Source organism: Xiphophorus hellerii, chromosome 18, assembly GCF_003331165.1.
Source record: "Xiphophorus hellerii strain 12219 chromosome 18, Xiphophorus_hellerii-4.1, whole genome shotgun sequence".
NCBI classification, from domain to species: domain Eukaryota; kingdom Metazoa; phylum Chordata; class Actinopteri; order Cyprinodontiformes; family Poeciliidae; genus Xiphophorus; species Xiphophorus hellerii.
Window position 1 is genome coordinate 11,617,890 of NC_045689.1, and position 576,716 is coordinate 12,194,605.

The 576,716-nt window shown below is 38.3% G+C and overlaps 25 protein-coding genes and 3 long non-coding RNA genes across 46 annotated transcripts in view; 11 read left to right on the forward strand and 17 right to left on the reverse strand.

Moving 5' to 3' along the window:
• The first annotated feature begins 89,668 nt into the window (after positions 1 to 89,668).
• On the forward strand, positions 89,669 to 94,677 carry LOC116737360 (uncharacterized). The gene is made up of 2 exons (XR_004342788.1): positions 89,669 to 93,849; positions 93,928 to 94,677. It is a non-coding gene; the product is annotated as an uncharacterized LOC116737360 (long non-coding RNA).
• Positions 94,678 to 96,306: 1,629 nt separating this feature from the next.
• On the forward strand, positions 96,307 to 155,918 carry ecel1 (endothelin converting enzyme-like 1). 2 transcript variants are annotated; one of them, XM_032545872.1, is made up of 20 exons: positions 96,307 to 96,686; positions 98,301 to 98,475; positions 106,274 to 106,455; positions 106,548 to 107,403; positions 108,576 to 108,644; positions 110,752 to 110,862; positions 110,957 to 111,049; positions 113,136 to 113,260; positions 128,032 to 128,254; positions 134,098 to 134,196; positions 134,683 to 134,757; positions 137,443 to 137,546; positions 138,343 to 138,401; positions 139,925 to 139,976; positions 142,994 to 143,061; positions 143,482 to 143,606; positions 148,946 to 149,011; positions 150,188 to 150,283; positions 152,954 to 153,030; positions 153,158 to 155,918. In XM_032545872.1, exons 4-20 carry the CDS (start codon positions 106,570 to 106,572, stop codon positions 153,255 to 153,257), a joined length of 2,376 nt encoding a protein of 791 aa, XP_032401763.1. In that variant the 5' UTR covers positions 96,307 to 96,686; positions 98,301 to 98,475; positions 106,274 to 106,455; positions 106,548 to 106,569; the 3' UTR covers positions 153,258 to 155,918. The 2 variants fall into 2 exon arrangements, with proteins under 2 accessions (XP_032401763.1, XP_032401764.1); XM_032545873.1 differs by lacking the exon at positions 96,307 to 96,686 and having other exon boundaries at positions 97,128 to 98,475; positions 106,274 to 106,456; positions 106,550 to 107,403.
• A 5,834-nt stretch (positions 155,919 to 161,752) lies between these two features.
• Positions 161,753 to 166,995, forward strand: xaf1 (XIAP associated factor 1). The gene is made up of 7 exons (XM_032546150.1): positions 161,753 to 161,893; positions 162,469 to 162,604; positions 162,715 to 162,771; positions 164,608 to 164,830; positions 164,920 to 164,987; positions 165,795 to 166,037; positions 166,126 to 166,995. Exons 1-7 carry the CDS (start codon positions 161,856 to 161,858, stop codon positions 166,168 to 166,170), a joined length of 810 nt encoding a protein of 269 aa, XP_032402041.1. The 5' UTR covers positions 161,753 to 161,855; the 3' UTR covers positions 166,171 to 166,995.
• A 740-nt stretch (positions 166,996 to 167,735) lies between these two features.
• tekt1 (tektin 1) lies at positions 167,736 to 175,089 on the reverse strand. Of its 3 annotated transcripts, none has more exons than XM_032546146.1 (8): positions 174,961 to 175,089; positions 173,387 to 173,556; positions 173,125 to 173,290; positions 172,859 to 172,987; positions 172,594 to 172,740; positions 170,944 to 171,169; positions 169,431 to 169,627; positions 167,929 to 168,088 (listed from the first exon to the last, which is right to left on the reverse strand). In XM_032546146.1, the coding sequence occupies exons 2-8, from the start codon at positions 173,550 to 173,552 to the stop codon at positions 167,929 to 167,931; spliced, it is 1,191 nt and encodes a 396-aa protein (XP_032402037.1). In that variant the 5' UTR covers positions 173,553 to 173,556; positions 174,961 to 175,089. The 3 variants fall into 3 exon arrangements, with proteins under 3 accessions (XP_032402039.1, XP_032402037.1, XP_032402038.1); XM_032546147.1 differs by lacking the exon at positions 174,961 to 175,089 and adding an exon at positions 173,643 to 173,709; XM_032546148.1 differs by lacking the exon at positions 174,961 to 175,089 and having other exon boundaries at positions 167,736 to 168,088; positions 173,387 to 173,552.
• A 776-nt stretch (positions 175,090 to 175,865) lies between these two features.
• Positions 175,866 to 188,066, reverse strand: inpp5ka (inositol polyphosphate-5-phosphatase Ka). 3 transcript variants are annotated; one of them, XM_032545077.1, is made up of 14 exons: positions 187,363 to 188,066; positions 186,753 to 186,810; positions 186,362 to 186,434; positions 184,062 to 184,166; positions 183,492 to 183,600; positions 183,202 to 183,318; positions 182,539 to 182,714; positions 182,356 to 182,467; positions 182,134 to 182,243; positions 179,002 to 179,221; positions 178,350 to 178,487; positions 178,197 to 178,280; positions 178,010 to 178,114; positions 175,868 to 177,234 (listed from the first exon to the last, which is right to left on the reverse strand). In XM_032545077.1, the coding sequence occupies exons 3-14, from the start codon at positions 186,421 to 186,423 to the stop codon at positions 177,145 to 177,147; spliced, it is 1,428 nt and encodes a 475-aa protein (XP_032400968.1). In that variant the 5' UTR covers positions 186,424 to 186,434; positions 186,753 to 186,810; positions 187,363 to 188,066; the 3' UTR covers positions 175,868 to 177,144. The 3 variants fall into 3 exon arrangements, with proteins under 3 accessions (XP_032400970.1, XP_032400968.1, XP_032400969.1); XM_032545078.1 differs by lacking the exon at positions 186,753 to 186,810; XM_032545079.1 differs by lacking the exons at positions 186,362 to 186,434; positions 186,753 to 186,810; positions 187,363 to 188,066 and adding an exon at positions 184,572 to 184,828 and having other exon boundaries at positions 175,866 to 177,234.
• A 148-nt stretch (positions 188,067 to 188,214) lies between these two features.
• On the reverse strand, positions 188,215 to 202,262 carry LOC116707667 (phosphatidylinositol transfer protein alpha isoform-like). Its single transcript, XM_032545080.1, has 12 exons — positions 202,131 to 202,262; positions 200,257 to 200,287; positions 194,949 to 195,094; positions 194,600 to 194,691; positions 194,365 to 194,372; positions 194,212 to 194,286; positions 192,380 to 192,457; positions 191,295 to 191,372; positions 191,092 to 191,202; positions 190,841 to 190,963; positions 189,398 to 189,455; positions 188,215 to 189,314 (listed from the first exon to the last, which is right to left on the reverse strand). The coding sequence occupies exons 1-11, from the start codon at positions 202,145 to 202,147 to the stop codon at positions 189,408 to 189,410; spliced, it is 807 nt and encodes a 268-aa protein (XP_032400971.1). The 5' UTR covers positions 202,148 to 202,262; the 3' UTR covers positions 188,215 to 189,314; positions 189,398 to 189,407.
• Positions 202,263 to 204,943: 2,681 nt separating this feature from the next.
• LOC116737510 (large neutral amino acids transporter small subunit 4-like) lies at positions 204,944 to 234,122 on the reverse strand. Of its 2 annotated transcripts, XM_032590692.1 has the most exons (15): positions 233,908 to 234,120; positions 230,969 to 231,184; positions 225,090 to 225,135; positions 224,916 to 225,056; positions 224,778 to 224,833; positions 224,599 to 224,675; positions 215,951 to 216,043; positions 215,678 to 215,811; positions 214,841 to 215,052; positions 210,171 to 210,314; positions 209,751 to 209,877; positions 208,894 to 209,026; positions 208,464 to 208,537; positions 208,168 to 208,291; positions 204,944 to 208,080 (listed from the first exon to the last, which is right to left on the reverse strand). In XM_032590692.1, exons 2-15 carry the CDS (start codon positions 231,126 to 231,128, stop codon positions 207,919 to 207,921), a joined length of 1,683 nt encoding a protein of 560 aa, XP_032446583.1. In that variant the 5' UTR covers positions 231,129 to 231,184; positions 233,908 to 234,120; the 3' UTR covers positions 204,944 to 207,918. The 2 variants fall into 2 exon arrangements, with proteins under 2 accessions (XP_032446583.1, XP_032446581.1); XM_032590690.1 differs by having other exon boundaries at positions 224,916 to 225,135; positions 233,908 to 234,122.
• A 2,480-nt stretch (positions 234,123 to 236,602) lies between these two features.
• LOC116737617 (unconventional myosin-Ic) lies at positions 236,603 to 295,015 on the reverse strand. Of its 5 annotated transcripts, XM_032590882.1 has the most exons (33): positions 294,920 to 295,015; positions 294,562 to 294,794; positions 259,686 to 259,841; positions 258,795 to 258,910; positions 256,082 to 256,280; positions 255,752 to 255,832; positions 255,316 to 255,495; positions 253,837 to 253,935; positions 251,947 to 252,057; positions 250,495 to 250,566; positions 250,166 to 250,285; positions 249,340 to 249,413; positions 248,021 to 248,126; positions 247,100 to 247,180; positions 246,143 to 246,234; positions 245,885 to 245,979; positions 244,920 to 244,966; positions 244,755 to 244,835; positions 244,163 to 244,268; positions 242,655 to 242,772; positions 241,834 to 241,947; positions 241,629 to 241,705; positions 241,478 to 241,546; positions 241,287 to 241,371; positions 241,007 to 241,166; positions 240,479 to 240,562; positions 240,281 to 240,374; positions 240,148 to 240,203; positions 239,932 to 240,067; positions 239,762 to 239,832; positions 239,569 to 239,666; positions 238,842 to 238,941; positions 236,603 to 238,676 (listed from the first exon to the last, which is right to left on the reverse strand). In XM_032590882.1, exons 2-33 carry the CDS (start codon positions 294,649 to 294,651, stop codon positions 238,650 to 238,652), a joined length of 3,195 nt encoding a protein of 1,064 aa, XP_032446773.1. In that variant the 5' UTR covers positions 294,652 to 294,794; positions 294,920 to 295,015; the 3' UTR covers positions 236,603 to 238,649. The 5 variants fall into 5 exon arrangements, with proteins under 5 accessions (XP_032446773.1, XP_032446776.1, XP_032446775.1 ...); XM_032590885.1 differs by lacking the exons at positions 294,562 to 294,794; positions 294,920 to 295,015 and adding an exon at positions 290,305 to 290,711; XM_032590884.1 differs by lacking the exons at positions 294,562 to 294,794; positions 294,920 to 295,015 and adding an exon at positions 268,347 to 268,560.
• A 2,461-nt stretch (positions 295,016 to 297,476) lies between these two features.
• Positions 297,477 to 299,358, forward strand: LOC116737325 (uncharacterized). Its single transcript, XR_004342780.1, has 2 exons — positions 297,477 to 297,805; positions 297,933 to 299,358. It is a non-coding gene; the product is annotated as an uncharacterized LOC116737325 (long non-coding RNA).
• A 3,430-nt stretch (positions 299,359 to 302,788) lies between these two features.
• On the reverse strand, positions 302,789 to 319,390 carry ywhae1 (tyrosine 3-monooxygenase/tryptophan 5-monooxygenase activation protein, epsilon polypeptide 1). 2 transcript variants are annotated; one of them, XM_032590402.1, is made up of 7 exons: positions 319,160 to 319,390; positions 317,356 to 317,555; positions 314,756 to 314,862; positions 310,358 to 310,564; positions 308,980 to 309,116; positions 306,552 to 306,599; positions 302,789 to 303,955 (listed from the first exon to the last, which is right to left on the reverse strand). In XM_032590402.1, exons 1-6 carry the CDS (start codon positions 319,221 to 319,223, stop codon positions 306,592 to 306,594), a joined length of 723 nt encoding a protein of 240 aa, XP_032446293.1. In that variant the 5' UTR covers positions 319,224 to 319,390; the 3' UTR covers positions 302,789 to 303,955; positions 306,552 to 306,591. The 2 variants fall into 2 exon arrangements, with proteins under 2 accessions (XP_032446293.1, XP_032446292.1); XM_032590401.1 differs by lacking the exon at positions 306,552 to 306,599.
• Positions 319,391 to 320,914: 1,524 nt separating this feature from the next.
• On the reverse strand, positions 320,915 to 334,742 carry crk (v-crk avian sarcoma virus CT10 oncogene homolog). Its single transcript, XM_032590399.1, has 3 exons — positions 334,170 to 334,742; positions 331,572 to 332,140; positions 320,915 to 325,517 (listed from the first exon to the last, which is right to left on the reverse strand). Exons 1-3 carry the CDS (start codon positions 334,381 to 334,383, stop codon positions 325,380 to 325,382), a joined length of 921 nt encoding a protein of 306 aa, XP_032446290.1. The 5' UTR covers positions 334,384 to 334,742; the 3' UTR covers positions 320,915 to 325,379.
• An 8,462-nt stretch (positions 334,743 to 343,204) lies between these two features.
• Positions 343,205 to 390,634, reverse strand: lrrc75a (leucine rich repeat containing 75A). Its single transcript, XM_032590613.1, has 5 exons — positions 387,494 to 390,634; positions 380,253 to 380,381; positions 363,303 to 363,415; positions 348,098 to 348,371; positions 343,205 to 347,246 (listed from the first exon to the last, which is right to left on the reverse strand). The coding sequence occupies exons 1-5, from the start codon at positions 387,743 to 387,745 to the stop codon at positions 346,626 to 346,628; spliced, it is 1,389 nt and encodes a 462-aa protein (XP_032446504.1). The 5' UTR covers positions 387,746 to 390,634; the 3' UTR covers positions 343,205 to 346,625.
• Positions 390,635 to 390,716: 82 nt separating this feature from the next.
• poldip2 (polymerase (DNA-directed), delta interacting protein 2) lies at positions 390,717 to 403,612 on the reverse strand. Of its 2 annotated transcripts, none has more exons than XM_032590615.1 (11): positions 403,405 to 403,612; positions 399,348 to 399,423; positions 398,928 to 399,025; positions 398,748 to 398,847; positions 397,973 to 398,048; positions 396,706 to 396,813; positions 395,885 to 396,021; positions 394,947 to 394,973; positions 394,748 to 394,873; positions 393,477 to 393,556; positions 390,717 to 392,295 (listed from the first exon to the last, which is right to left on the reverse strand). In XM_032590615.1, the coding sequence occupies exons 1-11, from the start codon at positions 403,587 to 403,589 to the stop codon at positions 392,181 to 392,183; spliced, it is 1,128 nt and encodes a 375-aa protein (XP_032446506.1). In that variant the 5' UTR covers positions 403,590 to 403,612; the 3' UTR covers positions 390,717 to 392,180. The 2 variants fall into 2 exon arrangements, with proteins under 2 accessions (XP_032446506.1, XP_032446505.1); XM_032590614.1 differs by having other exon boundaries at positions 399,348 to 399,429.
• A 781-nt stretch (positions 403,613 to 404,393) lies between these two features.
• On the forward strand, positions 404,394 to 408,459 carry vma12 (vacuolar ATPase assembly factor VMA12). Of its 2 annotated transcripts, XM_032590617.1 has the most exons (7): positions 404,395 to 404,534; positions 404,647 to 404,805; positions 404,890 to 404,963; positions 405,726 to 405,815; positions 405,909 to 405,951; positions 406,042 to 406,154; positions 407,274 to 408,459. In XM_032590617.1, the coding sequence occupies exons 2-7, from the start codon at positions 404,724 to 404,726 to the stop codon at positions 407,367 to 407,369; spliced, it is 498 nt and encodes a 165-aa protein (XP_032446508.1). In that variant the 5' UTR covers positions 404,395 to 404,534; positions 404,647 to 404,723; the 3' UTR covers positions 407,370 to 408,459. The 2 variants fall into 2 exon arrangements, with proteins under 2 accessions (XP_032446507.1, XP_032446508.1); XM_032590616.1 differs by having other exon boundaries at positions 404,394 to 404,805.
• A 1,639-nt stretch (positions 408,460 to 410,098) lies between these two features.
• sebox (SEBOX homeobox) lies at positions 410,099 to 414,438 on the reverse strand. The gene is made up of 3 exons (XM_032545559.1): positions 413,971 to 414,438; positions 412,235 to 412,440; positions 410,099 to 411,130 (listed from the first exon to the last, which is right to left on the reverse strand). The coding sequence occupies exons 1-3, from the start codon at positions 414,071 to 414,073 to the stop codon at positions 410,435 to 410,437; spliced, it is 1,005 nt and encodes a 334-aa protein (XP_032401450.1). The 5' UTR covers positions 414,074 to 414,438; the 3' UTR covers positions 410,099 to 410,434.
• A 448-nt stretch (positions 414,439 to 414,886) lies between these two features.
• smtnl (smoothelin, like) lies at positions 414,887 to 441,543 on the reverse strand. The gene is made up of 10 exons (XM_032545558.1): positions 441,435 to 441,543; positions 440,280 to 441,195; positions 422,078 to 422,159; positions 420,404 to 420,643; positions 420,251 to 420,313; positions 419,610 to 419,670; positions 419,392 to 419,532; positions 419,182 to 419,293; positions 418,515 to 418,666; positions 414,887 to 415,569 (listed from the first exon to the last, which is right to left on the reverse strand). Exons 2-10 carry the CDS (start codon positions 440,913 to 440,915, stop codon positions 415,443 to 415,445), a joined length of 1,614 nt encoding a protein of 537 aa, XP_032401449.1. The 5' UTR covers positions 440,916 to 441,195; positions 441,435 to 441,543; the 3' UTR covers positions 414,887 to 415,442.
• A 22,114-nt stretch (positions 441,544 to 463,657) lies between these two features.
• Positions 463,658 to 465,361, forward strand: LOC116707967 (tripartite motif-containing protein 16-like). Its single transcript, XM_032545673.1, has one exon. It carries the CDS (start codon positions 463,658 to 463,660, stop codon positions 465,359 to 465,361), a length of 1,704 nt encoding a protein of 567 aa, XP_032401564.1.
• A 1,169-nt stretch (positions 465,362 to 466,530) lies between these two features.
• dhrs13b.2 (dehydrogenase/reductase (SDR family) member 13b.2) lies at positions 466,531 to 471,868 on the reverse strand. The gene is made up of 8 exons (XM_032546021.1): positions 471,743 to 471,868; positions 471,465 to 471,641; positions 471,107 to 471,382; positions 469,614 to 469,943; positions 467,826 to 468,173; positions 467,639 to 467,731; positions 467,533 to 467,552; positions 466,531 to 467,422 (listed from the first exon to the last, which is right to left on the reverse strand). Exons 1-8 carry the CDS (start codon positions 471,786 to 471,788, stop codon positions 467,408 to 467,410), a joined length of 1,305 nt encoding a protein of 434 aa, XP_032401912.1. The 5' UTR covers positions 471,789 to 471,868; the 3' UTR covers positions 466,531 to 467,407.
• A 218-nt stretch (positions 471,869 to 472,086) lies between these two features.
• gemin4 (gem (nuclear organelle) associated protein 4) lies at positions 472,087 to 479,021 on the forward strand. Its single transcript, XM_032545669.1, has 6 exons — positions 472,087 to 472,291; positions 473,407 to 475,404; positions 475,849 to 475,996; positions 476,069 to 476,339; positions 477,364 to 478,062; positions 478,638 to 479,021. Exons 1-6 carry the CDS (start codon positions 472,270 to 472,272, stop codon positions 478,857 to 478,859), a joined length of 3,360 nt encoding a protein of 1,119 aa, XP_032401560.1. The 5' UTR covers positions 472,087 to 472,269; the 3' UTR covers positions 478,860 to 479,021.
• An 850-nt stretch (positions 479,022 to 479,871) lies between these two features.
• LOC116707965 (TLC domain-containing protein 3A) lies at positions 479,872 to 483,084 on the reverse strand. Its single transcript, XM_032545671.1, has 5 exons — positions 482,755 to 483,084; positions 481,337 to 481,420; positions 481,026 to 481,245; positions 480,495 to 480,590; positions 479,872 to 480,380 (listed from the first exon to the last, which is right to left on the reverse strand). The coding sequence occupies exons 1-5, from the start codon at positions 482,874 to 482,876 to the stop codon at positions 480,090 to 480,092; spliced, it is 813 nt and encodes a 270-aa protein (XP_032401562.1). The 5' UTR covers positions 482,877 to 483,084; the 3' UTR covers positions 479,872 to 480,089.
• Positions 483,085 to 487,546: 4,462 nt separating this feature from the next.
• Positions 487,547 to 509,785, forward strand: LOC116708053 (gastrula zinc finger protein XlCGF57.1-like). 5 transcript variants are annotated; one of them, XR_004336596.1, is made up of 4 exons: positions 501,312 to 502,043; positions 502,134 to 502,228; positions 502,588 to 502,728; positions 505,193 to 506,152. XR_004336596.1 is itself a non-coding variant. In XM_032545817.1 (4 exons), the coding sequence occupies exons 3-4, from the start codon at positions 502,665 to 502,667 to the stop codon at positions 508,456 to 508,458; spliced, it is 1,572 nt and encodes a 523-aa protein (XP_032401708.1). In that variant the 5' UTR covers positions 501,312 to 502,043; positions 502,134 to 502,228; positions 502,588 to 502,664; the 3' UTR covers positions 508,459 to 509,785. The 5 variants fall into 5 exon arrangements, 3 of the variants coding, with proteins under 3 accessions (XP_032401710.1, XP_032401709.1, XP_032401708.1); XM_032545817.1 differs by lacking the exon at positions 505,193 to 506,152 and adding an exon at positions 506,951 to 509,785; XM_032545819.1 differs by lacking the exons at positions 501,312 to 502,043; positions 502,134 to 502,228; positions 502,588 to 502,728; positions 505,193 to 506,152 and adding exons at positions 487,547 to 487,711; positions 488,006 to 488,146; positions 489,399 to 491,235.
• Positions 509,786 to 515,063: 5,278 nt separating this feature from the next.
• her13 (hairy-related 13) lies at positions 515,064 to 518,120 on the reverse strand. Its single transcript, XM_032546151.1, has 4 exons — positions 517,770 to 518,120; positions 517,564 to 517,650; positions 517,388 to 517,469; positions 515,064 to 516,345 (listed from the first exon to the last, which is right to left on the reverse strand). Exons 1-4 carry the CDS (start codon positions 518,073 to 518,075, stop codon positions 515,933 to 515,935), a joined length of 888 nt encoding a protein of 295 aa, XP_032402042.1. The 5' UTR covers positions 518,076 to 518,120; the 3' UTR covers positions 515,064 to 515,932.
• A 2,998-nt stretch (positions 518,121 to 521,118) lies between these two features.
• her8.2 (hairy-related 8.2) lies at positions 521,119 to 523,535 on the reverse strand. Its single transcript, XM_032590387.1, has 4 exons — positions 523,278 to 523,535; positions 523,103 to 523,198; positions 522,927 to 523,005; positions 521,119 to 521,860 (listed from the first exon to the last, which is right to left on the reverse strand). The coding sequence occupies exons 1-4, from the start codon at positions 523,338 to 523,340 to the stop codon at positions 521,499 to 521,501; spliced, it is 600 nt and encodes a 199-aa protein (XP_032446278.1). The 5' UTR covers positions 523,341 to 523,535; the 3' UTR covers positions 521,119 to 521,498.
• Positions 523,536 to 524,527: 992 nt separating this feature from the next.
• Positions 524,528 to 527,870, reverse strand: LOC116737359 (uncharacterized). Its single transcript, XR_004342787.1, has 3 exons — positions 527,412 to 527,870; positions 526,953 to 527,047; positions 524,528 to 526,727 (listed from the first exon to the last, which is right to left on the reverse strand). It is a non-coding gene; the product is annotated as an uncharacterized LOC116737359 (long non-coding RNA).
• A 7,355-nt stretch (positions 527,871 to 535,225) lies between these two features.
• cab39 (calcium binding protein 39) lies at positions 535,226 to 549,355 on the forward strand. 2 transcript variants are annotated; one of them, XM_032545325.1, is made up of 9 exons: positions 535,226 to 535,396; positions 539,058 to 539,213; positions 541,668 to 541,832; positions 543,885 to 544,003; positions 544,801 to 544,969; positions 545,793 to 545,852; positions 546,284 to 546,349; positions 546,757 to 546,900; positions 547,412 to 549,355. In XM_032545325.1, the coding sequence occupies exons 2-9, from the start codon at positions 539,100 to 539,102 to the stop codon at positions 547,598 to 547,600; spliced, it is 1,026 nt and encodes a 341-aa protein (XP_032401216.1). In that variant the 5' UTR covers positions 535,226 to 535,396; positions 539,058 to 539,099; the 3' UTR covers positions 547,601 to 549,355. The 2 variants fall into 2 exon arrangements, with proteins under 2 accessions (XP_032401216.1, XP_032401217.1); XM_032545326.1 differs by lacking the exon at positions 535,226 to 535,396 and adding an exon at positions 538,052 to 538,101.
• A 3,334-nt stretch (positions 549,356 to 552,689) lies between these two features.
• On the forward strand, positions 552,690 to 559,304 carry itm2ca (integral membrane protein 2Ca). The gene is made up of 6 exons (XM_032545823.1): positions 552,690 to 552,969; positions 555,644 to 555,787; positions 555,879 to 556,067; positions 557,216 to 557,326; positions 558,033 to 558,183; positions 558,264 to 559,304. The coding sequence occupies exons 1-6, from the start codon at positions 552,877 to 552,879 to the stop codon at positions 558,353 to 558,355; spliced, it is 780 nt and encodes a 259-aa protein (XP_032401714.1). The 5' UTR covers positions 552,690 to 552,876; the 3' UTR covers positions 558,356 to 559,304.
• A 4,028-nt stretch (positions 559,305 to 563,332) lies between these two features.
• LOC116737316 (lysophosphatidic acid receptor 6-like) lies at positions 563,333 to 567,926 on the reverse strand. The gene is made up of 2 exons (XM_032590386.1): positions 566,966 to 567,926; positions 563,333 to 563,659 (listed from the first exon to the last, which is right to left on the reverse strand). The coding sequence occupies exons 1-2, from the start codon at positions 567,811 to 567,813 to the stop codon at positions 563,653 to 563,655; spliced, it is 855 nt and encodes a 284-aa protein (XP_032446277.1). The 5' UTR covers positions 567,814 to 567,926; the 3' UTR covers positions 563,333 to 563,652.
• Positions 567,927 to 571,483: 3,557 nt separating this feature from the next.
• Positions 571,484 to 576,716, forward strand: part of prss16 (serine protease 16) — a 10,268-nt gene continuing 5,035 nt past the window's right edge. Inside the window, exons 1-5 of the mRNA XM_032545674.1 lie at positions 571,484 to 571,544; positions 571,721 to 571,896; positions 573,003 to 573,102; positions 574,352 to 574,481; positions 575,806 to 575,929. Coding sequence (XP_032401565.1) covers positions 571,484 to 571,544; positions 571,721 to 571,896; positions 573,003 to 573,102; positions 574,352 to 574,481; positions 575,806 to 575,929 — 591 coding nt within the window. The remainder of the gene's footprint in view (positions 571,545 to 571,720; positions 571,897 to 573,002; positions 573,103 to 574,351; positions 574,482 to 575,805; positions 575,930 to 576,716) is intronic.

Below are 576,716 nucleotides of genomic sequence, written 5' to 3' on the forward strand. Positions count from 1 at the left end.
CTTAAACAAGTCAGAAAAATAAAGGTAGATTAATTGTCAGACAGGAAAATGGTCTTTATATATAAAAATAATCAGTCATACCATATATCCACACCATCACTGGAGTGGCAGATGAAGCTAATTATCACAACAAAGCTCCTGGACCAAACAAAGACTGCGAGGATGCAGAGAAGCATAATAAGGAACTTTCTCGGTTTCTAAATGACACTTTTGTCTCTTCGGTTATTTACATGACGCACCACCTTTAGTGTTGGAAAATGTCAAAATCCTCCACCGCTCCCCAATTTATTACAGGTGAATGAGAAGAGAAAGTGCTGGGGAACAAAAGTTGACTTGGTAATGATTAGAAGAGCATGGTATTTCTTTCAAGGTGTAAAGGAGAAAGGCAGTTTGGAGGGTAAATAAGATCTGTGAGGGAAGAAGAGAAGGAAAAAAGATGTTATTGTAGGTTTTCAAGACAGTTACTTCCTTGAGCTAAATGGAGGGTCTGTCAAGGCTGTAACACTCATTCATTTCCAGTTCTCAAGGGCACATGAGAATGTCATATTGCTCCTGATTGCAAGGATACAAGAAAAGGGACAAACATATATGCTGTAACACAGCCTCTTACTTGAGGCCTTGGAAAACTCCTGCTTTATACTCCAAACAAGGCAATATGGGGACAGATTAAGAGAAGCGAAATGAAAAATAAATATTGAAGTATCTTAAGTAATTTTCCTTAAAAATTAAAGCCATTTTAATAACATATATTTATGTTTACTGATCTGTAAATATCTTTAATTTCTTCTTGTTTTCTCTATATATACATTAAGGTTCAGAGATGATGAAGCTCAACTGTTTCAGCCATTGGTGTTTTCAAGTAACAACAGACTGTAGAATGATTAAATCCACCTCAACAAACAGGAAACAGGCAAAGTACTGCTTGAGTCATTTGTAAATATGCAAGAAACAGTCATGATGACCAGGAATTAGTGACACAGCTGAATGCTAAATTTGGTTTGTCTAGTTTGTGAACTTAATTCTAAAACCTTGCTGCTTGGCTGGGAGCCAATCAGGTGAAGCATTTTAAAAGCAACTAAAGTAATAATGTGAAGAAAGACCGGATGTGATAACAAACCTGCTCCTTCTTAAGGCAGAGGTTCTCTGACTCTTACACCAAGTATGGAAAATGTTTAAACTTACAGTTTCCTTCCCCCATTCTGTGATCTGAAAGACAAAAATTCTGAATTTCAGATTTCTTTTTGTATTGATTTACATTTATTTGTCTTATCAACTCATGAGCCAACTGAGAACCCATAGATAAATGTCCACACATTCACATATAAAAGAGTGCCATTACTCTGTTGGACCTGGTTTCACGCTGGACCTGAGGTCCAGCTGCAGCTTTCAGCAAGAAAATCTTGACAGACAAACACTTGTGGCAACAAAGCAGCACAACCTCTATTTGTGATGTAGTGAAGGAAAGGCTCCCTCATTGCTGAAAGAGCTCTCAGCTCTTTCTCAGCTGCAGTTCGCCTGACATGAAGAGAAACCATTTGCACAAGATTCTTTTCGAGGTTTACGTGACACCTTTCAGCATGTGCTCTTAAAGAGCCGAAATATAACGGCACACAATTATTGTGCCTTTCCTGGGAAACAAGTGGCGCGACTCAGTTGGGCCAAAGTGCACAACAGATGTATCACGGCCGTGAGGAATGCTTTGACTGTCACTTTAATGGTAGAATTTAGGAATTTTAGAACTCTTTAAAAGTGACTGTTTGGTTGTGAACTCCAACTTTCTGCACATTTGAATGCAAAAATGATTCACGGTAAGAGCCAGCGGTCTGTTTGACCTCAAACTACTTTAACTTGAAATGGAATCGGGACGTAACTCTGCCCAAATCCCACTTGACATCCCCACCTTCATCCCTCTCTCCATAATCCATCTGATGACTTTGGTAATCTGCATGCCATGTACAATTAGGAAGATGCGGAAAGGCAATGAGGGAGAGGAGATTTTCAAACGCTGAAGTAATCAGAACGCGGGCGATGTGCATGGGTGTGCTCGCCGATGGCGGGCCTGTTGGTTGGGACCATGACAAGCCGCAGAAGTGGCAGCGTTGTGACAAGTTTCCTCTGATCAGGACTGCAGACACGACAGAGCAGAGTGTGAGACTTGGAGGCGAAAACACACTCAGCCTTATGGTCTCCATCTTTATTTGGTTTGTCTCCCTCTCACACACGCTCACATATTTTGGGAAACCCCTCAGGACGAGCGGTTCTTCTCCACTACCTCACCCACTCTCCTCATTCCTGTCACCGTCTCCTCTTCTAGTTATACCCTACAGCTTCTTCTTCTTTTTTTTTCGTTAAGTTCACCAAATCAAACACTTAAATTCAAAATCCGATTTAAGAGCCTTGAGTATAAATAAACAAAGTAGGGTCATAAAGTCAAGTGGAAAAAATTGGGACGAGGTTGAAAAAGAAATGTTCATATATCAACGATTGATCATTTTTAAAATTAATATTTATTTATTTATTTATCTTTAGAAAAGAAAGTGATTTCATTTCAGGTCAGCACAAAGAATAACCTTGTTTTACTCATTCAACAAAAGGCGTCAAATTGCGAAGTCAAATTTTTTTAAACCATGACTGTATGCTACCACCGAAGAAAAGTCAAATAATGCATGCTGTAAACACTAATTCAATCCACTCAAATTCAAATGCACCTAAGGTGTACCTAATGTGGATGAGGAAGTACCTGAGGTAAAGTCACCATCAGTGCACAGGAGAGGTGAGGAAGGAAGAGCAAGCAGGTGTGGATGTTCACTGATGAGGTTTGATAGGAGAGCTGCAAATAAAAGAGGAGGTTCATGGAACATTAGTGAAAGCTGTTAGGATGTTTGGTTAGTAGAAGTTGTCACTAAGAAAAAAGAAACTCAGCTGGTAGAAATGAAAATGTCAAGATTGATCGTTCATACTGGACAGGATTAAGTGAATATGTCAGAAAGGAAATGTTTTATACACATGTAAGGAGGGACAGAGGACATGTTGGACAAAGCTCCCTGGCAGAAGGATATGAAAGAAAAATACAAGGGTTTATGGTTGAAGTGAAAGACAAGAAAAAGAAAGAAAAATACAACTTGAACAGATTGGGTAACATTGTGTTTAAATGGTGCTTCAAGTTTGTGATATAATACAACCTACTGTGATAAGCTTCAGACTCAAAACAAACATCCTGTCTAAATCTTGTGAATCCTATCAAGGATTTTCAGCTTCTTATACTTGTTTCAGTGGGCTTGTTGGACTCTTGGCAATCTTTGAACTATTTCAACCTTTGTGCTGATATGGTATCTGGGTAAAAAAAAAAAAAAGAAGCTCCCCGTTAAAAAATTAAGTTTGTATCTGATATCAATTTAAAGTGGCTCCTTACCAATGAGATTCAATGTGACATTTGGAAGAAAAAATAGTTCATTAAAATCTTCTGTGGACTGCAGCTCTCATATTTCAAAGAAAGTTCCTCTGGATTCCTTTGATGCTGGTTAACATCCCATGAGATTTGTATAATTATGAGTCCACTTCTGCTTCATCAATCCAGAATGAGTTTTGTACAGTTGTTTCTCTAAAGGCCATATTACATAGTTGGATAATGTTGTTATGAATTAGAATGAGGTCTCAGCAGATGCACTATGTTGCCAAAAGTATCGGGTCACTTGTCTTTACCCACACAGGAAGTTGAGCTGTTATTAACCCAAAATATCATTTTGGCCAAATCATTAGTGGCTATGGCAGCTTCAGCTCTCTGGTAAGACTTTCCACAGGTGTCTTTATGTACTTCCTTTTATGCACTGGTTTGCAGTCACATGGATACAGAAAGTCACCATCCAAATAACTAATATTCTGTTCAGGAACACTGCTGTGATTGAAGAACGCGACTTTAACAATCCCAAATCAACCTGGTAATGTTAGAAAATGAAATAATTAAAGGGGCAGTATTTTCCAGGCACGTAGTACCATTTTACAGTATAATCAAGTAACTTTGTTGCCTTCAATTTCTGTATGTATCAAATATGACTTAAAAGAAATTGGACTTTGTATTTTAATGCCAAGAAAAGTGTTTGTCTCTTAAAGAACTCCTGCTCTTTCTGATACTCTGCCATTAGGAAGTGATCACAACATCACTCCTCTGTTAATCTTTTTTACCAGCGTTGCACTGAGAAGTAGCTCACATAATGAGCTCAACAGATGTGCAGTTCCTCCATGTGTCTGCTAATTGCTTCTGGCTAGTCTGAAGGAGCTTAGTGGGAGAGACATGAGAGAGGGCAGCTCTGTAAGGCAGAAGCTCATAAGTTTAGAAACTGCAGTGGAGCTGCTTCTCAAAGGTGACACATGTTCCCCCCACCGTTGTGAACTGCTGAATGGTTGCCATGGGAGATTAACGAATTTCTCAAACATGTCTGAAAGAATCAAGGCAACACTCCATGTATGTTTTTGATGAGATCACAACAATAAAAATGTGGATATTTGATCAAAAAACTCCCCAATCTAAATCCCACGGAGGAGGTGTGGTCAGTTCACGAACACGAAGATAAACAACAAGCGCTAATAGGAGCAGAGTGAGAATCAGTCAGGATTTGGCCCAGCAGATAAAAATTTAGCATTCTAATCTGCAAAAGTTATGAAGTTGAATGGTCAACACTTTTTCTCTCTTCACACATTTGACATCTTATTACCAATAAATAATATTGGAAAGCTATAAAGCAGAAAAATTGTCTGTATCTTGAATGTGCTTTAGTGAAAAAAATCTGCAAAATACAAAGTCCTGCAGCACATTTTAATAATGAAAGCTTTATGCCCACTGGACCCTTTTACACATCTTTATCAGGAGTTGAATAAGAGTGAATATATGCCGTGTGTCCATCAAGATCTTTATTTTAGAAAATACATAAAAGCAGCAGAACCACCATAATTATTGGTCAAAAATATAGAGAATGATCCAAATTATAATTAATTGTAATTACCCTATCATCCATGAATGCTCATCTGTGGCTCTAATCAAAATCAATTATATTCTACTGATGGTTTCAAGTGTTGTAATCAGGTCTGTGGAGAAGATGGAGTAAAATGAGGCAGTGACACCTCCATTCTCTGCTTTAACATCAAGATTTAGAATAAAAAATTATTCTTATGAGCTGATAACAAATTTATGGCCTAAAAACCTGCATCATGCAGAATGCAACAGCAGTATCCATCAATACTGACTGTCCTTACAGCAGCTTTAAAGACTTCAACAGTTAAACGTAGTACATTGTTAAGTTTCTTGATTAAGGGAGTTTATTTGAGAAGGAATGTTTATTGACCTCATTACCAAGTAAGTAAGACTGAAAGGAAAACAGTTTAAACAATCCTTTTTCATAAAGAACCTGCTATGTTTTTTCTATATTGATGGAAGTGTCTCCTCTGAAACAAGAATAACTATTATTATAAAATAAAATAATAGTGATTTTAAAAAAAGGTAATTCAAATGGGCCTTGCTTGTTTCAGTATCTATTTATTTGTGGTTCCAGTGGTGCAGGGTCCCATGAAATAATTGAATGTGTCTCTGTAGATTATTGCACCCGAAATCTGATTGGTTAATCCTCACAGTAATGCCACATCTGACCAACTAGCTTGACTAAGTATGAATAACTTTGCTGGCTTGGGTTTATTGTTTAGACTGTTTAATTATAGTAGAAGGCATATATTTCAGTACATTTTACCTATTTAATTAATTATTTAGGTTTTCATTCTTGGTGTTAAATAACTAATGACTAATTTAAGTCTTCATTTAGTGGTACCTTTTTAATTGGTCCTACATGCCGAAAAAGTCATTTGGGGTATTTTAGCACAAGGAAAATACTAAACAAAACAAAAAACATAAAGAAAATAAAAGATTGAAGACAGCAGAAATTTAAATTGTCACTGAAAATAATATTAACTTTAATAGGTTTATCAGAATTCTGTTTGGTTGTCGTCAGACTGTTGGCCGTAGAGTCTGTGGCTCTTTAAAGTTTACACAGCCCTGTTAAAAATAAATGCTTTTGTGACGTTAAAAATTAGATCATGACAGTAGCAACAAGCACAAGAGGAACCCAGAAGCATCTGTATAGAACATCAAATACAATAGTAACAGTAACACAGGAAAACTGTTTTGGAAAACATAACAGGATCTGACAAGGAGGTAATAAAACTGACTGGCTCTAAACTGATGGGAAGGTGATTGAGTGGCATGAGAAGAGGGAATGAGACTGATTAATACAGAAATGAAACAATCTTACAAAACCAAATCTAAAGACTGACAGTATAACACACAAAGAAAAGAACACAAGAAATGACAAAATATCAGAAAAAAAGAGTGAACCATGACACCATAAGTGACAAAAATAAAAATCTAGAATAATCCAACTAGAAAATGAAATGCTAAAATTTAGACCCAAGATCATGATGGGGGTTTTCTTTACACCTTGAAATGTCCACACTGCTTCATCTTTTGAAATTCATTTTTGTGTTGTACTTTAAATATGCCAGCTTGGATGGATGGACTTTACATAAACAGTTTTTAGAAAACTGATATCTTTGAAATCACAGTTGTGACCTAAAAAAGGAAACAAAATCTAGTTGATGGACCTAGTTGCTCCGTTCTTCTTGATCCTCATCAGTCTGTCATTATTTATTGCCTGCCTGTCTCCTCCTTCTTTCGCATCACCTAAGGATGTATTCAGTAATAAAGATTAAACTGCCCACCCCCTGCATCTCCTCCTGCTGTAACCGTCCATACCAGTAGAAACTAATTCTTTTGTTGTCAAGTGAACAAACAACTTATTAGTACTTACAAAGCCAAGGCAAAACCGATGGCCTGAAATGAGCCAGAGTGGAGAGACAAAGAGAGGCAGGACAACTGCGACACAGTAAAATTAGGAAAGGACCATCAGGGTTTGGATTTGTGTGTACTTACAGCCGTCATTATTGAATATTGCTGAGAGCAGAATGCTCGCGTTGGCGATAGAACAGGAGCAGACCAGTAATGGAACAGTCCCCACGCCAAAGCACACCCACTGGTTTCATTGAGTGCACAAGATTCACCCAATAAATGCAGAAAGTAGATGTCTCTCCTGCTAATGGCAGGCAAAATGTTCATTGGTCTGTGTGTATTTAATCAGACTTCAGGAGCTGAAAAGGCAACTTAAAATCATGCAAATTTGTTAGGAAGCAGTAAGAAGTGGATCACTGTTTTGGTTTCAGTGACTCTGGGTCAATGAGGAGACCAACACATAAACATTAAGGCACAGAACTGGTTCCCAAAGAAGCCACTCAAGCCATAAATGGATGCATTAATGTCTCTCTGATGTGCAATGTTTTTTTGTTTTTTTTCACCTTTGCCTTTTACTACAAGACCCTGCAAACCTTTTCATACCCCTGAAAAATGTTTCCATTTTATCACAATACATACACAACCTTTGACGGATTTTATGCAAAAGAACAAGGCAAGAAAATTATTGCAATTTTTTAGTTTACATTGGTATTCAGTTGCTTTTGGTCAACACTTTTGTAGAACCACCCTTTCATCCAATAGAACTACAAGTCTTTTGGTCTGTACCAGCTTTGTACAACTAGAAATCTAGCATTCCCACAAAATGGTGCTGGAATATAGTCATAAAGTTTTTCTGGAGATCATTTAAAAGTTTTGGTCACTTTGAACAAGATGTAACAGTGGTCATGGTTTTTTCTCCACTAAATATACAAATTGCATTTGGAAATGATTTCACACAGACAGCATTAAACCTCAACAAGGAATGACATGATGATGGATGAAGTCATCACTTGCTGAAAAGTCTAAGGACTGAATATGAAATCGAAGTGCAATGCTTGTTTATTGTGGGAGCTGCATAGGTAGACTGATTTCTCCTGACACTTTAATAGTGTGTTCCTTCGGCCCTGTGGAAAATAGGACTGTCGCATAAAAGCCAGTCATGCACAGCACAGTTCATACTGGCAAAAGGCAGGAAAAGAACCACACAGGACAGGGGGGAGGGAAAGTAGAGAAACATGAGGCATGTGGTGATCTTGGGCAAAGACTTGAAGTACATTGAGAAATAAGATAGGACATCTTCATTTTGTCTTAACATTGGCCTAACTGCACAGTATACCTTGCTCTACTCTGCTCAAGCAGGCTGCAGAAGCCTCAGCCATTCACACTAACAGATGGATTTAGACTCTGAGACTCAGGCACTCTGTAATATTTGCTGCCTCAGGTGAGATTTTTGAATTTTGGATTGAATCAAGCATTTTTGAGATATGAAAAGTCGGCGTTAAATGGGATTTTCTTTTTTAATTAGTCAATCCGAAGCCATATTTGAGGGCCCCACCTGTAAGGTTGGTTGCCCGGAGGCTGTGAATTTGGTATATCTCTCATTTAGCTCCTATGAAAAGAAGGAGTCAGAAAAGCAGGTTCAGCATCTGAGCCCATACTAATGCATCCTGGCTGCTCAGAGGGATAAAAACATATTTTATCGCTATTCAGCCACATCTGTCTCAGTCTGCCATAAAGGACACTGATAATCATTATCTTTAATCCTGGCTACAAAACTGGAGATCTACGACTAAACCTTTTCGTTAGTCATGTTAAATTACAATATTTATCTGTCATTAGACTACTGGCTAGAATGTGGTTTGTGTCAGTGGTAAATTATTCAAAACAAGTCTATTGAACAGAATGCATTTTGTTAATATTTGGAAAAACAGTCACAATAATTTGAAAAAGGCAGCGAACAAAAAAAAATTAATTATCTATTTTTTTTTAAAACTGCAAAATATAACTTCTTAATCCTTATGTATAAAAACAGCAGTTGATATACTGATGACAGAATATTTTGCTGTTGCAGGTAGTGTGTCATAAATTTTGAAGAGTTCTTTCGCGATGTTAACATACTCTCTCTGTTCTGATAAAAGCCAAAAGGGTTAAATTTCTTATTGTACTATTTTCCTATTGCAAAATAGTGCAAAGAGTTATGAAATCACTCATCTGACCAGAGCATCTGTTTCACAGGTTTTCTGTGCCTCCTTCATGCCTTGTGAAAAACAGCAAATGTGACTTCTTATGACTTTAATTCATTTAAAGCCTGTGGTGTCCAAGCTGGGCTTACAATTTCCACAACAGTTCAAAAACTATGTAAACCACTATTCTCATCGACTATTATTTAGTGCTCATACAGAAGGATAACTTCAATCACCTTCCCTGTAACCCATTTTGTCTAAAAGGTAGGAGTTTTATGGACGGAATATGCAGCAGGAAGCCATTGAAAATAATGGATTTGAAAGAACTTTGATGTCATCTTGCCAGCAGGCAAGAAATGACATTTTATTTTCTGGCAACTGTTCAGTCTTTTACCCTTTTCAAAAATACACCTACCTTTACAAAAACCAGCATTAACTTTTCTGCTTAAAGCACTGAGACACATTTAATCGGTTTGCTGTAAGTCAGGTAATTTCCACGAATAACTTATGGGGCAGTTGAGTCATGATTACAAAATACTAATAGCTTATTTTAACATGACATCATATTTATTTTATCTTTTTAGATTTACGATAAGCTGTTTAAAGCTGTAGACTAAGGAGAGAAATGTTTGCAAATTATAGTTAGTGGAGCTGACAATTAGCTCTTCAGATCCCCTCTAAGACAAACAGCTTACATGTACAAAAATTAATACCTCAAAAATCTTTGATTAAAAACACCCCAAACTGGATTTACCTAGTACTAAACGTTAGGGATGACTTAATAACTTTCAGTTAAGACAGCACTGAAACAAATTGAGGGTGAGAGCGTGTCTTGCATCTGATGCGCAGTAGATCTGCCGGGCCGAGTAGCTGCAGCTGTAGTAAGTCAGCTTTCCTGTCACCTGCTCCAATGCACAAACCCACCTCACTATATTTATCAGCTGGTGGTGGTTTATGAGGCAGTAGTAGACCTGTTCATTATGGTGCTAATTTCATACCTGACCACCTAGTTCTCATGCGTGCCTGCAAACCTCATCAACTTTCCTTCTCAGTTGTGTGGTTTTATAAATAAAAAAAACATTTGCTACGTAAATTATTATATTCAGTTCCAATGTGAGATTCGTGGAAACATTAAGACTGTACTTACTTGGCTCCAATAAAAACATAACAGTGTGTGTGTGTGGGGGTGTGTGTGTGTGTGTGTGTGTCTGTTTCTCTGTGAAGTAGGATTAAAAAAATAAGACAAGAGATGGGGGAAAACAAAGTCTTCACTCTGATTGAATCTGTTGAGGCGTGGCATTGAGATAGATAGGAGAAGATGTGTGTGTGTTGGGGAGTTGGCGCCTGCGTTGCCAAGTCTGACCAAAGTGGAAAAAGATGAAGCTTCACCTCCATATCACACACATGTCAGTATGTCTTTGTGTGTGAGTCTGTACTGGCACATAAACAGCCGCTGTGGGACTATGTGTGTATGTGATAAACACATTAGCATGTGCATCCGCATTCATGCAGCTCAGTGTGTGTGATTAGATATTTACTCAGTGCTGCAGTGTGTGATTAGGTGTTCTTTGAAGCCAGTGCCTTTACACTACACCACGTCCTGGACTTTTCCAATCACAACAGCCCACATAGGTGCAGAAATCCCTGTCAAAACAATGCATCGTTTAATATTTACTTTAAAAGAATTTGTGTCATTCATTGCATTACTAAAAACTGATGAGATAACTCTCCATAATTCGAAAACAATTTCACCCAAGATATCAGTTAATTAGATTGTTTAGCTGCGGAGTTGTTCACATAAAGAAAAATCCAAGGTTTAGGTAAGAAATTTTGGGTCAATCAAGGATTTGATAGCTGAAAAACAACTATTTATAAGAATCTGAAGTCATAGCATAAGGTTTAAGAGTCATCTGTGTTAACAGACACTATAGTTCTGAATAAGATGACCAAGAGAAAATAGGTAGTTCATACCTGTTAAAGAAAAAAAAAATAGTTTAAGCAGACTGAAACAGGCCGTTGTCATTTTTACTATACTCCTTGAATGTCACATCCTTCATTGTTTTAATCTTCTTCTGTTTTGTCTTGCATTGATTGGATGAAGCATTTTGCCTTGCCCAACTAGATGGGAGTGGGCGGGACTAATGGTAGCTACGTAAAAGATAGGTCAGTGTGCGATGTGCAACCCAACAAGTTAAAGTACTGTACACAGTGGAGCAGATATGGGACAATAACAGACTAAAGCTGTCCAATACTATGGTCAATGCAGAGTTGACGACTACGACGGACTTAAAAAACACATAAAAGGTAAATGCCTTTGTCTGTATGTTTTAAGCAGTTTCACAACCTTGAGGTTTACAGGAGGAAATAAAGAATAGCATGCTAAAATGCAGCTAGCATTTTAGCATGCTAGTGCAGCCGTTTCAATGATGTAGCAGCTCGTGGTATTGTGTATTTAGATGTAAATGATAATATTAGTGGCTTGTTAAACTCGTCAAGGCACCATATAGGAAGAAAGTGAGTGTGACTAAGGAATAAATAAGGACTGAGAGTTGTTAATGTGTACAGTGGACCAGGAGTTGCTCTTTGAACCTGCTGCAAAATCAAGGGATCTCCACATCTGCTTTTCCAGATCCAATCTAGAACTCTGAAGAATTTGTGAGTACAAAATTAACTACTGCACAAGCTTTTTATTTAATTGCTCAGAGTTTGTTTTTGGCTCCCACACATCGAAGCATGAATTAGCCTGTACCAATTTATTTTGGGGGTTGATTTTATGTTTGCAAAGCTTTGGCTGAAGTGTGGTGGATTAATAGCTATAGCTGTAAAAATAAAATAAAAAAAAAATAAAAAATGCTGTTGAGATTTTTATTTCTATATTTGGCACAAATTAATCAATTCTGATTACATTTTTGATTTTACTAAAAGTTTTGCATCTGTGTTTTCAATACTTATAGGCCCGTTATTATTTGCCCACATTATTGCATGTTTTCCTGCAGCTATCACTACAACAGTGATGCTTGAAAACAACTTATAAATGTTAGTAAAGCTCATTCATCTGCAACAATAAGGTAGTAAATCTTTTGACAGACATAAGCTAACACTATCTGTTTCAATAGATGGTGTCAGTCAGTCTGAGCGTCGTCGAGATGCGCTTCTCAGCTACAAAAATGTTAACCACACAATGCTCTTTTTTAGTTAATACAGGAAAATTATAAGCTGAAGATTCAGTGGGCTACTGAATTGTGAAGCAACAAAACAAACCAGTGCAACTCAGTGATGCTGCAGGAGTTTATCACCAAAGAAAACATAAAACCTGAAAATTTCTGTAAGACAGAAATTCCACAGGGCTCTTGCTGATTACATTTGCATGGAACAGTTCCTTCTTTACTCGGTAAAAAAAATGTTTTGTATGCTCTTGATCCATGTTTGTTTTGCAGGACAATTTATTTTAGTATAGAATGATACTTTAGTTGTCCCTTAACAGTAATATTTATTTTTATCAACAGCAAATGAAAACAGACAATGGCACTAAAGATAAGCAATTATCAGAAAATCAAATATTGGCAGAACTCAAAAGTGTATATTCTTCCATAAAGTACATGAACATTAAACGTTATGTTATCTTCTCTACTGTTTTCCAAGCAGAAAAGTGATTCTTTTGAATTACATATTTTTATAAATGAGAGCTTTTCCTAGTCAAGTAAAAATTGTCATTGTAATCATGTTTGCTGCTTTAAACTAAGAACCGTTTTCCTCCAAAAAATATTGCGGTATCAAAAATCTTAGATTGTTTTTCTTAACATTGGTATTGAGCTCAAAATTTTAGTATAAAAACAATCTTAGTCTAAAACCAAGGTGTTGAAAAGCAGGCACACATGTCTCATTTGATAAACCCTAGCAAATTTTCAATTACAATTAGATGTTTAGATTGTTTCACTTACATCTATGTTATGTATTTTCAGTGACATTTGCCCTGAGGGAACAGTATCTAAATATTTGAAACAAGTAAGCGAAAACCACCACAGCTTTAAAGAACCAAATCCAGATCATCTGTTTGTGTATGCAGGGATCTTATAACTGCCTGCACAGTGAAGACCTAAACTCAATCTTTCAAAGCAGAGGTTTTTGCCTTTCTTGTGTTAACGGACTGCTTCGACGCTTGGCCAGAAAATGAGCTGCTGAGTCCTCATCATTGAAGGAGTGTTATTCTGGTCTATTCAGCTCCTCTAGATGGCAATAAAAGGACCAGACAGGGTTGGACACTGACAACCAGATTTAAATTGTGTTCAAGAAACTAATGTGGCTTTTCCCAAATTTTCCCCTCCCTTTAATACAAGAATATTATCTACACCAACACAAAACTGTGTATGTTACCTGCACAAAATAGGCAAAAAGCCAAGAGTCTACAATTTTGACAATGAAAGCAGGATGTTTGCCCTGGAAACACACATATATAGCTTCTACTAAAAAAGAAACATCTTGTTCTACAGACAACTTTCTTCAAACAAGACATTTCTGCAGACTAGTTTTTTTCTAAGAAGTGCATGTTTCATTATGTGCTGAGAGCTATGAAGTGAACATCAGTCAGAGCAAAAACAGCTACTGGATAAGTTTTTTAGCATTTCAAACAAATTCGTGCATTTGCGTTTGTAAAAAAAAAAAAAAAGCAAGTGTGTGGAAATGAAGATGGAGTTGTCATCTAAAACAAGTTTATGTTCTGGGGGAACAGCTGTGTGTCTTTCAGATTGTCTCACTAACGGATAAATTGCAACATCTGAGGCGATTCGACTCATCCTTTTTTCTTTTTTTTTTTTTAAATTACCAGCTTCCAAATTGCCTCAAAGTGTTTGTCTGTCTGTCTTGTATGTTGCATGCTGCAGCTCATGTGACTTTTGAGTCACTGTTCTAATTTGCTCATGCAGTACCTAAGTACTACAAATGTACACTCTTAAATATTTCTTCTGCTTTTAAATGTTTTTTCTATCTTGATAATCAGAGGTTTACCTTTTTTGGTATTCACATATCCTGAGCAAATACAAAAAGCAATAGGGTTAATTATAGGCCTATTAATCGGCTGGTGTTGTGATTTATTAATTTGCAACTTAAGATTTTTAAAAAATTTTTGACTGGTGCCTTAATTGTTAAGTCATACTGACTGACATGAACCAAGGAATAAACATTAATGTTTGCGACTGCAGAGAAAGCTAATTGTGGGATGAAAAGAAGATGATCAGAAAAACAAGCCCACAGAGAAGACACAAGAGGAATGTTTTTGGAAGTTTTATAATCTGTTACATCTGGAGTAAAACTAACAAATACTTTATCAATGCACTGTACCTTCCTAAGCCTTGCGATGACAGTAAATTCTACGCTCTAAACCTCTTTGGGCCAGTAGCACAGGCGAGGCCGCAAATTTTCACTCTTTCTTCCTATTTCTCATTTCATCTTCCTCCGTCTCCCTGCGTCTTAGTGGTCACTTCTGAAATACAAGCGTGTGTGTTTCTGTATGTGTACAGTGGGACACACAGAGATTTATAGGCCTTGAACATATGCTGGAGCAATCAAAGAATCACCTTCGACTCATTTCCTCTCTTCTAATAAAAGGAGACAGAGAGTGTGGGAGTAAAACGGAGGGAAGAAAATCATCAAGATGGAGCAGAGTGATGAGAGAGACCAAGAAGGAGAAGAAAGAAAACACTCCAGACACAAAGGGAGGGTTGAGAGCAATGGTGGAAATGAGCCGAGAGTAAAAGGGTGCTGACAAACCTGGTCTCATGGTTTTAGTTCAAACAAAAAGAGGATTAAAACAAATGAAATAAAAAGTTGGGACAAGAGGAAATTTGGCAGATGTAGGAATGAGAAAAACCAAAAGTGATGGAAAGGTTGTCTTAAAGTGTAGGCAGATGTGGTTATTACTCACTTTGTTATAAAAAATGACAACTTGTTTATAGCTTAACCTCCGTCGTCAAAAGATTGATGATTTCCTCGACTTTTATCTTTGTTTATATGTTATAAAATATTATGTTGTGGAATATTCTTAAAATGCATCAAACCAAAGCAGTTTCTTTTGTCTGTACTGTTTTTGTCGTTAGAAAACTTCGGCATGCAGATGCAGTTGAATTTTGTTTGGCTCAGACGAGTCACTGCCCACCCACTTCAAATAAATCGTTTTACACACAGGTCCTCTTAAACCGCTGCATTATAGGCATGGACATAAAGGCAGTATAGGAAGCTCTGGGGATGTCATTCACCATCTGTATTTCAAATAAATACTGCACATCTTCTCTGCTGTGTTTCTTCCCCTTGCCTGTGGTCAGTCTCACTCAGTTAAGTAGGGAAGGAGGAGGAGCTTGTTTCTTAATCAACCACAGCAACAAAAAAATATTCGGCAACTTGTAACCGAGAGTTGTTCCGTATCATACTAAGATTAGAATAGATATGATTCTGTCATGAATGTCAGTGTTGCATCATATTGTGAAATGCATGGTGGCAGTTTGTTGGAATATCTTGGTTACATTAGTTCTATTTTTTTCTTTTTGTAGACATTTTTTTGTTTTGTTGAGGCGTTGCATGTTTGGATAATTATTCCCTCTTGTTTTGGGTGCTGTGAAACTGGAAGGATTTTTGCTCTTAACTTTTTTACTTTTGAACAGTTGTTATGAAGCGAAACGGTGGAAAAAATTTATTGTTTTTACAACTTGGAGCAGCTTATTAGCATCTCAAAAGCACAAATAAAGCATGAACTATGGCCCCAAATCTCAGAGACATTGAAAAGAAGGCTTGAGTATACAAAGCTGCACTAAAGAGCAGAGAGGAGGAGGAGGAGGAATTTCAAACCATCTCTTCCATTGATCATAATGAGCAAGGATCATATCCCTGACTCCCATCTCTCTGCCTGGCTTTCCAAACTTGTGGCCAGACAGAAATGAGAAAATGAGGTCGATTAGCAAAGATATCCAACAACTGAAGGTGACATCCAGGCCTTGTAGCTGAAATTTGTAGATGATTACTGGAAATCGAGCTGTTGGCATGCCACGACCGTCATGCATGACAGCAACAGTTTTCTGTTGGAGACCCCATCAAATTGGTTGGAAGATTGACTGCTACTGTAGATTCTTCGTGCTCACAGTATCACCATCCACAACAAGTCTTTGAATATCCTTTCATGACATTAGTAAAATCCCCTTCTGGGATAAATGAAGATTGTTTTTATTGAATTTTATTGTAATTTAAATATTTCCTGGCTTTCAACCCTATTTTCTCCAAGGTTTCTCCATTAAGCTATGCAATGATGCTCCAATTGTTCCTCTGAAATTATAGAAAGGTATGACAGCTCTAATACTAATAAATATATTCCCATTTTTACAGAAAATAACTAGGTCTACCAACACATCAGGATTGCATTGCTGCATCCTGTTTTTTTAAACCCCTCCAGGGGGTCTTTTTTGTGGGCTCTGGTGTCCCTTATACGATAGTAGGCTGACAGGAAATGGGGAAGACATGCGGCAAATGTCGTCGGGTCCGGGAGTCGAACCCGCGACGGCCGCGTCGAGGACTCAAGGCCTCCAAATACGGGTCGCGCTAACCCCTACGCCACCACGGCACGCCCCAGCTGCATCCTGGTTTTAAGGTCACCCAAGAGATTTCCTACCGCTTTGAAGAAATCAAAATCCAATTCAGTCCACAAAGTCAGCTTTTCAGATTGAAACAGAATATTACTCTTTCTTCTCAGCAATTTTTTTCAATAAGAATGCATTCCTCTGACTTTCTAAGACAGAGGCTTTAGCAGAGGAGTCAGGTTTAGAACTTACTTCAGTGTCCTGCTCTCATTAAGTCTGAAAACCTCTGACACACACACACCATTACTTAACCCTGTGAGACTTGGTCACCCGTTGTCTTCACTTGTTCGCGAGCTGAACATTTTTGACCTTTTCTTTTGAATTCCTTGGTTTCTCTGACTTTTGACCTTTTCTTTTCAAGTGTGTGATCCTTTTCCTTTTGTTGTTTTGAGGCTTTTCCAACTGTCTTTGTACAGACTGCTTTAGTACACTTCTGTCTTTTGCTTGAATATTTATTTTTTTACAATCTTGTTTGCATATTTCCTGCTAATATAGTTTTGACATTTCTTCAATCAATGTTTATATTTGACCACGCCAGTTCTTTCTCTCTTCTTCTTCACAAATGCTTATAATCTGGGCTTGAAGCTAATCTTTGCAACCCCGTAAGAAGAAGCAGGTTTAGAAAATGGATGGAGGCTTTTTCTTTGAACAGAATCACATTTTGTTGTTGCACATATGCATTTCCAAACATTTTGACAGTGAGCTCTCTATCCCAAATATTTTATGAAACGGACTAAATCAACACAGAGTGTGAACAGAAAAAGATAATTTATCAGCAAATGTTAAACAGTCGTGATAAAGTAGATTACACTCTCCTCATCTCGGTCATAGATTTGGACAGTACTTGATTATTTTCAACTGATTTATTTAATTTACATGTATAAATATATAAAAATAATCCCCCACAACCATTGAGGGGTTCATTTCTGTTGGGCCACTCTGAGTCAGTGCTTCTTGTCCTTGTTTGTGGTTTTCTCTTTATATTGAGTTTTTTTTTTTTTTTTTTGCATTAAAGCTTAGAAATTAATATTTTGAAAATGCAGAGGAAGTGAACAATGACACTCAAATGTACAATGAAGAGCCATAGCATTTGTCCCATGCAGTCTATATACATGCAATTGTTTATTAGCTTAATACAAATGTCAACCTGATGAAGCAGATCTTTGTTAGATCCTCCCAAGCAATCATGGCACGTTTGACAGTGAGTGAGCAGAGAGGAGGGCCATCTGGTGTTTCAGATAAGCACAGAGTTCTCTCAGCAGCACAACGTCTCAAATCACTCCTTAGCCTCTATCACAGACGAGCACAGACACACACGTTCACACCCAGAAAAAAATAAATAAACAGAGTCACTTAGAGTCAGCCATCAATCACTAAATTCAGATCTTGTGATTTAGACCTGATAAAGCATGCTCATACAGCACACCTCAGAACTGACAGATCAGACAGTTTTTGCAGTGTGTGGGCTCCTCATAAAGCAGTTTGTGTAACTTGTGCTTCATGTACATCAGTGGCTCAGTTCTTGCAGACCAGATACTGCGAGTCTAAACAGACTCGAGGCAGTGCTTGTGAAATTCTTACTCTGCAACATGTGATTGCACTATTGATTTTTTTCTCATAGTCTTACTAACTATCCTGCTCCTAATGTTGTAAGATAGGGGATGTAATGTGGACCGTGTCTGTTAGCGCTAATTGCCAATAAAACACATCAAGTGCAACCATATGCAACATTGAAAATCTAATTTTAATTACCACAGCTGAAGGGTTCACCAACTAAATTTTAATAATGAATGATCCAGTGTACATTCTTTATATAATTTAATAATCTACGATAAGTTACTCCTTATTCTGCAATACTACAAGTAACATCTTTCTAACTGGAAACAAAGGACAAAATTTATTTCCACTGTGTTTTATATAACTAAAACTCTCACTTTACATCATTTAAGTTAAATATGTTCAGCTGTTAGCAACAAGCAACTATCAAAAATGTCATTACATAATGTCATATTCTTATAAATATCAAAAACTACACTGACCATTTACACAATATCCAAGTCCAAGTTTTGTCAAGTGGTTTGTATTTGAGGGAGTGTGATGTGATCTGAAGTAGATCTGTAGGTTGATATTTGATGACAGTATAACTATATAGTAGGGTGACCAAAAAAGACGACATTTGACCCAGTCTGAAGAATGTCCATCATAATCTGTTTACTTTAAAAATACTTTTAATCTTAACATATTTAAAGTGTGCCTCCTATGTTTGGTTAGAAATAATAAACAACAAATTTTAGATAGGTATGCAAAGTAAAAAAATAACAAAAAAAAAACTAGAAATAAAAAAATAATAAATAGAAATAGCCACTGGGGATGCATGGCATATCAGTATCCCTGATGGGAACACCAGATGATCTCTTCCTGGTTTCCATTCCCACTGCTCTGACGTTTCCTCTGGATTTCTCCAAAAATCTAATTGATGCGCCTCAGACCGCTCCCTTGACAACACCCACCTGCATTCCTCATTGCACCTGACTCCACCCTCCATCGCTCTCCATCACTGACCCATCCTGGAAATAAACAGAGGAAACAATCACCAGCCGAACACTCGCCTTGTTCTGCCAAACAACTCACTTACAGCCTCCACAGATTTGTCATCTCAGTTTACGAGTAGAACTTCTCCTCATCTTTTCCTGTAAATCGTCATCCAGCCTCCAGCTGTAATATTAATCAGTCACCTTCCCTCCTCTTGTGCACCTGAGTTAATCTTTTTCCCACTGGCAGTTCCTTCCTTCCTGAAAAACCAGTTCCTCAGAATAAAACTGTTAACCTTTCTTTTCTATGTGTTCCCAATTGTTGCCTGCACCAGAGTCTATTTAAAATCAGTCATTATGACAGACACAAAGTTTGAGAAATTTACAATTTATGTTTTGAAGAAGTAATATTTAAACTTAAATAACAGTTTCAAGCAAAAGTGTGTAGCTTCTCGCTTTAAAGAATAATTCTCAAAAATATTTTTTATTTTAATGCATTTATCAGTATGCTGATAATTTAATTGAGTAAAAGTTATCATACGATGCATTGCTCCTGTTCCGTGTTGTAATCTGAAATCATTACTTTGATTTTCCACCCGTCTTTTGGAAATAGAAAAGTGCATGTCTTGCAGCGAGGGTGCATTGCTTTCTCAGGACTAACACACTGACATTGTATTTATGTCCACACTGCTTCATGTGCAAAGGCTCCAAAAGTTTTAAGAATAAGAAGAGTTCAAAAACCTTAAATGAGATTATTTGCTTCTTTGTTGGTGTGTCTGTCTCAATCCAGCACCGTTCTCTGTGATTGTATAATTAAAAAGTAGTTTGATCACAACTTTAAAGCACAGATATTACTGCAGACATTTTATTTGACATAGAATTTTAGATGCATTGAAAATGTCTGAATTACTTTTTTCTGTTATGTGCTATTTTTGCGTAACTGTCTAATGAGTCTATAAGCAAACACACATTACATATAATAGTAGGGAGCAATACTTCTTAAATGAGCTAAAAGAAAATGGTATGGCTTTTGCAATGCAATTGTCTAATGTTTGCAATCAGTGTGTAAAACCATACAATTCTAAAAAGAAAACACAAGAGACATATCTAATTTTTTAACTGATTTTTTTTTTCTTTCATGGCTAGGTTTTTATTTTTAGATTTAGACACATTTTAAAGCAGCAGCTGCTTAATAGGCAGTAAAGGAAAACAGTTTGCTTATGCTAGAAATATTATCCATTTTCCTTACTGACTCATCCTTTCAGTGTGGCTGGTGTCTAACTCAATCTGTCAATGGCTGAGAGGCAGGTAAACCCTGGAGAAATCAACAATCTACCATAGCAGGATGACATAAATATGGGCAACAAAAAACAAACTTTTGGTAATGAAGATTTCCATGTTCTATTTATGTTTCATGCTGTTCCACCGTTTTGCTCTACCCATTTCTGGTGACTGCTGATTGCTCCCACCCATGCTGCTGACTATATAAACTTCTGCTCAGCTCTCTCTCAGTTCAGGATTGTCTGTCAAAATCTTTGTGATAGCCTTCTAGCGATCCATGTCTGACTTCCTGATTGTGTATCTGACCCGTTTTCTGCCTCCTGATAATCAGCCCTGCCTGTTCCCTGACTGCTCTGAGTTACTCTGATATTGAATTTGAACCTTGCTTCTTGTACCTGGACTCTGATTACTGCCTTATGGATTCTCATTCTATTCTGCCTTCCCTACCTGCTTTGTTGTTGACCTGGACCGTTAACCCGACCATTGAGCTTTGTGTTGCGGGCAAAGTAACCTCTCACTCTCCCATGGTGAAACCAGAACACTGGATTGGAGTGTGTTATCCGACTTAACCTGAACTGGAGTTTCTGTGCTGTATGACATCATTGATCCTGCTTTCCATTGTATAGTAGACCTTTATATGGTCCGGCAAGTTAAATGATCCAGAGTATAAGGAAATATTCCAATCCTCTAAAGTTAATCTGCTTGGATTCAAGTTTGTAGAGGTCAGATTCTCCAAAGAGCATTTTCTGGAAAACCACCTCTGAGTAATCTGCTACTTCTTGTTGTTTTGCAAGTCTGTCTTCTTCAGAGTCTGACCAGAAAGTCAGACCAGAAAGTTGCTGTCCGTCTTGCACATCCAGATTTCTGTCAAAACCTGTTCAACCTTCGCAAATTACAAAAATCTGAATCTTTTCTAATTTTCACTGTTGTTTTTTAGTCTGCCATAACTCAGGTTAACTGCAAGATTTTCCTTATTCCATATCCCCAATTTTTTTTCTCAATCACAAAGACCAAAGTTAAATTTATAAAACCCTGGTGCAAATCTGAGAATCTAAAGTTGTGGCATCAAGCTCCATGAGCTCCCACAGGGTGCATTGGTGACCTCTGTAGTCCTGTTAGTTACACTTGCAGTATATTTATGATCTGAGTCTGAATCCATCATGTGAAGAGATCCTACTGCATGAACGCACATGAACACAACATTCAGCCACACAGCCAGTTAATGAACTGCCCATATTGTGTTTCCAGTGTGTGTGAACTTGTACTCCGCCTCCCGTGTGGCACTTTTATGGATACAATTTATTGTCTACCTCTTTCTCTAAAGAGAATATTAATAGATTTATAACGTGGCAAACTGTGCAATTCATTTTATGTATGAAGGAGAGAGAGATGTGGTCTGTCAAAAAAAAAAAACAGTGATGGTGTGAGAGGAAAATAAGACGATGGTTGGTTTCTCTGGAGAGCTGAAGTGTCTGTATTCATCTTTGCAAACCAAAGATATTTAATCAGCTGTCAGCTTGAAATATTATTTAATGCAAACTTTAAAACCACAGATGGAGAAAAAAAGTTGGTCTTGCGGGTGACATGCAAAAGCAGCTTGTGGTCGGAGACAAGTGCTTGCAAGAGAAATATTAATCAAAGAGGAAGGGCTATTATAACTCTGGAGGAGCTACAGAGTTCCACTGCTAAGATAGAAGAATCAGTTAACACATTCATGTAGCTGTGCACATCTACAGATCAGAATTTTAAAGGATTTAGGTGGACAATGCCTGTGATCTGGAAGTCTCAACCAGGTTTTCTGGTTTTCTTCCACGATTCCACGATAGTTTTTCTACAGCAAACTCAAAATGTTTGCTGTAGAAAAACATCCCCACCCCATGACATGAAACATGATGAAACATCACCAGGTTTCATCATGAGGATGTGATATTTAATGTGATGTGAGGTGTTAGTTTCATAACAGTTCATTGTTGTTGGTTCATCATGCTACAACAACCCAAACATTAAGCTGAAAAGAAAGATAAATGTGGAGGAAAAGGAGGAGTTTAGGGTAACGGAGGCAAAGAAGGATAGAGAGCGTACAGGACAACAAGTCTGCTTCTACCTGCAGAAAGAAAAGACAAAAGGCAGAGAACCAAGAAACCATAGCAACAAAAAACATGTGTATAACAAATACGACATCACTGATAAGGACATAGTACATGTTAGGAGTAGTGACCCCTTGTATTTTTCTCCATACTTATCAGGTCAAACCACATAGTGCAATACGATATCACTGGTCAATCTATCCGCCAAATTCTTATATTTTTTTTGTGTTGTATTTATATTTACTTATATTCTTATATTCTATATTCTTATTCCTTGTTTCTTGCATAATTTAAGGTTTTTCTTGCATAATTTAAGGTTTTGTTTACTCACATTTGGTGTGTACCTTAGTATTTAATTTGTATTTTGTATTCTTTTGCACTTTTGCTTACTGTGTGTTAACTTTGTTTTTTGCCTGGGAGCTGCTGGTAACTTCAATTTCCTGAGGGAGTCTTCCCAAGGGATCAATAAAGTACAAGTCTAAGTCTAAGTCTACTAGTTGATACAAGACTTTTTCAGGAGAAGAAATTGTATTTATATAGCACTTTTTCAGCAACAAGGCAGTTCAAAGTGCTTTCTAATTTTTTTTGGTGTCAACTGCGGCCCAACATATCTGAAAACACCTGAATGGGTGTGTGTAAACATGTTTTTGCATAAAAGATTTCTCCATAAGAATGTTAAATAGAGAGTGTGGAGACCTACGAAGTCACCCATCCCAAAGGACATGAGGCAGACATAAGGGAGATCGGAACTGGTGTCCTCATGACAGCTAAGCGGTTGAGAGAATATTTAGAATAAATAGTTAAAAGACCCAAATATATATGAGATTTATGCTTATAATGAGTGGACGTAAACCTCTGACCACAAAGGACACTCAAAGAGCAGTCTTTAATGTATTGACCAAAATGTCTTTGGCATGTATGGGGCAAATAATTAATTAATCTACTTGTTCAATCACACAAAAATGCTTAGGTCTTCTGCTGGGATTGGTTGAGCCATACTTCTAAACACCTTTGATTTATAAAGAAAAAGAGATAGAAAGACACCATTGACAGTCTAAGTGTGTATCTGTGTGTATGCAAGAGAACCTAAGGCTCATTAACAGGATTTTTTAATAGATGATCCAACCGGTTGAAGGTTGTAGGAAGGATAATGCTGCTTCTTAAGTGTGTCTCTTCCCCCATCTTTAAAGAAACCAGTCCTTTCTCTTGGCCTGCTAAAAGCACAAAAATACAATTAGTTTTGGCTGAGCTCTGTGCCAATGTTTTAAGAGTGGGGAGAAGAAAGGAGAGGGAATAAAAAGATGGGAAAGTGACAGGAGGAATTATATATATATAAAAAAAATATTGCAAGCTGTTTTATTTGTCTTGTGAGCAGCAGGAGTATTAGTACACTTTTGATTGATCCTCCAGTGGTTCTGTGTATCGCCAAGTGGAAAGCTTTGTGCTCTAAAGGAAACACACGTTTCCAGCCTTTTGTCTGCCACCTCTACTGACTCACTGCTGCTTGACAGCGATCCCAGTCAGCTCCCACTTTGTTCTGTTACAACTATAAAAACTCATGGTGTCATTAGTTGATGCTATACGTTATGTCATTAGGCATTTAGATTATAGAAGCAAAAAGAAATCATTGTTTGACATTGGAAACATTGGAATGTCTAGAGATGCTATGCTATTTTTTTAGGATATCCTACCCCCCAAAAAACACTCTATCAATAGAACTAATCTAAGACTCTTACGAGAAATCTGCAAACCCTAATGTATAGACCATCTGCACATGTTGGTGTAAAGATGTAATTGATCACAAAGTCACACAGATTAAAAGAAAGCACATTTTTCTCCATTCTTGAAATGTACAGATACAGTTTACCTGCAATCTGTTGTTTTATCTAATGTAAAAACAACAATTTTACCCCACTGAGTTAAAAGCAACTAGAATGCTCAGCAGCTTCGGTCTGCGGGCCATAACATTGTTGAAGAGTCCTTAACATTCATTTTGTCCAAGAAATACATGGGCATATACTACCTTTCAACAGGTAAAAATGTCTGTGTTTTAAAAAGCATCACAAGCCAGATGTTAATACCACATTGTCAACCGTGGTAGTTCATTCTAAACATATTTTGGATATTTTCTTTCTTTTCATTTCTACACAGTTTAGGTACTGTTGAATATATTAAGGAAAACATCTTATGTAGCCATTTTGTACTTTTCAAGTTGCTTCATTCGCCTATTTTTTGAGTATGCAGAAGTGCGATCTGCCAAATTATCTTTTTGAATATTAAAAGGGCCATATTTCAAGAGACCTTGGGTACCCAAAGGAAAGAAAATAGCAATGTTAGGAACAAAATAAGGATGGGAACTGGAAAAGAGGGGTATTAAGTCAGAGATGTTAACTCCCAGTTTAGATTTCTACATTGGATAAATTTCTTCCTGTACTTCTATCAGTATCATACATAGGAGTAGAAATTGTAATATTTTACTGTAAGAACTTTCTGTCAGGAAATAGTAAAGTTTGTCTCTAATTTTAGATGAACTTGCTCACCCCCTAAAAAAAAAAAGATTTTACACATAATAGTAACATATAGAACCAAAATTAACTGCAAATCCCTGCATGTGAGGAGGTGGAATTAACATATTTATGCTTGCTAAAAACTTAAGTGGAACTGTCACCCTTTAATCTCTGTTGTTTTTACAAATACTCCCTACCTCGGTGTCATGTGACTGCTGCAGGCTTTCGTTCTGACAGTAACAACAAAACGTAGCTTCAACCTAATCTTCTACACATGCTCGGGTTTGTGCATCTCAAACAGCAGGACGTCCGTTGACACAGAGGGATTGAACAGTGTTCTTCTCTGAAGTACATACTAGACTAGAGTATACGTACAAAGAAATAAAACTGTCTCATTCTTAACACGTTCTGTGACTTTACCTTACTGCTTGACATTTTGGTGACTTGTTATGTTGTAATCACTGGCTGCGCTAGAATAGCAAATTCAAAATGCATCAAGTCCGATATCAAGACTGGGCTTGTTTATTAATTTATTATTTATTTATATATATATATATATATATATATATATATATATATATATATATATTACATCCCGTAACTGTAGAGGGAGCTCAATGGCAAAAATATCTGCCATATTCCCTTGTGCTGCTTCTTAAAGTGGTTTGGTTTTTCAGTTTTGTGAAATTCCTCTGTTATTCTAGAAAGTAAATAAATTCCCACAGCTGTGGGAGGCAAACAGCTAGTCAAAAATTCAGCTTGTTTAAGCTGATTTTATATATTTAAAACAATTTAAACTTTCTAAAGAGAGCATTAGCAAGCAGCCATCGCAAGTTCAAATCCCGGCCTGGTACCTTTGCCACATGTCTTCCCTCATTGCTACATCATACTTCCATACTTCTTTGCTAGTTGAGTTTTCATGGGATTAAAATGTAGAATTTTGCATTAGACAGTTCCTCCTGCATGCCATTGAAGATGGATGAAGATAGATTTCTGTGCTTTTTGAGGTCTTGTAGTTGTTTTGGACATGTTATGGTCAATTAATAATGCAACCAGTTGCCACCACATGTGCAACTATATGTAGCAACATAGTGGTTTTGTTGTGAAAACTGAGAAACTTTTTTTGAGGGGAGGGGGGTGGATTCTAGTGGCCTTTATTAGAAAGTTCTCATACAGGAAAGTAGGTAATGAGAGAGAGAGAAGACATGTGGCAAAGGTCACCAGACTGGGATTTGAACCTGCGACGACCTCGTCGAGGACTAAGGCCTCCTTATGTAGGTTGTGCTTAACCCCTGCGCCACCAAAGCACCCAAAACTGAGACAAACTTATCAGTATTAATCATTTTAAATTTAATTTGATAAGCAGCTTAAATGAGGGGTTTCACTGTTATTTTCTACAAACTGTGTTATATTTCTTTCTACTACAATTGGTAAATTTCTACTTCACAGAACATTCCTTCAAAAAATTTAAAGTACTTATTTAATGGCATACACAAAAATTCAGTAAAGTGAAAAACTTTTAAAATCATATATTCCTCTAGTCACACAGGGAAACCAGCAGGACTGAAAGTAAAAGTAGTATATCTACTGTTTACTCCTGTGGCTCACATCCACTAATCAGTAATCTTCATTCAACAGAGCTCATATCATATCAACTACAAAATGTAAATACTAAGTGCTGAACTGCATCCACAATGAAGTTTCAGGATTGATATGAGCTCATGGAAATTAAATTATTAAATAAATGTTATTAAGTTTTAGAATTTAAATATATACATACCAGGAGGAAAATAGTTAAAGTGATAATAGATGTGGTCCAAAATGTAGAGGCTGAAATATGAATGCAAAGAATCCCCAAATAAGAAAAATCCATTTCAGGATTCAATATAGCAAATATCCACTGTTGGTTTAATCTGTCAAGATGAGCTCTGTTGCTACTGGAACTGCTATGATGATTATTAATGTTGCCTACAAAGACAGAAGCTTTTATTAACCCACAAATACTGCAGATACACTTGAACATTTTCCTGTTTTTTCACCTTATAAACACACTTTATCTATGTCATTGTGATTTTTATGGGACAGACCAGAACAAAATACCACACTGGTTTTAAAAAAAATAATAATGCAAACAAGAAAAGTGTGGCCTACATATGCATTCAGATCTCTTTACCACTACATAAAATCCAGTCAGATGGGGATGATTTGCTTAGAGTTTCAGCCTCATGTAAAGTTTTGTATTTCTGCAAAGAATATTTTATTCTTTTATCAAACGCCAGTAATGTTGCATTTCTATTAAGCGTTTTTGTCCTGGCAACAGGCTCTCCACCTGAACTTTGGGTCTCTGCAGCTCTGGCAGAAGTTGCTCTTCGTCTGGTCTGTCAGTTAAGATTGACGGTCATATATTGGTTGGTTTGCAGTTGTCAAACTTTTTGTTTTGTGTTTAATAGACTTAACTTTGCTTTGTGAAATGTTCAGAGTTTGGGATATTATTTATCAGTTCAACATGGCATTGACTCAGGAGGAAGCTGATTACATATGCCTTTCAGTCAATTTTTAGAATGTCCTTTACCTTCCAATGTGTTTGCATTGTATTGCAGAGACAGTAACTTAAATTCTGATTCATACAGTGTACAGTTAAACTGTGGTATATTTTTAAATCAAGATCAAAGTCTTAGACTGACCTATAGCTAATCTATATCCATCACTTGATTGCTTTTGTTTTTCTGGAACAGGCAAGACAATTAGGAATGTTGTGTTTAGACCATATTTTCCCCCTTTTTGGTCACTTTTTTCTTGTTTAAGTCTAGTCCATCTGTTTATTTTCCAGAGTTTATTTTGCAAAAACACTTCACAAATATTGATAAATCTTTTAAACTTAAAATCCCTTAAATTAAAGTATAAATCATTAAAGTGTCTGCAGATAGCTTGCACAACAATTAATGCTAGTTGACTGTAGCAAAGCATATTCCCTATGTCTCTGAACTGTAATTTCTTTCTGTGTGGATAGTTGGAGGTAGACCAGAAAAGGTGAGGGTAAAGTAAGAGTGATTGCAGAGCTTGTTATCAACAGATGGTTTCCTTCCTGGAAGTGTTTGTATGAGGAATCATCTCTGTAGCCTGTGCAGTTTGCTCATGTTGGCTCCAGTGAGAGTTCACCTGTTATATTTGCAGAGGATGCATGTGATGTTATCAAGTTTTTTATTCTGCAACACCAAAAACAGTAACTCCCCCAAGGCTTGAAAAATTGTTGAAAGTAGTTTACTAGTCTTTTTATTCTGAATAATTTGTCTTTTTGGATTACTCAATAATTAGTAAACTGGGTTAAATTTTAAACACAAATCAGACATACGTGAAAGTTGTTACACATGACTGAACAAAATAAACAAAAAATATGGGATTTTTTCCAATAGGTGTGGAATGCTCCACACATATTGGGAATTTAAAATCTCAAAAGCTTGAGCTTTTGCTTGTATATGTGGTTGTCACCTGACTTCAAACTTTGAAATATTGGCATGAAGCATTAACTTGTTTCAAATAAAAATGTTGATCTAAATATCATATACATATATCATTTGAACTGCATGAAACCATCACTCCTGTGAGTATCACAACTTCACAAGATTGATCTACATTGCCTTTCGAAGCAAAGAAGATTATTGGAGCCATAGTACAACACTTCTCTGCCATTTTGGATTCAATATGCCATCTTGTGAACTTTTTCTGTTTGGGAAAACTCCTAACCTTCTAGATTTATACTTATATTTAATAGATAATAAATTATGTGGTTGTGATCAGGTTTTAATATCTGATTCCTAGCCAGGATTGTTACATTTCCCACAAGATCTTAGCTTAACCTAAGTTTCTATGTGACACCAGTCCTCCTTTGGCCCCACTCCCTGGGAAGGTCTTATGATGGAAGCCCTTTAAACTTATCGGTCATAGTTTCTAAATTGTATCTGATCGCAGACCAGTTAATGTCACATTTTCCAAACATTACATTGAGTAGGACCTTCCTTACAATAAACATGCAACTTCTTCCAACAATTTGCTGAATGTAATGTTTACAGGGGTCGGGGCTTAGTGGTGTCTGTCAGCAAAGTGCCACTGTGAAAACAAAAGTCTACACTGCAAAAATATAATTTGAGTTTGGAAAAAAAAAGTTTCAAACAATATGATTTAATTCAGTGTACTTGGTAGTGGAAAGAAAAGGCACTAAAAAAAGCTAGTTACACAATTTTGTACACACTGCAAACATACTACACAGAAATGCAGAATTTGGTTCTGGTCGCTGATAACTGGCTATCTCTCCAAGTGAGCAGACAGGATAAACCCAGTTGTGGATAAATCTCTTTCACATGCTTTCTGTCCCTTTCAGCCTCTCTCCCTCACACACATGTAGCAGCTGATCCATTTCTTTCCTCCCTCTATCTGTCTCAAACACACATACTCGCTCAGTCTCACTTGCATTCTGTTACACCTCCCTGCTGCCCTCGCTCGCATACACTTTTTTTTTTGCTTTTGACCCCATTTATTTCATTTATGTACCATCCCTCTCTCAACTCCTATTCCCACTCACACTTCTTTTGTGCCTACATCTTCTTACCGTTTCTTTCTTCATATATCCCTCAATCTCCTTTGCTTCCTTTTGCATCTGATGCATTATGGACTTTTCTTCCTCCATCCCTTCTTCCTCTTTCCCATGCCTTCTATTTTTCATCAGTCTCTAACACCCTAAGGTGCACCATGTGCTCTTCTCTTCCTAAGAGTGTTTTCACACCTAGTTGGTTTACAGTAGTCACAGACCTGGAGCAACAGCATCAGTTTGTGCTGTGAACAAAGGTCCCCCGAGAAATCAGTTTGCAGGCCCTGCGTACCACTGATATGACGGCTGGCTCAACATAAACAGGGTCAACTGAGAGTTAATGCTGTCGCTTTGCTTTTCCGCTCAGTGTACCGTTACTGTAGACTGAAAAATGCAGCAGGAAGGTTAGTCGTTTTTCACTTGCCTCAGTATTAAAGAGGAAATCCTGTACCATCTGTGGTTTCAATCAAAATCCTTCACAATTTCCAATAAAAACACATTTGTGGAGCTCTACCAGAGACTTCGTATGCATTCAGATTTCTACCATCACATCTGGAGAGAAGAGCCTTGTTGAAAAAAAGTGACTGGAACCTCTCCAAACATATCAGAGGAGTTGTAAGCTGTGAAAACTTGATCCAGCTAAAACATTATTCCTGCACTGTAAAGATTAATCAACTAGTCACTCTCAGCAATGATTAGTGAATGTTCCTGCTGGCAGAACATTGGAGCAAGGGTGCTGAAACAATATGCTGGCACTGCAAAATCCATATTACAAGTAAATTAAGTTTCTTAAAGATGAAAAAAACAGAAAAGATTTGGGGATTTCACAGATTTTAAGGTGAAGACAAAATTTAAAAGGCAGGTTTTAATTCGGGGCATTGATTCTCTTCCATCTTTTCCACTGTTGTACCTATTTGTTGGTCAACTTCAGATCCTTTAATTTAGACATCTGTGCCAGATTGATAATGGGAAAACTACAAGCTGAAATGCATTACCTGCATATTTTACCCAAACAAGAACAGAAAATCAGAATTTTACAGTCAAAAACAATCTATATTTCAAGGAATCATAAGAGACAAACACATATTTAGGTAATAAACCCTCAAATTGTCTCAAAATCTTCAAGAAGTTTGAGAAAACAATGAATTGAGCAACATTTATTTCAAAGCAGGAGTTTTTAGCATCCAATAATTATCATTGCACTGCTAGGTTAAACTGATGCTGTTTTGTCCCTTGTTTTTTGATGTGTCAAAAATTACTTAATTACTGATGTACCACTTAGATAATATAAACTCAGAGCAAAATTGTATTAAATAATGTTAAGTGTGTCATATAAAGAAATCTTGAAAGATTGTTCTTTGTATTTAAATCACTTCACCGTTTACTCTGATCAACTGAAGAAATTGTCCATAGTAGTTTGTTTTCTTTAGATCACAGACAGACTCTTTTTGCAAGCAAAACATAACATTGCATCCAGATTGTTCTCTTGTAACCAAGGCTCCTCCAAAAGAAATAAAAATCTGACCAATTGTCAGCCAAGACTGACATTTTGCTGTTCTATTTAGTCTCATTGTGTGTGCTGGTTAATATCACAAGATATTAGATATTAACCAGATGTGGAATAGATGTGCACAATGAATTAATATCACAAGATATTAGATATTAACCAGCACACAGAAATTATTCTGATAATACCCTGGCCATTATGACGTGGCACACCAGCAGCTTAGTATTGAAATGTTTCTGTAGACCAACTAAGAACTGTTTGGTTGGGTCTGATTCAAATCTGCATATATCTTACATCTAAGAGTCTTGTATTTTTACTAATAAGATATCTCTTGACTTGTTCAGGGATGTAGAATCTAGAGCAACTGAGAGAGATTGATCCTCTTCTGACCAGAGCACTGGGGCAGATGACAAGAGTCTGACAGTTATTGAAATAAATTGTCTGCTGGCAGTTTGGAGATTCTTTGTACAGGGTAAGAGATTTGGAAAGCCATGCATTCCTCATCCAATAGATGAGCCCGTACTCTGTCAGGACCCCACTGACCTAGGAAGTATGTCGCTGACACAAATATCAGCTACTGCAGCTCGTATACGTCCTCTCAATTGGTTTCAGAACAGATGCCTACCCACACAGAGCTTTTATGGACTTTACATGTGGTCCATGTCTCCTGGATCTATGGAAACATGCGCTATACATGTGATCACTTCTCCAGATGTGGTGGGGTTTCCTCTACAATGAGCTCCAAAGACTGGAAAGCATGGGAGCGGCAGCAGCTTACCTTTGATGTTAACATTAAAAACACTCTGCTTCTTTACTGATATTCTCATTACTCTGGTCATACATATTCACACGCACACTTGACTGCAGTAACATATGTCAACCACTTCACATGCAACACACACACACGCAGAGTGGGTCTTTTAGGAGCAGAGTTCAGTCTGACTGATGGACTGACTTTCACAGATAGCTACAATCTGATCTGCTTTTCTTGACTTGCCCCCACACACACAAACTCACGCCTTCACGCACACTTGTAGAGGAGTCAAGGCAGTGAGCACAGCAGTCATTCACAGCAGAATGAGCTCTTCTCGGGTTGCAGTTTGAGCTCAGCACCACTGATGGGTCTGGCAAAGCAGGTCGAGACCATAACACGCACCATATGTCTCCTGGAAACCATCAAGAACAAAACAAAGCCATCAACAGACTGCCAGCAGCGTGCACACCAGACTCATTCGCCCCCAAAATGGCCTCAAATTCATTGTAGCTCACTCTGTGTTGACACAAGAATTCTTAAATGTTCTCGGCTCAGCTCACAAACGGGGAATTTATTCCTGCAATAGAACGCAGGCTCATAAAGACACAATACTGAGACCTTTCAGTAGCAGTGTGCCCTCTATTATTCATAAAGCAAAGTCCACAGCTGAACAATCAAAAAGTAACATTGGGTCAGTCTGCCTGCAGTTCTAATTAATATGTTATTGTTGGAATAGATGTGCACAATGAATTAGCACATTGTACACAAGCACTCACATATCACATTAAAAACCTGGGTCAGAAGTAGATGATTTCTCATTTATGTGTTTATATCCACTGTCTTTTAAAACATGCATATTACTCAACTGCTCACATTTCAAATGTGGCCCTTGTCTCAAATACACCAGTCCAAAACACCTGTAAAAACTTTCAGAACATCTGCATAAGTTACGTCATCTGCAACTTTTTTTGTTTAGTATTTTTGTTCAGGTAGTTCCCAGCAACTATTTATACTTACTGAGCTAATATACAATGCCTTACAAAAGTATTTATACCATTTGACCTTTACATTTTGTCACATATTTTATTTAGATTTTTTGTGGTAACCCACAAAGCAGTAGAAGTGAACGATGGATGGTGCCTTGCAACAGGAAGGTCATGGGTTTGAATCCCAGGCTGGGGTACTTTGATGTGAAGTTGATATGAATCTGTCCTTTCTTTGCCGTGTGTGTCTGTGTTCCACAATAATGGACAGGCACCCTGATCAAGTTGTACACCTCCTCTTGCACAATGACTAAACCAGCCCCCCACCACCCATCAAGATTAAGTGGATATTGACGATGGATGGATAGAAAAATGATCATCAAAACATGACACATTAGAACACTGAACTAACTGCACAAAGGCTTTTGTGATATCAGTATTTTTGTTCTGAAAAATCTCTGTATAGCTAGCATAAACTTCTTTGGTTCCTAGTTTGTCCTCTGACATTTAAGAAGAGTTAGCAGCTGCACAGAAACTCCCCATTCCATATGGCACTGATATGAAAAAAAGAGCTAAAGCTACCAGGTGAAATGAGATTTGGATATTTTACTTATTTTTTTAACTGACTTCAAATTCAGCAATGTACATTTATATTCTTTGTACTTACACTGATGTTCTGAGTGTCCTTCCACAAGCTTCTCACAGTTTTCTGGAGTTCAGACCCGTTCCTACAGATAGAACTGGTTTGTAGACCGCCTCACTCACACACAATTTTTTAGATCTGCTCACAAACGTTCTGTGACATTGAGATCAAGCTTGGATGATGCCCACTCCAAAACTTGAACTTTGTTGTCTTTAAGTCACTTTGAAACTAATTCAGTCGCATTCACTTTCCCCAAGCACAGGTTTTATCCAATACTCCAGTTACCTTCTATCCAAAATACAGATTTTAGTAGGACATTTCAAGATGAGGGTTCAAACTGGATTGGGTGTTTGGTTCTATGCTATTTAACAAGGATCAGCTTTTGCATCATGGAGTAACAATGAACCACAATCTGGGATGAAAGGCTTTCAATATCTTGTTATCTAAAGTACTACAATCTTTTCTTTACACAGTTTGTGAAATTAGAGTTTTTGAGTTTAGATGTATCTATGAAATTATAGCTATTATTTTAATCATTCACACATGATATTCAATACAAAGAGTAAATGGACCAAAAAGAGTTATATTGAAAAGATCATTGTGAATTTTGAGCTTTACAAATGATTCCTAATTTTATGCCATTACAAATGTACAGGTCTATTTTAGGCTAAATATAATTGCAACAACCAGAGCTATTATTTACATTACAGTCAATGGATATTATCATCCACTGAGGAGAGTTCATGGAACCAGACAAATTGGGAAAGTTGCCTCTCAGGAGCAACTTTCCCACATTAGATCCCACTGTGCAATTATATATGGATAAATTATGAAGGGTATACAACATTGTGCAGTTAAAGAAAAGCTTTATGCTGCTTTATTTCTCTGTGCAAAGTTGTGCTGAACATAAAAGTCAAACAATTTCTCAACCTGTGTAATCCAATGACCTTTTTCAGGTTCCAGTTACAAATTACATTACCAATAATGTTACATTGTAAAGTTTATTTACCAAAATAAAAGCATGCCAGTTCGTGTAAATGTTCGCAAAAGCTGTTAAGGTACCTGTAAAGTTCCTGATTGTCATGTTAGGTCCAGGTTAGCTCTGAGGCAGTATTAGCCAGGGACACAAAAACAGGTTTAAAAGATTGGACTGCAATGATTTTAGTGTCATTTCTTGATTCAGCTCCAACTTGGAAGAAACGAGATTACACTGCAAAAACATAACATTTTACAAAGTGCTTTTGTGTAGTTTCTAGTGCAAATATCTTAATATACTCGAAATACGACAAAATTTACTTACAAGTAACTTTTTAACAAGATAACGGAAGTTGTTTTAAGTAAATTCCTTAATGTTTATATTAAAAAGTACTAGTTCCACTCTCAGATTTTATTTATTACAAGACATTTTTCCAAAATTTTAATACCGTATTTTCCGCACTATAAGGCGCACCACATTATAAGGCGCACCTTCAACGAATGGCCTATTTAAAAACTTTTTTCATATATAATTCATAATTATAAGGCGCATAGAATAGACGCTACAGTAGAGGCTGGGGTTACGTTATGCATCCATTAGATGGAACTGCGCTAAAGGGAATGTCAACAAAATAGTCAGATAGGTCAGTCAAACTTTGTTAATAGATTACAAACCAGCGTTCTGAAAACTCCGTTCATTCCCAAAATGAATAAAGAGCTGTTTGATTATTTTCTCCGAGGTAAAGTAAGTGACGTGGTATTTTTGTGACACAGTTTATCTTTTAACAACAGCAAGGTATAACATGTAGTGGAGGGGAACTTTTCCTCGATTCAATAAACACGTAAAAAACAGTCTGATACTGTTACGGTAAATCAAACGTTAGTGCGATCACAATATATATCCACTTCCGCACCATTGATTCGTTCATGTTAAATTCTCTCACTGCTGCTCTATTCCCGTGTTCTACTGCGTGACTGATCGCCTTGAGCTTAAACTCTGCGTCGTAAGCGTGTCTCTTAATAGGAGCCATTTTGGGGTCTTTACACAAAACCCACCGTGCACCGCGCGCTTCTTCTTCTAAGGGGGAAAATGAAGTCGGCGGCCGCTTACCGTAGTTGTGGCTCAATATTGGTCCATATATAAGGCGCACCGGATTATAAGGCGCACTCTCGGCTTTTGAGAAAATTTAAGGTTTTTAGGTGCGCCTTATAGTGTGGAAAATACGGTAATCTGCCAGTGGAACTAGTATTTTTTAAACAAATATTAAGAAATTATTGACTTAAAATAAGCTCCTATATTTAGTTGAAGAGTTACTTGTAAGTTAACCTTATTTCAAATCTACCAAGATATTTGCACTAGAAACTAAACAAAAATACATGGTAAGATTTTGTTTTTGCAGTGTAGCCCACTGGAACAGTCAGCAACTCAGGAAGGAAGGAAGAAAAACAAAAATAAATTTCTCCTAAAAAATAGTTTATTAAACATGCTCAGTCATTTATTTTGTCAAAAAAAGCCACATTTTGTTTGATATGTAAAAGCAATAAAAAAAGGTAATGGCATTCTTGACACTTGAGCTCTTTGATTTGAAGCAGAAATGGTTCCAGAATAATGTCTCCTGCTGAACCTGCAAATTCATTTGATTATTTTATATTCCTATTTCAAGTATTTTATCCCTTGAGTATTCAAGCCATTAAAGCATGTGGACAATATGAGAAGGAAAAGTACTCGAGCTTCAGTGTCCAATGAAAAACACCGGTCCTTCATATCAAGGCCATGACTAAATTGTGTCTCTGTATTCCAGACCCTTAAACCACAAATGCAGCAACTAAATGAAGCAGATTTAAATCAAATGCTCTTCAAGTTTGTATGAAATGCATTCAGCTGTTCTTTGCAGCCTGATGCACCAAACCATTAAATCGAAGCTGAGTCATTGTGCTGCTTCTAAATTAATGAGGCCACTTTGGAGATTTATTCTTAAAGCTAATTACAGCATCTATGACTCTATGGCAAAATCAATCTCTGCTGCATTAATGACATCATAAGTGACTAAGCCACTCAGACCAATGACATTATTTCATAAATGAGTAAGAAAAAGCTTTATCAAAGCTACAAAAGTGTGAGCATGAGAAAGCAAATGGATTACCAACATCTGCAAAATGTTTCAAGTCCATAAGATTCAATGTGAGCACATTTATCAGTGGTTGCAATTAATTAAGCACTTAATTCTAACGAGGTTAGCGCATATTTACAGAATAGTTGTGTATTTTGATAAAACAAGTTAACGTCACACAAATGGATCACCAGACAACCCCACTGCCTAATGATCCCACCATTATTGTGATGAAATACCGTGAAAAGTAAGAGTCTTTGATACATTTGTAATAAGGTACTATTTACAGAACATCACCATCTGATGCACACTGCTCTCAGAAGAAAAAGTCACAGAATGATGATATAGTTTGTCTGTTTTATACATTTAATGGGACTTTTCAAAGGATCTCGAGCTGCATGCAAATCGGTTTTTATAACTATTTGCTGCTAGGATTAAGGCTTGAGATAACTTGTTTTGGTTGCCAAATTGCCTGACTCTGTGCTTCTGAAAAGTACTGTAGCTTCCTCTGTAAAATTGTCATCACAGTGTACATAGAAGCATACATCACAGATAGAGAGGAATACAAGGAACAAAGGTAGAAAAGAGGACAAACAGAGTTAAGAAGGCATTCAGGGAGTATGGCTGCCTTACAGTCAGAAACACAATGGGTAACAGCTTTCTAGATAAAAAGATTAACAAAAACAGGTAAACAACATTGGAAATAAAATTTCCTCCTTCTGTTCAAAGGTTTAGCCAGTAAGCACAGGAAGAACCTGGAAGAAACTGAATCATTTATTCCCAACATTGCCTTTTTTCTGCTGAAAACAATTCCAGTAAATAATTGTATGGCACAGAGGGAGCACTACTAAAGTCAGAATGGGATCTAATTATGAAATGAATTTAATGTGAACTCACTACAGCACGCATTAAGATAAAAACAGACGTTAGAGCTGTATTTTGAAAATCTCTTTATGAGTACAGAAACATTGTTTGTTATATTTCTTAAAATTTACAGAGTTAATTTATCAGCTATTCAAACATCATACCATCTGGACTAATATTAAAATTTGACTGTAGGCTATTGGCATTTTTTCTGTTCTCATTCATGTGTTAGTCAGTTTAGTCTTTAATATACAAGAATATAATCATGTTTTCTTTTTTAGCAAACCAAGCGACTAGGCCACTCATAAATCACTTAACAATGAGATTCTAGATCATCAGACTTTCTGATTCCTGTCAGTATCAGATATTTAGTTCCAAGCAGTCTTTCTGCTGTTTTTACACATCGGACAGGTAGTTTCCAGATAGTTGTGTTTAAACTTTATGTTTGTCTCCTCTCAACAGAATCTCATATTTTCCACTTCTTATTTTGTGTTTGAACACTGCTTATCCTAGCTCTTTAGGTATCTTTTATCTGGCTTTCCAACTTTGTAAACTTCAGTTGCTATAATCACTCGATTGCTTTCTTTCCATGGTTTAGAATTAAGCAACATCAGTTCAACAGTATATGAAAGTTGCCAGAAGCCAAGAAACATACTGCCTTTTTAGACGCACACTAATTACAAGCAGACAGGTCGGACTTGAGGATGAGGTGTTAGAAACCATATCAACTGTACGTTTCTTGGCCATTCGGGTCATGCCCATATGGCCAAAGTAAGTAGCGCTTCCAGCATAAAGGCAGACTTATACCTTGAATTTGACAGAAAAATTAATTTTGATATAAATCTTGTCTATCCGATTCCAAAATCTAAATATCAGAAGGCAATAAGGCAATATACTGTATAAAGTTAAAACAATATGGCTTACAAAGGGTTTCTGGAGAGTGGACCCTTTGAGGACTGAACATTTCCTTTAAACTACATCACATCCCACCAGATTGGCATCCAATAAATTACTCAGATTTTATTTTCTCTTTGTTAATACAAGTTTGGGTCTCAACTCATTTATTTGTTTTCCACTTACGTACTCATTAATCTCTTTCTCCTTTTCTATTTCCTGTAATTCACAAATAGTTTACAGCTTATCAAGATAATCACTGCTAGGATAATGGAAGGACAAATTATGTCTCATCTAGTTTATATGTAGGAGGTAAACTTGTTATTAATTATGTTTTGTTATTAGGACAGAGATTAGCTTCTGTGTGAGGGTTATTCCCTGAAGTTTTGAAGTCTCATATAGGAATAATTCTGTTTAGAACCAGGATGATGACTACTGCATATTATTGACCTGAAAACTCCTGCTAGACACCCCAAATCTGTTCTCCACGTTTGGCCTATTTGTGACTGTGTGTGTGTGATACAGCTGCAGCTCTGTCAGAGAGAGGCTATGAGCCAGTCAGTCAGTCAGTTAGTCGGTCAGCTGGTCAGCAGGGGGAGCACAGCATCTCCAAGACACTGATTTATTGGACAATTTCACAGCAGTGTCCGTGGTAATGGGACAGGATAAATGGCTGCCCTCTCACTGGCTGAGCTTGACTCCTGGGGAAGAGCAAAGCTGGCTCTGGCAGTGCAAGTTTGTTCTTTGCTCATCTTTTCTGTTTTTGTTTTTTTTTCTAATTTTCAAAGTGTTTAGTCTTGTGACTGTGTGTTTTTTATACATGATACTGTGTAAATCCTCTAGAATGCATTCATTCATTTTTTTGCTTCTTCCTTCCTTCTTCAGTGGAGCTGATTCTCCATGGTAAAGTTGGTGGACCTGCAGGTAATCGGCATATCACCAGCAGGTTATTTAGGATCAGTTCTCATTCTTTCTCATTACCTGGTTGTCTGCTCAGGTCATGGGGATTTCCAGGTTAAAACTTGGTATGCCTAAGGATGTCACTCTTCTGTGACTTGCCTTCAATAACTCGCTCTGTCCTCAAATGCTTGCCTTCAAGAATTAAGCCCAGAGAGGTTTGATACCTTCTTGTTCTTTTAGCCCAGGTCCTGAACTCCTTGTGGAGGAAAGGGTTTTGAAACCATCCAATATCCACTGGCCTTACCTACCTGTCCACCCTCCAACAATCAACCGTCTCCACTCCTCAGCAGTCACCTTCCACGCTCAACATTGCATTTAGGAAATAATTTATTACAAAACTCCTGTTACCATTGAAAATAACAAAAAAATATTTATATTTTGTTTGAAAAAATGAAGTTAGAAAAATGCCACATAAGGATCCTGAGAAAAAATTAAGTCTCGTTGTAACAATGCTGATTTGAATCTCGAGTTTGTGGACTTCTGCCTTTCTAGCATTGAATATCTATGTGGCGGTATCAAACCTTTAAATGGATTTGATATCAAATAAATACTTTTAAAACAGAAGGTTTTACAGTATCAACAGCATGCTGTTACACTCTGGATTTAGATTATCTTCTCACTTGATACCTGTTGGGGATCTAGCACCTTATTAGCCTTTGACATGTACATAGCTAGGCTTTAAGAAAAACAAAAGTAAAACTATTAAGAAATTAGAAATATTCACAGAAGCTTTTCAGCTGTTGAGTAAAACTAAAATGAAATTTAATGATAACACTGAAAGATATTGAAAGATGAGATGTTAATCTCCACGTCTTCGATCAGAGAGGTAGCACTTGATGATCATCTCTTATTTCCATGCATCACAGAACAAAGTGATTAAATGATAAAGACTTGAACAGAGCAGCAAGTTAAGCTGCCTGAAGATACGCTGTGATTTAGACATAATGTTGGTGCACTTAAGTTCTAAACACAGCAATGACATGAAGCATGTAGTGTGTCAGGACAGATGTGAGAGCAATACCTGTGTGTGCAGTAGGTCTATGGCAAGATTATATCCAATCATCTGCAAAAACAGCATTTTAAGATATTAAAAAATTAGACTATAAAGTTGATGGTTTGTTAATGAAATGTGGTTTTGTATTAAAGGTATCGGTGATTATTTATGGATTGAAAAACTGTTTTATGATAAAACTGCATCATAAAATGCTCTAAGAACTGATTCAAAGCAAAGTTTTCTTGGGCACTATTAGACCATACATACCGTAAGCTGAAATCAGGCACATTCTTTCTTGTGCCGCACGAAATACGTTAACTGTAATGCTGTATATCTGTATTGATTGAGATTGTGCATAAAAAGTGTGAGACACTTTTTAAAAGAAAATGAACGAAAACAACACTTTCCCTCAGTTTTACATACGCACACAGGGGTGTATTTACCATAAACAAACACGCCATGCATTCTGTAATGAGACACCTGCTGTAATCTCATTTCTAAGAGGCTGGGTTGTTGGCTGGATTTGGAGATAGAAATGGATAATCTCTTTGAAGTACAATCAATACATTTGTCATGAATAACGCCGTAGTTTTAAAATGATTGCTGTGACTTTATTCCTTTCATTTACAGCTGTTTATTAGTACTGTATCTGAGAAATGAATAAATTGCAGCAATGTAGAAATCAAAATCAATTATTTATTAGTTTATGCTGTAAATAAATAGACATCTCACCTATCTAACCACCATGAAACAAATTAAATGTGGGCTACGAAGGTTTTGAATGTAGGTTCAGAAAGTATTCTTAAAAAAGTGCTCCAACTCAGACTGACATAGAAAATCATCTAAACCACATTAGGGAAGTTCCCGTCACACAAATCACTAAAAACTCCCCACTCGTTTCTCTTGGAAATCATCTATTATAAGTCAAGTGATTCACTGCTTCAGTGGTTACTGTTCCTCCGATCAGGTTGATAAAAGAAGATGCTCAGAGCGAGGTAGGACAGAAAAACCGTCTTCTCATCCATATTACATTTCTGTACCCACCTCTGTGGTCACCTGCTAACCCCTCATGTGAAATCCAGAAGTGCCTTTCTGCCTCAGTAACTACGAGGATGTCTCTGGAGATGAGATCTCTGATCCGCGCCCTGGGCATATTTACAGAGCTGGGTTTTGACAGGAAAGAATGAAGGAAGCATGGTGAAGACGAGCCAGATTGCAGTTTCCCGACAAAGAGAAGTTTGAGACTGAACAGGTTTGAGAAGCTGTCGCATTGTGTGTTTTTTGTATTTGAAAACTTATCTGAGGAAGTTAGATCTAGATCAAACCTGGTAGGCTTCAGTAGGTTGCTATACAAGTTTGATTATATCAAATTTAACAGTATTTTTCCCAGCAAAGGTCCTCTAAGGGCACTTTACAAGACAGTCAGGTCCAATTCACGTTCAAGCAGATGCAATCTACTAGTCAAATGAAAACATAAGTCACATTTTTAACTTTACAACACATCTAAAAGTTCACTATACTGTCATTAATTTAGTGTTAGCAAAACCTTGACCAATGTCAAATAGTCATATCTGTTCTTTTTAGATTAAATAAATGTTACTCTTTACAGTGTTCCCAGAATCCAAAAAACTGACAGAAAATCAGAAAAGTCACTTGAAGAGTGCTGTGGATAAGAGATGTCGTCACAATCTGTCAGATTTGGAGAAATTTGCGAAGACACGATGGGAAAATACTGTCAGGATGTGAGACACTGACAGCCTGCTGCCAAAGAAAAGTGGATGAAAAGGTGCTTCAGCAAAGTGTCAGTTTAAGGGTCTGCACACACATGCAGCCAAGACATTGGACTATTTTTGTTTTTAATTCAGTTTTTCTTCTGATAGATTTGCTTATCTTGCTGAAATACACAGTATTAATGTCACATTATATGTGGGACAAAGTATTTAAATCATTTATCAAAATTTCAATTTCTACATCACAGAAGCTTGGTATTGAAACAGGGCTGTATATTTCTTAGAGATACTTTATAAAGTACAGAGTAACTTAACGCATGCAGTGTGCTTTATTCCTTTTTTTATTTAGTGAAAAAGAAATATTCATGTTCAGTAAATTTCACCAAAACCATCTCCACTTTCTTCTAGCTTTGAGGTAGATGAGAGGGAGAGAAATGTTTGGTTTATGCTGGAGAAATCTGCCTGTGTGCGACTCCCCGGACAAGAGAGACCGAATCTTCTGGTGCCAAGGTGGGATTGTTTATATTACTGACTGTAGTGAGATAAAAAGGTCACAGATATTATTGCCACGAGTATTGCCTGTCTCTTCACCCTTTGAGAGTCAGATAGGTAATCAGTCAAGGCAAGGAGAGTTTCTCACACAGAGCAGAGAGAAAAGTCTGAAAACTCTGAGTCTGATTTGGTTATATGAAAGTTGTGTTTCAGTTTCACATTGTGCCTTTTAAATGAAGTTAAAGCTCAAAGTTTAAATGAGGAGTAGAAAATATTTCATTTATTATTTAAACTCTCAACAGTAGATGTAAATTGTTTCTTTCCTAACCCAATTTATGTTTCTCGTCATATAGACTAAATATATAGCTAAAAGCAGCTTTTAGTTTTTTTTGTTTTGTTTTTTTTGTCCTCACAGCTTATATGTTATCTCCCTCTCTAGTTGCAGAAATAGATGGACTTCTCAGCTTTTTAAATGTTTGTTCAATGGGAAAAGTAAAGAATTAATCTCAGACTGATAATTAGGTTGTTTTAGTTAAAGGTGAAATATGAGAGGGATTTAACTGTTATTTGATTGTGTAGTGTAATAAAAATAGTGAAGCAGAGCAAATATTTAAAACATCAGGCTGGGCATTGTTCTAAATAAGGACGTTGGGTTGCTGCAGCTTTAGACAAGAGGGTCTGGTGGTTTCTTAAGAAAACGGAAAAATGCGATTAGGACAGAGAGAGACTCAAAAGGAGAAAGGATGGAGAGAAAAACAGAGAGCACTGTAAGAAAGAGAGAAGAGCAAAAGACAGCACAGACAGTAACAAAAAGACAAAACAAAACCAGTCCGGAGTGTGAAAATGGCAATGTCAAAAAGGCAAAGAAAGAAAGGAGAAAGAGCGCAAGAGAAATTGAGGATAGAAAGAGCGAGGGAGTAGCAGTGAATACCTAATGGAGAGTGGTGGAGTCTATTGATCCAGTCGGCAGCGCAGGCTGTTTCATTTGGTCATTCAATTATTCAGTCATTTGGCTGATGTTGTTTCCCCCAGCAAAGGTTCAGAGCTTCCACTTCAGGCCACCCATGCAGAGCCGCTGAGCCACTCTGAAAACCATGAAAGTTATGAGTCTGTGGGAGAGTGATAGAGTGACACGGGGCTGTAGACTGGAAAAATGGAGTGCTTTAGCAAGTGTAGATCTGTCTTTATACAGTAGTCCCCAAAATGCTTCAATTCAGTGGTTGGCATATTTTCCTTTCTTCATACATTTTTCATTTTTGTCTCCCATTTTCTGGCTTCTGGCTTTCACATTACATTAGAGAGCGAGAGAGTCGGTTGTGAATTGAAAAGCTTCCTTTACGCAGATGGCGGTTGTGACTAAAAGCCTTTTTAAACCCCTTTCTGCAGTTACAGTTTTAACTTATATTTATGGTTACACTTTTCACTTTATGTTGACTTTTTTTCCCAAACAATTTTACAAATATGGAAAAATCTAAATTTTTTTGACCAAAGAAATATTTAGCCAAAAACTGCTGAATATATGATGCTAGCCAGTTCTGTAAGTGGCAGCTGCAAATTTGCTGATTTCCAGAGCAATATCCCAATACCACCTAAATAATAATCCCAAATTATCAGTCATGATCAACATAATTGGACCAGGAAAACATCCAAAAGAAGCAGAACATCGGACATCAACGCCTGGAACTGAGAACCTCTGGTTAGATCAAAGCATATCCATGTGTTTGAATGGCCCAGTCAAAGTCCAGACCTAAATCTAACAGAGCATTTGTGGAAAGAATTGAAAACTAATGTTGAGATACCCTCCATCAAGTATGACCAGTTTTGAGCTAATCTGTAAAAATAAATGGACAAAAAAATCCAATGCCTCGAAAAGCAAAACATACAGAAATGTACCTCAAAATACTTGGAACTGTAATTGCGCTGAAAGGTGTTTCTGCATCGTACTGATCTGGTGAATACTTGCAAATGGCACACTCTACATTTTTATTTGAAAGTAAAATGTGAAAGTCATGGATTATTTTGTCCAATTTCACAAATATCTGCAAACATCAGATGTTTGTTATAGTAGGTTTCGTGAAGATAGCCAAATCCGGTTTACCATGATTCCATCGTGCTCTAAATCCTTTAAAAGACGCATTACGTTGAGCTACTGTCCTCAGTGTCAAACTTACCTTTCTCTGGAATTCCTTTTACCTTTAGCCAAACTGTTAACTGACTCAGTCGTCTGACCTTGAAGAAGCAGGCGGTCCTAGTGTTTAGCTCGGTCCTGTTGTCATTCGCCATTAGCTTCACATTAGTCCAGGAAGATTTGTGGACTGACCTCTCATCAAATCATTTACTTCAATGAATCAATTTAGCCTGACACATGCAGTATATTAATCAGCCGCCTAGGCTGGCTTAATAGCTCAATCAGAAGCTGAGGAGAGACAGAGAGAGAATTAGAGATTGAAAGAAGGTTGTAATGGAAAAATGCTATCCTCAAGTAACCTGCAGTCTGTTTGGATCACACATACTTACCAGACTCTCCTAGGCTTACCAAAGAAAGCAGGAGAAACAACAGGAAGCAATTCTTTGGAATGTGATTTTTAAGTCAATGGAATGGTTGGTGTATGAAATGTTCTACAATTTCAGGGTACAATTTCACATGATGCCACCCAGTAAATAAAGGTAAAAAGATGGAACTAAATAGATTTTTTTTCAGGCATTTTCCCTGTCATTGCCAGGCTGCTTAAAAAGTGTAAAGGTTCCTGCAGGGCCAGCCCAAAGTTTTTGGGACCCTTTGAATATTTTCATTTGCACAGGGTCAAACTTACAACAAAAGTTCATCATTCCTAAACTCTACTTGTATGTGTAACATACCTGCTCTCATTAGCGTAATTTGTAATTGGCTTACATCGTACTGGTGTTACTATGTCTGTTGATTTTAACTTTATAAGAGTAGCAAACTAAACGGAAATAATTTCAGTTTTAAAATGCAGAATTTTATTTAAGTGTGCCATATTATTTTAACTATTTTGAAAGTGTCAGCAGACAAATACTGAATTCACAGTAAATAAGGTAAGAAATGTAATTATATTTCCCAATTAGAGGCAACAGGGAGAGATTAACCTATTATTTTTGTACCTACTATAAAAATAATATAGTTTTTTTATTTTTTTTACGTAATAGCATTTAGTTTGAATTATTCAATGTTATTTTAAAATCCTAAAATCATGATAGTTTCATTAAATCATGCTAGATTGATGTTCTTGGTGGCCTCCTGGTGGTGTGGGGGCCCTAATTAGCTTCATTCCTTTGCTCCTTTGGGTGGCTCTGGGTGCCTAAACCCTCAAATCCATAACACTGCTAAACCTGAAGCTAAAGCTCATCCCTGTGTTGATGTTTTGGTGTATTTAGGTCATTGAATTAGTTATTGACACGGTCATACATGACTGAGTTGATTGCTGGCAGATATGGCAAAGCCCTGTGTTAACACACAGGCTCACACGACTGCTCACCATGGGCCGTTAATTCATTGACTGATGGCAACGTTTAGCTGCCATCCGTCCCTGCTCTCTCCATCTGGTCTAGCGCTCCTTCCATTCTTCTTTTGGCCTCTGCTTTTTCATTGTGTCCATGATTGAGAAAATATGCAGAACAGTGGCAACTCATATGTTTGTTCTTCTAATACATTATTCTTATCTGGCACCTCCAAACTTATCCATTCACCCTGATACTACTATTATCTTCTTTACTCTTACAATAGATCACCTGTTCTTTTCCTTCATCTTTACTCTAGGACAAGCACCTTATGTGTGGAAAGTCTCCTTTTCTACTGTCTTTGTATACAATGAGCCTCCTCAATAGTCTTTGGCTTACACTCCACACTATTACCAACACATGCCTGTGTGCACATAACCGCACTCAAAGCAGAGATTACACTCACATCAGCCCGGAGAGCTGAGGCGCTAACTGGCTAACTTTCAACAACAAACCTGGCATCTATCTCACAGCAGTTCTTTTCAAGCAGACTTAGTTATACAAAAACTGCCCACTGTACAGAAGTGTGTTTAATGTGTTAAAAATGTTAAACGTAGCTTAATATCAACAATAACATGCCTTCAGTGTTTGTTTGTTTTTTTTTAAATCTACTCATAGTTACGGATACAATTTCCAACGATGTTTTTTTTCTCCTACTGCTTAAACTTTTCCTGTGTTAAGTTGGATTATTTATAAGATTATTTGTATTTGCTAAATCCTAGAAAAACAAGTAAGATAATTCCACATTTGTTTTAGCGTTGGACAAATTTAGACATTTACATACATTTTATTAGTATTTAGTAGAATTGCCTTTTAATCTGTACTGTACATCTTGGTTCAAACTTTGGCTCATTCCTCCTGGCAAAACTTCTGTAACCATAGCAGTCATGTACAGTAAGTCGCTCTGCTCCCGCACACCATAAATCTTCTGTGGGACTGAGATCAGATGAGTGATAGCCACTAAAAGTAATTATTTTGTTGTTCTTCAAATTATTTCTAACTAATTTGGGCATGTGCATGAGATCATTTTTCCTTTGGCAATCCCATTCCTATCAAAGCTTCAACTTCCTGGCTAAATAAAGACTTTGCTTCAATATTTTGTCATTTTGTTCTCATGATCACACCTATTTTGTAAAGTGCTGTGACCCACAAAACATGATTGTTTATTGTGCTTCATAGTACAAAAGTAAAACAAACAGCAAATGACTAAAATGGTTTTCTTGTACTAGCAAGCTTCTCCCTTTTACTTCTGAATGTGACAATGGTCATCATGTTTTATCAAATCACACATTTTGCATCAGTTTAAAATCATCTCTGGGACACAGGCATCGTATGTTTCCTGAACAATGTGATCACTGGACATTTAATGGTCTTCATACTTGCATTCGTAGAGGTGCATCAGTTTAACTCAAATTTTGTGAAATATGGTGGCTTTCAAATCCATGACTTCACTGAGATGTCCCCATTTATTTAAAGGTATACTAATCCTAATGTATGTGAACCTTTGACTTTCAAGACAGTAACAAAAGAAATCCAAATTTAGCTAAATGAATAAGTTTGGTAATCCTAACTCACCTAAAATGGAATAATTGTAATCACTGGACAGAAAAAAAAAACATTCTGTGTTTATTACTATGCTACAGTGTATATACACATCTGGTTTTAGCTGTATAGAAGTGAACACCAGAAAACAGAGATGACTCATACACTGGTACCTTTCAAAGATGGGGGAAAGGGAAAATAAGTTAAGTGTACTGCTGTTTCCTCTTCTGACCAAGAAAAGTCCAAGGGCTCTTAAGATAATCAGTCGATGTTTTACTCTTCAAAAATAAATATTGGAAATAGATGGAAAGCTAGTTCCAGGAATGCATCCAGTGAATGAGAGATGGTTTGTCCACTGTCATGATTCCAGCCCTTCAGCTCTGGCTTGGCTGTGCTGATTGCTCATTGCCCTCACCTGCACTGAGCTGGTCCCTACTTAATCAGCTGCTCGTCACCAGCTCAGTGCGAGATCGTCTGTTGCCCCTGTCACAGCTTTCAAGCCTTGTCTCATGTTTCAAAGTGTTTTCTGGTTTCTGATCCTGCCTGTTTTTGACCACAGATTTTTGCCTAATCCTTTTGCTGTTGAAAGTCCTGTTGCTGAACCCTGCCTGTTTCTGACCCTGCCTCCTGCCTTCTGGATTCTGGATTTTCACTGCCTGAGACCCTCCCGTGCATGACCCTGGACCGTTTCACGACTCAGCCTCTGGTTGGTGGATTTTGCCCCTGTCGTCTGTTTGTCCCCTGAGACTCCCACAGATCTCCCCTTGTCCATTCACCCTCCCCTCCCCCGGCTGGACTCCTGACCCCTGTGGATTCCTCGTCCCTGACCCACTAGTGTGACCACATCCTTCTACACCATTTACTTTAGTAATAAAACTTTTTGGTTAACCATCCTCTTGTTGTGGCTGCGTTTTGGGTTCTGGCTGATTCTGCTTTTACCATTACAGTACGATCTCGCCAGTATGAACCCACAGCCAAATCCCGGTTGGTGTTCTAAAGTAGAGGATGCTGTTACCGGCCTAGAAAGAAATGTCCAGGAGCTTTTACAGGGACTTTCTTCTCTAAGGGATTCCCAAACCCAAGCTAGGCCCTCCGTTATGCGGCCACTCCCACTTACTGCCACTCCCATGGTTAACGCTAACAACGAACCCAAGATTCCCCCACCTGAGCGTTTTGATGGGGATCCTGAACAATGCAGACCTTTTTTAACCCAGTGTTCTCTGCATTTTGAACTCCAGCCCTCAGCCTTCCCTTCTGAACGGGCCAAGGTGGCCTATACCATCTCTCTACTATCTGGTAAGGCTAAGCTGTGGGGAACATCTGAGTGGGAGAGTGCTGCTGACAGCTGTGACTCATTTTTAGAGTTTTCTGATGAGATGAAGAGGGTTTTTGATCCTATCCGTCCCGAGAGAGAGGCTGCCAGGAGACTGTTTTCTCTCAAACAGGGCTCTCGACCTGTTTCTGACTATATCATCAATTTCCATGCCTTGAAGTCCAGTTGTCTTTGGAATAATGAAGCCATGTTTGACATTTTTTACCAGGGCCTGTCAGATGATATCAAGGATGAGATTGCTACCCGTGACCCTCCTGTGTCCCTCGAGGCCTTAGAAAGGCTTGCCACGCGGATTGACCAACGCCTTCGTGAACGTAAGAGGGAGAGGTCTCCATCTAATTATCAAAGAAGGGTCTCAACTGTTCAGGTCAGTCCAAGCAGCTTGCCCCAAGTCTTCACGCCCCCCCTTGTTAACACTGAGGAGCCCATGCCGTTGGGTAGGACCCGGCTTTCTGCTGAAGAAAGGGAGAGGAGGTTCAGAAATCACCTGTGTTTTTACTGCGGAGAGAGGAACCATCGAGCTCTTAACTGTCCGTCAAAAAGAACAGGCTCAGTAAGGCTCAGGGGGTCTTTACTGAGCCCTATCCTCAGACATCAGAACCATTCCCACAATCAGTGCACCATCAGATTCCCTGACTCTCCTGAAGGGAGGGAAGTTCCTGTTTTTATTGATTCTGGGGCTGATGCTGACTTTATTGATGTCAGCCTAGCTCATAAGCTCGCACTGGAGTTGGAACTTCTAGAGAAATCACGTGAGATTTTTGCCATTGATGGGCATCTCATTGATACCATAACTCACTGCACTAAGCCTGTTTCTGTACTGATTTCAGGAAACCACCATGACAGGATCACATTTCTGCTGACCAAGTCCCCAGAGATTCCGGTGATTCTGGGACGCCCTTGGCTCATCAAACACAGTCCAGTCATTAATTGGTTAACGGGTGAGGTTCAGTCTTGGGGACCATCCTGCTCCACTTCTTGTTTGAGGGAAGCTCCCATCATGACATCTCCCTGTGAGATCAACCATGATTACCCAGATTTGTCTAGGGTCCCTAAGGTTTATCATGATTTGTGTGAGGTTTTTAATAAGTCTAAAGCCACTTCTCTGCCTCCTCATAGAGAGTACGACTGTACCATTGACCTTCGCCCTGGAACCACCCCACCTAGGGGCAGATTGTATTCCATTTCTGGTCCTGAAAGAGGGGCTATGGAGGAATACATTTCTGACGCCCTCAAGGCAGGACTAATCAGAAAGTCTTCTTCCCCAGCAGGAGCAGGATTCTTCTTTGTGGGCAAGAAGGATGGCTCTCTTAGACCATGCATCGATTATCGAGGCCTTAACGAGATTACCATCAAGAACAGGTACCCTCTGCCTCTCATGACTTCGGCTTTTGAGCTCCTTCAAGGTAGTACGGTGTTCACTAAACTGGATCTGCGTAATGCTTACCATTTGGTCCGCATAAGAGAAGGAGACGAATGGAAGACAGCATTCGATACCCCTTCAGGGCATTATGAATACCTGGTCATGCCCTTTGGGCTCACTAATGCTCCAGCCGTTTTCCAGGCATTGGTTAACGATGTTTTAAGGGACATGCTTAACAGATTTGTGTTTGTATACCTTGATGACATCTTGATTTTTTCGAAGGATCTTCCTACCCATATCAAGCATGTTCGTGAGGTTCTTCTCAGGCTGCTCCAAAATAAACTATTTGTTAAGGCTGAGAAGTGTGCATTCCACCAGTCATCTGTATCTTTTCTGGGGTTTGTTATTGCTCCCGGCAGGATTAACATGGATCCATCTAAGGTGGCAGCAGTCTTGGAGTGGCCAGAACCATCCAGTTTGAAGGAGCTTCAACGGTTTCTTGGGTTTGCCAATTTTTATCGCCGTTTTATCAAGGATTTTAGTTCAGTGGCTGCCCCCCTTCATCAACTCACTTCTACTAAGACTCAGTTCAAGTGGTCTTCAGAGGCTAAACAAGCCTTTGGTAAGCTTAAGCATCTCTTTACCTCAGCTCCCATTCTGCGTTTTCCTGATCCATCTAACCCTTTTGTGGTGGAGGTTGATGCTTCCGACACTGGGGTCGGCGCAGTCCTATCTCAACGGTTCGCAGATGATGCCAGGTTACATCCTTGTGCCTTTTTTTCTCGCCGGCTCTCTGCCTCCGAAAGTAACTATGACGTTGGAGACAGGGAACTGTTGGCTATCAAGCTAGCCTTAGAGGAATGGAGGCACTGGCTAGAGGGGTCCACACATCCTTTTACTGTGTGGACAGACCATAAGAACTTGGAATACCTAAAGTCTGCCAAGAGACTGAACCCACGCCAAGCTAGGTGGGCACTATTCTTTAGTAGATTTGACTTCACCCTGGCCTATCGACCTGGCAGCAAGAATGTCAAACCAGATGCCCTTTCTAGACTCCATCAATCTTCTGTCTGTCTTTCTGATTCTGTTGACCATAACTACATCCTTCCCTCCAAGACCAGGCTAGCTCTTATCAGTATTGAGACCTTGCTCAAGAGGAGTCATCAGAAACATCCACCTCCAGTTCAGTGTCCTACGGGTCTTCTGTTTGTTCCTGAAGAGATGGTGTCTAAAGTCCTTCAGTTCTGCCATGGCTCTAAACTTTTCTGTCACCCAGGTATAACCAAGACTCTAGCAGTGGTCCAGTCAGGATTCTGGTGGCCCACTCTCAGAAAAGACACACGAGAGTTTGTGTCAGCATGCACCACGTGTTCCAGAGTAAAGCCCTCCAGACGTCCCCCAGCCGGTCTACTAAGGCCCCTGCCTATTCCACATCGACCGTGGTCCCACCTCTCTATGGATTTTGTCACTGGCCTGCCTCCCTCTCAAGGTAACACTGTACTCCTCACGGTGGTTGACAGATTCTCTAAGATGACCCACCTCATTCCTCTACGCAAGTTACCTTCAGCACCTGATCTCGCTGAAGTGATGGCCCGAGAAGTGTTCAGACTTCATGGCATCCCCCGCAACATTGTCTCTGATAGAGGGCCGCAATTCATTTCCCGTTTTTGGGGTGAGTTTTGCACCCTTCTCGGCATTAACGTCAGTCTCTCTTCAGGTTTTCACCCTCAGACAGATGGCCAGACAGAGAGGATGAATCAGGAGGTTGAGTCCAAGTTGCGCATCCTTTGCATGGATGCTCCCAGTCACTGGTCCCAGAACTTACCTTGGGTTGAGTACGCCATCAATGGATTACCATCAAGTGCCACAGGTCTGTCACCATTTCATGTCGTTTTTGGCTATCAGCCGCCTATTTTCTCTGTTCAGGAAGGGGCTACCAAGGTTCCTGCTGCCCATTTATCAGCACGACGTTGTCTCAGAGTCTGGAGAAAGGCCAGAGCGACTCTCTGCAAGACCTCTGCTGTTTATGCCCGCAATGCCAATCGCCGCAGATCCCAAGCCCCTAGATACCTGGTGGGTCAGAAGGTGTGGTTATCCACTAAGGATCTACCCATCAAGGTAGAGAATCGCAAGTTGGCACCCCGTTTTGTGGGTCCATTTCCTGTTGCCAAGGTTATTAACCCAGCAGCGGTGCGTCTCCATCTGCCCTCTTCGATGCGTGTACACCCCACCTTCCATGTCTCCAAGGTCAAACCTGTGAGGTCATCCAGGTTTTGCCCTCCTTCCAGACCCCCTCCACCCCCCCGACTCATTGATGGAGCCCCTGCCTTTACTGTGAGACGCTTGCTGCGTTCCCGACGTTGGGGCCGTGGCATCCAATATCTTGTCGACTGGCAGGGTTATGGTCCTGAGGAGAGGTCCTGGGTGCCTTCTCGCCTGATCCTGGATAAGGGCCTCATCCGCCATTTCCATTGCCAGCATCCGGACCAGCCCAGAGGGGCGTCAAGAGCCGCCCCTTGAGGGGGAGGTGATGTCATGATTCCAGCCCTTCAGCTCTGGCTTGGCTGTGCTGATTGCTCATTGCCCTCACCTGCACTGAGCTGGTCCCTACTTAATCAGCTGCTCGTCACCAGCTCAGTGCGAGATCGTCTGTTGCCCCTGTCACAGCTTTCAAGCCTTGTCTCATGTTTCAAAGTGTTTTCTGGTTTCTGATCCTGCCTGTTTTTGACCACAGATTTTTGCCTAATCCTTTTGCTGTTGAAAGTCCTGTTGCTGAACCCTGCCTGTTTCTGACCCTGCCTCCTGCCTTCTGGATTCTGGATTTTCACTGCCTGAGACCCTCCCGTGCATGACCCTGGACCGTTTCACGACTCAGCCTCTGGTTGGTGGATTTTGCCCCTGTCGTCTGTTTGTCCCCTGAGACTCCCACAGATCTCCCCTTGTCCATTCACCCTCCCCTCCCCCGGCTGGACTCCTGACCCCTGTGGATTCCTCGTCCCTGACCCACTAGTGTGACCACATCCTTCTACACCATTTACTTTAGTAATAAAACTTTTTGGTTAACCATCCTCTTGTTGTGGCTGCGTTTTGGGTTCTGGCTGATTCTGCTTTTACCATTACATCCACAGAATATTTCAGCAATTACTACAGGTGCAGTAGTTTGGAACCAGCTTCAGAAAGAAATGCAAACAAAGCAGTTAAATGATTATGACTTAATGTCATTTTACACAATATTTTTTTATGGTTGTTTTCATTGTAAAGTTGTTAACCAGAAATGTAACAGACACATCTAGTACATCAATTCTTGCACAATGTAGCAGGTCTGTTACCTTCTGTGCTTATAAAAATGCTGTATATATCAAACGTATCTTAAAAAGAAATTAGACTTTTTGACTTAAAGCCTTGAAAATGGCCACTGTCTCTTTAAGAAGTTCCTGCTCTGACACTCCACCTTCAGTGTTTCATCACAACAGTGCATCTTATTATGCCGTTTACACCGTTCCTAGGGGTGTTGGACTGAGAAGTAGTTTGTATGATAAGATTTGCAGCTTCACCAGGTGTTTGCTAGTTGCTGCTGCCGCTAGTCTGAGGAGCTGATTGGAAAACGGCAAGCGTTTGGGCAACCCCAAATAGCTGCCACTGAAGATTCAAAGATTTCTCAAACATACGTAAAAGAGTCAAACACTCCAAGTATGTTTTTGCTGAGGGAATAACATTATAACATTATATAAAAATCAAAAATGTCAATTTTACATAAATAACCACAGCCTTTTTAAAAACATGTTTTTCCTTCTACTTCATAACTACGCACTTTGTGTTATTCTGTCACATAAAATCCCAGACAAATCCACTGAAGTTTGTGGCAGTAAAATGACAAAATGTGGAAAAAGTTAAAGTGGTGCTCCTAACCCACCCTGCCACTTCACATAATGCTTTTAATGTTTATGTTGTTCCACAGCAGACAGTCCCGGTAACTTCATTACTGACTGACCGTCCATTACAGTTCAGGGATACTTATGATTATTTATGCACATTTAAGCCAGAGTGCGTCTCTGTGTAATTCACTGTAAGGAGGCTTCATTGGAATTGCAAATCAATGTCCCAGCAGGCTTTTCCTCAACCCCCTTTGGAAATACCTCCTCTCCTATGAAACCAACCCTCTCCCTCATTGTTTTCCCTCCAGCCAAACATTCCCCTCTCTGTCTCTATCTCCTCTCCACCTCTATTGGGTAGTTTGTCTTCCAGCCGCCTTCTTGCCAGCAGTGCAGGTAGAGCACTTGTACCTGGGCACTTGGCCAATATCAGTCTGGGGTGGATAAGGAGGGAAGTCCATGGGGACAGAAAGATACTACGCCTTCCAAAAGTATTCATGCATCAAGAACATTTGTACATTTTGTCCCATTACAACCATAGACCTCAATGTATTTTTATTGAGCTTTTATGCAATAGATAAACACAAAGTAGAACACAAAACAGTGTAAGGGATACAATAGAGGAACCCATAAATTTAATATGAAAAATATGACAATTGTGGAATATATTCTGCCTCTGTCTCCTAAGGGTCATCCATATAAGTAAAGAGAATCTACCTGCTTGTAATTTAACCTCAGTAAAAATGCAGCTGCTCTGTTTCAGTGACTTATTAGGGAACAAACAGCATTATGAAGGCCAAGGAACACGTCAGACAGGTCAGAGAGACAGCTGTGCAGAAGTTTAAGGCAAGGTTAGGTTATAAAACAATATTCCAAGCTTTGAATGTCATGCAGAGCTTTGTCTAATCCATCATCTGAAAATAGGAAGAGTATGACACAACTGCTTGTGCACTCTACAAATCTGGCCTTTAGAATTGTTAAAGGAAGCCATAAGAAGTCCCATTCAAAGATGCCATGAGCCATGTAAGGGAAATAGTTAACATATAAAGCAGAGATGCTCAAGTCAAGTCCTCTAGAGCTACCATCAATTACTGATATCTCCAACACACCTGAATTTTGCATAATGCTAGAAAGTTGTAAGATATTTTTTAAAGATAGATGCCTTTGGTTTTCTAAAATGTAAGGCTTTGGAGATCATCAAATATGTAGCAAAACTGTATTAAAAATAAAATCTGAATATGTCTGGAGGATAGAGTTCACATTGTTTCCTGTCTGTGGAAATTTACAAAATACTTTTAGGGAATAACATTACAACATGATCCAAAGCTTGATTTTACAAAATGCCCCTTTTGCAAAAAGGAGCTAGCAACACACACAGCTAGTATCTACTGCAGCATTATTAGGCAACCAACATTTTAATCTGTTTTTTGCATAATATTAAAATGAGGGCAAAAAGTAAAATTTACTTTTTTACAAAAATGTGTGAAGCATAACCTTGAATTTCTCCCCTCTGCAATTGCAATTTGTTTCACAAAGCATGCCACACTTTTCAGATTTTGTGCATAAAAAGGCGCCTTTTTGTGTTCAAATTCTTTAAAACGCATTCAAGTTTGTGTTTTCAACAGGACAAGCTGTAAAAAAATTTGTTGTTAAAGAAGGCTGATGAGAGGTGGAAGTAGTGCTAATGTTATAGTACTATTTTAATATTTGTGTTTTGATTTTGCTGCAGGTCTGCAGATGATCCATCTTAAAAGTTACTGACATTGATGCTGGCCATGGTTCTGAGAGCCGACTGGAGACTTCTCTAAGTGCTCTCCTGGCATGACTTCCCGGCTGGTTATGAATTGATGCAACATGGTTTACAGTTAAAATGTCTGGACCAGACTGCGCCTTTGCCGTCTTTGATCATGACATGTTTTGGAAGAAGATGTCTTCCTTTTATGGTTCCACTTTGAATGAAAAGGCAGACTGCAGCTGAAAGAACAAATCGAAGGAGAGGGATCAGAGGAGGAGGGGGTTATTTATGAGCAAAATGAAAAAACCTTAGAAAAGAATATTGGAGCTTGTTCTAAACCAGAGCTGAGAATGTGATGGGAAAACCAGAGAATGCTGTCTCTTCTCCTCCCTTCCAACACAATTTCAGCCCGCCATACTTCTTCGTTCGCCTCCTGTAACTGAGTGTATCCTTCAGGCTTCTCCTCACCGACTGCTGTATTAGAGCAACCTTTTACTGCTGCCTCGGCCGAATCAGTCACACTGGCTTCTTTCACTCTCTCTTCCACTTTTTTTCCCCCCAATCTTTCTTTTATCTTTTAACCTGAGATTCTCCATAGCCTCCACCCATTTCTCAGACACTTTGTTCTTCTTCACCCTGCCTTCTCTCTGATAAGTCACATCATTCGTTCCCTTCCTCTTCTCCATTACACACTGCTTGTTTCCTAAGTTTACAAATGGCAACATTTTTCTATCTGCCTTTACTACAAGCTGCTATCTCTCTGTTTATCCCTGTTTAACCTCTATTTACTCTTTCAATCCATCCTGCCCAGAGGACACATCTCCAAGGATCCCTTTCTTCTTCTCTCCTTTTTTCCTTACATTCTTCCTTCCCCTCTCTCCACCCCTGTGGATTTTATTTCCTGCAATTTCCTTGCATTCAGTCTCTCCCTTCACCAAGCTGAGCTCCACCATATCCTTGACATTTTTTTTTACCCTCTGTTTTGGTTCCATTTTTGACCCTCAGCATCTCATCCCTTGCCCTTCCTCTCTGCTGCTATTTATTTACTTCTCTCGTTCCATCACCGAGTCCGTCTTCAGGTCCTGCCACCAAATAAGATTTGGGGGCCGAGGCCCATGTGCTCCTCTCTGCACTCAGATTATAGTGTGTTACTGAAGGTTGTATTCAGGACATTTTACTGAGTGTAACTCCCAAAGAGGAGAGGGAAAAGTTGACATCTGATCTGTAGTATTTTTTTTAAAAAACATCTTTTTTTTTTTGTTTTTTGCTCTAAATGGGGGAAGAGAAATACCAATACCTGCAAGTTATTTATGAAAACTAAATGTAGAAGTTATGATTTTTTTATGACTTCAGGTTTCGTGTGCTTGAAATGTGCTGTTTTCATTGGAATAAATCGTATTTACAGTCCATTGTTGACCTTCATCACCTACCCTGTATTTCCCTAAACTCTCTACTGTACTGTCTTATCTGTATTATCCTCTGTCTGTATCCTACTTTTACTCTGACTAGTGGTCTTCCTCCAAAGGAGCTTATTGTTAATTTTGATATTAACTGCATCGGTACATCCTCATTTGCAAGTCGTTTTTGATAACGGCGTCTGCCAAATGCATAATTATAATCATCTTCTGATAGTTACTCCCAGCACTGCTTCCCAGGGCTTATACCATCTCTGTCAATGTTTCTTAAGCTTGAAAATGAATTCAACGTAGTCCAATGGCCTCTAACGTGATCAGATCTCAGTCAAATGAAGTATGTTTAGGGTGTCAGTTTCATCATGCATGTGCTGCCAAAAAATAATAATAATAATTTTAGCAACTCTGTGCTGCTCTCCTGTCAATATGGACTGAGATCTCAGAGGAATATTTACCACCCCACTGTTACATTGATGCCCCAAAGATTTAAGGCAGATCTGAAGATAAATGAGCCCTCCCCCCCCCCCCCCAAAAAAAGCTTTAAGTTGGACAAAATGAAAAAATTAAATTTAAAGGATGCAGACATTTTTACACAGCTCTAGGTCATATGGACAGGTAAAGTTGAAATCTGTCGCGTAACCTCATTAGCATCGTTTGTTCTTCTTTTTGGGTGTTTGTACTGACTGATAGTGAGTGAGAACAGTAGTCGACACAGAAAGCAGGAACTAACTCCTCCTTGGCGATATCCAGCGGAGTCTTTACCGGAGCCAAACACTAACTGTCCATGACAGGTCATGGCAGAGGGTTGGTCAATTTTGGAAAATGGAGCTTGACTTGTTTAGGCTTTTAAGCCCACCTAGAAATGTCCTCCTGTGTGGGAAACAAAGTTGCCTGCTGGGTCCAAACATGCACGTAACAGTCAGAGGAGCCTCAACAGCTATTTTCAGAGATTTCACATAAATGACATCCAAGCACTGATCTGACAAGACACTTTGAAGAGAAACTGTTACTTGATATTTTGTCATGTTCGATATGTTCAAAATGATACGCCTGTGATTACATCTGATGGTTATCTCTACTGAAATGACATGCAACAACAGTTTTCCTAAAGCTATGTTATAAAAATTACAATATTAGGAAAACAGTGGCCCTGGTCAAAAGTGACTTACAGTGATGGGATCATTTTAGTCGCAAGATGTTTTTCCTAATAAACATTTTTTAGAGGAGGTTCCAACCAGAATGCATCTAAAACTGTTTTGGTCTATTATGACCATCCGTCAGCTTATAAATGTGTTTCATCTTCCCTGCTTGAAGTAATGTGGGAAAGACCTGATTTGTAATTTAAAAGGCAAAATTAGAAGAAAAATGCCTTTATTTTTGATTCAATAAATTAATTAAAGTCCAGTTTAACTCTGAACTTTAATTGATGGGGTCAACTTTTCATTAAGTGCTTCAATCTTTGAGTAAAAATAAATTGTTCTGCCCATGTTTATTACCACTCCTGGTAAAGAAGTGTAAAAAATGTGAATTTTTTTTAATTTTTTATTCAGTGGTATATATTACCACAGAAAAGTGATAAGACTGCGAGGAAAGCAATCTAATGAAAAAACTAAAGAAACTATTGTCTCTAACAAAACCACCGGTGGATCAATTTTAGTATCCCTGAATATGCATTGAAAATCATTTTTAACTTATGCCTTTTTTTTAGCTGATGAGTTTGATTAGCATCTTGTCCAGGATGTACCTATTGCCTGATGGATAGTCACCAGCACCCCCACAACCTTGCAAGAATAAGCCGGTTTAGACAATGGATGATCACAGTTTTAACATTCTAATTAGTAACCCATGACTTTGAGACAAGATTTTGTATGGTGTGACACGAAGGCTTGTTTATTTTAGACACTAACCAAAATTAACTTGTACTTTAGCCATGATGTTAAAACCAAGTAATTTGGCATATCAGTTGTAGCAGGTGTAATCTATTGATATCATTACAGCTGTATCCCTTATTTGGTCATTTTACATATATTTGTGTCTCCAATTCCCCTGAACTAGCACACCTCTGGCTCCATTTCCCACCAGCAGGAAACTGATCCATCAAGTCAGACACAGCAGGATGCCAACACTGGCCATTGCCAGTATAACTCTTGGCACAGTGAGCCGGCCTTGTGCCACATCATGCCAGGAGGCCAGATTAGATCCACTTCACCTCATCCTGCTGGTATGCCAGTTTTACTTCACCTCGGTGCTCTGCCTGCGGGTGAAGAGGTGCCAATCCAGCTGTGTCTAACCCCTTTATACACTAAGCTGTGTGTGTGTGGGAGGGAGGGATGGAGCCAAAGGGCCAGAGAGAGAGAGAGAGAGAGATAAATAAATGGACAATGTTGATGGATATGGCTGTCACAAAGACAGGGAGCAGGATTGTAATTTTTAGCTTAAATGCTTTTTAAACTCATGTTTTCCATCTTTAGAAGGAAATATGAATTACAGAACTAAAATACTGACACACACTGATGCACCCATTCCATGATGTTCATGTCTAACAGTAAAATCCTAAATTCACCAAAAAAGATTAAAAATAGCAAAAAAAGAAGTTGTGATTGTCATTTCATGTGCAATACCGACAAAGGGAAGCAATAGTGGCCATTTTTGTAAACAGTCACGTTATTGTTTTGCTTCGTCAGTCATCTAGGACACCATGATCTTAACACCCCCATCACATTACAAAATGTCTGCTTTGTGTTTCAATGCCCTGCTTTGCTGCCTTAGGTCAAGAAAACCTCATCATCAACTCTCTATGCATCTGACGCTGCAGTGTATGCAGTATGACCACCAAACAAGTCAGGCTGAGTTGTTTTTGGAAACAATTCTGTAGTATGACCAACACAACTTAAAAATTTCACAAATATACGGTATATTCATAAACAGTAAATTGAGAATTTAATCATCAGAAAGAAATTATGTTGAGAATCAATATTTGTTTTTCTTTTTACGTGGTGTTGCAGATTTTTGTAGGCTGGATCTAAGGCTGGGTTAGTTTTTAGTTATTTTCCTCAGTGAAAGTTATTAGTTGTGGTAAAGCAAAACATGTTTGTTGTGACTTCATTCACTCCCTGACTTGACTCACCTGCTGTGTAAAAGCCTCTGGTTCAGATTCCTTTTGCTGCATTTGCCCATCACTCTATCAACTTTGCCTCTCTTCGTTTTCTCTCCATTTTATATCACACTTTGCTTTCTCCTCTTTACCTCGGCTCCATTTCATCATTTTCCTCTTTCACGCTGTTTCCATCTTCCCCATCATCCTTTCCCCTGCTCAACCAGACTCCTCTGCATTGTAAATGGATTTATAGATACACACACAATCGTAGGTAAATGCACAAACACACATGCACATTGATATACACAATAATTTGCTTTGCTTCTTGTTCCAATAACCTAAGAAAATTCATATTGACGCTTCACGTGAACACACACATACTGAACAGTGTTTAATCAGTCTGGACCCACAGGCAGGAGCCCCTCTGACTGATGATGTTTATTCATGCAGCCAAATCTAGAAGCATATTTTTCACCCACACTGATATTACTAGATGTTAATTTACTCAGTGAATGGTCATGAATTTAGCTAATAGATAACTGTTCCTTAAAAGGACTCTTAGTATGTTACATTTAACATCAAAGTTTTAGTTTGGAGACTCACATACTTCTATATGCAAAGTTTCCCCATCACATCTGTAAATTTAACATAATTAAGAATGTAAAATAATAACATATAGTTTATATATATAGCCAAAACATGTTGTCCCAATATATTTCAAATATTCCTTAAAATGAAGGAGAGAGAAATTACATTATGTCATTTCTAGTTTAGAAATCAGTCCCTTTTCTTGACAGCATGAAGAGTGCCTTCTTCCTTTACGGACATAATTTTCTAATATGTGCAGAAAGTGAAAATAAATCGACGCCCCTTATACAGAGAAAATTCAGCAGTGAAAGCAGCAGTATTTTTGCTCTGAAATATCCGAATACTAAAAGTTTCTTGAAACTCCTTTTTAGTATTGTTATTATTGGCACAGATGTGGGAATGGCATTGGTGTGAAAGAGGACTGGTGCAATCATTGGTCTGCAGAACATAACATTAGTTTCCTCTGAAAAATGCATCAGGAAAACGGATTTGTCTGACCGCTGTCCTAGTCCATGTCTTGACAGAGAGAATTTAGAAGCCTCAGAGCCCAGATAACTCAACAATTCCTTAAGTCTATTTAAGGATTCCTTCATGGAAAATAAATCTTGAACTGAAGCATCTGAATGTAAATAGGTGTTTTCAAAAGTAATGCCTTGGGGTGCATCAGTTTGGTTGTAGGTCACATTTTAGCTAGTTAATAGTTTATTTGCAACAATAGCTTTTTTAGGGCCTGATCTTCAAAAGGTTTGCATGTACAAAAACAAACCTGAACTGCAAAAACCACGCAGACAGGATTGTGTCAGCAAAAGGAGAATAGTAGGTGCAGTCAGTTTAGTATGTTTGTCTCCATCAACATTCAAAACGTTTAATTGTCAGACAGCGCAAAGGAATGAGAGGAGGATATGCAAATGTAATGACTTACCACCTGCAATGCAATTTATTAAACCAGAACCAGATAACAGGTGCTGTTTTTTGCGTCTACAATTTAGCATGGTTGAAAAGCAGGATTACAGAATAATTCCAGTCTACCGTTTCTTTATGATATCACACTGTTACGTCTTGCTCGCAGGATCCCAGAAAAGGTGAGGCAGATTATATTGGTCTGCTGTATGTTCCCCAAATCTCTTCATGATGACAGCTCGTAGCGCACACACACAAAATCCTCAGTAAAAGAGGGCGGTCCGCACCACTTTTCCAAACACATTATCTATAGTGAGCATGCAACATGCCCAGTTATTGTTTGTAAATTTTAGGGTGTTGGTTCTCCTTTCACTCGCAACCTAATGAGGTATGAATAGGGTGTGTACAGAGGCTGTGCTGTTATATCCGGCACCATGATTTTAGTGCCAGATCATTCAAGTGTTGTAAGTTGTAAGATGAGGCTTCAATGGATTTGTTTGTCCAGCATATTCCATGAATGCTTGATTGAAATTATCAGTCAATTATTTTGTGCTCCTCAAATCACTGATAAATAATGTCTGAATTGTGGCAGAAACAGACTACAGCCTTAATGAAAAAAGCTCCGTCCATAAAAGGGTCTGCCTCAGTGTTTAGGTCAGAGATATATGCTAAAGCAACATGGGATTCGCAGCAGAACATTGCCAGTGTCACAATTATAAGTATGACCCTGCCTGTACCAGTTTGTCCCCTTTTAAAGTGGATTCCCCAGATAAGTGAAATATGTACACCACAAACCAAGAGATATAAACCCACAGCTTTAGAGATATCCTGATCTAGACACCAGCCATCACATTTTGACCCGTGTTTGTTCTATTTTTCCCAAAACAGACTCAGGGAAGACAATGTTCACTGGAAATGTTGCATTTTGAAGAGATAATCTGTAATATTCACTTCACCTCACTTCAGAGGTCATAGTGTTATGCCTTATTGAGGGTTTTTACTTTGTGTGTTATTTATTTTTTTATTTTAGTGATTTGGATAAAGAGTAAATATATCAACTGAGAACCTGTCATCATTGCTGACATCTCCTGTCGCTGATTTGCTCTAAGACATCTCTCACTGAATAGAATTATGGTCTTCTGGTCTCTGTACTTTCTGTGCTCAGATTCTCACTTGAAAATTATATGTAATCATCTAAATTACCTTTTAAAAAGCCTTCTCCAACACTGTCATTTTATAACCACATATATTACTTCTCAACTCAGACATGTAAACATCAGCCATACATAAGAAAGTTTCCTCACGTCACAGATTTTAAACTCTCAAAAGTGCACTCACTTCAGTAAATATACCTTCATGTCCTAGATTGACCCTTTTTGCCTTCAGAACTGAATAAGTTCATTGTGCCACAGATTCAACAAGATGTGAGAAACATATTGATATGATCACAACATGTTCTCCATAGTTGTTTTTTTTTTAATAAGCATCCATTGCAATGCTTTTTCTTGCAAGGTCACAGTTATCAGTTTAGGGTGTCCTGGCTGGAGACAGGAGCTCCTAGCTTTGGATAAATAGGTGGCAGTTTGTTTGAGCAGGCCCACCGAATGTATTCCACAAGAGAGTCAAGGATTTCTCAAACATACAGGAAAAAATCAGAGCAACACTCAACTTATGTTTTTGAAAAGGAAATATTATAATATGATATTAAGCTTAAAAAATATAAATATTGTGTAACAACTCTTGACCCGAACTTAAGATGTTTGGAGCTTTTTGATACAGATTTCTGATTCATTTCCAGCCAAAAGGTACGATTAGAAGAAGCGTATATAAAGGAATGGAGATTCTCAGTCACAAAACTAAGGTAAGCTTCTCAGTTGTTACCACAATATACCAAAAACGTCAACCACACCATTACACTGCCACCAGCCTGAACCATAAAACAATGCAAACGTCGGAGCACACAATCTGAATGTTGCAGCTGCAGTCAAGATTTGTCAAACCACACAATACTTTTCTAATCTGTTACTGTTTGATTCTGTTGTCTCAATCTCCTTTCCCTGTTGACCGGAGTGATCCAAGCTTTCCCTGCTCAGCCAGTCGTAACGCTCACGAACAATTAAAATTGTTATTTACAGTGCAGTAATTGATCAAATAGATTAAGAATCAATTTTCCCAAAAGGTTATTGATTTCAGTCAAAAACTAATAAAGCATTCCCTCCTCATAATACAGTTTTGTCTTTGCATTTTGAAATAGAATTTGGAATACATACAAAGTGTCCAAGAACCTAACATGAACATTTCTGGACTTTGGGAAGAGGCTGGAGCACAGCTGAGCATTTAAACTATACATAGATTTAAAACCAGAATGTTGTTGATGCAGCTCTAAAAACATTCCCATTTAAATTATTTAAATTATTATGTACAATTAATCCATTGAAATAAATTCACCCCACCATGTACAGCAAACACCAGCTAGCACACCCCAGTGCTGCTTTCTCCTCTTAGTAAAGCCTGGGTAATTATCTAGTTTTACAGCTGTGATTACCACAGGCAACGACTTCAGGCTGCAGTATTAGTACATCCATTTCCCTTTTCCCCCTCTTCTGTCACGCTGTGGGTCTCCTGTATTCTTCTGTATTGATCTTGTTTGCCTCTGTGATGTGATCAGAGGCAGGCTGTGAGGCTATATCCACTCAATGACCAGCTATTCATACCCCTTACCTTAGCTGTGGTATAAAAAGCAACCCCCTGCTGACTAAATGGCCCTGACACATGCAGTGGCTGGGTTTTCAGTGGCCCAATAATATGCCTCCCTGCTGAGCGAGTGATGCTGGAATCGACTTGGTGTGAGAGGACACGCCCCTCAGCATCTCTGCGGTAAGATGCTGAGGGGAGAAATTCACATGTATGATGTGCACTAGGATTTGCTCATATTCAGACATTGAAAGGCGCATGAGCATCATCACACATGCCTTCATTGTGTGTTGGTGGAAGAATGTGGAAGAGTGTGCATGACAGGTGGGGTGCAGCGAGTGCCATTTTAATTTTAAAACTCACTGAAGTAGAGATGGTTCTAATTTGCTGTGGCCTCCCAAGTGGCCCAGCATAATGGACTGAAAATGGGCTCCAAATTAAAGTTAGGGCCCTCCAAACACAGCCAAATGGACTGGCCTGAAAAAGCCTCGCTCAACAAACACTCACACACTCCAGTACTCGCTAACCTTAACAGCACTACAGGAGTTTAATCACACCATCAGCAGGGTTACTGTAGATGAGCAGAAGTTGTTGATTTTGTTTACTCATTATATTCTCAGACCTCAACTTCAAACTTTTAAGAGACCACCCACCTTTGTGAGTTTTTGAAGTAGCAAATTATGTGAGCAATGGGTTGCCAGAACCTTAGGTGATTTAAGATTCACTTAAGTCCAATTAAAAAGAACTGAAAAAAAAAAAAGTTTTGTTCAACAAAAGTTATGATCTTATTATTCAGATGCCAGAACATTGTTATTCAGGGGTTTATATCTTGTTTTAAAGGCTTTTTTAAAATTTTCTGCGTATAATATACTAGGGGCTTTAAACAGTATTAAAACATAGTTAGCTCCTATAATCTGATTAAACTGCAGAATTATAAAATCATTTCCCTTTAGAGGTAATATAAAGTGAGTCACTCGCTGGCACAAGCAATAAATGAGTCTGTACTTTGACTCCACCAATCAGCTTCATCTGAGAAAAAAAATCTCTAAGAAAGACACTGGAACATTCTTTAGCTGGTTTTTAGGATTTGAGCTAAACGGGTGAATGCATTTCAATTGAATCTAGAATGTTGGAGGTCCACTGCCCTTGTTAGCTACTTTTGACATTTATCAAGACATAAAACTACTTAGCAAAAGCAGTTCTTGCTGCGGTAGTAGCTTGTAAATTTTTTTGATAACCTGGCAGATTGGTTGTAAATACATTTGGAGGTTGCTCTCTGCTCTGTTTTGCTCAAACATTTTGTTTTTACATACTGACTGTAAAACAACAAATTATTTTAATAAAAAGACTGAGCTTTAATTTAAAAAAAAATCTGTCATTTGATTACAGAATTAAGAAGGTTATGGCACCATTTTAACTGTGAGCTTTAGCCTCATCACTACGCTTTAGGTGGTTGTTCTAGTCCTCAAGCGCCAACGTCCGACATGCTGAAGAAAATCTGCAGCAGAGTCTAGTCTACTTTAAATTCAGGCAATCATTTACGACATGCAGGACACAGGCCAGCAGGTACTGGACTTACCACCTGTTCTAGGCAGAGCTTTCAGGACAATAAATCCTTTGCTTTTAACAAAGCTTTTAGACATTCTGAGATCTAGGCTTAATTGCAAGGGGAATAACTTACAGTCCCAGTCTTCTCTTTTGAAGACTGGGACTTCAAAATTCTTGAAAAATTCCTTTTCAAGAATTTTTTTGATATATAGTTTTTTCTATGACTTGGTGCAGCTCGGTGGTCCAATGAGGCTGTTGTAGGAAAAAAACTGGCTTGACTATTCATCCTGATCCACTTATTGCAGACCTTTTCTGAAAAGGCAGTTTGAAATAAAGGCACAATTACAGTAGGTAAGGCAGAAATGTCTCTTTTTTCCTTCATGGCCTTTGTAAAGCTCAGCACGTTGTCATTTGGATGACCTAGTGATGACAAGGAAAGGGTCAATTGCGACACTTCTGTGTTCTGTAGATTATCTGGCTTCAAAGTTCATGTCAAAATGAAAAATGTGAGTAACAATATGCCCTTATTATGAAGGCATCTTTTCACAGCCAAAACCAGGACAGAAGAAATATCCCTTAAATGAAATTAACAAATATATGTTTCACCATTGTCGGTTTTGTTTGTCAGTAATTTCACTGCTCCTAAAAAACAAACAAACCACTAGATCCATAAGCTGACCTTTTTGAGAAGGAACTCGGAACGAACTGCCTTGCTTCACAGCACCAAACCACTCTGATTGCAGGTGGTAAACAACGTGGCGCCTCCTTTGTTCCTCTTATTGCGGTGTTTGTTCGCGCGTTTTTAGCAAATCTGCAGGTCCAACAAACAATGACTTCAGACGTGAGACATTTTTAGACTCTGATTTGTGTACCAGCTTTAACTGCTTCCGCCAGCTTATTTGCAATTCAGATTTTGACCAAACTGTTGGAATCTGAAAAAAACCCTTTATGTTTGTCAAAATGAAACAAAGTGCTGTGAATAGAAGGATGAAATCCCAGGTTCTCCCTGCAATTTGCTGGTGTTTGGACCTGCTTCAGACAGCTATGCTGGTGATGCGTGGAGTGAGTTAATTACTTTGGGTGCTGGACATGTCAGCAAAGACACTAACATATAGTTAGTACAGTAAAGTCTAGTTTGTTTCTGACACATTTTGTACCATACATTTTGGTTTTATCTTCACAATAAAACAACAGGATTATATTTAGGCGCAGTGTCTCTTGGCAGATTTAAATTCTTGTCAGCCAAAAACAGAGCGACAAAGTAATTTAAGTTCATTTGTATTGCACATTTCAGCAACACTGCAGTTCAAAGTGCTTTACACAATAAAAACATAATAACCAATTATGAAACAAGCAGAAAATATTACATTTTGTCAAATGCCATCGTCAAAGTCATTAATAACATAGATCAAATATATTGATCAATGTTCCAGTTATTAATCAATGGAAGGCAATTTGAAACAGGTGAGTTTTTAGACTTGAATTAAAGGGACTTGGTGTTTTAGCTGTTTTGCAGTTTTCTGGAAGTTTGTTCCTGATTAGTGGAGCAAAATGACTGATTCAAGTCTACTTGGCATCCCCAGAACCAAACATGCATTCATATGTCATGAGAGGTCTGGAAGGTTGATGCATCAGCAAAAGGTCTTTAATGTATTTTGGTGCTCAGCCATTCGGTGATTTATGAACCGATGAAGCGGCAATGACAGCAAAAACTAATAGTTTACATCTGATTTCCACTACCCTGATGATTTATTTCATTTCCAAAAAAGTACAGGTTAATATGACATTGTTCTATGACGAGTAAGGACAGTTTTACTAATAATAACTTTTTTAAAAACTCACATTAAAAAAAATAATACTTTAGAAGATTAATCAAATTAGCAGAATTTGTCAACAGGTAATTTTCCCCCAAATCCCACTACAGTTTGATTTCTTTGAAAACACAATTGCAAAGCCTGCTGGGAACTTCCTGTTGCAATCTGAGAGCTAAATTCAACAGTCAAGTCAGTCAGTCAGTCAAGTTTTGAACTTCTGTGGTCAGGGTAGTGGAAAAGAAAACCAAGCCAAACTCATTTCCCTGTAACTCTAACACAAGATGCAAGTGTATTTAAGTGCAAGCAAACCAAATGATTAAATCATTTATTGAGCAATTATTGCCAGTTTTTCCAATAAATGATGAATACAATATTCTAATAAGTTATCTTATTATAAAACATGTCTATGCCCACAGAACACTGCAACTTTTCAGTTGCAGTTTAAATTTCTTAGAATTTACATCATTATCATTATTCTTAATACCAAAATGGCAAGACCTTGCCAAATGAAATGTCTGCTGAGTTTTGCACACAGTGCTGCTCTCCATCATCAAACAGGTGTCTTTGTGTGTGTGACCGAGGTGGAATGGATGCCCCGAGACTCCAGGGTCTGCTCTCTCTTCCAAACAAACGTTGTGCCAAAGTGCCTGTGAGCCTGAAATCTCAGCCTGAAGCCAAGCAATCTATGAGTCATTTGTATTGATTATCTGTGCTATCAGCTCGGCTCTGCTGATATGTTGATTTCCTGCAGTGAGAAAGGACAGGCGTGCATGCTTAAAAAAAGGAAGAAGGCACAGCAGTTGAGCCACATTTGATCCTGATTACTGTGCAGTAGCACTAATTCAGTTTGTCAGGTTTACATTAAGGACAAAACGCTCACAGATCCAATATGACATGTGCTTAGACAAACAGAGGTCGACAGACGCATGAGGCAAAATAAAGACCCGTTGAGATGAATGTCATCCAACGGCCCTTTGACAAACACAATTTATTAAATCATGCAAGGTCACGACTGCCAATTAAGATTCACAACTTTGAAATAGTGTTACATGTAGAACAGACACTTTTTAAAATAAATAAAGAACACTAGAAAAGTTTGATCTTTAACAGCATTGGACTCGGGTTTTAAAGTTAGTAATCACTGTTATACTTATACCAAAACTCAACTTTGTAGTACTTCCAATTTGATATAAATTCAATGTTGTTAATTTGATAAATTGAGCAACATGTGTTCTGTAGACTGGAAGTTCAAGTTTCAACAAAATAAACGTAGCTTTCTTTGGAACTGTCCCGAGTTCGTGAGTGAAGTATTTACGATTTTAGTAATCAAAGTGTCAAAACCCGAAGCTCACAGCAGCTCAGCAATATACCTCCATAATAATCAACATATCTAATCAATGATAAATATCTGACTGATCTATCAGCCAGCTGACGTATTAGCTGACCTTTAATGGTAGGTTCATAATGAAATGATTCTCATTTCATCATCAGAAACAATCTTAAAGATTTAAGATTATGGAATAAAGTCAACTTCTCCTACAGGCTGAATGTGATGTGTTAGCAGTTATCAGTCCTCAGGCTGCCGCTGTGTCCCAATAAACTAGAGTGGTTGCAGAGCACTGACAACACATGGACAGAATCAATCATCACTCCCAATCAGGTTAAATGGAAAACAGTGCTTGGTTTAAGTCCACGGGTGTGGCTTTGCTGCTCTGAGTGTGAGAGCAAAGAGGCAATGACCTCCCATTGCTTGAGAATTAGATTAACACTCTCAGTAATCACTCTACTTGTGAGAATTTGTGAACTGATGAGTATCATTTTGCTGCACTATTCGTAGGTTCATTTTGTATGAACTAAATGTTATTTATTGTTATATAAGGCAGATTAAGAATAATCCATAGGTGTACATTGGTACATTGGCAAGAAATTGGTAACTATTGTTATTTTCAACTGTCTTTATTACTATTTTCATTATCTTTAACCATTACTTTGTAACCATTTTGTCTATGTAATTTATTTGTTGGCTTGTTAGCACAGTATATTGAACATGCCCATAAATATTATTAATGGTTTTAATTACAAATATTTGATAATTGACTTTGTAAATAATATATTTAATTAAATTGAGATAAAATTGACAGGTGTGAATTTTTTGAGTTCACGCCTGTCATCAACAACCCGTGTCTTGTCTGAGATGAGAGTCAATGTTTCCCTAACAGGACCTGCTTTTTTATGGGAAGTTTTGGTTGTGCTTGAAATATGTCAATAAATATAAATATGACCAAAAAAAAAAAACAACCCTGAAAGTTCCCTTGACGAGGGTCGTGGACAAGAGCAGTTCTCACATTGTGAAAGATTTGTTAAACTTTTTTGTAAAGTAGAGAAAGTAAATATAGGCAAGTTAAGAGAGAAATTGCTCCCAACAACTGAATTCAACAAATTAATAATAGGATGAAAACTAAACCTACATATATTAAAATTTTGACAAACAAATTGATATTAGATATTATTTTTCAGTTGAAGTCTATCACATTAAAGGTGGGAAAAATAAACAATTGTGATCAGAAAAACTTAGCATTTCAGTAGTGTTTTCACTTTTTAGAACTGCTGTGTTTCTGAGATCAGCACAATACTAGCAATTATTATCAGTAAACATACACAATATTTTTGTAAACCTTTAGTGTTTTTATTACTCTTAAAACTGCCCAATACTGTATCAAAACTTTACTTTAGTGATGTGATGTGTAGTAGAGCAGCTTATTCAGCTAATAGAAAGACAACACAAACAGGCTAATAATTTTTAATTAGCCTCACTGCACAGCATCTGCTGTCACATCTGCTAGGTGTCATCAGCAGTTTGCAGTGATAATGATAATGCTATTGCTGTCAAATATGAAGCCTAATTGTTTTGGAGAAAGCTGACATTTAACTGTCTCCAACATTTAAAGGTTTGGGGTTTCATTTCTCTGTGAGTTGATTATTAAACCTACCAGAGGTAGTTAATCAGAGTCACTGAAAGTCTAATTTAATGCGTTGTAACCTTTCAGGTTCTCCTTTCCCGTTCCTCTGACATCATTTGGACTCTATATGGATATCACATTTTTTTAGCATTCATATAGTATCACTCTCACATGCATTAGGGCAGGTCTGCAGCTCTTTGCCAGATCTGGTCTGCTGCTTAACAATCAATATGTGTCAGAGTGTAACCTCAGCGCTGCCCAGAGGGGCCTCATTCTGGTTCATTCATTCTCATTCACACTTTCTCACTGACTGTCCTTGTCTATCTTTCCAAAATTTTAGTTGCCTTGTGATGGATATTCTTCTATTATTTATATCAGTATGATTATTCTAACACAGCTTCCAAGCTAAACTTGCCACTCATCACTGTCCAAACTGCACTTAGAATGAATTATTTTATTTCACATCAATTGATTTAAGGTATTTCCTGAAGTTGACAACTATTTTGTGAAATGTTGAATCTAAATATGCCTTTCCCAGCTTACAGTTTGAATTTGGAGGTAGAATATAAAGGGTCCACACAGGGTGGTCAAAAATAATCTAAAATTAAAGAAGACAAAGCTGCGTTGGATTGTGATCAATTGAGACAGTGATTGTCTTCTTTCAGGAAAATTACGACGGAGAAATAAAACGTAGCTGAAGTATAGTGAAATACGTAATAAAGGACCAACATATACTTTTTGGTTTAAATGTTTAAAGAAAAAGAAAGTAAGGACGATGCTAAAGAGAAAGAGAAAAAGTTGACCAAAATGCTTACATTTCTTCAGAAGTAGGTCTTTTATAAACTACATGTAACTACTGATGGTGGTAAGCTCATCTTAATTTCATTCGCTCGTTGCTTGTAGTGTTTGAAAATGATGTAACAACTGCTGAGTCAACATGCTTCCCATCTTTGCTCAGAAAATGCACATATCCGGAGGTCTAATTTCCCAAGTGAATCTGTAGTAATTAAGTCCAATTATCACTGATAGAGCATTTTTACTGATATAGAAATGATGAATTATGAAAACAACAACATGACCAATTAAGGTCGCAGCTCTGGGCTCGCATGTTTTTTAAAAATAAATCACGTTTTTAATTGTTAAGTTGTGTTAAGTTTTCATAAAAGTTTGCTTATTCATTTCATTAAGGAAGATGAGTGTCAGCTGGTTCCTCTTCAGTCAATATATCTGAAGTGCTCAAGGCAGAGGATAAACACTCAAACAGAGCCAGTCCTGGGTAAGTAAAGGTAATGTAAGATCTCAGGTTTCTATAGGTGTGAATTTCTTCTTCATGTATTGTTTCAATACTATAAGCAGAGACTTGGGGACACTTAGTCAGAGTTGGTATTCTGCAGCCCTACCTTGGTTGTAGCTAACAGTCAATCAGCCAGTTGTGGCAGTAGCTATAAGCATTTAGGTATCTGGAGGTTGTTACGACAACTTGTTGGTGTTCAAACAGATTAACTGGTCTAAATATTTCAGAAACTGTTGATTTACTGGGATTTTCACTAGAAATTGTTTTTGTACTTTAGACTGGTCCAAAGAAAATGTCAATTTGTCTGGATAAAAATGCCTTATTGATGTCAGAGGTGCAAGGAAATGAGCAGAAAGGTTTGAGAAATCAAATAACTGCTCACTACAGCGAAGGTCTGCAGAATACCAACTCTGAACAAAACTGTTGAACCTTGAAGCAGCCAGGCTAAGAGCAGGAACTGAGGCTACATTTAAAAATAGGACAACTTCAATATTTGGATGGATGAGCATAGCAGGAAAGCATGGATTCATCATGTCTTGTATGTCTGGTGTAGGTGGTGCAATGACGGCCGACTGGCAATCTGTTTACTCTGGAGTGTGGAGAGTGAGTGAGTGTGGGCACAGGTGGAAGCAAAGTGAAGTGAGGAAGGTTGTAGCTAGCAATAAAACCTGTCCTGATTTAGAGTAGCCTTATAGTTACTTGCAGCGAAAAGTATTACGAGGTGAAGGCTTCTTTGATTCAGTGTATCTTGTAAGAAAAACAGGTGCAGAGTTTTACATCTTCAGTATGATCTTTGCTTGTTTTTGCTAATCTGCTCATAAATTTAGCCGACTCACTCTAGAGAGTGCTGAGCTGCTGTGCATTCAATACTGGTTGGCAAAAGTAAGTATTTCGTGGGTTTACATGCATATGTTCTACCTGCGTTTTATGTCTACCTACACTGACCTTCATTGTGCCTCTCTTGAATGTTGCCACAGGAGATTCCTTGGTAAATTGGAAAATTTGTTCTTTGTGAAAGTTGATGCTGGTCTGACCGTCGCCTCTCGTGACATCAGTCAGTCGCAGCATTACACACACAGCTGCCCTCCTGCCAACCATTGGTTTTCCTTCCTCTAGTCTATAATAATGTAATCTTGAATCTACCCTCATTGCAGGATTCATGTTGCTCCTCCAGCTTGATTTGTTTCTACTCTGATTTCTGCTCTTGTGCTTATATGCAATGTCAGATATCTGCCTCTTGTTAAGCCCACAAATTGACCTCTCTCAAGTCCAATCCCAGTTAAAAATTAGTATGTTTGTGTATGTGATATGTGTACATCTTAGCCATGTGCACAAAAACAGAGGCACATTATTTTAGATTGCACTGAGCACAGATACAACCTGAAGATGTGAGGACAGTATTGTACATTTTAGATCTGAAAGTCTCTGGAATCATCTGGTTTATTTTATGTTTCAATTTCAGTCTCTGAAAATATGCAGTACCAAGAAACATTACTTAATCATTTCACTGTAACTCTGCTGCAGCTTTGTAAAGGTTTAAATGACTTCAACTGCTTAGTGCCTATACTAGACTACATTTCTGTCTCTAGTGCCTAAAAATGACAAACCCATCTATAATAAAAAGCATCCCAGGAAAGTTGATTTAGATTGCTGTACACAGCAGGATTTGAATAAGATCAGAGTGGAATCAAAGCTGACTGAAGAATAAGTGGGTAACTGTAATTTGTGTTACTGGATTCCAAGAAATGACCACAATCAAATTATTATCAGAGGAACAAACCAGCAGTCAGTAAGACCAGAGGGAAGTGGTTCTTCTGCAAACTGAAAAAATTTGTATCATTTTGTTTCTAACCTGCATTAGGCTTGATGCTGTTCTGAAAAGTGGGCACGAATATTATCCTCATCCATTTAGTAAGAACTAAAGTCATAATATAATGCATTAAGTCTCCTCTCTTACCAAGCAATCTGGGTCACAATTTATGAGCAAATATTAGCCAAAACTGTCTAACCACCTAACAGCAAAATCCCTGCATCTGGGTTAAAGTAGTAACCCTGTTTTTAATGTGTGATTTGGGGGTTTCCGTGGTGCATTTTGCTTTTTATGAGCTTTTTAATTTTGACTACATCTGTAATAAATAGATAGTGAAATGAGTGGTTCTATTTGTGTTTTACACCTACAGTTAAACGAAAATACTTTTAGAATCTGGTAAAGATCAGATCATTCACATTGTAAAACCCAATAAATGACAGAGGGCGTACTTTCTTTCTACTTTTTCAGTTTATTAGAAATGAAAGATACAAATAAATCTCTGAGAAAATGTTAAACATGTTTTTGGCTTTTTTTCATCGCTGCAGTGGGTAAAAGAAAAGACGACGCAATATACTGTATGTGCATCACGTACTTTGAATTCCCCATCTCACATCACAATCACAGCAGGACTGAGACAGAAGATTATTCCTCAAGACAAACATTAATTCATGAAATGTTATTGACTCAAGAGAAGATATATCTTATCACTTGGTATTTTGGATAAGAGGTGAGGTGAATTAGAGAAGATGAAACATAATCCCTAAATTCATTAGGGTGTTTTGGGAATATGAACTCTTTCTCATTAAATATAACAAATAACCTAGACTGGTTTTGTTCATGATTTGCAAACAAAACATCACTGTCACTCCTCATAATATACCATATTATTTTTCTCAAGCATAGTTTTACACACACGTGTAAAGAAATGTATTTACTCTTCTTGTGATTGCATTTACTCTATTAGGACAAGAATGTATTTCATTTAAATACATTCTTGTCTTAGAATGTATTTAAACAGATAAACAAACAGTTTATCTGTTTGTTTTTTTCCAATGAGAGTTAATAATTCATAATACAGCTCAAGAAATTTTAAAAGAAAACCATTGCATACACAAGTTTGATTTCATTGTGAGATTTTTCTAAACCACAAAGGGTTAAGACTTTCACCTCACTGAAATATTTACCCAAACCCACAATAGTTGTTCTTTTTGTTTGTTTTTTTTCTTTCAAAATCATTGAAATCATATGATTCATAATCAACTTGTCCCCCACCAAAAAAAGTTAAAATATTTAAATGTACAAGATTTACATGACATTCATACTGACAATGAACAAACTTTTAGAAAAAAAATTACAATTGAACTCGTAACACTCCTTGACACAATATTCACACATTTTGCAAACATTATTAATTACACCTTGAAAAGAATACGTAGACACAGACTTGACAGCAAATAATTCCTCTTTAAACCTTAAACTTTTTCCAATTTCACTCTCAAAACTAAGAAGATCCTTGCAATGACCCTTGATAGTCATTGAGTTACTGGGTTTGCTGGTCCTTGGCATAAACAGAGACGTTGGCCTTAAGGCAGCTGGATGTTTCGTAGCAGCATCACAGTGATCTCTCAGCATTGCAGCTTCTGCCAGCAGTTATCCACACACACGCCATATGCCATGCTTCCCTCCAAACACTTCAGTAATCCTTCCCCCCCCCTGTCTGCAACAACTGGAACAAAACTGCCAGCTCCCACCATGCAGGGGAGAAAAGAGAAAAGGCACCAACTTAATATTCTTTATAGGGATCGTTCAATTATGAGATGAAGGAACATGAGGAAATTGAATCCATGACCAGCAGAAAACAGGAAATGTGAGACTTCACTCACACATCTAGGATTAATAGTCTGCTGCGATGATCTATTCTTTATGAACTCAATACAAGCAATGAGGCTGAGTTCACATACTGGAAATGACTTGCTCACAGGATATCACTGAATGCACTGCAAAAGTTCCAATAAAATATCCACTGGGCTTTGCCGCCTTATTATTCTTTGTGTTAGCTTTCTCTTTGTAAATCTGTGTTCAGAGCTTTATTTGGTTTTTGAATTTCTTCAACTCTGCTTCTTTTTTTATTCCTTCTTCATTGTTAGATTTAGCCCTTGGATTTCCCCTTACCTTAGCTAAGTTTACATTAGCAAAGTTCCTTGATTGCATAAAATGTATTTGGAATAAATAATCAGAATGTATCATTTACATGAGCACAAAATTAATTAATCTGGCCATGATGTGCGTTTACATGCACCATTCTATTCAGATTAGAAGCACTGACATGTGCAGAGTTGTACACTTTCCCTAAAAACCCCCACAGGAGTTGTAATTTCATTTATGCTGAACTTAAAAACAAACGCAGTAGTGTGTTTGATCTGTGTCTTCTGAGCTCCCACAATCGATCCATACCAGGTTCTGACAATTGAGATGTATATTTTCCAAGCACATAGTGCTATTTTATACCACAATCAACTAACTGTTACCTTTAGCTGTTCTAAAAAAATGGTAAAAACATAAAAAAACAACTTAAATGAAATGTATCTGACATCTTGAAAATGGCCTCTGTCACTTTAAGAATCACTTACCATTTGTGCCATTTCTCCTTCAGCATGCTATCACAATATTGCTTTATTGAGGCTGTTTACAAATGTTCTTCTGTAAAAAGTAAAATAAAAATTATTTCAATTTAATCTCGGTTATATCTATTTTCAATGTCAATCTGAAATATCCAACTTCCAAAACTGGACTACAGAAATACTGTAAATGCAGAGAAGGATTTTCTTCTCCTCAGGAATGGGAGGCTCTTTAAGCATGAAACTGAGCACTAAATCTATAGTTACAGTTTAATAATTAAGACACAATGTTGTGAGTAAAAGAGACAATAATCAATGTCTTCATAATGATACATTTAGCTTAGGAGCAAGAGAAAGTTGAGGATAAATTAAGCTTTCTTTGTTTCATACAGCACTGAGTTGGAAAGACATTTAGAGTCATTCTCACTGAGCTGAAGGTAAAATGAACAAATTTTCATTAAAAAATATGTTCATTGGGTTTACCTTTTACAAAATTCAGTTCTGTCATATTATAATTAATTAATTCATGCTCATAGTTCACTATCCAGAGATTCTTAACAAAGTTCACAGCTCAAACAAGAACAAGTTCCCCTTCATCCAACATGTTTTGGCTGAAAAAAAGTTTAAAACAGTATTTAGTTCATGACGTCATTCACAAAGCTGTATATCGTTTATGCTAATACCTATGATCTGTTTTATTCAGTCTTGTTGTCCTTGCCCACATAATCTGCATGTTACAATGACTGAATTTCAAAAACAGCTGCTCTCATTCACAAATTTTAATGTTGAGTCTGAAATTGTGATTGAAAGCCTGTCAGTCCATTTAAACTACATTTGTAATTGTGGTCACTTTCAACCCTCTTATTATCATCCCATCAGTGCAGATAGAATTGGAATGAGCTTTTACCATTTTTTTGTTTGTTTTTTAGTGCAGTTTCACTGAATAACATCTTCATAATAAAATCATGTAAACTATAAACTGTACTGTTATTCTAGCTATTTACCTCAAGTGTTTCATAACATAGCTAGACCTATATCTCCGTCCTATAAACAATGAAATTGCAAGCTAATTTTGTTGTTTTGATGTCTAGGATCGAGACCTCAGTGAATATTCCTGAGTCACAGCATCGTCAAGTGTAAAGTCAGTGGAGACAGATTAGACTATCAATATTTTGTCCTCACAAAAACTTAGCAAAAACTGGGTCCAACAGCTGCTCACACCCAGACACACAAACACGCAGGTGTCAGGTTGCCTCATAGGAAAATGTTGTTGGTGTTTCTGCATGAAGTATACAAAGAGGCAGCTTTTTTTCACAGCAAATGATGCCCCATGAAGCAATATTAGGAAGAGATGTGCTCACTGCTACAGAAGTAAACACAACAAAGCAAAAGAAACCATAAACGGCATCATTTCTTCTTAGACAAGATGTAGTGTAGCAAGTCTTTGGTGCAGGAGTCCATGTCAAGTCTGACATTGTCGGTTTTGTGACTGAAGTGCAACGTAAGACCAACGTTAAAACTTGAGTCACCATCTCTAAAATAGATATTCATATGCTAAATTCACATTCATAACCATGTTAATGAAGGGTGAAAATGAGTCATTGAGTATAACATTAGACAGAAAATCTGTAAAACATGAAGGTCCTCTGCCCCCTGCCTGTGGTCCTACTGCCATCTGCAGAAATGCACCGCTCCCAGTCAAAAACAACAAAACGGGGACAGGAGGTAGGTCTGAGCTCTGTCAATCAAACTCATGTACACGCTGCAGCTGTGCTAATGGGAGAGAAATAACTTGGCATTACAGGAAAACTGTTTATCAGCTGTCATCATTTCCATGCTAACTAGCTAGCTCCATTGTATGGGTGTGTGAGTGGTGTGAACACAAGCATGATTGACAGAGCCTCCTTCTGGCTCCGATTGATTCATATTATACTGTCAGGAGATAGTGATAGTTTTAAGAAATACATTTTTATAAAAGTTACATGCAGCAGCTCTAAGGAAGGAGATTATTTAAATTAACATATATACAAATCATGCTGATTACAATGAGCTTAGATAACTCAAATAACCAGATTTCTATTTTTTCATAGCGACTCGTATAAGGTAACTATGATTGCGCTAATGAAGTTACTTTGCTGTTTGACATCAAAAGGCTGGAAAATATGTTTAGTTGTCAGTAAAACAAAAAAATAATAAACCTCATACTCTTGTTTATGGTGACTGAAACCGTGGAAAACTGAAATTAAGGCTCTCTGCAATATCAAATGGCACTTAGGATGAGAATAAAAGGCAAAGAGGGGGAAAATAAATTTTAAATGAGTGGAACATTCTGAAAGGAAACAATCAGAGTAAAGTGAAGAAGCATATTGGATGTTTTAAGGTGTAAAAATTGAAAACGATGGAATAAAATCAGGATGAAACAGCCTGTTTGTGTCTGGCAGAAGGTGTGTAAAAACAATCGTTCAGCATCAGCTGCATCCTTTAGGCGAGGCTGTATTGACAGGTGTTGTCAGCAGGGGGCCTAATCTAGTTTGGGTTTTTTGCCAGCGGCGTTTGTACCTATGTGTGGGCAAAGACTATAAATTGGGTGGGGCAGATGTCTCTACATTCATTTTCTGTATCTAATATTTGTGGAGCAAACTATTGTTTATTCATGAGGAATATTTTATGGTTTGTGTGTGTAAGTTATGCTATGTCTATCAGCTCAATATCAGAATTTAAATATTTTTTTTCCTTATTATCCTGACTGAGTGTCCAGTTAGCTGTCTCCAACATCAAACAGCACCTGAAATATTGACAAGGGAATCAACAGACAATTAAAAATCAGATGGAAGACAGGGTTATTAATTATTGATGTTTGTGTGATTCGTTGAAATCAGTCTGCAAGATGTTGATCCTCCTCCCTGACAGCCCCCCACCCGACTGACTGAAGGCAAAGGACTTATGAGGCATGGCAGGAGGACAGCCTGCAGCTCCCTGCAGCTTTGATTGCCCCATTTGGTGGAATAGAACTATACCAATACCGATGATGGATGAGTAGGAAAATCGGATGGTGGCTAACCGTGTCTGAAATAACAACAAATATATTTTCAGAGATCAGAACAAGCTGTAAACATTAACTACTATATGTGGAGAATTGAACACTGTGCTGTGGCTTTCACTTTGTATGCTTTCAGCAACGATGTAAATGTGTGGAGATCAGATGACTGTTGCAGTTTTTAACCCCAGATTTTTAATGCAGCTATGCCTTTACATGTTCCTTATTTATACATTTGTAGACAGTGTTAACTACTAGTTTTATACAAACATGCTTGAGTGGCTGACAGTAGATTAAAGCAGCGTGCTGTGAGAGAGACAACACTGTGACACTTTTCATTTGCGTCTTCATCATGACCTAAAGTTAAAGTCAGCAAAGGATAAAAATGAGAAAACTAGATTTGTTAATATGGGGAAAGGCAGAAAAAAAGTTTTCTAATTCTGATTCAGCTTATCCAACTGAATGATATATTTTTAGTGTGGGACTTTATGTTCTTTGACTGCATCCAAATTTTTGCTCCCAGTAGTCAGAAAAAGCAAAACTCTCATTTGACATCTAACAAATGCAAACTGCTACATATACTTTGCACATCCCAGTTATCCTAGGATATGTTTTGAATCCATATACTGGACTTCCCACTCTCATGCATGAGTGGGAATGTGTAATAGCCACAGATGGAGAACCAGAGAAGCCAGAACATTAAATTCAACTCTGGATGTTACTTTTAATTATCAAAAAGACAATTTCATTCTAACATAATTAAGAAATAACAACACAATAACTGTCGGCTCATAACGGTGAATAATAAAAATCCCATCATCTTGTCAGTCTTCCAAATGCCAACTTCAAGCACTAGCTGTGATCACACAGCCAGTCCCTCTCTACCAAAAGAAATTACAGCAGATCGCCGAGTGGAGGCTCAACCAGTAAGGTTTCAGTTTTTCTGTTTCTTATAAGCTCAGTTGGGAAGGGAACTGAATTATTGTTAAAGTCCTTTGAATAATTTGTACACTTTGTGTTAAACTGAATCAGTTTGTGCTGTGCAGTTAATGAAGATATAGCAGATTGGATTGCTGCTTTAGCTCTGTCTGAACCTCCCTGACCCTTAAATCCCTTCTATCGCCTCCAGAAATCATCTTATTAGTTAATAGAGCACAACTGTGTGTAATTTAATCTCAGTGCAAACCCATCTGTTCTGTGAAGATCTCAGAGGTTCGTTAGAGATCATTAGAAAACAAACGGCTTCATGAAGACCAAAAATCAGAGCAGGGAGAGAGTTTTGAAAAAATTTAAGGGGTTAAGTTATAAAAGAATATTCCAAGCTTTGAAAAGCTCACAAAACATCGTTCAGTCTATAAACTGAAACAGGCAGAATTTGGCACAATTGCAAAGGTTCCGCGTTTGTGGGGAAAGGCTTAGTTCTGGAGGATCTGCAGCGATCCACAGCTCAGGTGGGAGAATCTGCTGGCGCGACACAACACAAAGCCTATTTGCAAAGCAAAGCTCAACACAAGACATATAGGAGACATGGCAAACATGTGAAACAAAGTAGTAAAACTGAAGTTTTAAGCTAAGTGCAAAATCCTGTAGGTGGCAGCAAACTATCACTGCATTTTCCAGTTAACGTAACATCTCAGTGGTGAAACATGGTGGCCACATCATTATTCTATGGGGATTTATTTAAGCAGGGACAGCAAACTGGTCAAAGTAAATGGGAAAATGTATGGAGCTAAATAAAGGGCAATAGTGGTGAACAAAACAGATAAATGATGTAACAGACTGAAGAATGGAATCAAAGTTTACTTGTAAGGAGGATATTGGCCCAGAACACACAACCAGAGTAAAATATGGTTATGATTGAAGCATATTCATGTGTTAAATGATTCACTCAAAGTCCAATTCAATCTAAATGAGAATCTCTCCCATTATTGTAAGAACTGTAGCTTAAGCTCAGTCTGACTGAACTTGAGCTATTTTGCAAAGAAAATTTGTCTTCAGATTTGCAAAGTTTGTAGAGCTATACCATGAGACACTTGTAGCTGTATTTTCATTAAAATATTGACTCAGGAATAGCAATAATGCTTTATTTACAAAAACAGTTAAAAACCATGCATAGCTTCCCTTTAACTTCAAAATTATGCGCTACTTTGTGTTGTAGTCACATAAAAGTAAGTCCAAAACGTTTATGTGATTTTAAGACACTGAATGTGATATTTATTTTAGTACCTGATAAGACACACATTTAAAGTGATACAATATAAATAGAAAAACAAGTTTATTAAGAAAAGGGTGATAGCAAGCAAGAGCTTGTTTGATTGTGTGAAGTCCAAACACACAATGTTTGTTTGGTCAAGAACTGAATATCTTGACCATCTACGAAAATGGAGACACACCACACTGAGGCAGTGATGGGAGGAGGGCGATGTGATCTCTGGGAGCACATACAATTTAATTACAGCTGCCATCAGACTGATTTACAACTATACCTACACACCAACCTGTACCCCAGCCTTGCTTTTCTTTTGCATTAATTTAGACCTTCTCACATTTATCTCCGGACTTAAAACTCTGCCACATCTACTCCTCATACAGACACAGAGGTACATTTATGCCATCCAAGGGAGAAAAAGCTAATATGATATGATGGGTTGACTACTTCCAAGAGCACAACCAAGGAGAGACATGCATACGTACACTTTGGTAGTTTTTTTTTTTTTTAGCTTTAATGTAATCTTGCCTCAGCTGCCGGCTTCGTTGGACTGATGTAAATGAAAACGGGTATTTATGGTTTTCAGAAAAGATGGATTGAGTGGAAGGGGAGGTGGGGAGCATGAGGGGGTTACAGCCCTGAACTGACTCCACTCAGCCTATCAATTGGTGGAAAGGGATGAGAAAAGGAGAGAGGTACTGTGTGTGTGTTATCTGGGGGACTGGGGTGTGTGTGTGTGTGCATTAGATCAGAAGTGGAGGATGGGTAAAGACTTGTTAAATGGATGGAAGGAGAGGTGGAGAGATTAGTAATAAAGGGGGAAAGGTGAAGAGATTGCATGAGGAGAAACGGAGGAAGGAGATGAAATAGAGATTGGAGACGGTGTAGATTAAACAGATTGAAAAGCGAGGGATTGTTTTTCCTTTTCATTTCACATTGGTTTAACTTGCCAAGAGGAGCAGTCAAGTCCAACTGTCTGAGTGTGAGTCTGTCTGTGGAGAGTGCAATGTCGCAGGGGAGTGTGATATACAGTCTGACTATTACATGCAGAAAATCCTCCCAGGAGGATGCTGTAATGTGCTCAGTAATGTAACATTGTGTCAACAGAGGAGAAGCAGAAAAAGCCAACCTATGTGTTCTGCAGAGATAACAATGATGACAAATGCAGAAGTTGCACACTGTCATGATCAAACAACTGACTTTCTAAAAGTTGAGTGCTTCAAGGAAGGCTTTGTGAGCTTTTATCACTGAAAGAAAAAAAATTGTCCCCTCTGTACCTACAGGAGTAACTCGACTGTATAAATAATTCACCTGGGATGGAAAAATACTTAAATACTAATAGAACATCACAGAGAAATCAGACAATGCTGAGACTGCAAAGTTTCAATTCAGTTTATCTATAGAGCACCAATTCACAACACATCATCTCAGGGCACTTAACAAAAAAAAGTGAAGTCCATCCAATCACACATGTGTTATCTGAGTTTCTTTAGTCTCTATATGTGGTGATGGCAGCTAGAAGAAGAAAGAAGAATGTGCTGTTGCAGTCTGCGTGCAACAAGTCAGAAAGTGTTTCTGGCTAAAGACAGAGTTATTGTATAGTGCAGAGATTGCTCAGGACTGTTCATCATGTTTTCATGCTATGAAGCATCTTTCTCTTCGAGGCCATCCTCCACTGTTTCTTTAAACAGTTCAGATTTTTTAGTCACTGGCTTTGATGCTTCTAGTGTTCCTCTTATATGCATCACTTTTGCATCTTCAATCTCGTCTGTTGTCCAAGGAAAAAACTTGAACAACAGACTTAGACCCTAGATAATGACAAAGGTATTGATATCTTTCCTCACCTGCACCTCTTCTCCCTTGATAGAAATTTTGGTTCACATATTTTTGCTTCCTCTGAAATCTACAGTCATCTCCTTTGTCCTTTTCACATGTTGTTTGGAAGTAAGAAAGATCGCAGTTCTTGACTTTTCTTGTAGTGCTGCTGTCTGACTACATTTGGTTGTAGTAAAAGAATTGAAGAAATCTCCACCTCTTTCACATCTTGTATCTGGTAGCATGATACAATTTGTGTCATCTTGTGTCATCATGCTGTGAAAAAAAGAAGTGCGGATGGAAAACATACACCTGATTTCTAAGCACTCAAAATTCAGCTATGGACTAATCTTCAGCCCCCAAATGAAGCTAGGATCCTATTCCAAGTTTCCTCTGACCTTTGAACGAAAGACCCATTTCACTGGTTCTAACAAGTCTGAGCTGATATCGTTATCTGTTTTTCAAGATCTAAAATACCAAAACTAATCAAAGCTGAAGTGGATAATTCCATATTTAACAAAGATTGTTTAATGGTAGGGCTGCAAAGTATGCAATATGTCTTAATATTGATGAGCTATAGTCATATGCCTTGAGATACATAAATAAAATATTCAAAACTATATTTCTGCTTTGGGTTCATAGCAAACATAGACCCTAGATAATGACAAGTCTGTTAATCTCAGTCACAAAGTTTTGTTGGAAAACTCGCTTCTGTCTGACTTTTTGATGTTTTGGCAATGAAACAGTTCAGCTGTAGTTTCTTATTGACTTGGCCACCTCTTTACCTTTTAAAACATTTTATGCTGCATTAAACAACAAATGTTAGCAGATATATTTGGAGCAAACTGACTGAATGAATCATGCTTAAATAATTGCCTAACACCTATTGCACTCCAGTCAGGGGAAGCACTGCCTCACTTGTCATCATGACATGTAAAGTACTAATAATGATAAGAGAAAGTCAATTTTTTCACTTGACTCTTTAATAAATATATTTTTGTGTGATTTCAACATTTCTGTGGTTAAAACTGCTGAATTTATGCATTTCCTGTTCAAGTACATTTAAGAGGGAGGTGAGGCAGTGATGACTGTGACTCACCTTAGTTTTTATGTGTTTATCTTATGTGATAAAGCAAACAAATGACTAACGAACTGTTAAAATCTGGTTCTAATTACCAACCAGGATTAAGTACACAAAAGAAATTGAGTTTGTGGACAAAAACATGAGCAACAATGTGTTAAGATATTCAGATTTAGATAGTTAATGGCTTTGGAAAATAACAGAGTTGTAGGAGAATAATCAAGAGATGCAATGTGGATGGAAAAATAGTATTAAATATGCACATTAGCACATAATTGAATCAGGGCATGCAATACCAAAAAGCATCAGAATGTGTATGAGAATGAGAAGAGGGATGTAACTAGTTTAGAACAAACCTTACAGTACCTAATTAGAGAGCTCATTATAAAACACCAAATTTATTCTTTCACTTACTTTTAACCTTTATTTCTGTCATAGACAATTAACAATGGTCTAAATTTATTACAAAATATCATCATGAGTAATCAATTATTATGGTTAATTTTCTGTTGCTGAGAGCATCGATAAAAATCTGTTTTAAAGATTTATCACTAGGTTAACACTTTGACTGGGTCATTCTAACACTGTTCAATTCATGAACAAGGACAGCAGTAAACAATGTTACCTGTTAAGAACAAACCAACCTTTGTTTGGTACAAAGGTTTTCTAGCCACAGGTTCATTTGAAACCCATTTCTTGGTTGGACCTTTTTTAAAAAGGCAACAAAATTAAAATGAAACATTCCTATCACATACACAGATGCTAAATTACTTTGACCATTAACTCGTACATGAAAATTCATATTAGAGAAAACTAATTCTCCACAACAAAGTAAGTTGGTATCTATCAGCGTTCACATATTTAGTTTTCTTTCAGCCATGGATTCACTTGGGAATTAAAAACGCTAAGATCTGTTAACATTTTTATTGCTGATAAACTGTTCTAGATATGAGAACCTGTAAATAAAAAGGACATTTGAAGTAAATGATCCCTTGGAACTTACTGGTTTCAACAGATTATCCCACCAGGGCTGTGGATCTTCTGCAGCTCTGCAAGAGTAAGAATTGGACTCTTGGCTGCTTCTCCAATTCATGCTCTTCTTAATTGATATTCAGTATAGGTACGCCTAAGTATACCCATGGCTCCCCTCTGTTTGTTCCTCAAAGACAATGAAATACATTAAAATGTACAGCCCTTAGATGTTAACAGAAGTTTTTAAGAAAAAAATATTTTATTTTATTGAAGCACTTTACTCTCGTCCTCTTTGTCTTAATGTGATGGTGAGCAGCGATCAGGATGAGCTTCTGTCAGTGGGTTGCTGGAACTCCACAGTCAAATTAAAACCCAATTATGTTCTCATTTCACGCTTTTTTATTGGACCCATAATGGAGAATTTGGAAATCGACACAGGAGGACAGAGAAGGAGGGAAAATTGAAGTAAAAGAATCCAAAAGAATCCAAACGAGGTGTAACAATTAACTAATCCTTCCTGGTTTCTTTTATTTCTCTCCACGTCTCTGTGTGTATATTTGACTTGCTGCTCTGAAAACCACAGTAACGCTCACAGGGATCATAAAAAATCAAACAGGCAACCAACAATGAACAGGATGCAAATGAAGGACTTGCGTACTGCAGCATTTCTATGTCAACATCCAGATTCAGCTGTTTTTTGTAGGTAAGAGTAGATGATATTTTAACAAGCACTAATTGTGACATAAAACTGCTTTCAGTCCTGAACTGAGATCGCAACACAACAAGGTGGACAGACTTTGTTTATACACCAGATACTGTTTTATTACTAACAAAGAGACCTGTGTATTTTGGAGTTCGCTGAATCATGGTTCTGTCACAAATTTGTGCAATTTTAAAATTGTAATTGGCTTTATTAAGAGAAAAACCTACAAAACCCAGCCTAAGTATATGTAAATTAACACTCTTAACTGGCCTGAAACAGACAAGTCATGCTGAAAAATCCTCTTTGGTTGACTTAAAACAACTCTGCAAAGAGAAGTGGAGCAAAATTCCACTTCTCTAAACACAGATATAGACTGATGTAAAAGAGTGACCTGACATTTGTTGCAAACTCTCGATTGCAGTTTTTTAATATGTTGTTTTATAAATAAATATGCAAACAACTGTAGATATTGATTAAAAACAATAAATTAGTATTTTTTGTGTTTTCTCAAATCAACACAAGCCACACAGGCTCAAATATATGCCCATACCCCACTCGTATTTAGTTAAATACCTTTAACAAGTTGCACTCACTCATACTTTTCTACACAAAAGAAACTTCTGACAAAATCTTGGAGGAATATTTGACTTAAAATGCTTTGTTCCTTGACACTGGGCAAGTTTTAAAGCCCAGTTTATATAAATAAACAAAAAAACAAAGTGTCTATGGCATTCATTCCAAAAGAACCACCATAGTGATATTCCTAATAATTAAAAGTAGAAAAGTGACTCTTCCAAGTGTGTTGTAAAGAGTCACATTCATAACAAATTCTGGATTGTGGATTATGATTCTTTAAAAGTAAAGTTGAAATAACAACATCAAATTTTGTCATGACTAAACACAGATATAGACTGTACTTACAGTAGTAAGCAGAACTTACTACTGTTCTGCATCATTAAGTTTTCTAAACAACAACAAAAAAGATGCATGCACTCAAGCAAACACACATCTTCTCCTTTTTCCCTCTGGTGTCCTCTCTGAGATGACTGATTGATTGTACAAGAGAACACAACCAGCACAATTAGTTCATCTTGTTAGTGCTTCCCTGGAGGCCATGTTGACATGTTAGCCTCCCTCTTCACACAGACACACAACAGTTTCTCTTATTCCCTCCCCCACCCTTTTTTCATTCTCCCTCATCTTTTCAATCACTCTCTACACTCTGACTTTTGCCTTTTTTTGTCCCCAGCCCTCATTCACCTCATGCCCCTGCCCCACCTTTTCTCTGTCAATCAGTCAAACAGCACCTTATTAGCCAACACATCCACATCCTTGCTTCTCTCCCGCTGATGCTGTAACTCTTTTAATTACAATGAGTTAAAAATTACGAGCCCAGAACGCCGAGCCGCTTGGCAGGTTTGCTTTAATTGGCTCATGTAGTAATTCCGGACAGAGGAATGGGAGTGGGTCGCAGGGTGGGTCGCACATGGGTGGCAGAGAAAGAGATATAGAGACTGACTTTCAAATGACCTCCTTAATCAATTGACAGACGATAGGGAAGCTACTGCAGCGCTTGTTTCCACTTGCTCTACCCCGCCCTTCAACCACCCCTGATGAAGTTCCCTTCCTCAAACACTCATCTGAATATGTGCTGTGTAATAAGACCTGCATTGGCTCTGGTTTGCACTTTTAAGAAAAAGTGATGGCTGTATATCAGTGTTTGCCTACCGGCACCTCTATTGGTGGTCGGTTCTGTAATTAAATCTAAGCTGCGGGCCCCTTTTGGACGCCGTACGTTTTTAGATTCAAGATGGAAAAGGGTCCAAAGAAAAGCCGCACATACACATCCCAGCAGCATTCCACTTTCAGCCATGAATTCATAATGATTTGAAATGATTTATGGCTCCACCCTCCCTCATATGGTAAGCCACCTCTGGAAGCACTCTGCTATATTAAAAAGGAATGCACTGCTCCTCCACACCGCTGTAAGAGGTAAGGCTGGTCAGCCTAAACAAGTCATAAAGCTCTTCTTGCCTCAGTAGATCCTGAACTGTGGCTGCTCCACTGCAGTTCCTTCTAGGCTGGCTCCGCCCATGCAATAATACAGATATATTTGTGTCCTTTGCAGCAAATGTGCATTAAAATGTAGGTCGCTCAGAGGCTAAGTGGATATGTGTGTGCAGATGGTGACAGTGACAAAGATGTAAGTGATGATGGCAGCTGACCAAAGGATCCATATAGGGATGACATCATTCTCCAAAGAAAAAAAAAGAGGAGGGTTGCTTTTTTTGTGCAAACAACAGGCTCAGAATAATAATGTAGGAGGAGATTTCTGATCACTGCTGCTCTTGAGGCTTCTAGCCCTTCAGTGTCCATAGCTCTTCTGTAGCTAGCCCTTTATCATGGGGTCCTGACACCTGTCCTTTTCACATGTTCACGAGTTTTTCCTCTGAAAGTGCAGGCTACTGGCCGCTAATCAGGTCTCTGCCTTCTCCAATCACTGTGGTGCCACTTCCCCTTCAGCTCCAATCTGTCTCTTATTTTCTTCTGGTTTGTTGCATTCAGTGAACTGCTTTAAAGCTGAGCGGACGCCGTCCCTGACATCTTGATGAACATGCCTTGTTTGACTAATTAAATTAATTTGTTTATTGTATTATTGTAGATCTCTACAGTTACCATAATGTTCTAGGCTGCTTGTCTGATTAATGTTTTTCAGAGGTGGGTAGAATATCCAAAAATTATTTTCAAATAAGAGCAACAGTACTTCAACATATATTTACTCAGGTAAAAGTAAAGAGTAGCCATCCATGAAATTACTTATTTAAAAGTAAAAAAGTATTTGGTAAAGAGGCTTCTCAAGTACTGGGTAAGTGATCAAAATATCAATCATGTAATATTTTAAAATTGCATAATCAGATGGACCAAAATATAAAATTATGTGGAACTTTTTGTATTTTTAGAAACAAAATGAAAATTGTTATAAATAACATATTTACAAAATAAATAAATGAAAAAAAAATCCAAATAATTTTCTTTCAATGTAAAACTTATGAAACTTTAGCAAAAACTGCAGTTGTGTGTCTGTATCTGGTGAATTTTTGGTTAAAACAAGCTTCATTAGTCAGACATTTAACTCAAGTAAGAAGCCTGATACTTCACCATAAAACCTCTCAAATAAAAGTAAAATAATACATGTTTAAAAATACTCCTAAAAGTACTTTTTTCCCAAAAAGTTACTTAAATAAATATAACCGAGTAAATGTAGTTACCACCCAACTATGAGGTTCTTCTTGCCCAGCCTGTTTGCTCAGGTGGGCTGCCATGTCTTTCCAATTAAAGATGGCGGGTTGAACTGAAACTGGTTGCACTGGATTTTCTCTTGAGGTATCAGAGCAAAAAAGGATGACTTATCAGATTTGTGTCTGTAAAACAAGAAAAAGAAAATCCAAGTATCATTTTCCTTCTACTTCTCATTTATTCTCAACTTTCTGTTGATCAATTCTAAAAAAAAAGTAAATATGTGTTGAAATGTTAGGTGCGGCACCCCTGCAGAACAAAAAGTGTTGCGTGTGTGTTTATGCTTTGAAGTTGTGAAGGTGTGAGAAGTCAGTAATCTGTAGGAAGTGCAGAAGCTGCTGTAGGCTGCCAGTCATGTAGAAAATGCTCTCATTTGTTTAGATTAATTACAGCAACATCTCTAAGCCAACGCCTTGCTTATTTCCTCAAGTCAAAAGGCTTCATGTTGGTCTGAAAGTTTCTTCTTGTGACTTTCTGCTTAGTTTACTTTCCTGTTTCTCCTCCCTTCACTTATCCACCAATTCTCTCCATCCATCTCCTTCTTTCTCAGCATATCTATCCTATCCATGTTGCCTCTCTCTCCGGCTGTTTGAAGGAGAGCTCTTTGAGGGTCCGCTGACTTAATTAGGGTAATGGGGTTTTGACACTTGAGACTGAACAAGTAAAAAAGATGTAGAAGAGGGATGGAGAAGGGGGCAAATGAAAGGACATTGTTATTAGTTTTATACAAAACCCTTGGTTCACAAATCTAACAAAAAACACTCAGTACTCCATGGAGGAATGGTTGGCTGAGACATTTGTTGCATTTTTTATAATTCCTTCATTAGTATGAATGCTTAATTGTTCCATTTATGTTTGCAGGAAATAGCAACTTTTTGGGCACATTTCCTCAGCAGTCAAGCATTCCCAAGCCTTTCTCAGAAAAAGAAAATCCTAATTATCTGAGTTTGTGATTTTCACCTTTTTTATGGTCTCTGTTCTTAACTGCAGATCGAGAACTTTTCAGGGACCATTGAGGGGATTAACTTAGTTTGCTGGAAACAAATTTGTCAATTTTTCTTTTCCTATCAGAAGGAAGCTGAATATTTTGACATGCTTCTTGAACTTTTGTGTATTTTGTCGCACTGAAAGGCACAAACATGTGTATTTAATTGGAATTTTATGTAGCAGACCAACAGAAATTAAGACATTACTATAAAGTAAAAAAAAAAATGAGACATGGTTTTCAAAATGTTTCAGAAATTTGAAAAGAGTGGAGTTTATATCTACTACTTAAGTCTCTTTGGATCAAAGTTTGTTGTACTTCCCACACAGCTTCTGGTGAACAGCAAATAATACTCCATTCAGCTTTCTTTCAACAAGGCCTTTGTTTTTACAAATATTACCTAAACTTTACATTTAAATCCACAACTTATATTTGCCAACTCTCCAGATTCATTAAGGGCCTGCTTTTCTGACTAATAATATTTAGTCCCCATCAAAGCAGATTGAAGGTTGTGGTTGTTGTGAAAAATGTTCCAGGGGTATGAATTCTTTCAGAGGTGACTGTAAATCTAACAAGTTTATATTCCTCTGGAAGTCTGGTTTCTACATGTTCAGCAGAAGATACAGTATTATTTACAAATGCTGTCCCTGGCTGCACAATTTAAATCTGGACCTAAAAGAAAGAAAAATAAACAAGAACAGATGAGTAAAAGAATGATATGCACAAAACAAAGAAGTCAGGAAGAAGGTAGTGGGAAAGAAGAAAATTGAAAGCCAAGTTCTTGTCCATCTTCGTTGGGGTTTATTTACATTTCAGAGATTTTCTCTGTATGCTGTCTGGCACATTCATAAGACAGAAAATCATGTGGCTTTTTAAAGCAAAGTTAATATAGTTATTGTTTAATTTGAATTGAACTGAACATATGCAGTCCATATCTTTAAGCATATGTTTATTGCCATAAACTGTCGAAAGTCTTATACTATGACTGAACTGTGCTTTAATTCTACAATTGGTGAAAACTCATGCTTAGTTATATATCCACAGATCAATTTTCTCTGAGCTCATATGTACTACTCATGCTCATACAACAGTATATTGTGGTTTTACTTTTTACTCAGTTCTTATTGAAATGTCTTTCAATTATAATGTTGGGTCAGTATACTATTTGTTTTCTATAGTTGACAGTTTGATGCTGATCTGTGTACTCTTACAAGCTGGAATAAATTTGTTATCATGTCAGAATGAGTCTGTTGTTGTTCGGTGAACATATTTCCCACCTGGTTGTGCTGCTATGTTGTGTTCGGCACCCATAGTGGTACCACTGTGGGTGTCTTTAGAAATATAAGACTCAGATCTTTGAGGACCACAAATGTAGGCTAAGTGGGAGGAAAATAAGAAGAACTGAAATAAGCAGAGACTGGTTTTTCAAGGCATTTGTTTGTGCAGTGTTTGTAGAAATGTTTTACAATATGCAAAGACAATTAGAAGTTATACAGTCATATTTCTTTAAAACTCCACCTCTTTTCGAAGTTGAGATCGGATTTTAATTTTTCTTGCACGATCCATGCTCCCCTCTGCAGCAGGATGCAGGCATGATTAGGAGTAAGGTACTCTTGCTGCTTCCATAAGAGGGAAAATAATCAAATGAACTTGATTAATAAACTGCATTATCAGTAAATGTGACCACCTCTAAAAATTCAGGAGTTTTAGCAGTTTTCTTATTTATTGCTTGAAGACGTTTTACTATGCCAAGACGGAAAGACATTAATATTAACATGAGAAATGCAACTGTTGCCTGCCATCAATTTCAACCAGGGTTAAATGGCAATTTCCATACAATCTATCATACTGAGTGAAAGGATGTTAAGTCAGAAGATGAATGTGACTTTTTTGGAGCCATATTCACCAGTTGACATTAGTAGTTGGAAAAAGTATGGATTGGATTTTCAGTTACTATTCAATGAATCGCATTACATCTCAAACAATATTTTCAGTATGTGTCAGACCAAAGTTAGGCTGTTGGCCCACTGTGTTCTGCACCATTTTTGGGGAAAAAACAGACAGAGCACATCGGCGCTAATATACCTACTTTCAGCCCTGGTGGTGGAGGGCTGATAATTTTCGGATTACAGAGTCAATTCCTGTGTCAAATGTAAAATTATCAGCAAGGCTGCAGAAGCCTGGCAGAAAATGGATCATATAACAGGACAATGATCCTCAATTAAAGCTGAAAATCTTCAATAGCATGGCTGGCAGATAGTTTATTTATTGAGTTTAAAAATATATTGTTCTGCATAAACACTCTTTTTCTCATAAACCTACACAGAAGTGTTGTCAAAGCTTCCCAGCCTTTTATTTCAATTGGAAATGGAATAAAAGATTAAATAATTTGTATGGCTTCACATTCCTGCCAAAAATCTGAGGTGTGTATTAAACATGTATTAATCAAGAACACACAGAGCTGAACGTGGCCGCCATTACATTCATTAAAATAGAGAGTGAGCGGTTTATATGTTCCTCTGGCTTTTGGTAGGAATGTGATGCCATAAATTTCTTTAATATGAATTTGTGACTTACAGAACATAAAAATTACTATATTTATACAATAGCTGATTGACTGCAGCTGTAGAGTTTATTCTGAAACAATTGAAAGTGTCTCACTGGTCTAACTTGACATTTCATTGACACTGTTCAAAAACCTACTGTCATAAATTCCTTGTTTCCTGCCATGATTCATGTTGCCACTCTGTTTACAGCTCCTCCCTTTGCTGCTGATTAGCTCTTTGCTCTCACCTGTGCCTCTGCTTTAGTGCTGCTGATTACTGATTGCTCTCACCTGTGCTGCTCTAAAACTCCTGCTCTACACTCACCCAGAGTAAGATTGTTGTCAGTCATTGAGTGGTTCTGTCCCATGACCTTTCTTAAGAGAAGGTTCCATCTTTCTGACCCCCAGCCCTGCCTGCTCCATGTTTGTACTACTAGTTTCACGTACCTGAATATTGATTATTGCCTCATGGATTTGAACTTGTTCTGCCTTCCATGTCTGCCTGTTGCTGGCCTTGAGTATTCGACCCACCATTGAGTTAAAGATTACAAGCACTTGGATCATTCACGTCCTCTTGGTAAGGCCAGATCAATGAAGTGGAGTGTGTGAATCACTTTACCCCTCTACTAAAGTTTTTTCTCTCTCCATGACATAGAGCGCACACAGTTCCCAGCGTAGAGCGTGTCTTTCACTATAAGGTCTTGTGGGTGAAACAATCCCTGGATATTTTGCTTACCTCCAGGGATTTAAGACAATCAAGGTCAGAGTCACTGTATATCTGAAGAAACCACCTGTCAGTTAAACCATTACTTACACAATTCTGCTTGTTTGCTGCCAGTCACTCACTATCCTGTCTTCTTCGAGTCTGACCAGGTGGCTGCTTCTGAGAGACCGTTATATTCCAACTTATGCATTTCCTATTGTTTCAATAAACATTGCTTTTACCTTTACTGGGTTGTAATTTACATCTTGAGTTTAACTCGTTGATCTGTAAGACCTTATTCAAACTAGTGCTTTGCATTATCCCTAAGAAATGAACACTAAAATTGTCTGAGAAAACTTAGGCTTAGATGGACATTATGTCCCTCTGATTTATCACCTTACTTCAATCAACCAAACCTATAAACTGGGGATCCGCAAATCTTGGCCTCAAAAACCTACAGGTTTTATATTTGGCTCTGCTTCACCACACTCAAGTCAAATGATCAGGTCATTAGCTTGACTATGGAGAAGTTGACTGCATACTGAAAAGGTAATTCAGCCATTTACCTGAAAAAGGTCAAAAGTCAATCATTTGAATTTCTCTCTTAGACCGCAACCCACTTCCTCCATTATTATTATTATTATTATTATTATTATTATATTCACAGTTCTGATTACAGACGCTCTCAGTGAGTGCCAGCTGGAAGAGGGTCCAAGTGGAAAACTACTTGGACCAACACATTGATATAATCTGCATCAGAGGAAGGCCTCTGTTTGCGTAAACGGCAAACGGGCTGCTGCTGTCACACGCAGATGCCAGCGTGCGACATGTTGAAGTAGTAACAAATCTAAAATTTGCAGAACACTGGATCTCGAGGCTTGGATTTGAGGACCCCTCCTATAAATGATCAATAAGAACAAATGGTATTTTGCTACCGGCCACTTTGTTCACTCTCCGTACTGATCTCACTCTGGTATGCTCATTCCTTTTCTCTGCAGCTCATTGCTGAACTCTTCCAGTTCCTGCTGGATGTCTCCTTTTGCCGTTGGGCTCATCCCTGAGTTTTGCTCCTGCCGGTCTGTCTCCATCCATCCTTCTTTGCCCTGGCTGCTCGGTCTGTGCCCTTGCTGCTCATTTTTTCTGCTTGTGCCTGCTGTCTTGTCAATCTGGTCTTTCTATGCCACTGCATCTTTTGAGGAAACACCTGCACATTCAGTGTCTTCTGGCTTGAATATAGTAATGGGTAATGGCCTAAACTTTAACACAAATATAAAAATATATACTCAAACTAAAACATATAACACAGCGAACTTAAATAAATCCAAAGTTTCCATCCTCAGTTTCTGTCTGCCCTAAAGCTAGTGGGGAATTTTCATTTATTTCTCCACTGCACATTTGTGAAGAGATAAACTCTGAGATGATTGTGAGAAGGTGCAAATTCACTCTCTGCCACATTGTTTTTTCAAAAAATCTCTACATATCTAGTGCACATATTCCAACTTTTTAAAACTTATATTTAGAAAGCATGATTAAAATGCAGCCCAAAATCTCAATTTAGCAAAATATCTAACAGTGCTTTACAATGGTACACACACAGAGAGGGAGACACACACTCATCTGTTTTAACTCCTCCAGGGGCTGGAATCAGCCTATCCGACAGCTGAGGCAGGGTCCCAGTAGGGGTACAAGCAATATAAATGGTGCTCCCAGCTCCCCATTAGTCTGTCTGAGAGGAAGATGTAGGGGGTGGACACACAGGGTGGGGTGAGGCTCAGGTGCTGAGCAGGCAGGTCTCCTCTTGTCTTATCTAAGTTGTTGTACCTTTTGGGCAAACTGCCTCCATTCATCTTAAGCCAAACTAAACCCGAGAGTTACCTGGAGGCTAACTATCCAGTTCTGTTTTAGCCTTTGGACAGGAAGCACAAGTGTATTATCAAGTGTATTATAATGTGGTTTACAATGGTTTGTGTATTCCTTTGAAATCAATTAGCTTACTTTTGTAAGTTCTTGAAATACAATAGTCTTTGCATTGGACTCCTCTCTCTGAGATTTCAGCTTCATTAGGGATCTTGGCGAATCAAGTGAACCAGGTCAAAGGAATATTTTTAGAAACTCAGAAATAGCATTGCAGTATTGAGCTTATTGAAACTCTTGGATAACTATCAAAAGATGGTACGTTTGCATAAAGAGGTTTTTCAGACCAGCCTTTTTGTATGGTATTCAGTTTAGCTATTTTAACAATCCCCAGAGCCAATAGATCCCATCCCTGTTGCCTCAATATGAGGTAGTCTGGATTTCTAACTGAGAAGTGGTTTTGTGTACATTAAGGCCAGAAGTGAGCAGGTTTATTTGCTTGTCCTGGTGGGAACAGGTGTGTAAATAACATCCCAATATCAAATACGGATAAGTCAAAGAGCTGAAGGACTGGAACACACATTGCCTTCCCCTTCTCCTCATCAGCACATTGCTCCCTCTCTCACTCATGTGCTGGGCCACTTGTTATAATTCTGGGTCTGTAGGCCGCATGTGTTGCAGCATAATTTTGCAAAGTGTCCTGCTTACATGTAGGCTGACAGCTGCCCACATCCACTGCTTCACTGAGCCGAATTACAAGCCAGCAGGCCTGGTTTGCCTGACATTATTGTTTCCTGTTAGGAAAATCAGCGCATTGCATGGTGGGAAAAGTACAGCAGAATGGAACCAAAGAAAAGGTAATTAGGAAATCATTTTAAAGCAAGTTGTCAGTCTTGCAGTGGGTTGCAAAAAGTTATCATACTGTAACCTTTAAGGTTTTAGTACATTGCCGTGTTAGAATGTATATCACTTTCCTAAAATAATGGCCTAAGTCTTTTATTGCCAAAAATGATTTTGGAAAAAAAAATCCACCTCTTTCTTTTCAAAAGATGTTAAAGGTAACAATAAATACTTTGGGCAAAAACTTACTTAGGCCATTATTTTAGAAAGGTGATATGTAATGGTGTATTTTTCTGGGATTTTTTGTTATAGACCATCATAAATAATACCTATGAAGTGTGAGCTTATACTAGATCTAACATATTTACATACAGTACAGACCAAAAGTTTGGACACACTTTCTCATTGAATTCAATGAGAAAGTGTGTCCAAACTTTTGGTCTGTACTGTACATAAATCTGTAAAGTGTGCATTGTTGTTCAGTCCACAGAACAGAACACCTCTGTACACTTTGTAAAAATAATTTCTTCAATTCTTCCCACAAATCCTCAGTTGGATTTAGGTCTGGACTTTGACTAGTCCATTACTTGGTCCATTCTACAAATGATTTTGTGCTCATATTTAGCTTGACCCAACCTCCCATCACCTATCACCTTCTTCTCTACATCTAATGAAGAAAAGCATCCCAACAGCATGATGCTGCCACTATGCATAGTGTTTTGCATGCCAAAAAGTTCTGTTTTGGTCTCATCTCACCAGAAAACATTTTTTCCAAATGTTTACTATGATTTCCCAATCTTCAAAACATCTCCTAGAGCACTACCCAATTCATCATCCAAAATTGAAAAGCCAGTATACCATCAATGGTGTCAAGCTAAACTTATGGGTGAGCAAGTATAGCATTAGAGAAGCACCTATGAAACATCATTGCTTTGTAGGAGCTGCAGAGATCGACAATTCAGGATGGGAGAATCTGCCAATAGGACCATTATTAGTCATGCAGGGGAAACAGAAAATATTTGGAAACACTTGTTCTGGTCAGATGTGACTAAAATTTAATTTACTGGTTTACAACTAACAGTTAATATTACCCTGAACACATCATTCCCATCATAAAAATAGTGGTGGTAGGATTATTATGTGGGAATGCTTTCCTTCAGCTGGGACAGAGGAAATGGTTAGTTGATGGGGAGAGGGGTGATGCTGCTAAATCATGTAAATATCTTGGAATAAGCCTTGATAGAAGCTGCAAAACACTTTGCAGACAAGAGAGACTGGGGTGGAGGACAACAACCCTAAACATAAATCCAGAGCTATAGAGGAATGAATAATGAAGTTTTTAAGATAACAAATTAACATTCATGACCTGCAGATCAGTAAAAGGATTGATTTTATCCAGAGGCTTGATGGTGGGCCATCCTTTATTTTCGTCAGGTTTGAAAACTGTAATTGAATTTTAGCATTTCATGTAGAAAAACTGGTGCGTTTGTGTTTGTAACTCCCTGAGGGGCAGTTTATTTAAATATGCACGTGTGCACGCCTGCGTGCGTGCGTGCGTGTGAGTGTGTCTCACCTTGTTAATGAAGCATTCCCTCCCTCTCTCCCTCCTCCTCTGTCCTCATACATCGGAGGCTGTGCGCTGCAGCGGCCGCAGAAAGCGCCGCGGATCCTGGTGTGTGCCGATCTCCGGAGGGTCCCGGATAATCCAGCTGGACCCTCAGTGGACTGGATCTCCCTGCTTACCCATACTAAGCAGAAGTGGGGGTTTCACATTCCGTACGGGGATTTTTAATTCACTCAGCGCAGGTAAGCCGTTTTAGTACCATAAGTTTTCTTCACTCCGCGGACACTCACGTTTCCACCGAGGCTGCTCCTCTAGGGGTTTGCCGTCTGAGAGTCACCGCAGATGGGGTTCAAATGATAGAGAATTATGGTGGAACAAGTGTTAGCGTTCAGAGATAAAGTGAATAAGTCGGAGACTGTGTGCCCTGGTCCGCTCTTGTCTCTGCGCACATGGTCTCAGTTTAGGATGCGCAAGCAACCGAAGTTTTTGTGTAGTCACCTGCTCATATGGAGACTGAGTCTAATTGTTGGACTAAATATGACATACTTTCTGCTCTTATTCTACATCAGGCATGCCACATTTAAATGCTCTGAATGCATTAATTTGCGAGCGAACCTGTTTCCAGTGTGAATTGTTGCGTCCTTTCAGAGTTAATTGAAAGATTATCGGAAAACATTTGTGAACTGTAGTGATTCAGATAGAATATATATTAAAAGTCTTTTGTACTGCAGTGAGGTTGGATCCCCAGGCTCCCACCTTCCCCAAGTGCGTCTTTACGCGCTGTCAGTTCAGTCGCCAAGGAGAAGATCGGACACCCAAGCGAGTGTTGAAGGAAAACAAATAGAAGAGTCATTTTTGTCCTTTTTGTTTCTTTTAAAATCTTTATACTCTACAGGAACTTCTGGAAAATTAGTTTGTAAAGCAGATCAGATTTTCTGAATACACAAACTGATGGTTCTCTGCGCGTAACACTCAACCTTGTTTAAAGTTGACTGAAACCCCTTTATATCTCTAAATGTTTGAACTTACAAATGTTAAACGGTGGAAATGTTAATTGTTACAAGAAATATTAAGTAAATGTTTAAAATACGCAACCTAGTCAAAGAATAAACAGACGCATCAGAGTAAAAGTCCTCAGTAGTACGCTCTCACTTTTGTTTAACTTAAGTTTTAAATTATGTTCATAGCCGAACTACACTGATTTAAAATACATTTACCCAAAAAGTTTGGTGTTATAAATAGCAAAAGTGTTGTCAATTTTAAACAAAACATCTAAATGTTAATTCAGCATAAATTAAATTCTAACAAACTATTTTCCTCATTTTGTTATCTGGTTGGCATTCTGTGTTAAGAGAAACAAAAAGCTGAGAAAAACATTAAAAAAACTGAAAAAACTGAAAGAAATGAACTATTGTCATCTTTATTGCCAAGGAGACTTGTAAATCTTTTCCCTGACAAGATGCGCTGTTCATTGGTATTGACTGGCTCAAGATTAAGGAGCTCAGCCAGCTACCAAATTTCATTTTTGAAACCAACTAAAGTGGATTCAAGCTTGTTCCACCACAAAAACTGTCTCAATCAAAAGCCTGCTGGCAGTTCTTAGGTTTAGTAAATTATTACATACCTTCATACTAGAGCCCATAAACACGTATCAGTCTTATCCTACTGTTCTCTGCTTGTTACCACAGTTGGCAACATGTTCATTTAAGGTTTAGGTGAGATTTGTTATCAAAATGAACAAGCTGATGTTTTGAAAATTGAACCATTATCAAATATTACATTTAAAAACTGATATGATTGATTGCATTTTAATTTGAACGGCTAATATTTCATGCTGTCCAAAATTCATTCATTCATTTTTACAGTGTATCAGTTGAGATTGGAAGCAGGTCGTGTATTTTCCCAGAAAATAAAGGACAGATCAATAAAAAGGGATTTGCATCAGTGTGGATTCAGAAGTGGCTACATTGTAAATAAAAGAATGGACTCTACTTCATTAACATTTTTAGATGTTAACATACCGTTACTGTCAATCCTGATACGTCAATAATATTTTTCATGTAAGAAATTATCTTCATCCAAGATATTATCACTTTGTGTCTTCTAATAAAGTATCACAATCTGATACTTGTCATTTTTAACTATTGTTATGTTATAATAAAAAAAGAGAACAATTGAACTACTAGAAATGCTTTAAATCATCTTGTGTGCAAGATTCAATACATGCGTGCTTAAACAGCTCCGCAGAGGAAGTTCTGCTTGAGTACAACTCTAAGTAGAATGTTAGTGCTCATGAGCAGTGTGTCCAAATGGGTAGCCCATACAAATGCAGCGCAGCGCTCTGCTGCAGCCTCTGGCGACTGGTGATAAGACTCAAGGGGGCTGACTTTCACTCTGAACCCTCCGAGTGTCGTAGCTATACTGCTCACGGGGAAAAGCTCGGTGACCATTTTGATTAAGGGATAATAAACCCATTTATAGAGGGCTTGCAGGTGATGCAACTTGGCGGAGAGAAGATAAAAGAAGAGGGTTGCTTCTAAGCCCTTATTTCTGGGTACCACAAAATATCATTACAAACTGCAGCAAAGAGAGAGCAACTTTTTTTTTCTTCACAGAAAACTTGCAGTTTCTGCTTGGAGTAAAACATGAGCATGATGTGTTCTGACCAGTAATTAGATGATGAGTGGCAGAGTTATTATTAATGTATTAATATCATATAATCTGTGACTCCGCTGTGAAGAGTTAACAGACAGTTTTAACCTCAACTGACTTTCATCATCAGAATGAAATCTACGAGACCACAGGGAGCAGTTCGGATCTCATAAAGTCTCAGCTTCCCATGACTCCAAAGCGAAACCATAATCAGCTTCCATTTGCCGAGAACAAGTGATATTCTCATTTTAGGAATCTGAATTATGTGACAGGTAACCTTTATGATCTGAAAATCGTCATCCATCAAAAGTCTGTGTGACAGTGATGTGAACCTGGTGCTGCACAGATTCTTCTAAATTAAGTACAAATGAATACAATGTGATTCAGAACTTCAACCACTGTTACTCTTAAAATAACTTTTAACCTTTCCATCCATATTTGACACATTTATACTCTGACTTAAAGTTTGTTCTGTTTCTTGTTGAAGTTAAAGAAAACATTTCGTTTTGTCCCTAGTCACCACTAGTTCTTAAAATATTTTGTCTGATCTTTGAGAAATTCATGAATTTGTTGCTCTTGGCTTTGCAACAATAATTTACTATTTTTTGTTGCATCAAATGACAGCCATGCTGTTTGACTGTCATTAACAAATACACAAAAGCAATTTGTGTATTTGTTAAAAATTAAATAATGAATGGCATTAAAGAGTTTGGATACACAACATGAAACTTTCACAATTCTTTTCATAAAGTTAAGATGACCTTTTTTTTGTTGCTTTTGCAAATAAAACTATTTTTTTAAATAAACACCAGCTTTTAATCTGCAGCCATTGTACAATAAAAATAACAGAATCAAAATATTTTCTAATTATAAAATGGTTCTAATGTCAAAAATACATTCAAAAAATGCTTGTGCAGGTTTCAGTCAAACTATTTAGATTTTGAACAAGAGATGATCAGATTTGTTCCAGACTCATTAAAGAAATGTGATACAGCCCCTTTGTTAAATGTAAACACTTCAAAGTGGAACCCAAATTAACAGTTTTTATTGACTAAAACTTGTTGTATTACCACAGTGTTTACAAAGTATTTTAATCTGGTCATTTTGTCAGTATTTCCATTTTCTAGTTAGTACCAAACCGAGGTGAGAGCAACGACAGCTGTGAGCGCTGGCATGTTGCTACTGCAAGTGACTCTGTTGCAAATTGGTCACAGGTCCGTACCTGCAATGCTCTGAAAGGTTTTCTCCTGCATTTTATCTGATTTATGGTGACTGCGAGAAATGCGTTGTTGTAACTCCTAAAAGCTAGTTCAGGTTCTGTTCATTTTATCTTTTCTGTCCACAGCTGTAAACTGTCACACAGAAGAAATCATGTTGAGCAGAAATGATTTTGTTCTCCAAATCAAACTGATGTTACAGCTGGGCGAGTTGGGTCCAATCAACTCAGTGTGTGGAACTAAATTATAGATGTTTTTTTAAGAGGGTGTCATGAGAATTAACAGAGATTGTGTATTTATTTTTATTTTTGTCAGATTTGCAGGAAGTGCAGACTTGTTTGTTTGGGTCAAAAAGATTGATCTACAACTTTTAAAATGTTCAAGCTGTTGCTGCACTTGCTCCATTGTTTAGTCAAGTGTATTTATGCAAATTAAATGATAGAGAAAAAAAGCAGTAATTACCTACAAATGATAAAAGCAGTATATTAGCTGTTGTTACTGTTTTTTTTTCCCTACTCCTTCTTTTAATTAGTATAAATGCTCAACAAGGAGTTGGAATCAGGAGTCTATTTTATTTATTTTTTGGGTCAAACACTGAAAAGTTTGCAAATCATTGTGCTAATGGACTACTAATGGGTATACATACATGAAGGAGGGTCAATGTAGTGTTAATGGGATCTCTGTTCCCCCTGAATATTCCCTAAGCCACACTTTATATCAATAAATAACTGATGTATGGCGACTTTTTGACAACTGCTAAGGAGCGGACCATCAGCTGTGCTGTATCAGTGCAGCATTTAAAGGTGCATGTGACAAGCATGAGGGAGAAAGAGGGCGTGCATGTGTGAGTGTGCAGCTGCATTAGTATAACTCTCAGATATTAGGCTCTGTCATGTTTGGTAAATAGCCATTTATCACGCGAACCTCTCACTGCGATGGTACCCACAAGATCCAATCCATTAGCCATACATTAAATGTCCACCCAGCATGCGATCATCTGTTGTGTGTGCATGTGTGTCTCATAATTTATTATCACACTTAAGGAGTTGTGACACAGAGATGGTGTTTGCAGCGGAGGGAAGTTGCATGGAGGGTCGGGATACTTCATATTTTGAATTGCAATCCAATTTTCCTTCACATTATAGTGAACAGAGGGCAGGAGTCTGTGTGAGTGGCTCTGCTTTCCTGGACCCAGAATGATTCTCATGGGGTGTGTGCATCTGTGTAACAATGCAGAAGATTGATGGATGATAGGGTGGAGTGATAATGACTCTCCACAGACACGGTATCCTTGAATCTCACTGAGTTTTCTTTCCTATTCTTCTCACTTTGATATACTCAGTTTGTCCTGCTCTAGACTTTTCACCTGCAAGTCGGGAGCAGCATTAGAATGATGTAAAGAGCAAGAGGTCACCATAGTTCCACAGGCTATGTATAGAAGATGAATAAAGCCTGAGTGTAAGAAGGGAAGCCTTGTGTGTGTGAAATCTTATGCAGAAAGGGAGATTCCTCTGTGGTAATGAGAAACGTGTCGCTTTTATTACCTAGTAAGCATTTTCTGATGTTTTATGATTGCTCTTAAAAGTCTGAAGTCATTCTCTGTAAACTGAAATAATCATTTATTTGATTATGATAATCAGAAAATGTCATTTTAGATACCAAAAAGCCATAAACATATTTTAAAGTCACATGTATACAATTCTAAACTGAAAGCTCAAGGTATTTGCAAAAGCAAAGACAGGAAAGCAAATCCTTGTTAGTAGTAAGAAAACGCTACATTTGCAATTTGTGTAAAACGTGGTAAAATTGGAGATCTATTTTCAAATTAAAAATGACAAGTGGAGTTTCTTTCATTTTATTTGCCTTTGATTTAATTCATATTCATATACTGTGTGTATATATACAGTATATATATATACAGTATATATATATACAGTATATATATATATATATATATATATATATATATATATATATATATATATATATATATATATATATATATATACTGTATCCATATATATATGGATACAGTGCAGACCAAAAGTTTGGACACACCTTCTCATTGAATTCAATGAGAAAGTGTGTCCAAACTTTTGGTCTGTAGTACTACATATATATATATATATATATATATATTGTAACGCACTTTAATTAATGCAAGGCATTGTTGGAAGGTGCTAAATAAAGTCTGTTATGAGTTTATTATTGGAGTAAAAGTACATATCCTTATTTCCTGTATTTAGCTATTAAACCAATCATCCACTAATCTTACAGAGTTCATTATTATCCCTCATAGAATAAAAAATGTGGGTTCCACTTTTCCTTGGTTGTATTTTCCTTATCTTTATACAACACTTAAAAAAGTCAACCAACAGCTTGTAAAACAAATCAGAGCTGAACCTGCATTCTCAGTGGCGATAACAGGGATCAATTTTTACGAACTGCTTTCAGCAAGTGGGTTTCCACACACTAAGACACACTCACACACACTTTCTTTAACACTTGATTAACATAATGCATCATCCAGCACTTTCCACTAACATCAGCCATCCCAAAAAGTCTGTCCCTAATGAAGATATTGAAAACTATTTTTCCATTTTTTTTTAATCCCCTGTTTCAAAATCCTTTAAAAATTTTAAACTTCTTAAGTCTTAATTAGCTTAGGTGCCAAAGAAAGAAAACATTTCCAACTGTTTGTTTGTGATTATTAATTTAATCTAATAGGTCATTCTTTGAACACTGTCTTCTGTGGGACAGAATCAATTCCTTTTGTTTTAGAATTTGGGTCTTGCACAAGTAAGCTTAATAATACATCAAAAGAAAGAAGAAAAGCTGAAAAGAGAAACGTATGAATTACATAAAGAACTTAAATTCTGCATTTACTGTTTGCAAATATTTGTGAAGTGTAGCTCAGACCTAATAAATTTTACTCTTTTGCATTATTCCTGGCGTCTTTTACACATTGTATGAGCTCTTTAAATAAGAAATTTGAACTGATGAAGGCTGGGTTATGAATAAGGGAAAAATGTATTTGAAAAGAATTTGCAACAATTATCTACTACTTTTGTGTAAGTAGGGAAACGCGTTACCAGATTTGCAGAACTATATGCCCACAGTCAGGATCTCTCTTTTTGCACAATTCTAAACAAGAGATTTTGCAGAGCAACCTGTGAGTAATGTGATACAAATATTCTATTTTTAGTGTGTAACGTTTGCAAATATATTTCATTTTGCAAACAATCTGCAAAGCTATGCTAATTGTTGGAAGTGCCTGACAATATTTTTGGTTTACTTGTAATTCTAAGCAATCCTAGGAAAAACTGTAAACTTTTTTACTTTGACTGAATCAGCATGAGAAATAAAATAAATCGCTGATTTAAAACATCTTACAAGTAAATGTATTAGAAAATAATTGTTGTAGACTAATTTACACTGAGATTATTGAAATATGATGGCATAAAATTCAATTAAGACTTAGGATGGAGTAGTTAAGAGTAAACCAAAAATCATCTCCCTACCAAGGATATTCAGTGTCTTACAGTGGAAATCTGGTTTTGTTCTTTTAGAGATTAGATTAAAGGACATGGTTGTTGGTTGGGCTGGTTTTCTAGAGGTGGCCCTAGAAAACGACACTGAATCAAAGAAAAGGTTTCTGCTGCGCCTTTTGCAAGATCTGATCAACAGAAGAAAATTACAATACTTGCATACTATTTTTTGTTTAATACCCCAAATAAGCAACTTTGCTGGTCTGATAAATGGTGGACAGGGTGAGAACATCTGTCTGTGCCTGTTGATGTGACAGAGGCAATAAAGTCTGGGTCCCCCTCCAGTAATATTAGTTTACATCAATTTAGACTGACACAAGTCAAGTTATGGTTATTGTAACACCTCTCCATGGTCCAGCTAATGCCCAGCTCTTTGCTCACCGTCTCCAGTGATATGCAGGCAATTTTAAGTCACCCGAGGGATACTCTCTGTCCCCTGAGGGATGACTAGCACTAATCAATTGAGCAGCTTGAGCTGACAAACAGAGGCAGACAAAGAAGGGAAAGAGGCGGCAAAACGGATGCTATTCTGTCATTCTCTGTTGTTGTGATGTTGGATTCAATTTCCTATTTCTCTTGTGAGTTACAGCCCTCCTCTGTCTCATTTCTATTTTTATTGACAGGTGACCTGAAACTGATTGCAAAGGAGGAGGACGGGAGAACAAATGGAAGGAGAGCAGAGAGAAAGTGGATAAGAAAGAGACCAGAAACAGGACCAGAAGGTTTCCTCCTGCAGCAGGGAAGTCTCTTTCAATACAGGGCTTTGACTTAAAAAGCAGACAGTTGGCATTACCAGAATAAAAAAGGTAGGCTTTAGACACATTTTAGTCATGAGGTCCTTATTCTAAAGACAGAAAAAGTTAATATTCCAACTTTTTTTTTTTCCCTAAAACTTTCAGTTACTACCAGATTTGTTATAATGGAGAAGACATACTCCCTAACTGCCCACTACGATGAGTTCCAGGAAATCAAATATGGTGGTCGCTACAGCAGTGACATCCTCAGCAATGGCATGACCCTTCACCTGGGGGGCAGCCTGGACCGCCATGTGGTCCGAGGAAGGGGCAACACCTGGTCAAACAGCCGAAACAAAGACCTGAGCGGCAACAGCAGCAGCGGGGGCCTGCCTCGCTGGAGCAGGAGGGAGAATTGTCTCCTGTCTGCATTGGTCTTTGCTGCAGGCATGTGTCTCATCCTGGGGAGCATGCTGGCTCTCAAATACATTTCACTTGATGACGCGGACTGCAGGCAGGACTGCCAACACAAACGCTCCCTTATGCGGGCAACTCGCTTCGTTCAGGCCAATATTGACATAACCATACAACCTTGCCAGGACTTCTATTCCTTTGCCTGTGGAGGCTGGCTGAGGCGCCATGGTATCCCCGAAGACAAGCTCAGCTATGGCATCATCACAGCTATTGGAGAGGAAAATGAAGAGAAGCTACAGCAACTCCTTCTGGAGCCGGTTCAGAGACATGGGCCAGACTCCGCAGAGCGGAAGGTCAAGGAGTTTTATCGGTCCTGCATCAACATCAAGGACATTGACAAACTGGGGTCAAAACCCATGACAGAGGTGTTAGACAGCTGTGGAGGATGGGACCTGGAGGGAGCACCTTCGGAGAAGGAGGACGCCCCCCAGAGGCCAGATTTTAATGAGCTGCTCTACAGGACGCAGGGGGTTTTTAGCACTGCTGTCTTCTTCTCCCTCACCGTCAATGTGGACGATAAAAACTCCTCCAGGAACGCTATCAGGGTGAGCTCAGAAAACTAATTAGGGCTTATAAATGGCTTATCTGTATTTGCGTGCTGTTGGCTTTTTATTGGCTCTTTAGGAACTTTAATGGCATAATCATCTACCTTAACAAGTTCTACTGTCTTGAGAAAGCTCTGTTTTAAATGCATAATATAATTTTTTGGTGAGGAAGGGAAAAGTTTGCAAGTTTTATGAATCTCAGGATGTGTTTTAGCAATCTCTGTTCAGTGTAAAATTATCCAGTTCAGTCAGCATAATTAGATTTTGATCCAGGGGTCGTAGGTCAAGTCCAGATTTCTTTTATAAAAATTGTGAAATCACTAATTAGCTTAGTATCAACTTGGTAATTCTGATACAGATGTTAACATGACATGAAATTGTGAGTTTAATTGTAAATTCCCACACCACACGTTCATCAGGTTGTATGTGTATAGAGAGCATGTCTGGATAATGTTGGCCTAGTGGAACAGCACTTTGAGCCAGTAAGACTAGAAATGTGTCATGTAAGGTCAGCATATTTACCAGTTATTAAATTAGTCAGTTAAAGAAGATACATGTTTCAAACATAAAAACAGGCTGGCGTAGCCATATCTGGGCTCATTGTCATAGCTTATGCTAATATTCGCCTTACTAAATCCTGGTGACAGCAGCTTGACACCACTTCAACTTTGACATACATCACTATGTAGAAAAATGATGTTTTATTAACATGAAACCTCGTGCAATGAGACTTACACCTGTGATGCTGTGTAATTTTGATCCAGTCACAGTCGCAATTTGAATATGTTATGATGAACAATTATTAAATCTCAGAGTTCATAGACAAATGGATTCCTTGGCCTGTGGGAAAACTCAAGGGTTCAATTAACCTGAAAATAACACAACCAAAATCCACAAATCATGTTTTCCACAATTAACTGCAAAGTCTTTATCTTGGTTGATGTGTGAAAATAAGAGTTGCTTAACTGTGTTAATTATTAATTAAGTGTTATGAATAATTCTGACATTAGGCATTCAGTGTGTTGAATGTTGATGTTACAGCAAAGCTTTTAATCATTGACTAGCTCTGAATGTGCACCTATGGTGTGCTTACAGAGAAACATAGAGGAAAACATACTTAAATGTACATCAAATTGAATTCTTACCTTTTTATTTTTTCCGTGTTTTTGCAGATTGATCAAGAGGGACTCACTCTGCCAGAGAGAAGCCTCTACCTCGGTCAGGATGAGGACAGTGTGAAGGTGAACAAAATTGAGTGGTTTTGCTTCCGTTTTATGTTATCTCTTATCATTTTTTCCCCTCATTTTGATCCCTTCATTTCACCTATTTTAGTCCACTAGTCTCCTCATATTACTTATTCACAGTGCCTTTCAAAAGTATTCATTTGAAACATCAACATTTTCACGTTTTGTCACTTCACATACACATACTTCAATGCATTTGCCTGCTTTTAAGTGACGGACTAACATAATTGCATAATTACAACATGGAAGAAAAAATTGTTTAAAAATCTGAAAAGCTTGACATACATATGTTTTATCCTCTTTTATTCTGATACATTTTTAGAAAATGAGACGCAACCGACACAAACATTTTTTCTGGTTTGTGTCACTTCACATCTAAGGGTGTTTTCCAATCGAACCAGTTGACTTTGTTCGATTGGGAACCAAAATTGCAACATTTGTTAAATTTTCAGCTGGCAAGGTTTGCTTTCACACTGCAGTGTCAAATGAAGACATGAGTGCAACTTCCTTTTTTTATGAAATGTAAATAAAACTGGAGTGGTATTAGATTTTAGCATTTGTAGGATTTGTCTTTTATTCCTGGTAAAAGACAACACGCCATTTCTCATGCCAGCACTACACTAGACACCTGCATTTGTTTTGGTTGTTTTTACCCAAAATTTCCTGCACTATAATCCAATTTGCTTGCCATTCACATTATGCATTTCAACTGTACCAGAGTCCCCTTTAACCAAACCAAGACCTAGGTTTCTAAGAGGACCAGAGTTTGCTTTTTTGGTCCACATCAGTTTTATTTTGCTTTCACACTTCCCCAACCGAATCAGACTTTCTAGGCAAACAAACCAGAGTTTGATTTAAGCAGACTAAACAGGGCTGGAGTGAACTAATGACAGATAAAGCTTGGGATGTTCAAGAAAGACGTGCAATGAGACTCTGTCCACTTCCTGACATCGCAGGAACAGGTTCAGGTTCAGGAACATTGAGATGTTTGTTGACTTTAAGCTCATTGTAAAAATCCTAAATTGTTGTGATAGGCTCAGTGTTGGATAACAGCTAATCTTCATTCAGAACCAATTTCTTATCACAGATGTCAGGAGCTTCTCAAAGGAAGTACAGCACTATAAATTGGTAAATGCTGGGCATCTCCAAGCAGGGAGTGAAAAAGAGTCAAATAAAAATAATCACACTGCGTTCAGCTTCTGTCTGCTTTATTCAAATCAACATGGAGGGCTCTTCCACTGCATCTGCCTTGTGCACAACTTGCATACTCACAAATCTCCCAGAACCCCCAGGGTTCATACCGAGTGAGTCGTATTTATGCTAGAGCCTGTCTGCTTTTTGTGAGTGTAGAATTTTCTCCCAGTCCTGTCCTTTCTTTGGCTGACAGAGATCTGTTGGCTTGCTTCAAGGAATCCTTAACTACTGTGGCTGCTTAAAACACAACAGCTCAGTTCATCTCTCTACATCTTGTCAAGTCCTGAATTCCTTCCTAACTCTCCTAACACCTGGTATCCTGCACACTCATTTCCTTCTGGTAAAAACCACTGCCTTAATGCAAAGCAACCACAAAGTGTTGAGTTGGGCAGCTGATTATAAATACATACATAAATACATAAGAGGCTTATTATATCTAGGAGAAGTTTTATAAATAAAAATAAACAGTGAGGAATTTTTTTCTTCACTTCAAAATTTAGCTGGTTTTAAACAGCATTCTAAATAAATACCGAGAGGCTGGTCATCCCATTATAACAAATTGTGAAAAAGATGAGAGCTGTAGGAAAACTAAGAGTTCATTCTCCACTCTCCTCTTAACCTCACCTGTAATATTTATTGTTGTTTTTGTAACTGGCCTTGATTGTTTTCCCTGCTGCCCCTCATTCAACCATTTTCCCCTAAATCCTCTCTGCCTTTTCTTGCCCCTCCCTCTGGCCCAATTGACTCTCCCCTCATTCTTCTTCATCAACCCACCTGTTTTCTTCAGCCACCCACTGTGCTTTTGTTATCCCTTCCACTTTGCCACATGTCACCATCGCCACCAGTCATTACTGGTGCCGTCGCCGTGGCACCTCCTGTCCTTCAGCGCTGATGTCACTGTATTTCCCAGATCCTGGCAGCGTACAAAGCCCTGATGGAGCGCCTGCTGAGCATGCTGGGCGCTCACAATGCCACACAGAAGTCCAAGGAGATTATAGAGCTGGAGACCCAACTGGCCAATGTGAGCTGAAAGAGCACAGCCTTGTGCACATGTGCAATCATGCATGCTGATGCTTGTGCATATGCATTGTTTAACCATGTGTTTCTATCAACAGATCACTGTGTCAGAGTACGATGACCAAAGGAAAGACATCAGCACAATGTACAACCGAATTACCCTTAGGCAGCTGCAGCGCATCGCACCTAGCGTGAGTGTAGCACGCACAAACACACACACAGACAAGGCATTTATATAATATTTAGGTATACTGCAGGAAAAACATATTTGTCTCCTGTTTTTCTTTTTTCCTTTTTTGTCATGAAACTTTTTCAGATCAACTTTTTTTTTAATCAGACAAAGATAATGTGAGTAAATATAAAATGCAGTTCTCAAATGAGGATTTTATTCATTTTGAGAAAAAAGCTACTCAAACCAACCAAGCCTTATAGTTTAAGGCACAATAGCCCTATTGGGTTATCTTGGTCTGATATTTAAATTATATTGTACATCTGAATAAAAAATTAAACAAAAATGTTTTTTAGATGGGGAATCATTTTTCACAGCACTGTACATTCAGTTGTTTTTGATAAAAACTGGTTTAAAATTTGAGTTCCAGCAGAGCATTTTGTGTAGTGATGTTAGTGTGTATGGCTAAGAAACAGTGAACACACAGAAAGAGAGAGGCCTAAGTGGCTCTCAAAAGCTGAGGTAGGGAAGCAGACTGAGATGCAGATTGAAAGAAAATGTTCAAGAAACAGAGAAAATGAGGACACATTGGGGGGTATTCACAAAAATGGAGAGAAGTAGGAGGAAAGGAACAGGAGGTAAAGGTTAGGAGGAAAACAACGGGAAAGGAAGGAGAAGGAGTCTCTTGAGGTGTTTCTCCTTGCTTGGAAAGGATGGATGAAAGTTGACTTGGAAGAAATGGAAACTCGGCAAAAGACACAGAGCTGATTTTAAGGAGATCAGCAAACAACAGCTGCAATAAAAACTTTGCAAAGGCTTAACACAAGTGTCAATAAAGGGGTGTGAGAGAGCGTGACTGTTGTGTAGCAGATTGGATGATGCTTCTTAAAAGCAATTTGTCGCAGCAATTTATTCGGAATGAATTACTAGTTCCTCGCTGCTACCTCATTAACTGGCCAGGTTGGTCTACTCAGTAGCAAGTCTGCAGCACACTGATACGTTAACTCTTGTGGATTTATACAAACATATATTGTAAAACAAAGTTACATTAAAAGGAGTGTTGGGGGAAACTTCAAAGGTGCCGAGTAATGGCTGTGAATGCTTTGAAAATAGGGGGAAGAGTTCAGGGTTTTTTCCCCATCTTACAAAAGCTGACTGACAGCTCCAGGTAGCAAGTAGAACAAGAAGGGATAGTATTTTACGCTATTTTTAAAAAAATTACATCGCTTTCTCTGGCATCTTGTAAAGAACAAAAATAATCTGTGAGAACGCAATAATGCAAAAATATCCTGGAACTAGAAACTGGTCATGCCTGTTATTTAGTAGGAAATAACAGGCGTGAACATGCCTGTTATTTAAACGGAAAGAACAGGATAGAAAAATGTTAAAACCAAAGCTCTAATCAGTGGAAAAATGCCTGGTTATCAGTAAAAAGGGCATTGTGGCACACATAGTTGACATTTTTACCTCACTTTGGATGCATCATGTTGAGGTTTTCTGAAGCAGACCAGATTAAGAGCAGCTGTGGATAATCACCAATCAGAATGTGGACGATTTCTGTTTTTTGGAAAGCTTTGTTTTACAATACCAATTTTGTCTGATTCTGATTTATCAGCAACTTTCTTCTAACCACTTCAACCTCAGAAATTGTGAGCTTTCAAAGCGGCCATGTGCCGTTATTAATTATGCATATTAGGAGCGGAGTGGATGTAATGTTGCATATGTGGGAGAGCACTGGTTCCAAAATAGGGTTCAACCTTTTTAAAACAAAAGCACAACAATTAACTGTCATTAGCGTCTCAGATTAGCAATTACCAAAATTAGTAAGGATATTATGAAAACCCCAGACTCCATATGCATGTGAAGAACCAGAAACTGCTTTATTGTGTGCAAAATATTTGAAGTTTGGAAGTGCTGACATCACACAGACATAAAGTGTAAATATAGTTTAGAGGAAATAAAATGAACAGCCACCACTCAATGATCTGTTTGATAACAAAAACAATCATGTTATGTGTTTTATATGACCATAAATAAATACAGGCAGTAAGGTCTTTACTGAAAGTTGCTTTTGAGAGGGAGTAAGACTTTTGTGTTTTCTTCCACAGCTTCACTGGAAGCGATTGTTGGACCGAATTTTCCACGACAACTTCTCTGAAGACGAAGAGATCGTGGTGCTCGCCACTGATTACATACAGAAAGTCTCTGACATAATCAAGAACACTTCAAAGAGGTGAGGAAAGTAAAAGCAGTCCTAAGTGTGGAGAAAGGGTGGGGGGGAGTACAATGATGGTGGGGAAGTGTATGGAAAATTGATTTCATTAGACTCATGCAATTTAGAGTCAGGTTGTTTTGTGTGTGGGCGTGTGTGTTTGTGTGCGTGCATGCAGGGGTGCACGTGCGCGCGTGTGTGTGTGTGGGCTGCCTGTGGTTGAGGCCTGTCACTGGCGTTTGGAGCACAACACCAGTCACCAGATGTATAGATTAGCTTTTTAGTGCTGCTGTGCATGTATTTGTGTATATATTCATGTTTGTGCGTGTTTGGAGAGAGTCACTGTTGAGTGAACTTCCAGTTCTACTGCAGCTGATTATTATTGATCTACACCCACACCCTCCACACCTCCTGCAGTCCCAGATAGAGGCACATGAACAGACCCCAGTGCATGTACACACTTTCACCTCCTTCTTCTTCTTGACAGACTTCAGGGGAGGCCTTAGAGGGCTGCTGCACGTCAGGGTGTGTGTTTCAGCCAGTGACAGCTCGCCAATAGTCACTCTGCTCCACACATATACACAATGGCTCTCAGCCCCCATGCATGGCTGACTGGTTGCATGACTGGCGGGTGCATTTCTTGCTTGTCATTTCTGTCTGAGGCAGGATGCATGTCCGTGTAACAACATAACCGCTTTAGACATTTTGGTAATTTCATGAATGGCCGGTTCATGACGCTACCGTCTCATTTAGTCCTGCCATTCCTTCACCTCCTCTCAATGATTCGACCATACCTCCAAATGTTTTATCCTGAAACTTCTGATTGATTTTGTGCAAATCTGGGTCTGGATAACATATTGATTGCTTATACACAAGATATAAAATCAATTTACCAGAAACATTTCCACTTAATATCATGGTATGAAATTGCAAATTGACAAAAGTCAGACTACGGTTGGAGATGACTGATGGCTTTTGTTGGTGGAAGCTAAACTAATCAGCTAATGCAGTAATAGATTACCTTATCAGAGTGATCAATGGAAAAAGTTCTTTGTTGGCCTGTGTGTTCTCAGTGGTTTTCTAAGGATGAAATGCCCCAAACTGGTGCTTCGTTTCTTTTAGCCACGGATTGTTTGTTTGGTTTCTGTTCTTGCCCACTAATCGGTCGCATTTTTACACTCAACACTGCTTTAAAAATTAACATAAAATTTTGAAAACTCACCCAGCAAGTCAAGGTTGTGAAATGTCTTACTGTCCTGTTAATCCTAATGTGATTGTTGGTTTTAAAAAAAAAGTTTATTTTGGAACCTTTTTTGTAATTAAAGACAAAAACTGTATAGTTACGACAAAGGATTGTAAGAGCAGTCTGAGATTTAAAAATTAAAAAGGATAATAGGCTAAATGTACCAAATATTTGTGCTTTGTGAGTTAAGAATTGGACAATGAATAATGAAGTAAATAATATTAATTTTGAAGATTACTGACACCAAATGCAGAAATGGGCCTTTTACCTGACATGGGTTTTAAAAAGCAAGACTGTTCACTAAATCTTCCTGCTGAGGTAGTGGAGACACAGGTCACTGGACATTTAGCGGTTCTTCACCTGCACAAGGAACCATAATTCAGATTTCTGCAGTGATCATTCATCTGCACTTTGATACCTGGAATGAGCAGATCTATTTCAAAAAGGTCATTGTGGTTATCATTGCGTTTTCAAATGTCAGCTGACTAATTTGCCTAATCTTTGCAGATAACAAAGACCAGCAGAGACCTTTTGTCTCTGAAAAGGTTTCCAAATGCTTTTGTCACAAGCAGCTTGAGTCTTTTGCTCATGATCAACTTCATTCTTCTTCAACATATGAACTTGTAGGAATATTAATAAATATAGATTGTAATTCACTGTTAATAAAATGTATTGTTTTGCCAGGTTGAGTTCAGGATGTTCACCAATACTTTTGCTTTGCTGTGTGTTTTGGTTCTCCTTATGCTCTTTGAAGAAAGAATCTGATTGGTTCTTGAATATGTAACCTCTGTGCTCATTTGATCTGGTCCCTCTCTGGCCTCGTTTACACTGAGCTAGAGCTTAGATCAGGTCTAACCTGTCCGAACCCAATCAGATCTGACTAATTAACTTTAATTATAGATTAATTAAAGCTCAAAGTAAACCAGACATATTATATTAATTAAGATTTTACTGCTTTTGTTTAGAGCATAACTTGAGTAAACAGTGTAACTTCTGGTGTTTTTATCTTTTGTTTCACACCTTCCAACTCCATCTTCTCACTTGATCTAACTTCAGGGTGAGTTAAGTGCAAATCATCTGGGATGTGTGATTGATAGGAGCGGAGCAGGGCGGAGCTGTATGCGCATTAATGTGCAATGCACAGCACTCGCTACAGTCTAATGAACGTCTGCATCGTACTTACTTCTAATCACCTACTTAGACTGAAGTAGATTTGCACAACTTTAAATGGTGCGTTTATGTTTGGTCTTCTCTTTGCTGGATGTATTGTAGGTTTTTTTAAAGTCACCACAGAAACCATCAAGCAAATAATTTTTACCCATCCCGGCCCAAATTTTGGGTAGAGTTCAAAAACTGTAACGTTTTTGTTGTGATCCAGTCGCTTGTTTACACATCTCCAGTGATCAGGGTCTCTGACATCGGCACTTTTTGCAACAAGGACTTTTGGGGAATGCTCCCCATGGAGGGATGAAGTTCTCTGCAGGTGTGAAAGGCCATACAGGTAATGTAGATACTGAACAGACCTGTGAGGCAAAGCAGAATTGTCGCCAGATGCTAAAATAACAGCGCCAGATAGTGGGCTGGCATGACATTGGATTTAAAGATTCTTAGTCTCATCTACAGTGATGTAGAGCCATGTAATTCTGGAACATCTCCCCAATCGACATCAGAAAATACCAGCAGTTTCCAGACAGCGTTCTTGTGTAAACAAAGCCTCTGTCTTCCAAATTCCCTTCTAGCTGGAGTTGTCTGTGAAACAGCAGTGCTACCACTGGAAAGCATTGCTGTCTGAGCCCTTTTTAGGAAACTGAATGCCTTCTTGGAAAGCAGAGGTTGTCCTTACCCCTGGGGCAGCTGGAGTAAAGCTGTATCAAAAGGTTCACCCTGGAGAGCAGGAGCGTCTCCATTTAAGTAAAAAATAACTGGGGAAAACAATTGTGGTTTCACAGTAAAAATAAAAGAATTTGGGCTAAAAGCTCCATTTGCTTTGCACAAATAATTTTGATGCAGGCAATACACAATAGTCTGCAATAATCAAAATAAAGACAAAGCCTTTTACTGTATAATAACAGCACTCTCATAAAAAGGCTGAGTAATTTCATCTGTGGATGACTTGAACATTGAATGCAAGTTTTGTGGAAGATGACTGTCTTAATGACATCATGTGGACTTGATATACATAGCTGCTCTTTTTCATCCTAATATGAGACTTTTTATTTTGTGAGGCATCTAGTTGCTTCTTTAAATGCATCCTGTATTTAAAGAAGTGAATTTAAAAAGCAGCAGAGTATTTTTCAGAAGCTTGTTTTTTAGTCTTGTTTTCAGATATTTGATTTTTTATTTTTGTTAAATATGGCTACACCAGCTTCTCCAGACATATTTTCATTAAAGCACAGCGGTTGCACGTAAAAGAAATAAAAAAATTCAGTTAAGGGAGAAACTTATTTCCAAATGTAATAAAGTTAGTCTGTTTGCACAGATTCTCCGTCAATCTTTCGTACATGCTGTTTGCTTTAATTATGACTGCTTTACTGCAGGCCAGGTGACAGCCTGGTCTGTTCACAGAACAAGATAATCTTAAATGGATCCCATCCACAGTATTCTGCAATTTGTAGAAAATTAACTAATATTTACGATTTTAAGACGTGATTGACACTGCATTCTGTCTCCCTGTTTTTTCTCAGGTGAACCAAGATACGTGCAAATACTGTCATGCATAGAGATGTTACACGGAAATTACTCATTAATATTGTATAGAGGAAGAGTGGTGGATGCTGCAAGTCAATGACTGGTTGCAGTCTACTGGGTTTCCTTAGAAACTTTTTAAGCTATTTTGAAGAATTAATTTAGCGTATTGTATTGTTTGATAACTAGAATCAATTTGAATGTATGACTGAATCAAATTTTTTTTTGTGTGTGTGTAAAATGCTTTGAGAAAGCATTTGTTGTGAATGGGTTTCATATAAATAAACTGAATTGATGAAGAAACATCACATTTTTTTCACGTTTTCACAAAAACTTTTTTTTTTTTCCTAGGGCAAATTTGTTGTTATCTTGATGATGTGATTTCAACTTAATTTTAGTTATTTTCTTTATTTTGCTCTCCTTTTTGTCAATTATGTGCATGTTATCTTAAAATTTTGTTGTTTTTTTTTTGTTGTTGTTTTGCCCAGATATTAAAGGATAATCCACTTTGCTAAGTGCAGTACCATCCCTGCTTTCACATCCATTAGGCTTGTTTAACTCCTCTTGTAATGCTAGATCTGGTACCATGTTGTTCACCAATGCTGCCTCTCAGCTGTCCAACCATCCATCCCTCTTGATGGCTTTCGTAATGAGTTCTTCTCTCTATTTCAATCATCCCTCTCTACCTGTCATTTGTTTTCTCCAGGAGTGTCTATCTGACAGTATGCTTTTTCCATTTTATCACTCAGTCACCGTTTGGCAGAAATGGGTTCCGGTTTAGAGGTACAAACACTTCGTGCTCAAAAGATGCATTCATCACCTTGGAAAACTTGACTCTCCCCAGCCTTACTTCCATAAAATGATCACTGGTAAACTGCAGTGTGTTTGGTAGTTTTTTCCTCTCTTCCTGTGTCTGCCTGGTTGGTAAAACTCTTGTGAAGCTTCAGTAAATTCCTGGTTGAGGCTTGTTTTCTAGAGTAGAGTGCCAGCTTTGATTAAACTTGGCCATTTGGGAACATCAAGGTTTCTCATGCAGCTACAGTGGTGAAAGCAAGATTGGCTGAACCAGAACTCTGTCAGAGTACACATCGTTCAATAGCAATAAGGTATGTAGCTCGCTTTGCCAAAACTTCTCATATCTATAAAATGTAAGTTGGAGGTACAGTCAGTTGTTAAAATATCAAAACCACATCAAATTAATATTTAAAAATTTCCAAACTTCAACACTGACCATTATCAAGTAGAAGTATTGTATAATAACACAGACATAGGCTATGCCTGCTTATGCTACCTTATATATTTCAATAAACCTAACCAAATCTCCAGTCATTTCTACTCTTTAAAAGTTTTGAATTTGAGAGTACAATTGAGTCAAATTAATTTCAGAATTTGTAAAAACATGCAATGAATATTTACTAAACCATGCTTGTTGTTTACTCTTACACTCATTTTAGTTAATGTTGCTGTCCTGTGGTTTTAAGTGCTGTTATATTCTTCCATATCTTTTGTCAGTGTTACCATGATGTTGCACTTTTACTTTCCCAGTATTAATAATTTACTCTAGTAGGACCTTGCTCTCTTTCCGACTCCTCCTCAGTCCTCCTTACTCAAAGTTTTCTCCCCCTCTCTCTTATCCTCTTCAAACTTTTTATCCAATCATCTGATCCTCCCGTTGTGCCCATCTGTTTTTCTTCTTTCCAAACCTCTCTCTGCATCTGCCACAACTCTGTCTGATAAAATCTCTTTCCTTTCAGTTCTTTTTCATTTCCCAAGCAAACTCTCCTTTCACACTATCTAGAGTTCATCTCTGCCACGCCTTTCTTATGTGCAAATCTTCCTTTTCCCTCTCAGCTTCCTGTAACAATTAATATTGTCTTACACATCATTCTCTGTGAACTACAGAACTGTTTTTTTTTTTACCTGGTTCTGATTCCTAAAAGATAAATAGTTGGAACTTTAGACAGACTGGGATCATAGAATTGATATCTCTTGTGTCTTATTTGTGTTATTTAGGACTTTAAATAAAGACTTAATTAAACTCAATGTACTCATAACAAAAGTTCTGTTTTCATTTTGTCTGCTCTTTTTTCTTTTTATAAAACGTAAGAAAACTTTTTAAGAGATGCATCCACGGTTGCCTTCTTATTGCAGCTATATGAGGAGTTTGTGCTTGAAAGTTTTGATTCCTTTAAATCAGTGTAAAGCAATGTTGAACATATGAAATTTCACAAAGATGGTTAGCATTGATCTTTTTTTAATTTAAGGACAAGTCTGACATTTTGCTGCTGAGGGGAACCAGTCATAAAATGCGGCTTGTGCAAGTCAAACAAAAATACTCTAGAATAGGTACTTCACTCACCTCTTAAATTAAATATGCAAAATACTTTTCAATCAGGAGTTCAAGTTAATTGTTGCACTACATTACTAAAATACATTCATATTTCTACTATGACTAGAGATTCCAGAGTCACCCACAGAACAGAGCCAATGTTTTATCAGATTGTTCCATTTATTTCTCACATTTGTTTTACTGATCCTGGAAAAATACAACTCTTTGAGGAAGCTTTACGCAACAACTTGGTGCCAACACTAAACCTCAAATGTAGAGTCTTTCTTGCTCTTTCTTTAAAACATTTGTAACACTTCCCACTGAGCAGTACGGCCTGGGTCGGTGTGGTCCAGTACGCTGCCATTGTGAAAGTGACCCATACAACCAATCCGTACCTCACCATTCCTGTGCCCCTTTCTGTTGTAGGACAATGGTACAGTACAATTAATGCAGCACTACTTGGGTCACACAAAGTCTTTTGACTGGGGGACAGAAAAACTTCAGTGCTTGACTCCACAGCTCCAGGGTCATCAGTGCATCACGTCACACTCTGCTTTAACCTCACCACCCCAGTGAGAGTCTAACTGGCGGTGGAAATGCTTTTTTGAGTATACAGACCATAAAATACTATACCGAACCGCACTGACCCATGCTGTACCGCTCGGTGGAAACGAGGCATCTCAGTATTACATTTTCTCTCTAAGCTGTCCAGGTGAACAGCTGCACCTTTCCTCTTAACGGAGGATATTATGTATTTTCCAGGCACATAGTGCACAATGAAGTAACTATATTACCATCAGTTGTTGGAGCTCTCTGTTCTTGAGAGCTCAATGTGCAGTTTCACTAGGTGATCCCTAATTATTGCTGCCACTAGTCTGGAGGAGCCGAGTGTGGGAATCATGTGACAGGAGTGCTGTGTGGGGTGAAAGTTCAACTGGAGACTGAAGCTCCAAGGAGTAGCTTTGTGGAAATAGCCAGCTTTTTTCCACAAAGTGCTGCCAAGGATTTATGCACCCCTGAATGGTTGCTAGGGGAGATTAAAGGATTTCTCAAACATGCATGGAGGAATCAAAACAACACTTAAGCATGTGTTTGAAAAAATAACACTACAGCATGACGTAAAGCTATAAAAAAATGGATTTTACATCATACCCGCCCTTTAAGATGAAAACGGGGTTATGATCCTTCTTCTAATAAGACAAGCTTGCTTTTTTTCACCTTCCAAGATGAGGTGATTGTATTCTCATCATGACACAAATCACTCCACTAGTTCGTTACTCAGCAATGACAAAGCCTACAGCTCCAGGGTCATCAGTATGTTCAGTAAATGACCAGACTGTATGAGCTTTAATGATCCTCTGGAGCGAGGGATCTCTCTCTATGATACACAACCTGTCCGTTTTAAACACAGAACCCTTTCTGTCAGGTAGTGAATAAGGTGTAGAGGCATCCACCTGTATTTTCTGGCTAAATTGTGTCATAAGCACCGGGGAAATCAAAGAACATGATCCCCACAGTGCTCCCTGAAGAAGGTGGATGATAGCATCTTGAAGAACTGCCCCATGGCAAAAAGCAAACTGCGGTGCGTCCTGAGAGCAGCCGACTTGCTTTCCAAGGTGCAGAATTTGAATTGGGCCAGGATTCTTCATGGCTCGGCCGTGACACACGCTTTACGCTGTGTCCCCATGGAACGATTGTCTCTCTTTGTCTCTGCCAGTGCCTGAGTTTGAGTTCTTGAAGTTAGCTGCTGTGAAGTTATTAGAATTAGGTCCCTTATGCTTGGATGACAGATGTCTTTTGAGCTGTTTTTAATTGATTCAATCAGTCCCAGGATTCATTGATATTTTCAACAAACTCAGTGATATGACATCTTTCTACTACAGGTGAGAAAAGGCATTTTTGACAATAACCTCACAGAGATTCACTTCAGAAAATCCTAACCAACCAGCATTTTCTGGGCTGCATTTGTGATGAACTAAAGCAGAAAATGACTAAAATAAGGGCAACACAGCATCTTTGATTTTAGTTGTAGAAAACACCATAATTTTCTATTTGAAGCTCTTGGTTAAATGAAAATTATTTTAAATCTGAGTCTGTGGGGGAAATGAATAATTTTAAACTGTAAATCCCGATGGATGGGGTTACTAAAAAAGTATGTGACTATATTCTTAATCTGTTACTTGTTGCTTGTTCGCGTTTTGTTTCAGATCACTTCCTGTCTTTTTGTCATCCTCTCCATCGTTACAACACAAATTCTTAATTTTTCTCCCCCACCCCATCATCCTCATACTTTCAGATTGATAAAATTCCCGTCATATAATTCTACTGACAATAACCGTCATCCTTTGATGTCTCCCCTTCATCCATCCATCACTTTTCTCCTCTTCTTTCTCCCTCTTGTGTGTGTGAATGTGTGTGCTGTTCCTCTCGTGGCTGTGAATGCAGCCAATCCCATTAGTCAGATGAGCGGACCTCCAATGAGGGGGAAAGCGTAATGACAACACCAGCGTCTCCTCCACTTCCAGCTCCCTCCCTTGCCACTACCGTCTGTTCTCTCCGTCACTCATGAGGGGGTGTGTATGCGAGTGTGAGAATCCAGTGTGTGTGTCTGTCTGTTTGGGCCTTGCAATCTGAAGCCTAGCAGGGGTAGTCTGTTCGCTGTGTGTTTACTTAGGTGAGTTGGGGTGCACTGTGTGAGTGTTCATGACTAATCCAGAGATGTAAAACAGCAGCAATTGAGAGTTCACTCCCTGCTGGGCCCATCAAGTACTTTCTGAGAAAGCTTTTCCCCAAACAGTAGATTCTATTTTGCTGTGGCTGTCAGCTGTCAAGGTTGGAATCTCAGCAGGGCCTCCTGAGCTGGAAAGACATGCCGTTCAGCTACCGTAAGGTATTATGTATAAAAGTCTTACTAAAAGCTTTTGTCTGTCTGCGTAGAGTTTGGGTGGACAGCCTGGGAATTAGCATATGTCTCTAATTACTCTAATTTAACATTCAGAAAGATCAAACTCAGAGAGTTGCCCCCTAAGTCTCCATCTAAAATTAAAACGTAGCTGGAGTGAAGTTTGGAATAGAGGAGACCCTCCCTCCTCTATTACCTGCATGGTCATTACCTGCAGTAATGTGTTAATGTAGTGCAAAGGGACAGTGTCTTTTCATCTCCTTAACTAGCTCCATTAAAACCCATTCAGCTATTGAGCCTTCAGTCAGTCCTGTGGTAATTAAAGCCTATGCTGCTTAAACTGTGCAGCTCTCTGACAGACACTTTCATTCCCTTCTGTTGTGGCTCCTTATTCTCTGAACAAAATCTACTCTAATACAGTTTCTTCTTGTTTTAGTTTGTGTACCATGCAGGATTTCTAGAAGCAAAAGAAGATGCAAATGATAGAAAAATCTATCATTTTTCTAATAAATCTATCATTAGAAAAATTATAGATTTTTCTAACGTAAAAAAGTAGGTCAGTCAATAATTTCACAACTTTTTATACATGTGAACTATTTTGAAAGAAATTATATTTACATATTAAAAAGCTCTAACAACCTTGCTGCATAAACGTGTAAACTCCTAAATTGTTGGTGTCCAAAGATTTTGCACTGTAGGCCAAAATTTGAGAGCGTAGAGATTTGAGAGAGGATTCAGGGTCATTTTTTTCCCAATTAAGAGCAAAATAATTTTGTTGTTCTTTCCATTTTACCTGCTCAGCTATAAATAAAACATGAAATATTTAATAAAGCAAAATAAAAAAAATTAAATCTAAAAACGAGTCTTAAATAATGGTGAACCCTTTAAAAACATTGTCTAATGTTTTCTCTTTTTTTGGTCTAAAATATGTTTAGTCTATTGCCAGTGAGTCATGCAATCACCTAGTAGTGATTCAATGAGCTTATAAATTTTGACATGGTAAAAATAAATAGCTGAAGGTCAAATTTCACATCAGAATGAGGCAGAGGAAGATTTCGAACATGTCATGGTTTTTGGTGGCAGGCCAGATGTTTTGCTTACTTCAGAAACTGTTTATCTACTGGGATATTTCTAACATAACCACCTCTCATATTTACAGAGAATCACAATGATGCTTGTGTGTCAGATTTAGAGTACCATGAACACATAAATGCAAAGATTCCACTTCGTACTTTTGTATGCACAAAAATAGTGACTAATTGTGTTAAAATCTTTGACATGCTAAAATCTATGTAATTAATGAATCAAAATGGATACTTTAAGGTCCCGACCCTAAACCAAATATGAATAATTTACACAGACCATGCTTACTCTGTTATTGTGCATGCATCTTGAATTGTACTTGATTATTAAATAACAAGCCACAGAATTATTCATTTACACCTGCAACAATGATAGGCAACAGAAAGTTGCTAAATCTGTAGGCAAGCGTCTAAGAAGGAGCACAACAAATTTCAGATTTTTAAAAAGCTGTTTTCAATTCTGTGGCTTTAATGGGGTGTATAGGTTATAAAATGGTCTGGAAAGTTACATCATCCAGCAACAAAAACACTCTGTGTACTTTAACCAATCTTGACCTTGGAGGGAGAAACTGCATTAAGCTACAAAACGACTGAGTCTTTTATTTTAATAAAAGACTCAGTCTTTACCTCTTTTACCTCAGTAAAAGAGGTAAAAGAGGTCTTTACCTCAGTTTTACCTCTTTATGATGAGCAACTGTACTCATTAGCCCAGTTTGCGTTGCTAACTCAAACATCACCCCCATATTTATGTTCTAGATATTTACATCTTATGTCAGTCTTCCAACAGACTGCCAAGTTTTTCAGATTCTACACGCTTCATGGTAAATCCACAAGAGAGAAATATTCTGCATTAGTTACCCTCATGCTTCCTCTGAAGTTGTGTGTTGCTGCTGCAGAGCTCCAGTTGTCTGTAACAGTCCCACACAACTTCCACTGCTCTAAATGTCTGCAACCGGTACATGCTGTAAGTGACTCCTGCCTGGCATTTTCTCCCTTTTAACACCAAAATATCTCTCTCTAATAGCACATCATTTACTGTTTCCAAAACAGACTCTGTCCATAACAAGAACCTTTTAATCATTTTGTAGAACCAATCAAATCCATCTACTCATGTTTGAAACATCTATTGACATGCAACATATAAAATTTATCCATATATTTTATTGTTTTGGTGAGTAGAAGAACATAACTCAAAATATGCCCTGCATCAACAACACAATCATGGTGTTGGAATTTGTGAATTGGTCGATGGCCTCAACCCACATTCAATCTAAGACTGATGTCAGCGTGGGGTCTGATAACAATATTGAATCTGACTGGCCACTCTCCACAAGAAGCAGGATACAAGTTGAATATGAGCCACACAGAATACTTTTCCTTGTTTATGTCACATTTGCAATAAGTATTTCTTCTTTTCAATTTGGCGAGCCATGCAGATGTCTAAAACAGCGAACCTGAGAGCAGACTCTACTCCAGTTATTCTTGTTTTGCCACCTGCTGCATCATATGCCGCTATCTTACAACGATCCCAATGTGGCAGTCACAAAGAACAGTAAACAGCCAAGAACACCCAACCACTGCTTTCCTGTTTTACAGTCTTGAATAACAAACATCTATAAATTAAATGGTTTTGTGGGGTTGGTTTTAATCATAATTACCTCATTGTGGAATGTCCCCAGACTGTCATCACTTTTCTTCAGAGATGCATCAAATAAAGCTGCTCAACCACCGCCCCCAGATACGCATCGGAGACATGTCTTAGTTTCACCATTATCATATAGATGACTTCCACATAAGTATGATAGCTTTACCTTACACACACACACACTCCCAAACCTACACCTAAACCTAGCTGCAGTAAAAAGAGCAAGTCAAACTTGTAACTGCGCTAACAAATATATTGTTATCAGCACATTGTCCTCAGCTGTTACCAGAAGTCCAGTCATTTACTAAACCACCCACCTGTCTTCCTCCTCCCTCCTCTTTCTTTGCCCATTAATTAAATTGTCCTCACAATTCTGCTGTTGGACCTCAGGGTGGTGTTGCCAAGGCACTTTTGACTTAACATCTGTCATGCATAAGCAATATTATTCATAAAAACAGCAACAACAAAAAAACAGCAACAACAACAACATGCCTGAAGTTTAGCATGCAGCTTCGCAGTAGGAGCAGGGGGCATTTGTCTCTGCAAGGCATATTGGATGCACGGACCCAGTGGGAGCACGAGGACACACCAGCGCTGCATCGTCTGGGGGGCAGAAGACGCAGCTTGAATACATACATGAATGATCCATTTTCTCTTCCTCTGCTTGACATTTTCCTCAGCCCTCTGCTGCCTCGCTCCTGTTAGTCAGTCTGGATCGGAGGGAGCTCTTAACTGCTGGATCCCGCTGATTTCTCACTGTTCAGCAGTGTTTCTCTGACTCTGCACATGAGAGAAGTAGTAGGAGGTGGGCTCAAGATACAGAATCCTGACTCAAAAACTCAGGAATTAAATAAATAATTAAATAATACCCCTTGTTTTAATTCCCATATTTTCACAATTTATATGAAAAATAAGACAGGTATTGTAGTTGGATAATGCTGTGAATTTAGCTGCAGATTTGTCAGTTTGGGCTTAAAGCAAACTAAAAAAATATGCATCCTCAGGCAACACTCTGAAGTTTTTCACATTTATAAGAGGATTTATCAAAATGATTTGCATTTAATCTGCCACCAAATAGGATTACTAAGGTAATGACATTGCATCAGTTGAATAAAGCTAACCTGTCTCACAACAGTCTAATTGCAACTCAAGGACTCTAGCTCAAGCTCTAATTGAACTCTAGCTTCAAGGGAAAAGTTAATGTGTAGTTTTTCTATATATGAAGCTTTAAGTTTGATTAACAACAGGAATGAAGCTAAATCCCTCAGCTCTTGATCTGTGATGGAGTGGTGGAGCAGCAGTACTGTGAAAGAGAGACTCATTCAGGATCTTCTGTAGGATAACATCGCTAAAATTAAAAATAAAATGAGTGATAGATGATTAACAAAGTCTGGATTTCAGAGGTTCAGTTCAGAAAAATCAGCATGACATTCCCTTGAAATATAAATTTTGGCTTTTGAAGATCCCATTTTCAATTGGTGTGCATATACACCTAAATAAAGTGACACGGACAATTCCAAGTTTGCCTTTTTCTACATTTAAAAGTTTGTATATTTCATACTTTAAACTTATTTTAATTTTGTAACAACCATAAAGTATTTTTCCAGCTTCTAGCAATTTTTTTTTTTGCAGGATTTTCCTTCATTTCACTCCTTCCATATTCCTATCATTGTCTAGCTTCCCTGTCATGTCAAAGAAAATCATATCAACAGCATTATGCTGCCATCACCATTTTTCACAGTGGGCATGGGGTGTTGAGGCTTCCAGGTTTTCCCTCATACATAGTGTTTATCTGTGAGCTTAAAAGTCGGGTTTAGGAGGAATTTCGTCAACATGGTTTTGGTTTCCATACACGACTTGCTGCAACATTTAATTGGGACTTCTTATGTCTTTCTTTCAACAATGCTTTTCTTCTTGCCGCTCTTGCCTAATGTAATTTGCGAAGTGCACAACTAGAAGGTGGTCTGATATGTCTTGCTAGGTTTGCTGTTTTGTTTTTATTTTTGAATGAACCAAGGCCTTACAGATTTTCACAGCTAGGGATACCAAACTCTGCTTTGAGCTTCTCCACAACTTCGTCCCTGACCTATCAGGTGTGTTTCTTGGTCTTCATGATGCTATTTACTCGGTAATGTTCTCTAACAAAGTGCACTGAAGCTTTTTTTAAAAACATTTGTGCATTTACAATCAATAGAATAGAAGAGAAATGTAATTTATTGTCTCACAATTTCTGTGCAACAGTGGCAATTAAAGCAAATACTTAGATGCAAAATGAACATAAAGTGTAAAAAAAAAACAGAATATAAAATAAAAATACTCTAGAGTACAGTCGAAACTACATCAGTACTGTGTAGTTCTAGAAAAAATAGTGTACTTACTCCAGTCGAAAAGAACATGCAACTGAGTTGGTTAATTTAAAAATGTGCAAAACATGCCTGTCTGTAAAATATAAATAACTGCAACAGCAGAGATGTGCAGAGATCAGCAGAAATGTTATTCATATTGAGTAAAGTTGTACACATACCAGCATGGATGTAAACACTTATTGAGTTTGTTGGGAGCAGCGATGCATCAAATGGAGCACAGCAGTGTCAAATAAAACAAACCTGGACTTTGAAGCATGGTGTTGGCAAAATGTCCATTCAGCCATTTTCTTCTCCCAGATAATCTGGTTCAAGGGTTATGAGAGATGGAGATATTCCCAGAAGTCAATGGGTAAGAAATGATCGACATGTGTCGATCATGTCCACATGATGTATGTCATGGGAAGTGGAAATATTGTGTTAAAATAATGTACATGTTTTTGGGTATTATTATTTAATGTAAAATGCTTTATTTCGAAAAACTCTTGACAGAAAAAATTTTGTGGCAAAAGACAAATAATGTATCTATTTTCTTCTCTTCAGGGTTCTGCATAACTACATGCTGTGGCGCATTGTGGCCGCGCTAAGTGAGCACCTGTCCACCGCCTTCCGAAGCACCATCCACGAGTTTTCTCGAGAGATCGACGGTACCGAGCAGCAGCTGGAGCTGGGCCGGCTCTGCCTCACTCAAGCCAACAAGCACTTCGGCATGGCTCTGGGGGCGCTGTTTGTCAAGAAGCACTTCTCTTTAGAGAGCAAAGTCAAGGTTGGAATATATGCAGACACGCCTCTCCGTCTGATGGCTTTAATTGAATCCTTTATTTTTTTTAAATCACTTGTTTTCATGTCATAAAATACTCCACATTTAGGCTCACATTTCTGCCTAGAAATACTATACACTTACTGGCTGCTTTATTAGGTTCAACGTGCTAGTAGGAGATTATTCCATTTCACCAGCTGATGGTGGTTATGGCGACCACTGGAGTGCAGTGAACTCACTGTCATTTTCAATGTAACAGTTTGAGATTATTTGCCCTTTGGTGCATCATCCTGATGTAAGTAGTTATCAGAGGACTGTGGTCGATAAGGGATGAACATGATCAACATCACAACTAGAAGTTGTGAAGTGTAAACTCTGCTCAGTTGGTCCTAAAAGGCCCAAAGTATATTTGTCAATATTCCCTAATTCTAACTTTACCATCAAAATCATAGAGGTCAAACCTTTTTGTCTTTTTTTTGTGATCTTTAATGAATTGTAGCTTCAGCTTCTTATTTTCATCTGGAAAGGCTGCCCTGATCTCTGATCCCAACCAGACATTTTCATCCATTGAATATATTTCTCTCTTTTGGACCACTATTTGTAAACCAGAGAGAAGGTAGTGTGTTTAAATCCAAGTAGATCAATAGGTTCTGAATTACTCAGAGCATCTCCATGAACAACCATATCACATTCAAAATTACAAAAATCCTCTTTTTTCAATTCAGCTTTCAACTTTTTACACTTCTAGAACAAAGTGTTTTTTTTTCTTAAAAACAATTATTTCATAACAAGCAGTATCATCAAAAGACAGTACCGTAGACCAGCTGTTCTCAAACTTTTCCATGCCATGGGAAAATTTGGGCGACCAATGCAGCTTGACCACCCAAACTGCTCTGGCTTCTTGCCATGGACTCCTCTGCAAACTAATAATGTTATAAAATATGAAAAGAAACATGGACTTTTAGAACGCTTTTCTCACTATAATCCGCTATTCAATAATTATTCTAACTTATATTTGCAGGATGATTGAAAAACAGATTTGATTTCATCTGACATAAATGTAATTTAAAATTAATGGTTAAAAAAATTGTTGGATAATTTATTTATTTATTTATTTATTTTGCTTTGTTTTCCTCATCTTCCCTCCAACTTTTTGAGGCCTCAGTAGCGACTCCTGGTGACTCACTCTTTGAAAAACACCATATATCATAAACCACTAAAGGCGGTATAAATAAAATTGGTAATAGTCCTTTGTCAGTTACGCATATGAAAGTTTTCAACAATTATTGTTCTAGAACCACTAAAATGTTCTTACTCTGCTGGCAACTTGCCTGGCTAATTTAAATTAATCTCTAAAAACACCTAAACCAACATATTAAAAGGACTTTGAAAGGTTCTAAGTTTGCTATAATCACTCTAACGTTATCAGAAGGACCCAGTTCGTTTTCTGTGAAAAATGATATTTCCAAAATGCGGTAAATATCATTTTTCACAATTTAACAGTGAACAAAAACACAATCAGCTTTGACAGCAGAAAATAACAAAGACTTACGGAAACAAAGCTTTTGTCAAAACACATTCTAGCCTGCAGTTACGGCAGCTCACACTGTGAAGTCTGAATACAAACATAAGCATATGCTCGCTTTCTGGTGAATAATAACTCTCTGTTTTACTTAGCAGTATTTTCCTGAATTCAAAATGTTATGTAATAAAATGTCCACTCTGACCAGGTCCAGACAAAACTGAATGTATTTCTGCAATGGAAACATTCAAATGCATTTCAGCAGCCCACATCATACCTTCAATTAGATGTTTTCTAATAGAAAACTAAATCTCTTTTGGCTAATGTATCTTCAAAGAATAACAGAAACATATTTTTGATTCAGCGAAACTGTTATGAACATCTATTTTCATTTTCCTTCTTTTGGAGGTCATCATTGTATTATCTTTATTTGAGTCTATAGAGATGATGTCCAGCAGAGTATTTTGTCATGGCTCAATGGCTCTGATGGCTGAACTGGGATGTTGAAATCCCACCAGCACTAATCTCAGGCATCTACCGTCTAGTTTTGTTTGCTGCTTTTTTTCACTTTGCTCTCTGCCTTGGTCAGTCCAAAACATTTGGCATTTACTGCTGTTTCACCTGAGTACTCCTCCATGATTTCTTTTGTCTGTTCTAGGTCATGGAGATATGGATCCTAACGGGATTTCTAATCTCTGTAACTCCATGTTCATTATTTAAACCCCACCCTGTGTTTCCTTCATCTCCTCCAATACAGCTACTCAAGTCATCACACACATAGTCTCATATACAGCATTTCTGTTCTTTAACCTTTTAAATTTCTGCCAAACTGAATTTTAAAGCATGAAGCATTTTGACTAAATAAGCCGTGGATGCTAATTAATTTTTCTGGATGGTATCTTAATTGAAAGTTAAATTCCTGAGCTCCTTACGTTCCAGTTAAGATTCTAATAAGATAACAAAACTAACTTTCAGAAGTGCTTCAAACTAATGAAGCCTTTTTGATTATTGCTACGGATGAAAGCTTTTCATGATCAAGCATTTAGCAGCGGCTGCTTAACATCTCAAAACAACAATGGTTTTGAAGCTTCATGCGTGTAAATCTTGTATTGTGTGGACGGGATGGAAAGGTTTGAGTGAACGTGCTGCATTTTTGTCATTGGCCATGCCAGCAGTGATTGATTCTTTGTTTAGCTTGCCTGTTGTTGTCATGACCACACAGGTAGCACACCTCATTAAACATCACTCAGGTACCCTACCTTAGGCCAGTGACATTGTGTGCAGCTTTCACTCATTTACAGATGCTGCTTACCTCAGCATGAACAAGAATTAATGAGCCTTCAGGAGCTGCAGCTGAACAACAGAAGGCTGCGCAAAGAATGACTGGCTTTCTTGCTAAGCTTGTTATGGTGATTGGCACATGTAGAGACATGAGCATCTCGTAAAAGTGGCATTTTAAAAAACACACCTATAATATCTAAATAGGTAGCAAAAGGTTAAACACAAAGCACTTCACAGCATCTTTATTTTGGAGTACTGTTCTTCTTCAGAAGCAGAGATGCTAACAAAATGTTGTTTGTGCAGATGCTCTGATTTTTTGGCCAAATTCAGATCAGTCTTCATAAAGTTTTGACCTGCTGATACTGATGTTATCTAATTTCTCTTTAGGAGCTGTTAAGCAGATATGTTGAGTGGTCAATCATATTTAAAGCTCAAGCAATCTTACACTGTAGAATAAATAAGTCAATTTACTCTTACATCAAATACAAAATCATTATATTTTTGGAATAAATTTTTTTTTTTATTGTTAACATGATTAGCACTATGAAAAATGCAGTCAGTGTGCATACTATGAAAGTAAATACAGCTCTGGAAAAAACTGGAGACCATTGCACTGACCCCCATTAAAAAACATTGATTTCTGAACTCTTCCTGAGTTGAAACATTAGTGTTGTTGTTTCTATATGAATATGATAATTTCTCATTCTCTGCAAATAAATACTCTATTTTTGCTTGGAATTTCAGAGACATGCATGTCAGTAGTTCTAAGAAGTACTGACATGCATGACATGAAAAAAAATTATTCTTTTATTCTAGTTCTTAGAATAAAGGAATAATGTTAATTTTACTCAACTATCCATCCATCCATCCATTTTCTAACACCTTTGTCCCTTAGAGGGATTGGGAGGAGTGCTGGTGCCTATCTCCAGCTGACGTTCCGGGCGAGAGGTGGAGTACACCCTGGACAGGTCGCCAGTCTGTCGCAGGGCAACACAGAAACAGACAGGACAAACAACCATGCACACACACACACACCTAGGGAGAATTTAGAGAGACCAATTAAACTAACAGTCATGTTTTTGGACTGTGGGAGGAAGCCGGAGTGTCCGGAGAGAACGCATGCACTAACAGGGAGAACATGCAAACTCCATGCAGAAAGACCCTGGGCTGGGAATCGAACCAAGGACCTTCTTGCTTCAAAGCAACAGCTCAACTGCGCCACTGTGCAGCCCTTTACTCAACTATATACTTATGATCATTTTAAGTGGTCTCTTAATTTTTTCCAGAGCTGTATGTGTCACCAGAAATTGAATAAAAAATGCCACTGAAATTTTAATGTTGTATATTTGTACTTATTCAAATACTGGTGACAGATATTCCATAAAAATGCTTATTAGTAAGCCCAAATATTCCAACCAACTTTCAGAAAGAAACAAAAGTATTATTTACCAAATCTAAAATCCACCATCAACTCTAAATGCTTTCTGAACCTTTTTACAAATTTGTTGTGAATAATTAACAATTTTTGGCTGGATAAGCAGAGTTCAGAGGGAGAGCATTGCTGAAAGGATCAAACAGGGTGAATGGGCAAATGAGCTACTATTACAAACCTCCACTGTTACCCAGTTTGGACACTTATAACTTTGATGAAAGTACTTCCAGTTAAACAGGCTCTTGATATTATCTGGCCATTACAAGTAATCCTTTTACCACCTTTTGCAGGAATCCTCTATAACTGCTTCTCATAGTTTTACATCAGCAGGTCACTTATCCGGGCAGATCAAGATAATAGTTGGTTGAGTCCACTCACTCTCCAATAAGCCCCATCATTGAAGAAAATAAAAACAAAAAATAACCTGAAACACAGTTTAATTATAAATATATTAATACATCCCCAGGTGATATAAAAAATCCGAAGAGTGTTTATGAGCAAATGTTGTTGATAAATTCAGATGAAAGTAGTGGCTGGGAGTGAAACTGGGAGGTCCAATTACCCAACATCTTTACGTGATGTTTGGTAATAAAACAAATAGCAGGAAAATGAGAGACAGTGAGCTTGTGTTAATCCAGTGCTAATCTGTGCCTTTTATAAATATGGAGCTCTATATTTTAATTTGGGAGTTTTAAACATGTCAGAGAAAATTTGAACTGTGTTTGGTCTCCAGGAGCCCACCTTCAATTCTTGATGAAACTCTATTTTTCTCTTCCTCAGGAAACATGGTGTCTGATAGTTTTATTTTGTTTCGGACTCAGTGCTTCTGGTGCGTGTAATACAAACTAACTGGCCATAACCAAAACAAGCTTTTGCTTGACATTTTCCAATTGTCTCTCGCCCAAAACGTTCACTGGAGATAGGCACCAGCACCCCTCCAGACCCCACTGGGGACAAAGGTGTACAGAAAATGGATGGATGAATTTTCCCATTGTATTATATTTACCAATGTTTGGTTTGTTTTAGTCGACTCATTTCATAGCAACAAGTTTTCTGAAAGCAGTCCATCTTACAGAAGGTTCTGTAGCAAACAAAGCTCTGTATCAAATACATGTTTCAAGGGAAAGTGGTTGGCCGGTGGACTGTTGCACTGACTTTGTTTTTTTTTGTAGAGAATGCATTATGCAGACAGGACCAAAAGGAAAATGCCTGGTATTTATCAATGTGATTGGGCCAGCATGGTGTTAGTGGGCTAGTGATCTACTGGTTTTGTGGGTTGGTCAGACCATGTGCACTTTAATAGCATTTCGGCCCACCGGGAAAATGCTCTGTATGCCAGATGGTAGGTCTGCCATGAGTATACAGTAGTTGTCTTTAGTAGAACAGTAGTAGGGGGGAAGGAAACTGGACCAGGTATAAGGACTTAAATGCTTTTCAACTAGTGAAAGATGAGTTAATGAAGCAAACTTGTATCCACGAATGTTGATTTATATAACTTCCTTCAGCCTATATTTCAATCCTACCGATGTCCCTGCTTCCCACTCTCCTACAAAGGATTACTTTTGTAGTTTTGCAATTATAAACTTACTGCTACTAGATCTATTTTCCCTCCAGGTACAGAAGCTGGTGGAGGACATAAAACATGCCCTGGATCTTCGGCTGCAGGAACTGGACTGGATGGATGAGGCCACCAAGGAGGCTGCCAGAGCAAAGGTTTGAATCCTAAACTGAACCCTGAAATCACAAACACGACTTCCTGTGAGATCCGATTAGTACTTGAAAAGGTTTTAATAACTTCTTTGTGATTATTTTCTTTTGAACGAGACTAACTGATTGCTTGGTAAGATAGAAATGTGATAGGATACATCAAGGGCTTGACATTGAGAAGTGAGGATTGCCTAATCCGGATCTCTCTGTGGTGCTGATTTAGGGTCTGCACTGCAAGATATCCTTTCTAATACTTTTACAATCTAAAGTTATAATCCTTTTACAGGGGCATGCTGAATATAAAGAGCTTCTCTGTAATCCTATTAGACTGGGTTTGCTTGATTAGTTGATGCGCACAAGAGAGCGGGTCAGAAACCAGGCACATATGTGTGATATTCAGTTGCTGTAAAGCGGATGTGGAATTTTGTTCGACCGATTTGTTTCTTTCTTTTTTCCATCGTACCTCACTAATTTCATCTCCTCTTCTCGCAGCTGAAGCACATGATGGTGATGACGGGATACCCAGACTTCTTGCTCAAAGATGAACTCATTGATCAGGAATATGGGGTGAGTCATGGACCTCCTATTTCACTTTGGCCCCGTGCAGTCATCCAGTACCCACACATCATCCCCTCCAGTCATTCTTCCCAGCATCCAGCTCTTTCTCTTGAGCACTGGAAGGATTTATCTTCAGGTGGAACCATCATGCATCACCGTGATTGAACTCAGTTAGAGAAAAATCCACCATCATTTACAGAATGGTGATGGGATTATTTATAATAAAGAAGCAGTTACAAGGAATGTTGAATTAGGTCCAAATAAAACTCTTGTCAAACAATATGTTTATAAAAGACAGCTGACAAAAAACTAAAAAGAAATAAAGGATTTTCATTAAAATTCTGCATCAAAGTGGTAAACATGAAAACTAGAATTAACAATGTCCTTAGGAGAGGCAAACTCAGAGTGGTTGAACACAACAGCTACTTAAATATTTACACAACTGGATATTTTCAGATTTTTCACATTGCATTTTAAGGTTTGTAGTTGTGAAAATCTGGACATTGGCCCCCAGACATAACAATTTGAAATGGGAAGACAATCTAGCTTTCCACTCAAAATATTAGCTTGAAACAACACTAGTGACCAATTACAGCACAGGGTACACTCGCACTGCATAAGTAGTATTAATTGTTGCTGTGAAAGTGTAGTTTCAAGACAACAAATGTTGATTTGAATGTGTAGATGTAAATCAAGTACATAGAGATTGCAGAACTTTTCTGAAAGCTAATTATGCTGTAGGAATTGGTCCTGATGATGGAGTATAATAGCTAAAAGCATGGAAGCTTGTGGGAACATTAGCTACAGAACAATTGCATAAAATCTCATCTGGAAGACAAACTAAGCATTTGTTTTAGTTTACTTATTTTCATATTTTACCTTTAACTGATTATGAATAACTGCAACCTCCAGTGTCACATCCAGCTAACTCAGTTCAAGATGCTTTGATTTTCTAATTAATATCATGAATCTAGCTTTACCAATAAACACTGTACCACGTCTTCTTGAGAATTAGCTCTACTAGCGACACATCAACACAAAATCACTGCATAATATGGAAGTTAAAGTTTCCATCTTTAGCTAGAAGATATTATTAGGGGAGAGAAAATTAAGTTTATTCTGTTACTTTTCTGAGTAGTTTCCTCTCCAAAAATCCCACAGCATGTTTTTAGTAAGTTTATGCAAATATAGTTTATAGTTTCCTATCATAGCCCTTCAATCCGACATCTACATTTCAATTTCTGAGTTGGTGTGCACTGCTTACAACATCTGCAAAAAAAAAATATGCTTCACCTTATCAGTCCTCTGCAATTTAAGTAGGTAAACCAAGCTTGGAGAGATGCCTGTCCAGGGTGAAGAGGCAGATTCACAGTGAGACAGTGTCTAGCCTTACTGTTTTTTCCTTTTTTTAAAACCTTCCTGCTGTGAGTTGTAACAAGTATTTGTATTAGAATCAGTAAAGGAATCCAACTGCTATATTAAACAGTGTTTTACTAAATTTCCAATCAAAAAAAGGCGCGGGTGGGGTAGAGTTTGACATCATATATTACGATTATCAGGGCTACCATTACTAGAAATTTGTAATAGAAATTCTTTTTAGATCAGTAACTACTTGTGAATAGTTTCTGATGAAGCAACGTTATTAGTGTCTTATATCACAATTATTTGTTTTATTTACCTAGCAAATACGTGAAAACACTGTTTCAGGGGTCAATGAAGTTGGCCAAAGTGATTTTTTAAAATGTTTTTTGTAGCCTTGCTTATATTTGTTCACTGTAATGTTCCCTCTCATTATGAATAAACTACAGACAACTTGACAAAAAAACAAGTTTTCATTATGTTGTCTACATGTGTGAGCTTCTTTTGACTTCACCTTACAGTAGCACCCTTTACTGCTACTTTAAATATTTACATTTGTGTCACTCGGTAACAGCATCGACCCTGAAAGAGTGTTGTCAGCTGGATCTGGAAGGGCTTGTACATGGTGCATTCAAAGACAGGAATAAGATCATATTTTTCTGTTTCCTACCGGATATTTACTGGTTAGAGCCGATGAAGCTAAAAATGGAAAGATTCTGGTTTATCAGTCGAGCTCAAAGTACTGTTTAGAGCAGGAGTCTGCAAACTTTACAATCCAAAGAGCCATCTTTGTCTTTAGTTCAGTTAAATAAAATTTGTTTAGCGCTGCAAATGTTACGGGATGTTTTTAAGAGAGAAATTATAAATATTATGAAAATCTACTGCAGGAAATGTGTTGCCATTCTTAAAAAAATTATAATTTATTTAAATGTTTGGGGTTTATAATAATTAACAGCATAAATCCTTTGCAAAACAGAGGATGAATATGTTTTCTTCTGTGGGATATTATTTTTTGGAAAACTATATTAAAAACACAGTTTCTAACCTAATGCAAAAAAAATTTAAATAGATCTAAGATGTTGTTCTTTTAGTGTCATTCTCTTGAAATTGCTACATTCTGCATTTTTTTTTTTTTTAAATATAAACTCATTCTTTATTATTTTCACCCATGTTATTACCTTGTAAAAGGTCCAAAGAACCACTTGTAGCTCCAGACCTGCTCGTTGCAGACCCCTGGTCTAGAATATCCAACATGATATGAATCACATTTCTGAAATTTCTTTGTTTTTAACCCTTTATTCACACTCAAATCTACACTGTTCCCTTGCTTTGCAGTTTGATGTGAGCAAGAAGACGTACTTCAAGAATATCCTCAACAGCATTAAGTTCAACATCAAACTGTCTGTCAGGAAAATACATGAAGAAGTGGACAAGACAGCGTGAGTGTCACCTTTTAGTTCTGTAATTCCCAACATTATCCTGCATGTTTAAGATGCATCCCTTTCCCTGCTACGTGACTCTCATGTGTCTAACATGCCTAACATATGTTCCCAGAAATCTCTCTATTGCCACGTTTGCTGATGTACCTCTAAATTAAACAAACAGATCCTAAATCAGCATAAGCAGCTGCAGAAAATCCATTTGACATACTTATCTGTAGCAGCCAGGCAGCAGAAGAGTGCTGTGGGACATACGGTTCATTTTTCTAAAATACAGCCCTGCTCGGCTTGGATTGAGTGCATTTCTGTTATGACAACACATTACTGGCGCATTAGTATTCCAGCATGCTTGACACAACAGTATCGTTAGCCCACACTCACATACGCCCTCTTTATCACCAAAAAGTGGACGTTCTATCACTCACTAGGTTTTGTCAGTGTTAAATAAAGACAGAAACCGTCTGTCTTGTCGCTCCACCGTCTCTCCTCAGTCCATGCAGAGCCATCACTCCTTTAGCTGGAACAAGGGCATCTTAGACTGTCGGAGTAAGTCATTTGGGGGATCTATGCCAATCGATTTTACTGGCTTTAAGTGGATTACCATAAAGGAACCATCCATGTTTTTGTATGCACAGAGGCACTTCAGCTGTGGAATGTTACAGAGTGGCTATCTCAACAGGGGGTTTGGAGGGATAAAGGCAGCAGTGTTTGTGATTCTGTTCGGTGTGTTTGGAGTGGATAGAGTGTGAGGGGATCTTGTCTCTAAAACCTTTTTTTGTCCAATTTTTTTCCTCAGGTGGCTTCTCCCCCCGCAGGCTCTTAATGCCTACTACCTCCCTAACAAGAATCAAATGGGTGAGTGCATAACTTTTCATCCGTCACAGCCATACAAGTGGCGGATTCTGCCACAAACAAGCACACACACAAGGGAACCCTTCCTGTGTTTAGTCACAGACAATTACTCCATGTTGCTGTCTGTTTACAGCAAGTCAAAGACAATGACTTCTGGAGGAACAAAACAAAAAACATGTTAATCTCGCCATACCATAATCCCCCTCATTCCTCCCTTTCTACAGCAGTAGGATGTTTAATGCACCCCTGAAGGAAAAACAAGCAGTATCACCTTCCTGAGCTTTAACAAATCTAGTCTAGCGCTATCACCCCTTCCTTCGCTCTTCATCGTCTCCCAGGATCGCCCGCCGTCTGTGTCTGCCTGAAGGATTCAATCTCTTCCAGAAAAATCAATGGCCTGCTCACAGATTGATGCTGGGGGACAGAAGGAGTTTGACAAACGCAGTCATCAGAGCCACTGGAATATTTTTTTACAGTTGTTGCTGTATCAGATGTCTGTCTCTCAATGTGAACCTTTGCAGGGCGTTTCTGAAAAAAACAACTTCCAGTTGTAGTACCAGAGTGGTTTTGATAGCTCTACTATAAGCTGCTGTAGCATCTTTTCTTATCTTACCATGTATTCTGGCAGATTAAAACCTAAAAATGAAACAAATTCTCAAAGTTCTCACCTTTGAAGTAGTTAGGTCGTTTTTAATGTACTCCTAGTTGGAATAGTCTGTGTATATCTGGATCAGTGGTGTGGAATGCATTTTGTTCAACTGAGTCAGAAAGGTATATTTTACTTTTCCATGACTTAACTTTGCTGTTTTTTATTTTTCAAAAATGTGCATACTAAGCTGACCTTCTAAAAGTAAAATTCTAATGATTAATAAAAGTTACAACATAGTTAGATAATTACTCACTGAAATAAAACGAATGTAGCACCAACAGTCACGTTCACTTTTCAAAGGTATCAATAGGCATCCAAAAGTGAAAAAATCTTTGGATTTCCATTGTTACATGAAATATGAAATGTAAACATTGTGTGTGAGGACGACTGCACACGTGTTTTGGACGTTTTTGACATTTGAAAAAATTCATGACACCTTGAATTAGACGAAGATCAACTTATGTAAGTAGCAGAGTTTAGAAGTTAATTCATTAGGAATGTTATTTACTAAGGCTATTCAAATGTAAGGCGGATGTGCAATATTATGACAATGTATTAGAATTGTAAGCAAAACACATATGGCTTAAAGGCAACACAGAACTGCATTCCATTAAATATAAACTTTCTTTAATCCAAAACATATTCATGGATGGATGGATTTCTTTATATATTTTTGCTTTTTGAGAACATTAAAATAAACATCTCTTGTTAATTTTTGTATTCTTACCACCTCATTCATGTTCTGACCTGAGCAAATTATCCCCCGTCTTCTTTTCATTAATGACTGAGTGGTTATATTCGGGTAGGATTTTGGCCTAATAAATTTCTAAACACTTGTAACTCTCTCATGTCACCTTTTTTTTAATCTGTCTCACAGTTTTTCCTGCTGGCATCCTGCAGCCCACCCTCTACAATCCTGAGTTTCCACAGTGAGTATCCCCGCTGCCTCTCCACAGAGAGTCCGCAGTCGCTCCACAGCTACAGCAACGGTCGTTAAAGACCACATTAGTCTGGAAACCCTCTGCTTCTCCTGATGTCCCAGCACACCTGATTAAACCAATTTAACTACCCACCAAGAGCTCAATTACTGAACAAGCCACTGCTAATGGAACAGGTGTCATTGAAAGGTCGTCTCCCTAAATTTAAGTCCGTCGAGTAATTTGATGGTGCATGAAAGAAGATCACTTCCCTGTCTGTCGTTGCCTGATCTAACTTTCTCGCTTAAGTATCGGATGAGATTTTTCTAATAAAGTACTAAGGAATTACAGTAACAGAAATATTGGCTACAAAAATTTGTAATATTCAGTTGCTGTCAGAGGTTAACATATCATCATTATAAGCAGATAGCATAGAATAGAATAAAATTATCTTCTATTTGTCACTCAGAGAGAAAATTCAGGTGTGCTAGCAGCAAAGTGAGGCAGATTAAAGAACATATATACATTTAAAATGAAGAAGTCCTATAAAGACTTTACAGTAAGATCACATATACAGTGTATGAAAGACTGTACAGAATAAAATAGCTGACGCAGAATCTAAGAAATGTGCAGAAGCACTAAGATGATCACCGATGCTAAAATGAACGAGAAACTAGAACGCCAGAATTAAAGTCCGTAATGATTCTACTTTTACTGCACCATAAACTGAGTGTGCTGATCAAGAAAGAAAACCCTGCTTCAAATATAATACCTTTAAAGTTGCATTAGGTAACTTTTATTTAAGAAAATCATGTTTTTTAAATTAATTAATTAATTAATACTGTCACTATGTCATGACAATATAATATAAGACATAATATCTGTGAAAAAATCGGACCCCATGTGATCCTACTGCCATCTCCAGAAATACACCGCTCCGGATCAGAAACAGCCAATCAGTCAGGAGGAGGATCTTAGCACTGTCAGTCATTGTCTTCATTGTTGGCCATGCTAGCTAGCCCCATTAACGGCAGGCTCCGCTGCGAGAAAGGAGCTGTAGTGCAGCAGAGAGCAAGGGGCAGGGTATGAGCAGTGCATACACGAGGATGATTGACATGAGGTTTCACAATGTAGTGACAGTTTTAACAAATATGTAAAACAAAAACAAAGAAAAAAACATTGTTTCTAAAAGTTAATTACTTTAATTTTGACTGAAATTTACCCACATAAATGTTTTATGGACAGATGAGTTAAAGACTCAGTTGTTGACCTCAATGACAAGAACATATGACTAGTCTAGATAATTCTTTCAAACAAAAAAATAATTTTTCAACTCTCACATACTGTGAGACTACACTACACCATATCACCTGTAGTTTTATAACTCTCCTGAACAACAGAATACTCACAAGCGTAAAACAATTAGACCTAGTGGCTGGCGCATTCAGCTTTTTCTTACATTTTTATGTCTTCATTAGAGGTTATCACCACTACTTTTGCTAGTGGTAGCTATGCATGCGAATCGATTTTAATTAATGGCTGTAAAAACATACACACCCCACACACACAGACACATGTCACCATAAAGTTATTACTGCAGTAGCCTCAACCTCCCATATAGACTCTCACACACACTCACACCTCTGCACTGATGTTGAGTATAATGAAGCTTCAAACAGCCTGTTAGTTTAGCAAGGGAGTCGGTCCAGTGTGAGGGAGCTTATCGACTAGCTGTCAGAAAGTCATTTTCAGATGTAGCCATGTGAATAGCCTTAAGTCTACCCTCTCATCGCTCTCTGGATCTGCATGTACGACACACACACCTCTCCCGCTCACCACAGGGTTCAGGGAGAGGGAGGAGCAACGTGAGGCTTTTTGGGGAGGACATAGGAAACTTTTGGGAACTTACATGATTTGTGCCATTTATTTTTTCTTAATCAACAACTAGGGAAATTAAGATTTATGTTCCAAGTCCCTCTATGGATTTGTGCATTGCTTGTGAAACATATATTTGATCCTTTCTAATTAATACAAGCATAAAAAAGTGGCATTGCTTTGATTTGTATTCAATACAAATCCAAAACACATGGATTCAAGCAAGGTCTCATTTGCTCAGTTTTTTAATCCTGCTTGGCTAAGCAGAATTTCCAATGAGGACAAAGGGACACAAGCAAAGAAAGCCAAGTAACTGACAGCAATGAGACACCATAAATCGGTCAAATTACTTTTTTTGCCAAATGCTATAAAGAGGTCAAGTGTATAGCAATAAATTTGAAAAATCTGTAGGATATTAATTGTGGGTTGTTGGGGAAATGCCTCTTAGAGGGCAACTTTATGAAAAAGTATAAGGAAAAAGTGTAGCTATTAGTAAATATTGATAAATGTCTTACGACATTATTTATCAATAAAATTATTCCCATCGCGCCACCAGTCAGCTACATTAGTCTTAATTTGTCAGACTGTCACAATATGACACTTAAAGTGCTAACTACCAAGGTTATAACATCACAGGGTTTTGAACTAGCAAATTTTACAAAATACAAACCACTTCTTTTCAAAAACATTGGATTTTATTAAAGTAACAATTGAAATCATTGAAACACTTTATCTCTAAGTGCCGGTCTATTTACTAGATTTATCATTTGAAATGTAATAAATATAATAATGTCTATGTATGATGGTGTGATACAAGGACAACAAAACATTAAAAGATTTCCCAAATTGCTGTCATCACCAGGTGGTCACTCCGTTCTTGAAACAAGATGGCTGCTGTTGCTGTGGCATAGGAACGTTTAAATAAGACCAGGACAAACTGAACTCATATTGTCTGATTCAAAATGTAAAAAGTTCTAATCTAACTCTCTGTAAAGTTCATCAACAGTTACCACTGTGAGCACAGCAGCTCATAATTTTGACTTTCCATTTTTTTAAAAAAACGATTTTTTTTATCCTCTTTGTTGTTCAGGTATGTGTACACGTCGATTAAGTTTGAATTTCAGTAATTTTCCATTTTCCCATTCTGCTTCCAGATCTCTGAACTATGGCGGAATAGGAGCTATCATTGGCCATGAGCTGACACACGGTTATGATGACTGGGGTAAGAATGAAAACCTCTCTGTCCGTGTTTTATTACATAAACAAATGTTATTTTTTGCCATTTTTTTACTTTGCCTCCTCACTGTGCTTCTTTATTATTTACTTATAACTTTTGATCCCAGTCAAAAACTACCATGATGCTCATTTGATATCTGCTATTCACCTAGCAATCAATTGGACAACATAAGCCTCTGAAGATGGTGCATTTTGTGCTTATTTGCGAGATAAAGGGGTTTAATCTACAAACAAAGTAAGGGGAACTAACAGTATAATCTGGTCTCCAAAATCTGGAGCGACAGCATGTCTGGCAGTTCTTTGACTGTGAAGAAAAGTTATAATTATGCTGACTTCATGCTAATATTCAACATCCACCCTGCACTTTTGCCCTTCATCTTAGTGATGCAATGGTTCATGTCCCTAGGGGGCCAGTACGATCGCTACGGCAACCTCAAACAGTGGTGGACTCAGGAGTCCTACAGAAAGTTCCAGAAAAAGGCTGAATGCATTGTCAAGCTCTACGATAACTTCACTGTATATAACCAGAAGGTGGGCTTTAATCCATACAACACAAGTAACACTGACTGAAAATGCATTTATTTTTATTTTATAATACAGTTGATATTTTTACATACCTCTCATTGAAATATAGTGATTCTATTTGTTGAAATAACTTCTAAGTTCTTAATTTTTGTCCTATTTAATGGAGGCAGGTGACTCTCACAATATATGATTGAAACTTGCGATACGACTTGGGACAATTGATCTGAGTGTCCCGGTTCTGACTGTTCTGCTTTCACTTCATTCATTTGTAAGAGATACAGAGTTAATAGTATTCTAGTGGACAAATGTGTCATGAAGTGCGGGTGGTGTTGGTGGTGAGGCAGAGGCAGCGGACCCAGGTTAGATGAATTATGATGATGATTTAATAATAAATAAGTCCAGTAACACGGCAGCTCGCACAGAGACACACCGACGACGAACAGACTAGACATTGACGTAACATTGACGAGGACCCGACGAGGAACAAAGAACACAGGTGGAGTTAAATACACGGGAGGGTAATCACAGAGACGAGACACACCTGGGAACAATCAAGGGGAGGACAGGACAACGAAGAGACTTACGGACACAGAAACTCTAAATAAACACAGAAAAACACAGATCCTGACAGTACCCCCCCCTCAAGGGCGGCTACCAGACGCCCACAAAACAAAAACACAACAAGGGTGGGCGGAGGGGCGCTGGACGGGGGGCCAGAGTCCAGAAAAAACAACCCACCATTGTGGGCGGAAACACAGGAAGGGCCAAGAGTCCAAAAACAACAAAAAACTACCCACAGGGTGGGCGGAGGCAAAGGAGGCGGGAACCACGGAGGTGGTCTGGCGGTCGTCCACGGCGGCGGGAACCACGGAGGTGGTCCGGCGGTCGACCGCGGCGCTGGAGGCAGGAACCACGGAGGCGGTCCGGCGGCCGTCCGCAGCGCTGGAGGCGGGAACCCCAGAGGCGGGGACCACGGAGGCGGTCCGGCGGCTGTCCGCGGCGCTGGAGGCGGGAACCCCGGAGGCGGGAACCACGGAGGCGGTCCGGCGGCCGTCCGCGGCGCTGGAGGCAGGAACCCCGGAGGCGGGAACCACGGAGGCGGTCCGGCGGCCGTCCGCGGCGCTGGAGGCGGGAATCCCGGAGGCGGGACCCCTGGAGGCGGTCCAGCGGCCGTCCGCGGCCCAGGAGGTGGCGATGATGAGCCCCCCGAGGCAGAGTCTCTGGTGGAGCACAGAGAGTCGGGGTCTCGGGGGGAACACTGGGGGTCTGAGTCTCGGGTGGAACACTGGGGGTCAGAGTCTCGGGTGGAACGCTGGGGGTCTCGGTCTCGGGTGGAACGCTGGGGGTCTCGGTCTCGGGTGGAACGCAGGGGGTCTCGGTCTCGGGTGGAACGCAGGGGGTCTCGGTCTCGGGTGGAACGCAGGGAGTCTCGGTCTCGGGTGGAACGCAGGGAGTCTCGGTCTCGGGTGGAACGCAGGGAGTCTCGGTCTCGGGAGGAACGCAGGGAGTCTCGGTCTCGGGAGGAACGCTGGAGGTCAGGGTCTCGGGAGGAACGCTGGAGGTCAGGGTCTCAGGAGGAACGCTGGAGGTCAGGGTCTCAGGAGGAACGCTGGAGGTCAGGGTCTCAGGAGGAACGCTGGAGGTCAGGGTCTCAGGAGGAACGCTGGAGGTCAGGGTCTCAGGAGGAACGCTGGAGGTCTGGGTCTCGGAAGGAACACTGGGAGTCTCGGAAGGAACACTGGGAGTCTCGGAAGGAACACTGGGAGTCTCGGAAGGAACACTGGGAGTCTCGGAAGGAACACTAGGAGTCTCGGAAGGTGCGCCGGCTGGAACGCCGGCTGATTCGGCCTCGGGTGCGCCGGCTGGAACGCCGGCTGATTCGGCCTCGGGTGCGCCGGCTGGAGGTGAGCCGGAGCGGAGCCTCGGGGCCGGCTGCGGAGGCGAGCCGGAGCGAAGCCTGGGAACCGGCTGCGGGGGCGAGCCGGAGCGAAGCCTGGGAACCGGCTGGGGGGGCGAGCCGGAGCGAAGCCTTGGAACCGGCTGCGGGGGCGAGCCGGAGCGAAGCCTGGGAACCGGCTGCGGGGGCGAGCCGGAGCGAAGCCTGGGAACCGGCTGCGGGGGCGAGCCGCAGCGAAGCCTGGGAACCGGCAGCGGAGGCGAGCCGCAGCGAAGCCTTGGAAACGGCTGCGGGGGCGAGCCGCAGCGAAGCCTTGGAAACGGCTGCGGGGGCGAGCCGCAGCGAAGCCTTGGAAACGGCTGCGGGGGCGAGCCGGAGCGGAGCCTGGGAACCGGCAGCGGGTCCGGAAAGCGACGAGGGGCCGGGTCTGCCGGCGGCTCACGTCGCTGTCTCCGAGCTGGCAGCGGAGGTGGTAGCTCCGGAAAGCGACGAGGGGCCGGGTCTGCCGGCGGCTCACGTCGCTGTCTCCGGGCTGAACGCGGAGGTGACGGATCCGGAAGGCGACGAGGGGCCGGGTCTGCCGGCGGCTCACGTCGCTGACTTCCCGGACGGAGGAATCGACGGGGGCCGAATCCGGGGGGTGCCAACACCAGTCTTGTCCCCCGGAATAGCTCCCGCTGCAGGTCGGCGAGGGCTTCAGTCAGCTCCCTCTCCTCCCTGCCGGATCTCCGCCTCGGTCCGCTCCGCCTTTTGGGAGGGAACCTCACTCCAGCTGCGTCCATGTTGCGCAGCCTCACCGTTCGGTCTGGTCGGGTCCTTCTGTCATGAAGTGCGGGTGGTGTTGGTGGTGAGGCAGAGGCAGCGGACCCAGGTTAGATGAATTATGATGATGATTTAATAATAAATAGGTCCAGTAACACGGCAGCTCGCACAGAGACACACCGACGACGAACAGACTAGACATTGACGTAACATTGACGAGGACCCGACGAGGAACAAAGAACACAGGTGGAGTTAAATACACGGGAGGGTAATCACAGAGACGAGACACACCTGGGAACAATCAAGGGGAGGACAGGACAACGAAGAGACTTACGGACACAGAAACTCTAAATAAACACAGAAAAACACAGATCCTGACAAAATGGCTTGGTAGTGGCAAAATCTTATTCTGCGGCTTCAGTATTTTTAGATGCTTTTCAATATTTTGGGTGATAAAGACGTTCATTTCAGAAGTTTTAAGTGTTTTATCAGCAACAAAATTATGTACACAGTCAAATTACAGTGTTGATCCTTCTCCCTGACTGGCGTTGATCTAATCTTTTTTTTATTATAGTAGTTTCATGAAAAATAATTAGAGATTCTCAATGGAGTACAGATCTGGGAACTTTTCCAGTAGAGGGGGGCGAATCGATTCAAAATATTCATAATATTGATACCGAGTCTATATCAGTATCCAATCAGTACTGTCATAAGATCGATACTGTAGTTTCAGATCCCCTCTTTAAATTTTACATTATTTTTGTATTGTATTTTCTCAACTCTGCAGTAAAAATAATTTTGCTTCAATTTGCTCTCATGACAATTTTTTGTACTTTTTTAAATTAGAAAACAACGCACTGTTAGTTTTGTCTTTCTATTGGTTTTCTTTATTGTGTTAATGTTATTGAAGTGTTTTTTTAGACACTAATAATCTTTATCTGAATTCTGTCCTAGGTTTTACCAAAATATTTAAAAGGAAAAACCACAGTTTGTTTGAACATATATCATATTTGAATAACAAGTATCGGTAACGGTATGGGCGATGCTGGCTCTGAGTTTGCTTGGTTTCAGATCGGCATCAAAATATACAGTACCGTAACCTCAATTTTCCAGGCAACTGGTCCCAAATATCAGTTTTATTTGAGCTTCTTAGTGATCACTTTTTTCTTGTGACACCATGTTCTGTCATGGAAAATATTCAGACATCACTACATTATATTGATTCTCAGGATTTGAGCCAATCTGCAGGTTCCCATGGACAGTTTTTTACTAATTACATTTTTTAATTAACTGAATTCAGTTGTATTTAGTTTAACTAAACTGAATCAGACTGATCTGGCCTACTTCACATTGAATTGTATTCAACATAATGAAGAGTTTTGGTCAGAGGACTCAATGCTGGTTGCATGACAGCCTCGCTTCTGTCAGTCTGCCCTCTTACTTGATAAAGTACTATACAAATGCAGATAATTTCCTACTATAAAATACATAAGTATTCAAAAATGCCATTTAGAAAGGATTTGTCCACTTTAGTACGTCTCACAGGGGTTCAGTCCGTTCTTGATATTTTTATTGGACACGACATGGTTTATGATGCCTTGTTGTAAACAAGATGTCTATCTGAAGGCCTTCATTTCAATTTCTATTCAGACTATGCTGAGCAAGCTCTGCACTGGTGGGAACACACTGTCGTAGTGGGGTCATCTGGAAGAAATGGTTCTGAACTTTTTTTTGTTGTTGCTCCACTTTTTGATCATCTTGAAAAAGTTGTATCCCATGTTAAATTCGTAGCAGCATTTTCTTTATATGCAAGACCTTTTTTGTGAAGTGGTGAAGGCTTAACATTTTTTTCTAAAGGTTACTATTGTAAGCAACTATCATTATCATCAGCTGCTCATTCCTACTTAGGAATGTCTCCAGCTGTCAACGTGTGAGAGAAAGTGTAGCCCATGAGCAGATCTGCGACGTGAACCCATGATCTTGCTGCTAGGCAACAGTGCTGCCCCATTCCTAACTGAAGGTGCTGATGATGCTTTAAGGATATCTGTTCTTTTCATAGCAATCTATCAGTGATTAGTTTGATAAACTGAATTCAGCTGGACTGTCTTACAGCTACATTTCTGCTTTTGATTAAATTCAAGTTAATCGTTAGCTCACTATTTTTCACCTGGGTAATGTGGGGTTTTTGTTGTAAAATGAATGTTTTTAAATAAATCTCTGACTTAGAATAATTTGAAATGCAAACATCTTATAAATCTAAGCATCTAAAACACTATTAAGCATTTTAGCCATGACTGCATGAAGTCAAAGCTAGGAAATAAAACAGGAAGTGGTTCCAAGAAATCACAATATTTGTCCAACTAATATGATGACACATAACAAAAGAGCAATGTCCAATTTATGGCATCGTTTTAAAATTGCAAAATCAAAACAAAAATAACTGCTAGCTGTTTCATCCTGCTTCCAGATGTAGCTACATGAACTTGACTCCATTGTACACAACATGAAGGTTTGACATGCAGAGTCAAAGTGACCTTTGACGTGAGTCATGCAAAATTTCAAGCCCCAGTGGAGCATTTACCGGTGTTTTGTAGCATAGATCTCCTGGCCGGAGTGAACTTGATATTACAGCCCTTTAAAAAGCTTTTTACTGTTTATTAATCTTCCGTCCTTCCTGTGTGTGCAGGTGAATGGCCGCCTGACTTTAGGAGAGAACATAGCTGACATGGGAGGACTAAAATTGTCGTACTATGTAAGTAAAAAAACTTTGCAGTTATAATTCAATTTTTCCCCCATAGCTTTCTGAACATTTCTTAAATCCTGTGTTTGGTTTGAATTATTCTTTATAAACCACCCTAGTTTGTTTTATTAAATGAGTAAAAGCTGAACTGCACTAAACTCGAGATAAAAGATCTGATTTATTTCAATTTCATTCCTTCAATATTTGAGTTTCCTTAGAAAGACAAATGTGGATCTTGTATAATTCTCTGAGAATATCAAGTCTCCACTGAACTGAGGAGTATTTAATGCTGGTAAATACAAAAGTTAATCTCCCTACAGTTACATAATTCACATATAGTGCCGTGCAAAAATATTCATACCTCTTTTTCCATTAATATCATAAACTCTTATGCCACTCTTTGGGATTTTATGTGACAGATAAACACAGAGTGGCACATTATTGTGAAGGAACTACAAATTTTTCAGAAGAATGGGGTGTATTTTTATTCATTCTTAATTACTTTTACACCTCTAAATAAAATCCAGCAACACCAATTGTCTGCAGAAGTTACCTAATTATTAAATCAATTCCACTTTTGAAGGATTTATTCTCAGCTTAATTGCTGCAGAGAGAGAATGCACCTCCAACTTTAAAAAATTGTGGTAAATGATCACAAGTAGTATTTTGTCAAAACTACTTTATTTATGTTTGCTTAACTTGGCAACTTAATAATCAGAATAAATTAAGTTGGATAAGCTAAATGTGATTCCTTGTGACTAATTAATGGGCCTGACAGGTTTGTTAGAGTACATTGGTGAACAAACGGCATTATGAAGATTTTTGAACACAATAAACAGGTCAGGAAAAATGTTGCAGAGAAGGAAGAGTGGTAAGAAAAAAGCAATAGTTAGGGAAAAAATGGCCGTAACAAACCCTCTTTGCGGTTTTCTAAAAGCCGTGTGGATAAGACAGCAAACGGGATACAAATACATCTCACACTTTTCTATTCACAATTCTGCACTACTTTGTACAGGTTCATCATATAAAATCCCAACAAAATAAAGTAGTATGTATTTTGTAGCATGCTTGAATATTTTCTGTTTTCTTACTTTACTTTGAAAAGTGAGGAACATTCTAACATCTAACCTGAAGGTTATTTGTTTTTCTATTTCCTGTCAATCATTATCCCTTCACTTCTCCTTGCAGGCATATCAAAAATGGGTGAGGGATAACGGTCCAGAGAGGCCCCTCCCTAAGCTAAAATACACCCACGAACAGCTGCTCTTCATAGCCTTTGCACAGGTGAGGAAGTTTGTCTGCGGCTCTGTTTTTCTTTACATTTACATATCAAATCATATCAGGTGCCACTCTCAGCTGGAGCTGGAAGGTAGAGGACAGGTTGTAGGTGTCACATACCAGCATTAGCTGATAGATACATTAAGTATTAGAGGGATTAAATCAGCAGAGCCTTGATGACAGCATGGTGTCTCCGAGTGCTAGACCACCCCTGATCCTTTTAAGTATTACAAGTCATCATTGAAATTCAATGGTTTCATTGAAATTCATAGCTTAATGTAACCGAGGCGGAATCTGAAAACACTTAAGAATGCAACGTGGTGTGTTTAGGCTCATTTTTTAAAACTCCTGCCCTGGGGGAAGTGTTATGAAAATCAGGAATATGTGCTTACATTCATTTGAAATGTCATATGCAAGTGTGAATAAAACGCTTGAGGCGATGCAATCACCTCGAACAAAATGAATCCGACCCTCCAACCTGCACAGCAGACCGACACACGTGTCTTTTAAACATAAGACTTATTAGGTGTAACTGTAAAACCCAAAATAAGTAAAGAGAAATGTGATCATTACAGCATGAGGACTTTAAAAGTATTAATCACAAACAAATAGCAGGGTTTTATTCCATTTAATTTGTCATCACCTAAGAAACAGAGTCAGACCACACAGTTACTCAGTGTTCCACCACATCAACAATAGAAAAACGTGAACCTGAAAAAGCTGTATTAGATATTTTTTTCTGTCAACATTTCTGATCGCTGTACACAGAGGAAGATTAGAAAGTATTAGAAAAAGAAAAGAAACTTTTAAACTAATTATTTTTTCTGTCACAGTACCATGATCCTACTCTGAAATTTCTAAACATGAAAGCTTTACCGTTATAGCTAACCCTTGAGTACTTATTTGTTTTTTAATAAAGTGGCACAATTATTGGTATCCCTAAAATCCTTTTTAATATATATTTAAATATTAGATGAGCATTGTTTTCAAATTATCACTATTTTATGTTGATCAGAATTCTGAGATCGAAGTAGGATCTATTATTTCCTGACTTCCTGTTTCTCTGGGGTATAATTATGACATGACACAAAGACCAATTTCTCTCAGCTACTGGCTACTTCGCTGAACGATGACACTTATTTATCTTGCCACCATTCACAACATGTAATAAAGGTATAAAGTTGGCAAAACTTTTAACAGGTGAGTTTAGATGAGATTAAAGTTTAGTTTATAGGCATCAAACACCTCAGGTGGACGAGGCATGCATATTCTTTCAAGAAATAATGCTATTTTTGTTGATCCAACTCTATAAATAACTAGAGAGCATTTCAAAAACACATTTACAGTTTCGCCTCAGAGTGGGGTTTTTTGGGGGGATCGGGGGAGTTGACATGTAAAAGAACCCTAAAGATGCACTTTATAGTTGATCACAATTTGTTGACTTTGGCTTGTCTTCCAGCTTCAAGTACTGACCATAGATTCTCAGAGGGGTTAGGATCTCAGGCCTTTCTTGGCTATGGGTCTGAAGTTTGTTTCTCATCATGGTGCTTCATTTTGCTGGAAGATGCTCAAGATAATCACCTAATTGTTTCTGGATTGTTTCTGGTCTGCCCTGCTGGGCGTCTTTATCCCACTCTTCATTCAGCATTGTGTCAGGCTACCTCACAACCATGGTGGCTCTGCTGTTCTTGTACTTCCTGCAGAGTTTCAATCTTTAATTGATGTCTTTCTTAGTTGTCCTAAGCTGAGAAATCAATGTTCAATGTGTTAATATACAACTAGCCACTCTTCATATGTGACTGCCTTAACGTTTGTATGAACACTTCTCTCGTCAACTTTTTACTTGTGTGCTGTCTCGCTTCGTTGCACATTTGCTCAGCAAAACTGATGTTTAAAAGGCATAAGAATTTATCACGAATGCAGAAAAGCTGATTAAAACACCATAAAAAGTGGTTAAATAAAAGCACAGCAGAAAATATCAAGAAAAGCATAAAATGACCAGAAATACAGCTGCAGAAGCTCTGGTATTTTTTCTAATTTATTGTGATACAGGGATGCTTATAAGGTCAATGCAATAAAACTAACTGGAATTATATGCTGTATTCTTTTTATAGCTTTTCCATTTCAATTCTGTTCCAGCCTGTAGCTCTTGATATGTATATTTATTTTACATGATCACAAATAAAAAGAAACAAAGCTCGCACAATACAACCGACACAAAAGCTGTTGAAAGAGTGATGACATGGTGTTTGGAGCACTGACCTTTGACACCAAGGCATCACACTATGGCCACACAAGGCTAAAGAAAAATCCCCGGTGCGTTTTTATTATTTTTTTCTTTTAATTGCAGGATTCCAGTTTTTTTAATATTCTATGAGCAAAAGGTCTACACCTTAGAGTTCTCAGTTCATCCTTTTTCTGAATTGCCAATAAGCCGCCACATACTTTTTTTGAGATGGTCTCTTTAAAAAAGGTCTTTTTTAAAAATCAAGAAAACAGCTTGTTCTCTGTTGACAGCCAGTATGGTTGTTAAAGTTACTATTTAGAAAAATCATTCTCAAGTCAGACTGTGATTTAAAAGTCTTTCATCCTTTACTATGTTTTCTAGCTCCAAAATGATATAAACCCTTCAAGCCACTGTTGTGTTTATTTTGTTTTGGGGTTTTTTTCTGTCAGAACTGGTGTATGAAGAGAAGATCTCAGTCCATCTATCTGCAGCTGCTCACTGACAAGCATGCACCAGAGCACTGCAGGTGACATTTTTATTTAATTTTGGTTTTGAAAAATAATTCTACTATAAAACATTCATGACCAATGTGATGTTTTACACATTCCACATCACTTTTAACTTTATTTTATTCCTGTTTGCTTCCCCTGCAGGGTGCTTGGCAGCGTTTCCCAGTTTGATGAGTTTGCCCGTGTTTTCAACTGTCCCAAGGGTTCTCCGATGAACCCTGTGGAAAAGTGCTCTGTTTGGTGACCCAGTGACCCTCAATTTTCAAGATCCACACAAAACTCACCGTTTCTTCAGACACATCACATATTCCCGTAGTTCACCAGGGAGGAAACAGTGTTCAGACCACTGCCTATGGATCCACATCATCATCACCGTCAGTGACTGAATACCACTGGTCAAACCAAGCATGAGTCATGTGACTGTAGCTTGTGTACAAATATCATGTGATTATAAATATTTTTCTATGTTTACATTTATTTTGAAATCATCTATTTTTCTATTTAGCAAATATCTCATACATTATGTTTAGGATTCATAGAGTTTTGTTTCAGGTTAGGCATTATGTTTTCTTGTTTGTTTTTTGTATGAAAAAGGCTTATTTCATATGTAATGAAAAAACAGTCAACTTCGAGTAAATATGGATTTGTAGCATCTTAGTGCCAGCCAAACATTCAGGAAGTATCCATCTGCAGACGCCACTCTCAGGCTCACTACCATTTCCAGTTCATAAATTGTTTGCTCTCATGCCAGGAAATTAAACCTCATAGTAACCTTGCTGTGGCTAAATTCCTATTTTTATTATCCTCCAGAGAAAACACGTTTACATACACTATGAAAAGATGCGTATGCGTTTTGTTTGTTTTTTTCTCACTGTATGATGTTAAAGCTAACTGAACTTTTTCTGCTTTAAATCAGTTAGGATTAACAAACTTATTTCAATTCACTACATGGAAGATATTAAAGAATTTGAAGAAATATAGATGATGTCATCCGAGTTAAATGGAGGCATACGTATAAACATACTGTTCAGGAAGGAGACAGGTTCTGTGTCCAAAAGATGAGCGTAGTTTGGTGTAAAATATTTTAAAAAACCAGAAAAAAAGCAAACCTTGTAAAGATGCTGACTGAAGCTTGTAGGAGAGTCATTATCTGCTGTGAAATGAGTCCTGTACCAGAATGGGGAGAAAGGCCCTTTAGAGAGGAAGAATCCTCTCCAGAAGCAACTCAAAAAAAAATATTACAGTTTGCAAATGCACAGAGGGACAAAGATCTTAGTGTTTGGAGACATGTCCTGTGACCAGTGAAACCATCCCAACTGTGTACTACAGAGGTGGCACCATCATGTTGTGTGTATTATGAGACAAAGGCACTTCACACAATAGATGGCATTTTGTAGAAAGAACATCATGAGTAAAATCAAACAACATCTCAAAACCTCAGTCTGAAAGTTAAAATTTGGTAGCAAATGAGTCTTTCAAATTTACACTATACTGACAATTAGTTACAAAGTAAGTTAAGAACATTAAAGTTAAAATTTTGGAGTGGCTAGTAGAAATCCCTGATTTCAGTGGATTTGCAGACAGTTTAAAAAAAAAGTGTGTGGGTAAATAATAAGATATAATATAATATAATTGGCTAAAATTCCCAAAGTCCAAAAACATGACTGTTAGGTCAATTGGTCTCTATAAAATTCTCCCGAGGTGTGAGTGTGTGTGTGCATTATTATTTTGTCCTGTCTGTCTCTGTGTTGCCCTGCAACAGAGTCTGTCGCAGGGCAACCTGTCCAGGGTGTACCCCGCCTCTCGCCTGGAACATTAGCTGGAGATAGGCACCAGCACCCCTCCTCACCCAACTAGGGACAAGGGTGTACAGAAAATGGATGGATGGCTAAAATTCCACCAAACTATTGAGTCTCATGGAAAGAAACCCTAAAACAGTTTAAAGGCAATTCCACCAGATACTAAACAAATTCATGCTAACCTCTTATTTTAAAGTTTTAATAAAAAGTATTATAGTATTTAGCAAACAGAAATAATAATAATTCTGGTAACCGTAACTGATCTAAACAGAAAAGGGTTAGTCTAATTTAATAACAGTAAGAAAAAAAAGATGTTCTTTTTTACATTTGTATGTGAATGTGTTTCTATTCATGAACTAAAGAACTTTGAACGGATTTATCCTTTCCAACACAACAAAAGAAAATGACATAATGCGGATTGTAAGGCCCTGGAGTCGGGAACCTACAGTTATTAGAAAACATTGGTGTTTTCTCGCTCCGGGATTGGAATTTAATATGTGTTGCAGCGCTGCCCTCTTGTGGCCACGGAGAGCAATGGTCAGTGTTCAGCTCGTCTCGACTGTTGTAATTAATGTTTGCCTGCATTGGTCTTTCGTTACTGTGAGTGTTTGTAAGATTTTTTTTTTTTTTTTTGAAAAAACAAACAAAAACCTGTTGACTCATGCTGAGTACTTTTCTCAGGATTTGTAGCAACACGCAGCACCAAAGAGAGAAATCGTCTCTTCAGTCCATGCTGCCAAAACAGAAGAATTATTGGCGGTCACATGTTACATGTAACTCATCACAAAACCCAACTCCCTGTACAATAAAGTCCAACTGTAATTATAAAGAATCATACATTTGTACACAGTGTTACTTTTCTATGAAGAATTTGTTAATTTCAAAACAGAAGAATGATTAGATTCTTTGTACAGTGAAGAAGTATATCAGATGTAATGGTTGTTGAAGTGAGTGCATGTTTCCATCCAGAGCAGCGTTAAATCCTGATCGATTAACATGGAGGATCACACATGTGCTTCAGTGTACAGCTGCTAACAAACATGTGGCTGCTCTCTTTTCCTCTCTGTTGGTCGCTGTTTAATGTTCTAATAAAAACAAAGGCTCACTCACTGTGTACAGGTGGTTAAATAACTGCATTTTCATCCAGGTTCTCAAGCTCTGAGTGATGTGAACTAAAACACTTGGCTTAACATTGTCAGGCATTGAAAGTTCACCTCTCCCACTCTGCCTCTGGGTTGTTTACGACATGCAAAACCTGCCAGAAATCAATACAACACAACCTGTACAAGCTATGACTGTATGTTTTATACAACATACAGAGCCTTGCATAAGTTGTTACACCATGAACCGTTTTTATATTTTGCAACATTACAAAAACAAATTGCAATGTATTTGAGCTGGAGTGACTCTTTATTATTTTAACCCATGTTGCTAAGAATAATTGTGAAAAGTCCAAAAATCCAGCTAATATTTTTAAACATAAATAACATAATAAATGCAAGTTTGAGCAGTTTTATTCGTTGAACAAATACAAAAAATTTTGGGATCTATTTTTCTTGTCATTAGGTTGGAATCTTTTTAATATCATTTCTTCAAAAATAACATCCCATAAAAGAAAATTTATTCATCCTCTTCTCGCAAAGGTTTTATGCTTTGCCTTGTTATAAAACTGAAAAAAAATTAAATAAAGTGTTTGTTCTTTAAGAATGACAACATATTTCATGCTCTTCTGGATTAAAAATTATTCTGTTTGAGCAAAGTTATCAAGAGTATTCAATAAAGACAATAAAATAGCATTAACTTCATAAACATGTTCTCACTGTCGCTGTGTAACATCCCTCCTTTAAACACAGGCTTCCCACTGGCAGCTCAGAAGCAGTATTTAAAACAAATGCATTGATCGACTGATAATCAGTAAATGTCATCACTTTTAATAAATTAATAGATTTTCAAATTTGCCATTCTGTAACATTTTGTGTGAGCACAAAGATAACATGACACAATTTGCAATTGCATTACCTAATTTTAAACATTTAGTTATTTTTTATTTGTCACACCTTGCTATATAAATTTGCATGTTTGTTTTTTTTACCATGTATTGTAAACAAAGCAAAAGTTGGTAGAAAAAAGTCTTTAGTCTTCCAGCCTCCACTGATCTGTGTGCTGCATCAGAAAGAAGCAGCTCAGTCAGCACTATGGATTTTTAATAGATTGTGTGGAGGCATGCATATTTACACTGATGTGTAAATCACTCGGCAAATGATTCCCTACAAATAAGAGACCCGGTATGGAAGATTATGTTTGCAGAACAGTGTTTGGTGGCATAATTTCAATCTAAAATCACTGTCATTTTCTTAACCAGGATAAAACACCTGCGTTGTTTCCATGCTTGTGTTGAAATAGAAACATGACTGGTTTCTGTTTATGCTCCAACTAAAAACTTTTACCTATGGGAATATGCATCTCAGATCTTCTGGAAAATAGTCGAGAAATTGAGATTTAGGAAGCTGGTAGATCTAGAAAAAAATTGCTGGGTTTTTTCTCATTTTGATTGTAAAATTTCTCACATATCCTTAAAAAAAGTGTGCAGAATTAGAAATAATCTGATGCTCCCAGAAGCAGGTAAAATATGCCATCCTTTTGAAGTGGTATTTCATACAAAGAGGAAACCTGATGACTTTAACCGGGACTATTGCTACCTTGTCATTTTTCTTCAGTACTGAACACCAATCTAAAATCCTCCTCTTGTTTATCATTTTGTAATTAATCGGTCGGAGCCCATAACCAAATAAATGCAGATGTAGCAGCTCCCCAGCACTTGAATTACTCAGCCAGTCTCGACGGGTGAATTTAGCGCTTTATTTTTTTCTTTGATGAAGATCCACCATGATTATCACAGTCACCACAGTTACCTCAGTCACCGTGAAAACTAAAACATATACAAATATTAGAATACAAAACATAAACTTGCAATACAAACAACAAAACAAAACGTACCTCGCTGGTTTCACCGGGGAACACTAACTGTTGATAGGGTTAGGGGTTAGGGTTAGGGATAGGGATAGGGTAAGGGATAGGGTTAGGGCCACGGTCCGAAGTGGCAAAATTTTCCCATAGGCTTTGACACCGCCGTGTTCTGCCACTATGCCTAAGTGGCTGCAAGAGCTCATTTGTCACCTCGGTATTCATTTGAATGGGCCATTTGGGCACTTTTGGAGCCATATGGGTGCAGATGCAGTTCATGCAAAATCCCCCGGATGGAGCTCTTGTATTAGGAATAAAATCATGTCAGATTTTCACTTTCAGCTCAGAGGGCCTGCCACCTGGGTGTTCCGACCGGTGATCCTTGGTGGCAAAGTGGGTTAGCTGGGTCTGCTAAGTGTCTGAGTGCTGGTGGTTCATGGGTAGTGTGGGGGATGGGGAGGCCTGCCACTTGTGTATTCTGACCGGTGTTCCTTCGTGGCAAAGTGGCTTAGCTGGGTATGCTAAGTGTCTGAGTGCTGGTGGTTCATGGGTACTACTCTGGAGGTCCATGGGGGTGGTTCATCTGTCCTCCATGCGGGGTTATGGTGCTTCATTCCTGGGTACTTAAGCTCCATGAGTCCCCCTGGTTCTCTGGAGGTCCATGGGGGTGGTTCATCCTACCTCCATGCGGGGTTATGGTGCTCCATTCCTGGGTACTTGAGCTCCATGATGTGCCCTGGTTCTCTGGAGGTCCAAGTACTTAAGCTCCATGAGTCCCCCTGGTTCTCTGGAGGTCCAAGGGGGTGGTTCATCCAACCTCCATGCGGGGTTATGGTGCTCCATTCCTGGGTACAGAAGCTCCATGAGTCCCCCCTGGTTCTCTGGAGGTCCATGGGGGTGGTTCATCCTACCTCCATGCGGGCTTTGGGTGCTCCATTCCTGGGTACTTGAGCTCCATGATGTGCCCTGGTTCTCTGGAGGTCCAAGTACTTAAGCTCCATGATGCGCCCTGGTTCTCTGGAGGTCCATGGGGGTGGTTCATCCTACCTCCATGCGGGCTTTGGGTGCTCCATTCCTGGGTACTTGAGCTCCATGATGTGCCCTGGTTCTCTGGAGGTCCAAGTACTTAAGCTCCATGATGTGCCCTGGTTCTCTGGAGGTCCAAGGGCTGGTTCACCCTACCTCCATGCGGGGTTATGGTGCTTCATTCCTGGGTACTTAACATCCATGATGTGCCCTGGTTCTCTGGAGGTCCAAGGGCTGGTTCACCCTACCTCCATGCGGGGTTATGGTGCTCCATTCCTGGGTACAGAAGCTCCATGAGTCCCCCTGGTTCTCTGGAGGTCCATGTGGTCTGTCTCCCAACCTCCATGCGGGCTTATGGTGCTCTACTCCTTGGCAAAGCCCCCCCAGAGCAGGGGGGCATCAGAGGAGGTTGTGCCTGGTTTCGTTTATTCTTCCAAGTGTGTGTGATGACCCGAGCCCACCTTTGGCCCAATAAGTGCACGGGACCCCCCCCTTAAAGCCCCCGTGAATGTTGGTTCCCATATGGCATAAATCCAATTGAAAATGATACCCGGATGGCAAGTCCTGCAGCTCTGCGTCCCAAGCTGGTATCGAACCAGGCTCTGCCGGGTGGGAGGCAAGCTTCTTAACCATTGTGCCACGGGGGAGTGAAGGTCAGTGTGCCCAGATGGCAGAGCATTTATAGTGCCGAATACCCATTTGGCAAGCCCATGTTCACAAAGGGAGCCTTACCAGGGGCACGAGACTCTGGGCCGTGCGGGCTGGTGGGTGTAGTCCGTGTAGGGGTGCTTAAGTGTGGGGTACCCAGGTTCGATCGGTGCTTAAGTGTTGGTCCCCCAAGTGGCAAGACCCCATTGACATAAACACCCAGGTGGCAAGCCCCATGTACTCGAATACCCAGGTGGCAACCCTCCCATTGTCATAAACACCCAGGTGGCAAGCCCCCATAGGCATAAACACCCATTTGGCAAGCTCCATGGAGTGAAATATGACAAAGTGTCAGTTGTATGGATAAAAATACCCAATTGGCAAGTCCCCATTGATGGAATACCCATGTGGCAAGTTCGGGTCCAATACCCAAGTGGCAGTTTTCCCCATTGAGAGAAACACCGAGATGGCAACGATGCCATCTGGTGCCAGAAAAGCGGTACTACGGCGAATGTTGCCACGGGGGAGCAAAAACCATGATTTCTGGGAAAAGTTTGTCCTCTTTGGGGGTCTCTCACGGAGAGACCGGGGGTCTTAAAAATCGGTAGGGGGGGTCATGGGGGTAACGAGGGATGACCGAATTTTTAGAGATTGACCCCGTAACCCTACGACCTAGGGTTAGCCCTCCAGAATCTTTAGAAAAAGGCCCTTTTTTCCCCCCAAATGTACACTTTTTCGGTTAGGGTTAGTACCAAACATCTCGACAGTTCAAATCATTCATTGGTACAATGATTCTACCAGCTTCTATAGGGCCTGCCCTCATTAGCTACAGCAGCCTGTGAGGTACATACAAAAAAAAACCCCAAAACATTACAAAGTTTTGGGGGGGTACCAAATACCATTAAACAAGACAAAATATAAACCACCAACAATGCTAATCAAAACAGACAAACATCCATAAACAATCTGCAACATTCTTAATTTAGAAAATTCACTTTGAATAATTTACTTTAAATAGTCTACAAATTTAAATTATTTAGGCAATTTATTTTAAATAGCTCACTGTCCATTACAGCAGATATAAAGTATGCTTTGTTGTTGCGTTCTTGTATGAATTTCTCCACATCACTATAACCACCAATGAACTGATGGTGACCTTTGAGACCAGCTCTTCTTTCATAATCAGCTCCATTCGATTGCATTGTACTGTAAGGAGATGGATTGACATGAGAAGAATTTGGAACTGAATATCATTATAATTATAAATTCAGAAACATTTACGACAACTTATGAAATAGTGCTCTCTAATCAAGCTGAACTGAACTGAATTGTGGATTATTATGCACCGTTATAACTCAATAACACATTTTAGGACAGAATATATCTGGATTTGAGAATGTCTTCTCAGCAGCTGGTTTTGCAGCAAAGTCAGATGACATTAATTGTTTTCTAAATCACAGGAATTTAATTTTATACAAGAAAGAAATTATTTTTTTTTTTAAATAATTAACTACAACCCATCTTATCTGAGAAACCTGCTGCTTTGAAATGGAAATTCAGTCTTCTTTCACACTGTTTCACGAGGTTTTATTTTGATCAAAAAAAGAAAAGCCAAAAGGAATGTGCAACATCTAACCCAAACTCTTTCAACTCAGCTCACAAAACCTAAGACCGAGATAAAAAGAAAGAAATAGTAGAGCTAAAAAGAAAGCTCTACTTTCTTTTTAGATGTGAAAATGTATTCAGCTATTGAGTTTTTACTTTGGACAAAAACAAAACTGATTACAGAAACAGTTTCAGTTTTGCTTCAAGAATTTTAAGAGGTGCTGTTCTAATAAGCAGCCATAATTTCCTTATAATTGATTTCCAAGAATTGATTCTTTTGAAGTTATTATTGGTCATAAAGGGCTTCTGCTAGAAACTCTGTGCTTGTGTTTCTTTCGTCACACCTGATTTTTGAAACACTGATATTGTATACAAACAAAAGAAAAGAAAAGAAAAAAAAAAAAAAATATATATATATATATATATATATATATATATATATATATATATATATATATATATATATATATAAGTCAAATAAAATATGCCAGGGTGGGATTTTATGCATACAGTGACAAGAAAATCATCTAGAGAGAATTACAAGATATATATATTTTTTTAAATTAACGGAAGCAGCAACTGTATTTGACTTTTTTGGTATTTGAAACGTTAATATGTGAGTAAATATACAGCAGTCAATACAAATCACCACTAAAGTGCCTTCAGCGCCTCCCGGTGGTGAATCGGAGTGCGTGCAGCCTGACGGAGCAGATGATTTCACTTTCTGTTTCGGAGAAACGTGATTGAACTTTGCGTTGACGTTTCAAGACAATTTTTCCCACTCTGAACAACAGCTGTCGATGGAAAACACAGAACCAACCCGACCCTGTGAAACATGGTAAGAACTGACACAGAACTGCATTGAACGATGAGTGATTTAAGTTTTGTTTTATTACCAACATAAATAGCCTGAATAATAATATGGATCTTTGAGGTATAGATGGTAAAGACGCTTTCATTTTAGAACCAATTGTTTACATTTTTGTCTCAGCCCAACATGAAGTTAAATGTTTGAAAGCTCTTTAAGGTGTTTGACTAAAAGGAGCGCAGGTGCAAAAAGAAAGGTTTCACTTTCAGTGTGGCCTAAGTTTGAAATGACATATTTGGAGTCGCTGGGTAACTTTTCTGTAGCTCAGTGAAAACAGCTGGTCAGAATAAACAATAAGTTTACTTTCAAGTTTTAAATGATTTCTGCCCCTCTGATCAGAGGGAGTCATGTTGTTATGACATTGCTAAAGGGAATAATTTCTGAATCCACTTTTAGGCTTACACGATATAACCCTGTGGAGTTTTAGGTCCTTGATTAGCGAACTTCCTGGTTCAAAGACTCAATCTTTACCAGGTCATAAAAGTATTTAAAGTTATCCTGAAGTATTTTTCTCGTGAACTTGTGCTTTTTAAAAAAAAATTTAGCCACAAGGAGGTGGCAGAGGCCAACTTCCCTCTGCATGAGAGCCACTGCAAACGATTTTTGAGTGTCTGTCCTGACTGTGATGAAGCTGTCCCCAAAGACCAGCTGAGCCAGCACTTTGAGGAACAGCACACCAAGGTGAACATCCGTGTATAAACTACACCACTTTGGGGTTTTTTCCAACATTTTCCCTGCAGAATCAACCTTATGTAGTTATTTCCTATCAAACCATTTCTCTTCGTCTGAAGGTGAATTGCTCCAAGTGCAACAAGAAGATTGAACGGTGTCACCTCGAGGATCATGAGGTGAGTTTCTTTGAACTAATAAGAAGGTTCAGTACAATGTTGTGTGGAGGAACATCTCAAATCTCAACCTTGATGTCTTTCTATGTCTGTTTCTTTTGTTCAAATACATTCAGTCTTGCTGCTTTGGACTGAAACATTTATAAGAAGTTAAGATTAAGGAAGTTTAGGGCCGCTTATGATGTATATATTAACTAGAGCATACGCTCATGCCTTTAAATCTTCTGACATTACTAAAAAAAAACTTTCTAGTAGCCTGGAAAACCTGGAAATCAAATTTTGTAATGTATTTGCAATAGTGTCATAGAGACATCAGCTTCCCTCTTGTTTAAACTCCTGACATTCAAAGGAAAGTGGGAATTCATCCTGACAGAAAAAACACTTTTTGGTTTCATAATATATTTTTTTATGAATATGAAATTACAAATAAAATCATCCATTATAGTGAATTTTGTGTACTTTCATTATGTCATTTCATAAAATATTGTCTTTTAAAAAGTCAATTACTTTGGTCATTTAGTTTGTACTGATATGTTTGGAGCATGAACTACAGTAGTTTACATTCGATACCCTACTTTCATATTTCCACACTCAATTTTATCTATAATCTAATTCTGCTCAATGTATTTAAAATTTGTATAAGTCCTGTGATAGGTATTTTGTTTACCTAAATACAAAGAAAGAGCCACAGACAACGTTTATGAGTTTTCAACCAAGCTTCTGCAGAAGGAGAAAACATAGCAAACCACTTCTTCAAGGTGTTTACCATGCGTTCTGACTCCCTGCAGCAGAGCCTGTCTTTTATTAAGCAGGAGAAAGAAGGGAGTCAAGAGTGAAATGTGGGAGAGTGATAAATCAAAGAATGGCTATTCTGAAACAAGGAAGAACACATAAACTAACACACAGGCCCTTTAAGGAGTATCCCTAGATTAGAAAGCAGCTGCAGCTTCAAGGTTTAGGGAAAAAGCAAAGTTTGTCTTTCACACGGTTTAACAGATTCTTCCTCCCTGGGGTGTGAATACTAAACCTTTAAATGAAAAACAAACTGGTAACTACTTATGTAAGAATGATAACAAAACATAATCATTTTAACATCCTGTCTCATTAGATTTACAGTGTCCTCCAAAACGCCAGTGTTTTTTATTAAAGAATCCAAATCAAAGTAGTGTACCGTTGTGAATCGGAAAGGAAATTATGCATGTTTATAACATTTGTAAAAACATTTTTTATAATTAAAATCTAAAAATTGGGTTCACCTGTGTGTAATTTGATACAGTTTAAGCCATATGTTTGGTGACATATAAGTGAGATAAAAAAATATATGATATCGCTACAAAAGCAAAATCTATAATAAAAAAAAAAAGTTGTATCTTTGGGATCTCTAATTCTACATGAACCTTTTGGTTCACCCTGACTTTAGTTGACTGAAAACCGATGGACTTTTCTTCAAAGCCCACTAAATGACTAGAATTTAACAATTTAAGTAAAACTCTCTTTATGCTTTTCAGTATAAGCCAAGTATACTTCACTATGCCATTCCCAAATATAGATTATAAACTTCAAGTACACCACCTTTAATTTAGTAGTGCAATATCAGTGCATGCATTCTTACAGTCAGAAAGGACTGCTTGGATATTATCAAGGGTTAGCTTTGTCTGTATGGCTTTTTCTCATTATGATCTCACTGGATGCAGGTCTTAGCCACCAGTATCAGAAAGCTCATGCAGACTGTTGGGGTTTATTTTATATGGCAATTTCCTGTCAGATCATGATGCAGAGTAAACGTATCGATGTGTGCGACAGAACAAATGGATCTTTCCAACTCTGCTCTGCTTCCAGGCGGAGGAGTGTCCGGAGCGTCTGCAGAAGTGTACGTTCTGTGAACTGGAGGTGCCGTGGAAGCAGCTGGAGGAGCACACTGTGGTCTGTGGGAGTCGCACGGAGCTTTGCAAGGACTGTGGTCGCTACGTCAAACTGAGTGACCAGTCAGAGCACAGTTCAACCTGCTCAGCTGCCGAAGGAGAGGACTCGACTCAAACTCTCAGCAGTGCACTAGATAAAAGTACTGAAATGGACCAATTCAGCCCTGAAGTCACTTAATGTCCAGAATATATTTCCCTCCTGTATAACCTGAGCTTTTCTTTGTCTCAGCGGAGAACAGAGTGAGCTGTAGAAACTGTAGGAGATCATTTCTGGAAAAAGAGATAGACCATCATAAGGTATGTTAAACATGTTCCATTACATTTCCTTTTGAAATTGTGAATTGGACCAAACTGTGTCCAATTCACAGTTTGATCCAATATGAATTATGCAGTTCATAATCCATATTTTGTCATAGTATTGCCATAAACCTCAATATGGCAATACTATCAAGGTAATGTGTAATTGTGAAGTGGAAGGAAAAGGATGCAATATTTAACTTTATTTATAACGGGTAAAAATCTGAAAAGTGTGGCATGTATCTGTATTAAGCCCCTCTGAGGCAGTGCTTTGTAGAACCACACTTTGCTCCAACTGCAGCTGCAAGTCTTTTGGGTTATGTCTCCACCAGCTTTGCCCAGCTTCAATATCCCTTGTCACCAGAGCATGCTACTGCCACTACCATGTTTCACACATTTAAATAGTTCTCATCTGACCAGATTTTTTTCCATTGAGGCTAATTTACATTTGGGCAGGTATTAAACATACCTTTTATTAATCCCAAACTTTAAAAATAATTAATAAAATTTATGGTAAAATTTTAAAATATCAACAGTTACATACTATAAAATTCAAAGCATCATATTACTGTAGAAAATACATGGAATTAATGTAACTCAGTAAACATAAATTTCACTTAATTTATGCAGTCATGAAATTCAGAAGACACAGAAATTTATTGTGGACTGATATAAGACTTTAGTCTTAAATGTTGTGTTTTGTCATCTGCTGATCCTGAACTGCATCACCACAGTAATATTAGGATTTATAACCTCAGGAATTCACTTTGACACGTATCTGTGTCTGTCTTCCTTTCTCACATGCAGCTGAAGTGTTATCAAGAATCACAGCTGCTCTATGAAGAGGTTGACACCAAAGAAGAAAAGTGGGAGGATAAAGATTACTTATTCAAGCAGCAGAGTCAAGACCAGCTGAGAAGTGCTTATAAAGCCACTTCCCAGTCACATGCAGGGAGACGGGGTTTGTGGGTCAGTGATGACCAGGACCAGATCAGCACCTGCCCACATTGTCATCTGGCTCTGCCGGTCCCAACACTGAAATGGCATGAGGTAAAATTCCTGAATCACACAGGTTTTTTATTTTTTGCTAAATATTTCCTTTGATAACAATGTTTTTTTTTTCTTTTTCATGTTATAGGCAAAATGCAGAGTCCATGTTGTCTTGAAAGACAGAGAGGGCTAAGGACAGAGAAAAGTCCTTTGAATGGGTCTCCTGAGAGTAATGATCAACACAAAGGCCATCAGCTGCCATCTTAGAATGTGTTTACATTTTTTTGTTTTGTCATTTTTAATTTTAGCTGAATCATCTCTTAAAAGTGGGGTATTGTGTATTTTTAAGTCCTGTTTAAGTGCTGTTGTGTCCAAATTTTGAATAGTACGTCTGTACTGGGATGACGGGTGTGAAATTCACAGTGTTCTGCTGCGTCTGTACTGGTGACTTCATTGCCTTGTTTTAGTTATTAGTAATGATCTGAAGATGAATTTTATAATGCTATTTATTCCCCAATCAAATCCCCCTAGTGACTAAATAGTAATTAGTTGAATTATTCACACAGAAGGCAACGCTATCAGCTTTAGCATCTCCAAAAATGCCTTTCATCAGCTAAGTTTTATCTTCATCACTTCAGACAGAGCTCCGCATGGCATAGCATGAGATCAAGTAATGTTATCTTGTCATTGCCACAACATTCGAGTAATACTTGTGTCAGTTTTGTGGCACGCTTATGATGTATATATTAACTAGAACATACGCTCATGCCTTTAAATCTTCTGACATTACTAAAAAAAAACCTTCTAGTAGCCTGGAAAACCTGGAAATCACATTTTGTAATGTATTTGCAATAGTGTCATAGAGACATCAGCTTCCCTCTTGTTTAAACTCCTGACATTCAAAGGAAAGTGGGAATTCATCCTGACAGAAAAAACACATTTGGTTTCATAATATATTTTTTATGAATATGAAATTACAAATAAAATCATCCATTATAGTGAATTTTGTGTACTTTCACTATGTCATTTCATATAATATTGTCTTTTAAAAAGTCAACAATTACTTTGGTCATTTAGTTTGTACTAATATGTTTGGAGCATGAACTACAGTCGTTTACATTCCATACCCTACTTTCATATTTCCACACTCAATTTTATCTATAATCTAATTCTGCTCAATGTATTAAAAATTTGTATAAGTCCTGTCTCATTAGATTTACAGTGTCCTCCAAAACGCCAGTGTTTTTTATTAAAGAGTCCAAATCAAAGTAGTGTACCGTTGAGAATCGGAAAGGAAATTATGCATGTTTATAACATTTGTAAAAACATTTTTTAAAATTAAAATCTAAAAATTGGGTCCACCTGTGTGTAATTTGATACAGTTTAAGCCATATGTTTTGTGACGTTTATAAATCTACTTCACAGGCTTTGAACACCTCGCATTGCTTTGTTCAATCCGTCATCTGAAAATAGAAAGAGTATGGCACAACCAAGATATGGTCATCCAACTGAACTAAGTCATTCACAAAGAGGATTAATCTGAAAAAGCAGCCACGAGACCCATGATAATTGGAGGAGATGCAAAGATACCACAGCTCAGGTATCTGTTGCCATAACACCTTTTAGTTGTCCTGGCAACTGAAAGTCCATAAAAATGAGTTAGAATGTCAAACCATGCATCACCTTCCTTCCTCTTCACAACAATCTCCTACTTTGTGCTGGTGTCTCACACAAAAGTCTCAATAAGCTACAGAGAAGTTGAAGTTCAAGAGGTATAATTATTTTTATGTGTGCTGACATAAAAGCTTTAGTAAGTGATTTTAAACAAGGAAAGTTTTAGTCACAGAGTAAAGAAAATTGGTATGTTATATAACTGTATTTATTTTCTGACATATGGTACATGCCTGTATGTATCAGTAACGTATACACATGAAGCTTTGCTGCTGATTGGTCAGACGTGGCAAATGACGATGGGTTCCCTAAGCTGCATGCAGACGACCTCATCAATGTAGAGAGAGTTGGTTTTGATGTCAATGTTTTCCTGCAGCTCCAGCTGGCAGCGAACCAGCGCCCTCTGCTCCTCCTCAGACTGAGCCAATTCCTCACGCAGTCTGACAGAACAAAATAAAAAACAAAGAGCCATGTCATGACGGGCTTTGAAGTGCAATTTTTATGAACAGGAATTCTGAAAACATCTATGAAAGTAGAAAAGGGACAGTGGGTTTCCAGTAATATTCCAGTAAATGTGCTCGGTATTTCTTTGAATCTTGTAGTACTCACTTTAAAGCTCTAGAAATGTTAGCCATTCAGACATTACTTAGCAATATTTAGCGGATGGTAGAAACTGGGTCGAACCGGAGATTTGACATGATTTTCAGATATAAAACATGAGTCCAAGACTATCCTAAACTTTCTAACTGAGGATTTTGCCAAATAACCAAGAGGCTGGAGGATAAGCTTTATCTTTACAGTTACTATTTCTGGAGCCAAGAATAATATTACTTAAGTTTTTTCTTCATTCAACTATAGAAAAATTCTTGCAGACAAGCAGCTTTTAATTTACCATAGTAAAATGTACCGTTTTAAAACTTAATTTGGAAGATAAAAGAACTGGATATCACCTGCATAGCAATAATAGGAAATATCCTTAAAAGATGACAATATCGGGTCAAGAAGAAAAAGGTAAAGCAGACACAACAATGGCCCCAAAACAGAACTGAACGCCAAATCGAACAGCAAAGGAAAGGGATCTGTAAATACATTGATCTATGACAAAAGTGTGAGCATAGACATTTTAAAGATGATCTGTTACACTTCCTTGAAGTGGTTAGGGTAGATCAATACATGTTCATTACATGTTTTGCACAGAATATTTCTTAGATAATGATATTTCAGTCTGGTCACTTTTGCCTATTTTGAGCTTCTTCCAGAATGAGCTGTTTTAGGGTCTCTTGTTACTTTAAATTCAAATAAGCTGTTGCTGGCCACACACCCAACTCAATGTTTACACTCTCTTGTGAAAATGTCTGTAATCAAATACACAATTATGCAACGGTACAAATTTGAAAAGCAGAAGTAGAGCCTTCTGCACATCCAAGCATAAAAGGAATGCAGCAAGTGGCTTCTGGATAGCAGGTCAACAACAAAACACATCTCTTTTCTAGTAGTCATTATAGGGCGTATGCAGCAGTAAAACCAGCTGACCAAACATGCTGGCACTTGGGTTGCTAGGTAATGGGCTGGGTTCTGGGCTAGTTGAACGGCAATGCCTGCTGATTTGTGATGCTACGTTCGAAAGATTTTTGAAATGGCTCACTTTCCAGACACCAAAAAACATTAACTTATTGGTGAAAAATGGCAATAAGTGTTTTTTTAAACACTTGGGTTGTTTTCAGAAGCAAATGGAAGCACACTAACAACATCAATCAACATGTATCATATTGTAGGACTCACTTGGTGATGTGAAGGTTGAGCTGCTCAACCTCGGCGAGGAGCTGGACCTGGGGTGCGTCGAGACACTGCTCTTTGCCAGGCCTCTCTTTGCGCAGAAGGAGCCGGGCCTGGGCCAAACTCAGGAACTGTTCACTCTCTGCGACAGCTGCTAGCAGATCCTCTCTGATCCTCTGAATGTTGCTGATCTCACATATGACCTAGAGAGAAGCACCCATAATTTTAACCATAAATCCCTGCTGTCTCAAAGATACCAAATTAGACAATACATCTAAAGCAAGATGCAAAGACAGTATCAGACCAAGTAAATGTGCTGTGTATTTCTTTGAATACACAGTACATTTACTTACTATAAGTCACTATTACTTCTTGATTTCGTTTTATTGTTGATATGTTTTTATTGATTTTGTTGATACTTCTCTTTTGTTTCTGGTGGTAAACAACAATCCATAACTGTCCTAAAGCTCTGCTAACTGTTGGGCAGTTATGGATTATTCTAAAACAAAACAAAAGTATGCATTTCCTTTGTCTGATTACAGACAAAGAACGGAAATGTTTCTGCCCCCTCCATGCTCTTGAGTCCACACCTTATCCATTTACTGTCTTTACAGCTGCATATGTTTGGTGGTATGTCTCCGCCAGATTTGCGCACCTAAAGACTAAAAGTTTTGGATGAGGAGTAGTTTTCAAGTGAAGCCATATATTCTAGTTTAGGTTTTGGCATGGACTTTGACTGAGCCATTCTAACATCCCCCTAACCAGATCACCTTGCGGCACACATTTGCTTTGATCCCTTTCAACAGTGGCCTTCAATTTGATACATTTGGGGATTGCACAACTAATAGTTGTCCTATTAGATGCTATACATCCACAGAGTGCATCTATGCAGCTGCTCCAGAGTTATCACGGTTCTCTTGGCTGCTATTCTGACTAATACACCTTGTCAGTTTTGGTGAAGAGCAACGTCTCTGTAGATTACTCTCCTCTCCCCATACTCTCCTTCTGATCTTGGAATATTGTTTGTGACTAAACTTTTCTCTTCTAACTTCTCCACAACTTTCTCTCTCTGACCTGTATGTTGTGTACCTTAAATGTCATGAAGCTGTTTTATTACTAACTTCTGAAGTAGACATCAGATTGTATTTAGAAAATAGTGATACACTATTTTGAGTTGATTAACCACACAACTTTACTAGAAAATACATGAAATACTTTAAGTTATTCTCTTCTTAAAATATACATATTAAAACACAGTAACAGTGGCTTTCCTCAGTGGACAAACGAGGAACATAAATCTCTCTTTACTATAACCCATCCATCCATCCATCCATTTTCTGTTCACCCTTGTCCCTAATGGGGTCGGGAGGGTTGCTGGTGCCTATCTCCAGCTACGTTCCAGGCGAGAGGCCGGGTACACCCCGGACAGGTCGCCAGTCTGTCGCAGGGCTCTTTACTGTAACATTTGAAGAAATTTCTCTTTGCGTCTCCCTTAAATAAACCGCACATTGAGCCCTACCTTGGGAAGCTTATCTTCCAGTTGGGTCTTGGCAGCCTTGAGCAGCTGAATGTTGAGCTGCAAGGCTTCATTAGTAGACCTGAACTGCTTCTGCATGTCGTCAGCCGATTGCGCCAGCAGAGACTCCACCAGAGCGCGCAGAGACAAAGAGTTATTCTTCTGCTGCTCTGCCCTGGCTATGTTGAGGTCTGAGATGTTCTCCCACTGCTTTGGGCTAACTGTTGCGCTGGAAGAGGAAAAGAAAACCATAAAAACAGCTTGGACTGAAAATACTTCACGATCTTCACCTAAAATCTTGACCAGTTTTGAAGACTTATAAGTCAAGTCTATAAACACAAATGTATTAAGCAATTCTCAAAAGACTTTGAAAGATGATGATATAAAGTAGTACATTTTAAGTCTACCTAACAATTATCCAAATCGATCAGACTGTGAGGTCTTTTCCTGTAAACAGACTTTTAAGTGACCCCCAGATTTTATGTCAGATTTAGTTCTGGAGTCTTATCTAAAAAAAAATAATTCCACAGTAAAATACTATCTCCACCATGTTTCCCTGCAGGTGTGGTGTTCATTTAGTGTCCACACACAGCTCTTGCAACCGTTGTCAAAAAGGTCGAGTTTGCTTTTATTAGACCATAACATATTCTTCCTTAATGTTGTGGGATATTTTAGCCAGATATATTTTTTGCAACTCTACTCCTTAGCCAAGACATTTGGAGAACACAGGAGATTGTTGAACCTCCCTGACCACTATATAACTTGCCTTTACAATAAGTTCGGCAAAATGTTCAGTTTTTGTAATGTCTTTATACCATTCTATTTAAAATATGTTAAACGTTTTGTACCCTTCTCCTATCTGACACCTCCGAACAATTAGTTTCTTTTCATCTCTTGTCAATCTGGAAAACTTCAACTGCTCGTTTGATTTGATCCAATTTTGCTGCAGCAGTGAAGCATCTATAAGTCTCAGCTCTCAAAGACACCCCTGGTGTAAATAAACTTAATAGGTGTGCACTCTTATACAACTGGGTTATTGCTTTTTTTTTTTGCTTTTACACTTTTTATATTTCCTGCACAAACACACACATCCTACCGCTAGCGGATGTATTTTTCCGTTGAATTTTACAGAACAAATGTCAGATTAAATGTGGAATAGATGTTTTTTGTTGTTCATTGTCTAATTCTTTACATCACAATGTTATTTTAGAAAGAGTGTGCACAGTTTTGAGACATCACAGTTCCTGCAGTTTGCATGTTCTCCCCATTGATAATCTCTGGCTCTCTCCAGGTACTCCAGCTTCCTCCCACAATAGAACAACGAAATGGCTACTTTTTTATTAGCTTAACCTGTCTCCTTGTGTGCTGTTCTGTTGCATTTTGATCAAATGTCCAGTCCTGTCCAAACCCTCACAGCTCACCACCACAACAGGCAGGTATAAGAAATTAAGTGTACAATCATGGATGGATAAATGCTTGTAACATTTTGTCTGCAAATTCAGATTTTTACCTCAAGCCTGTTAGGGGCTTACTATTTTGTGTAATAGGTGCATTTAAAGTAATCAATAAAGAGGGCTTCAAATAACAGGCTTTAGAGTAGCTATACTATAATATTTCTTGTTTTCTGGGAACAACAAGAAGCTGATGGTTTACCTTGACAGCATAGTGATGTTTTTCTTGGAGAGTTGCATATTAGGGATTGTCTGCATGGTCATCAAAGCACAAGAGTTGTCAATGTTTTGAGCTTGAAATTTCTCCTTCAGATCCTGTTCTAAATAGAACTTAGCAGACCTGTTCAGACTGGAGTAATAAAAGAAAATCAGAGTCATTTCATGTTCTTGTTTAGGAAATGTATACTCATTCAGTAGTATCATTATATAGATCAACACAATACACAGATATTAGTCAGAGTTCTCACCGTATCTGCTCAGCAATCTGCTCTAGCACAATCTGAAGTAGACCTGTCACTTCCTGAAACATTGAACATTCTTTCAGCAGCTCGGCATCCACCGCATCATGCACCCTGTCAGAAGGGGCCCGTTTCCTTCTGCAAGCCATATAGCAGAACATTTTCGCTCAGGTGGGAGTTTAAGCTTAAAGTTACTGAAATTTCAGGACAGCTGCCAGATGCTTAAGACAGAAAAGAGAAAGGTAGGCCGTTTGCTTCTGATTTGGTGGTTTCACCTCGCCTCCAGACAGAGAAGAGTGACTTTCATTGCGTCTTGGTTCATCGCCAGGGCCTTCACCACTCTGCTCTGTAAGGCTTCAAGGGCATCAATCTCTGGAATAAGCTCTTCGAGCTTCAGCTCCACTTCCTTCTTTAAAAACTGAATGTCTCTGACCCGCTGATCTGAACATCAGGGAGAGAAAAGAAAAAGTCCACAGCTCAATTACAAGCAAGCAATTTCCTTTAATTCTAAACACAACCCCGTCCTTCCCTACTTACCAAGGCGCTTACTGTCACCATCTTGCATACGGATACATGCGCTCTCAGACTCCGATATGAGCCTCTTGCACTCTGCTCGAAAGAGCTCAGAGCGGTTCAGGACAACCTCAGCATTGAGGAGATCAGGTCCATCAAATTTCGGAATACTCACGTCTAGGACAGACATGGTTCTGAAGAGAGATAGATGGAAAGGAGGACGTCAAAGGAGCGGATAGCAGAAAATCCAACTATTAATGGTTAAATATAAATAATTTACCTCTTTTATATCTGGGTTTTTAGATGTCTGGGAAAATTAAAAAATTCGTTGGTCTTTACCTGGTCTTAAAATTATTTTAAGAAATTTTTAAGTACACAAAAACACAATGAATTTCACTATGCCATTATTTATTAAACAAAACATAAATATTATGTCAGTACACTTAGAAAAGGACTAAGCAGGTAGTGCTTTCAGGGCTGAAACAATTAATCAGATTAATCATGATGAATCCATTATTGAAATAACCTTCAACTAACTTAGTATTCTGTTAATTTGAGCATGCAGACTGAGAAAAGGCTGTTTGCTGAAAGAACAATATGCAAAAAATATTTACATTTTTCATTTAAGATTAAAAAAGCCTTTGTAAATTTGTTCTACTCAGAATTCCTCAAGTGGCATAATTTTAGCTTCTGCATGTTCAGATTATATTAAAAGATGTCCTTTTAAGCACCTTTAATCAGTTAATACAAACAATAGACAACAAATGATTCTTATCCTGTATTGACGTTAAGGCACACAGAAAGGCAAAAGGGGAATTTAATTATGTATTTCTATCTTTTAATGTATACTGGAAAAAAAGGCTTGAATTAAAAATCTGCAGAATGTGATCATTATTTTATCCAATTAACAGTTAGAATATTCGACTTATTAATCAGTTAATAAAATAATCACTTGTTGCAGCCAAATTACTTTTTAGGAATGGCTACCAGAAGAAAGCTTTGTCTCTCTTAAAGCATTGTTTTTAAAGTTAAACAACTGACTTACTAAGCTATGTTCTTTGGACAAATGTGGTCTAAAGTGAAAATGATAGGTCATAATGTCCTGACCCAACCTAACCCAGCACATAGGCACAAATACTTCATACAAACTGTTCAGCAGTTTGAATCAATGTCTGCAGACACCGTTTGAGGTTAAAGGTGACGTAGTCTGCCAGACAGCTAAAGCCTGGCTGGAATGTCGCTATAAAACCCAGTCCTGCACAAACTGTGGGGAAACAACAATACGAGAGACTGAGTAAAAGTTACAGAATGAAACGCACAGTTTAAAACCTTATCCTGACTGCGGGGATTATGTTGTGTGTTTTCGAAAGGACTAAATAAAATACTATTTCCGAATACTTAAAACCATAAAATCCATTGAACTTTCTTTTTACGCCGGAGTTTTTGTTCTTAAACAATTAAAAAAACCGTTGATATTAGCAACAGGTCACCCAAACCTGAACCTGTTAGCTAACCAGTGCGTTTTAATAAGAAAGTAACATTTTTATCTCGACATTAATATAAGTTTATGAATAAATAAGTTGCTGTGTGAAACGCACCTTCTTTCGCGCAGCTGAAACAAACAAAATGTAGCGGATATCCCGCCGACCGCAGGCACAAATTAACAAAACAAACGGTTACTATGGCAACCGGTCGGACAATCTTAAAGCGAGATTCCTCCTCGAAGAGGCGTTTCCCTACCAGCTGCACTTCAACGCAGCATTTGACAGCAGCGTTTTAACTCCATGGTGCGTTCAAGTCAAGTCGTACACTAGCATATCAACATTGAGATAACTCTAAAACGATTAAATCTTTAATTTTTCTCGTCAAAAGGTCATTAAGCTGTTTTACTACAAGTTTCACATAACATTATTTTTTAAGTTCGGTTCTGTTAAATGATCGAAATCTGAGGTGCTGTTGTCCATGGCACTGGACAGTCCGTTTGTTTGATTAGAAAAAAAATATTCAAAGCTGCAGCAGAATCACAATGAAACCATGTGTGATGTAATGGCTGTTAATCTAACAGTTGAAAGCAAAGTGATTCAATTTTAGAACATTTTAAAAACCAGGCAGTATAGAACTTACTGTTCATTCAGATGAATATTAATGAAATGTATTACCTATTTTTTATCAATTGATCACAGTTTAATTGGTTTATATTATAGACGATTCCTTAACAGGTTTTTTCTGAATACATCAGTTCTCTGACATTTACCAAGTCATGTCTCCAGATCATTTCCATCCTGAATGCTGTTATTTACCGTCTGTGTTAGTAGAATGTAAGTTTTTGTAAAGTATTTAAAGTGTAAACTCTTGATTGGTTGTTAACATTCCTAGGTCATCTAAAAATTGTGCAAAAATTACAGTAAGTTAGCTCAAAACTGATTTAAAATGCCAGTTACCAGTACACGCTGTACATTTTCCAGCATAAATACCAACAAATGAATAAAACCAAGACTAAGTATGGAATTATATAAGTTTTATTTTTGAAAAGTTTTTTTTTTTTTTACAGTACATTCACAAAGAAGCAGCTGACAAAATAAGTCAACAGCAAAAAAAGTTCCAGAGAGCCGAGATGTGGCTCTAAGTTTAACAGAAAGATCAAACTGAGATCTGAAAAAATAAGCAGTAAAGATGTCAAAAGATTAAACATAAGGAACTGGTGATGAAGAGGTCAAAGTTACGGCAAGCAGCATACAGTTCAGTTTAGACAATAGCTTTAAAGGCACTTGATGAATTTGCCACAAAACATATACTGAATAATAATAATGACAAATTTTAAATATATATAAATGTTTAACAACACCAAACAGTGCAAAAATGTTCATTAAGTTTACAGTGATGCCACAATCTACATTAAAAGGGAATGATTTCATTATTTTCTTTAAAACTCCTGTGGGCTGAAGTTGCAAAGCTGACTTGTAGTCATTGGAAACGGATCCAACTAATAAAACAGCAGTTCAGTTCTCAGTGAACAACTGGAGAGCTTTAAAATCCAAACTGTCAAATTGTCATTTGTCTTTGTACAGCAGCTTGTCTCTACAACAATATCCATAATCACAAATAATTTAAAATCACAATCACATCTAGCTTTCACACAACAGCAGTGATTTTTTTCATGACAGTACACAGATAGAGAAGCATTCCAGAACAAAAACTTCTCATTTTTCTAAACGTTTCACACTTTCTGCACACTTTATAATTTAACAAAAGAATCTCTTTTTTTTAAGGTTATTTTCTTCAATGAGAGAAGATGCTGTAAAATGAGGAATCAGTGCTTTGCACAAGCACAGACTGGCTCTCAGAAAAAGCATATACATAGTTACTGAAAATGTGAAAAGTGTTTACATAAAAAATGGTGTAATTAAGATAGCATGGAAAGAGAACAGTTTGCTTCCCAATTCCCTTTTCCAAGCCGACAGTTTACTGGAGGGTTGCTGTCTTCTAACAGAGCTATATTTTAAGCAGAAAAAGTGTCATGGTTCCTTCATCCCTGAGCTGGTCTTAAGGAAATTCTCCAATATCCTTCGTCTTTACATCTATAAGCTATTGGACATTAGCCAGGTAATACTACAGCAGTTGCTCTGTCTACCAGAAGACCACTCATTCCAGAAAAATGTACCAGCCACAGAGGTGTTGGGGTCAGTCGGGGTGAGATTCCTAATTTGAACTCTGAGCTGGAGGTCAAGAAACTGGATCAGTTACAGTCAGATCAGTTGTTCCACATCTGGGAGCGATTTGCTTCAAAACTCTTCACTTCTTGCTATTCTGTCCAGTTCATTGATCCTCTCAGGAAACAAGCCTTCTGCCACAGCTACCTTGGACTCTTGGACCTAAAAATACAGCAATTTTTAAAATAAGAAAGTACATTGAGTTTTAGGCGATTTCTTGTAAAAATGGTGAAAATCTGAGTAGTAAAATGTTCCTTTATGGAGGGTTTTTGTAGATTTCCCCAACCCAAATTTAAGACTTTTAAAGACTATTATGAATGAAATTTAAGACCTGTCTCCCAACAGAAATGTACAAAAGGAAATACTATATTTTATATAATAGTGCCATGCGTTTTTTCCACAGAATGCATGTTGTATTGTACTGGTTGGCAACAGAAGTGAACTAGAGGCACAGACAAAAGTCATGCAGCCAACTGGCGATAATTTACACTTACCAATGAAGATGAAGAAAAGCCAGCGAGCTGGGAAGGGTTTATTAGCAACTTAATCAGTGGTATCCTCAATAGCCTCAAGTCAGAACACTGAAGATATCTCAACTTTTGACTAACAGAAAAGTTCCATGAAAATAATTAACTACATAAAATATAGGAGATTAAACAGACTAGTGAGTATATAAGATCAACTTACGCATTTTCTAATGAATTTAAGGCTTTTTAAGGTCCTCATTTGAGATACATGACTTTAAGACTTTTCGAGGATGTGTGGATACCCTGCTATGAGTGCAAAGCAGACAGTAATCCAGTAGAAATATTAATAACTAACATATTGAAGAATTATGCCTCCAAATCAAAACACTCCATAAGCACAATCATATCATCATTCCTAGTTTAATGCTCACTTTGTTTCATATTAATGCATGCTTTTGTTGATCACTCACCTTAAATGGTTCACTAATTCCAACGATAGACCGCAGGTTGTTGCTATAGTAGCACAGGACACACTCTCCCCCCCTAACCGGGATTTCCTCTTTACTCATGAACACCTAAAAACAACAAAAGAGTAAAACACCTCTGCAAACATTTATACTCAGACTCAGCAACACTCCAGGCTTCTTTAGCTGCTACCTGCATCACTTGGTCGTTAAAGGCCACTTCATCGTCTTTGACCCACGTGTAGGTGATGTAGTCCGACACGCTGCTGAATCCAACCTGAAATTCAGACATGGAGTGAGTGAGGTAGAAACAGAAACCTTAATGAGCTGCTGGTGGACGGATAACCTTGTAGAGTCCGATCCAGTCCCAAGTACTGGACTGGAAGGGCTGCAGGGGGTTGTAGAGAACAATGGAGTCAATGTCCGCACTCCAGTCGCCTTCTGCATGTAGACTCACCAGAGGAGTCTGGTGCATCTTTGTCAGCTTTAAGGACAGAGATACCAACTTTAATGGGTGTTTAACTGTTAAATACAATCATTATAAAGTCTCTAACACTGCAGGATGATACAAACAAAGTGTATTTATTCATACCTCTAATCTATTGTCAAGATGACAAAAACAAAGTCCATCTTCATTTTCATCTCGTCTTAAAATGACTCAAAAGTCGTGGTTTGAAAAATTCTCTGACTTAATAACTGGGAAGTCTGAATCTGGGGAACCTTACAGTTAATTTTTCCAACTCAGAAGTCAGAATTTCTTAGGTTCTGAATACAAATGGACAGCAGCTCATCTCCAGGTTAAATCTCATATTTTCAATAGCAATTCTTAGCATTGCTATGATTGCAATAAGAGGTTTCAGTTTACGTATGTAGACCTCACTTTGGTTCCAAAAACAAAGGCCTTGAGCTCAAACTGTACTAATGCAGAATGAAGGAACAAAGCAAGAGAACTGCGCTCTGATTCATCACATTTCTTCCCACTGGATGGAGTTTCTCACCTCCAGGGTGAAGATGCCGATCACAGGTTTGTGATCACTGATGCTGTACTCCATTTTGCTGGTGTACAAGTCCTGCCGGACCTTCAGAGGATACTCCTCTTCCTCTTTCAGTTGATTCCTCTCCTTTACATCATTTTCATCTCGCTCGTCACTGGATTGGGATTTGGGTCGGACCCGCCACAGAATCCGGTCGGTCCAGGCAGGTTTTCGTTTCTTACCGCTAGACAGGTGATCACAGACAAAATAAGGATGGAAAATGTCAGTTTGGCAAATAAAACAAAGTGTTTGACAGAGAAATACCTTGCAAAGGTATTTATACCTGTTGAACTTGTTTACATTTGATGAAATAACAACCACAAACTTTATGCTTTCGTAAAGATTTTAGGTGATCAGCCAGCACATGGTGGTGCAACATTATAGAGGGGAAAGAATAAAACTTTGTCTATATTGACATTTTGCTCCATCAAATATTTGAACATTTTATTTCTGTTAAGGCTGCAGATGTTTAAAACATGTAAAACATATTTATTTCCCATCTTTTAGCATGGTTTGTGTAGCCAACTGGTTGTTTCTACTGTTAGATATAAAAGCAAAGTATTCAACCCTGAATGATGCAGAGAGCAGCGTCAATGTTCTTATCCACTTAAGCAGGGGTGTCAAACTCCAGTCCTCGAGGGCCGGTGTCCTGCAACTTTTAGATTTGCCTCTGCTGCACCACACCTGAATAGAATAATTAGGTCATTAGCAAGGCTCTGGAGAACTGATCTACACAAGGAGGAGGTAATTAAGCCATTTCATTCCAGCTTTTTGTACCTGTGACACATCTAAAAACTGCAGGACAGCGGCCCTCGAGGACTGGAGTTTGACACCTGTGCACTTAAGGATCAGACTTGTAAGGGTTCAGAACCCTAATGGTCTAATCTTACAATCACTCCTGTTAAAATTATGAAACTCATACAGTCACTGGTCAAGAATTGGCGCAACCTCTATTTCTGTCCACACGTTAGATAATAAGCCAGCCATATTAGAAAACATGTTCCTTTTTACATAAACAATCCTGAAAAGTAGCAGTATGGTGGTAAACAGTGAGGGTTAACAGAAGTTAATGCAGGTAACAGATATCAATGATGCTTCACAATCGTATTTCTTATTCATATAGCATTTAACATATAATCCTCACAAAAAGTTAGGAAAATTTGGCTTTGGGGTGAAATATGTAGAATATGGATCTGTGTTGCAACCTGCTGATGATGACCTAAACTCAGTGAATTCAATTCAAGAACATCCGGTTTGAAGCCTTGCAAACTGAATGACCTTGGTCTCATGATTTCAAAAAGGGTACCAAGAAATTCATTGATTGAATCATGGATCAAACACCTGTTGTGAATTTTGTTGTTAGCTCTTTGTTAAAGAACAAGAAGTTGAGCAAAATGTACCGAAACATTATGCAGTTGGACGTGTGCAAAAGTTTAGAGAAGGTCACATTAAGTTCATTTGTATAGGTCAAAATGATTTGTAAGGGAATTTCATCCTAAAGTAAAATATCTCTAACTCTTCATGAGTAGTGTAATTTCACTACTCATGTATATGTAACATTCTTTTATGATTTAAATATATTACATAATCTAATGACAGCTCTTTTTGTGTCATAGTGCTTCAAAAGCCCAAAGGGTCCTTTCCCTAACATCAGAAATTAAGTGGAAGAAAAATATCTTAGACTTTGTGTGCAAAGACACTCTGAGTTTAAAACTCATTACCATCTCTGCTTGTTTCAGTCATCTGCTTCTATCTCTTAGCAGCACAACTAAGGTTTCAATATGACGCTTACAATGTCACTTTTAATAGAAGGTAAAAGTGGTACATATGCACATTAAAGCATGGTTAGGTGAATTAGGTACGGCTAAATACAGAGCCTAGCTAAAGTATTCATATCTCTCAAACTTTTTTGAAAGCTGCAGTATGCAACTTTTATAAAAATATATTTTTTTATATATTTCTTAAAACTTTCACTATGTCCTGATGGCATACCAAGAAATAGAATATCTGTGAGAAAAATTGAGCTCCTATACGTCCTCCCAGAGCTGCTATTGCTGGCTTCAGAAATACAACGCTCAGTCAGAAACAACCAATCAGAGCCAGGAAGGAGGTCTTAGCGCTGTGCTAAATCTGATCATGGTGGAGAAAACAACTTCCTGTTACAGTAAAACTGTTTATCCTCCATCATCAGTGTCCATGCTAACTAGCCTGAGTATTCAGGCTCTGGTGTAGGAAAGGAGTGTAGCCCAGCAGACAGCTACAGCGCTGAGATCCTCCTCCTGGCTCTAATTGGTTGTTTCTGACACAGAGTTGTATTTCTGCAGATTGTAGTAGGACCATAGAGCAGAGGCAGAGGAGCCCAATTTTTCAGATTATCTGTTTTGCACCGTCAGGACATAGTAACAGTTTTAACAAACATGTAAAAAAAAAAAAAACATTTTTCATAAAAGTTAAAAATCAGATTTTGTCATGTTACAGCAACAAACTTCAATGTAAATTGGAACCCAAAATTATTCATAGCCCTGGCAGATTTAGCTCTTAAGAGCATGTTGGAAAAACAATAAAACTGTGTGAAAAGAGTATAGATATTTAATCAAATCAAAATAATTTACCTGGTTTTATTTACAGTTTATTTAAAAATGTCATGTCAATAATAACCTATAGCCTTATGAATAATATATGGCAAGATATTTATTGGCAATACAACAATGAAGTCCTTCTTATAATTCCTGATCAGGAGTCTGACTGGGTCACTCCAAAACTATTACCATTGCTTCCAGTCAGAAGAAACATGTTGGTAAAATTAAATGACAACTAAAACTAAATCTGCAACGGATATGAATAATTTTGGTCTTATCTGTATCTGCAGTGAAAATTGTGTTTATAACATGGCGAAATGTGGAAGAGTTCAGGAGTATGAGTGACTTTAGAAGGTCCTGTATTGTAGGGAAATGTGCATATGATTAGACTTTAGGAACGCTTACTTAAAGCCAAACCATGTTGTGTAGAATCTGTAAAGTTAAAAAGAGGTGAAGATAAAATAAACACAAATTGGAAATAAAATTATGATTATCATGATGATTTCAATCTGAGTACCTGCTGTCATAGGTATCTGAGTTCAAATCAAATTTGTATGTGGGCTGAAAGTCCAGTGGTCCTTCTTCAAACTCCTGCAGCAGCTTCTCCTTTTTCTTCAGCATGATCAGCTGAAAACACAACACGTTTTTCACACAACCTCATCATAGTCAGCTAAGTACCGATGGATGACCCCTGGATTCTCTCACAAATACCAGCTGAAAGACCATGAAAGAGTCCAACCTGGTCATTACTCCACAGCAGGTTGTAGGTTTGGTTGTTGATACACGAGCGGACAAAGTGCATGCCATGGTCCTGGATCCTGAAGTTGAGATCGCCGAACCAGAATACTAGCCTGATCAGAACGACAGCAGAAATTAATAAAACATGCTACCTATGCTGTTTGAGCCACGTGCGTTTTCTCACCTGTGGTCAAATATTCTTGGAGCTTTCTTGCAATCGAAGGTCTGTGTGTCCATGATGTGCTCAAACTCATCCACCCTTTCATTTGCATACTTCATATGAGCAGCCAGGTGGCAGTTGAGGAAGCAGAGCATGTGTCCATAAAAAGACAGACGAACCGACACACCGCCTTTGTTACCCTGACAGACAAACAGGAAGAGCGAGAAATAAAATAGTCAAACATGCAGGAGTAAGAGTAAAAACACATGAAACACTGAAACGTACAAAAATTTCCTTCTGCATTTTTGGTTCGCTTCATGAATCAAACAGAATAATAAGGATGAAGTGTGGCTTTAGGAACTATTGTACTAAAAATATAAATGTGGAACTTCAAGTTTCTGAGTGCACATTTGAAAATGTGCTCCTCACATTTTTCACATTACAGTTTTTATTTATTTAACAACAAATAGTGACACATTACTGTTTTCAAACACTCCTGGTGAGAACATAGCTGGATTCAGAAACAGCTTAGGCCCTCTTTTCACCCGATTACAAAGTCCTAATAAGAGTAAAAATACAAACGTGTGGGGGTGTGCGGGTGGGGGTGGGCATGTGTGTGTATGTGCTTCAATTCAAAACTCAATTTGAATTAAATTTAAATTTTCTATGTGTGTATTTACTGCTCACCCAGTAACCAAATATGCCGGTGCGGGTGTAGGTGGCCTGGATGTCTCTGATGAAGGGGACGTGCTCCAGTTTGGAGAAGAAGAGCAGCAGCAGACCCTGCATTCTTATTGATGACAGCTGAAACATGTCGTTTCACAACATATGCAACCCTTAGTTTGAAAGTATTCATTGTTTAGTAAGACAAATAATAAGAAGATAGTAAGCAGTATAGTAAGAATACCATACTGCGCAGTAGTATTCTTACTAAGCAGAATATGTCCATTGCATGGTTGTGTATAAAGAAAATGTACCTTGACGTAATTCAATGGAGCTAGTGCGGAAATAAACAGCTGACTCCATGGGTCGTCAAATATCATGTCCGACACAAACCTCACTGGTCCTGAGTACACTTCCTGCAACCTGCGCACATACAGGTATGACTATCAATCTGCCATATAAATACACACAAAATTGTTGGCACTCCTCTAGTAATGATGGAAAAATCTACAATGGCCACAGAAATAACTTGAAAGCAATAAGAGTAATAACACATAAAAATGTACTGAAAATAGCCTATGAAAATCTGACATTGCATCTGAATTGTCTTTCAACAGAATAATTTAAAAAACAAACGGGCCTGGACAAAAATGCTGGTAGCTGTAACTTTATTGTCGCTCAATCTTTTGAGGCAATCACTGAAAAAAACAATTTCTGTAACTCTTAATGAGACGACAGTGTATGATTTTCATTGCTTCATTTTAATTACTTTGGTCAGTTTCAAGTTATTTCAGTGACCATTGTGGGGCTTTTTATTCATTAACATAGGCCTACCAACAGTTTTGCCATTTGTACATATATGAAAAAGAAAACTTCAGCCGTACCCTATGACATAGAGGTCAGGAGTCTTTGGTGAGTTCAAATGGAGAAGTGAGGCCACATCACCAGGAGGATCAGCCGTCGCCACGTTCCACGTCACCATGTGAAGCCTGGAAGATGGAAAAAAAGATTAATCATTCTGCTAAGACTTATTCTGAAAACTTTTTTTTGTCAGTTCTTCTCTTTAACCACCAACCAAAGAAAAGCTCATCAAGCCTGAGCGTGAAAGCTGTTACAATGGCAGCAGTCAGATACCGCCGCTAGAAGCAAATCAGGCTGCTACAGTTTGTTCAGACTCAACTCAGAGAACGGACTGTCCTGATCTTAACCAGAAAGACGAAAGGAAATAGTTAAACTGGAAAGCTACAATTAGAAGAAAAATGGAGGAAGTTATTAAGAAGAAATAAAGAAGTTTGTTGAGAACATAGAGGGGTATAGATATAAAAAAATAACAAACAGAGCAAAATTATTTCTCTAAAAAACTGATCTCTGGGTTCAGCTCCTTATTGTTCCACCTGAAGTTGTCCTTTTTTGGCTTGTTGGCTCTCTTGGCACAGGAGAGGAAGGCACTATCCAGGGTCTTGATCATTTTCTGGTGCAGCTCGGTTTTGGGGTCCAGGTCATCCACACAGGTCATCAGCTGATTTAGCCGATGGCGCAGAGCCAGTTTGCTCGCCGTTGACTGTGTGGCATCAGAAGAGAGGGTGTCACTGCGGACGCGCCCCATGGTTCCCAGCAGACCACTGATTTCGTCCATTCTGGCTCGAGGTGCAAAGTCCAGTAAGAACTCCCTGAATCCCCCACTGAGAAGGTTCTAAAGTTATCTGAAGGACTCGGTGAAAAATATTAAAGACGGGTTGATTAAAGAGTGAATCAGGGGAGCCAAGAGCGCTTTTAGTGTAGAATCAAACCACTAAAAGGGAAGCGGAGAAAGCCCAGGCTGGGTAGCTGGACAAGGAGATTAGGGAATTGGCTCATTTGTCTACAAGTCGTCTTTGTGCTCTGAACTCTACCTCTAATCTCACTGAAAAATGTCCCAACAATAGGCCTATTAAAATAATTGAGAAACCACATTGCAAACGAGAACAGAACTGCTCCTGCCTCAGCTGGACTGCAGCACGCTGGCCGGTTGTTTCACTCCAAATCCGCATTAGGTGTATGTTGTTGAGCAACCTAATCCGCCCATCAGAATGCAGCAGAGTGGTAAATAGTGCTCTGGGTTTAGTGTTACAGCACATTCAATCCTACATGACTCTCGCAATCAGGCTTTTTAAAGAGATCCCTGCAGTACCAGGCACAGCACAAAGAGCAGATCCACTATTTACACCGAAACCTTTGATTGAGAGAAGAAGGAGAACAGCTTCATGTTGACACTTGATGAAGATACTTTTTAACTTGGTGCTACAATGTAAAGTAGGATGTCATGATGAAGAGTTTTACCCTCACTTCACCTATAATTATGATATCTATGTATATCACAACAGAAATAACAAGACCATGAAATGAGCTTCACCAGTAGAAAGGCAGCATTGAAAAGAGTCAGCTGAGTTGGTTCAGACATCTGATCAGGATTCCTCTGACAATCCAGACTCATCCCAAAGGAAGAAGATCCTATGGGAGGTCCAGAACTCAGTGCAGGGAAAACATTTTTGTGACTTCTGTGGAGCCCCTTATGCTGATGAGTATGTGGCTATAAGTGATTTCTGTCCAATCACAACACTGTAAACAGGGTGATCCTTGGTGAACATCCCAAATTAAGCAAAGAACAACAGATGAATGAGTAGATGGATCCATGGAGACCCTTCTTGCAACTTCCAGGTCTTAAGAGATCTAATGCTGACAGCTTAGTACTAAATATAGCAGCAAATACATGCCTATAAGTAATGCTATGGCTAAAAATTCTTAATTTTGTGCAACTTTTTAAATACATTTTTATCTTTGTGTGAGCCTACATGCTTCGATCCTGGTGTTACACCTGAATTTTCCCACCGTGGGACAATAAAGGATATTTCTATTCTAAAAGTGCAGATCATAGGAAGTATTTCAATTTTGTTTAAAAGATTCTAAAACATCACAGAAGTGCTGCAAGCAATATAAAAGCAACGAACAACAAAAAAGAAAAGCAAGATGAACTTTCTGTTACTGAGGATGTGCACCAACCATCATCTCATTTCACCCAACACTGTTTACCAGGTAACACTTATTACCTGGTTTCTAACTTGTGCCAGATCCACCTTCATTATTACAGAGCAGGACATCAATATGACTTTTTTTTACTTGTTTATTAACCGGAAGAAGATCCTACCTGAATCTTTCACTTTCCTTCTGCAGTGGCTGATGATCCTCTAGTTGCTCCTCGTTCTCCATCCTCTCCACACCTAGCAGCACCAGATGTAACAGTTCAACTCCAGATTCGTGTCATTGTAAACAGCTAATCAGCCAATATCAGACCTAATATATTTTATTATTTTTTCTTTGCTTCTGTAAACTTATTTATTACAAACCGTTGGTCCCAAATACTCTGGTGATGTGCTATTGTAACACAACGCTAGCTGCATTGCGCAGCAAGCTAAAGAGGGTCCTGTTTTAAACTAAGTACAAAATAGCCGAAGCAACAAGATGCGCTAAAAGTTATATTATCACGTACAACCTGAAAGGCTTTGGTCATATTTATTTTGGCTTTAAAATCAACTTACGAGAAGGAGTGTACCAGTCAGAAGCCGCAGAAGTGCAGTGTTGTTGTTGTTCCCGCCCCTTACCGAAAAGCAGGTAGTTTACTTTCAAAATAAAAGACTTACTCTAAGAGCTGCTTCCTCTATACGTCAGCGTGTTGGTCATATTATGAGTGGCAAGGTCGTTTAGATATCTCTTAACAGACGTGTGTAGAGTCTGGGTTTTATAAATAAAGAGGTAACAAACATCCGGATTTAATTATTTCCATTTATCGGTTTATTTAGTTCTTATAACATTAATGATGGTGAGACAAAAAATTACTTAAACTAAATCAAAATATGAAAAAAAACAGCATTTCCTGTTTATATTCTAAATACTTTGGAATATCCGTCCCAGTAGGGTTATTTTCTCAGATTTAAAGTGCATTTTGAAAATAACCTTTAGGCAGATAAACAAGCTTTTCATTTAGCCCGCATTGCAGAATTAAACTTTTTTTATTGGTCTATATTGCAATATTCTAATAGTAAATGTCGTGTTGCTTAAGCTCAAATCAGAAAGTTATTTAAAACATAAATTGTAGTTATATATATGTCCGGTTCCAATAAGAAGGAGCATGAGAAATTTGATAAATACCAAGTTTTCAAGGAGGAAATAGAAGTCGGAGAGTCAAGTTCTCAGTGATCTTCGACTTTGAGCTGCTACCCAAACTGAGGGAGTGGTTACAGGAACAACCTCTATCTCTAGCCAGAAGAGGGCAGTCCTACGAACATGTAAGATAATGATAAGATTCAGATGCTCAACAGATGTATTTTCTGTATGTTCAAAGTTGCAATACTGAAGCAACTCATCTATTATGTACAATATAGAAGCATCAGCTTATCAATTGCTGAGAGAAATTGATAAGCCTCAACCTCCCTCTCTAGCTCTGCCCCTGCCAACACCACCAAAAGTTGTCACCAGGCAGAGCAACCAAATCTTACCAGTTTGCCCCACCATGCATGTGCCAACAATATACCCTACTATTACCATCGTTCCAGTTAACTGGAATCTGTTAACTGGAACAAGTATGAGTTCAGACATCATGAACAATACTGGCAAATCACACAACTATTAAGTGAAACAGGTCTAAGAGCATTTTTATCATTTTCTGAATGGAGAAAAAGTTAGAGATAAAAATATATATGTGGGTCTAGAAACAAATTTATAACAAAGCTCTGCGGACTGCCACTGTTTGCTTCAGCTTTGCTATTGAAGGCAGCCTCTATAGGGTAACAAAAATAAGGTTGGCAAATGGCTTCAGAACCAATGCCACAAATCTGCAAAAAGTTGTGCGTCTACCATATTGTGTACAAATGTCAGCAGATCAGCTGCCTTTTGTGATTTATATCAACTCAAATGTGTATAGTTTTGTTCTCCAGTGTGCTTTTGAAAAAAAAACAAAAAAAAAACTTTTTTGTGCAATCATGCAATGAAGATCCACATTTCATTATCCAACTGTGCTTTTATTGTCAATGTACATTTGCAGCTGCAAAAAATTTATGTTGTATCCTTAAATGTTCCATTGTGGAAATTGTGCAAAAGCCTGTTTTTTCATTCATAGAAAAAAATAAGCTAAATCAAAGTCATCTTTATTTTGACCATTACAGTAACTATGCTTGAATGTTGAATCAACTTTTTTTCATGCAAGCAGGGAATGATTGTCTGCTCCTCTTAATGTGCTTCCTCCAGAACTCAATGTCAAACTACATGTTGCCAATGAAAAATGTCTTTAATACAATGCACAAATCCCATAAAACTCTAGAATATTTGCAATTGACATGTGACAAGACTCATAATGACAAAATATTTTTTAAATCTTTAACCATTTCAGCTCCTTGGAGACATAACACTCAAACCCTAATCTTAATTATTAAGTATCTAGTGCTGGTAGCTCATGAAAGTCAGACCATCACATAAAAGGGTCATCATTATTAAACACCCTTATGTGTATAAAAAAACATCTATCCTCAAGTTTTTATTGTCTCAGTCAACCATGGCATGATTGAAGGCACAAAAAGTGGAGCAAATGATAATTTGGACAAAATTAGGAAATAACATCAGTGCCATAGAAAACATCACAGGAAGAATATTCCTGATTCCTCTAGTTACTTACAGTACAAAAAAAGCAACACTTACAAATATTGACAGAAAAGTTTTCCTTACTGTGGAAAGTAAACAATAAATCAGAGAAATAATACAAAATCAAGAGGATTAACAAATCCTTTATGCCCAGAGAACCCACACCAGTATATTTTAAAAGTTGTTAGGAATAGGCATACCCAAGAACATTTCATCCAAAAAGCAGACCTTTTAACTTGCATCTTAAATAAAAAACTAAACTAAAAGCAGCCGTAGTCAAATTTAATAGTACATAAATATGCACGAGTGCTTTGCAATAATGAGCTCTTATTAAGAGCAAATCTTTATTAAGATGTAAGGGGGAGGTATTCTTGATTATGCCTAGGAAGTCACTGTAGTTCCAGTCAGCCTGGTGAGTGCAGAGCAAGCTTGCTGGACAAGGTCAGCTCCTCCAGTATCACATGGGTCTGTGTAGAAACACAGCAGACACAATAAGACTAATTCTGTTTAGAGAAACATTAATTTAATAATGAAATGATTTCTGACTTACGGCTTTGACATCATTCATCAGAGGCACCCATTCCTTTGACGTCCTCATTTTCCCTCATCTATTGACAGCGAAACATGGTAGTGAGAAGTGTGAACAGTTACAACTTACTTTTCTTATTTATACATGTTGAAGACTTTTTATTTCTAGTGTTAAAAATGTAATCACTGTAGAACAAATGATTCCCACTGAGTAAATGCTGTAGAATCATAAGAACTATGTTGTGTTTTAATCACATCATTACTTATTTGCTACAATAAAGGAAAAGTTCAATATTCTTTGTCATAGACTTCAATATGTGAAAATTATCTAATGTCCAGATTCATTACAAAAAGCAATATTTCAAGCCTTTATTTCTAGTTATTTTAATGATTACAACTTACAGATCATGAAACCTCAAAACTTAGTATCTTGGGAAATTATAATAAAGTATAAGATCAATATAAAAAAGGATGTTTTAGGCACAAATGTGAGGCTTCTGGATAGTATGTCAATGCACTCAATACTTGGTTGGGGCTCCTTCTGCATGAATTACTGCATCTATGCAGCTTGGCATGAAGGCGATCAGCCTGTGGCACTTTATGGACTGAATGGATTTTGCTCGACTATTCTCTCAAGATGACAGCTGATTACAGGTGAAAACAGTTAAAAGTATAAAATACAGATAATCTCTCCTTCACACCAACTTCAGATCCCTGATGTTGATACAGCCTTTTCTGTCCACTGAATTTACTATGGATATGCTCAGATCCAGTAGTCTGAACAACCAGCTTCTTCAGCCATCACATTTTGGAGCTTACCCTCCTTGCGGACATTTGTCAAATACATGATTGTGTGACCATTACATAACCTTTATACATTAAAACTGTTTTTCTTTAATTGGGGTAAAATCTAATGTTCTTTTTTTTTTTTTTTGCCATAATCAAAATGACAGTAAATGAAGACTTAAAATATTTAATTTCACATGTATTGGATTTAAATGAGTTTCACTTTCCTGAAATTGGGTGAAAATTATGAAGTCATGCTAGTAAGTCAAGTTAGTATCTTAAGTTTTGAGCTGTACCTGTATGGAGGAGGAAGTGGAGATTGCAGTTTGATACTCGTCACTAGATGTCACCATAACCTCAAAATTAGACTTAAAAAAGGCATTTCTCAAGGTGGACTGATTTTGTTTGATCCATTCAATACATGCAGTGAAGGGTGCAGTCAAATTTAGACAGATTAAATCTGCCACATGATACTTTAATTTACTCTTACAGCACACAGTCCAAAGAAGCTGCTTTTAAAATATTTGTATTAGGTCATTTCCTTTGTATGAAGGGATGTACTAAGTCTTGTTTACATTAACTGGAACTAGAGATGCATCGACATTTCCACGTCGAAATAGAACAAATAGTAAAATTTGTTCGGGCTGATATCGAGCAAATTTTACTACATTTCATTCACCTGATCTAGTTCCTTCTTCGTCTCCTCCTCCATACGCCGTATGTCGTCCATCGACAGCTCAATCCATTTGTCAATCCAGCAAAACAGCTGCCTGTGGAAGTGGGTAAACAAACGCTTTTCCACCTGGACACAGTGGGATAAGTGGGAAACGACAGAAGTTGAAATGGAGGGAAACAGAAGTCAACAAACTTTATGGCAAAAGCCCATTTCTACAACAAATCAAAATATAACAATTATAAAATTTCTTTTACTTTTTGAATGAAGCTCTCCATCTTGTTTTGTAGTCCCAGCCACTTGAATTCAACAGTGACTAACTTGTAGGCACACATGTGAGGACAGTCTTTGTTGTTGGCAAGCTCATTCTGCAAATTTAGACAAAAAGCAAAAATTAACAAGTTAAATAAGTAAATAAAAAACCTTTAAGGTATTTTAATCATAAAATAATATCCTGTACCTGCCACCCAGCTTTCAGAGGGCCTCTTCCTGTCTTCTCTGATTTAAAGATGGCAGGATCTTCTTCCTTTTTGTAGTCCTGTAACAATCAAGGAAGCATGTAAAATAGCATTGAGACAAGGGAATAAGTAATAACTCCTTTACTGAATGATAAGCAAATACATTCAAATTTCCTGGGTTCCACCATTTGTATTATTTATATATTTGCATAAATCCAAGTAGATTGAAAAACATGCATAAAATCTGGATATATGTATTGTCAGCAGAAATTTCATTTTTCATTATTCTTTTCTTCATATCGCTAACAAATCTGTTGGAGATATGACACAGATGGCAAACTAAATGGTGCCATCTTTGTCCCTTTATTATTATAGGCCATTATCTACCAATCAAAATGCTTTCCCCCCCTTTTTTCTTTCTTTTAACAAAGCCATTATAATTTAATTTCTGACCTTATAACTTTCATGTTTTGGAATTTGTTCAAAAATTAATGTTTTATTTCTTAGCAATGTGAAAATATTTTAATGGTAAATTTACAGAGCTAAAAGTGGAGTCTAAGGGGTTAAAATTGCAGAAAATATGACTGAAGATCTCTCATGTACACTTTAGGAGTAGCTTCATAAAAACAAAATATATTTTGATCCATCATATTTCTATGACAACCCATTTTTATGTATAAAGTACACTGATAGACCAAGTACTATGCATAAGCAATAAAAATAATCCTAATCAATATTGCTACCTATTTTTTGACACGCCAAGGATCAAATAACACCAACACAAAAAACTGTAGATTTAAACACTGTAATTAAAAGAAAACAAAAAACACACAGCTAGACTGACATTTAAGAATTTTAAGTGAATAAAAATTCAGAAAATGTATGAACATTTGCTAAATATGATGAGGACTGAGAAGGGATAAAAAAACATTTGAAAGCAACAATCTGAAGCAAGTTATTCGTACAGCATTCTGTAAAAAGGTAAAGTACCAAAAACGGCCTCTGAAGGTTATATTTAGAAGCATTCATCATGGGAGAATCTGAGCTGAAAACTGGGCTTGTTTAAGTTTCTAAAATGTTTTCTTACCTTTTCACTGATGCAGCTGTTATCTGCAATGTCAATTTTAACAACTTCCACTGCATCCCATTTCTCCACTTTATGTACCTGCAGAGTAGTAAAGAAAGAAATTTAATGGTTTCATTGAACAGAGAGGACACTAATAAGTGGCAGTATTAAAACAGAAATAGCCAATTAAAAAGCAGATACGCTCAATGAACTCTAGTTCTTGCATCGATAGTCTCTGACACATTTGTCAAATGGGGAAGCAATCTAAAGAGAAGTAGTTTAGATCCAGGGGTTTCTGGACAACTGAGAAGGTTTTCTGTTTTGCTTGTGTCGTCTTCAACATATTTCTTTGACAATAAATGAATATGAAGCTCACTGAGTTCATTGCAACAACCGAGGTGGCGCATAGTTTTGGAAATGTGGACATCCAGCTGAAGGTCACACTGATTTTCACTTTGAAAATTACTGCTAAATTTCTTCTAAAGCAATCTTCACATGTACGCTAAATGTATGAGCAAAGAGCCATCAGAGTGGAATGAAAAATCTGTAGATGTGCCAATTTTTTATCCAATTGTCAGAATAATCAATTACAGAAATAATTGAAGACCTAATAATGACATACACTGGGGCGTGGCAGTGGCGTCGGGGTAAAGCATGACCCACGTATGGAGGCCTTAGTCCTCAATGCAGCCTTCATGGGTTCAAGTCTTGATCCAATGACCTTTGCCAAATGTTTTCCCCCTCTCTCATAGCCCACCTTCCTGTCTGACAACTGCTAAATAAAGACTACCAGACTCAACAACGCCCTAAAAATAAAATGGTAGTCATTTCACACAATATTCCTTTTTGTAATTCAGCTCTTTATAAGCTAATTAATATAACAAGCTGATAGTTATTCAGGATCTTTTCGTGGGTAGACATGCTGCTTAGCAGACATGGAGGTAAAATGCAGCACCGCACATGGAGATCTTCATGGCATGTTTATTCACAACGTCTTATTTGTTCATTTTAATGTGTTGATTTATTACCTGGTGACCAATAAAAACACAAAAAGCAACTTATGTGTAGCAGGATTGTTTGTGTTTCAATCATTCAGTGAAAATTGAAGTTTGGAAACAACTGATCTGTCTGTACATCAGAAACCTCGAGCATCCTGTGTGGTTTTAGCACCCTCATTCACAACTGCAGTGGAGCTGCTGGGTTACATGCGCAGTTTTCGTGTTATCACATTAGGACATAAACACAAAGCTTTATTGTGTTGTATTAATAAGTCCCAGAACTACATACAACATGGGTATACAATGACTTCAGTTATAAATGAAGGATAACATTCATAATCTGAAGAGTACAATATCTGCGGGTTCTTAGAATGTTAAACAACCACAGTTCATTTGGATTTTTCAATATATCCAGACACAACCAGCCATTTAAGAACATTCAGACCCAAAATGAAAATTAGTTTTACACCCCTGCCTTAGCACTTCCAAATAAAAAGTTTAGCCAGTACTTTCTTGGGTTTGTATCAAAGATTGTGGTACACTTTTTTTGTTCATTAAGTTGACTGACAAGATCATAAAAGTCTCGTCATAACCCATTTTAAAAAGTCACATTAATTTTTAAAATGATGATGACTGTGGCCTAAATCCACAGTCTTATACATTCCTCCTGGTCTGCCTGGACTTGAACTGTGAGCTCACTTGTGTGTAATTTAGTCTCTAGCTGCAGAAACTATTGGCATAAAGGTTTTGGGCTTCTGACCAACAGATTTCCCCTCTACACATCCAGGCTTTTGATTACATGTTCTCTGCAAGTTAAAACTAAATCTAATAGCAGTGGTGGACATTGTGACTTACATTCACTTGCTCGCCCATATCAGGCTTGTGCCACGTCTCAATCTTGATCATGAACTTTTCTTTCATATAGACGTTCTGTAGTTGCAGGACAGAATGGTCAGTGAACAGGGAATATTAGAATGTTCAACCTAAGTATGATTCACAAATACTTACTGTAAGGACTGTTTCAGAAGAAGAGATGGATGGTGATGGAGGAAGAATTATAAGAAGAAGAAATTTAAAAAGATGTAATTATAATCTGCAGATTTCAACATAGCCATACTTTTTTGCACTGAGGTTTATCTAAATCTCAGGGAAACAGGTTTTCAACTGAGAAGGAGTTGATCACCCATGTGCAGGGTACAGTGTGTCACATGTTGCTGTATGTGTACTCTGCAGTGTGACTTACTTGTACGGCAGTAGGGATATGCATTCCAGGCCTTTTCGTGGACCTCAAGAGAACCTTTTGGAGCGATCATGCGGACGAACGACGGCACTTTGCTACAGAGACAAACATGCAAAGTGAATGTTTTTTCTTGAAAAATGTTCCTCTGTTGTCATACACTTTATGCCGTATAAATTGAACAAACCCCACTCTATATGTAACATTTATACAGACTTACTAGTAGAGATTAATTTAAGGTTTTGCAAAGTTCAACCATAATTAGCAACAATAATGGTAACTTTGACATGAAGGAAAGTCAGAGTAAGAGGACTGTGACATGCATGAAGGGTTTGGCTAACCAAAGGTTACCTACCTTTGCAGGTGGTAGACCTTATGGGTGTATTGCCCTTTCTCTCCATTCTCCTCGTATGGCTCGTTCTTAAGAACCTCCACACCTTCTCCCCCTCCTGTCTCATTTTTGCTGGCTTCTGCTACTGCGTACAGCTGCCCCACTTGGTACTAAAAAGAACCAAGAAATTAATTTTTTTTAAAAAGGTTTGCTCAGTTTTGAATACAAATTTTTACAAACAGCAATATAATGGAAATTAAAATCAGTTGTCAATATCAGCCAATACCGATATAAAACTGGATGGATCGTGCCTGTAAATAGAAATATTCAAGTTTTACAAACAGATTTTTAAGTGGATTTAGGTCTGGACTTTGACTGGGCCTTTCTAATCTTTCCTAGCTACTCTGGCTGTATGCTTAGAGTCGTCATCCTGCTGAAAGTTGAACCTAACTCCAGTATTTAGCTCCACCAACTCTGATGCTGAAGAAAGGTATCCCCACACCATAATGCTGCCAGCACTTTGTTTCACATTGGAGATTATGTGTTCATGCCACAGTATTCTGCAACACATGTGCAACACGTTTGCTGTGTCACTACTTGGCTTGTGTCAAATTGCCAAGAAGATGACTTCTTTTAGTAATTTCCTTTTTGTTTGTGTAGTGCATGACTAACAGTTGTCCTTCAACACCTGAGCTGTGGCTCCACAAGAGTGGCTCTACTACTTAGCTGCTTATTTATGCCTTCTTTGCTGAGGGGTCAGTTGAGATAGGCGGCCAAGTCTAGGTAGGTTTGCAGATGTGCCACGCTTTATTTTCAGGCAACAGATTAGACAGAGCTCGGTTGTTGAAATAACTATAACTAATTAAGTAATCCAATAACTGTTAACAGGAGTAAACAGCCTAAAAAAAGGCCATTAGTTGAAAGAACACTGTCATAGTAAACTATGCAAAAAATATGTTTTGTATTAAAGAATTAAAAAAAAAAAAAAAAAAAACTTTGAAAATATTTTCTACCCAGAAATCCTCAAGTGGAAGTTTTAGCTTAACCTATTTCAAATTCTGTAAAAAAAAAAAAAAATAAAATAAAATAAGTCACGTTTAAGGGCTGAGTTTTTTCACATGTTGATGCTAGAAGCATTTTTTTAGCTGCAGATGCAGATAAAAAATAATAATAATAATCAGAAAAAAACCTTAATAATAGGGTTAGGGTTAGAGTAAAGGAATTCTCTTTTTGCATTTTAGGAAATAAAATGTTTGTTATTTTAAAAAGCTTTTAAACGATTTTTTATTGTATAAAAAATCTTACATGGCTAAATGAAAAATCTGAATGTCCAAATTTTTTTTACCTGATGAATCATACTAATCAATAGCTTAATCTATTACTAAAATAATCATTAGCTGCAGCCCATGTTGTTTGTTGACTAAAAAAATCCTCTGAGACCTTCACAGAACATCTGGATTTATACTGAAATTAAAATTACACACAAGTTTGTTCTGATTGTGGAAGGTGAAGTTCTGCCCTGGCCTCAAGTCTTTCTCGGTCTCCGATAGATTTTCCTCCTAAAATCTTTGACCAGTTGCAATGATTTGCTTAGGGTGATTTGCAAGATTATCTTTTGGAGTTCAAGTTCATAACACACTCAAATAACATTTTCTTCATGAACAGAGTCGCCAAAACATCTCAGCACTGAGGCACTAATTATCCCCACATGCTAAACAGCCAAGGCTACAAAGTTAGAGTTTAACTAGGATGATAAATTTGCCAACTAAAGTCAAGGATCTTTCTAAGCTGTTGCTTTGAATGTTTCGGAGTGTGCCAACATGACTCAGATGTAGTCAGAGATTTACATCTGTTTAAGTTTCAGAGAAGAACATGTGATGACTATGTAAAGCACTTCTAGAAGAAGACAACACAAATAATACAGGTTGAAAATATTTTAAAAATGTCACTCAAAGTGCTCTGAATGGCAGGAGAGCTATGTAAGAGAAGCTTGTAAAGAGCAGCACTGACCGATCATAAACAGTTTTCCAGCCACTACCAATTTAATGCGTTTTCAGAGGAAAAGCAGCTGGGTGAGCTTCTTTCTAACTTGGCTTTCTTCCTCTTCCTCCCAGGTCAGGCAGAACTGCTGTGGCACTGGAAACAGTGACTTGCACCTTGGGTGTAGTCGGCTTTATCACACACTGACAAAACAAAAAGGCTTGTCGACTGTTTTATGCAACGCTGAGACGCCTGGTCCACCAGGGCAGCTGCTGTGTCATCATGAGGAGTGCTTACTAGTGGGCTACAGTTGAAGAGGAAATGCCACAGCTGGTGCTTCAAACAGACTGGCCACACACATAAAAAGCCATAATCTTGTATTTGGATTCAGACAAACCCTCTGCTACTCAGAAGCAAGGCGTTGCTACGGCCCGACAACTTGTTTTGGAAGCACTGGATGTTCAGTTTCTCCTTTGTGACGAGGAATGTTACCTGCCATGTAGAACCAGTCTGACTTACCAACGACAAAAGCAGGCATCTTCCAGAAGGAAACAAACGGTCATCAGCAAGTAGCAACAAGAAAACAACAACCGCTACAGCTTCAGGCACAGAACTGCGTCTAACAGGCTGGTCAAAGAAAAAGACAGCCTGCTATAGACTGACAGGGACAAGGTGTGTGTTTTAAAGTTGAACAAGAGCCATAATGACCACGGTAAAAGGACTGAGTCATACAAATAAACCTCAGAATAACTTTAATATCAATCTGACCAAAACTTCAAGCTCCTTTTTGAGTCAAGACCTGAATAAACATTCTGCCATTCAGAATTTATGTCATTTATTTTTTGATGCAATAATAAAATTAGTCAGGCCTTTCTGTTTTAACCTCTTTTTCATTGGATTCATCACAGATTCAAGGTAATTCATTTAGGAAATGTGCATTTTGGATCTCTGAGGATTTCAAGTCAGGATTTGTTGCTATTTGTTCCAGATTTCAGACATCCAGCCATCATCTCTATCTAATCTGGGATCTGTTCACAGCCACTTGACCCAGATTCTCTGGGGGAATCCAAAGCCAACAGAGAAACGGATTCCCTACAGCGTGTCCTGGTTTCTCTCCCTCACCATGGAGTAGGGATGCAAACAATTAATCAGCTTGCAATTGTTCATTAGATTAAAATTTGTTCCAATCGATTAACTAATAATGGCAGGGCGATCCCAGATCAGCAAAATAATAATAATAATAATAATAACATGTGTAGGATGCAAAATGCAAATTATTCTGTTCTGTTTTCAAATATAAACATTTGATATGTTCATTCAGCCGAACTGCATGATGGCGCGGCATCAACTTCTCAAACGAAAATTACTGATGTGCTACAAAGACGAAAATATGATACTAATGTTTTATGTAAACATTCAAACAGAAACGGTTGATTCCTTTCTCTGACTTGTGATCCAGAATGTCCATATTTTGACAACAAACTGGACACACAAGTAGCATTTTTAGACTCTGGTTTCTTGCAATTATCTAAACTACCGTATTTTCCGGACTATAGAGCGCACCTCACTATAAGCCGCACCCACAAAGGTTTTTTTTTAAAGAAAACTGGAAACTAGTACGGGCTATAAGCCGCTGGTATTTCCGCCGCTCTCGGTTTTTCACAAGGACGCAGCCCTACGTCTAAACACACAGAACCATGGATTTGTTCATGCCAAACTTACATGCAGCGGCTATCGATCTGTACTGCATCATATGAACTTCTTCCTGTGGTTTCCATGATGAGGGGGTATGAGTTTGAAAACATTTCTCCGTCGTGCCTGCTGCTAGCATGTTCTAAATGAAAATTAGCGCTATCTTCTTTGATTTTCAATTTTGTCTTCCAATGTTTCACTTCCTGCTAAAGAGCCCCCTGGCGGTTGAAGAAAAAAACCACAGAAAAGCCGCACCGGACTATAAGCTGCACGGATCAAAGCGTGGGAAAAACGTAGCGACTTAATAGTCCGAAAAAATACGGTACAATAAATCCTGACCCTTTTCATTCAGTAATTCAGCTGATTATTTCAATTTATCTTGTTTAAAACCTGATAATCTGATAGATTCAACTGACTCAAAATTGAGAGTATTTTAAATAGAAGGTTAGTCAGTAATTCTGAAAGAATAATATATAATTTTGATATAAATTACTGGCCATAAAAACACAATCATGCAAGCCAAGGCCAGAATTGAGCTCTATGTTTCTCTGACTGTAGACACCCTTGATGCGTTACCATGCATTATTAATTTGTAACTCCCCAGATGAAAACTTCATGAAACCTGATCTAAAGGAAGGGTTCCACTTTTTTACCTGTTTAGCGCTAGATGAGAAGCCTAGCTCTTGTGTCAGAGTGATACATTCATCTGACCCAAGCATAGTGTAATAGGAACCAGGTCAGCCACTAGCATGGCTGATCCAACTTTGGGAAGTAAACTCTTCACCTCCACTCTGTCAAAATATAAAACAAGTAACAGCCATCCATTTGGGTTAGATGATTTTGAATGTTGAAACTGCAAATCCACGATAAGCATTAGGATTGCACATAGCATCCCTAAATTATATCCAATGTAGTCCAAGTCAAGATGGCGTAAACATCCCTATTGCTCAACTAACAGGTGAACCAACTTTCCACACTGAGGGGAGGAAAAGCCGGTCTCACGACAAACTGGTTACGTGCTTGAGTGAAATGCTGGCTTCTGCTCTGTGTGACACACTAGGAAAAAAAAAAGACTTCTGTGTTTTAAACGACATTTGGATTAAAATGCACAATGAATGAAAAGGGAGGGACTCATCTAACAGTGCAGGGAGAGGTGAAGAAACAGAACCTGTTCACCTGAATATTCAGGAAAAACCACCATTACGGTAAATTAATCCCGACCAAACACACTCCTGGCTAACACTTAATCTTCAAGAGCGGCGACCAATATTCTCCAACATGAATCATCTTGGACAGACAGCAGGGTCAGATTCACAAACTGAAATAAGTCAGTCACTGGCATTCACTGCTCTATCCCACTGTGGTGTGAAGCCATCTTTGCTCATAAATAATCACCATCTACTTAGGCAGGAAAACTAAAAAACATATTTTCAAAATCAGAATGAGCAAAAATTCCTACATCTTAGAAAAGCTGCCGATAAAAAATTAGGCACAAAATTCTGATAGCTGTATCTCTGACTGTACAACAAGAAAGTGACAAAAACAAAACATTCTGCAGATAAAAGACAGTGGGAATCCAACACATATCTAAATATCTGTTGAAGTCAATAATCTTGTATTTTTATTGATATGATTGAAAGTGAAGTAAATAAATGAGTACCTCCTCGACTGAGATGGGCAGGACAATCTGGCTGTAAGAGAGAGGGAGAGGAAAAACAAACATAACTCATTAGAGTGCACACATCAGCGGGAAGTGATGAAAACACACTAGTTATAGATTTACTGCTGAGACATCACATCTGTACAAAGAGAAATTATAAAGCTTTTCCTCTTTTCAAACAGTGATTACATAATCCTGTGGGGTTTAGAGGAACAGTACAACTTGCAAATGCTAATATTTACCCAGGATAATTAAAAGTTCCCAAGAAGGTACAATAAAGGCAAAGCCTGGAAAAGTCACTTTCAGATTTAAGCCGAGTTTATTGTAAAACTACTAACTACCGGTACTATATATACTCCTTTTTCTGGAAAGAAAAAAACACACTTGAATAGTATTAAACACTCCTGGATAGTATCTTTGATCCACAGTGAAAGGATGACCTTCATGGTCCACTCAGAGATGAGGAAACAGCTGTATTTATGGGCCATGGCTTTTACTTTAACACACAACTTATCTAACTTCCATTACACGTGCGCTGAAATATACAGTAGGAGATAAGGTTCGTCAGGCACAGGGGAGTAAGACTTGAGGTCAATAACAGGTGAAACCAAGGCCTCACCCCATGGATCACACAGTTATGAAGAAAAGATACAAACATATGTTTATTTTTCCTATTTGCACACTGTACAATCAGAACGTCAATGAAAAAAGTGCACTTATACAATACACACTGTACACTGGGAAGTAGCAAAGCATGTGATCTTCTGCTGGAGTCGCCACTATCACAGGAACTAAAAGAGCAGGAAGAGGAAATTATAAAGCTGCAATCAAGACGTGTCCCATAAAGCGAACAAACAAGTCTGGAGTTTTTAGCGGAAACTTTGCCTTTGAGTGTCTGTCTGCGTTCTTTGTCCTCCTATACAATAGTGAATTAATGACTCACTGTTGTCAGTCTAGCGGAGCTTAAATATTTCATAAGACAGATCAGAGTGGAAGAGGAGCTTTTAAGGCATCAACCTGTTGCCTACTGGGCTAAAAATAAGATCAGATGATCGGATTCAAAAGAAGAAAAGAAACAGTTCAAATGGTTTCATGTCCTTCTAGCACTAGTATGACCTAAAGGCACATCCAGCTTTATTAGGGATTGTAATTAACATGGCTGAGCCTGTTAATGTACTTTGTACCGTGGTCAGATGACAGTCAGAGATGGATGTCGTCCCAGCAGTGATGTGCATATGACAAGAAGTAATAAACTATAGGAGCTCATAAGCCCAAACTTGTAAGGAAAGTTTTAAAAGAAATGCAGCAACAACGTCCTCTTGAAAACTTGCCGGTATGTTTAATTTAATGCAATCCTACATCTTGTTAATAATACTTATTTTTTAGCGTGGGATAATAGTTTCAGGAAAGGAAATGGAGCGGGGAATGCCTCACTGCTCCGTTAGCCTCCGTCTTCCTGTTCATTAAACCGCTGTGAAGTCCAATTTCAACACTTAACTCCATTATACCGCTGTTTCAGGCGCAATTTAGTAAACCTGCTTAAGCCGAAGTTTCATATACTCACGTAGGCGTTCAACCGCACTTATTTCTAAATACTCTTCTTTGCACATTTGCTAAATCAAAAAAATTGAGAAAAACAGGAAGAAATCTAAATGAAGTCCTGCGTTTAACAACTCCGGGATTATATTCTAAAATATGTGAAAAGACGCCGCTTTTTGAGGAAAAAAAAAGCAAGTAAAAGTGAGTCATACAGCATGAAACATTCATTTTAAGTTTTTAATGTCTAGTTAACAATTTACTAACAGTTCATTAGATTTTATTTTAGTTCAAACTTTTCAAGTCGTCGAAGTGAAATAGAAACAAAGCGTACTTACAACTCTTTAATCAGCATGGTGGCTGTGCGTCCGTCCAAACGTCCGTGTCTGAGTGTGGAATGAGCCGAACCGAGCTGTTCATTCACGGCTTTGAAATGGTTTTTCTTCCTGTTAGATGCCGTGTGTGTAGAAGGGGCGCGGCCGAGGAGGAGTCCCCACCTTGTTTCAGGTAACTAGCAGTTGCGTTCAGGTTCTGTCGGGAAATAATCAACCAGCTTTACCAGTTTTTCTCGAGCCACACGTTTCGCTACTGGTTTAAATACAAACCAAATGTATGCACCGCACAAATAAAATGTAGTTTCATAGTGCATGTTACTATAAAACTACTCTATATTTTTATATCCACCCCTGAAATTATGTGAAATTGACGAACCAGAGCCCATTGATATGCCCAGTGTGCAGTGGCGGTGTTTCCGAAATGGGCGTCATGGGCAGCTTCCCAAGTCGACTTTTTGTCCAGAGCGGCCTGAGCTCTCGGGATACTCCCTCCTCCTCTCCACACACATGCACGCACACACCCCAACGCACAAACACACACACACACACACACACACAAACGCACAGACACGCCTCCTAAACCTCAGACCCAAAAGTTCAAACCTCTCTTGCCTCAATTTAGTCTAAACAGAAGCAGTACATCCATGTCCATAGCCACCAGGAAAATGTTTCAAATGTAGTCCTTAAATAAAATAGACAAAAAAATAATGAAAATTCAACTGTGTTTAATAGAGTTATTGCGTGTGTTATTATTGACCCTTATGAGTTCTATCTGAATCTTGTCTTAGTTTATTGGAATTACAGTAGCTATGTTCTGTCTATAAAACATTTTATTTAAATACATAAATAAGGTAAAACGAGCTGAGTAACATTCATTTAGTCATAAAATATATTTGATAAAGTTCTGTTTGGTAAAATTGGGTCTCAGAGGTTTATTAGAGAACAAACATCATCATGGAGACCAAGGTACACATCAGAGAGGTCAGGGAGAAAGCAGTGAAGTTTAGATTTTAAAATAATATGTTACAAACAGTACAAGTAAAAATCATGAAAATAAGAGGTCAGCCTTGTGTTGTTTTAAATGTTGAAATTTATAGCTAAACTATTTTCCTTTATTGGAAAGCATTGTAGATGTTCAGAAGCAACTTCTTGTCAAACTCTAACATATTCTGTGCCATTTAGCACAGAAAATACGCATACGCAACCTGACATGAAACCAGCAACAGTGTTAATCAAAAACAAAGCCCACATGTTCTATTTCTATTTTCTATTATTTCTATCTGGTCTGGGGACTAAAACGCTTCATCACTCAGCCTGAGGGTCTGTTGAAGTCATCCAGAAATCATTCATACTGACTATGTGCTTAACTGGGTGACTTGCATTTCTTACTATGTTTAAAATGAGTATCACTCAGAGTGAGTGATACTCTGAACACGATGAGCACAGGATATGGTCATCGTGTTCAGACCATATTCTAGACATGTACTTCTATGTGCTTCTGGAAACACACAGCCTCATGTTCTCCACTGAGCTGCCTCATCCCTTTATCACCACGTCTTTGTCTTCTATGGGAGATACAACAATAATAAGATAAATTATGTTTTTCACCTCCTCACAGTTGTTGCTATTACCAAATGTACATTTCCTTGAACTGGAAAACAAGAGTAGCTATAAATATCACAAATGGGAAAAACAGCTCATAAAACAGATTTTAATGGAAAATTGTTTACATACGTGCTTTGTGGATTCTTTATGGTCAGCATAGTTTTAAATGAACAAATCCAACATTCATTCATTCCTTTCTACACAAGAGAACTAATGAATTAACTACAAAGTTATAAGACATATTTATGTTCACTTTTTTAAGTAATAAATCACAATGTGAATCTCAACTATTAATGTTTTTTATTATACTTCTTTTTAAAAAATTATTGAGGCCATTTTATTATTGTACTTAATCATGCATTTATTTTCCTTGGTATTGTTATTTTCTTTTTATTGTTTTGGTTTTGTAGTTTCACTCATTTGTCCATTCACACCATCAGCATGTCACATTGGATTATAGTATCCGTTTTTAATTGTTATGTTTTCCAAGAGTGTTATAAATCTTTCAGAAGGACAACTATGTGTATGAATGCTTATGCAAAACATTATATTTCTTAATAGTTCTGTCCTTTTTTATTTTTTGTTTTCTACCAAATCGCTTCAAGTTTTCTTCATCAAAAGTGTGTGCTCTACAATCTTCCAGTTTTGCTAGCTTTTTCCTCAAAATTTTAGACAAACATCCTGGAAACGACTGTTTTGCAGAACTCCTGGAAGGACTTTATGTTTTCTGTTGTTTCAATCAACAGTTCTCTTGCCAGATGTTCCTACACATTAAGGTTTGCAAGCAATCGCTTCTACTAAGAAAATAATTTGCAGACTAAGACTGGAGCCAGCATTTGTTTCATTAATGCAAATTACAAGCAATTCATTTTTTAACACTAGATGGTTCAAGTATTTTTTTCTCTGGTTGATTTGGAAAAAAGGTTGTAGTTTTAGTTGTGTCAGTCACTTAACTTTGTACATTGAACAAATAGTTTTAAAAAGTATTTTAATAAAAAAAGAATTTGGGTCAGTTTCTTAATTTTTATTTTTTTTTTGCAGCCCAGCTGTACAAACATAACAATCCTGTCAAATATTACCTTTAACATGGAAGTCTGACACCTAGTGATTTAGAAAAGTATTGTCTCTCCTTTTCTAAATCACTAGAAAAGGATTTAGAAAAACACTCAAACGCTCCTGTTTTTTGTGCCATTAAAAACAGGAGACAAATATACAAATGATTGTTTATTTAATTTCATATATTCAAACTTTGTTTTTCTTTCAGTTGAAAGAACATATTTTGAAAAGTCACTGACAATAGTTATACTGTGGAAAAGACAAAAAAAAGTCATACAAGGTAAAATATCATGGAAATGCACAATCCTGTAAAATCAGAATGGGAAAAAAAGTAAAGACAGTAAGACACTATAGGAAAAAAATACAAAATGTCAAGTGGAGAAAAAAAGGTATATGTTTTTTTCCTCTTATATCCCCACTTTTACGCATCACACATACATAACTGTTAAAAGCTAACACCCAAAATTCATTATCAGAAAACAAAACAATCCACTGAAATGAACAAGAATACACAAAATCGCTTTGGGGAACGAGGTGAGTAATCTAAAGAAGTCAGTGACTCCATTTCCATTTTCTCATCGCTTGTTCAGTACAGGCTCAGGTCTCACATTGGTAGCAATGTTAGATGACTTTCCTGTAAGTACTGCTGATATATTACCAGGAACTCGGAAACAGAACACTTTAACCCAAATTCCTGCCTCTGAGCTTCTTTTTCATAACAACCCCAAATTATTTAAGGAAGGAGAGGAAGTGTTATCAAAATTAGATCTGAGTGAAGGACAAAGTGGGTATTTCAATTTAAAATGTCTGATTTTAAAAAAATATTTGGGCAATTCTTTTAGTAAAATAAGAGTACATTCTGTCTAAAAGGAATGGATTGTGAACTGAGAGACAAGACTCTGCTGCACCTTCTGTGTGAATAAAGGCCAAATGTGAAGCAACGCCTCTTTTTTTTCTGATTATAAAAAAAAAAAAAACATCTTTTAGCTTTCACAGCATGAACAAATCTACATCCAAAAGCCCTGGGTTTACATTCTTTCCACTGTGCACCACCATTAAGGAGTCGTGTGTTAGAAACAACAACAAGCTGTGCAGGAATATGCAAATAAGGTCCATTTTAGACATTTTAAAGTGCATTATGTGCTTTTTTTTTTTATCCTCACTGAAAGTCTGTCGCTGGGAGTACGTGAAGGCAGCAGAGTGTCATCTCTCAGTTCGGGCACCTGTAAACAATTTAGGTTGTGTTTTCAGACGGGGGCAGCTGAAAGTGATTATCAGACAATTTTACAGATGGAAGGAAAGAGAGTCTTCCTGCCTGTTTTCACCTTATGACAAGCTTCACTGTGTGGCATTTACAGTCAGCAGACTGAATAATATCCAGCACTCCATGCTTCTGTTTTATTTGTCTCTCTAAAAGACAAAGAGTCTTTCTTGTCTGTGTTTGAGCTTATTACATTCAGCTTTTTTCTCTGAGAACAATGAATCATTATGGTTTTCTCCTTTAGGAAGAGGCCTGTTGCTATTACAAAGGTTTTAAAACAGTAAAAGTAATTCACAATGTTTATTTAAGTACTTGTAATGAGAAAACACTCACTAAAGAAGTACCACCCATTGTTCTTATTAAGGTAACGCTGTTTTAAATCTAGTTGGAGAGCTACGAGTGTGCAGAAGCAGACTGCAGGCTAGCTACCAGAGCTGACAGCTGAACTAACCAGCTATCAGCTCTTATACTTGTCTTTTAAGAGCAGAAACATAAAACAATATTATAATATCCTAACATAAAAACTAAATGTTGTGGTTGTGTATTCAACATAATAATAATTTTGGCCATGTAATACAATTTTGTGCTAAATATTTTTGCAAATACTGTGAAATTGTGTTAGGTTACCACACTATGAGAATCTCATACCAGCCCATGCCTAGTTAACATCAAGCGAATTTCTGTTCCCAGGTTTATGACAAGGAGTCAAGCTTCCCTGAGCTGCTGATGCTGTACATCAGGTTTTACGTTGTGAAATCACCATGAAATGCATACGAAACAGAAAGCAAACGCTACATGAAACCACAGCTACACTAACTCTTTGGAAATCAACCTGTGAAGGAAAAAAATGGATATTTGATTTGTTTGTTTGCAGTATGACTACCTCAGCTACACTGTGAAACACAAACACATTTCTGGTATTCTAACTAGCACCGTCCACAGTGTAGGAATAGACTTAGTGAAATGAACACGTATATTTGGATGAATGTCCAGCGCCCACCACTGAACTGAAATGCTTATTGCTGAGATGAACAAATACTACAGTATAATTTCATTGTGTATGGACACTACTCCGATGTTTAAAAAATGTGCTGTCTATCTGCTCTAAACATTCCTTCATATTACTGGATCATGATTGAACGTCACACAGAGACCCTTATCTAAACTAACACAAGAGCTGACAGGTTTGTCAAACACAAGTTGTGTGTAGATCTGTTTTCCTGCTCAGGAGGCTGAGTAAAACATAAACAAAGGATCAACACTGTCACTGGGATCATGCATTAACAGTATAACACAGACACAGGGGCTGCTGTGTTTCCTCAGTGACTTATCAGTGTGTTGTGTACTGATCTCAAAGTTGTTGCATTTTGGGTTTCTGCTGAGTCCAACAGGAGGAAGTGGAGATGACAGCGCAGAGAACGCTGCTCAAATTTCTTTGTGTGTGTGTGCAGGCGTGTGCGTGTTACTCAAACAAAGCTGAGTAAGTGAGCAGGAATGCACTGCCCCCTGCTGGTTAAATTCAGATCCACACTTGATTGCAGTCAGCTGCCATTTTCTGTGCTTTTGAATACAGAATGGCAGGAGTGAGAAGAAGAAGGAAGAGGAGTGATTAAGGGAGAAGTGAACTGTCTTTTCTCTCCCTTTTTAGTCAGTTTTGGATCATGATTGGAGGAACTGTCATCTCCCCGCAGTGTTTGAGTTTGTGTTGGCTTTATCACAGAGCATCACAGAAAGTGAAACTAGTCATCACAGTGTTCACGCGTGCAGAATCACCAGTTCAATATATGTGTCCGTGTACAGGTTTGCCACATGTTCATCCTCCTCTCTGTGCCTTATTTATTTATAAAAACAAAAATGTCTTCATCCTTTCTACACGGTGGCCTCCGGCGCGCTGCCGTTGTTCATCTTCAAGTAGACCTTGGGGTCGTCGTTGTGCTCATCTCGTAGGCGCTGGAGGTGGCGGCTATGGCACAGGAGGTAGAAGGGCAGGCAGAATCCCAGCATGCTCAGCACTAGCAGGCCCACGTTCACCTGAGCATCAGATAGACAGAATGATAAACAGTGATGAAGAACAGGGAACTATACTCTGTCATGCTGGCGTCTCAATGTGTGTCTTACCCATAGAGGGTCTCCCTCCAGGGGTCCCACCATGGCCATGAAGAGAGGCTGCTGCAGCAGAGCGAACAGAGCGCTGATCAGGGACTGCATGCCTGTCAGGCTGCCAAACTGAGAGGATGGGTACCTGCAGAGGACAAACAGAATGTGAGCATATTTGGACTGAAATGATGATTTGAGTTGGTCTATCTCATAAAATTTCAGAAATATAACAACGTTTTTGAGGAATGAATGCTTTTTCTATCCCTTTATAGCCCATTTTTTGCTGCAATCATTTTTTAAACATGCCCCACACTTACACAGCAGCATACAGGCCTCCAACAGCAGAGTGGATGAAGCCTCTCACTATTGTGTGCAGGACGAAGGACAGAATCTGTAAAGAAAAGAGAAAATAGACATGCTGTCCTTTAGCAATAATTTTACAGCACAGCAGGTCTATATTTAGCACCAGCTGGCTTTCATCTTTGATAAAGGCCATTCAGAACCAAATGGATAAATAAGAAGCAATATTAATTTTGTCCAGTAGGTGTCAGTAAAATACCAAGAAATATATTTTGCTTCAGTGTTGTGCAACTAGGGTTGAGAGAACTGCCTGTATCTGCAGTGTTACCCCTGGGTGGAACAACAGAGGCACATGTTTGGAAATGTGAATCCCCAAATATCTATAACACTGCAGAGCAGTAACACACGCACACCCACCCCCACATACACACACACACAGTTTCGCACCTGAAGCGGGAGGTTTGGTATGATGCATGTGGCCCCGAAGCCAACCAGCAGCAGGTTGGTGAAGATGAAGGCTCTAGTTGCATTGATAATCTTCTGAATCTTTTTGGTTGGGCGCCGGGGCTGGCCGGGCTCACTGATTAGATGAAGAAAAAACAACAACAACCAAAAAATCAGAAAATTAAATAAAATATGTTTTAGGGCGGAAACATTTAATCGGACTAATGGTTTATTGAAATAATCCACTAATTTAGTAATCGATTAATTGTTAACTTGGCAGACCTTGCTGAAAGAACAACATATCCAGAGCAGTAATTAATCCACAACTATACAAAATATATACATTTTGAATTAAAAAACATTTCAGTTTGTTAATGTGTTCTATGCAAAACTGCTCAAATCATAGGTCTAGCTTCACCTGGTTTGTAGAAAAAAATCTGTACAGTTCCTACTAGGCACCTTTTCTAATCAACTATTAATTGGTTCAATCAAAAAATAGTCAAAATATCAGCCCAATTTTTTTTAGCTCCAGGTGCATCCTTTATTACAAGTGATCAAGCGTACACTGAAGTAATTCTATTTTAATGCATTTCAGCTAATAAAATGTTTATTGTATTATTTTAAAAAAGGAATTGAATTATTTGTTTATTTGTATTTTTATGCATTTCTAATATTGTAAAAAAATAAGCTTTAGTGGTTAGATGAAAAATTGCAAGTCTGTGGGAATTTTTTATCTGATTAATTGTCAGACTAATTGGTAGAATAATTAATTACTAATATAACTGTTAGTTGCAGCCTTGCTATGTTTTATCCTGTTTTCCAGCTGTTGTTTCTGAAACTCTAAGAGCTTGCACTCTCACCTTTTGACAGTCTTGTCGTTCTCATCCTCACAGTCTTTGAGCTTCCAGTCCATGACGTAGCCAATCACAGGAGAGGTGACCAAACACAGAAGCTGGAGCACGCCAAAGATGGAGGTGTAGACACTCACTGAGGAACACACAGCAAAAACACATTTACTTATTATTCTTTCAGGCCAGATCCGGAGCACAACAGAAAAATTATGCATGATGGACAGCAAAGACAGCTGAGGAGGACAGACAGTGGAGGAGGGGCTGAATGGAGGTGATTAACCAGGCCTCAGAGCTCTTACCCACTTGCATCCTCTCCACTGTAACAGCAGCAGGAAGCAGGCATGACAGGGATGTTCAGAGTTTAAAGATAAAAGACACACAAAGCAGCTTCTGCATTTTTATGTGCAGCTTATGGGTGGTTACACTCACCTGTGTCCAGGTCTCCGTCTGTAAGGGACTCCAGGATGGTGTTCATGGCTCCCATGTAGAAGATGAGTCTTAGCTGTGTAACGCACATGGTGATGAGGCTCAGCAAGAAGATGGGACTGAAGATGCTCCTCATGAAAGACTGGGCTGCAGAGGAAATGAGGCGAGATTTAATAAAATGCTTTAGATAAGTGATCAAAAAGATGAAACATAACAAAAAGTGTGATGTTTGACTGGTTGTGGCGAGTGCAGGTGCTCACGGCAGGTATTTATTTGGAGATATTTCAGAATTTGCCCTCAGTGTACCCAATGCAACTCTGCTCTCTATAAATTACTCAGTGATTCAGTTATGCAACCCCCCCGCCCCCAGGGCAAATCTTATAACAGCCAAACTTGATTTTATCTTATTCAGCAGCAGGATACCACTTCTGTACTCATAATCTCTCACATTGTCTTCTGATCACATCAACAGAAACACGTTGATAATGGGCATTAACTGAGCATTATGTGAGGACTGAGGTCAGAATGTGGCTCCCCTTAGAGGAACTGATAATGATTCTAACAAGTGGTTAGGCTTGTAGAGATTTGTCTAGTATCGCCCAGTGACACATTTTAATTATGACATTATGCAGGTAAACAACTTTGTTTATAATCTAATATTAGGCTATGATAATAGGTTTTTTTTTTAACATTCATATTTTCTTTATTTTGGTTCCCACTGAATGAATCAGATTGCAGCTTCTACAACATTTAAGATTTTGCTGGCATGTTTTAAAAATGCATACATAGCCTATTGTAAATTTGAACAAACTACAAGTGTACACTCATCAACACATGCTTGATGAGTGGTGATAGTATGGTACTGTGTCTAATATTTCAGCAGCAGAAGATCACAATGTACCTTGCAGACGAGTACGAGCATGCCTGACTTTTGGTTCTCTGCACTAATTTGATGATATAAGACTGGTCCAGTCACTTATTTTCAAATGCATCTGTCTTGAAAAGGTTTTCAATTCTCTTTGAGTTTTACACATTTTGTCACTTTACAATCTCAGACTTCAATACATTTTAAGATTATCGGGATAATTTTAGCATATTTGGTGGACAACTGTCAGCTGGTAGGATACAGGTGGAGTTCAAAATTTCCACAACTAAAAATCTGAAAAGTGTGGTGGTGAGTTCAGACACTTTAAATTAATGCATATTTTACTGCCATAATTTTAGTTGACATGTTTTATTTTGTATTATGCACATTTTTTGTTATTACGACTCTTATCTTGAAAGGTTAAAGTAGGAAGTCCAATCCAGCATATTGCTAGGGAACCAGAAAAAGAAGATGCATGCGATATGAAAGCATAGCTTTAGCAAGTGACTGTAAAAGGGTCATTTAAGTTAAAGAATTTATTTAATAACCTCATTTCTACCTCGAAAGGAAGGGTCAGCCAGCGAGGTATGTTTATATGTAATTATATCATTTTATGTCTTTATCGTACTCATGACACCGTCTCACTTAAGTTTATGTTGTATTTTAGTTCGACGTTGGTGTTGGCGTCAGTGGGTCAAGTGAAATTGTAACAAGAGCAACTTTAAAGATTGACATTAAAGCTGACTTCACACCAGCAGTTCAACGAACTCTTTATTGCCATTAAGAAGAAGAGGTGGAAGTGATAGCATATTACAACCACTTTTTATTCTTTTTTGGTTTACGTCTATATATTTTGCATGCAGGCCAAAATGTTTATCCTGGGTTTCATTTGACCAGAGTCAATTATTTAGCAGTAAACTGGACTTTTTATGATGTCCTTATTGTAACTCTTCCAATAAGGCCAGCTTGGTAGAGTCAAATCAATAAATCAACTTTATTTATACCATTAGGTATATTCAATTACTTGGTAAACAGTAATAGTTTTCCAAAGGTCAGGTTGTCCTGTCATCAGACTCTTCCATCTGACCTGTTACTCTATTACAGAGTTACCACCAGCATCTTGGCTGCTTTCCTTACATTCCCAGCGGCCTACTGGTTAAGATGGACAGCGCTCTACATGGATTAAACAATGCTCTGTGAGATGTTCAAAGATTTATGTCTCGTTTCCTCCTCTTTGTTTTGGCCTACTGTATAAAATCTCAGTAAAATACATTGAAGTTTCCTATTTTAATGTAACAAAATGAAAGTTCAAAGATTGTGGATAATTTTGAAGTAGAAATTGTCATCTAAATATTTCTGTTGCCTTCAGGTGCCGTGGTGACACTTCTTAACCTGAATTAGGAGCAGGAGGATCCAAAGAAAAGCAGACAGTGGGTAAAGTTGATCATTAATGAAGCTTGTGAATATAAATGGAAAATGGACACTTCTGTCCATCTGGTGAAGTACAACAACATCCAATTAGTGGTGAGCCCACAGATGGACCAGGTGGGTTTATTGCCTTGATCAACAGATACCCATGTCGGACTAATCACTGGAAATGTTTGGTCATGGCCACAAGAAATTGGGATGTTTTCCAAGCCCTTTTAGCCATGAATTATTAGAATCTGATCACAGTCCATTAACCACGGCATAAGGCAAAGAATGAGCAACCTAGGACAAATTTGTTGCAGGTTTCCATTGCAGCTGTGCTTTTAGACACACAAAAAGAGTTTGTTTGTTTCTGAATATCAATCAGCCACAGAAAAAATAGGTCCTGTCTTATTTCCAGAGAGGGAAGCCAGTGGGGTTTACATACCAAACTAGTACATGCTGGTCTCTAACAGAGAGTTTGTTATTACATCCACATAATTTATGACTGTTACAAACATATTATGAGCCATTTTTAGATAAAAGCCAGAAACTGATTAATAACTAGCTAAGTCAGAAGGTCATGCTTCTTCTCCACATTATCTCCATTAAGAGAATCAATCATTTCAAGAAACTCTTGAAGACCAATTTCTCATTGGCTTTCAAATGCAATCAGATTTTGTTCTTAGAACTTCCTTCTGGTATTACTGTCTTTTATTCCTTTCTTGTCTATCCTTTGTTCCTATATTGTTCCTTGTAAAAAGCTTTGGAGCTTAACCATAAACAAAATTGACATTGACTGTACCGTTCCGGACAGCTGCTCTCAATAGGGTATGCAGACATAAATATGAAGTGCACACATGTTTGAACCAGTTAACCCCAAACAATGCCTCTTGGAGCTCCCTGCCAGAGCGCCACACCTGCTGAGCGACTTTCCTAGAAATTAGTCGGAACTGGTTCTACGGTCTATTTGGTATCAAAAGGATCAAGAGGGAACCCACCAGCCTACCGCTGGGAGAACCTGACCCTGAGGAAGAATTTAGAGGCCCAGGAGAGGCCTGGAGCCACAGGGTTGACAGAGGTGACAGGGGTCGATGTAGTGTGGAAGTGGTGCAAAGGATTCTTCTGTAACTGCTTCATAGGCCAAATCTCTCTGTTTATTATGTAGGGCTTTTATAACTAAAAATGTGAAGACCGTACAGGTGTTTTTACACATTCTTCACATAAAAAGAATGCGTAAAATGGTTGTTAGCTTGGCTAACCCATTATTGTCCTATTATTTTTCTTTTATGCATCAGTTTAATCTACAGTTTCTATCACTAAAAGACTGAGTGCTAAGGTGTGTTCAGCATCTAGCTGCTAAACAGGCACGGGCTAAGACTCTCACAGTAAAAAAAAAAAAAATTAAATAATATTGTACAACATTATCTAATTGATTTATTAAAAAGAGAAAAGGAACAATTATTCCAACTGATATTAACTATTGTAGCTATTAGCTCCAGCTATAACAGCAGTTCAAATTAAAATTTTTATTGCTTTCATTGAGCAAAAACTTGTAAAAAGAAAAACCAAAACCACTAAAATTAGTTGTGTTTATTTTGGCTCTTTAAAGAGTGACACTATACAACATGTAAACTAGTTAATCAGTTCTCAGTTAGGGTAGCTAGCTTGCAGCCAACTGGCTAACAAGCTTGCCAACTGTGCAGTGTTACCTTATTAAGGCTAATGAGTGGCGCTATTTTAGTCTGTTCTTCTGGACCTGAAATATTACAAACAACTGAATTCATCCTTTTTTATCAAGGGAAAAATGTAACAGCTTTCTTTCAGTCAGCTGACTGACAGTGTGCAACATAAATGCCTTAGGCGAAGCTTCACTCTAGCTGGAGAAAGTTTGATGTTCTTTCAGTCGTTATGCCATGTGCATGTATATCTGTATATGGTTACATGCCTAATTATTTGGTTACCACTAGCTTGTTTGTGTTAAAGAAGTTAAAATTAGCTTAAAGTGATATTTCATTCTAAGAACCTCAAAGTCATGAATCATTTCCTTCATGGCTTATCCAGCAATCTGATACCCAAGATGCTCACATGCACATGTTTAGCTGACCCAAAATAATTGTGGATGATGCTATTCGGTACCAAATCATTTAGGCACATGTTATCAGTTTTATTTTGGGAGTCTGGCTCCCTCTCAAACGAGCATGCTGTTAATATCAGCTTGTTCAGATCAGATGGGAATAAAGTCAAAAAAGAGAAGCTGAGACAGAAATCCCCTTTCATGGCATGGCTTTGATTTTACCACACCTTCAGAAATTGGTTACCTCTTACTTTTTACTACCAACTTCAGTCCGATCTGCACCATTGCAGAATTTCAAAGTGAGATGTTCCTTCTGTGACTTACACTCTTCGCTGCCCTTGCAGTTCACCTCCAGGTCTACGGTGGACAGGCACAGTTTGTTGGCATCCTGCGCTGACAGATCTGTGGACGGCTGCTGCGGCTGCTTTATTGCATTGCCCACACTGAGTCGGCGGCCCACCGTGGTCACCTGCCGGTAAAACTGCTTCCCAGTGATCTTGTGGTCAAAGCCCAGCCAGCTGAATTTGATCTTTACCCTAAAGGGACGCATGAATGGGTAAGAGACACACAAGATTTTTTGTGAGCCCATATATCTTGCAAACATGCAACATGACAGCTGAAAAAATATAAAAGTAAGAAGAAAATCTGAGCGAGCAGAGAAAAGAGAGAAAACACCCTTAAAGAACCGTATGAAAGAGAGCAAATCCCTCCAATCTTCTGGCTTTAGGTTCTTTCCTCTTTAGGGCTCAGAGGGTTCTGCTGCTTTACAAGAGGATTTACCATATTGAAGCAAACTGGCATATCTATGCAATCTGCTATGTGTGTATTTGAAGGCTAAAGTATCAATGTCTTGTTTTGTAACGACCACAAACTACTGTGTATTTTAATGGGACTTTATAAAACAAGTCAACACAAGGAGGGGAATAACAAAAATAATTTGGATTTTTTTGTAATTAGTTCTGAGCAAATCTGACTAGAGCTGCAATGATTAATTGTGATTAATTGATTATTGAAATAATTGACGAATAATTTAGTAACTGAAAGAACAACATCCTCAGAGCAGCAATTATTCAAAAACTGTACAAAAAAAAATCATATTTTAAGAAAAAAATTGTATTTTACAGAAAGTATTTACAGAGTGAGCATGTCTTTTGGTCTTACGTAAAGTCCATGTCCTCTGGACCTGGGAAAGGCTCAAGAGGCCAGTTGATGAAGCAGTTGAGGAAGACGAGGCCAGCGCAGCCGGCCCAAACCACCAGGATAGACATGAAGGGGGCACCTAGATCATAAATCACCTGGAAGCAGCAAGACAGAAGCCAAACAAAAACATCATAATGAAAAATCAATAACCCATCTTTTGCTGTCTTTTAGGAAAGAAATGATGGCTGAACAAACTGGAGCAAATCAAGAATGGCGTGAAGTTTGAGGATTTACCTTGATGCCAGGAAACGTGACGGCAGAGGAAGCATAGGATCCAATCATCAGGGCGATGAAGGTTGACCTCAGGTCTCCAAACATGTTGGGAAGCTAAAAAAAAAAAAGCACCTATTTGTGATGGACATATTTCTCTCCTAGTCAGATTTGCAGGGTTAAAAGTAATCTGACAGGTTCTTGGTGCATCACTTCTATTATTAATTTAATGCTAAACTGGAAGTTAACAAGCATAAATAAGGTTATGTGATTCCATAAGAAAATGGTTCCAGCATCAACATAAAACGCAAAAATGCTCTGGAGGAAACTAGATAGTTGTTGATTTTTTTAATACCAAAGAGCAAACAATGCTATTTTGTGCATTTTCATTTATGTTTTTTAGTCTTTTCTGTCTCATCTCACCGGAGAATCCTCTTCCACATGTTTACTGTATCCTGAGTTGCAATCAGTCAGTCTTTTACTGACTGGAAAAGACTTCGCCCTTTCTGTCTGCTATTTTCTTTAAGTCTTAATGAAGCTGGTGATTATTTAAGGCACTTCTAAATAAATCACTCCGAATACAAATACACGTCAAACTTTTCATATTTTTACTATCAGCTACAATTTGTATAACTTTCCTTCTATTTCACAATTGAGCCCAATTTTGTTGTGTTAAATCACAAGAAATTGTCATGAAACGTATTGATGTGTGTGATTGTACTGAGACCAAATAGTGAAAAAGTTGAAGCAGAATGATTGCTACAGTGTACTGAATGTGAGCTGAAAGTTTTACTCTGCAGGAGTAAAGCTTCAAGCTGATACACAAAATTATATCTATTGGATTTCCTTATCTAAAATCAGATTTTAGCTTGTGCTTCGAACAGCTCTGGAGGCTCTACACCAATCTTTGTCAGCCAACAAAAGGTCACTGACTGAAAAAGAATGTGGTAAAATACACACATGTTGGCAGACGATGTTGAATCCCACAGATTTCTGATAAAGCTGTTCAGTAGTAAATTGAACTGGGTGAATATCATACCATCTGTGTTCTGGTGTTTGCAGCAGTGGAGTGAAGAAAAAAAGTTGGGGTTGCAATAAGTCATGCACAGCTCAAAAAGAGGACACCATGTTCTCAACCAGATGAAACAGTAAGCAGTTCTCTTCAGGAAGTCAAAAGCACACAGGAGTGAATACATGTCTGAGTGGTTAATTATCTCTGTGATGTATGTCAGCCTAAAACATTCTTTGTTGTTGTACTTTTGTGACATTTGAATTATTTAGAGTGGTTTCTAGAAGCTACAGAACTCAGCAGCAGTGAAACAGATGAGGCTGATTGTTAAAGGCAGTATTGTGGGTCACGTATAGTTTTTCTATCCTTCTCTAACTTGTCATGATTTATCCATCCAGATAAATTGCTCACCACATATGTCTAGAGTAAGCAGCTTCCTGAACCTGCTCAGCCCAGACAGATGTCATCCTTTGGACTAACTGGAGCATAAAGTGAGATCCCAAGAATTACCATAGGCACCACAATTCAAAGCAAATTAAAAACTTTCCACATTCTCTGCAGCAGTACAGAACCAAATAGGTCTAATTTGAAAACCATAAAGGGAGAGATAGGGTAAGATGGCTAACCTACGTTCTGACCCAAAGCTGCTTTTTTTTGTCAAAATGCGATCTATATACCATTTTTAAAAAATTACTTTTTAAAAAAATAGAACATTTTATCAGCTCTAGTGGTCTTTTTTTGATAGTTGTCAGACTGGAAAGCGAGTTGTGAGAAACGGGGACATGCAGCAAAGGTCATTGGACTGGGGCAGCCATGTCGAGGACTAAGGAGTCGCATATCCTTTACCCTTGCACCACCAACATGCCTGAAAATATGTACTTTTAGGAATATTTTTACTACACTGTACTATTTAATTTTACTCAAGTAAAATTTCTGGATACTCTGGCAACTGCGACTAACTTCGCTGAACGAACAACAAGTTTGTTTTAACCATAAATTCACCAAGCAATGACACCCACCAGCAGTTTTTGTTTCACAGGCTTTACATTGAACAAAACTGAGTTGTAAAAATGTTTCTTTCTTGTTTATTTTGTAATCATGTTATTTATATGAATTATTTTCATTTTGGTTTTTAAAATACCAACATTTCCACATGATTTTATATTTTGGTCCAACTGATGCAAGTTTTAAATAATAAAAGATTGATGATTTCATCAGTTACTCAGTACTTGTGTAACTTCTTGGATGGCTACTTTTTACTTTTACTTGCGTAAACATAGGTAAAGTAATGCTACTCTTAGTTACAATGTTTACAAACTCTACCCTACTATACACACAGCGAAGCACAGGCCTGTTTTTATGTCACTCCGAGATTTTCTCAGGGTTACTATGAGTTTAAGTCACAGCTAAAACCAGCATTTTCCAAAAACATGTGACAATCTGGTCTGGGCTGCTGCTCACGAAAGATGCAGTCTGGATTAATGGATTCGGTCGCGATGTGAAGTGTGAGTGAGCATGTAGCTGGGAGGAGCAGCTGCTCGGCCTGATGAGATGAAGATTAAAGTGTTTTTCTAGCTGGAGGAAAATAAACCAGATCAGGCAGGCAGTCAGTGGTCTGTAACTGTTATACATGAAGGAACAAAGAAACAGCTGTGGGTTCAGACCACAACGCACACAGCTGTAACTTTAACAGGAACAGTCCCAGAACAGAAGCGAGTACTGAGATGAGATATGACTGATTCTGAACACGCCTCATCAGCTGACTAACATTACGGTCATTTCCTAAAACGAAAGTAAGAATTTTTTTTTTTTTAAATGTGCTTACATTTAGACTCCAGGCTGTTATTCAATTGTACAATGTTTCAATAAATTTAATGACTCGATCTGCTCCTTTTCCAGGTTGAAAAAGTTACGTGACAATTCTGTGAATTTTAAACGGATTAGGTGAATGAGGTTGAATTTATTGCAGATTATTTTTCATCCACAAAGGGTCAAAATTGTATACACAAACTCCAATATGAGATTATACCCCCACTAAAGTCTCTTGAGGCATCAACAAGCTTCTGGCGTCATTCTAGCTCAATATTTGATCACTTTTCCTGGCAATAAATAAGTACTTAACAGGGCTGAGCAGGAGCTTTAACGTTATCCTCTTTTATCCAATCCAAAATCTGTTTTGATGTGTGTTTGTTCATTTTTCTGTTGAAACGCAAAGTTTTATCCAAGTTTAAACCATCTCAAACGGTCACTTTCAAATGGATGGAAATTAATTAGAAAGTACAAAAAAAACAACCAAGTAACCTTCAAGGCCCAAGCCCGTTAAACACCAAAGTCAGAATATGTGAAACAATATGATAGAAATTCAGCTTTAAGAACTAAGATGGATCCAAAATTAAGCTTAGTAAAAATTTTCAGCAAAGTGTATTTGGTAGTAAACTCTGATAAAATAAGACAAGGAGATCGTTGGTCTCTTTGACAAAAAAATTAAAAGCCCCAAATTAATGTAATATGTCACATAAGTGGATATAAATTGATCAGAACTGTAGATTACAACAGGGAAAGTGTAGATTCACTTGGGAAAAAGCTGAAGGATTTAATAACTCCCAAATTTAGAAAAACCATAAAAATAAGAAAAATAGTGACTATTAAAATTTATGAAGAGTCTTGAAATGTCTTCAATACTTATATTTAATTTCCCTTTGGGATTAATAAAGTATTTTAATTTTGAATTGAATTGAATACACTGCATGTTATTGTTGACAGTAGGCATCACCCAAGCTTTAGCTTTTATTTTATTTTATATCCATGTTACTGAATATTACAGCTTTGATAGAACAAGAATGCAACACTAGCAGGGTACAGTAAAGTTTAATGTTTCAGTTTATAGCTGTTTTAGGATGTTATCACAGTCGAAGACATGAGGCAACTCTTTGCACTGAAGGTTAAAATTACTAGATGATCTAGAATCAGGGCAATCTTTGTTTTGAGTATAACATATAGTCTGAGTTAAGATCATTAATTTTGAATCGCCATCATCTGTCCCCAAGGCTATCTTAGTCTCAAGGTGTTTTTCATGTTGTGAATTCCTACTAGATTTCCCAGAAGAGAACAGGGGCGTGTGTTGGTGACTTTTAATCATCAAAGGAATGTGTTTTCTATGTTTCTCAGCCTTCAAAGTACGTCACGTGACTCCTGATCAGTCTTTTAAAGTGTTTGTTTTGGAGATTTTGTCCCTTCTTTTACCTCAGCTGCTCTTTTCTGATTTGTCACTTCGAGACTAAAAAATATTAACACCTCTATTAGTTTTATAACCTATGCTACAACACAAATAATAGGTTTGTGATGTTCTTCTGCACAGATACATCAGGGATGGTCTTTGCTATTGCTTCTTGACAGAGTAGTTTCTTTGTTAGCTTTCCAATAAGTAGATCCAATGCAGGGAAGCTACTATTTTGCTTAACCAAGCTTCTTAAATTCATCTTAAATGTGTTGGTTTTTTCAATGCTTTGCCAAAATTGCAGTGCTTCTCAGTCTCCACTTTGTGTTTCGGCTTTTATAAAGGCTTATCAACATCCTATAGATTTTATTATTCATCTGCCTTACAGGCAAACGACCTCTGACCAACGTATTTGCTTTTTCCTTGTCAACTGACGAATCATTAAGGCTCTTCTCTGTACATACTGCACATACAGGAGTTTTAAAACTTTAGCACCAGCTCTGTGTTTTGTCAGCCATCATTGTTCAGTTGAGTTGCTGCAGGCAAAGGGAGCAGCTTAAATATCTGTGTTTGCAGCAATGTCGTGCAAAATTGTATGCTAACAATATAAACAGAACGAAATATTTTCGTTCTGTTTATATTGGCTTTTTAAACAACTCTACACTTTAATCAAACTGTGGTTTGTTTGTCAAAAAAGTCCGGTTTGTTTGGGAAGGAGTGAATGTGCCATCGAACTCTGATGTGGACCAAAAAAGCGAAATCTGGTCTACCTAAAAACTTAGGTCTCAGTTGAAGCGAACTCTAGCACAGTTTGAATGCATATATGAATGCTAACCAGACTGGAGAACGCTCCAAAAGCATGAAGGGTACTATATAGCGCAGGGCATTCTGGGTAAATACAACCAAAACACACATGAGTGTCTAGTGCTAGCGTGAAAAATGGCTTATGGTTTTTGTCAAAGAAAAAAAAAGAAATCCTACTGCAAATCTGATGCCACTCCGGTTTTGATAACATTTCGTCTTCTTTAGAGGTTGTTTGTGTTGTTTCCTTCAGTGGTTCTCAGTCCAGCTCCAACTCAGGTGAGGAGGTTAACAGGCTTTTAAAAGGGTTTGGTAGTTTGATTCAACAGTGTAGTGTGAAAACGAACTGCACCAGCTGAAAATGTAGCAAATGTTGCCATTTTGGTCTCCAGTCAAACTGACTCTACCTAACTAACAGGTCTTAAATCACCCTGAAAGCAGCTGCCAGTAATGTTTACCTGCTTCAGTCCTGGTGAGCTTGCATTTAAATGTGTGTGCACCACCCATCGTTATTATTGAGGGTATTTCAACAATTCTGTACAGAAGTGACAGAAGTGACACTTTCCTAGTCTAACCCTTGTCTCAAACTGGGAACATGTTCTGCAAACAAGGTTTCCTGTGCGTATTGGAAGTGGTGTTGGATAAGACTGTGTGCTGAGTGTTGAAAACTAAAGTGGACAAAACAGATTGCATTGTGACTATTTCCTTGCATAGACCAAGGAAAAGAAGGGGAAACATGCTGAGCCACTTAAACTTACGGAGTAAAAAGAGGAAACTGGAAACGGCTGTGTGAAAGAAAAAAATCAGTAACGAAAGGAGGAAGAAGGGTTTTTTGTTGTTGCTGCATCGAGTGGAAACTTCAGCTGCCAGAACCAGCTCTGACCGGTCCTGTCCTGACGCATTAAGCGGGACTCCTTCCATCATAAAGAGCAGCCAAGTGGACTGGAAGATTAGCAAACACCAGCTGACGAACAGCAGACAGCATGCCTCCATTGACCTGACGTCAGCTTCTTGTCCATCTTAAAACACATTCCTCTCACTGCAAGGATTCCTCATGAGATTACATCCGTCATAACTCTTTGGTTCCTCTATCCAACCCTTACATCCTTAATATAACGACTAACGTCTTTCAGTTCCTTCTACTTTGAAGCTCATTCATAAATACTTTGAATGTCTTAGAACCATATCAGCTTCTGCTTCATCAAGAAGGGTGTGAGGAAGATGATCACTCGTGTGACCATTTCACACGGTCCATACATATGAAATATGGTTGGTGCTGGGTAACAGACAGAGCCTCACGTGTTGCTGTGGGTGTGGACGCACTGCACAGATTCAGATGTACTGAATGTGTACCATTACCAGCATAGACTTCTATTTAAGAGTTTTTTAAATGGAAAAAAAGAAGGGCTTCATGCTGTGTTTTCCACAAATAGAATAGGACGTCATTCCATCCAAATACAATCCATGTGTCCTTAGAGGCTAAATGTGGCCAAAGAGAGGGGAGGATAAGGAAGTGAGGAGATGATTGGGAAAATAACAGACAGGCTAGAAAATAATCCAAGAAAGAAGGACTACATTTCTGCAAAGTTTGACTAACTAGTGATGATGCTGGATTCGGAGATCCATTCACATAAATGACAGAAAAGGTTGTTAAAGCTCTCACTGTTGGCTATGTTTAATAGAAACAAATAAAAACAGCAACTAATTAAAAACTTTTGCAGGACCAATGAGAAGCTGTAAACCACAGCCTGTGCAGATACACCTGCACACACAGCAGCATGCACAAACTGTTGCATGTCCATGACATGCTTTTAACAGCTGCATGTGGGTCCCGCCTCGACAAGACGGAGGAGGCTAAAAGCAGGAGAGGAGGAAAACAAATCTAAAATTGGGAGGGGGGGAGAGGCAGAACAAGACAGATTGAGAAATAGGGGTGTGTGTGTGTTAATTCATGTCCCAGCATAACAGCAGAATTGGGTGGAGAAATTCTCTTGTTGCAGCTTCCTGTTTGGATCTTCCTCGCCAGTATGTTTCTGAGTGCGTGTGTGTGTGTTTGTCATTCTGTTGTGACAAACAGAATGTCCATTCTGCCACAGTTCAAGGAAAGCACTATCATGCAGGAGCAATGTACCACAAACCCAAACACAGATTTTAGGTTAAGTGTAACTCTCATATTGTTGTGTGCTATTAAGGTCAATGTGCATCTGGCAAAAATACAATAATCCATGTTCCTTTTGCGAATGAAATAGTAATGAAGAGTTTTCTGGCTTCAAACCGCAGCAGTGAAAAATAGATCACTGAAGCTGCCTCCATCCTTACATGGTATTTCCTATGATGCAGCACAATCTGAGTGATGATATCATCCCAGCCACCATATCTGCTGATTGGTAACCTGCTCTACTATGCACACATCTGCTCTTCCCTTTCTAAACAATTCTGCACCACAATCCCTCATCTATCGTCTCATCTCATCCTCCTGTCTAAAGTATCTGTCTTTCCATCTCCCCTATTCCTTGAAAGTGGACTAATGCATTCTCCTGTTCCACTTCCTCTCCTGTTCAGCTTCTTCTTTTAATTTCTGCTCCTTATTCCTAATAATGTCTTCTCACCTTCAATCCAATTAGTAGTCTACATTTATTTATTATTATCTATAATGAACCTAGATTTCCTTTAAAGCTATATATAAACAAAATTTCACTCAGATGCCCTAGGAAATCGGCTCAACCGGTCGGAAACTAAAAAATACCAATAATTTGCAATCACTAAATACAGCATATTCAAGCATTAACAGATTGCCATGACAACACTCTTCAGTGTGGAAGTTGTTAATAAGAGAGAAGAAAGACTTTACAAGAAAATTACACTTTCTTAAGTATTTTAAGACATGTCTGCAATTTACTCAATCTGCAAGAGTAAAAAATTTTAATAAGATAACTCTAACTTTGATCTTTTTTTTATCTTGATTTACACCGAGAACGCTCTATCACAACAGCATGACATCACCAGAGCTCCCAATATATTTGATTAATTTACATCAAAGGAATTGTAGAAAAAAAACAATGTCTCTTTATGTCTTTTTTAAATTTAAGTCCTTAAATGGAAATCAGAAACAGACACAGGATTAGCAAGTTAAAGCTTCAGAAAAAGTTTAAAGAAATTTCTAGTCAGCTGTACCCCCAATCAGACAATATTTAGAAAGTAAATCTTATATTCTGTACTGTTTCCACGGACTGGTTTTATTGAGCAAACATTAATGGTTCTACAACTTTGAGATCTTTTACCTTTGAATTTACAAATTGCATGAATGTTTAAAGAAAGGAACTGTGGAAGAACCCTTTGAGTTTTACAACAAACATCCTTATGATTGGTTCATGAAATGTTCACTGCCATGTCCTAAAACAAGATGGATGGCTGTTAACCCCAAATTTTAGCCGTTTTACTCTGGAGAGTCACAATATTTCCCCTTGAGAACAGAATCTGGAGTTCTGCTGTGAATGTATAGATTGTTACACACTCTAACAAAATAATTGTTTTTAGGACAGAGGAAAAACAAATAAGTAAAACCTTTTTGCCTCTCTAATTAGTTCTCCTCTGCATTTGCACTTGTAAGTGTAGCTAAAACAGGAAAATATAACTCGTTCTTACCGTCAGAGAGGTAAAGGTCATACACATGCCTCCAAAGCCGTTCATCGCCAGAGCAAAGAAGATCAGGATGGAAAGACCTGACAGTAAAACAGGACAGATAAGCCAAGTCTGGCTTGACTGAATAAAATGTAGATGTTCGGGATCATGGAGGACCAAACAGAACACAACAAGACACGTACCGTTAGGATCGCTGGCACCATAAGCAATTAGGAGGCAGGACAAGGAGAAGCAGGCACTGGGAACACAAACTTTTAGTTATGCATAAGAAGAAGAAGAAGACATTTTTAATGAAGAGGGAGCTTCTTCTCCATCCTCACCTTCCTAGAAGTCTTAGCTTACGCGGGCCATACTTGTCCATGACAATGCCCAGAGGCAGAGTAATGGCTGACAGCAGGAAGGAGCCCACAGTGAAGGCCAGATTCAGCATCTCATCCTGGTCTTTGCAGATAGGCCAGTTATTCATCAGCAGGAACTCCTCTGCCTCACTGTTAGTCTCAGACTGGGATGAGTTAGAGATGTTGAAGTTGGAGCTGTTTTCTACAAGAAAGGAACAAGAGAAAAACTTTTTTCTTTACATGCGAATATACATATTTTTTATTCTTACATTTACATCTCAACTTCTTCTAAAACAACCCAAGCACACACACACACGCACACACACTCCCAGCAGTTTGCTGAAAATCAGTTACTGTTTTTTGGTGTCTGGAAAATGAGCCTTTCCAAAATCCTAAATCACAATTGACCACTGCACCATTACTTAGCAACCCCAAGTAGCCCAGCATAGCCTCACCTAGCAACTCAAGAAAAGTCCAGCTAACTACCTAGCAGCCCCAGGAAACACCAGCTTGTCACCTAGCAACCCAAGCAGAGCTCCAATACCTTTGATCAGGTAGTTTTACCGCTACACGCGCTATACAATGGCTGCTGAAAAACTGTATACTGTTGACTTACTATCCAGAAACCACTTCCGGGATCCTTGTTGGTTGTGCAGGAAGATCTATTAATGATTTTTCAAAGATGTAAGGTTGTATAATTGCTCATCTGTTTGCAGCCATTTTCACGTGTGAGTGTAAATGTTGAGTTTGGGGACGTGGCCAGCAGTAGCTTATTTAGAGTTTAAGTGACAAGATGGCCTAGAACAGCTCATTTTGAAAAAAGTTCAAAATAGGCAGAACTGAGCAGACTTAGGTCTCCTCTAAGAATAGCTGTGTGCAAAGAATGCAATGAACTTGTTTTGTGTAGCCCAAAGACCTATTCTAACCTGTTCAAGGAAGCATAATAGGTCACCTTTAAAATACTTGTTGCATTACTGTTCATTTTAACCCTGAAATACCAAACTGTAGTATTACCTGGTGCTGATATACTCTCAGGACATGTTGGTAATATCTTAGCTTTCAGACATTTCATTGGTGTACATTTAAAGTATTGCTTACTGGGGACCAAACTTCTGTTACCTCACTGCCAATGTCCCTTACAGCCGACTAGCTGATTGAAAAACCAATGAATTAAAGGTTGAGTAAACAATCCAGAGGGGGGAAAAACTCAATCCTGGGTAAACAGCCCCCAGAAATAGTCATCATCTGAACTTTGGCGTGGTGGAGGGAACTTTCTGTCTCACTCCCTCAGCTGAATCACTGGTAAACACAGTCCACCGAGTTCATTTGGAGTCTATTTCTGTCCTGATGCTCTATCGGTGTGTCAAAATCTGTTGGTATAAACAGATAGATGGTGTGCTGGGAACACAGCCGACAGGGGAACAGCTCATCCCCCACCTTGACTTGCTTGCTATAAAAATGTCAGAGAGCCTCATGGAGAATCTGCATATCACAGCCCCTCCAAATGCAGGGAAACAATTTTCTAGAGACAATTTTATTTCAGTTAAGAGCTTAGCTGTCAAGAACAACTAAACTCTTAACTTTATCTAATGAAGAACAGATCTGAAACTGAGTTTTCTCTCTGTGCTCGGGCTAAGAACGTAACGTTGGTTTCTCTCTTCGCTGAGTCAGCTCACAGTGAAACAGGACAGGGAAGGAGATGTTGACGCCAGCAGCCTTCTGGAAAAGGGAGTTGTGGGTGGGTTCAGAGCAACAGGAAGCTCCGATGTCAGGTGAAATACTACCTGAAGTAGAAAACTTGTTTGTGTTTATAAAAGTTTAAGTAGGCGAAAGGCTAAGTGGACCTAATGAATATCTGATTGCTGAAGTGTTTGAATGCGGATGCATAAATTCACAGAGGGATGTGAGAATGGTGGATTTTGGCAGGCTGATTTTTAGTTCCCACAGCCAAAGCAGAACCGAGATGATCAGTCATCAGAACCCAGCAAAATGACTGATATAAATGTGAGGATGTAGCATCCATCAATACTCAGTCAAATTTGGCCACTTGTCTTGTGGTCAGATAGGATTGACAGCACCTGTAAATATATTATGTAAAATTTTGCAACAAATTCTCAATTGGATTTAGGTCTGAAACAGATGCGAAGGGGTATGAATACTTTTGCTTTTTAAATCAGAGTCGCAGACTGCCTTCATAAGGTAGAACAGATTTTGCTGAGTCAAATGATAAAACATTTCATACTTTAAATAGCGTCTTAGCATTAACAAAGTTTAATTAAGTGTTTCCACTTGGTATTTCCAAAACTTAGGTGAGGGGAGTTTAAAATGGAAACTTTTCAGCATGAGTTGGATGACTTGTTCTCCCAGTAAATCTGGTATCTGAAGTGTTTTTTGAGCATTAAGTGCTGACTGTGTGGCTAAAGGCAGCCAGCAGCATCTGTCCCTCGGCGGCTCCGCCTGCTGACTAATCAAATGATCGCAGCAAACCTGAGTCAATAGGGGAAGAACCTTGCACACACACACACACACACACGCGCGCCAACACATGTGCGCACACCCACAAAGACCAGGCAGAATTGATCCTCCTCAGTGAAAGGTCTCTCTGTGTTTACTGCACACCTGCTAAACTTTAGCGAACTCTCGTGTCAACACCATGAAGAAAAACCAGTGAGTCTGTCTTTTCAAATGACCTTTTCTTTCACAGCTTGGTCATGTGCAAACAAGATCTCCTCCAACACATTTGGATTAATCATTAGAAAATTGTGCCAGTAAAAAGCCCTGAGATACCGCTCACAGTAAAAGTTAAAACAATGCCGTGGCAGAGACGCAGTCAGAGGGGAGATGTCCAAGAGATAAACTTAACAATGGTTGTTTTAATAAACAACAGAGGGAGGAGAACCTCCCAGAAACAGGCTTCTGTTCTGACAAACAGTGCTGTACACAAGGATATAGTCATTCTTATGCACATTTAAAAGGACCTATTAGATAGTTATCTGAAAACCTACATAGAAACAGACATTTTTACCATTCAAATGTCCCGTGTTTGTCCTTTGTTAAAGACTTTCTTCTTTTAGTCAGAAACAAGCTTTTCGTATGACTGATGATGAATATTTGAGCAATGAGGGACACTGAGATGACACAGAGCTTGCTTCATGAGTCAAGTTAGAAACATAAAGTGTTATGCATTTCATGTCTGTCTAACCTTTGACACAGATAAGCGAGACACCAGCAGAACAACCACAAAACGAGGCCGCAAGGCCACATAATAGAAATACACACTGAGAGGTACAAGAAAACAAACCATAAATAAATACAATCCACGATGTGTACAGGTTGTTTCCTGCTCATTCTGTGACTGAATCTTACATCCTTTTAATCGTTTCACTCCAAGACAAATCTGAGAACTCTCTTGCAGTCGTATGACTTGAAAATTTAGGTCAGTGGTAAATGTCTTGGGGCTTTAGTTGGCAGCTGACTACATCAACAGAAATCCCAGACTAGACTTCCGCTTGTGTCAGTCAGACTTCCCCAAAAAAAAGCGATTATAAGGCTTAAATGTTACAGAGTGATGGTTTTGAGGCTAGGTTTTAGATAGTCTGACAAAATAATGTTCTAGGGAAGTATTTGGCAAACCAAAAAGCTGCAGATCTGCATAATTATGTATGCTTATACATTCACGGAGGTTGTTATGAGTTAGTAAGAAGCCAGTAGCACCACCCACAAACATAATATGCTATGACATTTCTTGTTATGATCTTCAGACACGGGAGTGATGTGAACTTTTGTGGGTTGAGTCACTGTAATCTGTCAATCATAGGATTATTCAGGTGCTACTTTTCTACCTTCCACAGCAACGAGATGTACTGCAGTGCAAATTTTAGCTTGTACACCAACAATAACGAGTTTCTCATTGGTTTTTACAGGTCTTAATATAAACTTTGACATAAGTGTTACTTGCTCACCACAGTTTAACATTGTAAATTTTAACTTTTATTTAATAGGTTTCATTTACATCTAATTTAAGGAACCAGAGGAGTCAAGTTGTATTAAAGAAGTTAAAGAAGGAGCGTGCTGTGGTGGCGCATGGGGTTAGCACGCCCCACGTTTGGAGGCCTTAGTTAGCACGCCCCACGTTTGGAGGCCTTAGTCCTCGACGCGGACGTCGCGGGTTCAACTCCCGGTCCTGACGACCTTTGCCGCATGTCTTCCCCCCTCTCCTCACCCTCCTTCCTGTCTGCCTACTGTGGAAAAAATACGAGCCACTAGCGCCGCAAAAACTCTTCGGAGAAAAAAAAAAGGAGTTAAAGAAGTATTTCAAGGTCTGTTCTTTGAGCTACAGGGAGCCAGTACGGACTTTAAAACTGCGGTGATGTGCTCTACTTTCCTAGTTTTAGTGAGAACGCAAGCAACAGTGTTTTGGATCACCGGCAGGTTTTTGACTGATTATTTTAGGCAGACTTGTAGGTTTACAATAATTCTTTACTAATCCAACTGAAGGGAACATTTTTGCTGGAAAATATTAATTAGTGGATACCCAGTAGGCATTGTAATACTCTTGGCTTCAAATGGTTTTCTTTCTTAATCAAATCTTAATGTTTTTTCCAGTGCGCCATCACAAGGCACTATAGCAGACAGCAAATTGAAGTGGAGAATAGCAAAAAGCAATTTAGCTGAAAGTCAGAGAGTCATCTGAGAGTAAAGGATAGAAAGGACTAAACGGTTTCTTTTCCAGTAAAGCTCTGCTTATTTTACAGTTACATTAGTAGAACAAAGGTCTGCTTGTTACACAGGTCATAGAACGATGACGGTGATGCACATTTGCATTTAGAGCAGGTAACTGAGATGAAATCACAAGAAGTCATGCCAGTATTTTTTATCTCTACATGACAACACATGAACTTCCAGCCTTGTATACAACTCATTATATGTTAGATTAATAGAATATGGTCCTCGACAAAGGTCGGTGTAATGAAGTTGGTGTAAAACTACAGCATTACTTCCAAAAAATAGGCCTTTGTTCACAGAATGTAAAAGTACTTATCTGAATGTTCTCCTTTAGTGCAAAACGAGAGCTATTTTGTCCCAGCAAATAGTTTGAATCACATTTCAAACATTTAGGACTCTGCTCTCATCAAATATTATGCTAGTAATTGAAAAAATAACAACTCTGACAAAAGATCAGATAATGCACGCAGACAGGTGAGAAAAAATAAATTATTTCACACAAATAGCAGATTGCATTTCTATCTTTCTCCCTTTGCAAAACTGTGAAAAATGCACAAAAATACAATAGGAGGGTGAAAGAAATCTGCTAAGCCAGAGATCATGTCGTTGATGGAGATAGACCAGCTTTTATTTTATATCCTGTTGCACTTGCACAAAAACACCAAGACAAAACCCCTTTAAAGCCTAATAAAGGCCCCCTGAGTGCAGCAGCTCACCACATATCCTTTGATCATGGTGAGCAAGGGACAGAAAGAAATGATAATGAAATTATTTTTGTTTTGTTTGACCATTCAGAGCTCCATATTAAGCTTATTTAGAGGCAGTTCATTGCAATTCAACATGTTAAATAAATAAGAGTGCTCATACGTTTGCTGATAAATCTGATTTCATCACACCTCAGGATACTTGCTGGTAAAATTACATAAAAATCGGTGTGGTTTGCCCCAAAACCTGCAGAAATTCATCAAGCTAGCACAACACAGAGGGTGTTGCAACAGGCCTGTTTGGATGGTTTTCTCATTGTTGCTTTGTACATACCCTGAAGCTCCATAAAAATAACTTGCAAACTCTAAGTTAAATCCAGACAGTGTTTTTTGGGAAGATAGAAGATGAAAACAGGCTGGCAGCAATTAAAATACAAAAAAAGCCCTGCCTGTAGATTTCTAATGCATCACAAACAGCCAAAATCGATGTCATTTATTAGTCTGATTACTTCAGAATACTGCATTAGACATAACAAAGAAAGACAGACATCTGCACCGATCTAACCCAAAGGTCATAAATGATAACTCAGGTAAAGACAGACACACCTGGAGCTTTGCACAGGTAGGAATAGAAGCCCTCATACTTCAGCATGATGAGCAGGGACGACCAGCCGAGCAGCACAGCAGAGAAGAGCAGGTTTTCAATGACCGCCGTGACGGCCATCCACCAGCGGCGTCTGAAAGCTGTAGCGAGGGTTGGAGCCATTTCTGCTAGCCTGGAGGCACACTGACCGGACCTGATCTAAGGGAGGCTGCAGGTGCCTTAAAGACAAGAAAAGGAATAGACAGAGAAGAAGATGAGTCAGAATCACATTAAAATATGTCAAAATGTCGACAAGAGAAGCTCTGATCTCCCTTTTCTTATTAAAACCAGGTGAATTCATGTTTTTTTAGGTTGTCAGTTTGTGCTACAGTAATTCCCATTCTTAATGTTTTTCTCCCCTGCCCTTAAAAGACAACTATGGAGTGGAAAGATATAATTTGGCTTCATTTGTAACAAACCTAAGTGACCAGCTGAGTAACTGGAATCAAGAGACTTAATTTATTTATTATTTGGAATTTGAAGCAAGTTTCTTGAAGCAATAGCATTAATTTCAAACTTCGCAAATTCATATCCACATTTTGTCCCTATCTGACTTCATTTTGTATTTAATTCACTCTCATATCAACTCATTTATGTTTGGAGTTCAATATTTTTCTGAATTATAGAAATAAGTAGTCACAAAAATATGCAAATTGTATATATAATTGAATGTAATTTTAGATTTTTCCCAAAAACTGAATTGGGGTGTTATAATTGACAGATTGACACCCTGATTAAGCCAGAATAACTCAAACCAACTTCCTTTCTGCAGAAATTATCCATTGAAGTTTTAAAACATTCTTCTTACATGAAGTACGCAATTTTCTAATAATGAAATTAACAAATTTAACTTAATTTCTTAATGGAAAACTGTTTTGGATCAGAATGAGGAATAAGTCAAGATTTGTAGGATGACCTCTTTCAAAAGATTTATAGAACAAATACTTGGATTATTTTCACTAAATAATATATTGCATGCTTTAAAACTGCCTGAACAACAACAGCCTTCAGGTGACTTTTTATGCAACTACCAAGTTCAACTCTTTGTTCCCAGCACTGTAATGATGGTGGAGAACAACAAACAACTGAAGCCTCAAACCCCACCTTTAAATATTTATTAATACGCCCACATATATTCTGATTGGCTGCAAAGTTTATGGTCTCTTCGCTTATTGGCTGCTGGGGACATGGCTTGAAGTTACTACACGTGAGGCGGTTGCTGCATTCTTGACTGATAGGAAAAGATTGCATCGAGATCTTTTCCTGACAAAAAAAAAGGCTGCTACAGTTAGCTCCTACGCTTCAAACACTCATGTACAGAATTAGCTTCCTCATTTCATATCAGTGAAGCCGTACTCGGTTAAAGAGCGGCTCTCGAGGTCAGCTAGATAAAAAGGTGGCACCGCAATTCCGTCATGAAAAAAACACCCCACTTTAAAGGTCAACGCATTTTATTTTAATATTATATCCACGAAGCGTGAAACTTGTATGTGCAGTTAAAGAAAATACAAAACGACTGAGTGTAGGGGATTTTTTTTTTTCCTTTAAGAGAAAACGTGTTGTTTACTGGAAACTGCACTGAACGTGAATGCAGCGCGAGCTGAAGCCAGTTCGAACCGGTACGGCGCGAGACTGCTCTGTAGTTGTGCACGAGCGCTGCTGTAGAGATGCTGGCAGCCGCAGCAGTCAGTGTGTAGGTGTAAAGAGAGCAGTAGTTTAACTGCATTGACAGGTAAGGCTCATGATTAAAAACAAAAATAGTGCAGTTTGCAACAAAGCATTTTGTTAGCAGAAAATTAGTACACCCTTTGTGTGCGCGCGTTTCTGCATAAACTAACTTTTCGTCTCCCCCATGTGAACAATAAGCAACATATAAAATAACAAAGGCGTCATTTTACTCTCATTTGGCATACCCTTTATCGCTGTGAGAACAATTAAAGAATATAGAGCTGGAGGAAATGCTGCCTTGAAACTGGTCTAAACTGGACTGAAATCATCTGCACAATAACCCCCCTTCCTCTCCTCCATCACACCCATCCATCGCTTCCTCTGTGAAGTTAACTACGACGAAAACATAGCGCTTCCGCCGAGGAGTTTTAATGTCAGAAACACACATTTATTATTTCCTAATGTGAATACAAATATATAGTGTAGAACTTCGACGCCAAATTGTATGACTCTTAAAAAGAATCAGATGCATTTTAATTTGCGTGTTATTGTTCGTGGAATTACTCATTTGATTTCGATGCTTTTATTGTGAAAGCATTTATTAGCTTTTTCTGGATTTCTTTGTGTCTTGACAGAGCAATTAAAGCGCTCAGCTGTTCAGCGATAACAGCAGCGAGCAAAACATCCTCCTCCTGGAACAAAGACAGTTCATCACGGGCAGCAAAACATAACCAATTTAAATTATACATAGTTACATACTAAATTTTAAAATACACGATACGCCCTTTCTTCTGCATTTAACAAATAACTTTAATGCAACACTGAAAAATGTCTGACTTCCAGAGTCACAGATATCTGTCAGTCTGTATAACTAGAAATGGCGACAGTGAGATAATTTTACCGCAATATATTTTTTTCTTATAGTTACAACGTTAACGACCAAAAAGCGGAAGCTGTCTGTGCCGATAAATAGTGACAGTCCTGAAGTTCATACAGTGTTTTCGGACTGTTGCGCCGTCATTTAATGTCACCATGAAGCAGAGATGAAGAGGAAGCGACTCAGAGGTGACCTGAACGCCACAAAATGCCTCTAATTTCATTACACTGTGCTTTCTCAAAGCCAGCCGCAGTAGGAGACATCCTGTACTCTTCTGCCGGGGCTGTGTGTGTGTGTGTGTGTGCGTGGGTGTGTGTGTGTGTGTGGAGCATATTCGGTAAATGCGGACAGCCTCACCTGAGCGCGGGGATGCTCGGGTTGGGACAAGCGGGACAGCTCCTTCAGCCCTGTCTCCGCGGCTCCAGGCGTCCCTCGCTGACAAACAGACTAAGCAGGGATGGACAGTCACCTGCGGGGATGTCTGCTCGCTTTTCTTCTCTCACTTGGTTTCTGTAAATTTGGTTCTTCTTTCATTGCTGCTGTTTTTATATCAGCTGCAGCGGCACCGCACAAACAACCGAGCCTTCGTATTGGTCCGTGGCTAAGCTGAGAGACCACCCTCAACCAACCATATTACATAGGTGCGGTGTTTCCCAATGTTTTTGTTTCGCACGGAGAAACGTTTTTTTTTTTTTTTTTTTTTGAGAATGACTGGATGCAGGGCTAATTATCCGAACCAAAACAACTTTTAAATCAAAGCAAAAAATTATACCCTATATTTTAAAAACATATTTACCAAATCTGAAAACTTCAACAAAGATGGCTGATTATTAAACACACCAAGATGAACAAAGTTCTTCTATTTCACAAAAGTGACTTCTTTAATCTATGGATCCTGCAGCTAACTTTACATCTACTTTGCTTATTTTTATTTTCATACTTTAAGCATTCAATATGGTTTGTATAATTTTTGCTTATTCCGACACTTGTAAACACTTCCCTGTGCTGCTGCTGCTGCTAATACTCCCTTAGTCGTGTGAGTTGACACCCTGTTTACATCGCTTCTTCATACCAAAAGTGTAGTTCCTAGAAATCAGGGTTCACATGTTCCGACTGGAAGAGAAGAGGGGGTGAAGACTTTGAGACAGGAAGGGCGACATCTAGTGGCTACTTATTAATAAACAGGACATTCAATACTGGAACACCTTGCAAAAATATCAACACCGTTGATGTATTTTTACAATCAAGAACTGCAGCGTATTTTAAAGGGATTATGTGGGAGAACGCCAACTACCACATACTTGCAAAGTGGAAAAAAATTGTGGTTTCAATGTTATCTTTTTTATATTTAGAATCTAAAAAAATGTCAGTCATTTGTAGGACCACAATTTTTTGCAACCACAACCACGGCTGGAGTTTTTTTTTTTGGTGTGTTTCTATTAGTTTTACACATAATGAAAGAGAGGGAAACAAATGGATGCCACATTTTTCAGAATTTTATTTCTAAAGCAAATGAAATTTTACTTCCATACCATCATTTTGTACCAATAGATTGATCTGTCACATAATATCCCAATGAGTTTTCTGAAAGTCGTAGAATGAACATGACAAAATCAGAAACAGTTAATTTGGTGTGAATGCTTTTGCTGGCAGTGTAAGACAACCTTATAGTCTGAATTGTGTTTATTTGTATATATCTTGTTATGCATTGTAAAACAAACTAAAATCTCTTTAATTATAAGATTTTACCTTTTTGGACATCATGAAAAATTAACGAATCTTTTTGATGATCAGATGGAAGTCAGTCCTTTAGCAAAAGGACTGACTTTTACAGAAGCAGTGAATAATAACAATGTTCACTCTTAACTGAACTGTGAGAACAATCTGATTTAATCAGAATTTATATGATTTTATATAGTGTAAAAAAAATGTAAAAACCCTAAATCATCACTCCTCCGTCACCATGCTTAAAAGCAAGTATAAAGTTCAGTCTGTTTCATGTTGTGATTTATGGCAAAATATTTAAATTAAAGGATTGTCCGTCCTTCAGACATTGTTCCACAAGTCTTCTGATTTTTTCAGATGAACCGTTCCAAACTAAAGTTACGTTTACAGAAGTGCAAGACAACACCTGTCAGGACGACAGCATAAAATTTGCACCATACAATTTGCAAACTGGGCACCACTTAAGTGCCCAATTTGCACGTAAGTGTGGTGCCCAATTATATAAGATTTATTGTCAATAAGCACTGTTATAACAGTTTGTCCAGAATCAAAACAAAGATTCTGGATAAAGTCAGTGTAGCAATGTTTTTGGAAGAGATGGAAGGAGTTTTGTCGTTGCCTTTCTCGTGATGAAATGATTTGGCGCCCCCTTGTGCTGAGTACATGCCCTCTGTTTTCTGTTAACAAGGGTAGCAGGGAACCTGACTGACCTTTCAGCCCATCCAGCCTATAAGACAGGGGTCTGCAGCCTCTACAAACCATGAAGCAGATTTTGCTCCAGTCCAGTTCAATAAAAGTCATTAAGAGCATCGAAATGTTATGACCCTTTTGTGAAAAGACAATTTTTTACTTCTACAACTTTAACTTTTTCAAAATGTTATATGTTTATTACAAGAAAATTGTGGTCTTTTTAAACGGCTTAAATGTTTTTCTGTTTGGGGGGGTTTAAAAAACAGAAAAACATAAAATCTTAAAACGATAACTGGCACATTTTCTTCTAAAACAACTTGATAATGAGAAAAAAATATTACTGCAAATTCCAAGCAAGATTAATATGGGAAATACTAAAAGAAAACCTGGTCAAATCTGCATTAGTTATATCTAGATTTTTAAAAATATATATATTTATTCTGCACTTTTTAGCCAATACATTAAGAGTCATTGTGGAAAGTCCAAAGAACCATATAATTAGATTTTGAACTGCATTGGTGTCTCAGTCTTAGAAACTAAACTATTATCATTAAACAGTTTCACTAAGCTCCCAATTTTTAAAAACTCAAAAGGCTAAGTAAATAAAAATCCCCAAGCAAACACTCGCAAGCTAGTATTATTTTTAAAAATTTATTTATTCAAATTATAAGTATTATTTAGTGTGTTGGCATAGTTATACATTGGTTGTACAGTAAAATGAGCCTGAAAGCAGGAGTGTATCTGTAAATCAACAAAAATTGGACTTGGTTTGAATAAAGCTTGTACAAAAGAGCAAACCACAGACGGTCAGAGAGGGATTTCTATCAGCCTGACTAAAAGAAGGCACATGAACACACAGTTTCCATTAAACACCATTAAAAGCTTTTTTCCCCTCCCTCATCAAACATCTCTCTACTTGAACAGCTCAGTTATAACAGACATCACAAACTGTACATCTACAAACCTCTCCCCACAGAGAAACAAACAGGGCATTCATTACAGACACAATTTAGCGTATTAATCATACAACACTGAATCACAAGAAATCAACCAGATCTTTGGCTAATAAGTGCAGCGGCACAGTCTAATATCGTAGAACCATGATGCAGATCAAGAGTTCTTTCATGGAGTGAATTTTGGATAAAATGTAAAATATTTCTATATATATATAGGCTATGTACTGTATATACTCTTAGATTTGATAAGTTTTTCACCACCAGTCTTTGGTCTAAAAGAGGTGAGAGCTGGAGTTAGGCAGCGTTGGTTGTTGCAGAACTGGTCCTCTGGGTGCCTGGGATTAAAAACTAGGCAAATCCTCTACCAAAAAACTCCAAGCTATGAATTTTTAGTGTTAAAGGCATCAGTATTTCTTCTAATTTCTTTTCTCTCTAGAGCAGCTGGGCTCCAACAGACTGCTGTCATAAAAACTGTTCTAGTTAATATTTGTGTAAGTGATGAGCTTGATGCTAACAGAGACATTTATGCTAGGGTAGAGAAGCTACCTCTAGTATGTAGCTTCTTTATGACAGAGTGGCTTTATCAAATCTTCACCCAAAATGTGAAACTAATCCCTTAAAAAGAAAACATTTTTACAACATATTTATATCTTTCACTTGTCATACTGGTGTTTGTTTGTGAGAAGTTTAGCTAAAAAGTTAGAGTCCCTAAAGTTACAAAATATAGCCTGGAGCCAGAAATGAGCCTGTTTCTGGAAATACAGATACACAAGAAGAAAATGTGTCGAAATTAATTATCGCTATTGTTTGTACACGTTGCTCAGACTCCAGCCAGATGTTTCCATTAGACCAGTTCAGGCATTGGGGATAAGGAGGACAGCGAGACTGAAGCTGCAATTTAACTTTCAGTCAAATAATAACTTTGTGAGAACAAATCTCTTCTCTGTTGAGTGCAAGAGTTTTCAGAGTTGTTAAAACAACTGACGAACTGTTATGAAGAAATTAACCGATGACAATAAAAACCAGGCTGCAAGGTAAAACATGGCTGTGCTTTATCGTGTTTTTTTCCCCACCGTTCTCTTATCCACATCTCACTTACTTCGGTCATCTTCATGCAGCTCTTTCAGCAAACTACAGCAGCTGTTTCTGTGTTCTAGGCCTACTGATGAATTTCTTTTCCTCACCACTTTGCCCTTCCTCACCCGCTCTCCATGCTTCCAGCCTTGATCTGTGCACCTTCATAACAACATGTCATCTTGCCCAGAAAAGCAGAAATTAAGCAAATTAGAATTAGAAAGCAAATAATAAAAACAGCAACAGGTTACTCTGATCTTCTCCAGAAACTGTTCTCCTTGGTCTGTCGCTCACTGTATTCTCGCTCCTGAATAAAGCACAATAAGCAGGCAAGGTGCAAGAAAAATGCACCAGAAATATTTGTTATTCCTTGGCCTTATACATATACATATATATATATATATATATATAAAATCAGAATATTCAAACAGCAAAAGTATTAATCTTAAAAATATTATATATAAACATAAATATATCAATTAGTTTAGCTAGATTTTTATCTGTTTTTTGGTTTAAAATTTTAATTGTATGCACAAGCCCACAAATGTAGAGACAAGTGGCGTCTGATTGGCTAAGGCAGGGCGAGGTCTGCGTTCGTGTGATTGGAGGATGAGGAGCTTAGGGGGTTCCTGCTACGTCCGGTCAGGGTGGCCATCATCTGGAGTTCAGTCTCGGAGCCGTCTGGGGAACAAAAACGAAGTCAAAGCTCAGCAGGATGTGAATAAAGATTCTGCAGCAACTAAGAGTTAGATGCAGCTGGGAAAAACTCAGAGTACTTTTCTTGAAACATCAGACTGTCATACTTCTATAATGGGATGTAAACTGAAAAGAAAATTCCTCTCTCACCACAGACAAGTGTCCATTCTTTGCCTTTTCCACGTGTAGTTCTGACCCGGGCGTGAAGTCTATAATCCCTTCTTTCCCATTACCTGCTGTAAACTTTATACTGCAGGAGCAAAATAGATGATAAACGAAGTTACAACAGGAAACAGAGAGGGCAAATTTACAATTTATTTTCTCTACTGCTATACAGGAAACATTCACAAACACACAATGTGGTCACAAGTGAAACTCCAGGAAAATAAACGTGTGATCAAACTTGCGACATATTCATAGATCGTCTTTGGTATTAATAGAAACTTATTCTGGATGTGGGAAAATCTGAGAAAAACTGGAAGAATTTAAATCCTCCTACAACCACTAGAGGGAGTTATTTTAATTTCTCATCAGAGGAAAACATTCAGAAGGCTTGCTGTAGGACCTCACAAACATTTCACAAGAAGTGAACCATTGTTAAGTCAAGGTATAAAAGCTAAATTATACTTTACTGGACAATTCTCACATAAGTTAAACACAGAAAAACAACAACAAAAAAACAATTTAACTGGTAACAACTGGTTAACAATTTTGCAATGACGTGGATTTTTGCATCATCAATCTGAGGAACTCCAAGATTGACGAAGGTTAATTTTTGATTTTCTTATGGAAATGAAACTATCAATTCATAGCTGATCAATGCTTGTTGTGAACACACATTTAAAGTTAGTTCTGCTGTGTCTGTTCTGACTCTCACCTGCCCTGGTTGATGTTGATGCTGTTGATTTTGTCGGCACAGATGGCAATCTTAGTCAGGGTCTCGATCACATGGTCGCTCTGCAAAACCACGTCCCCCTGGGTGTAAACAGGCACACACACATTTAGCATTTTCACACAAATGAAATGAGAAACATTCTCAGGAAGCTTTTGTGACTCGTCTTTGGTCTCACCTTTTGTTTGTTGTCCTCACTGGGCACATGCAGAACAAACAAGCCATCACTGAGAGAGCTGACTGAGATGCCTGAGACACAACAATAATGACAATAAATCAGATCCTGGTTCAGTTTGATCATTTTCCATCTATTCCTCAGATTTATTACTCTTTAGAGGCATTTCTCACCTTTCAGGGTTCCGTAATCGATGCGCTGTTTGAGTTTGCCCTCCTCGACGATAATGGCACTGTTGGAAGTGAGGAGCAGCTGCCGGGACCGAGACTTGTAGCCCTTCCTGTCATACTTGGTGACCGGCACTGCGTACTGAGATTACAGCAGAGACACGTCAGCATAAAAGCAGAACGCTTCAGCAGTATGAAAAAAAATATAAAGGCTACACTAACCTTCATCTTCTCACTGCCCAGAGCTTGTATTGCTTTGGGGTTGATATCCTCTCCATCTGAGCAGCAACAGAAAAAGCGGAATTAGATTAAATACTGGATAAAAATTGGCATCGTCTGAATGTTGAAGTCTTACTGAGTCTTGTGCCAACAAACAGCTTGGGAACACTCTGTGGGTAGTTGTCCTTCTTGTCCTTGAAGAGCTCGCTTGCAATCATTTTCTGCTCCATCTAATTATATATAAACCAGAGATGAATAATGAAGCAAATTCAAAGAGCAGCAAATACAAAGTATAGATTCGAAAGCGAAGGTTTTGACTGGTGACATTTCTCACCTGGTGTTTCCACTCAGAGCTGATCTTCTTGCAGTAACTCCACACCATGTTCTGCATGCACATCTTGCGCAGAAGCTCTGACGCCTTAAGAAACAGTCAAGGTTTTCACAACATTGCATACAAGTGCCGTGTACAAGAATTCACCTCCCATCATCGTTCACATTTTGTCACATTACAAACACAGACTCCACTGTATTTTATTAAGAATTTATGTGATAGACTAACATAAAGTAGTGCACACTATAACTTGGCTGGTTCTTGGAATAATGTTTTTCTTACAATGTCCTTTTTAGTTGGCCATGTTTTGGTAGGTTAGTAGCTATAACATCACAAAAGTGAAACAGTTCAAAGGGTATAAAGATTTGTGCAAGGCACTGTATCTGATTTATAAGAGTCAGTAAGTTTTCCTTTACTAAGTTTATTGGTTAGTGCTTTCTCTTTATTTAAGATGTAAAGAAATGATTAAGTCAAGCGTGCTATCTATATTAAATTAAGAATGTCTGTAGTTAAACAAATCCAGATTCCCACCTCAGTCAGAGCAGCCGGAGGTGCGGGCCAGCTTTTGTCGAGGACGTTCTTGGGAAGGTTCCTGTGCAGATTCATGAGGAAGGAATAACGCACGTAGTCCAAGAAATACTCGTTCTCTGGACAGCGTTCTTTGTGTCGGTAGATGAAGCCTTTGATAAACCTGAAGAAAATGAGGAAATCACGTAATAATCAGTCTAAGTAAGAAGATGGCTTTAAAATAAGTATTTATCTTCCTTACACCTTTTCTTATATCCTGACATACTGCTGTATGGTCTCATACCTGCGTATAGTGTTGGCTGCCTGTCGCCGGCGCTGGGCCTTCCTCCTCGCCAGGACGCCCCGCCACCAAGCCTGGATCGCAATGGCTGGTTGGGACAGAAAAATAAATTCATTGGACCAATGACATTTAACTGTTGTTTAATGTGAAATGCTAGATGCATATAAGACATGTAGAAATGGTGGCTTCCTGACCTGAGGTCCTTAGTTTTTGGAATTTGGTCTTCTGGCAATAGCCTTTCCATCCCGCCTGTAGCTTGGTCGCTGTAAGGCAGGAAAGAGATTTAAAGAAATAAATTAAAACTGAAAAAGTTGATCAATCTCGACAGAATATCCTGACTCTTACCAAGGCCATGTTTTCTGGTCTCCAGCGCATCCTCGGTGGCAAACAAAGTCTTTGGGAAGCGGATGAAGATTTTGGATCTGTTGCGTTTAGAAATTAAATGTTACTTTTTACTCTACATGAATAACCAGATCACTTTGTAACAACACACACACACAAAGTTCAGGCGCTAACAGTAACCTCTATCACAGATTTCTGTGCAGCTCACCTTCCCAGTTTGTACTCCTCAGGCTTGTATCCCATGTGTTTGACAAGTGTGGACACACCATCAGACAGCTTTCCATTCCAGTTAGGCCATGTCTCTGGGCACAGGGACTTGTACCTAAACACAAAGAAGCAAAACACACAAACACCAGCATGGTTGTTCAGATATGAAGCTTAAAGGTTGAAGAGGACACAGCGATGGTAAAGGTTTGCTTTTTAAAAAATCTCGTTGGCTGCAGGTTCTTTAAAGCTGACCTATTATGCTTCCTTGAACAGGTTATGATATACAAAATGTTTATTTAATTTTTTGCACAAAATTATTCTTGGATATTGAGATATTAGTTTGGTCGGTTCTGTCTATTTTGATCTGCTTTCAGAATGAGCTGTTTTAGGGCCTCTTGTGGGACGGGATGGGCTCAGCTGGGGTTGCTAGGTAACAGTACAGTACAAAGGTTTTTTGAAAGGGCTTATTTTTCAGATACCAAAAAATAAATAAACTTACTCCCAAAAACAGTTAAATTTTTTTTCTTTTTTTTTTTTGAAACACTTGGGATTTTTTTAGAAGCAGTTGAGATCCAAATACAAGTATAAAAACATGCAAATGTGAATTTTTGCATAACATGCTTCCTTTAAATTATTCTTTCAGGAATAAGTCTGACAGTAGCGAACTGTCAGAGTAACTGAGAAGCAAACTAGCCATCAAGGAATAGATGCTAATAGATTGAGCATCCATGACTTTATCTGAGGGAGAAAGTGAGAGCTACATGCAGAAATGTTTTCCTGGTGTGTCTTCATAAAAATAAAAAAAAAAGAGTGGCTGATCACCTCTGTAGGAAGATCTCATAGCGCCGCCTGTAAGCGAAACCAGCCCTCCTCACCCTCAGGTTCTCCATCAGTCCCAGATACTTGACCTGGTGACGGATCAGCACCTCGTCAAACCGACCTGCAACAGAAGAGAGAGAGAGAGGCAGAAATGAATCAGCCAGCTGGTCAACATGAAGCAGGGAGAGGAGTACGTAGATGGTAAGCAGAGCAGCAGTGGGAGTAACAGAGGACAGAGGGACAGTGTGGAAACAACAAAGGGCCAAGTGTGGAGAAAAACAAAGGCAGCCACACAGAACTTCATACTGTCTCTCCTGATGCAGCAGAAATCAGACTGTTTGGGTTGGTACTGGTAAGATCTGCATCATCACAAGGACCAGATCTGCTTCAGTGGCGTTTACAAAAACATCTTAAAACTCTGACACGTTTTAAAGAATGATTTCAGCGCTAATGATGTCATTTCACTTGACTAATCCAAATATTAAATAAAAAATTCAATTTCTACAATTTTGGAAAAAACATAGCTGTATGAAAAAAGATGAATTGTATAGATGCACTAAAAGTTGTTTGATGACCGGCCAAAAGTAGATCTTTTTGTGTGATCTGTGAATGCATAATATCTACGCAATACATCATGCCACATTTTCACAACAAAACAAGGAGCCACAAGCCGCTATAATGGATTACCTTGTACTTTTACATGATAAATGTTTTTCTGCTGAGATCATGGACTGTGCTGCTGCAGCAGTTTTTGTTTACCACGTCAAGGGTCTGAAACCTGAAACCTCTTTTGACCTTTCACAGTGTCTCTTAGACACATGGATAAAAGTAATGAAGAATATGCTAATATTTCTAAATATAATTATAATTCAGGATGTAAGAGAGTGAGAGAGGAGAAAACTTTCAATGAAATTACCATGGCATGTAGGCAAAATCAAGAGCAGAAAACTATCGTTTTAGAACATGTTGAATTTGGAAATGTTGGCAGTCTTCTGAAAATTTTACTTAAGCTCAGCATCTTCATTCGCTACAAATTACACACAAAGACTTGTATTTTTGTAACTAGCCATTTTTTTTAGTTAATGTTAAATTTAAAAATATAATATCTAATCACTTTATAATTGTTTTAAGAGTAAAAAACAGTTTTACAGTTTCTGACCTGTAGCACATTATCATATTGTCACCTCTGCAGCTGCTGTAACCAATTAATTATTATTTATATAATTTCATAAAAAGAAAATCAGAATTGGCGAGACGAGCAGAGTCAGAAAACTGGTCACAAATTTCTGATCGATGCATCTCTGGATAAACGTCTAACTAGATGTTAAGACAATAATGCAAAGCTTTATTTTTTTTAATTTCTACATCCAAAAAATATAATTCTACTTTCACTTACAGTGCCACATCTTTATTTTAAAACCAACTAAAGAGCAAAAAGTCAACATAAATGCAGTAATTCACTACATTATACATCAGTAAATAATAAAAAGAAGAAAGGATTAACACCCTACTTGCTTGTTTGGAGTCATTGGGCTTGATGCAGCGGACATACGACGGCTCCTTGGACATAAGGATCTCCATGAGTTTCGCCAGACTGGCTTTGAACTGGGTGGCTGCCTGAAGGGGCAGACACAGACAAATAAAAAAGATTCAAGACTGTTAGGAAGGGATGGACGGGAAGTCGATGGCAACAGAGAACAGCTGGAAACGACAAAGAGGCGAGCAGCAGCTTAGGTCGCGCTGAGGAGGACGATGTTAGCACAGTGATGGTCGATGCGACTGGACACTGGGTTCACTGTGGAGGACTGGGATGCTAACTTACCAGCTTGTGACAGTGCCATGCATCATTATGTGTGTGTGTGTTTGTGTGCATGTGCACCCCTGCGTGTGTGTGCGTGCTGGGCATTCCTCAGTGCGAAGGCAGCTGAGGAGAATCCCCATCAAACAGCCCACTTAGCATCGGAGAGGGAAACACACGGCTGTTTATTGTGCTGTGGGAAACTATGCTGAGAAGCATTCAACCAAAACCAAATCATTCACTCAAAACCAGCAGAGAAACCTCATGAGAGCACAAACACAGATGCAGGGTGGAGGATAGCTCACCGTGTCAGGACGTTTCTTGTCACTCAGCTCGTCTCGGTCAAAACACTGCGTCAGAATCTTGTTCTCAGACATGCACATAACCTGCAGATGCAAACACATTGACTCACCTCAAGCTGTAAAAACAAACAGGAAAATGCATTGTTCTTTATTCAGTCAGTTTCTAACCTCTTTTAAATTCCTGAAGAGAAGATCGTTGTTTTTGTCCAAAAATCCTAAAGAAAAAAAAGAAAGTTTCATTCATCTAATCACAAAACAACTCGTACCAGCTTCTCTCCCTACTTCCTACACTACAGTAGAAGGTCACATATGTTGATGGATAAAAACTGAACTCATCCTCTAAAGTCTCTAATAATTACAGGATGCTTTGTGCAGGAGAAACTGGTATACTTCCTAAAATAAATGGCATCATGACGAAATACAATTTTGCAAAAATATTGAAGCAACATCTCAAGACATCAATCGAGAAGTTAAAGCTCACATTCAAATGGGTCTTTCAAGTGGACAATGACCCTAAACATACAATCAAAGTGTTTACAAAGAGGCAACAATTTACAGAGACCATCACAAAGTCATAATCTCAGTTAGAAAAATAAACATCAGTTCTGTCAGCAGGAATGAGCCAAGATCCCAGCAATGTTTTACCCAACTTGTATAGCTCAGAGGCAGCGCTACCAAACAATATAAAATTGTATGTTTCAACTATTTAAACAGAAAAAAACAATAAATGATTGACTGTACAATTATCTGATGTATTATTCTGTAATTTGGCAGAAGGAAATAATTTCAGTCATCTGTAATTTATCTTTCATAATTTGGGATAATATGAATTGCTATTATTAGGGCAGTACTATGCATTTTCCAGGCATCTGGTGCCATTTTGAAGCACAATCTTGTAACGTGTATGTTACCATATTTGTATGACAACTGCATCATTTGATATAACGTCTTCTAAGTTTTATCACACATAACTTAGAAGAAATTTGACTTCCCAACTAGACACCCTGAAATTGGCCTTTGTCTCTTTAAGAAACTCCCCCTATAAGTTTTGATGAAAATGTAAATACAGTATGTTTATCAAAGCAGGAATCCGTTTATTTTGATAAAACAATCCATTCAGAAAGCACACACACCGTTAACGTTATAGTTGACCTCCCCAGCATAGTGCAGCAGCCTGAATTCCTCTCGGCCCATCACCTTCCTGGTCTTTCCGTCCGCCAGCTTGTGACTGAAGGGACACACACACACACACACACACACCCACCCACACACACACAGAGTGAGGATAATCAGCCACATTAATGACACTTCTTAAGTCACCTTGAAGTGACCTAGCAGCTCATGTTTTCTAATCTGAGACCAAACTTGGGTTGAATGAGTGTCAGACTGACGTGACGAAGTGCGGGTGTCCCCCCAATGTGTCCTCCAGCTTCTCCAAGAAGGTGAAGTCGCTGGCATCTCCAGGTCTGAGACATTCCTCATCCTGTAATGAGAGGACAGGGTTAAGATCTCAGAGGAGAAAAACTAAATTTACATTTCTGTTTACTGGATGTTCAGCTCTGCTATTATTATTAACAATAATATATTTGTGTACACTGCATGTTCAGGCTGAAACACTAATTTATACCCGACAGACACAAAGCAGAAAAATTTCTGACATTCTGAATGTTGAGAGAGTGATGAGCTTACAAAACATGAAACTTTTAATTAATAATGTATGGTGAAAGCTAAATAATTTATTTTATATATGTATATATATATTACATTTAGATCTTTAATGTGTAAGAAGAGTTCAGCTTATCCGAGTGTTTTGGGGATTTCTTTTCAATTGAAATACATTTCTTTGAGTTGGGTAAATCAATTTAAAGGAAAAACAAAAACAAAAAAACCCAACACATTTTGCATTCATAAAACATCTTAATCAAAATTATGATTTAAATGAGTCACAACTGTAATGGAAAATATAAAACTACAACTTTCTACCTGCTAAAAGGAGCTTCAAAGAGTGAACTTCAAGTCTTAAATTTGCCAATGTACTTAAAAAAAATCTCAACTGTGCTTAACATAAAAAGACTAAATAATGCAAAATGATCAGATATAATTTTGGCCTGTGCTCTATTACATACTTATTTATTGAAGAGACTTTATGTTGGCAAATAATGACAGAGAACTAAGTTCTTGATGTTGCTATAGCCAATTTCCACCATGTACAACATACTGTGGAGCATCATATAGTCCTCAGAGGTCAGGAGTATGAAGCCTTTTTTCATTTGTTGAGATAAAAGCTTCAAACTTGCAGTGTTTGAATTAGTGAAAAGGCAAAGTTTAAATTATGTGTTTGGCCTCACCAGGATGGAGATGATGCCTTTGAACTTCTCCTCCACCAGGTCACAGATGATCTTGTTGTTGAAATACTGGACCGGCTCCCACTGCAAACACACAAATCATTATGTGAGAGCAGCAAAAATTAACTGATTGTTGGAAAGGTCATGGGGGACAAAAAGTGAACACTGATATAAAACTGGAGCTCCTCTAAAGAGGAACAGCTGGTAGCAGCTTTTCATAGTTCACAGTTTTAAAGATTCAGAGAATGCCAGGAATCCTGGCACACAGACACACCCTGCACCTACATATATGTGAACACACACACACTCAGAAATGTTCCACAGGCACCATTAGCTCATGTTAGCTTCGAGAGTCACATCTTTTCCACAGAGACACCAGAGGGAGCAACCCACGTTTGTCATGACGCATCATAATGGGCTCTTTGAGAGGCAAAGCCAAGATTCTCCCACAACTTGTTTGCTCTTGACACATTTACATTAGACTGAAACCAAGAGGTCTTTGTTCTGACCGGGCAAAACAACACAATACAAAAGCAGAAACAGGGAAAGACAGAAGAGGAGAGAAAGAAAACGGAGAAACATCACTGGGATCAGCTTTCATTACAGGACTGTTTTGATATGAAATCTCCTCAGGAGGTTCTACCTGTGAATGAATTACCAAACAGTCCAGCATGTGGGAATTCAATTATTCATGGGGCAGATTCTTTCTAAAAATATATGCACTCAATACTGATGGATCCCATTAGGAGAACGCTGCAAAGTTCAAACCCAGACTGAGAAAATTTAACAGTGATGATAGAAGGTGATCAGCTTTTTCCTACTGGAAATATTACACAGGTCAAGGTAGTGAGTCACATTTTCACATTATTCTGTGGAGATTGGGTGAACAGTAGGTGTGAGTGTATGGGCAGAGAAGCTACTGACTGTGATGCCTTCAGCTTCGTACTCCTCCTGCTCTGACTTCAGGGTGAGCTCGATGAAGAGCTGCTGCAGCTTCTCGTTGCAGTAGTTGATACAAAACTGCTCAAAGCTGCCAAACAGAGAAAATCAGGAGGATCAGATGATCTGATTGAGCAAAACGTAAAATGAATGTCAATATGTCGGACAGTTCTGCAGGTTAATTTTTAAAAATGTTTAAGAACCAGAGACACTCGCTGCATGAAGGAAATCAACCAGGACTAAAAAGGTTTTCCACATTTTGTCACATTATAACCACAAACAATACCAAGAACTAGAGCTGAAAATAATCATGAATATTGAAATAATCGTCAACAAGAGTATAAAGACTCAGAAAAAGGCCAATTTCTCAAAGAACGACATATTAAGAGCAGTAATTAAGCCCAAACTGTACAAACTATATATACAGTTTGAATGTAAAATAAAAAACATTCTTTGTTTGTAAATCTATTCTACCTGAAACTCCTCAAGTGGTGTAGTTTTAGCTTCACCTGGTTCAATTTCTGTAAAAAAAAAATCTTAGTACCTTTTTTATATTTAATTATTCATAATTTATTTTTTTATAAATTGCCCCTGCACTGTATTGACATTAGGCAGAAAAGGCTGAGCTTTTCACATGTTGGTGTTAAATTTTCTTTAGCTGCAACAAAATGTTAAATTTTGTAATTAAAAAGAAACTGAATTATTTCTTTATTTGTAGTTTTATGCATTTATAACATTGTATAAAATAAGCTTAAGTGATTAAATTAATAATCTGCTAAATGAGCCACATTTTTTATCTTATTAATCAATTAATTGTCAAAATTGACAGAAAGGTGAGTGGGGCTAAATGTAGAAAAATCCTGAAATAAAACCTGTTAGAAACTGCTCAGGTTTCAACAGGACAAAAGCCTTAAATATACATAGTAGTGGAAGCATTACTCTCTTTCAAATGTGAAATTGTGCACAAATTTGTGTTTGTCCATCACAGCAAATCTCAACAATATATATTTTATCTTGTGGCTATAAGGTGATGAATATATTAACACTTTTCCAAGGAATCAAATTTGTTACAGTGGAGTGAAAAAGTGTTTGCCCTCTTTCTGATTTCCTCTCTTTCATGTTTTTCACACTGAAGTGTTTAAGAACCTCAAACCAATTAAAACATTAATCAACGGGAAAAAAAGGAACCAGGAAAAAATTATTTTACACCACTGTACATTTTAGAGAAGCTTTTAGTAGATACATCTGAAAGTGTTAATTTAAAACGTAATGCTAAAACAAAGAAAACATGGAACTATCTTTACCTGTTGTGCTGGAAAACCTCAAAGCCATAGATGTCCAACAGACCGATAACAGATGAGTTCTTATGAGATTCATCCTGTTGGAGAGGCAGAGAAAAAAAATCATATTTGGTACCAAAACCCCTGAGAACATCCATGTAACTAACATTGTATTATTATCAATGAGATTCATGCATAGTAGGGAAGTAGCTGGTTATTTACATGTATTTGAGTAACGTTTTGGAAAAAATAAAAATTTTAGGAATATTTTTACTATGTTGAATTTCTTACTTTTACTTTAGTAATTTTATCATGAAGTATCGCTACTCTTAATTGAGCAAAAATTTTGGCTTACTCTTTCCAAAAGTAGAGTAGCTTCACTGAATGAAGATTGTTTTAAAAAAAGATTCACCTCGTAGGTTAAAAGTTTCATATGTTTTATATTATACTTTGCATGATTTTATTTTGTAATTACATAAGTACATGAATTATTTTCATTCCCAAGATTTCTACATAACTTGAAATTTTGGTCCACCTCATGATGTAACTTTTAAATATTAAATGACTGCTGTTTTGATCAGTACTTGAGAAACTTTTTTACAAAATACTTTTTCACTCTCTTACTTGAGTAATATCTAGGACAGGTACATGTTTAAGTAGTGCTGCTTTTCCTTATCCATAGTTCTGGGGCTCTCACCCACCTCTGGATTTAAGTAGTCTGGCTATAAATGATAATCAAAAAGCAGCCCTTTATCTATAGAATATATTTAAGTTGTGACCACAAGGTGGCGCCATCTAGCTACAGAATAAAGATGATCCTTGCAGCACTGTTTGGTCAGTGAGTTTGTACCGTGTATGTCAGCGAGGTGTTGATTTTGTTGACCAGCCAGGTGAAGGTGCGTCCGTACACCGCCTTGGACAGAGCATCCCGAGCCGACGACGCCTGCTCCAGGTTCAGAGGGCTCACGAGCTGCATACACACACCCACACACACGCCCACACACCCACGCACACGCCCACACAGGCACACACACACAGGGTGACGGTAACTCAAAGCTGAGCTGGGACACTTACACATGTAACAATATTATTATTTCTAACCACAGCAGACATTACACAGACAGGAAAGCTTTGTATACAAGTGCTTATCACACAGTGACAGTGTGTATCCAAACCTACCTCCTCTCCCTTGGCAATTATCTTCTTATGTGTGAGTGCCTCTGTCAGCACCGTACCATTCACCCCCAACAACTGGAAAAGCACAACAACATTAGCACACACACACACATCACTAGTAAAACCAGTGACAAATCCACCTCTTCCAGAAAACAGACGGGCGTCACACCAGTCTGCAGCCAGAGAGGTTTCTCTGCTGCCTGCTTATTATGTCTGTGGTTGGTGGGGCCAGCAAAAATAGAGGTGAAAATGAACTGAGGGACAGAGATGATCTGTTTTATTGTCTGTTGATTCACATTTGGAGTCGAGAGATAAAGAGAGGAAATAATTTGTCAGCACATAAAGTTATCATGTATTTTTAGCACATCGTCCCATTTTGTAGCAAAATCAAGTACCTATGCAACCTTCAGCTGTTATAAGAATGCTGTATATATAAAGCATAACTTAAGACATTTGACTCCTATAAATTGTCCTCTGTCTCTTTAAGAAGCTGCTACTATTCCGACACTCCACCTTCAGCACGTCATCACAACATGTGTGTATGTGTGTGTGCATCCATTTTGCCGTTTACGACCGGAGCGTTGGACTGAGAACTTTTTTGTATGATCAGCTCAGCAGATGCGAAGCTCTACCAGGTGTTTGGCTAATTGCTGCTGCCGCTAGTCGGGAGGAGCTGAAGGGGAGGAAGCCTATAAGAGGTGCTTAAATTGTTAATATCGGCCCAAGTTTACTTATGAAACCAATATCATTATTTCAAAAAAATAAAAATAAAAAACTAGGACGCTACCCTTCAGTAAACTGCTACAAATATCAAGTCAAAATTGACATTTTATTTAATTTTTCTGCTGTTGAGTTTTCAAGCATATATGCTGATGTTTCTCTTAAACTAAGTAGCATAGAAGAGTTTTGTACTGACCTAAATGACTAAATAAATGTGCAATCGTTTAGTAAAATAGTGCAGTATAGAAAAGTTTGCTGGTCGACCGGAAATTTTATTCAACTAAATGAACTAAATGATTTTGAAATTGTAAATTTAAAAAAAAACTCAAAATATATACAGCTCTGGAAAAAATTAAGAGCCCACTTCATTTGGTGGCAGTTATTCCACCAAATATTAATTTCTGATCTGAACTGTATGTATTAATAATTTAAGATATTCTGGATATTTACTGAAACCTCTGACACTGGATTTCATTCTGAAAAACAGCCTGCATCATTGAACCTAAAATAAAACTTTGGTATCAGAAAAAGGTCGACCCATCTTTAAAAAATAAATCTAAGCTGTGGTTTCTATAACTTTGCCGCCTCTGAAACCTTTACTGTCTGAGTCATAATCTGCATGCCTTCCTAATGTGCCTACTTTTTTTTCATTTCCTCATAAGAATTTTTTATACACTTATTAAAATCTTATTGTTTGATCTGGAGTGTTCATGAACCGGCTCGGCGTAGTCTTACTCTGGCCAGGTACTTGATCTGCGTATCCGACGTAATGTGGGCGTAGCCTTCTTCCTCACTGTATTGCACATTGCCGAGGTGAAGCACACTGGCGATTATGTTCAGCAGCTCCTGCACAGAATAAAAAAAACATTAAGGATGACGCAGTGAAAAAGATGAGCTGCAGAAGGACACGAAGGGAACAAAGGTGAGAGGATAAGAGATGGCGGTGCGGTAAGATCAGAGCCATTTTTACAAGCGGCTCAACTGATAAGCCCCACTTTGATTAAAAACTGGACAAAGATCGGAGAGTCCTGGGAATGTAGCAACCCGCACACACTCACACCTGCTGCTCTCTCTGAGAGTGGGAGCTCCAAAGGAGCTTTAGGAGCAAGCCCATACTCACAAACGTGTAGGAAGACTCCCAAGCCCAGCGAAAGTGACTTATGACTACATAACAACAGCTACACGCCGTTCTGTCATCCATACAGAGGCAAAAATGGCCTTAGAAACACTGAGAGCTCCACCTAAGTTAATATAATGGTTAAAAGTTATTATAGGTTAATATTGTTTTCTGTATTGCTTACAATATATTTATTCAAAACATTCTTATGGACTAAAAATGGCAAAACCTCTACTAAACCATAAAATGAGATTCTACAATCTCTGGTGACCAAATATAAAAACTGTGACATATATAAGTCGAATTTAATTCATTCATTTTAAGAAAATGTTTCTAATTTCTGCATTCAGGTGATTTAAAGTATTTTGAATTCTATGAGATTTAGAAAAGTCCAAATAAAAGTGTCATTAACCACCTGATAAACTGTCTATATCTTAGTTAGGCTTCTATCTTTATCATTCTGTGCAACTTTTTGACATTTCTGTTAATTTGTTTAGTTCCGCATTCATTTGCCTAAAACCGTCTCAGGCCTGGCATCATTAGGTTGAATCGTGCCTAAGCTGTTAAGTTCTCCGATTTGTTTAAAACGGATCGGCTTTTCATCACACAGTACGACACGCAGCCCTGGTGGCGAGTCAGGAGTTAAGATAGTGAACTTTTATCAGTAGCGTTTCTCTGAATGTGTGATTTATTTGCAAAGTGGACTCAGAGTTGGATGGGTCTCCTCCACTCAGATTAATGTCTGCATGCTGTAGGATGAACTCTGATGTAAGACTGACTGAAGTACTTATGAAGCAGGAGAGGCTCATGGCAGAACTCTGTAATCGCACAGGACAGAGCGCAGCAGCAGAACTGCTTTCATTTCGCCATAAAACCTTCCAATAACAGAAAGACGTTGCTAGATTTGTAACTTTTTTAATAGAAAGTTGCTATAGGGTCTGAGCAGTTGCTAAACATTGCGACACACTGGATAAGTAATGACACAACACAACAAAATTTTGTGACTGAAAATAAAAATAACTAGATCATCAGCATAAACAGCAACTTTAAGTTCAAACCTCTTAAGTTTCTGTTGTTCTGATATCAGTTAAGCAGCAGTTAAAGAAAAAGACGATTCAGACTTCTTCACAGGAACACCAACTCTACCCACAGTCGAAACACAAATAAATGAGGAAGAGGCGAAATAAAGGGTAACTGGAACGTCTTTCAGTTCCTGGGTTTCTTTCTTTGAGACAAGATATGATTTGGTCCTTAACACAAATTAATGCTAGGCAAATACAACCTCAAAAATGACAACACATAACATAAAATGCACACATACGCAATCCCTAAGCATTTCAGTCGAGCTTCTGTTATCATGTCATAAATTATGGCTGACTTGAGGTTGCATATCCTTAAATTTAATACCCATTAAGAACCAGATTGTAGTTTGTGTTCTGATGCATAAAAGCAAAGGCTAAAAAGTCTCTGACTTTATTCTCACCATAATTACATTGTTTGTTTCTTACCTCCACTTCATCGTCATTGAAGCCAATGACAGTCAGGGCTTTTCTCACCACCTTCCAGTCGCTGCGGTCGTTGATGGAGCTCACTTTGGGACAGTTGCCCTGTGGGACGCATCGGACAAGTTAAGCTCAAATTTGGAAGCCAAACGAAGCAGAGTTCATACTTTTTCAACCATGAAACAAACATGTAAGGCAGAAATTCACAGAGCAGGTGACGCGCAAACAGCTGTTTACAGCTAAACACCTTTGTGTATGCAATATAAACGCCTACTTAGACAAACACATGTGGAAGGTGCTTTGGTTTGGAAGGTGATGGAGTTTGTGTGAAAAGGAGTGTTCAGCAAGTCCCTTAGGAAAGATTTGTCCTCTGAGGAAAGCCCTTACACTGCTCTGAGCATTGCTCGCTCTGAGCCTATTAACTTGGCCGTCCACTGGGACACAGAGGCAGGCGTTCAGGACAGACCAAAAGCTTCAGGCAGGTTGGACCAAACAGGGCCACTGAAGTACATTTTGCTCTAATAGCTAAAGCTGTTTCACAAGAATGCCACAACCTTCAAACAGTGTCATTACCCCTTTAACTTTTTCACTTTTTGTCAGGTTATAACCACAAACTTACATCTATTTCATTGGGATTTAATGTGACAAAGTAATGCATAATTGTAAAATAGTATTTGCTAGTCTGTATGACCCAGTACTAAGTAGAACCATTTTCGTCTGCAAGTTGAGTCAAGTTTATTTTTACAGCTTGTTTCAGCAACAAGGCAGTTCCAAGTGCTTTACACCATAAAAACATGAACTTTAACCAATTATGAAATAAGTAATAAACATTGCATTTTCTCAAATCATCAGGAATAATCAATACATTGATCAACATTCTACTAATTATGAATCAAAGACAACTTTAAACGGATGGGTTTTTAGCCTTGATTTAAAGGAACTCTGTGTTTTGGATGTTTAACAGTTCTCTAGAAGTATTTTCCAGATTAGTGGAGCATAAAACCTGAATGCTGCTTCTCCATGTTTGGTTCCGGTTCTGGGGATACAGAGCAAACCAGAACCAGAAGACCTGAGAGGTCTGGAAGGTTGTTACAACAACAAGCCTTTCAGTAATTTATAATCTCAAAAAGTTTTTTAAAATCTATTTTCTCTGAGCCATTGTAAAGACTTTAGTGTTTTGGAAAACATCTCAACCCACATTGTGCTTCTTAGCTAAGAATTATTGCCCATTTTTATTTGCTCAGTCTCAATTAGACTTATGTTTGGACTTTGACTAGGCTCTCCTAACCAGGGTTTATGTTCTACTAGCATGTAACCTCAGTTTTAAGTCTTTTGAAGCCTCCAGCTGGTTTTGTTTTGTTTGTTTTTGCCTCCATCCATCTATCCATTAACTCCCTGTTAAAGAAAACCATCAAGCTGCCACCATGTTGTTTCAAAGTGGAAACAGTGAGTGGAGGAACATCAATGCGTTTGTCCCACCCTCACCTTAACCAGGTACTGATACTGCTGAGTGTTCCTCTCCAGGCCAAGCCGTCGCAGCAGGTCTTCTTCGCCTCCTTCTATCATCTGATAGAAAATGTGGAAGTTTCTCTCCCCGTGGTTCTGGTGGACCACCCGGGACTTCTCCAGTAGGTAGTTGATGATGTGGCCGCCGACCGGAGCCCCCTGTCGACGGGACAGAGGCCAGGGACGGCGGTGGGAAGAAGACGAGGAGAAGGAGGATTGGGTAAGGCTGGGGTACTGAGGTGTAATAAAACATGCAGGTTCCAGAGGGATTTTGTTGTCCATTAAATATATAGTGCACTCATAAAAATGGGGAGGTGTGGATTAGATGTGTTATAACTTCTTAATCCTCAACATATTTTCAATTTCTTTATAAATTTCATTGGATTTTGGAGACTTTTGTCTGCTTGTTACTCACCTTAAAGTCAAACTGAACGTCCATGTACTTGCCAAAGCGGCTGGAGTTGTCGTTACGCAACGTCTTGGCATTCCCAAAGGCCTGGAAGGGAGAAAGACATAGCAGATAAGGAAAAGAGAAAGAGGAAAGGAGTGATAAGTGATGGATTGCGGAATAGAGATAACAAGATAGTGCAGATGAAGGAAGGTGATAAAGATAGGAGAAGAATAAAGAAAAAAGGTTAGAGCGCAAAAGGAATGAAGGAAATTGACAGAGCTTGTTAAGAAACCTACTAGTAAAGATGATTTTTTCAGTGCTTTGTTTTATAAAAGTACAATCAAATACAGATACCTCCAGCACTGGGTTGGATTGCAGCAGACGGTCTTTGACGGTCTGCACTTGTTCGCTGGCTGGACAGGTGACAGCGTAGTACTGCAGGATCTTTTTGGACGCTTCCGTCTTCCCAGCGCCGCTCTCCCCTGAGATCAGAATGCACTGGTCCTTCCGCTCCGTCCTCATGGAGCGGTACGCATTGTCTGACACCGCATAGCTGCAGGAGGGGAGGAAGGCAAGAGTAGCAGAAGATTTGATGTCTTAAGAGAAGAGGAAGATGTATTTGAGTGCTTAGTTTGCTTTAATCAAACTCTAGCTCACTTGCCTAGAAAGTTTGATTTGTTTGAAGATGTGTGAATGTGCAATAGAGCTCTGATGCAGACCAAAGAAGTAAACTCAGGTCCACCTAAAAACCTAAGTCTCAGTTTGGTAGGCGTGAACTCTGGTGCAGATTAACGATTTGGATTATAGCACAGGGTATTCTGGGTAAATACAACAAAAACTAACAAGAGAGTCTAATCCTAGCAGGAGAAATGATGCATGGTCTTTTACCATAGACAAAAAATTAATTCGACAGTGGTTAAAATCTGATGCCACTCCACTTTTGTTTGCATTTTGTGAAGAACAAAGTTGCGCTCAGTGTCTTCATCAGATATTTTTGTGTCATTTCCTTCAGTGATTCTTGGTGCGGCGCCACTGCAGATGAGGAAGTGAACAGGTATTCAAAAGGTTTGGATCCTTTAACACAATGCTGTGTGAAAGCGAACCGCACCAGCTGAGAATTTAACAAATGCTGCAATTTTGGTCCCCAATTGAACTGCGTCTACCCGGCTATCAAGTGTGAAATACCTTTAGTTTATCCTAAGACAGCGACAAATCAAATATAAGCTTGTTTTATAATGACTGTTTCTTCACACTTCACTTCTTTTTCAGAGATGAAATCAAGCAATTGGAAATTCACAAAACTCTGCGCGTCTCTCCTTATCTAAGATCAGTTAGTAGGAGAGAAACCCAAACATCCAGATCATTTTGGAGGATCCCAGCCAATCACAGGTCAGATTAGTCTCAGTAATCCATTAATTGAAAAGGAATGTACATCAATTCAGTACTGAAGTGAAACAATTCTGTTAAAAGACTTAGAAAAACAAGAAAAATCCAGAATAAGAGCAATACATCCCTTTACTGGATGACGATGTGTTAAAGAAAAAGAAGAAAATTTTTCTTTGGAAAATTCATGCTTGGAATGTGTCATATGCTAGCCCGTCACTATCTGAGTATAAGCATGAATCATAAAGACCAGAGCGAAACCCAGCTTGTTCCAGTTACACCATCGCTCATCAGCTCCGGATCGCTATCTTCCTGGTTTTGTTATTTCAGCATGTTTTGACACATTTCTGACAGTGGACTAATCGGTGAAAGATAAAAAGCAGCAGCTTGAACGTTGTTGCACTTGCACTTGGTGCCGTTCATGTTTGACACAGGAGTCTGAGCGGGGGTCAAGTTCGGGTCAGAGGAATTCCCTCTGCAGGGAGGAAACCTCTCGCCTGGTACCAACGCATGCTTACTTTTCTTCCCAGCTCCCCCCCATCCTCCACCCTTCTAACCTCTGCTCTTCGCTGAAGCACATCTCTCTTTCCACTCAGAGGGAGAGAAAACATTTTGCCACACGCTCGAGCGCAGACAACGTGAAATAACAGGCTTGTGAAATGTTTCAGTGCAGCTGCTCTAGACTCTTTATAATGTGCTGGATTGTTTCACTGCAGGTCTTTGAGTTTTGGAAGGATTTAAAGGGAATTCCCTGACCCTTCCTGTGGCAGCATTTCAAATGCTCAGACCGCAGCCATGACGAATAGAGAAAAGGACACTCAGACTTGTGAACGTGACGTAGCTGACCAACTATGAGAAAAGCGGACAAAGCAAATATTTCAATACATTTTATTGCTGTGACAGTATTTAGCACAGCTATGTCATTCTGGAAAAAAAGCAAGGAACACATTATTGCTCTCTGCTGGATTTGCTGGATTAAATAGTCTGACTTTACACATTAGTAAAGGAAAAAAGTAGGATTCATAAAAATCTGTTTCAGCTTATTCACTGTAAGCCTCCTTCACATTCTGAGGAACCTGCTGACTCCTCTATGCTGCAGGTTATTTTCTTTTAATAATCAATTATTCTGATGACTAAGCAGATAAAAAAGATTGTCACATTCTGCAGATTTTTCACTTAAGCCTTTTTCAAACATTAGAAATACTACATGAAAAGATACAAATTCCCTTTTCAAATAAGAAAATAAAACATTCGCATGTGAAAAACCTTAACATTAATACAGTGTAGGGCTGATATACTGAGAATTATTTTGAGTTAATTGATGGAATAATTGGACAGTATAATGTGATTTATAGGAGATTTTCTTTTTACAGAATTTGAACCAGGTGAAGGGAATATATTCACAGACAAATATGGATTAATCTTATACATATTTTTGTTTAGTTTTGACTCAATTAGTGTTCCGAGTATGTTGCTCTTTCAGCAAATGGCCTTTTTTGAGTCTGTATGCTCCATTTAATGATTACTGGATTACTAAATCAATTGGCGATTATTTCAATAATCGATTTAATCTCGATGAGTCGTTTCAGCCTTTCAAGACATTCTGTACAGAGAAACATCTCAGACAAGAAGATTTGTCCTTTAATGGAGCGACAGCTGCAAACGGAGAGATTTGTGCACTTACATGTGTGGCGAAACCTCATAGAAGTTGACGCCACGGTATCGCTCCATGTGGTTCTTGGTGTAGATCTCCAGGTCTTTATACGGGTTCACCGATACCAGCACAGAACCGATGTAAGTCTGAGGAAAAGAGAACGAAGTGGTCACGTTGTCATAAAATAAAAATGGTTTTATAAGAACATGTTTGAAAATTGTCAGCAAATTTCTTACTTGTGTAAATTATAGCTCTAGCAATTAATTTAGCTAAAGAAAGACTGTAAACTATATTAAATTTTAACAAAATTTAAGAAAAACTCGGAATCCCCCTTTTTTGTTTTTTAAAATAAAAAGGCGTAAGCACATTTGACAAGGGTTTAAATTATAAAATGTAATCTCAAGAGGTCCAAATGCCCCAGCCACAAAAAATAAATGATTCATAACAATAATGTTTTCAAGATCCTAATAAGTTTCAGAAATCTTAAATTGCTTACAAATTTTTTTTTTTCCAATAGGACCATGCAAAACCAATTTACAATTTCCAATTAAAACCATATATTTTTGAATTTCAGATTCATTTAAACGTCCCAAAGCAGCTTAAGAATCGGTAGCTGGTTGTGTTGTACAACAAAATTATGTAGACCGACTTTCACACCCCAACTCAAGTACAAATTTTTTTACTTTAGAAATACAGGTCTCAAAACTAACTCTCACTTTCATAGTGAGAGTTTAGTCTTTTTTCATCTGAAAATTGTGATGCTAACAGATAGCTGCTTCACAAGAAACGTTGAAAAATAATGGTGGTGTTTCGCCATTGCTGTGTCTTATTAGAAAAAACATGGCACTAAACTTAAATAATCCCATTAAAATCAGGAAAGTTTTGCCTAATACGTGCCCCTAATCCTCATCATTGACTCACATAGATCAGGTTCTCCTTGAAGCGTTTTCGCAGGTTCTCTATGAATGCCGCCTCGCTGGTGTAGTTCTCCAGCAGGACAAAATCCTGCACTCCCACCCGGTCTCTGGCTGTCAGGGCCGACTCCATCATAGCCCGGACCCCGTCACTCGCCACCACCTGAAACAAGAGGATCACCGTGTTTGTTAGTGTAACACTATAATAGTGTAACTAATTATAATCTACAAAATTATAATAACAAAAACAAAACCTAGAAGTTATGACCCTTGTTTTTGATAGTTAAACACATTTAGTGCATTTAAAAAACCCACATCAGACGGCCAAAGTGCTTCACAGTTACATCCACAATCATAAAACACTAAATGGAGGAAAAACAGTAACAAAAGTAAGTAAAACACAAAATTAAGATTTAAATTACTATCAAACATATCAAAGAGATGAGTTTTTATCTGCAATTTAAATTATATTAGGGTCTGAGTGGGACAGACAGGCAGAGGTAAGATATTTCACAGCAGCATGTTTAAAACTTTAAAAGTGAGCAGCAAAATTTCAGTGTTTGTGCTAGAAAGAAGTTAATTCAGGCTGCTACAGTGGGAAGCTACTCCTGATCATTGCACTCCTTTGACCAAAAATGCAAAGGTACAAAATGGTGAAGCCACAAATCTTTGATCAGTGCATTTAAAGAGGTAAAGAGGTAGAGATATTGCCTGGTTCACTATTCCAACAATAACAACAAATCTACACCAGTTCAAATGCATAAACAGCACTTGGTAAACTACAAGTGTGTGGATGTAAATGAATGAAACACTGAAGTCTTTCCACCCTCTAAAAACACAAAAATAAATACATTTTCTGTTTTCGCTGAAGAAAGGCTTGTAAATAAACTTCTCACTTCTAAAAAAGCGAGATCGAACCGAGCCCAGATGTGGATGGGGAAGTGTTGTCGCCCCAACCCAAGTGAAAAAAAATACCCATCTTGGTTTCACTTGTTTAAAAAACACCAGACAAATTTAGCATCAGATGTGCAAAGTCAAAGCGCAGCACTCACATGTCTCAGCTCATCGAGGCGTTTGCCCAGGAAGCCGTTTTCTAAAATAGTGGATTGAGTTTTCCGCATAAGACTGGCGAAGTTACCGACATCCATTGTTGAGATGCAGTCAGAAGTACAGAGTGCAAACTAAAATAAGTTGGAGGAGGAAGGAGCCAGTCTGAGGACAGGACAGGGGCACAAGACACACAGAGTAGCACAGCAGGTGTTGTTGTTGTGTTAGGCAGTGCAGAAGACGTCTCCCCCAGGAGACTACAGTGAAGACTTGGATCGAGAAAGAGTTGAGAAGGCTTGAGGGAGGACAGAACATATTAATTAGAGCAGAGGGAAAAACAGGAGAGCGAGAAAAGGAAAGGTGAGGCTGGCGGAGGCCGGGTTGTGACTCCAGTCCAACTCCATCACTGCTTAAACCCTCCTAGAAACTCCTCACTACAGCCATATTGAGGCCCATTAAAATCTCTGCACACACAAACGCACACACACAGACACGTTCTGCATCTTGTTCAAGTTTCACCCAAGTATGCAGAACCACGTTTGATCTCAGCCCAAGTGTTCGGTCGGACTTCCCCAGCCTGAGTCAGTCCATGTCCCTGAACGCATTGCCCGGCATCAGGACAACAAACCTGACACAAACAGCAGCTTCCTGAGCCTAATAACATTAGCTAACACTGCCTGCTCCATTTGTGCTCTTTAATTAACTGAACCAGCCTGTAATTTATCTTTACAGCCTCTCAAAGAGGCGAGCGGCTGGGAGGGAGGGAGGCTGCTGGAGTCTCTCTCTCCTGATGCTCATTCGCTGTTGTCTCTTTCAGGTCAAAATCAAATCTGTAGAGCCGCCAAAGGTCTGAAAAGCGGCATAAATTCAGGGTAAATCCTTCTGATTCAATCCCCAGCCATTTTCAGTACCAGTACCAGAAGTTTAAAAGAAGTAAAAAGGATCAGATAATTCAGGCTGCTAAAATAAGAGACAGACCTCAGCCAGAGCTGCTCATTTCACTTTTTGGTCATTTCATATCCAACTTTTTTTGGATCAAAATGGTATCAGATACTCAACCAGCAATGACACTTTCAATACCATTATATCTGAGATATATTACAAAATAAAACGTATTCCTTTAGAATAGAATAAAGAATAAAGTTCTTTTGTCAACCTTTTAACACCAACTTAGACAGATTTCTGCAAAGATGAGGCTAAATTTATACAATTTGGCTTCTTTATATAAATAACATTTCACCAATTGGCTTTTATGATGAACTGAATCTGACTGCAATGAACTGTGTGACTGTTTTGACCAGGAAGGATTTGGATTGCTTATTAAACAATTATGCATTTCCTGAGCATGGAATCAAATCTAAAGACAAAGTTTGGTTTATTTCAGATTACCTCTGTTAGCATCAGGTCATAGCAAACATGGGTTTTGGTATTTATATCTCTTATTTTGTTTTTGGGTGTGAAGCATCCTAGTACTGTGGGGACATGCAGCGGATTCTCTCTCCTTTTAAGCCCTTAGAAACAAACACTTGATATAACTCATATTCTCAAGATATTTTCTGATTAAACACGTCTAGCGCAAATCCTGCCTGAGTGATTTATTTCTATAATGTATAAATGATTCTTTGCTTTCTTAACACCCATGTTATCAATGCTACATGTAAAGACAAAGTAAAGCAATGAATCAGAAGTCTAGAAAGTTGGGAGAACACCTCTTGAGATAATAATTGTGTGTTGATATGTAACTTTATCCCACACAGCCGTGTGTCTCCCACCTCTCAGCTCTGTTTGGACAATATGAGCTCTGGTGACCTATTGTTTCACACAGAAAACAGCAGCTGTGAGCATGTGTCGCTACAGCTGAGTGTTTTAATATCCTGGTACTCAGTCACCACTTTGACTTCATTTTATTTGCTCTTCTCACAAAGCTTCTATGTTCAGATATTTTACCAGTTTAGATCTTTGAATTCAAACGCGTTGCTGCTGCGGAAACGTGACTTCCTCCTCAGAGGATTGTTCATGGGAAAGTCTAAAGTAGCAGGAGGTTCAGCCCAAATGTGAATAAAGAACCAAGCAGATTTTACTGTAAAATAGAAGAAAATTTACATGACTTTACATATTTTATGAAGAGACAGCATAATTAGAGTGGCCAGGACATTTATTCTTCTTTAATACTTCCTCATCTGTGTCGCACTCATGCTCCATTACTTCACTGTTTCCCAATTCTTCTTTCACTGGCTGGCTTTCCTGAAGGTACTGTGGACCTCCACCCGCTTTCAGGAACTCAAGACGTATGTGCCTGCCTGGTTGCCACTAGTCGTCATGTTTTCCAAATCCTGTCCAGCAAACAGAGCCGCTGGGCGCCAGGATGGAGGGAGGAGACCTGAGAAGGTCCCACACTTCTGAGATGACTGATCGCTCCAGTCACTATCGCTCAGACTAGGGCTGAAACGATTAATCAGATTCATTGCCAGCTGATTTAGTAATCGCTAATTATTAACTGGAGTATACAGAAAAAAGCAGAGCAGTAATTAAACCAAAACTGTACAAAAATATATACATTTTGCATTTAAGTTAAACAGAAAAATTGTTGTTTGTCAATATGTCCTACCCAAAGAGTAATGAAATGTTTATTTTCTTATTCTTCTTATGAAAAAGGAATTCAATTGTTTGTGTCTTTTAATGCATTTCTAATATTGTATAAAAAAAGGCTTAAATGAAAAATGCGTAATGAGGCAATTAATAAAATAATCAATAAATCAATCATTAAATAATCATTAATTGCAGCCCTAGTTCAGATTGAAATATCTCTACATCATCAGATCTAATGTTATTTCTGCTAATCTTTAATTCATCTTTAATCAACATAAAGTACCTCAACACCAACTGTCTCCAGATTTATACTACATGTTCATGTGTGTTATACTTAGACCTTATTTAAATGTCTTTTTCTGTAAAGTAGTTAAAATCATCCACTTCTAAAAGGAGCAATTACCAGATTTATGTGCAGTAAAGTTACTGTAAATGGGTAATCTAGTATTATAGTCTTGCAGCTTTATAAATTTGGAAGAGTCAGAAGAAAAGAATTAAACCATTATGATCAGAGTTAAGTAGCAGAATCCAGATTCAGCTATTTAAATTCATAAAGTGTCCCCAGCTGCACACTTGAAACAAACTGCATTTGTTTCCCTGCTTGTCTGGAAGACCACAAATGTTAAAAGGACTGAGTTTATTTAGCACTTTTCTAGTCAAACTACCACTTAAAGCGCTTTACGCTACAGCCACATTCACACACAGTTCAGTAGGAAACTTGAGGTTGAGAGCATTGCCCAGGAGCACAGAGACAGGAGACACAAAGCATTTAACACACAACCGTCCAGTTGCAAGAGTCTACCCACTGGTTCAGATGGTCACTTTTAGAGTTAATTACTGGGGAGTCAATGCACAAAATGCAAAAAATAAAAATAAATAAATAAAAAAGAAATATCTTACTAAAGCATTCTTTTCTAATTTTATTAGCTTGCAGCTGTAAACATCATTATATTTTATTGGAGTTTGTTCTGAAAGACCAACACAAAGACATGCACAAGTATAAACAGGAAAGAAAACAGTCCATAGTTAAAAAAAGAAAAACATTTAAAAAATCTGAAAAATGTGGTGAGCAACTGTGTTCAGCCCCCTTTACTCTGATTCTCCCAAATAGAATCCTGTCCAATGTCTTCAGAAAAATCTGGTTGGTAAACAGAAGTTGAAGAGGAGTTTAAAGCAAAGCCAGGTTATTAAGAAAAATCTCAAACTTTAAGCAGAGGAGAGGGAAATGGGAGAGCCTAATAATAAGGTAACATTGTGTTTTTTTTAAGTTATTCTTTATTTGCTTATTCTTTGTTCTTCCATATACTATTATTCTTTGTCTCCCTCTCTTTTCCACTTCTTCCCCAAAATATCTGTTGATTAATTAAAAAACATAAAAAAGTATTCAAAGTAGAAAATAACTGCTATGATTAAAAGAAAAAAGTATATCCTAATCCACAAATTAATCAATTTCAATTTTGTTGTGGCACCAATTGATTATGTACTGTGTTTCAGTCTTGTTTTGAATGTATTAATTTTAATGTACACCTCCTTGTTTGTTTGCTTGTTTTGTTTTTTTTTTTTGGTCATTTTATTTTTATTGCCCTTACTCGTTCTATTATATGTTTAATTGTTTTGTAGATAAATACCCTTTCTTGCTTTTTGTCAGTTTTTAATGTTTATTGTATACAGACTAATTGGGGAATAAAAAACAACTCAAGGATCAATCTACGATTGAAAAATCCAACGAGTTCAGCACAACTTAACCAGAAAAACATGTAATTATGATACGATGGAATTATACTCAAAAAAGTCCATTTTACATATTATTAATCTAAAACCCCCAAAATATGAAAAGGTTTAGGAGTTGGCAATACTTCTACAGGACTCTGTGCATCTGTACTCGTTGGCTCGATACTTTAGCATAAATTTATGCCATGTTCAGTAAAGCTTTGTATTAACCAATCAGACCCCAAGGCATGTCAGCCACCTAGAGTACAATGTGTAATCACATAAAATACAGATAACATATGCAAAAATGTCTTGTTCTTTCTTGTTCACATGATTTGCAAAAAAAAAAAAAAGTGTGTAGATTTGCACAGGTCTGACTAATTTGGGTGGTCTCTCAGCGTTTTGCCCCATTTCCACATTTTTCATCTTTGAATCAGATTTCTGGCGCTGATTTCTCCCCTCCTCTGGTTCTGCGCTGGCTGGTTGAAACAAAAGGGAGCAGACTGTAGAAATAAAGACTTCAATTTAATTCAGTCTTAATTTGTAAGTGACTGAGGTTTTAAGTGAAAGCTGGAGTAAAGCTAAACACACTGTGACCCCAGAAGCTATGCATGAGCTGCTGGTTTTGTTAGGATCACAAGCCAACCACAACATTTTATAAACAAGGAAGTGGTTAAAAAAAACACAACAGAGATCTTTTGCAGAACTTCCAATCAGTCAAGGTCTCCCCAAGCTTGTGTGAATGTGGAGTAAAACATATCCCACAAGTCTGTGCATGTAAAGCTTCTCAGTGCTCGAAGCATTCTCCCACTGCTCACCTGCATAAGACGCAAGGAGTATTACCATTATTTTTTAGTATTACCATGGAGATACTCCTCCAGCAAGTTTAGATCTCTCCACAGAGCATAACAACGCTCCGCAAAGCAGTCAAACAGGTGGAGCGAGCAAAACTTAACCACACATCTGAGGGCATGTGGGCTAAACAAGCTGGCAGCTGCTAAAATCCTCCTAATTTTCTTCCACAAAAATCTATTTTAAACAATTCATATTGTTTATTTACTCTATTCTCCACTAGCAAGGATCCAGTTCATAAAAACAGGCAACACATGATATTGGTTTTCACAAGGAGGAAACAAGCTTTGAGATTTAATTTTGGACAATCGAAGAATTCTGCATGTCTACATAAAAACTGCCAAGTAATGTCTTGCACACCAAATCTGTGCCAATGCATCAAAATCAAAAGAAGAAAAACAACAAATATCATTAAAAAAAAAAGTATAACTGTGATATGTTATCACGCTGAACTCAAGAGGTCAAATCTTACTTCTTTGGAATTATTTCAAACTATTCTTAAGAAGTAACATCTATTATCCAGTGTCAATGCTCTTAAGATGTTTTCACCCCTGATAGTTTGATAGATTCAGTTCGATTGGGAACATTTGTTACATTTTCAGCTGATGTGCTTCACTTTCATACTGAACTGTCAACCAAACCAAACACTTTGAAAAATATGTTTCACCCTCTCGCCTGTGGGGGCGCTGCACCAGGAACCATTGAAGGAAACAACATGAAGAAGAAGACACCAAGCGCAACTTCCTTCTTCATAAAAGGTAAATAAAAATTGAGTGACACCAGTTTTTTTTTAAAGATTTCTCTATTTTTTACCAAAGACCACAAGTCATTTCTTCCACCAATATTGGACTCGCACATTTGTTTTGGTTCTCTTTACCCAGAATGCTCTGGGCTAACGTCGGCTTCCTGTTTTTTGAGCCGTTTCCAATCTGCTTGGCTTCGACCCACACCAAAGTTCAGAAACGGTATCGACACCAAATTATACTGGTCATACTCAACCAGTCTAAAAAAAGTTCTGATTTTGAATTAAAACTTACTAGTAAAGGATTAGCAATGTTAGCCAGCATACAGTTAGCTAGTCACAATATTCTCAATTTTTTTTAAAATCACATCTTTCTACTCAAAATGTCACACAATCCATTCAAAAAGGGTGGAGACCATTAAAACACCATTAGAAACAGTGTTTCTAATCAAATGAAGTTAGCTGAATCTGTCAAAACAACCAGGCAACTCAAGAACTACTTCCTTTCTTATTTGAAAATAAAACTTTCCAACATGGAACCACTTACCTCAACAAACTAAGCCACATTTTGACAAAAACTAAATAGTGCTTCAAAAGAGAAGGTACTTTAATGAAAAACATTAAAATCAAGAGATCTCCTGCCACACCCCTGCAAAACACCACCGTCTACTTTCATTAAAAAGAATCAGTTCCTGTCCTAGAAAACTGAGAGGTAGCGGGTACTGTTAACCTACAAGTTAGCATTTATGCATTAGTGAAGAACAATTTGTCATTCAAACAATCTGCAAGAATCCACCAACTTACCTGGCACCAACGAAACTCCATGGAGAGAGGCTGCTTTGTGGCTTTCATATCATTAATCTTTACCCTCAGCCTGATTACATTCCCTTACAGAGCAAAGAAAACCTTTTCACAACTCAAGATTGCTACAGTCTGCAAAGTGACAACCGAGGAAAGCCTGAAGAGAATGAGGCAAGCCCAGTATCAACTACTTTCTGAGCTGAAGTCAAATGCCTCGCAGGCAACAATGACAAGTGTGTCAAGAATTTCTTGGAGTAATATGCAACTCTGGCATGTGTCAGCTATCCGTCGTACACATACATACCCTGCTGAGGCTCAGTGAAGACTTCTGATGTGGATGAAATCCCTATGGATGTCCCAAAGCATGAAAGAAGTCCTGACCCGCTATGTCCAAAGTAATAAGCAACAAGAATCTACTTCACATTAACACACTGACTCTTTGGTTCAGTGAATGCGCAAGAATGCAGCACGGCTACGCAACACCACTGTGTGACTGCCTCGCCCTGGGGCACTGCAAATACACACACATGCAGACACACTCAAAGGTGACGGCACTCCCTTGCAGATATCATGAAGGTCCAACATCACTGTGACAAATACAAAGCAAGATGTGCAAAGATGCTAAGAGGAGACAAAGTAAAAAAAAAAAAAAAGCAGAGCAGGTGAGCATCAAGTTATTAAATCTCACCTGTGTCCTTCAAGTCCAAAAATGTACCATCAAGGTTGTTTCACAATCTGAAGCAGAATGTGGGAATCTTACTTCACAAGTCAGACGAAAGTAACTCCCCTCCTAAAGATTAGTTCTTACAAGTTACCTCTAATTGCAAATTAACAAGTCCAAACTTGACCGTCTCTTTTGCGATCAATCACCCATAAAAAGCCTCCTAATTGGCCACATCCACAACAACTTTTTCTTCTCTTTCTTACCAAAGGTCTGTATTTCATGGCTCCTGCCCAGCTCTCCTGCGATCTGAACTTGTTCTCTTTCCCACTGTTCCTACAGCCCGGCTGTCAGGAATGTGGCCTCCAGCGCTGCGTCACGACCACTATTTAACCGAGAGTTTGTTTTTAGAAGCTCTCCCCTTCGTCCTGAGAGCCAGCTGCCATGGCTTCTCCTCTTACTACTGCTCACAGGCTCCGAGCGCACACCTCACTCTGCCTCCTCTTACGCCCACCGCGTTCACCCAGTCTTCCTCTCCCTCTCTTTGGAGGAAACAGTCCCTGTGTTTTTGTGACACAGAACCCCCCCTCCTTTCTTTTTTTCTTTCTGTAAGTATTTTCCCTTTTGCCCCCTCCTCAATCCAGTGGACAACTAGACTCTAGGGGAAAAAGATCGAAAGCATGCTCCTCATCTTCTTATCGTGTGCACAAATACACATCTGGCCCTAACCACCACTGGAGAGAAGAAAGAATGAGAGGGAAAAACTGCATGCTGATGCCACTGTGGTGAGGAGTGTGTGTGTGTTTTTGTGTGCACGCATCCAAACTGAACCGTGTTTGCCTTCTTCAGTTCCTCGCCTCCACTTAGATTTTCTACTGGCGTTTGCTTATAACCGTTGCTTACTGTATTTAGCAAACATCCCTTATACACACATGCAAAGTTGGCATTGTTCAATCAGTATCGACACAAGGAGGGTAATTTGTCCAGACCAGTGCAACATGCGCACATGCACACCAGTCCGCTGCAGATCAAAGGTCTCTGTGGTCTAATGCATCTGCTTGTTAACACTAATAACATCTGGCATCTAACAGGCAAGGGGCGTGAGTGACTGTGAACCAAGGAGAGATTTCACTACTTACTGGACTACGACATAGATGTTGGTACAACCTTAGTCATCATTTCAATACAGTGTAGATTTGATAATCTTACAAGCCACTTGAAGCATTTAGTGGTTTTCTCTCTATTCTCAGAGAACTGGACAACGTTTTGAGACTTAAAAGTAGAATTGGACGTATTTGATATGTTGTAAAGAAAATATAGGGTCATGTTATATAAAAAAAACCAGCAATCTTTTAGCTAATGCCAGTGAGCTGGAAATTAAGTGCTCTGAAACAACATTTTAAGAAAGAAGTGGAAAAGCCAACCTTGGATTCTGGTCAATACTTTTGAAAACGATTATGTCATATTCCCACCTGACTCGAAAACCTGCCAGAATGTTTTATGGAGGTGGGAACTAGAGCCTCCTAGTGAAATTTCAGAAAAGTGGGTTCAGCCGAACACATAGCCTAAAAAAGTATTCACTCTTGACTTGAAAGTACTTGATATGTTACAGAAAGTGGGAAAAATGTGTCATACATTTCTTATATCAACTTTATTATCAGGCAGATTGCACCCATTTTACAATAGTTTACACTAAATACCCCAAATCCCAAGATCTCTCACAAAATAGAAACAAGCTTCAGAAGAATCTGACACACAGTGAAGTACTTTTAAAAGTCAAAACAGGTCTTTGAGATGTAAGGATTGCTCACACTCATATTGTAATGACGACACAGTTGTGATATATTTTGCAATCCGAATAGGTATTAACATGCATCCTGTTGGATACAGACAAATGCATTAGGCATGACACACTGCAGAAACCTCGTGCAGTATCCCTGCCAAATACAAATAAATTAAGACATAAAACATGCATTCTTCTCTTCATTTAAATTGACATGGTTTATACTAAAGTCCACTCACGTTTTGCAGATGAGTGAATAAATGAATTTTTCCCTGAAGAAAGCTAGCCATGGCTTCTTGCTTTGATGGAACAATAACCTGCATGAAATTGTTGTTTTAAATGGCAGAGTAACAAGATATTGCAGTGGGAGATCTCTCCATACTCAAATGATAATTCTTGTCCTGGGAAGAGCTGTCTAATTGCTTTCTGAGCAAATCCATTTAAGCTACTCTGAGTCATGGGTAACAAGGTGTGTACAATTGTGTTGATGTTGCACAATAAACTGTCTCTGTCCAGGGAAAACTTTTGCAAGAATAAACAACTTCAAAAACTGTGTTTTTGGTTTCTTTGATCCAACAGGATTTGGCTTGCTTTACCTTACTCTCTGAGGTAAACATCTCCTGAACAAGCTTTGTGACAGAACCAATCAGCAGCAACCTCAGATCAGGAGAACCAATTAAAGTGGGACAGTCTAATCAAAGCAGCAACAGGCAACATGTTCAAAGAGAGGAGCGCCAGCAGGAAAAGCCAAGTTTTATAGACCTCATTAAGATGCCTCGCTTCTTTCTTGTTGGTCCGACAGAATAAGCCTCTAATCCAAACAATTAGCACCTGCTTCCTTTGAATGTTGTCTCAACATCTCACCACATGCATTTTTTAGTAAGAAAGCAGTGTGGAGAAGTAGACAGAATTTGTAGAGAGGTTTCTGTCTCTTTCAAAGCATTTCATTTTACCTCAGTCAGCTCTAGCGAGGCAAAGTCTTCCTCAAGGTTATCCTGTTCTTACTTTTAATTAATTTACCTGAAGGTGCTCAGTCCCAAGGGCAAAGACCGAGTCTCCTCAGGAGGAACAAAGGCCCTATTCAACACTGGTAAACTGAGCAAGAGAATCTAGCACTTATTTGTCATCACAACTCTTGACAGCACCTCACCATTATGTAATTTTTAAAAGTGGAATAATTATGTAATGGTCATCGACAAACAAAGTCATGTGGAAAAAATTCACATTTTGCACATTTTTGTGCTTCCAGTTGGGTCTCTACTGGTTATAAAAACAACCCAAACACTTACAACAAAAAAAGACTATCAGCTGTTTTTTGGTGTCTGGAAAATTAACTATTTCAAAACAAGCTAATAGTTAAACCACATTAAACAGGTACAGTGCTGTTAACAGAGATGGGCAGAGTACCGAAAGATTTTTCTCCAGAAAGAGTACCATTACAAGCCACTCAAGAAATTACTCAAGAGCAAAAAAGTATTTGGTATTGAGTAGCTCAACAAAACATCAATCATTTTTAAATATTTAAAAATTGCATCATCAGATGAGCCAAAACATTTTGGTATTTTAAGGACCAAAATTAAAATAATTTATTGAAATAACAATTACAAAGTAAAGTCAGACAAAAGAAAAAAATCCCCAATAAATTTATTTCAATAAAACTTACAGTTCTACATTCAGTAAAGTTACTCAGAGTAGAGCAACTAGAAATGTTGCTAAAGTAAGAATATCAATACTTCATAATAAAAATCAATCAAGTAAAAAGTACAGCACATAGTAAAAATAATCCTAAAAGTTCATTTTTTCCAAAACGTTACCGCAGGTAAATGTAATTGACTAAATGTAACTATTTACTACCCAACTCTGGCCATTGCCTAGCAACCCCAGCGAAGTCCATTTCTGTTACCTAGCAACCCAAGTGGCACTCCAGGACGTTTGGTCAGCTTGTTTTACCACTGTATGTACAGTACAATGGCTGTTGGGAAGGACAAGCATTTTGCTGCTGACTTATCATTCAGAAACGACTTGATGCATTGTTGTTGGTTGTGCTGGAGGCTCCACTTCTGCTTTTCAAAGATATACCGTTGTATAAGTGTGAATCTGTTTGCAGCCATTTTCACGTGCAAGTGTAAAAGTTGAGTAAAAGCAGCTCATGCTGAAATAAGATTTTAAAAAATAGACAGAAATCATTAACTACAAATAATTTTGTGGAAAAAATGTAAGAAACATGTTTTGTGTAGCCCATAGGCTTATCTTAACCTGTTCAAGGAAGCATAGTAGGTCACCTTTAACCCTTGTCAAACAGAACAAAAGAGGCAGAGAAGGACAATGTTACACAGTCTAACCTCTAGCATGCCCTCTACTGGCCATCTCATGCCTTTTCTCATCTGCAGACATTAAAGCAGCTAAAATATCTGAAACAATAACCTGTGTTCTCAGCGGTAGAAAGAGACAACAAACCCTTTATGTGGGTTACGTTGCACTCATTCTTTGCCAGTTTTATTCAACGGCCCCTTCCTCTTCCATTACCAGTACATTCAAAGCCTCTGCTGCAGGAATTTGAGTAATGCTTTCCAGACGCTCTCACTCTCTCCCTTTATGTGTGTCTCACTCTCACCACAGTGTGAGAACACCGTGGTCAGACGGAGGGAAGCAAGCACTGATACAACACCAGATAGCGGCTAACACTTGTTACACAATCAACAGATCCTGCGAGTTTCAGTCGTTCATCCCTGCCAGCCACTTCTGGCTGAGGACTGAAAAGGTGTGTTTCACGCTGAGGCAGCATATTTCAGCTGCGCTGTAAGAGAGGAGGGGCTACATCTGACCACCACTATCTCACTCAGCTCTCAGACTTTAACCCATTAATACTGTCTGCTGTTATACCTCAGCAGATCCTGGCACAGGACTGAACATCCGGCAACACACCTCCAATATGGGGATTGTATTTGCTTAGTATCTAATATGTGCATTTTATAACTAGACATTTATAAATGATGGGGCATAAAACCACTGAGAGGCTATAAATCCATGGAAACAACACAAACACTGGTTTATACCTGCCTTTTGTTCCAGGGTGGAGCATTCAACCACAGCCCTGATAGCCTAGTGCTGCAGCAGGTCCATCCACTTTACAAACAAAACTTTGGTCACTCTGGTGTTAATCATTACAGGATTTACTTTGGTCCTGGTGTGCATTTAAGTGTGCCTTCTAAGTGAAGCCCTACTCTGATTTGTAGTTAAATACAGACACGTAACTTTAGGGAGAAAACAGTGTTTTTATTTGCGTAAAAAAAGTGATTGTTTTCAGGTCAACGCGTGTGATCTCAGTTCCGTGGGAAATGAGAAACGAGAGCCTGACTTTCCCCTCAAGCTCCAAGCCTCCTCTCTCCCCATGACTTAAATTCTTCTTTCCTGTTGCACTTCCTGTTCAAAGTTTGCTCAGAGTCGTCTTGGATATAAATAGCAACTTTCCGTTCTCCCCGCACTGAGGGCCCAACAAAAAACTACGACTTGTAAAATGTGCCGTGTAATATGATACACATCGCTCTGTCATATTTAGCAGCTGCTAATGCTGCACTGCAATGTCACTAAGCTATAAGATTTATCTGATTCAAGGTGTCCTCTTAGCAGCCAGTATGCTGTGAATATATTTCCAAACTAAAATGACTTTATAACATCTCATCATCAACTTATTCAATGCATCGAGTTGAGTCTTTACACATGTTGTTTACAATTACATAAAATGTAATGTAATGTATTTAGGGCTGCTGTAAATTATTATTTTACAGAGCAATTTAAAAAAGTCCAGTTCTACTAAAAGAAATGCATCAAACTGATAAAATGCATTTTATTGCTTAATGCAATGTGATTCAAACATCATTTTCAGTCTTAAATTTGAAGCATGAAAAACTTTTTTGCAAAGTGTAAACACAGATGAGAAATAGATCATTTCAAATAAACTTTTAAAGGTTAAAAAGAAAATGTTAACAAGGCAATGGTAAATACAGCTTTTAATATTATATTTCCCTTTCAGTCTCGAGTTCATAGTATGGAAAACCATAAGAAAGTAGATATTTCTAATCTACTTTGTTTTTCTTCCTCGTGTTATTACTCTTCTTGATCAGCAAATACATGCATTGTTAGCTGAAATGTATAACAGCCCAGGTTCTATACTAACAATCACAGATAAAAGTAAGGTTTTGCAAAGTCTGTCAGGTTTTCATTAGAAAATATATTAAAAAATTAAAAAATCTTCCTTCCCGTCACAATGATGCACTATTTTGTGATGGTTTGTTACATATTCTATTAAAGTTTGTGGTTCTAACATCACAAAATTTGATAAATATTCAAGTGGAGCTTCTGCAAAGGGTTGTATTTACCAGAAATAACATGCTATTACCAAGTCATGAGCTTATTTTTTATGCTCATTAGTCTGTGGTGCTGCTAATGTGTTTTATTTGTCTTTCTCATTTCCTCAGGTGAATTTATGCAGGAACAACAACAAGCTGTCAGTAAGATGAGCTCACATCCTGAGTTGCATCACCGATCTGAGCACACCCTTGACTTCAAGGTTGCACAGCTCATTTTTAGCCGATGCTGTAAAGGTTTCATCCTCCACAGAAAGAACGCTGATAGATACTCAGCTGAAACGTCAGTAATATGACTCCCTCAATGCTGATGAACAACACTAAATCACAATCATCTTTGGCGCCATGGAGATTAGCCTGGAACTCAAACATCATGGTGGAGGAGTAAAGCAAATATGTTCATGTCTGCTCGTCTAGAGCTAAATAGAGATGGACAAATTAAAGATTGATCTCTTAAGTAATGATTCAAAAATTTCTTCTATCCCTCTTCTTAACAGCCAGACAAAATAATCTGTAAGATATTAAACTTCTGACCTAGTGGGCACAGTTCCAACATATTTGTCTTTCATCCAGAAACAACATATCCAATACTGACACAAGTTATGTCAAAGAAACACATCTATACAGGGAGGAATTTGGCCGGCTGCAACGTGATAAAAGATTGTCGAGGGATCTAGTCAGAGCGCCCCTGACATTTCAATCTCAGTCTAAATCTCAATGAAAGATACAGCAAAGGAAGGAAAACGAGAAATACTGTCGTCATCAAAATTTAACAGGAAATGTTTGGCAATTTCTGGCCTTCTCTTTCACCCATTATGTCTGTTTCTGCTGATGCAGAAATACTCCACGGTTTTCACAAACGTTGCTCTTGTACAGTAAATATTTCACAACAAAAAACTTTGAACAACAGCACTTGAAAAAACTCAAAACCTCTCAACATTTTCTCTGTTTACTATGCTACAACTAAAGGCTAAATACCAAAGGTTAAATACTGGAGAACCCCACAACTTTTACATTTTCATCTGCAAAAACATTTAAATCCACATTTAGAGAACACGTTTGGCCCTTCTTTGTTGCTCAATACGTTTCTCAATGAAGGGTGTGACAATGGCCTACAGGAGGATCAAACATGAGCATAGCATCAACAAATCACAGAATGAGGAAACAATGTTTACTCTTGAAGAGTTAAATACATAAATATATCCTACATATCTGGACAGAAGGGAGAAAGAGATCCTGAATTGACACAGGAGGCAACGAATCACAGAGAGTAAAACACTGGAAATGCAGGGCAGCTGTGATGTCAGAACAAAAGTATGTGAGCCATGTGGGCGGCAAGCGACAGATGGAGAGAGCCGGAGAGAGAAGTGTAGAAGAAGAACAGGAAGAAGCAGGAGGCTGGTTACACATGGTGAAAGTGTGACCGTAAAATAAAAAGACTTGAGTCAGTGAATGAGTGTGTTTGTATTCTCTGAGATGACTAGCGGGTCTGACAGGCTGAAGAGATCCAGGCCTATATTGACACAAGGGGGTTCCCAGGAGGCCAATTCGCTCAAACTGGACTGCCACCCACTTGGGCTGTCTCTCTTCAAGGCCCTGATGATCTGGATTCAGTGAGAAACCACAGTGGGTGTGTTAGTGTGCACCAGACCGTAGCAAAGTGAGATTCTGGCACAGCAACACTTAAGTGACAGGAAAAGAGAGCAGCTGGCTTAAAAATAAGTAAGTGAAGGAAAACTGAGCTGCTGGGTTTTTTTTTTTTTTCCTCTTTTCAGTTCACACACCAAATATGGAGACGCTCTGTGTCCTTCGCAAATAAACACACCCACTTTTCCACTGTGGCAGCACTTTGGTCATGAAGGCATTTCCTAAAGTTTCCCATGTCTATCATTGAGGAAGAATCCATAAGCTGAAGTACAGGGACGTGTTAGCAGAGGATCTGAGTAGAGAGCATTAGCATACAATCAGAAATACCGTTTTTAGCACCTTTGGAGTCCAGACAGGCGTTACACAAGGTAAAAGAGTTTGAAGCTCTGATACAAGCCTGTGCATGCATGTAAGAATGAGGCAGAGCAAGAGTTAGCATCAGTCATGAGCCACATGCTAGTGGGATTTAATCAGAGTCAGCACCTGCAGGATTGCTGGAAAACATGGAGAAATTATATCAGAAATAATCAGATTGCGGTAAATATGATCCTAAATATCCACCATAATGACACTCTGAAGCCGGACAGGCTAATCTAATCAGTGAATGTGGACCTCTTGAGGTGCTACATAATTAGCAGGCTGGTAGCTCAGTATCAGTCCCAGTCAATCATTAGTTCTTACACTTCATGTTCAAGATTTAAAGTCCACATTCTCTAGCATAAACGGCCACCAAATGATGAACAATGCTACCAGTCAACAGTCAAGATCTTAATGTGGACCAACTTATCAGTTATCAAACTTTTTCACTTTTTAAAATGTTTTTATTAAGACTTAAGGACCAGAACCAAACAATAAGAAGCAACATTCAGTTTTTATGCTCCTCTAATCTGAAAAAAACCTCCAGAAAACTAACATTTTTAGATTTTGATTTGAATCAAGGTTAAAAACAATTTGTTTAGAGTTGTCTTTGACTAATAATAACTTGAACATCATAAACTATAGTCTACCTGTCACTGTTTTTCCTCATTTTGGCAATGAAATGTTTTTTTTGCTTGTTTTCTTTGAATTGCCTTGTTGCTGAAAATGTAATATCAAAAAAAAAACTGCCTTGTCGTCTCCTTCATAGTTTGTCATAAATACAAGAATTGAATTTCACTCAACAATATCTCACTTCTTTGCCAGTTTTCATACCTAAGCTGCAGCCCCTCTACAGTAACTGAATACCTTTAAGACTTTGAAATTATGTAAAAACTACATTTTTAATACATTATTCTAATTTCACAATGCCAGTTTTTAAAGAGCTTTATTTTACTTTAATTTCCAACACAATTTTATCAGAAGAGGTTAAAAGAAATCTGTTTTTTTTTATAGTTTGAGATTTTTATCTGAAGTCCTTGTTCTGTATTGGATTTCTATGGCAAATATGATTTCAAAAACAGATTTAGCATTCAGAGTAGCTTTTCTAAACAGCCTGTTAATTAAATCATATCTACACTGAGGAGCAGAACGAGGAATTCATAACAGGCAGATAAACTATTTCAGCTGCAGGTAAAGACTTGTTGGACATTTTCTTAACTCTCCAACTCTCATTCCACCATTTAAAAAAAAATAAAGTTTACATCCGTTCAGCTACTCTGCAGATATTCCTACATCCAAATCTCATAGTGCTCTTCTTCTGCTGCATGTAGAAATGCCTCATTGCCCTCGTGGTTGTATTAATACCCATTACGATTTAGTTGTGCTGATGATTCGAGTCATGCTGACAAATCTATCACAACAGAGCCTAATAAATTAACACTATGAATATATCATGTTGTATTCATAAACTGGGTTTTCACTCGTACACAGACGCTGTTCGGCTGGTTCCTGTGTCAGTTTGGGTTGCGTTGGGTGTAGATAAAGTTTAGGCTAAAATGAATCAGGAAATGTACGATCAGATTTGACTAACTTCATGAAAATTGGACATGTCAACATGTTTCCCAAGCCACTGTTTCAGTATAGCATTGTACAGACAGAGCTGCTAGGTTTCCAAACAGTGAATGTCCTGTTTACTCGGACCACTTCCTTCAAGCTAATTAGGCATTATTCACAGTAGGGACAAAACAAAACCAGATGATGATGACTAAACATCATAAAAGCTGGTGTATTCTCTACTCTCACACTGGGAATCCCTCTACTATCTCTCTCTTTCCTTTTTCTTCAAATGTAAATTAGATCAGCACTTCTGATCCAACCAGGAAACGGGTGAAGCACACCCTCTGTTGGAGCTGTGCTTCAAATCTGTAAATAATCCTGTACTTTCTTTTTATCTGGTTAAAAAAAGGTTTCATGATAAAAATACACACAAAAATTAACAGGAGAGGCTACAGAAACACACAGTGAGATGTGAATGGTGAACTACTAGAACAAACAGCTGCCACTAATTAAGTTAAGATTGGAAAAATAAATGCATTTATGAAATATCTGGTGACCAGAAGAGGTTGAATTTAAGATGATCTTGATTGACCGGCCTAAAGCCCAAAGACCCAATCTTTTATCATCAGTAAACATTAAACAGGTCTCTGAAAATGTAGGAACTGAACCCTTCAAAGGACCCAGTTTTTTTTATAAAAGTAATTGAAATATTTGTTTATTTGTGTTCAATATATCTAATATTGCATAAAACATCTTAAGTGATTAAGTGAATAATCTTCAGAATGTACCAGTTTTTAGCTAATTAATCACCAGAATAATCAATTACTAAGATAATCGTTAGCTGCAGCCTTACTTACATGCTGAGCTTTTTATGCATTAATTCTTATAAACTAATATTTACATTTCACAAAAATTATATTTTAAAAAAGTCTGTGCAAATGACAAAATCCTAACAACACAACCGCTGTAATCTTTTCATCTTTGTACCATCATATTTTGATAAATTAACATTTAAAATTTTCCGCTTTATCCACCATCGTTACAAGAACAAAAGTCTCGCATTTGGCCCGTGAGCTGTGGCGGATACACCAGACCCATTCTTCAAATCAGGGGAAAAGACGAATGCATTTGTGGGCACAATTATAGAAATCCTTGAAATTGGGCAGCTTTGGTTGCACTGCTGTAATTCAATCGGTCTTCGAAGGTTGCAACCCCTGAATTTGGACAAACCCTAGTGCATGAAAAGGTCATGCTAACAACAATCTTCAGAGTGGAAGAAGTCTTTAAGTTAATGCTGTATTTTCTACAGCTTCTCGAGGCATGTTTGAGGTTTATTTGGGCTGCAAGAGAGAAAGGAGGAGTAAGACCTGAAGCAGATAAGAGGAAGGTTGAACAAAGTGCAGCACACTTGCTCTGCTAATTCTTCTATGGTGTCCTTTTCCATCTTTGAACATGCTAAACTGGATCTAAATCTGTAAGGAATATAAGATGAATGTTTCAGCAATGTAAGATGCTAAAGAAACCTTGAAATGTCAGCAGTGGTAGTTTAATGTTTTGGTGAAAAATATAAGAACCTCAGTTTTGACTATCTTTATTAGCAAGAAGGCTGGATAAAAAAAAAAGAAAAACTGCTCATAAATGCCCCTATGTTACAGTTCTTCAAGAGAAATTGGAATCTGTTGAAATGTGCATCAATCAGTCGCAGTTTTACAAAACCCAGCAATCGGAAATCAGCTACAACACTCTGATTGTTGCATCTCTAATTTGAAAGTGTGCCATTTAGGAATACAGCTCCTCTGAGGCCATCGGTTTCTAATTAAAATGCAGTTGCACTCAATCTAAAACTGACAGGAGTGGATATTTATGAGTGAACAGCTTAAATGGAGAAACTTAACAGAGACCTCCTCCCTGCATAAGCAGATGACTCAGCAATTTGATCATGCAGACTTTGTTGCAATATCTCAATCTGAAGCCTCAACACACACAGTTTCACAAAAACACACTTCATTCTGAGATATACATCACACCCATTTCTAAATGCAGCATTTAACCTTCCGCTTTTACTTTTTGTTTGCACTCTGCAACACATAGCTAACATAAAAATAATCAGAAAAAACACACACACACAACTTCAGTTCGCACACACAGGATTGCTGTTCAGGATGCAGCAGGTCATTTGGTTAGAGTCACCCAGCGGTGACCAGACCGCTACTCAGTCCTTGACACAGACAAACACCTTGATAACAATAAGACTGGCAGACGTGGGTTATATAAAAACAAACATGGAAGGAGCAACATGGTGGGGAGGGGATGTGCTCAGATCCAAGACAGCTTCTGCAACACAAATCATGCAAATAATTATTTATTATAAGCCAGCAGAAGAATTTATGTGAAAGTGGAATGGAGAAATTGATGGGAAATGTTTTAGGAGGTTCAGTTCCCAGCTATGACGTCAGATCACATTACAGAGCCTCATTTAAAATGATGCTGACTGATCATTAAAAGCTTGTTTAATTGAGAATACTAATTCAAAAAGTGAAGGCGGTGTGACGATTACATGTAAATGATCTGACGAACGGTGGCATTTACTTTCGACATTCAGAGTTAAAGTGGAGTTCTCTGCACTGCCACACCCACAATGGCTAAGTCCCACTGGGCAGAGATCTAAACAAACAGCTGCTCCATCTCTCCTGAAAAGCAGGATTCTAAAATTCTCTGTCTCACACACACAAACACACACACACCCTCACACGCCCACCACCCCATACTCAAACCACCAGGGAAACGCTGAGAAGAACCACCGGTCCATGTTGGACACCAAGCAAAGACATCCGAGTTTGGGGTGGGCAATATGGACTTAATTTATCACAATATTTTGTGATAATATTATGATGGCAATAAAAGTGATAATTAACCATTTATTACTTTTTGAATGACACAACAATCACAGCCTCACACAAACAAACACTGTTCCCACTTGAAATCTGCTTTTTTAGGACACCACAGAACAGCAGCACCGTTCTGGGGGGTTGACAATCACTTACCAGCTGTGGAGAAACACACCTAAAATTTGACATTCTTTAACAGTTACATTTAACTATCTATATATTTATGGTAGATTTAGAGTTTGTAAAAGTCAAAGCCTATATAGATGTAGACAGTACATCCTTGTTTCATACAAGGAAGGAAGGAAGGCTAATTTGTCGATGTGGGCTTCACTGGTGAAGAGACAAATCAAACAAACACAAAAATATGTTTCCAATACACCTATCAGCAAGACTGAGCTTATGGAGAAATACTATGCACTAACGCTCATTGTTTTTAGGTCAAATAGAGATGGAAGAGCATAAAAAGAAAAACTTTAAAGCCCGCAGCAGCTCTGAGTCACTCCAATGGACTCCAGATGAAGGTGAAAACGATTAGATGGGAATTCTGCACATCGACCTTCTGTGCCATGTTAGGTTAATAGCTTTAGGGGGAATAAATGTTACAATGTGTGCAAAACTTCCACGTTCTTCAGCCATCAGCATGATGAGGCAAAGAATGAATGATTAGATGCTCCACACTCAGAAGTTTGCTTCAGCGCTTCCATTTCTTTAAATGGGACTCGTCTTTGCTTTCAAGACCACAAAAATGTTTCCCTTCAAACTACGGTAAGAACTTTAATTTTCATTATTAATTATATAGATTCTAATGCCTAAACATTTTTAACGCAATCAAATGATGTTTTTCTTTCTCTTGCACGTAAAGTTTCCAGCCAGAACTTTGAATATGAGCGTTTCTGGTACGGCTGTAAAGCAAAACGATGGACAACAAAGATGCTTGTCTTAGTCCAATGGGGGTTAAAATGATTTGATGGACGCTGGAAAAAAGAAGCTATTTAACCCTAAAATGGCATTGAAATGCTAAACATGTTGCAGCAGCGCAGACATGCCCAACGCTAATGTTAGCATCTACAGTCCACATTTCTAAAGTAGTATTTTTTCTAAGTAGTTACATCAGGTGTTCCTGAAACACTTGAAAGCTCAATGGATATAACGGCACTTTGCACCAATCTTGAGGTTGAATTACCTAAATAACACATTAAAAATCATAAATATCTTTGTTGCCGATTTATTCAACGATTTAGCAGCAAAATTGCTTTGTTAATTGAAAATGTTGCTCATTTTGTCGCTAGTTTTTGATTAAAATGTGAATAAATTACAGATTCTGCAGTTAACTATATTAAAAATATTAATCGAGTTCCACCAAAACTTCCAACACTTTGTGGCATTCTACCTGTGTGTCCAGCAGCTCCGATTCTGCTGCCATGTGGTTCTTTTATTTACTCAGTCCACCTCATTCTTTGCAGGCCCAGGGCCACACCTGCCTCCACTTTTGTTTATTTTATCCATGTTTCTAGGAAAGTCTTGGTTAAAGGTTAACAAAGAGGCTCTGAATGAGCCAAAGCCATAACCAAGGACGGTGCATTGTCTCCCACAGCAAAGCAATGGAAAACACACCCACTAAAGTACACTACACTCTACCGTAGGATTATCACCTTAATCTGATCCACACTGCTGAATTTGCCAATATTTGTTGCTGTGAGCTAAACATGAATTGTTTTAAGCTACTCAATAATGTCCATGTGATGATGTTGCTCATTGATTTCCTGCTTTAGTCAAATAATTAGCCAGAGTCACCACCAAGCAAATCAGCATGGAACAAGATACGACCATTTCAGCAGTTCATACAGAGTCAAAGATGGGCAGCTGGTGGATTTTACTTTTAGAAATCAAAAATTTCCAAACATTTTGCCTCCTGTGACTCAAAACTCTTACTTTATCTTTTTAAATAACCGGAATATGGTTGGCTTTGTTGGTGATCAATGAACAACCATCAGCAGGTTAAAAAGGGCTTCATCTTTGAGACTTTATGTCAGAACTGTTTTTTGAAAGAGGCTATTAAACTTTCAGAAAGAAATGTTTGAACCCTATCCTGTGTCAAGTGACATGCATTGTATATAATTTATGTTTGTAACTCCGCTACTTATGATTTTGCACTTATAGCTCATTAAAACCTGACATTTAAAATTAGAATAATTTTTTTTTTTTAAATTAACAACAGAAATGAGGCATTAATGTAAAGTATAATTAATATCTGCTCAAATGTTACAGTACTTTTAATCTGACAAATGAGACTCATAAAGATGTACATTCTGATTTATTGAATATGATTGTATCTTATTCTGAGGCTCCAAATGTGTTCCACTCTACAAATAATTAGCATTATCTCCAGCTAATTTTGAGTCACTCAGATCTCTAAAAATAAAGATATCAAGGAGACTAACCAGATGCCTAAAAGGCATAATAAGCAAACACAAATGTAACCTAATATAAAGCCAAACTACTTTTTACAATAGCGTTCATTATGAGATACGTTTTAAGTGGTAAGTAAAAAAAAATAAACATGAATTAACTCGGCTGACTTTATGGTGCTTTAAAGGCCTTTTCCAAGGACTGAATAAAGTTTACTTTCTCGTTATTTCTCAACTTGAACATAAACCATACCCATGTTTGTTTAAACTGTATATGAGGGAGTTCAATTCTGCAAAATTCAAATGATCCTATGAGCTCCAGAGGCATTCATCAATGCAATACAAGCAAACAAGGACACGCCATACAAAGCTTTGTTTCCACAAGGTCTCAGATTTGCCTTTGGTGTCATATCACAGTAATTACCAGGTAACCAGGTGTGTCTCAGTACAGAGTGTATAGATTTGGATTTGAGGTCACGGCAGGAATGACATACTATCAAATCAGCTAAGCTGAGAAAAAGAGTCAAGTAAAATAATCTGCAGATGAAAACAAATCTGCCAGGTCTTAAATGCTGCTCTGATTTAGGAACAAGTCCAACAATAGAAAGGTGAGAATATTAAAAGGTGACCTATTATGTTTCATTGAACAGGTTAGGATAGATCTATATGCTATCCAAAACATGTTCATTATACTTTTGGCACAAAAGTATTCTTAGATAATGAGATTTCAGTCCTGCCTGTTTTTAACTCCTTTCAGAATGAGCTGTTTTCATGCATCTTCCCACTTTAAATCCAAATAAGCTGCTGCTGCCCACACCCTACATTTACACTCATAAATAAAAATAACTGCAAATAGATGTGCAATTGTACAATTGTATATCTTTGAAAAGCAGAAGTAGCGCCTCCTGCACAATCAAGAAGAATGTCAATAACTTGTTTTTTCCAGCAGCCATTATAATGCGCATACAGCAGTAAAATCAGCTGACCAAAGGTGCAGGAGCTCCACTTGGGTAGGTAGGTGATGGGTCGAGGTCGTTACCTAGCAACCTCGGCTGAGGTTGCTGGGTAACGACGATTGTGACTTAACATTCAGGAGGTTTTTGAAATGGCTTGTTTTCCAGACACTAAAAAATCTTTAACTTCTTGCTATAAATACAGCTGGGTAGGGATATGGTTGTTTTTAGAAACAGGTGAGACCCAAATAGAAGTACAAATCATCCAAAATGTACATTTTTATAGTAGGTCTCCTTTAAGTTCCTAAAAAGCTAGGTTCTGGTTCTGACTGACATGATTTATGTGAATAAACAAACTGCTTTTATTTCTGAGACCACCTATGCTCTCTATGCATGGGTAGCAGCACCCCAATACAATGACGCACTTCAAGATTTATTTAAATAAACATCTTTTATTGTGCATGGATTAATGTTGGAAGCTATGCTGACTGTACAGTCACACTCTCATGACCTAGTAAAATAAGTACAAGGTTAAAAAAAAAAATTGGAAGATTTTAACCAAACACATCCTTCAAACAATCTCAGATCTCTTCTCTGCCAGGCCTGGCAGCAAGTACAAGCAAAGCACAAGACCAGATGAAACGGGATTACCAGTTATCTTGTTTGAAAGGGGTTAATCTGGGTGTAGGTGAAGGTGTGAGTACAACCGAGCAGGATTATGAAGTGGCTTGGTCAGCAGTGGCGCATGTGAACATGAATGAGCAGTTCTGTCCTCGGATGACGCACAGCAGTGCATAATGTGAAGCAGGTTATCGAGGTTCAGGAAGTCTGTCCTTTGAGAAGACTTTAAACACTGCTCATGATGCTGTGGTCAGTCAGAAACCCAAAGATTGATTTTATGCCACACAAAGTGAGCTGAGTTGGCTGAATCTCTTGGCTCAGTTTAAAGATGTTTCTTTAAAACCAAGACAAACAGGGGGAAAAATGGAAAACTCCATTATTTTTGGAGCTTTCTGAGTCGTTCAAGGACCTCCCACCTCTTCCAGCTCATGTCCAAAAATGGCAGTGAGTCTGACGTGGGTTTTGACTCACACCCAGGGTGTTTTCCAGTCTCTAAGCAGGCCAGACTATAAAAGCAAAGAGGAAAGGGACAAGAACCTCTCAACTTTTGTTCCCAGGAGTTGGGTGCTCACACTGTACTAAGTCGGCTGCTTTTTGCCACAGCAGCATAGAACACTCTTTACAACCTAGTCGTCATTTCTCAGGTAACAGAGATGCTTAGCTACTTCAGACACACCCCTCTAATTGCTGCCATTCTACTGAAACGCTCAGCAGAAGTTCCCACACACTGCATCTGCAAAACACAGACCTTCAGCAATACTGAAAACAGTCCAACAGTTATTGTACCTTCATCTTTTTAACCAAAATAAAAAAAATCATTTGACTCATATAATCTTTAATTTTAACACAGTACCTTGCAAAAGCAAATGATTACATCAATATGTCTGCTAATGTTGAAAAAGCTGCTCTGAGTTTTCTGTAAAGAGATGAAACTATTATAATAAACCCAGAATGTCTTTCTCTGTCTCCAACTGTCTCTGCCAAGGTTCAAGTCGATTGACATTTCCCTCCAACACATTCCCATTTCAAAGTCTGACTCAGTTTCTGAGCAGCAGCCGTCATGTAAACCGTCTCCCACACATACCATCAGCAACGCTTACTCAGCTATGTTTTATCCACTTAATGGAATTGAAGTCTAACCTGACCTGATACGTCTCATGTTGCATTCTCTAGATTTGTCTCACAGGAAGCATCAAATCAGTCCGCAGACATCAGATCATCACTGTGAAAAAGAAATCTATTTGTCCCTCTGATACAGCTTTACCGACAAAGAAACTGAACATGCGCCATGTTTAGAAAAGGTAGCATTTCTAGAACATTTTGATGAGAATGCAAAACAGAAGGGAGATTTTAAGATTTTTACAAAATGTAACACTCTCCCAGGTTTGGCCAACATGCTCTAACCCTCCATGTATCAATAAATCAATCAAAAGATTGACTTTCAGCTCCAATAGCTTTAGGTTCCCATCTATCTTACTTCTGGATCAGATTAACCCCTGAATGCATCTTGGTTCTTGAGTTGTAACTAAACGCACACATGACAGATTGTAGATGAGGCATACAGTCTTGGGGAAAAAAACAACTGCCAACATACTGTAGCTCCAGGAACAACTAATTACATCTTTGCTTACGACCTACAAGAGAAAGTAACAACCATGTTTTGAGAATCAAATGTAACTAGTTAACTTATTATCAGTATGTGTAGCCACATCTCTAAAACCCAGGGTTTATAAACAGTGCCAAGATGGATACCAGAAATGATACACGAGATGATGACCAGCACATTCACCCCAAGGTTGGACTGTGCAGAGAGCAGCAGCTGCAAATTGCCTAAAGTTCCTTCTCAGACACTACAAGCCCATGTTGGCATGTTCATGTAAAAGTTTGATGACAAACTTTGCTTTTTCAGCAAAGTGTTTGCTGAAAAAGAACCACACAACCTGCTTTGGACAGATAAAAACTACATATTTGAAGAAAACCAGCCCTGTTTAATCCGCTTTAGTTGAACTCTAGTTGTGAATGTGCAATCGAACTCTGATGTGAACCAAAAAAAGTGAATTCTGGTCCACCTACAAACCTAGGTCTCAGTTCAGTTGAAGTGAACTCCGGCGAGGTTCAAATGCATATGTGGATGCAAGTGGACCTGAGTCCACTCCAAAAGCAGGAACCAGATTACAGCACAGGGCATTCTGGGTAAATGCAACCAAAACAAACGTGCATGTCTAGAGTTACAGAGAGAAAAGTTATTTTACCAACTACAAAAGAAAAATCGTGCAACCACTAAAATTTGACACTACTCCATTTACGTTTACATTTTGAAAAGAATTAAGTTGGGCTCACTGTCTTCTTTGGGTTTTTCAAAGAATGTGAAACCAAACCGCACTAGCTGAAAATGCAACAAATGTTGCAGTTTTGGTCCCCAATCAAATTGCATGTACCAACCGTTTGGGTGTGAAAACCCCTGAAAAATAAAACAATCTAGATTTGCAATGGACCAGTCATATTCTAGACCTCAATACGAGTAAACTTTAATCTTCCAAACCGGTTCACATTTTAGGTCACTGAAGTGGAAATAACCCACCCTGACTGTTTCCTAAAGCACAGCACAGGTAGTAAATGTGCCTATGCGAGTCTGTTTTTCCTGTTGCAGAGGTGATGATGCTGATGTTTCTAACGGCCAATCGGTTGGGTGTGTCCTGTGGGAAACTATCAGGATCCACCTGACGAGTAGCTGACACCATGTTACCATGGAAAAACCTTCAACCTTTCAACGGCAACTCGCACTTCCCTCAAAACAAAGCACACATTCCCTTTGAAGCACTTTCTTTGTACTTATAGTTCACAACTGGATTTAGTTTTTTGTACCTAATTTCCTAAGATGGTTTGTGATAAAACAAATCTGCCGTGAAATGTCCTTCTGTGGAAAAATGGAAGACTAGAGTTTAATCAGATAAACAGTCCAAAGCAAGCCAGGACCAGTCTACTCACATTTTTACCCAACCCTTCGAATACCCTTTAAGTGTTCCCACATTCTCATTTGGAAAATGAAAGGTAATTGTATGGACATTTGTTCTCGTCTATCTACAGTACTGTAATATTTACCCCCTTACAGACTTCTTCTGTTTTTCCTCTTGTTGTCCAACAACAAACTAATTTAAATACCACATGTTTTAAAATGGTCATTTTTATTTATAAGGGAAGTGAAATCTATCCAAACCAATCTGGCACTGTGTGAAAAAAATTACTCTCTAAACCTATTAACCGATTGTTCCACCATTGTGATGAGTTTGTGTTAACTGTATATGAGTGTTTTATTCCTAGCATGAAGAAAACCCACCACCATCTCAATCATATTTAAGTCCATACTTTGACTAGGCCACAACAAACTCTTTGGATTTTTTTCCCCCTTGGATTCACAGTTGGACTTGCAGGTATGCAAATTTTTTCTGTTTTTTTGTCTGACCTCCTTAAGGATTTTACTCCAAAACCCTGTAGTAACTTTGGGAGGCTGGCTACTTCTTTGAAGGTTCACCATTGTTCCATGTTTTTTTTTTCTTCCATTTGAAGATACAGTAATTGTCGTTACTATGGTTCGCTGAAGTGATAGATGTCTCTTTAGCTCTGGGCATCATCTGTTTATTGGGTTGTTTATAATTCTACAGACTCAGCAATAATCATGCCTGGGTTTGGCTGGTAAAACTGAATCAAAACAATTTCACTAATGATTTAACACATGGTGCCAGATCAATTTGGATATATTTTTTGTCTTAGCGATGTATGACTACATTAATTATATTAATCCCCTAAAATAAACCCGTAGCTATCTCACTGATCTTTGTTGTTTTAGTGATTATAGATTCATAAACAAAGTTGAATTTGCTGTTCTGGCTTTAACCTCTAAAGGTGACATCTAACCAAACCATTCAGAGGATATGAAGCCTGTGTTTCATGGAAAATCAAAGACATTAATCACAGTGCAGCATGTCCCACTGGAGGTCTGTTTTGGAAAAACATATTGACAGCAGGACATTGATGTTTTTTCTCTGCTGCTTAGTTGTGTTCAGGCAGAACATTGTGCCTTAGGAGGCTTTTAAAGAACCAAAGTTCCTAACCCTCGTGCCCTGCTTCAAAGCCAATTATTTCTAATAACAAGCTGTCATTAGCTATCTATTCAATCTGGGCAATTTTTAGGAAATTTCAGGCACTTCTGATTGGATATTTGACCATTGTTCTCAATAGAAAATTAGCTGGTTTTCTGCTGCAGACCTAGCTTAGAAGTACACAAACTTTTGATCAAGTCTAGACAACCTGGATACCAGAACTGGAGGACTGGAGTTGAAGACCCCTGTTTTGAAGAAAGGTTTTATGAGCATGCAAGACTAAGATTGATCCTGCTTGCAGCAATGTTAACAGTAGTAAAACCAAAATGTTCAAACTTAAGATCACCAACTGACTGCCTTGGCTGCAAACTATTAGGAATGGTGATGGTAGCATTATGCTGTGAGGCACGAAATGGACACATGATGTCCAAATTCTTCAGCTTTACCGCAACAGAGTCCTGGAAAGCCTTTCCAAAGCCCCAGATATTAAGCATACTGAAAGTTTATGAATTATGCTCAAAAGTTAGGTACACTGCAAGAAGCCAGTGAGTCACAGCAAGTTCTCCACTTTCCAAAAGGTATAATGATCAAATAACCAGGCAGTGTCATGGCAGGATCTTGGTGATGCCTTAATAACTCAGCAGATCTAGCTATCTTACTAGATTAAATCTTCTTCCCTTTGAGAAGTTTCTGGCAGGAACTGGTTTCACCAAAAGGCAGGTGTTCTGCAAACCTTTCCATGTTTACAGAGCAAACATTAACAGGTGGACTGTTGACTTCAAACTGCAAAGACAGGTGTCCAGTAAATAGGAGTCCAAACAACTGGTGAGATTCTTGCAACACAAAACCCTTTCATATATATGTGAATACCTCATATAACTATAGGTTCTCTAAAAGCTCAAGAGGTCAGGTAAGGCAGCTTGTATTACCTGTTTATTCATGCCGTCTCAGAAGTGTTGAAGAAGGATTTTCAAAGCAAAGTTAAGAGCAAATATCCCCATGTATCAGTACAATAGTAGATCTAATAGTATAAAAATGTCTTCTCCCATCAAGTAACCTGTCAGCCTACTGGTGCTGAGGTGTGGGATACTGTTTAGGTAAGAGTCTTAGTTGGTGTCTGGGTGGAGTCTATAAAAAGACAACCACAACCTGAAGGTTGTGAGCCACAAGTCCAATTAGCACCTCTAGTGTCTGTCAGTCAGCCAATGGGGAGCTCAGCTGTGTGACACTTAAAATAGGATTACACCAAATCTATTCCCATCATTAATATTATTTGTATTCTTATGATTGCTTCTTAAGTTTTTAAAAATCTTGACAGCGTTTGTCACATGGCGTCCATTCAACCCACGCACTGAAACATGCTACAGTGACACAAACTACTCAGCAGAATCAGTTCACATGTCCCGCAGGGCTGTAACAAATTCTTCTGTTTTGTCGTTCAAGGTAGGCAAAATAAGGTTAATGATAGCCTAATTTAGAACAGGGTAAAAATGATGACGCTTGAGGCTAAAAATAAGAGTAATTGTGGAAAATGTAAACATACCTGAGGTCAAAAACAGCGTGAGTTCCTCCGTTCAAAAGGAGACGCGACAGACCTGTGGTTTACGTTCAGTCCCCGCGTTGTGTGAGACCGTCAACCCGGTCAGCTCCTTCTCTGTCAGTCTGCTGTGGCCCAGTCCTGCCGGGTTCTTCCCGACCCTCCCACTACCACTCCCAGCGGTTTACCCACAGTGGACTCTGCTGCAGCTGCGGTCTCTCTCACAGCGCCGCACAGCGCACCGTATCCAGCCGTTCACCCGCAGGAAACCCCGGTCACTCCCATAACCAGGACTCGAGTGAAGTAGAACAGCGTTAACGGAGCCAGCTGTCTGTCAGTGTGCAGCTTCTGCCGAGATTCGGTTCCCCTGGATCCGCTGTGGGAGTGGTATGGCAATTTCCCCTTTCCTTTTCTGTCACTGAAGGACAGCTACACCCAGAACTACCAGGAAGTTCACCAAAAACCCTTCCCACTCCTGCTGCTCGAGCCGAGGCGTCTAAAGCCAGCAGAACCGAACCAGGTTTTATATCTCAACGTGAGCGCTGGTCGTCTTCATTAATAAGAGTCTGATGGGAATAAAATATCCATCCATTCATTAACTTTATCGTTCGTTTTTAATTCTGCGCGTTTGCCCACCAAACCATAAATCCCAGTCATAGAAAAGTTTTATTGGTCATTTTTCGCTTTAAATTAAACTTTTTTTTCTTTCTGAATGACTTTAAACTTAAGCAGACAGATAAAAACATATTAACAAAGTAGTTGTAATGTCGATTCAATTCATGTCCAGGTTATGCAGATGTTTCGTGAGAAATGTCGAAACGGCTTTCAGAAGTAGCGCCTAGTATAAAAGGAGCTCTGGCGCCATCTGCCGGTAGAAAAGATGCTGTTACTGTGGTGGGAGTGGATATTACGTCTCTTCCAGTCATTTGGCTCAGGAGGGCCATTGTGAGTCAAGCTTATCCATAATTATAATCCAGAGAAGGGTTCCGATCAGTCTCGTTCGTCAGATTAAAAGTACTTTGTGAAAATAGTTTAAGCAGGTACTAAATATTATTTTGATAAACCTAAATTTCTGTTTTGAAAATATTTTTATTGCTCTAATCTCGCTTGTGCTTAATTATCTGAAAGCGAAAAATCGTCAAAAATGAATAGTGTGTCTTATTTCATAAGTTTTTTACATCGTGATTTGAGTTACTGAAATAAACTTTTCAATAAATTTTTAATAAATAATTTAGTGATCAATTACTCATTAACTCTAGTACAAAGACTCATAAAAAGACCATTTGCTGAAAGAACAATGTACTTGGACCAACAATTAAAGCAAAAACTGTACATAGAATATATACATTTTACATTTAAGATAAAAAAAAATAAACCCTGTCTGTTCTGCCTAGCACTCCTCAAGTAGCATAGTTTTAGCTTCCCCTGATTCAAATTCTTTAAAATGTCATAAATATTGTTGTCTTTAGATGTGCAAGCTGGTGGAGATATATCTATAAAGACTTGCAGGTGACGTTTCAGGGACTGACTCAGTGGAGCTGAATTCAGAGGCACACCACACTTTTTAGAATTATTAGTGGAAAAAAAATACTTTTGTAATATAATCAATTAATCATTAATCATCATTAAGTCCAGATTTTTTTAAATGTTTTTTTATTTGTCTAATGTAATATTATAATTTTAAATGGAATGTTTTCAGTTGCTGTAATTGCAAAATCATCATAATTAATAGAAATAAAGGTTTCAAATATTCATCTCCATATAATGTTTTACTAAGTGATAAAGTTTCTGAATGAAAGTGACTTTTCAATAATTAATTTATTGAAGGGGCTTGTATTCACAATCTTCTGGTAATTGATCACAAAAATAAAATATACAGAATATTGTAATTGTAAAAAGATACAAGGAATGAACACTTTAGCCAGGAACTTATGGTAAAGATGAATATTTCTGCATTTTGGACTTTCATAACATAGCCTTATGGGTCACACAGATAGCAAGGTTAAGAGCAGACTGTGTCTTTGTGATATTACTGTGGTTATGCAATGTGCACTCTGCTCATGTGGCGGTGACCTCAGCCAGCTGGACAGATGGGAGCACATGAGATAGACTGTAATATGGCTGCACTGCCAGAGGGGGGAGTGATCGATCCAGAACAGAACCAGAATCAGTCAACATACACTAACACATGGACGGTGTCCTGTACGCAAGGTCATGTTGGACTGTCTGACTCTAACAGAGGGAAAGGTTGTCAGCCTTTTCCCTCTACTCCCCACTTCTGCGTGTATCATATACCGACGGTTTTCTGGTTTTACTGTCTCATCATCCAACTCTGTGGGTATGATGCAGAGAATTTAAGAAACAGGAACTATGTCTTCACATCATGATGCCTTCAAGATGGCTGAAAATGCTAGGTTACACTTGACGCAGGGCCCCAATTTTCTTCATTATTATAGTTTTTTTTAATGAATGCATGTTTTACTGACATTGCATTTTATAAAATACCCATATCAGGTGAGTTGTAATATTTTGGGATTTTTATTAATGTAAACAACACTCAAAGATTTGAAATGTATGAAATTACAGTAATTGTTTGGAGAAAAATACAAAGATTCTGGTCAAGATATGTATTATTTTCAGTTGGTATCATCAGCTCATACCCAATTATGTAAAGAACTACCTATTAACTTATTGTAATTTGTATTAGCAAAGGCATTTTTCTTTAATGGATAAGGCACCAAATTGGTTTCCAGGGGCCCACATCCTTGTAAATGCAGCCCTGCACATTGCACAGGTATAATCGCCACAGATCCTAATGACTCGGAGTGATCCAGCCCTGAAGAAATGTCGGAAGGAGAACAAATGAAGTTCAGGAATGTGTTTGTCGTTTCCTCTCTTCCAGGCTCCAGTACATTCCACACCTCCCCAGTCATCACCGAGCCGGGCACAGCCGGTTGCACTCAATCCTCTGACTGAAACTCTAAATCTTACATGAATCCAGGATTTAACTTTACCACACGTAAGCAGACCTCTGAAGGTCTGCTTTTTAGAGAGCTCACTCCCTTCATTCCTCAGATGCTCAGCTCATACAGAGGGCAACACATGTTGAACGGACTGAGTGGTACATCTTCTGTTTCCTGCAGGGCAACTCCACAAAGGCAGAAGCTAAAGGTTGAGACCAGAGGATGTCAATCAGACGTCAACGTTAACCCCTTAAAGAAACCAGCAGAATCCCAGCAAAGATTCATTAACCTGTTTATAAGCCTTCACAGATATGAGCAATTCAAGCAATGTTTTACAAAAACAACATAATGTAGATTCTGAGCAAGCAGCCATTGCAAAAGTTCAGAGTCGACCATTAATAATGAGCAAGTTTTTTTTCTTATTTGTTGCTAAATGAAGTCATAGAGTGAAAAGGACTTGTGGGCCAAAAATTAAGGGAAAAAAAGGAGTAAAGTAATAATGACTAAAGTCAAATTGTTTGTTGGGAAGGGATGTGTAAGTTATTGTTGATCCAAAACATTAAATAAGGATTTAATAAGGTTTGCCTTATTATAGAAAATAGAAAATGACTTTTCTTGTCAATTCTGAGCAATAAAAAACATTATTAGATCACGTTTGTTGTAAAGTATTTGATAAATTCATTAAAAGCAGATGTGGGTGCACCAAAGCATGCTGGGTAGATGTGGTCCTCATAAAAGATTACAAAACGCATGTGTACTGAATACTTTCTGCTGTAGCAAACATTTTCTATTGTAAGACTTTCATTTGTCTGTTCTGTGCAGTGGGTTAGGGTGGCCGAACTTGTGTCATTCTTGAATTGCAGTCATGGGCCACACAAAATCACTCAATGAGCCACTTTAGGCCTGTGGGCCACAATATAGCAAATATTTTCAAATGAAGACTGACCTACATTGTAATTTATTGCTGAGAATAGACAAAATATTTTCTCTGTATTTTTCAATCAAGCCCCCCCCCCAAAAAAAAAAACCCCCCGGATGTTTTTCATTTAACAAGGAAAAAACATGTAAAGTTTTTTACAGAAAAATTTGAATATTTTTTTAATTAAAATACTTCAACTAAACAAATAATTGAATGGTATATTGTTGAATAGGTACAAAAATACATTTTTGGTGATTTTAGTCTTTAAAAATTATATATATATTTTTTTAACCTTTGAGTGCTTTTGAGCTGGTCGTTTTTTCCCACATGACAAAAAGTGAGGACACCCCTGGTCTAAACCCATCTGACCTTTGAGCTTACCTTGCAGCTGTGGCAGTAGTTTTCTCCATTCTTCCCCGGAGGAAGGATTATTTCCCCCGTTGGGATCAGCTGGATCCTCAGCTCCATCATTGTTCCCGTCTCCCCCTTATTCCTGTGCTGTCTTTTGAGTTGATTTAATCTTAAGCTGAGCCCAGAGAAGGCCTGACAGAGTAAAGATGCTTCTTTCCACTGGTGTGAAGGAAAATCCTTCTGAATGCAACCCCAAGCAATGCCTGAAAAGAAAACAAGTAAACGTCAGAGATCTCCTTTGTGACATGCCCTAGGCAATGTTTCCATGGAGAAACATGAAAAGAGGGATTGTAGATGTCAGTGCAGAGCGTAGCGGCCGGGGTGTTACCTGTTGCAGGGCGCTGAGCCTCAGTGAGGGCTGCTTCCCCTCGCTGCAGCCAGAGGATGTTGCCTCGCCGGCTGAGGGATCATGGGGAGGATATGGAGCTCAGCCGGACTGGAGATGGGTGTCACATGCAGAGGATGTGTGTCTTTTGTCTTACAAATGAGTGGAAATGATGATTGTGCCTGGATATACAAGCTTCACAAGATGTGTAGAAAGATATATTTATTGAAAAAGAACCAATATTAGTAGCTGTGTTGTTCTTCTAAAGGCGAAGAATACTGTAATTACTTCATGCGTTCAGCATGTGAAGTCACGTTTTCACAACATGACAGCTGGGGACGGTTTCAACCCAGATTCAATCTTCATAATTATATACATTGAATAATTAAACAATAAGCCAATATTTAATGTCAGTTATTCTATGAACTACTGACAACATATCGGCTAAGCTAACAAAGACAAAATTGTAGGGCTTTCAGACCTCAAATAATGAAAAGAAAACAAGTTCATGTTCATTTAGAAACAACAATACCAAAGTTCAGAAATCAATATTTGGTGGAATAACCATGAGGTTTTCAATGGGGTTCATTGCACTGGGCTCTTATTTTTTTCCCAGAACTGTATGTATATACATTTAAGATAAAAAGATCCCCATTGTCTATAAATATGCTCTACCCAGAGCTCCTGTAGTGGTATAGTTTTAGTTTCACGTAGTTAAAATTCTGTATTTTTTTTAAACTAAGACCAATTAAATACCTTTTTACCCTAATAACAATTGAATGGTTGTTATTCAATTGTTCAACCTATTTTTTCTAGGTTAATAGAAAAAAAATTGTTAACATATCGCCCTACAATGTATTGATGCTAAATTGAGCAGTAAAGTCTGAGTTTTGTACATTTTGATGTTAGAATTATTTATTAGCTGCTGATGCATCCTTTGCTTCAAATGATAAAGTGTACACTGAGGATGTGCTGTTGCATTTTCGGTAATAGAATATATATGCTCTTATTTTTAAAATTATTTGAATTATTTGTGTATTTATATCTTTTTATGTAATATTGTATAAAAAAGGTTTAAGTGGTTAAATGAAAACTCAGCAGAATGTAACCATTTTTATCCAATTAACTGATCAGTGGTCTAATAGCAGCAAAGCAAAACAGTTTAAAAAAATTATTTGACTGCATTTTGGTCCCAACAAGATCAGTTTGATACCAAAAAAGGTCCTGAGAAGTGAACATAAACAAGACTACAAACACACGCACACACACACACACACACACCCACAGTTGGTCTGAGCAGGAGTTTCCTTATAGAAACAGCATCCTGCCTCAGACACTTTCTGTGTCCACCCTGAAAATTTAGTGTGTGTGACGTATGTGGCGTGTGTATCACCAAACTCTCTCCTCAAAGACCTAAACAAGCGAGAGCACTCGCTTTCTAAAAACAAATAAGGACTTGCGCTGTCAGAGAAACACTTCCTGTCCCTACAGACTATAGACAAACCGCGATATTTACACAAAGCACACACACATATTCCATCTGACAATAGCATCTATTAACAGTGAGGTTGGTTTCCAGGGTTAAAATGTAACTCAGAAGCTCCTGTGTGTGAACAGAAACTATAAACAGCTCCATACTCACAGACAAACATTCGTCATTCAGAGGATCTTCCTGACACTTCCGATAACTCTGTGTTCCTGCTCACGCTACATCCAGTTTATCCTGCTATTCAGAACATTGTTTTCTGAATTAGATTTAATCCCGGATGAACTCGCTGTTCTTGTTTTTGAAAAGGTTTCTGTTAAATGTACCCTAACAAGGGCTTTACAGATGTTATTTGACAGATATTATGTGATGAGTGGTTCAGTTGGCATTCTGCACACTGTTGCTGAGAGAGGGGAAGGGACAGACACAGACATCCTACGACCTCTGACCCTGGCTGGAGGCATTCTCGGCAGCCTGGCATCAACAGGAAATCTGCAGCCTTCACACACTCCTGTGAACGCACACACACACAGGCACAGTCCTTGGAGATCTCACGTCTCCTCTCAGCGCCGTTTTCACACAATGTGAGGGGAATGAAAGTGAAAAGACACAATACAGCCTGCTTGGTAACTAAACTGAAGGTACTGAAGGATGTTCATGTAGAAAATCCTCCATTCATGAGTATAAAGAGCAACAAATGAACCCAAACCTGCACTAAGGTTTTCTCCTCTTTATATTATTATTATTATTATAGGAAGAAAGTGTTATTATTTTCATTTGTCAACAACAGAATTGACATACACCTAAGAATGTTGATTACTTATGTGGATTCTGACATAGATTGACACAGAATTAGAATTCTGAGAAAAATGTCAGAATTCTGAGAATAAAGACAGAATTCTGGGGAGAAAAACATCTGAATTTTGAGATTAAATTCAGAATTCTAAAAAACAAAAAGTCAGAATTTTGAAATAGGGTCAAAATTCTAAAAATAAATAAATTAAATCAGAAAAAAGGCAGAATTCCGACGTAAGGGCAGAATGCTGACGGAGAAAATATTAAATTCAGAATTCTTAAAAAAAAAATTATAAATCCTGACCGAATTTTTCGGTCAGGATTCCGAAAAATTCTGACCTCACAGAAAACTAGAATGTGTTCCCTTTGTTTCTGCTGGCCCTAATCCTCTTCCGTAGAAGGCAGAGTTGTTTTTAAGGGAATAATCCTGGGAGAGAAAAAAAACCCCCATAATTTGTCGGCGCTATGTGATTTAAGCCCACCTCTGGGCTCTGCAGAGCAGTTTGAAGGGTGTATGCAGGACGAGGAGTGCTTCATTTTACAGCCTCATCCTGCCGTATATATCAGTGGCTGCAACCAGATCCCGCTCAGAACCCACCGGCCTCGGGGTGAGTAAATCTCACAAGTGCTGCCTGAAAATAGCCCTGGCTATTAATAACTGCTGTCTCCACTGCAGGGGAGGAAGTTACTAATACTTCATTGACGTTTGTTCCCTTGGTCCCACTTTGCGAGCAGGAATCTCGCTCCAACAACAGAACACTGAGGCAGTTTCCAATTTCCACAGGAAGCTGCAGGACGCTGATCTGGCTGCAGATGGAGCGGCGAGCGCCACCGGCTCCTCGAATGAAACACGCCCTGTGGAGAACGGCTAATGAGTGGAATGTTGCGCCGTGTTTTGTTCACTCGCAGCGCCTCCCAGCACCGTCTCCTGTGGAAACCTGGAAACCACTGCAGGATGACTGATGCATTGTCTGATTAGATGGAACCTGCTGCCCTCTTGAGGTTTCACATTAGAGCAGGACGAGCCAACCTGAAGGCAACACAGCAGATTTACAGGTGTGCGTCTGCGCCAGATCAATACCTGACAGGACAATTTTAGTATTAAACTTGTTAAATAAAGAACAGATTTTGTACTACTTCAAAATAACTTATTGCTTCTTTCTACTCAATATCACATCTGTTTGGTATTTTTGCCATATTCATATATTTATCTCATAGCATTTTATTGCTTTATTGATATTATTACATACTTTTCATTTAACCCACCGTACACACAGCTTGAGTGAGTAGATAAAAATCAGGCAAATGAAATCTCTGTAATCTGCAACAAACTGATGTCTGCAGGCATAAATCAAGGAATGGAATAAAATTAATCTTTTGAATTTTAAATGGTAAGTGTCCCTCATTCCAAGAGATTTTAATGTATTTAATCGAAAAGGTGTGCGTCTAAATGTACCAACTGAACTTCCAGAAGATTAACACCCTTTTTATCCTGAGTTTAAAATTATCCATATAAAATAGAAATAATCTCGGGAAATGTGACAAAATGCTTTCTAAAATAATTTTTAGATATTATGTATTTCATTAGGCTGCTGCAAAACAAAAATTTAGCTGTTAAAGAACACCTACTACAGCTAAAAAAATGAAGCTATTATGTTTTTCTTTCCATTTTAAAATTATATTGTATTTTTGTCTGTCTGTGGAAGCCCTGAAGCCAGACCAGCTGTTGAAGGTCTGTGGTTTTCCTTCAGTGCCTCTAGTGGTAGAAAGAGGTATTACATGAAAAAACAAAAAATAAGCATGTCAAAAAATAATAATAGTTCTCATTTGCCTTTAACAGTAGTTTTTAGACAAGAGAGAAAAACAAAAAGGAAAACTAGGCTATAGTCAGACAGACTTAACAAAAACCACACTTGATCAGACATTTTGTATGTCAATAGATTATTTTGGGAAAGGTGAGTTTTCCTCACATTTCAGAAAAAAAAAAGTTCCATGGGGAAATCAACAAAAAAAAACTTGCAATAATTTAATCTAGATTTTTTTTTTTCTGATATCTTCTGAAGTTGCCAGGAGAAGAACATTTTTTAAGACTTAAAAAATTGTTCTTTAAAAAAAAGTAAATAAAATTGTATGTACTTCTCAGGGCTCGTGCATCTGTCACGAGCCCTGAGAAACACATACAACATATCAAAAAAACACAGTCAGATATATCAAAGTTATTATTTGTAACATGACAAAATGTGAAAATGTGGGGTACAAATACTTTTGGAAGGTGTTGTAATATTCAATAATAGCAAACAGATTTTACTGATCACTGTAACACATTCTGAGATGCATCCTGTAAGTTGTCTGGTTTCACTTTGCAAAAGGTAAAAAAGATCGAGATGTAAAGATTGTATCTTGAATACAGGACGAAGTAAAAATATTCTTGATACAAAACTGGTATTGTCATCATGTAAAAACTCCACCAGTCAAACCATTAAAGTGATTCATCACAGTCTCTGCTGTGGAGTCGGTTTGACATGCAGAGGGCACCAGAGGAGCTGCTGTACGTCTGACTAGCAGCGCCGCATGATCCATATCAGCTCTATCCTCCAGAGGAACACACTATTTCCCTCATACTTCACTCATATTACAGCAAATCCTCAAGATGGACATAAAATGTTCTGACGGGTGAGTTCAGGAGTGAAGCAGACCTAATCATTTTCAGATACAAACACATCATTGTTGCACTTTAAGTTTAACTGAATAAAAAAACTTCCTCAAAGAAACATCAATAAAACAGAGACTTTGAATATAATAAAAAATTATTGAAGTGCAGCTTTAAATAATAGTCATTCTATCTGACTACATTTTGTTTCTGTATGCTAAATTCTGAACAATTAAGTTCAAACATTAGTTTCCGGAAGTTATCATGACTTTATTGAAATCTATCTGGAAGGATTTGACTCATTAACCAAAAGTTGGTGCCAGCAGGAATGTCTAAAGATGACATATAACCTTTCAAACCTTTGAAGCCTTTAAAAAAACATTACAATTATGGAAAAAACAAACACTAACTTACAGGAAAAGGTGAGCTTATGTAACTGATATTATTAAAAATCTGAAATGAAAATGAAAAAGTTCATTCCTTAAAGAGCATTAAAGTATTTGAACATTTTCTGTGGCGATATGCCTTTTATATCAAATCTTGTTCAAGATGCTAACTTACCATAAACTGTCAGAAGACCTGACAAGTCATGTGGCTGCACATGAAGCCCACATCATGAGGCTTCCATCACCGTGCTTTGCAGTAGGAATGAGGTACAGGAGCCGATGTTGTACTAAGTTGTCAAATTTAGATTACCTTCAAGTTGAAGAACATCCCTTATTTTAATTGCAAGAAAATGTTTTCCCCTATAATTCTTCTGAACAAGCTGTAATTGTTCAGTCTCCTTTTTTAGTTTATCCATTTCTAGTTCTCTACTGACATTAACTTTGTCGTCCACCATGTTAGCTAAGACCAATAAGGTCTGAAATGCCATTCTTTTTCTTGTCTGAGCTGGAAACGTCATGGGTTGTCCAAACAAAATCTGACATAGATTGACACGGCTAATTTTTGCTGCACCTTTTAAAAAGGTGTTGCGGTCAAAGTGACTTTTTATAATCTATGTGAGATTTATACAAAACATTTAGCATAGCAAAATGAACATAAATAGATTGATTGAAAAAAACATGGCTCAAATTTAGCTAACAGCCCCATTAGAAAGGTAAAAGTCAAAGGTTACAGCTGGATGGATCCAGGAAGCCCTTGCGGTGTTAGCGCTGGCTCAGACATCTGGTCAATTATTTACAGTCGTTAAATAATTTTTAGCTACAGTGCAGGAATAATATTTAAGAGTAGCTTGAGATCACATTAATAACTGAATTATTAAAGTTTTGCACAAACTACAGTTGAAATAGCACTTTTTGTTATTCGCCGTAATCATAGAGAGAAGGGGGAGACATGCAGGTCTAGAGTTCAACTCCAGAAAAGCTGCTTCAGGAAAAAAAAATAGCCTGGCTGTACCGGTACGTCATGTTGCACCTCTAACAGTAAATACTTAATAATGCAAAGAACTGCTGAGAACTAATGACAACATAAAACCATCTCTTCAGCAGCAAATGCAACCTTTGCAATGCTCGATGCTCCGACAGTTGCTGTCTGAAAGGCTCCTCTACTTTCAGTCCAGAGTCTAATTTTAGCGCAGGGCGGCTCTGCCTGTTAGGGTGATGTAACTGTATCACAGAGGTTAAAACTGAAACTGAGGAGGTAAAAGGTTAAGGCCCCTTCAGAGCGACAGGGTATGAACCAAGCGTTAAGAATGAGATACTTTCTGGGTATAAAAAGATAAAAGCAAAGATTTTTGTGAAAACTAAGACAGAAACCTCAGCTGAAGTGTTGAAGTGGGGGCTAGAGAGTGATCAGTGTCTTTAAATGGTGGCTTCAGCTGCCTCTGTTCATCACACTGCTGTGCTCACGACATCAATGCAGAAACACAAGCATTTGACTTAGCTCTGTCTCTGAACCTGGAAATAGAAAATATGAATTAATGAGAATCTAAATCAGATTCTGGGGGAAAAGACATTTGCTCTTAATGGTAACAAAAATCCAACATTTGTCCATTTGCACTCATGTATTTAACCATTAGGAATTATTTCCACAAAGCATTTTTCTTCCTTTTTGTTTACTATTAGACATCCTGTATGGTAAATGTGTCAAACTCAAGGCTCAGGGGCCAAATCCAGCCCACCATAGCTTTTTATGAGGCCCTCTAGATTCTAGTGAGCCACATAAAAGGAACCTTAAAAAAAAAACAGTTTTGTGCTTAAATATTTACGAATCCAATCCAATCCAATCTGTTTTTATCTGAATACTGACAAATTAGAACAATGAGAAAAGATGTTTTTGTTTCAACAGTTTGTTAATGGTTAAGTCTGAATGGGATAAAAGTAAGAATGCCTCTGCTTCTTTGTTTGCATCTGCTGGTCTTATTCCTATATACACAATGTTAGCCTTCAGTCGGGTAGACAAAAATTATTCAGGACGTATCTCAATTTTAAAGTTACATTTTATGTTTTTGGTCTGTTAAAATCATTAATAAATTTTACTTTTCTCAGCAGTGAACAAAGGAAGCTAAAATATTTGGACAAGAATTACATTTATTAAGATGTTCTACAATTTCAAAAATGTTCCACATACAGAATTGACTGAAGATTTGGTTACTAACTGCACCTGAATGCAGCATAGAGGGGCAGGTGTTGAGAAAACCCCCATCACTGCCATTAGAAAAAATTTGTGTGAACATCAATTTCCACAGTGTGGGTGACTAAAGAATATTTATATTCTGTACTATTCAATATTTCACTGTGTGATGAATCTAAATGAGTTTCACTTTTTGAAGTGAGAAATTACTTAATTTTCCACCACATTTACATAGTTTTTAGATGTTACAATAGCAAAATGTTCAGCTTTATCAACAAAAAGTCTAGTAAAAAAATCAACTAAAAATCTGAATGGGCAGCACAAACATTTAGCTGTACAATTATGTACAAAAGAAACACAAAACCAACTGTTTTAATTTATTGTTTAATGTTAATGCCATGCTGTGTTTCAATAAGAACGTTACAGATTCCCTGTCTGTGGCTCCAGTCAGATATCCAGTAGTACAAATCAGCTCCAAGTTACATATAATGAAGCAAAAAAAAATAAACAAGAGAGCAATAAATGAAACAGAGCAAGAAAAGAAAATCTGATTCTAGAGGAGCTTCAATAAAAGCAGGGGAGAAGCAGCAGATGCTAACGTGTTGCCTCGTGTCTGTGCTGCCCAGGATCTCAGTGCTCTGGGCAGGGAGCCGGGTCACACAGACACTTTCACACAGGTGAGAAATCTCCCAATGTTTGTAAAGAACCAAACCAGCGAGAAATAAGTTAGTGTTTAGAGATTTAGCATGTGTGGACAATTACAGTATTTCAGCACTAAACACAGTCCAGGAACAGCTACACAACACAAGACTAACTGTAGTGTAAAACATTAAGCACTTCTTTGCCCCACATGGATATCACACATTCTGCCAAATTCCTCGGAAAAAAAGACTGTCCTAACCTAACAAAAAGGGCGTCTGGACTTCTCCAATGCGCCCATAAAAAGGTCAGATAATCTGCTCGACATGTCACTAAAAACAGAGATAAAATAGCTCCTATAACTAGTATTCAACATTATTAGTAATAAAAGTTAATTTCTGTAATTACATTAAGAAAAAAAATCTCAATACATCCAGCAACTGATAAAAATATGGAGGAAAAAGCAAAAAGAAAACAAACAAAAAAATACAATAATGAAAACAAAGAACATTTTGCAGAACTGCTTGTACCAGGACAAAAAACAGCAAACAGGGACCTCTTTCTTTCTCTTTCTAGCGTTGGACTTCCTTTAATTAAGTGGTATTTAATCAAATGGTGTCAGGGCTAATACAAAAATAAGAGAAAAATAAACTCATCAACTCCGTGGCCCTGCTGGGTCAGGGAGCTCCAGAGGTGAGGAAAAGGAAAAAGGAGGGGGAGGCGGCGGAAAAGGAAGGTGGCAGGGAGGGGGAGGATGAGGAAGACAAAGGCAGAGGGAGTGAGGAGTGTGAGGAGGTGAAGGGCAGAGGGGAATCAAGTTGTTGGCTGTTGGTGGCATAGTCTCACTGGGCCTCGTCCTCAACGTCTTGCAGTGTCTCTTTGTTCTGTTCTTCACCTGGGGGACAGAAAACACATCGTTAGAGTTGCTCTGAGACAAAATGTCCACGGGTAACAAAAAGATGCAGGCAGGTTTTACATTTTGTGTGCAAGCGTCTCAACCTGGACAAGAAGGTGAAATGATACAGTGTGTGGTTTAATTTTGATGCACAGGGAATTAAAAAAGGAATTTCAGGGAGAACACTACAAGAAAACTGACCCAGACAATGACATTCATTAAGCTGTGGAAACGACTGAGCCACCTTGTGTTTGGGAGGTATAACTGCAACAAATTTACCAATTGTAAATTTCTAAACTACCTCGGTCAAGTGGATTTACAGTTTCTGGACAGAAAACATTAGAGATCTTATTGAAGATGTCCTAATCCAATCCTAAGTGTCCAATCAAAGTCCTGATCAAACCATTTTTGAATGCTATCTTATTGAAGATGTCCTAATCCAATCCTAAGTGTCCAATCAAAGTCCTGATCAAACCATTTTTGAATGCTCAGCATTAGATGGTGGTTTTCTTTCAGCCACACCCAAAGAGAGTTACTTGGCTGAAAAATAACTTTAAAAAAAAATCACATCCTACCTTTGTGTTGCAAACTGTGTTCTACTGTAGGCCTGGAGCATTATTTTGGTGACCAAACAAATCTTGATTTTCCCTAAAGATCTCTATAGGGAAAATGCTTTTTACTCGTCCTGTTTATCTGTGTCACCTGACCTGTTTGGTTCTGTGTGCTCTGTCCAGACAGATTTTAGTGGAGGAGAAAGCTTTACAGAAAGCGACAGAAGCACAAGTCTTTGAATTTTACAATTATCAAAGCAAAGTGCCAACAAAGCAGGAAAACATGTTTCATCTGCATGCTCAGATTGGAACTGCAGTGAAATGTCAAATTATCAACAAGTCATATCAAAACAGCATTAACATGCTAATGTTAGCCTAGCATGTCAGAAAACTGCTGTGAATTAAAAATCTTTAATTTTATCTTTTGGCAAGAAATCCATTGCTGTCCAGACAAACGGACATTGTAGCATCTGGAATAATGCTGACGAGTGATTTATGGTCATCAGTAAGAACTAAAGAGTACAGCATACTATTTTAGTCCCTTTAGCTCCTTAGCTAGTACCTACACTGCTGCACTTGGTTTTTAGTATTTACTTGACTGAGTCAAACTAAAAATGCAACGTTGGAATACCGACAGTCATTGATTGGCTATGAGACGATGTCCAGACGTCTCATAGCCAGTTACAAGAAGTTACAAGAATCAAACCTGGCAACAGCGAGTGAGCGTACCCTGAGCTTCAAAGAAAATGGCACCCTGAAATCAACATCGTGATCCAAAGACGAGATTCAGACATTTTTGATGGCTGATATGAAATTACAAAGGGAATTAGATGATGGCTTGTCTCATCTAATCACATCACGTTACTTGTGAGGTTGTTTAGCTTCGACAACTCCATATCGGCAAATGCCAAGGCATAAAATAAATCAATAGCAGGGACAAAAACATCCTGATGGGACATCGCCTTTATGTATTGCAAAGAAAGTTTGTATGTTCAACCAAATGCATGATACTTTATCATCGTTTTAAATTTCAATAGTATTATAGAAGTATTCTAACTAACGAATAGTGCTACTTTGTAAGATGCTGATCAGTTTAACCTTAATCTCAGACTATTTCCAGGAACTAAAGATCACAAAACTAAAAGAGGCAGATAAGACTTAAATTTAAAAATATTTAATGACTAAAAAAACTTCTGCAAAATGACTCTAAATACTAAGTAATTCAGTTCAATAAAGAACAAAAAGAAAAAATGCAATTTTATAGTTAAACATTTTCTGCAAGCAACAGGATAGTGTCTGATGTGGTGATATTATTCAGGTTATTCAAAAGGGAAGTCTATGATTAAGTGGGAAAATAAACCTATTAAAAAGGGCAATGATGAAGGAGTAAGTATAAAAAGTAGTTTTGTTAAAGTTAAAGCATTTTGTTTCATTGTGAAATCTCACAAACCTCAATCTAGTTTTAGTCGGCAGGATTTCAAATGGCATTAAAGAATCTCTCACTAGTGCTGCACAACAGATCCAAGATATTACCATTATTGTAATAATATATCAGTAGGAACCTTATCAATATTGCAACAACTGCTTGGACCACCATGTTTGGATTAGTTAATCATCTAAGTGCATGCAGTCATATTCTGTGGCCCAATAAAATACTTGCCAATGCTTCTTGCTTAGAGTAGCAGAATATGTTTAACAGGAGAATTAAACCATCAGAAACTTTTTTGCCATGTTGCTTTAGCTTCACAGTACATGTAGAAACGTGCAGTAGAAGCAGCATCACATAATGATAATAGCAAAACAATAAACCTTTAAATATAAATATATAAAACAATGAACGACTGGATCAGAACTACAGTAATGCATTTCTCTGAATGTGGTGGAAAATAGACTAAAACAGCATTTTTAAATGAGCCGGAGTGACAGACAGGCAGGTGAGTGGACACAGGTATTAAACTACAAGTGAGTCGGTGCAGAGACGTCACAGAAGGCAGTTGTGTGAGTACAGAAACAGGTAGAGCAGGGTGTGGGTGAGCAACACTTACAAAGTACAGTTAACATGAGAAATGAACAGCTTTGATTCCTTTAGGGCTCTACAGCAGAGGGAATGAGAGAGAGACAAGAGACATGATGAGCCGTCGGTGAGAAACCCGCTGCGCTCCATTCGCCTGGCGTCACATCAGTCAGAGTGACACTTCTAGACAGCTGATGAGTTTAATGAATCTGGCAGCCATATTGGATTTGATTTGTGCTGGAGAGCTTCAAAAGTCTAAGTGCAGCTTGTTCGGTAATTTTTTTCCCTAATCAATGAATTACATTTTTATTTCAAAGAACAAACTGAACAGAACAGAGTTTAGATGGCGGACTTTAATTAATTTCAAATGTTATTTAGTAATCCTGAAGGGAAATTAGAAGTAGGAGCTCTCATTATCCATTCTTCGCCAGTGAGTCATTACAGATGATTATATTTGTGAGAAGAATAGTTCTCCTGCAGCCTTTGGCTGAAATAAACTGTAGTTAGAATTAAAGTGATGCCCCCCCCCCCAGATATATTGTGTCAGAAAACAGAAGCAGAGATCAGGATTTGAACCTATGACAGCTGTCGAGTTAAAGCAGTCTCTGTGAATGGGGACAGCCGCTTTTCCGCAAGACCATGCGTTGCCAGGGTAACAATTTCACCGTTTCACACCTACAGTCACTTTTAATACTCTATATTTACTCAGAAAGGATAAAAAATTTTATTTAATATGCAGTGGAGTTCTAAAAGGCAGGTCAGGGTGGTTCATTTTATGTGCTAATGCAATAAAAACAAAAAAGGTTCTAATATAGAAACATGAATGTAATCACACGCTTGTTTTATTTTTATTATTTATATCAAACATTCCCAACATGAAAGCATACCGAAGCACAACACAACTGTTTCTCCACTGATAATTCTAAGAAATTGGCACTAATCTTCAATATTTCCAGTACATGAATTAAGAAAAAAAATATATCAGTTAAATTTAATATTTGATAATAAATGTTTAAAAATACAATTGCCTGATATATTTATTTTAAGAGTTGTGTTTCTCTCCATCACTGTCATCAGATTCTTCCATAGGAGGGAAACAAGTTTGCTTATTATTGAGGCTGCATAAAATGTTTCAAGTTCATTATCGTAAAATCACTGTAGGCAACATGAACATTACAAAGAACCACAAAATGGGTTGGCCAATGATGGTTGTATGATGTACAATACTATCAGGCTCTCCATGTCCGTCTCCATGTCTGTAATATACCTGGTGGTTAATGCAGCACTAACGGTTTTTATAAGAAGTGATATGGTACGTAGGACTGATACTGCCAAAACTGAGGAAACAAAGATGTAAATAAAGAAATTTTAAAAAATGAGGAAATAAAATTGCAAAACCAAATATATTTGTAAATAAATAAATGGTTTAATTCCACATTTGTTTGTACTACTCCTTCAACTATTTTCCCTCAGTAATATTATAATGAGGTGGGCATTTCCATCACCATTGCTTAGGCTGCTGTCTCTGCGACCCGATCCCGGATAAGCGGAAGATAAAGGAACGGATTCCATAACCAAATATTATGCAGCCCTAATTTGGCATACATTTTTAGTAAAAATGTAGGTTTGCAGAACAGACTGCTACAAGAGATTCTTCCTGCTCACATCGATAATGACTGAAGAACCTTTGATTGTAAGAATGTCACACAATTCTGTACGGTTTGGTCAAGTGTTACTGAATTTAAACATTTACCTAGATGTATATGAAAGTAAGAAATTGAGAGTTATTTTAAAACATTAAATTGACTTTAAATGTATTTCCATATGATTGTATTAACCAACTATATATGTAAAGGCTATTAATGATTGAAAAGAATGAAAAGAATGATTGATAGAGTGCAAACAAAAGGAAGCAAAATACATCTGCCCATTGCTTTGATTTATACATTTCTTTGACACTCTGTCAAAAGTCCTGGCCCAGGACAAAATTTTAAGCTTGAAGCATCAGATGCAAAAGAAGAGCTGTGGAACTGGAGGCTGTGAAGGTACTCATCACATCCACCTGCAAAGCTATCATTATCTAAAACAGCTGCAGTGAATCGCTACAGTTTGTCATTAGAGGAACTGACTCCTGCTCAGTAAGTATAACAATTAACCAGAGTAACGGGTACTGAAATTTCCCCTGAGTGGTTGCAAAGGAAAGCTCACCAACATCTGCACTTCCTCATCTCTTTTGGTTGCCGTGTTCAACAGACTTTTGAGAAATTCTCTTGTTTTAATAGTGGGAGAATAAAGTCACAACATATTGAATTGACGAAGTAAGAAAACAGGAGATGAGTGAGAGAACTGACCTGTGCCAGTAGCTGAGTGGCAACAAGACGGTAGACAGACCGGCTCATCACAGAATCATAAAAGCATGACTGTTAAGCTAAAGAAATGGCCGTGCGAGGTTTACTCACCCTCTCCCTGCATATCTGAAGTCCATAGTGTCAGGTTGTCACGTAACAACTGCATGATAAGTGTGGAGTCCTTGTAGCTTTCTTCACTCAGCGTGTCCAGTTCTGCGATGGCGTCATCGAACGCAGCCTTCGCCAACCTGAGCAAACACACTCCTGATTAAAACCCTTTATATTCACGTCCGAGTCACATTTCTCATTCTCATGAAGCATAGTATCAGAGATCATGTTCATGCGTCAGTGTGGTGTGGAAATATTTTTTTTCGAATTTCACTATTCAAATTGGGAATAAATTTTTTAAACATACATATTTATCCTTAATATTTATGCTGATCCTATTTAAAAATACAGGAAAACATAATGTATTAAAAATCTGATGTCATTTAAACCACATTATTTTCTGACTCATGTGCTGCTGTGCACCATAAATGTGCGAAAGCCGAAAAGCCCACTTATGACATCATTTCTCTTTTTACTTTCTTTTAAACTCCTTACAGTCTTCCAGTTGGAGACAATATTCAAACTTTAAACAGATCGCGAGACATGGTGTCATCTTTTTAAGATTACTTTTTAATGCAAACTATTGTCATTCTCTCCAGTGTCTACATGTGTTGGGATCATTGCTATGGAAACTCTCTGTGTGAATAATTAAAATGGAAAAAGTAGAATTAAAAAACAATCAAGTAAAGTGGAATTTGGGACAAAAATAAAATGGATTTCATAGAGTCCTGTAATAAATGTTCCACTATGCAGCCCAGTCTGTAAAATCATTCAATAAACTGTAAAATGATATGAATATTTTTCATGAATGATTTAACTGTGTATTTAACAAATTTGTGTTGAATTTTATTTATTTAGGCACCTAATTAATAATGAATCTAAATTTTACTGATTTATTTATTGAATTGAAGCACTATTGAACTGAAATAACACAAAATCTTAAGTATTTTTGGTCAAGTTTCTAGTGCAAATATCTTAATACATTTCAGTTAAGACAAAACTAATTTAGAAGTAATTTTTCTGCAAGATACATACTTATAACAAGACACTTTTCCAATGTTATAAGTGAAATAATCTATAAAAAGAAAAATCTCCTATATCTTGCTCAAAAGTTATTTGCAAGTTATTTTTGTCTTAACTGAAACAAATCAAGATATGTGCACTAAAAACTAGACCAAAAACACTTGGTACGATTTTGTGTGTTTGCAGAGCAGAACTCTATTCTTCCTATGGTAGTTTTGTCACAATCTGATCGTCAGTAACAAGCAGCCTGAGGCGTGGTGCTCAACTAAAACATTTCATCCTGAAAACAACTCTGAACTGTCAGCCGACTTCCTTCAAAGACAAAGTCATAGTGAGCTTGTTTAGAAGAGACAGTCACCTGCAGGCACGGTCGGGCGAATTGAGGATCTCGTAGTAGAAGACGGAGAAGTTGAGAGCGAGGCCGAGGCGGATTGGGTGCGTGGGCGGGAGCTCCAGCATGGCAAGGTCCGTAGCAGTTTTATACGCCACCAGGCTGTTCTCTGCCGCCTCCTTTCTGTTGTTGCCAGTGGCGAACTCTGCCAGGTACCTGTGGTAGTCCCCTTTCCTACAAATGGGGGGAAATGCTACAATATTACAACAGTTGAAGGTGTTACAAACTACTGACCTACAGATGAACTACAATATCCAGAAGATAAACATATGGAGAAATAAAACATGTTCTGTTTGTGAAACATGGAGCAGGTAGTTTCATGGTTTAATGTTACATTTTAAACAGCTAAATGGAGAAGACAGGGAAATCCTTCATAACACAGCAAGTCTGAAGATACAATATTTAAAGCAACAGAGCAGACCACCAGGATAAAGTTGGAAACAACTGAGAGAGGCTGCAGTGAAAGGCATAAAAGCAACAATGAAGAGATCTGACAACATCAGTGGTTTATAGTTCATCTGAAAATCTTGTAAAGTGTCATTAGAAAACCTGCAGTGTCAGCATTGAAAACCAAAAACTGCAATCTTGGCTTTCGTGATTACAGAACAGAAGTTTGGCATTTAATACTGCTTTTATTGTTGTAATTTTAGGACTTTGTATAGTTATTGTATACAGGAAATGTGTGGACTTTTAATGCATGTTTTATGATTTTAGTCTGCATTATTAACTCTCCTGCTCAGGGACTACAGATGGAAACTAGTTCAAGCTAAATCTGGTGTAAAGCATCTTTTATTAATGTTTTTTGCACATTGTCCACATTAAATAAACTAAATTTGATCAATTTTATACAAGTTGGGTTTGTAGTTAAATATTTCTTTATTTCCATTTATACAACTCACATCCTCTGACCCCTCAGGAGATGCATTGAACAACTGAAATCAAGGCTAAAGTTGTGATTCCCGTTTCATATTTTTAGATCAAATCTGCACCTGCTGTTCAAATGATCCACAGCTGTAAGCCTTCAATTGTTGTATAGCTTTCTACAGTCTAATATGACAAATGAATAAAAAGCTTTATGGGTTCTGCTGTCAGTGAGACGTTCCAATGAAATCCATCACACATCATTACTCCGTTTTCTTTCTGCCTGTTCAGATTCAGCAGAAGGTTTGGCATTAGGCAGCAACTTGCATCGGAAGGCCTTTTGGCTTGTTCAGCTGCTTTCACATCTTAATGGTGCAATAAAACCAGTTAAGAGATGTATGCTTAATGAATACGCTAAAAAGTTTCCTCTGTTACTGGAGCATGGGTCAAAACACTTACAACAACAAACCAAGTGTGCTGCAGTGATAAGAATCTAAAATAGTTTCAAGAAAGCATATCTTCTGTGCCGCTGTCACAGTTCACATGAGAGCAGCTGAACCAAGGAACCGTGATCTTTCAGGGCATTTGATGTTTTGGAAAGAACTGTCCTGTAGCACTGATTCAGCAGCTTTCCGCATCACGCCTGAATAAGTGCAGCCAAAGTCTAACAGCGAGTGTGAGCTTTGAGTTTTTAACCCAGGTAAGGAGCTTGAATGGTGACATGTGTGTAGCCATGATGGGGGATAACACAAGTCTCACCTGAACAGACATTTTGGTATGTAACGACGCTGTGGGCCGGATCAGAACAAGGTTTTTCTGAGGCCTGACGGTTTTCATGGCAGACTGAGCTGAAAACCTGGTGGCACATCATGGTTTCTAATCACAAACTGTTGGTAGATCATGAAAACAAAGCTGAACTATCAGCCTGTGTGACCATTATAACCAGTGGTGGGAAGTAACGTTACTTTGTGTACAATCTTAAGTACACAAAGATTGTACTTAAATACAATCTTCGTGCATCTGTACTTTACTTAAGTAGATTTAATAATGGATACTTTCGACTTTTACTCCACAACATTTTACAGTAAGTATCTGTACTTTCTACTTCATTACATTTCTACAAAACTGTCGCGTTAATTGTCACTTCCAAGTCGCATTGCGCTTTTTTTTCCTGTTAAAATGTGAAGTTCAGGGACTTGAGGCGCTGTAAAATCCAAGCAATAACTTGACTTACTAATTACGTGTGTCTGTTACCCATCGCCTCCTCCTTTCACTCGCACGCGGAGCTCCAAGACATTCGCAATGGTTTCCTCTGAGAGGGAGAAGATGTCTGTCTAATCGTCAGTAATAGAATTTCGCTACATAAATCATAAGATTTGGCGACATGTAAAATCAGCAGCGCTTCACTTTCACAGACAGTGGGGACTTCGTCCAACTTTTAGAGTCACTTGGAAAGGAAGCTTAAAGAAAGGTAAGCTATGTGGACATCATGTTAGCAAAGCTAGCTGTACAGAGACACATATGTTGCATCTGCGATGAAAAAAGTTGTCACTCATCCAATAATTATTGTGTGGAAGTGTTGATTGAGGTGTCGCATATATGGGGCAACGCTGTGACCAAAGACTGCTATATATGATAGTGATGAACGATCCAATTCTTCTGAACGGATTTTTACTAAGTCCTATAGGACTGAAGCCTCACTGAGAGCCGTTCTTTGTTCTTGAGACGCTCTGCATACACTGCAGTAGCTATTATTATTTTATTTAATTAAAAAAATATATAGATTTATTTAATTGACGAATAAACAAAACAAGAACGTAAGACCGCAGAGCATGCTCATTGCTCTTTGATTGTGTTCGTCACCTGTCATGGCAGACAGGGTGAGAACAGTTACGGTACTTCTTGCTTGTTGCGCCTTGGATAGTATTTATAGTTGAGCGTTGTTTACCATTGGGGCATTGCCTTAATTGCTATGTTTAATGGAGCAGACAGTTGTGGCTTCTGACATGGGTGATATGGGCAAACGTCCAGGGCGCTATCTTTTAGGGATGGCAAGAAACCACTGCGGATTGTGGCACAGAGATGGAAGCAAAGCAGAATGAAGAAGAGTTTGAATTGATAATGATACTGGTTAAATTTATTTCAGCTCTAAGTATTTAATATCCAGGTGTTTTTATGGGAATGTGGATTTTTCAGATCAATTTGAGAAGCAATTTTGATAGGTGCACTTAATTTTATTGTGTCATGTAGCGCGGGGTGCTGGTCTTGGTCTTGACTTGGTCACAGGTTAGGTGGTCTTGACTACAACACTGCTACGTGGCTCCTTGGTTGTATGTTCTCCGTCATCTACCTTCTTTCCATTCCATTTCTGTTGGATTTCTTTCAAAATAAATGCCATTAGTGGCAAAAAAGTGAAGTTCATGCTATGTTAGGACAGGAGACAAGATGTTTCCATCCCTGAAATTATGATGCATAGAATCACATATCTAAGTCTAAACTGTCACAGAGAGTAAACACAATAAAAACATGCTTTATCTGTGGCAGTGTTAATTAAAATGGCACATATCTGATGTATTAAAATTAAATACGATAAGTACACTTAATGGTATTGTATTAGCGATTAGGTAATGCATTCAGCAAGTACTTTTACTTTTAATACTTAAGTATTTTTTAAAAGCCAGTACTTTTTTTACTTTTACTCAATGAAAAATGTTAATGTGGTACTTTTACTTTTACTAGAGTACATTTTTGTCTGTGTATTTGTACTTTTACTTAAGTAAATTTTTTAGTACTTTCTCCAATGCTGGTTATAACTCTCTGGATTCAAGCAATTATATTTTAACTTCAAAACTCAAAATTGTATGTAATGAAACTAAGGCTGCAACTAACAATTATTTCAATAATCAATTATTCTGGATATGAATCGGATTTAAAAAATTGCCACTTTCTGCTGATTTTTTATCCAACCACCAAAGCCTTTTTTTTTTTTTTTACAATATTAGAAATACATTAAAAGACGCATATAAACAATTTCCCTTTTACATAAAAAAAACATTTATTACCTAAAATGCAACAACAGAATTGCATTAGTGCGTGATCATTTGCAGCCATGTGTGCATCTGCAGCTAAACAAATACTTCAGACCTTTCTGTTCACTCATCAATATAGTATTTTTTCTTATCTTAAAAGAAAAGTGTATATATTTTTGAACAGTTTTAAAATAATGTCTACTCTCAAAGTGTAATGTCAGTAAATGGCCTTTTTTATACTCCAGTAACCGACTAATTACCAAGTCAGTTGGCGATTACTTCAATAATCAATTAATCGTTTCAGCCCTACATGAAACACGTCTTTAAAGTTACCCTAAAATAAATAAGTGTTTTTCCCTAAGAAGCAAACAAGCCTTTGTTACAACAAAAACAGTGCTTCCTGTCCTCTCAGTGAGAACCACAGAGTAATAATTCATTAATATGTTACTCAACATTCAGAGTGGAAAGCACGTACATTTTGTTGTAGAAGACCTTAGACTCTCCCATTGCTGCAGAGGGGAGTAGGTGTCTGTCCAGCGCGTCCAGGATGTCACCACAGATAGACTTCAGCTCCTTCTCCACCTGCCAGCAAACACACAAGAAACAGTCACTCACAGAAATCGTTTCAACAGCATTCTTACTGCTTGAGCTTTTTCAAAGCGGGAGAGTTGTAAACAAATTAGGGGTGCACCGATTGCAGCTTTCTGGCTAGACGCAGCAAGAAAGTTGATCAGTTGCCAACAGTGAGATGACTATTGTTAACTGCAAACATATAGACCTGGTCTGCTGGTCAAAGCTCTCTCAGAACAGAAGAAGATAACAGTTGATCTAAATGCCTTTGTCGAAGTAGATAAAATCAGTAGTTAAGATCGGCTTCACATGTAAAAATCGGCGGATCACCGATTTCCCAAGATTAGGGAAATCAGCGCCGATAAATTGGTGCATCCCCAAAACAAATGCAAGGTGGCAGAAAAACGGCTAAATATAAAGTAACATCTATATAGGCCAGTGGAGTTCAAACTTTTTGCCATTTGGTCCAAAAATGTAAGGTTGAGTGTAATTGAGGGCCACTTTCTTCAATTAAAACTGAAAAGATTTATTTATTAAAACACTTGTTTTTACAATATACCAAATAGACAATATTTTAATAAGGTAATAAAGCAAAGAAGTCTAATTTTTGTAGAAAATAAATCTGTGAATCATTGTTGGTAAAAAAAATATACAGAGTATTGAACAGCTGCTGTACCAAATGACATATAAACAATTTCTAACATTTTTGGGACTTATACTCATTTCTTTTTATCTTTTTATGTTTGGCAAAAAAGGTTGAGCAACACTTGCTGGTATCAGCAAATTGTAATCAATGAAAACATAAACACTGTTTATTAAAAGAAAAATACTTTGTCTTGTACCTAAATAAATAAATGTTTAAAATTTTATGTGTCTGTAAAAATGGCAAATAAATCAAAATTTCCCTCCATTCTCAAAGTGTTGACTGAAGGGCCAAACAAAATCATCCAGAGAAACACAAATGGCCCCCAGGCCACACTTTGGACATCTCTGATCTAGAGCAAGGAGCAAAGTGTGATGGTGCTCACTGCAATTCTATGGCTTTAACTAGACCATTATGATGTCTGAGGAATTTCATATCAACAATGGACTGAAACTAACAATTATTTTAGTAACCAATTAACGTGTCGATTATTCTCAGGATTAAACGACTAGAAAAAAATTGGCACATTATTAAACTATTTAAGTCTTCTCTATAAAATATTAGAAATGGATTCAAAGATTGAAAAAAACAAATAATTAAATTCCTTTTTTTAAATAAGAAAATTACCGTTTTTGTCGAACTATAAGCCGCTACTTTTTTCCCTTCCCTTTGAACCATGCTGCTTATAGCCCGGTACGACTTTTCTGTGGATTTTTCTTCAACCACCAGGGGGCTCTTTAGCAGGAAGTGAATCATTGGAAGCCAAAATTCTTAAATCAAATAACAAAGCGCTAATTTTCATTTAGAACAAGTACATGCTAGCAGCAGGCACGACAGAGAAATTTCTTCAACCTCATACCCCCTCATCATGGAAACGACACAAAGAAAAAGATGCCCCTTTTAAGTGGAGAGCTATCGATCTGGCAGTACAGGAGGGAAATGGAGGCGCTGCACGTAAGCTCGGCATGAAGGAGTCCATGGTTCGGCGTTGGAGACGCAAGGCTGCGTCCTTAATAGCAGATTTATTATTTATTTTCCTTGTGGAAAACCAAGAGCGGCGGCTTATATGTACGTTTCCAGTTTTGCTTTTTTTTTTTTTTTCAAAAGATTTGTAGTTGCAGCTTATAGTGACGTGCACTCTATAGTCCAGAACATACGGTAATCTGTTGTTCCTGAAATGCAATAACATAGTATTCCTTCAGTGAATTTGAACCAGGTGAATATTAAAAAAATGCCACTTGAGGTGTTTTGAGTAAGACATATTGACGGACAAAGATGTTTATATTAAATGAATATAAAATGTACATATATTTGGACAGTTTTGGTTACTGCTCTAAATGTTTTTTTTTCAGTAAGTGGCTATCTTTTGAGTCTGCATACTCCAATTAATTAATCGATTACTAAATTAGTTGACAAGTATTTCAATAATCGATTCGTCACGATTAATCTGATTAAATCAATAACCTTTTTAAAAGTCCTACTTGAAGCTTTCCTAGACAATTATATAAATGAAACTGGGATCTATAAGCTGCAGTATTATTCCATGAAATGTTTTCTCAAATGGAATAAAACAGTGACTCTGGAAATGTAGGTGTACTCATCTCGGCATGCCATTAGATCACTGTCTGCAGTCCGGCTGCCTCTCCCAGTATAATAGCTGCTCTTATTCCTCTTCATAAAAGCATGAGAGAGTGCAGGGAGGACCCGGCAGCGATGACTCAGACGCTGTAAGGTCCAGTAGCTGCTCAGCAGCGTGCATCATTCACAGGAGATTGTGATCTCACAATCACCGGGGCAAATCACAGCCCCGTGACGCGCACAGGCAAGAAAACAAATCGGCAGCTTCCTCTTGCCGTGTTTACCGTTTGCCTGTATTCCCGGATCATCTTCAGCTTCTCTTCGCCACCCTTGTTCTCTTCCCTCTGTTCGATACTGCTGATTATCCTCCAAGACGCTCTCCGAGCCCCGATCACGTTCTTGTAGGCCACCGATAGTAGGTTCCTCTCCTCCACTGTGAGCTCCACATCCATTCCTGCCACCTTCTTCATAGATTCCACCATCTCTGTTAGAAAGGAAAAAAATAAACACTTTACAGAGCTAAAACTCTCACCGACAGTTTATAGCCTTTGGGTCTTAGAAGGAGCATTCATGATAAGTAGCTGACTGACGGGATATCCGCTGTTGGTCACCTATGCTTCATGACACAGTGACTTCATCATCATACTGAAAGCGGTTCAGAAAAAAACATGACTATCGTAGACAATCGGCTGAAACAAATTATTTAAAAGGGATCAAAGTTGCTATAATGTGACATGTTTGTGACCAATTTAGGTTGACAGAGTGCGAAAGCTCAAGACCTTTAGTAGATAACAGGAAGGGTAAACTTGCTACTTTTTATTCTTTTAGAGCTTTTAGCCTCTGTCATATGATAGGTCTGGAGTGGGTGAGGGTCTCTGTTTTCTTGGGAATACACATGGAAACTGTTATTTGTTTTGTAGACAAGACTGAACATATTTGATGCTAAAGATGGTATAAAACATGATGAAGGAGGCAGACTAGAAACAAAAACAACCTAAAGATGCCCATCTTGTATGTTCATATATTATAAGAGAAAATTTGAGACACCAAGTTGTTGCTCTGCTCTTTGTAGTTATTCAGCATCTTTTACCAAGTATATGCTTTTATACATTTCTATTTTATCTATTTCACCTTTTTACACTAATCAGTTTAACGATGGCTGCCTCGTTTCGCTGTGAGCCATTTATTTTACTATAAAAAATTACAGTAAAATGACTTTTAATGCTTCACCATTCAGCAACATGTGAATTTAGGATAACTTTTAGGAAAGGCAAAAGTAACTTTCACTACATTCCAGTGAGGTTACAGTTTAGCCACCAAACCATAAATCACCCCCCCCACAAGAGGTCTCGGTCCAGATCCTGTGAATGAGTCATGGTGCATTCACTTAATGTTGCCGGGCAACGAGTGACCGGTGGCAAAGAAACCATTCCAAAACAGCCCCCATTTAACGGCCAGTAAGCGGCTATGACAGCGGCAGGTTTGCACCGTGGTGAATTCGTCTTCTGTGATCGATCCGCGCAGCTCGCTCGCAGGAAACACCCCACCAAAATGAACAGCTGCGCTCCCACTCCCACTCAACAGGCTTCATGCGACTAATCGTGCATTGTAGCTAGCATCGAGCGAATGTTGGATCAGATGAAACTGTAAGAGACGTTCAACAGCAGCTCGGTGGTTTTATATCCTGGAGATGCTTATATGGAGCTAACAAGTGGAGCTGAAGCGTTCAGATCCAGAGATAGCGTGGGGTAGGGGAGGCAACCCCCCTGACAGCTCACGCTTCACTGATCCGCCATTTTGTTGTAGCCACATCGCTAATGTTAGCTGGAGTCAACAGCATTCCTACGATATTATTGAAACCAGCTAGCTTTGTGACGGTTGGTAGGGATTTAAAGCAACGTTTCTCTCATTTAACAATAATAAATGTGGCATGTCAGTAAATAGCTGGCTAAAAAGCGGTGGGAGTAGCAGAGTTAGCTCATCTTTAGCTGCCCATAGCTATTACTTCAGCTAGTGTTGCTTGGGGGGGAAAAAAATCCGAGACGTGAACGCGTCCCACTCCCGGGCGGCCCCTAGACTCTCACTTACCGTCATATCTTTCTGCCTGTTCGGCAAGTTTTGCTTGATAAACTAGGTCTTCTCTCTCTCCCATTGTTGAAAAAGATGAAAGGATAAGCTGGCAAGTTGGGAAATCAAAGTGTCAGATCTCTAACGAGAAGTCACGGTGGTGTGCCAGGTCTGTCGGCGGTTCCTAGAAACCAACTGATCGATGAGGAGTGTTCCGCCCCACCGGCAGCGCTGTGTAGGGATAGAAGAAAGATGGCAACCGGTCCCATCCGGGTACTAGGGACACGGACCACCAAAACGTCTTTTTTAGTATGGCAGGCCGTTTTAACACATTATCTATTGCACTTCATCTGTAGTAGATAGCAAAGTATGACATCCAGCCTTGTAAAGGATATTCCGAAATTTACACAGTGAAAATTGTGACAGAAAATATATTTGTAAAAATACATTAAAATGGAATATATCTAAACAGTCCGTGTAAGTGAACGATTCAAAATATATGGCAAAAGTGAAAAAAGTGTAGCAATAATCAGTAAATCAAAGTTTCCTGTTTGTGAAAAAGCATTTGCCCCTTAAACTAAATAACTTGTACCATCCTTGGGGGGAACAGCTACCCTCAAACATTTGTAATAATGGGTAATCAGTTTTTTGGATCTCATGGTGGATTATGTCTAACATTAACATTTGTTTGATCATGTGAAATGTTTGAGAAAAAAAGGAAAACAGTATAAATCTGCAAAAGTTCAATTGATTTGTATCAGAAATAAACATCTGTAAAGTCATTTGCAGCAGTATGAGATACGTTTTTTTTAAAGTCTGTGTTTAATATAAACCCTGACTGTACTAGTTTTCATCCTGATCAAGGCATTTGAGAAGAATTTGATTTCCTGACTAAAATCAACTTCTAGTCCCTGCAGTTAGCATACTGTTAGCCAGCAAATCATTGTGCATTTTGTGTGGCTGGTTTTTTATTAATCACTCCCAATGTTTACAGTTTTCAAAACTGTACTATCAAATTGCTTTTTACCTTTTACAATAACAGCTGCAGTTTTAAGAATATTTTTATTCAACAAATATTTCAAGCTGTTTTGCAAACTAAATTTCTAATTATAGATATGAACTTTTGATTTAATCCTGACTGTTGACCCATTCTTGGTACTTTGAGTTGCTCCGTTTGGCTTCCATCTACCCTCCTGCTTTTAGATTAATAACTACATATTATAAGGTAAATATCTGAAAGGACTTCTGGAAATTTTTCATAGCAGTGGAAAATTTGCAAATCACTGTCAGATCTTACCTACATTGTTACTAGAAGTTGCTCCTGTCGAATCTTTAAGTTCATGGAAATGTTTGTGGGCAGAATTGCAAGGAAGCACACTCCCATAAAGGACAATATATATAATAAGGGTATTTAAGGTATTATAAGGGTTGGATCAGGAAATTTGGAAAGACATAGGGGGTCACTAAAATTTTTTTATTTTTTTTTCCCCCCATTATGGTGCTGTAATAGTAGTTGTAAGCCACTACTTTCAGCTGCCACCAATGCTTTTTGAATATCGACCAAACTGCCTTTTCTTCCACTCAACTTTCCATTAAAATGTTTGCATACAGCACTTTCATCTAAGCCATAACATCCCTTTATTAAAAAATCAATTTGTGGTCTTAAAGAGTTCACTACTGTTAGTTTTTTGATGATAATCTAATTTTCTGGGATGTTTCAAAACCTTCTATAGTTTTTCACTAAATCAAAAACAGGAAACAAAAAATCAGTAAGTCTGTCATTTTTCATAGGTTTGACTTTATTTACTAGTATATTAACACATTACATGCTACTGAAAATAAAAAGGTAATTTCAATTGTCTTGAAAGAATATAGTGTTATAATAAAATGGCACATTTCGATATTACACAGTTTCCACTGGCACTCTGCCACCTCCTTCCTTCTTCTGAAAGGAAATGAATGACTTCATGCAGGGCTACTAAAAAAATACTTCTTGGTGGTTTCATTGGCAACACAATTTAGATGATGAGTTATGTGGCAGAGCACCTGCTGTATGCAGAGTGAGAGAAACAAGGCGGATTTGATCAGAACCACACAGATAAATGGACTGTATTGTAAAAGCTGGCAGTAAATAAAGGTTTATCCTCAGAGTCACTACAATATTACAAGAGCAGAAAAAAACAGAAAAGGAAAATAAATGAAGGCAAGACAGAAAATAAGGTCAGAGAGATGTCTGGGGCCACCTAAAGACCGACAGCACCATAATGCAAACGGTGCATTTAGAGAGGCGTGAACATTTATTAGCATCCTTGATAAAGATGTGTAAAAAGCCTTAAAATAAACTCAGCGTTTTTGAAGCAGCACTAGATCGCTCTGAAGTAATTAGAACAAATAACAGCCTTTAACGTGAGTGTATTCATTTAGTTAGGGTGGAGGTTCTCCTCTTAAAAAAATCACCCCAGCAATCCCTTCAAAAGAAACGTAACTTAAGAATTTTTAAACTTTTTCAGTGGCATACAATAAGTGGCATCTTGTGTTTCCATAGAAACTGCTAGATCTTTGTGGATGATCCAAATAAACAATTAAATTCCCATTTTAAATGAGACATTTTTTAGCTTAAAATGTTAAACTGTTTATTTTTGGATTAACCGATTAATTGAATTGCAAAAGGTGGTAATAGGTGAGTTTTTCTTTTCAGGTGAAGCTAAGACTCTAAAAATTGAGGAATTATAGGTAAAACATTTTTTCAGACAATTTATTTATTTTTTATTTTAAAACTGAAATTGTATATATTTTTGTTCAGTTGTGGCTTAATTACTGCTCTGTGTTCTTTCAGCAAAATGGCATTTTTTGAGTCTGTGTGCTCCAGTTAACAATTACTTGCTTACTAAATTAGCCGACGATTATTTCAGTAATCGATTCATCGCTTCAGCCCTAGTTTGGGATTTTTTTTAAAGGGTGTGGAAAACACACAAAAGAAAGTACAGTAGAAGATCTGTGATGCTATAGGCCTGATTTTCATCCACAATAATCCTTGTTAGACTGTTTAGTGAATTTCCAGATCATTAAATAAAAACCAGTTGGTTTCTGATGGAAGACTGACAACAAAACCGTTCCACACAGGATAATGATTAAAAACATGAGGCAATAACAAAAACCAACCTTCTTCCATGCTCATCTTATATCACTAACTAAAAACACCCATTCAGACTTGATACCATTGAATCTCTCTCCCCACTAAGTAAATACACTGAAATTAAAGGTTTCGGAGTAGAAAGCACTCTAAGGCATTGTACACATCTTTACCAGAGGAACCAAGAAGCCTCTCCACCCCTTCACTGTCATCAGGACATGCAAAACATGATCCCATCTGTCCAAATGTTGCTGCAGCACCATCTGCAGGTGGCTGCAGCACCACAGAGAGGAGGAGAGGATGAGTTCCCACAGGTCACGCTTAAAGGTTTTCAGCTTTTGTTCACAAGTCTGCGTCATGATAAATAGTAGCGCTGATGATTGTCACAACAAAACACCTTCCTAAAGGGGCGAAAAACATCATGAACTACAAACCTCATAAAGAAACGGTGAAAAAGAAGAGGTAAAACAATAAAAAGATACAGTCTGCTTGGGCCTGTGCTTTGCAACTAAACAGGACTTTTAAATGAGGAAGAGCAAAAATGTAACTAATGAAATAAAAAAAAAGAACTAACTTGCTCAAGAAGTTCACAGAAGGCTTTAAAACAAGAAGGACAGGTACCAAATAACACCACTTTCTCCTTCCTTTGACACACACGACGAGACGTGGACACACCGCTGTCAGCTTTAGTAGGGTAAATTCAGTGGGCTGAATGCAGGACACTAACATGAAAAGACGGTTCTAACTAGAGTGGCTGGCAGCCTCCTACATTCAGTCTGTTTTACTTCAATTGTGTCCATCAGAGGCAGAGTGAGAACATGCGAGGGTCGGTCAGTTCCTCTACCACAGAGATGTAGTGCCCTCCCGATGTTAAAATCAAAGCAGCTTTGAAGACAACTAGTAAGATATAAACAATACTCAGCATGAAATGAGAACCACAGTTACATCATTCCATAACAATATGTTCTATGTATCCTACAAAGGACTACTTGGTGGTGCGTGGTTGGAGGTGATCAGTGGAGCGAGGTTCAGGTGAGAGAATGTAGTGTTGCCTTTATCCCACCTCGTCAACAGTCTCGCGGTTTCTCCATTGCTGCGACTACATCCAGTTGCTCTTGCTGTAGCTGCTGGTTTGGACTCGAGTGTTCGATACTCCATTTAACCGAGAGGTCTACGCCTTCATGTCTTTTTGGAAACGGTTTGCTGCTGAATACGAGCCCTGCTGCTTCAGTCCTTCAAAGTCAGGGGTTCACGCAGGATATTGCTGCATTCATGGTCAGTAAAGGAAGGAGTCCTTCAACAACGAACCAGAGCACGCCTCAGATCGGGGATGAAAACTCTGAGTAGCTCCGATTGGCTTTTGTGGTTTCCGTTAGTTTTCATCAGAATCAATGCAAATTTAAAGTAGAGAAGTATCGAGAAATCAGCCGGCAAACAGAACTAACCGATGATGGTTTGCATACTGAAATATCTCCAATCTTCGGAGTGGAAGCTGTTATAGACGCAATGTCATTTTTCATACCAGCCCTGGTTAGTCCGCTTTAATCAAACTCTAATTTGTTTGCCTAGAAGTCCGGTTAGTTTGTGGAGGTGTGAATGCACAGTCAGACTCTGATGCGGGCCAAAAAAGCGAACTCTGTTCTGGCTAAAAACCTAGGTCTCGGTTTGGTTGAAGTGAAGTCTGATGAGGTTTGAATGCATAATGTGAATGGAAGCGGACCGGAGACTGCTCGAATGCAAGAAGTGCACAGGGCATTCTGGATAAATACAACCAAAACAAACGTGTGATTCTAGTGCTAGAAGAAGAAATAGCTCATGGTCTTTAGCCAAAGGCAAAAGAGAAATACTACCACTGCAGACTTTTCAACCAATCCATCAATCAATCAATCAATCAATTTTAATTATAAAGCACTCTTCATGCTGGTTTGGACTCTTCATACTAAAAGCAGCTCAAAGTGCTGTACAGATGAATAAAAAATAAACTGGTATGGAAAATGTATAAACTGATTTCTACATTTTTAATACACAATGAGACAGTTGTTCTTGTCAAGCTAGCTGAGCCAAAGGCAGCTCAAGACATCAACTATAATCAGTTTCTCTTGTAAAACCGTTTTCCAGTGAATGACATGATGTCATCTCTTCTCCTAATATAATTTCTAATGGCTGAAAATGGCAGCCAGAACAGAAATACATCCTGTTTTTATCCCTAAGGTTCCTAAAGAGAAACTAGAATCAGCTAAAGTTGGTACCAGCAGGTGAAGTTATTTAAAATCAAGATTGGTGAGCCTCTACTTCAAAGAACTTCATGAGGAAATCCGAGTTCACACAAACAAAGCTGGAAAGATAATGTCAGAACTGTGAGCATATTTAGTTTAAAAGGGCTTTTAAAAAAATAGGTTTAAATCGAGACGGGAATGGGGAACAGACACCTAAAATCTGTTTCCTGAAGCTGCAACTTCACATGGATGATGAAGATGCAACAAGAGAACTAAAACCATTTCTCCTTATTCCAATACATGAAGATTTGGATGTCAAAAATCAAGTTGAATCACTAAAATCTTTGAAGACTCATGGAAACCAGTTATTAGAGCAAACGTTCTGTTTTCCCATCTGGCATGAATGCAGCCTGAGTGACCCTTAGTGGAAGATAAAAAAAAAAAAAGAAAAAAAATGACAGCAGCCATTACTGGTTTCCACACAGGAAGAGGAAGTGGTTGAACGCTACGTCAAGGAGTCTCCTTAGGAGCGAGCGTCGATAAGCCGTCCACGGCAGGAACGAGTTACAGGGAGTGGTCGCCGAGTCCGTGGAGCAGCAGAGGCAGGTTCATCTTCCGTGTTGCAGTCTGGGAGAGCAGGAAGGACGACGAGGAAGAGGAGGTGATTATTAATACGAGTAGAAACGGATCACGAGAGGGTGGAGGGGGTCCGACGAGGGCCTGCTTTGTTCTTGGTGATTCTCAGAAACTGTACTTGGTGCGGCTAAAATCTCAGGGAGGAAGGGGAAGGTGAGGGGAGTGAGCAGGACGGGTGGAGGGGGAGTAGGTGAGAAAAAGAGAGGTGAGGAAGGGTCTAGTACTAGTGTCCAGGTGGTGGAGCGGCGGTCCGCCCTCAGCTCAGTTCGTCCTCGGCGCTGTGCTGGTCCAGCAGCTTCACGTGCGTGAAAGGAAAGTGGCCATGCTTGCCTTTACATTCGCCCTCCCACTGGCCATTCACGTTTATTTTGGTCACCTTCACCATGTCGCCCACCTGGGAGGGAGAAAGAGAGAACATGAGGAGCAGAAACACGTCAAACAGAGCAAAGATCAGAGTTTATTCAGTAAAATTCAAGCACTTTCAAGGTAAGGTTTCACACTTTTCCAACACCACACAATACATATGAACTACAACAGACAGTTTCAAGTCACTATTATACATATATCATTAATATTAATAATGTCTTGTAATAGTATGCTACGCCCTATACCGGGGATAAGATAAACTAAAATATAACAAAGTCTTATGTTTTAAAATGTCTTTCACAAACACCCGGTACATCGCGACAAAACAAATTTAACAAAAAAATCTCCCAATTTCTATAATGTTTTATAACATATCAAATATACTGTAAGTTAACATTTACTTCAATTGCACAGATCAATAACTCATTAAGCCATTGGGAATAATGAATATTCATTATATTGAAACAATCCAAACAAATTGTGTTTTGGTAAATGGCCTTCCTGCTCATATTAAATGCTTAAACACTAGGGGTGCACCGATTTATCGGTGTCGATTTCCTTCATTTTGGGAGATCGGTGATCGGCCGATTTTTACATATGAAGCCAAATTTATCCACCAATATTATCTAGCTTGGCACAGGTTCAAGAATCAACCACTGTCCTCTTTTTCTCTCCGGTGAAAAAGATTTGACTGAAAAGACCGGTCCACCAAGTTATGTCTGCACGTTTACAACTATACTGATCCCCCCCACTATTGCCAACTCAACAACTCTCTTGCTATATTGAGCAACATTTCAGACAAAACAAATTGGCACCAGCCAAAATCGGAATCGGCAGGATAAGCTTTTTAAAAGATCGGTAATTGGCGATCGGCCAGAAAACTGCAATCGGTGCACACCTACTAGAAACATGGAAAAAAAAGGTTTTCTGGCAGTTAGCATATATAAATAATTTTTGGTAATTCTAAATGACCTGGAACAAGAAAAGTTTAGTCTGATTTAACTTCAGACAGTGAGGGAAAAAAATGATTGTGTCTTTTATCAGGTGTATGGAAATATCTGGGTCAACTGTAAATAACGCTTTCCACATTTAGGCTTTTAATCAAACGTCATTGCACAAAACTGTGCAGCTTGAATGTCAAGCACTTTTATGGACTTTACACAGAAATCAAGCACTTTTCAAACTTGGAAAACACCTACATGACACTGAAGTTTTTCAAGCACCTGTCTTGTACAAAACCTGCATGTTGACGTTTGACCTGCACAGGGAGAGGAGCGTCTGGTGCTGCTGCAATTAACCTGAGCAAACAGGTGCTAGCAGACAAGTACAAAGTTCAAGTCGGCATAGACAAGAGCAGAAGAGGAACAATCCGATAACTCAGAGTGACGATGCAGATACCTGATGATTCCTGACAGGAAAGGGCAGATTTCTGATGAGATCGCGTGTTAGGATTCCTCACAAAACTAATTCTAACCCTTTTAACTTTTGATTTATTTGACATGTTACAACCAAAATTTTATTATGTTTTATTAGGATTTGCAATAATAGTGAAGCAGGATTTAAAAAAGATATATGCTTGTCTGCACATCAAGTGTTTAATTCAAGATCCAAGGATTAAATGATTTTTATTGTTTTTATAAATAAATTTTAATTTTTATAAACAAATTGTAAAATAAATTGTTCTGTGATGGGACTCAATTAAAATTAGTTAATTGCAGGGTTTGTAATTAATTGATGGAAATTAATTTTAATCAAAAATCACATTTCCACAAAATAAATATTTTCAATTCAGAAATCCTTTTGCTGCTAAATTATTGAATATATAGAAGCATGAGCTCAGCACCAAATATATTTATTTTTTTCCAGTGTCGCGTTCTTTAATAAATTGAAGTTGATTGGTCTTTGAGAGAGCAAACTTGAATTATTATTCCATTATCAATACATTAATCAAAGATGGTCTCAAACAACATTATCGCAATAACTACACGAACAATTCCAGCAATATTTGTTATCGTAACAGGCCTACTGATCATTTAAAATTGTTTTTATTTTATAAACAGACATTAGATCAGGAGCAGTCATAAGTTTATTCCACTGGATTCAGAAAACCTACAACAAAACCAGAAACTGGCCTCGACCAAACGCTTGTTAACACTTTACTAAAAACAGAAGAAACATCAGCATTCATAGAGAAAGTTAGTCATCTTTACAAATGTTTTAAAGTAGCTCAAGAAAACATTAAATCTGCTGCTTATTTAGATGCATGAATAAATTAGGCACTGCAGCATTTAAATAAATTACAGAGACGTAAAACTAAATGTAACACTGTGGATGAACTCTGCCAGTGTGTTTATGATTTCTTAGTAACTATCCAGCCTGTTTACCTGACGTGGTTTAATAACAATGTAGTCATTATTCTTTAGCTGCTAAGCTCCACTTCCAGGCAATCCTACTCTTGTTAGAGCGACCGTCCACTTCTGGTCACGTTGTGTTTTACTCCTACTGTCAATCTCCGATAACTACAGCAGTCCTGAGTTTCTTTCTTTGTTCAGGAGTGCTGAATTATATGCATATATATTCCACTACCAGTACCTCCACTCTGACTTTGTGTCAACTAGCGGTCGTAATTTACTGCAACGTGGTCTCTCTGTCTGACTGGTCGGGACATCAGGGGAGAACAAGAACAAACAGTTCAAGCTGCAGATTTTAAAGTTTAACAATGATTTTGGTTTTCAATAAAACAGTCAGAGGCAAAAATACGGCTACCAGACTCCAATGTTCAACCTGTCAGCAAAGTTTCAAACCAGGCTGGAGATAACTTTTTGTTCACTGATGGCAGGAAGTTTGACTTCCTTTGCAACCTTTGCTATCATCAAACCATGATCAACTTTACAGATTCAAAAACTGAAGGCATAAACAGCACTGGTAGACTGCATAGCAATATGCTGCCATGTTAGAAGAAAACTGAATTTTGAATCACAAAAATGTAATTCCTGTACATTCATAGCAGAGATCCACTTGACACTAAACTGATCAATGATGAGCTGTAATAAAAAACTCAAGGAAAAAAAACTACAGATGCACTGACCCATTTTTTCTGACTGATTTTAGGTTTTCTTTGAGATGCAACAGTAATACAAGAGAAAAAAAGCCCCAGATGTTTTAATAAAGTAGTTTTGTATTAAACAGAAAATTAAGAAAGATTTTCCCAAATTATACAAAGCATATGTTCCTAACCCTCATCTGATATTTAAGACAAAGGTGTATTATAGTACATGTCATTTGATGGGAATTCTTAGTTTTACAGCATTTAGTTCAAGATTTCTAAATGCTTTATGTGGCTATCGTCCATATCAGTCATTCTTTAGCCTGTTTTAAAAGAATAAACAGAAATAAAATCATTCAAGCAGATATTTCTACAGTTACAAGATCTTAAATATGGAACCTGTAGTAACTGCAGAGTGGAAGAAATCAGGTGGATGGACAGATAGGTTGAATTGGATAAAAGAACATATGGATGATGTGCAAAAGGAAAGATGGATTCATAAAAAGAAGGAAGAAGTTCTCCGACGTCGCCTTGCCTGGCTTTCTAATCACACACCCAGATAGAGATTTAAAGCAAACGATGTGGATTAGCAGAGCTTAACATCACCTGATAGTGCCATCCAGGATGCGTTACTGTGTAATGTCTTTTCTGTTGCCCAGAAATTGAGCTGGTAGCATGTCATGATCGCCATGAGACTGTTATACAGTCTTCAGTCAGAGGCCTCTTCAGGTTCATTGGAAGGCTGACTGCTACTGGAGCATCACCATCCACAACAACACTTTGAAGATGTTTGGATCATGATGATGAGTTAGAACATTTAACTTCTCTTTGAGAGAGATAAAGCATTTGTAGATTGGATGAATCTGAAAAACAACATTTTCAGACTGCCAAGGAATTGTGGACCTGCAGTTTGAGTTTAAGTGTTTCTCAGGTGACGCAAATGGCTGAAAGCATTGGCTGGTTCTGCTTATAACTCCATGAAATATGTTACATAATCAAAAGCTGCTTTCAATTGCTCCATATAGATCTTTAAATTTTGGTTTTTGGAAACAAGGAAACGTGAGCTACTTATTAACCACTCAGTGCCAGCATGCTGAGTCACTCAGGCCAGACTCCTGTAGGATACAGGTTTCTTTCCACAGAACAACTTCAAACAAATTTGTCCTGTTTTCAACCTGGTAGATGACTAGCAAAAAGAAAAATGAGCCACAAGCACATTGCTTGTGCTTTGTCAAGACACAAAGGGCCAAACACTGGCTCTGGATGTGCAGCCGCACTGTCCAGCAGCGGGCCGTGGGGCGGGGGACAACGGGCGCATTTCGCTTGGCCTGCCTGCTCATCCCACTCCTGGCTCAGCTGGATTCCAGGCTTCACAGAAACCAGAGGAAATGGTCCTGTTCCCAAACACAAACTATTTCCTTCCCCCGATGACCTGCTCCGTGGGAGCCCCGCTCTCACTTCCGCTTCAGTTGAACAGCCCAGGCACAAAGTGCAGCTTGCCCAGCATTAGGAGCATATTTTGATAGCGTTTGTTAGATTCAAAAAGCCACTGATGCCAGATTTTGACGGAGCAGATTTTGAGTGAAACGGTAACATTTTTGTTTCGCTCGCCTACACAAATACAGAGTTTATTCTACGTATGCATGGGCAGATAAAAACAATGGTGGATAGCACTGTGATGTGTTGCACTACTCAACCTGTTCGGTTTAACACAACTTCTGAAATGTATTCTGTGTGTTGAAGGACTTCGTGGTTCATGGGAAACAGACTACTGTTTTCTAATGAGGTAGAAACTAAAGATCAAAAGCGAATGTGCGTTTGGACGACATGCTAAGATCATGGCGCCATATTAGTGGCCTGGCATGACAACTACAGCAGCCTCAAGATGTGTTCGAGGTTCGGCAGTTTCCTGACAGCAGTCTTGTATAAATGTAGCCTAAGGCTGCAATCACAACAGTCCTGTTTAGTCTGCTTTAATTGAGCTGTGGTTCATTTGTCTAGAAAATCTAGTTGGTTTGGGGAGGTGACTGTTCAATCAAACTCTGATGGAAACCAAGAAGCAAACCCTGGTCCACAAAAAAACCTCGTTGGCATTCAAGTCCAACGAGGCTTGAATGCCAAAGCACCACTCCGAAAGCAGGAAGAGGACTACAGCGCACGTGAGTCTAGTGCTAACGGAAGAACTGGTTGTGAGTCATTTGCCAAAGATGAACGAGAAATCTTACAACTGCTAAAATCGGACTCCACTCCATTTTGTTTACATTTAGCAAAGAAGGAAGTTGTGCTTGTGTCTTATTCAGAGGTTTTCATTTAGTTTCCTTCTGTAGTTCTTGGTTCAACACCACCACAGGTGAAGGGGGGAACAAGTTGCTCAAAGGGTTTGGTTATTTGACATAGTTCAGTGTAAAAACTTAACATATAATATTGTGAGAAAACCTGATTGAGGCCACAAAAGACTTGAAACTGGTTCCCAATTCTAATTCCAGGTGACTAATAACCCTAAACAGAAATAGAGCTATTCATGGAAAGTTTGAATCAAAGCATTTTATTGTGTTAGAATGGTCCAGTCAAAGTCCAGATTGAAATTCAAATGAGAATTTGTGCATTGACTTGAAAAATTGCTGTTTACAGACACTTTCCACCTAATCTCACTGAGCCCGAACTGATCTGCAAATATGAATGGACAAAAGCATCAGTCTAACATAAATCAAGCTCTAACTTGTGTTTGATGCAGTTCAAAATGTTAAATCACTTCAGTTTATGCACTGATTTAGATTGATCACATAAAATCCCAATAATGCACACTGAAATTTATAGTTGATAAATTGTGGAAATGTTGAGTTAGAAACTGTTTTCAAGGCACTGCACTGAAATACGTGGAAAAATCATAAGAACTTTGATTAAATTCTGGAAATGCGATATCAACCTTGCTAAATGTTAAAGACTTGGCATCACATTCCAACAATAATGATCTTCCTGAAGGTAGAAAGAGAGCAATGAGATCAGTGAAAGACACCTCTATGACTCTATATTTACCTCCAAAGCCAGGGCGGTCTTGTCGTAGGCGTTGGGCACCCTCTTCTGTATGGCCCTGGCATAGACTGGTCCGTTCTGGAGATTCGGGAGGGGAGTGGGCTGGGCGTACTGGCTGGGGTCTCCTGTCAACGGAGCGCCGGACTGAGCCGCAGAGCTGTCTGAGTTCCCTGCAGGCAGCACCGCAGGCACGCCGGCCCCTGCCATCGCGCTCGGAGACGCTGGTCTGAACTGCTCCACGTACGGGACTGGGATCATCCCCGTTTTTCCTTCAGAGTTCTGGGCGTTCCACCACTGCTCCTCAGGCTTCTCCAGTACTCTGAGGATGTCCCCCATCCGAAACGGGAGATCCTCCTCGTCGTTGCCGGGGAAGTCGAAAAGCCCCCGGACGTACTCATCTTCCAGGCGCGCCGGGGGTTTGGCCACGCCTCGGGCGGAGCGGGGATTTTTGGACTTGTTCATGGGACCTATCAAAGTGGTGGTGTCCAAGTAGTGGATTTTGTAGAACTCGAGCAGAGCGGGAAGAGACTCAAACTCCTGGTCACCAATACGAAACTTGTGGGGAGGCGAACCTGGTCCGACACAGGAGAAAGAGGGAAGTTAGAACAAACTTTCATTTACACTAATTTTGTTCTTTTGGCTGAAACAATAGAGACCTGCTCTGATGCACAGTCAGTGTCTGAGGTCTAAGACTGTCGCAATTAATCAATCGCAAGATAATTTTAAAGGATTATTTCCATTCTAATGATTAATATCTTTTCCAGAAGCATCGTTATCCATTTTACTTAAAATATCTTTCAGTTCCATTATTAAGCGTTGCTTACAAAATTAAAGTTTGTCTCTGACAGGATGAATTTGCATTTTTATACCACTATCAATACCTCAAACGTCAAGGTTATTGTTTATCGCAAAAACTTCTGGGACAATTTATCGTCCAGCAAAAAAAAAAAAGGCCAAGTGAGGTCCTGAACAGAATTTTCTTGCTTGCCTTGTTATAAATATATAACTATAATTTGAATGCAACTACAAATTCAAAGTTGAAATTTTTGAAATGACCAGGACTCCTGTAGCGTTTTGGTTTGATTGAACCATAGGCTGGCCCTGCTGGTTTGTTTTGATATGTAACATGTAGACCACATGTCTTGAAAAGGTGGATCCAAACTTGTGTCCAGAACTTTGGTTCTATCCACAAACACTTTGAATCCACTTGTTTTGGTATACATTGATCCTCAGTACTTCCAAACTTGTTTTTTGTTGTTGTTGTATTACATATATATTATATGTATATTTATTTCATACATTTTAAATATCCACAATAAACAAACAAAACTGAAAAAAATGAATTATGAATTATTAATAAAACTGTCCTTCAGAAAAAGGTCTAGTTGAGATCAAAACACCAGACTGAAGAATTATGTCATCCAGTTTTTGGTAGAAAGAGAAAACCTTTAATCTATCATGCAATTAGTTGATTTATTGTTTATTGTGACAGGCCAAATAATTACAACCCATACCAGATGCACAGCTTACCTACCGTAACCCAAACAAATTTGATTTAGAACAATAAAATCAATGTATGCGTATAAATGTTATCGTGTCTGATCACAAACCATGAAGTTTGAGATCTGTAACTATGTGTAAATTAAAATGCATTCTTGAGCACCCCAAATGCTGAAGAATGGGCCGGCCCTGTTGATGATGAGTTCACAAGTGTAACATGCGAGACTGGACTATTTCTGTAACTAGTCATGATGTTGGTGATTTCCAGAGTGACCAGGAAGCATCTTGGTTTCCTTATTTTATGTTTTTCCCTCAAATGTTGAGCATGTTGAGGGACAGGTAGGCCTGTTGCAATAAGAGATAAATGAGTTAATTGCATAATAAATTAAAGTGAACTCAATAATTTTCATTTTGATGATTTATTGTTTTTTTTTTGTCTCTCTTTTTCTCCCAGAAACTGGATGACAAAAGTCTTCATTGGTCTCAACTAGTTTTAAAAGACAATTTTGTTCAAATAGATCTTTTTTGTTTCTCTGGTTTTGTTTATTTATTTTGGATATTTAAAATGTCTTCCAGTTCCAGTGGCAAATGTTCATAACAATTTAAAGCTTATTAATCTTTGAGAATGTGTTCTTTCACCATTTTGCCATTACTATTACAGTACTTGAAAATGGTCTCAAAACAACACTATTATCGTTTATCGCAATAACTTCTGGGACAATTTATCGTTCAGCAAAATTTGTTATCGTGACAGGCCTGGGACAGGAGTCTTAAGCGTCAAACTAAGATAATTTGAAGTTCTTGTGAACATTACCTGCACTTTCTGGAGGTATATTTATTTCTGCGCTGCAAATTTTGCTCAATCTGTTAATGAAGCTATATGATTTTTAAGTCATCCATCTCTAGACACAATGATATGCTACAACAGACCAGATTATGATGGACTAAAGCACGTCTCATTGTGCATGGCCATCTATATTCCCTATGCTGGAAAGAGTGCCACTATTGCGCCTCTTCTATGGTGCAAGTCATGCAAGAATGGTCCCATCGGTGGCACCACCGTGCACCGAGCCCCTCCACGCCCCCTCTCTGTGCTCTTACCTGGCTCGGGCTTTCGGCTGTTCGTGTTAATTATATAATGCGAGACTCTGGAGTTCTCCGACACCGACAGCACGTAGTCGCCGGGGCTGGTGATGGAGTCCCGGACCAGAAACACGCCGTGCCGCTGCCCCTGCAGCATACACACCGTCTCCGCTCTGGTCAAGCGGCCCCAGTACCAGCTCTCGCGGTCCGACGCGTCAAATCTTCCGGCCATGATCACCAACACAAAGCCGAGGCTTTACCCGTGGCCTTCCCTGCTCTCCCTCCTGTTATCCACAAGCGGAGCCTTCAACTCATACAAAAAACTTTAGCGCCGAGAGCACGTTCAGTAAACAGGCGACATCCACAGCTGGCCGTGTGGGCTCCAATCCGCAGATACAGGAGGAAAACCGCGCTGTAAAAACACCTCCGGTGTGGTCTGTGGTCAGCCTGCTGGTCTACCAATCATACAGCTTCTTTCAGAGGCACGAATGCTGCTACAAACCAGCCGCTGATGACAACTAACTTCAAAAACTGAAATGGCGGATATGGGAAAACAAAAAAGGCCCCACTCACCGGAAGGGACGTAGACTTTGGACGCAGAGCACGCACGACGTCAAGCTCCAAACGTCATGATAAACAGACAAACGCAAAGTTATGTAAACACTGAAATATGCCTGCAACTATGTTGTTTCTCATACTCTCTGACTGTAAAAATTATTTTTATATACCAGGAAATTTATTTTCCTTTTAAAATGTCAGATTTTGTTGTGGTTGACTTCGTCACGACTTCATGGTCCCGTGTTTTACCAATATATATATATATATATATATATATATATATATATATATATATATATATATATATATATATATATATATATATATATATATATTAGCACCATACCTGAAAAATATTGGCCCAGTAGTCACCGAAATAGGAACATTTAAGGTTTCTCCTCTAACAAGTAATTAAACAAAAGCGTGCACATTTTCAACAAGGGAAAAGAAATATGAATGCATTTATCTGAATGAATGCAATTTATCTTAATGTCCACTAGATGTCACTAAGCACACATTAGTTTTGGTATGTACTGCAACTTGTGTGATATACACTTTCATGATTTGTGAACGTGTTGAAAATCCATCCATCCATCCATCCATTTTCTAACACCCTTGTCCCTAGTGGGGTCGGGAGGGGTGCTCTTGTCTATCACCAGCTAACGTTCCGGGCGAGAGGCGGGGACCCTGGACAGGTCGCCAGTCTGTCGCAGGGCAACACAGAGACAGACAGGACAAACATCTATGCCCACACACACTCACAGCCAGGGAGAATTTAGAGAGACCAATTTACCTAACAGTCATGTTTTTGGACTGTGGGAGGAAGCCGGAGTACCCGGAGAGAACCCATGCATGCACAGGGAGAACATGCAAACTCGTGTTGAAAATATTGGAAAAATATTTATTTAGAAATAAGTCAGCTGTAGTGTATTCCTTTTGTCTTATACTGATCTGAAAAGGGATTACAGACTCATGGAGAGATGTCACAAATCATTTTCTACTTTCATAAACCCCCTGGTTTATGAGGGGGTTTTTTTCTCTTCCCAATTTCTGAAACGTAAAAATAATTTGTAGCTCTTATACAAGATGTTGAAAATAATGCTTCGTTATATTTCGAGGTTTTTAAAGATCAGTTCACCTTCAACTCAAGAAAAGTAATTTTCGGCAATGAATGTCAGATAATTTACTTTCATTATTCAAAGAAGCTTAAAAATGCAAGAAGAAATTAAAAAGATCCAAATTCAATAGCTTGCAAAAGTTTTCATACCTCGTAATGTTTTCTCATATATTATCAAAGTGCAACCACAAACGTTAGTGTATCTCATCGGTATGTGACAGACCAACACAAAGTAGTGCGTTATTATTTTAGTGCATTAAGGTTTTAAACTAATATATATGATTAAAGTGTGTGTTTGTGTTTCACTCTGTGAATAGAAAATGCAGTTAGTTTAAGGGTGTAAACATTTATGCAACCAGGTTATTGTAGCTTTTTAATGTCCCACCCTCAATTGACTTTTTGGGTTTTCTTGTTGAATTGAATAAGCTGTCAAATTACATGTCAAAACAAAGCCCTCCTTTTTTAAAGCTGAAAAAAATAAACTTTTTTGAAAGCAACTGCATAAATACCTTTGCAAAGTATGTCATTTACTATTTTAACTTTATCTATAGCACTGTCTATTTATCTCCAATTCCACTGAAGAAGCAAATCAGAGAAGTGGCTGTTGCAAATGAAAGGAGTCACAAAGACAAAATAGCTGAGTTATTCTTCCTCTTATCATAGACTTTATTGGTCAGACCCAAGGCAAAACAGCAAATCACAGTCATACAAATCATCTTGGATTTTAGTAAGTCTATAAAGTTCTTCAAAACAATCATATTGACAAAAGTGACAAAAAATTAAGTTAGTATAAAGAATATTACAGAAGCATACTGTAGATTGAGGAGCATATAGAGAATAAAGAATCACTGATCAAGAAACGATCCAAGGCCATTCATGCCTACAGGTTCACTCCAATGTTTATTTTTCTACATCAGCTCTGTAGAGTCCTTGAAGAGGATGTACAGTATCTTTCCTTGCTTTCTGTAAGTCCAAGGTGAACGCCACGATCGTCTTACTGTAACAGAGAGGGACTCGCCATTCTGCCTCTGGAATCCTACACAGAGCGCAAGAAGGAAAAAGAAAAGTACTTCGCTATAATTTAAAACTTTGCCCTGAACTAACTGACATATGAGCTTCTCTCACCAAAAAGCTGAAGTACTGTCAAGATAATTCTTTCTATTGAATTTCCTGAATCAGAATATTCCAATTAATTGCCTCCATCTGTTGATTTATGGAGCTAATTCAAGCAGCGGTCTGGTTGTTTCGATTTGCCGTGACCTTGACATTAAAAGCAGACGTGTGCGTGGCGGCAGCTCATTATGATTAAGTACACATACCTCCGGTTGGGGCTCGTTGCGAGCAGTTGGAAGGCAGTCAGAGTAATCACCGCAATGAACCTGCAAGACCCTGACCCCAAAGCACTGAAATAAACAAAGCCTGTTGCTCTGACAGAACAACACAGGATAGTTCAAGTACAAGATAGCAAGCAATATTCAAAGTCATTTGTTGTTGTAAAGGGTTCATTCTTTATAAAACTGGTTTTGGAGACTTGCTTATTGTTAGAGTGGATTAAAGGGATTAATTTTTCTTTGATATTAGTTGGATGTGCAAAGCTGTTAATATCCTGCTGGTATCAATGAACATTAACACCTGTCCATAAAAATGTCATCCTGTCACTGATGAGATGAAGATTCAGTTAAAATAGACCACCGGACGGTTCTGGATGAATTTGTAAGGCTTTACCAGAGGGAAAACATATATTTAACTTTGGTAGAGAGTATTTGGTAAATCTAAGCTCAGTCCTACATTAAAGTTATTTTATGACGTTTAATTTATGGCTGTCTTCTCCATCTGTGATAAGGGCAAGTTTTCCGACCCTTCCAGGGAAAGGTCCAGACTCAGGTGTGTTATCTCCTAGGTTTCTACAAAAACTTTTTCTGTAGAATCAGGCCATTTTAAGTCCTGGTTGTTTTTCAGATGTGTTTTCCTGCCCTAAGATAACCCAACCTTGAGAGCCCTCATAGCAAAGCTGCTGTCACTCTGTCTCTTGTCTTGCCATATATGCAGGCACATCTGTGGGTCTAAATGTGAGGAAAGTTTGCTAATTTTTTTGATGTTCCACATACCTTTGTGGAACATCAAAAGTATGTCTGTGAAGAATATGGATCAGCTGAATGTTTTGTAAAGTGCAGTGATGACTAAATTTTTACCCAGGAAGTACAAAGGGGAAAGAACTCGAGCTCCATGAAAATAAGATTCTTCTTTTCTTATTAAAACCACCAATATTTTTATTGTAACGAATTGTCCCTGCTTAACAAAAAACCATCCATCCATCCATCCATCCATCCATCTTCTTCCGCTTATCCGAGGTCGGGTCGCGGGGGTAGCAGCTTCAGAAGGGAGGCCCAGACTTCCCTCTCCCCAGCCACTTCTTCTAGCTCCTCCGGGGGAATCCCGAGGCGTTCCCAGGCCAGCCGAGAGACATAGTCCCTCCAGCGTGTCCTGGGTCTTCCCCGGGGCCTCCTCCCGGTGGGACGTGCCCGGAACACCTCACCAGGGAGGCGTCCAGGAGGCATCCTGACCAGATGCCCGAGCCACCTCAACTGGCTCCTCTCGATGTGAAGGAGCAGCGGCTCTACTCTGAGTCCCTCCCGGATGACTGAGCTTCTCACCCTATCTCTAAGGGAGAGCCCAGCCACCCTACGGAGAAAACCCATTTCGGCCGCTTGTATCCGCGATCTCGTTCTTTCGGTCATGACCCAAAGCTCATGACCATAGATGAGGGTGGGAACGTAGATCGACCGGTAAATCGAGAGCTTCGCTTTTTGGCTCAGCTCTCTCTTCACCACGACGGACCGGTACAGCGCCCGCTTGACAGCAGACGCTGCGCCAATCCGCCTGTCGATCTCCCGCTCCCTTCTTCCCCCATTCGTGAACAAGATCCCGAGATACTTAAACTCCTCCACTTGGGGCAGGACACCCCCCCTGACCCGGAGAAGGCACTCTACCCTTTTCCGGCTCAAGACCATGGCCTCGGATTTGGAGGCACTGATCCTCATCCCGGCCGCTTCACACTCGGCTGCGAACCGCTCCAGCGAGAGCTGCAGATCACGATCTGATGAAGCCAAAAGGACCACATCGTCTGCAAAAAGCAGAGATGAGATCCTAAGGCCACCAAATCGGATCCCCTCAACACCTTGGCTGCGCCTAGAAATTCTGTCCATGAAAGTGATGAACAGAATCGGTGACAAAGGGCAGCCCTGGCGGAGTCCAACTCTCACCGGAAACGAGCCCGACTTACTGCCGGCAATGCGGACCAGACTCTGACACCGGTCATACAGGGACCTGACAGCCCGTATCAAAGGGCCCGGTACCCCATACTCCCGGAGAACCCCCCACAGGGCTCCCCGAGGGACACGGTCGAACGCCTTCTCCAGGTCCACAAAACACATGTAGACTGGTTGGGCGAACTCCCATGCACCCTCCAGGACCCTGCCGAGGGTGTAGAGCTGGTCCAGAGTTCCACGACCAGGACGAAAACCACACTGCTCTTCCTGAATCCGAGGTTCGACTATCCGACGGACCCTCCTCTCCAGGACCCCTGAATAGACCTTGCCAGGGAGGCTTAAGAGTGTGACCCCTCTATAATTGGAGCACACCCTCCGGTCCCCCTTTTTGAACAGGGGGACCACCACCCCAGTCTGCCAATCCAGGGGAACTGCCCCCGATGTCCATGCGACATTGCAGAGTCGCGTCAACCAACACAACCCTACAACATCCAGAGCCTTAAGGAACTCCGGGCGGATCTCATCCACCCCCGGGGCCCTGCCACCGAGGAGCTTTTTAACCACCTCGGCGACCTCGCCCCCAGAGATTGGAGAGCCCAACCCAGAGTCCCCAGGCTCCGCTTCCTCAGTGGAAGGCATGTTGGTGGGATTGAGGAGGTCTTCGAAGTACTCTGCCCACCGGCCCACAACGTCCCGAGTAGAGGTCAGCAGCACACCATCCCCACTATAAACAGTGTTGGTGCTGCACCGCTTCCCCCCCCTGAGACGCCGGATGGTGGACCAGAATCGCCTCGAAGCCGTAGTTCACCAGTTCACCCTAGGCCTATGCGGCCTAGGGTGAACTGCGACACCCTAGGCCGCAGTTCGATGATCGACTTTGTCATCGTTTCATCGGATCTGCGGCCGTATGTCTTGGACACTCGGGTGAAGAGAGGTGCGGAGCTGTCCACTGACCACTACCTGGTGGTGAGTTGGCTCCGGTGGTGGGGGCGAAAGCCGGTCAGACCTGGCAGGCCCAAACGTGTTGTGAGGGTCTGCTGGGAACGTCTGGCGGAATCCCCTGTGAGACGGAGCTTTAACTCCCATCTCCGGCAAAACTTCGAACACGTCCCGGGGGAGGTGGGGGACATGGAGTCTGAGTGGACCGTGTTCCGTGCCTCCATTGTCGAGGCGGCCGATCGGAGCTGTGGCCGCAAGGTTGTCGGTGCCTGTCGCGGCGGCAACCCTCGAACCCGCTGGTGGACACCTTCGGTGAGGGATGCCGTCAGGCTGAAGAAGGAGTCCTATCGGGCCTTTTTGGCCTGTGGGACTCCGGAAGCAGCTGATGGGTACCGGCGGGCGAAGCGGCATGCGGCTCGGGCGGTTGCTGAGGCAAAAACCCGGGCGTGGGAGGAGTTTGGAGAGGCCATGGAGAAAGACTTCCGTACGGCTTCGAGGCTTAACAAAAAACTTAATATAAAATTTAAAAAATAAAGTTGAAAGGGAATAACAAAATTATAATAGATCCAACATATGATAGGATATCACATGTTTACCTTATTAAAAGAAAGACCTTAAATTACATAAATGTTTTGGGCATAAAAAGTTTCTGTATTTTCACACTCTCATCAAAAATGGTTGTTTTTCTCAGTTAAGTTTAATGAATAGGTGCACCTATGTCGGCTTTTGAGTAGAATGATGTTAACTAACATCATTGTTTATGTTAGTTAACATAAACATGTTAGTTTATGTTAACTAACATCATTCTAGTTTGTTGCTGCAAGGCAACTAACTTGTATAGTTGCCTTGCAGCAAAAAGGTACTGGTTTGAATCCCAATCTACAGTTTGCATATTCTCCCTGTTCATGCATTGGTTTTCTCCAGATGCTCCATTTTCTCCCACAGTCCAAAAACTTTAATATTAGGTTAATTAGTCTTAGGTAACAATCTGAAGATGGAAGTAAAACTCAACCTTAAAAAATCTAAACATATTAGACATTGTTTCTCACTTGGTGCAGACTTTATTTAAACAGACTCTAAAAGCCTTGAATAATAAGCCACAGCATTCCCACCACTGTAGGATTCTAGAGAAATACAAGTTTATGAGTTGGAAATATGTTAGATTATTTTGTAATTTGTGTCTTGTTTATACAATTGTAAATGATCTGGTCCTTCCTCTGCTGTCTGATTTTATGCATACTTGCCCTTTAGAAATGATTCAATCAGTGAGAATATCATCTGGGAGAAAATGTGCATCCTATTTCACCGTACTGCTACTGGGAAATTGGCTTTTTCTGTAAAGGCAACTAATGAGTGGAAAATATTGCCCGATGATGTGAGGATCATTAGATCTCTGAGGTTTTTCGAATCTAACTTGGAAAAATAAGATAAAAGCTGCTTAAAAATGTAATCATTAACTATAACTGTGTGTGTGTGCCAGTGATCAAGTCTATACGTGTGTTTGTCTGTCAAAACTAATCTGCACTGTTGTATGTTTCTGTTTTGTTTTACTGTTTTACCTTATCCTGTAATCTGGTACAGAGCATCAGATAGTGACCACAATGTTTGAATTATTCTGAATACTGATCATAATGGCATTGCAAGAGAAACTATGCAATAGTCTGATACTGGTAAAACAATCACATAATATTTTCTCTATCCACCTTTCTCTAAAATCCACCTGGTAAAATTTGGGTTTAATAGATTCTGGTTTAAATTACATCAGGTAAAAGGATTTAAAGCCTGATAATCATTTACGGCACTTCTGGTAGAATCTGATTCTGGGAATATCCTGCTGAGAGCAATAAAGAAACACCCCACTGTCTCAAAATTAAATGGGTTATTGTCAATATTTATCCCCATGCTGCACACATTAAGTGTTACACAGTATTCCAGTATTCCTCCCTGTGTCTGTGCTTTGTAAAAACCCCTCTCTGTTTTACATAACTGAGACTTAATTAACGAAACACTCCAGAAACATGCCATTGATTGGTCAGCATGAGGTTCAGTGTTCACTGAGCCTCTTATTAAATACAGAGTAAAATAAGAAGCCTTGAAAGAGTCGGAAAACCTTTTATTGGCACTGTACGGCCTTTTTTCTCTCTCTACTAAAGTGTTTTAAATCAGAGAAATGTCCTGAAGTGATGTCATTTGGCCCATCGTTTGATCACTTAAGACTGAAGTCATAAACATAAAAAACATCTGGAGCTGTGGTGGTTCAAAGAGACCATGGTGTGCTAATGTCTGACTGACGCTACAGTTTGATTTGCCATTATCATGATGCGGCTGAATCTATTAGAAACTAACTCCAGTTGTGTTGTGTCAGTGATCGATGTCGTTGGGAAGTTTTACAAGAGAGAAAGTAAGAGCCCCATCTTGCAGAGTGAACCTGTTGACTCTAGATGAGAATAAAAACTAATCTTTTCCCTTTTTACAGCTTATTTAGTTCCACTCGAAGATCAAGTGACTGTACTGCAATATCGGGTCAAAATGAGCAACAGAGGCACATTGAAGATCTCCGCTCAGCAGTGTGAAGCAGCAACACAAGCAAGAAATAAGTGCAGAACAAAGTCCAACAGGTGGTGCATCGTCAGCCTAGATCTGCAGAAACTGGCCTCCTCACAGGGTCTGTTAATGTCTAAACTGATAGCACTCATTGGATTGGGGATTTTGATTGGGCTGGACTTAAATATGAAGCAGGCACCTAGGAGTATATGGGTGCTCTCTTGTTCACTGTAAAGTGCTCATCAGGTAAGGTTTTGTGCCCAGGGACGCGTTCCTGAAGCTTTTAGACGTATCCTGAATGAATTGAATGACATGGTGATGAGGGGATTCAGCCATTTGTGTGTTGAGACATGGGTGCATCTGAAAGTTGCATGACAGTATCGCTGACGGACTGGACTTGCCAGCCCTGGTCTACAGAAACCGTGTGAGCCACTCTGCTGGAAGTTAGCAGGATGACTCACCGAAATTATTTTACTGTTGTAGACAGAAAGAAACACAGAATAGAATAGTTTTGTATGCAGTTACTCACTACCGACGCAACAATACTGCTTTGAACAAATGAAAAACGTGAAAAATGATAAATGCAAAAGCAACAAAGACAGGAAAATGATCCCATCTCATCTGTCCTGCTTCAAAAATGATTTACTTCAAACAGCAGTATTAGTTTGTTAGTCAAAAATAAATATTTAACTTAACAAGAAAATATTCTGCAGACTGTCTTAATCCCAGTTGTTGTCTTTGTTAGTCTTAATTTTTCACTAACATATAAGGAGAAATGTACTGAAATTCTTTAACTCATAGGGATAACCACAAAGCATTTGTTCTTAGGGTACCCACATGGCATTTCTTTACATTTCTTAGTGTTGAACATGACCTAAAAGCTGTCTTATCAGGAGCCAAAAATATACACAGCTCTCAAATAAATCTTTGCAGACTCAGGTTTATGATTTTAGTTTTACATCCAAGGATAAACTTGGTGCTCCTTAAGTTTTTTCTGTGTTTAGCGAGATAGTTAGCCAAAAAAAACTTTACTTTTGAAAACCTGAGTGTCATTATTTTCAGTTTGTAGATAAAAAGTACTTCTGAAGAAACAGATTTTTTAAATGTAATTTCAGTGAGAGGATTCTCTACTAAAAATAATTAGATCTTTTTCAAGAACTTACTTTTCTATTTCTTGCATTTCTGCACAGAAACAACAACACAGACAGTTAAAAATTATTTTTTTACTGCTTGCTGTTACCGTTTCATCAGTATTATAATTAAGGCTTGGTCTCGTCGTTTAGCATCTAGCTTGGACGGTTCCACAGGCTAAAGTTAATGGCTAATCTGAGAAGGGCCAAGATCAAAACTGATTTCGAACATCTTAAAACAAATTTAATATCTTAAACCCCTTTAGAGGTTCATGAAAATGTTATTTAATAAACCTTTAAACAGTTAAGATATTTACTTTGGATGGTTATTTACAGAGGAGCCAATGGTTATTCACACAGAAAATGGAGGTTGGAGGCTGAATGTCAACAGTGATTCTCCTGAGAGAAACATGCAATGAGAAAGGAATATGGAAAGGATTCCAGGTCAGTATAACTGCCTGATGTAAGAGGAAAGTGGTGCAAACAGCAAAAGTTTCTGCATGCTGAGTCGTAAGTATGAGTTTCGTTTTTCATCTAAATAAACAAAAAGTGAGGCCATGAAAATATCTACCTTCAAAGGTTCATAAAACAGTGTTTGTGTAAATCACTATGATGTTTTTAAAACTTTAGCAGTTTTAAGCCGGCCCTTCTTGGACTAGCCGTTAGCTTCATTCACTAGCAGAAAGTTATATGCTAACAGAACCTTTAAGCTTACAAGACATAAGAGGTACTGGCTACAAATGAAATATTTCTCTCTAGGTTCTCGTTTTCTCTGATGTTTCAGTTAATACCAGATTCAAAGCTAATGTTTAAAGCTGCACAAAAACTTTCTGTTCAGGCTTCACAGTTCACTTTGTAGCACAGACTTCCTGACTCCCAAGTGTTCATTGATCTTCCCTTTATAGTCTGTTTGAAAACGAATAAATGCGATACATTTGTTTCTCTATGTTTGTTGTCCCTTTAGTGTTTTGTATCTTTGCAGCTTGGATCGCTGCATAACCCACTCTTTGATAAGATTTTCAGCATGTTTTGTACCGACTATTTGTCAATTAATACTCACTAAAGAATGTTTCCTATTGGCTTTAACAACTGATGGAAGTTATTCTCCATTCTTGTCATCTAATATAAGGAGACACAATCTACTGGAGGATGTTGGACAGATATTAGCTTTGCCTTTTAGAAGACAGGTCATGATTGCCAAATGTTTCTAAACATGCATTTGCTCTAACATTAACTAGTTTCATTGCAGCTGCTAGGGGAATCCTTTGAAAATGGAAAAGTGAAAGTAGACTTGATAAAAACTGACTGAGTTTGCATCTTTTGAATTGTTGACTGCCAAATGTCATGATTGACAGGTCTCATACATGCCAGACTGTATTTTTGTTTTTAATAAACAAGGTTTAGTCTTTATGGGATGCAAATGTATTCATATTTTGTTATGAAAGGTGTGTACATGCTGTTTTGTTTAGTCTGTGATGTTAGTTATATCTTATGTTGTTTCTTTCAAAAGCTCTTTAAAAATCAACAAACATTTCAATAATAAAATAGGAAGATTGCTTGGAGTTATTGTAGAAGGCTTGGGGGTCATAATTTGTCCTATTTGATAAGAGTCAAAAGCCTTAAATAGAGTGAAATACAGTTTTCAGATAATAATATAGAACTGGATTAAATTATATTCACCATTTGAGCATTTCTGGAACCACTGATTCCAATTATTGCGCAATGGAAAACAAACTCCTACATCATGGTTTAGTACATGGATACGAAGTAGGAAGGGACGAAATGGTGATGCGTATGTACCAAATGTTTGTGTGAATTTTAAAAGAGGCAAACTAACTTTTTAAGTCAAACTGGAAAGATGACTTCCTTACATGATTACCTGGTTGTTCAGCTCCACCTGTGAACAAGGCAACATCTGACTTTATACATATTTACTGCATTTGGATGAAGCTACGTTTTAATTCTCATATATTTCTCTACATGTCTAGGTCTGTCTCTTTGCAACAATACAACTTGTTCCCTTATAAAATATCTAATAGACTAGTTTAGCTCACAAATATTGCTGCTCCAGACTCCAATAATACTAAATATGAGCTCTTGGTTGTCAGAACCTCAGAGCTAAGCTACACGGTATCTCCTCAAACATCTTATATATATTTTGATATTTATAGTACAACCAAAAATACAGTTGATCTGTTAAAGTTCTGCATGATGTTACGCGAGGAGGGAAAGCACAGCTGGGTGAAAGCTACATACTGCTACCTGAGTGCAACCATAGGGGTGGTGGGGGCTATATATAAACACAGCGCTGTAAGCATGTGACGCATGCTCGCGTACTGAACCATGGAGTAAAAGCATGACCTAGATTATGAGGAAAAATACTTCTAAATGTTTCATGTTTAGAGACATGGCCGGTCCTAGCACATCTATCCTCTGTACACATTTAGTCTAAAATAGCAAGTTTTCTTTTTTAACTTCTTCATGGCGACTGCTTTGCTCTCCGCCTGTGAAACACTGCGCACCTGTTTGGTTCGACTTGCAGCAGCAGATTTACACCGATGGCTTAACTTTTGATTTCTGCTCGTCTTCTGATCCTGCCAGTGCTGGTTGTGGGAGGGAAAAGTTCTCCAACTTGGTTTCATCTCATTTTGAACCAGCAAACAGAGGTGCTACAGGCACATGTAGGTATTAGCACGATTAAAACAAGGAAGGACCTGATTAAAGATCAACATTCTGCATTGAGCCTCATCAGTCTATTCTGTGCATCCTCAGGCGTATCAGATCGGTTGGTCATAAATCATCAGCGGGGGCTTGTTCATGAGGACCGCATGCAACGCTGCAGCCTGTACTCCCATTGCCTCTGTCCACACAGGACGGGACACAAGAAGGAAAACACAAGCAAATCTGGGAGCAACACTCAGGTTAAATGTTCTGATTGGTCCGTCATGTCCTCCTCCTCCACTCTCATTGGCTCAACTACAGCAAAGGAGTGTTGAGACTGGCTGGAGAAGGACAGGCGGGATGAACGGCTCTGTGTGTCGTCCTCGTCCTCCGCCATCACCGCCCTCCTCCCGGGTCTTATGTCTCTCCTCTGGTCCTCCTTCTCTTTTTCCTTCTCCTTCTCTTCCTCCTCTCGCCAAGCTCTCCTGCTCCTCACTGTCGCTCTCCGCTGCTCCCCCAGCGTCCACATGCTGTCCTCCTCGTCGTCTTTGCCCTGAATCTCCCTGTCGAAGTCCAACAGCTCTTCCATCATCTCCTCAATCTCCGTCTCTCCGTCCATCTCCTCCTCCACCTCCGATCGGAGCTCGCCCATGCTCTCAGTCAGGTTGGTATCATCCGTCTCCTCCTCCTCTCCGAGACCCCTTGGCCTTTCGGGAGGGTCGCTGGCCTGACTCTCGCCAAACTCCAGGATGGTGGGCAGGTTGCCCTGCTTGGGGCAGCGCTTCCTCAGGCTGACCAGGAAGGGCTGAGGCAAGGAGAAGATGTCCACGTTGTTCCCCAAATCAATCCATGTCACACTTGGAAAACTGCTTGGATCCTGAAATGGAAAATAATCACATTAAAAAGAGATGTTTATCTCCATTATTTTTTATTTTTGAGAATCCACATTAGCTGCATTAGGTTTAAATATTCTAGTCTTTTAAAAGACCTGAAAAAATAAATTTTACTAACCTATCACGACTGGTGATAGTGAAAATAGGGAAGAGCCAAAATAAAAACGGCAACATGGAATGGTGAAGATTTACTTAAACTTAAAGACTTGACATGGACATAAGCGTTCATCAAACTACAGACATAAAATGCATAAGAATCCCAAGACAAAGGAATGAGTAGAAATTTCAATACTATGTGAGACAGGTGAGGCAGATAACTGATCAGGTAACACAGGTCAAACACATGAGCTAAATTAACAAGAAGAAAGCTGACCTGAGGGAAGCAGACTAGAGAGAGACTACAGGAAATAAAACCTTTAATGTAAAGGATGATAGAACCTTCTCAGCACAAATGAAACTAAAGAAAATCAAAACATGGAAACTGGAACATAGCAGGACTGAAGCATAGGGACAATAATAATCAAGGCTAGAACAGAACCAAGACAAGAGAGACTAGGATAACAATGAACAGAGATGAGACCAGCATGGGAATTAGGTTAGCAAGAAACTATATAACCTAAACAAACTTTAAATTTAAGTAAAACATAACACAAATGGAAAATAACCTAGAGAAACAAAACATGACACCAGGACGACTATAAACCTTAACCCACAGATAAATAAGCGAAGACTATGTATAACATAAACCCTATGACAAAAACACCAATCCCCCAGACATCACAACAACACCTGGTTATTATCAATGGTATAAAAAAATAAGACAATCCTTTCTGACCTTCAGGGCATCAGTGAGCTCCTTCAGAATAGCTCTGGTCAGTCTGTTTCCGTTCAGAGCCAGGGTCTCCAAGTGCGGCAGAGCAGCCAGCGTGGGGAGGAGCTGGAGGAAAGCCTCGTCAGTCAGCTCGGTGAAGCCCAGCTCCAAGCTGACCACGTTGGACGCGTGACGCTGCAGGTGTGCAGACAGACGCTCCATGTCGCGAGTCGTTAGAGGGATGCCAGACAGATCCAGGGCGCCGCTGGACAACGGGGCTGACAGCACCACCTTTAGGCTGGAGACACAAGAACGAAAAACATCTAAGACGGTCTGGATCAGATCCTTTTAGCGATCACTCAAACTGTTAATAATTTTTCACTATTATAAAGTCACACTTTTTGCAATTAGAGCATTAATTACCATGACTGGTTTTATAAGACTAAAAATTGCACTATTTTCACAATACATTCTGCACATAATAATCATTAGCAGGTCACCACTTGGACTATATAATAATTATATGTATATTTTTCAAGTCCAAAATGTAGCAAGTAATTTGTATTTGTGCAATAAGGAGGTCAAACCCATATAAACCGTGCATAATTATTTGCCGGCTTCTTGTCCTCAGGCGAAAATTAGCTGAAAATCAGATTAAGCTGACTCTGAAAAATATCTGTCTGGCTCTGATTGGTTGTTTTTGTATTTCTGCAGATGGCAGTAGGACAACAGGGAGAGGGCAGAGTCTGATTTTTTTTTTCACAGATTATCTGTATTGAGTTATACTGTCATATAGTTACTTTTAACAAATGTAAAAAAAAACATGTTTATAAAAATTACATACTGCATATTTAAAGTGTAGTAAATAAGAAAATAAAAACTGTTAAAAAAACAATAAATGTTTGTCTGTTGGGGCTGTTTGTCTTGAATGCTGTTTGAAAATATGTTGGAGTCAAAAATAAATGTTGGTGTCTGTATCTGGCAGCGAATTAACATTTGGGTTCTGACACATAAAGGGAAAAAATTACTTTAGACGACATATTGAGAAACAACTAGCCATCTTGTGGACTGCAGGGCTGAACTGTTATCACCAGTTAGCAGCTGAATACGTTTATCTGTTCGTGAGCCAGAGGGACTTTAGGAGAATCTAGGACACAGCAGCCCAAAGCAAAAAGAGAGGTCAAATTTAGCTTCCCAAAATGGTTTTGTTCCCTTTGTCTGGTCACAGAGACAGTCCCTTGCGATTGAATTATATTTTAGATTTGATTTTAAGATACCGGTTTCTGATTGGTTAGGTCAAAGCACAGGGATGTGATGCACTTTTGGGTTTCTTCATATTTTTACTGCATCTCTTTAACATTCCATGTCGGTCAAGTAAGGACATCTTCTGAGGATCAAACATTTGTTATCCATTCTTCTTCTGTATTTGTTATACACTATGGCTACCACTAATTACCCACTGAAATGTAAAGATTCAGAGATTTTCAGAATGTTTCGGTTTCAGTCTGAACTCCTGTTAGTATTTAAACCAGGAAATAAAAAGATTATATTGCGTTCTGAACTGACACTGATTGAACAAGCAACAAGTGGACACGTCTGACTGAACCTCATCTTATTTCTTTTGCATCATTTCTGTGTTTCCAGCTAAGGACATTCGTCTCGGTCGGGATCAGAAGGATTCTCTCAGGCAGAACTTTACAATCTGGGGTCTCGGGGGACTTAAACCATGAATCTCATTAAACTGCAGTTTCCTTCTGCTGTTTCCTACATCTCCAACAAGCCTCTATCGTAAGAGGCTTCTAGTCAAAGCAAAAGTATTAAAAAAGTGAAAATGAATCTGTTTTTGTCCAAGCAAAATAAAAATACACCAGTGCCCATGTAATAGGGTTTTGTTTTAACAATATTATAAATATGACGATTCTCAAAATGTGTTTGCTTATTCTTTGAATTTATTTTATTTAGTCAATAAGTTCTTTCTGCAGACATTTATTTGTGTTTTAAGTTCAGTTATGCTGCGCTTATCAGTTGGTAGTTTCCATAGTAACCGGTAACTGACAGCTCCTCCCCCTTTTTGTGTTGCCATCTGAAACTGTGATATGTATAATCAGCTTTGTGTTTTCTTTACATTATATTTTAAAATATATTTTGGACAAATGTAAGAATGTACAGTAAATCATGAGTAATTTTGCTATGTTTGGTACAGTATATATTTTAACTATTATTAATGTAGTCCATTTAACTATTTTACAAATGTTAACTGCTGATAACTGTTATCAACTGTTCACTGGGAGGTATTGCTTTGTAGTTTGTTTAGGGTTATTTATTATATTTTATTTAATGTATAAGGGCAGATGCTGCTGGACTGATGTTAACCACCAACTTGATTTCCTCTTTTCTCAGAATAAATACGGTGAACCTGCTGTAGGCATGTTGCTGCTGTAGACAAACTGGCGTGACTCATGTGATGAGAAAGAGCTTTTTTTAAAAACGTGAGTTTTTCGAAATTGCTGTGTTTCCACAGAGGAAATTTTTGTATGGTCAATGGAAACGCACCTATTGTTCTGCTGAATCAGGATGGGGTTCACAACTGTAGAGTCTCAGTGGATTTTTTTCATAATTAAGGACCAACTGTCTGTCCAGTAAATAAATTTTAAAGAACATCTCCAAGCGGTCAAATACCTAGGAGAAGAATTAATCATAAAGTATGTCAGTTTCACTATTAGGTTAAAGCATTCAGCATGCTGAGGTGAGCAAAGAATCTATAATAGAGAAACTTGAGATTAGGCAATGTTGTTAGTAATCAAAACTAATATTTGAACTATAATGATGCACCTGGGGAGATTAGGGAGGCACAATATATCTGCAATAACATCAGTATCGGTCGATATTAGTCATTTTTTAATATATTGGTATCCATTTGATGAATAAAACTGGACTGATATTAACAACAATTAATATTTATTTCCAGCTGGCTGCAATTTGTTTCTGGAGAGGGTATTTGTTTGGTCATGTGACAGTTATTGTGATGTAGTGTTTTTTTTTTTGAAGTGTTGAAAGGGTAGTGAAGTATTGCATCTGTAAATATTGGTTATCAGGCATTACTGCAATATCAACATCGGAATCGATATTGGTCAAAATCCCTAGTGGAGATAGATAGTAGGATGATTCCAGGAGGTTATTCTCCTGAGAAATCATGTCTTTCTACGCCACTGAAACGGAAAGCAGATATGCTAGGGTGTAATGGGAGTGTAAGGGAAAAAACATGTAAGTATATGTAATAGGTAATGAAGTGCTTTAAAAAAAAAAAACACCTTGAGGCAGATGATGCTGCCCCTGACAGTCTGGGCAAGTGATCTCCAACTACTTCCCACAGCAGCCCTGGAGGGACGCGCACCAACCCCAGTCCAAGCAGACCATTTCCTCCTCCACGCTAAGTGAAAGTGTGCTAATTAGTTGACACAGCTGGTGTGGTGATGCCCTCGGCTCTCTGTTACTCCAAGATTGAAAACACTGATCTAATCGTTCCAGTCCATAATACCACCTCCCATGTTCAGAAGCCCCTCCTCTTCCACTCTGAGTTCACAGGACCACCAGAAAGTAAAATTACACACACTTAAACCCAAAGGCAATCTTTTAAGCGCTGCATGCAGTCTGATGTGCTATCAGCATGGAGGGATTTTTCTCCTATGGCTTCATGGGTTGCTTTCCCATGGTTTAGAGCCCCATAGCCTGCATGTCACAGCTCATACAGCTTCCAGAGGTGCTCTCTTCTCATCGATTTGAAGCAATAAACAAGAGCAGACATGAGTCGCAGAGTGGAAATAAAAAACAGATGAGAAGCTAAAGGAAGTCATGATGTATTTGGCTTCAGACCAGAATCCCACGCCATGGAATGTGACACACTCCTCCCAGCTTCAAACCAGGGTCATCCGCCCTCTGTCTCAACAACACCCGGCGATACGGTGGAAGGGAGTATGATTCTCCTCTACGAATCTCAATCTGGGTTCATTCCTGGAAAATAAAAGTATAGATTAAATCTGCAGTATGTAACTTTTATAATAATAAAAAATGTTTTTTACATATTTGTTAAAACTGTCACCATGTTGTGACAGTTTGTTATTAGACGGATCATCTGTGAAATGATCCATCTCCTCCACCTCCTTCCTGAGCTATCAATGCCATTTGAAGAAATGCACCGCTCCCGACCATAAACAACCAATCAGAGCCAGGAGGCGGGTCTTAGCGCTGTCAATGAATCTCTTGTACTTGCTGCTCAATGGGCTAATGGTGGAGAAACAACTCATCGTTTCAGGAAAACTGTTTATCTGCCATCATCAGCATAGCAGAGAGCAAATGGACAAGGGAGAGTAGACCAGCGCCACACAGAGGATGACTGACAACTCTAAGACCCGCCTCCTTGCTCTGATTGGTTGTTAGCACCAGAAGCGCTGGGAGAAAGCAGAGGAGCTTGACTTTTTCACTGATTATCCATCTCATACCATACTGTCAAGACATAGTGACAGTATCAACAAATAAGTAAAAAAAAAAAAAAAAAAATTATGAAAGTTGCATACTGCAGCTTTAAGTAATGGTGAGGCTCGATTAAAATTTTTAATCAAGTTGATTGCATGGTGTGTAATTAATCACAATTAATTCAAATTTTAATTTAAACTCTTATGTTGACAAAATAAGCAGCATTTTTAATTCATGACCCCTTTTTGATGCTAAATTATTAAATGAATAGACATGTGAGCTCTACAACAGAGATAATGTTGGCATTAGCTTTGGGGACATCTGTGCTGCTGTAACATGTTTTGCATTGAAATGGTATTTTAGAGTTTAATAGCACCGGTGATAGGCTGCCTCCTTTTAGCACAACTTGCACTCAACATTAGTTCTTTTTCAACAGTCTGATCAGATTGTTTTTTGAAGCAAAAATTAACGGAACAACACCCAACTGGACTTATTTAACTGAAGTCAAGCTAGCTCAGTTGGAAAAAACTCAAGTTATCTCAGTGGCACTACAGTTCAGTATCTGTGTATGTGCATAACGTCAGTCTGTTGTTGCTTTTCTGTTGTTCTGGTATAATGAGGAATCTAAAATAAATGACCAGAAATCTGTTAGAAACCTGGCAGAATCAGAGGAACATCTTGGACCCTGTGCAGCTCTGATTATTACAGTGACATTATAATAACTTGTGACTCAGCAGCTACTCCTCCTCTTGTCCCCACACTACGGAAACAGTTAGGTAACAAGGCGGATGTCATTACTAACATTTCATACTGTTCTTGGAATATACTTTTGAAATGGTTCATCTTAAGTTCACCACCAATAAGAAAAAATCTGTAACATTTTCTCCTAAAGTATGATGAAACATATAGTGTATTTCCACAACAATTCCTAATACATAATTGTTTTGAACACTTCTCAACGGCCTGGAACTGCCCACTTGTTTCCTGAAAAAGACTCATAAACGAATTCATGCCTGACGTATTTCAATAAAGCTGTGGAGGCAGAATATGCATTTATGATGTTAGGATATTGCTTTATCCGAAGTTTACACCATCTACACACCTCTTTAACTTGTTTTCTCAATTAACTGTGTGTTTTTGTTACCTGGGAGGAAATTATCTTTAAACTTCCGTACAATAAGATTCACAAGAGAGTGTAGAGGCTATGTACAAGTAAGGTTTGTGTACATTTCCATGTAATTTCAAGAGACGTCACCGACTGCAATGTAATTACCTTGTTCAGCTTTATCAAATCATTTACCATCAGGAACTACTGTACTTCTATGCACAGTCTGATTTAATCCAATCAATGCAGCATGTCATTACACTGATTAGGTCAATTTCAACCAGAGGCAAAGTGAAAGACAAATCTGATGCTTAAGTTTTTTGGTAATCTGGGTGAGAATACTCCAACAATATTCTTCACTGTTGCTTTGTTTGAACCTTCATATTGCCTAAATCAGAAACTGATGCTGCCTCATTGATTTCATCCTTCATTCTTACATCTTCATTTAAGGTACCAGGACAAGATATTTCATTCACACTCAAACATATTTTTTTCTGTATAGTTAACATAGGTAGCATGCTACTTTTCGTGCAGAATGTTTATTTTTTACACGTTATTGTCTGATTTTGGATTTAAAGAAATAGTCTTTAGAGATTTGAGATATTAGTTTATGAGATTTCTGTGACATCTGAGCTGTTTATCCTAATCTGAGAATTATTACTCAGCATTTTCTGACTCAAACACTTACATGTCACTGTTTATGCAGTTTTTGTTTATTTTGTGCATATAGATAAGTATTTATGTATGTATTTACAGTATATTAAATAAAAACCTTGATTACTGGCCTACCCAGTAATCAGGCTCTGCTTTGGTTTCTAGGTGATGGGCTGGGCTCTGCTTTGGTTGCTAGGTAACGGGGCAGTGCCTACCAATTATGACGTCCAGGAGAAGTGAATGTTGCAAATCAATGACTCTCGAACTAATATGTGCTGAATTTTCTTAGAAACTTTTTAAGCTACCTTTAATAATTAATCGAGTTTAATGCACTGCTGCTCTGTTTATGTCTGATTGAATTGAAATGATTGTTTTCTAAAGTGCCGTGAGATGGCATCTGTTGTCTCACGGCATATAAATAAAACTGAATTGAATTTAACTTAATTTTTGAAAATGCTTGTTCTTTCAGACACCAAAAAACATTAATTTAATGCCAAAAAACGTCTGTGTTACTTTTTAAAGTGTTGTGTATTTTCCAAGTTTTCTTCAATTGTTATAAAATTGCTATACATATCAAATATGACTTAAAAGAAATTCAATGTTGCAATATAAAGCATTGATATTAGTACTTTGTCTCTTTAAAACTCCTGAAAGAATCAAGGCAACACTCCAGGTTTAGATGAGGCAATAACAATATGACATGATGTAAAGCTAAAAGAGGCTTTACATCATAATAAAGCCTGATATCATAATAGACACCAAGTGTCTATTACTTCTAAAAGACCTGGTGTTTTAGAAATAATAGAAACCCAAATGGAAATACAAACACATACAAAAAGTGATTTTTCCCTATAGGAAAATTCCATTGAAATACAAAACTTTCTTTTATTATCAAATCCATATTTGGAAAAGAGCCACTTCACAAATGTCTGTTATTGACATTGAAGTTTGTGGTTGCAGCATGTCAAATTGAGAAAAATTTCAAGGGGAGTGAATACTTTTTCAAACCATTGTGACCATTCGCTTGACTGGAGAGACACCCAGTGAGCTAGCTTTGAGGTTTTTATAATCCCATATTCTAGTTAAGAACTGATTACTTTATCTTCCCCAAGCAGCTGCGTTTGAGTTGTTATCGCATCCTGACAAACAGGACTCCATGTGTTTGTCCACAGCAAAACCTCAGATGTTATATTCCAACATCTCGATAGAAAGAAGAAAACTGACCAGAACACTTTGCTTTCTTTCATTCATTCCTTGGATGGCGGATTTTTTTTCTGAGAGCAAGAGATGTACAAAGTGTCCTTTTGTGCATCTGCCAGCAGTGGGTCTCAGTGGGTAAGCCCATTATTCACACAGCTTCCAGGGGTCACTGGGAATAAATATGAGTCACAGACAGATGACAGAGCTGCACTGTGCAGGAGGAACGGACGTGGAACTAGCTAAGCATCAGGTCTTTCTTATCTGATTGTAGCGTGCTTATGCACTGATATGGAGCCATGGCACTGCGCTCGCTGTGCGGCTGCATGTCACGGCACAGCGGCGGGCTTTACATGCCACATACCGAGAGGAAAGGTTACATCTAAATGCCTTTATTCAACAATAATACTTCATATGTCTTGCTGCATAATGAAGAATGATCTTCTGAACTGGTGTGGTATGCTAAGCAGAAGAGAGTGGGCAGCTCAGAGTTTTTGCAGTATTTGAGCTGTAACATGAGCTCCATCTGGACACAAATTAAAATAATTCACAGCTATTTTTTCCTAAGAGAGCAGATCATTCAAATTTATCAAAAGAATATTCCTCCTAAAAATTGCACTGGGTCTTGTTCTTTCTCCACCACTCAAGGCTTTGCTGGCGGCTCTGTTAAAAGCCAGTGTATTTTTAGAAAATGGATGTTTGATTGTTTCCTGTGTCCTCGTCTTTATGGCATGAACACACCAAGCCGTGTGCAGCTCAGTGAGGACGAACCGAAGTGTACAATTTGGCACCTTGTATAAAAGGGCAGAAAGAATGACTCACAGGATGAGTCAGAGGAGAGAGCAAGGAAGAGAGAGATGAGATTAGGATTAAAATGGGAAAAGAAAGTGAATCCCAGTGCTTTCAAAGAGCTGAGATTAATTTTTAGTTTTCACTGGCTGTGGACTGTAAATTATAACCTGGATTAGAACAGAATTAACAGCCGAGAGTGAGCAGCTTGAGAATATCAGTGACCAGTGTGGTGAGAGGATTTCATTGATCTCAGTGAGCTCTTGAACATTTATTAGAGACTAAAACGCATTTTAAACCGCCTCATCTGGACTCTTTATGTACTACATGTATGCTCAGTGGATATAAATGAGCCAAATTTATCTCCTTTGGTGTCTAATGGAAACAAGCCATGCAGGTGCAGATTCTTTCTGAAGTGATGAAGTCCAAAATCAGTATTTTAATCACTGCACTGATTGCACCACTCAGGATTTTCTGATAAAAATCTCAGTTATTGAAACAGGCATATGACTTTTTACTCTTTTTTTAAACGTTTTCTGCACAGGTGGACAACATGATTTTGCTCATCTAAATTACATTTTATATTAGCAATAAGTATCTTTAGCAAATATAGCTTTATTTAAGGAGACAAACACTTCCTTGAAAAATTAGAATATGTTCATGAGCAATACAAAACATGTTTTTTAAAATTTTTGGAAAAAGACATTCTCAGATGATGAGATTTCACCTGAACTTATAGTGCACTGTCGGTTGTTTTTAGCCCTTCATGAACCGATTCGCTCAAACTACAATTTTCTTTGGCAATGTAGCTGGGACATTGCTAGTAAAAAGTTAAATAAAGCCAAGCAGCTCCATTTTGCCATTACTGGAACGAACACGTTGTTCATTGCAGTCAAATAAAATAACATTGTCCTTTCCAGCAGTCATTGTACAGCGGTTAAACCAGCAGACCAGATGTGCTCGAACTTGGGCTGCTACATGGGTTGCTGCTAGGTGACGGGCTGGGTTCGACTGGGGTTGCTAGGCAATGGGACAGTGCCTGTCAATTGTGACTTAAGCCCCACTCCCTGGAACCCCGAGAGCTGTGGTTCTAATCGGGCCGGCCAGACCGGGCTGGTTTGAAGTTAGCTGCTGATTGGTGGGACAAAGATCAGATCTCTGGATCAGAGGAGCTCTAGACTTTCTCCATGGCTGTCATTTCAATATGCTGCATCAATAAATTCCCGTCATAATCTATTCTTACCCTACACTGGGATTACAATCGCCTCTTCAACCAAAGACTTTAATGGTAAATGTAAATAACATTTCTCCAATTGAACCGATCAGAAGTCAGAAAGGCTGTGAACGAGGGGATTTCCGCATCTGGCATGCTCCAGCCGGGAAATCCTGCCTACCACAGCGGTAGTTCAGCAGGCCGCGAGTCCAGCTCAGAGACGACATTCAGATGAGATTTTTTTTCCCCGTTAAATGTAAAGTTGAGGTAAATGTTTCGCTTTGTTTCCTCGCTCATGAGCGCATATAGAAAAAATGGGAGACCCAAGAAGAAAACTGTTCTGCGGTTGCTGGGGAGATCGCCTCGGAAGCTTTAGCAATAATTCGATTTGCGTGACGTATCCAGCTCAGTGCAAAACGACCAGGGCCATAGCACCAATAGGACTGGGTCGAACGGAGCCGGGCTGGTCCAGGCAGTGCAAAAAGGGCTTTAATTATCAGGAGTTTTTTTGGAAATGACTCATTTTCCAGACACCAAAAAACATTAGATTATTACCAAAAAGTGTCTTTTTGGATGTCTTTTTTGTTTGTTTGTTTGTTTGTTTGTTTTTAGTGCTTAGACTGTTTCTAGTAGTAGTACAGACCCAAATGGAAGTACAAAAACTCACAAAAAGACAATTGTGGGTAAAAGGTCCCCTTTAAAACATTTTTCATGTGTATTTCTCAAAGAATGTGAAATGTTAGATGTTCAAAGAAATCTGTCAACATTTCCAAAGCTGTTTGGAAATGAGCAAACAGCTTAAAATCTTAACCTGCCATCAGTCTCGCTCTCTCTCAGCCTGAATAAATCATATGTCTCCACATGTGAAAAATAAGTTCCCTTTAAATAATAGGATTGCATCTGTGTCTTTCTTTTTGTGCAAAACTTCACAGATACATAAAATTGCAAGCCATTTCTGTTTAGTTTTTCACCAAATGATGAAATCATGTTAACACATCAACAAATCCAGCAAACTCCAGGGCATGAAGCACCTTGCAGCAGTCAAAGAGTAGAGAGTGTTTACTGCAGTTTGAGATCGCCTGTGTTACTACAGGACCTTTTCAAAGCGTCCGCTGGCCCGGCATGCTTTGATCCATGGCTGGAACAAAGCGAGCAGAGCTAGAGTGGGAAAGGATACGACATGGCAAATCGATGGCCTCCTGCAGGCGGGAAAATGGGTTAGAAACTGGCAATGATGCATTTCCAATAATTCTGTCTGACACCGTTCTCTGCCAAACCATAGATCCTGCAAGATCTTTTTATTGTACTCTAAAAAGCTGATATATTTATGTTAAATGTTGCAATATATTATTTAACTGCTGCTTTAGATAAAACAAAATCATTAATTAACCTCTTGTTTACTTTTCAGGTCTCCATTTCTCTTATGCAGGTAAAATCTTTGATGGTAAACAAAAATCCAATATCCTCCCAGACTGGTTCTGTCTGATAGTGAGGAAACAGAAAAAGTGGGAAAGGCCCAGACAGGCTGAGTCAACATTTAACTTCTCCCTCTGCTGGCAGCCAGAGCTCAGGCGGGAGGGCGACCAGAAATCTGGTCGGCGAAGCAGCGACTGCCACCAAGTCGGTGGGCGGCAGCCAGACAGCAAAAAGATCCAAGAGGAGAGAGAGGAAGAGAGCAAGAAGAAAGGTGTGGGACTATCTGACGTAACAGCGCTCTGTGTGCTCATGTAATAGTGGTTTCCATGGCAAACAATGTTATAGTCGGACAAAACCTTAGAGAGACCTCATTATTTGGCAACATCATGAAAGCTAAATGAGCTACTTGGAAAAAGAGACACAGAGTTGCAAGACCCAGGAGGGACACACCGAGACAGACTTCGGTCCAGGCCAAACGGTCAGCAGTCAGACTCTGTTTACATGCTGTTTATTCAGTCAGAGAACATTGAAGGGAATGAAGCTTCTTGGTGTTCGGTCCCTACAGACCTGCAGCTGCTGCTGCTGAGTTCACTGCAGACAATGTGAACTTGTGCAGCCCTGCAGGTGCTTTATGCTACTGTTGACACGTGGAATCCATTTTAATTTCTCTTTTACACTTGCAATGGTGATGTGAAGTCAAAAGCGCAAGTCTATGACTATTATATCTTATTAATTAGGCCTGCAACTAACAATTAGTTTATTTTTTGTTCTATGTAGAACGTATTTACACACAGAAGGTTTTTCATCTTAATATAGATGAATATATATATATATATTGTATAGTTTTGGCATAATTACTGCTCTGAATATGTTGTTCTTTCAGCAAATGCCCTTTTTGAGTCTGCATACTCCAGTTCATGATTAATCGATTACTAAATTAGTTGACAACTGTTTAGATAATCGATTAATCACAATTAATCATTTCAGCCTAAATGCATTCTATTTCATAGTGCTATGCTGCAGAACAGCATGAATTTATTTTATCTCTCTGCCTTACCATTCAAAATCACCAGCAACAAATAAATCAATGGTGATAGATCTGCAGTTGGTGATTATAAATTGTTAGTTGCTGTGCAGGATAACCAATCGAATGTCATGTTAGGGCTTATTTAATGAGACACAGAAGTTGTTTCAATTATATAATAATACATATGTAATATAATCTAATAAAAATACTTTTAAAATATGAGTTTGAAAAATATTTGCTAAAAAAATAATACTTATATTTCCAATTTTACTCAGATATTCACATATTATTATGTAGCAGGAATATCATTCAAAGCCAGACCTAAGACTTCTGGTTTTAAAGTTGTTTATTTTTTAACTATCTTCACCTCATAGAAGCAAGTAAATCCTCTTTGTCTGATTCCCAGGGAGGATCACCAGCACTTGTTTTTTCCTCAGACAAAAATATATCGGCCCTTCTTACAGTTTAGTCATTTCCTTTTCTTGTTTATGTTTTTTTTTATCTACGCTCTCACACAAGCTGAGTTGTGGCATCTGATTTTGACAGGCTGAGGCCCAGTGGATTTCATAGTCAGAAGAGATTACCACAAGTTTGCAAGAGATTATATAGTTGCTTCAGAAAACATGGAGAAGACATGTCTTTTTCTGTATATTTTACCTTGATTAGAATGTTATACAAGGTAAAAAAAACATACTTATTTTGTTAGTTTATCTCAGTCTTTGCTTTGACTCTTTATCCTGATAAAATAATCTGTTTGTTCTCATTAATCTTGATGTGAACCTTCTGCTGTCTTCCGCTTTTTTCTTTTCAAGAGCAGGGGTTCTTATGCTTGACTTTAGAAAAGAGTCTGGAGCAATAACTTTGCCAACAACCAAGACAGATGTCTCTTTTAGCCAACCTGTGTTTGTCGACTCAGGTAAAAGTTTCAGATATATCCCAGTAAAAACAGAAATGTGATTCACACAGGAAACACTCATGATCAACAGATACGCAGGCAAGCTGCTGCTGGAATGATAACTGGGTGAGAAAAGAGATTAATATGGATTTTAAAATGCATGACTAAATCCAGTAAATTGGAGCCCTGAACCCAAAGTGCATTTCTCATCACTTTAAGTGACTCTGGGATGTAATTAGTCAGGAAATGTTTGTTTTGCAGGAGAGGAAGGTGTTAATGGTGCGTGTGCTCCGTTCCAACAGAGGAGCCAATATAATATCTCCCTGCGAGTCTCAGAGTAAATGGGGTTCGTCTTTCCTCCGGTTAATCAGTCTGGCTGGACTTCCTGACAGCCTCAAGTGACGACGGCAACGCTGCATTGATTAAATCCCTTCCACCAGAGCGGAACCACTTCACTCATTTTAAGTTTCATCTTTTGGTCTCATTTTATTCCAACAAACTGTGAGTCACTGCTTTAATGGCATCACCAGGAGCCCACTTGCATTGACTGTGAAGCCACTGACACACACTCTAAAACACACACAGCAGGGGTCCAGTCTTACGGCCGGCGCTGAATTGTTATTTCTCTGCTTCGACACTCCAGCATCGGGGTGCAAACGCCTTTAGAGAGGAGGTGACACCTGTTGTTTATGTTCAAAGCAGGAGGAGGAGACATTTTTATTTCCGACTGATCCTGCGAGGAGGAATTTGCTCTCCAAGCGTCTCGCTACAAAGTTTTTTCTCTACCGTCTGCTCCCAGCAGGACATATTTCATGGCCAGCCTCTGTGTTTCGGAGCTGGATTTAGACCGTGCTGCAGCACACAGGGACAATTCGATACTGAGTATGAAATAGCTCTGTACAATGCATGGGCCCGTAACAGGCTTAAAGGCTAAACTCGCCAGAGTTAGTAGCCAGGTTTCCATCCAAGGGAATTTTGAGCGAACTTTTAAAATGATACAATAAGCACAACGTGTTTCTATCACCTGGGTGAAGTTCGCCCCCCCACCTTCTTCAAATCAGACAAAATTGGTGTCAAATGTTTGTGCTGGTTTGAGCAGCGAATTTTTTTGTTTGTGCCCCTGTTTGTCTGTTTTGAAGAAGGTGGAGGAGGCTGGATGCATTAACTCTTTATCATGAAAGTCAAAAACTTCCTCTAGCAAGCCTAAAAAAGTTTTTGCAAAATTGAGAATGTTTTTCAAATCTTTACCATTTCCATCAAAAAAAATTGATGGAAGAAAGGTTACCTCAGTGATTTTTATCAATTTTTTCTAAAAATATTTTATGTAGATGCCTATTAGCTATGCTGGTCACCTGCAACTTTGCAGCAGGACCGTTGGACCTAAGGAGGCTGGCACTGAGACGTTTTTAGACAAAATATTGTAGAAATAAACTAAGGTAAGAACCCTAAATTGGTAAGAACCCTAAATCGGTAAGAACCGGCTTATCAGCAAAAAAAAAAAAAAGTTTATTTGGGGATTAGATACTCTTCAAGGAACATTTTGTGGAGGTCGTTATAATTATTCTTAGTGAATGTTTCAGGTATTCACAGATTTTAGATATTCGGAGTCGCCTGGGGTCCACTGTGTTTTGCTCCAGTGATCTCGTGACCTGGAGCAAATAAGAAAAATTGAACAACACGAGCAGTTATATAATGTCAAGTCTGAGCTGCTCTTCAGATGGGCACTCGGAGCACACCTGAGAGGATTTCATGAAACAGGCTCAAGAAGATTGTTTTCAATCTGAAATCTGTTACTAAGTACTTATTGGATTTGGGGAAATATGGCATCAGAGCCAAGACTGAGAAGAAACATTGTTCTGAGCGTGAGAGTGTTTGCTCAGCACTGAATAATATTTAATGTTGAGCACAGCTCTGAGTCTTTAAATAAACCTCCACCTCGTGCAGAGTTGAGCTGGAGAAGCAGGTGGATTAGTTTGTTGCTCTTGATACCTTATTTGCATATTGTGCATCCCAGCTGTGTATAAATTAAAATTCAGTCAGGATAGCTGCCCTCCTTCGACTGCGGCCTTTGAAAATGAGTGTTCTCTGCATAATGCAGGTGTGAGGAGAAGGAGCTGGCTGCTGAAATGCAAAGTGGACAGAAATCACAGCTGTGCCTCACAGTTAAAACTTGGTTTATGTCAAATCTAGACAAAAAAAACACAAATTAAACCCCCTTCAGTGTAGAAACCTGAGAGAAGAAAGTTGTATAATTTAAAAAAAAAAACAAGACTCAGAAAGGAGGATTGATTTAAACTCCAACTGAGTGTATAACTGAGAAGAAACAAAGAGACGTGAGCAGATTTTTCAACAGCTTCCAAAGGGGCAGCAGATGATGACACACTGCTGACATAATAGAGACACATGGCACTCCATGAGTACACCCCATATCCCTCAACAGACACCCACACAACAACTCACCAGGCCTGAGGCTTCCTCTTGAGCAGTCCCTGTCTTCTCCACTGGGAGTGGGGGCTGAGATGGTACGTCAGCTGACGACAAACCTTCTCCATCGCCCCGAGAGAGTCTCCTTCCTGTTACACACACAGGCAAGAAACGCACAGCAATCAGCCCAAAGGCAGTGGGCAACCAGGAAATGAGGGAAAATCACAGGTGCTCAAACAGATCTACTGTCATTTGTTGTTTTTTCACATTCATCTCATTTCTGTAACTTTGACCTGGTTAGGTGGGTAACCATAGCATTGATCACGCCTACTAAGAAGAAGGCGCATGGCAGCAGTGGGAGAAAACATTACTTTGCATCGATTGAAACATGAACAAAGTGATCGTATTGTTTACAGAAATAAGAATTTATTGAAATATATGTGAAAAATTAAAGAAAAGTTAGAGTCATATAATATTTACAATTCAGCCAAAGTTCAACCGAGATCTTTCCTCTAAAACCTTTAGGACTGATTTGAGTTGAAGTTGCAGAGAAACCACACACTCAGCTCCGTAAATGAGACTGTTTCTTGTTTCTTTTTGACAGCAAGCAAGAAAATCTTATTTTTTTGTTTGTTTTTGTCTTTTTAATGGTTTCACATATTATAAACATGTGGAACCTCCACCTATTTTTGTTTGTTCACAAGCACAGACCTGTCCCAGTGAAACTCATAGATGTTTGAAACCCCCAGTAGTTCAGCAGTTTCTGAGAAATAAGTGACCATTTAAATCCACCTTTTTCATCATCCTGGTGGATGAAATGTAACTTCAGCAAAATCTTCATTGTGTCTAGATACTTAAATTCACCAAGTTGCTGCTGTTTGATTGCCCGAGTTGTTTACTTGTTAAAAACTAATTACCGGTAATTGTTTTTAACATAAATGTCTGGCAAGTATTTATTAGAGCTTCACAATATCCCTCTAAGCAACATGAATATGAAAAACATATTTTTGCCTTATAACAAAGTATTGAGTTGTGGAAGTTTTCAACTGGAACTTCACTAATCTTGACAGGCAGGATAATTACAAAAAAAAAAATCTGAATTTTTTCAGTATTTGCCAACATACAGGATGCTTTAGGACGGTCCTTTCTTTCTCTGGCATAGCATCATGATACGCCTTGTTGGAGGTTATTTAGTCCCTTTAAATTGCGCTAATTTGGTTGGTTGACCTGCATGTTTTCAGTTTGCACTAAAGAAATTGGGCTTACAAATAAAGTCTGTTTTTTCACATTTTTGCTTGCCATAAGAGATTATTTGAGAGGTGTCACGTCGCATAAAAGATTGTCACAGAATGAGAGCAGTGAAGTGTTACAGCAGCAAATAACAGGAAGAGAGCCACTGGAGCAAAAAATTAGTCAACGCACCTTCAGTCAACTTATTATTGTCGATATGGGAAACACACACACACAGTCAGTCAGTAACGAGCTGTACATGACGCACTGATTGGCTGTACATACGTCACTCTCCATTCTCCACCTGGTGTGGCAAATTACCATCAATTTCAGAGTGTGAACTGCGCATTATGGATCATGTAGTGACTGTGTACGAATCAGTGGAAAAGATGAAGCACTTTATCACATCTGTTCACAACAAATGGTGACTCATACAGAGTTTTTCTGTTATTCCTTAAGAAAAGTTACATTTTAGAAGTATTGCTTTGGATCATTAACTGACTCATTTTTTGGCTATCTGCAAAAAATAGCTGAAAATAAAATGATCATGTTGGTCTCTAAAATCTGAATAAATCTGATTGTCTAAAAGCACCTGGCAAGTAAAGTAAAGTCACCACAACCATGTCATTTACACTGTAAAACATTTATTCAGGCAGGTTTTATGTACTGTTGTTAGGAAATAAATACAGACATTCACCGACCCCCTAAGGGTCTGGATATTCCAATCTTGCTTTGTACTCAGGAACAGGAGTTAGACACTAAAACAGAAAAATTATTTCCAGGCAGACTATTTTAGAAAATCAAATATTTTCCCCATGGGGAGTTACATCACCTCTCAGTCTGCCAAACAAAGTTCTCGTTTTTTAAATTAAATGTAGCGATAATGAATTCCCTGAAGAAACTGTAAAGATGTTCCAGAGAATGGACCCGCTACAAATTCTTATTTGCTCTGCTTTTCTACATCCATCTATACATTTGGTTTTGGTTTGCTGAGACATTACCATGCCCACAGTGATTCTCTCAGGGTCGAAGGAGAAACACAGAAAGGAAATATAATCCTCTCAGGTCCGCTTCATGAACAGCCTTTTATGTGTTTTTGTTGTCAAATTGTGAAATTCTCTGTGTACGTTTCTGTCCAGGAAGCACCCAGGAACAGCAGATGAAAAAAAGCTTTTTGGCTAGCTCCGGTAAATTTGCAGCAATGCTGTTAAACTGCAGAGTTCCTATCAAATGAACCAGTTTTAGAGTGCATTCATGACAACTCTGTTTAGTATGGAAGCCCGTTTCCGCCACTCTGTTAAAAAAAATTAAATAAATTATCCCATTATAATGAGATACTATCTCAAAATAATGAGATACTACTATCTCATTATTTTGAGATAGTATCTCATTATTTTGAGATAATATCTCATTATAATGATATTATTTTTATTTTTTTTTTTAACAGAGTGGTGGAAACGGGCTTCCATAGTTTAGTCCACCTTAATCAAACTGAAGTTTGTGAAAGTCGGGGTCGTTTGGGGAAGTGTGAATGTGTAATCAAACTCTGATCTGAACTGAAAAAGTGAAATCTGGTCTCGGACGGGAGACCGCTCCAAAAGCAGGAAGTGGACTACAGCGCAGGGCATTCTGGGAAAATACAACCAAAGGAAACGCACGCGTCTAGCTCCAGCATGGAAAATGTCTCGCTGTTTTTTGACAAAGACAAAAAAGAAATCCTACAACCGCTAAAATTTGAAACCACTTCATTTATATTTACGTTTTGTGAAGAAGGAAGTTGCGCTCACGTATTCTTCAGAGGTTTTCATGTTGTTTCCTTCAGTGGTTCTTACTGTAGCGCCCCCACAGGTGAGGTGGTGGACATGTATTTCAAAGAGTTTGGTTTATTTGACAAAGGCCACGATGAAACCAAACCGCACCTGAAAATGTAACAAATATTGCAAATTTCTGAAAGACTCTCACGTGCTTGGAGATTTTCTACACGGAAATCATTCTGAAGAACAAAAATTTGTTAAAAACACTGGGGGAAAAAACTGAATACTGTACTTTGCTTCATTAGATTTACTTGGTTATTCTCTTGTCTCTACACCAAAACATAATCATGTATACAAATATTGGTATTAGGGGTACATTTAATATCAATGGAAATTGAAAAACATCCAGCAGCATTTTGTTTTTTAAGGTGTTGTATAAAAATATTTAGCTGCAGTATGCAAAAAGTTTTTTTCAATGAAATGAAGACAGATTCATATGAACAGTTACTAAATATTGTGCCGGAAATATTTTTAGATCCACTTTACTTACTGGTGTTTTTATACCAAACACTGGGCTCTAGTTGTGTTGCCTCTGTTACCATTTATTGATATTTTGCACCAACCATTAATGCACAGGAGCCAGAAAAGAAATTCAGCAGCAAAGATTCGCTGACATTTTGTCTATTAACCAGCTCCTCCATCACTGTCTCCCTTTTTCATCCGCCTGTTGTGATTTCTCTCGATCTCTTTCTCTGCTTATGTCTTCCTGTCTCTGTCTTCCTCCGCTTTCTTGTTCCATTATTGATACAGAGCACATCTGTGAGTGTTCCCTGTCTCCAGAGAGCTGATGACCTGTCCTGTCTTCCGCTCATTCAGTCTCTTCTTTTCATTTTCGGGATGCTTCCCCTCCACTTTAGCCCCTTCGGCTACCTTTCTTATACAGTTAGTTGACACAGTACAAATTGAACCATTACTTTAGTCCTATTTTTCACTGTATGGCCTGCACACTCAGCTAAATTAGTGCTAACCTCTTCCTCCGCTCTGCAGATGAATTGCTTGGATAATTCAATCTACTTGCTCTCGTTTTAGCGGTCAGGAGTGCAGGGGAAGACCTGGCAGACAGCTAACTGAGAATTGTGGCTTGCTCTCAGGAAGGAATCACTTTATGAGCTTCATAATCCAAAAGATGCCGCAGATAACCTATTTCAGCATTTTCTTTACTGCCTTTAATGGAACAAAATCAGATAAGATCTGTTGGTGTGTTGTGGAGAAAGCACAAAATGCACAAAAAATAGTTTTCAGAGGCAGAAATAACAGGGGGCGACTGGAAACTGGCTGTAAACATAAAACCTACCCTTTAATTCAAAATCAGTTCAATTGATAAATACTTTATTGATCCCAAAAGGAAATGGAATGTTGTTGTACCTCATAAAATTCAAAATTCTTCAAAGAATCACTTTGAGTCAAAACTGCATTACTTTACAATCAAGATACATTAACAATTTTGCCGTGGGCGGAAACAAGACATTTCCTCCCAAACTTCCCTCTCAATCACATTTCTTATGAAGAATGAAGAGTCCCAAATTACAATAACTGAATAACTTACAAAAAATTATTTAAACTGAAAATAAGAACAAAATAATGTATTATAGACAGAATCATGAACCTACTTCGAGCCTGACTCTAAAAAAAGAACTTTTACCTTCAGACTGACTAAAATAATAACAAGCAATTTAAACATATTGTTTTGGTTTCACAAACAAGTCACTGTATGTTTTCTAACATTAAGTAAACATTCTGAGCTGCATGCTAGAAAGTAACATGGATGAACAGCATGCTAAAAATGAAAAGGGAAAAAACGGTGCATGTTAGGGATACATTTTGCAAAAATAAATTGACCTGCATGCCAAGACTGCAACGCATTGCTCTTACTGATATTTCACCTCACTTTGAGGATGACAGGACAGTGTCAGATGTAGAAGATAAAAGAGCTTCAGAAGAGATGCAGCAATGGGATAGATGAAATGTTGTGTGAATGAGTGTGCTTTCTGAGCCCTGTCTGTGCGTTTGGCACAAAAAACATAATGAAACACGAAGAATCAATAACTCTGCGACTATTATTCTTCGCAGACACGGAGTTGTCAGTGGGTGTAGTTCGGTTCACATCTCATTTTGTTTAAATTGCTCAGTCTTCCTTTGTCTGAATCCATCAGGTCACTGAAATCTGTAGAGATGAAAAGTCAGCCATTTCAACAACCTGAAATACTTTTATGTTTTCTAGAAAAGTAGAACCTTGAGCATGTTTTCCTCAATTTGTTCCATATGAACACAACTTCTAATATTCTGCACTATAAACTCTTTACCATTGATCTATTGCTACTTTTGTCATATCCTGATGAAAAATGTGCAAAATGTTTCTTTATTCTTACTCCCTCCCCTGATATCCACTAAAGATAATTTCAGGTCTGATAGTTCGGTAGACTTGATTCAACCGAGCACCAAAATTGCAACATTTGTTACATTTTCAGCTGGTGCAGTTAGCTTTCACACTGCACTGAATCAAACAAACCAAACTCTGAAAAGCCTGTTCACCTCCTTGCCTGTGGAGGCGCTGCACCTTGAACCACTGAAGGAAGCGACACAAAGAACTCTGAAGAAAACACCGAGCACAACTTCCTTCTTTATGAAATGTAAAAAATGGAGTGGTGTCAGATTTTAGCAGCTTTTTCTTTGGCAAAAGAAGCTAGACTTGCGTGCTTGTTTTGGTTATATTCACCCAGAATCCCTTGCTCTATAGTTCATTTCCTGCTTTTGGAGCAGTCTCCAGTCTGGTTGACGCTCAAACAGATTTCACTTCAACCGTGAGACCTGGGTTTGTAGACGGACCCGAGTTCACTTACTTACTCCAAGTCAGATCTCGATTGTGCATTCACATCTCCCCAAACCAATCTGACTTTCTGGGCAAACGATATATTGTTTGATTAAAGTGGATTAAACAACGATGGTGTGAATGATCCCTAAAACTTTGGTTTTGAAAATGTGGAGCAGCTAGCCTCCATCAGAAAGCAAATCAAATCCAATGTGAAGAGGGTGTAAATCAAATTTAAATGTAACAATTGAAATGTGATGGACCCAGCTCGCTGTCAGAGGACATATGGATGAGTGGGCTGAAACTCATTAAAGACATCTGTTGATTCTCCCATCGGAACATTTTGGAACAGTGACATTTTATTAGTTGCCATCATTTTTTCTTACCATGGCAGCGCAGATAATCAGAGGATAATCAGATATTATTCATACATAAAGTGGGAATAGCTGTGTCTCTAATGAAACTGTGATACATTGTTAGTGGAACAAGCCGGTTATGATTTCTGATGAGGTTTTAAACGGTGGGAATGCTTTATAACAGATTGGTAATAAACTGAGGGGAAAGAAATGGTAAACATCACAAACAGGTTGAGGAAAAACACTTTTAACAGACTCACTAACAGCATGTGCCACCTAATGAATAGAAATATGCTTTCTCGCCAATATTAATGCCATCCAGCTGGAAGTGGACGAACCAACATGATTTATTTCTAACTTAAAAAAAGAGACCAGTCCTTTCCCTTAGATCAGTGGTTTCTGTACAAGGAAAGGAAAGGTTTGCCTTCTGATCTGCAGTTTCATAGAAGAGGTTGAAAAACTCTGAGGTCCATTTTCCACGTGCAAAACCCCAGGACTACTGGGTTATTTAAATCCCTCCAGCATTATTAAGATGCCAGCTTGATGGGAGGGATCCTGCTGAAGCAGAAGGTGCATAGTGTCTAGTAATATGGCAACTGATCGAGTTTTGTTGCGGTGAACATAGAGCTGAGTAAAAGAAACAATCTTAATTTACTGATCTATCAATGTTTCAACCCCCAGAGATCAGATATGGATCATAAACAAAAAAAAGAGATGCTGGGTACATTCAAGAGACAGCAGTCCGGTTAGCTGGTTTGGACATTAACCTCTGGGGGGTTTTCCTGCACATCCTACCAGGAAGTGACCTAGAGGCAAAATTACAAGTAGCTTGTGGGGACAGTATGTCCATTTTTGCCTTTGGACACTTTAGGGTTGTCCAAAATAAGCTGCAGAATATCACTAGTAAAAGGGATGTCAGGGATTTTACTCTTGCAAATGTTGCTGCCAGTGATCTGATCTTGGATTAAAGGGAAGACAATTGGTTAATCCAAAAAATAGTCAGCAGATTAGAGCTGCATTGTATTGATGTTAAATAAAGAAAAAAAGAGATGAGCATGTCGATGTTAGTGTCATGAGGTGCAGGTGGTGAGAGTGGTGAGGCAGAATGCAGCGGACCCAGGAATGATGAATATGAGGATTTAATGATGAAAAACCAGTCAAAACAACGAACAGCAGGAACAAGGACACACTGACGACAAAGAAGCTAACATTGACGACTAGACTCGACATTGACGAGGACCCGACGAGGAACAAGGAACACAGGTGGAGTTAAATACACGGGAGGGTAATCACAGAACGAGACACACCTGGGAACAATCAAGGGGAGGACAGGACAACGAAGAGACTCAAGGACACAAAAAACTCTAAATGAACACAGAAAACACAGATCCTGACAATTAGAAATACTTTTTAGCTGTAGATGCATCCTTTGCTCCAAGTGATAAAGCGTAGATTAAAAAAAAAAACGGAATAATTTGTTAGTTTGCATATTTTGTCTTTTTAATATATGTAAAAAGGCTTAAATGATTACATGAAAAATCTGCAGAATGTGCCAATTTTTGAACCTGTTTAATAAGTTAATTAATTACTAAAATAACCATACGCTGCAGCCCTTCGAAAACCTGACAGTATTTGATGCAGATCATCAACTCGGATTTGATATTCCTCTCCAGAGTCAAAGCCCGACACAGATATTGTTTTCAAATGGGGAAATCAGGGAAGCTGCTGGAGTCACTCAACTACAAAAAAGATGAGACATGGATGGATGAAGCAAATCAGAAGATACGTTAAAAAATAGACATGCTTTGAAAGCAGATGAGAGAGTACCTGTGAGGTGTGAAATGGGGGAGAATTAGGAGAGGAAAAAGAGAAGAGAATCAGCGCAGTCACAAAGCAATGAACACACGTCTGACATCCTCCAAGAAAGCTGCTGGTTTTTCACACAAAGTGGAGGAAGGAAAGTGTCTGAATATTTTTACACACCTGCTCTATAGCAACATGTGCCTGTCTGTATGCCAGTGTAGGTTTTCTGCATGTGTTTTTGAGCAGTAAATATATGTAACCAGTGGGGATTATGCTACTTCCTGGGTGTTTTTTTAAAGATAGAGGATGTTTGTCAGGTTAGACTCTCTGCAGAGGAAGGCTTATCGCTTAAATAGGATTAGCTGAACTAAAATTCAGAAATCCAACCATTTCGGTTTTTCCACACGAGCTTCAGGCTGACAGGTTCCTCTCTCTTTCAGGACCTACTGATATAGCTACCAGTAGTCGTGACCAAAAGCTTTGGCAGCAAATCAAATGTTTCACAAACTTTGCAGCCTCCGTTTTTTTGGATACCACTGGAGGCTAACAGACTCTCTGTGACTCATCAAAAATGTTGTTTATATGTTGGTTATTTTTGTATTTTAGTACTTATTTCAGTATGTTCAGCAACACAGAAGGAGCTGTGAAAGAGTTCAGTTGTAAGAGGTTTCCCAAGAAGCATGAGGTGAAGACTTTCAAAGAGTGACAGCAGGACATCTTCTTTAAAAACTTACAAAGCCACACTAGAGACAGAGACTGCAGTTCTGCAAGAAGTACCAGGATGGACAGCAGAAGAGTGGCCTTTATGGAAAAGTGTCAGGTACAAAGTCATTGTTGGAAGAAAGTCATAAGAAGTCCAGTGTGCGGTTTGTCACACACCACAGTCCTGGTCAGATGAGACCAAAATTAAACTGCAGAGGAAAGATAACAATGCATATATATAGTGAAACATGTTAGTGGCAGAATCATGCTGTAGAGATGCTTTCTTTAATAGAGACACTGGAGGCTGGTTAGAGATGAATGGAAGATGAATTTTGATTTTGATAAAGAAATAGCAGTAATGTGAGAAAAGCAATGTCACATTGAAGCACATGTACATATAATATAAGAACGACCCAGTCAAAGTCCAGACCTTAATCCAATTCAGAATCTGTAGTAAGATTTGGAAACAATTATCCTCACAAGTGCTTCTCATCCAAGTTTTTCAAATGGACAAATTGTTTCTTCTTTTCATGTTGAAAGCTGCAGATGCAATAAAAGCCTTGCATCTACCAGCCATTTACCCTTTTCCTTCTACCTTATAATTATGCTCTGCTTTGTGCTGGTTTGTCACATACAATCAACAAAAAAATATGTCAACGTGTGTAGCTGTAACAGACTAAAATGTGGAAAATTCAAACGTTATAAACACTGTTTTATTATTTCTAACTTCTTTTCAAGCGGCTGTCTTTTCTGACACAACATGTTCGTTTTCTAGCCTTTTTGTCACCTTTGTTCGCTTGGCTCAAAATGCTGTGATGCAAACTGGTGAGAAAACAAATAGCAGCAGTTGCTGCTGGTCAACGGCAGGTTAGATAAAAAGCTTCAGGCCACAGATGATTCATTTCTACAAGTGACCCGCAAATGTAACATCAAAGGCAGCAACACCTTTTCAAGAGCTGCTCCCATGTGCGATTTCACAGCAGATCCAGTTGGATTCATAGTGTTGAACAAAAGACATTTTACATCAATTTGTATGAAGAATCTTTCTTTTAAAAATATCCGTGTACTCTCAAATGTGTCTAAGCAATAATAAAAAAACCCAATTTGGTTTCTCTATTTGCTGAAAGAAAGAGTCAATCAATACTTTCTTGATAACTGTTTAAGCAAGGAAACACCAGGCCATCCTTTATGAAGGAAATGAGACAAATCCATCACATGGTTCTTTATGCTTTATTTTTTATCCAGTTGTTCTCTACAGATTATTGCTGCTGTGAGATTCTTCTAGTAGTGAGGACATTATCTGCCTCACTATCAAGAAAAAACTGAACAACTGGAACATAACAGGTATCTCACTAAATATCTAACTGCATCTTTAAAATTAGAGCGTATGTTTTCATAAACATACCATACATGATTTTGGCATTTGTAAAAAATAGGGACAAGACTTTAATATGCTAATTTTGATTAATTAAATACATAAACAACGAATTCAAAAATCAAACACAATTAATCCATTTTTTTTAAAACACAAATGTCCCAAGCTGGAACTTTTGTTCATCTGTAAAGAAGCGACACTGGGGGATTAATTCTTGCTTTAAAAAAAATAATCTGACGGGACGCTAGAAAAGACTGTTGTTGTGTGCATGTTGCGCTAAAAGGAGTTAGCCTGTTACCAAAGTTATTCAAGCCTAAAATATAATTTCAACGCAAAACATGTGGAAAGAGAACAGACGTCCACAACACTAATGTCAGCCTCCTCAGCCCACATTTTTTCAAAGTTAAATGACTGGTGAGGGGTTCCTGAAACATTGGAAAGCTAAATTCATATAATAGCACTTTGCACCAATCTGTGACAGACTAAAGACAATAAATATGTTTGTTGTTGTAGAGAAACTAATGTTAGTTTATTACTTAGTTTAATGTTAGCAAGAATCAAACATGGAGAACCGACATTTTATGAAAAAAGCTTCAGCTGGCAAAATATGATTGACATTGGCTGTCCAGGAGCTGACTATGGTTACCTGGGCAACTGGCCCGACTAATTGGCTAGCAATAAACCCCCCATAAAACAAGTCTTCCTTTATAAAGAGCAGAGTGATGCTAAGAACTAGTATTTTAGTCTGTAAGCACATAACTGGTATATAAATTTGCTGTACTTTTTTCTTTCTCTCTGTACTTAAAGACAGCTTTATTTATTAAATAATTCTAATGTTTTTAAGTTTTGATATTGAGGTAATAATACGAATGTGTTGTGTGTTTTATTTGAGAGATTTATATGAGGAGATATTTGTATTCTACAACTGGATGAAGACAACGTGCATCTTAATGTAAACTAAGATGAAACTTTGCTTTTTCATAAAAGTGAAACTGAGTTGTTCACCATTGTAATTCCCAAACAGAGCTTCATTCTCACACAGCAGCAGCGTCTCAAAGATGGCAAAGCTCTAGCAGAATATCTCTAAGACTTTTTCTTCAACATGAGCTGTTAATATAACCAAAAACAACGTATTATGAATTAAAAAGCAGAATACTCTGACATGGAACATTTCTAGTCACCCTGACCAATAAAAACATTTTTACATTTTCAATCAATCAATCAATCAAATTTTATTTGTATAGCACATTTCAGCAGCAAGACATTTCAAAGTGCTTTACATCATTACAAACACATAAACACAATGCAATATAGAATCAATAATCAAAACAAAGCATTAAGTCAAGTTCCATCCATAAATTTGTAATTGATTACATTTCAAATACAATTCTAAACAGGTGGGTTTTTAGTTGAGATTTAAAAGAAGTCAGTGTTTCAGCTGTTTTACAGTTTTCTGGAAGTTTGTTCCAAATTTGTGGTGCATAGATGCTGAAAGCTGCTTCTCCTCGTTTGGTTCTGGTTCTGGGGATGCAGAGCAGACCAGAACCGGAAGACCTGAGAGGTCTGGAAGGTTGATACAATAAAAGTAGATCTTTAATGTATTGTGGTGCTAAGCCGTTCAATGATTTATAAACTAACAACACTATTTTAAAGTCTATTCTTTGAGCTACAGGGAGCCAGTGGAGGGACTTTAAAACTGGTGTTATGTGCTCTATCTTCCTGGTTTTAGTGAGAACGCGAGCAGCAGCATTCTGGATCAGCTGCAGCTGTTTGATTGATTTGTTGGACAGACCTGTGAAGACGCTGTTGCAATAATCAATATGACTGAAGATGAACGCATGGATGAGTTTCTCTAGATCTGGCTGAGACATTAGTCCTTTAATCCTGGAAATGTTCTTCAGGTGATAGAAGGCCGACTTTGTAACTGTCTTTATGTGGCTCTGGAGGTTCAGGTCAGAGTCCATCACTACTCCCAGGTTTCGGGCCTGATCGCTGGTTTTCAGTTGTAATAACTGAAGCTGTGCATTGACTCTAGATCGTTCCTCTTTAGGTCCAAAAATAATAACTTCAGTTTTGTTTCTGTTCAACTGGAGAAAGTTTTGGCACATCCACACATTTATCTGTTCTAAGCATCTGTTCAGTGATTGGATGGGCTCTGAGTCACCTGGTGGCATCGTAATGTAGAGCTGTGTGTCATCTGCATAGTTATGGTAGCTAATATTATTTCGTGTTATAACCTGAGCTAGTGGGAGCATATAAATATTGAATAAAAGGGGTCCTAGGATTGAACCTTGGGGTACCCCACATGTGACCTTTGACCTCTTTGATGAAAAGTTTTCAATTGAAACAAAGAAATCCCTGTTCTTTATGTAGGATTTAAACCAGTTAAGCACTGGACCGGAGAGTCCGACCCAACTCTCCAGTCGATTCAGTAATATGTCATGGTCAACAGTGTCAAAAGCTGCACTGAGATCCAACAGAACCAGCACTGTGGTTCTGCCACAGTCCGTATTTATATGGATGTCATTGAACACTTTTACGAGGGCGGTCTCTGTGCTGTGGTGAGCACGAAAACCAGACTGGAAGGAGTCAAAGAGGTTGGTTATAGTTAGGAAGCTAGTTAATTGTTTACACACAGCTATTTCAATAACTTTGCTGATGAATGGGAGGTTGGAGATCGGCCTGTAATTCTGCATTAGTGATTTGTCCAGATTGTTCTTTTTTATAAGTGGTTTGATTACTGCTGTTTTCAAAGCCTGGGGGAAAACGCCTGATGAGAGCGATGAGTTTACTATTTGGATCAGATCAGCAGCAATAACAGGCAGGACTTTCTTAAAGAAATGTGTGGGTAAGACATCCAGACAGCAGGAACTGGAGCTTAGTTGACTTATAATTTCCTCTAAGGTTTTAAAATTAAGTAGTTGAAATTGGGTCATTTTTCCTGTATTTGTTTTGTTTGGGCACAGCATTGGTACTGACTTTATAGTGGATGTACAGATTAATCCTCTGATTTTTTGAATTTTCTCTGAAAAGAAGCTGGAAAACTGGTTGCAGGCGGCAATACATTGGAATTCAGGCGGTAACATCACAGGAGGGTTTGTGATTCTGTCAACTGTTGCAAATAAAGCTCGAGCATTATTAATGTTTTTGTTTATGACATCTGCAAAGAAAGCCTCTCTTGCATGTTTTAGTGTGAAATGATAGTTACGTAGTCTTTCCTTATAGATGTCACAATGAACGTGGAGTTGAGTTTTACGCCATTTTCGTTCTGCCCTACGGCAGAGTTGTCTTGCAGATCTAACTGTTTGTGCATTTCTCCATGGAGATTTCTTTTTACCAGACAAAACCTTCATTTTAATTGGGGCAATGGAATCAACAATATCTGAGACTTTAGACTGAAAATCATTTACCAACTTATCTACATCACCACAGCTCAAGGGTGAGGAAGAAGAGTAGATTTGATTATTTCAAGTCTCTCTACTTTTATAATTCATACTAAGCAAACAGAACAGGATTGCAAACAAATAGCTCTGCAGAGAGGATCATTATAGCTGACCTTCTCGCCATCCAGGACTTGTACTGATCTAGGGTCAGGAAATGGGAAACAGCTCTGCAGACCCCACACATCCTGGACACAAACTGCTTAGACTTTTATCTTCAGGTCACTGCTACAGAGCGCTAATTGCAGAAACCAGCCTCAACAGAGACGGCTTCTCTCCTCAGAAAGACACAAAGAGCACCAGATATTCTGCTGCAAGCATCTTTACGGACTTTTTAGCAAAAGTACATATAAATATGCAGAGTTCTTTAGGTTTGGGGTTTTTTATATCTCCTCTAAAATATTATCAGTTTCTCTGATTTTACTTTTGAAAAAGATGCAGTGCTTTCAGACCTCAAATAATGCACAGAAAACAAGATAATATTCATTTAGAAACAACAATACTAATGTTTTAACTGAGGAAGAGTTCAGAAATCAACATTTGGTGGAATAACCAGGAGGTTTTTAATGCGGTTCAGTGCAGTGGTCTCTTATTTTTTTTTCCACACCTGTTTTTGTATTTATGTCTGTACGCAGTGAGTCAAATTCCTTGTTTATAAACCTAAATTCAGCAATTAAAGCTGATTCTGAGTTTGATTCTGAATATGGTGGCTTAAATATGACTTATGCAAGTTGCTCGATTGGCTCATAATCACATATTCCATTTCATCACCGTGTCTTTCAAACCTTTTTTATTAGTTCAATGATCCAAATCAGCCTTGGTTTCAAATGATGCAATCAAGCGACTCTTTTTTTCATTCATGCAGCACTACAAAAAAAAAAACATTTTTTAATCCGGTCTCTTAGCTAAACAGGTTTTCAGCCCCCTTACTTATTCATGAAAATCTGTGACTAATCCTCCACCATCTTTCTATGTTTATATATTTCTCGGACAGTTTAACACAAGCCGGTGACAGGGTGACAGGGTTCATTCACTGGGCTATTTGTATCCCAGAATCCAGCATTGACTAAAACATTAGCAGCTGACAGAGAATCTTCACGTGGAGGTGGACTGTACCTCCAAAGGTCATGTCGGCCTCTCTTTTCAAATGCAAAACAGAAACAGCGGAGAAAGTAACGACTTCACCGGCTGCACAATTTCTACATGATTTTCCACAAGCCCAGCTGTGTTAAAGGCAGCAGATGGAGGTGAAAGAAACAGAGCAGAAAAGCAGATATGATGGAGAAAACAACATCCACTGGAAAAAAACAGAAGCATTCTCTCTGTATAAAAGCAGCTTTGTGTTATCGGGTGGCTAAATGCAGAGCAGGTTAAGTGTGCTGGATGTAGTAGATCTCAGAAAACATGCTTTTATGGCATTGTATGATGGAAATTTCTTGCAAGAAGGAGAGCTGTCTGTACAACAAAACGCAGGAATTAAATCTGAGTTTTTCAGCTCCATTAATCATGTGAATGTTTTAGAAAACAAGATTTTAAATATAGATAATCTTATATAAAATCTTAATTAAAATAAATTAACCGTTTCTTATCCAACCATTAGATAAGAAAAAAGCCTAACTTGTCTAATATCAGTCATTTAACGCAGCGTAGTCCTGAAAAACAGGAAGACAACACCTCCCTCTGACTCCCCTTCCGATGTTTTATTCACCCCTGCTCTGCTCTGTTCAGCCTCTGTCTATTCAGCTACTATGAGCTGCCCACAAAACCCAACGTCTCCATTTCCTCTGTGGCTTTGAGAGGTCAGCTTGATCCCTTGCAGAAAGCACTTGTGCACAGAAGCAGATTTCTCAGGTGAATCTGTGTAATTTGAAGCTAGAATTTAGCAACCCAGTTTTTTCAGTATTAGTTGGCACAGGTTATTGAATAATTAGCTGAAGTTGACAGCAATGTTTGATAAGTAGGATTAATTGGAAAGTATGTACTGTACTTGAAATCTCTCTATAAGATTGTCTGAATGATGAGTTGTGAATTGACACAATATAAAAAACTGAATTCAATATTGATTTAGCAACTTTCCAGACTTGTGAGGCTCTGAATTATAAAAGAAATTGGTATCGGTCAAAGCAGCAGCTCAGGTTTTGTAAACTACAATTGGGGCACTGCTAATATCATGGATTATTTCTTTTTATTTCATGTCCCGAAACATCTGACTCATTTTACCAAAAACAAACCAGCTGCAGAAAAAAGTCTTTAAAACATACATTTCATTTAAATGTGATCTTTTATGATTTGATCAAGTTTTATTTATTTATGCACTGTAAAAGATTTGAGCTGGATTTATTTGAGTCTTTAAGTCAAATAAATTTAGCAAGTTTTAGATTTTGAACTTAACCCTCCTGTTATGTTGCGGGTCAAATTGACCCGTTTTAAAGTTTACTTGTTTTTTAAATGTGTGAGTTTGTGAAAGATAAACTTGCAGTAGTAAGTTGTGTTAACTTTTTTTAAGGTAAGGTAATTTTATTTATATAGCACATTCACCAACAAGGCAGTTCAAAGTGCTTTACATGAATTAGAAGGAAATTCAAACTAAACAACAAAACCAAAAGAAAGACAAAAAGGTAAAAGTGACCCGACAAACAAATTAGCACAAGTGTTAAACTCAAGACCCCGGGGCTAAATCCGGCCCACCACATTCATGATCTTGATTTGGCCCAAAAGGAAAATGAGTTTGACCACACTGGGAGTTCAACAAAGACTTTGTGAATTTGGGAGAAAATGTATTTGGTATAGGCCAGGAAGTGAAAAAACAGCTTTCTGATAATCCTATGTTTTTTATTACTGTTCGAATAAAGTCTTTATTTTAATCCCACCACTGCATCACTAACTGTGTTACCTTAGGCTTCCTCTTACATCATTTGCCTGGTGGGAATGATGCTTTTAACAACTGCCCCCAAATTACACATCGGGCCTTTTAATTCCTATCTCCATCACCATCTTTCCCTCCTTCCTTCCTGCATTATTCATTCATAACGACCGCCGCCATCTTTTGCATCGTCCTCCTTCTCTCCCGCTAACATGATGGCCGACACAAAAGGACAAACACAATCTGCAGCGGTTGCCTCAAGAACGCACGCAGACACACAACCACTTAGAGCTCTTCCATAACCTAATAGTGTCAGACAAAATGAGTCAGGAGATCATCTGATAGCAGCAACACAGTGAATCATATCAGTCAGCACGCGTGTGAGCATGCTCATTTGTGCTTACTGTAGTCTGAAATATTTATTGCATATGCTTCATGTTAGACTGTTACTGTGTGAGTGGATTTAATTTTGTTAATTTATTGTTATGAGGAGCAGACGCTGATTTGCAGTTGGAGCTTTGTTCAGCTACGGATGAAGCTTTCAGCTGTGAGGGGTCATGTTGGGGTCAGGAGGTCAGGAAGGTGACGACCTACCGTCTTGGGGCAGTGGACGTATCGGGCGAGGCTGATGATCAGGTCGTGTGTGATGGGGTCGACCAGGTTTCTGAAGCTGGCGTAGCGATACAGAACGTCATCCAAAGACGTTGACTCCATTCCCAGATCCTGCACACATAAAACAGAAACAATATGAACTCTCTAACCACCTGAGAATGATAAATCCCAGCCTGCACTGCTTCCTGCGGGGTAGGAATATAAAACAAATAGGATTACGTCTACTCACAGACACATAACTTAAGGATCCTGTTGTTCTTTTTCTCCAAGCAATTCTGGGTGTGTTGAATAACATTGTTAAAATTTGACTAAGAATATTGATTTAAATTTCTCGTTTGTTGTCATTTGATTTCCATAAATTAGACTAAAATGGCTAAGCTACACAGGAACACACCCATATCTGTTCCTAAAAGCAAAAATATAAAAACCAGACACTTAAAACATCTTGACATTTTAGCCCAAGATGCATTCCTTTATTTATTTTGGACAAGCTACCAACTTTTTATTTCATATGTGACAACCAGAAGGTACAGCTTTCCCCACATTCAAATAATGTGGCAAATACATATAGTTTTTACTATTTGAAATGACAGTGTGAGTCTGATAAATGCGTTTGAAAGCTTCTCCAGTCAACCATTAAAAGGGGTGGTATTATGTATTTTCCAGGCACAAAACCATTTTTAGCACAATAGGGTAATTATGTCACCTCAGCTGTTAAAAAAAACATCAAACATGACTTAAAAGAAATTTGATGTCATAAGTTGTCATGAAGTGGGCTTCTGTTGCTTTAAGAAGCTTCCACTTTTTCCTGATGCTCCATACTCCAAATACACCTTAATACACAAACTGTTTTAGCACCACTAAAGAAGCTGATATCCACAGTTAAGAAGCACCATAGGCATCAAATGCATCAAAGGTTTGACGTGTAAAAGCCTATAAAGCACTATACTGTAAGCCTTTATATAGCCCTGCATAGGAGTGCCAGACATAAATTAATCATTGCCAGTTTTGCTGTTCCTGTTGAGGTGCAAAACAAAGGAGAAAAAATTTGTGAGTAAAGAAAAGACCTTGGGATTCATCAGTAGCACCAATCTGCTCATTATGTTTCCATTTTACAGTCAGATTACGTGGAAACTAAACATTTTGTTTTGGCTCTTTGAGTACAAAACGACCGTAGGTCACTGGTGAGTGGGTGGGATAGTGGGTGATTTCAGTCATGTATTGATAGGTACCATCAAAAACAAGTAAACAACTTTTTATGTGTAGAAAGCTACACATAATCAATGAATCAATTTAAATTTGGAAACAGATATGAACTAATCTAATGCATTTTCTCAGATAAAAAGATTTAATTAAAAGCTTTACCTCCATTATTAGCTAATGGATGATATGATACAAACAAGATATAGTGGTACTTCACTCAAGCACACTCCATTGCTAACAAAAGGTTATTCTGAAACACATTTGTCTAAATAAATTAACAAAATAGTCTATTTGTTGTTTTCTTTAAACATTCCATAACATTTTAATCATTTCAGCTCGTCAAACATCTACTATAATGCCAAAAGTACTGAGATGCTTACAAAACCAACCACTTTAACAACATAACAAAGCAAAGACATTGACTTTAATATGGAGTAATGGTTGGTGGTGATGTTGCAATGGTATGAGGGATATTTTCCTGGCACACTTTGGGTCCATTAGTACCAACTGAGCATCGTGTCAACACCACAGCCAACCTGAGTATTGTTGCTGACCATGTCCATCCCTTTATGACCACAGTGTACCCATCTTCTGATGGCTACTTCCAGCAGAATAACGAGCCATGTCATAAAGCGCGAATCATTTGAGTTCACTGGACTTGAATGGCCTCCACAGTCACAAGATCTCAGTCCAATAGAGCACCTTTGGGATGTGGTGGAACAGGAGATTTGCATCACAAATGTGCAGCCAACCAATCTGCAGCAACTGTGTGATGCTATCATATCAATATGGACCAGCCTCTCTGAAGAATGTTTCCAGTACCTTGTTGAACCTATGCCATGAAGGGTTATGGCAGTTCTGAAGGCAAAAGGGGGTCCAACCCGGTACTAAGAAGGTGTACCTACAGTAGTAAAGCATAGTTTCTAATTTTTGTCTCCAACCCTGCTACGTTTTCATGTTGTATTAGCATGAGCGTTCGGGTTGGTTTTGCAAACAATTTATTGTCAGTTCAGTTGCAGGACTGATTATTGGATAAGCGACATGGACAGAGATGCTCGGTCTCTTGTAGGAACCTATGACTCACCGAGTTTTCCTTGCTGGCTGTTCTGCGTAGGCGGTGAGGCGCATAATGACAGCAGGTTTGAATGATTGACATGCATGTATTAATTAGCTGCTCCATTTTCAGGTTTCAGAAGCAACAAAGCAGATAGGAGAAACCAACAATTAGTCTATAAAGCAGCTGTCTGATGGCACGTTATGGTACTAACCTGGAACTGAAAAAATGTCCAAGTCTTCAGGAAATCAGTTCCTTGATTTCCTCTTCCCTGCAAGTTAAATTTAGAGGAAACTTCTCTTGTTTTAAGTCAGACTTACCAAAATTATTTGTATTTGCTAAATGCCACAATAATGAGAGAAAGAGGAAAGTTCACTTCAAATAGATAAGCTTTAGTGTAATATATAAGTAGGCAGGTAGGCATATATGTGTGTGGGCCTGCATTACATCAATGCAAGGTGCGATGTAGAAGGTCATAGGTGTAAACAACACGTAAACAACATGTCTGTAAGTTGTTAATATGTTTTTCACATGTTGTTAACGTGTTAAAAATCCTGTATTTTTGACCTGAATGGACTTTAAAACACCTGGCCCACACAAATATCGGCCTGTCAGTGGAGTGAAAGGAGAAAATGAGAACAACAGCTAAAGAGGAAACAGTGGATTAAACAGGAAAGGTCACATCAGTATTTCAGATAGTTAAAACAATAAACTAGTGAATAATTATTGATATCAACTGAAGAGCTTATATCATGATATGTTTTTCAGCCGGCCGTCCTACCCTACCTATGATTTAAGTATTATGATTTTTCTAAAATGCTACGTTGGTTTTACAACTGATCTGCATCCATTCTAAAAAAGTTTCTCTTTTTTAGAATGGAAAAAAGAGAAACTTTTTTCCATTCTCACATAAAATGTCTTTTATGTATCACATAAATGTCTTTTATGTGAGACATTTTTATGTGAGACATAAAAATATGAGACTTTTTTCTGTTCTTTTTATGGTTTTTTGCCTCTTTCTTATTGTTGAATCATAAACTCCTGTGCTTTAGATGTGGTTCCTGGATTAGTCATTGTTGTCCTCTTGGATTAATTTTGGTAGACCTGCCACTACTGGGAAAACTACATGCTTTCTCCATTTATGGATATTATTTCTCCAGAGACCAAAATTATTAGAAATGACTTTTTAACTCTGTCCAGATTGAGAAATGTTAAAGATTTTGGTTTCTCATCATTTGTTGAATTTCATCAGGGATGGGCTTCATATATTAATAGTTTTTGATATTTTTGCTCTGCTTTATGCTTTCAGACAGGTTTTATTCTGTCTGAAAGTTAAGTGATGTCTGAATATTAATGGAACTGCACTAATTATATCAGGATTTCAGGTGCAAATGAAAAACAGCTACGCTAAGCTTTGTGTCTGAAGTCAAACCCAGATATGAGGAAGTTTTTCAAGTCAGTAATTCTGATGAAATTGTCTCCAGTGATATAACAAGCTGAATCAATGCAGAAAAAAGATTACTGACACCAAATAAATTTTTTTTTTTTGGTTGAAGTTGGAAAGGCACTCAAAGCCCCTCATGAAATATACATGAGTTTCCTCGATTGAACTCAGTTTTAACTATAATCAGACACTTAGAGTAATTTGTGCTTTCAGAAAACAGTGTAGTCTTTACTTTTGCTAGAGTAAGAGAAGTCCACATCAAAGAAGAGGTCTGAACTCAGCTCAGCCTGAACAAAGACAGAACTGCAGTCAGACATGGCGAACGCTGCGACTCAAAAGCTTTAGTTAATAAAGGGAAGTGGTGTCCGGCGCTGGAGAACTCAGATCTATAAACACTTCACAGCATTCTCACCGACCTCTGCTGAGAGACAGCTTCATTGAGTCAACATTTTTTTCCTATTACAGAAATTGGGAAAGCACCTCGATCCAGAGTCTGGCTCAACGGCACACGGCTGCTGCCAGTTGTTGTAACTCTCTGCAAACTCGACAGGTTATATACATAAACCCAAAGCCCGCACAAGATGTGAGTACTACTAAATTTGATTTGGTGGTTTCAACATAAATAAAGAGATGTCAAACTGTTTAAAATATTAATTTAAGCTTAAAAGGAATTGCTAAGTTTACTTTTTGAGAATGTGAAGAATAATTATTAGTTATAATTGTAATCTGATGCTACAGGTTTAATCTTTCCTTTGTGTTTTGAGCTTGGCCTGTTCACAAATACATCTCAGCAAATAAGAACCGATTGTTTTAAAGATGAACCAGTCAAACTTGAGTTCTTCTCCTAGATCTTTCTTGAAAATGTGTTTTCACACCAGATGGTCCATAGACTCAGTTCGATTCGGACAAAAACAACATTTGCCACATTTTCAACAAATCAAATCTTTTGAAAAAACTGTTCCAGCCCTTCCCCTGTGGGGGCGCTGCACAAAGAACCACTGATGGGAACAACACAAAAACCACAGAAGACTATATGAGTGCAACTTCTTTATGCAGAAATGTAAATAAAAATGCAGTGGCATTAAATTTTAACAGTTGGCAAAAGACCACAAGCTATTTATCCTGCTAGCGGTAGGCTTGTGTGTTTGTTTTGGTTGTATTTACCCAGAATTCCCTGCAGTGTAGGCTAATTTGCTTCCTGTTTTCGATCTTTTTGGCATCCACATATAAATTCAAACAGTGTCAGAGTACGCTTCAACAGAACCGAGACCTGGGTGGACCAGAGTTCACTTTTTTTGGACAACTTCAGAGTTCACATCACACCTCCACAATCAAATCGGACTTTCTATGTAAACAAACAAGAGTTCAGTTAAGGCGGACTGAACGGGGCTGGTGTGAATGCAGAATCTGTTAGTGTTAACAGGAAGTGGGGTCCTAAAACAAAATCTGTTTAAGTCCCCATAAAACTTTGGGCGAGCCCTGAATAAATCCACTCATCTGACATGCACATAGTCTTGAAAGAATGAAATCTATATTTTGTTCAGGCAGCCATGTTGCTCTCCATCATTTTATTCTGTGAGCCCATTCAAGAATCTGAGTTGACGGTTGAGTCAGCCTGATTTCAATATAGCAGGAATCAGGGAAAATAAATATCAAAATATTTCTAAAAAATACTCAAGATTCTTTATTTTTACTATGTAGTTCAGATGTTCTGTTATGTATTGAATGAGTGTGAAACTTTTGCAACGTATCCTTCCATCTCAAATTCTGAAAAGAGTCCATTTGATCAGCTATCTATGAAAACATGTGTTGATGGACGTTTTTATGTAGTAAGCTCTACTGTTTACTATTGCTGCCAAGGTGGAGCTGTTTAAAATTTAAATAGAACATTTTAAGAAACACAGCTAAGAAAAAAAAAATCCTTTTTAAGAGAAAAACTGGATGAGCACCGATTCTGCATTATTCTGCGCTCCATTCACGTTGGTAGTCATGCTATATTCAGTATATGTTATACAGTATAATGAAATTGCTTTTACTTAAAAGAGAAAAGCAACAAATTATTTCTTCAACCAAAACAACAAATTGATTCTTACAGTTAAGTCTCTGGGTTAACGCCACTGACACTTTCTTTGGCATCTTATCAAAAAAACTTTAGACCAAAAGAACAGCAGGACAACATTTTTTAGAGATTTTGACACTATGTCATTCACAGTCGGTTATAAGATTTCCAGTAATTTTTATTTTACTTTTTGATAATTGTAGTTGTGTGTGTCAGATTGGTTGGTTGCGTGATATTCTGTTTTTTTTATCTGGACCTCGAGTCTGAAATAAAGTTTCTTTCAATGCAATTTCAATCCACTGGTTGCCATGGTACTGATTACCCACCTAAGTTCAACTTGTCATGCACTCAGTATCTCTCACTAAGATCAGATTAGAAAAAATAATAATATTCCATGCAGAACTGTTTGTGTGAGATTATCAATGACACCATAAATAACCAATAAAAAATTCAACAGGCATATATTCTATATTTTTGCTTTCTTTTGTGTATAAAAGTCAGAGTAAGAGTAAATAAATATGGATACTGTTAATATAGCCTGAACATAACATATACTGTTATTTTAGAAGCAGTAGGAATAATTGTTGCCTTTGTGATCTACATACGACAGTTAGATCATGTGATACATTGATGTTATTGATTTTCAGCAGAGTTTTTTGTTGGTTTTGCCGCTCGTCGTCAACACCTTTTCAACTTTTCCTATTCCAGCTGTTGCACTTTCACTCTGCTCCATCCCTTTGTGTCTCGCCACACCCAGTTCTTCCAGTCTGTAGGTTTTTCCTTTCCTGCTGTGGCAACGGCTGCAGCCAGCCAAGCCGAGGCAGAGTTACGCTGTAAATCAGAGTATTGTTCACCGTTACAGCAAAGCCACTCTGAATATAACAGCTCCAATCATCCAGGAAGGGAGGTGGTTATTTTACTGAGCATGAGGACATTGAATTACTCACTCAGTTTATTCAGCGTGTAAACAGGCAGTGAGAGTCTGGCTTTTGCTTCAGCGGGAGTAGTAAAAATCAAGGAAAAAGGACAAAAACAAACAGAAACAAGCAGAGGCGCTGTGACTCCTGGGAGGGTTGTACTCACTCTCCTATAAGCCTGTCACAATAATCAATTAATCGAATTAAAGTGAGCTCAGTAATTTCCATTGTGATGATTAAGAATTTCTGAAGAGGGCATTTTGTTTACAGACTTCATAATTCATTTTATTTAGGTTTTCAGTTGTGTTTTATTTTGGATATTTAAGATATCTTCCAATTTTTTTAGAAAATTAAAGTTTATTAGTCTTCGGGAAAGCAAACATCCATTATTACCCAATTATCAATATATTCATTGAAAATGGTCTCAGAACAGCAATATTATAGTTTATCGCAATAATTACAGTGACGATTCATCGCCTTGGAAATTTTGTTATCGTGCCATGCCTACTCTTCAACACTGATTTCCACAAACACAGCAGTACCTACCTGTCTGAGCGTCTTCAGCATCTCTGTGGCTTCGTCCTGCTTGCCCTGCTTGGCCATCATCATCATCTCCTGGATCATCCCAATCCGGCGCTGGTATGGCGGCGGCGGCGTCCCCGCTCGGTTCAGTCGGTCTCCAGACTTCAGCATCAGGGAGGCCAAAATGTCCCCCTTCTCCTTGGTGGGAGTCCGTTTCCAGCTGTGCTGAGGACTGGCCCCACCGGGCTCCTGGCCTTTGCTCTGCTTGGCCCCCATGGAGCTGCCTCAGTATGAACTGTGATAATAAGGACACTGGTCCCACCAAGCAGTTTGATTAATATCAGAAATGTTCTGCACATTTAGATCATTTAGACCAGGTCTGCAGCTGATCACATCCTTGTAAAGCCAGAGGAGCTGATGTTTGTACAGTGAAGTAGCTGCAGAGCTGAAGAAACATCACCAGTATCACAGCAAAGGTTGTAGTTTCCTGTTTCAGACATCAGTTCAGCTCAGGTTGGGAACAGATCGCAGGATGCTGCCTGCAGCATGGCCGCTCAACATGACCCCAACAAAGTCAGGGTGTCCGATCACTAAAGTAGGCTACAGAGCAGAGTGTGGCCTCCCTATCCCGAACACAACTCCAAAAATATTTAACTCCGAGAGCGGCGATCCCCTAAAACAGAACCCAGTGTCCTGGGCTGGCGGCGCAGCAGACACAGAGTCGGAGGAGGTGCTGCATGAGGCAGGGCATGGCAATGTTTACACTGCAGATCAGCATCGTCCTTCTTCTGTTCGTGTCGCAGGAAGTCATGCGGTACCTGGATCACGCGCGGCGCTCGCCCTCCTCCAAGGTTGAATCTCCATCCGTGCTGGAGCAGCGAGCTGGACGCGGCCGCCTCAGCGCCTAGGTCCGCGGGCTGCGCAGCGGCTGCAGCTCCGGAGGCTCGGCTCTACTGTAGGGGCGAGTCTGTGGCGTCCCCGGGCTGGAAGTGAATTATGCATCGCAGCCTCTGTTCAGCTGAGAAGGGGGCGACTGTGCATGAGCTCAACTCCTTTAAACACACGGAGATGGAGAGAGGGAGCAGGAGGAGCGGAGGGAGCAGCAACACGGCCAGGAGAAGGAGAGAGGAAGCAGAGGGAGCTGCAACACAGTCGAGCTGGCGGTTTCTGGGAGTCTCTCCTCCGATTTCCACTGAAAGCAGCGTTTTATTGTTGTGCTGTACATTAGCAGTGGCGTGTGTACTGCAAGCATGAGTCACATAGCTGGAATCCTTTTGCAGTCTTCAAGTTAAACCGACAAACAGAGGAACGAAAGTGTCACACTTTTATATATTACACAGGGCCGACCCAAGTTTGTAAGAGGCCTCAAGAAGAATGTTATTGGTGGGCCCACTTCCGGTTGGGCCCACCAGCTGACATGCTTTTTATATTGACCATGTTGGAACTTTTGAAGGGTTTTCCCCCTTCATCTAGTATTTCACATGTTTTGCAGATGAAATAAACTAATGGAAAAGAATGCATATTTGACAAATATGATGCTAATTTTACATTATTCAGAGCTCTTATGTGTGAACAATTTGGTCACAAATGTGGCCTAATTTCTCAATAGTGTACCAAAAACATTTCCCCCTATTTGAGGAAAAAAATAAACTCTCCAACACTGGACATCTCCCTGTAGTTTAACGACAGACACACAATAGGCCTATTTTGTGGTCTAAATCAATCAGAAATAGAGAATTACAGAATCAAATTAACTAATGAATGACAGAGTTGGTATTTGAAATCAAGCATTAGCATATTGTAGCAGAGTGGTTAGCATGGCTAGCATTCCAAATCTCTTAGCCATTTTCCATAACTTTTTTTCTTATGAATGGAGGGTCAGGTTACTGTAACTAGTGACTCCACCCCCTACCCAATCAGTTACCAAAAGTCTTATGACTTTCTATTTATGGCCAGATGAAGTTGCCGTTCCTAAATGGTATTTCTCAAGGACCTGTTTGGACAAAATTAACGTATGTCATTTGACCTTTTTTTCCACTATTTCTACTTTTCTTTTCTGGCATCAAACTTTTATTTATTTACTTAGCTTAGATTCATAGTATCTGTTTAAAGTGTCACTCTTTCTATATCTAGATAAACTGAGTGTTGCTCCCTCAGTCAGGGTTGCCAGATCTGAAAAGTAGCCCAAAAAATGTAAAATACATCCAAACTTGATCAAAACCAGCCCAAATCTCAATCTTTGTTGAAACCTGTTGTTGAATAAAGATGCAGAACAATTACACGCATAACAAATAGCAAAGTTGTGTGCTAGCTGACAAGCTAGCACACAACTAATAAGCTAGCACACAACCACACTCAAGTAAACAAAAAAGGTTGCACAGACAAGCTCCCCACAAAATATGCAAATCAGGCAACCAAATAACCTACACACAAAAATCCCTTTCCCTGGCATGTTGTCATAGCAACTGCAAAAGAGTTATCAATAGCCTATTGACATAAATTCTAAATTCAAATTGAAAAACACTTTGTTGATCCCAAAGGGAAATTAAATAAATATAACTTAATATAAAATTTAAATGTAACTTTTTTTTTTTACACACAGCACACGTTTTTAAGTTGATAAAAATGAATCAAGGTCAAGCAAATTGCATAGAAACTGATTCTAAACATTTCAAAAATGAATGAGCTAAAAAATAAAAATAAAAATAAAAGAGCACCAACATGGCACTTTATCAAAATGTAAGTTATTTACTGTTCTGCCACACAATGACTACTTTGGTAGAATTGTCCTTTCTAAAAACTTACCTAATGTTATGAGAAGCAGCCTAAATTTTATAAACACACCTAAAGCTAATTTTTTCCAACTTTAACAGTTTTAATTAGCCCATTTAGTCTCCTCTAATTTCCATCTTTAATATTCCTAACTCCTTGATCATAAAGTGAAAATTAAGTTTTAGTAAACATTTTCCTTTACTTATGTTTGAACGAGATTAAATTTATTATTAAGTTGCCTAAAAGTAAGCACGCACATCTCTTGAGGCTCATAAAAACATGGAAACGTTTTACCTGTGGAGTGACTCTAGTGACCTCTGGTGGTGATGAACAATAAAACTACTGCTAGCAGAAGTTCAACATTTACAATTCATTTGTTTTTATCCTTTAAACTGAAAAACTTTACATTGTATCCTTATTTTCTACATGAGAAAAAGCCTAATCACAGAAAACAAAAACTCACTACTGATCCAGACATTTTTGAAAAGGTTTATTCCCTTTACTTTTAATTACATCTCTATTTACAGTATTTCAAACATCAGAGTTGCTTCAAATCGCTCACTAAAGTAGCAATGTTAGCTTCTATCTTCACTTTAAGGGGGAAGTGTTAGGCTCATCTCTCGTTCCCTCTCAAAGTTAAAAACACCCAAAGACATCCATCAAATGGTAAACATGTCTCTTAAAACACAAAAGTTCAAACCTGTCCTCCTCTGATGCCGCTTGTCAGGTGCGATTTCTGTTATTCCAAGACTATAAATCCTGGCCTTGAGCAGAAGGGGGGTTACATTTGGCTGTCAAAGCTTGATAACACTAAATCACAGTGGACATCTTCATTTTTCTAATTTAGTGATAATCACATTCCGCTCCTATGCTGTCCAACAGATAGTGTTTAGATCAGCCCAATTCAAATTTGTACAAAGTATTACAGCTAAATATTTCTTCTGTTGTGTGTCTAATGTTAGACAAACAAGGAGAGAATAAAATAGCTGTGAGCAGAAACCTCACCAGGATTCCTGTGAAAACTAAAAAAACAAGAGAGGACCTACCAAAGGCACGTAAAGGCAGCAACAACAGTTGCAATACAATTCAATTTATCTAATGGCTATTATTAGAAACTTGAAGCCACATTTAACTCCAATATCAACTAATGGACATCAAAACAATCAGGAATATAACTTATGTTTTTAAAGGAACTAACATGGCTGTGCAACACAAACCCTGTTGGTGGTTCTTTTCCAACTGTGTGAAAGTTACTAGAAAATATTAAATATGTACTTTGGGTTCAATTACTAGAAGTTACTGTGATAGGTTTCTGCTGGTACAGGAATGACAGATCAAGTTAGGATTGAATGCAGTGCATTTCATTATTTTTATGCTTGTTTAGTAGGAAATAATGATGTCCACTGTGCTTCACTGTTGTGTCACTCTTACACAACTCTGAACCAGGTAGGCTGATGCTTATAAAGCATGAGGAGAAGGAAAGGGTCCAAGTAAAATAAATGTTATAACCCCAAAACAGATGACAACATAGAGATGAACAGTTTTCAGCTGGCAAATAAAAAATAACTTACTGGTTCAAATTGAGTCCCTCTCCATTTTCTCAAACCAGAAGCTCAGCAGGAAATCCTCCCACTTACAAGTAGTCGGGTCAGTGTTTTAGTAATTGCCCGTCAGAACCAAATCTGCAGTAATTCTATGTTTGACCCAAGTGTCCGTGTCTCAAGAATGCACAGAACAGCAGAGTGAATCTCCACTCTGTCATTTAATCGATCCCACTCTGCTGCTGGGTGCAGCCTGACAGCCAGAGTTTGGATTATGTCGACACTCCTAAAGTTTCTTTTTGACTGAAATTGACTGAATGCTGAGGCAGGGCCGCAGAGGAAGGACAACTGCAGAGATGACCCAGTCGGGAACTGGCGTGGTGGCCAGCCAGTGCCAGTTAGAATGTGTAGCCAGCAGGGGGCGCTTTGTCATCTTTGTTGCTCTCCAGAGAGAAAGGGGGAATCCTGACGTCGAAGTGGGAGCCATCGGTTCTCTCAATACGAAACGTTCCCCTGGAGAAAAACAACAAGAGTGAATGACTACAGAATCAAAACACTTTGTTTATAACACATTTATAGACAATCTATAATTCTGGTCAGACACATGGAAACAATTATTGCCAATGACATGAATGCTACATTACTCTTGTTTTAGCCTATTTAAATGGGTCAAATAGATTTTTATGTTCCTGTGTTTGTAATTTTGTTTAATCAAAACATGAATCTCTTGTAAATGAGATCTTGGATCTGCATAGAAGCAGCATTCAGCTTCTATGCACCACAAATCTGGAATAAATTTCCTGAAAACTGCAAAACAGCTGAAACACCGAGTTCCTTTAAATCCAGACTTAAAACACAGCTACTTTTGAAACATTATAAATGAAACATTGATAAATATTCTGATGTGTAATAATGCCACCAGACAAAATGTTATGTGTCTATTGTTGACTGCGTCTTCTGACTGTATTTTTGTGTTTTTACGATTTAAAGCAAACTGCTGAAATGTGCAAATAAACTTGATTGATTGACTGATTGAACTAGATGACTTGTATAAACAAAAAAGGTTCAAATAAATAACTATGAACTTTTATTTTGACCTTCTAACTAAACATGTTTAATATAACGTACAACAAAACACAATGTTAAGACAATAAATAAAAAAATTTTGAAACTAGGGGTCTTTATTGAACCTGTACATTTCCTGTAAGTAGAGAGACAGGAGAACTGGAATACATGCAGCAAACGGCCTCAGATCGGAGATCGAACCACATCAAGGACTACAATCTCTGACTGCGGGGCAGTAATTTTTTAAACAGATAAACTGCATTGACTTTATATTTCTTCCAACCCACACAGCATAAAAATAACACAAACTGCTCAAATACATAAACATCCCTTCTGATATTTGGATACATGTCCTTTAGTAAGTTGCAACTCAACCTGTCATCAACAAACTGTTTGCATCATTCTGGTTGGACATATGACCAATCAATCCATCAAAACCAGTAGAGATCATCTAAATAAGATGGTTTTTGTGGCATGGACTCAGCTTTTAAAACTAGGCCTAGTGCCAAACTTCATTTTCTTTCATCTGATTGTTTGGGTCGGATGGTTGAAACTTGAAAACAACAGGACAATGAATGTGTATGTGTATGCTGAGACTGCAAATGCAGCGTGTGGAGCAGCGTTCTCACCACATATGACCACTTGGCGCTTGTAGAGACACATGGCTGCTGTACTGGAAGGCCGGCTGCTCTTTAGATAGCACAGGCTCCTGTAAGCACAAACACAGAAACACTGCAAACAGGAAACAATGAAGACACACAGACACACACGCATGCTCTATTTTTATCCCTGGTAAATAATAGCTGTACAATAAGAGGTTCAGAATAAAAAATAAATAAAAAAATTTTAAAACCCAGCTGACGTTAAATAATTTCTTTATTCTGATCTTGAAGAAAATAAGTGGTTAACCTCTGGGTCTAAACTGAACACTCCCACTTGGTTTAAACACGTTTTAATAATCAAAATTACAGGAAACTATGACTTGAAATATTTCACTATGTGATGAATCTCAATACGAAAGATTCATCACATAGTGAATGAATCAAGTTTCACCTGAAATAAGTGATAAAACCCCCCCGATCTTTTTCAAAATGTACTAATTTTTTGAGGTGTAGATGAATGAAGACAGCGCTGGTTTTAAACTTCTGTATGCAGAATATGAGCTTCCTGTGTTAAATGCCTGTCAGAGTAGATACAACAGAGTTAATATTCTTGCTAATATCAACTTATACTTTTTATAATTTAGCTATGTGATTAGAAAAGAGCACATTAATCAACATTACCACATTTGTAGCAATGTAAAAATATGTAGAAATTGGAACAATAGCTAAATTTCATCATTTGTCCTAAGTTGGCACAAAAAACAAAAACGCAAAATGCACAGGACAGATCAGTGTTACACCATAAAACGGTCTGTGTATAATATTCTGCATGAGAAGCAGTAGAAAACAAAATGTAATGAGTGTTTATTTTATATTTTTGTGTCAGCTTATGATTCAGGATCAATATAAATAAATGTCATAACATTTTTATACCTGCATTACCAATGTAGTTTCTAATTTAATCAGCAGCAGGAGTGCCGTAATTGTCGCTTTTCTGTTTATTTGGACACTGTTTTGCTTTTAAAGAGACCTCTAGGTCAGTGTTTCCCAAGCCTGGTCCTCAAGGCACACTGTCCTACATGTTTTAGAGGTTTCCCTGCTTTAATGTGCCTGATTCAACTGATTGCAGTTCAACAAACGCCTGTTAATCAGTCATCAATTGAAATCAGCTGGACTGAAGCAAGGAAATACCTAAAACATGCAAGGCAGTGTGCCTTGAGGACCAGGGTTGGGAAACACTGCTCTAGGTCAGATACACCTACCCCTACAAAATAAAAGCACGCTGCTCGGTTACTCACCCTGCCTACGACGCCTCGGCCCCGGACCGTCTCCAGGGTTCCCGACAGGCTGAAGATCCTCCAGTGCCTCTCTCTCAGCTGAACCACCTCGCTACCCAGATTCTCCAGGCGGATACAGTAGCGCCACTGCAGGAAGGCAACACATGTTCAAACTGTTCACTTGAAGCTGTCGTCGTTTCCAACACTGCATGTAACTCACCCAGTACACGTGGGAGTTCTGGGCCTCCTGAGAACCAGAAAAACAAATCATTAGATTTTCAGTAGAAAGAAAACAACAGATCAGTTCCTCCAGGATGTTGCCATGTTTCTTTGTGATTGCTAAGGCATAAAGTTACTGATGTTGTGGCACTGCTTTCTAAACGTGGTGGTCAAAGTTGCACATTTTTTGCCAAAGTTAACAAAGCCAATATTTAAAGTACAAGTACCATTTCCAAGTACATTCTTGAAATAGATGCCTTAAATCCCGAGGAGGAGTTAAAGTGCAAACGAATGAATTGAATGTGTCAAACTGAAGGCCTGGCTGCCAAATATGGCCCAAAATAGCTTTTTACGTGTCCCTAGACTCTAGAAAGTCCCATAAATAGATCCTTAAAGATAAGAGTTGGGTATTTTAATATTATTTCATCAATTTAATCAAAGCAGTTTTCATTTATACGCTGCAAAACTACATCAGTGTGAAAAAATGTGAAACATTATTTAACTTTAATTTATCACTGAATGCAGAAAGAGCTTTTTATTAATATATTAAGAATCTCTTAATGGGTTTTATCAATACTTTCTGCCACAACTGGCTCTTTTAAAACATTCATAATCTTGATAAGGTCCAAAATGAAACTGAGTTTGCCAAAAGAAAGGGGAAAAAGGTAAATGTTACACGTTTTCATCTTGCAGGTTCGGTTTTCAAGAGATGTGAAACAGGAAGTTAAATTACAAGAGGGATATGAGGATTGGTCAAAATTCAGTCGAGTTGGTCAGAAAAGAAGGAAATACAGAAAATGTTGCAGTCAGATTAGCAGAGAAGTCACAATGACGGGTGAAAATGGTAAGATTAGCGAACGATAATTTTGATTTAATAATTGCGATCGCAACACCTTGATGAGACTGACATACTGAGGAACTCTGAGCAGATGGACCCACCCTCATTCCCATGTAGAAGGGGATAACGGTGACCCTGATGTTCTCTGTGGTCTCCCTGTGGACGTCAGACAGCTCCAACCAGGGGTGGTTCTTCTCCTGCCAGGCCTTCAGGGTGTCTCTGGGTGTAAATGGGGGAGCTAAGGTGTGAAGATGACAAAAACACAAATTTACCATTAACTTATTGAAATTTATTTTAGTTTATAACACCTACATGCACAGATTCTAAATCCACAGTCACTAAAACAAACAAGGAGGCGGCCATCAGTTTTCTAGAGCAGGAATCTAGGAAAATAAAGTCTGCTTATGATTTTTGATAAATATCTACTGTCGAAAATGTGTTCTCACGCTTAAAGAACCATCATTTCATTTTTCATTTTATTTGAATATTTGTAGAAAATGTTATAAAACTGAAGTTTCTATATTTTTACCTGATGTCTAATATCAAAGTCAAAATTTTAAAAGCTGATTCTGAAGAAGCACATAATTTTCAACCTAGTGACAAACACCTAAAAATATTACTGGTTGTTTTTGGAGTCATTCAAATCATTGCAATTATTCCATTAAAAAAAATCTGAAAAACTGCTAGAACCTGCATTTGTTATTACATCTTTACTTAAATACATTAGTTAGTTGTTTATTTCTTTTTGTCAAATTCATGATGAGCCACTGTGGAAGGTCCAAAGATCCTTGTTATAGAGGAAAAACCTTTACATCTGCTTCTCTTTTCTGATTCAACTCAAAGCTGTCGCAGTGATTTAGCATTCAATGTGAACATGAGAGAAGTCTGATGCAGAAAGCAGAAGAAGACAGTGAGTGTTTACATTTTGCCGGGTTGTACATGAGGAAGCGCTCAAACAGTTCATGCTGGATTGGGACCTGCTCTGCTGAGTTGTAAGGCAGGATGTCTTCATGGCTCACATAGTCCAGACCTGGAGGAGGAACGAACACATGAACACACACGGTCACATGACAGCAACACACAACAGTAGGAAGCCTGAACTTCAGAGCTCCGTTTAAACATGCAAGTAAATTAAATCAAATCACAGATTCAGTCCAACTCCCCTCAATTCATTGCATGGTAGATTAAAGCAAGCTCAATAATTTGTATCAGCATAATTTATCATTTTCTCTTTCTACCAAAAACTGGATGACAAAATGATTCAGTCTGGTGTTTTGGTCTCAACTAGACCTTTTTTTAAGGACAATTTTGTTTACAGAGACTCATAATTAATTTTTTTCCCCTATATTTGTTTATTTGGATATTTAACATGTCTTCCGATTCCAGAATTACATTTTAGATTCGTTAGAATTTAAAGGTTACTAATCTTTAAGAATGTGTTCTTGCATTATTATGTCATTACCATTACATTGCTTGAAAATGGTCACAAAACAACAATATTATCGTTTATCGCATTAATTTCTGGGACAATTTATCATCCAGCAAAATTAGTTATCCCGACAGGCCTAGATATCATAGACCATTCTGGGCTTTTGAGTAATAACTTTTAGCCTTTAAGCTGCTTCAATATCAGTCTTGTTATCTATAGTTTCCTGAAAAAAATTAAAAACACAATGCTAATTTTGCAAAGTGGATCGGCTACTTCACTGCTTTTTTTGTATCATCTGAAGTTATTTAGACCATTTTTGTTTCAAAATCTGTAACTTTAGGTCAAATAAGTATCCTAGATTAAATATTTATTACTTTGAGCAGTTTATGAACTTTGGTATCTTTATTTTTGTTGACTAGACCCAATCTAAGGACCACAGTTTAGCTTTACCTCATATATGGATGAAACAGGGAGTAAAATGGTTTGACTTTTTAAATTAATTACATTTTTTATTAATATTCAGCAAGTCAAAACCAAAATAAAACATACACAAATATTAAACAAAATGTGCAAGTTGGCAAATTATAGAAAATGATGTCAAAAGGACAGTATTTACAAGGTACTAAAAGAATTTTGTTGTTTTGTTGAAGAAATAATCAGTTTATACATATAAAAACAAATCCTACCTTTTCAACCCTGTTTAAAACATTATATTAGAAATATGTAAGTCAGATCCTTGAGTGTCAGTATTGCTGGTTACCTGGGATGGCGTACAAGGCTCTGCTGTCGTCATGGTTGGCCAGAAATGTCACTGCCTCAGTCTGAGACCTCTGAGACTGTCGAACACAAAAAAATTCACAACTACACTTTCAAAAATACCTGCGACAATAACATTAAATCTAACGCACAACAACAATGTGTCACAGCTACAAAGATGAAGCTCTGACTTGTCTAATGTGGTTTAACTTTCAGAACAATAATAAGAAGCATTTAAATAATGGTTATTAATTTAAGGTTAATCACTGATCAGCAAATATTCTTAATCAAAAACAGCTTACTGAATCTATTAAAATGCATAAAAATATCTATTTTAACTGACGACCATCATTCGCCCAAACATCTTCTAGCTGTAAACTTATCAATAAGATTCTGCAGCTAAACAGCAGTAAGAAAGGCACCAGTATTATTAATGTTCTTATGTATAGTTGCAGTTAATTTACATTATGTGTTAATAATTTAATGATGCACTGAATGCATGTGGAGGAAATCCTTAGTGTTTTAACCTGAAGCAAGATCCGTTCTGTTAGCTTATTTAAATGTAGATCAACAAAGAATATTTCTTTAGATTAACTAAAAGAACCAATTTTCCTTGACGATATTATAATTGTCTTAGAGAAATGACCAAACAAATCTTGGTGTCTTTACCCAAAACAATTTGACAATTCCTGTTTGGACTCAATATTCTTCAATACACAAAGTTTTACGTAAAAACAAACAGCAGCAGCTTCAGGCTGAACAAAGTGACTGCTACTTACTATGTGAGGGCAGTCCCTGGTGTCAATGAGGACCTGGTAGTAGGTGTGAGTCTTCCCCTTCACCTCCTTAGAGCCGTGGGCTCCGGGCGGCTCGGGTTTGCTGTGGGAGGAAATTTTACTTCAATAACCTCTCAAACAAAGCTACTAAACTTTAAGAGCAAGTCTGAAATGCGGGGTTACTTGTCGGACACCGGAGGAGTGATGTCCCGGTCATAGAGGCGGGCGTGCCACGGAAACAAGACAATGCCTCTATAGCCAAATACACTGTGGAGAAATAGCTGAGAAGACAACAACAACAAGGAAAGAGAAAATAGATCAATCCCTGAGATACAGCATAGATTAGATGGGATTACATATGCAAAAATAAGACTGACAGATTTATTTATAAAAAAAATGTCTGAAGTGTAATGAAGAGATCTTCATTACTGGTACCATCTTTACTTAAGTAACTTTTAAGAGCACCTTTGCACTTCAAACATGGATTTGCACATCAATAACAATGTGTGTACAAGTTTTAACTATTTAACGCTCTAAATCCAGCCACTAATGGCCGCCATGTCAAGCTACGCGCTCTGCTGGAGGATCATCAGAAAGCCTTACCTGTCCTGTTTCATATTTCCCATGCTGCTTCACTGCTTCAAACACACCGACAGGCTCCAAAATCTTTCCTTCAGGCCTGTTCCTGCCAAAATACAGGCAACACAGTTACACACACAAATAGACACAAACACGCAGCTACTAGTCAGTCGGTATTAACCACAAAACACAAGGTGTGGTAAAAACAACCACTGATTCGTAAAGAAAAAGGCCCAATCCCAACTCCAGCCCTGACAGAAACACCAGAGTGTCAATCTTCAACACACAACGCTCGAACAGTGATGATGACGATAACAGCTGGTCACTTCGAGTGAATAACACTCACACTTGTGAAAGCTAATCTTCACAGCACAGATGAAGGGGCGGATTAATGATTGGGATATATGGACGAGAGGATTTAATATCACGCAGTAAGTTGCTTTCAGGTTTTGGCTTTTGACTATTGCAAAAACAATCACCACAAGGTAACTGGATTTTGCTGTGAGAAATACGGTTATAAAAACGAGCCAAGCTCCAAATCAAGGATTTTAATCTTAAATGAAAGCATAAACATTAAATACTGCCAGAAAATATGTTAAGATGTATTATTATTTTAAGATATTAGAGTGGAGTACAACACAAAAAAGGAAGTATGAAACGACATATTTTTCTGGGTAGGTGGAAGGGCTGAAACAGTTAATCGAATAAATTTTGATGAATTATTAAAGTAATTAATCTAGTAATCAGTTGTTAACAGGAGTATACGGATTCAAAAAAAGCCATTTGCTGAAAAAACAACATATTCAGAGCAGTAATTAAACCAAAACTGTAGAAAATAATAATAATTTTGCATTTCAGATTAAAAAAAAGCTTTTTTGTCTGTAAATATGTTCAACCTAGAACTCCTAAAGTGGCATAGTTTTAGTTTCAAATCCCGTAAAAAAAATCCTCTAAGCATATTTGCTATCCAATTATTAATCTGTCAATCCAAAAATAACCAACACTGTATTGATGTTAAGATCAGCAGAAAGGGGGCTTTCACATGTTAATAGAAGTTTTTGAAAACTTTGTCCACATATAATAAAGTTTGTGGTTGTAATGTAATAAAATGTGTGTTTTATGTGTTTGTTGAATCCTGTCTCACCCCTGAGAGCCACAAACATCCGTTAGCTATATTTAAGTTTCTCTAGGCTAAAGGTCAGCTGCTAAACCTTTGAGTGACGTGCAAAACTAAACACCAACTGCTATTTATTGCGTGTAAACAATAACCAATGAAGAGTCTAGAAAATATGTGTACTTTTAAACAAGAAAAGATGATTTATTATAAGAAAGTTTAAGATTTAACAACAATTAACGGATCCAATAACCGATGCAAAATGCGCTGGAATGACCTCATGCACTGAAACACATCCCATCTTTTAAATAACAAATGCCACAACACTAACCCCCATAAATTCACCTTGTAAGCTAACAAAAATATGACAGCAGTAAAGGGTAACTAAAAACTGGAGAACTGTTGCTATTGCAGAATCAGAGGGGGCTCAAGCCCACCCACATCTACTTGTGATGTTTAAAGTTAACAGGATCCCTCTTCGTTCGATTTCGAGAATCATTTCTGGCTACACCGACTGACTTTTCTGGAAAAACACCAATTTCCTTAAACTAACAAGTCACAACTGCAGCTCTGAGCTCCCAGAAGCAGCGCCAACCCCATCAAAACCTGTTCAGGAAGCAAAACGGTCAAAGTCAAAATGAGTGTGCCAACGTTTCTATTAATAGTTAGTAAGCCTGGATCACATGACCGGATTAAGAGAGGCAAAAGACACAAAAATGTGCTGGGTCATGGTTTGTTAGGATAGCTTCATGTGTTATCTGGTCAAAACAACACAAACACACAAGATGTAAGTTGAAGTTAAAACACTCACTCTAGCCAATACCAGAGGTTCTCACTGTGGAGCAGCTTTTACATAAATAAGCAACATTTTTCTGACTTTTAAAGGCAATTTTGTTTTAAAATAACATGAGCAGAGTCAAGAACATCAATCTCCATTTCTACAGCCCAACATTTCCTTTACCCCTCTTACTAAAATTTCGTCAATGCAAAATATTCCTTTTTGTAGGGAAACCTCAAACTGAAATCTGATCTTGAGAACGTTAGCACAAGCAAGCAGACTTCAACATGTTTCATAACAAAGAAAGTCTGTGGTAAATATCTGTGGTTTAATTACATAACTCAGAGAGGCAACAGTTTGCTGCATCTTTTCTTCAAATCAGAAAGCTTTTGAAAGGTTTTACAGCTGTCATAATGAGAATAGCTCGTTGTGAGATGTGTTGTGAGGATTATCAGAGGATGACAGGATGTCCTCTGCAGTGTAATGTTTGTTTTATTGTTTCTGGAGCTGACTGTGTCTGATAATGGTCAATTCGGCAGTTAATCCATTCACTATTTTGCATCCCAAACTTTGTTTTCAAAACACACCCTGTATTAAATCACACCCTGTTCCGATTAAATTGGCTCTTATCTCTCGATTCGTGACATATGATGGATTATAGTCCTGATTAAACCAAAACAACAGAGTGACCTTCTCAGCATAGATATGATTTCCTTACAGTTCACAATTAGTAGATTATAGAAAGATATTTTCTATAATCTACTAATTATAGAAATGTTCCACTACAAACTGACGCCTTTTGCATTTGATAAAAACAGAAAAATCTCCAAAGGTACTACAGTGCTTTGCGGTACATTCATTCATTTTTAACAGGTTTTGCACACATATAATGTTGAACACAAACATTTTCAGAGAGCCATCAGGTGTTTTATAGGGTACAATCTTTAGTTTCCTTGTGCTGGCGTAGTGAAGAAAACATCTGCATATCCTCACAAGCATTAAATGTTATCAGACATTTTATATTCTAAATGACATCATAAAAAACAACTTGAGTCGCATTATTAACAAGGTAGTGCTGGTGACTGACCATATTTGATGTTTCAGGCGTATTCAAGTCAGTTGTCTATCTTCCCAGTAGTGACCTATCACTCTTAAAAGTTCTCCGTTTTGCCTGGATTTGCCAGAATGCACAAGTCTCAACAAGGGAAAATCCTAACAAACATTACCAGGCACTTCACTGGTATTTGTGAAATCATCATAGTCATAATTTACTATAAAATATATTGCAAGGGAAGCAGAGACTTAAATTAATCTCAACAGGGTAGCAATTATGGTTGCTACTTTGTTTGTTTTTAAAATACATAATTGCTAACGTATTTAAAAATAAACACACAAAAACAAACATCATCAAAATACAAAAGGCATTATTTACATGCCTAAAACGGTTTTCTTCCCATTACAATTAACTGGCCTTTACTAAATAGATTTAGGATATTATTAAGGCTCCAGAAAAGCTTCTTAGAGGCTAAGCTAATCAAGTGGCCACTGACGACATTGTCTCAATGTGGAAACTGTGTGTTTGCCAAAGTTAAACAGACAAACAACCAACTGACTTAAACGTTTTTAAAGTAAATATGCAACAATAACACTGTGGAAAGTTGACTGAAAGTTTACACAACTTATTATAATCACATTAAACGTGTTTTGTTGTTTTCTGATAGGAAAAACAACAGTGGATTTGCAATCCGGACTCCACTTAACAATTGAAGTTTAGCAGAATGCATCCGCAGCTTTTTAAAAAATTCTTCCAGATTGCATTCAACTCACAACTTTTCTATAGAAGATGACTTCATAAAATATGTGGGGGTGTTGTTCATGATATCCAGCATTCAATGATTTGACTTAGCAGGCTGGAGGCGCTTGGATCAGGCAGTTGTTGCTCAACCCATGCTGGCTGCTTGGCTAGCTAGCATGAACTGGACGATCAGTAGATTTCGTTAGTTTCTAACGCCGAAAATTATCCCTTATAGTACACCTAGCGTACATAATATCCAAAAGTCTGCTCTGCGAGAATGACCAAAGCTTTGCTTTTCTGGGGCCAGATAAGTAAGCTTGACGGACCTAGCTACAGCCTCTCGTGTGTGTATGTGTGTGTGTTAGCTTTGACAGAAGGACGCTATGTCTCTTACCGTGACGACATAAACCTCTTTTGTTGAACACCGCCAAGCAGCCCGCAGGCTCGGCATTGTAACCGTGGCTTGTACACCTCAAAGCCGATGTTAATGTCAGTGACACTCAGTATTCTATGGGAGTGTTTTCTGCTGTATTTGCTGACACCGCTAAGCAGCCCTCTACGTAGTGCACAGGCGGCCATCTTTCCTTTCTGCCTGAGCGATCGTACGCGCACACAAACCGGGATGCTGCCTTCACGGAACGTTCATAAAGTGGCAGTAACGAGATTCTGGCCGCTAAACTCTGCACTCCGCATATTTTTTATTATTATTTTGCTTATTGAGGCAGTTATAAATTGCTCATGTTGATACACTGAAGAAAAACTGGCTGGTTTGTATGAATTTAAGCAACTATGCACAAACTTGTCAGAAAGGAGTTTCCGGTAAACGAGCGAACCATGAATGCGCCAACAATGTTAACGTGTAACGTAACGAACAAAATTCGTGGTGATAAAAATGGTATTTCTGACATTATTAACAAAACATAGCAAAAAAGTTTATTTCCAAAACCCAATAAGGTTCTATATTTAAAATATATTTTAAAAAATAAATAAAACTTGTCACGTGGGTCTGAGTGTTGCTGCGTTCCAGTTGTACTCAGAACTTGGAAATTCCGACTTCCCAGTGGGAAAAATCATCTGGAAAGCCTTCAGAAGTCAGATTTCCCACGGATAAATTGGGAGTACCTCCTGCTATCCCCAGTTACGTATTGTAAGACATACTTTGCGTTTTAATATGGCCGCTTCTCGCATCAGCAGTAGTAAGACGTGGTAGAAACACGATTACTTTACAAAGCCCGCATGTAAGAGTGCGTCTAAAATCAATGTTACATGTAGCATCCACAACTATAAACTGGACTTATAAGAGGTACTGCAAATGCCTATGAGCATCGCTATGTTGAAATTCCTCTTTAACTGATGTCAAACCCAGGTTGGAGCTCAGACTTCCGAGGTAACTAGAACGCAACATATGTCACAAGACAAACATGGCCGCGTATATTTGTATAACATCGAGCTCCTAGTATTCGACGAAAGCCAACATTGAATGACCTCAATTGTTAATACAAACTGCGCGTCTCCAGGCACTTTGTGCGTAATTCAGAGCAGGACTGAGGATTTACACAGCTGTGTCGTTTAGCGGTAGTCTTCTTAGTCTTTATTAGCTTCATTGACATTATGGCATCTTCATTTGTTGTTGGAGACAAATTCAGAAGTCGGGTGACAAAGTTGCTGGGAACCCCGGACTCATCCCTGCCTGAAGGACTTAAAGAAGAACTGATGGAGATCCTGAAAAAACCACAGCCAGCAGTCCTGCCTTTCAGCACAGCAAGGAAACTGAAGAAACACCTTCAGGATAAAGGTGAACGGAAACACGACTGTGGTGCTCAGTAATAATATTACATCCTTTAGTGCACATAAAGTAACTCTTCATGGTATTTTTAAGGCCATCCTTTCTATCTTCATCAATTACTGGAAGACAGCTCACTGCACCTGCCTGAAGTCGTGAAGCCTCCCAGAGTAAGAGCATTACTCTACATAACATTAACTACACCTGGCCAACACTACATAATTAACATTTGTTGGAATATTATTCAATATTTTTTGTATGTTATGGCTTCAAGTCCACACATTGATGACAGCTCTAGCAGTGGCTAACATGCAGCTCATATTCCACATCTTAAACCAATAACATTTTAGCACCTCCCTTTCAAAAGTAAGACCATGCACGTCTCAATGGGCCTTACAAGATGATTAAGAGTAAAGAAAGAAGTAAGAAAAAAATATTATATTGAAATAAGTTACATTAAAATATAGGATTTTGTATTACATACATTTCACATCTAAGAACCAATTACAAATAAAATGACCAAATACTCCCTTGTGGCATAACAGCAGGAGGTTCTTTAAGCCTAACTTGCCAATACCAAATTTTTTTTATTTTGTAAGTTACTAATATTGGGGTGAGTATTGTTAACCACATTGGTTTCAGTCACTAAGAATGAAGTCCTGAGGAGCTCCATATTTGATCTTTGTTTGCTGATATTTACAGTTTTTCACAAAGTATCTTCAGCCTGCAAAGTAAAATTAAACTGTTTCACCACAGCATTAATAAATCCTAACTACTTTTCTAAACTATCGTTCAGTGTATTATAATCAACTGTATCAAATATGGCAATAAGATCCGCCAAGATGTAAATTAAAGCACAGAGACTTTAATTAAAAACTAGTCTCATTATTGTCTTAATGAAATTAAAGTCTGACTTTTGGTTCTTATTTCAGAATCCTGAGTTAGTGGCACGTCTTGAGAAGATCAAAGCAAAACTGGCTAATGAGGAATACAACAGGATGACGCGTAATGTCAACACTCAGGTGCATGTTAAGACTGTATGGATGAGAAAACGCAATGCTGAACTAAACCTGCATCCAAGTTCTTATCAAAAATATTTCTGTTTTTATTGTTAGGAAATTAACCGAAATGGTACACTTGCAGATTTTGGTCAGCAAGGTCAGCGTGTGACACCTTCTTTCTTTTTCATGTTGGTAACAGGCTTTAAACTGTGTGACTTGAACTGGTTTTATTCCCTTTTCTCCTCAGTGCGCTCGGTAAAAGCAGTGGTGGTGACTGTTTTCAACTTCCTGGTGACTTTAGTTGCTGCTTTTGCTTGCTCCTACATGGGAAGCCAGTATTTATTTACTGAAACCGCAGCGGTAAGGGAACATTCAGTCTTACATGAATTCTAATCTATTCTAGCTATTGCCTTTTTTTAATAACAGTGTAGATTTAAATAATTTTTAACAAAAAAACAAAATTCTGGAAATTGTGGTGTGCATGTTTATTTATACCCCTTTACTCTGATACCACCAAATGATACCAATTATTTTGATGATTAATTAATTTAATTGGATAAAACATTGACAAATTTTGCAGATTTTTTTATTCAATCATTTTTATACAATAATAGAAATACATTGCTTTATACACATAAACAAATTATTCAAGGTAAGGTAATTTTATTTAGCACATTTTCAGCAACAAGGCAGTTCAAAGTGCTTTACATGAATTAGAAGAAAAAGCAAGTGAAACAACAAACCAAAAGAAAGACAAAAAGGTAAAAGTATAAAACTACATATTGGTTCCCCATGTTTAATAAGAATAAGTAGTACATAATTTATAAACTAGTGGGTGTTTCTCTGGATTCTTGTTCTGATAAAAACTAGAGTTTGGTTCTCTATGTTTGATCTACAAAGTAGATCAAACATACAGTTCTAGAACAAACTGTCTATGTTTGTTCTAGATTTGTAAACTAGAAGTAGCTTCTCTAGGTTTCAATTCCTTTTTTAAATAAGAAAACATTTTATTGCTTAAAATGGAAAATCATTTAGTGTAAGCATTTAGTGCATCATTTGTTTAAAAGGATGCGTCTGGAGCTTAAAAATAATTCTTACATCAACATGTGAAAAAGTAAACCTTTTGCTTGACTGAACGCTGATACAGTATAATGTTAATATGTTGATTTAGTTTTTGCTCAAACATTTTTTTACTCATGAACCTGGCAAAAATAGTTTATTATTTTCCTTCAAATTCACAATTATTAAATGTTTCTATTGGTCTGTCACATTAAATTGAAGTTTGTTATTGTGACAAATTGTGAAATATTTACATGTGAATAGCTCAATCAGGCCCAACCTTCATGCTAATAATTTCCTTGGTTTAACAAAACATTTCAGCTGTATATACTAGAAACTGCATTTACTTGTGTTCTTTTGTTATTGAGTTAAATTTGTCCCTAACAGGCATCTGTTAACTATTATTTGTGTTTGTTTCAGAGGGTGATATCAGCTGTGATTGCTGCATCTGTAGTTGGACTGGCTGAGCTCTATGTCCTGGTCCGGACCATGGAGGGAGAACTAGGGGAACCATAGCAACTGTAAAAAAAAAAAACATACAGATGTTTAGATTTTTGTCTTTTTTAATTCTATTTATTTTTAATTCATTTGTTGAATTTTCTCCAGTCAAACATGATTCTGAGTTTTATCATGTTACTTACATTCTTCACTTGTTTGTTATTCCAAACTTTTTGTTTTTCTATCCTGTTGATGTTGTTTTTGTTCAATTGTTTTCAAATACAATCATATCTAATACATTTTTTTAAGACTCAATAAAACTAGAAGTTATTTTTTTCCAACTACAGAAAAAGTTGAAAATAGATGTAAAGTATTGTGTTTTCTTTAATTCAGGTTGCTGTTTGGGAATCAACCTAGATGAAAAAGCAACAAAAACAATTCATTAATTGGCTGTAATATCAGATTTTTAAACCTCAATGATCAACAACACACATCTAATTTAAAATCTGATCAGTTTTTTCCTGATCTCTTCTCCAGATATGAATTCATGTTTTTGTAAACCACACCACTCTTGTCAAGTCCTGATATATCAGTGGATGGATTAAAAGATGTAACCACATCTGGAATACAATAAAGTATCCTCCTAAGATCTGAGATTTGACACCCGGATTAAAGGTTTATTGAAAGATTATTTGGTATTAAAGATGATTATGATATAGAGCGATCTGTGTCCAGCTCTCCTGTCTGTCATGTTTGCCTCAGTATTATACCCCTCTCATGTAATATTTCAAAACTTAAATCCATACCAAATTACTTAGCCTGTAAGCTGATAGACCTTGAGCTCTGGCTTTAATTTAGTTCTTATTTTTCTTTTTTCATTTCCTCTTGTTCATCTAAACCCCCTGATTCTTAGAATACAGAGAGTTATGGAAAATATTTTGATATAGGAAAATAATTATTCCTGTCATCATATCTTACCCCAAGTAATCATTTTAATCGGTATTACTTTGGAAGGATAATACTCATGGGTCACAGCAGTTAAACATGTCATGCAGAAAAACACAAGCCTGCATCTGGGAGGACAAAACTTCGCTTAAGGTTCACTTGAAGGTGGATCAAATGGTTTTATATATTCTAAATATACAAATAAACATTTCGAATAAACAGATTTATGTTTGTTTGCTGCTTGTTGTTGCTTTTAATCAGCCCACGTCCACATTCAAAGACACTACTAGCAAAGATGTATAAAAAAAAAATCCCTAGACTAATGTATCTTTTTGGATTAGTTTAATGTTACCTAAACTTTTTTTAAGTTCCTGTATATTGTGGATGATTGAGAATGATTTTTTTTCATAAAGTAAAATTGGCCATTTGATTAATCTGGCATTTTTATTGATGTTCAGCTGTATAAAAAACAGTCAAAAACAGTCAAGTAATTGTGTAAATTAGTTTTGGTTGAAGGCCTTTTTTATCAGCTGAAAATAATTTAAAAATCTTCATATTTTCATTATATTATTTTAAGCCATTATACATTTTACTATGTACTACTACATTACTGAGCTTAAAGCAGGTTAAGCAGTTACAGTTTCATCAGCTACACCAATAGGACACTAACATTTAAGCAGAATAATGTTATTCAAATAATATAAGTGTTACTGAGCTGTAAACCACATGTAAATTGTACGTATTTATTTTTCTTATCATGTTGAGCTGTTGGCACAAAATTCATCAAGTTTTGACGAAAAGGATTAAAGATGTTTTGTGTTTTCTGACATGTTTGAAATAAATCTCTAATAATCCAATCTGATTTAATGCAATAGTCAGAAAATTCTATCCAACTTTTTTCAATTAGTAGTTGAAAACAAAAACACTGGTGTGCTCTAAGACTGTAATATTTGTCAGATTTGAACATGAGGTGTGTTGCTTTTTGACATCTTATATTTTACTTTATGTTACCAGACAGATTTTACATTAAATTATTCATTGACTCCACAAGCAAGAACAATAGCTAAACTCACTTTTCAAAAATAAAATAAAACTGGCTAGTCAGTTAGCTAGTTAGCTAACTAGCAGATTAGCTAGCTGGCTAGTTCATCAAATAATAGCCAAACAGTTAGCAAAACAGTTAACCAAAAATAGTCAAATTGTTAGCCTGTTAGTTTGCCAGTTAGCGAACTAACTCAAACCTGATTTAATAAAGGTGGGGTTTACTTTGTCACAAACAAAATAACCATTCTCCATACTGTGGTTGACTTAGTCTGATGTGAAATGTAGCTCCATAATCTGAACATTTAATGCTTCATCCGTGTTATACGCAGGAATTATGGAGTCAAAAAAGTTCAAACCTGGTTTAATAAATTACTACATGTGTAAAACCAAAAATAATTAGCTTCAGCCAAACATTACAATGTAGGTGTGGGATAATATCCTAATTTTTTTATATTGATTACAAAACAGCATGACAACCTGACAGACAACAACAACAGCAGTACTATTTAACAATCTGGTATAAAATCAGCAGGCAAGAAGGATAGAAACAAAAAAACAAACTTGGCGGTTTTAGATTATATTAATAATCTATTACTATTATTTCAGTAATAGATTATTCTGTCCGTTTCATTGATGTTTAATCGATTAATCAGATTAAAACATATTTAACCACTTAAGTCTTATAAAAGCAATTTTAGAAATACATGATAAGATGCAAATAAACATGAATCCATTAATTTTTAAATAAGAAAATAAACATTTTATTGCCTAAAATGGAATAAAATAAGTGTATTTTCATTTATTGCATGCTTGTTCATTTATAGCTAAGGATGCATCTGCACCTGAAAAATATTTCTGCTTAACTTAAAATCTCCACAGTGTAGAGCTGATCTAATAATTAGATGCCAGATGAATTTTTTACACAGAATTTGAACCCAGTGACGCTGTGCCACTCGAGGAGATTAGCATATTCACAGACAAAGGTGTGTGTGTGTGGGGGGGGGAGATTTTAATGTGTATTTTTTTGTACAGTTTTGGCTTAATACCTGTGTTTCTCTTTCAGCAAAATGACCCTTTTAATTCTGTATACTCCAGTTAACGATTAATCAATTGCTAAATTGGACAGGAATGGGTCCAAATATGTTCATTGGTCATCAGAACTCAAGAAAATTGGTCACAATGGCAGCATTGTAGATCAGATCTGAAATGTAACCCATGGAAGTCTGAGGTCCTATTTGTGGATGATGATGATGATGGCGGTGGCCTTGACCTTGAGTGACCTCCCAGTACATTGGTTGAGGGTGTGAAGGGACAACCTGGTCTACTGAGCTGTGTCCTCCAGCTCCAGAGTTGCCTCCATACATGTGCTGATGGGTCAGAGGTGGAGCCAGGCTCTGAGTTTTGAAGTTTGTAAACGCCTGGTAGGAGCGCGTGGAGGGATGGTGATGACTCTGCCTGCTGATTGGCTGCGGAAACGATCCAGTAATGAAGCTGCTGAATCTCGAGCCCAGCTGCTGCTCTTCATCCCAGCGGTGACCGTCTGGTGCTTTGGAGCAGCTCTGGAGCAGCTTCGGCGGCGGCTGCTGAGGAAGGGACGGACACGCAGGAGGCGTGGACGACGCCTGGTTGCTATAAATCTGAATCCAGTCTGAGTAAAGCGGAGGCACCTCCTCACAGGAGTGGCTCTGATCCTGCCTGAATATATCTGCCAGGCTGGTTGTGGCTGGATAAGTGGAGGCCCCATGTCCAGCAGGGGGCTCCAGGAAACCCCGACCCCCCCCTTCGGACTTGGTGGGTCTGCTGAGTCTGCCTGTTTTGATACTTCTGGCTCTTCTGTTCTGAAACCAGACCTGGTAGGGAGAAAATGAGGCTGATCATGGTCTCCGTCTGTCAATATTTGGATCTAATGGGCATTTCTAAAGGAACCGGGTTAACATAACTTTAAATTGAACTTTATGGGCTTTTCTACAGTTGAATATAAATGTGGGTAGTTTGTTTTTTTTAAAAGTAACTCAAGATTATATTTGATATTAATTGGTTAAAAAAAAATTGAAACACCTTGATGAGGTCAATTGAACACTGCCAATGGCTTTTTAAATTTTTTCACCATTTAATATTGGTGACAATATATATGTTGTCACCAATATTAAATGGTGAAAATGCTATTATCACCAATTAGCATTTTAGTTGGTGAAAAATATTAATTACACTTTATAAAATTTTATTGATATTCCTAATTACTCCTAATTTATTCACATAACTACACACAGATAAACTAAAACTGAATGGAAATACACTGAAAAAAGAAAATAGTTGAACCAACTTAATTGAATTGCTTCAATTGGTAACAAATAATTCAATTGGGTTTATCCAACTTAAATTAAGTTGGTTTAACTTGACAAATTTAAGTCAGTCTTACTCAAATCATTTAGTAAACTAACAAATGATATTTTTATAGGGTTATTTTGGCTCAGGCAGCCTTTATTTGAGAGTAGTTAGACAGGAAATTGGGTAATGAAAAAGAGGGAATGCATGCAGCTAAGGTAATCAGGCCAGGAACTGAACCTGCGGTGACCGCATCGAGGACTAAAGTCTCCTTATGTGAGTTGTCCTCTACCCCTGCACCACCCTGGTCGGTGTAGGATCTGTCTCTGGTGGAGCTTGTGTCATGATGTCAGAATTAGGATACGAACATGGTATTGAATATAATTGTTTCAAGTAAAATCAAAGTAAAACGTTCCTTTAAGCTAAAAAACTATAAATTAAATTAATTCAACACAAAAAAGTAAGTTGTCCTCATGAAACTAAAATAATTAAGTGAGATTAATGTAAATAAATCCATAACATGAACTACAGCCCAAATACACTTTTTAGCATGTAATGAGCGTTTTAGCTCCTCATTAACAGCTAGTGTACAACATTCTGATTTGTTAAAGTTGGAGACTGAATCCCACCTGTATCTTGCTCTCTGGCAGGTGTGTGTGTGCAGCCAGCCTCTCCCTGAGGGTGATGTCCGGGTACGGAGTCACAGCGAAGGCCTGCTCCAGCTCAGACAGCTGGGCTCGACTGAATATGGTCCTCTTCCTTTTCCTCTGGCCCTCCATCAAAGCGGGGCATCTGTCTGCCTCCTGAGAGGACGCAGTGCTCTCACTCCGACCATCTTAGGGCAACAAATCACACAGAAAACTGAGAAACATAAATACACTACAATATTAAAATCTTGTGTTAGAAAAAAAGGGAAAGAATGGAGAACTGTTTTGGTGGACGAAAGATTTATATAGAACACATAACTGTACAAGGAGAATTTATGTTTATGTTATGAATTTTAAAAACGTATTTATTTCTTGAGCCAGGCTTTTTGATTTTACAGTTTTTTAATAATAAAAACTGTAATTTTTTTATTATTAAAAACATTTTACAGTTTTTAATAATAAAAACTGTAAAATGTAACAATTTTACAGTTTTTATTATTAAAGCTGGCATCTACCAAATAGCAAGAACAATAATAATCATAAATGGACTGAATTTATTTGGTGCTTTTCTATTCATACCAACTCTATGTTGCACAGATTCATACACCGATACACGCATCAGCAGAAAACTTGTGGCTAAGTGCCTGGAAGCAACTAGGACAATTAATCAGGTTAAATAGTAATTAACCTGAGTTAACCTGAGTAATTAACCTGACGAATCAATTATTGAAATAATTGTCAACTAATGTAGTAGTCAATTAATTATTTACTGGAATATATAGACTCAAAAAAGGCTATTGATTGAAAAAAAAACCTAATTGAAATCAGAGCAGTTATTGAGCTAAAACTGTTCAAACTATATACACATTTTGCAAAAAGCTTATTTCTTCGTAAATATGTTCCACTCAGATCTGTTGAAAAATAATCATTCCCTACAATATATTGATGTTAAATCAGGCAGAAATAACTGAGCTTTTCACATGGTGACATTAGAAGGTTTTTTTAGCTGCAGATTCATCCTTTCATCCTTTTTATTCAGAAACCTGCAAAACAGCCGAAACGTTGAGTTCCTTTAAATCAAGATTAAAAACCTAACGTTTAGTGTTGCCTTTGATTAAAAACAACTGGAACATTGATTACTATATTTGATAATAATTATTCCTGATGATAGTAATGACAGCATTTGACAGTGTAATGTTTGTTTCTTGTTTCATGATTGGTTACTGTATTATGTTTTATCATGAAAAGCACTTTGAACTCCCTTACTGCGAAATGTGCTGTAGAAATAAACTTGACATGATTTTGCTTCAAACGATCAAGTGTACACTAAAGGAAAGCAATGTTATTGCATTTTAGGCAATAAAATCTTTATTTTCTTATTTTGAAAAGTAATTGAATTATTTGTTTATTTACATTTTTAGGGTATTTTTTAAATGTACAAAATAAACTTAAGTGGTTAAACAAAAAATCTCCAGAATGAGCCATTTGTTTATCCATTTAATTGTCAGAATAATCAGTTATTAAAATAATTATTAGTTACAACCATAGAATCAACTACTCCTTCTCACTGAGCCATATATATAATATATGTAATAATATTTCTTGTATTTTTCTTTTTTCAATTTGAAACTGTCTTCAACTGCAGATGATTAACTTTGACAGTTTTATTGCAGTAATCTAACTGTGGTCAGCAGACTACAAGCATCATCTCCTCTCACCTTTGCAGGCCTCCTGTTCTCCAAACAGCATCTTCAGATCCACCAGCTCCTTCTGCTGCTTCTGCTTGATCAGAGGGAACTCAGAGTCCAAAAACACGGCCATCGCTTCGTCACCCACGCAGAGACGCAAACCTCTGCTGCGCTGCGTCCGCAGAGGCTGACGATGAGGAGGAGTCGGGGGCTTGTTATATCCTGCTCCAGATTATACGGGGCTCTGCAGAGGAAGGTGTTCCACGGACCTCGATAATCCTCAGTTATTGACAGGCAGGTTTTCATGTCACACCAAGATGTCTTCAGTTGTTTCCATCATATTTACACAGCTCTGCAGCTTTGTTCAACAAACTAATATCAGGGAATTCAATTAAAAGAATGGATGTTTTAAAACCCAATATTATTCCCTTTTTGTTGACCAAAAAATTCAGTTTGATGCTAAAAAAAAAAAATCTTTATTTTTACCAAATGTTGAATATTTTTCTCCAAGTAGGTCATGGGTTTTTTTTAATCTAGTAAACTCTGAACACCCCCATTTCCCCACAAACAAGTCCCAGATTAAGACTCCTGATAATCTTTGGGATCAACATGACATCATGCCATCATATAAATATACCTCATTTCAGAGAATATATAAAGTATCAGAACGAATTTAAGATCTCTGAACTTGATTGAGGCATATTTAAATTGACGATGCAGTTTTTATCTTTAGATTCCACTGCGATACATCTTTTAAAACTTTATATTTTTCCATCTTTACTGCATTAAATCTTTTCTTCAAACCCGTTCAGAGATGTAACATTTTCATATTTTTAAAAATTGTTTCCATATTTTTATGCTTGTTTTGTCGTAAAAAGTCTACCTGGAACCAAAGAGATGGCTGTAAACCTTTCAGCATGGTGCTGTATATTACCACTCTCACAACTTTTATTTCCTTATTGAATTATTTTTATTTCAGTTCTTTTTTTTTCAGCTTCCTAACAACACAACACCCCACAGCATATCCGAATGGAAATATCACTCAGCAGCTCATCACATGTATTCTTGGTTAACATTGGGTCAGACGTTAAAACAGCAGGTCTGAGCATCGCAGACACCTGGTGATTTTAGTCATTTTATAAGACAAAGCATATTTCTGCTGACGAAAAAAAACAAAACAACTTTCAACATCTACAGGCATGCAAACAAACACACACACACACCAAGTCAATAAAAAAACCTAACGACTGAAAATCAGCACTAACATCTGTTGCAAGTTCATCTTTGTTGTTGCTGATCATATCCAGTAACAATAAATCTCTCAAATGTGTACCAAGAGTCCAGCTTTTACAGTCAGCAGCAGCTTCCTTTGTGCCGAAGAGATAACAGTACATCAGTTCACCACTAGGGGGCGATCCAGCCTTTCCAATATGGCGTTGGGAACTACTGAACTCTGTGTTTCATAGCTGATATCAAGCCAAGTGGTTAAAAAATCCCAAGTTTCACTCGAACTTGCGCAGGTGGTTGTAGAGCGACTGGACGTAAGTGAAGACACACATGGGGTCTGGCTTGCGACCCATGATCATCATGTCCTCCACCTCGATCAGCCGGTCACAGCCCGCCTTGATTCTGAGGACGGGAACAGATGAAGACGAGTCATAACAGAGGAATAGACAGGAAACTAAAATGCAACGAAGAATCTAATTTTGAAGAGTGGATGCTTCTACTAATTTTGCACATCTGGAGACCAGAATGCACTATCATTGATTATTATTGTTATTTTAAAAATAGCTCTGGCTGGATAAATATTCTAGTTCTTGCTGTATGTTTTGGTCGGTTTTCCTGTTGGAAGGTAAACCTCTGCCCCACTCTCAAGACTTTTCAATCTCTTTCAGGTATTTAGCAGAATCCATCTTCCCATCATGGGAGTAATGAGTTCACGATGTTGTGGCTTGTAATCTCTCTAGCACACATGGTTTTACATGAGGAGCATAAATTTTGGTCTCTTCCAACCAGAACACCTTCTTTCTCGTGTTTGTTGTGGTTGGTGATAAACCTTAAACGGGGCTCATTATAGCTTTCCTTTTAACAATGGCTTTGTTTTCTTCTCTTCCTTTTTCTTTTCTTTTCGTTTTTCTCCTCCACAGAGGCCTGTTTTGTAGAAGAAATAAGTAATATGTGTCCTGTTGACAGATTCTCCCAGCTGAGCTGTGGATCTCCGTCACTCCTCCAGAGTCTCGGATTAATTAATGCTCTCCTGACATCCGTTTAGCTGAATTACCATGTCTCTGTAGGTCTGCAGGTGTTTCAGATCACATATTGAACAGCACTCTGTGAAATGTTCAAAACTTGTTATTCTGTTTCTAACATAACCCTGCTGTGCTCTTTGGGCTACACCAGGGATCTGCAACATGCAGCTTCAAAGCCACAAGTGATTCTTTGGATCCTCCACAATGGCTCTTGATAACTTTGTCTAAAAATTAAAAAGAGCCAGCTAATACTTAGATATAATTAGATATAATAACAAACACATGTTCTGACAGTTTTTTTAATTGTATTTCTGCAATATTTGCAATGAATTTCCACAATGAAAGACTCTAAAAGTACTAGTAATGTGCTTAAATCACATTTTCTTGTCATTAAGGCTACATTCACACTGCAGCATGAAGTGACCCAATTCCGATTTCTTGCCAAATCAGATTTTTTTGGCATATACATATGCGACTGTTCAGACTGTCAGTTGTCCGTGACACTGTGCTTTTTATATTTTTTTAAAATAATTTTCCATCCCACAGAAAAAAAATATCATGCTTTTTTGCTGAATTGTATGTTTATTTTAAATCATAAAAATAGAAATAAAATGGTGGTTTAAAAAAAAAAAAAATTACAACAAATCTCAGAGAGTAGAGATTTATCTAAAATTATAAATTGTCTTTTTTTTTTTTTTTTCCAAAACGTTGTGTGACATTTGCAGCTCGAAACAAGTTTTGTTTGGCTGGTCTGGGAGTAAAAATGGCTTTTGAGGTTGTAAAAGTTGCAGACCCTGGTTTAGAAGCTGGCCGTGCTTTTCAAATTCACTTTACAACTACTTTATATTGGTCTGCCACATATCATCTCAATAAAGGACATTAAAGTTTGAGGATACAACACGACAGAACAGGAAAATGTTTTATGAATTCAGCAGTAGTCGAAGAATAAATAATTCCCAATACTGGCTGGTGCCTGTAAGCCCTGATCCATATGTATGATTGTGCTGCAGGCTGTGTGATGTCAGATCTACAGCTTGCAGCATGTTTGTGTGCTGCCACAATAAGCAGGGATTTAAGATGTCATGGAGTCAGACAGAAGGAATGCACACCTTTGGCCAGAAATAAGCAAACAAAAAATTATATCAAACACAAAGAAGACACTTTTATGCCATCATCAAGATGTAAAATAAATAAATAAAACTGAAATTGTTCTACTCTGATGTTTAGATTTGATAGCATTTTATAATTGTACAGCAAAATGGAGATGCTTTTGTTCATTGAATGTTTTTTTAAGACTGATTGTATGACATGCATAATAATTGCTGCTTCAAACTAAATATCCTGCAGGGGTTTATTATTGAGAGTAAAGTTACAACTCTACCTCTAATACAGAATGTCATTTACCTGTTGCAATATTTAATAACTAGTTTTTGCTCCCTATTAATCTGGGAAGGGTTGTTCGACCCCATGTAAAGTCAGACATTTTTGCTCAGTTCTCGGCGTTCCCAGTTATCAACAGCTGTTTAACTTCTAGCAGCACTTTAAACATGCTGCTGCACAACCTTTGCTGCAAAAACCTGCCTTAAAATGTTAGGCCTGTGTCCAAGCTAACCGTCCTTCCAAAGGCGCTGGAAAAAGTTGTTTTTAAACAGCTGCAGTCATTCCTGATGAAACACAACAATTTGAGGAAAAAAAAAGTCTGGATTTAAACTCATTACACAGAGTCTGCCTTTTACTGGCTGTGTTTGGACTGTTTTCAGAAACAATAAAGACGTAAATGGAAGTATAAAAACGTGGGAAGAAGTGAATTTTAATCATGTGAAGACAATAACCCTAAGAAACACAAATTGTTCCAAAGTGCAGATCAAATCGTGGCTGTGTTTCTGATGGACTTGGCTTTAGAAAGATACTCCTGCTTTCATCTAGGTATGTAAAAACAAAATAAGTTTTTATTTTGTCCTTAAATAGAAATTTATAGAGTTGAAATGCCAGCAGTTTCTATATTAATCAGTAACTGTAAAACCGTGACACCCCACAAACTCCTCGTGCTTCAAAGCAAGTACCATGAAAAGTGAAGGCAGTATTCTAACAATATTTATTAATCTCTGAGGAATCAGTGTTAAGATTAAAGTTAAATATGTTCATCTTTACTCAAACTTAATTAAATTCTTCGTCCTGCATCCTGCTTCTAAACCTTGGCCCCTATCAAACCCATCTGTCTTTTTTTGTCTACAGTGATGGAAAACAGAACCAAGTACACTAACTGTATATTTGAATACATCCATTTCCTGTCAGGTTGAACAAGCATTTTAGTTTCATACTCACTCTGCAGTCCCAAAGGCTAGCTCAAAGTTGTGTTTGCGATTGGCCGGTGATAAAGCGTTGTAGTCAAACTCGGTGGGAAAGAAGGAGTGGACGAGGGCGCAGAAAGCCATTCCATCGCTCCAACTGGACGAGAAGTTCTGGATGTCGATATTCTGCAGAGAAACAAACAGGAAGGAGATGGAGATCTAAGCATGACAGAGAAAACGCTAAAATATTTAAAAGTAAAATTATCCAGCTTGTAAAACTACCAGGCAGCCAGTTGTAGCTTCATAAAGCCTGTCTCATCGCTCACTGTCTCGCCCATAATGATGATGGGTTAAACAGACGTTCCTCTCCCTCACTGCTCAGACACTTTCAAGAGTCTGCAATCGTTCCATGCAAAGGCTGCACTTAATTCGTCTGGAGTTTGGCTTAAATCAAAGCGTAAGATGTCAAGTAATCAAACCAGCGTCTCTCAGTGGTGGCTAAATCTCTGTGAGAGCCGGGGCTTTGCCACGCTTCTGTGACCAAAAGCAAAACCACATGGAGGAGCTGGCATGAGGTCCGACTTGGAGAGTCCAGAAATGAATCAGGACATAAAATAAATTACTGGATTCTAGAAATTTTAAATATAACCTCAAATCACCACAGAAGATTCCACACCATCACAAAAGCTAAGATGTTTTACCTGGTAGCCTACGGTCTTGGAACGACACCATTCAAGGAGAATCTGCTTAATGCTGCTGGCGGTCGAGACTCCAAAACTCTGAGAGCGCTTGAGCCCCGCTGGTTTAGGACGACTGCGCACAAGGAACACAAAAAAAAAGACACATAAGAGAGTGATGCCCAAGTACAGAGGTTTCAAAGACAAACCATCACAGATCAGCTTTATACTCACCTGTGACTGACTTCAGAGTCTAATCTCTCGAATATAGATCTCCGAGCCTGAGCGCCAATGTTACGGGGGAGAGTCTGTGACCTCACCAGCTCCCGCCTCCTCTCTCCCACCTGGCTGAAGGCATTGCTTTTGTCTTCATCTCTGCGAGATGCATTGAAGTCACATCAAGTAACACAATCGTCATTTGCCCTCAGAGTTTTTGCTTCACAATAACTCACCTGTCATTCTGCTGCAGCCCTGAGTAGGTCACAGACTTAAAAGGAGCTGAGTTTGCCTTGTCTGGTGAAGAGATCCATCAAAAAGAAATCAGCCAATGCATGATAAAGGTACAGAATGTAACTCTTACAATAAAAATGTTTATAACTGTCACCATGTTGTGAAATTATAATGTGAGACAGATAAGCTGTGAAAAGATCAAACTCCTCCACCTCTTCCCTGCTGCTATTGCCATCTGAAGAAATGCACCAGTCAGAAACAACCAATCAGAACCAGGAGGAAGGTCTTATGCTGTCAATCAACCTAGTGAAGGAGCTGCTAAATGTGCTAATGATGGAGAAACAACTCACTGCTACAGGAAAACCATTTATCTGCCATTATTGATGGTCATGCTAACTAGCCTTAGCATTTGTGACAGACACTGCTGACAAGAAGAAACTGTGTAGTAGCAGAGAGCAAGAGGAGGAACGGCGATGATTGACAGCACTAAGACCCGCCTCCTGGCTCTGATTGGTTGTTTCTCATTAGTACTGGGAGAAGGTAGAGGAGCTCGATTATCAATCACGTACAATAGAGACAAATTAACAAATATGTAAGAAGGTATTTTTCATAAACGTTTATAAACACACTGTTAACCACTCACCCTGGAGATTTGGAAATCCCAGAGATCGGACAGGAGAGGGGGTCCACGTCTTGGCAATAGATGCTGACAACAGGGAGGCCAAAATAACTTTGGGTCAGAAGATTTTTCAACAGGATATTTAAAGTATGTCTAGTTGATTATAATCTCACACACCTGGTTGAAGAGCAGAACTCTCTGTCGGCTGTGGACGAGAGATGCTGGGTGAAGCCTCGGAGGATGGGGAAGACATGGAACCAACAGGGCTGCTGGGAGAATTAGTGGAAGCCTTGATTTCAGTTGTCTTGGTTGTGGCTGTGATGGGAAGGTGGGGCATCCGCAACGTGATGGGCGCTGCGTGTTCAAGAGGGCTGTCTGTGGACGGGGAGACCTTTCCCTGCACCAACACCGAATGCTCTGTTGGAAAATATAACGGATAACACTGAGTCAGTGATTAGACTCAAAGCGCACTAAATCATCAAATACTGATGATTTAATCTATTATGCACCCTAGGGGAAACAAAAAATATATTTAATTAGTAAGTTTTCTTTAGAAGTCAGTATTTTATAGCACAATCAAGTTACGATGTTACCTTCAGTTGTTAGAAAAATGCTACCACTGCAAAATTAGCAGTTCTTTGATTTTACTCTTTGTTCTTTTATTCTGTGAATTACTGACGACACGTTTGTAAAAATCCAAGCAAAAATGTTGTATTTATTTGCACAAAATGAGAAATGGTAAAAATAACAAAAAAGATGCAGTTCTTTCAGACCTCAAATAAAGCAAAGTAAACATGTTCATGTTCATTTAGAAACAACAATACTAATGTTTTAATTGAGAAAGAGTTCAGAAATCAATGTTTGCTGGAATAACCATGAGGTTTTCAATGGGGTTCAGTGCAGTGGGCTTAGTTTTTTCAAGACCTGTATATCAAACATAACATAAAAGAAAGTTGACTTCACAATTTAATGCATGTAAATTGGGGCTCTGTGTCTTTAGGAAGTTCCTGCTCTTTCGGACACCCCACCTTTATTGCTTCATCACAACAAGGCTCCTCCTTGATGCCTTTTACAACCATGGGAGTGTTGAACTGAGAAGTAGTTTGTATGATAAATTCAGCTGACTCAAATCATCAAAAACATACTCCAGGTATGTTTTTGATGCTTATAGTAAAGTGCAAACAATGACTACATCCTCATATAATCCAGTTCAGCAGGGTTTGGGGTCATTAATGTCCGACTATAGAAGTATTTTATAGCAGATTAAAGGTGACTGTGTCATGAATTGCGGGTGTGAGGTGGTGAGGCAGACGCAGCAGACCCAGGTAACGTGAGAAATGACGGTTTTAATGATAAATAAGTCTAAAATAGTCCACAAACAACCAGGCAGCACAACTGAGCAGAAGCCAGGGCTCAACGCCGGTAGCAACTGGTAAATTGACTGGACAACACAAAGGACTGAACGCACATAAGACGAGGACCCGACAAAGAACAGACACACAGGTGACACTAAATACACTGGGGGTAATCAGGGAACAAGAAACACCTGGGAGTAATCAAAGGGAGACAGGACAACACGGAGACTCAGAGACACAGGGAACTCAAAATAAACACACAGAAAAACACGGAACATGACAGACTGATGACATCTTTACATCTCCTCAGAATAAAAAAGAACTGGTAGAAACAGCAAATCAACTCAAACACATAAATAATGCAGAATAATTACATCACTGGGTACATTTTACAACTGAGGACAGAAGAAACCATCCTTCATCTGTCATGTAAAATGTGATTCTGAGCAGACAAAGCAGTTCTTTAATGTGACGTCCCTGTTGGACATTTAATCACCTGATGCGTTAGCATGTCCGTTCTCCTGTCCAGCGTGTGTAGGCACTGGGTCAACGTCTATTGGCTCTTCCCGCTCGATGCTCTGAAACACACATGGAGTTATGATTAGGAACACACAAGCAGCCTTTCATTGATTTAAATGGGATATGAAGTCATGTTTAACCCTCGGGGGTGGAGTCGTTTTTCCACAGCGGGGAGCAACAAGCTGGAACACAAAACTGGAAAGCCACTAACTCTAGAGCCAAAACACTTAATCCTACATCGACCACAAGGAATGATGTTGTGTTTACAATACTCACAGCTAAATGAGGCACTGGATCAGCGTTGGATCAGACAGAACAGAAGAAACAAATAAAGCAGAATATCTCGGGATATCAAAGAGGGTGTTTTACAGGAAAGCTCCATGGTGTTCTGTTGTGTTTCACCCTCCACCTCTCGAGATAAGACCCAAGAAGATTAAAGTCAGGCAACACCGTCTCTGATGTCCTGCTGAGAGACCAACATTTTATAGCAAAAATTAAGTTTGGATTTTACTTCTTTCCTCTTTCTACTCAAAACATTTGGCTAATAAACAGCTATCACAATCCAGAGGAGACACTTCAGTCTCAAACACTTTATACACACGGAGCTGCTGATTCACAGAAGGATGAGCCGTCACTTTCCATGCAGTTCTGTCACAGATACACAGAGCTTAGAGAGTTGATAACCAGCCCATCTAGTACAGAACAACACCACTGAGGTCAAAAGTGCACTGGTGATAGCAATGCATGTTTCTTTAAGCTCCGCTCCAAAACAGAAACCACTTAGTACATTTGTTGGATCACAGCATAACAAATCTAGAATCAGGAGGCTAGCTCTTCCTTCTGCAGCCACGTAGAAATTCCTCCTTACTGACATTAAAGGGGAAATATTATATATTATTATTATTAGGGATGCCTACTTCTACAATTCTTTGGGGCTGAATTCCTTCAGCTCCTCCAGACTAGCGGCAGCAGCAATTAGCAAACATCTGGTGGAACTGCAGGGCTGAAAACCTTTGCAAAGCAAAATAGTTAATATTGTTCAAATATTAACAATAACAAATGAATTGAAAAGGCATCCCCACCCTGTGATTATATGCCTTAAAGGACCTTTGTTCCCACAGAAACAAAGGTCAGCATGCAGCTTCAGTTATTAGAGGTAGAAATTAGAAATCTGGGTGTTGTGATGGCCTCAGACCCGAACATTCAGAGCCACATAAAGACAGTTACAAAGTCGCCCTTCTATCATCTGAAGAACATTTCCAGCAATAAAAGCCTAATGTCCCAGCAAGATCTAGAGAAACTCATCCATGCGTTTTTTCTTCACAGATCTAATCAGAAAGCAGCAGCAAGCAGCAGAGACTCTGCAAAATACTTACACTGGAACCCTGTAGCTCAGAGAATAGACTTTAAAATATTTAAGTTAGTTCACATGTGTCAAACTCAATGCCCACAGGCCAAATCTGACCCGCGATAGCTTTTTATGTGGCCCTCTAGGTTCTAGACTAAACACTAAGCGTGCTTGAATATTATGTTATCAGTCAAGTAAGGAGTTTTTATCTGCTTACTGAGAAATTATATCAATCAGTCCCTCCAGTTTCTTGAGAATTATCTTGGAAATTAATGCAAAATCAACGAGTCCCTGCACATTTTTGCACTAATAATTGCAAGTTTATTGCAGATCTTTCTCAGAATTTCTCAAAAACATATTTACTTGTACTAAACAACTGCCTCAGCCTTAAATGATGACAGATTATAGTCCATAATCTACACAGTGAGTAATAAAAAGTCACATTTACCACCATAAATAAGCACAAATATAGCAAATATTTCCAAATTAGTAACACAAACACTTTGATTTTTATTGAAAAACTCACAAAACATATCACAAAATCCTGGAGGGACTGAAAAGATGCTCAATAATAATATTTAATTTTAATTGCTATTTTCAGAGTTTGTGAACAGGCTTTATCAATACATTCTGCCACAAACGGCCCTTTAAGAGCATACATGATCTTGATTTGGCCCAAAACGAAAATGAGTTTGATCTCACTGAACAGTTTAGCACTAAAATACATTAAGGATCTACTGTTGTTGTACCAACCTTCCAGACCTCTCAGGTCTTCTTGACTTGATGCACTAACTGCTCAGACATGTAAAGTTAAAGACTAAAAGTCAGACCTACATTTGGGGCCAATTTAATACTTTTAGAGCTAACTATACATCATGAAAATAAAATGACAACAGCTCCTCTGCCCACATGGAAAAATTTAATATTCTACTCATGGTGTGAGAAACTTGAGGAAATTGCTCCTAGTGTAAATGTGCGTCTCTTTGCTTTAGCTCATCATGTAGGAATGCTGGTAGGTCATGAGTGTTAAAATAACGCAAGAAGAGACGCTGTGTGTGGTTCTGCGCGCGTACTCTTGTGGTGAGAGGTTTCATAAAGTGCAGTGAACCCACTTAAAGAGGGGAAAGGAGCACAGTTCTGCAGAATATACTGGATATGCAAAAGAAAAGTGCAGTGGAGTCATTTTATGCTGCAAGATTGGAAATAATCTAAAGGGGCAGTGAGCTGGAATCGCGAGGTGGAAACAGCTGGCTGTCCAGGGAGACAAATTGTTGCCTGGCTTTGGGACTGGGAGCTCCCTTAGCTGAAACATTCAGATGCCAGCCGTTGTTTTTGGTTCAGAGGGAGGAAACATGATAGCCGACACGCTAAGGTTTTGTAAACTCTCTGGTATCTCAAGGTCCAGCTTGCTGGCAGAACACACTGACTTTTGCTTTGTTCTTCATACAACAACTCCACATTGGTCAAGGCTGAGCAGAAGGTGAAGGACATCCAGTGCTCATTATGAAAGCAATTGTTTAAAGGTGCATGACACATTAGCAGAATTACTTTAAATAAAGCTAGTCTACTTTGGAACATCTGAAGAAATCCTTTTAATGGTTCCAGGTTTTATTAATCAACTGGATGTCTGCTTAGCGTACTTTAAACCTTAAAGGTCTGAACCATTCTTTAAAAATGATTGGATTCCAGCTGTGTGAACGTCATTGTACATTCAAGTGGGAATTGTTAATAGGAATTTACCTTATTTTCTTCTAACCATGAAGGCCAGGAAATAATCAAAGAGATGCTCTTAAAGATCGATACTGAGGTTAGCAGCTCAGCGTCACATTTTTACAGTGAAAATGTCCCATATAACCTGTGCAGACACTGAAAACCAAGATAAATATGCAGCTGCTTCACACTAGAGTTGAAAGCAAAGAGGGAAAATAGATATTTAAGATGTGTGTTTCAGACATTATTTGTGTAATTTTAATTAGAATCTATATAATCTAATCCATGTTTTAATTTTTCATCGCCAATTCTACTTTTAAAAATGTATCCCAGATAAAAATACTCAAACTTACAGAATTGGGCTTTAAAGTGTCTCATATTATGTCATTTAATTACCAAAACCTTTAAGGATCTGAAAAGTTTTAAAAGTTAATATGTTCTCAGTATAAATGCAGCTGTCCTGTGAAGGCCTCAAAAGTTTGTTAGAAGACTTTGGTGAACAATCATGAAAACCCAGTCGGACAGGCATAAAAGAATATCTGTGAACTATGAGATCCATCTAATAGTAAATAGAAAAGGTTACAGTACAACAATACCACCAACATAAACAGATGCCCTCAATCCAATCTGATTTAGCTTGAGCTGTTTGGAAAATAAGCAAAAAAAAAAAAAAAAAGAAGGTGTTTCTACGTGGTATTGAGTCTACAGCTTGTATTTATGTAGGTGATTTCTGTTCATTGCATTTAATTTTATTTGCTGGTATTGGTGTAAAGGGGGCTATATGCAAATAAATACATTATTGTTATTTGTAAAACTTTATGAAGACATAAATCATTTTTCTTCCAGTTTAGTTATGCGCTACTTTGTGTTGGTTTGTCATGTAAAATCCCGATAAAATACACTAAAAATTATTGGGTTTGAATTCTTCTGCGGGACGATGTAAATATATTTTTGCTTTACCTGATTCTATTGCAACTTCAAATTTAATTTAGACTTTTTTACTTAGTAAGGAGATAATGGGATGCAGTGTGGCAAGATGGTACAGAGACAAGAAACTCTCAACACATGATGGACTAGGGGGAAACTTTTTTTTTTAGTTCATCTTCACCCTAATCTTAATTTTGTTATTTTTAAAAGTGGACCTAACATTATCAAGGTGCAAAGGGAATACTCCACCCTCGTAGTCTGACCTTCTACAAGCAGCTGTCGCCCTATTTCTGTAATATGTAGAATATAAACCCACATATGCAAAGTTCACCTGCTATTACACTCTATTACCTGTTTTAGAGACGCATGAGAAAAAGATCCCTTTTTCCGTATTTGCAAAGCAACAAATCAACTTCTATCTGAATTTGCGTCACTCGTGTATTAATAGGAAATTGCAGAACATGCAAACAAAATAAGACAGAGACAGAAAGTGGGCCTAAAGAAAAGCCCAGCATATAAAAGCAGGAACAGGAAAAGATAGGAAGGCAAACAAGGAAGTTCAATTATGCAAAAATTGAAATTTAAAAACACGGTATATTATGAAGCTCGAAGCTGTTCTGTACCAGGGGTTATTAAAGTTTATTATACCATTATTCAAATACTCTCGTCTACTACTGGTCTGTCTGTTGTGTTGTGCTGTTATAATGTTGCTCTGATTTCCATTATTTTGTATTTTATGGTTCTCTGTCTAACATTTTTGTCCCCATAACAACCCTGGACGTCATTAGAAAGAACACAGCTTCAAATAAATTGTTTTAAAAATCTCTTATGTAGATTCTTTACATCTAGACAGAGGAAAATATTTCAAGCCGTTATTTCTTATAACTTTAACAATTATTGCTTACAGATAATGATAACGCAAAACTAAGTGTTTCAGAAAATCTCACCAATTTTAAAATAAGCATTTTTAGTGTACAAATGTTATGTAATATTACTGCAAGAATGAGCAAGAAAACAGTTACTGACATCCAACATGTGGAGAGTAAGCTATGAAAAGGTCATTGCTGGATCCGAGCATATTCATAGAAAGTTGAGAGAAAGGAAAAAGTGTTGTATAAGAAAAGGTGCACCAGCAACAGAGATAGATGGATGAATGGTTGGAATAAAATTATAAAAGATCTGAGTTTGACTTTCTGAAATGACAACAGAAAACATAGAACCGTGCTGTTTTGTTTTTGCCAACATGACAGAATCCAGTCATGTTGGATTATGAAGCCACAAGCATATTACACTGTAAAAAATTTGGGCTGCATTTAGTTGTGTCAATAAATGTAGGAAGTTTTAGGTTATAAGAAGATAAACTTACAGCGATAAGTTGTGCAATTTTATCAAACCTCCAAGAATAAGCAAGTGTTTTTAGGTTAGCACTTAAAAAAAACTGAAAGAAGAAACAGACAAAAGTGGAAACTATTTCCCAGAGTGCTTAGCGGCATGTTTTTGTATCCTGAGATGGAAGTGTGTTACATTGATTTGACTCTTGTGTTATTCAGGCAAATGCTTATTTTAAGTTTTCAAAGCTTGAGGATGACGTTCTGTTCACACTAAATGTTTCTGAGCAGAATTCATTGTAATGTTTTAATACAATTCAATGTCAGATCAGAAATTTTGTTCATGCAATTTGAAACAAAAATGTTAATTATTCTAAAGTAAAATAAGCAGTTATTTTAACTTGATATTGCGAGTGAAAGTACTAGAGAAATGTGTGCTCTTTAACGAACAGTTTTTTCTTGCATATTGTGAAATAATTATTTGGTTTGATTGCAGCATTTACTTAAAACTCACAATTCAAGATTAACAAACTTAAAAAAACAATGTTTAGACTTGTTGCTAAATTAACTTCATGAACTTTAATTTCTGAGTTAAAACCAAAACAATTTTCTTGTTGACTTAAATTGCATTTCCAAGGTAGCAGGTGGACTTTCTTTTTCAAATTAAACCACCACCAAATGTTTTACAGTGTACTATGCATCCAGCTACTGTGAAACTATGAGAGGAAACCTTTGGTGACCAAGGACTGGTGTGGCATAATTTCCTGTTGGGGAGGGGGAATCCTCTCAGAGGAAGAGAAGCTCATTAAAACCACCTGTTCCTCAAGAACATTCACACAGCCTGCAATTTGTCTCCAGGAATGATCTCAGGGAATCCCGTTCTGGGTCAGGAGTGGAAAGAAACAATTAAAATCTTTGAAGTGAGCAAATATAAAACGGTAATTGCAGGTGAGAGTCACTGTACAGAGAACATCGTGCCTTATAAACGTTGTACTTCTGAAAACAATTTATGACTGCTGACATTTTTTTTTTGGAAATTACCTCTTAAAAAGAAGTGGTGAAAGCCGGATTTCTGTTTTTTCTTTTAGTTTGGACATAAGCCAGCAACGTCTTGGTTCTCGCTGGAAAATGGAGTAAACAAAAACAGCAAAGATAAAGGCGGTAGGGGGACTCGGTGCTAGATGCACAGCCAGCCAAGTACTTTAATAAATGCATTTCACATTTACAGGGCAGTTCAACCTCTCTAGGGCTTAAGTGGTAAAATATATGGACTAACACTTCATAAAATGCCATACTATACATCCACTCCCAATCTGTTGTTGATTTAGTCTGATTTATTTCCTTTTTGGGACGGTTGTAGAAAATAAAGCTTAGATAAATCTGTCCTTATGACAGAAGGGAATAAAAAAACAAATTTTCTCTCTACGTGTATTTGTAATAAGCAGAAACTCCATTTATTAGCAACAATGTAACTTAAATTTCTATTGTGTTGATATGACTTTTTAAAATATTTAACTATAGGGTTAAATCAGAACTGATTAAACCTACAATTCTTAATAAAATTCAAATACATGGCATTTGAAATGCGTATTGTATGTATTTTAGTAAAGTACACTTTTTTACTAATTAAAGAAGTAAATCAGGGCAATTAAAACCAAAATGTTTTATCAAATTTGTTAAACGACACATAACAGGTCTTGCAGGTTCAATTCTGATTTTTAATTTTTTTAAACTTTCTGCATGGTCGCTCATGCTACTAAGCAGATCTTAACTGCGACTGCAATCAGACTTCTGTGTGAACAGTTCATCACCCCAAAGAAATCTGCATGCGCAGAAGATTCTTATCATTAGATATTGATAATTGTTGGCAACGATAATTATTGATTTGCTTTTTCATTTAAATACCTGAAATATTGCCAAACTGATCGAATGACCTTTCCTGTTTTATCCACAATGTTTTTATTTTGAAGTACGGTGGAGAAACTTTAAACTGCTACTGCACAAGTTACTGAACAGGTAACTAGGGAACCAAAAAGTGAATGAGTTGCTAAGTAACCAAAGAGTGAGTGAGTTAGTTGATGCCACCAATATTGCTTAGCTCTCTATGAGAGGCTGAGTAGCTAGAGCTTTTTCTCCGCCTACATCTCCCAGAATGAATACTTTATATATTGAATATTATATCTGATGTATTATTTATTGATATTAATCATGTGCCTATCAAAATATTTGTTGATTTTTTTGTCCAGCTCTATGTAAATGTATACGTTATGTCACTGCCATCTTCTTGTATGTAAAGTCAAAACTCTTCTTTCCAACCACCAACCTTTTCACAATGTGCACCCACCTCCCACAACAAATTTTCCTCAAAGTACCCTCTGGGCATGACTCCAAAACACTGCAGCTGGAGAACAAGGAAATGAAATCCAAGAGTTCCCAGGGTGGATTATCTGACGTTGTCAAGGAGCTTAAAATCTATCATCTCCTCAAACTGAGTGCCAGCAAGTCTCCCTGGTCCTGCAGGGGCAGCGAGGTTGAGCTGTCCCACTGGTCGGTCACTTATTATTAACCTGTTTCCACAGAGATGATGACGGGAACATGGCCTATTGTCTGGAAGTCATTAAGAGAGCCAGGGGTAGCCAGGGAGTGGTTGCATACCTCTGTTAAACCCCCAACATGTACACACACAAACCCTGGTTACAATGGTGCTCCACTTAAACTTCTACTCATCTTTTTCATGTCATTACACATCCATTTTAATATCTAATAATGTTCCTTACTGGAAAAGGTATTTAGAAAAAGACCCTGATAAGCAGCTTGAGCTGCCAAACCACAACTTGAGAGCAGAAATGCCCCGGCCAAGAAGAGTTGCGAGATAACGTAATAGTATGTGGTGAAGTGATGCACATTCAGGTCAGGTTGGGATCACAGATGGGCTCACACTGTTTGCATAAGTCTCCATTATGAGTCATAAAACTGTATTTTCTGCCTCACTCGTGACTGTAATGTCAACCACAAAACAGATAGATTCCAGGAATTGGTCTCAGAGCTTTTCTTGCTCTGAGGGGGACCAGAACCGGGGGAGGGGGTTTAGAAGTGAGTCTTGGGCCACAGAGCACACGGAGGAATGGAAGTTAGATTAGGATTTGTTTGTCATAGTTATCAGAAACAGACGGAAAACTTTCAGATACCATTTTCATGGAAATAAGCCCCACTGTACCCACCTGTATCTACTTTCCTTCACTTTATCTCCTAGGAAATTTTAACTTCATCTAGTTTTTACATCCCCCTTTTTTATGAGCAGATCTTTGTAGAACAGATAACCCAGATTTTCAGTAGTGCTGGGACTATAATTAATTAGATCAATTAAAAATTTAAGCGCAATTAATCACGAGCCGGAACCTTGGTTGCTTGTTTCTGGTATGCCTGTAAATTTGACGCGCAGGTGACATCCGCAAACAAAGCAATGGATGATAAAGCTGCTTCTCTTAGTCCACCCAAGTCTCATTTTTCCTTCAAAAGATAATTTGATGAGATGTTGGAAAAGATTTGTGTGTCAGTTGTGCAAAAATGAGCTTATCACCAAAAAATACCATCTCAGTGCAAAACATGTAGCAAGCACAGATGTCCCCAATACTAACGTCAGAGTTCAGAAATGGTCCACATTTCTGAACAAGTATTTTTCAAAGGAAGTTACATGAGAAGTCAGGTTTTCCTGAAACAATTCAAAGCTGAAGGATTATAACAGCACTTTGCACCAATTTGATGGCTGAATCATCTGAATAACAGATTTAAAATAATTATCTTCGCTGTTTTGCTGCTACATCATTCAATAATTTACCAGAGGTTTTTAAATTGAAAATGTGTGTTTTGTTGATATATGATTTTGATTTTTTTTAAAAAACATATCTAGTTTATTTGCCTAAAAAGTAAAGTTTGTTTTGGAGAAGAACGAATTCACAATTGAGCAACTGATGCGGATCAAAAATACAAATTCTTGAATGGAAATGTGAAAGCCAAGTGGACCGAAGCCCGCTCCAAAAGCAGGAAGCAGACTGTAGCTCAGGACATTCTGAGTAAATACAACCAAAACAAATGGAGAAATGGCTCATGGCTCATAGAGAAAAGAGGAATCTTACAACTGCTAAAACTGCCACAGGTTTTTCAAAAGGTTTGGTTCATTTCACACTACACAATGTGAAAGCAAACCACACCAGGTGGAAATGTAACAAATGTTGCCATTTTGCTTTCCAATCAAACCAAGTCCACTGGACTGTCATGTGTGAGAACAACCTAAAAGGCTCCGTGCAAATGAGTAAGAGTGGTGTAATTCAGTTTGGATAATGATCATGACATTGAATTTCTCCAAAAACACAATCTGTTCATCATCCTGATATCATAACCTGACTAATCTAAAACAGCGAAGAGGAGAAAGTGCTGCAGCAGCCTGGTGTTCATATGAGGACATGTAAAGGTTAAGGCAGAGATAACATCAGGTTTGAGTTGAGTAATGTTTCTGGAAGGTGGAAGTGAAGGCTGGGCTCTAGTTGCTGAGACAAAAATGAGCTTTTTGCTGACTTTGTGCAATTTGGGAGCTTAACACTCAAATAAACTTCTAACATCACCATGAGATTTATCTAAGATCCTTTTATGAGTATGTGTAATGTTTCTTGCAGAGATTAGACAAAGCTTGAGACAACAGTCAGCTTCAGACTTTCATGAGAGGTAGTGAAAGTGCAGATGTTCATCAGAATTAAAACCACATTTCCCATAAATCTGGCTGCTTGCTGCTCGAGTCCTTTGAAAATGCTTTTGGCTTTCATTCCTTCCTCTGTCTGCCACCCCCAATAATAGCCTTCACTGAATTTTGCAGCAGACGGCTGACAGAGAGAAGGCCACAAAGTGTGCCTGGTGATGATTTATCTGTGTTTAATTTGCTGCTTTTGTGCTGTAGAGTGAAAGTTTGTTTGACTTTACAGCCTTTAGCATCTACAAATGTCCTAAACTCTTCTGAAGAGCCCCCGATGTATGACGTGAGAGGTGCACTGAGCCATAAATCAAGTCTCTCAGTGTTGATGTTGAGCGTAAGTCGGGCCTCTGACCTGCCACATCTAATCTGCTCTGTACATCTGCTAATTAACACAAGCAGCAGCGTCGGAATGTGCCCAGTGCACTGGAGTCTTTATTTGTAAAGGTGTGGTTGCAGAAAATATTTGAAGGGGAAGAAGGATGAAACTAATGCACCTTCCTGAAAACTTCTATGAAACTTTTGCAGTATTCATAGAGAACTTCTATGAATACTGCAAAAGTATTCATACCCCTTAAGCATTTGCATATTTGTGTGCTATGATCTTTAATGTATTTTCTGAGAATTATATCTGATGAAACAACACAATGTTGTGGAAAGAAGAAATTTGAAAGAAAAATGATAAATGGGTTTAAGGGGGGGGGTGTCATGTATTTCCCAGTAACAGTCCCATTTTATAGCACAATCAAGTAGCTATGTTATTATAATATTGTGTTATTACAAAAACGCCACTTATATTGAACATGACTTCAAAGGTATCCGACTTCAGAATTTGATGTCTTGAAACTGGGTATCTGTCTCTTTAAGAAGCTCCTGCTCTTTCTGACACTCTGCCTTCAGGATTCGAAAATGTAATCAAATCAAGTATTTTGACAGCAAATTATTAAGAAACCTATCAGAAAATTCTCTTTTATTTAATGATATATATTTTTATATAATATAAATAAAGGTTTGTTGTAAATGTTTTTGTCAAAAAAGCCACATTTTTTTGATCATGATTGACTTGTAAAAGCAATAAAACGGATAAAACATTAAAGAGGTGATAAATTTGTTTAGGTCGTGGCAGATGGTGGCTTGTACTGAGTCAGAAGGTTTCTTCTGTGAAAGGGAAGTTTTTCCTCTCCACTGTCGTTGCATGCTTGCTCGGTATGAGGAATTACTGTAAAGTCAACAACACAACGTAAGGGATTTCCTGCCACTTCGTCACACCAGTTGTCAATGATTTGTTGTAAGTCATTGACTTGATGTAAGTCTTTGACTCCTGGTGTTTATGAGTTTCCATAAATAGAAAAGTATGTAACTAATTTGAATAATTAACTGAGCTTGCTGTCTTGTTTGACAACTTGAATCAGTTGGAATGTATGTGACTGAACTGAAGTTACTTTTTGCAAGGTGTATTGAGAAGACTGGTTGTGAATTGGCACTATATAAATAAACTGAACTGAATCAAAGGAATCAATGAAAGACGAGTTGATTAAATGAGACAAAGAAGAGCTGGTGTGGAGAGCAGCAGGAGGAGGCAGACAAACACGCTCTAAACAGAGGTGTCTGAGCTGAATGAGAGGAAACAGCTGATTGACGAGTTCATCGTGTACTGAGGAATTGGCCGTGCTTGGCCTTGGGACAACCCGAATAAAACAAACAAATTCAAATCATCTTCTTTTTTTTTAAATGACAAGGTAAGAAATGAGGAGATTTTGCTTCCAGGAAGATATTTGTTGATGTGAGACAAGGATTGTAGTCGAGAACAGGAATGTAAGGAGTGATGACGAGGAGGGTCCATGTTGTAATCCCTCCACACGCCACATACTCTCAATGAAGCACAAGAATGCACACAATGGTCCAGTGGGCCAGCTGCACTGGCAACACTGGAGTTGTCTGCAGAAATGTTTTATGTGTGCTGAAGATTGTGAAGCGTGGAACAGGTTCAGAAACAGAGGAAGAGGACGCTGGGGACAGGTTTTAGATCTTTGTCCTCGCTCTAACCTCAGCTAATTCTTGCTCCAGAGAGCCATCAGAGAATGCTAGAGCTGCTTCCCATCAGAACTCCAGACCTTCCAGATGGAAACACACAAATACAATCACAATCTCACAGATGGTTGGGTTTTTATACAAGAATTTTTATGTGAATTCTGCTGTAGAGAATCAGAAACATGCAGCAAACTGTGAAAAGGTTTCACATAAACCTGTTGGAGAAAAAGTAAATAACACGCAGTATATCCTGGGTTTCAAAGGAAAGGCTTCATTTATCATAGAAAGCGATTACCAGTCACATGGGTGCCTGGTGCAGGTGTGCGGTACTGGAAGGAGCTGGAATCGTGTGTGTGTGTGAGTGGCTTTTTACGATGACTTGGCAAGTCACCATGACGCTGTACGGTAACAGCTGGAGAGCAGGCTGCAGGACAGACACGCCTCTGCACATCTCCAACTTCCAGCTTTTTACTGTATCTATTAGGAGAAGGCCTCCATGTTATGTCAACAGACCTGTTTGAACAGCGAGCTGAACTTTATGAACTGGATCTACCTCATCTCTCATTGACAGGCAGACGAGGACGTGGCTAGGAGAGCCAGGCGTAATTAGGGTTTTAAACACAAAGGTACTAATTTTACTAAAAAAATTAAGTATTACAGTAAAGTAGTACTGGCTGACCTTTGTCCTCAGATGTAACACAGCAGAATACACCTGAAGTGTGATGTTGTGTGTTGTGCTAAGTTGACAACAGGGGATCTCCCACAACTTAGACACACAGAAACAAAGGTGGCCTTGTGTTGATTTGGCTCTGATCACCTGATTTCACAGAAGATAACATTCCTCAGCTCTATCTGCTGCATGCTTTGGAAATTACAGAGACAAGCGGGAGCATCCATTTGCAAATGATTTTTTGTGTGTATTACTTGCTGTATATTTTGAATACAAGTTTGTGTCGTAGTGTAGTGTGAATGCAGAATGAGTTAAAGGAGCTACATCTGTATGTTGAAGTGCCTTGTCCTTTTTTAGAGTGACACTAGGTGTGGGCATTTATTGTATTGTGTATCATTCATCATAATACATTTCTTAGCATGATAAGAATTTTATCGTTGTCACAATAAATTCCAATTAATGATGTCTAACTCCCCCAAAACTGTCCGTATTGTCGGGATTGTTAGTTGTACAATTTTCTCTGTTTGTTATCGTAGTATCAATAAATAGCAATTAATTTGCAGTTTATTGGTTCAAATCACATTTCTTTTTGTGACTGGTGTCCTAAAAGAAACACATCTTAAATAGGTATGTTTTTCAAGAGCAGTATTTGTGTTTGTGAGGCTGTGACTGCTGTACAATACAATTACCTTAAAAGAAAAGTATCGTCACTTTTATTAACACAATATTACCACAAAATATTGTGATGAAACTTTAAGTCCATATCGCAAACACCTAAGTGATACAATTTGGCAAAAACAAAAAAAATATGAGCCTCTTTTACCCCCTAAAGTAATCCAGTGCAACCACTTGCCTTCAGAGCCCAAGTGGTAAAATCTGTCTGTAATTTAATCTGTAATTTATACTGTTTTCGAAAGTCTTCAGAGTTTAGTAAAAGATGGTTAGAGAACAAACAGCATCACGAAGACCAAGAAACACAGCAGAGAGGTCAGGGATGAAGGTGTGGAGAAGTTGGGTTGGTTTTAAAACAACATAAACTTTGAGCTCCTCACAAAGTTCTGTGTTAATCCATCATCAGGAAACAAACTGCAAGCCTACCAAGACATGTCCATTTACCTGAACTGACAAGCCGAACAGGAAGAGTGTGATGGCAACAGATCCAGTATCTGTGTCATTCTTCAAGCATTCTTGGAAAGGTAAAGGATGCATGCAAAATCGTGAATTTAACTAAAAATACAAAAAATGAAGACCCAAAGTCTCTCATTCCAATTTATTTTCCTTCTTTCCAACAAAGCACAGCACACCCAGTCACAAACTGCTTTGGTTTGTGCTTCTGCAATCCTTCTGCAGCTTCTGTCTTTCTGACCTACATTCGACTCAACAGGAAGTAATACTTTCAAAATAAAAACAGGAAATTCACAATAAAGTTAACCTAAACTGATATTAATTGTACATCCTGAGCATTACAACAAATCTAAGACAAAAATACATTACACAAAACATATAATGTGAATAATCTTTTTGTCTTATCTTTCTCAGACAGGAGAAGGAGCCAAGAGGTCCTTGTTATCTCTGGACAACAATCAACTACACCTTGATGCACCGCTTTAACATCACCCTGATCACATTATCCCCACTAAGGAATATTGTGGTAGCAACATCATTCCAAGCTACAGTATACTATGAATGTTTTCTTTCAGCAGGGACAGAAAAGCCAGTCAGAGTTCATGGACAGATAAATAAAAGCCAATCCAAGAAGAAAAGCCTCGCAAAAGACTTGGCATTTAGACAGTGAACTTAAACTTACAGCCACTGGAATGTTGGAATGGTCAAGTCAAAGTCTAGAACTAAAGTTTTTGAAAATGTTTTTCTGGGTAATGTATGACAAAACTACAAGAATTATTCTTTTAAAAAAGAAGAATAGGCAGTTTCTTGAGTTGACTCTAAATAAGATCAAAATGCATTTAGTTTTTTTTAACTGTATGGAAAACAGGTGTTAGAACTACAGAAATAATACATTTCCTAAAATAAAACTTGCATTCATGTTTTCCATCGCAAATCCATAAAAGCCTAACAAACACCTTAAACTCACTTATCTAGCAATAGAATAACTTTGAATAATCCAGCTGTTCCTCAGCTTGTATTTAGTCTAAATATTTAGAAACTCTGAACATAGTTTCCATTTCATAAAGTCATGATAAACAACTCATATATTTCTGATCAGGAGGCAAGAAAAACGTGTTGCTCGTCGTTAACTGATGAAGTGATGAAGAAACCAGGAGATTGTTTTGTTTTTTTTGGTTTGGTGTAAAGAAAATCAAGCCTAGGAAATAATTTAAAACCAGAATAAAAGAAAAATAAATGATAGGATTTTGAGAGACTTTCAGATGAGTCTAATTCCAGAACATCCCAGCGCGACAGTGAAACTGTTTCTGATAGTAACTCCAAACCACACAGCAATAAAGCTCTGACTGGAGTTTTTAGTCGTCATTGATGTTGTGAAGAACTATGATGAAATGCAGACTTTCATCATAAAACCAACTTTTAGACTGTGCTAGTATCAACAGAAAAATCAGCCAGTAGAGGAATTTGCTGGTTTTTAGTTTCATTCATCAGTTCTTAGAATGAATCAGTGGATTTAAGATCCTCTGAAAACCAGAGAAATTTTTGTTTGAATCCAGAACTATGCCATTACTAATGCTTAAATGAGGAGTATTATGTGTTCTCCAGGCACATAGTGCCATTTTATAGCACAATATGGTAACCCTTGTTACATTCAGTTGTTATAAAAATGCTGTATATATTAAACATGACTCATAGGAAATTAAGCTTCACAATTTGATGCCTTGAAATTGGCTCTCTGTCTCTTTAAGAAGCTTCTACTCTTTCTGACACTGTCTTCGACATCCCAAGGCAACAAGATGCATGTTGAATGGTGAATTCAGCAAACTTACACCTTCACCAGGTGTTTGCTAATTGCTGCTGCTGCCGCTAGTCTGTAGGAGCTGAGAGGGTGAGGCACAGAGACACCAGAAGTAAGTAGGCACCCTTGAATAACCGCCATAGAGATTCAGGGATTTCTCAAACATGCATGAAAGAATCAAGTCAACACTCCAGGTACATTTTTGATGAGGTAATAACATTGCAACATGGTGTAAAGCTCAAAAATTTTGATTTTGCGTAATACCTCCCTTTAAAAAACCACTGGATCCACATGGTTCAGGCAGGTCAAACCCAACAGTGACTAACCAGGGCCTGCATTTCACAAAGTTGATTTCAGATATTTGTTTCAGGTCTGAAAAACCCTTCAACCGCACTAACCTCACCTCCCAAGAGCCTGCTCGGCTCATATTACTGCACTTCATAAATCCTTAAGGATCCTGGCAGAACGCTATTGTGCAACCACAGCGACACAGCCAGTGTCTCCTATGACACATCCACACAGCCACAACGCAAGAGGGCTTCATTCAAACCACCAGCATGTGGTAAAGTTTCTCTTCACCACATGCTGAAGCATCCCTTTCTGCTTTTGTATCTTAACTTTCCATCTATTGTTACACAAAGTATTTGGCATTTAAATGTAAGGTAGAGGTTGAGAATAGTTACAGGCCAACGGTGCGTAGACTGAAAACATTTGCATGGACGAGAGTCTTTAACAGTTGACGTCTCAGCCGTTTGGGAGATGTAAAGCGATGAAGGCACCGAATAATCCTGATATGGTGTCAAAGATGCTAGAATTTTTCACAAAGATGTATGAGCTCAAGCTCACATGCACTAAACAGTATGTGTAGAGCAGCCTAGTCAACAGAAATATGAGAAGTCTAAAAGCAGTGAAAACAACAGAAACCTATACATTTATCTGCAAAATACTAACATTAAGAAGAAAAGCGATAATTGAAGCCAAAACGATAAGCATCTCTGAAACTGTAGGCCACATAGAAATGCTACATCTAAGTGTTATATAAATGGTGGTAAAAATATGGTGATTAAAAATGTAAAATAATTTGAAATTATTAGCAACCCACAATGCATCCTGGGAACGTATTGAAGGAGGTGCAAACAACTGTAAACATAATGCATGATGCACAAAGTTGTACGAAGTAGGAATTAAAAGTAAAAAGTGTTTCCACTAAACAGGAAGTCGTTTTTTAACGCTACCACATACATGACTCATCATCCATGATGGAAAACATATTTTGCTTCCGCCGGTAAAGCCACTTACAGAGTTATGTTGAGTTGTATGGTTTCATAAGCAACATACTTTACATTTTAGTGAATAAAGAGAGGTAGGTAGCATGAATGTTACATGGAAAGATAATGGTGGACCATAAAATGCAAATATAGAATGAGTGGTGGATGTTTAATTAATTTACCCCACATATAGTACAGCTTAAAGTCAATACATAAAAGAACTGAACTTTAACTATTGTAAGTACCTATTGAACTGAGTTAAAGTTATGCACGCCATTAATGATAATTTTCAAGACCACGTAGTTCTAGTTTCCATCAGTATCATTTAGAAGCAGAACCTGCAAGGTGGATTACTCATCTTTTAAAATTGATATTTAGCTTAGTGGAAACAAAGAATGTCACTGATCAGCTGCTATTTTCCACTTCCAACAAACCGGAAAGACTACTCTAAGGCGCTAGCTACTAGATTATTGTTTTGTTCTCCTGTCAACAGCACCTCATAATGTCTCAATCACAATGATGTTGCAAATTAACTGTGAAATGACTCAAAGTCACTGATCAATGTATGAAACAGATAACAGATGAGCTGAGGGGTATTTTTTATAAAAAAGAAAGAAAGAAATGTCAATGAAAGTGGCAGTAATTGAAAAGTTACCTCTCTGTTATAGTTACATAATGTTAAAATGTTTTAAAGCGGAAGTATTATATAAAATTTAGGGGGGGGGGGGCTGTTGCTTTATATTACTAATACTAACATTATTCTCTCATCAATAACATGCCTGGAGTGCTGCTTTGATTGGTTCATGCATGTTTGTTATATCATTGAATCTCCAATGGCAGAAATTCAACGGTGTCTAAATGTTTCCACAAAGCTCCTCCTTGGAGCTGCAGTCAATTAAAATGAGCTCAATAGTTTCCATTTTAATGGAATCAAATAATCAATCATTTTTGAAGGGCAATTTTGTTTACAGATTGTCAAAATACATTTTATTTCTGGAATCAGAGACAGTGACTTGCATCTCTGGTTTTATGGACCCAATTGCAAAGTCAAATTTCTTTTTTTAAGTTACTTTTAATATATGCAGCATTTTTATAACAACTGAAGATAACACTTTATTTTGCTGTGAAATGACACAATGGGGCTAGAAAGTACATAGTATCCCCCACTTACAGGGTCATACAACATGATCAACACTGTAAAAATGTAGAGTCTAACTTTGTAGTACTCACGTTGGTCTTGCTGGAAACAGCAAAGGTAGCTCGGCTGGAGAAGCGTGTGATGGAGGGGCTGCTGCTCGTCCCTGGGCTCATCATCATGGAGGAGCCTCTGGAGCCAGCAGGAGGACTGCTGGAGTTTGTGGGGGAGGAAGTGAGATTGGCACGGGTCGATGAAAGGCTTGACTGACTGCTGTAGGGTTGTGTTTGGTTTTCCAATGTGAAGTTCTGGGTGCTGGCTTGACCTCTTCCGTAGATCACCTCCTTCACATCCTGATGGTTCTCCTGTATGTCGTGCAGCTCGTTCTTGTGATTCTGACTGTGGTTGTTGGTTGTTATGTTCCGCTCACACGTGAGGCCGTTCAGGAGCTCCACTTGTCTTGTGAGAGCTTCCAGCTGGATCCTGAGCTGACGGTTCTCCTGCTGGAGCTGAACCACAGCCTGTCCAAGCGGACCGCTCAGGTTGGCGGTCTCATCACAACGCCTCTCTATATCGAGCTTAAAGTTGCTGACCTCTGCATGGATCTCTCTGATCGCATCCCGCAAAGTATTCTCGTAACGAGTTAGAGCTGAACACACGGTTTCCCCCTCTGGAGAGGGAGAACGGTGGTGACATAAGTCTTCCATCTGAGCCAGGGTTTGAGCCTCCATGAGCCCAGCTGGTGACAGCTATGGAAAAAAGCCTCACTGTGTTTGAGTTAACGTCTGAGACCGAGCTTACTGGCCCCTTGAGACACTCCTCAGTCAGTCTGCTGAGGGAGTAGGGACTGATGCACACCAGGGTTGAGAGGTGAAACCTAGAAGGATGGGGTGGGGTGGGCCAAAGGTCTGGACTGTGTTATACCCACTCCTCCAGCTCTGTCCTGATATGAGGCTTCCTGACGTCTGTCTTCTTTCTCAAGCTCTGCTTTTCAAGAATCAACGTCTCATACTGCAAAAAGGAGACGAAAGATTAGAACATGCAACATTCATTCAGCAGGAAAACAATTAGGCAAGTCCTCTAAAATCCCCAAATGATGTCAATCTAAACACACAGAAATACTGAATTCAGTTTAAAAACATTACAATACAGCGAGAGAATCTCATTAACCATCTCATCAGACAAGATTAGTTTTCAATGCTGCAACAAAGCTTTGTGGTGAGGTCATGTTCAGCTGCAGGGAAGCCTACCCCAGCTCCAATCCGGAGGGTTTCTTTGAACAGCTGTATGAATCTGTCCTGGAGTGTGTTCGCTGAGCTCTGCTGTGCTTTGCCGGCTCTCTCAGGTTGAGCACTCCTCTCTTCTGGGCCGGAGGAGGGAGGAGAAAGGGAGGTATCAGGGAGGAGGGCGTGTTAGAGTGGAGAACCTCACTGGAAAGAGTAGTAAATGTGACGAGACGGGGGAGAAAGAACAACTTTCTCTCTCCGTTTCTACTTATCCCTTTCTATTTACATAAAATAAAATACAATATGAATAAAACTTATGTAATGAAAAATGAAAGAGGACCTGAAAATCTTTCGCATTTAGCATAAAAATCTAACATTTTGTATGAATTTTAAGTCAAATTAAAGCACATTTCAGTGACAAGGCAGTTCAAAGTGATTTACATGATAAGATCATCATGATTGCGAAACAAGCAATAAACATTACATTTATCAAATTCCATCATCAAAATCATCAATGCACATCAAATATGTTGATCAATGTGTCATTTGCTACTAACTGTAAACTGTAGGGCTTTTACTGTTGATTTAAAGTAACTCAGAGTTTCAGCTGCTTTGCAGTTTTATGGAAGTTTGTTCCAGATTTGTGAAGCTGAATGATGCTTCTCGATGTTTGGTTCTGGTTCTGGGTATGCAGAGCAGATAAGACCCAGGAAAACTAAATGTTCTGGAAGGTTGATACAACAACAACAAATCTTTTCATGTATTTTGTGATTTAGTGATTTATAACTAATGAAAGTATTTTAAAGTCTATTCTGAGCTACAGTGAGTCACTAAGGACTTTAAAACTGGAGTGATGTGTTCTATCCTCCTGGTTCAATTTATACTTATAGACACTCAATTTATTTATTTAGACAATTATATGCTTAAAGGTTATGATTGAAAACAGAGGACCACCACCCTCCAAGAGTAATTGGACCCCAAGAGAGCAAACATTCCTCACCAGATGGCAGTGGCGTGTGAGTGCCAATGCTACTGACAAACTCCTGCAAATATGTTGACACTGAGCCCTCCTGAAAACTGTCAACAATCTGTGTGTGTGCCAGTAAGTGTGTGTTTACAGGGGGAGGTTGTCTCCTCATGAGTGCATTTATCGCTTTCTTTCAAACACACAGGGGGGATAAGTACAATGCAAGCCAAAGATATTAGATTAATTGGTCAACTGAGGTCCATAAAATGGATTCGCTTTGACATAATTACTAGAAAAATGTTCTAATCTAACCAATCATTGCCCTTGTCTGCCATAACGCACCAGCTCAGTTGTGATTACTGGTGCCCCTAACAGGGGGATGTGTAAATAAAAACAGATTTGTTAAATGTTTAACCATCACCCCACCACTGATGGTGGGGTGATGTCCACTGTATTGACTGTATTGACAGTGGAGATCATGACTATATATCAGTGAATTTCTTTCTCAAATGATTTGCTTGTTATTAGAATTTTGGAGCTAATTGAATCCACTGTGGTGCCTGGCTCAGGAAAGGTTAAAGAGGCATCATCTATACCATTTTGTGCAAGTCTTATGCATACAGCAGTTCACAATCCAGGAAAATACTTTTCTCCAATGGAAATCTCCCCAGTTCTGATGGAATTGAGAGAGAGAGAAAATTGTCACCAGACTTGGGAAAGGAGTGTGAAATATCATATTTACTGGAAGCTATATTTATCATGATTAGTGGTTTTGTTGCTGGTGAGGTAGACACGGTGGACCCAGGTTTGTAGAGTAAATGATGGTTTACTAAAGAAGTGAACAGAAATCCAGGCAGCACAGGTAAACGATGAGGCTAAGAACTCAAACACACTGGTTACACGACTTGAGACAATGACAACAGACGACTCCATAGAAACTACAAGGATCCGACAAGGCACAGGGAATACAGGTGGCATTAAATACACAAGGAAGGTGATAAGGGGAAATGAGGGACAGCTGGGGACAAGCAAGGGGTAGAGGGGACGGAAACTCAACTGAACACAGAAACCTAAATTAATACACAGAAGAACCAAATCCTCACAATATTAGTCTGGCTCGTCTTGTTTGGTGGCAAAATAGATATGGAAATGTACAGTGAAAACACTTCCACAAAATGTAAGAGGGATTTCTTAGACCTCTTGAGTAGCAGTCCACTCATTGCCCTATCCCATATCATGGCACCCTCCTTACCCCCGTTCTTATGGTCACACTGGTCGACGAAATTTCCCGTTTTCTAAAATCTAAAACTTGACAGTTATGAGTTGCCCAGGCATTTCAGTCATATTGTGACCAAGTCAGAACCCTATTAGACATACTGTAGTTAGATCAGGGGTCTCAAACATGCCCGTGTCCTGTAGCTTTTAGACGACTCTCTGCTTTAGCACACCTGGCTCCAATATAAGCTCATTAGCATAGCTCTGTAGAGCTTGATTGCATGCTACTGAGGTAGTTTCGCCATTTAATTCAATTGTGTGGGACAAGTTATAGAACTCTGAGCCTTGAGGAATGCAGTTAGAGACCACTGCTTTACAGTAACAATGAGTCGGCACATAATGTAGTCGGACCACTATGAACCAGAGTGAACCCACTTCAGCTGTAGTCACAACAATAGATATTGCTTCCCATGTTACCCCCATGTTGAACTTTTTCATTGTTTAGAAAATTAGCAAATGGGCTTGATATTTCCAAACCCAGTTCAATGCAGAGTTGAGATTTCAGATATTCCATGATTATTTATGAGGATGGATACTTCATTTTCTCATCTGATCTTCACAAAATTCAATATTTCAGTCACATTTACAAACCTCCTCCATCAATACAGAAAGACTTTCTAAAGCTGCTTTTCCATTGACCATATAATTGTTCAGTTTGACATTTTGAAAACAAATTTGATGAATGGAAACATGCCAATTTTGAAAAAACTAGTTTTTCAATAAAACGTTTGGCCATATCAAAAAGGATTTATTTCACAAAACTGCAATGGAAACACCTTTTCGCTCCGCGAGTCACATGATCAGCACTGGTACAAACCACATAGAAGAAGATGACAGGAAGTAGTTGGAGGATCATGGTGCAGAATGTTTTTTAATGAACACACTTATTGATGTGCAATTTTAATAGTTTTTTACTTTGTTTTTGACATTAGCGGAATATTGACAAACATTTACGCACTTTTGTAATGGAAACAGCTTAGGTTGTATTGGATGAAAACTAGAAAAAAAAATACACATGCAATGAAGTATATAGGAGCCTTAAGAAAAGTCTCTTTACTTCTTTGGGCTTTTTTTAGTTAAATATTTTTTTCTGTGGAAAAATCCATTATATTTAAAACTTTTTAAACATAAATGAATGAGGAAATAATTGCTGTGAAATGGCCCAAAAAAATAAACCACTTCTCAGTAATGCTTCATGGGAGCCAAGTGTCGACGTGCTTGTTGTCGAGCAACTCCCAGCTTTGTGATGCTCTGTTTCACATACTTGTTATGGAAGGTGTTTCACTGGCCCGTCTCTGAATGCCGTTAAACATTGCAACAGTGAAACTGGAAGAAATCAGATGTAATCAAGCCAAGCATAGATCTGCGGTAGAGATATCTGCCTTCAAGTGCATGCCACTAAGTCAAAACAAGGGTAGAAATCTTAACCAGGAGATGACAGATTCAGATGGTGAGGCAGTTCTCATACTGTTCTCCTTGTGGCGTTTACAGGAAAACCATATAGCGGTGTGATTCACAGAGCAGTGTTCAACAGAAACTAGTCTGAGGTTCTTCGTCTTCTCAGTGTGTTCTTATTGAACTTGAATGCTAAAAGATGTTGACATTTATAGTCTGTTAAGTAGGATAAAAATGCTAAATAAAAACTATTTTAATCTGCTTTGACAGGCCTCTTGTTCCATTAATTTATTTTAATGCTGTTTAACTTGCTTTACAGCTGGTAATAATTTCTGAGCTGTATGCAAAGGAATAATGCCTGCTATAGAGTAATTACTGATTCTGTTGTTTCTAATTATACTGTTAATTATAGAGGCGCTAGCATACATATGGTGAAGCAATACAGCTAAAGATCCCAACATAAACCACATTCTTCTTACTACTCTTTAATTTCTCCTCCACAGTCATCCACCCTGTGCCCCCATGCATTTCTTTAGGAGGGTTGGGGGCATATACAATCTTTAGCTCCTCCTAAACATTAACAAGAGGGCCCAGAGATCGGTGTACGTCAGCGCAGCCATTAAACACAACACAAATATGTCTGTTTTGCCCTCAGCCTGCCTTCCATAAACAGACACACAGACTCACACATGTACAGATGCAAATGTTGCATACAAAAAGCATAATTGTGCCTGGGTGAACTGCCAAACGGTTCCAGGTCTAAAGATGAAAATGAGTCAGTCTGCATGTGGTTTAGTTTAAGCAAAGCTGCCACTGATAATCTGTATTTCTGCAGGTTATTGTGACACATCATTTTGGTTTTTTGATTTATTTCGCATCAAGCTCATTTTAATTTCAGTCATGCAATTTAGGTGCAAAATTTATCCAAAATGCGACGCTAATTTAATTGATCATAATTCGAGTATCGGATGGAACTAAAGTTATGTTCTCAACTAGGTGGTGTGCTATAACTTTACAGATAAAACGTTTTATTTATTCCCCACAACATGAAGTTAAAAAAGACAAAAGGTGGTTTTTAAGGTCTGTAGTGGAAAAATGAAAGTAAGGTCACACCTGCTAGTTGTATTGCTATATGTTTATTCTAAGTTCCAGTATATTCCCACCAAGTTAAACTATTTTGGTTACATGTACAAGGTTGGACGTTGTTTTTCAAAGCTGCATGGGAACCAGTCTGTTTCCCATGCTTAGGATCCCTTATCCCTTTGTATAAAATTCATGTGTTGTCTCTGCCTGGCAGAGCTTTTCATCCAGACCTGCTTCATTACTGATTGTCCTACAAGCTCTCTGTATTGTGCACAATATATGAATAAACCTGATTGAGTGATTTCACCTGAACAGTGCTTGGAAATAGCATTTTTTCCACCACAGGTCAAAGAATCCACTCTGAAAACGATATGTTAAGGATTTATTGGGATAATCTTTCCTTAACCTTTTCAAATTCTTAAAAAATATTGGCATGTAAAAGGTCCTAAATGTTCTGACATGTTTGAAACACAGCACCAACATCAAATAAAATATCTTCCCTTTCTGTGTGGGCTTTATTGGAGTTATATCTGCCAAAACACCCTGAAAAAAACCATACTTTATGAGGAAACATAGCACAGTTTTCACACACTTACAAAAAATATCCACAAAAAGTCTCACATTGTTTCTCTTTTGCTCTGCCTCTCCGTGCTCCACATGCAACTTGTTAAAGTTACCTTCTGAGGTGTTAATTACATCATAACTTGGCTGCAAACTGCAAGCCAGTTTAGACAAGACAGATTCCCACTGAAACTATTATGTCACTAGTTTAGGGTGTTTGACGTTTTTGGCAGGTATTCGGGTGAAATGTGATGTCTGATGTTAACACATCGGCAGGAACAGAACAATGTGTCAGTTTTCTGGGATTAAAGCCAGCAGGTACAGTGTCTGTCAAGCTAGAGAGTCACACAATTGATTTTGAGTCACAACACCATGTGTAATGTGTCTCACTGTTGGCTGTTGCCAGTCTGCAAGAAATTTAAAGTGTGATGTATTTAGCCAGGTCTAGGAGAATGACCTGGCTAAATACATCTTTCCTGGAAAATGATTGCATTTTAGGGAAATTCATTTTTGACCTTTTCTTGGTGATTGACACCTGACTCAGAACTAACCAGATTTGTCCTTATGAGGCTTAGATTTTCAGAAAATCGTTGGCATTAATTATTATTCATTTTTGGCTGAATGGGTTCATAGGATTGAAATGGAGATCTCTATTTAAACATTTTTAACACAATATCTACTCCTTGTAGTGCCATTTTAGGAAATATGCACTGTGGCGCAGTTGGTAGCATTGTTGCTTTGCAGCAAGAAGGTCCTGGGTTTGATTCCCGGCCCGGGGTCTTTCTGCACAGAGTTTGCATGTTCTCCCTGTGCACGCGTGGGTTCTCTCCGGGTACTCCGGCTTCTTCCCACAGTCCAAAAACATGACTCAAAATTCTCCCTAGGTGTGAGTGTGTGTGCATGGTTGTCTGTCCTATCTGTCTCTGTGTTGCCCTGCGACAGACCTGTCCAGTGGGTACCCCACCTCTCGGCTGGAACGTTAGCTGGAGATAGGCACCAGCACCCCCGCCCCCTTACCCCATTAGGGACAAGGGTGTTAGAAAATGGATAGATGGATGCACTTTCAGATACATAAGGACTTGATTGTGTTAGAAAATGGAGGAAGAAATGTGGAAAAGTCCCAAAACAGCACCCAGTTCACATTACACCACAAAATAAAAATTCTCTCAGATTCAACAAATAAATTTTCTGCTTGATGTGAACCCCTACAACAAGATCTCTCGAATCCAGTCACCAAGAGCTACTATTTTGCAACTTTTAGAGGCATCTCTTCACCAACACACCTGAATCAACTGGCTGATTTCCCTGATCAACATGTCACTCAGCTCTGCATAAACAAACCATTAGTTTGATTCAGGTGTGTTGGAAAATTGTGCCAAGAGAACAACATGGCTACGTTCACACTGCAGGCTTTAATGTTCAATTCTAATTATCTGTGGAATCTGATTATTTTTGAGTGGTTGTTCACATTTCTAAATACATGAGACTATGTTATGTGAAGACATGGTCTTCTGTTATGTAAAGAGCAAGCGATCCTAGACGTTTTTTGGTTGCATAGAAAATGCAATACTGTCACATGTAGTGAGCGTATTGGCCAAAGCGTTTAGTGGGGCAGTGGCAGTAACATCCGTGCACAGAAACGTATGGGTTCAGCATTGAAACCAGGAGTGGTAGGATACTGATATCAGTACCTTTAACGATAGGGAGTTCATTCATAATTTTTGAATGACAAAGGCAAACTTTATGTATCTATGTGAACGATTCTCTTTTACGCTTGCACGTCTAGACACAAGTCTTCAGCGACCCATACCAGTGAACAATTTGTACTAAAGTTAGTAGGACTAAGAGAATTTAAAACGGTAATCGAATCAAACTATTACATCTATAGCAATATCAAATATATTTTATGAGCCTTTTTAAGAAAAAAGAATTTCAGGAATCACGTATAACCTAGAGATGCTGTAGAGATTTCTTGAAAAATATCTCAATCTTAAAGGGGTAAAGGTTTTTTTTTAAATCCTTACCACTAATAAAAATGAAAATAATCTTTGAAACCTACTTTCCTGAAAATGATTTGGTCAAAGCTAACTCTCAGGATGAGAGCACAGTCATTAGGAATGATTTTTCCAGTGTTCCCAAATAAAAAACTATCCCGGACAGGAAAGTTTTCTCTGAGGAAGGGAAAGTTGACTCTAAGACCACAGCTATCGCTTTGGCAAAGAAGACATCACCAGAAGGTACGTTTTACAGTTTTCAAGAATTAAAGGTGAACCATGCTGACAAAGCCTATTGAAAAAAAGAAGCACAGTTTTTGGGATCACTACCACTGATTGTCAGAAGAAAATGAAAAGTCTGAATTATTCTCTGAACAAAAAGAGCTAAGAACCCAGTTAAATAAAAGAAGTCAGGATGCAATCACTGTTCAGGAAAAATCCAAGGAACTTGCAATTAAACTACGGTGTATTAAGGGTAAACTTGATAAGACTGAAAGTAGTTTGCAGACACGAGATCTGAAAATTCACATTCTTGAAACAAGATGTCAAACAAAGGACAAGGTGGCATCGTGACGTTACATCGTGACGTTACATCGTGACGTTACATCGTGACGTTACATCGTGACGTTACATCGTGACGTTGCATGGCTGGTAGATGTGTTTGTGTGTGTAATGAATGAAGATCTCAAATTCTGTCGCTAACATGGACACAAAAGCTATAAATGCCTGGGCAAAGCAAGAGTTTATCTATTAAATTGACTAAAAGCTGGAAAATAGACTTTTTTTTTTTACAAGCATATTTGTGAGTCTGCCTCTTTATTGTTAAATTGAATATAACTTCAGAGTTTTGCATGACTTTTCTTCAGGTTAACTTAGAAAGTGAGCTATTATTGTTACAGGTTAATTACTACAAAAGAGTAATTGTCAAATATGAAAAATTGGACTGATGTTGATATGAGATAGTAATACTGCTGTTATGTTAGATTTTCCAATGTTTTATTTTATAATTTTTTTATCCGATTACTCAATTAATCGTAAGAATAATTGATAGATTACTCGATTGCTAAAATATTTGTTTACAACAGCCGTTAAAGGAACTAACCAAGGGTTAGTTCCTTGGTTAGGATCTTCAGGTGTTTCAGAGGGGTGAGTGAAGCTTTTGCCTCTCGTTATATTTGAGAGGCAAAAGCCAAGAGTGCTGGCTTGCAGCTCTCTGAGAAAAAGTGGGGATGACAAAAGTGGACGTAGAGATCCGTGGGAAGCTTATTGTGCTCTTCAAGACGCTCAGAGAAAACAAGCTTTCAATCAAACCGCTTCAATAATTTCTTCAAGGGTGCTGCAGGACTTCACTTTTATCACAGTGATTTCATCACCTTCCGAAATTTAAAAGTGCTCTGGCTAATGCAAACAATAACGAAATAGACATATTGATAACTGCTTTGGCTATTTTCTGTCACAAAGTAACAGGACCCTATTGGATGCTAGTACAGTGAGGTTTGATGCAGAAAATCCCAGGCTGGGATTCGAACTGTTTCCACGTGCAGCCCGACTCAGGAAACCAAAGGGAGACAAATGCTGACAATAATCGAAGAAAAATAAATTCCTATATACAAGAAATAGTACACCAAATAACTGGACATAAAGGAAAAAATTAATATGGCCTTGACAAAAATTGTAAAACATAAAATCCCAAATGTCACTCAACTTTCCCAATTGAAAAGGTAAGTGAGCTCTCTGATGGCTATGTAAGGGTTATCTTTATATCTGCGTGAACATAGTTAGGTTTATTTTGAGCTTAAAGTGAAGTTTTTTATTGAAATTAGGAACAGACAGAACAAGAGCCACAGACTAAGAATATTCTCCATTTCAAGGCAAGTTTCCACAAACATGACAATCGAGAATTTGCAATTTGCATAATTTCTTTCTGACTGCAGCAACTTTATCCAGAGATATTAAGACATTCAGTTGGTTTGCTAGACAGAAGGCAAGTTAGAGCCGGTACCACATTAAATAAACTGAAACACACAGCTCTAATCTCTGGATGCAGGAAACAGTTCTCAGAACAGTGACTTCAATGTACTGCACGAGCATGATAATGATGATCTAATCTAACTGTATTCATCTTTGACTTCTCCTTACCTGTGATGTTATGTCTCTAGGCTTGCTGTTACATGTCAAGATATGATTTGGCTGACCCAGGTGTATGAATAAAGTGCAGCATTTGGTGATTATTTAGGGCTAATGATGTGTTTATTGTTTAATTTCTCTGTCTGAAAACATTTACTTTTTACACACAGAACAGGAAAGACAAAGTACAAACATAAAAATCACTTTTATGCTGTTTCACAAAATGTTGTCTATGGAAACTAGCAGAAGAGTCTTGCCATGTGAACTTGGCATTAGTAGCTGTCACACTAATCTGTTGATGATCCCAGAAAATCCCAGAACATATTAGGAGCTAAATGTCATCTAAAGATATTTGTAAAACTAAATTCAGTTATCCATCGTGGATCTAATATTTTTGCTAAATATGCATAGGTTGGTGTATTATTTGACATCTTAAAATGTTAACATTTCAACTTTGCTTCTGTGTATTCTGGATTTTTCCAGAAAACTTAACACTTTCTGCAACACTTAGTGCTACATATAGGGCAGAGATAATGATTGGAAAAAGTTAAACATTTCATTTCATCGTTTTCTTCTTCTGATTTGATAAAAATGATTTAAGGCTAGCTCAATGCCACATTATATTTGTATTTTTAACCCCTGTGCTCATCAGCTCAGTTGCTTGGTTTATCATCCATAACCTTTCAGACACTTAAAGAGAATATTGTTCCTTTTGCATGAGTGTTTTATTGCCTAAAGCACTGATATTTACAAGAACTAGTGCTAAGTTAGGCCTTGCAGTAACATAGCACAAGAACCACTTTGGTAGAAAATCCCTCTGAGAGTGTTTTTGACTTGTGATCCTAGATTTTAAAGCCAAACCACTGGCTCACATTTAACTTCTGTGCTGGATGATGATAATAATCCACGTACAGCTAGTGGAAAATCTCCTCACCCAAGTTTGTTTTGGAGCTTGTGTTTGGTGGTTTTCAGTTTTAAACTGTAGCTTTTTTATTTTTATTTTATTCCGTCGGCCTTCTTCTCCTGAACTGTTGGGACAGATATTGAAAAACACCAGAAAGATTTCCAAAACCCAGGGTTAGAAAAAATAATAAATGATTGCATCATTTATCTAATATCACCAACAGACCTTCACTCTGTTTTCAAACTTAACTTTCTTCCTTGCCAGTTTTGCTGCTGAGGTCATGTTGCATGAAACTTTAGCACATAATAAAGAAAAAAAATTACATGCAGGCCATGAGCTCATGCTTGCAGAGTCTGTCCTGGCTGACAAAGTTCTTCTACAAGCCAGTATATCACAGAACACTTCATGGGTTGAAAGGTCTATCTGTAGAAACATTATAGCAATCCAGGAAGGTTAGAGTGAAACATAACTGAGGTGTTGCTATTTAAGGGTTTATTCACACCAACCCTGTTTAGGCAGCTTTAATTGAACTCTGGTTCAGTTAAAGTGAACTCTGGCAGACCAGAGACTGCTCAAAAAGCAGGAAGCAGATTACAGGGCAGAGCGCTCTGGGTAAATGCAACCAAAACAAGTGGAGGAATGGCTCGTGGTCCACGAAATCCACGACTGCTAAATTCTGATGCCACCACACTTTTGTCTACATTTGTGACAAACAAATTTGCACACATGTGTTGTTCAGAGGTTTTTATGTCATTTCCTTCAGCAGTTCTTGGTGCAATGCCACCACAGGCGATGGGTCGAACAAGCTTTTCAAAGGGTTTGGTTCATTTGACACAATGCAGTGCAGAAACAAACCACGGCAAATAAAAATTTAACAAATATTGCGTTTGGTCCACAATTGAACAGAGTCTACCTGATTATCAGGTGCCAAAACATGCTAAATCTAATTCATAATCTGTGGCAAGACTTTAAAGATTCTGTTCCAGATTCTCTTCTTCCAATCGGACTGAGCTTGAGGTAGTTTGCAAAGAAGAATAGACACAAATTTCAGTTTCTAGATGAGCAAAGCTGGGAGAGATACACCAAAATGGCTTGGGGCTGTAATTGCAGTAAAGGGGGTTCTACAAAGTACCAAGTCAGTGGACTGAATACCAAAACACAATCACTTTTGAAACGGACAGAAGATGTAGATCTTTTTGAGATAAAACTCCCCTAAAGAACAAGCTAGATGGTGAAGAAGTAGAGATAGAAAAGTACTGACTGTCAACAAACATCAAGTTGAAGGAGGTCGTTGATAGAGGTTAATGATGCTGTATTTTTACCATCTGTTTTGTCTCCTTGTTTATGTTTACATGGAAACTGAAGGGGAGTACCAGTAAATGATAGTGGCCCTTGGAGACAACAGTGAAGGAGTGTAGAGGCGTGCTTATGCCAACTTCATATCAATTTCAAGTCGCTGTAGTGTTCTTCAGCCGAAAGCTTCAGTGATTGCTGGATTTACCCAAACAGAATCGTTAGACTCTGAGGATAAGGCTCAGTTCCAGAGTGGGTTCAACAGGACCAGTAGATAATGAGGATCCTTGGTAACGCACATGTTTTCTTAATGCTGGGTGTTTGTTGTGGTGTGTGGACAAACAGTAACAGGCCTGCCTCTACAGCTATCTTCATCTGCAAGCTGAACTGTGCCAGCTGGTTCACCACGTAGCTTATAGACTCTGAGACGACATCAGAGCTCTGTTATGTGCTTGTGTGTGATTTTCTCGAGGAAAAATAGATATGTGCAACACTGAGGGGAGAATGTGCGTGTGGCCTCTTGTTATTTTTCACCAAGATACCACAGTTTTACATAAAAATGGTCATCAGATAAGCAGCAAACAACACTCCTGAGCTGTTTGGTCATGTTTCAGGGAATTCTGACGTCAAGAACGTTGCTTTGATATTTATATCACAGTATCAGATGCACGCAGTCACTGAAATTCTCAGTTTAAACAGTACACATTGTTACTGACAAAATCTACATGTATTCTGCAAAAAAAGAATGTAAATATACCTCTATAATTGGTGTTGACTTTATGGGTGGGTATAACATTTAGCTATAACTTTTCCATGTAAATTTATGCATAAATACATAAAACTATCATGTTTTTGGCATATAGCAGGGGTCTGAAACCTTTATTATCCAAAGAACCATTTTACCTCTTAGTCAAGCTAAATAAAACTGGCTTAGAGTCACAAATGTCATATGATTATTAAAAAAAATAAGGATTTGGTTTTTTCTGTGTGTTAATTTGGTTCCTGTGTCGTCTCCTGCCCCTGATTGCTCCCAGCTGTGCCTCATGTTCCTTGATTACCTTCTCTGTGTATTTAATCTCACCTGTGTCTATTGTTGCCCGTCAGACTCTTGTCTTTACAGTCGTGCCGTGTCTCTGTCCTCGGTGCCTAGTTCAGTTCCAGTTGCCACCTAAGCTCTTCGTTATCACCATCATTCACTCTATAAACCTGGGTTCACCGTGTCTAACCTCACAACCCGCCATTAAACTGTTAAACTGTTGCCTTGCAGCATGAAGATCCTGGGTTCAAATCCCAGCCTGGAGTCTTTCTGTGGGGAATTTGAATGTTCACAGATACCCTGGACAATAATTTAACATCCACGTTTTAACTTTGTCTGCTTCCAACCTTACATTCTGCATTCTGTTGAAAAGAAAACCATATAAAGGCTCTCGGCGCTTTCGGGTGATGTGCTCCTTTTTCTGCTGAGTGGGCGATCCCTAGGAAGGGAAACCAGTTTCTGCCTGGGATGACTACCTTTGAGCCACTCCTGTCTGAACCCTCAACCTATCTAGACCAAAACACAGCAAGAGAGGTGAATAAATGAGGCTGCCTGTAGTGGTTCATACTATTTTTTTTAAAGGTTTTATTAGCTCTAGATCACTTTATTTGATAGTGAATCGACTGGGTAGTGAGTAATGAGAGACTCAAATCTGTGAACCTCTGATACTGCACATTAAATAGAGAAGCAGTATTGCCAATACTGATTCCAATATCGATTCTTTTTCTGCAATTTTGATACATCATCAGGCATTTGACATCTGCGTGTTTTTTCATCTTGAAAATGTTTTGTTCAAATCCACGACAGAAAATGGACTGCAAAATACTTCAACACATTAAGATGATGAACAGAAACAATAGAAAAACAAAACATACTTATGTGTGTTTTTTCCTGCATAAAAAAGAAGAGGTAGAGTTGAGAAACAACAAAACCAAAAGAGAATCTGAAATTAAATGACACACTGCTATCAAGTTGGTACTGATATTATTAATATTTATAGACAAAAATAAGAGACTGAACCCTATTGAAAACCTCTTGATTATCCTCGGTGTTTTTTCTGAATCTTCCTGAGTTAAAACATTAGTTTTTTTCTTTCTAAATGAAAATGAACTTGTTTTCTTTGCATTATTTGAGGTCTGAAAGCGTTGAATCTTTTTCGTTATTTTGACCATTTCTCATTTTCTGCAAATAAATGTGAAATTTTTGCTTGGAATTTCGAAAACATGTCAGTAGTTCATAGAATAAAAGAACAATGTTCATTTTACTCAAACATATACCTATAAACAGAAAAATCAGAGAAAGGGATCATTTTAAGTTGTCTCTTAATTTTTTTGCAGAGCTGCATATACTAATATACAGAATATCTGTAATATTGGTGGTCAGCAGATGACAGCAGGATACATTACATTAGATCCATTATTCTGTCCACTTTTACCACATCTGAGATATTTTACCTGTTCTATTTTAATGCCATGTATAAAAACAGATACCACCAGATGATGTTGGGTAGAAAACTGCCCCACATCCTGAACAAGCCGTCCATCAACATGCAGCCATGCACGTTCATATATACCAACAATTTCAACTGAAGAGACCCAGACAAAGTGCAAAAACAACTCACTTTTGATTTATGAGCTCACCGAGGCCCTGATAAAACTCATCCTGAATGAACTCATTCCAGTGAGATAGACTATAGAGGCTCTAACTGTCTTTGCATTCAATTGTGTTCCGACATGAAAATTGGCAAGTGAGTGCTCTTTTGCAACACTTTTGTTTTGGATGATTTGAAGTGACTCTGCTTATAATCACAACATTAAATTGTTTTCTGGTACTGACATGTTTGCTTCTGTACTCCTCCTCCTTCACTCACATTTGTTTCTCCTCTGTTATTTCCTGTTTAAATGTCTGTGCTGCGTTTTATCATCCAGTTAAGCTCTTCTGGTTGCTGTTGAGTAAACTGTTTGGAGGACATTTCCAGAAGGAGCTGGATTTGTTGAAATCATCCTCAGTTTAACACTTATAAATTGTGTTTATGTCATGAGTTTTCATTTATGTTATCTTAACTCCCAGCTGTGCCTGGATTATTCCCAGTCCCCTGGACACAGTTAAAAGTAGTAGTATCCTTAGTCTATTTTGAAGGTTATAATCTATTCTAACATCATCTGCTGGGGTGGCAGCATCAGAACCGGGGGCTTAAAAAGGAAGACTGGTTCTGGGGAATACTGTGGATCTTCTAGAGATGACGGTGCAGAAAATCAATTTTCTAGATTTTTTTTTTTTTCATAAAATCAAGAAAATTATGGACATCCCTGAGCATCATCTTCAGCATCTACAGCAGCTCTATGAGGAATCTTAAATTAATATGAGCTACAACAATGTTTATTTTGGCTTTGGAATCAATAAAATATTTTCTAACAGAAATTGTTTTGATTAAATGTTAGTTTAATTTACTGTCATTAAATCTCAATAAAACCAAATTTATAATATTTTAAGAACACAGGAGGATACAGAAATATGGATTGCTGTTAAAAGGCAAAATTGGACGAGTATATAAAAGAAAAATACTTTTCCTGGTGTAACTGCAGATTTAGAAATTGTAAATAAATATTGTAAATAATGTGGTAAAGAGGAAACACAAACTCATTAATTTTAGAGTCACAAACATTGAAACTGGCCGACTGAATGAAATGAATTCAAAACTGGAATAATTATGTTCAGAGTAAGAAACCGTTTACTTACAGAAAACGTCCAAAAACATTTTGTAACACAGATGAGGGTTAGAATTTAAGATGCATCGTTTTTGTACAACAAAAAAGAGTTTGAGCATTTGTTTTTGTGTTTTGGATATATGAAACAATTAAAGTGGAGGCTTGAAACAATCAAAATACATGAGTGTAATAATATAAAACATATTTTTGGGAGGTATATAACTGAGGATGGTTCTATAAACTTTGGTTGTTACTTTTATAAATCTCTGTGCAATACTGAAATAGAAAACTCAGGGATGGCAGTCCATTTGTTTGTTTTATTTGGGATTTAGGACATGGATATAATCAAAAGCGCAATAATAAAATTTTACATCTACCCTCATCTTTTCAAGTAGTATATTTTGCAAGTCTAAGTTTTTTTACTTGCTTTGTTTTTGTCTTTTAACTTACGTGTGAAACTAATCAACAAACTAAACAAAACATTCATCCCAAAGTGTTTTCTTTTTGCTGAGACTGTAATTAGGTTTGCAACATTCACACTGTGAGGAAAAAATAAACATACTCTGGTGCGCTTGAATATTTAAAGCTGTAATTTGCCCAAATGTAAAATAGTCTGCCAGGTCCTGTGTTGGAGCAGGGATGCATGTAAAACCTGCAGGACTGCAGATCTCGAGATCTAGTAATGAAAACTTCTGCTGTACAATTTAACCGTGCCCAACAATCTATATCAGATTTTTTTTAAAAAGGTTTTGTTCAAAATGGATCTATACTTAGATATGATTTAAAATGACCAGGATTAATACGTTTGAGGCGGTACAGTATGTACAAAACCACACTGTAAGTCCTCCCCAACCTGGGATTTTGAGGAGGCCACATGTGTGAAGGTTTTTATATGTGTGCGTGTGTGTGTGTGTGTGTAGTTAGTCATGATTCCTAAACAGTGTAACACGGGAAAGGTCAGCAAGGCGAATTCCCAGACTGTTAAAGAGTCTGAAGGGGTGTTCAGGGAAATACAGTCATTTCTCTCCCTTCGTTTACATGTCTGTGCGTCACACACACTCCTCATGTAAAAGCAACACAGCACTGATTTATGAGCTCTCCAGAGCCCTGATAAAACTCATCCTGAGTGAGCTCATAAATGTTGCAGAAACATGGAGCAGAGACTGACTGGTGACTGCGTGTGCTGTAATTTGTGTTTTGACATGGAAATTGGCAAGTGTGCGTTTCTTTTGCAACGCTGCTGGTTGATTAGAAATGACACTGCTTATCATCATAGCAGAAAATAGTGTTTTACTGCTGACATGTTTGCTTTGCTGTGCCTCCTCTTCTACTAACATTTATCTATTATTTCCTGTTTGTCTTTATGGGTTTTGTGGTTTGTGTCTAGCTTGCTTTTTGTGCAATTGTTTGCTTGAATTATTGTTTTATCATTATCACTTTCCCTTCTCAGTTTAATTGAATTGTCAAATTTTAAATTGAACTACAGGGTCAGTTTTAATCAAACTCTGGTTTATTTGCCTTGAAAGTCTACATTTTATTTTTACTTGAGGGAAAAATGTGTTGAAGTAATGCTGCTCTTGCATTTTTGGGGTATCTTCCCACCTATTTAGTTTGCCACAAGCCATGCTGGATACAGTTACACAGCAAATATAGAGTGCTCTTGTAACTTTTTGCCCTGCATGCAAAATTTTGCATGCATCACCCTCAACACGCTGTACCCATGGTGGTGGCGGCATTATGCTGTGGGAATGCTTTTCTTCAGCATTGACTTGTTAAAACAAATGCACCCAACACTTTTTAGATTTGTATTTTTGAAAACCATTTTGAAACCCAATATTTATGAAGAACAAAATGCCAAAAAAAACCCAAAACACTGTGAATTTGTAATTATAACTTTCCAAAACGTGAAAAAGAAGGTTAAGAACAATTTAACCTTTGTTCTTAATAAAGGTTAAGAACAAAGGTTAACTTACCCAAAAGGCCACTTTTAGGTAAGCTTGAAAAGATTGAACCAATATTGGTGCTATTTTTGGTTCGCAAGGCACGGCAAATATAAAAGTTGTTCAGGAATCAAGTGAAGACGTTCAGTTTTAGATATAACTGAATGTGTGGGAAGCTTTATGGGGATTTGTCATTTTCTTATTTAAGAACAAGTCAATTGGCAAAGTTGTCTTACTTTTCACCCTCAACTAAGACAAATGTAGGAAGCACGATGCACATTTCACTGTCAAGAAATGAAAATTGAACTACAGTGTGTTATGTTTATTACTATGACTGCCGGATGGTGGGTCCAGGTTGCTGTGATAATAGTGTTATTGCCAAAGACATCTTGGGAAAAAAACGTGGCAACTTTTATTACCTGAACAACAAAACGTATTGCAGCTGTGAGTCAACGTGCCTGCTGCATCAGTGTGAAAACATATCAGACTCATGTCTAGTTTGCACTAAACTTTTAACATTGCTGGAATCCCCCAGGGACATTGCAAACACTACAAGCTGCAGTGGTTCTTTAATAGAGATTTAAAACTTAGGCTGCGGTCACACTGCAAACTGAAATGACCCAATTCCGATATTTTGTCAAATCGGATTTTTTTTTTTTTGCTAGGGCCGTTCACACTGCCACACATGCGACCTGTATGTGCTCTGCAGTCTGAATGGGTAAAAGACCTGAAAGTGTCCCGCATGCGCAGTAGAGGGCGCAATAGAGTCAGCGTTCTCAGAGTTCTGCCAACCGCCATAAAAAGAAGTGCTCAGTGTTTGCGGAAGTAAACATGGAGGCTAACGGTGGAGCATAGCTTACATATTTGAAGTTGTTGTCCGACCGGGGCAGCATATTAACAACTTAATCCTCATTATAGTCCGTCGTGGTTGTTGTTATACGTCCCGCTTGCGCGTATCAGGGCGCAGAATAGTGAGATTGGTCCAGTATCAGTGACGTTCAGTTCGGATGAATGTGACCTGACCGTTAGGTCTCATTTGAATCGGATACGTATAGGATATGCAAGTGGCCTGGGTCGCATTCAAAAAGAATCCGATCTGTGCTGTTCAGACTGTCATGACAAGATCAGATACAGGTCGCATTATGTAAAAACAAACTCGGAATTGGGTCACTTCAGCCTGCAGTGTGAACGCAGCCTTAGACAGAACAGCTGCTAGAGTTTGTGCAAGTTGCCATTGTTTAAAACACAAAAACAGGAGCAAGAAAATAATTCTTTGCGCTCTGCATACCTGCCTTCCTTCTGGTTGCTTTCCAAGAAAGAAATCATTTACATTCTGTTGCTGATGCTGCTGTAATTTGCCCACAATAACCAACAGGTTAAACAGACAGGAAGTCACCGCAAAAACAAGAACCAATGTGTTCCCCCCGCAGGCCAAGTGGTTAGCAGAGTTTGGATGATATAATTAATCACACTTAAACCTGACATAAAGAATCCTGCACCACGGCAGAGAAAAATACACTCATCCAAACTGAACTTGAAGGTCATTTGGTGAAAAGCAACGTAGGACTGATATTCGCTGGGATGGCAGAAGGTAAAATCTGAGAGTAGACATGAACATGAATAAATGTTCTCCAAAATTTTTAAAACTGAATGAAATTAAGAGACTTCTGCCAAAACCAAACCCCAACAGATTGCTCCCAGTGAGCAGTTGGCAGCAGTTAACATTTGTAAAATTAAACATAGCTAAAAATGGACAACTTTAATAATGATAGCAGTTAAAAACATATACAAAACATGGCACATTTTCTCATGAAACACTGTACACTATCAAATTTGCCCAAAATATATGTTAGAATATATTTGTAAAAATAATAAAAAACCACAGAGCTGATTCTAATAACATGGCAGTTACAAACGGCAACAGAAAAAGGGGGAGGAGCTGTCAGTTACCGGTTACTATGGTAACCACCAACTGTGGAGAGCAGCACAAGAAAACTTAAAACACCAATAAATGTCTCCTGTTGGCTAGGTTTTATCTACAAGGCACAACTTGGACTCTGGCAGCTTACATTTGAACTGCAATTGCAATTAGAAATTATTGACTGTTAACATTTTTCTGTCACCTGATTTGTTACTTCTTTCTGTCTCCTTTTCTCGGATTGAATTGCTAAGGCTTCTGCTCCCTCCTCTTGGAACTTCTTACAATAAATATTCACTGAATTTATCTCATTTAGTGCGTTCAAATCCAAACTAAAAGTTCTTGAGGCGGATCCAATGACGTACTTGTTTTTTATGGCTTGACATAAAAAACTGTGTATTTGTTTTGGCTAGGACTCCCTTGAAAAGAGGTATTTAATCTCAATCGGGTTTTATCCTGGTAAAATAAAGGTTAAATAAATAAAAAATAATTTGATGATTCGGAACATACGACTAAAAAGCAAATGGAGAAGAAATCTGTAAGGGATCCAGCACCTTTCCACTGCACTTCATCTGTTTTAGTCAACTTTTTGAAGGTCTACATAGATTTCTATACATGATACTTTATTTCTTCTGAAAATTTTCCAACTTTATCAACTGCTGTGGTTTGAAAGAGTCAGAATATCTGACTTAAAATTACACACCAACAGTATTGGTGTTCAGTATTACCATATGTCACACTGACTTGTGCTTTTGTTTGACCTGTTTCCAGTGCAGCCGACTCAACAGCAGCAGACTAAGCGGAGCTGCAGATTGTGACGTCTGCTTGCAATCAGCAGCTTTAATAAATCTCCCTCTGCGTTCCCATGAGCCGCCACAGATTACATGCTGCGCCGCTGTTTGCTGAGAGCTAATGATGCCGTCTTTCCAGAATTTAGGCAAAAGAAAAATATGGTCTCGTCTTGATGGACGGGCTCTGTTACGGAGCTGGCGAATGCCTGAGTGTGTGCGGCTGATTGCTGAGTGTTCAGCTCCAGGGCCTGGATGAGGAAAGGGTGATGTAATGCCATAGCAGGGCCTTTCTGCCAGCCAAGGAGCTGATGTGGCAACACTTTGATACAGCAGACATTGTGTGTGGGTGGGTGTGTGTGTGTGTGTGTGTGCGTGTGTGCTCAAGCTGCAGAGAAAGAACAATTGATGGATATGACTGAAATGGATTTTGGCTCAGTGTTGGTAAGTGACATCATTGTGTTGCGCAACAACCAGCTATCAGTGTGTGTTATGAACTGATTGAGCTGTTTCTTTTCCTGGAAAAGATGCAGAACTTGGACTTGGTGTCCAGGCTGTTTATTCTTTTCTGAAGTACTTCCAGAAGAGCAATGAAGAAATCCACAAATCTGTTTTGTTTTTCAGCTAAAAAAAAAAAAAAAAAAGTATGATACTGTCTGCCTATCTGTTTTTATGCTTTCACTTCATCGACAGCCAGTTCATTTCCCAGAGTTCCCTTCAGGTCTTGAGGTCACGTCCTTCCAGCATCCTCTCTGCTGTTGACTTTAGAGGCCTGCTCACTTCCAGCTCTATCTAATCCTGATGACATCCCACAGAGGACACCGTGTCCAGTCTCTCCCTCCGCTCACTACACTTCATATTGTATCTTTTTGAGAGAGAGGTTCTGTAAGAGCATCACTACTCTTACTTGAGTAAAACGTCTGATCTGATACCAAGTAAATACCGCACCAATTCTTTTTAATCAAGTTTGACATATCATCAAACTTCTGACCTTTTGGTGTTTTTTGGTCTTTTCCATTAAAGTGTTTTGTTAAAGCAAAGAACAGAATTTGGACAAAGTTTATAATTGGCCGTTTTCCTCAGTCACTTTGGTGCATTTCTCAAATCATTCTTGACAATTCCAAAACAGTAAGTGCTTTTCTGGTAACAGTTCATACAAACAGCATCAAACCTGCGAAATCCACTTTCTAAAAATCCTTAGTCCATCTCTCAGCCGATAATAGTTGGATTCATGACCATGACTGAAACCAAGGAATGTGTGAAAACTGTCAGAGTGAGGACATTGCGTTTGGAACGCTGGACTTGGCTATCTGTGCATGAGGCAATGTCCACCAAGCCTAAATTTAGTGACAACGGTTTCCAATTTGAGTTCATAAAAAAAAGATTTGTGCTGGAATGATCCAATGTGGAGAAGGAAATCAAAAGAAATGCTATCCAAGTGTAGCAAGTGGAACCTCACAGGGTAAATGTGTTGTATCATAGCTTTTAGTTTGACATATCATGAAACTTCTGCAAACCAGATGTAAACTTTATTTATATCATACCAACAGCAGAGGGCGTCGTTATCCACGATTTGGTCGCAAGCTTCCATGATGTACAATCTTTTAAAAAATGAAACAAAAAGACATCATAAATTTATCCTATTGGTAATTTGTTGATTTTGATAATAAAGTGTGACTTGTTTTATCTCTGCACTCATGCAACCCTGTTATGTTTATTTTAGTCTTTGCGCGTGCCTTGTGAATTACGGTAAAAGAACAGCAGGACTGCCGTTGCAGGCGAAATTAAGAGAGAATGAGAAGCATAACCATCAAAAATATATATTACACAACTATTACTTTCACCTTGATATGTATATCTAGAAAAAATTATTTTACTTCTATCTGTCTGTCTGTCGTAATGTTTTAGTTTATTTTCTTTTAGTCATTTGATTCAATTCTGATTTTATATTTTTCATGTGTGCACTTGGTGCAGGTCTAATCTATTTTTAAAAGTACTATATAAATAAACTTGACAATAACATATTTTCGTTTGTTCACCCCTACTGCTCTATTACCGTAATGCACCACTTATGTGCGAATCTAGTCTTTATGGTGATGAAATTCTGCCGCCCTGAGCAGTGGATTTTTCACCGGATAAGAAATGGTGCGCACCCGCAGTTGGATCTTGCAGGAGGGAAAAGCTCGTGACCGAAACTGCTCTATGGACATGCTCACGTCACGTGAATCAGCGTACCTTTCTACATTTAACACACCGAAATGGCGCAGAAGGGTGTTCAGCTGGATGTTGAAACTTTTTCCTGTTCAATCTGTCTGAACCTACTGAACAATCCAGTGGCTATTCCGTGTGGCCACAGCTACTGCATGAGCTGCATTCAAAGCTTCTGGGGTAAAAAGGGTAAGAAGAAACGCCACTGCTGCCCTCAGTGCAGGCAGACTTTTGCACCGAGGCCTGCTCTGGTTAAAAACACAATGTTAGCAGCTTTGGTGGAGCAGCTGAAGCAGACTGGACTTCAGGCTGATCCTGCTGATCCTGCTGGACCTGAAGATGTGGCCTGTGACATGTGCCCTGGGAGGAAGCTGAAGGCCATCAAGTCCTGTCTCAACTGTTTGGCTTCTTACTGTGAAAAACACCTCCAGTCTCACTACAGCGCCGCTCTGCTGCAGAAACACAAGCTGGTGGAGCCCTCCAAGAAGCTCCTGGAGAACATCTGTTCTCGTCACGATGAGGTGATGAAGGTTTTCTGTCGCACCGATCAGCAGTGCATCTGCATCTTGTGCACCATGGAAGAACACAAAGGCCATGAAACGGCTCCGGCTGCAGCTGAGAGGGCGGAGAGGCAGAAGGAGCTTGAGGAGAATCGACAGCAAATCCAGAAGAAAATCCAGGACCAGGAGAAGGAGCTGAAGAGGCTCCAGCAGGAGGTGAGGGACGCCTGTGTCTCTGCTGATGAAGCAGTGAAGAGTACGGAGAAGATCTTCACTGAACTGATTAATCTCCTCCAGAAAAGACGCTCTGATGCGAAGCAGCGGATCAGATCGCAGCAGGAAGCTCTGGTGCTTTGGGTTAAGGAGGTTCAGGAGAAGCTGGAGCAGGAGGTCAATGACCTGAAGAGGAGAGACGCTGAGCTGGAGCAGCTTTCACACACAGAAGATCACAACCAGTTCCTGCAAAGCTACGCCTCGCTGCCAGCGCCCAGTGACCTCCCAGACTCATCTGGCATCAACGCCGGTCCTCTGAGGCACTTCGAGGACGTGAAAGCAGCTGCGTCCGAGCTCCGAGACAAACTGCAGGACATCCTGAGAGACGCTGGGACAAACACCCTCCAGACGGTGTCCAGTTCCCAACCAGAGCCAAAGAGCAGAGCTGAATTCCTGAAATACACCTGTGAAATCACTCTGGATCCAAACACAGCTTTCAGAACGCTGGAACTGAGCAAAAACAACAAAGCAGCAATAGTGTGGTACGAGGACGAGTCATACACTCCTAATCCGGAGAGATTCAGTTCATGCAGACAAGTGCTGAGCAGGCAGAGCCTGACCGGACGATGCTACTTTGAGTTTAAATGGGCTGGAATAGGAATTTTTGTAGCAGTTGCATACAAGAGCATCCAGAGAGGAGGGAGAGCAAATGAATCGTTGTTTGGGTTTAATGATCAGTCGTGGGCGCTACGCTGTGACATTGAGCGTTTGAGTTTGAAAGGAGCTGGTTACACTTTCTGCCACAACAAAGCAGAGACTCCAGTGTCAGGTCCTCAGTCATGCAAACTAGGAGTGTACCTGGATCACAGTGCAGGTGTTCTGGCTTTCTATGATGTCTCTGAAACCATGACTCTGCTCCACAGAGTCCAGACCACCTTCACTCAGCCGCTGTACGCTGGACTTGGCTTTTTTTTCTGTGATGGAGGCAATGCAGAGTTCTGCAACCTCAAGAAACAGAATAAATCTGATTGTACATTATAAAATATATCACCATGTTGATTCAGTATGGTACGAGACAGATTAAATATGGAAAAGCTGAGTTTGTCTGCTTTGTCCCACTAGAAACAACCAATCAGAGCCAGGAGGCGGGTCTTAGCGCTGTTAATCAGTCTTGTGTAGCGCTGTTCATCCCTCTCACATCAGTGGAGTCTGTATTTTACTGTTCTTACCCAAATTTAGATAAATGATTGTTTTTTTATTATGTATCTTAATGTATTTATTGCAACAAAGACTTTTTTATTTCGAAAGGATTTTTTTATTTTAAGTGAATTGCAGCTTTTATTCATTTCATTCCAGTCCAGGGTTGCCTTTTTTAATCATGTTTAGATCCGTTCTTGTCAAGTGAGAACATCCAGCAGGTTCAAAACAAGTCAAGTGTAAAGTACCCACTGTGGCATTAAAACAGCCTCTAATAAGTGACATAGCTTTACAAGTAAAAGCAAGCGAAAGAAAATTGTATTCTGCTTATTTACAGGAGTAAAACTGTCCTACATACTTTATGCACTACTTCATTTTTTGTCAGATAAATAATGGCGAGATTTGTTTTGCTAACTTTAAATATTTTTTAAGTAAAGATTTGTCTGTTTTCTGTCACTGTGCAAAATTTTACTCCTAAATCGAGAGACTTCTTATTTCTTTGTGTTGTATGATTAGCTCCTGAGACAAATTAAGCATCTTTACAGATGATGTAGCTTCCACTCTTGGAGCATAAAAACCTGCATGTTGGGTAAACCGTTTACCCAAAATGACATTTAGGTGTGATTTTGTGTTTATGGTGCTTTCATACGTGCAACAAACCAACACAAATTAGTGCATAATTGTGCAGAGTAAGAAAAACCTTCTAGCAGGATAACGCTGTTGAGCGTACAGCCAGAAATACTTAGTAGCGAGTGGATCTTCCACAACGCTTAGTAACTTTATAACTTAGTAATAAAATAAAAAAGAACCATTTGATGTCTTCAAATATAAAATACAAGTTTTTGTATTTATTTTCATATTTGCTCAGAATTTTGTTTTTTTGCTTGTAACTAGATTTTAATCAACTTTTTTTGCATCATTATCCAGCCCACAAAAAAAGGAATATCCATCATCCTTCAAGTTTATTGTAATTTTAAATCCTGAAAACAAATATAAAGTTATGTTTTTTTTTTAATTATGGCAACACATTCCCCAAAGTAGATATTTATATATAAGTTGTCTTTTGCAGCTCTAAATGAGTTTTTTTTTTGTTTTTTGTTTTTGTCTGGCCTGAGAGAAAAAATGGCTCTTTAGGTTGTAAAGGTTACAGACTCCTGGTATAGAACAAAGTATTTTCATGTTTTTGAATGGTCCAGTCAAAGTCCAGACCTAAATCTAATTAAGAATCTTTGGCAAGAATTAAACGCTGCTGTTCACAGATGTTCTCCATCCAATCTGCCTGAGCTTGAACTATTTAAGAGAAGAATCGGCAAATGTTTTGGTTTGGAAAGATTTGTAGCTGTCTAAAGGTGATTCTACAAAGTATTCACTCAGTTGGCAGAAATATAAATGGACGGCACACTTTATGATTTATATTTGTAAAAATGTTGCAAACCATGCCTGCATCATTTTTCCTCTTGAGATTTATTCACTTTGAATTGTTCTACACCATAAAACCCTGAAAATAGTATGAAATATTGACTTTAATGCTGCAAACTGTGGGGGTGAAAAAGTCAAAGGGGGTGAAAACGTTTGCATGGAATTGTAGCTCTGGTAATAAATACAACTTCTTCAATATTTAGTCAGAATACATGCTGGGGCTCCATACCTCAATTAGTAGCAAAAGACACATTAAATTGTCAAACTTGAGTAATTTTTTTGTTTCTTAGTTTGTCAAGTTTTTGTATCCAGGAATTATCATTCTTAAAATTACATTAAAGTCAGTGCAATGTAGAAAACAGAAGCTTCACATAAGTCCAAAATTATCATGATCATCATAAAAGGCACATGGAGGAAGAAGTCAGGAAGTCCAGGCTGGTTGTGTTCATTCCCTTCATGGTCCATCGCTGCTCAGTATGGTTTATCCTGCTCAAAACACACAAAGATAAAAAACACACACTCATCAGGTTTTTCCTACATTTTACACTGAAATTGGTAATTGACTCAAAAATATTTCAGATTCAGTCTAACTTTACCTGCTTAGACTTTTTCATTGCTGTGGAGAAAAAAAAATGCAAGTCTCATTTAGATAATAAATTCACACAGGTCTTATATTCTTATCATTTTAAAGTGATTGGTCACCTGTGTGCAGGGCAGACAGCATCACAACCAGAACAACGAGAAGGAAGGCCAAGATGAAGAAAACCATGAGGTAAAAGGTCCAGCTGGTCGGCTCTGAACACACAGAACAAACCACAGACATGACCCTCTGCTGCCATCCGGTGGTGGACCGTGGTTCTGCAGCGCAGCTACTCAGGAGTACTCTCACCTTCAACTTGCAGGATGAAGCTTTTCTTGATGGGCATTCTTAGCGACTTATGGGAGACGATGCATGTGAACTGCCTCCCAGAAGCCTCGAGCGAAGCCTTGAGGTAGAAGAAGCCCGACAAGGAGTAGGTCATGTCCTGGTTGTGCTTGTGGCTGGACAGCAGGATGTTCTGCAGCATCTTGGGAAGCGGGGCCCCGACCCGCTGACCCAACGCCGCCGGGTCCTGCTCGTACCATTTTATCTCCACGTCCAGAGGGTAGTAGTTCTCTGCCTCGCAGACAACCTTCTGTTCAGCGTCGTCCAGCACAGATAGAACACTGCCCACGTTCAGGGAGACACGGGGAGGCTCTAAAAGGATGAAATTTTCAGTTTTGAATGGGAAAACCGATGAAATACTGGGTAAATATAGAATGATTCTTTTAAAAAAAGCTTTCTAGTGTTTAGGAACTGGAGCAAACAGATTCTCAATCAATTATGAGAAACGATTAAAGGGTTCTTGGAGCAGCCTCTCAAATACTTTCTTCCTTAAAATGTGTTCACAAACACACAAATGACGGTAAAAAAATTGCAGCATGTATGCAGTGCGACATGCATTCAAGTCTGTGTTAACTGATGCAAACCAAAGGTCTAAAATTGACGTATTAAAAGACACTATTTGTCTGATTAAAACTGCCCACATTTTAAGTATGTGGGCTGGTTTTAGAAACAGTTCAAGACCCAAATGGAAGCATAAAAACATGCAAAATATAAATTTTGCATAATTTTCATTCTCATTCTCAGCCCTGTTTAGTCCGCTTTAATCGACCAGTTTGTTTGCCTACAAAGTCCAGTTCATCTAGACTTGGTGTGAATGCTTAATCAAACTCTGCTGAAGACCAAAAATGGGAACTCTGGTCTCAGTTTGGTTGAAGTGAACTCTGCGGCAGTTCGAATGCATATGTGAATGCAAGCAGATCAAGGACCGCTCCAAAAGCAGGACATAGTAACTCCTGGGTAAATACAACCAAAATAAACCGGTGAGCCATTCAGCAGCAGGAGAAATGGCTCCTGGCTTTTTACCAAAGACAAAAGAGAAATCCTTTAATGACTAAAATCTGACGTCTCTCCATTTTTGTTTACATTTCATGAAGATGTCAGCTTCCCTGAGTTTAAGACTTCAGTTCTAAACTTGAAACATCTGACCATTCCCTCCAGGTCAATCTTTGTCTCAAACTCAAAGGAGTTTCTGTACCTTAACAGTGATAGTAGAGTGGAGCGAGAGATGGAAAGACGGACTCCAGTTTGCCATGTGGGGGAAAAAAGCTGAGCAAAAAAGCAAAGCTTTTAATTTCCCAGGCCATGTAGACTCTGACCTTTGCCTTCAGTCATGAGATATGGCTGAAATAATGAGATTCCGGACGTGAGTGGATGAAGTGAACCTCTTCATCCAGGGGTAACTTGGGACAGAGCTGCTACTCCTCTGCATCAGAAGGAGTCAGTTTAGGTGCTTCTGGCACCTAGACAGGATTCCTCCAAGATGAATCCCTTTGAAGGAATTCTGGGAACATCCCACAGCGAGGACAGCCTGGATTATGCTGGGAGGATTATTTATAACTCCTGAGTTGGAGCGTATCGCCCAGGAGAGAAATGCTTGGGTTTCCGTACTGGATGTAATTAATTGCCTGGTTAAACCCCTTAACCCTCACCCCCGGAAAATACAATGAAAAACGGTATGCGGGTTTTATTTTTATTCCCACCCAAACCGGGCGACATTATTTACTGACCTGACCGACAAGCTCTCTCTCTCACCTTCGATATGCAGCACTACGTCCTGATTCCCAAACAGTGGATTTACAAGCACAGAGCAAATGTATGTCCCTTCACTGCTCATCTTGGTGAAGGGCAGCGTGTAGGTGGCATCTCCTCCAGCGAGGGCCTTTTTCCCCACTCCGGAGCCCTGGATCTGCCCCGTCCGGCTGGAGTGGCCGAAGAGTTTGGTCCTCTCTCCACGCTGCTGCCAGTGCCACTCCACCGTGATGTTTGCTCCCCGGTGATCGACGCCGAACTGGCAGTGGAGCCTCTGCTGAGAACCAAGGGTGGCTTTCACAGAGGGAGTCTGTGTTTTGGTAACCATGGCAACTGCAGGACAAAGTTAACCATACATCAATATGTGAAATATGTGAAGAGTGACTAGGGTGGAGGACACCTTTATTCAGATTTTGAAGTATGAGATCCTCAGAACTTCAAAGGTTTTAATATCCCCTCTAACTGTTGACACATTTTAATGTAGTTTATTGGAATCGTATGCAATATGCCGACATATACTGTAGTGTCATACTACTGTGAAATGGAAGGAAAAGGCAACAGATTTTCAAAATTGATAGACTGGGCAAGATGAGCGTTAATCAGAGCAGCCGCCAGTAGGTAACTCTGGAGGAGCTGCAGAGATCTACAGCTCAGGTGGGAAAATCCATCTACAGAAAAACCACTACACTGTAAAAACACAAAATTTGCTTATTTTGAGTGCAGATGTCTTTGTAGAACACATAAAATAAGGCAAAACTAAAAAGTCACTTTTCAGGAACATATAGGAGTTTTTTCTAATTTGATCATTAAAAAATGTCTTGCGATAAGTGAAACACCCTGCCAGTAAGTTTTCTGACGATTATTTGAATAACATACCAATGAGCAAATATTTGAAATCCTTTTCTAAAAGATAAAATATCTGATTGCCTAAAGTGCAAAAACGCAGCATTCCTTTAGCCTACATTTGATCATTTGTAGTAAAGAATGCACCTGCAGCTAAAAAACATACTTCTAAAGGTCAACATGTAAAAAACTCAGCCCTTTCTATTTGAGTTAACATCAACACAATGTAGTGCTGATCTGTTGATTATTATTTTTTGATTAAACAATTAATAGTTGCAATACCAAAAGGTGTCTAAAGGAAGATAGTTTTTTTTACAGAAGTTGAACTATGACACTTTAAGAGTTCTGGGTTGAACATCGTCACAGACAAATAAGCTTTTTTCATCGTAAATCCAAAATATATCTATTTTTGTTCAGTTTTGGCTTAATTGGTGCTCTGAGGTTGTTTTTCTTTCAGCAGATGCCTATTGTGGACTCCGTATATTCCAGTTAGCAATTAATTCATTACGAAATTTGCTCATTTATCACGATTAATCCGATTAATTGTGTCAGCCCTAATTACAATGTACTTAAGGTTTGCTGTTGCCATTTCAAAAAGTTCAAGAGGTGAGAATACTTTTTCAACACTGTATTTCTCATCTGTTGAGGTTTACCAGATGTAGTCAGGATCTCAGTGTCAGCGATAGCGGGCCAGCTGCGGTAGTCCTGCTGCCCCGGTGGAGGTTCGTTAGACGGATGTCTGAGGAAGCCGGTGACCGTGAACAGGCCCTTGTCTTGCTTCAGGGTGCAGGTGAACCACCGGTTGTAATCCTTCGCTTCCTGGCTGGGCCAGTGGATGTGTATGCCCTCTGTGCTGTACCTTCGCAGCTCACATTCCAGCTGCTCTGCTTCCACCCCATCCAGATACCGCCGCAGGTCCAGCTTGGATCCTACAGCAGAAAGGATAAAACCTGAAATGCAACAGTTTCCAGCTCCATTTCCTTGACTTACAGGCCGCAAGGAGTGACTTACCAGTGATCAGGAAAGTGATGGCATCTGGATTAACAGGAGTGTCTCCTTTTTGACCAAACTGCAGCATGGCCTGTCTATGGATGAGCTGAGTCTCAATGTGGCCCTCATTATTGAGGCTCACATGCTCATCTGTGAACTGACAGGGCAGCCATTGGATCTGATTAACACAGTGCACACCTGCGGAAAGATACGTGATGAATTAGTATAACACAGTGTCATACTCCACACAAAATGACTTAATGTTTACCAAAATACATAAACACCTTTAAACGACATACCTGTTGCTATAAAAGAGCATAGAAAAAACTCCAGCAGCAGACCCATGGCGATTATTCATTGGTGATTTCCAATTTGGTTCTCCGTGTAGAACTGTGTATGTCAGGAAGCTTTCGCTTTCATTTTCTAAGAATAAAAACTTCACGCGGCTTAACTTGTATCACGTAACAATCACGTGATAAAATTGCATGACAACAAATTATAAAATACTTTATAAAATGCTTAAGAGAATAAAAAGTAATGTATTTTTTTACAGTAGAGGATTTTAAAAATTTTTTACCGATGTGGTTGTGGGAGAAGCAGTACCGGCGTTGTCCAGAGGTGTCGCTGTGGCTACTGCTGACCGCTGCCGCACGTTGAAAAAGCGGAAGCGCTGGACTCTTGAAATGTTGACATGCTGTTAAAAAAATAAGGACGACTGCAGCACGCCGACACCCGTAAACTGGATTGAACTGAGACATAGAACCGCTGGTCTGGTTTCTAAAGCTGCCTTTACTGACTGGGCTGCTTTTCTCCTGACTCAGCCGCCATGGCGCTCATTATGAACAAAGGTAAATAGTTCCACTGTTTCCATACCTTATGAAGTCCACTTATCGTCTACTGAATAGAAAAATTACCTTTATACTTCATAAATAAAATATTATCTACTATTCGATTGTTTCTTTATGGTTAAACTAGTATAGGATAAAATCAGAATAAGTAAGTAAACGATTAATAAAAAAAAGTAATTAATAAATGCAAAATGATTCCTAATATGAGTAAAGTAGGTAAATGAATATATAAGTAGGTAAGTAGCAAAGCTGAATATAACATAATAAGTAAACAAAAGGTAATAATGCAATGAGTAAATGTATAATTCGAAAAAGGATTACTAACATTTTGGCAACACTGGTGAATCAAAGTAATAAATGTTATCGATAACATTCTAGTGACAATCAACTAAGTTTTATTTTAATTTCAAAGCCAATTAGTTGTTCTTGAAACTTTTTTTATTAGTTACACATTTGTTAATTTTGGCAAGCCGTGGGACTGTTAATAGGATCCTAACCACCAGTGGCACATCTCAGGAACATTAAAATGCCCTGTCTTTATCTGTAGAAATCACATATATTTAATAATTTTTTTTGTTAATAAACTAAATGTAGGATATAAACAGAATAAATTGTAAAGATGAACTTTGGCTGATGTTTTTTTTTCTTTTGTCATTATTAGCTCATATTTGTTGTACCACACTCTCACATGGAGTTATGTAGCGGGTCACCAGCAGGTATGATGGAAGCGATTGACAGCTATCCATCATTCTCGTTAGCATGAAAAGGAGGCCAGACAAATGCAATAACAAAAAGTTCAATGACTCCAGAACCATTTATTCAAATTTTAGCAGACTTTTTAGAAACACTCAAAATTTGTTGTATTTACTGACAGATAAAGGATTGTTGATTTTCTTGTATTATAGTTTTTTATCAGTTTAACTCGTATCAAGATTTGTAATTTCAACAACTTGTAAAATGTAGTAGTGGGCTACTTTAAAGGGTTAGGGATTTCTTCCTTGTTGTTTGATGAACTAGGGTCCCCTAGAAAGCTAGAAATGGCCTTGGTTATAAATCTGTCCGGTGCTTAATGAACTAAAATATAAAGTATTGCTGTGACTTTCTGATTCTTTCAGATTCAGCCATTATTCAGGGGGCTTTCCTGCAGGCGGAGAAGCTGTGTATCCCCTCGTCTCTGTCCTCGCTTCCCAAAGCCGACTGGAGTCGTGTCGGGCGCCCGATCTTGCTAGCACTCCAAGAAATCTGTGGACTAGATGAACCTGACAGTCGACCCAACCTTCAAGCTTTAACTTGGAAGAAGAGGATTGTTTGTGTTGTGTGGTTGAAGCTGTTGAGCAGAGAAGCTAGGGAGGATGTTGAAAAGGCTTGGAGGGAGAATCCGTTCTTCTCCCTCCAGAACAGCCTCCCTGAGATGAACCACGCAGTCCTGATGGAGTTGGTGAAGTCGACTGCTGCTGCGCCTATTTTTGCCCGTTTCCTCCTCCTTCTTCCCCGAGATCGGATCGCCATGGAGCTGGGAAGGCTAACGGAGCACGTCAGGAGCGAACCCAGTGGGGAAGACGATGTCAGATTTTTTCTGGAAGTTTGGTGGGAGCTATGGAAAGGCAGAGAGGAACTTAAATCAGAGACCGAAGAAACCATAGAGATGATGTTTGCCAACCAGTTTGCCCGTCTGTCCTCAGATTCTCCTCACGCTGCAAAGAGGTTGAAGCTGGACTCTGCAGAAATGACAGCATCGTCTCCAAACACTGACATCCTGCATGTTCTCTTTAATGCGCTGAAAGACATGACGGATCTGGTAGCTTCTACAAATGTGTGTTTTCAGTCGCTATCCATTTCTCTTGATGCTCTGTACACATCCTTCCTGATTACGCAGGAAATCTTTCTTCCTGTAACAGAAAAGTTGGACGTTTTGTGTAAAATGACCAACTGCAGAGGAGAGATTGAGACCCTCAGTGCTGAACTTATTCGAGATGCCCAGAAAGACTTGAGTGCCTCTCTGTCACCGTCTCCATTTCAGCCCAGCACGATGAAGCTGTCTGAAGCCTTGAAGATCATCACATGTCTCGTACAGTTTTGGAAAGACAAAGGCCTTCTGGTGGTCAGCAACCCTTTGACTCCATGTTTCTCTACTGTCCGGCTACAACGGAGCATCCAGAGAGTCCTGACTGCTCTGGATGAAGTTCCTGAAACTGTGACAGAGACAAACACGCTCAGAGATCTGCTCAAGTCCCTGGACCTTCCTGCTGCTGAGAACACTCCTGACATTCAGGCTCAGGTAACCGCAGTGATCATCGCTCACCGCATGCAGGATTACCAGAGCTTTGCAGAGCTGTTTGCAGGCCAGGCATCCTGGGCTCGTTCTGAACTCTGGGTTCACTGCCTGGAGGAAAATCAAGCCGCTTTCCGGCAGCATCGTACTCTCTTCAGCCTCTCTTCTACCCTCATGAGTCTCCTACACGCTGAGAACTCCGATGTTAGCCAGTGCAGGAAGCTGATGAAGATCGCCGCAGATATTTTTTCTGCACTTTCTTTAGAAGACAAGAACCAGACGCTTGCTGCCATGTTGAGGTTATCCAGCAGGGGCTTCTTCAAGCAGCCTGTCCCCTACGCTGTAACAGAGGGCTTCCAACAGGAGCTCAACATGGCCTTCAACTGCATCATCCAAGGAGGGGGCGGAGCCTCAGCAGCAGTGTCGCAAGGCAACCTGACCACTGCCATCTCCTTGGTGGCGAGAGTGGCGTTTCAGAACCCAGAGGCAGCGTTAAAGTCCTGCTGCCACTCAGCCATTTTCAACAGGGGAGCATTCTCCCTGATGGCCAAGATCCTGCAGCAGCTGCCTGGACTCAAAGCTCAGCTGGGAGGAAAAAATGAAGGAGAACCTAAAGATGATAAAGTAAGTGCTGCGAGTGGTAGGAGTCTGCTATGCAGGTGTTTGCAGGACACAGTCAGGAGCAAATCCATGTCAGCGAGTGAGAAGCAGCAACTCCTCAAGTTCCTGGGTCTTCTGATGACCCCAGACGTGATGACTGAGGAGGAGAAGAAGAAGCAAAGTTTCCTGCTACCTCAGGAGGTCGTCAACACCTTTGTCTTGCCCAGTCTCTCAGCAGTGGGTGAGGATGCCCTAGTTATCATTTTAACCCACTAAGAGTTGATGGTTTTCTTAAAAAATCTTCCGGAAAACTTATTGAGTCTTCTGAAAGAATTCACATTTGTATTTATTCACATTTTGTCCTGATACAACCATAAACTTTACAGGAAACCTGTCTTTTTGCACATTTTTGTACTTCCTTTTGGACCTCAACTACTTCTAAAATCAGCCAAACTGCTTAAAAAAACACCCAGCCGTTTTCTGGAAATATGTTAATGTTTTTTCGTGTCTGGGAAAGCAAGTCGCTGAACTTTGTGGTTGTAATCTGACAAAGTGTCGCACAGTCATTAACTTCAATTCTTATGTCTTCTAGTATTTGTAGCTAGACTTTACATGTATTTGGGTGGAGGATGTGTTGAAACATTTTCTGGTGGATTCACTCTGTAATTTCTCCATGTATCTCCAGGTGACGATAAGATAGACACAGAGTTCAGTCTGCAGCTTCTCCATGCTGCTCTGTCAGTGGAAGCAGCTCCTTCCCCTCACTGGGTGATGAACTGCTCTCCCTTTCCCGTCCTCTTTGTCTTGGCCCAACTCTACAACCAGGCTTACAGGTGTGTGTAGTCTCTAATGTTTTACATTTTCTACTTTTCCACCCTTTAACTTCATTATGAATCATCTGATAGATGTTGGGAGGAGCCAGCAGATGGTGCCGTCCACCTACGCTCCATGGACACTAAGGAGCTGCTGGTGTCAGTGCTGACCACTCTGGGGCAGCTGGTGGGGGCAGAGATCGAGGCAGCCCCCAGCAGCTGGTCCAGAGCCCTGTTCTGGCTCTACAACAAGATCGAGGCGTTGGATTGGACCGTTCGGTTCCATCTGAGGCCAGTTTGGGGAGAGCACTTTAAAAACGAGGTGCCCTCTTCTCTGCTGGAAGTCTGTGACCTTCCTGAAGAGGTAGGAATATCATGTCCACACTGCAAAAACACTTATTAGTAAGTATTTTTGGCCTAGTTTCTAGTGCAAAATAAAACAAATGTAACTTTTCAACAAGACATAGAAGCTTGTTTTAAGTCAATAACATCTGAAATCTGGGTGTATTGTCTCTGAACCTTCAGAGCCACAAAAAGACAGTTACAAAGTCGGTCTTCTATCACTTGAAGAATACTTCCAGGATTGAAGGATTAATGTCCCAGCAAGTTCTAGAGAATCTCATCCATGTGTTTATCTTTAGTCGCAACGATTAATGCAACAGTGTCTTCACATGTCTGCCTAAGCAATCAATCGTCCAGCTGCAGCTGATCCAGAACGCTGCTGCTTGTGTTCTTACTAAAACCAGAAAGTTAGAGCACATCACACCAGTTCTAAAGTCCTTCCACTGACTCCCTGTAGCTCAGAAAATAGATTTTGTTGTTAGTTTATAAATCTTTGAACCTCATGTCCTCGCTTGAGGTTCAAGCGAGGACATGAGGTTGTCACAGATCACATTAAAGATCTGCTGTTGTTGTATCAACCTTCTAAGCCTCTCAGGTCTTCTAGTTCTGATCTGCTGTGCATCCACAGAACCAGAACCAAACATGGAGGAGCAGCATTCAGCTTCCATGCTAATCCATAAACTGAAACAAACTTCCAGACAAACTGCATAGCAGCTGAAACACTGAGTTCCTTCACATCAAGTCTAAAAACCCACCTGTTTAACGTTGCTTTTGATTAGTAATAAATAGAACATTGATCAATATAGTTGATGTGCATTGAGGATTTTGATAACGGTATTTGACAAAATGTAATATTTATTGATCGTTTCTCAGTTGGTGACTGTGATGTTTTTAAAGTGTAAAGCACTTTGAACTGCCATGTTGCTGAAATGTGCTATTCAAATAAACTAGACTTCATTAAGTATACGTAAGAGACTGAGATGATCAAAGGGTTTTCATATCTGGACTAGGCTGTATGAATATTCCTGTCCTTGCTCCCCCTGTAGGACTGGTCTGGCCTGGACCTCCCTGAGTACGGCCAGGGAACGGGTCTTTTAGCCTGGATGGAGTGCTGCTCCCTGTCCGACTCCCTGCGGTCCACCATGCTGTCCTGTCTTTCTCTGGACCGGCACCGGCCCGACCACGTCAGCATGTTCAGCAAAGGCCTGCTGGTGGTGCTGACGCAGACCCTCCCCTGGAGCTCCGTCTCCCAGTGGGAGCGGCTGCTGGGCGTCCTCAGGGAGCTGATCACGTCGGCTTGTCTCAGCGTCCCGTTCTCTCTGGAGTACGTGGACTTCCTGCCCCTCCTGGACCTGAGGCAGTTCTCATGCGAGCTGCGCCTGTCGGTTCTCCTGCTGCGAGTCCTGCAGCTGCTCTGCGGCTCCAGCTGCTCCGACTGGCTGTCCTCTGACGGCTGGGCCCACATCTGCAGGCTGTACGCCCATGCTATGAGGGACATGATGAACTGTGTGAAAGCCAAGCTGCCCCTTCATTCTTCTTCTTTAGAGTGTCCTAAAGCTCCTGATTCCTCAGAGTTAAATCCGTCTGTTAAAGCTGCCAAAAGAGATCATAATCCTGTGAAACATACAGAAGATTCTCCTCAGGAATCAGAAGATGCTCAGATGAAGGAGGAGGCGGCTGCAGCGCCGAGCCAAGAGGTCCTCTTCGTTCTCAGCCAGCTCTTCTGCCACATTCAGCACATCCAGGTAGGAATTAAATGATTCTATCTGGATTTTACCTCAGCACACCAACAACATCGCTGCAGCAAAGGTTTGGTGTGGAAAATCTGCTTTTAATGATTATGACGTTTGAGACATGGCTGCAGATATCGGCAGCCTGATAAAGCCTGGAGATAAGTTGATCACAAAGCAGATTTTACTGCTCAATTCCATTTTTTTTCCTTTATTGATTTACATTGTTTTTCTCTCTCATGGTTGTCGTTCATACTGCCAATTAAATGTGACCGCAGTGACACTTCTGTGTTAACGGTTTATGTTCCCAAAGCAACCCGCATGCACAGAAGAGGAACGTTGATGTCACACAGCTGTGCAGTATTTACAGAAGTATATATGATCATGGAAAGAGCAATTTATGGATCATTTTTAAAGTTTATTCAGCAATGGGAGTTGACGGTATTGTTAGAAGATTCTAACAAGATGAAGATAATTAAAAGAAAGCATGTCTTTAATGTGTGCACCCTGAAATATCTTATCCAGGTAGTTCCTCATTGTGTTATTGCGAGCACTTATATTGAGATTTGACATACATTTGTTTATTCCAGGTGATGATGCCAGGAGGCCAGTCTGAGCCTCTGTTCCTGTGCAGCCTGGAGATCCTCAGCCACTACGAGGCCGTCATGGCGGCTTTCCCAGAGAGCTGCAGCCACGCGGAGAGCGACAACACACGCCACTTCTTCTCCACCATCACAGACAACCTGAGCAACCAGCACATGAAGGCAGTGCTCCAGCAGAAGATCGCTCAGCTTGTGTCGTCTGCAGCTTGAACAGACACCCTGTGCGTGTTTCCTAGTTGAGACGACCTGCTGAAGATTCTTACTAAACAATGAGATGCGTTGAATATCAGAATCCACACCTTACTCCGGCCAAACTGCCGGGTGTAAAAACTGAATTCTAGTAAATAAATGGTATTTTCTAGTGCAAAGATATGATCTGTTCATTATTTTTGTTAGGAGGTATGACAATAAGGTTACTATAGAAGGGAAAACATTAAATAACATCCACCAGTGTTAAGTAGACTGCTAAAAGCATCTGAAGTTAGTCTAGATGTTTTTGATGAATTTCTGGACCTTAGAAAACATTTTCATAAAACTCAATTTGATGGCAAAAACGTTGAAAAAATTGTTTGTGGCCCTTTCTTAATTAATAAAAATCCCACAATGGCCTCTGAAATAACTTTGAAACAGACAAAAGTAATTAAGAAAAATTTACTGAAAATTAACAAATGAAAATGGGACATTGCTTTTGAATTATGGTTCAACGGAATCATTTAAAAAAATAGAAACTTTTCACAGGCAAAAATGGTGGCAGTTGTAGAAAAGATTGAAAATAATTTAAATATGGGGACATTTTAAACTAAGGTGTGCCCTCTAGTTAGCATTAGCATGACTTCAAGTTTGTAATCAGTCTACCTGAGAAAAATGACCACTGAACAGTTTATTGAACATATTTATTTGATCAAGACGATCAAATAAATCATCTTGTAATGTATATAATAAATATTTTACCATAACGTAAATGGTTTTCCATTACCCTGATGCTGTTGAAAAATTACAATGGAATATTAGGGCCAGGCTAAGAAAAAAGAAAAATAAATAAATAAATTATATAGTCATGTTACCAGAATAAAGTCGGACTTTTATGAGAACTTCGACATGAAAAAGCAGTCTTTCAACTGCAGTAAAATGAGAATTGTAAGCATCTTGTGAATTGTATTTTGATACTGGTTTTACAGATAAAGAAATAATTCGTTTACACATCAAAGACTGACTAATAATCTGATGCTTATGTGTTTACTACAACTTTATTCAGGTAATGTTACAACTTTATTTTCAAAATATGACTTTATTCTTATTATTTTTAGTTTTTGTTTTTTCTTAAACACTTTTTTTACTCTGTTGTAAAAAAGTTTCAGCCAAATAAATCTTTAGTAAAACCAGGCACAGAAGCCATGACTTCTGGTCTCAGTGTCTTAAATTAACAGACCAATGAGCTCCTCAGTCTTTCTTCGTCACATCTTTGTTTACCTGCGGCCTCCTCTGCCTCAGGTAGAGTCGCTGTGCTTTCCTCAGCAGCAAGGTGAACCAGTAGATCTGTGGAGCCAGCAGCACCAGGTTCCCCACGTTACAGTGCAGAGGCAGGTGGAAGGCCACTTGGTGCAGAGGAATGCCGAACTGCCGGCCGTACATCCAGTACATGAAGGGGAATACGAGGATGCGACATGTGAAGAAGGTCAGTAGGACGATGAGGCCGTTGATTTTATGTAGCTTGGTGCCATCGAGGCGCAGCTGTGTGTAAACAAACAGATGAACAGAAACATGCAAGTGAAAAAACCAGAGCAATCTATCAAGATGTGATGCAAAGAATGGGAAAGAGATTATGTTTTTTCCTTCATTGTTCACCTGAATGAGGATCTTTCCTATGGAGACGAAGGGAGTGCTGAGCTCTGTGATGAACATGCAGCCAATAAAAAAATCCCCCAAACCTCTCCTGAAAAACTAAAAACAGGCACAATGCAGTCAATAATCAACTTATTGTTTCTTTTCACTCATAGATATCTGCTCCCTTCATCACTTTACATCAGGATTTAATCTGGCCTATAAAGACTTTGTTGCGAAGAATATTTCACCTAAATGAACAACTTTTTGGTGATCTGGAAATATTTCCAGATATTCCAGATCTGGAAATATTCCAGATCTGGAATATTTCCAGATCATTAGAAGTTAGATCAGTTTTGATCTAACTTCTAATGTTTTGATCTAACATTAGAAGTTAGATCAAAACTTCTAATGTTTTGATCTGCATCAAAACATTAGAAGAATCTCACTCAAAGTTATTGATTTTAGATCTGTGACAAATTTTCCAAATGAATGAAAATCTGTGACGGCAGAGGTTCGACTGAATGAATACGACTGTTTCCTCACTGATCTCACCAGTGTGATTGGTGTGAAAATAAAAACCAGGGTCACGTGATGGAGAACCAGCATCCAGTCCTTGCGAAGGAAAGCTCTGACCGTCTGCAGCGAGTGTCCACTGGGAGCTTCGGACCCATCTCTGCTCCTCTCAGTGTGGAAGTGGCTCAGATACATGGTGTATATGTCAAACACCATGTAAGGAACTCCAAACAGGACAAAACTGTTCACCAGCCAGTGACTGTGCATCGTGACACATGAAGCATTTTAACTCGATTGTTTTTCCTATATTACAATGAAAATGTACTGGTAGCTTATAGAGAGTTCTTCACCTGTCAGTCATCACATCCCTGCAAGATGAAACAACTGTGACTCCAACTGCAGTGGCCAACGACCCATGGACAGCAGAAATCAGTCTGTAGAAAGAAACACATCAGACCAAAAGTCAGATGAAACTGGAAACTTTTTACTGTAAAACTGAATCCTTTTGAAAAACTTAACTGGAACAGCCTCTGCACGTTCAACTCAAGCTTGAAAAATTTATTATTCTTTATAAATTTTGACTTTGAAATCCTTTGAGTCCGGTCGAGCTTATGATGGTTTGATTACTGAATAATAATTTGGGGAATCAAAGAAAAGTTGAACAATTTTCCATTTAGATTATAAGAGTTAGTCAAGAAAATGAACAGAATAAGTAAGAACAAATTGGATGCACGTTTTTTTTAATGTGAATTTGTTTTCCAAATTCATTTAGGCCAGTTTATTAGTTACACTTTGCTAGCACCAGGCTGGACACACATTAGTTTTGAAAACTGCCCTCTTTTTGTCCCTCATAGATTTTAGTAAATACTCTCATGGTTACATTCATGATGTAAATTTCCTGTTTTACCATATCAACTACACTTCAGGTTTGTGATGAGGTGCATTATTCTGCTGGAAGTGGCCATGAGAAGATGGGTACACTTGTATGGAGGATCAGATCCTCCATATATCAGATCCACACATCAGGATAAATCCATGCTTTCATGTTACTTCCACCTAATTTTCACCCTTTCCACCTTAATATTGCAGCTGCTCCAGACTCATCGGGCATCTTGTGCATTGTTGGAGAGCCTTTTTACATTGAATCATCAAATTCCAGTTCTTAGGAACAGAGGGTCATCTGGTAAGGTCTTCAGCTGCTGTAGCCCGTCTGCTTCAAGGTTTAAAGTGATGTGAGTTCAGTAGTTGTACTCAACACACCTTAAGGTGCTGAAACAGTCTTCCCGTTCTCCTCTGATAGTTGTGGGTAAAATTCCCAGTGGGTCAGCAGTTTCTGAAATACTAACACCAGCATGTCTGATGGCCGTTTTTTAAAAGGTTATTTACAAATTCATTTAGGCCAGTTTATCAGTTACACTTTGCTAGCACCAGGCTGGACACACATTAGTTTTGAAAACTGCCTCTTTTTTTTGTCCCTCATAGATTTTTGAACTTCTTTAAGTTCAAAGTTTATGGTTTGAACTTAAAGAAGTTCTCTTTAGTCTTCATGCCACCGCCGTTGGGCTGCAGGCATTAGCTGATTTACAAGTGTACTCAATAAAGTGGCCAGACTGTTTCAGTATAACCAGGCTCTTCATTTGAAACATAAGCTAAATGTAAAGACTTTAACAGCTCTTCTATCCCTGCAGTATTAGTAATTCAGTCCCCACAACCTTAGCAGCAGCTCGCTAACATTAAAGTGCAGCTTGTTATTCGTGAGGAGGCTGACCTCTCACTGACTACGGTGACGTCGGCTTCGCTCCACTCCGTCCTGGTGTGTTTTAAGATCTTCCTGAAGCTGAAGAAAAGCCCTGGAAACACCGCAGCTCCACACACCAAGGCGGCCATCATGGTATCAGCAGCCTCGACGTATCTTCGACCCTGGAAAACAAACTCTATCTGCTACATGTTACCACAACATCTCGGTGCTACAGCGCTAACTCTCCGGAGTTGTTGTTATTACTATTATTCTGCTTATTCTTCTAAATAATAATAACTGTTTACATTAAATAAATATATATAAATGATTGTTGTTTTTTAAAAAAAAAGTTATTCTTCTTTTCTTGATAGTTATTGGCGGTTAGCAAACAACTAAATGGCACTTTACCGCCACCAACTGGTGAGAACTTTTGCCTTGACAGGTACTGGTGGATCCTCATCGGTCCCCTCACTGGAGTCAATGGGGGTACCTAGTGAAATGAAAACAAACATCTGCTAATACCTCAAACTACTTTGCAGCACTATTCCATCATCTGATTTTTTTTTTATTTTACTTAAGATTATTACTTTTCACCCTAATTTCCACCTTGTTTGGTTGATGAACCCAACAGGGTGGAACATAACAGGTTGGGACTTTTTATGTGATCAACATTTACCTAGCTAACCTTCAACAGAATAACAAATATTTAATGACTAAATCGAATATAATGGGTTTTTTTTAATTTTTCACAATCTATCTTAACAGGGCGGAACTTTAAGGTTGACTCATACATGTTTAACATATTTAAGATAAGAAAAAGTAAGGAGATGGTGACAGTTGAAGCTTACCTTGTTTTCCATGGTTGAATTCACTTCAAAACCAATTGATGTCACTTCCATTAAATGGCTTTTATGGAATTCTAGTCTTTTTTAAGGCAAAACGGAAACATTCTAACAGAATGGAAAAATAGTACTGGGAGAAAACATGGAGAAAATAAGAACAATAGTTTCAACAAATTCAATTACATATTAAAATAGGGTTTATTACAGTCAATCAACTTATTGAAGAAAAACAACAAAAAATATCTATTTTATAGTTTAAACTTCTTGAGGAAGTCTATTACACTGCACTGCAGACACAATGAAATTGAGCATGTGTGTCACCAAAACGGTGTGTAAAGTACAAAATAATATTTAAAATGCATTTTATTTATATTTGAATGATGGCAAACATCTAAATGTATAATTAAAATATGTTGTAAATATTTGGCACATTTTAGAAAAAAAATCATCCTAAGCAAAACACGCAGACATGGAATGTTGCTGCAAAAAAAGAATCACCTATGTGTGATTTTTCCAAGAATTAGATCTTGGAAAAAATCTCTTTTCCAAACTCCCTTTTAATATTCATAAAAAAGGGAGTTTGTTTTTTACAACCCACAATACGAGGAATAACAATGTATTTCTGACAGAATTTTTCCAGTTGAGAATTACTTGGCTATCCATTTAAAAACATCCTTCCAAAAAATAACATGAGATCTTTCAATGACAGAATCTTGATATCTTAATGATGATTATTTCAATATCATTATTGCAGAAAGAACAACAGTTATTTCAAACCCAAAATGCTGATGCCAAAATTCATTGGAGGTATGCAGTATGTACAGAAAGTATTCAGGAGCCTTTAAATTTTTCACTCTTTGTTTTATTGCAGCCATTTGCTAAAATCAAAAAAGTTCATGTTATTTCTCATGAATGTATGCTCAGCAAACCATCTTGACAGAAAAGAACCAGAAATGCAGAAATGTGTTAAAAAAGAAAAACTGAAATATCACATGGTCAAAAGTATTCAGACTGTTTGCTGTGACACTTATATTTAACTCACATTTCTTCTGATCCCCCTTGAGATGGTTCTACTATGCCTTCATTGGAGTCCAGCTGTGTTTAATTAAACTGATGGGACTTGATTAGGAAAGGCACTCACTGGTCTGTATAAGACCTTTGTCTTTCTCTGACGCAGTTCATGTCAGAGAAAGAGAATCATGAGGTTGAAGGAACTGCTCAAAGAGCAATGACTCTAAGCACACAGCTAAAATAACAAAGGAGTGGCTTCAGAACAACTCTGAGACTATTCCTGACTGGCAAAGCCAGAGTCCTGACCTAAACCCAATTGATCATTTCTGGAGAGACCTGAAAATGGCTCCACCAACTTTCACCATCCAACGGGACTGGAGAAGATCTACAAGGAAGAATGGCAGACTATCCCCAAATCCACGTGTGCAAAGCTTGTTGCATCATTCCCAAGAAGACTCAAGGCTGTACTAGTTCAAAAGGGTGATTCTACTCAATACAGAGCAAAGGGTCTGAATACTGATGGCCATGTGATATTTCAGTTTTTATTTTTAAATTTGCAAAGATTTCTATATTTGTTTTGTCTCTGTCAAGATAGGGTGCTGAGTGTACATTCATGAGAAATACATTTTTTGATTTTTAGCAAATGGCTGCAATGAAGCAAAGAGTGAAAAATGTAAATGAGCTTGAATACTTTCCATATCCACTGTAAATGTGGAATCAAGTTTAAACAGATAATGTACACAAGAGAAAAACCTTTCAGTTGTGATATTTGTGGATACTGATATATCCTGAAATCAAGTTCAAACACACATGCGAATCCACACACACCACACCACGTATTGCTGTGATACTTGTGGAAAAATTTTAACTATATATTAAATCTAATCTCGCACAAAACAACCACCCTAAAACAGAAACCTTTTTGCTGTGATGTTTGTGAACAATGATTCAGGGCAAAAAGTAGTGATGGTGAGATGAAGCCTCATGAGGCATTGAACCACTTGAGCCAACTGGTTCGAGAAAGGGTTCATTTCTTGAGGCTTCATGTGCACACGAAACCACCTACTGGCCAGGTGTATAATCACAGCCAGCTGTATCTTAACACATGTGATGCATTGAATTTTTGTCTATTATGGCTCTTGGGAATGACTTCACAAAAGGTGTAGGACAAAATCATTTGTCTACATAAATTATGTATACACATATGTGTATAATAAAATATTGTTTGAATGTATCCTCTGTGTGTAATTATTCCCAAAATAGTAGTGTCATGTGATATGGCATGTTGTGTAATAATGTTTTTCTGTGACTCTAGAAAAATGGCATGGGCCTAATCAGGCAGAGGACAGTGAAAGTGCTTGTAGAACTAGGGAGGGGGTAGTGAATAGGCTAATGCTTGTGTAACTTGGATGATTTCATGCATTTTTATTAAGAAACAACAATTTCTCCACAGTTTTTGGTTTCACACGATTTCTCTTTTTTGACACTACATGGATGAGGTGTTATTATTGTACCCCAACTCCTTGGAGCACAATAAACACCTCACCTTTACAGAAAATAAGAAACAGTGAAAAATACAGTTCCTCATAAGCAAACCTAATGCATCTGCAAATGTTCAGTTCACCTTACCTTGTTAGGGCTTATCAAATCAAAATGTTCCCACATAGGGGAAATCCTCCTCTTTCTCGCCGGCTCCATCCTACTCCTATCCTGTCCTCGCGCTCCTAAATCTCCTATCTATCTATCTCTCTCCTAAACTCTCCAAACACCGAATTAACTGTCTCAAACTAAATAACCACTATCCAAACTCTGCTATCCAAACTATCAAAACTCTATCCACTCTCTCAACTGACCGCAACTCGCCTACAACAACCCACATTTTGAATGGAGCCTGTGGGGTTTCTAAAGCTGTCAAACCCCGCGCCAAACTCTGAGCCACTTCCCGAAGCAGTCACGTGGTACAGCCAGGCAGCGAGGCTTCGGACGTCATCGTTTTCGGCTCCTCCCCTAAATGAAGCAAGCCTCGATACGCGCTTTACGGAAACGCCCCCTCCATTACTCGACACACGCCTCGAAGCCTCGGCACATCACGTAACATCACTAGCAAAAAGTGATTTAAACACACATATGAGCATCCACACAGGGGAGAAACCTTTCAGTTGTGATCATTGTGGGTATAGATGTAGCCAGAAATCAAATTTAAACATATACATGAGAATCCACAAAGATAAACATTTTAGTTGTGATATTTTGGGGCTATGACTTGCAGACGAATCACATTTTAAATAGAAGAATCAAAACAAAAAGACAAAATACTCAGCTGTGTGTGTTGAGAGTGGAAACTGATTTAGAACGTAAACATAAGCATGCAAAGAGTATGAATACTTTTTAGCTTAATTGTATTTATGAAAAAAATATTTTCCTCATAAATGTAAAACATATAAAAGACATAATGTAATAATAATATAATATAATAATAATATTATATAATATGTAGACATTTGTAGACATTCGTAATACTTGTATGTGTGAGAAAACCTAATAATATGCTAATTCCAGCAGTTTGACAAAGAAAGTTATTGGTTGATAATCTTAAAAAGTTGAAAAGGAGAAAGCAAAATTTGACTGAGAAAAGTTTCTACAAAACAACTCGAGAAATGACTGAATGAATCAGTATTTGTTTCAATATCTCACTATGACAGTCCTAATTAAAAGTATATAGCTTTCTCTCTGCAAATTGAATAAAATTGCCATTTTTACCTACACTCCTCACCAGTAGGTGGCAGCAATGCATACCGGAAAGTTTTTTTTTTTTTTTTGGCCTAACCGCAAAAACCTCAAGAGGAAGAAGAAACTGCGTCACAGGATTTTCTGTTTCTCCATCTTGGGTCACACGGGGACAACGCGGTTTGGTTTTCATGGTCAGATTATATTTCTGGTAAGAAAACGATAAATATTCTCATAGTTTGTTGAAATATGTTTTTACCCTCGCAGTGAAGTGTTGAGCAGGCAGTATTTTAACAGGATGGTGTATTTCAGAAACGGATGGTGAAGAAGAGTTGAGCGTGCGGCGCAGAGTGGCCATTTCCTTTTGAGGATCAGTTGTGGGATCATCTGTGAACTCCATTGTCCTGGTGGTAAATTATGCATGTAGTTCTTCCACACGCTTTAAATGACTGCTTTTGTGTAATTTATGTCTTTGTATATTGCTTGTACAGTAAAAGGCCACTGCCATGTTTCTGTTGTTTTATCTCTTGTATTTCTTTTTGTCCAATGGACATTAAGAACCCCAGCTATTGTCCTGTGAGGATAACTGTTTTCTGGGTCCAACTAAAGATCATTATTGCTAAGTTACAGAATGAGATTGTATTTTACAATGATTTGTAGCTTTTTAACATTGTTCATTTTGTGGTTCCTGCTTCTCTCAGCTGGGCCCACAAGTTGATCTCACCACCAGTTCACCCATCACTCTGGTTGTGAAGAGGAGCGGTCTCCATTAGAAGAAATGGAGCATCGAGGCAAAACGCTGGGGGCTGATTTCAACCCCATAGTGCTGCTGCATAGATTAGGTTTGTATGTTTTCTTATCAGTAATGGTTCTGGAGCAGCTTTCTGAGTGAGACTTTCTTCCTGATCAGCTCTGAAACTGGAAACAGTGGCACTTTGGTCTGGGAAGTGTGCATGCAATCAAAACAACATAAAGAACAGAGTGCTGCTCTTGAGAAAGTTGAAGTTGCCAAATGAAGCAAATAACTGTAAACAGCTGTAGGCCGCAGTGACATTTTTAACAGAGACAAGTATATTTTTAATTTCATGAATACAATGATAAAATCCATTAATTCAGCAGTGTTATTCGTCTGCGCGCTGCCGGTTTTAAACTATAAACCTATCTTCTATTAACTTATCTTTTAGGAATAAATCTGCTCCGCCAGTGAAACGCTCAGAGCAACAGAGATACTTGCTAACAGGCTTAAAAAAAATTTTAGACCATTTTTTTATTTTTATTATTTATTTATTTATTTTATTTTCCTAAGAACAAGGAGGTTCAATGAAGACCCTAAGTCCTTGTATTTGTTGTCGTCATATGTGATTGCGACACACACAATAAAACGTACCTAACAACGCCACAAAAACAGCTTCAACAAGAAAACAAAGATTATCTAATGCTTAATTTTATAGCAACATTTTAATGTTAACCCAGAATAAATCATAACGTGTTATATTAATAGTTTTTCGCAAAGTACAGAATATGCTTACCATATTCGGTTTGGTAAAGCCCCCCACTGAACTTCAGCTCAACTAACCAGTTTTGGTCGCACCCGCTTGTTCGATGTTTATCCTGCGGCTCTCAGAAGACTGCTTCGACAACGATTTTTACCAGGAATACTCCATAAACCTTCATTATCACCGTTACTGCTCATAAAAAAGGACGTATTTTACAACAAGCAAGCAGCACTTTGTATTTGTTTTTTGATTATTTAAAATGTCTTCCAGTTACAGTGTTAATTTTTATGCTATTAGTAAACACTTGTATCAAAAAAAGGGTTCATTTGTGAACTGTGTGATTGGTTCGCGCTCTCAGTTCAGTGCTTCAACTATAAACTCGTCTTTGGTATCACTGTTACTGGTGAAGAGATGCTATCAGAAACAGGCTTAAAATACGGATTTGGGGATGGTGATGTTGCCTAAAAACGAACAACATCGCAGTTCAACCTAAAGTCAAACATTTATGTACGTTGTTTTTTAACACAAGTAATGTTGATGTGAAATTTAGGCTGCAGTGGTTTATAATATACATAATTTGCCTCAATGGTTCCTGCAGATGCTCAGCAGATGTTGCTACTTAAAGAAGATGCTCCTGAAGAACATGGTCTGGGTTTTGACATACCAGGTCCAGAGTTTCTCCCACCAACCATGAATGAGGATGATGAAGAGTTTCTCCTGTCCTCACACCTTCATCAGCACCACATACAAGACAGAAAGTTACCAGAAGTTCACTGTGAAGCAGTAGAACCCGTCAAGAATCAAGATCATGGAGCTTACTCCAACTCATCAGAGACTGAACTCATTGAGGAGGAGGAGGATGAAGATGATGTAAACAACGTTTTCTGTCATCTTGAACAACTGCGGGATTGCAGGCCGAAATGTAAATACAGGGGAAATGACACCAAGGTGAGCCATTCAAGTAGAGGTTCTCCAAACTCTGAGGATAAAATGAAATTCATTACTTCAAAACAATCCCTAGACTCAATGAGGAAAGTTCAGGATGAAATGAAGGTTAGCTGTGATGAAATCAGGAAAACATGTAATAGAAATCCAACCTCAAAAAGACATGCGAGAACCCTAGCAGGACATGAACATCTCTGTAAATTGTGTGGACACACTTTTAAAGAAAGAAGAAACTTAGACACACACATGAGAATCCACACAGGAGAGAAACCTTTCAGTTGTGACATTTGTGAATACAAGTGTAGCATAAAATCAAGTTTAAATGTACACATGAAAACCCACACAGGAGAAAAACCTTTCAGTTGTGATGTTTGTTTGCAGAGATTTGGTCATAAAGCTAATTTAAATAAGCACATGAAAATCCACACAGGAGATAAACCTTTCAGTTGTGATGTTTGTTTGCAAAGATTTAGTCAGAAAGGTAACTTGAGCTTGCACATGAGAATCCACACAGGAGAGAAACCTTTCAGTTGTGATCTTTGTGGATACATTTGTAGCGTAAAATCAAGTTTAAATCTACACATGAGAACCCACACAGGAGAAAAACCTTTCAGTTGCGGTCTTTGTGGATACAGATGTAGCGTAAAATCAAATTTAAATCTACACATGAGAATCCACACAGGAGAAAAACCTTTCAGTTGCGGTCTTTGTGGATACAGATGTAGCATAAAATCAAGTTTAAAGGTACACATGAGAATTCATACAGGGAATAAACCTTTCAGTTGTGACATTTGTTTGCGAAGATTTAGTCAGAAAGGTCACTTGAACTCGCACATGAGAACCCACACAGGACAAAAACCTTTCAGTTGTGATGTTTGTTTGCAGAGATTTAGTCAGAAAGGTCACTTGAACTCACACATGAGAAGCCACACAGGAGAAAAACCTTTCAGTTGTGATCTTTGTGCATATCGATGTAGCCAGAAAGCAAATTTAAACAGACACATGACAATCCACTAAAGATAAACATTCTAGTTGTGATATTTTAGGGACAGGAAATGAGAATCGTATTTTAGATGGAAGACTAAAGAAAAAGATAAAGTTATTCAGCTGCGAGTGTTGAAGTCTATAAAACACTAAAGAGAGTGGAAATTGATTTAAATCAATCAATTGCAGGGTTTATTGTGGAGAATTTCTGTGCTATTAAGGATTACTTTTGTTTTTTTATGCTTCTCTTCCAGTTATGGTTTGATTTGATTTCTATAAGCATTTTATGGAATACACTAGAAATTTTATGTTATATTGTTGGAAATATGATTTCTCACTGAGTTAATATTAATAAGTCAGATTTAGTTTCTTTACTGCATTTTTGTTATTCCTGTAGATATAGCTGTGCTACAGATGTTCTCGAATCATTTTAACTTCTTTATTATAGATGACAAATCTGCCTGTTGTATATTTGTAATAAAGTAAAGTGACTAAATGCAAGTTTACTTTATGGGTTTGTTGTGCTTCAGAATGTAAAACTCTAGTCTGCAGATTTTTAAGGATCTAAACTTGGATTAGACCAAACAAGACCAATACTAAACAAGTACAGGTCACTATTTGCAAATTAAATTTATCTTAATGGAAAAATTCCCCTACATATTAAATCCCTTAAATAATTCAGCTGCACTTTGTCTTTAAGATAGAATATGTGTAGCTAGCTTTCTATGAGCTATTGAGAAATTTGTTTGGATCCATTTCAAACTGCAGTTAGTTACAACTCTTAAGTAAATAAATAGAAAATCCTCCTGTTCTTTTCGGCTTTCTAGAGGTATTGCAAACATCAATTTGGATTCTTATTAATGTCAACTTTTGTAATATTTAATGTAAAAAAAAAAAGTATAATATTTCTGTAAATATATCTTCGTAATTTAAGTCAAAGACAGTTTTTTCCTATGAAAACGCTCATTTTAAGTATTCTGTTACTTAGAAATAGCCTTGATCTACGACGCTCCATTGTGTATTTAGGATGCAGCTGTCTGTTGCTGAATAGGCGTCACAGTTGAGCAACAGCTTCATGCAGGAGATGGGAGACATTGTCTATCAGTCATGTTCTTTTAGTCAGAGTCCTGCTCTGGGTCGAGGTGGCATCGTCACACAGAGCTGGACTTCCTAATTAGCTTAGCTAGCCGCTTCCACTTGACTGCAGATAAGCTGATGCCACAACCAAAGAAGGTCTTCAGGAGAGTCGCCTGCTCCCCAAAATACCTCAGCAGGTAGAGTCTGCTCTGATCCTTCCTGTAAAGTACATTTCTTTGTCACAAATATCTCAAAATTGCAGCTTATCCATTATGGCTGATCCTGTCATCGAGCCATACATTTAGAAGAGCTGAAAGGCCTCTAAATAGTTTATTTCTGCTCCAAATTTAGTCTTTCTTGGTAATGTAGTCCAACAGTGCATCATAAGGAATTCTGTTTTTTGAAAATTTTATGAAATAAACAATCCAAACAAAGGCTAAACTGTGTTTTTATTATACCATTCTATGCCTAAATAAATATTTCTAAAATAGTTACAGCTCATAACATTATTCATACTTTTGATTAGTACTAGATTTAAAGTTATCTTTTAATGTTATCGCGTTTTTTTCTGATCGGAAGTAGGAATATAAAATGTTGCTTTTACAACATACACCTCATTTAAAATGCTGTTGAAAACAGAAAATTATGTAGATTGGATTTTTATTCTTAAGGAATTCCTTTTGTCATTTGAAATGAATTTCTTTGAATGACAATAACCATATACGCAAGGTGTATGAATACTTTTAAGTCTAATTGTATTTATGAAAAAAGTATTTTTCTCAAAAAATTAAGACATACAATATATGGACATTTGTAATACATGTATGTGAGATAAAGCCTAATATATTAAATCCAGTGGTTTGAGGAAAAAAAGTTATTGTTTGATCATTTGAAAAAGTTGAAAAGGTGAAAGCAAAATTTGACTAGACGTTTTACAAAACAACTCGAGAAATGAATGTTATCAGTATTTGTTTCAATATCTGACGGTGACAGTCCTAATTAAAAGCATATAGTTTTCTCTCTTTTTTCAATTTAAAATTATTTTTTTCTTTTTTATTAATGATCATCTTCGTTTACAATTACAAAGAAAAACAAAGAAACAGAACACAATATATTATAAAGTATGCCAGGGGTGTAGCTTTCAATAGTAAATACATTGGTATGAAAAACCAAAAAGAATAGCTATAAGATATTATAGACATGACAAATTAAGAGATCTATCACATTCATATGTGTTTACAGCTTTTTTGTTCATACTATTGGAAATAGTGGACAAATATAGCTCGATTTCTTTAACCAAAATTGTAAACAAAAGGTGAAGATGATGAAAATTTACATTTGTGAATATGAAATTTGCCAAATAGAATAATTAGATTGATTGCCAGTCTTTTGTCTGCATTAGTATTCCTACCATGAAAGTCAAAAATAATATGCTCATACCTCAGGGAACATTTAGTATCAATATTACAATTTATAAAGCTACTACACTCTTTCCAAGAGTTTTCTTGTGATACGACAATTCCAGAATAATTGTTTCTGGATGCTCTTTGCTTAACTTACAGCTGGGGTCTATTGCTTTAATATGTCTCATCATGTAATGATTAGTAGGATAAATTCAATGTAACAATTTAAAAGAGACATCTTTCATTTTGTTGTTTATGAAAAGTTTCTGATGATGAGTCCACACCTTTTCCCATGGTGAATCAGGGACAAAATTCTTCCAATAGAAAACAGATGAACGTATAGAAATAATATCTTGCTGAAACAGGGCACAAATAGTTCTGTTATTCTTACAAGTAGAAGAAAAACCCTTTTTTTCACATCTTTAATTTCAATTTAAATTTCAAGTCAATCGATTTTTTGAGTCCCTCAATTTTTAAAGCGTTGTTGCTGTCCATCTTTTCCAAGATGTCAAAGCGGGTGTTGATCAGCTGGGACAGAGTTGTAATGATGTCGGAATCATTTCCGCTTTTATCCTCACCTTGTACAATAAGAAGTTTTTTATGGACTGGTTCTTTAGAAGGGGTCCCGTCTGGCGAAACATTCAGCGGAGGGAAGTCTTCAACAATCGAGTCATCGTCCATCCTGGTACAGTCGTGTCCTACGGTCGTCAGGTTGTTGAATTTGGTGGCCGTTGGGTTTTGGGTTTTTTTTTAGAAAATCTTTTTTCTATTTTGAGAAAACATTTTTCTTTTCTTCTTTCAAAAAAGGATTGGCCCTCTGTTTAAAAAATATTTAAAAAATTGAGTAGCGCTTGGTTGAGGGTTTTCCAATCAAATGATCGAATTTGGCGCAACAGGTCGAAAAGGAGCGTCTGCTCAAGCCGCCATCTTGCACGATTTCCCATATAGTTTTCTCTCTGCAAATTGAACAAAATTGCCATTTTTACCTACACTCCTCACCAGTAGGTGGCGGCAATGCACAACGGAAAGCTCTTTTTTTTTTGCCAACCTGCAAAAACCGCAAGAGGAAGGAGAAACTGCGTCATAGGATTTCCTGTCTCTCCACTTTTGGTTATGAGTTGATAACACGTCCTGGTTCTCATGGTAAGGTGATAATTCTGTTCAGAAAACGATAAATATTCTCATAGTTTGTTGAAATATGTTTTTACCCTCACAGTGAAGTGTTGAGCAGGCAGTATTTTAACAGGATGGTGTATTTCAGAAACGGATGGTGAAGAAGAGTTGAGCGTGCGGCGCAGAGTGGCCATTTCCTTTTGAGGATCAGTTGTGGGATCATCTGTGAACTCCATTGTCCTGGTGAGCTGAAATATTGCTGTGGAATTAAAACATTGATTAAATTATGCATGTAGTTCTTCCACACGCTTTAAATGACTGCTTTTGTGTAATTTATCTCTGTGTATATTGTTTGTACAGTAAAAGGCCACTGCCATGTTTCTGTTATTTTATCTCATCTATTTAGTACTTTTTCAGTTTTAATTATTAGTTTTTCTTATTCTGTAAGTTTTCAACATTTCATCTTTGGTCACCAAAGTTTAGTAGAAGTCTCTATTCTTGTTGTTGAACAAAAAAAGTACAATACTGCACATTAAGAACCCCAGCTATTGTACTGTGAGGATAACTGGGACCAACAAAACATCCTAATAGATGAGTTACAGAATCATATTGTTTTTTTACAATGATTTGTAGCTTTTAAACATTGTTCCTTTTGTGGTTCCTGTCTCTCCCACAAGTTGATCTTGCCACCAGTTCACCCATCACTCTGGTTGTGAAGAGGAGCGGTCTCCATTAGAAGAAATGGAGCATCGAGGCAAAACGCTGGGGGCTGATTTCAACCCCAACATTCTGCTGCATAGATTCGGTTTGTATGTTTTCTTATCAGTAATGGTTCTGGAGCCGCTTTCTGAGGTTTATCTTCTTAAAAGAAAGTTGAGAAACTGTTTGTGTCTGTGTTAGCAGATTAGCGTTCTATCTGATGGAATAGTGACTGAATCCCAAAGCAAATGAACTTATCCAATTTGATTCATCATTGAAATATTCAACTTTTCTGCTGCTCCTGGTTCAGTGGAGCTCTGTTTCCTAAAGCCATTGAAGATTATGTTCAGGTTTTTGGCTTTCTTTTTCTACATGGCTCTCCTCATTTAGGGATGAAGTCTGTTATCTTTTGATTTTCACCCAGTTTGAAAAAAAAAAACTGTTTACTCTCTTCCTGATCAGCTCTGAAACTGGGTATAGTGACACTTTGGTCTGGGAAGTCTGCATTCAATCACAATAGCTTAATGAACTTAAAGAGCACTGCTCTTAAGAAACTCTCTCTAGTTCTTAAATTAAGCAAATTACAGTAAACAGCAGCGGGCTTTGTAATGATCCTGAAATACTAAAAATTATTTTAAAAGGACAAACATGTTTTAAGGGAAATGTCACCTTCATGTCATCACAACAAAGTGATTTGTTGTATTTGTTCTGGTATTCATTTTGTTAAAGTCTGTGTAATGTGTATAAAACAGAAGTAGACCCATTTTTCAAAAGAGACAAGTTTATTTTTAAATTTATGAACACAATGATAACATCCATCAATTCAAGATACAAAGTAACATGTTTTGGCAACAGGATTGTAAACAAAAAAGTGCAAACTAGCAACAAAAACACCCCATTTAAATACCTCAGCTATCATTTCTTTGGCTTTAAACTATAGATGCAAGTTATCAATTAATGAGTAATCAAAAGTTAATTGATCTCATTAAGGATCTCCACCACAAAAGAGACTATGTCTGGTGGTAGATGGCCCCAGGGTGGCCGATCGCCAACCCATCAAGTTTTAGTAAAAATACAGACTTTAACAGGCATCACTCTCAGAGCGATGTTGAGATGTTACTTAAGAGCGAACAACATCGCAGTTCAACCTAAAGTCAAAAATTTATGTATGTTGGTTTTTAATTCCAGTAATATTCATGTGAGTGTAAAGCTGCAGTGGTTTAAAATGTACATAATTTGCTTCAATGGTTCCTGCAGATGCTCAGCAGACGTTGCTGCTTAAAGAAGATGCTCCTGAAGAATATGGTCTTGACATACAAGGTTCAGAGTCTCTCCCACCAACCATGACTGAGGATGATGAAGTGTTTCTCCTGTCGTCTCACCTTCATCAGTACCACATACAAGACAGAGAGTTACCAGAAGTTCACTATGAAGCAGTAGAACCCATCAAGAATCAAGATCATGAAGATTATTCCAACTCATCAGAGACTGAACTCATTGAGGAGGAGGATGAAGAGATGGGTGAAGCTGCTGTAAATAATGTTTTCTGTCAACTTGAACAATTGCCAAATTACAGGCCAAAAAGTAAAGACGGGGGAAATGACAGCAAGGTGAGCCATTCAGCTAAAGGTTCTCCAATCTCTGAGGATAAAATGACATTCTTTACTTCAAAGAAAACTCTAGACTCAATAAGGAAAGTTGAGGTTGAAATGAAGATTAGCTGTGATGACAATGGTAAAATATGTAATAGAAATCCAACATCAAAAAGAGATGCGAGAACCCTAGCAGGACATGAACATCTCTGTAAATTGTGTGGACACACATTTAACGACAGAAGAAACTTAGACACACACATCAGATCCCACACAGGAAAGAAACCGTTCAGTTGTGATCTTTGTGGATACACGTGTAGTGTAAAATCAAATTTAAATGTACACATGAGAATCCACACAGGAGAGAAACCTTTCAGTTGTGATCTCTGTGGATACAAGTGTAGCGTAAAAGCAAGTTTAAATGTACACATGAGAATCCACACAGGAGATAAACCTTTTAGTTGTGATGTTTGTGGATACAGATGCAGAGATAAATCAAGTTTAAACAAACACATGAGAGTTTACACAAGGGATAAACCTTTCAGTTGTGATGTTTGTTTACAAAGATTTAGTCAGAAAGGTCGCTTGAACCAGCACATGAAAATCCACACAAGAGAGAAACCTTTCAGTTGTGATCTTTGTGGATACAGATGTAGCGTAAAATCAAATTTAAATGTACACATGAGAATCCACACGGGAGAAAAACCTTTCAGTTGTCATCTTTGTGGATACAGATGTAGCGTAAAAGCAAGTTTAAAAAAGCACACGAGAATCCACACAGGGTATAAACCTTTTAGCTGTGATGTTTGTTTACAAAGATTTAGTCAGAAGGGTCACTTGAATCGGCACATGAAAATCCACACTGGAGAAAAGCCTTTCATTTGAGATCTTTGTGGATTCTTGCCTAGACAGAAATTACATTTAAACACACCCCTGAGAATCCACACAGGAAATACTTTTTTGTAATGCTTGACGAAAGGGGATTTATTAAAAAAACATTTGAAAATATAGGAGGAAGGTAGAAATAAAAAAACTCTTGGAGAATGTGTCCAACTGCAAGTTTTTTGGCAACTACTGAGGACTCCGAGTGGAATTAAAGGTGCTACTGCAGAGGTTTCTGTTGGATATTTTTGTGTTCATGAAAAACAGTTTTATTTGTATATTTCTCTTTAACTTAGGGCGGGGGTGTCCAAAGTTGGTCCTTAAGAGCCAGTATCCTACCTGTTTTAATTCACTGCCTGGTGGTAGTTACTCAATCCTCAGCAAGTTAATATTCAGCAGAGACTTGCCAGTAAGCCATCATATGGTTCACATGTGTTGAACCAAGGAAAGAACTAAAGTATGCAGGAATACTGGATCGTTGAGGACTGTTTAATTTTGGGTTTCTTTTTTATTTTTTACCTGCAAGTATTTTATAGAATACAATATAGCAAGGGTATTGAACTCAATTCCTCAAGGGCAAATGTTGTGCAACTTTTAGATGGGTTTCTATGTCAAAGCCAAATAAGTTTGCTTTCAAAACTCAGGAAAACTTGACTGCACTGAGGAGGTATTAGATCCATTTAATTTAGGTTTGTTGGACACATCTAAAAGTTGCAGAACATTCTCCCTGGAGGACTTGAGTTGAAGATCCCTGCTCTATATGTTTCTTTATTTGAATACATAACATTTTAATGTTTTCTTGCTAAGTGGATATTTAGAATTTAGGAGTGTGGATTAAAATGATGGGTTTTCTGTGTTACAAATGTGTTCTCAGAGCCTGCATTTTCAAATTCTAGTCTTACCAAGGAGTCTTGGGTTAAGTGGTGCAGTCAGCTGCTGAGAGAGAAACTCTGAGTGAGGAGTCAACAGTGTATTTGATCCCTTTGCTAGCGTAGTGTTTTCTAGGGATTATTGGTGGTGGTTCTTCTACTTCTTGTTTAGTGGTGTAAACACTCCTTTCCACCCTGACTGATAGGGAGTGTGAACCAAATGTTTGCAAAAATAAACTTATATCCATTCATACAAATTACTGCCTTATATGTAGAGTGGTCTGGTAGCTTTTACGCCTTGAATCTTTCTGAAACAAAGATTCAAGACCCCAATGCAAATGCACCTCATAAAATCTATGGAAATTGATTAATGCAGTCCAGACTGGACTAAGAAAAATGTCTTAATGAAATTGTGCAAAATTTGATTTATTACTACACAGCATCAATATGCAGTGTTGTCAGTCTTTCTGCTATTTTCTCTGCTTAACCCATTTATCATCTTTTGTAGCATTAGGTACTCTCTTAAGCCGCTCATAAGAGGCGCTTTGGGAAGAAATTCTAAGAATTTTTCTAAAATGTTGTAACTGTGAGCTACTTCTACTTTTAGGATTTGAGAATGCAGGTCATAGTCATGTAGACTCTTCTTATAAGATAAGTTTGCATGCCCTAAATTTTTATTATTCAATAAAGTAAAATGACTGTATGCTATATTTTGCTTTTACATCTTCATTATGTATCAACAATAATAAAGAAAACATGTCAAATTTTTAAGTGTTATTTTTGTGGGGAAAAAGTTTTGAGAATCCAGGTCATAGTCATGTTGACTATTAACTGCATACTGGCCAATTCAATTGTACTTTGTCATCAAAGTAAAATATCGTCACCTTCCTTAAAAAAATAGCTTTTTTTAGGATGTCTTTTTTTTTTTTGTTTGCCTGAATCATCTTTTGGTGAAAAATTACTTTGGCCATTATTGTAGGAGCTGACTATAGGCAGCCAGCATATAACGTTAAAGCAACGCCCCTTGAAAGTTCCCATCAATATTTGGTAAAGTTTGCAGCTAGCATTCGCTGTATGTCGAAATAAAACACTTATTAAATGTTCAGCAGATGTGCTGAATGTGAAAATGTAAAAATTACCTGTATTAGTGACTTTAAAGACTATCAAGGCAAAAATTATACTAGAAGTAAGTTAAACATTGATCAACATGTTTGGTAATTGCCTAAATGATGATGAAGAGGATAAAGCTGATGTAAATAATGTTTTCTGTCAACTTGAAAACTTGCCAGATTGCAGACTAAAAAGTAAATACAGGGGAAACAGCAAGGTGAGCCACTCAACTAAAGGTTCTCCAAACTCAGATAAAATGCAGCTCTTTACTTCAAAGAAAACCCTAGCCTCAATGAAGAAAGTTCAGGTTGAAATGAAGTTTATCTGTGATGACAATAGTAAAACATGTTTAAAAAAAATCCAACATCAAAAAGTCATGCAAGGGGATGTGTTGTGGTGGCGCAGGGGTTAAACACAACCCACGTAAGGAGGCCTTAGTCCTCGACGTGGCTGTCACAGGTTCGGTTCCCGGCCTGGCGACCTTTGCCGCATGTCATCCCCCTCCTAATTGACTCTCTTTCCTGTTAATTAACTATGAAATAAGGGCCGCTAGAGCCCAATAAAACCTTTAAAAAAATAATGAAAGAACCCTAGCATTACATAAACATCTCTGTAAATTGTGTGGACACACATTTAGCAACAGAAGAAACTTAGACACACATATGAGAATCCACACAGGATTCTTTATGGATACAGGTGTAGTGTAAAATCAAGTTTGAGAATCCACACAGGAGAAAACCTTTCAGTTGTGAACTTTGTAGCCAGAAATCAAATTTAAACACACACATGAGAATCCACTAAAGATAAACATCTAGGTGTGATATTTTAGGGACAGGAAATGAGGACAAATCCTATATTTAAATGGAAGACTAAAGAAAAAGATAAAGCTATTCAGGTTTGAGTGTTGAAGTCTATGAAACACTTATGACAATGGAAACTGCAGAATTTATTGTGGATAATTTCTGTGCTATTAAAGATATCTTGTTTATCGGATGCTTCTCTTCCACTAATGGTTTGATTTGATTTCTATAAACATTTTATTGAATATACTAGGTATATTCTGTTCTGGTAATTTAGTGATTTCTTACTGAGTTAATACTAACAAATCAGATTTATTTTCTTTACTGCATTTTTGTTATTGCTGCAGATGCAGCTCTGCTACAAATGTTCTCTAATCATGTTAACTGCTTTATTAGATGACAAGTCTGCCTGTTGTATATTTTCAATAAGGTAAAATGACCACATGCAAGTTTACTTTCATGGGTTTATTGTTCTTCAGAATGTAAAACTCTAGTTTGTAGATTTTTAGGGATCTAAACTTGGATTAGACCAAACAAGACCAGTACCAAACAAGTACAGGTCACTATTTGAGAAATTAAATTCATCCTAATGGAAAAATCCATACAATATATAGACATTTGTAATACTTGTATGTGAGTGAAAGCCTAATAATATACTTAATCTAGTGGTCTGAGGAAAAAAAAGAGTTATTGTTTGATAATATGAAAAAGTTGAAAGGTGAATGCAAAATTTGACTGAGTAGACGTTTTACAAAACAACTGGAGAAATGAACGTTATCAGTATTTGTTTCAATATCTCACTATGACAGTCCTAATTAAAAGTATATAGTTTTCTCTCTGCAAATTGAATAAAATTGCCATTTTTACCTACACTCCTCACCAGTAGGTGGCAGCAATGCATACCGGAAAGTTTTTTTTTTTTTTTTTTTTTTTTTTTTTTTTTTTTTTTTTTTTTTTTTTTTTTTTTTTTTTTTTTTTTTTTTTGGCCTAACCGCAAAAACCGCAAGAGGAAGAAAGAAACTGCGTCCCGGCGCATATTGGAATAATTGGAAACGAATTAGCAGATACATTTGCAAAGAGTGCGAGTAAGAGAAGTGAAATTGAATTGAAAGTTAAGTATAGTAAAAGTGAGATAAAGAGTATAAGTAAAATATATTACAAGAAGAAGTGGCAGGAACAATGGGAGGGTGAAAAGAAGGCAAGGTTTTATTATAGTATTCAAAAAAAAGTGGGGGAGTGTAGAAAGGAAAATAGGAATAAACAAGAGGAAGATATTATATCTAGGTTAAGATTTGGACATGTAGGGCTAAATAGTACTTTGAAAATAATAAATAAACATAGTACGGGGTTATGTAATTTTTGTGGAAAGTTGGAAACAGTTGTACATATTTTTATGGAATGTAATAAATATAATCTAGAAAGAGAGGAATTAGTAGAAGAGTTAAATAGGAATAAAGTTAAATTAAATATTAGAGATCTGCTACAAAAATCTTCTGGAGATGTGGTTTTTAATTCCGTATTTAGGTTTCTTAGAAAAACAGGTCTAATAGGGAGATTATAGGGTTTAGGCATCTGGTTCATACTCCAGTCCAGAAGGTGGCGGTAATGCACCTGACAGTTGTTTGCCAACCGCCATAAAACAAAAAAGAAGAAGAAGAAGAAGAAGAAGAAACTGCGTCACAGGATTTTCTGTTTCTCCATCTTGGGTCATGCGGGGGGACAACGCGGCCTGGTTTTCATGATTAGGTGATAATTCGGTTCAGAAAACGGTAAATATTCTCATAGTTTGTTGAAATATGTTTTTACCCTCGCAGTGAAGTGTGGAGCAGGCAGTATTTTAACAGGATGGTGTATTTCAGAAACGGATGGTGAAGAAGAGTTGAGCGTGAGGCGCAGAGTGGCCATTTCCTTTTGAGGATTCGTTGTGGGATCATCTGTGAACTCCATTGTCCTGGTGAGCTGAAATATTGGTGTGGAATTAAAACATTGACTAAATGATGCATGTAGTTCTTCCACACGCTTTAAATGACTGCTTTTGTGTAATTTATCTCTGTGTATATTGTTTGTACAGTAAAAGGCCACTGCCATGTTTCTGTTGTTTTACCTCATTTTTTTTTTAGTACTTTTTCAGTTTTAATTATTAGTTTTTCTTATTCTGTAAACTTTCAAATTTCATCAACCCCAGCTATTGTCTTGTGAGGATAACTGGGAACTACAAAACATCCTAATAGATGAGTTAAAGAATAATATTGTATTTTACAATGATTTGTAGCTTTTTAACATTGTTCATTTTGTGGTTCCTGCTTCTCCCAGCTGGGCCCACAAGTTGATCTTGCCACCAGTTCACCCATCACTCTGGTTGTGAAGAGGCGCGGTCTCCATTAGAAGAAATGGAGCATCGAGGCAAAACGCTGGGTGCTGATTTCAACCCCATAGTGCTGCTGCATAGATTAGGTTTGTATGTTTTCTTATCAGTAATGGTTCTGGAGCAGCTTTCTGAGGTTTATCTTCTTAAAAGAAAGTTGAGAAACTGTTTGTGTCTGTGTTAGCAGATTAGCTTTCTATCTGATGGAATAGTGACTGAATTCCAAAGCAAATGACGTATCCAATTTGATTCATCATTGAAATATTCAACTTTTCTGCTGCTCTTGGTTCAGTGGAGCTCTGGTTCCTAAAGCTGATGAAGATTATGTTCAGGTCTTTGGCTTTCTTTTTCTACATGGCTCTTCTCATTTAGGGTTGAAGTCTGTTATCTTTCTGATTCCCACCCAGTTTGAACAAAGTATTCAAATGATGGTTGTAGTCAGGCTTTTGTCTGGGAAGTCTGCATTCAATCAAAACAACGTAAAGAACAGAGCTCTGCTCTTAAAAACCATTACAAAGAATTCCTCTAAGAAGAACTTTTGTAAGAAATTTCTTAGAGATGTACCATCTGTGATTTACCTTAAAAATGCCCTGCCTAAGATGGACTCTGAAACTGGTCCATTATTTGAGTATTGCCCCTTCATCCAAAGTGGGAAATTGTTTGACAAGCAGTTCCAAATTCTTTTGAAAATAGTCATCTCTCTTCTCCATTGCTTGTGGGTTGAGTATGTTTGTGTTTCGCTCTCGCCTCGTAGTCATGCATCACGCTGATTTTATATTACTTTATTGTTATTTTTAGTATTTTTCCGGTTACATGATTCATCAAACCATATGAAATGCTTTGTCCACTTAGTCAGCCAGAGTTAATGTGGCACGCAGAGATCTGAGAAACTCGTCCCATTAACTGGACCAACCAAAATAGTTTCTGTGTCCCCTTGTTAAAAACTCAACAGACACGATATGGAAGAGCTACTAAAGCCACATTAGTAGGACTTAATTAAATCTCCCATTTGTTGCGCATCTCTGCGCAGTACAGCGGATTTAACTCATCATGCAGGGCCGGTCCAAGGCTGCATGAGGCCTTGAGCAGAATTTGACTTAGGGACCCCTTTTGTTTTTAACAAAAGGACCCCTTTTGTTAGAGGGCCCCTTTTTTGTTAACAGAACACTAAATCTACTAGATTTAGTGAAATCTGGGAGAGGGGGAGTAATTTAATTGGCCAACCTAAATAATATAATAAGTTATAATCGCATTTAACTAATTTATATTTGTGAACAAACAGAGCTCAGACTCGAAGATTAAACTCACAGCATCAGATTGTTGCTATGGTAACAATCTGATGCTGTGAGTTTTCCTCACATTCCTTAAAATCTTACATATAAATGTTAAACAATTTAAAATCTTTTAATTTATGTATGCTGAAACCATTGAATCAAATTTAGCAGCATTGATAATATTGCTGTTAATTCTTGACAGTGTAACTTTGTGTGTGTGGCCTTTACAACGTAAGCTAGATGCATGATGGGGAAAATACTAAACAGATTTATCTTCCAGTTCTCAATACAGGTGAACATTTCTTAGGATACTTCAGAGAAAAGAAAAAGTCAAACCTCCTTGGTGATAAAACTTAAAAATCAAATGACTTTTGTTGGCGGTAGGATATATAGAGTCTTACAAACAAAATATTAGCATTTATGGGCCCCTGAAGCCCTGGGGGCCTGATGGAGCCGCTGACTTAATTTGGATTAAACAGAAGTGCAAATATTGATGTTCATTTTAATTGTATTTTTTAATTTGCTCTTTTTAAGACTAGTTGTGGGTTTAAATACTGTTTCACTGCCGATGTTTTCCCATAACATATAATTACCCAATATTTTTACATTACGTGTCTACTTGACATCTCTTAATACAAAAACACAGTAGGCCTCTGGTGGACCGCCTTGGTGCCCCAACCACCAGGCTTAGGAAGTTTTCTGGGGGGAACCCTGATCTTAAACATAGATAAATGAAAATCAGGAAATTTGTGTAGCCCATTTTTTGGAATAGTTTGTTTGAAACAGTGGAACAATGCTTTCAGTACGGCTGTGCAATTTGTACCGTTTCTAAAATGTGCAGGTCTTGAAGGTGCCCTCGGAACGTCTTTATGAATGGCCCACTGTCTGAGGCATCTTTGCATGCAAGAGCAAGGCGGTGGGCTGCACAGAAAGTAGATGTGGTCAGGAGTCTGTCAGCTTTTTGACTCCACCATTCTGGTGCCTTTAATAGATTTTAGTTTCTAAAATCTCAAATTATACCTCAAATTATACTTGGTTTTAGTTTTTGCCTGTCATCACAGCAGCACCATCTGTTCCCAAACCAAACATCCAATCTGTTGGTATGACTTCGACTGTGATCACCTTGCGGTTAACTTCTGCAATTTTATCTGCCTTCCCATCATTTAGTGGCACCATGTCAAGAAACTGACAAAGATTATTTTTTTATCTAGCATAAAGTTTCATTTATATTCCCGGCAATATAAATACTTGCCTAATATTTATATTCTGTCTGATCAAGGGCACATCTGTAAACTCGTCCCCTTGAAGACCAGTGACAGTGGCGAGTCGGATGGCCTCCAGAATCGGTTTTTCCACAACTCTAGCTGAGATCTCCAACATCTCATCCACTATTTTGTGGGATTTACAATTGCCCCTCTTGTCAATCTAACAAAGAAAAAAAAAGTACTATAACACCGACACGTGTAAAATGTTGATGCCACAAAATATACGTTTCAATAATTTTCCTGAAGTTTGGTGAAATAATCACATCCAAGTAATTTGGCAAGATCGAGTAAGTCTCAGTAATTTGTATGGTGTGCAACGTCATGTTTTACTAGCCAGTAAAGGCATTTAAACCACCAATGATTGCCTCATTCTCCATATTAATTACTGGCTCAAACACTTCCTTGATTGACAAGCCTAGAACATGAAAAACATTTGAGATGTTTCATTGAGTTATTGAGTGATTAATCATTTTAGTCGGTGTAATATATTTGTATTATTTACTCTTTACTTTTGTTTTTGTGTGCTGTCCCAATTGAAGCTCCTTGTATTTGTTGCTGTCATGTGTGATTGTGACACACATGATATTAAGCTGCATGAAAATGAAAAGCAACTCAATAGCCCATATCAATATAATTTAAAAATTGATGGGTAAAAATAGAATATAATGGACATTTTTTTGAAGCCATCAGTCAAAATGATGGAAAAAAAAAAGACTTAAGTTGCTTGTTTTCCCTGTCTGAGGCCCAGTGATGAATATATTCTGAAGGACAGGTTTGTTTACAGAAATTTCACAATCCATTTTATTTATTTATTTATGGTTTATTTTATGTATTTTAATGTTTAAAATATCTTCCAGTTGCAGTGTTAATTTTTATGCTATTCAAAAAATGTTATGCTTTTCAAAAAAGGTTATCATTTATTGTACATGTCAAATAAAAGGCCCATGGCCCACATTAAAGAAATTCTGAATTTGTTTTTGTATGGTTATAACTTTTTTCTCAAAATTTTGAATTTTTTTTCCAGAATTTATCATAATTATTCTTACTTTAATATTCTAATATCAAAAGTCAAAATTCTGAGGAAAATAGAAGATCTCAGAAGATTAAAGCCAGAATTCCTTTTATTTTTTTCAGTGGCCACAAAACTGCTAAACTACATCATTGTGAAATAATGGGCAGGATTATTCATTAAATCTTAGAGGTTTGTTAATGGATTTTATCAACATATTTTACCACAACGAACCTTTTGAGGACATTCATAATTTTGATATAAAAACTATTTTGACGCCCTGGTTTATTGCAAAAATTTCTGGGACAATTAATTGCCCAGCAAAATTAGTTATCGTGACAGACCCATTTGGGTTTTACATTAAACTTGCGCAAGCCAAACAAGTGGTGTGACTTTCATACCCAACACCTACCGTGGTGCAGTATTGACCAACAATGAGGCACATAGAGGGTTCATATAAATGCTGCTACAGGTGAAGCTGTTGCAAGGAGGTGTGAACTGTGCGATTGGTTCGCACTCTCAGTTCAGTGCTTCAATTATAAACTCGTCTTTGGTATCACTGTTACTGGTGAAGAGATGCTATCAGAAACAGGCTTAAAATATGGATTTAGGGATGGTGGTGTTGCCTAAAAACGAACAACATCGCAGTTCAACCTAAAGTCAAACATTTACGTATGTTGGTTTTTAACACAAGTAATGTTGATGTGAATATTAGGCTGCAGTGGTTTATAATATACATAATTTGCCTCAATGGTTCCTGCAGATGCTCAGCAGATGTTGCTGCTTAAAGAAGATGCTCCTGAAGAACATGGACCAGGTTTTGACATACAAGGTCCAGAGTCTCTCTCACCAACCATGAATGAGGATGATGAAGAGTTTCTCCTGTCCTCACACCTTCATCAGCACCACATACAAGACAGAGAGTTACCAGTAGATCACTGTGAAGCAGCAGAACTCAAGAAGAAAACGCTAGACTCAATGAGGAAAGTTCAGGTTGAACTGAAGATTAGCTGTGATGACAATGGTAAAACATGTAAAAAAAATCTATCATCAAAAAGACATGCGAGAACCCTAGCAGGACATAAACATCTCTGTAAATTGTGTGGACACACATTTAACGAAAGAAGAAACTTAGACAGACACATGAGAATCCACACAGGAGAGAAACCTTTCAGTTGTCATCTGTGTGGATACAGGTGTAGCATAAAATCAAGTTTAAACCAACACATGAGAATCCACACAGGAGAGAGACCTTTCAGTTGTGATCTTTGTGGATACAGATGTAGCATGAAATCAAATTTAAGCCAACACATGAGAATCCACACAGGAGAGAAACCTTTCAGTTGTCATCTTTGTGGATACAGGTGTAGCATAAAATCAAGTTTAAATGTGCACATTAAAACCCACACAGGGGAGAAACCATTTAGCTGTGGTTGTTGTGGATTCCGATTTGGCAGAAAATCAAGTTTAAAGGAACACATGAAAACCCACACAGGAGATAAACCTTTCAGTTGTGATGTTTGTTTGCGAAGATTTAGTCAGAAAGGTGCCTTGAGCTTGCACATGAGAATCCACACAGGAGATAAACCTTTCAGTTGTGATCTTTGTGCATATAGATGTAGCCTAAAATCAAGCTTAAATATACACATGAGAATCCACAAAGGAGAGAAACCTTTCAGTTGTGGTCTTTGTGGATACAGATGTAGCCGAAAATCAAGCTTAAATATACACTTGAGAATACACAAGGGAGAGAAACCTTTCAGTTGTGATCTTTGTGGACACCGAAGTCGCAAAAAATCAAATTTAAATGAACACATGAGAATCCACACAGGAGAAAAACCTTTCAGTTGTGATCGTTGTGCATACAAATGTAGCACAACAACAACCCTGAAGGCTCACATGAGAATTCACACAGGACATAAACCTTTCAGTTGTGATTTTTGTGGATACAGATGTAATATAAAGTCTAGTTTAATTATACACATGAGAACCCACACAGGAGATAAACCTTTCAGTTGTGAGTTTTGTGGATACAGATGTAGCGTAAAGTCTAGTTTAACTGCACACATGAGTACCCACACAGGAAATAAACCTTTCAATTGTGACTGTTGTGGATACAGATGTAGCAGAAAATCAAGTTTAAACCAACACATGAGAATCCACACAGGGGATAAACCATTCAGTTGTGATCTTTGTGGACACCGAAGTCGCAGAAAATCACATTTAAATATACACATGAGAATCCACACAGGAGAGAAACCTTTCGTGTAAAATTAAGTTTAAAACAACACGAGAACCCACACAGGAGAGAAACCTTTCAGTTGTGATCTTTGTGGTTACAAATGTAGCGTAAAATCAGGTTTAAATGTACACATGAGAATCCACACAGGAGAGAAATCTTTCATTTGTGATATTTGTTTGCAAAGATTTAGTATAAAAGGTAATTTGAATAAACATTAAAATCCATACAGGACAGAAACCTTTCAGTTGTGATCTTTGTGGCTACAGATGCAGCAATAAATCAAGTTTAAACAAACACATGAGAATCCACACGGGATAAACCTTTTAGTTGTGATGTTTGTTTACAAAGATTTTGTCTGAAAGGTCACTTGAACCAGCACATGAAAATCCACACAGGAGAAAAGCCTTTTGGTTGTGATCTTTGAGGTTAGAGGTGTATCAGAAAATCACATTTAAATGCACACATGAAAATCCACACAGGATAAACCTTTCAGTTGTGAACTATGTGGATATCGATGAAGCCAGAAATCATATTTAAATTTACACAGGAGAGAAACCTTTCAGTTGTGAACTCTGTGAATACAGATGTAGCGTAAAATTAAATTTAAACTGACACATGAGAACCCACACAGGAGAGAAACCTTTAAGTTGTCATCTTTGTGGATATAGATGTGGGGCAAAAACAAGTTTAAATGAACATATGAGAAACCACACAGGGGAGAAACCTTTCTGTTGTGATCTTTGTGAATACAGGTGTAGTGTAAAATCAAATTTAAATGTACACTTGAGAACCCACACAGCAGAGAAACCTTTCGGTTGTGATCTTTGCCAATACAGATGTATCAGAAAATCACATTTAAACACACACATGAGAATCCACTAAAGATAAACATTCTAGTTGTGATATTTTAGGGACAGGAAATAAGGACAAATTATATTTTAAATGGAAGACTTTAAATAAAAAGATAGTTATTCAGCTGTGAGTGTTGAAGTCTATAAGACGCTAATGAGAGTGGAAACGAATTTAAAATGGTATTGTTGCAGAGCTTATTGTGGAGAATTTCTGTGCTATTAAAGATGATTTTTGTTTTTTCGGATGTTTCTCTTCCAGTCACGGTTTGATTTGATTTTTATAAGCATATTATAGAATACACTAGGCATTTTCTGTTGTATTGCTGTGAAATGTGATTTCTCACTGAGTTAATACTAATGAATCATAATTATTTTCTTTACTGCATTTTCGTTATTCCTGTAGATACGGCTGTGCTACATATGTTCTCTAATCATGTTAACTGCTTTATTAATTGACGAATTTGCCTGTTATATATTTTCAATAAAGTAAAATGACTAAATGCAAGTTTACTTCTATGGGTTTATTGTTCTTGGGAACGTAAAACTCTAGTCTGATGTGGTCCTGTTAGCGTCATCGTTATGAAGCCAACAGGACCACATCATCCGCAAAAAGCAGAGATGCGATCCTAAGGCCACCAAAACGGATCCCCTCAACACCTTGACTGCTCCTATAAATTCTGTCCATGAAAGTAATGAACAGAATCGGTGACGAAGGGCAGCCCTGGCGGAGTCCAACTCTCACCGGAAACGAGCCCGACTTGCTGCCGGCAATGCGGACCAGACTCTGACATCACAGCTCTCGCTGGAGCGGTTCGCAGCCGAGTGTGAAGCGGCCGGGATGAGGATCAAATGTCTGTGAGCGACTTGTAGATTTAGGATTTGAGAATACAGGCCCTGGTCATGTAGATTCTTTTCATTAGAAAAGTTTGCATACATAAACCAAACATCCAATCTGTTGGTATGACTTCGACTGTGAGCATAAATTTTCTTTGTTCAATAAAGTAAAATTAGTGTTTGCTATATTTTATTTTATAGTATTACGTATCAAAAGTAAAAAAATTAACTCATTTGTAAGAATATGTTATTTTTGTTGGGGAAAAAAACCTTCATATTAAATTCTTGGTGTTCTATTCAGTAGTACTCTGTCATTGAAATAAAACATTGCCACCTCCCTAAAAGAATTGTCTAAATATATATTTTTTGCCTTAATTATCTTTTGGCAATCAATGAATTGGGCCACTACTTTAAGAGGTGACCTATACAGCTAACATTAAGCATTCAGGTAACATCCCCTGAACGTTGTCATTACTGTTTGGAGAAGTTTGCAGCTGGGCATCAAAATGCAGTGCTGTTTAATGTTCAGGGGATGTTAAGTTTTACCTCCACCAAATATTAAAATGACCTGAATTAATGACTAAGATTATCAAGGCAAAAATAATGCAATATTAGTCGTAACTGAAACACTGATCAACATATTTGATTCTTGTTTGCAAAATGGCTTTAATGACATTTTGACAAAATATAGTGTTTAATTGATGACTATGATGTAAACCACTCTGAACTGCCTTGCTGCTGCCAATGGATGCATATATGGTCCGAAGTCTACACTAAGTTCACCACAAGGTGGCACGTAAGCGCCTCCTATCTGATTGGTCCTGAGACCGTTTTTTTTGGAAGGGCATTTCCTGAGGAATGCTGTGATTAATATTATTCATTGTTCCAAATACAAGGAACGACATACCTTAAATTAGAAATCCACGCACAGCCTGCCAGCCACTAATAATATCAGCAATGAAATAAACACACTATATTGATGCAAATTTTCCCACCGATAACCATCAATAATCTGTTTCATTTTAAGCACAGTGTGCTTGTCATAGGCCTTGTTGACTCATTTAAAATGTGCCTTTGATAGTTGTAGGAGGAAGTTTTGAAAATGGTCTGTGTGCTGTTGAATGGAATATGAGAAATAAGAATTTTGCCTGGTTTGACTTCATACAGTGAGAAAACAAGATGTATGACTTTTAATTCAATCTAATAGTATTTTATGGAAGAGGACAAGATTGAACAGGGTAACTCGTGCAAGCATGTCTGGTGCACAGAAGACATTTTCAATGATTTTGTGGGAAATAGAGCAGAGAAGATAACTATAATGTCTTTTTAGAAGCAATAAGCTGGTGAACGGTCTGCAGATGCAGGTGCTGTGGCCCTAGCAGAGGCCATTGTTCTCTCACAGTCAATGGCGGTTGAGAAGCACCCAAGGATGGCTGGATATCCCCCTGGGATCTGTTTCAGCACCATATGCTGCTCTGCTGCTAAACCCCTCCCCACCACCACACCAACTGCTGCACTGCGCTGACCTTCAACCTCACACTTCAGATGCTCGCTCACAAACTCACAGCTGATGGCCTGGATTCAGAAGTTCTCCCCACTTCTCTGATTTTCATCTGTCACTTGCAATGAGCAGATTGTAGCGTTGTGCTGGGGTCTGATGGAGCAAAGTATCTTACAGTCATTAGTTCAGGGCTACTTGTGCAATTTTTAGATTATTTGTATGGACAGTAATGAATTAGAACATTTTGGCTTTTTGGTTTGATAAATTTCTTGATTACATGAAGTTGTGTTACACTTTTGGTTTACTTAAGAGATTATATGTTCCATTTTTAGCTAAAACAAAGACATTCTTGCTCTTTTGAGATTTTGTTGCACTTCTTTCATACTCAAGCATAACACTGGGTTTCAAAAACTGTTTTTTGGAAGTGTTTGGAAATATTTTTTCAACTGAATTAGGACCTTTTTGCACCACTGATTCCAAAAATGACATCAATTTTTCTCAATCACGTCAGGTTTTTAATTCTAATTTGATTTAGAGAAATCCAGTGTTCTGACTATATTGATTACATTATTGTGAGATTTTCAGTTCATTTCCGTTAATATTTCTCATCCAAAAAATGCTTTAGGAGAAAAACATTGTTTTTTAACAGTTAGAGTCTGTTGCAAACTTGGATTCCTATAAATTGATTAATAAACACTGGTAAGGGTAAGTACATGTGAATTGAACATGTACTTACCAGGTGATCTGGATCAGCCGTTTGGACAAAGGTGAGACAGGAAGTTCACTAAACTACAGCTCCATGTACACTTTAAATTCAGGAGGAGCAGGGTCCGTGGGGTGGCCAACATTTTTCAAGAGGGGGTCATGGCCCACTTAACCCCCTTTGGGAACACCGCTGTTTGACCAAAAAGCATATTTTGGACTGGCCCATGAGCCAAAAAGCCCCAAACTTGTGTTTTAAAGACAAATGTAACATTTTGAGCAGTGAAAATGGACTGCAATAGAAACTTGCCTCTGCCTCTCTAGTCTTTCTTGATATATGCTTTTCTGTTTGTGCTAGCCTATTATTTCTATAAAGGTCAAAAGGAAGGTGTGCGTATATAAGCATGATAAAGAAAGGAAGAGAACTTGATCCCTTTAAATAGGAACTGTAATGTTTTACTGTCCTTCTCTGACTTTGAAGCTATTCTGTCACACATAACCCACTGACTTTGATCCCAATCATGAGTGTTTCCTTCCACTTTCACACCCGGATCCTCCACCCTCCACCCATTTCACTGTTAACTAATTACCCTGTTCCCTTCACAAGGCCATCAGATATTAAACAAAATGCTTTATATGCAATGCTAACTGAATAATGATCACAAGTACATTGTGAAAAAGATGGTTCCTAAGGGTTTTTAAGAGGTGTAGCCTGGCTGGCTATTTAGTAAACTACCTAATCTGGAGTGAGGAGTAAGGGACCGCAGTGCTGTGAGGACCACCACTGGTCCAGACAGGATGTAACAGGAATTTGTTAACGTTCATTGTAGCAGAGGTGAGACTAAAAACACTTGTGAGGAGGTGCGACTGTTTCAGCATGCATCATAGTGGGGAGCGGACTTTGATTTAACAACTTAAAGTGTATTGATGTGTTAAAAAGCCAAAAAAGAGAAATTTAAATCCTGAACTGTTTTTCAGATTAAACTTGGGGTTAGCAACTAAAATCCTTGAGAAATGCAACTTTCAGATGCATCCCTGTTCCAGTAACTTACCTCCTTAAGAGTGTCAACAGATTTTGCAGATGGCAGGTTATTAAACCATTCATTTGATTGAGGTGTGGTGGAGCAGGGATGCATCCAAACGCTGCAGGAACTCAAGGACTGAACTTGCTGACCCCTGGTCGAAACACTTGAGTCTACTCTGCCTTGCAAAATGAACCTCTGTCACACAAACCCGCTGAACTTTATCCCATTTTATTGCTTTACAACCACAAATTTCAATGTATTGTAATGGGATTTTGTGCGACCAACACAAAGTGATGCAAAACTGTAAAGAGAGAGAAAAGGGATTCATGATTTTTGAGTAATAATAATCTAATAAGTATGATGTGCATATACATTTAAACCTATTTATTGTAGTGCTGGTAAATAAAACCCAGTCCAACCAGCTACCTTTAATAGTCAGTTAAGAATCCAGCTCTGTAAAATTTAATCACAATGTAAATCCGGCTGTTCTGTGAAGGTCTTAGCGGTTTGTTAGATAACATTACAAAAAAAACCCCAGCATCATAAAGACCGAGGGACACAGCAGGTAGGTCACTAAAAACATTATGGTTTAAAATTCAAAGCAGAGTTTGGCTATCCAACAATATTCCAGTTAAGCTTTGTTCAATTCATCATCTGAAAATTGGAAGACAAAACTACAAGTCATTGAAAGTCACCTAAACTGACAGACCTAGAACAGCAATGTTAAGAGAGGCAGCTAAGAGGCCAATGTTACCCCTGGAAGAGCCGCACATAACTGCAGCTCAAGTGGAACAAGGTTGACCAGATTGTAATTTTTGGTAGAAAAGCATAAAGTCCACTTTGATGTTTGCCACAAGCCATGCAGAGCAAGAAGCCCCGGTGAGATGGGACAAAAATGTAACTTTTTGGCCCATATACAGTACAGACAAAAAGTCTGGACACACCTTCTAATTCAATGGGTTTTCTTTATTTTCATGACTATTTATAAGGCAAGAAATCCCACTTATTAACCTGACAGGGCACACCTATGAAGTGAAAACCATTTCAGGTGACTACCTCTTGAAGCTCATCAAGAAAATGCAGAGTGTGTGCAAAGCAGTAATCACAGCAAAAGGTTGCTACTTTGAAGAAACTAGAATATAAGGGGTATTTTCAGTTGTTTTACACTTTTTTGTTTAGTGCATATTTCCACATGTGTTATTCATAGTTTTGATGCCTTCAGTGTGAATCTACAATGTCAGTAGTCATGAAAATAAAGGAAACTCATTGAATTAAAAGGTGTGTCCAAACTTTTGGTCTGTACTGTAGATGATGCTATACATGGCAGAAAACTAATTTCAGCTCAAGATAAATAAACAATTTTACAAGTGGAACAAGGTGTGAGAAGCCTCATGATGTGGGGCTGCTTTTGTTCTGCTAAAGACTGAAGCAGAGTTTCATCTTTCAACAGGACAACCTGCACATACTGATTGACTGAGCATGCAGAGGTTTCAAGCAAAAATTGCAAAATAAACTTTCCAGATTTTTATTGGGTAGGTTTTAAGACCTATCCTTCAAGTTCATTTTCCCAACAGCAAACTAGTTTGTGTTGACTTAGACCATAAAATCCAAATAAAATGCACCAAATTTAGTGTTTCTTATGTGACAAAATCTGAAAAGTTCGTAGAATCGCCGCATATATTTTGTGCATTGATTTAGTTTCACACTACATCAGCCAAAAGTATTTCAGCTACATTATTTTATTCAACAAATTCAGACATTAATTAATTAAACATTGTTACAACGTAAAGAGGCTATGTGTCTCATAAGCTACAGCAATACACGAAACACCATTATTTATATTAATCAGAGGCATTGCCAAACCTCTCAGGTGCTAAAAAGAGCTTTTCTCATCATCCAATCTCCATGTACACAGTTACACACAGAATAAGTGTGACCGCCTTCAACTGGTCCTTTTCTGTCCTTTGTTGGGTTCTAAGTGTTGAGAGGGGACGTTCTTTTATCCTCCAGGTGTGAAGAGAAGTCTTAAGAGAGTACTCAAAGCCAGGGTGTCAGGACTGAGGAAGGAAGGGGGAGAGTCCTTTCAGGAGGTCCCAAGCTGCAGCGGCCCACAAGAATTGGGGCCCTGCTGATAAGAAAAAAAAACTCCACCCTTTAGTGCACTTATTACGTTTTTTTTTTGTGCTTTCCAAAAGAACTATACATGTGTTTCTGGGTCAAATGTTGCTCCCTCTGCCTAACCTTGTAATTTATTTAGTGAACTTCTACACTTCCCAGAATGCAGAAGAATGGATGTACAGTAGCTGCACCTCAATAAGAGCGAATAGATCCAGGTCCACAGAAGCTAGGTTTGGTCCCGTTAATAGAAATGGAAATCAGCGCAGGGCGATCATCTTAAGACTTTCAGTGCATGTCAGTTGGCAGTTCTTGAATTGGTTAAATAAGTCCAGAAAGGCTTCAGCAGCAAATGGTGCTCATGTGTTGTAGGGTGGAGTTTTCTCTTTCTGAAGGAGGCGCAGTGGCGCTTCACATTAATGAAATCCCACAATTCCTGTTTCCAGCAGATCCCAGCTGCAGCTACTGACCTTCCCTACCAAGGCCTCCACATACACTGAGGGTTTGTAACGGTGGGCACGCTCAGGGCCTCCCCGCTCTCCGCTCCCTCCGTCGAGCTCTGGTTGTGCTCGCTGTCCGTCTCGTCCAGGTCTGAGCACAATTCATCGTTGGACGAGTTGGAAAGGGCCGGGGTCGGGCAGGGCCCCTCAGCGGCCCCGAGCCAAGTGCTGCCATTGGTCCCTGGAGTGTCCGTGATCAGGTCCATCAGGACGTCCTGGAGGTGGTCCTCGTTCAGGGGCATGCACTCCAGCAGGTGGTTGAGGAGCTCGGCCGCCACCGTGGCGTCTATGCCCGGACAGTTGGACACAAACATGTGGACCTCGTGCATGCACTGGATGTAGCCGGCTGCGAACCTCTCGCTGGCTTCCCGGCTGAGTGCATCGGCCTCTGAGGGAGGAGAGTCGAATTAAATGACATTACAGTACTGCTGCACCCCGGCTCTGGATGCAATAAATTGATCAAGAAGAAAAAACACAAACTAGTTTCTATTACATCGTTGCTGTGGTATAAAGTGTTTTTAATGAAATGCCAAACAAAGTGCCTGGATGAACAGAATATTACTGCTGTCCCTCCTCCAAATGATGCTGCGCACTGCAGGTCAGCGGGTTGAAAATAGACGGCTGCAATTTTTCCTAACAGTAAGATTTGGCTGATTAAACACATCACATAAAAATCTAATAGTAATGTGGGAAAATAATAAAAAAGTGCCACTCTTCCAAAAAGCAAACCAGCTAAAGGGATAACACAATTTGCAAAGACCATTTTAAAACTCAAAGAATTTATTCCATATTTGTGTTTATGTTTTTGAATCAAAAATAAAACAACAATAAATAAAATGTCATAGTAACTATTTGACAGATGAACTGGTCAGGGCTTCTGATCTAAAGTTTTATTTTAGGTTTGAGTAACATATGAGTAAAAATCTGCTGCAGGTTGCTGGAAAAAAAAACATAGTAGTTTTTAATCCTCCAAAAATGTTCTTTGCTTATGATTTTGCTTAATAAGAAAAAAAAAGCCCCCCGCCCCCCATATTCTACTTGATAATCTCTATTTAAAGCAGTTAAATTATGTTTAGCATTGTCTTTTACTTTACAGATATAGAAACTATGAAAGACTCTCATGTCTGAACTGAACTAAAGACCTGAGATATCAACGCTCTAGCTGATGTTTCTTTGATACTATTTATGATCAAATATCTCCCAATAAATCTATTATCGTGTCAATTCAAAAATATTTGTTTACATGGACCAATAATGAAGAAATTTTCAGTGCTGTGTGAATACAAAAATTATCAATACATGCTATCACAACTGAAATAAATCAGTTTATTCAGAAAAAAAAATCTGTTTTTTCAGCATCGCGGCAGTATAAAAACAGTATCATTCTGTAACTCTCATCCTGGTAAAAGGTGAATAATTTTGGTTCTGACCTTGAGACCGGTTCTTGAGAACATCCTCCACCTTCTTCACTGTCATCTCCAGAACCTCTGCGTTCTCCATTTTGGAATGGAGCTATGGAAATGGAAAGTAAAAGTCACACCAGCTCCACGAAATAAACTGGCCTGCAGTAAGATACTGCGGTCCAGCGTGTGCGCCGCATACTCACGTCTGTATCCGCTAACAGAGTCCGCAGCTCCTGCAGACTTTCGTTGATGCGAGCTCGTCTCTTCTTCTCCACCAAAGGTTTCCTGATCTAAAGGATACCAGAAAGAAAACGAGCATTTATAGAATACAAATGTAATTAACTTAAAAATGCGTCTCTGCACACGCGGCGTGTGCAGAGACAAGTGCGCCACACCATCATTGCCGCACCTTTCTGTCCGCTTTCTGAATCCCGTAGCAGGACTCGTCCTCCTCCATGCAAAGTCCGGCGGTACCGGGCCGGGCAGCGGGGGCCATGTTGGTCGGAACGCCGCGTCTGTGGCTTCTTCCACTGCAGCCTGTCGCCGTCTGTGACGTCCGTGAAAAGGGGGGCAGCTGGCAAACAGAACCGGTTACAGGCAGACGGAGGAGGGGAGAAAAGCAGGCGAGGCGCCCTGTGTTTATTGTACCACCCCTGTGTGTCGTGTTGCTGGCGCTGACTGGCTGTTGTTGGTATTTATAGGGGCTTATTAACATGTGAATAGAGGCTGGAGCTGCAGGCGCTGGGGGCCAACAGAGCGCACACGGCCGGAGCCAATGAGCGATCAGCTCCTTTGTCTGTGGTCAACCCCGGTGAGCGCCCCGAGAATATGGACCGGCTTTAATCACACAATATGTTGGGTTAGGGGAACGGCCGCGCAGTTATTCCCCCATAATGAGCAGCTGGCACGTTAAATCCTCTGCATAAAATAAAGCATGCATTAAGTCAGTTACTGTTTGTAGAGGTGGGTGACAACTAGTTACATTTACTGCAATGCACAAGAAAAGTGACACTTGTTTGTAATCAGATTTGTTGTTCTAAAGTTAGTTTCTACCTGCTGACTGGCTTTGATTAAGCAAAGCGAACACTATTGTGACTGGAAGTACTGTATCTGACTACGTTCCATAAATACTTATTATTAGTATTTCATATTTCTAGTTTCATTTGAAACAAATTTGCTACTCTTACTTGAGTACAATCTGTGGGCACTCTACCCACCTCTGACTGTTAGTAATATTGTGGATGTTCAGTAGTTTTTAATACAACTCCACTGGAATAACGGTGTTCAACGTTTTTTCCATTTTCCCCTTCACATATCAATGTATTTGTTTGGGATTTAATGTAAAAGACCAGCAGAAATTAATGGTATTGTGAATAGATTTATACCAAGGATAAATTACACACATGTTGATTCAGTTTTATTAATGCTATTCTTAATGCGATTGGGACTGAGGTGCACTCCGTACTTGAGATTACTTTTCTTAAAGTTTCAAAATCTGTATTTGTGTGCATAATTTTCGCTGCCCTCCTGCCTCTGTTTGCGCTGGGAGTTGTTGCCTGAGCCTCAGCAGATCCACCCTGCTGTTTGGCGGATGTAACGCGATGCCTTCAGTTGGCAGCTGCTGCTGGCGGCCCCTCGGCCAGAACTGAATCAGCCGGGGGAATTAAGGGCCCTTCTCCAAAAAGAAAGCGACAGGTGTTGGCCTGCGCCTCGTTTGTTCTCTCTGTTGTTTGGAGTCGTCGTATTTGAGCGCAGCGGCTTTCTCACGTAGTCTCCCCCCGCTGCGTGAGAGATGATTTTTATTGATAACCTGCTCCACTGACCGCGACTCAGTGTCTCTGAGTGCAGTGACAAATATGAAGAAGTCCTGTTAAAATTTAGCACCATGCACCCTGCAGATTATTTATAGCATATTATTATTTTCTCTTTTTTTTGGTAAAATGTGTGCTGTACTACGTCTGGATAGTCCTTACGCACAGTGTCTATTTGTTTCTGTCCAACGAGGCCCCTCAGGCCTCTGCCCTCCTTATTATACATGTTCTGTACACACCATTATCATGCTAATCGTCCCCATAATGGAGGAGAGCCGTCTGTTTGGAAAAAAAAAGACAGCAAGCAACTGTGAAGCCATGCAGGTAAATGAATTGATTCGTTTTCCAGGTGCGTTTTTTTTTAATTATCATTTTTATTTTTACCAGCACAGTATTTGTTCAGTTTGCGCGCAAAATGTCTGGAAACAACTGAACGAAGCGCTGCAGACTTTTGAAGTGGAGTTCTGTGTTTTGGCACCTCGCCACCTTCACATTACTGTTCCCGGGCTGTAATGGTGCGCGCAGAGGGGAGAGAGAGCAGCTGTCTGGGCTTGCTTTTGTTGTGGAGCTGCGCCGAGGGACCAGACGCCCCCCTCTCTGTCTTTCTCCCTCTTATTTTGGACCATCCACCTGACTGCATGCGTTAGGGAATCATAACAACAACAGAATAATAATCTAAGAACTCATAGATTACAAACAGAGATGCTTTCACATCACCTTTTTTCCAACCTGAGAAATCCTGGCAGAAAACAGTCAATAGTAAATCCTCCGATAACTTTATTCTAAAGCGCAAATAAAATCCGATTACGACTTGCAGCGGCTCATTAACCAACCCTTTTGTGAAGATATGCTGTTGGCTATGAAGCTATAAATTTGATGAAGAAAGCAGAAGTGTCATGCTTTAATTAAAATGTTATTTATAGCAGATGAACCGAAAGAAATGGCTTTATGAAATAGGAAAACATCAACACTCCACAAAATATTTCAAGCAGGAACTGAGAGAGTCGTCATTTATCTGATCATTTACGCTGCATTAAATGCATCACATCTTATGTACAAAAAATAAACAAGTTTAGGGTGTTTTGCTAACCGAGGACAAATATAGATTTACCAGAACCGGGCTCGGTTTTGGGTTTAACACAACATATTAGGTTAAGTGTTCAATCGAAATGAATTTGAGTAATTAAGGTCTACATTAAGACAAGAAGGTTGAAAAATAACATTAAATGGTGCCTGTTTATATGGACTTTATCACCAATTTTTTTGGTCAATGAGTAATATAGTAAACATTTCACTTACTTGTGCAAACTATATAAAAGGTAAAAGTTTAAATTTAGATTTAGTGAACAACGTCTTAAATGCTCTAGTGAACTGAACGCATTAGTACAACCCTCTGATATTAACATAATCATATCATTTTAACACCATGTCTTATTTCATTCTGCATTGATAAAAAAGGGATGCAGGAAAAGTACATTTCTGTCTTCCAAGGAACAGTGTGTCTGTTTGCACCCTGTAAGGACACATGTTGGGTCTCAAGGTAACTAAAAGTAGCTCATTAAACTAAATTAGTGTCTTTTTGCTCCATTGCCATAATGTAACTATCTGATAGAGCTAGTTAGAAGAAAAATTGCTTGTTTGATACCAACTCTTGGTTGGTAATGTATTTATGTTTTTCTAGTTGGAAACAGTGAGCCAAAGAGTAAAAAAGAAATGCAAATGGATTGGAGTCATAGTCGATTTGTTTCAATGGTCTTGACTTTTTAAATTATGTCAAACAAACTAAAGACCGTACTTCAAAATAAAACAATGCATCTTTATTCTAGATTTAGACTAATGTATCATTAATAATCAGTAAAGACGACTTTCTGCGATATAGCCAATGTCCTTTTGCAAAGTCTTATTGTCGACACACATCGTTCAAGAACAATTGTAGATAAATAAAACAGTCGATTAAGTTTTTATTGAGTAAGTAAAAGTCTTTATTATTATTAATATTAATACTTAGGTTAAATAGTAAAGAAATGAGAACAGAAATCTATGCAACATCGAACAAGAGGTCAAAGAAGCAAAATCATGCCATATATTAAGAAATAAATAGATGTTAATACAATAAATTAAGGAAAGATTAATAAGAGCCTTCTATAATTCAGGCTACAAGAAATCCACTTCTTTAGGGAAGTACTGAGAAAAGGTCTGAATCATCATAGCACACCTAAAAGCACTGGAACAAAACCGCCCCACTTCTTTGTCTTCTGAATATCTATAAGATACATAACAGAGGATGGTCTAACAAAACGGACAACTAAGATCGTCGATCCACCAGTTCACCACGGCCTCCACATCTCCAGCATCCCCAGGTGTGAGCTGTGGAGTCCTGGCCTCTCCTGAAGCTCAGCAACCTGACCGGGTGGACCTTCTTTCTGACGTTGCCTCCCAGCCGGGGCGTCCCTGCGAAGGGGTGAGGCAGGGAAACCTTGGCTGGTCAAGAGTGACACGTCCTGCCTCTGTGTGGGGCGGCTCGGCTCTCGGTTGGATCTGGGAAGGGACTTGAGAAGGTGGTTGAGGAGCCGGGAGCCGAGGGTTTTGTCCATCCAGTCGCAGGTGAGGAGCATGTTGTGGACTTCATGCATGCACTGGATGTAGCCTGTGCTGTATCTCTGCTGGGCCTCCAGGCCCGACGTTGGGTCTGGATGAGAAAGAGAGAAGAACAGAAGGAGTTAGTGCTGCAGTGAGCCTTCAGTGTCACATTTATATAAAACCCCAATATGCTTGTCTGGATAAAAAACATTTTAAAATATGTTTTTCATATTATCCACACAACATTAGTATCTTCCTCAATACCCTGTTGTATCGAATCCTGCCCTCTGGTGGAGGATCCATGTACTACACCTCACAAGTAGTAAAATGTGGAAGATTGCAGAAAATAACAAAAGAAACACAAGAACTGCAGGTGTGTGTTGTTAAAGTTTGGAACCGATCGAGCACAAAGCTCAAGGAATGTACAAATATTCATCAATTTACACCAAGATAAAGAAATGTTTGGTTACAATAATGGCTGCTGACAGGGGGTCTGATTGGCTCAATGATGAATATTTGTATGTTACGGCTATGATAACTATATATTGCATATGATGTTTTATTTTTGTACATTGCTATTGATGTAAAATGCTATGTTGATAAGACAGAAATAGTTATGAAGCAGTACATGGCAGCAAACACATAATTTATTAAGAAATGAAATCAAAAGGTGAGAGTGAAAAGGTTTTTCTTCATTCCACTCTTTTTCAAGAATGTTTCTTTTTTCTTCCTGTATTTTACACCACTATATTTATTCTATTTTATTTGTACCAAATGTAAAAAATTACATAATATTGTGCTGTATCTGATTTCCTAATACAGCAATATATATATATATATATATATATATATATATATATATATATATATATATATATATATATATATATATATATATATATATATATAATAGCTATGTTAACATATATATTTTTTCTTGCTTGGGGCTTTAAAAGGCCATTAGTAATGTGCCTATGCTGCCCTCTGCTGCCTAATATTAGTAGTGTGGCTGTAGCTCAGATTGTTTTCGTTTGTTCATTTGGACATTTTTCTAAGTTATTACAAGCGAACACAGTGAAACGTTTTTTTTTTTTACAATATAATGTTTTTTTTTCCAACAATAAAACAATTAACGTGAAACCACACGTGTCAAAAACAAGCCGAAACTCCCTCACCATTCAGTGTATTATTCTGGATGTTCTGTAAATGTTTCACCGTCATCTCCAGGATGTCTGCCTTTTCCAGTTTGGATTGCTGTGGAGAAGAAAGAGGCGCTAAAATAAAAAAAAAAAACAACAACTTTGCTTTGTTTTCTTTAAAGAGCAGATTGGAGACACGTGTTTGCGCTCACATCCAGCCTGAAGGCTCCGATCACAGTTTCTTTCAGCTGATCCAGACAGTTGTTTATTCTCTCACGTCGTTTCCTCTCAATGAGCGGCTTCCTCAGCTGCAACAACAACATTTCATGAAGCCAAACAGCACACCAATGAATAAAAGACACGATACTACGTTAAACGGAGCGATACCTTTCTCTCCTCCTTGGCTCTGGGGGGTCTCTCCGCGTTGTGCGCCGCAGAAGATGCAGTCATGTTTAACCCGGTTTGCTTCTGTCCCTTCTGAGTCTCAGCGCGTCTCTAGGGTCCTCGGCGCGCCACGACCCTCTTATTTATAGGCCGCGATTTGCATGTGAATAGCCCAACTCTTTGCCTGCAGGATTTTCCCACACACGGGGTCCCCATCAGTCAAGTCTGACAGGTCACTGGCTTCATTCAGTGACCGGCAGAGCCCAGGAAAAAAAAAAAAAAGAAAAAAAATGTCTCAACAGCAACAGATGTCCAGCCTGAAACCAAGCACGACCTTCCCCCCACACAACAGCAGAAAAAAACCCTGAGTTTCCCTTTTCTCTCAGTGTTGAACGAGAAGGTGCAATTACCTTGTTTCACCCTGGGGAGCCCCGGGCTCATTCTCACAGTGAGAGCAGCGTTACACTGCTCTGTCTGAGGGAAGGCCAAAACCTATTTCCTCAAGGCTCACTGCCACACAAGAGAGAGACAAATCACCTAAAAATGGACTGAAATAGTGAGGTTTTCTAACAATATAGCCTCAAACTCGATTTTAACTGTGTTTCAATTTACATTGATGTGCACATTTTTTAATTTAGCCCCTTTTGATTTGATGTTCCTAAATAAAATCCAGTGAAACCAATTTACCTTAGACCTGATGATCAGAGACCACCCGTGTTTAATTTAATCTAAGTCTAAATTCAGTTTATTTATGTATTTAATTTACACTTTATCAACAAACATTGTTAAGTTCATTATTCAAATCAGTTTTTAAAAGTTTTCTGTCTAAGTTCTGATGAGACCTAAACTACCTTCATCAAAAAGACTGAACAAACCTTTCCCATGGTGAAACCTGAAGGTGGCAGCATCTTACTGTGCGGATATCTTCAGTTTGCAGAGCCAGAGTAAATGCTCATAATTGATGTCAAGATTAACATAAAAATACTGGAAGAAATTCTGCTGGAGTCTGGAGACGTTGGTGAAGGGTAACTTTTGAGTAGGACAACTACTCTAACCATAGATCAAGACTTGCGTATGTGTTAAAATGGCCTAATCAAAGTCCAGACTTAAATATCAGAATTTCTGGCATTCTTGAGAATCAGTAAGAAGTCTTCGTCCAAGCTGATTGAGTTTGAGTGCAAAGAAGAATAGACAAATACTTTCATAAAAACTTAAAGTAAGAACTCATGAGAGTGAAAACAAACATCCTGTACTTTTTAGATTTTTATTTGTGCAGAAAAAGTTAAACAACATCTTTCTTTATAGTTATGGCAACTTTGTGTTGGTCTATAATTCCACATAAATACACAGATGATAATTGATGTAGTGTGTCACAATCTCTTTGAAATCCACCTTGATCCACAGTTGGAAGAATCAGGGACGTCTTCCCTTCTCGCTTTGACCATATTCTGGGTTTTGAAACATTTCCGGGTAACATTTGCCACTAGCAGATGTCAGACCAGCCAGATGTCCTCTCCCCTCGTCTCACTCACCCCACCTCAAAGCTGGGGCCCCCTGCATCAGAGCCACGCGACTGCCAGGCGAACGCCGGGTCGTGGGAAACCGGGCTGGACAATAGCGTGCATTCATCTGAACCTAATCAGCATGAAGAAAGTAATAACCTTCAGAGTGGGTGGACAGTCCAGCAGGAGGAGGAGGCTGAGGGTCTGACAGGTGACCAGTGAGGACAGAGTCCTTAGGAAGTGTTGTTCATACATTCATACATTTATAGGGCCATAATTTAAATAAAAAGCATAATTTTGAGCATATTTTTTGAAATGACCCTTTTATTTTCCACAACAAATGATCAGAGAGTCTTAGGTCAATAACTGCTGACAATTAGCTACCATAGCTGTGGATATGTTACAAAGCTCTCCATTATGATGTCATCAGGTGACTCTGAACCCAGCCAAGCACTAAACAGATGCTTAAGGTAAATAAATACATGAATGTGGCAAAACTTTCTTCAGCTAAACAGAAACAAAACTAAAGGAGGAGCAACCAAAGTCCAGCACAGAGGTCAGTTATTACAGTTAGCAGCAGCTAATGAGGCCCAAATGGATGTAAAACTCAGACCTGAACTTTCAAATGCACATAAAATCAATTGCAAAGTTGGCCTTCTATCACCTGAAGAACATTAAGATTAAAGGATAAATATTCTAGCAAAATCTAGAGAAACTCATCCATGCGTTTATATTTAGCTGCATTGATTTCTGCAACAGTGTCTTCACACAGGTCGCCTTAAAAAGTCAGACAGCTGCAGCTGATTCAGAGCGCTGCTGCCTCTTCTGTCTCCATGCCAATTTGTTGCCTTGGTGTTCACTCCCTCCCACCATCCAGTTCATGTTGGTCCACCAGCATCAAAGTTGGGTTTTTCTTTGGAGTTTGGCGTTTGAATTTTTTACTTTTATAAAAAAACTTAATCACAACTTCACATGACACCTGTTTGCTTAGGCCCCTCCAACATGAAGTGAGAGGATGAGAGGGGTGACCAGTGATTCCTCTGTGGACTGAAAGCTGGCCCTGAGTCGGGTTTTCAGGATGGATGGTGGATGGATGGATAGTCTTCTTCCTGAATTTGGTTCCTTTTAACAGCTAACCCATGGCAGAGATGCCAAAAAAAATGCAACACAAGTTAATAACGACCAACCAAATCTGGCTTCTTAAGGCAGAATCCACAAAAATATCAATTTAACAAACTGTACAGAAAGATCAGAAAACAAAATCAAAGACAAAAAAGATCAGGAGAGATTAAATTATTTTGAAGTTGGAACATGAGATACTGTTAGACCATCACTGCTTATGATCTGCAGCTACAACAGTGAATATCAGTCAGGAAAATTATCTTTAAGAAAATCAAAAACTGCTCTGCCATCTTTTTCAGAGAACAAAGTTTTTCTCAGTCTCACGTTTTTACTAGGGATGCACCGATTTATCCGTGCCGATTTCCCTGATCTTGGGAAATCGGTGATCGACCAATTTTTACATGTGAAGCCGATCTTAACTATCAATTTTAACTACTTCAGCAAAGACATTTAAATCAACTGTTTTCTTTTTCTGCTCTGCTGTGAGAGAGCTTTGACCAGCAGACCGGCCCACCAGATCAGGTCTACAGTATATGTTTGCAGTTAATAGTCATCTCACTGTTGGCAACTCATCAACTTTCTTGCTACATTTAGCAACATTTTAGATTAAAAAAAATTGGTATTGGCCAAAATCGGAATCGACAGGTCAGGAGTTTTAATAGATCGTTAATCTGTGATCGGCCAGAAAACTGCAATCAGTGCACCCCTATTTTAAATCCTTTGTCTTTTTGTCTCCTTTCTTTTTCAAGTGAAACGTCTTTCCATCAGACTGGTTGATCCATTTCAGTTTGACATCTTCAAGGCCATAGCTCTTCAGTTTGAGGTTCAGCTGAAAGAAATAAGAGGACAGGATTTAAAATCACCCCAACCCCAAGCGTCCAAAAGAACAGCCGTCTGTTCATCTGAAACGTGACATTTATTTTTAAAATAGGATGATACATATCAGCTGCACAGATTACATAAAATAAAAGACATGAAAGTTTTGTACTGCCTGTAAGTTAATAATTGCACAACAAAACATAACCTCTGGAAATCAGAAATGCCCCTTCAATACTTGCTGCAAGACGGCATCCTGCGCTTCTTCCAGGTCCAACGAGGAATCTGATTTGGACAACGTAATTTTTACCACCCTCATCTTCCTACGAGTTCCTAAAGGATAAATTAAAAAATAATCATGATGATGTCTATAAAGAAATTTACAGGTGAGAGAAAGTTTTGAGTTTTGGCACTAGTGATTAGATTTTTTTTGTTGTTGTAATTAATTAGGTTGGAGGAGAATTAATTTATCCTAAACATTCTTTCTAATTTTGAACAAAGCTGGAGGCCGATTGTGAGGTGAAAGTTATTTTATAAAATAGGCATAAATCTACAATATGGCACAAAAGGAACAGATTGGGAAACAGGAGGCAAAGTAAGAATCTTTAGAAAGGTCTTGTGAATTACTGTGCATGTCTGATTTCAACAGAGTTCATAGCCAGCTGCACACAGCGCTCTCCTGGTATGTTTGACTCACCACTACAGATGAAAGGATATGTGTTGGAGCAGGGTCTTATATTCCACATACTGTTTGTTGTAGTCACACAGGAGCTTTTAACATTTACTGATTGACTTGTATTGAAGTTACGGAATGAAGTCATCTTCATGCGTTGACCGTCTGACCACCTCCAAGACTCTCTGTAAAAGCCAATCCATGAATATTCATTCACAAGCTTATTGATTTCGGCGTTCTCGGAGTTGTTCCTCACGCTGGCCAGATCTGTGTAATTTTCCCTGCAGTAAAGTTGAGCTTTGTCCCAAGACATTGGTGTCGTCACAAGGATGTACTTTGAAGCTGAACCTTTATAAAACAAACAAAAGATATTTTATGAAGCTAATAAGACAGGCGCACATAAATTTACTGAAATACAAATGCAAAAGGTTTAATGCTAAAGTACAAAGTACAAACTAGAAACAATGAATGCATCAATATCAAATTGGGTCGACATTGATGTCACATATTAAGACTGCTCTTATGGCCCATAGTGTATATATATATATATATATATATATATATATATATATATATATATATATATATATATATAGGCTCTCAGAAGACTCTGAGAGCCTTCATTGCAAACTCGATGAAGCTGTGGAAAACCACCCTTGAAGCCAACTGCAAACCATCAAATGTGGCATATACCAAGGAGATGCTCTGTCCCCGCTACTGTTCTGCATAGGCCTGAACCCCCTCAGCCACTGATCCACACCACCAGGATCTACAGCACGGACATTGGGATGTCATTCGGACTAGAGAAGTGTGGTCGGCTGATCACAAAGAGGGGGAAGGTCATCCGCACAGAAGGGGTCTCACTCCCAGAAGGAACAATAGCAGACATAGAGGACAGTTACAAGTACCTAGGTATACCACAAGCAAATGGCAACCTCGATGAGGTCACAAGGAAAGGAGCCACAGCTAAATACCTCCAACGAATAAGGCAAGTCCTGAGAAGCCAGCTCAATGGCAAGAACAAAATCCGCGCAATAAACAGCTATGCCCTGCCGAAGTAATAATCTGGCCAAAGGAGGAGATAAAAGCCACTGATATTAAGACTAGAAAACTACTAACAATGCATGGAGGATTCCATCCCAAATCCAGCACCCTGAGACTGTACACGAGCCGCAAGGAAGGAGGCAGAGGACTAGTGAGTGTGAGAACCACAATCCAGGACGAAACAACTAAGATCCATAAATACATCAGGGACAAAGCCTCAACAGACAATGTGCTCAGTGAATATCTCAGACAACAGGGAACGGAGGTTGAGGTGCCAGAGATACCATCATGGCAGGACAAGCCCCTACATGGGATGTACCACCAGCAAATAACCCAAGTGGCTGATATCAGTAAATCCTACCAATGGCTGGAAAAAGCTGGACTCAAGGACAGCACAGAGGCCCTCATCCTGGCCGCCCAGGAACAGGCCCTAAACACCAGAGCAATAGAGGCCCAGATATACCACACCAGACAAGACCCAAGGTGTAGGTTGTGCAAGGAGGCCCCTGAGACAGTCCAGCACATAACAGCAGGGTGCAAGATACTGGCAGGGAAAGCGTACATGGAACGACATAACCAAGTTGCAGGCATAGTGTACAGAAACATCTGTGCAGAATATGGACTGGAAACCCCGAGATCAAAGTGGGAAACACCCCCAAAGGTGGCGGAGAACGCCAGAGCTAAGATCCTGTGGGACTTCCAGATCCAGACAGACAAAATGGTAATGGTGAACCAACCAGACATTGTCGTAGTGGATAAACAACAGAGGAAAGCCGTTGTGATAGATGTAGCAATACCAAGCGACTGCAACATCAGGAAAAAGGAGCACGAGAAACTAGAGAAATACCAGGGCCTCAGGGAGGAACTGGAGAGGGCCTGGAAGGTGAAGACCACAGTGGTGCCTGTGGTCATCGGGGCCCTCGGGGCAGTCACCCCCAAACTGGACCAATGGCTACAACAGATCCCAGGAACAACATCAGACATCTCAGTCCAGAAATGTGCAGTCCTTGGCACAGCCAAGATACTGCGCAGAACCCTCAAGCTCCCAGGCCTCTGGTAGAGGACCCGAGCTCAGAGGATAAGAACCACCCGCGGTGGGTGAGAAGGGAATTTTTTTTTTTTTTGTGCTAAAACAAACACTAATATCAGCACCTATGTGAAATTATTCACAGTAAATAAAGCAAAAGTTATTTAAATGCATCAATCCAATTAATATCACAAGTGGCTTCTCCAAATTAAACACAACTCACACTTGATAACCATCTTCAGTATTTAGTAAAGCGACTTTGTGCTCAGCAGCTGCAAACACTTTAAGACACCCCTTAAGTGCAAAAGTGTCCAGTTAATTAATATTCTGGTTTTTTTACACTGCAATCACTTTTTTGAAACCCCACTAAAGATTTTCAATAGAGTTCAAGTCAGACAACTGTAGTGATACCTTTCTGAGTTTCTTTGAGCATCAAGTCTTGAGATATACTCAGGGTCAAACTTGAACTTTCTCTAAAACAGGGAAAAAAATTTTGCCCAGATTTCCCTGATAATTGAGTGAATCCATCTATCCGCCCACACTCTGCAGGTTTCCTGTGCCACATGAAGCAAAGTAACCCCAGCAGGAAGCAAAGTAACCCCAGAGCGTCTCTGATCCACTACAGTGCTTCACTGTATTGAGATGTTTGTGCAGCAGCAGTGTCCTTTATTCGCTGTAAATTAGGCAGGACATGAGTAGAGAGAGAGGAGAGGAGAAGTCGTGTAGGAGAGGTCCCAGGGTTGGAAATCGAACCCTGGATGGTTGCGTCCAGGACTAAACTCCTCTATAGGGGGCGCCATCTCCACCTCTACAGCATGTGCTTCCCCAGCTTTATGTACTTCATTCTTTCTGCTCCAGACATACTGACTGATCCAAAGGCCCCAAAAGATTCAGTTGTGATTCATCGTGTCTCAAAGAACAAAATCCATCAACATATCTGGTTTATATAACTGTGAACATTTTAGAGTGGACTGTAGTATTTTTAGATCAGTAGTGATGTAATCCCTTCAGGGTGTAATATGATTTTGACTGAAACTTAAGGTTTTAATTTGGATGTAAAAAAGCTCCTTGCAACATTTAAATATTAATGCTATTTTGTTTAATCTATTTATTTCAAACCTAATTTGCAGTAAGAGTTGAAAACAACATTCTCGTTATTATACAGAGCCGTTATTGTTCTCTTACCGTTGTAGCAGACAAACGGTCTTTGAAAAGTGCACCTATAGTCAGACCATGCAGCTCCTGGTTGTATATCAGCACACAGAAAATGATCTTCAGCATTGTTTGGTTCCCCTGAGTTCCACAGTCTTAAATCAGCCTGTCCTTTTTCATAAAATCCATCCTTTTCCAGAGACCACTTCCAGTTATTAACGTCACCATACAATCCAATCCAGAATTCATCAGTTTTGTCTCTGAGTATGTCCTTCACCTGGGCCATGGCTTCAGTGCTGTTGATGGTGACCAGGTCTGTGTATGTTTCCCTGCAGTACCTCTGGGCTTCAGTCCAGCTCTTTCTTTCATTTACAACATGATACACTTGTGAAAAACATAGAGGGAGGAAGCACAACCCTGGGACAATAAAAACAAGTTTCAACAAATGATAGCACTCAAAATAGACACCCTACTTTGAAGATTAGGCTTTAAACTTTCCTTATAGGCTGCTTTAGGTTATTCTGGGCTGTCGCTGTAATTGTGCTGATATAGGCTTGGGTTGCTGGAAGACCAACCAACAACTTTTCCTCACTTTCTCCTTCTACTACTCTCCAATTTGCTTTATTTGTTGTTATTTCAACCGTAACATTTTGTTTTCTCTCAGAAGCTACACCTGGTTTAGCTTTCTGAAATTTCTAAATGTTGAAAACATGAAACAGTGATGAACAAAAAGAAGAAATTTAGGGGTAAATAACTCTTCACAGAACTAGGAATGTATCTTTCTTTTATTGATAATCGGAAACTCATGAATCTCCTCTTGCTGTCTAGAGCTTGCTAGTGCTTTTTGCCATAGCCTTTAGAGCACAATTATGGGAAACAGTCAGTGTTTCTTTTTACTTTTATTATTTTTTTTTTTTCTTGTTTAGATTTCCACATTGTAGTCATGCACAGGAAAACTTTCTGGTAAAAATTAGATCCTTATATAGAGCATAACTCATGGCGGACCGCAGTGTCACTTCGTGTGCAAATGAGATACTGAAATATCTTTTGTAATAGTTCTTTGGAAAATGATGTGAATTCGCATTTTTCTGCACATTTGACAGCATGTACTCATCCTTTTCCTATTATTCACAAGGATTTCACAAGTAGTATTTTGTTCTACTTAAATAAAGACGTAAAAAGCTTCCTGTGATAAAAGTGTAGTGTAGGCGTTGAGATGCGATGTCCTGCCACTTCTAGATGTATCTCTTCTTCAGCATATCTGAGTCGCATAATCAGACTGCAGATTGCTCTGGAGAACTTGGCTGCATACTGAGGAGATAATTCAGCCATTTGGTTCAGGTGTGCTGGACCAGGGACACATGTAAAAGTAGCAGGACACCGGCCCTCGAGGCTTGAAGTTAAAGACCTCTGCTAATTACTCAGAACGCAAAAATAATGAACTCCACACAAATAAAACATGATTTTCTGTATATCACCTTATAAAGTGAGAATTTTAAATCAGTTGTGTCTAAGAGTGAAACTACTAGAAACAAGATGTGTTATCCAGCTGTCTATGTAACCCTCCTGTTATGTTGCAGGTTCAAATTGACCAGTTTGAAAGTTAAATTTTTTTTATTTTAAATAGCTGGAAGTATTTTTTTTGCATGAAACTTTTTCTTTTTGTCTTAATAGGTGCACTCTACATATAAATTGAAAATGTATACATTTTACACATTTATAACACCTCCTGTGTCTACTTTTTACATAGATACTGTTCGGGTCAATTTGACCCGGCAGTCAATTTGAAGGGTAAAAAAGATTTTAAAAAAAGTCCAATTCTATATGTTTCCTTGCAGCTATGAACCATATTTCACCACACACACACACAAACACACCACACCACACACATACATGCACACGCCAACACAAGCAAGCCCACTTTCTCACTACTTTCTTTCCTTCACTAGGAAACTGCGAGAAAGCAGGTGTTCACACAACTTTTGACGGGAATCTTTTCTGTTCCCGTGGACAAATTCCACCCACACTGAGTGGACACTCAGCAGAAGTGGAGGAAAACATAAATACTCTCTGCATGATTCATTTGTCTTGATTTTAATCAGCAGGTCAATTTGACCCAGAACAGTATATGTGTCTTAAGTTCAATTATAAAAATCACCCATTGAAAAAAAAAAGTGTAATATAAAAAAATTTACCAAAGATCAATTTCAAGGAAATTATAGTTTTTTTGTGTCTAGGTTTTTTCAGTGGACATAAAAAATTTAAATTCCATTTTTTATGTCCAAATTAGTAAATGAGTAGGTTGTCGTCATTGATCCTTAATTTCTGAGAAATTAAAAAACATCATTGCACAAATATTGATTGAAATGGTTAGTATTGGAGTTAATAATCAGATACAAAAATGTTTTGGAGGAATCTTTTGGTTTCTGACACTATTGCATGATTAAACACTCCCCAGGTCAAATTGACCCACGGACATTTTTGCTGTACCCTAGAAATGAACATAACAGGAGGGTTAAATAGAAAGCAGCAGAACATTTTACACATGACTACGTCATAGGAGGATATTGCAAATTTAATGTTTATCTACGAATAAAAATTCAAACAAAATCCACAAAGCTGTTACACTTACCAAGGAAAAGTATGTATCTAAAAGCGTTTTCATCCATAATGCATGCAGAAGTTAACTGTGAGGACCTGAGAATAAAATAAAGAATGGAGAAAACACTAAAAACCTAAAAATAAAAGTTTATGTTTTTTCACCTTTGAAAGAAAATGTGGAACGATTATTCTTATCTTCTACTGTAACTGTAGGAAAAGTGAAAAGTGATTACTTTTTATTAATGTAGAACTTTTTACATATAAAACAACAAGATGTTTCTCAAAAAGCATGAATATTAAGACATGACAAAAAGCAAAATATTTTATGCAGATAATTACAAATAAAAGGGTATGAAAAGTATGTCAACTTTAATTCTCTTATGTTCACACCTTTTAAATCTGTCAAAAATTACTGTATTGAAACTTGACAGTTATAGTAATTTAAACTAAATGATGCCTTACCTGTTCCTCACTGGAGTTTTTCCTCGAGTCAAATGTTGGAGTGAATATGATAGAATGTGCAGCGGAAAGAGCTTTCTAACTCTGCTTGTAGAGGTTCTCTTTTGTGGCACTATTATACAAAGGTTGGATTGATGCTGCACCAATGCAGAACCCACATAATTTGCATTACACCTTCTGAAGTACACAAACCTAGTTCTGTGAAAAGATTATCTAATCAAATGATGTGGTATTTATTTTACACTTTTTATGAGAATTCCACAAAGCTTGCTTACAACAAGTTTACATGGTTTTAAATTTTTTATTTTATTGTTTTACAAAATAACAGTCTGAAAAGTGTGGTGTGCATTTTATAATATCCCTAAAAATATCAAGTGCAAACAACTGCCATTGGAAGCCACGGAGTAAGTAAATGGAGTCCACTGAAGCATAATTTCATCTCAGTATAAATGCAAATGGTTTGTAAAGGTCAATAGAGATTTGTTAGAGACATTAGTGAACAATGAGCATCATAGTGACTGAGGGACACTGCAGGGATAAGGTTATAGAGAATTAAAGCAGCTGTAGGTTATAAAAAATTGTCCCAACCTATGAGAATGTCACCAAACTCTATTTAAAGGGGTGGAATTATATAAAATATTTTTTTTAGCTTTACATCATTTAATTATGTTATTCCCTTATCAAAATCTGTTGCTTTGATTATTTAAAAAAATATTTAATCTTCCATTGCAACAATTTTGGGTCAATCCAGACATTAATCAAAGGAGGAATTTATGGCAAGGTTTAAAAATTGAGACTTTCTTAGTTTAATCTATTGTGCAAGCAATATTTAGCAAGAGAAAACAAAAACAACAACAAACAAACAAACAAACAAAAAACAAAACAAAAACAACACAAAAGAAAAAAATGCCTCTGGAAAAGCAAATCTTATTGAAAAAAAATGCTACTTTAAATGTAGTGGAAGCACCATAGAAATTTGTGGCAAATAGTCTTGATCAATCAAATGAAATCTTCTAAAAATACATTGAAATATGTGGTTGTTATGGAAGCCCGTTTCCGCCACTCTGTAAAAAAAAAAAAAATAATAATCTCATTATAATGAGATAGTATCTCATTATAATGAGATAGTATCTCAAAATAATGAGATTATTTTATTTTATTTTTTTTACAGAGTGGCGGAAACGGGCTTCCATAGGCTTCCATAGGTTGTAACATAACAAAAAGTAAAAAAGTTCAGGGAGTTTGAATGTTTGATACAATGTTGAGTTGTGTGGCAGTAGTACATATCTGCAATTTAATAACCCTCCTACAAGCAGATGAAATAATCCACAAATATCCACATTAGTTCTTTACTTGAACAGGATACGCAGAACTGAAATCGTCTTTCCTCATATAAAAGAAACACTCCTCCAGTAACGCTTTCACACGCGCCCTCGTGTGGTCATGTACTATTATTGCAGAAACAAACCTGCGTTGTTGCTGTACCACCGAACGGCCAGAGGTGTCGGTAAGACGTCACTGCAGCCACGACTGCTGCGCCGCCAGCGTTACCAATCGGCCTGCCTCAGAGAAAGAACCAGGAGGTAACAGGGGGCCGCACAATTATCAACAGTAAAATAAGGGGAGTCGACGAGCAAAACAAAGCCCTTTTCTTCCACGGATTATCTGAATTGCCTTTTGCAGTCCTAACAGCTGAGGGGAAAACGTCGACAACGTCATATACAAGGTATTTTGTTGTGTATTTACATTCGGCTATGAAGTAATAAGGAAATAAACAGTGAGCAGAGCGGGGCTGGGTGAAGCTGGCCTGCTGCTAAAGACAGGCATGGGTTTCAGCGAGGAGCCGCTGGCAGGCCTAGTTAGCATTAGGCTAACTAGTTAGCTTTCTAACCTGACAGATTCTGCGCATTAAATAGAAAAATTATTATTTCTAGGCTTTACCCAGACACATTTTAACACGGGTCACCCCAACTTCTGTCATAAAAGATTTGTGAGCTTCGAGCAATCCTGGTGGTCAAGTTAAGACGCTTTCGGACGCTACCCAGCTGCAGCAGTAGCTCCGTTTGTTGGTCAGTGATTGAAAAGGTTATAGGCCACGTTAGCTTCTGAATAAAGTTCAACTGAACAGTAGAGACAACACAGGCGAGCCTTGTTTTAACTGTGTTGTTAACGTGCGCGGCACTGAATCGACTCAGGTGCGTTTTTGTTAGCGCTGCACACCATCACAAAGCAGGCATGGAGATCACGGATGGGCGGTGCTCACTGTCAGCTACCGAGGCCCTGTTCTCCCTCTCTCTCTCTCTCTCTTTTTTTTTGCCAGTCTTTTCAGCTAGTAGCTGCAGTTTTAACAGAGAAAGGCATCGCTACACAATTAAAAATAAGCTGTTGTGGTTAACGAGCGCCAGCTATGAGTAATTGATCTCTGTGTCAGATGGTGTGTGGAGAACCTGTTCCTGCCCGGACTGAAGGGTGTGTGCGCCACGGTGGAAGGTTTACGGGATTTCTCAGCTTTATTTGCTTTCAGGAAGATACAGACACTTCAGTCAACACCGTGTCTTGTGTTTCTGCAAGGAATGAAGTCAGTTTGGGCCGAGTTAATGTGAAATATGCTGCAGGTTGAGTTGCTTATGACTGTGCCGCGCTGATTTGTTTGCGTTCTTCCGGTGGAGCATCAGATTTTGAAAGTTAACTTCAGCAATATGCACTTTTTATAATAGGTTTTTAGTTCTGATCTTTTAAAATTATGTGTAGCTTTAATCCTATCGTTGATGAAGCTAATTTAAAACCAGGAAACATCCTCAACTAAAAGCAAAACACACTGCTTTCCACATCTCTGCTTGTTGGTGGTTTTAAACAGAGGATTTAACTTCTTTTTTTTTGAACACCAAATAGGAATCTACAGTTTTTTTAAATACCTTAGTTCAATGCGTGTGTATATTTAGCTGCTGACATCTGTGGTTTCACAACTGTAAGTTGGTAATGTTTGTTTTTAGATTGATCAGGGCTCATTTTTCATTATCTAATCCAGCCTACGTCTTCTAAAGAACAAGAGGATTCTTTATGGTTCTGGCCAGGAGCAAAAATATTACAAAACTGTACTCTTCCATACACAAATGTTGTTTGTATATGTTTTCCATGACTACCTAATCTAAATTTGGTCCATGCATATTATAATTTGTGCAGAAAAATAGTTAAGTCAAAGTTATTTAAAACAACAACTCTTGTAAAGTTAAAGTGTAGACATCACAAAAAGAAAACAAAAAAAGAAATGCTTATAATAGATTCATTTTTTATGAGAATAATTTAGAGAAAAGTCACAAGCTCAGCATGTTGACTGTCAGCCACTTTAAATCTTAATTGCTGCAAGATGTTTTTTTGATGAGTCATATTTTTTATTGTTTTTTTTTGTCAAACATATAAAATAAAATCACAAAAATCACATAGACCTGCTGAGGAGCCTCACGAAACTATTAGTTGCACCCTTAACTGTAGGCAGAGTTGGTAGTAACTAGTTACATTTACTCAGTTACATTTACCTGAGTACATTTTTTTGAAAAAAAAAGTACTTTTAGGAGTATTTTTACTACGCTGTACTTTTTACTTTTACTTGAGTAAAATTTCTGGATTCTCAACAAACTGAATGAAAAACGAACATATTTGAACCAAACATTCACCAGACGCAAACATCTGTGGTTTTAGTGAAAGTTTGATAAGTTTTTTTATTGAAAGAAACTGATTTAGAAAGAAATTATTTTGTCTAATGTTATTTTGTTGTTACTTATGTGAATTATTGCCATTTTTGTCCTTAAAATACCCAAAACTTTCACATCACTTTATGATTTGGTCCATTTGATGATGTAATTTTTAAATATGAAATAATTGACAATTTGATCAATCATTTAATATCATTGATATTGACTTTCTGAAGCGAGCTGTTATGATGAGAAGTTTTTCTGACGGATCCAAGGATTCTTACTTTTGCTACAGCACACAGTTTCGATCAGGAGTTGTGCAGGGTAAGCGGTGACCTGCAGGTCTTGAACCTGCCATATGTGTTGCCTCCTTATTTGCGTCACTGTTACTGAAGTGGGGCAGGAAGGCGTAGGGAGGCGGTGCCGCAGCCTGATGACTACATTAACGAGCTTTAGCCCCGTGGAAAAGACGGATTTGCTCTGCTGACGACGAGGTGTGTCTGGGTCAGCAGAGATGTTAGCATGTCAAAGTGCATGGGTCATTAGTGAGACACGGTTTTATATTACAGCTTAGTCCCACATGACACATGCATATATATTTATAAATACATCTCACACTTGGCTGCTGCTCAAACATTATATTCCTGGAGCTAGCTTTGCTTTCTAAATGTGGACTCTGTCCAGACAGAGGAGAAAGTGGCGACTGCTCCAGGTGTAGAGGATCACAGCAGAACAAACGGTCGGTCTCTTACACATCCTTTTATTTTCTAAAGATCACTACTACTCTGTCAGATCTCTTAACTCTTTGTCTTAAAGACATAAAGATAGGTCTTTACGTCTGCATGTTTTTGCTTATTTTAATTGTACACAGTTCTTTAAATGTCCTGTGCGTAAATATATTTGCCCATTTATCCATAAAAACTGGATCTTTAAATATCTAGCAAGTTATTTTTGCAATTTACTGTCTATTAAAAGAGTGGCATTCTTATTAATTTCACTTCCTGCTATGGCAGGGGGTGAAATTACCGTAATAACCCGATACTGGCTGGAAAGCGCAACGTCTCCCTTTCCGAAACCGTTGAAACTTTTCAGATAGTGCAAAGTGTGGCAGAATTGCGGTACTGCAAATTTGGCTGGATCGCCGGCGCTCCATTTAGGACTTAAAGGTTTAATAAATGTTTTTATCTCGTTTTCGTTAAGCGCTCTTTTTGTGATCTAAACTATAAATTTTACCGTGAAGTCCTGATGTGTTGGTTGGATGGGTCGGGGTTGTGTGGGTGATTCTGTTGGATCAGCCATTCCTACTTCTGATCCAGAACTACAAAGTTTTCCATTATGGAAAATTCTTATAGGCGTGTTTCATTAATAAAAGCTTGACGGCTAAGATTTCTGAGTGAGAGATTAGGCCCATACAAAGGTCTGAGATGACGTCATGGTTGATTATTTATATTTTAACCAGGTGATTCACCGGGTTTAATCTCTTCATGTGAGAGATTTAAAGGTCAGATTTCGAAGTGATGTGTACAGGAAGTAAAAAGATACACCTCTCCCTCCATTTATCCTTGAATCATTGATTGTATTAAATCTTCATGTGTCGATTTAAATCATGAATTGGATATTAGTGGTGTTTTTCAAGAGGTTAAATACTGTGTCTGGACACAAGGTTTCTATAATTTTGTATATTTCCTTCCTCAGGTGGACAGTCCGCTGCCTGGTCACTCGTGGTAACTCTCCGCCATGCCTTTTCCCTTTGGCAAGTCCCACAAGTCACCTGCGGACATCGTCAAGAACCTTAAGGACAGTATGACCGTGCTGGAGAAGCACGACATCTCCGATAAAAAGGCAGAGAAGGTAAAAGAGATTCCTCCAGTCCAACCTGTTTCCAACACAACCTGAATGCTTTGCTCATGCATTAATGTTTGGGATGTCACAATCAAGTTTCATCCGATACCCATCCAAATTGTTTACATTTAGACATCTGTTAATGCAAAGTCTGAGCCTAATTTCTCATTAATGTTAATGATTTTTACATGATTGGATCATATAAAAACATCTTGCTCTTTACCAGATTTGAATGTCATTATCTCTAATCAAATCACAGTGTCTATCAAATCACATAGACACAAATCTTTAAATATGTTTTTCTGTTTATGGCAGTAGTTTCCGGAATTGAAACTAGAAAAGCAACTAATGATTACTTTATTCTACTCACTTATTCTATCAATTATTTTGATTAATTGGACTAAATAATTGACACATTTTGAAGATTTTCTATGAACCACTTAAGCCTTTTCTTGCAGTAGAAATGCATAAAAATGCAAATATAAAAAAAAAGATGAACATTTTATGGCCTAAAATGCATTAACAGCATTCCTCTGTGTACACTTGATCGTCTGCAGTAAAACAAAATCTTCTAACATCAACATGTGAAAGGTTTTCCTCACATTGTACTGATGTTCAGAGGTTGATCTATTGACTATTTTTTGATCACCCAAATAATAATTAAGAGCAATAAATGCTTAATAGGAGATTTTATTTATGCATTTATTAATTTTTTTCAATATTTCAAACAGGTGAAGGTGAAGCTAAAACTAGAGGGAGCTCTGGGTAGAACATGTTTATAGACAAATAAACTCCAATTAACTGTGAAATTTGTGTATTTCTTACATAGTTTTGACTTATTTACTGCTGTGATTCTGTTCTGTCAGCTAACAGCATGTTTTAGAGTCTATATACTCAAGTTAATGATTAATTGATTGCTAAATTAGTTGAAGATTAATCCAACTAATTGTCTCAGCCCTAATTAACACAACACATGTATTAATATGAACCGTCACAGTACAGATAGGAATTAGTTTCACGCATATTTGTAATGCTAGAGAGACCAGAGGGAAACGTCTGAATCTGTTCACAACAGCAGCTGTGTAAATATGCTCAGTATGAAGCCGAGCGTGTGGCTTTCAAAACGCGAACAACACGCAGGACCGGCTTGTTTTTAATCAGCAGTTTGTAAAACTATCAGAAAGCCATTGCGTCTATCAGAAAGATTGTTGCTTAGCAACTTCTGATAACTAACAAGATTATGTTTCACCTTTGATTTAATACCTCGAGTGGACACTAAATAAGTCATCTGGTGGTGTTTCACCTCATATAAATGCTGAACATTTTGTTATTATTTACAGAGAACCTATTAAAATCTTTATCGCCTCATAAATATGCATGAAATTAGTGCAAAACTACCTGAAACTAACATTCCTGGCCTGCTTTCTGTTATTTACTCATTCAGCTTATAAACGCTCTCGTTTATAAGTAGATTGGTAGGCGACTTAGTGTTTAGTGGCTCATCGACATCTGGCAGGAAATGAAGCTGGAACTGAACTCGCAACTTTCAGACTGCAAGATCTCTACTCCTTCCCTGCTGCTTCAGTCGCCATCAGTTATTTGACTTATGACCTGTAGGTATCGTGTTTGGTTGAAATTAGATCAGATTTATGGCAGCATGTTAGAACTTCCTTGTGGTATTAATGGTTTATATCTCAGTTCTTAAAAAGGTGATTATTTTTCATTTTATTTTATTTTTTTATGTGAAAGAGTGAAACCTAGCATTTGGTTTCCTTTTTGCTGTTGTTCTGAGCCTTGACCTCAAAACTGAGGTACGAACCAAACCGCAACCATTACTTCCAGGTCACAGTGCGCCAGAAAGTCCTCATGTTGCTTCACAGTCTGAGTTCAAAATGGGTTTAATTCACTTTTTATCCTAAAATTGTACACATTACAGTATTTTACACATTTTTTGCAAGCATACAATATAAATAATAAACTAAGAAATCACATACGTGTTCACAGCCTTTAACAGTCTGATGATGTGCTGTTAGCAGGAATCACTGCCTCAAATCTTCTTGAATATGATGGCATCATGTTGGCACGCCGATCTCCAGCCGATTTCTTCTACAGCTCCATCAGTTTAAATGGAAAACATCGGAGCTCAACCTTTTTCAGACCTCTGACCAGAGGATTCAGGTCGGGACTCTTGCTGAGCCGCTGAAAGACATTTACAATTTGTCCTAAAGACACTTTTTGACTCCTCTCTACTGAACCCCCAGTTTAGATAAAAAATCACCATCACAGCGAAATGGAGTTCTTTATGCTTCACAGATGTTCGCACTGCTAGCATTACTGATAATTAAAAACATTTTTATGGTTTGTAGATCCTAACCTGACAAAATGTTCTAGTCCAGAGCAGCACTACGTCCCATTAACTGTTAAGTGGAGCGGCTTCATGAGCGGATGTTTGCAATATTTCAGGCTGCAGAGGAGGTGTCGAAGAGCCTGGTAGCGATGAAGGAGATCCTGTATGGGACAAACGAGAAGGAGCCGCAGACAGAAGCAGTGGCGCAGCTGGCCCAGGAGCTCTACAACAGCGGCCTGCTCAGCACCCTGATCGCCGACCTGCAGCTCATCGACTTCGAGGTGAGAGCTTAGTTTTATTGGTCTGAGTGTAGGCCTGTCACAATTAATTAATCACATGATAAATTCAATCATTTCAATCATTTATATTAGCATAATTTAAAGTTTTTCTCTTCCTACCAAAAACTGGATGGCAAAAGTCTTCAGTCTGGTGCATTTGTCTCAACTAGACCTTTTTTTGAAGAACAATTTTATTTACAATGACTTCAAAATTCATTTTAATTGTTATTCCTGTTGTTTTTTTATTTTGAATATTTAAGATGTCTTCCGGTTCCAGTGTTAAATGTTTATTAGAATTTAAAGTTTATTGATCTTTAAGGATGTGTTCTTGCTTTGTTATGCCATTTCTATTGCAGTACTTGAAAATGGTCTCAAAATAACAATATTACTGTTTATCGCAATAACTTCTGGGACAATTAATCATCCAGCAAAATTTTCTATCCTGATAGGCCTATCTGAGTGAGAGGGAAGGAACAGGAAAGAGGAAAATATTAAATATTTTGGTTAATTCTTCATTATTTAAAGGGGAATATTGTTTAACATCAACTTTTTTAGTTTTACATCATAATGTTATTCCCTCATCAACGACATACCTGTTGTGGCTATGATTCTTTTTTTTGTGAGAAATCTTTGCATCTCTCATGACGTAAACGGCATAATGAGTAGCATTGTTGTGATGCTAAAGGCGGCGTGTTGGAAAGAGCAGGAGCTTCCTAAAGAGACATTCTCCCAATTTCAATACCCCAAATTATAAAGTAAAATTTCTTTTAAGTTATTTTTGATATATACAACATTTTTATAACAACTGAAGGCAGCATGGTTACTTTATTGTGCTATAAAATGGCACTATGTGCCTGGAAAAAACATAATACTGCACACATAGGGTACTACATGAGAGAGATATGATTTACTACACTGCAGAAGAGAAATATGGTTATTCATGACCGATGTGCCGGTGTTGATACGTGTGTAAACTTATGTTTCTTTGGAAAATGTCAGGCATCTGCTTCAGGCTGCTCTGACTCACCTTATCTATGAGTCATTGTGCTGAAAGAATCTCATTTCCTCTTTTACACTGGCACATCCTCCTTACTTTAGACAAACAGCTGATCAGGGATTACAAATTATACAAGACAGAAGCAGGACAGGGATTTGATAGTTTTCATGTTTCTTTGTGAACCCACATCTTTCCTGTGGTTGCATGATGGACACTTTCAAATCAAAAAGCTGGGGTTCCTGCAGAAACATTTTTGCTCTGCAGATTAGAAAAATGAATTGACGTAATGACCAAATAAGACGAGTGGTGGATGAGTCACATTAACGTCATTATTATATTGTCAAGTATTGGCTCCAAAATTAAAGCAGTTGTATTAATAATCACCTACATGGTGGAACATGGTGGTGGCACCATCAAGCTTTTACTTTCCTGGCTGTATCAATTATTGACTAAATACAGCGCACACCACGCTTTCACTTTAAGCTTTTTAGTTCAAAAAATCTGTTAAAGCCATTTATTGTTTTGTTACATAAAACCTACCTCTAAAAATAGGCTGGTGTGCGATTAAAACGTCATGAATTTCAAAGATACAAATGCTTTTACAGGGAACTGTAAATACAGAGAAGTTATTCTGACAAAACTGGCATATCAGCTAAAGTGTCTAAATAAGCATTTCTTCTGGATGCAGATGGTTGTAGTTGTTGCTGCACAGAAACAAAAAGGGTTTGAGGAACTAAGAAAAAGGTCTGAATAAAACAATTGTTTTTGTTTTGTGTCCATTAGCTCTTCCTCTGGTTGCTTTAGTTTCCTGTGCTGAATGACAATAACTTACATTATGATTTGCATCTGAAACAGCATAAAAATGACACAACAGTACTACACTTACCATTACTGACATTCTTAAATAGTCAGACTAATATTGGTAAATCTATTAATGATTCTAAGACTCCTAATAGCGTCAAAAATACAACACAAAATCTTGAACCTTGAGTTTCATCATGATTTGTCTCAAGTATCTGTGGTATTAGTTGATGTTTTTATGTTTCTGTCGCTAACAGGGTAAAAAAGATGTAGCCCAGATCTTCAACAACATCCTGAGGCGCCAGATTGGCACTCGGACACCTACAGTAGAGTACCTGTGTACCCAGCAAAACATCCTTTTCATGCTGCTGAAAGGGTAAGAGTCCAGGCAGATGTTTTTAAAACTTTTATTTTTTCCATGTTTAGTATAATTTAAAATTTGTTCTAAATGAATAACGCTGTCGTAATACTTTCAGCCTTTTTGATGTTTCCTGAAGTTTTGCTCTTTCTCACTCTTTTGCAGCCTAAATGATCTGCAGACATGTTTTGATGTGCTGTAAAACACTTTCCTCTCCAGGATCTCTTCTTCCTCAAACTTCGTTTTTAAACACCTCATGATAAAGATTGTAGCTAATCAGATAATTGCATTCAGATAGTTAGCATCTGTTAATCCAGGGGTCTGACAAAGTGACTCTCTGGACTTTCCACAAGAGCTTAAAATTGATAAAGAGCCAACTATTGTTTTTAAGTATAGATGGCAGATATAAAACAAATGTGTGTCAGTTTATTTTATGGAACAATTTCATTGAATTTCCACAGCGAAATGACACTAAAATTACTTTTAAAACATTTTTTCTTGTCATTATTTTTAGCAAATATGTGCTTTTATTTATTTACATACTTTCCGCAAATGTCAACATCCCATAAAAGAAAAGGCATCCATATTTTCTTTATTTTAAATTTAAAATAATAAAAAAGAATTCTTTTGAAAATAATAAGCACTTTTCCTATAGTAGATATTTATCAGAAATGATAAATTGCCTTTTTTCCAAGCTGTCATCCTAAATTTGTGACTTTAAATGACTTTTTAGCTTGACTGAGGGTAGAAATGTCTCTTTGGATTGTAAAGGTTGCAGAGCCCTGTGTTAAATGGCAAATCGCTGCTTCCTGCAGGTACGAGTCTCCGGATATCGCCCTGAACTGCGGCATCATGCTGAGGGAATGCATCAGACACGAACCGCTGGCCAAGATCACGCTGTGGTCGGAGCAGTTCTACGACTTCTTCAAATACGTGGAGATGTCCACGTTCGACATCGCCTCCGATGCATTTGCCACTTTCAAAGTAAGTCAAGCAGCTGATGGAGAATCAAGCAGCATTAGCTCTGATGTTCAATAAGAACACTATAAAACGACTAAAATATTACTTTCAAATGACTTTAAGTGATGAGCAGAAATGAAGTTGAGTGCATCATTAGCCCATCATCCATCTAGTAGTCTTATAATTGTGCCTAGGTTATTTTATGAAAATGGAGGTTACTAATGTCACTATTATAAATGCTTTTGCTGCAGAATGTTTTACCTGTTTTATTAAAGCAGATGATAATTTTACAATGAGACGTTTGTAATTGGGTTTTCTGTTGGAGCGGCACAGATTTAGATGCATTTTGGGAATAATAGACAAAGTGCATCAAATCTGTGGCAGCTTCACATTTTTACTGCCGCTTTGCTGTCCAAAATATTTTATCCTGCATTAAAGATTAAGAGTCAGCCTCAGCTTTACTGCAGTATAGGCCTGGAGTGATTAAGTCTGATGAATCAGTTATTGAAATAATTGTCAGCTGATTTAGTAATCAATTAATTGTTAACTGGAATATACAGACTCAAAAAAGACGATTTGCTGAAAGAACAACATATTCATTGCAGTAATTAAGACGAAACTGTACAAAAATACAAACGTTTTGTATTTAAGATTTTAAAAATATATAAGTAGCTTTAGCTTCGCCCTGTTCAAATTCTGTGAAAAAATTGTTAATTGCCTTTTGCTATCTAATTATTAAAACTGAAATATTCGCATGTTGATGTTAGCAGGATTTCTTTAGCTGTAGTTGCATTCTTTGCTACAAATGATCAGGTTTATATTAAAGAATATATGTTTTTGTTTCCAGGACCTCCTCACAAGACACAAGCTACTGAGTGCCGAGTTTCTGGAGCAGCATTATGACAAAGTGAGTTCACACACAACTCTCTAAGCAGAGAGTGAAGTTTTAAGGATTTAAAATATGAAAACACTTCGCAAAACCAGTTGCAGTTGATTTAAACTTTAGTTATAATAGATGTCTTGAAGAAATCTGCAGCTGCTTGTTGAACTTTTCAGGTTCACTTTTTCCATTGAAATCCAGAACTTCAGATTACTTTAAGAGCAGCAGATGAACACTTTGTCTGGATGATCAGCTTGTCACCAACTTCCTCTTTAACAAGTCCAAATCAGCCATTTGGGACACCGTTTGCACCATGAGAACACAAAGTAACTGTCAGATTGTGTGGGAGATTTTTTTTCTGTGTGTCGATATCAGACGGAGAAAACGCTGTGAAAGTCTGTGCTTGATCTCCTTCTCGTCTCTAACCACAGCCATGTTTCTCTCTCTACCTCCTCCAGTTTTTCATTGAATATGAAAAGTTACTACACTCAGAAAACTACGTGACTAAACGGCAGTCCCTCAAGGTAAGAAACCCAGGTTGCACGTATAAAAAGATCTCAGGGTGAGGCAACTCTATTAGAGAGTTATTTAAGGAAGAGTGTTTTATTTCTTCGAATGCATCCTTCCCTGCCACCTCATGTCTGCCATCTAGTGGTTGGACAAAAAAAATACTCACTATTTTAACTAAAGCTAATTCCTTTGAGGTTTATTTGACTTAATGTCTGAATACTATGACTATAAAGGAATTCTAGTTAATACTGAACATATAAACTTATATTCAGTTCACAATACAGATTTATATTGATCATTATTGACCACATAGAGAGGGCCTTCAGTTGTAAAATCTGAATAATTACTCTAGTTTGGCTTAACGAACAGAATTGCACTATTTTTAATTTGTGCTTCTCTTTGTCTCATTAAAATTGTCTAGTTGCTCGGGGAGTTGCTTCTCGACAGGCACAATTTCACCATAATGACGAAATACATCAGCAAGCCGGAGAATCTCAAGCTAATGATGAATCTGCTGCGGGACAAGAGCCGCAACATCCAGTTTGAGGCTTTCCATGTGTTTAAGGTAAAGTTGAGCAATACTTGGTCAGGGGCAGAAGACGGATTAGATATTTTAAATTGTATTGAATGTTTGTGAGTGTGTAGTGTTTGTGAAATGTCCCACAATTTATGGACTTGGAAAATCTCAGCTTTTTGTGCATTTGCTCTGAAATGTATTTTACTTTTCTTCAGTTGCGTCTTAATGCTTCATCGTTTTACTGTGAACATTCCTGGGATAACTGATAACTATGACAAAGGGCTGCAGTTGTATAATATTTTTTTTGACTGTCTGGTAAACAGTACCTTGTAAATGTATTCACACCTCTAGAGTTATTTACTTCTACAATTGTAAACATATTTTAGTTGGTCAGGTTTCCATGATGTTTTCAGAACTGAAAAACATAGAAACTATGCTCTTCTATCAAACTATACTAAACTACAGGCATTATCCTGTAATATATAATAATTAACTTGCATTCTCACATCAAAAACACGAGTATATTGACTCTCGTCTGTTTGTCCTCGTCCACCTCCAGGTGTTTGTGGCCAACCCCAACAAGACGCAGCCCATCCTGGACATCCTGCTGAAGAACCAGGCCAAACTCATCGAGTTTCTCAGCAAGTTCCAGAACGACAGAACAGAGGACGAACAGTTCAACGATGAAAAGACTTACTTAATCAAACAGATCAGGGACCTGAAGAGGCCTGCCCCGCAGGAGGCCTGAGGGGGCGCGTGGCAGGGCAAGGACGGAGCCGCCAAGACCCGGTCTGGAAAACATCCAGACGGTGTCTGCTTAACGGAGCCATCGGCAGCAGCTGCTCTGGTTTCTGAACAAAAACTGAGGAACAAGAACAAAACAAACCCACGTCAGCTCACCAGGAAGTCGCCAGCTCTTCTGCCCCTCAGAACATTTAAGATTTTTTTTATTTTTATTCTTTCTTTCAAAAGATGTCAGAAAATACTAGTAGATGCTGCTGCTGATTTATTATGTTGCCACAACAGTTCATCACACATAACGAACAAATCCACACATTCAAACTAAGGCAGGCTTTCTGAGAGGTGCGACAATAATCAAACAGATACGCACACAAGCAAATGATAATAATAATAAAACATGCAGATACAAGCCGCTGCTGAAGACATTGGGATAAACGGTACGAACAAGAGCTTCAGAACTATTGTTGCATGCCTTGAAATATGACAGATCTGTGGCCGGCGCCGGTGCTGCAGTGTTCAGCACCGTCTCCACATTCAGATTCATGCACATCCCAACGGCTGCTTTAGTTTGCATCTTGGCCTTCATCTAACAAAGCAACCAGATGCCATCAGAACCATTTATTACCTCCTGTGCGCTTTATGACACAGCGCTTGAAGCACAGCTGAGGAAGGGAGGGTTATAGGGTATAAAGTAGTTAAAGCCCGTGATTTGGGTCATTTTTATTTTTTAATTATCTGGGACAGGGTGATCGTGTACATATGCCTTTTTTTGCTTTGTAGATTTTTGTTTAACCTTGACATAAATATATATTATATATATATCACCTTAAACAAACTGTTTTTGGTTGTTATCAAGTTACTGTCTTGAACATAAGAAAAGTGACATTGTTTCCGCATTTCATTTTACTGGTGAAATGATTGCTGGTTGGGTTGCTTTGTACATAACTTAAAGGGCCAGCTCACATTTAGCTAACCTATAGGATCTTTAACAATTTGTACAGCAGAGGAATGTCATAGTAACAGCTCTGGGTCTGTTCATTTACATTTTGAGGATCTCTGCAGAAAATGTGCAGGGGTGCAGTGCAGATGGGGAGTGGAGGGAAGAGCAGAGCAGAGCATTAACAGCAACATTAAAGCGTGTGTGTTTGCAGTTTGCGAGGTGCTGGGTGATTCGTTTCTCCTCACTGGGGCGGTTTTCTTCTGCTCCCTGTTTTCTTACCGTTTCGGTTTGTAACATCAGAGTGCCATGTTAGCCCCCTCGCAGTTTGTGAGCTTCAAGTGGGACCGGATTATAACGCTCTCACTGTCACCCTTCTCTTTGTGTTTTGAGCCTTTTTATAATTCCAGTACAATGGTGAGCGTAAAGCATTGTGGGTAGCAGAGTGCTTTTGGGTTTGCTGAAGCTGAGAACAACTGATTAAACCACATATATTGTCTTCATTTGCAGTGAGTGACGTTCTAAAAAGCATCTCAGAGCAGAAAACACTACAGTAAGAGCCTGGTGTCCCCTTCGTTCACTCTGAACATGCATGTTGCTTCACTGGTTCTGCATGATGCTGCACTAAAGATTGTACTGGAATTGACCCCCTTACCCATCTCCCTTCCAGCATCGGACAGTATTGAAATGACAAAACGAATCCTTGACAGTTTACGATAGTGTGTTGACTTTATCTCCAGTCTCGGCAGCGAGTGTGTGGGAGCTTTCTGATGTGTCAAAGGCCTGGGCCCAAATAATTAAATAAACATTTGAGATAAAAACGCAGCTGTGTCGCACTTTATTCATGGGAATAAAACTCATCCTCAGGATAACAAAAGGACATGTTAACTTTCAGAAATGTTGAATTACTTTTTGAGGTTTAAATTTACTTCTGAAATGACAAAGGTTTAAAAAAAAAAAAAAGAATTAACTATGAAATAAATATAGGTACATGTTAAAAGTTAATATAAAAAAGTTCTATATTTTTGTCTCTTATTTCAAAAAGTGAAACTTAGAGGGAAATATTGCAAGCTTTCATTTCTTGACATTTTTATTGACAAAAAAAATAATGAAACATTTCGTGTCTCACTAAAGTGGTACATTACGTAAGATTGTTATAAAAATCATTTAGACAGAAATGTCTGGTTTATTATCCATAAGCCATAATCATTACACAGAATGAAAATGCATACCTTCACAAAGTTTCTCACAGGGAATCTGGGAACCAGCGTTTCTGGCTCAGCATTATGTTGACAAAGACCTTAAAAATTGAGGAGCGCTCCGTTCTTATCTAAACCCTCCCTGAGTTCCAGAAAGGCGAAAATACAATAAACCTGCAAGATGAAGTAAATATTTTTCCCAAGTTACACAAATAATTAGAAGTTATTTTCTAAAATTCTACTAACAGGGTTTTTATGCTTCTTTTCTGGTAGCTTGGGATGGACTTCCACAGGTTTGGAGACTGATTTTTAATTTTTTTAGCAGACTTTATATAATCTTATAGACGTTTCTCTGATAAGTATAAATAATCCGGTAAATAAGAGTTCATAAATTTAATTAATGTTCAACAAGAAATCTCCATGGCATACTGGAGGGAAGATCTGATGAGTTCTCTGACTGTGAACCCAAGTAGTATTTGTCTTGATCAGCTGATAGTTGTGGACTCCACAAATTTGGCAAGAAGAAAACAAAGAAATACCAAAAAACAACTAAAAATACCATTTAAAGTTGACCAAAAGTCATGTAGAGAACATATGAAATGTGTGGGGGAGGATGTGTTCTAGTCAAACGAGTCCAGAATTTAATTGTCTGGCCCACATGCAAATCACTTTATGATAGAAACAGATAGTGAAACATATTATTGTATTTTGTCTTGTGCTAAGACGGTGGAATAATTTAGAATTGGGCAATACTGAAAGAAGCATGTTGAAACTGCGTAAAGACTTGAAAATGGGGTGGATGTTCACCTTCCAGAGGGTCAACTAAAGCTCCAACTCAGTGCTTTAGATCAGGAGGGCTAAAGTCCAGAAGTACCCTGCAACTTTCAGGTGCATTTCTTCTACAACACGCCTGAATTAAATCGCTAAATTTCCTCATTCAGGTCTGCGAAGGGCTGGTAACAAGCAATTAATCTGATCCACCTCTGGTTTAGATCGAAGTATGTTCTTGAACTAGAGTGGCCAAGTCCAAGTCCAGACTGAAATCCAATTGAGAACTTGCGCAATTATCTTACTAAATAAGTCGAAATAAGATAAAACTGCCTTAGGAGTAACTTTTCAAGAAGATATAGGAGCTTGTTTCAAGTCAATAATTCCTTTATATAGATTTTAAAATTTGATATAAATCGCGGATTATTTCACTTATAGACCTTTCCCCATGCTAATAGTGAAATAATCGGCCAGAGAAACTAGTACTTTGTTTAAAAAAAAATCAATATTAAGGCATTATTGATTTGAAACAAGCTAATATATCTTGATGAAAAGTTACTCATAAGCTAGTTCTATCTTATTTCAACGTACTAAGATAATTGCACTATATACCTATATGCAGTGACGTGCGGTGAGGTTCATAGCTGGTGAGGCACTGACGTCATCAGAATCAGATTTGCAAATAGATGCATAGATTGACAGCAGTTTACAGGTTATGTTTCACTTCTGCATTCTTACACATACAAACTGTAGCTCACAAAACACACATTTCCTTAAAAAACAAAACAAAATAAACAAACCTTTCAGCTCCGGCGTTGGTCTTCCTTTGGTTATTATCTCCTGCTTCGATTGAAAGTCCACTTGAGAAAACTTTTTTAGTGTTGTAATGTAGTCATCCATGTCGAAAGTCGGGATAAGCGAGAGGGAAAAAATCACCATCTCTATTATAATCTATCGCTGCACTTGACTTGCTTCCCGAATCGTTTAGCCTAGCTCGCTGTCACTTACTCGGCAGTTGAGGAGTGAACAAGACGAACGTCTGGGATCTTGAGCGCCCCCTGCCATGAGGCAAGAGAACTGCCTGCCTCACCTCGAACCTGTTCTCTGCCGTTTATAATCGCTCATTACACGAAACACGTTACACAAACACAGTTGGTGACAAAAAGCACTGTACATTATATACATAAGCTAAATTATTGGAAATAAGTTCACATATTAAATTTGTTTAAACCATTTTATTGACGCCGTACAGCAACATGCTCTCTCCGCTTAGCAGCCACCGCAGAGCCAGGGGTTGCGCAATCCAAGGTGAGGCAGAGCTCGCTGCTGCCTCACCGGCATCGCTTCCAAGCATTTGAATGGGAAAATAAGAAAATTCAGCGATTTTGAACAAATAAAAATCGAAATTGGTGAAGCTACATGAAAAATAAATATTTTTTAGTACAAACCACCGGATGAATATAACAATTTAAATTACTTTATGATTATATATTTTCTTTCTTTCCATGATGGCTGGTGAGGCACTGCCTCACCTGCCTCCCCTGACCGCACGTCACTGCCTATATGTTGCTGAAAAGTCGGAGTCAGTTTTGTCTTTTTTTCAAATGTATTAAGACAGTTGTGCTAGAAAATACTTATTTATGCAGTATAGTTATACCCTAAAACATTTGTTACTTTGCAAACGCCATCCTTTCCCTTCCATCTCACATCTATGAACAGTTTTGCTTTGATTTATGAACTACGTCAAAGTTTGTGGTCTTGGTGTGAAAGTGCAAGGAGCAGCAGGACCCTGAATATCCAGACCACGTGATCGTACTTTTACAAATTCGATCAGATTGCAAATGATGGAAATGTTGGCGCTGTGACAGGCGTTTTGTAGCTGTCTTTGGAGCAGAGAGGAGCTGCAAATAGATTTCCTATGTGACCCATTTAGCAGGGTCTGACTCTGACTAATGCGCCGTTGTTATGTGATTATTGCTACCTAGAATTGTGCGTTTAAAATGTCCCCGTCGGTGACCGTACGGCAGGAAAAGAAGACAAAATGCGAACATTACACCAATAATTATTGGTCTTTTAATATAGTTTTATTGATTGGAGCTCAATTGTAAGGAAAAAGAACAGAAAAAAAACCATCCGGACTGGTCCTTTAAGAACCAAATTTATTGGAGGAGGAAAAAAAAATTGCAGCCCCTCGCACTTCCGGTGGAGAGAGACAAAAACAGCTGAACGGCCCCACGGAGGGGAGAAGCGAGCAGGGCGGCCTTGCAGACGCTGTTTGGTGGGACTTGATTCATTTGACCCAGGTCTCCGAGCATCGACCCCCCTCTCCGAGAGACGGTCCAGAGGAGGAGGTGAGGACACCTGCACACACCGTGAGCCATGGTGAAGATCAGCTTCCAGCCTGTGGCGGGACAGAAAGTGGACAAGGAGAATGACGGCGACAAGACGGAAATCCTCATCCCCCGTCCGATGGTGAGACCTTTTTTAAAAAATTTTTTATACTGTTTTAATTTTTAAATTTATCTCACATTAACACTTTGTCCTTTGCTGTCGTGTGTAACGCGATGTTCGCTTTGTCCAGACTGCGATCTGCGGTTGGTGCAAACCCGCCTGCACCTGCACTCCTGCACATTTATTTATTTATTTATTTGCATCAATCGCCATTTGCCTGCAAACAGAATTACATCTGCTGGTGCATGGCGCCACTTCTCCCCTCTGCGCATCATGAAAGTTTTTTAAAAAGATTTTCACATGCACACTTTGTTCAGAACTGATTTAATTGATTGTTTTAAAAAAAAAAGACTAATTATTTTCTCAGGGCCTTTGCTGCTGTCACCGCCTCCTCCCCTCTGTGACGTTTTGAAGTGCAAACCTTACGTTTTAATGGAAAACGGTAAAGTTGAAGAAAAAAACTGCTTTGACAATCAAAATGACTAATGGGATGCGTAATCTTGCAGTGCATGCAAAATAATTTGTTACAGTTGACAAAGCGGGCAGAGCAGGGAGTCCTGAACTTTGCTGTGGCAGCATCCTTCCCTCTATCAATGATACATGGCAGAGCTCTGAGGATGAGGGTCTGTAATGCAAGACAGCGTGGATAAGATCTTGCGCTGACACAGGAAGTGGATCTGACAGAAGGACAGAGCTGCTTCTGCGACGTCCTCCTGTGATGTTCCAAAAGTACTGAGCGGAGGACGGACAGGCCTGTTGGTGTGTCACGCTGTCAGCTGGTGTGAAAGAGACACTGTCCTCCCTCGGTGAGACGACGGAACACAAAGAACCCAAAGAAAAGTGTGTTCGCACATGCCCTGTTCTGTTGTGTTCTTTCTCCAAATGCTTCCTTGAAGAACAGCAGGAGATGGGAAAATCAACTCAGTGGAAGTTATTGCACTGATGGCACCATGTACCGTCTAACAAAGTCACTGCTTCCAAGTCTTTTGTGTTGATTCCCCTTAGAGCTCGCTGGATAGTCGTTGTTTGCTTTTGATGTTTCTTTCTAAGAGCTGCCTGCTTGCTTTTTCCCTCATTTCCTCGGCTAGGAATAGCCACCTTTTGTTGTTTACCTGCTGCAATCACTCAGCAGCACTTCCACAATCGGCGCTGAATCACTTCTGCAGGTAATCATTACAGTTGCAAGTGGAAGACCCGCTCTGAGCGTGTAGTGCCACTCTGCCCACACAGGTTGAGGCGCGTGGCACCAGCAGATGGACTGAGAGACTGGAGGCGGCTTTGGCAGATTACTCACCACCATCCCAGTCTGAGTTTGCATAAGCAGGGTTGATGATGGTTCTTCATCTGAATGGAGCCTAGCCTGATAATTCCTGCTTGAAACGCAATGTTTCTGTTTTTTGTGGATTTCTTTTTTTTTTTTTTTAGCAGTTGTTTGATTCAGACTATTTTCAGCGCCTCGTCTTTCTGTGTAGATGAGTGGGAAGAACGGATACTGTCTCCTAGCTCTCTTCTTGAGCATCTTTTTGTAACTGGAAGCGTTTGCTTAGAAATGCACCAAGAAATGTTCTTATAATCCAGAATCAGAAGATTTTTCACCCTGACCCTTGACTAGCTAACCATAAACTTTCTCTAAACAATGTACGCTAGACGCTCAAAGGTCGAGCCTACCCAAACACTATTGGTATGGAAGTTGTGACTGGGTCTGCAACTAGGGATTATTATAGTAAACAATTGAGTCCATCAATTGCTCTGATGATCAATGTATAAATTGGCACATTCTGCAGATTTTTTTCTGTAGTCACTGAAGCCTTTTTTATACAATATTAGAAATACATTAAACATTCAATAAACAAATGATCCAATTATTTTGTTTAAATAAGAAATAAAGCACTTTATTGCCTAAAACGCAATAGCAGCTATTCTTTAGCATATGAAAAGCTCTGTCCTTTCTGCTTGATTTGCCATTTGGTATCAATACAGTGTAAAGCTTGTTATTTTTGGACTAACTAATAATAAATAATTTGATAGCAAAAGATGCTTAACAGTGAAATTTTAGTGGCTTATTTTAATTTTAAGCTGTAAAACGTTAAGTACAACGCCAAGTATCTGTCACTTGCATGTATTTTTTATTTTTGCTTTACATTTGTAGTACAGAACCAGTGACTTTTACTCAACTTTAACACACCAGTTTGGCTAAATGCAGTAAGCATTTGGAATAAATTCACTGTTGTTACTGTTACTAAAGAACCTCCCCCCCCTAAAAAAAAACAACTGCAACTGTTTGCCTTTCTTTTAAGGCAGCAGGTGCAAAACTATTTATGTTTCAGATGATTTACAGACCTCTCAACATACTTTGTTTCCTTAAAATATAACATGCTTGGTTTATGTCAAATAGTTTTGTATTTTTAATTGGAAAGTAAAATAAAATACTTTGAACTTGGTGATTTTGGCCTGTGGGTCAAAATGTGGGCACCATTGTGCTAAGTGCTGATATTATATGAGCAATCATTTTCTTTTTGTGTTGAAATGAGTAAAACATTTACAAAATGTGTGATGTTGCATCGTCTTGTAATAATAATGATTAGCTGATGCAGGCAGGAGGTCCAGGGGAGAAAAATAGTCCTTGAGGAAAATCTAAAATGTGGCTTAAATCTCTCATCAAGCCATCTCTACTTTTTCGTTTTCTTTCCTCCAGGATGAGGATGAGCTGGTGCTGCCGCTGCGCCCCAAAAAGTCGCCCCTCAACGGGCTTTGCTGCCTGACGTTCGGCCTGGTGGTCTTCATGGCCGGTCTGGTTCTGGCCTCCATCTATGTGTATCGCTACTACTTTATACCTCATGTAAGATTCTTCTGCAGTTCCTCCAAGATCGGCTCGTGAACCGATTTACTGATGTGAATGTTAATCTTTGTGTTTGTGTGTGTGCACACAGATGCCAGAGGAGAACCTGTTTCACTGCAGGGTTCTTTTTGAAGACTCCGTCTATGCCCCCCTCCGTGGACGCCAGGAGCTGGAGGAAAATGTCGGCATCTACCTTTCTGACAATTATGAGAAGATCACTGTGCCCGTGCCTCACTTTGGGGGGAGTGACCCCGCTGATATAATCCATGATTTCCACAGGGTGAGGACAAACACGCACACCCCCCACACACACACACGCGTGCACCCACCCACACACACACACACACACAGACATATACTGCATTTACAGCTTAATGTCCCTTTAATTCATTACTAGATTTCCCTTTGTCTTGTTCTTTCCAAGCACTGTGCCTTGTGCAAATATGTACACCTATTTAACTTTTTCCCAGTGCTTGTTGTTCTTCTTTTTTACACGGTTTTACCAAAACACATCTGAAAAGTGTGGTCTGCATTTGTATTTAGTTAACCTGATTCAAAACAGACTGAAAACTTTGCTCATTCTTTCTCGCAAAAGTCAGGCACAATGGCATTAGAGTTTGTAACGGATTATCAATAGGATTTAGGATTAGGACTGGGCAACTGAAGCTCTGGCTGCATGTTTTGGGTCGTTGTCTTCCTGGATGTTGAACATCCCCCTGAGTGTAAACTCTTTGCAATTTTTAGCATGTTTTCTTCCAGTATTTCCTTGTATTTGACTCTGTCTTCCTATCAGATTTCAGCAGCCTCCTCATATGTTCTCAGACGTGTTGTGTTAAATGAGAGTCTATATTGTGACGACTAAGAAACCTCTTTCTGACCCTTTGTTTTGTTTCTCTCCTTTTATCACTACGTCTTTCAGTGTTTTTGAGCGTTAGCATAGCAAACACAAAAACATACATCGCTACTGGGGATTGAGGTCAGTGAAAGTCCATTTAACAGACCAGATATCTTATTGGATTATTGGAACTGCATCCAAGGAATTTGAACTATAAAATCCTACCAAGTATGGCATCTAAACAGAGATTTGTGAGAGCAGTGTTGCTGATGATCACAATGAAATGAGTATAAAATACGTTGAATTTTGTGGTCCTAACTCGACAAACGCATGAAAAGGTTCAAAGGCGTGGATACGTTTATAAGGCAACATGTTTCAGTTGGAAATAAAGGCTTTTCTGAAAGTAAATATTCTTTTTTTGGAAGTGATGGCTTGAAAAGTTTTAGCTCAAATAAAAAATTCCACACATTTTATCTCTCCATCATATCAAAAAAATAAAAAAGAAGCAGTGTTACTAAAAAATAAATCCAAAAATGTAGCATCCCTGTTGTGTTAGATTATATTGTTTTTTTTTCTTTTCTCGCCTTTTCCAGGGATTAACCGCCTACCATGATATTGCTTTGGACAAATGCTATGTTATTGAGCTGAACACCACCATTGTGATGCCTCCTCGCAATCTTTGGGAACTTCTTATCAACGTCAAGGTAACACCACGGTCATCATGAACCTGTCCGACGCCCCAGAAGCCTGCAGTGTTTCATGTTAAAGGGGACATGTTATTATGCTAAGTCCATGGGCTACACAAAACATGTTCATTACATTTTGTGAACCAAATTATTCTCAGATAAGATTTTAGTCTGGTCAGCTCTGCTTATTTTGAGCTCCTTCCAGCTGTTTTAGGGTCTCTATCACTTTAAGTCAAAATAATCTGCTGGTCACGCCCAACAACTCCATGTTTACACTTGCACTTTCTACGCATGAAAATGGCTGCAACCAGTTGTATAGCCATAAATCTTTTAGTCTGACTGAGAAGCAAATCCTCCTGCACATCCATCAAGGATGCAGGAAGTGGTTTCTGAATAATAAGAAAATAACAAAATACCAGTTGTTTCCAGCAACCATTGTACGGTTACTCTTGGGTTGCTAAGTGACAGGCTGAGGTTGCTAGATAATATGGCAGTACCTACCAATTGTGACTTACTTGGTGCTTGGACTGTTTTTAGAGACAGTAGATGCAAATGGAAGAACAAAAAGTGGACTTTGCATGACAAGTCCTCTATGAATTTATCTGTTGATGTGAGCTAACATAACCATGAAAACTCATCATACATCTTCTTCCCTCTGCCTCATTATAAACCCCTTGATAACTCTATTCCCCTGAGATATTTCCTCTGTTTTTGTTTTTTTCAGAAGGGAACATACCTGCCTCAGACTTACATCATTCATGAAGAGATGGTGGTGACCGGCAAAGTGCACAACATGCGTCAGCTGGGGCCTTTCATCTACCGCCTGTGCAACGGGAAGGATACGTACCGCCTGACGCGCCGCGTCACCCGCAGACGTAAGTTTGGATGAGAAGAAGCGTTTCTGAAACCAGAACCAATTTTTACTGATTTGTCTGTTTTGCGTTCCTCGTCGCAGGCCTCAACAAGCGAGAGGCGAAGGACTGCCACCACATCCGCCACTTTGAGAACACGTTCGTGGTGGAGACGGTGATCTGTGACGCGGCGTAAACACCTGATTGCACATCTCCACTCACTACCCCAGCCACTGTAGCACCCCCATCCCTCCGGTGGATCTGATCATATCTCAGTTGCACTTTACTACTGCTGTTCTTGGATAAATATGGATTTCCACTATCTGTTTTGTTGTTGCTGTTCTTATTTTTTTGTTTTAATTAATGGTATTTACCCCTACAGTGGTGATGCAATACTAAACTGTTTGTTTTATCACAGGATTTTTCCATGTAGCAATTCCTTAAGCCAATAATAAAAGCTCATTTCAACATCTCTCCTCTACCTCTGTGGGGATTTGTTCTGTGCGATGGTTACTGTATCCACGTGTCATTAAGGTGGCAGTGCTTCTTTTTCCTAAAGCTCTGGACGTCAATTTGTGTTTTAGCTTCACTAACGATCAGCTACCAGGAGCACAAAGTCTTACTTTGCTCAACAAACATCATCCTTTGGATTTCCTGTCATTAATCAAATATTTTTCTGTTTTGTGAAATGTAAAACTTTAACTGCTAGTTGCTTGCTTGCATCTTTTCTTATATGCTTGATGCTTCTTGCTCCTTTTTATGCCTTTCATTTTTTTTCAAAAGCACCGTCATGATGTAAAATGCAGAGAACACTGCATAGTACTTAGACTGCATATATTAGGTTTAAGATGTTCCATTAGTCAGCCATGTGAAGACGCACATCTCATTTTTAATTTAAATATTTCTGAAAGTATGCCAAATTCATTTTTCATTAACCATAGCTTTATCTTGCATGTGTTTATCTATAAGAGAGAAGAGGAAACCTTAGTGTTTTGGTGAAATGATGTTAAAGCCTTAGACCAGATCAGAAACTGGGCTAAAGTCAAAAAGACACGAAAGGAGCGCATTACCTGACAACTTTGATCTGTATAGTTTGTCTGCCAAATGGCACCTGTCTGTGAATTCAATAAAAATGACTAAACTAAAAGTCTGGCTCTTCTTTTCTTAAAGAATCTATTATGAAAATTAGGTTATTTGTCATGTAACATAATTCAAATTGGAATTTTGTGAGAGGAAGTAACCTAATTTTGCATTTACTGCCTTAATTTTTCATGCATTTTTATGCCCAACATTGTTTTAGATTACTTCATTATATGATGGGTAGCTGCTTCTACATTTTTGTCTGCAAGTGTATTTGTTTTGTCTTAAAAAGTGCATTCTGACTGTCCAGCGACACCTACTGGATATACTTATAATTTAAAACTTCTGACTCTGGGAAACCATTTGCAAAGCTTTCACATTACCTCAGTAGCCATCTCCAGTAGCCATCTCCGTACATGAACTGCTGTGTTCTGTGTTCTTAATTTGTTTCAGTCCACAAGGGGGTGCCACAGGGCTCTGTATTCGGCCCACTTCTATTTGTTCCGTACTATTTATTCCTTCATACTGTGGAGTAATTGATTTAGGTCAGTAAATAAGAAAAATGTTTCCTTTAAATCAGAAAATACAACAAGCCAACATCAATTTTAAAGTGCAACAATAAAAGCACTGGATGCTTATAAAATCTCAAACTTATTACCATAATACCTGACAAACTCTTCAAAGTAACAAAAAAGGAGTACATGACAGTTTATTCACAGTAAAATATTATCCTCAAAATGTCGACTTCCTGGCTTTTTTTACTTGCAAAGTCATCAATTATGTCCTCATGTGATAGCTGCTTGACCGTCTCATGGTTGATTCTGATTATTGGAGGTAATCCTGTTCTGTGGATGACCTTTGGTAGGTCCGAATGAGCTTCAGCTTCAAGAAGCTCCTTTCTACTAACGCCACATTCACAGACAGAGTGCAGGAAACTCTTGGGACACAGTTCTTGCTCTTCCAAATGTTTTTTGTGGATAAAAGTAAGGAGATCAAGAGAAGTCATGTTATCAGAAGGCAAGCTTGGTGAGTTTTTGATCTGCACAGTGAGGTTTTTTCCATCAATCTCCCTTTCATCTCCAGTGTATAATGTCCTGCAGAGGTTGTTGTACTCTTTGCACATTTCCTGATCTTCCACTTTTTGGAAATTGAGAAGCACTCCAAATCTGGAACTCACTTCACCGGTATTTCAAACCTATCCTTTAAGGATTCAATGGCTGTTTCAAGGCATCTTCAACAGGCTCTTCTGGGACTTCATAGGTAAAGTGCTTTTTTATGTTCCTTAGTCCTTTCTTTTTCAGTACAGAATCAACATTCATTTCCTTGTACATGTCCGTATCAAAGGCCTGCTCTGAAACAAAGCCACTTCCTGTGTCAGAGATGTCAGAGATGTTTTTGCCCCAGAAAGGAGGTCAAGGGGCACATCAAGATACATTTTGGTAGACTGCAGGATCTTTCTGACATGGTCCACATAGTTTAGAATCTCATAACATATAAAATCAGTGCAAATCAAAATTGGTAGTACTTCTATGGGTTTCAACCTCACTTTTTCCCTGACCTGCAGGCTCCAACAATACTTCTCTTATATTGGAAACATTGTACGCCACAGCCTCAGTGTTTTTAATATGACTAAGCTATTATTTGCCACTCAAGTCCTGAGAGAAACAGTCAGACGTTCCCTTAGGATTGCCCATCTTTGTGGGCCTGCTGAAAAAAGGCTGCACTGTGTCTGTTCATTGCCAAACTAGTAGATAGCATCAGTTGAAGCTTTGCAGTTTCAGCCACCACCAGACTTAAGGAATGAGCCCCACATGGACCATAAAGTTCACAAAGATTCATGTCAAGAATCCTGGCTTGGACTCCGCTTTTCTCCCCTTTCGTGTTGGGACCATTATCATCTGATTGCCCTCTGTAATGATCAAATTAAGGAACTTATTCAGCCCTATAAGTTCGCTCAAAATCAAAGATGACAAATCAAGACCTTGTTGTTTAGGAAGCTAGAAGAAATCCCGTCTTGATTTCTAGTGTCCATTTTATGAGTCCTTATGTTGCCTGACATCTGCTCTTGGTGGCTTACATCTGAGTACAATATAAAATGATTGAATAACATCTGGATTGCTTAATCCCAGTCAACATTGTGTCCAACATTTTCCCCATGATTGAAGCATTAAGTTTATTTTGTTTCTATACATGTTCCCTCCTTGCAATAGAAAAAAGATTAATATTAACACTTTTAAGTCCAAACGTCCTTGAGGCCAACTTCATAACATATAGCTGTTTCATTTAAGCTACTTGTATTTTTAATAAATGTATATATTGCCTGTATTTAACTATAATTTTTGGTACTGCATTTGATGCATGCTGCTGCCCTCTTGACCAGATTTCCTTTAAAAAATCACAATAGGATTTTTCTGGTTTAATAAAAGTTAGATTAAAAAATGTTTTGTAAAAACTGATAAATGAAATCAGTTGTGAAGGTATATAACTGTCAAAATGTACTCAGGAAGAATATTTGGTTTTCTTTTTCCTCCCAAGGGGTGTTGGATGGAGCATTTGCAGCAGTCAGCATGTTACCTACAGCAGAAACTACTCAGAGAATTATCTACTCGGAGAAAGTCAGGCTCATTGATAGGTGTTATTAGATTGACCATCATGAGACTAGTGTATGACACACATGCACCACTGCTATGCATTGATTCAGGAACATTTGTGGTCAGGAAAATAACATGCTGCAAATAATAATACAAAGGAAATAATAGCAAAAAGAAAATCAGTGTTTTACTAGTTGTCAATACCTACAACAATAAAACATCTAAAGGTACCACTAATGAGCGGTAACTTTAATTTATGAGCTAAAATTAGCTAAAATGGTAAGTTTAGCTTAATTGCTGCCTGTAGCATGGGGGGACAGGGGGCATCACTAGCATGTTGACTTACATTTACTTACTACGTTCAGTATGATAAATGTAGGTAATACATTTTTAAGAAATCATCTAAAATTCTTAGTTTAGCTGTAAGGCTAATGCTAGCATGAGGGCTATCACTAGTATGTAGAGCAAGTAACATGTTGACACTACCAGTAGGATGTGGGTTATCAACAGCATGCTGACCAACACTGACATACTCAATTTAGTATGTATGTATAAAATCTATATAAAATAGCAATGCTAGCTGAAATGCTAGCTTTAGTGTGTGGGCTAGCAGTAGCATGACGAACTACAAACATCTAGACCCTATCATTAGAATGTGTGGTCCTAAGACAACATCCCATTGAACTCTTTTCTCAGCTTAATATGTAGAGATTGGACAAGGAACAATGACGCTTTTATTTTGAAATTTTCCGTAAGCTGCATTTTAAAAGGCCACACGAATCCCATGTGTTAACAGTGTTTGTATTATACCAGTCATGTAAAGGGTAAAGTAGCTGTAACGGTAACAGAACAAAATAAATATTAAAGAGACCGAGGTGAAGAATAAGAGGTGTCTGCCATGTTATTACATAATACTGTAATGAACTTACTGTTCTGTTTGGTGGGTTTATTCTCTGTTTTTTGAGTGCTAATTGTTTCCATGGTTTGGTGTTGGCATACTTTAATGTAATTTCCCTGCCAGCTTGTAGAGCTGCCTGTCAGTCAGTTGCTACAATGTGTGTACGTGTATGAGTAGAGCGGTTTGAGTTGTTCTTCACCTGTTTTTCTGCATTATTTTCCGTTTGTTGTGGTGCAATGCAGCCACCATAACTTCTGAAAGTTCAACAAGCGACCAGCTCTACCATAGACAGAAGTTCAGAGAGTGAGAGAATTAGAATTAGAATTTAACACCTCACTTGTATTGTTGGAGTTTTTGAACATTATTAGAAGGTTATTGGTGGGTAGCATGAAGGGGTGTTTCCGTAAAGCAATGTTCTTGCTAAACCTCACCATTTATATTACCTTAACACAACAAATTAGTCTTCTTTTAAATACCAGAGTGAACCTTTTCTCAGCAAGACATTATCCAAAGGATTAGCTCCATAAGTAGGATAACACAACCTCTTCCCTATGAAAAAGACGTGTTGACACCCATTTGATCCACACATGACTTTTCATTTTTATTCTGCACCAAGGTTTCTTTCTTGCATTTGTATGACATTGACTTAAGCTTGAACTTGTTATCTAACATCACCAGCTTCCCGCTTCACTCATCAGATAAATTTGCTGATGAGAAACGAGCAGTTGAGGTGCTGCACCCAAAAAGTGGTGTGTGCTGAATTAGCAGCTAAATTTGCACTGCAATAGAGGGACGGATTCTGCTAAGCTTGCAGCCATTTGTTTTGGATCATTTCAAATCTGAGGTAATCCATCCTTACAGTCTGCTGTGGGCTTATGCTGCTGGCCCTCCATCTGGTGATGGTCTGGGACTTGAGCTGCTGGTTCAACCACTGAGAAAGTCACAGAAAAAACAGCACCCTTAATACTACAGACAATTTATTACAAACGCCAACAAAAGAGCTGAGCAATGTCATATTAAGCAATACAAAAGCAATAACTGCTGCACCGTTATGATCTAATTAAATAAACAATTATTGTGCTTGATAGGTTAGTCAGCTTCAAACTGCTGACTTTGTTGGCATGGACTTTGCTGAACAAAGGAGGATTTTGTTTGCATCAATTAAGCCGAATGTTGAAGAATCCCTGTTGATCTTTGAATTTAACCTCTTTCTTAGACTTCTCCACAGTACATGTGTAACAGTGTTTAAGTTAAAAATACAATAGATGTGAATTTTGTCAAAAATTTGTTTATTTATTCTTTAAATTTATTTTATTTAGTCAACACTGACAGCTCCTCCCCTTTTTTTCCTGTAACTGTGATATATATTAGAAACAGGCTCTGTGTTTTCTTTACAAATATTATATTTTAACATATAGTTTAGACAAATCTAATATTATACAGTGTTTCATGAGTAATTTTGCTATGTTTTGTATATGTTTTTAACCGTTGCCATTATTAATGTTGTCCATTTTAGCTATGTTTAATCATACAAATGTTAACTGCTGCTGTCTGCTCATAGGGAGCTATTGCTTTGTAGTTTGTTTAGGGTTATTTATTATAACTTATTTAATGCATAAGAACAGAAACTACGGGAGATATGTTAACCACCAACTTGATTTCCTCTTCTCTTAGGTATGTTTTAATTTTTGATGCAAAGTAATGTTTCAGTTATCAACTGCGGTAGTCTTTGAATGTTACATGTGTGATTTTATTTCCAGTTCTAAAAATATATATTCATTGTCATTTATGTTAAAGATGAGATTAGTTATGTGGATCAATGATATGAATTTATGTTAAATACCACTTCACAATCACAATCAGCCCCTTTTTCTGTTGCTGTTGTGTAACTGTGGCACAGAAGATGCTGGACTGATGTTAACCACCAAGTTGATTTCCTCTTTTCTTAGAACAAGTATAATGAACCTAAATGTGTCTGTTGTGAAGTCAACCTATTGGACCTGAGACGAACTGAGAAGAGTTACACATGTAACATATTTGGCATTTCCCAGTGTATGGCTCTAGCTTTAAACACAGTCTTTTCTAAGGCATCCCTTAGCCTTAACGTATGGCTTTGACTGTCTTCATGAACATTCGGGCACAACATACCTTGTCTTTTTCTTAGTGACTCTCAGCATAAGGTTCTGGCTTAGAAATATACCAAACCCAGCCTGAGGCCTCAAGATCTAATCTGTTAGCAGAAGCCACAAACTCACAAACCAATGGTTTGAGAACAAAAAATCACTCTAATACATTAAGATTATGTCCTAAAATGTATGTAAAGTAATATGGAATCAAAATAACACCATGGGAATGAATAACAAAAGCAGAAACTGAACTAGCTTCACTGCTCACTGTGTTGTTAATTCACACTGTTTGCTAATTGAGTCTGAAATAGATGTGGCTATCATTCTGAACTTATTAGACTAACCAAAGATTAAAGATAGTTTGATGTGCAAACTTTGCAGAAATTAAGATGAGATTATCAATTTTGCTCTGTTAGTTACTTCAGACCTTCTGTTCTGGCTAAGTACCTAGCTAGAGTGAGTTTCTGGTAAAATTATCAAGGAGAATTGATGAAATGCAACACTTACCTAGTAAATGATGCATGGTTTCATCATTTCACATTATGTATTTCCTGAATAAAGACTGGTTTATTTAGACCAGGTTGGAGCTTCTGGAGTTGGATGTAGGTTTAGATGTGAGCATGAGCATGATGTCTAGTTTTGAAAAAATAATGTCTTAGTCCATGTTTTCAAAAAAAATCAAAACAAAAACAAGCAATAATTGTAATTTTTATCAGTTTTTTCAGATTGATACCATGGCGGCATGGTATTAATGGGCATGGTTTGGTTTATGGTGGCCACCAAAAACAAAACAGAAACAAAAACAAAAAGAAAAAACTTTTACATTGCAGCTGAACTTTTGGTTCCCTAAGAAGTCATAATTCAGACTACATTTACTATTTGGTATCTGATATGAGTTTAGCCAACGGATTAAATTTCTAATTTTCCCTAAAAATGATTGAAGCACATTGGGGGTTGACTATAATATGTATCTGTGAGATGTATAAGTAAAGACTCTGTAAGACAAATTTAAATAAATAAGCATTTTTATTAAGCAAGACAAAATTTACAGACAGGTCTGGAGGGGACAAAGCCTTTCCCCAAAGCTAAAGTCACTCTGACTCTTTATACTGGTGGAGGCAACAGCTTCTCATATTTGGCATAATTATGTTTAAGCATCACTTGTTTACATTGGTCTTTACCGGAACCCGTCTCAATATGTGGCAGCCTGCAGCTCTGAAAAGTGAGCAGATTCCACATTTCTCTGTCGGTCACAGCTTAGATGTGTCACTGAGACACAAATATGTAGCCTTCATGTCTCAGGTACTACATTATTCTCCCTTAATAACTGCTTTTAATACTGGCTTTCTTCATGCCTGCATCTGTCACCATGGTTACTCTCACTGCTTGTCCTCAAAGATTCCTAGTAGATACATTTTGTGACGTCATTGCTAACACACAGGAAGAAAAGCTGAGTTTCTAGAGAAGTAACCATTGACAAGACATAGCTTGTGTTCTCTGTCTGCAACTTTATAAGTGGGAAAATATCAGATGCTAAATCACACTGCACATGTGAAAACAGATGTGGTTTAAGAAAAGTGATATGGAAGTGACTTGTGAAACACTTACAAATTCCCATGTTAAACAAGATAAAAATACATTTCCACTAAACTAGCTAAAATCATTTCCACAAGTACTTGTAGTGGCAACACATATTCCCCAGGTCATCATATATGTTGTCTGCATGTGATGACAAATTTACATGTCTTGTTCTGCCAGGTTATCTCTTTATTTTGTTTATCATAAAAATGATAAACAAAATACAGTTTTGTGTGTTTTATATGTCTCATGCAGTTTTCTGAAATGTTTTTTTCTCTGAAATTTCTCAATTCATCAGATTCTATTAAGTTCAACGGTATAATGTGACATCCTTCTACTAGTCTGCTGCAATAACCACAAATATATCACTAAAGGACGGCTAAGATTGGGTCCTGCTTAAGAAGAAAAAGAAAAAAGCAGGTTGAGAGAAAGGAAGCCAGGACAGACCAAACAAACTTGGCACCAAATATCACATGCTAACAATAAAGAATCAGTCACAACTAAAAAGTGAAGTGAAGCATCATGAAACTCACTCAGTTTCATTTGTCCTCCGATCTCTTCTTACGTCAGCTTCCTCTCTTTTCTTCCAGAAGGCATCGAGGGAAAAGTAATAACACAGTGGGTCCAAGCAGCAGTTCACAGTAGCGAGACATATCATGGGTGTGAGTTCAGACCCTTTAGTCCTCGTTAATGCAGTGATGGACAAAGGCAGGAAGCATACGCAAAACATGACCAAGTTCAGGGCAAAAATCACCATCACGTTCACCTTGCTGTTGACCTTTGCAGACTCACTGAGGTGATGACGCAAGGTCCAGAATACCATGACGGTGCATCCAACATTGACTGCCAGCAAGATGAACTCCAACGTGGACTGAATGTAGGTGATTGATGAAGTTCCTTTCATGTCAGAGTAAACAGATTCAAAACACGTTGAGTTTTTCATACTGTTCAAAAGTGTTGAGAAACGGATACCCTCTGGGATATTGAGCACTATCACGAAGAGCCAAACCAGGACAACTCCTTTCACGGCATTGGACAGAGTTCGTATGTGCCGTGTCCTCAGTGGATAAACCACGGCCAGCAGCCGGTCAACGCTGATGAAAGTGATGAAGATGGAACTGGAGCGGATGTTGTTACGAAACAGCATCGTGACTAAGACACAGGTAAAGTTACTCAAAGGCCAACTGTCCGTGGCGTAGAAGTAGACCCTCATAGGCAAAGTGATGGCAAGCATCAGGTCTGAGATTGCCAGGTTGATCATGAAAACTGCGTTGGGTGATCTGAGACCATGGTGGAAAAGCAGAATCCACAGTGACACGGCGTTGAGAGGCAGACCAAAAACCAGAATACAGCCAAAAACCGCAGCATAAAAGACAGCCATGATTTCGCTCTTTACAGAAAAATGTTGCAATCAAGCCGTTGAAGGAGCAGTTCCTCTCCCTGCTTTTCATCTGTGAGAAATGAATTGAGGGCAGCAAGCGACAGGAAATTTATGTGAGTAACCATGAGTTGTGGTCTCTCTGACGTACCCTAAAAAACCTTTCGGTGTTCTGTACAGTAAGAGGAAGAGAGTAAGACATATCTGAAGTCAGATCTTTGGCAGTGGTTCAGGTTTCAGGTAGCAAATTATTCACATAGGAAAGTACTCGAAGAAGTTCAAAAGAACTTTGAAAATAATTTGTTTGTTTTTCTTGGATATTATTTCTTAAAAATAATTACAAAACAATGCCTTCCCCTGTGATGTATAACATTTTCAAACAAAATCAAAAATTCAGTAAAGAAATTTAATTTTTGTTTATTTCAGGACTTGGTACTGATGGATAAGTGCTTTAATCTCACATTTAGTTTTACATTATTTGTCTGAATGTCTGTTGTCTCTGCAGCATCTGAGGAAAAAAGATTATGATGAGATTTTGTTTTATTTAAAATGAAAACAGTTGCTAAGGAAGGAGGTTTTATTCATAGCAAAACTTTCCATTAGTGTAAAAAAAATTCATAATACTCTTGAGACACCCACACTTATACCACCATCCTACTGATGCATATCTGCCGTATATTTCAAATGTGGTGTAAGATACACCACAATGAATCACCCTCAAGCCTCGGATTCATTTGACTGTTGCATATAGAATAAGATGAAAATAGTCCAAATTATCGCCAATGAATACATGAGGGCACAAATATTTCACTTAAATACTGTATGTGTGTTCACGTCCTCTTTTTTTTTCTAATGTAGGACATAAACTTAAACCACAGAGAATTAAATAGCATCTTGATTAGTCAAATATTTGTAAATTAAAGAAAGCATCCTTAATACTGCCTGCCAGATTGTTGAAACAACATTTAGAAAGCTGTTCATTGCTTTCTTCAAGAATAGAAATAACTTTATTTTCCATATAATTTTCCTTCCTCTTGATGCAGCTACTTCGTGAAGTCCTTTTTGTTGCAAAGCATTCATAGAACATGGTGGAGCCACTCCCATACTTCACAGATGGGGATGTTCTCAGGCTTGCAAACTTCCACATTTGCACACCTCCAAATTAAAGTTTCTCCTCAGCAATAATGATGCTGCTTGTGTTTAAAGAATTAGGCAATGTGTGAAAAGCATATTGCTCATAGGATTTGATAGTGAACTAACAGGAAGTGATTTCTCAAGTTCTTGTTTTTATAGAAGTGTGAAATGTGACAACACTGTCCTTAGAAAACGGCTTTGACCTTTGCATGCACTCTGTGGAAGCCAGATCAAACCAGTCAGTGAAATAGGGTGGGTTTATGTTTCTTAAAGCCACAAAAGCCCCTGTTGACTTAATTTTCTGCTTCTACGTTTCAAGAGGAAGGGGTTATAGCAAAAAGATATAGATATTGTGTATAAATATAAATATAAATATGGGAGCTATATGCACAGATTATACAGATTATACAGAATATACAGAATATACAAGAATGTTAGGGAATGGATTATACAGTATATGTATATAATATAATACAAGATAAATAATGGCAGATAAAATTGACAGATTGTATGTGTGTGTGAAGAAAACAGTCCGTGATGTGTGTGTGTGTGTGTGTGTGAGGATAGTCCATGTGTTATTGTTGTATGAGAGGATAGGGGAGTACAGTCCTTATAGTTTATGTTTTATGTCAGGAGGCGTTCAAAAGCGTGACAGCTGTGGGAAAGAAGCTGTTCCGGTGCCTGGTGGTTCTGGTCCGTAGGCTTCTGTAACGCCTCCCAGAGGGCAGGAGGGAAAAGAGTGTGTGTGCTGGGTGAGTGGAGTCCTTCGTGATTTTCCCGGCCCTTTTCAAACACCGCTTCCTGTAGATGTCCTTGATGGCAGGGAGCGGTGCCCCGGCGATATACTGGGCAGTTTTCACCACCCTCTGCAGCGCCTGCCGGTCGGAGACAGAGCAGTTCCAGTACCAAGCTGTAATACAGTTGGTGAGGATGCTCTCAATGGTGCAGCGGTAGAAGTTCGTGAGGATCTTTGAGGACAGGTGGTTCTTCCTCAGGGTCCTCATGAAGAAGAGGCGCTGATGCGCCTTCTTAATGAGTTTGGAGCAGCTGGTCGTCCAAGTCAGGTCCTCGGAGATGGACATTATTTAACCATATCCTCTTTTTGGCATTGTTTTGCTAATTATCACTTCTGTGATAATAATTTGGATATTCTTGGGAAAGGATAGTTCTTTAACTTACTTAATTTTTCATGTAATCTTGGACATTTTTATCTGCATATTGGCTAAGAAAAGTAGATTGAGGAACTAGATATTTCTCATAATCTGGAAGCCCTGCTAAATGATCCAAAGTATTTCTCCTAATTCACCTTCTTTTCCCTGAGTCCAGTCAAAATCTGAAACATGACCAAAAACCTCCTCAGTTTAAATCTTTAATGTGTCTGACATAATTCATAGTTTTATGTTATGACAATTCAGTACTTTGTTCCCAGAAAATACGGTTTCTGGGCTGTTTTAGAATTGCAGACAAAGCTTTCAGCTCTCAGTCTGCTGTTTTGGACTCTATTGATGATCTGTTGGGGTTTTTCTTTTTTTTAAAGATGTTCTTGTTAACTTGCTGTTTTATTTCCTGTTTATTATATTTTCTGTTCCTTTTCTTATTTTCACTTGCTAGTCTACCCATATACCTGGTCCTACTGTTTGTAACTAGATCAGAGACAAACTTTGTAGTTAAATGAAAAGAATTTGTATCCAAATCTGACAAAAGTTTAAATAATTACCGTCTTAAATGTAAAAAGTGTATCGATTGGCTGCAGGTTGTCCCGAGACACATGGAGGTAAAGCTGTTTGTCATTAGCATAGCCATAACAATTAAAGCTGATCTTTCACAGCATGAATATACGAAAAAGTGTGAGACCTAAGAGGGAGCCTTGTTGAACTCTGTATCTCACCTACATTTAGATACAGAGTTTAGAATAGAAAAGAAAACTAAAATATAATTTGAACCACCTAAAAACTGTTCTGCAGATACTGTTGTGAATCTATTAAGTAATATTTTGTGATCGACTGTGCCAAAAGCTGCACCTAGGTCAGTAGTTGTAAAAAGCTGGTAGAAACACAAAAGATTCATAGCTGTATTTCCATACTCCATACTTTCCAGATATTTATTTGTGAAAAAAAAGCAAACAAATGATCACTTTCAAGAGGTAATTAAGTACTTTAGCAACCATTTGTACGTATTTATTGTTGTGTTTGTCTCTGTAAGTTGTGTAATAAAAAAATAAGAAAATTAACAAAATTAAATAAATCTTTGTGGACTGTGTGAAAGAAGACACGGCCTCTCATCGCCTGTAACTGAAGCTTTCCAAAAAAAGCCATCACAAAGCAAAAATATCCAATTACATGACCAAATTGATGCTCCTTTATGCTGAACAGTCTATTTTACACCCCCCCCCCCCACACACACACACTAAACCTAAAGTGATAGTGAGGTGCAACCCATTTCAGGTGGTATATAACAAGTAGCAGAACAATGAGATCCTTTTGAATCCTGCATGCAGGATGTGTATCCAGTTCAGTTGAATATCTGAATGTGATCAAAGATGCTTTTCTCTCCGGCCTGCAGTTTTGTCCTTTTGTTTCTTCTCAATATCGTAGATTCTGGTGAGTAAATGTGCTTTGGGGCACAACTGAATTTTTTGGGCATAAACAAAAAACTTCTTTGTTGCCCCAGGTTTAACAACCAGAACAATTGGGTTAGCTCCCACACACAGCTCATGTTTGTTATTTGGTGGATTATCTCATTTCCAGTCTTTGTTTTTTCACTTTTTAATTGGCAGGACGTATTCTGTCAAAGATTAATCGGCGTTTCCGTGACCTCCAGGCTCAGAGACACAAAGAGTTTTTCCTGACACTCGTTGCTAGCAAAAGTAATTCTCTTCAACATGTGAAGGAGGGCTGGATTCACCAGCCGCTGGACCACTTCAATAGACAAAATGTCAAGACCTTTACTCAGGTAACTTAAATAGTTTTTGACTCTTCCATTGCTCCATATTTTTGTATAAATAAAAAAAAACCCTTATGTTTAAACACTGCATTTTTAATCATTTTTATCCAAGAAACATCTTTGCTTAACTTAGAGAGTTAGTAGTTTTGTGGACATTTCTCTGTTAAAGCAATACGCAATCACACATGGTCTTGCTGGTTATTTAAAATAACTTAACAGGAAATAGTGAAAACCTTTCTAAGTATTTCCTGTAAATTAATGAGGAGTTACGTCTCAGTATTATGTGGAGACATGGACGGCTGAATGGTTAACTTTTCTGTGTGGTGTAATGGCTTTTCAAGCTGGTCGCTATGGCAACTGCATTCTAAAAATATTCCATATGCCACAGCAAAGTTTCATATGTATAAATATTAATGCAATGATCAGAATGAGTCACTTTACTGCTGAAAAAGTTTCTACTTGAGATATTTGGTGTCTCCGTGGTGATTCGAGGTTTTCTAAGCAACACGTTTCCTCACATTGTGCCTTTTAATCTGGAATCAAGCTCACTCAAGCTCAATCAAGAGATTTGTTGCTGGATTAAATTCATAAAAATGGAATCTCAGGAGTACCATTGTTTGAATAATTATATAGTTCAAGTGACTGAACATACACTGTACAGATGAACTTTCCAAAGCAAAAGCATTTTCACTTTGGAAAATGCCTCGCTTTTCCAAAGTGAAGCATTTGGAAAAGCTTCACTTTTTCCAAATGTTGATATGTTACAGCTTTTTTCCACATGGCATTAAATTAACCTTTTTCTCAAAATTGTTTGCTCAGCTGACAGTTCAGAAAGTGACATGAACAGGAGTTTATTTGCATGTTAAGTTTGTAACTGTGATCTGATTGCTCAGGACAGATTTAACTGCCAGGTGTGAATCGTTCTGCTAAGTGAGATTTATTATTAGTCAGCCAGATCACAGGACCTCACACACACAGAATGCTGCATCCAAGCAAGAGCTACAAATGTGGCTTTTTGTAGTTTAAATCAAGACTAAACATGCTTCTGTTTTAAATATTATTGTATATTTATTACTTTGTTTATTTCTGTCTGCTTGTGTCTATCTGGGTCACAGAGATTCTTTGTAAACGAGGCGTATTGGCAGCGGCCCGATGGTCCAGTGTTTCTCTTCATTGGTGGAGAAGGTCCCATCTATAACTTTGATGTTCTTGCAGGTATCGTAGGACACAGAAATCTTTATCCATTTATCTGTTCATGTAACACTTTGTCCTCACTTTACAAGTAAATAAATGTATTTTTGACAAATGGATGTCAGTAGAAGTCCTATAATATCAGAAATGATACTGTGAGCCTGGAGCAAGTTTGTACAGTGGTAAATTTGTGCTAAATTTACCACTAAACTTACCACTAAATTTGCTAAACAGCACCGGGAAACGAAAATGGCAACAAAAAATTCAATTGCATACAAATAATTTGATCTTTAATCTCTTTTACTTTGAAAAATTATGTTAAACCAGAAATGTAATCTATGCATTCACCTTTATGACTTCTAAATGTAGCTTTTGCACAATATTGTATTAAAATATCAATCTTATAAAAGGACAGGGATAGATCAACTTGTTTTAAAACTCAAAATGAACCAAACATAATTCTTGCAAAACCATTATTTTCATTTTAACTAATTGAAATAGTGATAAAAACAAACACTGCATGTTGAGAAGAGTTATATATTGAAACTCATTTTAGAATTTAAATCTTCACTGTAATCTCTTAGGTTCAGCTTAACATAGTAATATTCAAGTGTAATATTTTCTATTTCTTTGTCCTAGTCAGGAAATTCATTTAGGGATGCTATTTTTAAAATTATTTGTGCAGCGTAAAGTTAGCTCATTTATACATTTGTTCTTTAAAAAAAGAATCCTATTTGTCAAATGTCTAATTTTTATTTCAATGTTTAATTCAGCTTCTTGAGTAAATTAGCAGATTCAGGTGAAACTGTGCTGAAACAGAGTTTGATATAAATGTCAAAACACTAGTTTAAACCAGACTTTAAAATATTACAGTCAGAGTAAAAACAAAGAGGACTCTAAATTGGTCATTAAATGTTATGTGTAAGGTAATAATTGGAACACTTCGCATCTGAATAACAACTCCTTTTTAACTCTTGCTTTCCTTTCCACATGTTAAGTTCTTCCTAATGGTGGAAGAACTTCATGTCAAAGGCATGTAGTTCAGGAATACGTGAATAAAAATCATGAGTTACAGCATAAATAAGTATAGACCAAACTTCAGTATAAGACAGACAGGCTTCATTTCAGATTTATGACCAAATATAATTTCACTTTCAAAATCACTTTTTGTTCGTTTTAATAGCTTTGAAAACTCAGGTCTAAGTCAGCTCCATTCTGTTTCTTGTTTAAATGAATAAACTGAGTCTTTGCGGTATTTACCATGTTTTTCTAGGTCATCATGTTGACATGGCTAAAGAGCACAGGGCTCTGCTGCTGTCTGTGGAGCATCGTTTCTATGGCGACAGCATCAATCCCGATGGCCTAAAAACAGAGAACCTGGCAGACCTGAGCAGCCAGCAGGCGTTAGTGTTGACTCTTCACCAGTGTGTGTGTCTGCATGCTTGTGTGTGTGTGTGTGTTTCCCTCCATCTAATTGCACTTTTTAGATTTTTAGCCAGATTTTTGTGTGTTACATTTACCATTCTTATATGACGAGAACAATTTCCCTGTAACTTCAGCTTATTCCAACTCCTTGGGAAATGACGGACATAAAGTCATTTTCAGCTACTCTAATAGATTCAAATGACCAAGTTCATTTTTCAGGACAGTAATTCAAAAATAGGAGAACTCTCCTTTAATCAGGACAAGGTCCAGCCTTGTTAAGCCACTCAGTGTTCACTATGAAACTATGTGTGTGAAAGTCTTTCCACATCCTTAATATAGCGCTGTCATTATTACACTTAGAACCATCTGCTTTTGCATGTATCTGTAGATGTTTTTATACTGTAACTTATGCAGTATATAGACATACTTTAGGTCTAGTATACAGACCTAAAGATAACTTCAGTAAATATCTGCAACCTCACCTGGTTCTTTATAAAAATGGAAATTTCCCCTAAACCTACGTGGCAATTACTTTTTATTTGCAAAATTGTTTGAAGTCAACCATATAAAACGTTTTGGAGCATGAAAGACATCGTAAGGAAGCAAAGTAGCGCCACACCTCCACCTCCATGTTTGACTGAAGCTATCACGTTCTCTTTCTGAAATGCTGCTTTTGTTTTATGTCTGATGTAAACGAAACACCTTTAAACCCTTACATTGATGTCATTTTTACAGTTTCTTTCTTATTGGTGACTCATAAACATTGACTTTAATGGAGGCAAGTGGGGCTTAACATGCTTTAAGGGTTCCTTAATGAGTCATGATGTCCTCTTAGAGTAATTTTGGAAATTTTGTCCAGATTTTTAGATTGTGCTCTTATTTTTGATTCACTGGAGTCAAAAAGACAAACAAATACATTAGCAACAAATACACCACCTTTCCTGACTGAAGGATGTCAATAACTTAATCCGTTCTTGATATTTATTTTTATATCAGAACACTTCATGTAGTTTATTGAGATTTTGGTTTCTAGTATTAATCAATGTTGCTGATGAAACTGAACTCAGCTTTCAAAAATCTCTACCTAGTCACTGTTAATTCATGATTTACTTAGAAGGTCAAAGCGTTTTCTTATTATGCCCACAATCAGATTACTTTTTTCCCATAAATTATCATCCTTCAGAAACTGCATTTGTATTTACTCAGGCTATCTTTGTTTGGTTTTATAATCTGAGACAAAACAAGAGAAAAAGAGCGTATTTGGGTCATTTTCACTCTGTACTTTTATTCTCTTTGGTCCAGACTTGCCGACTTGGCTGCATTTCATCAGTACATCAGTCAGAGCTTCAATCTGAGCAGCAGAAACACCTGGATCAGCTTTGGAGGCTCATACTCAGGATCTCTATCCGCCTGGTTTAGAGGAAAGGTGCAGCACTTCACAAATGAATCTCTCACATTAATCAATGTTGTGGTTTCATGAATGTTACTTTAAAATGGCAAACTATATAAAAGAGAAACATTTATGAATTAATTCTAAACCTTTTTCTGAAATAATTCTTGCAATGTAATAATTTTCATCTTATCCAGATGTGATTAATGAGAAATATTTAATATTTTTAGCTGTTTGTGACATTGTGGACAACATGTTGAAACTTCTAGTCTTTATATTCTTTACCAGTATGAATATGATCTGACTTCACATGGAAAGGCTCAATAGCAGCCTATTAAAATGACTTTGACCAACAGCTTCTTCTAGTCCTTTATTCAATATTCTCATTCTCTTCTATAATGCTTTCTGGCTATATTCTAATTTCTAATTGTATAATTTTAGTAAAAAGTTTCTTCAGTTGCCATGTAACGCAGTGATAAAAACAGATCATAGAGGCCTTGACAAATGTCGCTCGCTATTGTTGCTACTGTTAGTTTATTGCTTGTAAAGCTGAACAAGATATCTTTTTATGTCCAAAGTCTAGTTTTAGCTCATGCTTCTGGACTGAAAAACAAGAAAAATGTAACTGGACATCTTATGATAGTACGGTTGTTAGGCAGGAAACATGTCAAGTGATGACCAAACTCCTCTGGAAAAACTGCTTTTACCTGTTTCATGTTTCATAATGAATGAAACTTGACACATTTTCTTTCTTTAGAGGCTTCACAGGTAAAAACAAAACAACAACAACAAAACTGTGGATAAATGCAATACAGTTACTTAA

Coding starts and splice junctions, on each gene's coding strand:
- ecel1 (XM_032545872.1), top strand. CDS start 106,570: ATGGAGAAGACATACTCCCTAACTGCCCACTACGATGAGTTCCAGGAA. Junction 111,050..113,135: donor TGCAGCGCATCGCACCTAGC/GTGAGTGTAGCA, acceptor TTTCTTCCACAG/CTTCACTGGAAGCGATTGTT. Junction 128,255..134,097: donor CTTTAGAGAGCAAAGTCAAG/GTTGGAATATAT, acceptor TTTTCCCTCCAG/GTACAGAAGCTGGTGGAGGA.
- xaf1 (XM_032546150.1), top strand. CDS start 161,856: ATGGAAAACACAGAACCAACCCGACCCTGTGAAACATG. Junction 162,605..162,714: donor TTGAGGAACAGCACACCAAG/GTGAACATCCGT, acceptor CTTCGTCTGAAG/GTGAATTGCTCCAAGTGCAA. Junction 162,772..164,607: donor GTCACCTCGAGGATCATGAG/GTGAGTTTCTTT, acceptor CTCTGCTTCCAG/GCGGAGGAGTGTCCGGAGCG.
- tekt1 (XM_032546148.1), bottom strand. CDS start 173,552: ATGTCTGTCCTAGACGTGAGTATTCCGAAATTTGATGGACCTGATCTC. Junction 171,170..172,593: donor AACATCACTATGCTGTCAAG/GTAAACCATCAG, acceptor TTCCTCTTCCAG/CGCAACAGTTAGCCCAAAGC. Junction 168,089..169,430: donor CTCAACCTTCACATCACCAA/GTGAGTCCTACA, acceptor TTGTTCTGTCAG/ACTGCGTGAGGAATTGGCTC.
- inpp5ka (XM_032545079.1), bottom strand. CDS start 184,813: ATGGACGAAATCAGTGGTCTGCTGGGAACCATGGGGCGCGTCCGCAGT. Junction 178,488..179,001: donor TCGGCATCTTCACCCTGGAG/GTGAGAAACTCC, acceptor CTGTCCTTAAAG/CTGACAAAGATGCACCAGAC. Junction 178,115..178,196: donor TTAACGACCAAGTGATGCAG/GTAGCAGCTAAA, acceptor TGTTGTTTTTAG/GTGTTCATGAGTAAAGAGGA.
- LOC116707667 (XM_032545080.1), bottom strand. Junction 192,458..194,211: donor ATATGGGCGAGCAAGTGAAT/GTAAGTCACAAT, acceptor ACTACTCTGCAG/GTACATAAAGTGGAGAAATG. Junction 189,456..190,840: donor CGAAGAAGGAACTAGATCAG/GTGAATGAAATG, acceptor CGCTGTCAATAG/ATGAGGGAAAATGAGGACGT.
- LOC116737510 (XM_032590690.1), bottom strand. CDS start 231,128: ATGGCTCCAACCCTCGCTACAGCTTTCAGACGCCGCTGGTGGATGGCC. Junction 225,136..230,968: donor CTACCTGTGCAAAGCTCCAG/GTGTGTCTGTCT, acceptor CCTTTCTTGTAG/AAAACAGCTCCAACTTCAAC. Junction 215,053..215,677: donor CCAGAGGACATGGACTTTAC/GTAAGACCAAAA, acceptor GCGTCCCTTTAG/GGTAAAGATCAAATTCAGCT.
- LOC116737617 (XM_032590882.1), bottom strand. CDS start 294,651: ATGATGGAGCTGAGGATCCAGCTGATCCCAACGGGGGAAATAATCCTT. Junction 255,833..256,081: donor AATCCAACCCAGTGCTGGAG/GTATCTGTATTT, acceptor TCTCCCTTCCAG/GCCTTTGGGAATGCCAAGAC. Junction 239,667..239,761: donor GTGAGGACAACAAACAAAAG/GTGAGACCAAAG, acceptor GTTTACACCCAG/GGGGACGTGGTTTTGCAGAG.
- ywhae1 (XM_032590401.1), bottom strand. CDS start 319,223: ATGGGAGAGAGAGAAGACCTAGTTTATCAAGCAAAACTTGCCGAACAG. Junction 314,863..317,355: donor TCCGGGAATACAGGCAAACG/GTAAACACGGCA, acceptor GTTTGCTGGCAG/GTGGAGAAGGAGCTGAAGTC. Junction 303,956..308,979: donor TTCAGATATGCAGGGAGAGG/GTGAGTAAACCT, acceptor TCTGTCCCCCAG/GTGAAGAACAGAACAAAGAG.
- crk (XM_032590399.1), bottom strand. CDS start 334,383: ATGGCCGGAAGATTTGACGCGTCGGACCGCGAGAGCTGGTACTGGGGC. Junction 332,141..334,169: donor CAGCCGAAAGCCCGAGCCAG/GTAAGAGCACAG, acceptor GTGTCGGACCAG/GTTCGCCTCCCCACAAGTTT. Junction 325,518..331,571: donor AGACCGCCCTGGCTTTGGAG/GTAAATATAGAG, acceptor TCTCCCTCCCAG/GTGGGCGACATGGTGAAGGT.
- lrrc75a (XM_032590613.1), bottom strand. CDS start 387,745: ATGGGGGCCAAGCAGAGCAAAGGCCAGGAGCCCGGTGGGGCCAGTCCT. Junction 380,382..387,493: donor TGCTGAAGACGCTCAGACAG/GTAGGTACTGCT, acceptor TTATGTGTGCAG/GATCTGGGAATGGAGTCAAC. Junction 363,416..380,252: donor ACGTCCACTGCCCCAAGACG/GTAGGTCGTCAC, acceptor TGTGTGTAACAG/GAAGGAGACTCTCTCGGGGC.
- poldip2 (XM_032590614.1), bottom strand. CDS start 403,589: ATGGCCGCCTGTGCACTACGTAGAGGGCTGCTTAGCGGTGTCAGCAAA. Junction 399,026..399,347: donor GGAAATATGAAACAGGACAG/GTAAGGCTTTCT, acceptor TTGTCTTCTCAG/CTATTTCTCCACAGTGTATT. Junction 398,848..398,927: donor ACTCCTCCGGTGTCCGACAA/GTAACCCCGCAT, acceptor TTCCTCCCACAG/CAAACCCGAGCCGCCCGGAG.
- vma12 (XM_032590616.1), top strand. CDS start 404,622: ATGGCATCTTCATTTGTTGTTGGAGACAAATTCAGAAGTCGGGTGACA. Junction 404,806..404,889: donor GAAACACCTTCAGGATAAAG/GTGAACGGAAAC, acceptor GGTATTTTTAAG/GCCATCCTTTCTATCTTCAT. Junction 405,952..406,041: donor TGCAGATTTTGGTCAGCAAG/GTCAGCGTGTGA, acceptor TTTTCTCCTCAG/TGCGCTCGGTAAAAGCAGTG.
- sebox (XM_032545559.1), bottom strand. CDS start 414,073: ATGGCCGTGTTTTTGGACTCTGAGTTCCCTCTGATCAAGCAGAAGCAG. Junction 412,441..413,970: donor AGAACAGGAGGCCTGCAAAG/GTGAGAGGAGAT, acceptor TGTTGCCCTAAG/ATGGTCGGAGTGAGAGCACT. Junction 411,131..412,234: donor TGCCAGAGAGCAAGATACAG/GTGGGATTCAGT, acceptor TCTCCCTACCAG/GTCTGGTTTCAGAACAGAAG.
- smtnl (XM_032545558.1), bottom strand. CDS start 440,915: ATGGAGGCTCAAACCCTGGCTCAGATGGAAGACTTATGTCACCACCGT. Junction 420,644..422,077: donor CGGACATGCTAACGCATCAG/GTGATTAAATGT, acceptor ATTTTCCAACAG/AGCATTCGGTGTTGGTGCAG. Junction 418,667..419,181: donor CCAAGACCGTAGGCTACCAG/GTAAAACATCTT, acceptor GTTTCTCTGCAG/AATATCGACATCCAGAACTT.
- LOC116707967 (XM_032545673.1), top strand. CDS start 463,658: ATGGCGCAGAAGGGTGTTCAGCTGGATGTTGAAACTTTTTCCTGTTCA.
- dhrs13b.2 (XM_032546021.1), bottom strand. CDS start 471,788: ATGGGTCTGCTGCTGGAGTTTTTTCTATGCTCTTTTATAGCAACAG. Junction 467,732..467,825: donor CTTCATCCTGCAAGTTGAAG/GTGAGAGTACTC, acceptor CTGTGTGTTCAG/AGCCGACCAGCTGGACCTTT. Junction 467,553..467,638: donor GCTGTCTGCCCTGCACACAG/GTGACCAATCAC, acceptor TTTTCTCCACAG/CAATGAAAAAGTCTAAGCAG.
- gemin4 (XM_032545669.1), top strand. CDS start 472,270: ATGGCGCTCATTATGAACAAAG. Junction 472,292..473,406: donor GGCGCTCATTATGAACAAAG/GTAAATAGTTCC, acceptor TGATTCTTTCAG/ATTCAGCCATTATTCAGGGG. Junction 475,997..476,068: donor CTCTACAACCAGGCTTACAG/GTGTGTGTAGTC, acceptor ATCATCTGATAG/ATGTTGGGAGGAGCCAGCAG.
- LOC116707965 (XM_032545671.1), bottom strand. CDS start 482,876: ATGATGGCCGCCTTGGTGTGTGGAGCTGCGGTGTTTCCAGGGCTTTTC. Junction 481,421..482,754: donor GTCACCGTAGTCAGTGAGAG/GTCAGCCTCCTC, acceptor TTCTTTCTACAG/ACTGATTTCTGCTGTCCATG. Junction 481,246..481,336: donor AGGGATGTGATGACTGACAG/GTGAAGAACTCT, acceptor CACGATGCACAG/TCACTGGCTGGTGAACAGTT.
- LOC116708053 (XM_032545818.1), top strand. CDS start 488,083: ATGGAGCATCGAGGCAAAACGCTGGGGGCTGATTTCAACCCCATAGTG. Junction 488,147..506,950: donor AGTGCTGCTGCATAGATTAG/GTTTGTATGTTT, acceptor TGGTTCCTGCAG/ATGCTCAGCAGATGTTGCTG.
- her13 (XM_032546151.1), bottom strand. CDS start 518,075: ATGTTAATAAGCCCCTATAAATACCAACAACAGCCAGTCAGCGCCAGC. Junction 517,651..517,769: donor TTCAGAAAGCGGACAGAAAG/GTGCGGCAATGA, acceptor GGTATCCTTTAG/ATCAGGAAACCTTTGGTGGA. Junction 516,346..517,387: donor TCTCAAGAACCGGTCTCAAG/GTCAGAACCAAA, acceptor CTCCTCCCTCAG/AGGCCGATGCACTCAGCCGG.
- her8.2 (XM_032590387.1), bottom strand. CDS start 523,340: ATGACTGCATCTTCTGCGGCGCACAACGCGGAGAGACCCCCCAGAGCC. Junction 523,199..523,277: donor GAGCCAAGGAGGAGAGAAAG/GTATCGCTCCGT, acceptor TTGTTGTTGCAG/CTGAGGAAGCCGCTCATTGA. Junction 523,006..523,102: donor TCGGAGCCTTCAGGCTGGAT/GTGAGCGCAAAC, acceptor TCTTCTCCACAG/CAATCCAAACTGGAAAAGGC.
- cab39 (XM_032545325.1), top strand. CDS start 539,100: ATGCCTTTTCCCTTTGGCAAGTCCCACAAGTCACCTGCGGACATCGTC. Junction 544,970..545,792: donor ATGCATTTGCCACTTTCAAA/GTAAGTCAAGCA, acceptor TTTTGTTTCCAG/GACCTCCTCACAAGACACAA. Junction 546,901..547,411: donor AGGCTTTCCATGTGTTTAAG/GTAAAGTTGAGC, acceptor GTCCACCTCCAG/GTGTTTGTGGCCAACCCCAA.
- itm2ca (XM_032545823.1), top strand. CDS start 552,877: ATGGTGAAGATCAGCTTCCAGCCTGTGGCGGGACAGAAAGTGGACAAG. Junction 555,788..555,878: donor GCTACTACTTTATACCTCAT/GTAAGATTCTTC, acceptor GTGTGCACACAG/ATGCCAGAGGAGAACCTGTT. Junction 558,184..558,263: donor GCGCCGCGTCACCCGCAGAC/GTAAGTTTGGAT, acceptor TCCTCGTCGCAG/GCCTCAACAAGCGAGAGGCG.
- LOC116737316 (XM_032590386.1), bottom strand. CDS start 567,813: ATGGCTGTCTTTTATGCTGCGGTTTTTGGCTGTATTCTGGTTTTTGGT.